Source organism: Taudactylus pleione, unplaced genomic scaffold (genome assembly GCF_031769625.1).
Source record: "Taudactylus pleione unplaced genomic scaffold, aTauple2 ptg000490l, whole genome shotgun sequence".
Taxonomy (NCBI): Eukaryota; Metazoa; Chordata; class Amphibia; order Anura; family Myobatrachidae; genus Taudactylus; species Taudactylus pleione.
In genome coordinates this window covers 2,671,953-3,248,668 of record NW_028284892.1, presented here as the reverse complement: position 1 = coordinate 3,248,668, position 576,716 = coordinate 2,671,953, and the positions used below count along the sequence as shown (strand labels likewise).

At 45.9% G+C, this 576,716-nt stretch overlaps 11 protein-coding genes and 1 non-coding gene across 20 annotated transcripts in view; 10 read left to right on the top strand and 2 right to left on the bottom strand.

The window, feature by feature from the left end:
* The window catches only part of LOC148502596 (DNA damage-regulated autophagy modulator protein 1-like), a 622,814-nt gene extending 573,448 nt beyond the window's left edge, over nucleotides 1-49,366 (top strand). For both annotated transcript variants that reach the window (XM_088449676.1, XM_088449677.1), the window contains 6 exons: nucleotides 41,207-41,274; nucleotides 42,656-42,798; nucleotides 44,742-44,913; nucleotides 46,002-46,060; nucleotides 47,084-47,170; nucleotides 48,886-49,366. In XM_088449676.1, coding sequence (XP_088305802.1) covers nucleotides 41,207-41,274; nucleotides 42,656-42,798; nucleotides 44,742-44,913; nucleotides 46,002-46,060; nucleotides 47,084-47,170; nucleotides 48,886-48,957 — 601 coding nt within the window. In that variant the 3' untranslated portion in view covers nucleotides 48,958-49,366. The remainder of the gene's footprint in view (nucleotides 1-41,206; nucleotides 41,275-42,655; nucleotides 42,799-44,741; nucleotides 44,914-46,001; nucleotides 46,061-47,083; nucleotides 47,171-48,885) is intronic.
* A 19,349-nt stretch (nucleotides 49,367-68,715) lies between these two features.
* LOC148502595 (DNA damage-regulated autophagy modulator protein 1-like) lies at nucleotides 68,716-77,100 on the top strand. Its single transcript, XM_088449689.1, has 7 exons — nucleotides 68,716-68,834; nucleotides 69,006-69,073; nucleotides 70,455-70,597; nucleotides 72,390-72,561; nucleotides 74,253-74,311; nucleotides 75,375-75,461; nucleotides 77,029-77,100. The coding sequence occupies exons 1-7, from the start codon at nucleotides 68,716-68,718 to the stop codon at nucleotides 77,098-77,100; spliced, it is 720 nt and encodes a 239-aa protein (XP_088305815.1).
* Nucleotides 77,101-93,220: 16,120 nt separating this feature from the next.
* LOC148502594 (DNA damage-regulated autophagy modulator protein 1-like) lies at nucleotides 93,221-102,135 on the top strand. The gene is made up of 7 exons (XM_088449688.1): nucleotides 93,221-93,339; nucleotides 93,511-93,578; nucleotides 94,960-95,102; nucleotides 96,894-97,065; nucleotides 98,986-99,044; nucleotides 100,216-100,302; nucleotides 102,064-102,135. Exons 1-7 carry the CDS (start codon nucleotides 93,221-93,223, stop codon nucleotides 102,133-102,135), a joined length of 720 nt encoding a protein of 239 aa, XP_088305814.1.
* Nucleotides 102,136-121,848: 19,713 nt separating this feature from the next.
* On the top strand, nucleotides 121,849-125,709 carry LOC148502593 (DNA damage-regulated autophagy modulator protein 1-like). Its single transcript, XM_088449687.1, has 4 exons — nucleotides 121,849-121,967; nucleotides 122,138-122,205; nucleotides 123,587-123,729; nucleotides 125,521-125,709. The coding sequence occupies exons 1-4, from the start codon at nucleotides 121,849-121,851 to the stop codon at nucleotides 125,707-125,709; spliced, it is 519 nt and encodes a 172-aa protein (XP_088305813.1).
* Nucleotides 125,710-147,277: 21,568 nt separating this feature from the next.
* Nucleotides 147,278-155,668, top strand: LOC148502592 (DNA damage-regulated autophagy modulator protein 1-like). Its single transcript, XM_088449686.1, has 7 exons — nucleotides 147,278-147,396; nucleotides 147,567-147,634; nucleotides 149,016-149,158; nucleotides 150,950-151,121; nucleotides 152,762-152,820; nucleotides 153,892-153,978; nucleotides 155,597-155,668. The coding sequence occupies exons 1-7, from the start codon at nucleotides 147,278-147,280 to the stop codon at nucleotides 155,666-155,668; spliced, it is 720 nt and encodes a 239-aa protein (XP_088305812.1).
* A 17,191-nt stretch (nucleotides 155,669-172,859) lies between these two features.
* Nucleotides 172,860-189,384, top strand: LOC148502591 (DNA damage-regulated autophagy modulator protein 1-like). The gene is made up of 7 exons (XM_088449685.1): nucleotides 172,860-172,978; nucleotides 173,149-173,216; nucleotides 174,597-174,739; nucleotides 176,499-176,670; nucleotides 181,228-181,286; nucleotides 182,767-182,853; nucleotides 189,313-189,384. Exons 1-7 carry the CDS (start codon nucleotides 172,860-172,862, stop codon nucleotides 189,382-189,384), a joined length of 720 nt encoding a protein of 239 aa, XP_088305811.1.
* Nucleotides 189,385-194,332: 4,948 nt separating this feature from the next.
* Nucleotides 194,333-445,152, bottom strand: METTL25B (methyltransferase like 25B). 8 transcript variants are annotated; one of them, XM_088449664.1, is made up of 12 exons: nucleotides 445,113-445,152; nucleotides 397,634-397,683; nucleotides 381,091-381,163; nucleotides 210,310-210,456; nucleotides 208,725-208,836; nucleotides 205,853-205,974; nucleotides 204,113-204,326; nucleotides 201,668-201,730; nucleotides 200,596-200,739; nucleotides 198,771-199,543; nucleotides 196,343-196,527; nucleotides 194,333-196,030 (listed from the first exon to the last, which is right to left on the bottom strand). In XM_088449664.1, exons 4-12 carry the CDS (start codon nucleotides 210,360-210,362, stop codon nucleotides 195,897-195,899), a joined length of 1,800 nt encoding a protein of 599 aa, XP_088305790.1. In that variant the 5' UTR covers nucleotides 210,363-210,456; nucleotides 381,091-381,163; nucleotides 397,634-397,683; nucleotides 445,113-445,152; the 3' UTR covers nucleotides 194,333-195,896. The 8 variants fall into 8 exon arrangements, with proteins under 8 accessions (XP_088305790.1, XP_088305789.1, XP_088305792.1 ...); XM_088449663.1 differs by lacking the exon at nucleotides 445,113-445,152 and adding an exon at nucleotides 424,043-424,127; XM_088449666.1 differs by lacking the exon at nucleotides 445,113-445,152 and adding an exon at nucleotides 410,508-410,528.
* ISG20L2 (interferon stimulated exonuclease gene 20 like 2) lies at nucleotides 213,791-224,702 on the top strand. The gene is made up of 4 exons (XM_088449671.1): nucleotides 213,791-213,997; nucleotides 218,383-219,293; nucleotides 221,579-221,779; nucleotides 224,498-224,702. Exons 2-4 carry the CDS (start codon nucleotides 218,502-218,504, stop codon nucleotides 224,609-224,611), a joined length of 1,107 nt encoding a protein of 368 aa, XP_088305797.1. The 5' UTR covers nucleotides 213,791-213,997; nucleotides 218,383-218,501; the 3' UTR covers nucleotides 224,612-224,702.
* Nucleotides 375,434-400,356, top strand: CRABP2 (cellular retinoic acid binding protein 2). The gene is made up of 4 exons (XM_088449672.1): nucleotides 375,434-375,754; nucleotides 392,653-392,831; nucleotides 398,538-398,654; nucleotides 399,211-400,356. The coding sequence occupies exons 1-4, from the start codon at nucleotides 375,685-375,687 to the stop codon at nucleotides 399,259-399,261; spliced, it is 417 nt and encodes a 138-aa protein (XP_088305798.1). The 5' UTR covers nucleotides 375,434-375,684; the 3' UTR covers nucleotides 399,262-400,356.
* A 7,834-nt stretch (nucleotides 445,153-452,986) lies between the features above and the next one.
* Nucleotides 452,987-472,654, bottom strand: LOC148502587 (dnaJ homolog subfamily A member 1-like). Its single transcript, XM_088449662.1, has 8 exons — nucleotides 472,541-472,654; nucleotides 468,971-469,105; nucleotides 465,713-465,902; nucleotides 465,306-465,410; nucleotides 459,009-459,239; nucleotides 455,663-455,893; nucleotides 454,927-455,027; nucleotides 452,987-453,876 (listed from the first exon to the last, which is right to left on the bottom strand). Exons 2-8 carry the CDS (start codon nucleotides 469,100-469,102, stop codon nucleotides 453,658-453,660), a joined length of 1,209 nt encoding a protein of 402 aa, XP_088305788.1. The 5' UTR covers nucleotides 469,103-469,105; nucleotides 472,541-472,654; the 3' UTR covers nucleotides 452,987-453,657.
* Nucleotides 472,655-480,426: 7,772 nt separating this feature from the next.
* On the top strand, nucleotides 480,427-480,498 carry TRNAG-UCC (transfer RNA glycine (anticodon UCC)). The gene has a single exon. It is a non-coding gene; the product is annotated as a tRNA-Gly (tRNA).
* A 23,724-nt stretch (nucleotides 480,499-504,222) lies between these two features.
* Nucleotides 504,223-533,471, top strand: LOC148502585 (uncharacterized). Its single transcript, XM_088449661.1, has 4 exons — nucleotides 504,223-505,151; nucleotides 511,330-511,454; nucleotides 519,101-519,174; nucleotides 520,914-533,471. Exons 1-4 carry the CDS (start codon nucleotides 504,339-504,341, stop codon nucleotides 530,393-530,395), a joined length of 10,494 nt encoding a protein of 3,497 aa, XP_088305787.1. The 5' UTR covers nucleotides 504,223-504,338; the 3' UTR covers nucleotides 530,396-533,471.
* Nucleotides 533,472-576,716: the final 43,245 nt, after the last annotated feature.

The following is a 576,716-nucleotide window of genomic DNA, read 5'->3' as shown; positions in this document are numbered from 1 at the left end:
TTCTGCCCTGCCACTTAACTTGTTGATACTTTAGGCTGTCTTGGACCTTCACTCTGGCCTAACCCATATGTCACGGTAAACCTGAATAGGTTCAGTCCGACAGTGTCACAACAGTGGCTTCCATCTAGGCAACACTGGTAGTTGGGTGGCAATGTCAGGAATGTCATCCATTCTGACATAGTCCAAGGGTCTTCTCCTGGCCAACTCTGCAGTGTTTATTCCCGGAGCTCTCCATTGGGAAGCGGGCTTCCTCAGCCGTCACGACATGCATCCCGGGGATTAGTCTCTTCTCCAAGAGAGGTTTCAACTCCTGGTGAGCAGAGGGGGCCTCCCTGAGGGGATTGATTCTCATGGCCTTCTGACTCGATCACACCTTACCGGTGTTACAGTCCAGCTCTAGGAGTACTGAAGCTACCTTCAGTGACTCTTTGTCAGTGAAGTGGTCCTTCCACTTTGTGTACCTGTGTCCTCCGGTCTCCCTTCTTCCTCGAGGTCTTCGGAAGTTTAATTCGAGACGGAGGGGCTTTCCTTCTGGGGGCTCCAGTTCGTCCCAGACATCACTGGTACTAAGATTTTCGGAGTCTCCTCATCGATGCTCCGTTCCTACTGCTTCACTATCTGGACCTGTTGTCTCAGGGTCCTTGTTTTTCCCTGGACCTGGATCGTTTGTCTTTGACTGCGCCCCTACTGTGGTCCTAGGGCTTCCCTGGCTCTGTCTTCATTGAGATGTTTAGAGCAGATAGGCCAGACTTTGCTGGGATCTGCCACGGACTGTGACATACATAATTCTTATAGTATCATACCTGTCGATACGATCCTCCGGTGTCCAGGATTTCCAGATATTCTGGCATTCCTTCCAGCTGGCTTGAGTTTCACCCTTGGCCTGGCCTTCCTGACAGTGCGGATCTCTACACTGTCGGTATGGTTAAGATATGGAATTGCTCCGCTCTGGTATCCAGTTCATCCTTTGGAGTGTTTTCTGGATTATGCCTCCACTTGTCCTCCCTAGGGACTCCTGGGGAGTTAGTAGTGGTTCTTTGTTCCCTCCGGGGACAGTCAATGGAACCGCTGGTTGTGATAGCCTTTACATGGTCTATTGTTTAAGCTCTCTCTCTCTCTCTCTCTCTCTCTCTCTCTCTCTCTCAGGGTGTTTAAATCAACCTGGAGAGTGTCTGAATTTGGAGCGTTCTCATGTGGCTCCCTCTTCTGGAGGGCATCATGTCAGGGTGTGAGTTGCTCTCGCCCTGTGTTTCTTCTTAGAGTGGTTTTTAGGTTCCATATTATTCTGGAACTTATGGTACGCCCATTCAGTCCCCAGTCCTCTCGGCTGGTGTGGCTTCATTGACTGTGGTCCGGCCTCTTTGGCTTTATGTGATCCGTTCAAGTTCCTTATGGTAATCGGACTCCTTATTGGTGGTCTGCGGTTTCTGGTTTTCACAGGAAACAATGGCCGGCCTATAATGAAATGTTGGCTGGATGGCCTCGTATGTCTTCCTCAGGGGCCTACCCATGGGTGGGCATTTTTGTCGTTGAGGCTTGTTTTTTCTCGGGCCATGTAACCCTTGTGGGCGGCTCGTTGTGGCGCCTCGACTGTTTTGCCTTACTAGGTGTCCACGTGGTCTTCTGTCCATACCTTTTTAAGGTTCTAGGCATTGGTTTCCTTTGCCTCTCAGGATGCTTCCTTTTTGGCAACGGATTCTCCTCTCAGCACAGGAGCGTCCCCACCCTTGGTTGAACTGCTTTGGGACATCCCCAAGGTCAACCCTGTGGACCCCTTATGGACCCTGAAGTAGAAAACAAGAGATATGGTAAGAACTTACCTTTGTTATATCTGTTTCTACGAAGTCCATAGGGTCCACAGGGCGCCCGCCCTGACGCACCTGGCTTCATATGGGCTGTGTTACTGGTCACCGGTTTCCCGTCTCCTTTTCTGTGAGTATGGTTCTAGAGTGTTCCAGTTTTCTCTCTCTTTTTCTCTCCTCCTCCGGCCTTTGGCTACTTACAAACTGAGGTGCCTCTGGCTGGGGGGCTGGGTTATAGGGAGAGTGGACCCAAGTGTATCCTGGGAGCTAAAAGCTTTAACTGCGTGGTGCCCGGATTTGGTTCCCAACATATACCCCAAGGTCAACCCTGTGGACCCTATGGACTTCGTAGAAACAGAGATAACAAAGGTAAGTTCTTACCATATCTCTTGTTTTTGCGAACACTGGGTACGACCGAGCGGCCGCTTACGACCGGCTCTGAATGAAGTCCTGAGTTTGAGAACCTGTGATCTAGTGCAGTGGTTCCCAAACTCAGTCCTCAAGGCACCCTAACAGTCAAGGATTTCAGGATATCCATGCTTAAGCACACGTGACTTAATTAGTACCACAGTCAGTTTGATCATATCATCTATGCACGAGCATGGATATACTTAAAACCTGGACTGTTAGGATGCCTTGAGGACCAAGTTTGGGAACCCCTGGTCTAGTGTTAGGGCCAGGGTCTCCACTAACTTTGCTGTTCATGCAGCCGGGTATTAGTGCACTGAGCTATCCAGCTCTTATGTAGAGCACAACACTTTTTAATGTCATTAATAATCCGTGTACACCAGAGGTTCCCAAACGCGGTCCTCAAGGCTCCCCAACACTTCAAGTTTTAGAGATATCCATGGTTAAGCACAGGTGACATAATTAGTACTTCAGTCAATTTGATTTAACCACCTGTGCTCAACCATGGATATCTCTAAAACCTGATGTGTTGGGGAGCCTTGAGGACCGTGTTTGGGAACCTCTGGTGTACACAAATCAAGGCTCTGAAAGGAAGCCAGACTGGGTATTTTGCCCGTGTTCATCCCAATGAAGCCCCTGGGTACATATATTTACTCTGTCAGTGGGAGCCTGCTTCCTGGTTTATGTGAGCAGGGAAACTCTCATCATCCAGCAAGGGGCAACATAAAAGGTGCTAAAATACAGCCCATCAGGGGATATGAACCAGGAACCCCACCATCAGTACAGGAGCACAATGGCTTAGTAAACTGACTGATGCTGGAGTCTGTGGTTCAAATCCCAGTGAACCTATTTTGCTGTAATTTGGCCATTACACTGGGTTAATTAATGACATTGAGAAAAATCTGCTAATTGATGTAAGACCTGAGATAGCTCAGTCTGTATGTCAGCAACTACTCTAGAGAGCTTGTGCTGTTTGTTAAGAAAATGTGCTGCATGACCTGGTTTGTGTCGCTTTTATGACTTTATTTTTTTTTTATTGAAGCGTTGTACAAGCAATTATACAGAATAATCATAGTAACAGCCATTGTTACAAAGCAAAATATTCTTAACAAATAATTAAAAGGGAATTAGCTGGACAGTACAATTGGGGCAAACAGTGCCTTGGACAATTTTTCAAGGATAATACAAATTGTAAATTGTTGTCCCATATTGAAAAACAGCAATTACCCAGATTGGTTCGTAAAAATTAAAGAAACTAAAAAGAGGGAAAAGAGAAAGAAAAAAATATAATTACTCTCTCCCAAACTTCCATGCGCACCTAGCTACATGCAGTCACCACACATACAAGGGGCTAAAGTCCGTTACAGTCCAGGTTATAAGGATATCCATGCTTGAGCACATGTGACTGAATTAGTACATCAGTCAATTTGATTTTACCATCTGGACTGTAATGTCAGAGTTTGGGAAACTCTGTACTAAAGGGAAGACTGACAGGTGGTTTGAACTGCGACTTCCACCATCATCACCAGTAGAATAACCAGGCATTAGTCCACTGAGCCACATGGGCTACAGTAAAAGCCCCCAAACATCAGCAGTCAATTGTGGCAATTCTGCAATCAATTGTGTATAACAATCTGCAATGTATGGGCTTCACAGAATCACTGAAAAAGATCTGTAATATATGGGCGCAGATTGCTAGATTGGGGAATCCTAAAATCGGGCAACAAATCTTCAATTGTGGTTTTCCGATTGCTGATTTATGGGGGCCTTAAGCCAGGTATCTATTTCTTGGTTTCATCAAGGGGCCAAGTGCAAAATCCACAATCCTAAATGGAAATCTATATGGGGATTAGAAGCAGGGTCCTCACTAACACTGCTATTAATGCAACAGGGTATTAGTGCACTATGCTACCTAGGTCACAAGAGAACTGGATGTCTACTTCTCAGTGCCATCATCTAGCCTCAATGCTAAATGGAAGCTACTGTGAGCCAGTCTCTTGTCTAGGGCCCCTGTGCTCCCTAATCAGCTCTGGCTGGGCCCAGTAGCTGTTGCACACTCAATTTCTAACCCTGAGGATATTTATAGATGAGCACACGTACAAGCGACACAACTGAGTGGTCTGCTCGGCACGCTCAGGGTTAATACCTGGCTCTCCATTATCTCTCTGTGCATCCCCATCAGCAGCGGAAATATAATCTGATGGAGCAGATGAGGACCATACAGCCTGCATAAGTATGAGCTATTGCAGCCAGCTCTGACAGATTACCCTGCAATATAATAGAGGCGACGGGCTCATTAGGTATTAATGCGGATGTGATGCGTTATTCTGCAGAAATTAATTGAACGCATTAGTTAATGCTTATTTATTGCGACATTATCATGCGGGATCAGTACACCAGACCGTGGTAATTCCTCCATAACCATCATTTGTGTCACATTTCAAACAGCCCTCGTTAAATATATGCCGCCTCCAGAAAGCTTTAATCTCCCGTCATTAGAAGACAGGCAATTTGGTGGCGTTCGGAGACAGTGCCTGTGAAGCTCGTGCTTTGTTATAAAGGGGGAGGGGGGGGATGTACGATGACAACTTTTCATCATATTATAACTATAAAATAATAATAGTAATATCACTGGTTACATAGATACACAGCAGGGATGTAGGAGGTGAAGGCTCTATCATCTCCTCGCTGCTCCCTGTATGACCCCTGTCCTCGCTATCGCTTTAGAACATGTTTAATTAAAAGGAAAATGTTCCGCACACACACATGTCCACCTACACTGCAATGTCTGGCATCATAATGCATTCCAGAGTGGCATCCAATGGATGAAAGCATAATGTCGACATGCCAATGTAGGCAGTCATGATGTCGACATTGAACATGTCGGCATTACCTAATATCATCATGTTCACAATATTGAAATGTGAGGTCGAGGGTGGGGGTTAGGATGTGTTAGGATTAGGCACTAGGGGGAGGGTTAGGATTAGCGATACTCACGGCCAGATGCGCCGCAGGATCCACCAGAAGTCACCGCCATACAGGACGTATCAGGTAAGTCACCGCTAGACCAGCAGGGCCATTTTGCCGACTTTCAGATCATGACAACATTTCATCAGAGTGGACATGATGAATGTTGATGTGGTCAATGTTGGCAGAGTATACCAAACCCCTGCACGTCAGTAATGGCACACGTCATGTTACTGTACTGCTGATCATGTGCCAGGCACAGCTGCCTGATGGAGATACCAAACCCCTGCACGTCAGTAATGGCACACGTCATGTTACTGTACTGCTGATCATGTGCCAGGCACAGCTGCCTGATGGAGATTCAACAAATCAGTAACTCTCATAATATAGAAATATATGACATCCTACTGCTAGTACCAAACTGGGCATAAGTCGTATAGGTACAGCATGTGCTAGATGGGGTAGGATACGGGATCCTGGCGGTCAGAATACTGACCCACCTTTCCCACAGCCTAATCCTAACCTTCCCCTCCGCAGCCTACCTCTAATCCTCCTCCTATTGCCTATTTGCCCCCTAATACTTACCGTCGGGATGCCGGCGGTCAGAATTCTGGAGCCGGGATTCCGACTGCTGTCGAGATTCTGGTGCTGGTATTCTGAGCACCGGGCATCCCGACCACATCCCAGTGGAAGGGGGCGTGGACAAGCTTCACTCACATGCGGATGTCTGTGGCTGCCAGATTTAGGGCCCCATTTACAAACGAAGTATAACCCCTTTAGCGCTTGCTTAGATTACCGCTGTTTGTACAGCAGCGCTCTCGCCATCTAAAAGATGGCGAGAGCGATGCGGGCACCATTGCCGGCAATGGAGACCCGGCGGTGCCTTTCCGGCTTCCGCGAAGCCTTCCAGGCACTGCCAGGTCTCCCTGTCTTGCACATGCGCAGACGGACCGTCGCGCATGCGCATGACCCTGGAGCCCCGTCGCTGGCAGCGTTAGGCTGCCAGCAGCCCAGCAGAGGACCTTGCCGGAGGGGTAAGTATTACTAAATACCAGTGGAATTTTCGTTTGTATCACAGTGATGCTAAACGAAAATTCCCGCTGGCATTTCCCTGCGTTTGTAAATGGGGCCCTTACTACCTTATGCTAATACCAGAATCCACCAGTCTGTGTAAGTATCATCCATCTTCATGTATATGGTTACACCATTCACAGCTATTACTGTAATCATTAGTATGGGCACTTACACCACCCCTCCTGCCTCTATGCTGGGGGCAAACAATCCTTCTGATAAAAACATCCCATCACCATCCACATGCCTCAAACAAGCACGGGTGTCTGGCTTTATGCCCAGGACATTACTCCCATGAGTTGGATCTTTTCAACGTGAGGGCATGGTAGTCGCGTAATTTTGGCTCCACTCTCTGCTTCACAATGCTGGTAATCTTGGCATTGTGCAGCCAAAGTGATGCGATCATGTGGTCATGCCCCCCGCTCCACCCACAAGCCTGTCTGGCCACACACCCTGCAATGCCAATCTGGCTGCTCCCTCCCGGAAGGGTCAGCCAGAATATGGACAACCCTGCTTGAGAGGCGTCCACTGTTGGACTTGCTCAGAATCAGGCCCCTATGACTGCAGCCGTGGCCTGATCATAGGGGGAGCTTGATTAAGCCAGAGATAAGGAATTGCTGATGCACAGGGGTTTTGCAGATGAGGTACAATTAGCACTATACAGCTGCTCTCCCTGCTACCATGGTATTTCCGTCACTTAGTGCAGGATGGAATGAAGGTAGCAGGTAGCCACAGACTGAGCGTTGTATAGGGTCCTGCAGCAGCACAGAGTATATCAGGAGATGAGCAATGTGTCAGTGGGGACAGGGTTGCATGTGACATGATGTGAGGAGGGGAATGGAGGCAGCAGGAAGTCACTGAGGAAACAGCAGCACAGAGTATATCAGGAGATGAGCAATGTGTCAGTGGGGACAGGGCTGCATGTGACAGGGGCAGTGACATGATGTGAGGAGGGGAATGGAGGCAGCAGGAAGTCACTGACAGAGGAAACAGCAGCACAGAGTACATCAGGAGATGAGTGATGTGTCAGTGGGGACAGGGCTGCATGTGACATGATGTGAGGAGAGGAATGGAGGAAGCAGGAAGCCACAGACAGAGTTAAATAGGGGAAGGAGCAGTGTCCACAGCAGCACAGAGTATATCAGATGAGTGATGTGTCAGTGGAGACAGGGCTGCATGTGACAGGGGCAGTGACATGATGTGAGGAGGGGAATGGAGGCAGCAGGAAGTCACTGAGGAAACAGCAGCACAGAGTACATCAGGAGATGAGTGATGTGTCAGTGGGGACAGGGCTGCATGTGACATGATGTGAGGAGAGGAATGGAGGAAGCAGGAAGCCACAGACAGAGTTAAATAGGGGAAGGAGTAGTGTCCACAGCAGCACAGAGTATATCAGATGAGTGATGTGTCAGTGAGGACAGGGCTGCATGTGACAGAGGCAGTGTCATGATGTGAGGAGGGGAGTGGAGGCAGCAGGAAGGCACAGACAGAGGAAACAGCAGCACAGAGTACATCAGGAGATGAGTGATGTGTCAGTGAGGACAGGGCTGCATGTGATAGCGAATCACATCTGTTAAACCAGAATACACGCAAAATAATTATTTTTGGAAAAAAAGTTTTTCTTTAATATATTTTACAAGTGTAACTAAAGGAATAACTGTTTAGGCTTCCAGATCCACTTAGGAGTCAGCAAGTCAGATCACTGTGTGCAAATCCACAATGTCTTCCCCAGCGCGGTGGTAAGAGTCCTATTACTGCAGTGAGCCAGTGGCTGTGTCATTATCCTGCTCCAGCAATATTTCTTAAGTAAATCATGGTGAAAGGAGGTTTTCTAGTGCTGCTATTTTAGTACATGTGGGTGGCTGTATATCTCCCAGGAGGAGTTGTTTACTTTTCTGTTGGCTGTGGATAGAACACAAAAGTACACATACCAGCGCTGGAACGTGCTGTGTCCAAGGGGAACAAAAGTAATTGTGCCGGGTAAATAAAAAAAACATAGTTAAAAACAAAAACAAGCCTCAAAGGGCAAGCAATGTTATATGGCAAGCTGGCATGGACAAATGACTATATTCAAGTTGTCCAAGGGTGGAAACACAATGTTGCTGGGAATCTTCTTTTTCTACCCTGATACCAATGCGCTGACTGCAGAGATGGCAGTGTGTGTGCCCGTCAACTCAGCTGGGCACCAGATTTTAGGCTTTGGGCATCTTGTGTCCTTTGAGCTATCTGGTCCCAGATGGGCACATGTCTTGCTTTTCAGAGTAATCTGGCACTGATGCTAATATCAGCTGTATAATACCAAGGTGGGTGACTAAGGCAGGAACTTTTGGGGACAGCTAATTGCATCAAACATTTCGGGTTGTTCCGTCACCGTTCAAATGAGCACTTTTGTAAAGCGCAGTACAGTATAGCCAGGAATATAGAGAGACGGAGGCTGAGGTAGAGTAGAATGTATACCAGTGTGTGCAGCGTATATCTTGTGTGAATTGGTGCTGCACATGCGTGTCTGGACCGTAGCGTGTACACATTTTGGGAGGAGCGTGTTCTGCAGGTGCTATAGGGTAGATGCACTGTTGATTATGCTGATTTGTAGAAAAGCATGTGCATATTGCTGAGGGGGGATGAATGCACTCTGCTCTGCCTCTCCCTCTGTTGGCTGCCAGATCTAGGACTCTGGCCCTGATTCAGAGCCGGACCCCCTGACAGAGCACTCGCTCTGAATCAGGGCCGTCCTTCTCTTTTTTTTAGAGCGGCCTCCTGGGTGACCACCCACAGCTATAACGAGCGGCCAGGAAGATGGTCGCGATGGTCATTACCATCGGGCTTTCGATGAGACCCTTGTGGTAGGGTCTCGTTGCCGCAAGCCCTGGAGTGCTTGTGATGTCAGTGGGGCCGGCCCCAGACGGTAGGCGTTCCCATGGGAACTCCTCTGTCTGGGCAGCCACGCCCCCGGCACGCCCACCAAAGGGGGCGTGCTGTCACCATCGACAGCACGCCCCCTTTGTAGCGAGACCCATAGCGACGGCTTGCCCGTCGCTATCCGGGTCTCACGCATGCGCACGACGGAGCCGCCTCCGTCGTGTGCATGCACAGTGCGCTAACATCGACCCGCTTGCGAGCGCTCGCGAGTGGGTCTGAATTAGACTCTTTGTTCGTAATTGACAGAGGGGCACTGACATTAGCACAACATCCAACCCTGGTCGAATGTGCCAAGGTCTTCTTTATTTCGTCCTCCATTGAGACAAGGTATGCCCCCCTGAGCGTCTCCACCACCGCTGGCTGTATATAATCCAATGCCACCACTGGCTATATGTAGGTGTGCCCACACAGAACATGAACCTTATATTCTCCTGGCTGAATCTGGGCATACTGTATTATATACCTGTATCTGTACCATACTTGTCTACTCTTCTAAAATGGCTGGGAGACTCCCAAAAATCGTGTGGCACTCCCGGCCACCTGGAAGAGTGGGTGCCCGCAGTCTGGGTGGCTGATGTGATTGACGCTGTATTGCTTCATTGTGGCATTATTATCTGCACATACAAACACTAGTTAACCCAGTGTTATCTTGCACCCGTTCTCTGCTGGTAATCATACAGGCACGGTTAAGTAATACCCCTTTTCCAAAGCTGCAATAACCCAGGTTATTGCTGGGCTTTCCCGGGTAGCGACTCAGTGGAAGGGTCCCTGAAAAATTAGCCGGGTCAAGTTACCTGGGAATCCAACCCAGGTAGCTACCAGGGTTGGACCCGGGTACTGGTGCAGTGTAAATGGCGCAACCTGGGTCATCCAGCTTTGGTCATGCCTAAATGAGCTGATTAGTGGCTGTGGAGCAATCACCTCCCACTTTTTATGAACTCACAAATTTAGCAGGGCAGACCCGGGTTCAGTGTGAACAGAGCTGACCCTGGAACAACCTGGATTGAAGGTGCAGTGTGAACTGGGTCTGACCTGGGTTGGAACCATGGGCCTGATTCAGAGCCGGACGCTATTTGCGCTCACTCGTTCAGAAAAAAGGGGTGGCTATTCAAATGAACCGTTCGCTCTTTGCGGTCTGTTCACGCCTCTAGGTCTGAACGAGCGAACAAAACTTGCGGTCGTTTTTTGGGAAACTACGCCACTGGCCACTCGCATCCTACGTCATGTCCGCTATTTATTAGATTAATCGAGTACATCAACCAGCGTATGAACTGCTCGCTATTCTTGTGGTTGGTTTTTCCTACCACAATCTTGCGAGCAGTTCTGACTATAAAATAACCCAGTGACGTGGTCAATGACGCTGCTGTATTAATTATGCACACCCATAAAACGCCCGTTTTGACCGTTTGGCACGCCTGCGTTCTGATCTCCACTCCCCGTTTTCAAGCACCTTCCCGTTACCACCCACAAACGCCTCCTCCTGTCACTCAAAATAGCAGGCACTCGCTATTTAGCGAACAAACGATTTTCGGCCACACTGACTGGTTCGCGCATGCGTATTACGATCCGTACGCATGCGCAGTTGGGCAAACATCGCTCGGAGCTTACGAGCGGCTCTGAATCAGGCCCCATGTCCACAAACTCAGGTCAGACCCAGGTTTTTAGTGCAAAATTGGTATTACTCATTGCCAATGACACCTATCAACAGCCATAGGTTCTGACAATACTTATGCTACAAGCACTGACGCTGGCACGTCTGGAAATGCATGGAATTCTGCCTGTGGGCTAATAGACGCATTCTTCCTGTGCGCACTTCTTTTGAGTACTTTCAACCCTGCGACAGCCGCAGAATCTCTATTTCTTAAAGCCCTGTACTACTACAGTGATAGGGATTGTGCACCTGCAGGCGTCCTGTAAGTGCTGGTCTTCAAGCACTGAGTGATGTATCTGACGTTCAGTTGTCAGAAGATCTGAGCGTTCAAGCCCTTCTCGTCTCTGCAAAAGTGTGACGCGAAGGGTGGTAGTGGGATTAAAAGCCCAACCTACCACAGCTGGGACTTGTAGTACCGCAACAGCTGTAGCCTGATGGAGAGTGAATGCAGTTGGGAGTTAACCCGAGTATTATTTCGCCATCTATATGGAGATTCTAAATCACTAAGGTGACACACTCATGGCAGCAGCCAATCTTGCTCTTTGGGCTTATCATGGTCTTCTTTTTGGTCTACAGGCTCCTATTTCCAGCACCTCGGGAGGAACAGACAGCGTAGCTGATACATCATGACAGCGAGGGGACACCCTTTATCAATTAGGCCCGCTTTCCCTGTGACTGCTCCCTCCCGGGCCCCGGCCTGTCTCCGCTTATCCTTTTACATCCTGACGATTTCTGCCACTTGGCAAGAATGGATGGGAGCTCCCAGGAGAATGGCAGGCGGCGGGGCAGGGGCGGGGAGGGATGTCTGGGTTAATCTGGCCGGCATGCTTGCGGTTTCACCGCTGCTTGTCACTAGATATTGAGAAGTTTCATGATACACAAGCCACGGGGATAGACAGCTATTAAGAGCAGCTTGGTCAACCATGCGTCTGGCAGACATCAGTGAGTGGGGAGACCAGCAGCATCCATTATATATGAATAGGAGATGAGGAGGCTGCTGTGATGCTGGATATACAAATATAGATTGTTATCCTTTCTATAGCACCAGCATACGCCACAGATCTGTACAATCAGACCATTTTATTCCTATCATCAGCTCCTGCCTCAGTGGAGCTCACAATCTAATTTCCTTACCACAGGCTAATTAGCCGACTCCTGCCCAGTGGAGCTTACAATCTAATTTCCTAAGTACAGGCTTGCATGCTAATTAGCCTACTCCTGCCCAGTGGAGCTTACAATCTAATTTCCCTGTCACGGCAATTAACCTGTACCAATATATATCTATGGACCTTGGGAGGTAACGTAACACCTGGAGGAAATACAAGCACAGGGAGGCCGTACAAATTCTACACTTATAGCCCTTTATACCCAACACTGACAATCAGCAATACCAACTACTGTGCCATTGTGCTGCCAAAGACAGAGGCTGATAGTGAATTGAAGTTTAGGAATATATTGTGTGGTATCACCTGACTCTGGATCTCACAAGGGGAAATGTTATAAGTGGTCAAGTTACATATGGGTCTGACCCAAAATGAGAGAAGTCCATGTAACATGTTATTATGCCGTTACCGATTTGTCCTTTTCTATGGTGCTGCAGCAGATTAAGGAAAGGATCTACTGCCAAATCTGGGTAAATCCTATTTTTGCCAGTAAAAACAGTCCTTACTATACCACACAAAGGGCAGAACGTGGATGTCCTGTTACTGCCCGTCTTATTGTGTGAGGATCTGCAGAAAAAGAGATTGCAAGTTGCAGGACAGGACATTAGGTGACCTGTACAGGGCTGTTTGTGACTGTGCCTAGTCACAGGCATTCCTGATATAATGATACCGGCCAGCAAATGGGTATTTCTGTCTATGGGCCGTATTCACTTTGAGGCGAATAGTCAGTTTCTGCGTGTTTTTGGCGGAAACTTTTCGCCGATGACGTCATTTTCGCCTGTTTGGCTTTTACCCCGTATTCAGTTTGAAAGACGGAAAGTCATTACAATGTAATAGGCGGAAAAGTATCGCCTATGAATAGCAGGCGGAAAAAAGTGCAGATTTGGGGTGCAACGTTGCGGGAACCCCCCTGCAGCCTTCAGACAGTCCCCCAAAGGTAAACTGTGTCTAAAAAAGTTTAAAAAACACTTAAGGACACCCCAAAAAATTACTTTGAAAAAGGGGCCGAAACAAAAGTTGGGGTGTAAACTTAAAAACTAGCGAACTTGACTCTGGGGGGTCCCCAAGTATGCCCCAGGTGTTTGTTTGATTGCAGGTGTTTGCGGCAGGTGGATTTTTCACAATTTTTTTCAACTTCACTTTAGCAACTTTTAAATATGCTGACCCCCATTTTCAAGTACCCCAAATTTGCTGGGATAAGTTATTTTCTGGAAAAAACCCTCCTGCATACTATTCTGCACCACGTATAGAAAAACGCTATTTAGCAGCTATTGAGCCCGTTTAAAAACACCAAATACCTTCAGCAAGCCAAATCAGGGGGTACCATAGCTAACTCCCATGTCAGAGCATCTTTTGGGGGGTGTCAGGCTGATTTCCCCAAATCTGACAGTACTTTCTGCCTGTTCAAGTTTCGCCGGGTCCCGTTTTTGCCTACTTTCAAACTGAATGCGGGGTAAAGCGGGCACACGCGCAATACTTTTCCACCTGCACAACAGGCGAAGTAGCCGGAAAGTCTGGGCCGCGAAAAAGTATTGCGGCTCGGCTCAAATTGAATACGGCTCTATGTCAGAGTCTTCTATAGTGTGTTTCTGCCTGTGCTTGCGCCCCTCCCCCCTTTTCACTGGTATTTCCGCTTTTCCAGTTGTAAAACACCTGCATAGGGGGCGTTAGATGTACATAATATTGGTGTGCATGCTCAGTGCATAAATGCTGATTTCACGTAACAAAAACAGACGCACGTCCAACTCTCCGTGAGCCTCATAGTGGGGGAGATGAGGTACTTTAGCTCTCTCCATGGTTTGATACATCTCCCCCAGTATATGGAAAAACAATGCAAAAAAAATATTTATTAACCTGCTTCCTTTCCAGAGATTCAGGCCTGATCTGTATCCAGGAACAATGAGGTATAGATCCTGGCACCTTTATTAGGTACTTTTGCGGTTTGTTATATTGAGTGCAAAGCAACAGAATACAGTGTAGGATTTGACACAGATGACGGAGCCTCGTTCCTTACTCAAGAGCACCACCTAGTGGGCAAATGTCCCTTTTATGGCATTCATACAGAACAATAGCTGCACCTGTCTACTGTTCCCATACTATACTATATGGTAATCGTTAGAGGTAACCTGGTGGCTCAGGGACTATATGTGAGTATATAAGGCAGAATCATGAAAGTACGTGATGACCCTTTAGACTAAATGGAGCGCTGTAGATCAGGTTACCTATGTGAGTAGATGTATCTACCAATATAATGCAGAAAAATGCTTTAAAAAAATGTAATTGATACACGACGTACACAAGAAAATTGTCTCACACAGAGATACACGACTTTTATTAGTCCAAACTCAGAAAAGAAAACGAAGAAAAACACTTTCATAGGGTAATAACACTATTATTAGGGGTCACTCTGTCTGATTGTTACACCCAGTGGCAGTTCATGCTCTAAAATAGCGGATACCAACTCTGCCATTACAGGTCAGGTTTTAAGGATATCCATTCTTTAGTCCAGATGGTTAAATCAAATTGACTGAGGTGCTAATAAAGTCACCTGTACTCAAGTATGGTCATACTTAAAGTGAACTGCAATGACGAAGTTTAGCACCCTCTGAGAACGGGTGTTTTAGAGCAAACTCCGGCCCTGATTCAGAGCCGGACGCTCTGACAGAGCACTCGCTCTGAATCGGGGCCGTCCCTCCTACTTTTTGGAGCGGCCACCTTGCCGCTCGCATAGCTGTGGGTGACCACCCACAGCCCCACAGCTATAGCGAGCGGCCAAAATGATGGTCGCGATGGTCAAAACCATCGCGACCATCGGGCTTGCGATGAGACCCTTGTGGTAGGGTCTCGTTGCCGCAAGCCCTGGAGTGCTTTTGGCTCTATCAGAGCCGAGAGCACTCCCACTGACATCACTAGTGATGTCACTGGGGCCGGCCCCAGACGGTAGGCGTTCCCATGGGAACGCCTCCGTCTGGGCAGCCATGCCCCCGGCACGCCCACCAAAGGGGGCGTGCTGTCACTCACCATCGACAGCACGTCCCCTTAGGTGCGAGACCCATAACGACGGCTTGGGTTTGAACGATAATTCAGCAATATTGTTCTGTGTGTATGTACAATATCGTACATCGCGCGCTCTCGTGGGGTTGTCCGTCGCTTCACCTGATGTTTCTGCAAGTTCAAAAGATCAGGCAAATCGACTGTTAATCCGATGAAATGCTATGGGGGGGGGGCGCGGCATATTGGGCGGTCGGGCACCGGATCGCCCCATGTGTAGGTCTTTGGATCGTCGGTCGCTTTACCACCTTCAGTGAGTAATGAATTCACCTGGGCACCTGCTGGGTGAATTGGGAAATGTGACCTAGTCCGAGAACCACTGCTCTAAACAATTGTGATGTATAATTAGGCTTACTATACTATCCGGTTACACCAGGACACTCATGAACTGCACAGGCTCTGTGGCTGGCTGACTTGGATTTCACCTGGTTTTAATCAGCCACAGAACCTGTGTAATTCATGTGTCCCAGTTTAAAGAGATAGTATGGTAAGCCTATGTGTATATATAAAGGGATAGTATGGTAAGCCTATGTATATATAAAGGGATAGTATGGTAAGCCTATGTATATATAAAGGGATAGTATGGTAAGCCTATGTATATATAAAGGGGTAGTATGGTAAGCCTACCTATAATGCTTTTCAGACAACTATGTAATTAGAGCAGAGGCTCCCAAACGCCGTCCTAAAGGTTTTCCAACAGTTCAGGTTTTAGAGATATCCATGGTTGAGCACAGGTGGTTAAATCAAATTGACTAAGGTACTAATTACATCACCTGTGGGCAAGCATGGATATCCTTAAAACCTGTACCGTTAGGGTGCCTTGAGGACCAAGTTTGGGAACCTCTGAACTAGAGCGACCATGCACATTTAAATGAAGGGGATAACAACCCTATGGCAGCACCCTTACACATTGTAGCTTTGCATAATCAGCATACAGGGCAGGCATAAGGCTTTGCAGCGCTCAGCGCCGTCCTGTGTTGCCGCCCCTCCGCTCCCTCCCCCTGTAGTTACATAATCACAATAGCGCCAGGAGGGAGGGTGGGCGTTTCTAGCGCCCGCCGGATACAATGGCGCTCCGGGCGACGCCCCGGCTTGCCCGTGCCTAGGGCCGCTACTGTCAGCATATCTCAGGTAACTCAATAGGAATTCCTCCAATGTGTCATCTATCCAATATACAGTATGTGGAAAAAATAAAATAAAAAATACCTAGCGTAATAATGTTTTTATTGAAATAAAATATTTGATTAAATACTCTTAGATGTAAAAACAAATAAATAGATGTACATATATAAAGCAGTGAGGTAGAACCGTATACATTAGTCTCCTACCCCAGAGAGAATGTATCATTGCCTGCATGTCACAATGGAGCCAGAAAGGATGGAATGGATCAGTCTGGTATTTTCCATAGGCTACTATGGGATAATGGCATCTGAAAATGGCCAAGCTCCGGTATGTCTTGCATTCCAGGAGCTCGGTAAATCCGGCAGCCCCAATAGAAACCTATGGGGGCTGCAGGTGCTGTGGGAAGTGGAGACACTACAGGAGACATTGGGGATACCTCCTTACATCTTGGTGATACTTAGAGCCGTACTCAATTAGCGGCGATAATATCGCCCATTTTCTCCAGCAAAATCGGCCAATTTTCACATGCACAATCCCGTATTCGCCATAAAAACCAGGCGAACACGGGTAGGTGCGATAAAATAACAAGACAAAAAAGTCAGGACATGCAGGAAATTGCATTTGGACCCCAAAAAATGGCTGACGTACATCGGAAATTAATTTAGAAGAGTATTATTGGCCGTAATAAAAGTATTTAAGGTACTTAAATTGCATCGGTTCGTGTTAATTTGCGTATTTGATCAGTAGATCAACAGCAAATGGTCGACAGGCAATAGGACAGCAGGGTCAAAATTCAGCTGTTAAATGGTCGACATAGAATAACATGGGATGTAGTCAGGAGGCCGGCGGTGAAATGCCGACCGCCGACTTCCCAACACTGAAAGCCCGGCATGGGACCAAAGATAGGCGTCTAAATACCGACGCCTATCATTAGCCCCACGCCGAAATTCTGACGCCCGGCGTACCGAACGTAGGTAAGCCGGGCGTTGGGAGCTCTCAGCCGGGGGGGGAGGGTTAGGTTTAGGGAGTTCCGGGGGGACTTAGGGTTGTGCACCCCCCACCAGGGAGGGTTAGGCTAAGGGAAGGGGAGGGTTAGGGTGCGGGGTGGGGTGGTTAGGTACCAACGTTAATGGTTAGGCACTGGGGGGGGTTAGGGGGGGAGAGGGGTAGCCTACTTACCTTCCCTGTCGGGATCTTCATCGCCGGCCTTCCGGCGTCGGGATTTCAACCGCCGGGTTTCTGTCCAGCGCTATTACATACCCATTCCAAATAACGTTGATAGGGTGAAATGGTTGATATTGTTAAAAGGTCAACACATTTTTTTTTTTTAACCCTAATCCTCACCCTAGTGCTTAACCCTCCCCCTGGTGCCTAACCGTAACTGTCCCCCTCTGCAGCCTAATCCAAACACTTTGTCAAGTGCCTAAACCTAACCCTCATCCTAACCCTAAAAATAATGAAAAACCTGGTGTTGACCTTTTCGGTCGACCACTTGTGTCAGCCTTTTGACCCTGTGAACCTAAGTCTATCGATTTTTAACCCTGTTGCCCATATGCATGTCGATCTATTGACTGTCTATCTAGACATTGTAGATGTTCCATCCCTGTGCTCTGCAGCAGGGGTCCTGGATGCTGGATGCCGTTCCAGAAGCAAGGGCCGCGGGGCGGTGACGATCGCACAACCTTAATTACGGCCCTGGCATTAGGGCCTGACTGAGAGGTGGACACACTGCCGATGATGGACGTAGTGGAGCGTTTTTTTGTTACTGCACACGTGTCCCTTTTGTGTCTGTACAGAGTCGCAGTTGCGATTTCAGACACGTGGGGAAAAGTGACATTGAGAATGTATTGGACATTCCTGGATGGTGTCAGGGAGGCGTCTTAGCACATACGTGGAGATGGTGCATGTTACAGGTGTGTTTCAGGAGTGTGGGTGAAAGTAGTTGTGTACACAGACGCTCATGGAGGACGTACACAGACAGACAATCTGCACCTGCCTTAGGTCTGCTGCAAGTTTCCATGGTGCATCTAAAGACCCGCCAATCAGTATTACAGCGTGACAGGCGGCCGCCAATAGCCGCAGCTGTGGATTGATTAGCAATGTATGACCAGTCTACACCTTCCGGTTATGTGTACCTTATACAGTATTACACAGTAATGTATTTCTAGATAAAACATTTTTGTGATCCATAAAAGATTCCTTATAAATAAATATCATTCCCTTGTGAGGAAATGCATCTGATTTGGGTCAGCCGTACTCGTACACATTTATACTAAATCATTTTGCTAATCTGTGTATTTATCGAGTCACCAAATAATGCTGCCACCTGCTGGACTATGTGATATTTGCTTGAATTAATATGTTCCCAAAAAGTACCAAGGTGCTTTGTCTCCCTCTACTGGACAGAGTAGCACAATGCAGTGAATACAGAAAATAACATATTTGGTTACACATAAGTATTATGGGACATATTTATCAAGCGAATTCCCCCCTTATAATATGCAAATAAGGCTGTGTAATAACAGAAATAAGCATCATTAAAATGTAACAAAATAAAAAAGCAGGAGATAGGAGATCGCTTTTGTTTTCCAGATGCCAGTTCTCGCAGTATCCATCCTAATAGTTTTCTATAGGTACAGTATGAGACAAGCTTAGCGGATGCAAGCAAGCAAACACTTAAAAACTTTATACAGACTGGTTTTCAGGGGAATACCACAAATTCTAATAAATATGCCCCTTATATGTACAGAGATGTAGAACTATATTACTGGGTTTAGTCAATAACATTGTCTATATGGCACAAATATACTATAACCTACAGCAACCAGTGATATATTAGTTTGGATAGTGATAGAACATGACAATCAGTTACAAAGTGCTTTATTCTGCTTCATAAACATTTTTTTTCAATATTTTATTTGTATTTTTATTTACAATTTTTTTTGTAATTAGTGGAACTTAACTCCAATGGGGGAGATTTATCAAAGCTTGGAGAGAGATAAAGTGCCAATCAATCAGCTCCTGTCATTTTTCACACACACCCTGTAAAATGACAGAAGCTGATTGGTTGGTAGAGGCTTAGCTCTGAATTGGGCCCTTTGTATGCAGTACAGATTTGGATGCACGGCAGTAGAAACGTGAGGGGCATCCCCTGGGAGGTAACAGGGAGGCTAATAACACACACACAGAAGTTCTGCCTTATGGGAATGTTGGGGGCATGTCTGGGAAAGCAGCCGTGTACAGAGGGCTTGATCCATAGATGGACGCAATGCCGATGATTACGTAGGTGAGCCGTTGGCAATCTGCGCATGCGTCTGAGTCACACGGTGCACGCCTCACGTTTTATTTTTGCTGTTGCTCGCAGTAAAGATTTAGTGACTGAAAAGCAGCGACCGGTTGTGGTCGGCAAAGGGGGTGGTGACTGGAATGCAGGTGTGGCTGTGCGACCATAGGCGTAGTATGGAGGCCGATTATCATCTGACCTGCCACCGATGTTACGTCTTTGTAGGTAGTTGCTTGGATTCGCACAGCCGCCGGTGGGCGTCTCAATACAATTCCAGGTGGCTGAGACATTTGCATATTGCTGCACAGCCGCTGTGTACATAGTCGCAGCATTAGCGTGCATCTCTGCATCAAGCCCATACTGTGGAGTTTTGCAGAGCTCCATGACCGGTTAGCTATGTATGGCCAGGCTACACTTTCCAGGTATGTGTCCCTTATCCAGTACTACACAGTATTGTATCTCCAGAGTTTTATTCCTTATAAACACATCTCATTCCCTTGTGAGGAAATTCAGGTGCTTTGTGTCAGCTGTGCTCATTTATATTATATATCTATACACAGCTCTCCGCCAGGGAAGGGCTTTGTAGCGGCAGTAACATAAAGTTGCAGATAACAATGGTAGCTACCTTTGGAGTTTTTTGTATCTAACAGCGTATATTTCAGGACTGGAGTGGTAACCCCCCTCCTCCCTCATTAGGTGAGCCCCACAACAGGATTTTCAGAAAACCAGTGTTCACCCCTTTTAACCAGGGGAATAATCAGACATCAGATTGGCAATCCCTCACCTGTGAAGTATTGCTGAGCCAGCTAACAGTACCAGCGTGTGATTGATGCTAGTTCTACCAGACGGAGATCAATGAAGACCGGGAGTCGCTCCATTTATCAAGCAGTCGCGCTCCCCAGGCACGGGCTAGAGCAGAAAAATGACTCCTGTGGGGAGCGGGATTGGTAACCGTGATTCCCAGCAGACATAGAATGAGAGGTATTTGCACACAGAGCGGGCTGTGGATCTGACACTGGTCATTATGTATTATCTGAGCTGGGCTTTGCAGCCCATTGCCTGGAGGAGAGCCAAACCCTAGCTGTAAAAGGGAATATTTTGTTAATTGCCTGTGCTTGTCTATTGGGATATTATATTCTGCTTACTTTTGGTCACTTCTACAGCATAGTTAAATAGGATGTCCCGTCTGAATTTTTTGCTTCTGTATACAGATATGTCCTTATACACTGGATGACTCTACACCATATGATGCGAGACGCTCCCGCCAGGACTCCCAGGAGTAGCGTACCATAATTTCTTTCAAAATTTTGCATCTTAGTCACATCACAGACGCAGGAAAAAGCCGCTCACAGTGTACTAGAGTCGCTGGGCTGCAACTTTAACCACACAGGAATTGGTTCTACACATGTACAGAGTCACAGATGAAACACGCCGGAACTCGGTGAGAGGAAAAGCTACGGCTGCTCGCTTGCGGTTATGTTTAGGTTCAGAAATGGCTCGAGTAAAGACTCACCGAGAAGACGAGCAGTAACGTATGTCAGAACCCTTCTGACTGAGCTCCTGTGCGTTTTAGTGACCCCTGGCTCAGTGTAGCTAACAGGATGCTGTAGGGAGGCAGCGCAGAAGCACATGTCAGAGGTTGGACCCCTTCTGACTGAGCTACGGTGGGTCCTAGTGATCTAGCAGAATGCTGGAGGGAGGCAGCGCAGGATCTGTGCTAGGAGTATGGCTAGAACAGACGATTTTTATATGTTACCTATGGCTATCTGTTATATCTGCAATATATAAAATATCTTTACAGCTGGAGCAAACCAGACCACTGGGACATGGCTGAGATCAGGGCGCCTGAGGCCATCAGCAGGAAGGACACCATTAGAAAGGACGGCAGCAGGAAGGCCATCAGGAGCACCATACTCAGGGCGACCATCCCCAGGAGTATCATCATCAGGAAGTGCAGGAGATGGACCTAGTGAAAGCGATTATGGAGCAATCGCACAGCGAGTAGAGATCCTTGCACTGAACACCGCGCTGAGAGTCGTTCGTCCTCTTTTTCCAACCTACAGAAGATGCACTGCTGGGGAAGGAGAAGCAGGAAACTCCTGTACCATCTGCCTCTCACAGTTTCAACTTGGAGAGGACATTGCCGTGCCATACTGCTGCCACGTCTTCCATTTACCATGCTTGAGACGATGGCTTCATATTAACAACGTTTGCCCCCTGTGCCGCACACGGTGCTTCGACTTCAACAGCTTCACCCAGCATCATCTGTAAGAGGAAGTGACAGAGCCAAACCAGCAATAGAGACAGCTCCCGCTCTACAGGCCAAGCTACTGGCCACTCGCTTGTTGGCGCTCACTATCTTGAGATGCCTTATGTGTAACATCTATTTCTGCGCTAGGCACGGCGCGCTCGCTCGGTTTGCTTAGACGAGGTTTCGGGAACTTGTGCCAACTGCAAATTTGATTGGTAAGCTGTGCCCATTTTAATTCTGGCAGGTCATCAGGCTGGCATGGAGGGCTTAGCTTATTGGTCACTTGATTCCTACACTTATCGGGCCTATGGAGCAGTTTGGACAGAGTGGTAACAGTGCAGTATAAGTAGTGGGAATGAAGGTTAAGGTGCCCACACACATACCGACTTGCTCCCAATCAGCCAATGTACACGATTTCCCCTGAACTCACCCCAGGCAGTCGTGGTCACGATTTGGAGTTAAAAATGTCCAATCTGATTTAAGATCTCTCTTGCAACCAGTGCATTGTATTCCAGATTGGCTAATCTGCCCTACAGCACGGCAGATCTGAAGATGCGATGTACGACGAGCGGGGACGCGCATCGGCATCGTGATCAAGTGTAGAAACTCACAATTTGGCCATTTTTTACATGATCTGTCGTCACGATTCGTCGAAATCGTCCAAATTGGATGAAAAGTCGGTATGTGCGTGGGCACCTTAAGAGTGGCCATAAACTGATTCTCTTTGTACGGAAATTGTATATGGAGGGCAAGTCCAGGTCGGTTGTAGGCAAGGCATTGGCTGGCATCTCATATTTATAACATGCTGAGTGCGGGTAAGTACACAGCAGGTGAGCATATGGAGGCGAGTCCACACAGCAGATTGGCCTAACCAGGGAGTCCCTTTATTAGCCAAGCAGAAAGAGGTAGCGTATGGCACAGGGTTATTTAGTAGGTACAGGCTGCAGAGATATTTCCAGTTGCAACCTTGAACATATTGGGTATGCTGGGTGTTTTAGTGCGCCAGGTGCAGTATGCATTGGGAGCATTTGTAGCAAACAATAGTGCCAGTGGGGTGCTTGCTATGCTAAGCTGGGGTGACACAGTGGAGTTTGATAATCTTGTGGCTTCAGACAGGGTGGGCTACTTCTAGGGTTTGTCCATCCACCTAGGACATATTTATTTATAATGGGTGCAGGGTACATAAGCCCCTGGGTCTAGGGGGGCTTGGCACTGTTATGTCGGCAAGCGGGTCGCTCTTCCTCTGTGGCGCCATCTTTCCAGTGACATCTTTGGGAAAATGACACCACACAGTGGAAGCAAAGACTCTGGCACTATGACAAAGCCTTTGCTCTCTCGTGCGTGTGTGCCATCCCGCAGAGGAGTGACCCGCTTTCTGATGCATGAGTTAAGATATGTGGCTGAGTGGGGCCTACTCCTCAGAGGAGGGGGCCCACTGTACATGGCCCCCCTCGGGTGTTAATACACCCTGCGCATGTTGGAGATTAGAGACGTACTAGGTCCTAGTGCCCACCGGCTCTGGGGCTAGGAACAGAGGGCCTGATTCAGAGCCGCTCGCAAGCGGCTGCTCCGAGCGATGTTCGCACAACTGCGCATGCGTATGGGTTGTAATACGCATGCGCGAACCAGTCATTGCGGTCGGAAATTGTGTGCTCGCAAAATAGCGAATGCCTGCTAATTTGAGTGACAGGATGAGGCGTTTGTGGGTGGTAACAGGGGAAGGTGCTTGAAAACAGGGAGTGGAGATCCGAACGCAGGCGTGCCAAAAGGTCAAAACGGGCGTTTTAAGGGTGTGCATAATTAACAAAGCAGCGTCATCGACCACGTCAGTTGGTTGTCTTTTAGCCAGAACTGCTTGCATGATTGCGGTAGGAAAATGCAATCACAAGAATAGCGAGCAGTTCATTCGCCTTTCGATGTACTCGATTAATCTAATAAATAGCGGAGATGACGTATGATGCGAGCGGCCAGGGGGCGTTTTTTACAAAAAAACATCCGCATGTTTTGTTCGCTCGTTCAGACATTGAGGCGTCAACAGACCGCAAAGAGCGAACGGTCAATTTTAAATAGCCAGCCCTTTTTTCTGGACGAGCGAGCGCAAATAGCGTCCGGCTCTGAATGAGGCCCAGTGTTTCAAGATGATCAGTTAGACAAAGGTCGTTGGGTTTCTCTACATAGCTGCAGCGATAATCGGATTTGCCTGGTTTAGCTTCATGTTACCTGTTGCAGAGGCCTAAAGTGGCTGGGGATGTGTTGATGTATCAGTTTGGGTGAGTCTTGAAACACTGTATCGTGTCCCTTGGTTTATCCCCTTCTGAATTCGGAACGCAGTCGTTTTGCATTGTAGCGGTAACGTTGGCAGCGGGGGCTGTTTTCTCTATGCCAGAAATGTGTCTTAACTTGAAGGCTAGCTACTCGTCACCTTTGGTGGGGTCTGTAAGGAATTTTGTTTTTTCCTGACCTGTTTATTTATTATAATACATATAAATAAACGAATATTACCATCTGTTGGTTTTTTTTAGTTTTGCCTCCGGTCAAGTTAGGACACTTCCACCACCTCCCTTCCTTCTTAATTTTTCTGCTGTCTTTGAATTTTGGCCCGTTGTGGTTGTTTGTTCTATTGCTTCATGGCATATTAATGCCTTTTGTGATCTAAGTTACAGAATTACATACTGATGAAATAATTTATTTGGGTTCTAGGCCATTTTATGTATTTTAGGCAGCTAGTTCTCTTGTATCAGTTGATTTTGTTTTGTTTCCCAAGCTTTGGGTGGTTGGTTAGTTAGGCCGGAGGGGGATGCGTTGGCATACTTTTCAGGAATTTTTAGAGCAGTCTGTCAAATCATTTGGACTTTCATGTTTTCTGGTTATCCATTTAGGTGGCAACAATCTCACGTCTCGTACATCTTTGGATATGAGATTGACGATTGGGAGAAATTTGAAGAGGAGTTGTGACTTACGGCCTTTTTGTTTGATCTAACATTATTCCTTTGCCAATTTGGCATTGCAACAACAGTAATGTTGACATTTACTTGGTTCAGAGCATGTGGTAGTGGGTTGAGGTCGGCCATCCAATGATCAGATTTAAGGATGTCCACCTTTACAAGTCAGATGTAGTCCATCCCAATGTGTAGAGTATGTTTTTGTTGGTTAAACAAAACCTGGTTCAGGGTGTTAGGTGTATATAGATTTTTAGTATGGTGGCAGTTGCGGGAAAGAACGGTAGCAATGGCTGTCTTGATGTAGCTCTTGAGGTGCTTACCCTGCCAATGTACGGGTTAGGCTGATTCTACCCTACTGGGGTCAGCGGCACCACCGGCCAGCTGACCTTCTTGTATGTTATTGGGAGGGTAGTTTGGATTACTGAAGTTGTTGGCGATAGGTTGGCAGTTATCCCTGATCTAGGCATTGAGTTGATGGGTTTGCAGTTGTCTCCGATCTAGGCATTGAAATGATGGTGATTGGCTCACAGTTGGCCCCCAGCTTGGTATTGATGATTGATGTCGTGGGCTGGCAGTTTGATTGAGCAGATAGAATGCATGATGTTCTTTCCTCTCCACCATACATTTCCCTATTTTTTTTAATAATAAATAAAACTGACCCATTTCCCCCCAATACATCTCGGAGTCATTATTTTACATGTTTATTATTTTACTTGTGTATGAATGTGGGCTGACAACAGCCGAAAGAGAGTTTAATATAATAATTTTATCAATAGCCTCTTGTCACGGACTTGGAAGAGGTTTCCCCAGTTACTGGGGTGAAAGCTGGGGTCCCGGGTTGGGGAAAGAACCGGAGGCGTGGGGCCTGTATATAAGACTTCCTCATCCACAAATATCAGACGTTGGCGAGACCAGTACAAAGGTGCGGAGTCTAACCAGCCGGGAGGTGTTCACCAGTGACCGCACCAATCGGGATATGGGTTTAGCTGCACCCAACTGGCAGGTCGCGGTCCTTTGCACTGGTGTCAGATACCGTGGGAATGGAGTACAATATACGATGGCCCGAGGAGATATACTTCAAATAGAAGTATGGCATAGGAGGAGGACTGGAGACCTGGGATGCCGGAATGCCAATGGAAATCCTCGAGGGCGATTCTCCCAGAATGAGAGAGCGAGTCCTGGATGCTAACTTGCATCAAATGTAGCACTAGGAAGTGAGGGTTGCCAAAGAGGGGTCCTGGACGCAACCTTACGTCATGGGAAGCTGTGGGGTAAGTGTTCACAGGCTAGATAATAGGACGCACAATAGCGCTGTAGATTGGCACTTGGGGCACACAGGCTGGGTGTGTTGGACGCACTGCTGCACTGTAGTTGGTACTCGATGCACACAGGTCAGGTGTAAGTGCACTGTTGCAGAGTGAGGTGTTACTGCGTCGGGCACACAGGTTAGAAGATAAGAACACTGCTGCACTGTAGTTGGTACTCGATGCACACAGGTCAGATCTTAAGAACACTGTTGCAGAGAGAGTTTGGTATGGACTTGCACACAGGCTAGATGTAGATCACACTGTTGCAGAAAAGGTCAGTACTTAGTCACCAGTAACTTGAGGGAATCTGGAACGGAATAGTAGCAAAACACACAGGTAGCGATAACGTTGCACAGGCAACTTTCTGTGATCCGGAGTCTGGCTTTATCCCCTGCAGTAGCAGATCATTGGTGTACAGCGTCAGCTGACCAGCACCATGCTACCATTGGGTATGGAGTCGTCAGGTGATGCAAATTGTCATGGCTGCATCCATGACGGCCACTGCAAAAACCAGGCACAGAGCAAACCAAGGCAGTACACATGGCACTAAGCAGAATACTCAGCGCGTTACCCTCCGCCGTACCTGAGACGTCTGACCACATGGGAGATCAGGGGAAGCCGGCGCAGAGGTGAGCAATGGCCGGTCCTAGGCCGCAACCTGACACCTCTACTGCTTATAGAGCTCCAAAATATTAATAATAATGGAACCTGACACTGATCATTCTCAATTTGTAATAATAATAATATAGCATTAGCCACTGAGAGTTCCTGCTCCTCCTCTCCCCTGATATATGGCCATTACTGGTGGTCACTGATTAGGTAAATATCACACCACGTCAGGTCCATAGCACCCACAGGCACGGTAAGAATGCCAAACCCTGTGTGTCCATGGCCTGAGGATAAAGGTAATATACCATATAAGATCAGGCCTGTCATAAAAAAAATGTTAATCAAGTATTTTTGTTGGGGAAAAAAAAAGCGAAACAAGCAAAAAAAAACCTACAACAGCTATGAGCATAAAATCACATTAAATTATTAGAGTGACAAATGTACATTCACAGGTAACAACACAGGTGTATATTCAGAGCAACAAAGTTTAACAAGGAGGAAGAGTATAATCTAACACCGGGCACCAATTAGTAGTCACCATCAAACAGCAACAATAACATAGGAGAAGATGGGGTGCGGACTGGCAGAGCACGGGCATAAAAAGACCCTCCAATCATCAAGCATGACCGTCGGAAGGAGTGAGAAGAGGAAAACAGGATTCCTGCCGGAGAGTGCAGACTCTATCAACTTTAGGGAGAACATTTGTTTTTTAAACATAAAACATTCACGAGTAACTGTTGCATTGACTGGAGCCAACCAGGAGGAAACGGAGGGAGGATCGGGAACCATCCATGTTCAAGCAATACACACCTGGGCTAATGTTAATTCACATATAATCAGGGTTATTTTTCTGAAAAACTGGGTTCAGGAACTATGGGTGGAGCTATAGAAAAACAATTTTATATATATATATATATATATATATATGTATATATATACATATATATATAGTATGTAGAAAAGAAGGCACTCAAAAGGGCCTTTAGAATAATTCTTAATCTTATGGAAAACACATTTTGGCCCAGGACAATACATTATAGTTAATGAGAGGTTCTGGCTTGTTCCTGCTGATAAATAGCACTGCATATAATCCATACTTGCCTACTTTGGAAAACTACTTTCAGGGAGGTTGCAAATAGTAGTAGAATGCGCCTCCAAAGGATGTGTCTATCTCCACCTATGGGTGTATCTTTTGCCACTCAGGGGTGTGTCCTGCAGTGGACATTGAAAACTATAGTACTATGAGCAGAGGATGTTAGTGTATGGGTAGTAACTAAGGACATATAAAAACATTGAATTTTTACATCAGGAATATTAAAGTCGTAAGCACAACTCAATACCTCAATTGATATCAAATCATACCCCAGATTTGACAGACTCCCTCAATTATGTTCATACCCCAGACCTGACAAGCCTCCACCTCAATTATGATAATACCCCACACTTGACAAACCCCCTCCCTCAATTGGAAACATAACCCAGTCCTGACAATCCTCCTCAGTGTACTCTATTATCAGTCTCAAACCTGACAACTTCCTCAACTAAAAGCATATCCCAGAAGTGCCCCCCCAGACATAACAATCCCTTGCCTGCCACTCCTCCCCTTTCACCCTCAATTAAATGCTTGTTTCAAGTGCTTAAAATCTGATTAAAATCAATTTTAAATGAGACATCAGATCTATGGGGTGGCCCAATACTCCCCATCCTCCTGCTACTGTAGTCCGACTACTCCCTCCTGTCTCTGTGACTCTGGATCTCTCCCAGCCTGCTCTCTACTTACTGTTATCTTTGGGGCTTGTTCCAGCTGCCGGGGAGGAGAGGACGCTATTGCCGCTGACAGTCCCTGCCATCACACAGATTCGGAGGACAGTGGCGGTAAGACAGGAACAGTGCAAGGCGGCCACCACTACTTACAACCCCACTTATTAACCACTTGCTTGGCACGGTCGTATCAGATATGACCACACCAGGCTGGGCTTTCCCTGACATGGTCGTATCTGATAAAGAAATGCCCACTAGGCGGCTGTGGGAAGCTAATCTTCCCGCAGCCGCCTACATCAGAGGAACCTTCTGGTCCCTCTGCAAGCATGGCTGCCTCTCCAGCATTTCCTGATCACTGGTGGCCACAGTGATCGGGCACCGTCGGCAACCCCCTCCCGGCGCACTGCCATTGAAGCAGCAGCCACGGCTCATGTAGCCGCAGCTGTTGCTGTGACCCAATACTGTGGCCAGCAGTGATCAGGCAGCCGGCCCCAGCAGCTGTGGCTCTGGTAGCCGCCACTGCTGCTCTGTATCCGGGCCGCCAGCGGGACACGCTCCCGCTGTGGCTCCGGAACTACAATGTACAGGAAGCAGCAGTAGCGACTCTGGCTGCTGCTTCTTCTATATACCCACTGCCCAGACAGCCCAGCACACTCCCTCCTCAGCCTCAGCTCCTCCACCATGATGCCCGTTTTGATAAGGGCCACAATAGTTTTTATATATATATATATATATATATGTGTGTGTATGTATGTGTATATATATATATATATATGTGTATATATATATATCGCAGAGCCTCTGATTAAGGATGGCAACCGACCATCGATGGTTTGCAAACCATCGATGGTCTGACTGAAAACAAGTGGTTTGCCAATGCTGGTGGCCATCAATGTTGCACCATCAATGGCAACCCTCAATCGATGTTTAGGAAACATCAGTTGTGATCTACACAGATCTCGACCAATTGCTAAACAATTCATGGCATCTAACGGTGGTTGAACAATCGATGGTACAGCTGTCAATGGCCATTACTACAGTATAACATAAAAATTGCTATTTTTATGGTATACTGTGTTTTGTTTTGTTTTTTAAATTAAAATAAAATAGTGATGGATAAGTTTAAAATTATTTTCTTGACCTAATTCAACCATAAAAGAAACCAACAATTCTGGAGCGGTTTTTGGAAAAAGAATTAGTTAAGTGGTTAAGCAAGCGACGTAACGTCACATGTGACATCCTCGCACACGGCACCCGCCCCCATCACAGTCAACTTTGCGCATGCGCAGTGCATGGTTCGACGGGGCAGTGGGGAAGACCGGGGGATACATTCTGGGGTAGCGGGAGCTCCCAGCTTATAGCGGGAGGCCCCGCGGAATGCGGGTGGGTAGGCAAGTATGATATAATCATAAAGAGGCAATGAGGGAATCCTCCAGGTTGAAACCAAAGAGGCAAATGTGAGGGCCAGTAAAGGAACCCGACACCCGTATTCCGTATACAAGCAACTACCCTAGACTAGAAGGACAATACCAGATCAGATGCCAAAAGCCAGCAGAGGGGGTGGCATACTTAAGGCAAGAGTCCAAACTCTGAAGATAACCCACCACCTGAGATTGTTCAGTCTCAATTTGTAATAATAATAATAATAATACAGCATTAACCACTGAGAGTTCCTGTTCCTCCTCTATATGGCATAGATGCCGACAGTGGGCTGCACTCATTGTCAAGAACAAGGTGAATATCCCACCACCACAGGTCCATAGGACAGGCAGGGTAAGAATGTTCATGGCCTGAGGATAAAGGTAATATACCCAGGGCCGGTGCTAGGCTGTTCAGCGCCCCCCTGCAAATTATAAATTTGCACCCTCCCTCGCACCTTTCTATAAAGGGACACCACAAAAATGGACGTGGTCTCACAAGAAAGGGGCATGGTTACGCAATAGTACCCCCAATTGAAATTACGCCAGACAGTAGCACAATCTTGTTCACATAGTGCCCCGATTCACATAACAACACATAGTAGTTCACGACGCAGTGGTGCCCCTTATACACAATGCCCACAGTAGTGCACCTTATAAACATAATGCCCACAGTACTGCCCCTTATACAGATAATGCCTACAGTAGTAGTGCCACTTATACAAAGCCCACAGCAATAGTGCCCCATACACATTATGCACACAGTAATAGTGCCCTTTCACAATGCGAACAGTAGTGGTGCCCCTTATGCAGTGCCCACTGTAGTACTGCCCCTTATACAATGCTGACAGTAGTGCCCCCTAACAATGCCAACAGTAGTGGAGTCCCTTATGTTGTGCCCACAGTAGTAGTGCCCCTTATACAATACACACATAGTACATGAGGGAGTAGATCAGAGTTCTGGCAGCATCCTGTGACAGGAATGGGTGTATTTTGCCAATAAATCAGCTTGAATATAAAGTGTAGCATTAATAATACTACCAATATCAGACTAATGGTAACAAGAGGATTGCTTACACAAGAAATGTAATGCAGCTCACAATGTTCATGTCATATTCAGTGTCTCTGGCAGCACCGCAGGACAGCACTCTGTGCAAGCACGCTTTACTGCATCAGCTTTTTCCCTGATTGGTGGATAGCACCAGCCATCCACCAATCAGTGTTAGATAACTCTCATAACTGTGATTGGTGGATGGCCAGCACCACCCACACTTCTAGCATCCGTCACTGCAGTGAACAACAGTGCACAGGAGGCCGATAGAGCTAGCGGTGGCTGCGGCCCCAAATGCCTAATAGTATACCAGCCTGGGAGGCAGATGGCACCCTGCTCCCTGGCCCAGACCGCCTCTGACAGCAGGTCAGGCGCAGCGTAGGGTGGTGGTGCGTGAGAAAGGAGGGGACCAGAGACCCAGCCAGGAGGGGAACGGCAGGAGTGGGACTGTATGAAGTGCCGCTCAGACTCTGCAGTGCTTCTCCGTAGCAGGCTGCCGCTGACTATCATACAGTGTAACAGGCACAGAGGCATCCTGCAGCAGCAACATCAACTCAGCAGAATCTGCAGGGAGAGCGCCTCTCCAGCCTGGTGCCTCCCTGCAGTGCAGGATCTGCTGAGTGGGTTGTGCTGGCCCTGAATATACCAAAAAGACCAGGCCTGTGATAATTTACCCATATGGCTGTGTTTTGGGCACTGGCTTGGCCCACACTGCACATGTGACCACAGGCAGGGCCGGATTGAGAGCTACATAGGCCTGGAGCTAAAAATGACCAAGGGCCTATAATCAAACGAGAGGAGGTGTGGCCAGTGCCATGTGTGTGTGTACACCCCCCTATACTCTCAGTCCCAATAACTCCCTAAATATGTAAAAGAAAAAAAATGCTTAATTTTGTGAGGTAAATAGAAATACAATTTTTATACTTATGATTTATCGCCGACTGTGTGGAGAGGAGATGGCCAGTTAACATCATGTTGTCTTGACAATGGGCCTATTTTTATGTGAACGCCTGGAGCTGTAGCTCCATCCACCCATTGTTAATCTGGCCCTGACCACAGGTCTTTGTTTAAGCAGCTCATTAGGTCTCAGGCCCTGAGTAGGAGATGTATGAAACCTTCTAAAGAGGACAAGTGGCGGTGTTGCCCATAGCAACCTATCCGCTAATAGCTGTCATTTATCTAGTACAGTCTATTAAATATTAGCTATAATCTAATTGGTTGAATGGGCAACACCTCCACAATCTCTGCCTAAGTGAATTATGTCAGTGGTGCATAGATTAATGTAGGGAAAATGGGGACAGGGGATCTCAGTAGGAGCTGTCATATAAGCAGCTAGTTCAATGGAGGTGTCAACTCCTATCAGTACATTATGGAAAAAAACAAACAAATACATGATGAACAGTGCTATAATATCTAAATTATGATACGTAATGGTTACAACATTGGTAGCATGTGAATCATTGGTATTCATACCTAGGGATATAAGTACCCATAAATAACAAGATATTCATGCAAAGGATATATATAACATTTGAGGAATGAGGACTCTATATGGCTTGATTAAAAGAAAGATCAATTTATTTCTATAAAGGAATATTCAGTAATATGCAAAGTAGATAGAAATTCACTTATGATATGATGTAAGCATCCAAACATAAAAGGCGAGCGCAGCGAGAGTCTCATGGGACAGTCTCAATCCAATTGGCAAATGTCATGGACCCCATTTGCGATCCCAGCACTGCGACCGAGGTTGCAGTCTGGGATCACCATCACGACCATCGGTCCAGATGGTGGACGGCGCCGGGCCGCCTCAGCTTGTGATGCAAGTAGACTGCCTCCACAGACGCAGTCACTGGCCTTGCCACTCCCGGAAAACGGGGCCGACATGCCCCCGTTTTCAGGAACGCCGGCCGTCCCCACGCCACCCCTTAAATTCCAATGCCTGTCAATCAGGCAGAGGCATAGGAGGGTCTGCATGCAATCACGCAGGACCCGTTTCTGCACATTCGCAGAACAGGTCCTGCACACGTCCAGATAACCGATAATCGGGTATCGGAGTTCAGCATTGCACGCTGTATTTGTATATACCAGTGACTGTCAACCTTTCAACCTGCAGCACACCTAACAAGATTTTAAAATGACCAAGGCACACCGTCAGTCATCCTCGGGAAAAACACACAGACGTTAGCAGGGGCTGGCGGGCAACTTTTAGCCTGCGGGGCAAATGCAATCAACTGTCCCCGGCTTTTCTACCAGCACATGGCAACAGCAAAATGGACATGGCAAAAAAAACTGCAGGCATGGTTCATCTAATTGGGATGCGGTGTAAATGTGTAATGAAATATATGAAAAATCATTATGTCTAAGAACTATTAATCAAATACATCACCAACCAGCCCTTGTCTGGCAAACAGAGACTATACTAATGACTGATATAAAATATAGGAAGCAACATACAATAATAACTTCAAAGCACCTCCCTTCATTGTCCACCTCACAGTACTCCCCACCCCCCTTTAATAACTACCTCACAACCCCTCTCCCCTCTTCAGTAACTACCTCACAGCATCCTCCTGGGTTAAAGTGTGACCAGCTGGCTGGGACTCAGATCAGTAGAATAGTCTGTTTACAGGCTACCTGGGACCTGTTGTTCCACAATCCTTTCAGCTAAGGGTTTCTCCACTCTCTCTGCAACAACAACAATGATTGGCCTGCACAGGGTCTCCTCCACTCTGGAGCACTCCTCACTTCTGCACTGTCTGTCTCTCTACTCCCCTTGGCACCTCTTCCCTAACTAGGGATGGCCAACAACCACCGATGAGTACAAACCATTGATGGTTAGTCACCGCTGATCCATTATTTTGCCATCGATGGCGGAGCAAATAGGGTAGCCATTTTCTGTTAGCACTTGCTGCTCTCTAAGCATGGCCATCGGTGAGTTAACCATCAATGGTACCATCGGTGGTTTGTAACCATCAGCATAAAACCATTGATGGTTCCTATGGTCAGCCCTGCTGTATTGGGCAGAGGGGGAATCAGATTTGGGGACAGGGCTTAACAGGCCGTACCAGGGGCGGAGCATGCTCCGTATCCTGAAACCAGAGAAGGCCAAAGGCACCATCATGGGGCTATGTGCCATCGGTTCATTGGATTTCTGCCAATGAGGACAAAACCATTGGTTTATAATCAGCGCTGGTCGATGGCCATTCCTAGATCTCTTTAGCTAATAAATAGCGGCTGGAGAGCAGAAACATCCTCTGTCTGTCTCCTGCAGCAAGGCAGCTCTGGAATACGAAAATTGTACAGACCCGGGGGCAGTTGACACAATGGCCCTCATTCAGAGCCGTACGCTCTGAATGAGGGCCGGCCTCCATGAAAATGGAGCGTCCTTCTGGACGCTCGTATAGCTGTGGGTCACCACTTGCAGGCTATACGAGCGTGCATTTTGATGGCCGCGATGGTCGAGACCATCGCGACCATCGAAATTGCGAGCCGGAGCCTGCGGTTGAGGTTTTCAACCGCAAGCTCCGGAGTGATTTTGGCTCTATCAGAGCCAAAATCACTCCCACTGACATCACTAGTGATGTCAGTGGGCCGGCTTTTGACGGGAGGCGTTCCCGTGGGAACGCCCCCGTCAGGGAGGCACGCCTACCGTGCAACATTGACAGCACGCCCCCTTTGATCGGACACAACGAGCGAAGGACTTTCCTTCGCTCGTCGCGTCTGGCGCATGCGCACGACGGAGCTCCCTCCATCGTGCGCATGCTCACTCCAGAACATCGACCCACTTGCGAGCGGACAGCCGCTCGCGAGTGGGTCTGAATCAGGCCCAATGTCCCTAATACCTAATTATGCCACATGTCAGTGCCTCAATGCCTAGTTATAAAACACATCAGTGCCCCCAATAATATGTCACAGTGTCTCCAATTCATTAAGAATACAATAACACATGTAAATGCTTTTACATCAGACCAGGTTGATGCAGAGTCAGTCAGAGCTTAACCCCTTTAGCACTCATTAACTTCCCCACCCAGCAACCATACCCTTCAAGAATCTACCCACCCAGCAACCATACCCTTCAAGAATCTGTTAACCAAACTCCGCCATTACAGTTCACGTTTTAAGAATATCCTCCGGCTGGCGCCTCTGGCGAGTGCCATCCTGGCCAATAGGAAAATACATCCATGATTATCACATTCACTCACCCTAACAGCAGTGATACATAAATCACCACACACACTTCCCCCACACACAATTACACATACCACACAAACCTCCCCCATACACACCTCCATTACACCTCCCCAAAAACACACCACCATTCTATATACCACACGTCACCATTATTACACATACCACACACACACATACGCCTCCCGCATTACACACCTTCATTACACATACTACACATACCACCATTACATATACCACACACACACATACACCTCCTGCATACACACCTTCATTAAACATACCACACACACATACATCACCATTACATATACCACACACACACCACCATTACATATACCACACACACCACCATTACATATACCACACACACCACCATTACATATACCACACACCCACCCACGACCATTACATATACCACACACACACCACCATTACATATACCACACACACACCACCATTACATATACCACACACACACCACCATTACATATACCACACACACACCACCATTACATATACCACACACACCATCATTACATATACCACACACACAGCTCCCCCCACACACACCATTACATATACCACACACACCACCATTACATATACCACCCACCCACCACCATTACATATACCACACACACACAGCTCCCTCCACACACACCATTACATATACCACACACACCACCATTACATATACCACACACACCACCATTACATATACCACACACACACCCTCCACCATTACATATACCACACACACACCCTCCACCATTACATATACCACACACACAGCTCCTTCCACACACACCACAATTACATATACCACACACACACACCACAATTACATATACCACACACACACAAGACACCACCATTACATATACCACACACACACAGCTCCACACACACCATTACATATACCACACACACCACCATTACATATACCACACGCACACCACCATTACATATACCACACACACACCCTCCACCATTACATATACCACACACACACATATACACCACAATTACATATACCACACACACACCACCATTACATATACCACACACACACACACCACCATTACATATACCACACACACAGCTCCCCCCACACACACCATTACAAATACCACACACACCACCATTACATACACCACACACATACACCACCATAACATATACCACACACACCACCATAACATATACCACACACACACACAACACAATTACATATAATACACACCACCATTACATATACCACACACACAGATCCCCCCACACACACCGCCATTACATATACACACCACCATCATTACATATACCACACACATACACCACCATAACATATACCAAACACATCACCACCATTACATATACCACACACATCACCAACATTACATATACCACACACACACAACACCATTACATATACCACACACCACCATTACATATACCACACACACTGCACCATTACATACACCACCATTACATATAATACACACCACCATTACATATACCACACACACAGCTCCCCCCACACACACCACACATACACCGCCATTACATATACCACACACCACCATTACATATACCACACACATACCAACATTACACATACCACACACATACATACACCACCAATACATATACCACAAACACCACCATTACATATACCACACACACCACCATTACATTACATATACCACACACACACCACACATACATACACCACCATTACATATACCACACACATCACCATTACATATACCACACACACACCACCATTACATATCCCACACACCACACATATATACACCACCATTACATATACTACACACACACACACCACCATTACATATACCACACACACAGCTCCCCCCCACACACACCACACATACATACATTACATAACCACACACACACACAGCTCCCCCCACACATACATACACCACCATTACATATACCACACACACACATACACCACAATTACCTATACCACACACACCACCATCATTACATATACCACACACACATACACCACCATTACATATACCACACACACCACCATTACATATACCACACACACATGCACCACCATTACATATACCACACACACACCACCATTACATATACCACACACACACACACACACCACCATTACATATACCACACACATCACCACCATTACATATACCACACACACCACCATTACATATACCACACACACACCATCACATATACCACACACATCACGACCATTACATATACCACATACACCACCATTACATATACCACACACACACACATACACCACCATTACATATACCACACACACATGCACCACCATTACATATACCACACACACCACCATTACATATACCACACACACACATGCACCACCATTACATATACCACACACACACCACCATTACATATACCACACACACACATGCACCACCATTACATATACCACACACACACATGCACCACCATTACATATACCACACACACACATGCACCACCATTACATATACCACACACACACATGCACCACCATTACATATACCACACACACACATGCACTACCATTACATATACCACACACACCTCCCCCCATACACACACGGCTCCCCCCACACACACACATCAATAATTATCCTCATCTATTAGCCATAAGGAAATAAATGACCAGGCTCCATCCAGCAGCAGCTCCGCCTCCTCCTGTAGTCTGAGGGGAGGAGGAGGTGGAGCTTGTGACTGACAGGCTGAGGATTCTGAGTAACGGAGAGGACTGGGGGAGGGGGAAGGGGCTTGGCCACCATACTGTGTGTCTGCACGGATCTAACCCAGAGGTTCCCAAACGCCGCCATTACAGGGAAGGTTGAAAGGATATCCATGCTTGAGTTCAGGTGGGTAAATCAAATTGACTGAGGTGCTAATTAAGTCCAATGTGACAAAGGGAATGGGGAAAAGGGAGGCGACAGGCTGCACAGAAGCTGGTAGTAAATCAGTAGAGAAATATACTATAAATCCTCAATATCATGTATATGTGTGGATAGACTGTCATATACAGTATAGCTATAATTAGCTTCTACAGAGAGGTGCTGTCAGGAGTATATACAAACAGGAAGAAGCACCAAAACAAAGTACTCCTTTATGGGTGCACACTCTACAATAGCTACAGACTGAAAATATATAACATGTAATCATTCATAATAATTATCAATCTGCCACTGTGACCATTTCATTATATGAGGAACAGCAGCCTGAGAAACTAAATGGAGACAATTCTCCAATGTAAGTAACTATATGCTGACACTACTTGTGCCCATATAAAGCTGCTGATTAGCTACAAACTAATGGTGAAAGTACAAATGAAAATAATTTGTACTGACAAACGTAGGCGTAGACATATAATGATAATCGTACATACATATATATTGGCCCTATTAGCTCCTACTGTATATAGAGTTGTTAATTGACCAATGAGTGACGGTAAAATAAAACACAATAGGAATAGAATGTACTTTAGGACGTCTAATGCTGGGTACACACTACCCGATGTGTGTTCCCAGCGCCGGCACGATCTGATACATTGCGCCATCCGTACATATTGCACAATGTGGGGGACGACAACGATGTGTAGTTCCATACTGCATTTAGAAGCATGGCGTCATTTATCTCATCGTCCCCTCTGCTGTGCTGCACATCAGGTGAGAAGATGCGATGAATGACACACGGGAGCGTGCAAAAGTGCGTTCACACTAGATGATGTCATTCCAATTCGTCTCAAAGCGGCAAATCATCCGATTTATCATCTAGTGTGTACCCATCCTAAGGAAATTGTGTATGTGTATCCAAAATACAGTGATAAAAAAGTGACAATTGTGGTGAAATATGTGAAAACATAAAACGCTTACAAAAATAAACACATTTATATTCAAAACAACAGCACCGCAAGCCTCTAATTCCTATAATATTAGGATAATTACCAATATAATGCATATAACACTCACTGGGTTTTCAAGGATGATCTCTATTACAGTACTGATATAGCTGAATAACAATTTTCAACAATGATATCCATCATGGAGGTAAATAGAGGGAAATCTGAACTTGCGTGCTAACATGAGCTGTGATCTACTTTCCTCTGTTGTGCTATACAGCATAGAACGGGATGAGAGTCACAGCTACACTGGCACAGTAGGAATCAGATAAAGTGCAGCATCTGCTGTCAGAATGAGCCCCGTGCTTCACCCCGATGCATGTAGCAGCGAATGGTTATTTAGAATAAGTCCCGTGAGCCCTGAAGGACTCAATGAACAAATACAATATAATGCTTTATTGGATGGATGAGGACTTATTTCATATACTAACACACTAAGGGCCGTATTCAATTGCAGGCGAAAAGTTTTCGCCGATGACAATATCACCTGTCGGGAACTTTCCGCAGTATTCAATTTCAAAGACTGCGCCTTGTAACCAGCGGAAAAGATTCGCCTCTGAATGGAGGCGAAAAAAGTGCAGAATTGGGGGTTTGGGATGCAAATTTGCGGGAACACACCTGCCGCCTTGGGACAGTCCCCCAAAGGTAAACTGCGTCAAAAATACTTAAAAGAATACTTTAGATCACCCCAAAGAAGTACTTTAGTTTTTGGGGGCGAAGAAAAAACAAAGTTGGGGAACAAACTTAAAAACTAGCAAAATAAACTCCAGGGGTCCCCCAAGTCTGCCCCGGGTGTTTTTTTCATTGCAGGTGTTTGCTGATGGTGCATTTTTTTTAAAACCTCACTTTAGCGATTTTAAACCATGCTTGCACCCATTTTCATGTACCCCAAATTTGTTGGGACTATTTATTTTGGAAAAAAAAAAACCCTGCTAAATGCCATTCTTCACCACTTAAGCAAAGACGCTAATAGCAAGCAATTGAGAGAACTAAAGTACCCAGAATAGCTTTAATAGGGGTACTAGGACTCACCTATATTGAGCCCCTATGTTAGTGCAGCTTTTCGGGGGGTACAGAGTGGTTTCCCCATTTCTTACAGTACTTTTCACCAGGCCCGAATTCACCGGGTGCCGTTTTCTCTGATTTCTAATTGAATACGGCGAAAAGCGGAGACGCGCCCAATACTTTTCCGCATGGAAAACCAGCGATGACGGTGAAAAGCCCGGCATGCGAAAAGTTTTCGACATTTCGCACCAAATTGAATACGGCCCTAATTTGCTTTAAACCGTGACTTAAGTTGGAAACTTCCTCGTTATCTTTTTAATAGTAACATTGAATCTTTAGCTTATTCACAATAATCAATCCCCTTTTATACACTACACACAGCACCTTTTTTATATAGATTTTATTATAATTACTTCACCTGTGCACTTTTTATCATTACTACACTGCGCTTATGCACCATTTTTACCACTACACTTCTCTGGATAATATGGAATTTGGCATATATTAGTCACAAATGACATATTTATCAAAAATGATTTGTGGAATATCCCTGAAGACACCAGGTTAAGCTTCCATGGGATGTATGGAGGGGGCACCGCAGCATGAACTGTTGGATAGTGTGCTGGTATGCCTGGTGGGAAGCCCAGGAGCGGAGCATTTTGACCCTGGTGGAATGGGTCATGTTGGGGTGTGTGATAAATGTTTCTGCACCGTCATTCGCTCCTGTCATAGGTGCAGGGACCACTATGTGGACTTCACCTCATTCTAGTCAACAATTAATGCTCAAATCCAGAGGAATTACCATGTTACAAGCAAATAAAATCTAGTTGGCTGAAAAACTAATAAATAAATATCCAGCCTTTAATACTCTGTGGCACCTGTGAGTAAACTCCATGCACTGCACCTGCAGTAACGCAAGCTACAGCCCCTCATTGTGATGTCACAGTGCCCAGACCAGCTGTATCAGGCAGCAGCAGGATCTGGGCTTTGTGGGGATGATGGCGTTGGTGTTGATACCGTGTTTCTGGTTCTTCTGGACTTTGAGCGGTCTCATTATGTCTTATTATGTGACCATAATATATGGTCATTCTGAATCTTGGATGATGTATATCAGGTAAGGGAAATAATATATAGATATCACACTAGCATACACATTCGTGGCTTGGGGGGCATTGGGTCTCTGGAATGACAGACTGAAAGTTAGGAAAATGGTTTTAGAGGAGATGAAAGAGTATTTCCAACTATACAATATTACATCCCAATTACTTGTTGTTTTCCCTCACAGTGAAACTGGATCTCTTTATCCGGAGTGTATCCTGTTTGCAGTGGTCTTCTGTGGTTTTGCTATGTTTGGTAAGTGGATTGCTACTGTATCACAGCGCCAACCCCTCTCTCCTCTTAGTACATGCCAGCTGTTTGCCTGGTGGGCAGTGCAGGTGTAGTCTCTCACTAGTGAGTAAGTTTGGGTCACCCTGACGTCAGCCACCTGGCACTAGCTCAGTCTCTCCCACCTCAGGCTTCTGTGGGGGGGTATCAGTATATAAGTGTCCCGTCACATGCAGGATATATAACAACATTCATATAGTGCAGATAGAACAGGTGTAGCCGTGTAGCAGTGCTGTCATGTTTCTAGTGCTGAGATAAAAGGGTAAATCTCCCTGAGCTGCACTTTCTCACCATCATCCATCCTCACACTCCAGCACAGGTCACTGAGCTACATAGGGCAGTGGTGTTACTTGACACAAGAGCTTATATTCTTGCATAGTGGCACCATCACTTCTCTGCCCCTGCACAGTTGCAGCCATCTCAGATGACCTAGTTACACTGGAGCACCGGGTCACATCCTTCCATCCCCAGTGACACTATGTACACTGACAAGTGTCATCTCATACTGTACATCATGGGAGGCTCTCACAGTGACCACTACGCCACTCAGACAGGAGAGTTCTGTAGCCTCCTGCCCTGTCCATACTCACCTGTCACAAGAGCTGACAATCACCTATGCTGCAGGGGGTGTTACACCTTCACCATTAGCATAATGCATAGTAACTGGAAGGACATTAAGGGATTCATTCCATGGGGCCGCCCAGGCACAACCATTACACAACATGAATAGGTTTCATTATTGAACACATTTGTATAAACATGTACCAGAAATAATACCTTCTCATCCTTTATTACTATAATTGAATACACCACTAATTTAGACTATTTTTAATCAACAAATTTGACATTTTTAAACTTGCTGCCCGAGGCCCAGAACGGCCCAGCGTCAGTGATCCTGGAATTCACATTACCCATCAGTTTCCAATAAAATACAATGTAACATCATTTATATACTGTCACAATGGGAATAGCTGCCCAATTCCCTCTAGATCACTGGTAAGCAACTGGTGTCTGCCCAGTGGCTGTGGGATACCGTATGGGTAAGCGTATGATGGATATGTAGATGAGGATGGTGAGAGGGGGCAGGGGACAAGTAAGGTACACCTGCACAAATACATAAGCACTGCAGGACATTCTCTGCTGCTCATAGAGAAGCCTTTCTATCTATGTCTCAGTGACACAGCAGCCCTTCCCCATGTTACATCCTCCTGTAATGTCACATCAGGGAGCCAGGACCAGGCATCTTGTGCACCTTTATTGCCCATCACTGGATGATATCATTAATCACTTTGTATATAAAGAACATATGTAATAGCTATGGGCTGATCATGTGTATTTTCTATTCCAGGAGCGTGTACAGCCTACATCACGTACAGGTTCATACACCTGAGGACGGCTGGCAGTGACACACACCAGCCGCTCTTGCAGAAAGTGCTGCTCGGTGTTGGATGGGTCTCATGCATTGGGACAGTAGTAGTAGCGATATTTCAGGTTGGTTACAAGTGCTCCAATGTTTTATATCACAAATGGCAGATTCCTAGCAGATCCCTTCTAGGCTCAGGGCTCTATGCACTGTGATGGGGAACCTGGTGCTTGGTGGAAAGGAGGGAGTGACCCATATATGCCGCATGGTAATGACTCGTCTCAGTGTAACGTGTGCGTGTTCTAGCTCCTCACTGACTCCTCTTCCTACATCCCCCCTCCCACAGCAGATGGCCGTGCACAGCGACCGAGAGGAGGCAAATATGGAAGGAGGAGGGTAAATGTGCCCAGTGGTGACACCACCAGCAGTGTTGGGGTCCCTGCTGGGAGGCATCACAATGCCATAATTGCTAGTAATGTGCATGTTTTTGTAACTCTTTTTCTGTGTACGTTCAGAGTGCAAATGCGCCCAACTCTAATTGAGCCCCACAGAGTTGTATTCTGATATCTTCATGTCACACACATGTACATGCCAGTTACACTATAGCAGTATTGGTGCAATCCCAATGTTTTATTCCTTGTAAGAGCTGTAACAGGAAAATAGAATGTTGGTACTTACCTATAAATCCCTTCCTCCGATTCCATAGGGGACACTGGAGTTACACAGGGCGCATCTTCTACTGTAGCAGCTTCAGTTGGAAGATTAAGATGCAGAGAGTGAGGTCTCGGACCTCCTACGGCAAAGAGTCGGTACTCTGCCTGCCTTAAAGTGCTGGTGTCTCCTACAAGTAAAAGGGAGAATTATAAGGAAAACCCACCTTAAGATGCCAACATCAACATGACGGGACCCTGTGATGTACTGGTAGATAGGTTCTAAAGGTTTCTGTGTCAAGAGTTTCTGCCTTGGAAAGGTTGGAACAAACAACTTACCTTCGACCGACTAGGAGTCGCCTGGTCATCTCGAACGCTGCAGAAACCAGCAGGCAGAGTACCGACGTTTTGCCGTAGGAGGTAAAAGACCCCACTCTCTGCATTTTGGTCTTTCAACTGAAGCTGCTACAGTAGAAGATGCGCCCGGTGTAACTCCAGTGTCCCCTGGTGGATGAAGAAGAAATGGCAATAACCCATGCAGTCATAGACACAGTAATAGCATCACTCATATACGCCCGGTGTAACTCCAGTGTCCCCTGGTGGATGAAGAAGAAATGGCAATAACCCATGCAGTCATAGACACACTAATAGCATCACCCATATACGCCCGGTGTAACTCCAGTGTCCCCTGGTGGATGAAGAAGAAATGGCAATAACCCATGCAGTCATAGACACACTAATAGCATCACCCATATACGCCCGGTGTAACTCCAGTGTCCCCTGGTGGATGAAGAAGAAATGGCAATAACCCATGCAGTCATAGACACAGTAATAGCATCACTCAGCCATACACACACCATATATACGCCCTGTGGAAAACCACTCAGCCAGCAGTTATGTGCTTCTGTATGGCCACACATCTGCTGAGCTCACCGTAAGGGGCAAACTAAAAGATTATACTATTTGTTTATTTTAGTATTAGAGGCACTTGTGCATTACAATCAGCTATCTGACGGGCATCATGGATGATGTATGGTTAGTATTACTGCCTCACAGCACTGAGGTCGTGGGTTCGATTCCCAGCATGGCTCTAGCTGTTTGGAGTTTATATATTCTCCCTGTCGTGGGTTTCGATCCCCACCATGAAACGTGTTTATGTGGGTTCCCTCCTGGTGCTCCGGTTTCCTCCCACAATCCAAAAAATATACTGGTAGGTTAATTGGCCTTGAACAAAAAAACTGTAAGCTCCACTGGGGCAGGGACTGATGTGAATGGACAAAATATTCTCTGTAAAGCGCTGCGGAATTTGAGTGCGCTATATAAATAACTGGTAATAAAATAAGAAATTAGGAAAGGATAATTCTTAACTACAAATGCAGAACGTTGCATTATATTCTTACATGTATATGTTTATGTTGCAGGTGTCAACCCATCCATATATCCACAGGGCTGGAGCATTTGTGGCATTCGGATTCAGTGCCATATATAGCATTGCCCAGGCTGTAAAGCTATACAGGACATCTTTCAGCAGCCGCCGTGTATGCCACATAAGAATGGCATTATCTGTGCTGATGGCTACAGCTCTTATTATCTGTATCCTTTTCATATGATCAACAAAGTAACAAGCTGAGATTTGAGTTCTTTATATAAGATTTTATTAGACCTCCCCGCCTGACAAATGTAATAGCTGGCAGTACAGTCCTCTCCTCTCCTCTCCTGATAGGTGTAATATCAGACAGTAATAGTCCTCTCCTCTCCTGATAGGTATAATATCAGCCAGTAATAGTCATCTCCTCTCCCTTTCTAAAAGGTGTAATATCAGATAGTAATAGTCATCTCCCCTCCTGATAGGTGTAATATCAGATAGTAATAGTCATCTCCTCTCCCCTTCTAAGAGGTATAATATCAGATAGTAATAGTCATCTCCCCTCCCCTCCTGATAGGTGTAATATCAGATAGTAATAGTCATCTCCTCTCCCCTCCTGATAGGTGTAATATCAGATAGTAATAGTCATCTCCTCTCCCCTCCTGATAGGTGTAATATCAGATAGTAATAGTCATCTCCTCTCCCCTCCTGATAGGTGTAATATCAGATAGTAATAGTCATCTCCTCTCCCCTCCTGATAGGTGTAATATCAGATAGTAATAGTCATCTCCTCTCCCCTCCTGATAGGTGTAATATCAGATAGTAATAGTCATCTCCTCTCCCCTCCTGATAGGTGTAATATCAGATAGAAATAGTCATCTCCTCTCCCCTCCTGATAGGTGTAATATCAGATAGAAATAGTCATCTCCTCTCCCCTTCTAAGAGGTATAATATCAGATAGTAATAGTCATCTCCTCTCCCCTCCTGATAGGTGTAATATCAGATAGTAATAGTCATCTCCTCTCCCCTCCTGATAGGTGTAATATCAGATAGTAATAGTCATCTCCTCTCCCCTTCTAAGAGGTGTAAAATCAGATAGTAAAATATTGTTCTCCCTCACTTTTTATGCCAAAACAATCATATAAATTTGATTGATCTGTGTATGGTGGAATTGTGATGTTATTGCTCTGAGAATACAACAAAATGTGCCTGTGTGTCTAGTTTAGTGGTAATCTTTTAATTACTAGGTCAGTCTTAACATTCTGGTATTTACAGGTATAATAATGTTATTTCCCTTTACACAAACACCTTTCAGTTTTCGCATGTAAGATCCCACTTTTTTTTGGCTTGATTGCTGGAGAACGTGCAGCTCAGGTATGTTTAGGATATGACACTGTGTCTGTGTGTGTGTGTGTATATATATATATATATATATATAAACACAGGGGGTAGAAATGAGTATTCAGACAGGCAAGTAATCAGTAAAGTAGTGTCTGTTAATGGCAGCTGACACTGCACTTTAGCCTACATGAGCTTAGGCCTGGACACACAAAGACACATAACACAAATAAAGTAAATGTCCCAGCACTCTGTGGGGGAGATGTAAGAAGCGCCGAAGCAGTATCATATACGTGCGCTGATACCGCTTCTCCCCGATGTATGGCGGTCTGGCGGTAAATGACAGGGGCGTTAGCCCTTTCCCTGGTACTAGAACATTCAATCCTACTACCTGGCTGCTATACAGCATCAGGGCAAAGAGCATCAGGCTTGTCTTCCTCTGCTGCTCAGTGATGAGTTGCAGCTGGGTTTGTGCAACTATGAAAATATGGAGTTCCACACCTCCCTTGCTGCAAACTGGACAGGGTTCATTCTAGACTCCCTTGGAGGAATGTGGGCAATCTAGGTGAGAGACAACCCCTCTCACCACGATTTATATTATAATATATATTTATATATAACGGGGCGGCATTTCCAGGTCTTCAATAAGCCTTTGTATTAAATATATATGTGCAAAATAGGTAACAGGCATTTCAAGACCACATGTGACTTTCATCACGGTGCCCAAAAAGACCCATGTGGTCTTGAAATGTCAGTTAGCTGTTTTGCACATGTATAATTAATACAAAAGGTTATTAAAGACCGTGGAGTGCCGCCTCGTTCATGCTTGCGCAAAACACCTAGTAAATTGTCCATAACTTAGGAAGGCAACCTGGAAAGATGTACTTAAGTATCTGAGTGCCCTACCACGTTATATATATATATATATATATATATATATATACACACACACACAGACATATCATGTGAGTGGATTAATTAGTGCTTCCATAGTATGTGCTGTAATCTCATAATGTACAATGACAGTCACATGGTGTCTTCTCTGCTCTTTGTTGCTAGATCTGTGACAGGACGGCAGTAATAACTGAATGGCTGGCACTGGTCGCATATATGATGAATGTGCTCACTTGTTTTACAGATTTCCAGGTTGGTATATTATCTGGCAGCACAGACGGTGTAATGGTTAGCGTTACTGCCTCACAGCACTGAGGTTGTGGGTTCAATTCCCAGCATGGCTCTAGCTGTGTGCAATTTATATGTTCTCCCTGTGCTAGCACTGGTTTCTTCCGGGTACTCAGATTTCCTCCCACATTCCAAACACACACTGGTAGGTTAATTAGCTCCCAACAAAAATTAACCCTAGTGTGCGTGTAAGCTCCACTGGGGCAGGGACTGATGTGAATGGCCAAATATTCTCTGTAAGGCGCTGCGGAATATGTGTGCGCTATATAAGTAATTGCTAATAATAATATCTGTATATAGTCCACATTGCCTTTTATATTGGATGTGAATTTGGTTAGCTAGTTAAATCACTAGATCTCATTCAGAAATGATGCAATGTGGGTCAAAGGGCCACAGGTGGCCGCTGCTGCGATAGTGTATGCAGCAGCTATGCGAAAATATGCAAATGTCGCAGACGGCACGATTTGTATTGAAACGCCCACAGGTGGCTTGGTACAAAGACGCAGCATCGGTCAAAGATCCCTGAAACAGACGCAACACACCTGCATCTTTGCTGGCACTCCCCGTTACCTCCCCCAAAAGCGCCCGTACTGTCAATCACACTGTAGAACAATAGCAGCTACGAACGGCGACTGTAATGTACCTTGATGCATGCACCAATAATCGCTTCAACTAGTTACACATCAGCAATGCACCATCTCTGATTACCTTTGCAGAGTTGGCAGCAAGTGGGAGATGCCAGCAAATGCGGCTATACAGTCCATACTAGTGAATAGATCAGCAGCCTTCCCCTTCCCAAACAGAAGAAATCATACTTTATTCTTTAAAAACAGGTGTTTAGTAATCCTGCTATTAGATCACAGACGCGGCAGATATACTATTGTTGCATAATTGGGTGTCTTAGCATTTAGCAAATCAGACGCAGCCAGTGGCCATTAACATCAGGCCGTAACCTGTACCAGGGCTCCATTACCCACAGGTCATCCCCCTCCAATCAGGGGCAGGGAGCATATGTGCTAAATGTGGCTTAGTTGGTAGGAAAAAGGACATGTGCCGTGTATAGATGCATATGTGCTAAATGTGGCTTAGTCGGTAGGAAAAAGGACACACGTCGTATATAGATGCATATGTGCACTGAGTGTAGGTAGGGGGGGAAAGAGCAGCATCATGTAGTTATGTCCAACTCAGAACGAGGTCCAATCTATGCACCTGTCAGTGCCAGAGTATTAGGTTGTTACCCTTACACCAGCTACTGTACCTATTGAGTCCACCTTTTGTGTTAGTCCCTCAGTGTGCTGGTGTCACTGTCTGTATTACTGTAAGTGAGCCTGAGACCCTTAGATTTTCCTGTATACCCTTACACGGGATTGCAAGTCTGTACCCCACTACAATTCCCACACTTCCCAGCTAGTCACAATAATGGGGCAATTAGAGAGCTATGACCCACAGTATTTTCCATTATTATCCTTTGAGGGGGCATGGCCAAATACAGAAGGCATGGTACCCAGCCCCTGCCGCTTTCTCACTGGAACTGCTTAGAATGCGTTACAGAATAATGGCCTTCTCTCCCGGAACGTCCAGGAGACTCCCGAATTATCTGTAATAAATATAGGATTGTATAATTACAGTGCATGGACTAATGTGAATATATCATGTTCTTGTCTCTCCTCTTGTATCAGCATATATGTATAGAGAAGCAGGAGGACGGTTACGCGATCATCATGCGGATGCAGGTTCCTGATTTTGTATAACTGCCCTGGCTCGCCCATGGGTGTGAACATTACCTGCTAATTAAGATCTATTCACCATCACCTGTATACCACTGGACTTGCCTATAGAGACTGCCATAGGCGAATGGAGGGGGTTTCCTGTTGCCCAGAATTCCCCTGTTTCCACCAGGAAGCTGCTGAAACCATCACCACAAAAGCAGTAGCATATAATATGACTGCTAGAGCTGTTGAACATGCCCAGTCGCAGCTGCTTCTCCTACCAAGCCTACTGTGTGCGTGGACATTAGAACTCAAACGGCACACCGGACCAGGCACAGTAGTGAAGACCCTAGCAGCCCTCACCGCTAGGATATACCCTTATATTAGGGAGGACTAGTTCTACATGGCCTGCTTCAGAGGGAGCTCACCCAGCAGCCTGGAGATTCTAGCACCTGAGAAGAAAGCCACCAATGTGGTTTACAAAGACATCCTTAAGTAAAGAATAAAAAGATTTGCATATGTCTTAAAACCCACCGTCAATTCATTCATAATAAATAAAAAAAATTAAATTTATTTAAATGGATACTACCACGCTCCTTTACCCCACAGGCATAAAATGAATTGAGCATATAAAGTAAGATGGGATGAAGGAAATGGAAATAGCAAGTATCTAAGGTCTACCCGGGTGAAACTGGGCACAGCTAATTACCTCTATGTATTTCTTATGGAATGTTTTACCCTTTCCCGACCATCGTGTACCTTCATCATATACATAAATAACTATTGCATGAATTTAGAGATCACCACAACAACAATGATGGTTTTTCTGGACTTTTTACAATTTGTACTTAATAACATATAACACACACACACAGACCACCAAAATTACATATAGCACACACACCCTACTTTTACATATAACACACACACCTCCTTTACACATACCACACACCACCATTACATATACCATACACACACCTCCTTTACACATACCACACACACACCACCATAATACATACCACACACCACCATTACATATACCATACACCAGGGCTGCCATCAGATATTGTGGGGCCCAGGACTGACAAAATAGGCAGGGCCCCTGGGCCCCCCCTCCCGCTACTGCTAGGTCTAATTAATTATGACTTACCTTATCGCCTTGTGCTTCTTCCTTCTGGCTTCTTCTCCTCCAGGGCTGGCTGGCGATGCTCCTCACACGCCACGGCTCATCTGACATCTCCCATCCAGTGGCGTGATGTCGTGCACCCCAACGTCAAAGGAAAAGAAAATTTATTAAACAAGTGCAGGGGCAAATACAGGATTTTCTGAGGGAGAGGGTTTCTAATAAAATAATTAAATATATATATATATATATATATATATATATATACTGTGTGCGTGTGTGTATATATATATATATATATATATATATAGTTAAACACACACATACACATATAATATATGCAGCATAACACACATGTACATGTATATATAACACATATACATATATCCACGCTAACATATGTACATACACATACATCCACACAAACATACATACACATATGTACACTCTAACACATACAGATATATACATATGCATATATACACACTAACACATACAGAAATACATACCCATATATACACACTAACACAGACATATACAGTACATACACACTAACACATAGACATATACAGTACATACCCATATATACACTAACACAGACATATACAGTACATACACATATATACACACTAACACAGACATATACAGTACATACTCATATATACACACTAACACAGACATATACAGTACATACCCATATATACACACTAACACATAGACATATACAATACACTACATACACATATATACACACTAACACAGACATATACAGTACATACACACTAACATAGACATATACAGTACATACACACTAACACAGACATATACAGTACATACACATATATACCCACTAACACACAGACATATAAAGTACATACACATATATTATATACACACTAACACAGACATTTACAGTACATACACATATATACACACTAACACAGACATATACAGTACATACCCATATATACACACTAACACAGACATATACAGTACATACCCATATATACACACTAACACAGACATATACAGTACATACCCATATATACACACTAACACAGACATATACAGTACATACCCATATATACACACTAACACAGACATATACAGTACATACACATATATACACACTAACACAGACATATACAGTACATACCCATATATACACACTAACACAGACATATACAGTACATACCCATATATACACACTAACACAGACATATACAGTACATACCCATATATACACACTAACACAGACATATACAGTACATACCCATATATACACACTAACACATACAGTACATACACATATATACACACTAACACATAGACATATACAGTACATACCCATATATACACACTAACACAGACATATAAAGTACATACCCATATATACACACTAACACAGACATATACAGTACATACCCATATATACACACTAACACAGACATATACAGTACATACCCATATATACACACTAACACAGACATATACAGTACATACACATATATACACACTAACACAGACATATACAGTACATACACATATATACACACTAACACATAGACATATACAGTACATACACATATATACACACTAACACAGACAAACACAAAAATATTTATTACTTACACTTCTGCACAGCACCTGGTTGCTAATGGGTGGCGGGCATCTTGCATTATTAGGACCCGCCCCTAAGGAACGACGCGATTTGCGGGTGTTCGGGGGGCGGGGTTTCACACTGGCCCCGCCCCCATTTCAAGCCGACTGAAGGGGGAAGTAGGGGAATCGTGAAGGAAGGGGTTTCTCAGGTTGGTAGCAGCGCCCCACTCCCTTTTCACTCAAGGGGGTAGTGCGGGCACTGCGGGGGACTATGCAGCAGTTGCAGGAGCAGCACGGGCCCCCTCCCTTTCTGCCAGTGTCCGGGCCCGGGACTCGAGTACCGACAGTCCCCCCCTGATGGCGGCCCTGCCATACACACACACAGTGTTCACTCTAGCTCCGGTGGCAGGCAGGGCGCCGGAGCTAGAGAGGGCATTTCCATGCGCCCGAAAATTAGCATGGCCATTGAAAAGGGGGTGTGTCTATAATGGGGCATGCCCGGCACTTACGGACACGCCGGGCAGCCCCCAAGCGCTACCGACAGGGAGAATAGATGCCGGGCGCATGCGCCCGGCGTCTATTCTCCGGCGGTGACCGGGTCACTGTACATTTCCCCACCCGCGGCACACTGCGACCCGCGGGTGAAGACGGCACCCGCGGGCTATGAGGGCAGGGCGCTTTTTGCCTTCCTTCTGGAGGGCAGGGTGCTGCGCCCCGCTAAAACAGTCTAGCGGAAACGCTACACACACATACACACACCCCACCATTACACATACCACACACACACACACACACCACCATTACACATGCCACACACACACCACCATTACACATACCACACACACACACACCACCATTACACATACCACACACACACACACCACCATTACACATACCACACACACACACACCACCATTACACATACCACACACACACACACCACCATTACACATACCACACACACACACACCACCATTACACATACCACACACACACACACCACCATTACACATACCACACACACACACACCACCATTACACATACCACACACACCACCATTACACATACCACACACACACACACCACCATTACACATACCACACACACACACACCACCATTACACATACCACACACACCACCATTACACATACCACACACACACCACCATTACACATACCACACACACACACACCACCATTACACATACCACACACACACACACCACCATTACACATACCACACACACACACACCACCATTACACATACCACACACACACACACCACCATTACACATACCACACACACACACACACACACCACCATTACACATACCACACACACACACACACCACCATTACACATACCACACACACACACACCACCATTACACATACCACACACACACACACCACCATTACACATACCACACACACACACACCACCATTACACATACCACACACACACACACCACCATTACACATACCACACACACGCCTTCCCCCACACACACATCAATAATTAACTGTCCTCATCTAGAAGCCATTAGGAAATAACTGGCCGGGAGGAGGCGGAGCTTGTGACTGACAGGCTGAGGACTGAGTAAAGGAGAGGACTGGGGGAGGGGGAAGGGGCGTGGCCACCATACTGTGCGCCTGCACAGATCTAAGCCAGAGGTTCCCAAACGCCGCCATTACAGGGAAGGTTGTAAGTTGTGCCCTTATATTAAGGCTGCATCTAAAAAAATGGAAATCTCCATAAAGAATACCGGAGGGGGGGCATGGTGTTGAAGGGGCTACACCTCAAAAGCTGTTGGAGGTACGGGGCTGAAATTTGGCATGGCCGGGTAGAACTGTCGCTCGGTGCTGCATCCCAAATTTCAGGGCAAAAACAAAAAAATGAGGATTTGGGAGTAATCTAAAGGTCCAGCTGTCAGTTTTTTCTGACACTCTCAGTTAGGACCACTTTTCTGCTGATCTCTGTGGGGGATTTTTGGGAAGGCATAACTCAAGGTAGGGGGTGAATTTAGACTTGGGGTTTGTCTTACTAGGTAGCTATTGTTCCAGGTTAGGGCCTTTTGGGGTTCAGGTAATTGAGAAAGTTACAGTTTTTAAACTATTACCTCAAGAATGCGCCATTGAATAGATAGGAAATGTCAACTTGTTGCGCACACTTAGTAGGAGCCTCCAGCAGGGGGTGTATGTGGCTTCACCAAGATGGATGCCTTTTACCCTGCATCCTGACAACAGCACTGTAGCCACTACTGAGAAAGCACTGTTGGGTAGAGGGCGGTACTAATCACTCCCATGCCAGCGCTGGGATGAAATGTCAGATCCCAGCAGAGGCAGACAGCGGCATTTATTATACACTGGCTGCTGGCTGTTAGGTCAGCCAGTCAGCCCTCCTGGATGTAGCGATGGTGCATTGCCCGGGGCCCGGCGGCTGTATAATGTCACACTGACACATCTTTGTGTGCCAGTATGCTGCTGCACTGCCGCTCCATGATAAAGGACGTGCTGCAAGTGCATGGAGAGGTCTCCCCTCCTCCTCTCTGCTTCCTGTGTGGCTGGGTGCTCCTGCCTGCAGCTTCTGTGTGCCACCGCCTTCTAGCAGTCTAGCCCAGGGGTGCCATCATGGGCTGCACTCGGAGACTGCTCGTGGCTGCTAAGCAGCAGTCTCCTAATCCTGTGGGGGGAGCGATCACACTGACTGGCTATGCGCCGGGCTGAGGGTCTCACAGCGCCCCCCCTCAACAGCGTACAGCGGCGCCGCAAAAAAACCAAGTATTTTTAAAAAATCTTTCCCCTAAGGGGGCGTGGCCATGCCTCCCGCGTTAGGCCACGCCCCATTAACCCGGCCTGGCATTGCTCTTGGCGTTGCTCTGCTGTAGGCCCATCCCCCGAGCCAACTGTAAGTACAATTATGTCTGTCTCACCCACTGTCTCATTCTCCCACTATCTTGCCCGGTCACCCACTGCCTCTACCCTGCATTACTATCTCTCCATCACCATCTCTCTTCTGTCACCCACTGCCTCTCCAAGGCATTACCCACTCCCAATTAACCTCTGCTTCTCTCCATCACCTTCTCCCTGTCATCCACTGCCTTTCCCCATCGCGCTTTCTTGTCACCCACTGCCTCTCCGTCTCCCACTATCTCTCCTTGGCACCTCTCTCTTGTCACCCTCTGCCTCTCCCTGTGACCCACTGGCTCTCCATCTACCACTATCTCTCCTATCCCCCTCTGCCGCTCCCCTGCATCACTATCTCCACATCACCCTCTCTATCGTGTCACCCTCTGTCTCTTCCCGTCATCCTCTATGTCATCCAGTACTTCACCCTGGTATCACCCACTTCCTACCCCTGTCACCTATTTCCTAGCGTCACCCACTGCCTCCTGTTGTCACCCTCTCACTGTCAACCTCTCTTTTCATCATCCGTCACCCACTATCTCTCCCCCTCACCCACTGCCTCACACTCTCTCTCCACTGCATCACTATCTCACCATCACCCTCTCACTCCTGTCACCCTCTGCCTCTCCAAAGGCATCACCCACTCTCGCGAGGAGACGGGTTGCCTGTCCGACGGCCGGGAGGGAGCAATGTAGAGCTACCGAAGACAGACACCGGAAGTCCTAGTGGGCGGCGGCCACGAAAAAGAGCTGACACAGGCTGCTGCCCACTAGACGAAGACGCCGAAGCCCTGGCGGGTTGGCGCCCACCAGGCGAAGATGCCGAAGTCCTAGTGGGCGGCGGCCATGAAAAAGAGCTACCACAGGCTGCCGCCCACTAGGTGAAAACCCCGAAGTCCTGGCAGAAGACTCCGGAGCCCTGGAGGGTTGGCGGCCACCAGGCGAAGATGCCAAAGCTCTGGTGAGTTGACGCCTGCCAGGCGAAGATGGGAGCCATGAAAAAGAGCTTAAAGGCCGCCGCCCCCCAGGTAAAGGTGCAGATATATACATTTTATTTAAAAAATTGGTGTCAGTTTATTTTAATATTTCTTTTATAAGCTTACTATAGGGTACCAGTGGGCCCAATATGCCCTGCTTGCTGGTACTTGTGATTTTCCAAGTACCAGCATGCGGGGGAGGCCTGCTAGGACCTATAGTTTACCTGCAAAAGAAAAAACATTGTTTAAAATGCACCACTTTACAAAATCAACCTGGCACCCACCGCCCAGGGGTGCCAGCGATAGCCCCGGGCTATCAGCCTAGGTGTGGGGTGTCCTGGAGAGGGGCACCCCTTTATTGGGGGGTCTCCCAGCTCCCCCCCGGCGAGGGCTAATGCTTCGGCTGGGGGGCCCGGTGAAAGGGCTACCCTGGCTGTGGCATTAGCCCCCCCCCCCCTAGAAAAAGTCTGGTGCTGGTTCTGGCTAATACAAGGAGACCCTATGTCATTTTTCTCCCTGTATTTTTAGAACCAGGACCGGATCAGAGCCCAGTGCTGGTTGCACAACGTACGGGGGACCCCCTATGTCGTTTGTCCCCCGTATTTTGGCAAAAAGGACTAGTTCTGACTAGCCCAGTGCTGGTTGCTCAGAATACGGGGGACCCCTATGTCGTTTGTCCTCTGTATTTTGGCAAACCAGGACTTGTTCTGATTAGCCCGATGCTGATTGTGTTAAATACAGGGGATCCTTATGTAATTTTTCCCCTGTATTTTCACAACTAGGACCAGCAGTTAAGAACCCGGGGCTGTTTGTGCTTTAGGGGGAGTGGACAACATTACACTATTAACCTGGCACCCACTGCCCCAGGGGTGCCAGGGGTTGCCCCGGGCTATCAGCCTTGGCCTGGAGAGGGGGACTCTCTTATTGGGGTGGGTCCCCAGGGATCCCCGGCCTGGGCTGACTAGCGGTCAGGGTTGATGCTACGGCTGGGGGGCCCGGTGAAAGGGCTCCCCTGGCTGTGGCATCAGCCTCCCGTTAGAAAAAGCTCAGTGCTGGTTCTGGAAAACACAGGGGATCCTACTCATTTTTTTCCTCTGTATTTCCAGAGGATCAAAGCCCAGTGCTGGTTGCGCAATGTATTGGGGACCCCAACGTCGTTTGTTCCCATTGAAATACACAGCAGCTGAGATGGGTCTCGCGGAACCATACGTGCTTCTGTGTCAATGACACAGATGCATTGGCAGCATGTAATTATGTAATAAAGTTGTAGTTTCACTGTAAAATACAATAGTTTACTGCTAACACTTTATTACACCCGTACCCACAGCCCAGGGGTGCGAGGAAGAGCCCCGGGCTTCAGATCAAGCCTGGGGTTTCGGGAGATGGGGGAACCCGATCTTCGGGGGGTCCCCACCTCCCCTGAGATCCCTGGCTTGGCCTGACTGCCTTGGGTTGAGAATGCTTTGGCTATGGAGACCCGGTAAAAGGGTCTCCTGCCTGTGGCATTACACCCCGGTCGGTTTAGGTCTGGTGCTGGTTTTAAATATAGGGGGGACCTTACGCATTTTTCCCCCCTTTTTTTAAACCAGGACTGGTCCTGCAGCCAGGTGCTGGTTTCAAAACCATGGTAGAACCTTACATGTTTTCTTCCCCCGTAATTTCAGGAACCAAGACTGGCTGACCAGTCTGGGGCTGGGTATGCTTTTAGTGGGGGCGGGGGCCCCACGTAATTTTTTTTGGGGGGGTTAATTTAACCCTTGAAACACACTTTTCATTGATCCAACATAAGACATCCCCTAGCGCCTCCGTGCTAACCCAAATTGAGAAACTATGAGGTCAGCTTAATGCCCTTCTGTCTCGCCGCGCTGCGCTTATCTTGCAAAAACTTCGTCAACGCTTTTATGATAAAGCTGACAAAATTGATTCTTTATTAGCCAATAAACTGCGTCGCAGACAAGCATTAGGTGCAATAGACAAATTACACTCTCCGTCTTCTGGTTCTCTCCCCTATGATCCTGAAGTCATGGCTGAGGAATTTCGGACCTTTTATAGTTCCCTTTATAATTTATCAGATTTTTCATTAAACATACACAAAACACTGATTTCTGTAGGTTTCATGGAAACTCGCAGATCAAGAGGTGGTACATTGGAAACTTCTATTGACTCCCCGATTTGGCAGTAAAAACGTCTGAATATAGCAAAATGAATAATGCTAACTTCCCGATTTAGGCTGAAATGAATGAAAAGTACTTCCAATTTGAGCCTATGGCAAATTCATTTATTTCAATCTAAATATAATAATAGAAACAATTAAAAATTAAATGTTGAACGGCGAGGATATGTTTTGAAACGGAAAATTACAGGATGAGAAGAAACCATCCTATGGCGATGAATCCTAGATATCCATAAAAGAGAAGATACAGTGGTCAGTCCCAGCTCCTCGGCTTCAATAACAACCCAGACCTTCCTTGCATTAAAGTTACACCACTGAGCACAATGAGAGAGCTGCGCAGCATAATAATATTTTTTAGAATCAGGGATACCCAAACCTCCTCCCCTGGAGGGACGCTGAAGCAGCTTTAGTCTGATCCGCGAGCGTTTCCGGTTCCATATGAAGTTTGATACTGAAGGAATTTGAACACGTAGGGAGGAATATAAATCGGAAGGGTCTGAAATAAATACAAGAGCCGATGGAGAACGCTCACCTTAACCGAATGCCTATCCAAGAAATAAAATAATTGGACCAGTCATGCAAATCAAACTTAATACTATATAGTAGGCGAGGAAAGTTTGCCTGAAATAGCTGATGATAGTGATGAGTTAAGAAAACGCCGAGATTTTTGATCTTTTTTTTATGCCAGGTACAGGGGAGCATGGCCTCTAGGGTTTGTTTTAGGGTAGCTGGGATATAGAAATCGAGAACTTCAGTCTTGGTAACATTAACCAGAGTACTGAGAATATGAATTTATTTCCTCTAGAAGTGAATTAAGGGATTGGGCCGGGTCAGTGAGAGAAACTAAAACATTGTCGGCATATAATGCAACTTTATATTCAGACAGGCCAGTGGATATTCCTGAAATAGCTCTATTACAACGGATCCTTGTCGCAGGGGTTCCATTATGAGAGCAAATATTAAAGGAGAAAGGGGACAACCCTGCCGAGTACCATTAATGATCCCAAAACTAGAGGAGGAAACCCCATTGACCGAAACCCGCCCTGTGGGGGGAACGGTAGAGTGCCACAACGCCATCTAAAAATTTGCCTGAGAAGCCCATTTTGTCTAGAACAGCAAATATAAAGGGCCAGGAAATGCGGTCGAAGGCCTTCTCCGCGTCTAGAGCTAAAATCAGGGAAGGAGCTTTCCTTTTATGAATAGAATGTATTAGATCAATGGCCTGTCTAGTGTTATCCGATGCCTGACGTCCAGGTATAAACCCGACCTGATCCGGATGTATCAGGTAAGAAAGCAAGGGAGCTAACCGAGTCGCTAAGATTTTAGCATAAATTTTCAGGTCGACGTTTAATAATGAGATTGGTCTATAGTTAATACAGTGAGTAGGATCACTATCAGGTTTAGGGATCACCACAATATCAGCCCGAGTCGTATCAGGGGCAAAAGAAGCACCCTCCAAAATATCATTAAATAAAGATGTAAGATGTGGGGCGAGTTCTTTTGTAAACAACTTATAGTATTGGGCTGTAAACCCATCGGGGTCTGGGGCGGCAGAGGAACGCATTGATCTAATAGCAGCTATTGTCTTTTCTTCTGAAATACGGTCATTGAGAGTGGATAATTGGGATTCTGAGAGACTAGGTAGGGGGGTAGAGGACAAATATGAACGCACTCCCTCGGCTCCAGCAGAAGTGGGGAAAAAAGAATCTGATAAATTATAAAGGGAACTATAAAAGGTCCGAAATTCCTCAGCCATGACCTCAGGATCATAGGGGAGAGAACCAGAAGACGGAGAGTGTAATTTGTCTATTGCACCTAATGCTTGTCTGCGACGCAGTTTATTGGCTAATAAAGAATCAATTTTGTCAGCTTTATCATAAAAGCGTTGACGAAGTTTTTGCAAAATAAGCGCAGCGCGGCGAGACAGAAGGGCATTAAGCTGACCTCGTAGTTTCTCAATTTGGGTTAGCACGGAGGCGCTAGGGGATGTCTTATGTTGGATCAATAATACTGAGATTTGTGACTCAAGGGAATGAATTTCCTGTGCAGCCACTTTCCTAACCGCTGAGGTTTTAGAAATGAGAAAACCCTGTATAGTAGCCTTATGGGCTTCCCAGAGGATACTAGAGGAAATATCAGGGGAAGTATTTTCCTCAAAATATCGGGTCATCGCCAATTTTATTTCTAGCAAAGCGGAGGGATGTTGTAAAAGGGAGTCATCAAGGCGCCAATTACGCTTCTCACGAGGGGAACAATGTATTTCTAAAAGAATATAGACACCTGCATGGTCTGTACATGTAAAGGGGGAAATACCGGCTTCCGTAACCAGAGAGGTAATAGAGGAGGAAATATGGATCATATCTATCCAAGGTGAAAATCTCAGTACGGATGGTCCCGATCACTATAAGGAATCTACCCTCTGGGTCCATCACAGTTTTAATGTGGACAAAAGGGACATTACGCTGAATTAAAATGGCCACCTCACGTTTTTTACAATTCGCTGAAGCAAAGAAGGTCTGGGCGAACCACCTACCTCGAAGCTGGGAATGCAAGGCCTGTAAGATGCATCTCCTGTATGAATGCTATATCGGCCTTCTCCCTCCTACAAGCCCCCCAAAAAACAGTACGCTTCTTAGGAGAGTTAAGACCATTCACATTAATAGAGAACAATTTAAGAGACATGGAAAAATATATAAAGAAATGCTATATGCATAACACACAGATATAATGAGTCAGAAATTTGGCCCAAGTATAGCCACCCTTGGGGACAGAAAGAAAAGAAATGTGGGGGGAACATGGGAGAGCCACAGAGAAAAGAAACAAAGAAAAAAAAAGAAACAGAGAACCCATTTGGGTAAAAACCCTGGTAAATTGGGTCCCAAATAAGGACCGCAATAAAATCAATCAACATAACATTTATCAAAAGTATAAAAGGGAGCATGGGGTTAGCGGAAGAACTGTCTAATAGAGACATGGCTGCCTGGACCCTTTCATATAGGATCCGCAATAACCAAATCGAACAGAAATCCCTGTAATACAGGGATCATAAACCTGTGTAAATATAGAAAAATGAAATAAATAAAAATAACATAAATGGGAAAAAACAGGGAAGGGAAAAAAAGAAAAAGGGGAGGGATAGGTAAGGGCAAGAGGGCAGGGGAAAAAAAACACACACACACACAAAAAAACAACAACCTATAAACCTGAATATACATACAAATAATAACATATGTTCGCAAAGAACCAAAGAGAGGACTGTTCCTCCCAAGTAACATATGAAAATTACAGTGGAAGGGAATTAAACCCTAACATAGAGAAATTCAACGACCGTAGATTAACCTCACAGTTCAAGTGGGATTAGAGTTCTCAGAATGGTGTCGGGATACCCTTGTCCACTCGGGTAACGGAGGATGAAAGCGTTGTGGTTTGGGAGAAAGTGTAGCGGTTACCGGAACAGAGGTTGGCGTCGGGAGGAGATTAAGCTTGGCTAGTAATTCTTGACCTTGAGTAAGGGTCTTAACATTATGCATAGAGTTATTTGCTGAGACCTGAAGCATGAAGGGAAATCCCCAGCGGTAACTAATTTGATGCCGACGCAGGATCTTAGTGACCAGCTGAAGGTCTCACCGTTTTTGAATAGTGGAAGGGGCCAGGTCCTGAAAAACTTGCAGCTGCATATCTTGGAAGGGAATCACTGGAGAGAATCGGATAGCTGACCAGATCCGTTCCTTTGAACTGAAGTAATGAAAACGAACAATGACGTCCCTAAGTGGTTGAGTAGGAGAGGGCTTCGGGCGAAGCGCCCTGTGGGCTCTGTCACATAAACAATCTTCATCTGTGAGGTTGGCACCATGTGCTGAAAACAGTATTTTAGAAACGATGCTAAAGAAGAACCAAGGACTGATTCTGCTATGTTACGGATACGTAAGTTATTACGGCGAGAACGATTCTCTTGGTGGTCTTGTCTTTCTTTGAGTGTCTCCATCTCGTCATGAAGTCTAGAGAGTTCTGTATCAAGGCGTTGTTGGGAACGGCATAAGTCGTCCGATTTGGACTCCAGAGCATCTGTTCTGTTGCAGAGAGACGTCAGTTCCGACTTAAACTCTGTTATGGCTTTAGATAGTTCTTGTGTGAATGCAGATTGGACTCCCTCCAACAAACCCGTCATAACCGCTTGAATCTGGGGATCAATACCGACCGGCATCAGACGAACATGGAGAGGACGGGGATTCTGGAAGCAATGAAGAACTCTGAGAGCCCTTAGATTTAGATCCGAAAAAATTTGCAGTGGACGGTGGAGGTTTTTTGCTTCTTTGCGACATAATGAGACAACAAAAAAAAAGTACCGTATGAAAAATAAGACACAGGGTTCTACAATATTGATCCAGGCAGCCTGAGTGGTAATATTAAGCGTACATCTCTAGCTCGTGCGCTTCAGGGGGATCGTTATTTAATAAATAAAAATAATGAATATATAATAGCCAGTGCCACTTTCAGAGCTTAATGTAATAATCACTAAGTACCACAAGAGGGGGCCGGTGTATAAGAAATAGCAAATACAAGTACCAGGGTGAAAACTTTCAGGAGGAGAGCAGACAAAAAAATAAGTGAGAGATATTAACCCTGTGAGGTATGTGAAAAGGGGCATATGCTGTTAGTTACGCAGGGTTCCAGGTACTGAGATAGGGCTAACAGGTCTCGACCACAATGCCAGCACCAATGCAAATGGGGGCAGAGAGGGGAGGCAAAACAAGATTATATTATATAAAGAAATTATATAGTCTCCCTGCAGGGACTCACCACCCCTCTATCACTCTACAGGGTATCTCCATTTTAAAGCGCACTTGTGACAGCTATCAGGGCTGTAAAGCTGGCAGCCAAGCTGAGATTCGCTGGGGACAACAACAAAAAAAAATCCAATATGGCCACCGGAGGCTGAAGAGTCTGTCCGGATCCGTCCCCCAGATCAGGAGCACAGGACCCGACAGCAGTAAGGAGGTAGACGTTGACTGTCCAGAGAGGTGTCCGGAGGTCAGCGGTGGGGAGCGGAGAGTGCTCCATCGGGCGCCCGTAAACAGGGATGCGCCGACCAAACACCGCCAGAGGTCCGCTGCGGCTGGTTTCCGGACTCCATTCCCAGGCTCAGGAGGAAACAGGTAGGCCGCAGTCCACGAGCGCACCTAGCGCGCCCCGATTCTGCGGACCCTACCCGCTTAGGCTATAGAAGGAACAAGGGCATGGGGGAGAGCAGTCGTTGGGCTCTTTTAGCCGCGATCAAGGCTGCCGGGGCTCGCTGGAGCTATGGAGGTCCGGAACTCAAAGAAAAGTTGACTGCCTCCATTGACAGTCAGGCCACGCCGGCAAACTCATTTCTAGTGATAAAAAGCAGACAAATTTGTGGCATTAAATCACCCGATTTCAACCCCCAAAAGATGAAAAAATAAACAGTCTAATGATAGTAAATTCCTGATTTTCAAAAAAAGTGATATTTTCACCCGAGAATGTAAATCGGGACAAACACAATTATTTGTAAATTTACCCCTCAGAGTTTAGTGGCGGGATTTCACTATGGAAACTTTCCGTCTTTCAGCCAATGAGCAGTTCTCACCATTGACTTCAATGGTGAGAACCGCACGTGCCCATATCAAAAATGGCGCCTCAGCACCATTTTGAAATTTAAAGATGGCCACCACGAGCCAATCACAGCTCGCGATGTCATAGCCCCGCCCCCTCTGCTGGCTTTAAAAAAAAGCCAGTGTGAGGCACCGTCAGGCCAGTCAGTGATTGGGGATGCAGCAGTGAAGAGCTGCCGAAGAGAAAAGACAACGGGGAAGTCCTGGATGGGTGGAGCCTTCCAGGTGAAGTCGCCGTTGAAGTCCTGGGGCAGGCGGCAGCCATGTAAAAGAGCTTAAAGGCTGCTGCCTCCCAGGTGAAGGTGTAGAACAATTGGTGTCTGTTGTTGTTTTTTTAATATTTCTTTTACAGGGGTACTATAGGTACCAGCGGGCCATTAAAGCCCTGCTTGTTGGTACTTGTGATTCTCCAAGAACCAGCATACAGGTAGGCTTACTGGGTCCTGTAGTTCTACTGCAAAAGACATTATACTTCTATTTTTTACACCACCTTACGCTATCAACCCGGCACCCAGCGCCAGAGGCTGTTAGCCTCAGCCTGGGGTGCACTGGAGAGGGGAGACCCCATTATTGGGGGGTCCCCAGATCCCCCGGGGGTCCTCGGCCTGGGCTGACTAGCGGTCAGGGTTAATGCTTCGGCTGGGGGGCCCGGTAAAAAGGCTCCCCTGGTTGTGGCATCAGTTCTGGAAAATCCTGGGGAACCCTACTAATTTTTGCCTCTGTATTTCCTGGACCAGCTAAGAACCCAGTGCTGGTTGCGCTGAATACGGGGGACCACTACGTCATTTGTCCCCCGTATTTTCACAACCAGGACCAGCGGTGAAAAGCCCGGGTCTGGTTGTATTTGGGGGGGTGTCCCTTTTTTAACTTTTATTTTACACAAATGCAAATATTCACACAGATGCATGGATGGATTTCACTGATTCATCCATGCATCAGTGTCTTATTTTCTCAGATGCATGCCCAGCGCCAGTGAGCACCTCTGTCGCCCTGCTCCACTGCTGCCACTGGTCCGCACCCCACTACTGCCACTGCCACACACTCCTGCAGCCCGCCTCCGCAGCCGTCTCACCCTGTGTATTCCCAAAACATCTACTGTGTGCCGGCCTTCCTCCACCTGCACAAATGTACTATTTTGTTGCCCTTCTCCCCTGCAGATGGCCCGGTTTGCTCCACCGAGCCCAGATAGTCAATAACGTTTAAAAAAGCAATGAAATTCCATAGACAAAAAACCTTACAGTTTCACATGTCCCATTAAGGCTTCTTAGATATGATCTGTAATTTCACAAAACCTATTGAATTTCTGCCACTCAAACTTCAAAAAGCAATGACATTACGATCATTAAGGCTGACGCTTTAATCAACGTGTTCCTTGCGTAATACAGATATGGTATGCCATGACACCATGTGATTAACTGCAGATTCAGCACTCTCACAGAGTGAGATTGCTGTCACAGAAATCTGTGTGCTCATTGGAATACACACATGCAGTCTATGCAACTGAGGTCTGAGCAGAAGATAGAGCTGTGCGGATGGGATAAGAGTGGTGTGGATGGGGGGAGGTGACAGAGCGGTGTGGATGGGTGAGACAGAAAGGCGTATAGAGGGAAGATTAAACAGTACAGAGAGGGGGGTAGCCAAAGTGATGCAGATGGGTGAAAAACAGTGGTGAGGATAGGGTGGAGGAACAAAGTGATGTAGATGGGTGGACAACAGTGGTGCGGATGGGGGGGGACAGTGACGTGGATGGGGTGTAGAGAGTGGCATGAACATGGGAAGACAGAGCATTGTAGATGGGTAAAGACAGATTGGTGCGGATGAGGGAATACAGACTAGCACAAATGGGAGAACACACAGCTGTAGGGATTGTGGAAGACAGATTGGTTAACATGGGGAGGAAGACATAGTGCCACAGAGGAGAGGAAGACAGAGCGGCGTGGCTTGGGGGAAGGCAGTGGTGCAGAAGGAAACAGTGGCACAGGTGCAGGGCAGTGTGGATGGGGAAAGACAGACAGATTGGTGCAGATGAGGGAACATAGACTAGCACAGTTGGGAGACAACATAGCAGTTGGGATTGGGGAATATATAGCAGCATGGAGGAATATAGGGGAAGAAAGTGTACATGCATAGACAGAGTGTGATACTTTTAAAAATAATGGAGCTGAACGTGTATTCTAAATGAGATAAATGTATGGAGTGAGAAGGATGTTGGAACCCAGTGAGATTGTTGTGGTGATCGAATGGGAAGATTGTGGGCACTGAGTGGGATGTGGGAGCCACATAACTGCTCAGACCAGTTGCATAGACTGCATGTGTGTATTCCAATGAGCTCACAATTCTGTGAATTAGCAGCTCCACCATTTTGTGAGTGACAGCAATCTCACTCTGTGAGAGTGCTGAATCTGCAGTTAACTACATGGTGTCATGGCATACCATATCTGTATTATGCAAAGAACACGTCCATTAAGGCGTCAGCCTTAATGATCATAATTTCATTGCTTTTTGAAGTTTGAGTGGCAGAAATTCAATAGGTTTTGTGAAATTTCAGATCATATCTAAGAAGTCTTAATGGGACATGTGAAAACATAAGGTTTTTTGTCTATGGAATACAGCTATAATTAGCTTCTACAGAGAGGTGCTGCCAGGAGTATATACAAACAGGAAGAAGCACCAAAACAAAGTACTCCTTTATGGGTGCACACTCTACAATAGCTACAGACTGAAAATATATAACATGTAATCATTCATAATAATTATCAATCTGCCACTGTGACCATTTCATTATATGAGGAACAGCAGCCTGAGAAACTAAATGGAGACAATTCTCCAATGTAAGTAACTATATGCTGACACTACTTGTGCCCATATAAAGCTGCTGATTAGCTACAAACTAATGGTGAAAGTACAAATGAAAATAATTTGTACTGACAAACGTAGGCGTATACATATAATGATAATCGTACATACATATATATTGGCCCTATTAGCTCCTACTGTATATAGAGTTGTTAATTGACCAATGAGTGACGGTAAAATGAAACACAATAGGAATAGAATGTACTTTAGGACGTCTAATGCTGGGTACACACTACCCGATGTGTGTACCCAGCGCCAGCACAATCTGATACATTGCACCGTCCATACATATTGCACAATGTAGTGGACGACAGCGATGTGTAGATTGCGATGAATGACGCACGGGAGCGAGCAAAACTGTGTACACACTAGACACCAATTCGGCTCAAAACGAAAAATCGTCCAATATATCATCTAGTGTGTACCCATCCTAAGGAAATTGTATATGTGTATCCAAAATACAGTGACAAAAAAGTGACATTTGTGGCGAAATATGTGAAAACAAGACGCTTACAAAAATAAACACATTTATATTCAAAACAACAGCACCGCAAGCCTCTAATTCCTATTAGAATAGGATAATTAGCAATATAATGCATACAACACTAACTGGGTATTCAAGGATGATCCCTATTATACTGGTATAACAATTTTCAACAATGATATCCATCATGGAGGTAAATAGAGGGAAATCTGAACTTGCGTGCTAACATGAGCTGTGATCTACTTTCCTCTGTTGTGCTATACAGCATAGAACAGGGGATGAGAGTCACAGCTACACTGGCACAGTAGGAATCAGATAAAGTGCAGCATCTGCTGTCAGAATGAGCCCCGTGCTTCACCCTGATGCATGTAGCAGCGAATGGTTATTTAGAATAAGTCCCGTGAGCCCTGAAGGACTCAATGAACAAATACAATATAATGCTTTATAGGATGGATGAGGACTTATTTCATATACTAACACACTAAGGGCCGTATTCAACTGCAGGCGAAAAGCTGTTCTCTGCGAAAAGTTTTCGCCGATGACGTAATTTCACTTGTCGGAAACTTTCCGCCGTATTCAAGTGCGAGAAGTCTGCGCCTTGTAACCAGCGGAAAAGATTCGCCTCTGAATGGAGGCGAAAAAAAGTGCAGAATTGGGGGTTTGGGGTGCAAAATTGCATGAACACACCTGCAGCCTTGGGACAGTCTCCCAAAGGTAAACTGCGTAAAAAAAAAAACTTTAAAAAAAATACTTTAGGTCACCCCAAAAAAGTACTTTAGTTTTTGGGACAAAAAAAAACAAAATTGGGAGACCAACTTAAAAACTAGCAAAATAGACTCCAGGTGTTTTTTTCATTGCAGGAGTTCGCTGATGGTGCGTTTTTTAAAACCTCACTTCAGCGATTTTGCACCATGCACCCATTTTCATGTACCCCAAAATTACTGGGACTATTTATTTTCTAAAAAAAAACCCTGCTAAATGCCATTCTGCACCACTTAAACAAAGACGCTAATAGCAAGCAATTGAGAACACTAAAGTACCCAGAATAGCTTTATTAGGGGTACTAGGACTCACCTATATTGAGCCCCTATGTTAGTGCAACTTTTCGGGGGGTACAGAGTGGTTTCCCCATTTTTTACAGTACTTTTCACCAGGTCTGAATTCACCGGCTGCCGGTTTCTCTGATTTCTAATTGAATACGGCGAAAAGCGGGGACGTGCCCAATACTTTTCCGCATGGAAAACCAGCGATGACGGTGAAAAGCCCGGCATGCGAAAAGTTTTCGACATTTCACACCTAATTGAATACGGCCCTGATTTGCTTTAAACCGTGACTTAAGTTGGAAACTTCCTCGTTATTTTTTTAATAGTAACATTAAATCTTTAGCTTATTCACAATAATCAATCCCCTTTTATACACTACACACAGCGCCTTTTTTATATAGATTTTATTATAATTACTTCACCTGTGCACTTTTTATCATTACTACACTGCGCTTATGCACCATTTTTACCACTACACTTCTCTGGATAATATGGAATTTGGCATATATTAGTCACAAATGACATATTTATCAAAAATGATTTGTGGAATATCTCTGAAGACACCAGGTTAAGCTTCCATGGGATGTATGGAGGGGGCACCGCAGCATGAACTGTTGGATAGTGTGCTGGTATGCCTGGTGGGAAGCCCAGGAGCGGAGCATTTTGACCCTGGTGGAATGGGTCATGTTGGGGTGTGTGATAAATGTTTCTGCACCGTCATTCGCTCCTGTCATAGGTGCAGGGACCACTATGTGGACTTCACCTCATTCTAGTCAACAATTCATGCTCAAATCCAGAGGAATTACCATGTTACAAGCAAATAAAATCTAGTTGGCTGAAAAACTAATAAATAAATATCCAGCCTTTAATACTCTGTGGCACCTGTGAGTAAACTCCATGCACTGCACCTGCAGTAACGCAAGCTACAGCCCGTCATTGTGATGTCACAGTGCCCAGACCAGCTGTATCAGGCAGCAGCAGGATCTGGGCTTTGTGGGGATGATGGCGTTGGCGTTGATACCGTGTTTCTGGTTCTTCTGGACTTTGAGCGGTCTCATTATGTCTTATTATGTGACCATAATCTATGGTCATTCTGAATCTTGGATGATGTATATCAGGTAAGGGAAATAATATATAGATATCACACTAGCATACACATTCGTGGCTTGGGGGGCATTGGGTCTCTGGAAGGACAGACTGAAAGTTAGGAAAATGGTTTTAGAGGAGATGAAAGAGTATTTCCAACTATACAATATTACATCCCAATTACTTGTTGTTTTCCCTCACAGTGAAACTGGATCTCTTTATCCGGAGTGTATCCTGTTTGCAGTGGTCTTCTGTGGTTTTGCTATTTTTGGTAAGTGGATTGCTACTGTATCACAGCGCCAACCCCTCTCTCCTCTTAGTACATGCCAGCTGTTTGCCTGGTGGGCAGTGCAGGTGTAGTCTCTCACTAGTGAGTAAGTTTGGGTCACCCTGACGTCAGCCACCTGGCACTAGCTCAGTCTCTCCCTCCTCAGGCTTCTGTGGGGGGGTATCAGTATATAAGTGTCCCGACACATGCAGGATATATAACAACATTCATATAGTGCAGATAGAACAGGTGTAGCCGTGTAGCAGTGCTGTCATGTTTCTAGTGCTGAGATAAAAGGGTAAATCTCCCTGAGCTGCACTTTCTCACCATCATCCATCCTCACACTCCAGCACAGGTCACTGAGCTACATAGGGCAGTGGTGTTACTTGACACAAGAGCTTATATTCTTGCATAGTGGCACCATCACTTCTCTGCCCCTGCACAGTTGCAGCCATCTCAGATGACCTAGTTACACTGGAGCACCGGGTCACATCCTTCCATCCCCAGTGACACTATGTACACTGACAAGTGTCATCTCATACTGTACATCATGGGAGGCTCTCACAGTGACCACTACGCCACTCAGACAGGAGAGTTCTGTAGCCTCCTGCCCTGTCCATACTCACCTGTCACAAGAGCTGACAATCACCTATGCTGCAGGGGGTGTTACACCTTCACCATTAGCATAATGCATAGTAACTGGAAGGACATTAAGGGATTCATTCCATGGGGCCGCCCAGGCACAACCATTACACAACATGAATAGGTTTCATTATTGAACACATTTGTATAAACATGTACCAGAAATAATACCTTCTCATCCTTTATTACTATAATTGAATACACCACTAATTTAGACTATTTTTAATCAACAAATTTGACATTTTTAAACTTGCTGCCCGAGGCCCAGAACGGCCCAGCGTCAGTGATCCTGGAATTCACATTACCCATCAGTTTCCAATAAAATACAATGTAACATCATTTATATACTGTCACAATGGGAATAGCTGCCCAATTCCCTCTAGATCACTGGTAAGCAACTGGTGTCTGCCCAGTGGCTGTGGGATACCGTATGGGTAAGCGTATGATGGATATGTAGATGAGGATGGTGAGAGGGGGCAGGGGACAAGTAAGGTACACCTGCACAAATACATAAGCACTGCAGGACATTTTCTGCTGCTCATAGAGGAGCCTTTCTATCTATGTCTCAGTGACACAGCAGCCCTTCCCCATGTTACATCCTCCTGTAATGTCACATCAGGGAGCCAGGACCAGGCATCTTGTGCACCTTTATTGCCCATCACTGGATGATATCATTAATCACTTTGTATATAAAGAACATATGTAATAGCTATGGGCTGATCATGTGTATTTTCTATTCCAGGAGCGTGTACAGCCTACATCACGTACAGGTTCATACACCTGAGGACGGCTGGCAGTGACACACACCAGCCACTCTTGCAGAAAGTGCTGCTCGGTGTTGGATGGGTCTCATGCATTGGGACAGTAGTAGTAGCGATATTTCAGGTTGGTTACAAGTGTTCCAATGTTTTATATGACAAATGGCAGATTCCTAGCAGATCCCTTCTAGGCTCAGGGCTCTATACACTGTGATGGGGAACCTGGTGCTTGGTGGAAAGGAGGGAGTGACCCATATATGCCGCATGGTAATGACTCGTCTCAGTGTAACGTGTGCGTGTTCTAGCTCCTCACTGACTCCTCTTCCTACATCCCCCCCCACAGCAGATGGCCTTGCACAGCGACCGAGAGGAGGCAAATATGGAAGGAGGAGGGTAAATGTGCCGCTCTACCATTCCTATTTGTCATAGTACATAGACCCAGTGGTGACACCACCAGCAGTGTTGGGGTCCCTGCTGGGAGGCATCACAATGCCATAATTGCTAGTAATGTGCATGTTTTTCTACATCTTTTTCTGTGTACGTTCAGACTGCAAATGCGCCCAACTCTAAATGAGCCCCACAGAGTTGTATTCTGATATCTGCATGTCACAAACATGTACATGCCTGTTACACTATAGCAGTATTGGTGCAATCCCAATGTTTTATTCCTTGTAAGAGCTGTAACAGGAAAATAGAATGTTGGTACTTACCTATAAATCCCTTCCTCCGATTCCATAGGGGACACTGGAGTTACACAGGGCGCATCTTCTACTGTAACAGCTTCAGTTGGAAGATGAAGATGCAGAGAGTGGGGTCTCGGACCTCCTACGGCAAAGAGTCGGTACTCTGCCTGCCTTAAAGTGCTGGTGTCTCCTACAAGTAAAAGGGAGAATTATAAGGAAAACCCACCTTAAGACGTCAACATCAACATGATGGGACCCTGTGATGTACTGGGAGATAGGTTCTAAAGGTTTCTGTGTCAAGAGTTTCTGCCTTGGAAAGTTTGGAACAAACAACTTACCTTCGACCGATTAGGAGTCGCCTGGTCATCTCGAACGCTGCAGAAACCAGAAGGCACAGTACCGACGTTTTGCCGTAGGAGGTCCAAGACCCCACTCTCTGCATTTTGGTCTTTCAACTGAAGCTGCTACAGTAGAAGATACGCCTGGTGTAACTCCAGTGTCACCTGGAGGATGAAGAAGAAATGGCAATAACCCATGCAGTCATAGACACACTAATAGCATCACCCATATACGCCCGGTGTAACTCCAGTGTCCCCTGGTGGATGAAGAAGAAATGGCAATAACCCATGCAGTCATTGACACACTAATAGCATCACTCAGCCATACACACACCATATATACGCCCTGTGGAAAACCACTCAGCCAGCAGTTATGTGCTTCTGTATGGCCACACATCTGCTGAGCTCACCGTAAGGGGCAAACTAAAAGATTATACTATTTGTTTATTTTAGTATTAGAGGCACTTGTGCATTACAATCAGCTATCTGACGGGCATCATGGATGATGTATGGTTAGTATTACTGCCTCACATCACTGAGGTCGTGGGTACGATGCCCAGCATGGCTCTAGCTGTGTGGAGTTTATATATTCTCCCTGTGGTGGGTTCGATCCCCACCACGAAACGTGTTTACGTGGGTTCCCTCCTGGTGCTGCGGTTTCCTCCCACAATCCAAAAAATATACTGGTAGGTTAATTGGCCTTGAACAAAAAAAAGTATAAGCTCCACTGGGGCAGGGACTGATGTGAATGGGCAAAATATTCTCTGTAAAGCGCTGCGGAATTTGAGAGCGCTATATAAATAACTGGTAATAAAATAAGAAATTAGGAAAGGATAATTCTTAACTACAAATGCAGAAAGTTGCATTATATTCTTACATGTATATGTTTATGTTGCAGGTGTCAACCCATCCATATATCCACAGGGCTGGAGCATTTGTGGCATTCGGATTCAGTGCCATATATAGCATTGCCCAGGCTGTAAAGCTATACAGGACATCTTTCAGCAGCCGCCGTGTATGCCACATAAGAATGGCATTATCTGTGCTGATGGCTACAGCTCTTATTATCTGTATCCTTTTCATATGATCAACAAAGTAACAAGCTGAGATTTGAGTTCTTTATATAAGATTTTATTAGACCTCCCCGCCTGACAAATGTAATAGCTGGCAGTACAGTCCTCTCCTCTCCTCTCCTCTCCTGATAGGTGTAATATGAGACAGTAATAGTCCTCTCCTCTCCTGATAGGTATAATATCAGCCAGTAATAGTCATCTCCTCTCCCTTTCTAAGAGGTGTAATATCAGATAGTAATAGTCATCTCCCCTCCTGATAAGTGTAATATCAGACAGTAATAGTCATATCCTCTCCCTTTCTAAGAGGTGTAATATCAGATAGTAATAGTCATCTCCTCTCCCTTTCTAAGAGGTGTAATATCAGATAGTAATAGTCATCTCCTCTCCCCTCCTGATAGGTGTAATATCAGACAGTAATAGTCATCTCCTCTCTCCTCCTGATAAGTGTAATATCAGATAGTAATAGTCATCTCCGCTCCCCTCCTGATAGGTGTAATATCAGATAATAATAGTCATCTCCTCTCCCTTTCTAAGAGGTGTAATATCAGATAGTAATAGTCACCTCCTCTCCCCTCCTGATAGGTGTAATATCAGATAGTAATAGTCATCTCCTCTCCCCTCCTGATAGGTGTAATATCAGATAGTAGTAGTCATCTCCTCTCCCCTCCTGATAGGTGTAATATCAGATAGTAATAGTTATCTGCTCTCCCCTTCTAAGAGGTGTAATATCAGATAGTAATAGTCATCTCCTCTCCCCTCCTGATAGGTGTAATATCAGACAGTAATAGTCATCTCCTCTCCCCTTCTAAGAGGTGTAATATCAGATAGTAATAGTCATCTCCTCTCCCCTCCTGATAGGTGTAATATCAGATAGTAATAGTCATCTCCTCTCCCCTCCTGATAGGTGTAATATCAGATAGTAATAGTCATCTCCTCTCCCCTCCTGATAGGTGTAATATCAGATAGTAATAGTCATCTCCTCTCCCCTCCTGATAGGTGTAATATCAGATAGTAATAGTCATCTCCTCTCCCCTCCTGATAGGTGTAATATCAGATAGTAATAGTCATCTCCTCTCCCCTCCTGATAGGTGTAATATCAGATAGAAATAGTCATCTCCTCTCCCCTTCTAAGAGGTATAATATCAGATAGTAATAGTCATCTCCTCTCCCCTCCTGATAGGTGTAATATCAGATAGTAATAGTCATCTCCTCTCCCCTCCTGATAGGTGTAATATCAGATAGAAATAGTCATCTCCTCTCCCCTTCTAAGAGGTATAATATCAGATAGTAATAGTCATCTCCTCTCCCCTCCTGATAGGTGTAATATCAGATAGTAATAGTCATCTCCTCTCCCCTTCTAAGAGGTATAATATCAGATAGTAATAGTCATCTCCTCTCCCCTCCTGATAGGTGTAATATCAGATAGTAATAGTCATCTCCTCTCCCCTTCTAAGAGGTGTAAAATCAGATAGTAAAATATTGTTCTCCCTCACTTTTTATGCCAAAACAATCATATAAATTTGATTGATCTGTGTATGGTGGAATTGTGATGTTATTGCTCTGAGAATACAACAAAATGTGCCTGTGTGTCTAGTTTAGTGGTAATCTTTTAATTACTAGGTCAGTCTTAACATTCTGGTATTTACAGGTATAATAATGTTATTTCCCTTTACACAAACACCTTTCAGTTTTCGCATGTAAGATCCCACTTTTTTTTGGCTTGATTGCTGGAGAACGTGCAGCTCAGGTATGTTTAGGATATGACACTGTGTCTGTGTGTGTGTGTATATATATATATATATATATATATATATATATATATAAACACAGGGGGTAGAAATGAGTATTCAGACAGGCAAGTAATCAGTAAAGTAGTGTCTGTTAATGGCAGCTGACACTGCACTTTAGCCTACATGAGCTTAGGCCTGGACACACATAGACACATAACACAAATAAAGTAAATGTCCCAGCACTCTGTGGGGGAGATGTAAGAAGCACCGAAGCAGTATCATATACTTGCGCTGATACCGCTTCTCCCCGATGTATGGCGGTCTGGCGGTAAATGACAGGGGCGTTAGCCCTTTCCCTGGTACTAGAACATTCAATCCTACTACCTGGCTGCTATACAGCATCAGGGCAAAGAGCATCAGGCTTGTCTTCCTCTGCTGCTCAGTGATGAGTTGCAGCTGGGTTTGTGCAACTATGAAAATATGGAGTTCCACACCTCCCTTGCTGCAAACTGGACAGGGTTCATTCTAGACTCCCTTGGAGGGAGCTGATCCCACAGGAATGTGGGCAATCTAGGTGAGAGATAACCCCTCTCACCACGATTTATATTATAATATATATTTATATATAACGGGGCGGCATTTCCAGGTCTTCAATAAGCCTTTGTATTAAATATATATGTGCAAAATAGGTAACAGGCATTTCAAGACCACATGTGACTTTCATCACGGTGCCCAAAAAGACCCATGTGGTCTTGAAATGTCAGTTAGCTGTTTTGCACATGTATAATTAATACAAAAGGTTATTAAAAAGGTTATTAAAGACCATGGAGTGACGCCTCGTTCATGCTTGCGCAAAACACCTAGTAAATTGTCCATAACTTAGGAAGGCAACCTGGAAAGATGTACTTAAGTATCTGAGTGCCCTACCACGTTATATATATATATATATATATATATATATATACACACACACACAGACATATCATGTGAGTGGATTAATTAGTGCTTCCATAGTATGTGCTGTAATCTCATAATGTACAATGACAGTCACATGGTGTCTTCTCTGCTCTTTGTTGCTAGATCTGTGACAGGACGGCAGTAATAACTGAATGGCTGGCACTGGTCGCGTATATGATGAATGTGCTCACTTGTTTTACAGATTTCCAGGTTGGTATATTATCTGGCAGCACAGACGGTGTAATGGTTAGCGTTACTGCCTCACAGCACTGAGGTTGTGGGTTCAATTCCCAGCATGGCTCTAGCTGTGTGCAGTTTATATGTTCTCCCTGTGCTTGCACTGGTTTCTTCCGGGTACTCAGATTTCCTCCCACATTCCAAACACACACTGGTAGGTTAATTAGCTCCCAACAAAAATGTACCCTAGTGTGCGTGTAAGCTCCACTGGGGCAGGGACTGATGTGAATGGCCAAATATTCTCTGTAAGGCGCTGCGGAATATGTGTGCGCTATATAAGTAACTGCTAATAATAATATCTGTATATAGTCCACATTGCCTTTTATATTGGATGTGAATTTGGTTAGCTAGTTAAATCACTAGATCTCATTCAGAAATGATGCAATGTGGGTCAAAGGGCCACAGGTGGCCGCTGCTGCGATAGTGTATGCAGCAGCTATGCGAAAATATGCAAATGTCGCAGACGGCTCGATTTGTATTGAAACGCCCACAGGTGGCTTGGTACAAAGACGCAGCATCGGTCAAAGTTCCCTGAGACACGGCATACGGGATTGCAGTCGCAGTCTGCCAAACACCCCTGAAACAGACGCAACACACCTGCGTCTTTGCTGGCACTCCCCGTTACCTCCCCCAAAAGCGCCCGTACTGTCAATCACACTGTAGAACAATAGCAGCTACGAACGGCGACTGTAATGTACCTTGATGCATGCACCAATAATCGCTTCAACTAGTTACACATCAGCAATGCACCATCTCTGATTACCTTTGCAGAGTTGGCAGCAAGTGGGAGATGCCAGCAAATGCGGCTATACAGTCCATACTAGTGAATAGATCAGCAGCCTTCCCCTTCCCAAACAGAAGAAATCATACTTTATTCTTTAAAAACAGGTGTTTAGTAATCCTGCTATTAGATCACAGACGCGGCAGATATACTATTGTTGCATAATTGGGTGTCTTAGCATTTAGCAAATCAGACGCAGCCAGTGGCCATTAACGTCAGGCCGTAACCTGTACCAGGGCTCCATTACCCACAGGTCATCCCCCTCCAATCAGGGGCAGGGAGCATATGTGCTAAATGTGGCTTAGTCGGTAGGAAAAAGGACACACGTCGTATATAGATGTATATGTGCACTGAGTGTAGGTAGGGGGGGAAAGAGCAGCATCATGTAGTTATGTCCAACTCAGAACGAGGTCCAATCTATGCACCTGTCAGTGCCAGAGTATTAGGTTGTTACCCTTACACCAGCTACTGTACCTATTGAGTCCACCTTTTGTGTTAGTCCCTCAGTGTGCTGGTGTCACTGTCTGTTTATTTTCCATTATTATCCTTTGAGGGGGCATGGACAAATACAGAAGGCATGGTACCCAGCCCCCACTGCTTTCTCACTGGAACTGCTTAGAATGCGTTACAGAATAATGGCCTTCTCTCCCGGAACGTCCAGGAGACTCCCGAATTATCTGTAATAAATATAGGATTGTATAATTACAGTGCATGGACTAATGTGAATATATCATGTTCTTGTCTCTCCTCTTGTATCAGCATATATGTATAGAGAAGCAGGAGGATGGTTACGCGATCATCATGCGGATGCAGGTTCCTGATTTTGTATAACTGCCCTGGCTCGCCCCTGGGTGTGAACATTACCTGCTAATTAAGATCTACTCACCATCACCTGTATACCACGGGACTTGCCTATAGAGACAGCCATAGGCAAATGGAGGGGGTTTCCTGTTGCCCAGAATTCCCCTGTTCCCACCAGGAAGCTGCTGAAACCATCACCACAAAAGCAGTAGCATATAATATGACTGCTAGAGCTGTTGAACATGCCCAGTGGCAGCTGCTTCTCCTACCAAGCCTGCTGTGTACGTGGACATTAGAACTCAAACGGCACACCGGACCAGGCACAGTAGTGAAGACCCTAGCAGCCCTCACCGCTAGGATATACCCTTATATTAGGGAGGACTAGTTCTACATGGCCTGCTTCAGAGGGAGCTCACCCAGCAGCCTGGAGATTCTAGCACCTGAGAAGAAAGCCACCAATGTGGTTTACAAAGACATCCTTAAGTAAAGAATAAAAAGATTTGCACATGTCTTAAAACCCACCGTCAATTCATTCATAATAAATTAAAAAAATGAAATTTATTTAAATGGATACGACCACGCTCCTTTACCCCACAGGCATAAAATGAATTGAGCATATAAAGTAAGATGGGATGAAGGAAATGGAAATAGCAAGTATCTAAGGTCTACCCGGGTGAAACTGGGCACAGCTAATTACCTCTATGTATTTCTTATGGAATGTTTTACCCTTTCCCGACCATCGTGTACCTTCATCATATACATAAATAACTATTGCATGAATTTAGAGATCACTACAACAACAATGATGGTTTTTCTGGACTTTTTACAATTTGTACTTAATAACATATAACACACACACAGACCACCATAACACATACCACACACACACCACCATAACACATACCACACACCACCATTACATATACCATACACACACACACAGTGTTCACTCTAGCTCCGGCGGCAGGCAGGGCGCCGGAGTTAGAGAGGGCATTTCCATGCGCCCGAAAAGGAGCATGGCCATTGAAAAGGGGGCGTGTCTATAAGACGCGTCCCCTTTTCGTCACACTTGGGGGCGTGCCCGGCACTTACGGACTCGCCGGGCAGCCCCCAAGCGCTACCGACAGGGAGAATAGATGCCGGGCGCATTACACATACCACACACACACACACCACCATTACACATACCACACACACGCCTTCCCCCACACACACATCAATAATTAACTGTCCTCATCTAGAAGCCATTAGGAAATAACTGGCCGGGAGGAGGCGGGGCTTGTGACTGACAGGCCGAGGACTGAGTAAAGGAGAGGACTGGGGGGGGGAAGGGTCGCGGCCACCATACTGTGCGCCTGCACGGATCTAAGCCAGAGGTTCCCAAACGCCGCCATTACAGGGAAGTTTGTAAGTTGTGCCCTTATATTAAGGCTGCATCTAAAAAAATGGAAAGCAAAAATAAGTAATACAGTCTCCTATGCCTGTGGGGGGAGCGATCACACTGACTGGCTATGCGCCGGGCTGAGGTTCTCACAGCGCCCCCCCTCAACAGCGTACAGCGGCGCCGCAAAAAAAACAGAAGTATTTTTTAAAAATCTTTCCCCTAAGGGGGCGTGGCCATGCCTCCCGCATTAGGCCACGCCCCATTAACCCGGCCTGGCATTGCTCTTGGCGTTGCTCTGCTGTAGGCCCATCCCCCGAGCCAACTGTAAGTACAATTATGTCTGTCTCACCCACTGTCTCATTCTCCCACTATCTTGCCCGGTCACCCACTGCCTCTACCCTGCATTACTATCTCTCCATCACCATCTCTCTTCTGTCACCCACTGCCTCTCCAAGGCATTACCCACTCCCAATTAACCTCTGCTTCTCTCCATCACCTTCTCCCTGTCATCCACTGCCTTTCCCCATCGCGCTTTCTTGTCACCCACTGCCTCTCCGTCTCCCACTATCTCTCCTTGGCACCTCTCTCTTGTCACCCTCTGCCTCTCCCTGTGACCCACTGGCTCTCCATCTACCACTATCTCTCCCATCCCCCTCTGCCGCTCCCCTGCATCACTATCTCCACATCACCCTCTCTATCGTGTCACCCTCTGTCTCTTCCCGTCATCCTCTATGTCATCCAGTACTTCACCCTGGTATCACCCACTTCCTACCCCTGTCACCTATTTCCTAGCGTCACCCACTGCCTCCTGTTGTCACCCTCTCACTGTCAACCTCTCTTTTCATCATCCGTCACCCACTATCTCTCCCCCTCACCCACTGCCTCACACTCTCTCTCCACTGCATCACTATCTCACCATCACCCTCTCACTCCTGTCACCCTCTGCCTCTCCAAAGGCATCACCCACTCTCGCGAGGAGACGGGTTGCCTGTCCGACGGCCGGGAGGGAGCAATGTAGAGCTACCGAAGACAGACACCGGAAGTCCTAGTGGGCGGCGGCCACGAAAAAGAGCTGACACAGGCTGCTGCCCACTAGGCGAAGACGCCGAAGCCCTGGCGGGTTGGCGCCCACCAGGCGAAGATGCCGAAGTCCTAGTGGGCGGCGGCCATGAAAAAGAGCTACCACAGGCTGCCGCCCACTAGGTGAAAACCCCGAAGTCCTGGCAGAAGACTCCGGAGCCCTGGAGGGTTGGCGGCCACCAGGCGAAGATGCCAAAGCTCTGGTGAGTTGACGCCTGCCAGGCGAAGATGGGGGCCATGAAAAAGAGCTTAAAGGCCGCCGCCCCCAAGGTAAAGGTGCAGATATATACATTTTATTTAAAAAATTGGTGTCAGTTTATTTTAATATTTCTTTTATAGGCTTACTATAGGGTACCAGTGGGCCCAATATGCCCTGCTTGCTGGTACTTGTGATTTTCCAAGTACCAGCATGCGGGGGAGGCCTGCTAGGACCTATAGTTTACCTGCAAAAGAAAAAACATTGTTTAAAATGCAACACACTCTACAAAATCAACCTGGCACCCACCGCCCAGGGGTGCCAGCGATAGCCCCGGGCTATCAGCCTAGGTGTGGGGTGTCCTGGAGAGGGGCACCCCTTTATTGGGGGGTCTCCCAGCTCCCCCCCGGCGAGGGCTAATGCTTCGGCTGGGGGGCCCGGTGAAAGGGCTACCCTGGCTGTGGCATTAGCCCCCCCCCCCCCTAGAAAAAGTCTGGTGCTGGTTCTGGATAATACAAGGAGACCCTATGTCATTTTTCTCCCTGTATTTTTAGAACCAGGACCGGATCAGAGCCCAGTGCTGGTTGCACAACGTACGGGGGACCCCCTATGTCGTTTGTCCCCCGTATTTTGGCAAAAAGGACTAGTTCTGACTAGCCCAGTGCTGGTTGCGCAGAATACGGGGGACCCCTATGTCGTTTGTCCTCTGTATTTTGGCAAACCAGGACTTGTTCTGATTAGCCCGATGCTGATTGTGTTAAATACAGGGGATCCTTATGTAATTTTTCCCCTGTATTTTCACAACTAGGACCAGCAGTTAAGAACCCGGGGCTGTTTGTGCTTTAGGGGGAGTGGACAACATTACACTATTAACCTGGCACCCACTGCCCCAGGGGTGCCAGGGGTTGCCCCGGGCTATCAGCCTTGGCCTGGAGAGGGGGACTCTCTTATTGGGGTGGGTCCCCAGGGATCCCCGGCCTGGGCTGACTAGCGGTCAGGGTTGATGCTACGGCTGGGGGGCCCGGTGAAAGGGCTCCCCTGGCTGTGGCATCAGCCTCCCGTTAGAAAAATCTCAGTGCTGGTTCTGGAAAACACAGGGGATCCTACTCATTTTTTTCCTCTGTATTTCCAGAGGATCAAAGCCCAGTGCTGGTTGCGCAATGTATTGGGGACCCCAATGTCGTTTGTTCCCATTGAAATACACAGCAGCTGAGATGGGTCTCGCGGAACCATACGTGCTTCTGTGTCAATGACACAGATGCATTGGCAGCATGTAATTATGTAATAAAGCTGTAGTTTCACTGTAAAATACAATAGTTTACTGCTAACACTTTATTACACCCGTACCCACAGCCCAGGGGTGCGAGGAAGAGCCCCGGGCTTCAGATCAAGCCTGGGGTTTCGGGAGATGGGGGAACCCGATCTTCGGGGGGTCCCCACCTCCCCTGAGATCCCTGGCTTGGCCTGACTGCCTTGGGTTGAGAATGCTTTGGCTATGGAGACCCGGTGAAAGGGTCTCCTGCCTGTGGCATTACACCCCGGTCGGTTTAGGTCTGGTGCTGGTTTTAAATATAGGGGGGACCTTACGCATTTTTCCCCCCTATTTTTTAAACCAGGAGTGGTCCTGCAGCCAGGTGCTGGTTTCAAAACCATGGTAGAACCTTACACGTTTTCTTCCCCCGTAATTTCAGGAACCAAGACTGGCTGACCAGTCTGGGGCTGGGTATGCTTTTAGTGGGGGCGGGGGCCCCACGTCATTTTTTTTCGGGGGGTTAATTTAACCCTTGAAACACACTTTTCATTGATCCAACATAAGACATCCCCTAGCGCCTCCGTGCTAACCCAAATTGAGAAACTATGAGGTCAGCTTAATACCCTTCTGTCTCGCCGCGCTGCGCTTATCTTGCAAAAACTTCGTCAACGCTTTTATGATAAAGCTGACAAAATTGATTCTTTATTAGCCAATAAACTGCGTCGCAGACAAGCATTAGGTGCAATAGACAAATTACACTCTCCGTCTTCTGGTTCTCTCCCCTATGATCCTGAAGTCATGGCTGAGGAATTTCGGACCTTTTATAGTTCCCTTTATAATTTATCAGATTTTTCATTAAACATACACAAAACACTGATTTCTGTAGGTTTCATGGAAACTCGCAGATCAAGAGGTGGTACATTGGAAACTTCTATTGACTCCCCGATTTGGCAGTAAAAACGTCTGAATATAGCAAAATGAATAATGCTAACTTCCCGATTTAGGCTGAAATGAATGAAAAGTACTTCCAATTTGAGCCTATGGCAAATTCATTTATTTCAATCTAAATATAATAATAGAAACAATTAAAAATTAAATGTTGAATGGCGAGGATATGTTTTGAAACGGAAAATTACAGGATGAGAAGAAACCATCCTAGGGCGATGAATCCTAGATATCCATAAAAGAGAAGATACAGTGGTCAGTCCCAGCTCCTCGGCTTCAATAACAACCCAGACCTTCCTTGCATTAAAGTTACACCACTGAGCACAATGAGAGAGCTGCGCAGCATAATAATATTTTTTAGAATCAGGGGTACCCAAACCTCCTCCCCTGGAGGGACGCTGAAGCAGCTTTAGTCTGATCCGCGAGCGTTTCCGGTTCCATATGAAGTTTGATACTGAAGGAATTTGAACACGTAGGGAGGAATATAAATCGGAAGGGTCTGAAATAAATACAAGAGCCGATGGAGAACGCTCACCTTAACCGAATGCCTATCCAAGAAATAAAATAATTGGACCAGTCATGCAAATCAGACTTAATACTATATAGTAGGCGAGGAAAGTTTGCCTGAAATAGCTGATGATAGTGATGAGTTAAGAAAACGCAGAGATTTTTGATCTTTTTTTTATGCCAGGTACAGGGGAGCATGGCCTCTAGGGTTTGTTTTAGGGTAGCTGGGATATAGAAATCGAGAACTTCAGTCTTGGTAACATTAACCCGATTACTGAGAATATGAATTTATTTCCTCTAGAAGTGAATTAAGCGATTGGGCCGGGTCAGTGAGAGAAACTAAAACATTGTCGGCATATAATGCAATTTTATATTCAGACAGGCCAGTGGATATTCCTGAAATAGCTCTATTACAACGGATCCTTGCCGCCAGGGGTTCCATTATGAGAGCAAATATTAAAGGAGAGAGGGGACAACCCTGCCGAGTACCATTAATGATCCCAAAACTAGAGGAGGAAACCCCATTGACCGAAACCCGCCCTGTGGGGGGAACGGTAGAGTGCCACAACGCCATCTAAAAATTTGCCTGAGAAGCCCATTTTGTCTAGAACAGCAAATATAAAGGGCCAGGAAATGCGGTCGAAGGCCTTCTCCGCGTCTAGAGCTAAAATCAGGGAAGGAGCTTTCCTTTTATGAATAGAATGTATTAGATCAATGGCCTGTCTAGTGTTATCCGATGCCTGACGTCCAGGTATAAACCCAACCTGATCCGGATGTATCAGGTAAGAAAGCAAGGGAGCTAACCTAGTTGCTAAGATTTTAGCATAAATTTTCAGGTCGACGTTTAATAATGAGATTGGTCTATAGTTAATACAGTGAGTAGGATCACTATCAGGTTTAGGGATCACCACAATATCAGCCCGAGTCGTATCAGGGGCAAAAGAAGCACCCTCCAAAATATCATTAAATAAAGATGTAAGATGTGGGGCGAGTTCTTTTGTAAACAACTTATAGTATTGGGCTGTAAACCCATCGGGGTCTGGGGCGGCAGAGGAACGCATTGATCTAATAGCAGCTATTGTCTCTTCTTCTGAAATACGGTCATTGAGAGTGGATAATTGGGATTCTGAGAGACTAGGTAGGGGGGTAGAGGACAAATATGAACGCACTCCCTCGGCTCCAGCAGAAGTGGGAAAAAAAGAATCTGCTAAATTATAAAGGGAACTATAAAAGGTCCGAAATTCCTCAGCCATGACCTCAGGATCATAGGGGAGAGAACCAGAAGACGGAGAGTGTAATTTGTCTATTGCACCTAATGCTTGTCTGCGACGCAGTTTATTGGCTAATAAAGAATCAATTTTGTCAGCTTTATCATAAAAGCGTTGACGAAGTTTTTGCAAGATAAGCGCAGCGCGGCGAGACAGAAGGGCATTAAGCTGACCTCGTAGTTTCTCAAATTGGGTTAGCACGGAGGCGCTAGGGGATGTCTTATGTTGGATCAATAATACTGAGATTTGTGACTCAAGGGAATGAATTTCCTGTGCAGCCACTTTCCTAACCGCTGAGGTTTTAGAAATGAGAAAACCCCGTATAGTAGCCTTATGGGCTTCCCAGAGGATACTAGAGGAAATATCAGGGGAAGTATTTTCCTCAAAATATCGGGTCATCGCCAATTTTATTTCTAGCAGAGCGGAGGGATGTTGTAAAAGGGAGTCATCAAGGCGCCAATTACGCTTCCCACAAGGGGAACAATGTATTTCTAAAAGAATATAGACACCTGCATGGTCTGTACATGTAAAGGGGGAAATACCGGCTTCCGTAACCAGAGAGGTAATAGAGGAGGAAATATGGATCATATCTATCCTGGAATAATGTTGATGTGGAGCTGAAAAATGGCTATAGTCCTTGGCATGGGGATGTTTAAGGCGACAGGAATCACAAAAGGCCATAGTGTTTAAGGGAAGCCAGGAGAGTACGAGAAGCTCTAGGAAGAGACATCCCGGAGGAGTTTGCAGGTGGTTTAGATCTATCTAACAGGGGATCAATAATGGTATTAAAATCTCCACTCATAATAATATGGCCCTGTGCCTCCATGCTAATACATCGAAACAGAGAATCAAATAATTGGGGCTGGTCTTAATTAGGAGCGTACACTGACACCAAGGTGAAAATCTCAGTACGGATGGTCCCGATCACTATAAGGAATCTACCCTCTGGGTCCATCACAGTTTTAATGTGGACAAAAGGGACATTACGCTGAATTAAAATGGCCACCTCACGTTTTTTACAATTCGCTGAAGCAAAGAAGGTCTGGGCGAACCACCTACCTCGAAGCTGGGAATGCAAGGCCTGTAAGATGCATCTCCTGTATGAATGCTATATCGGCCTTCTCCCTCCTACAAGCCCCCCAAAAAACAGTACGCTTCTTAGGAGAGTTAAGACCATTCACATTAATAGAGAACAATTTAAGAGACATGGAAAAATATATAAAGAAATGCTATATGCATAACACACAGATATAATGAGTCAGAAATTTGGCCCAAGTATAGCCACCCTTGGGGACAGAAAGAAAAGAAATGTGGGGGGAACATGGGAGAGCCACAGAGAAAAGAAAAAAAGAAAAAAAAAGAAACAGAGAACCCATTTGGGTAAAAACCCTGGTAAATTGGGTCCCAAATAAGGACCGCAATAAAATCAATCAACATAACATTTATCAAAAGTATAAAAGGGAGCATGGGGGTAGCGGAAGAACTGTCTAATAGAGACATGGCTGCCTGGACCCTTTCATATAGGATCCGCAATAACCAAATCGAACAGAAATCCCTGTAATACAGGGATCATAAACCTGTGTAAATATAGAAAAATGAAATAAATAAAAATAACATAAATGGGAAAAAACAGGGAAGGGAAAAAAAGAAAAAGGGAAGGGATAGGTAAGGGCAAGAGGGCAGGGGAAAAAAAACACACACACACACAAAAAACAACAACCTATAAACCTGAATATACATACAAATAATAACATATGTTCGCAAAGAACCAAAGAGAGGACTGTTCCTCCCAAGTAACATATGAAAATTACAGTGGAAGGGAATTAAACCCTAACATAGAGAAATTCAACGACCGTAGATTAACCTCACAGTTCAAGTGGGATTAGAGTTCTCAGAATGGTGTCGGGATACCCTTGTCCACTCGGGTAACGGAGGATGAAAGCGTTGTGGTTTGGGAGAAAGTGTAGCGGTTACCAGAACAGAGGTTGGCGTCGGGAGATTAAGCTTGGCTAGTAATTCTTGACCTTGAGTAAGGGTCTTAACATTATGCATAGAGTTATTTGCTGAGACCTGAAGCATGAAGGGAAATCCCCAGCGGTAACTAATTTGATGCCGACGCAGGATCTTAGTGACCGGCTGAAGGTCTCACCGTTTTTGAATAGTGGAAGGGGCCAGGTCCTGAAAAACTTGCAGCTGCATATCTTGGAAGGGAATCACTGGAGAGAATCGGATAGCTGACCAGATCCGTTCCTTTGAACTGAAGTAATGAAAACGAACAATGACGTCCCTAAGTGGTTGAGTAGGAGAGGGCTTCGGGCGAAGCGCCCTGTGGGCTCTGTCACATAAACAATCTTCATCTGTGAGGTTGGCACCATGTGCTGAAAAAAGTATTTTAGAAACGATGCTAAAGAAGAACCAAGGACTGATTCTGCTATGTTACGGATACGTAAGTTATTACGGCGAGAACGATTCTCTTGGTCTTCTTGTCTTTCTTTGAGTGCCTCCATCTCGTCATGAAGTCTAGAGAGTTCTGTATCAAGGCGTTGTTGGGAACGGCATAAGTCGTCCGATTTGGACTCCAGAGCATCTGTTCTGTTGCAGAGAGACGTCAGTTCCGACTTAAACTCTGTTATGGCTTTAGATAGTTCTTGTGTGAATGCAGATTGGACTCCCTCCAACAAACCCGTCATAACCGCTTGAATCTGGGGATCAATACCGGCATCAGACGAACATGGAGAGGACGGGGATTCTGGAAGCAATGAAGAACTCTGAGAGCCTTAGATTTAGATCCGAAAAAATTTGCAGTGGACGGTGGAGGTTTTTTGCTTCTTTGCGACATAATGAGACAACAAAAAAAAAGTACCGTATGAAAAATAAGACACAGGGTTCTACAATATTGATCCAGGCAGCCTGAGTGGTAATATTAAGCGTACATCTCTAGCTCGTGCGCTTCAGGGGGATCGTTATTTAATAAATAAAAATAATGAATATATAATAGCCAGTGCCACTTTCAGAGCTTAATGTAATAATCACTAAGTACCACAAGAGGGGGCCGGTGTATAAGAAATAACAAATACAAGTACCAGGGTGAAAACTTTCAGGAGGAAAGCAGACAAAAAAATAAGTGAGAGATATTAACCCTGTGAGGTATGTGAAAAGGGGCATATGCTGTTAGTTACGCAGGGTTCCAGGTACTGAGATAGGGCTAACAGGTCTCGACCACAATGCCAGCACCAATGCAAATGGGGGCAGAGAGGGGAGGCAAAACAAGATTATGTTATATAAAGAAATTATATAGTCTCCCTGCAGGGACTCACCACCCCTCTATCACTCTACAGGGTATCTCCATTTTAAAGGGCACTTGTGACAGCTATCAGGGCTGTAAAGCTGGCAGCCAGGCTGAGATTCGCTGGGGACAACAACAAAAAAAAATCCAATATGGCCACCGGAGGCTGAAGAGTCTGTCCGGATCCGTCCCCCAGATCAGGAGCACAGGACCCGACAGCAGTAAGGAGGTAGACGTTGACTGTCCAGAGAGGTGTCCTGTGGTCAGCGGTGGGGAGCGGAGAGTGCTCCATCGGGCGCCCGTAAACAGGGATGCGCCGACCAAACACCGCCAGAGGTCCGCTGCGGCTGCTTTCCGGACTCCATTCCCAGGCTCAGGAGGAAACAGGTAGGCCGCAATCCGCGAGCGTACCTAGCGTGCCCCGATTCTGCGGACCCTACCCGCTTAGGCTATAGAAGGAACAGGGGCATGGGGGAGAGCAGTCGCTGGGCTCTTTTAGCCGCGATCAAGGCTGCCGGGGCTCGCTGGAGCTATGGAGGTCCGGAGCTCAAAGAAAAGTCGACTGCCTCCATTGACAGTCAGGCCACGCCGGCAAATTCATTTCTAGTGATAAAAAACTGACAAATTTGTGGCATTAAATCACCCGATTTCAACCCCCAAAAGATGAAAAAATAAACAGTCTAATGATAGTAAATTCCTGATTTTCAAAAAAAGTTATATTTTCACCCGAGATTGTAAATTGGGACAAACACAATTATTTGTAAATTTACCCCTCAGAGTTTAGTGGCGGGATTTCACTATGGAAACTTTCCGTCTTTCAGCCAATGAGCAGTTCTCACCATTGACTTCAATGGTGAGAACCGCACGTGCCCATATCAAAAATGGCGCCTCAGCACCATTTTGAAATTTAAAGATGGCCACCACGAGCCAATCACAGCTCGCGACGTCATAGCCCTGCCCCCTCTGCTGGCTTTAAAAAAAAGCCAGTGTGAGGCACCGTCAGGCCAGTCAGTGATTGGGGATGCAGCAGTGAAGAGCTGCCGAAGAGAAAAGACAACGGGGAAGTCCTGGATGGGTCTAGCCTTCCAGGTGAAGTCGCCGTTGAAGTCCTGGGGCAGGCGGCAGCCATGTAAAAGAGCTTAAAGGCTGCTGCCTCCCAGGTGAAGGTGTAGAACAATTGGTGTCTGTTGTTGTTTTTTTAATATTTCTTTTACAGGGGTACTATAGGTACCAGCGGGCCATTAAAGCCCTGCTTGTTGGTACTTGTGATTCTCCAAGAACCAGCATACAGGTAGGCTTACTGGGTCCTGTAGTTCTACTGCAAAAGACATTATACTTCTATTTTTTACACCACCTTACGCTATCAACCCGGCACCCAGCGCCAGAGGCTGTTAGCCTCAGCCTGGGGTGCACTGGAGAGGGGAGACCCCATTATTGGGGGGTCCCCAGATCCCCCGGGGGTCCTCGGCCTGGGCTGACTAGCGGTCAGGGTTAATGCTTCGGCTGGGGGGCCCGGTAAAAAGGCTCCCCTGGTTGTGGCATCAGTTCTGGAAAATCCCGGGGAACCCTACTAATTTTTGCCTCTGTATTTCCTGGACCAGCTAAGAACCCAGTGCTGGTTGCGCTGAATACGGGGGACCACTACGTCATTTGTCCCCCGTATTTTCACAACCAGGACCAGCGGTGAAAAGCCCGGGTCTGGTTGTATTTGGGGGGGGGGGTGTCCCTTTTTTAACTTTTATTTTACACAAATGCAAATATTCACACAGATGCATGGATGGATTTCACTGATTCATCCATGTATCAGTGTCTTATTTTCTCAGATGCATGCCCAGCGCCAGTGAGCACCTCTGTCGCCCTGCTCCACTGCTGCCACTGGTCCGCACCCCACTACTGCCACTGCCACACACTCCTGCAGCCCGCCTCCGCAGCCGTCTCACCCTGTGTATCCCGGCCTTCCTCCACCTGCACAAATGTACCATTTTGTTGCCCTTCTCGCCTGCAGATGGCCCGGTTTGCTCCACCAAGCCCAGATAGTCAATAACGTTTAAAAAAGCAATGAAATTCCATAGACAAAAAACCTTACAGTTTCACATGTCCCATTAAGGCTTCTTAGATATGATCTGTAATTTCACAAAACCTATTGAATTTCTGCCACTCAAACTTCAAAAAGCAATGAAATTATGATCATTAAGGCTGACGCTTTAATCAACGTGTTCCTTGCGTAATACAGATATGGTATGCCATGACACCATGTGATTAACTGCAGATTCAGCACTCTCACAGAGTGAGATTGCTGTCACAGAAATCTGTGTGCTCATTGGAATACACACATGCAGTCTATGCAACTGAGGTCTGAGCAGAAGATAGAGCTGTGCGGATGGGATAAGAGTGGTGTGGATGGGGGGAGGTGACAGAACGGTGTGGATGGGTGAGACAGAAAGGCGTATAGAGGGAAGATTAAACAGTACAGAGAGGGGGGTAGCCAAAGTGATGCAGATGGGTGAAAAACAGTGGTGAGGATAGGGTGGAGGAACAAAGTGATGTAGATGGGTGGACAACAGTGGTGCGGATGGGGGGGGACAGTGACGTGGATGGGGTGTAGAGAGTGGCATGAACATGGGAAGACAGAGCATTGTAGATGGGTAAAGACAGATTGGTGCGGATGAGGGAATACAGACTAGCACAAATGGGAGAACACACAGCTGTAGGGATTGTGGAAGACAGATTGGTTAACATGGGGAGGAAGACATAGTGCCACAGAGGAGAGGAAGACAGAGCGGCGTGGCTTGGGGGAAGGCAGTGGTGCAGAAGGAAACAGAGTGGCACAGGTGCAGGGCAGTGTGGATGGGGAAAGACAGACAGATTGGTGCAGATGAGGGAACATAGACTAGCACAGTTGGGAGACAACATAGCAGTTGGGATTGGGGAATATATAGCAGCATGGAGGAATATAGGGGAAGAAAGTGTACATGCATAGACAGAGTGTGATACTTTTAAAAATAATGGAGCTGAACGTGTATTCTAAATGAGATAAATGTATGGAGTGAGAAGGATGTTGGAACCCAGTGAGATTGTTGTGGTGATCGAATGGGAAGATTGTGGGCACTGAGTGGGATGTGGGAGCCACATAACTGCTCAGACCAGTTGCATAGACTGCATGTGTGTATTCCAATGAGCTCACAATTCTGTGAATTAGCAGCTCCACCATTTTGTGAGTGACAGCAATCTCACTCTGTGAGAGTGCTGAATCTGCAGTTAACTACATGGTGTCATGGCATACCATATCTGTATTACGCAAAGAACACGTCCATTAAGGCGTCAGCCTTAATAATCGTAAATTCATTGCTTTTTGAAGTTTGAGTGGCAGAAATTCAATAGGTTTTGTGAAATTTCAGATCATATCTAAGAAGTCTTAATGGGACATGTGAAAACATAAGGTTTTTTGTCTATGGAATACAGCTATAATTAGCTTCTACAGAGAGGTGCTGCCAGGAGTATATACAAACAGGAAGAAGCACCAAAACAAAGTACTCCTTTATGGGTGCACACTCTACAATAGCTACAGACTGAAAATATATAACATGTAATCATTCATAATAATTATCAATCTGCCACTGTGACCATTTCATTATATGAGGAACAGCAGCCTGAGAAACTAAATGGAGACAATTCTCCAATGTAAGTAACTATATGGTGACACTACTTGTGCCCATATAAAGCTGCTGATTAGCTACAAACTAATGGTGAAAGTACAAATGAAAATAATTTGTACTGACAAACGTAGGCGTATACATATAATGATAATCGTACATACATATATATTGGCCCTATTAGCTCCTACTGTATATAGAGTTGTTAATTGACCAATGAGTGACGGTAAAATGAAACACAATAGGAATAGAATGTACTTTAGGACGTCTAATGCTGGGTACACACTACCCGATGTGTGTACCCAGCGCCAGCACAATCTGATACATTGCACCGTCCATACATATTGCACAATGTAGTGGACGACAGCGATGTGTAGATTGCGATGAATGACGCACGGGAGCGAGCAAAACTGTGTACACACTAGACACCAATTCGGCTCAAAACGAAAAATCGTCCAATATATCATCTAGTGTGTACCCATCCTAAGGAAATTGTATATGTGTATCCAAAATACAGTGACAAAAAAGTGACATTTGTGGCGAAATATGTGAAAACAAGACGCTTACAAAAATAAACACATTTATATTCAAAACAACAGCACCGCAAGCCTCTAATTCCTATTAGAATAGGATAATTAGCAATATAATGCATACAACACTAACTGGGTATTCAAGGATGATCCCTATTATACTGGTATAACAATTTTCAACAATGATATCCATCATGGAGGTAAATAGAGGGAAATCTGAACTTGCGTGCTAACATGAGCTGTGATCTACTTTCCTCTGTTGTGCTATACAGCATAGAACAGGGGATGAGAGTCACAGCTACACTGGCACAGTAGGAATCAGATAAAGTGCAGCATCTGCTGTCAGAATGAGCCCCGTGCTTCACCCTGATGCATGTAGCAGCGAATGGTTATTTAGAATAAGTCCCGTGAGCCCTGAAGGACTCAATGAACAAATACAATATAATGCTTTATAGGATGGATGAGGACTTATTTCATATACTAACACACTAAGGGCCGTATTCAACTGCAGGCGAAAAGCTGTTCTCTGCGAAAAGTTTTCGCCGATGACGTCATTTCACTTGTCGGAAACTTTCCGCCGTATTCAAGTGCGAGAAGTCTGCGCCTTGTAACCAGCGGAAAAGATTCGCCTCTGAATGGAGGCGAAAAAAAGTGCAGAATTGGGGGTTTGGGGTGCAAAATTGCATGAACACACCTGCAGCCTTGGGACAGTCTCCCAAAGGTAAACTGCGCAAAAAAAAAAACTTTAAAAAAAATACTTTAGGTCACCCCAAAAAAGTACTTTAGTTTTTGGGACAAAAAAAAACAAAATTGGGAGACCAACTTAAAAACTAGCAAAATAGACTCCAGGTGTTTTTTTCATTGCAGGAGTTCGCTGATGGTGCGTTTTTTAAAACCTCACTTCAGCGATTTTGCACCATGCACCCATTTTCATGTACCCCAAAATTACTGGGACTATTTATTTTCTAAAAAAAACCCCTGCTAAATGCCATTCTGCACCACTTAAACAAAGACGCTAATAGCAAGCAATTGAGAACACTAAAGTACCCAGAATAGCTTTATTAGGGGTACTAGGACTCACCTATATTGAGCCCCTATGTTAGTGCAACTTTTCGGGGGGTACAGAGTGGTTTCCCCATTTTTTACAGTACTTTTCACCAGGTCTGAATTCACCGGCTGCCGGTTTCTCTGATTTCTAATTGAATACGGCGAAAAGCGGGGACGTGCCCAATACTTTTCCGCATGGAAAACCAGCGATGACGGTGAAAAGCCCGGCACGCGAAAAGTTTTCGACATTTCACACCTAATTGAATACGGCCCTGATTTGCTTTAAACCGTGACTTAAGTTGGAAACTTCCTCGTTATTTTTTTAATAGTAACATTAAATCTTTAGCTTATTCACAATAATCAATCCCCTTTTATACACTACACACAGCGCCTTTTTTATATAGATTTTATTATAATTACTTCACCTGTGCACTTTTTATCATTAATACACTGCGCTTATGCACCATTTTTACCACTACACTTCTCTGGATAATATGGAATTTGGCATATATTAGTCACAAATGACATATTTATCAAAAATGATTTGTGGAATATCCCTGAAGACACCAGGTTAAGCTTCCATGGGATGTATGGAGGGGGCACCGCAGCATGAACTGTTGGATAGTGTGCTGGTATGCCTGGTGGGAAGCCCAGGAGCGGAGCATTTTGACCCTGGTGGAATGGGTCATGTTGGGGTGTGTGATAAATGTTTCTGCACCGTCATTCGCTCCTGTCATAGGTGCAGGGACCACTATGTGGACTTCACCTCATTCTAGTCAACAATTCATGCTCAAATCCAGAGGAATTACCATGTTACAAGCAAATAAAATCTAGTTGGCTGAAAAACTAATAAATAAATATCCAGCCTTTAATACTCTGTGGCACCTGTGAGTAAACTCCATGCACTGCACCTGCAGTAACGCAAGCTACAGCCCCTCATTGTGATGTCACAGTGCCCAGACCAGCTGTATCAGGCAGCAGCAGGATCTGGGCTTTGTGGGGATGATGGCGTTGGCGTTGATACCGTGTTTCTGGTTCTTCTGGACTTTGAGCGGTCTCATTATGTCTTATTATGTGACCATAATCTATGGTCATTCTGAATCTTGGATGATGTATATCAGGTAAGGGAAATAATATATAGATATCACACTAGCATACACATTCGTGGCTTGGGGGGCATTGGGTCTCTGGAAGGACAGACTGAAAGTTAGGAAAATGGTTTTAGAGGAGATGAAAGAGTATTTCCAACTATACAATATTACATCCCAATTACTTGTTGTTTTCCCTCACAGTGAAACTGGATCTCTTTATCCGGAGTGTATCCTGTTTGCAGTGGTCTTCTGTGGTTTTGCTATTTTTGGTAAGTGGATTGCTACTGTATCACAGCGCCAACCCCTCTCTCCTCTTAGTACATGCCAGCTGTTTGCCTGGTGGGCAGTGCAGGTGTAGTCTCTCACTAGTGAGTAAGTTTGGGTCACCCTGACGTCAGCCACCTGGCACTAGCTCAGTCTCTCCCACCTCAGGCTTCTGTGGGGGGGTATCAGTATATAAGTGTCCCGTCACATGCAGGATATATAACAACATTCATATAGTGCAGATAGAACAGGTGTAGCCGTGTAGCAGTGCTGTCATGTTTCTAGTGCTGAGATAAAAGGGTAAATCTCCCTGAGCTGCACTTTCTCACCATCATCCATCCTCACACTCCAGCACAGGTCACTGAGCTACATAGGGCAGTGGTGTTACTTGACACAAGAGCTTATATTCTTGCATAGTGGCACCATCACTTCTCTGCCCCTGCACAGTTGCAGCCATCTCAGATGACCTAGTTACACTGGAGCACCGGGTCACATCCTTCCATCCCCAGTGACACTATGTACACTGACAAGTGTCATCTCATACTGTACATCATGGGAGGCTCTCACAGTGACCACTACGCCACTCAGACAGGAGAGTTCTGTAGCCTCCTGCCCTGTCCATACTCACCTGTCACAAGAGCTGACAATCACCTATGCTGCAGGGGGTGTTACACCTTCACCATTAGCATAATGCATAGTAACTGGAAGGACATTAAGGGATTCATTCCATGGGGCCGCCCAGGCACAACCATTACACAACATGAATAGGTTTCATTATTGAACACATTTGTATAAACATGTACCAGAAATAATACCTTCTCATCCTTTATTATTATAATTGAATACACCACTAATTTAGACTATTTTTAATCAACAAATTTGACATTATTAAACTTGCTGCCCGAGGCCCAGAACGGCCCAGCGTCAGTGATCCTGGAATTCACATTACCCATCAGTTTCCAATAAAATACAATGTAACATCATTTATATACTGTCACATGGGAATAGCTGCCCAATTCCCTCTAGATCACTGGTAAGCAACTGGTGTCTGCCCAGTGGCAGTGGGATACCGTATGGGTAAGCGTATGATGGATATGTAGATGAGGATGGTGAGAGGGGGGCAGGGGACAAGTAAGGTACACCTGCACAAATACATAAGCACTGCAGGACATTCTCTGCTGCTCATAGAGAAGCCTTTCTATCTATGTCTCAGTGACACAGCAGCCCTTCCCCATGTTACATCCTCCTGTAATGTCACATCAGGGAGCCAGGACCAGGCATCTTGTGCACCTTTATTGCCCATCACTGGATAATATCATTAATCACTTTGTATATAAAGAACATATGTAATAGCTATGGGCTGATCATGTGTATTTTCTATTCCAGGAGCGTGTACAGCCTACATCACGTACAGGTTCATACACCTGAGGACGGCTGGCAGTGACACACACCAGCCGCTCTTGCAGAAAGTGCTGCTCGGTGTTGGATGGGTCTCATGCATTGGGACAGTAGTAGTAGCGATATTTCAGGTTGGTTACAAGTGCTCCAATGTTTTATATCACAAATGGCAGATTCCTAGCAGATCCCTTCTAGGCTCAGGGCTCTATGCACTGTGATGGGGAACCTGGTGCTTGGAGGAAAGGAGGGAGTGACCCATATATGCCGCATGGTAATGACTCGTCTCAGTGTAACGTGTGCGTGTTCTAGCTCCTCACTGACTCCTCTTCCTACATCCCCCCTCCCACAGCAGATGGCCGCGCACAGCGACCGAGAGGAGGCAAATATGGAAGGAGGAGGGTAAATGTGCCGCTCTTCCATTTCTATTTGTCATAGTACATAGACCCAGTGGTGACACCACCAGCAGTGTTGGGGTCCCTGCTGGGAGGCATCACAATGCCATAATTGCTAGTAATGTGCATGTTTTTCTACATCTTTTTCTGTGTACGTTCAGACTGCAAATGCGCCCAACTCTAAATGAGCCCCACAGAGTTGTATTCTGATATCTGCATGTCACACACATGTACATGCCAGTTACACTATAGCAGTATTGGTGCAATCCCAATGTTTTATTCCTTGTAAGAGCTGTAACAGGAAAATAGAATGTTGGTACTTACCTATAAATCCCTTCCTCCGATTCCATAGGGGACACTGGAGTTACACAGGGCGCATCTTCTACTGTAGCAGCTTCAGTTGGAAGATGAAGATGCAGAGAGTGGAGTCTCGGACCTCCTACGGCAAAGAGTCGGTACTCTGCCTGCCTTAAAGTGCTGGTGTCTCCTATAAGTAAAAGGGAGAATTATAAGGAAAACCCACCTTAAGACGCCAACATCAACATGACGGGACCCTGTGATGTACTGGTAGATAGGTTCTAAAGGTTTCTGTGTCAAGAGTTTCCGCCCTGGAAAGTTTGGAACAAACAACTTACCTTCGACCGACTAGGAGTCGCCTGGTCATCTCGAACGCTGCAGAAACCAGCAGGCAGAGTACCGACGTTTTGCTGTAGGAGGTCCAAGACCCCACTCTCTGCATTTTGGTCTTTCAACTGAAGCTGCTACAGTAGATGCGCCCGGTGTAACTCCAGTGTCCCCTGGTGGATGAAGAAGAAATGGCAATAACCCATGCAGTCATAGACACACTAATAGCATCACCCATATACGCCCGGTGTAACTCCAGTGTCCCCTGGTGGATGAAGAAGAAATGGCAATAACCCATGCAACCATACACACACTAATAGCATCACTCAGCCATACACACACCATATATACGCCCTGTGGAAAACCACTCAGCCAGCAGTTATGTGCTTCTGTATGGCCACACATCTGCTGAGCTCACAGTAAGGGGCAAACTAAAAGATTATACTATTTGTTTATTTTAGTATTAGAGGCACTTGTGCATTACAATCAGCTATCTGACGGGCATCATGGATGATGTATGGTTAGTATTACTGCCTCACAGCACTGAGGTCGTGGGTTCGATTCCCAGCATGGCTCTAGCTGTGTCGAGTTTATATATTCTCCCTGTCGTGGGTTCGATCCCCACCACGAAACGTGTTTACGTGGTTTCCCTCCTGGTGCTGCGGTTTCCTCCCACAATCCAAAAAATATACTGGTAGGTTAATTGTCCTTGAACAAAAAAAACTGTAAGCTCCACTGGGGCAGGGACTGATGTGAATGGACAAAATATTCTCTGTAAAGCGCTGCGGAATTTGAGTGCGCTATATAAATAACTGGTAATAATATAAGAAATTAGGAAAGGATAATTCTTAACTACAAATGCAGAAAGTTGCATTATATTCTTACATGTATATGTTTATGTTGCAGGTGTCAACCCATCCATATATCCACAGGGCTGGAGCATTTGTGGCATTCGGACTCAGTGCCATATATAGCATTGCCCAGGCTGTAAAGCTATACAGGACATCTTTCAGCAGCCGCCGTGTATGCCACATAAGAATGGCATTATCTGTGCTGATGGCTACAGCTCTTATTATCTGTATCCTTTTCATATGATCAACAAAGTAACAAGCTGAGATTTGAGTTCTTTATATAAGATTTTATTAGACCTCCCCGCCTGACAAATGTAATAGCTGGCAGTACAGTCCTCTCCTCTCCTGATAGGTATAATATCAGACAGTAATAGTCATCTCCTCTCCCTTTCTAAGAGGTGTAATATCAGACAGTAATAGTCATCTCCTCTCCCTTTCTAAGAGGTGTAATATCAGAAAGTAATAGTCCTCTCCCCTCCTGATAGGTGTAATATCACACAGTAATAGTCATCTCCTCTCCCCTTCTAAGAGGTGTAATATAAGACAGTAATAGTAATTTCCTCTCCCCTTCTAAGAGGTGTAATATCAGACAGTAATAGTCATCTCCGCTCCCCTCCTGATAGGTGTAATATCAGACAGTAATAGTCATCTCCTCTCCCCTCCTGATAGGTGTAATATCAGACAGTAATAGTCATCGCCTCTCCCTTTCTAAGAGGTGTAATATCAGATAGGAGGGGAGAGGAGAGGACTATTACTATCTGATATTACACCTCTTAGAAAGGGATAGGAGATGACTATTACTTTCTGATATTACACCTATTAGGAGGGGAGAGGAGATGACTATTACTGTCTGATATTAATAGTCATAGTAATAGCCATCTCCTCTCCCCTCCTGATAGGTGTAATATCAGATAGTAATAGTCATCTGCTCTCCTTATAGGTGTAATATCAGACAGTAATAGTCATCTCCTCTCCCCTTCTAAGAGGTGTAATATCAGATAGTAATAGTCATCTCCTCTCCCCTTCTAAGAGGTGTAATATCAGATAGTAATAGTCATCTCCTCTCCCCTTCTAAGAGGTGTAATATCAGATAGTAATAGTCATCTCCTCTCCCCTTCTAAGAGGTGTAATATCGGATAGTAATAGTCATCTCTTCTCCCCTCCTGATGGGTGTAATATCAGACAGTAATAGTCATCTGCTCTCCCTTTCTAAGAGGTGTAATATCAGACAGTAATAGTTATCTCTTCTCCCCTCCTGATAGGTGTAATATCAGATAGTAATAGTCATCTCCTCTCCCCTTCTAAGAGGTGTAATATCGGATAGTAATAGTCATCTCCTCTCCCCTTCTAAGAGGTGTAATATCAGATAGTAATAGTCATCTCCTCTCCCCTTCTAAGAGGTGTAATATCAGATAGTAATAGTCATCTCCTCTCCCCTTCTAAGAGGTGTAATATCGGACAGTAATAGTCATCTCTTCTCCCCTCCTGATGGGTGTAATATCAGACAGTAATAGTCATCTGCTCTCCCTTTCTAAGAGGTGTAATATCAGACAGTAATAGTTATCTCTTCTCCCCTCCTGATAGGTGTAATATCAGATAGTAATAGTCATCTCCTCTCCCCTCCTGATAGGTGTAATATCAGATAGTAATAGTCATCTCTCCCCTCCTGATAGGTGTAATATCACATAGTAATAGTCATCTCCTCTCCCCTTCTAAGAGGTGTAATATCAGATAGTAATAGTCATCTGCTCTCCCCTTCTAAGAGGTGTAATATCAGACAGTAATAGTCATCTCTTCTCCCCTCCTGATAGGTGTAATATCAGACAGTAATAGTCATCTGCTCTCCCCTCCTGATAGGTGTAATATCAGATAGTAATAGTCATCTCCTCTCCCCTTCTAAGAGGTGTAAAATCAGATATTACAATATTGTTCTGCCTCACTTTCTATGCCAAAACAATCATATAAATTTGATTGATCTGTGTATGGTGGAATTGGTCAAATATGTGATATTATTGCTCTGAGAATACAACAAAATGTGCCTGTGTGTGTCTAGTTTAGTAGTAATCTTTTAATTACTAGGTCAGTCATAACATTCTGGTATTTACAGGTATAATAATGTAATTTCCCTTTACACAAACACCTTTCAGTTATTGCATGTAAGATCCCACTTTTTTTTGGCTTGATTGCTGGAGAACGTGCAGCTCAGGTATGTTTAGGATATGACACTGTGTCTGTGTGTGTGTGTGTATATATATTAGGGATGTGCAGGCTCGGATAGGTTCGAGTTTGCACGTGGAGTTCGGATTTTTCCCTCCAAAAAAACGGAACTCAGAACGAGGCAAAACGTCATCTTACATGGACGAACATCATCATTCCTGGACAAAAGGGGGGTAGAAATGAGTATTCAGACAGGCAAGTAATAAGTAAAGTAGTGTCTGTTAATGGCAGCTGACACTGCACTTTAGCCTACATGAGCTTAGGCCTGGACACACATAGACACAACACAAATAAAGTAAATGTCCCAGCACTCTGTGGGGGAGATGTAAGAAGCGCCGAAGCAGTATCATATACGTGCGCTGATACCGCTTCTCCCCGATGTATGGCGGTCTGGCGGTAAATGACAGGGGCATTACCCCTTTCCCTGGTACTAGAACATTCAATCCTACTACCTGGCTGCTATACAGCATCAGGGCAAAGAGCATCAGGCGTGTCTTCTTCTGCTGCTCAGTGATGAGTTGCAGCTGGGTCTGTGCAACTATGAAAATATGGAGTTCCACACCTCCCTTGCTGCAAACTGGACAGGGTTCATTCTAGACTCCCTTGGAGGGAGCTGATCCCACAGGAATGTGGGCAATCTAGGTGAGAGACAACCCCTCTCACCACAATTTAGATTATAATATATATATATATATATATATATATAACGGGGCGGCACTTCCAGGTCTTCAATAAGCCTTTGTATTAAATATACATGTGCAAAATAGGTAACAGGCATTTCAACACCACATGTGACTTTCATCAAGGTGCCCAAAAAGACCCATGTGGTCTTGAAATGTCAGTTAGCTGTTTTGTACATGTATAATTAATACAAAAGGTTATTAAAGACCGTGGAGTGCCGCCTCGTTCATGCTTGCGCAAAACACCTAGTAAATTGTCCATAACTTAGGAAGGCAACCTGGAAAGATGTACCTAAGTATCTGAGTGCCCTACCACGTGTTATATATATATATATATACATATATACACACACACACACACAGACACACAGACATATCATGTGAGTGTGACAGGATTAATTAGTGCTTCCATAGTATGTGCTGTAATCTCATAATGTACAATGACAGTCACATGGTGTCTTCTCTGCTCTTTGTTGCTAGATCTGTGACAGGACGGCAGTAATAACTGAATGGCTGGCACTGGTCGCGTATATGATGAATGTTCTCACTTATTTTACAGATTTCAAGGTTGGTATATTATCTGGCAGCACAGACGGTGTAATGGTTAGCGTTACTGCCTCACAGCACTGAGGTTGTGGGTTCAATTCCCAGCATGGCTCTAGCTGTGTGCAGTTTATATGTTCTCCCTGTGCTAGCACTGGTTTCTTCCGGGTACTCAGATTTCCTCCCACATTCCAAACACACACTGGTAGGTTAATTAGCTCCCAACAAAAATGTACCCTAGTGTGCGTGTAAGCTCCACTGGGGCAGGGACTGATGTGAATGGCCAAATATTCTCTGTAAGGCGCTGCGGAATATGTGTGCGCTATATAAGTAACTGCTAATAATAATATCTGTATATAGTCCACATTGCCTTTAATATTGGATGTGAATTTGGTTAGCTAGTTAAATCACTAGATCTCATTCAGAAATGATGCAATGTGGGTCAAAGGGCCACAGGTGGCCGCTGCTGCGATAGTGTATGCAGCAGCTATGCGAAAATATGCAAATGTCGCAGACGGCTCGATTTGTATTGAAACGCCCACAGGTGGCTTGGTACAAAGACGCAGCATCGGTCAAAGATCCCTGAGACACGGCATACGGGATTGCAGTCGCAGTCTGCCAAACACCCCTGAAACAGACGCAACACACCTGCGTCTTTGCTGGCACTCCCCGTTACCTCCCCCAAAAGCGCCCGTACTGTCAATCACACTGTAGAACAATAGCAGCTACGAACGGCGACTGTAATGTACCTTGATGCATGCACCAATAATCGCTTCAACTAGTTACACATCAGCAATGCACCATCTCTGATTACCTTTGCAGAGTTGGCAGCAAGTGGGAGATGCCAGCAAATGCGGCTATACAGTCCATACTAGTGAATAGATCAGCAGCCTTCCCCTTCCCAAACAGAAGAAATCATACTTTATTCTTTAAAAACAGGTGTTTAGTAATCCTGCTATTAGATCACAGACGCGGCAGATATACTATTGTTGCATAATTGGGTGTCTTAGCATTTAGCAAATCAGACGCAGCCAGTGGCCATTAACGTCAGGCCGTAACCTGTACCAGGGCTCCATTACCCACAGGTCATCCCCCTCCAATCAGGGGCAGGGAGCATATGTGCTAAATGTGGCTTAGTTGGTAGGAAAAAGGACATGTGCCGTGTATAGATGCATATGTGCTAAATGTGGCTTAGTCGGTAGGAAAAAGGACACACGTCGTATATAGATGCATATGTGCACTGAGTGTAGGTAGGGGGGGAAAGAGCAGCATCATGTAGTTATGTCCAACTCAGAACGAGGTCCAATCTATGCACCTGTCAGTGCCAGAGTATTAGGTTGTTACCCTTACACCAGCTACTGTACCTATTGAGTCCACCTTTTGTGTTAGTCCCTCAGTGTGCTGGTGTCACTGTCTGTATTACTGTAAGTGAGCCTGAGACCCTTAGATTTTCCTGTATACCCTTACACGGGATTGCAAGTCTGTACTCCACTACAATTCCCACACTTCCCAGCTAGTCACAATAATGGGGCAATTAGAGAGCTATGACCCACAGTATTTTCCATTATTATCCTTTGAGGGGGCATGGCCAAATACAGAAGGCATGGTACCCAGCCCCTGCCGCTTTCTCACTGGATCTGCTTAGAATGCGTTACAGAATAATGGCCTTCTCTCCCGGAACGTCCAGGAGACTCCCGAATTATCTGTAATAAATATAGGATTGTATAATTACAGTGCATGGACTAATGTGAATATATCATGTTCTTGTCTCTCCTCTTGTATCAGCATATATGTATAGAGAAGCAGGAGGACGGTTACGCGATCATCATGCGGATGCAGGTTCCTGATTTTGTATAACTGCCCTGGCTCGCCCATGGGTGTGAACATTACCTGCTAATTAAGATCTATTCACCATCACCTGTATACCACTGGACTTGCCTATAGAGACAGCCATAGGCAAATGGAGGGGGTTTCCTGTTGCCCAGAATTCCCCTGTTCCCACCAGGAAGCTGCTGAAACCATCACCACAAAAGCAGTAGCATATAATATGACTGCTAGAGCTGTTGAACATGCCCAGTGGCAGCTGCTTCTCCTACCAAGCCTACTGTGTGCGTGGACATTAGAACTCAAACGGCACACCGGACCAGGCACAGTAGTGAAGACATTAGCAGCCCTCACCGCTAGGATATACCCTTATATTAGGGAGGACTAGTTCTACATGGCCTGCTTCAGAGGGAGCTCACCCAGCAGCCTGGAGATTCTAGCACCTGAGAAGAAAGCCACCAATGTGGTTTACAAAGACATCCTTAAGTAAAGAATAAAAAGATTTGCATATGTCTTAAAACCCACCGTCAATTCACTCATAATAAATAAAAAAAATTAAATTTATTTTAATGGATACTACCACGCTCCTTTACCCCACAGGCATAAAATGAATTGAGCATATAAAGTAAGATGGGATGAAGGAAATGGAAATAGCAAGTATCTAAGGTCTACCCGGGTGAAACTGGGCACAGCTAATTACCTCTATGTATTTCTTATGGAATGTTTTACCCTTTCCCGACCATCGTGTACCTTCATAATATACATAAATAACTATTGCATGAATTTAGAGATCACTACAACAACAATGATGGTTTTTCCGGACTTTTTACAATTTGTACTTAATAACATATAACACACACACAGACCACCAAAATTACATATAGCACACACACCCTACTTTTACATATAACACACACACACCTCCTTTACACATACCACACACCACCATTACATATACCATACACACACCTCCTTTACACATACCACACACACACCACCATAACACATACCACACACCACCATTACATATATCATACACCAGGGCTGCCATCAGATATTGTGGGGCCCAGGACTGACAAAATAGGCAGGGCCCCTGGGCCCCCCCTCCCGCTACTGCTAGGTCTAATTAATTATGACTTACCTTATCGCCTTGTGCTTCTTCCTTCTGGCTTCTTCTCCTCCAGGGCTGGCTGGCGCTGCTCCTCACACGCCACGGCTCATCTGACATCTCCCATCCAGTGGCGTGATGTCGTGCACCCCAACGTCAAAGGAAAAGAAAATGTATTAAACAAGTGCAGGGGCAAATACAGGATTTTCTGAGGGAGAGGGTTTCTAATAAAATAATTAAATATATATATATATATATACTGTGTGTGTGTGTGTATATATATATATATATATAGTTAAACACACACATACACATATAATATATGCAGCATAACACACATGTACATGTATATATAACACATATACATATATCCACGCTAACATATGTACATACACATACATCCACACAAACATACATACACATATGTACACTCTAACACATACAGATATATACATACGCATATATACACACTAACACATACAGAAATACATACCCATATATACACACTAACACAGACATATACAGTACATACACACTAACACATAGACATATACAGTACATACCCATATATACACTAACACAGACATATACAGTACATACACATATATACACACTAACACAGATATATACAGTACATACTCATATATACACACTAACACATAGACATATACAGTACATACACATATATACACACTAACACATAGACATATACAATACACTACATACACATATATACACACTAACACAGACATATACAGTACATACACATATATACACACTAACACAGACATATACAGTACATACTCATATATACACACTAACACAGACATATACAGTACATACCCATATATACACACTAACACACAGACATATACAATACACTACATACACATATATACACACTAACACAGACATATACAGTACATACACACTAACATAGACATATACAGTACATACACACTAACACAGACATATACAGTACATACACATATATACCCACTAACACACAGACATATAAAGTACATACACATATATTATATACACACTAACACAGACATTTACAGTACATACACATATATACACACTAACACAGACATATACAGTACATACCCATATATACACACTAACACACAGACATATACAATACACTACATACACATATATACACACTAACACAGACATATACAGTACATACCCATATATACACACTAACACAGACATATACAGTACATACCCATATATACACACTAACACAGACATATACAGTACATACCCATATATACACACTAACACAGACATATACAGTACATACCCATATATACGCACTAACACAGACATATACAGTACATACCCATATATACACACTAACACAGACATATACAGTACATACCCATATATACACACTAACACAGACATATACAGTACATACACATATATACACACTAACACAGACATATACAGTACATACCCATATATACACACTAACACAGACATATACAGTACATACCCATATATACACACTAACACAGACATATACAGTACATACACATATATACACACTAACACAGACAAACACAAAAATATTTATTACTTACACTTCTGCACAGCACCTGGTTGCTAATGGGTGGCGGGCATCTTGCATTATTAGGCCCCGCCCCTAAGGAACGACGCGATTTGCGGGTGTTCGGGGGGCGGGGTTTCACACTGGCCCCGCCCCCATTTCAAGCCGACAGAAGGGGGAAGTAGGGGAATCGTGAAGGAAGGGGTTTCTCAGGTTGGTAGCAGCGCCCCACTCCCTTTTCACTCAAGGGGGTAGTGCGGGCACTGCGGGGGACTATGCAGCAGTTGCAGGAGCAGGACGGGCCCCCTCCCTTTCTGCCAGTGTCCGGGCCCGGGACTCGAGTACCGACAGTCCCCCCCTGATGGTCCCCTGCCATACACACACACAGTGTTCACTCTAGCTCCGGTGGCAGGCAGGGCGCCGGAGCTAGAGAGGGCATTTCCATGCGCCCGAAAATTAGCATGGCCATTGAAAAGGGGGTGTGTCTATAAGGGGGCATGCCCGGCACTTACGGACACGCCGGGCAGCCCCCAAGCGCTACCGACAGGGAGAATAGATGCCGGGCGCATGCGCCCGGCGTCTATTCTCCGGCGGTGACCGGGTCACTGTACATTTCCCCACCCGCGGCACACTGCGACCCGCGGGTGAAGACGGCACCCTCGGGCTATGAGGGCAGGGCGCTTTTTGCCTTCCTTCTGGAGGGCAAGGTGCTTTTTGCCCTCCTTCTGGAGGGCAGGGTGCTGCGCCCCGCTAAAACAGCCTAGCGGAAACGCTACACACACATACACACACCCCACCATTACACATACCACACACACACACACACACACACCACCATTACACATACCACACACACACACACCACCATTACACATACCACACACACACACACACACACCACCATTACACATACCACACACACACACACACCACCATTACACATACCACACACACACACACACCACCATTACACATACCACACACACACACACACCACCATTACACATACCACACACACACACACCACCATTACACATACCACACACACACACACACCACCATTACACATACCACACACACACACACCACCATTACACATACCACACACACACACACCACCATTACACATACCACACACACGCCTTCCCCCACACACACATCAATAATTAACTGTCCTCATCTAGAAGCCATTAGGAAATAACTGGCCGGGAGGAGGCGGAGCTTGTGACTGACAGGCTGAGGACTGAGTAAAGGAGAGGACTGGGGGAGGGGGAAGGGGCGTGGCCACCATACTGTGCGCCTGCACAGATCTAAGCCAGAGGTTCCCAAACGCCGCCATTACAGGGAAGGTTGTAAGTTGTGCCCTTATATTAAGGCTGCATCTAAAAAAATGGAAATCTCCATAAAGAATACCGGAGGGGGGGCATGGTGTTGAAGGGGCTACACCTCAAAAGCTGTTGGAGGTACGGGGCTGAAATTTGGCATGGCCGGGTAGAACTGTCGCTCGGTGCTGCATCCCAAATTTCAGGGCAAAAACAAAAAAATGAGGATTTGGGAGTAATCTAAAGGTCCAGCTGTCAGTTTTTTCTGACACTCTCAGTTAGGACCACTTTTCTGCTGATCTCTGTGGGGGATTTTTGGGAAGGCATAACTCAAGGTAGGGGGTGAATTTAGACTTGGGGTTTGTTTTACTAGGTAGCTATTGTTCCAGGTTAGGGCCTTTTGGGGTTCAGGTAATTGAGAAAGTTACAGTTTTTAAACTATTACCTCAAGAATGCGCCATTGAATAGATAGGAAATGTCAACTTGTTGCGCACACTTAGTAGGAGCCTCCAGCAGGGGGTGTATGTGGCTTCACCAAGATGGATGCCTTTTACCCTGCATCCTGACAACAGCACTGTAGCCACTACTGAGAAAGCACTGTTGGGTAGAGGGCGGTACTAATCACTCCCATGCCAGCGCTGGGATGAAATGTCAGATCCCAGCAGAGGCAGACAGCGGCATTTATTATACACTGGCTGCTGGCTGTTAGGTCAGCCAGTCAGCCCTCCTGGATGTAGCGATGGTGCATTGCCCGGGGCCCGGCGGCTGTATAATGTCACACTGACACATCTTTGTGTGCCAGTATGCTGCTGCACTGCCGCTCCATGATAAAGGACGTGCTGCAAGTGCATGGAGAGGTCTCCCCTCCTCCTCTCTGCTTCCTGTGTGGCTGGGTGCTCCTGTCTGCAGCTTCTGTGTGCCACCACCTTCTAGCAGTCTAGCCCAGGGGTGCCATCATGGGCTGCACTCGGAGACTGCTCGTGGCTGCTAAGCAGCAGTCTCCTATGCCTGTGGGGGGAGCGATCACACTGACTGGCTATGCGCCGGGCTGAGGGTCTCACAGCGCCCCCCCTCAACAGCGTACAGCGGCGCCGCAAAAAAAACAGAAGTATTTTTTAAAAATCTTTCCCCTAAGGGGGCGTGGCCATGCCTCCTGCGTTAGGCCACGCCCCATTAACCCGGCCTGGCATTGCTCTTGGCGTTGCTCTGCTGTAGGCCCATCCCCCGAGCCAACTGTAAGTACAATTATGTCTGTCTCACCCACTGTCTCATTCTCCCACTATCTTGCCCGGTCACCCACTGCCTCTACCCTGCATTACTATCTCTCCATCACCATCTCTCTTCTGTCACCCACTGCCTCTCCAAGGCATTACCCACTCCCAATTAACCTCTGCTTCTCTCCATCACCTTCTCCCTGTCATCCACTGCCTTTCCCCATTGCGCTTTCTTGTCACCCACTGCCTCTCCGTCTCCCACTATCTCTCCTTGGCACCTCTCTCTTGTCACCCTCTGCCTCTCCCTGTGACCCACTGGCTCTCCATCTACCACTATCTCTCCCATCTCCCTCTGCCGCTCCCCTGCATCACTATCTCCACATCACCCTCTCTATCGTGTCACCCTCTGTCTCTTCCCGTCATCCTCTATGTCATCCAGTACTTCACCCTGGTATCACCCACTTCCTACCCCTGTCACCTATTTCCTAGCGTCACCCACTGCCTCCTGTTGTCACCCTCTCACTGTCAACCTCTTTTCATCATCCGTCACCCACTATCTCTCCCCCTCACCCACTGCCTCACACTCTCTCTCCACTGCATCACTATCTCACCATCACCCTCTCACTCCTGTCACCCTCTGCCTCTCCAAAGGCATCACCCACTCTTGCGAGGAGACGGGTTGCCTGTCCGACGGCCGGGAGGGAGCAATGTAGAGCTACCGAAGACAGACACCGGAAGTCCTAGTGGGCGGCGGCCACGAAAAAGAGCTGACACAGGCTGCTGCCCACTAGGCGAAGACGCCGAAGCCCTGGCGGGTTGGCGCCCACCAGGCGAAGATGCCGAAGTCCTAGTGGGCGGCGGCCATGAAAAAGAGCTACCACAGGCTGCCGCCCACTAGGTGAAAACCCTGAAGTCCTGGCAGAAGACTCCGGAGCCCTGGAGGGTTGGCGGCCACCAGGCGAAGATGCCAAAGCTCTGGTGAGTTGACGCCTGCCAGGCGAAGATGGGGGCCATGAAAAAGAGCTTAAAGGCCGCCGCCCCCAAGGTAAAGGTGCAGATATATACATTTTATTTAAAAAATTGGTGTCAGTTTATTTTAATATTTCTTTTATAGGCTTACTATAGGGTACCAGTGGGCCCAATATGCCCTGCTTGCTGGTACTTGTGATTTTCCAAGTACCAGCATGCGGGGGAGGCCTGCTAGGACCTATAGTTTACCTGCAAAAGAAAAAACATTGTTTAAAATGCAACACACTTTACAAAATCAACCTGGCACCCACCGCCCAGGGGTGCCAGCGATAGCCCCGGGCTATCAGCCTAGGTGTGGGGTGTCCTGGAGAGGGGCACCCCTTTATTGGGGGGTCTCCCAGCTCCCCCCCGGCGAGGGCTAATGCTTCGGCTGGGGGGCCCGGTGAAAGGGCTACCCTGGCTGTGGCATTAGCCCCCCCCCCCTAGAAAAAGTCTGGTGCTGGTTCTGGATAATACAAGGAGACCCTATGTCATTTTTCTCCCTGTATTTTTAGAACCAGGACCGGATCAGAGCCCAGTGCTGGTTGCACAACGTACGGGGGACCCCCTATGTCGTTTGTCCCCCGTATTTTGGCAAAAAGGACTAGTTCTGACTAGCCCAGTGCTGGTTGCACAGAATACGGGGGACCCCTATGTCGTTTGTCCTCTGTATTTTGGCAAACCAGGACTTGTTCTGATTAGCCCGATGCTGATTGTGTTAAATACAGGGGATCCTTATGTAATTTTTCCCCTGTATTTTCACAACTAGGACCAGCAGTTAAGAACCCGGGGCTGTTTGTGCATTAGGGGGAGTGGACAACATTACACTATTAACCTGGCACCCACTGCCCCAGGGGTGCAAGGGGTTGCCCCGGGCTATCAGCCTTGGCCTGGAGAGGGGGACTCTCTTATTGGGGTGGGTCCCCAGGGATCCCCGGCCTGGGCTGACTAGCGGTCAGGGTTGATGCTACGGCTGGGGGGCCCGGTGAAAGGGCCCCCCTTGCTGTGGCATCAGCCTCCCGTTAGAAAAAGCTCAGTGCTCATTTTTTTCCTCTGCATTTCCAGAGGATCAAAGCCCAGTGCTGGTTGCGCAATGTATTGGGGACCCCAACGTCGTTTGTTCCCATTGAAATACACAGCAGCTGAGATGGGTCTCGCGGAACCATACGTGCTTCTGTGTCAATGACACAGATGCATTGGCAGCATGTAATTATGTAATAAAGTTGTAGTTTCACTGTAAAATACAATAGTTTACTGCTAACACTTTATTACACCCGTACCCACAGCCCAGGGGTGCGAGGAAGAGCCCCGGGCTTCAGATCAAGCCTGGGGTTTCGGGAGATGGGGGAACCCGATCTTCGGGGGGTCCCCACCTCCCCTGAGATCCCTGGCTTGGCCTGACTGCCTTGGGTTGAGAATGCTTTGGCTATGGAGACCCGGTGAAAGGGTCTCCTGCCTGTGGCATTACACCCCGGTCGGTTTAGGTCTGGTGCTGGTTTTAAATATAGGGGGGACCTTACGCATTTTTTCCCCCTATTTTTTAAACCAGGACTGGTCCTGCACCCAGGTGCTGGTTTCAAAACCATGGTAGAACCTTACACGTTTTCTTCCCCCGTAATTTCAGGAACCAAGACTGGCTGACCAGTCTGGGGCTGGGTATGCTTTTAGTGGGGGCGGGGGCCCCACGTCATTTTTTTTGGGGGGGTTAATTTAACCCTTGAAACACACTTTTCATTGATCCAACATAAGACATCCCCTAGCGCCTCCGTGCTAACCCAAATTGAGAAACTATGAGGTCAGCTTAATACCCTTCTGTCTCGCCGCGCTGCGCTTATCTTGCAAAAACTTCGTCAACGCTTTTATGATAAAGCTGACAAAATTGATTCTTTATTAGCCAATAAACTGTGTCGCAGACAAGCATTAGGTGCAATAGACAAATTACACTCTCCGTCTTCTGGTTCTCTCCCTTATGATCCTGAAGTCATGGCTGAGGAATTTCGGACCTTTTATAGTTCCCTTTATAATTTATCAGATTTTTCATTAAACATACACAAAACACTGATTTCTGTAGGTTTCATGGAAACTCGCAGATCAAGAGGTGGTACATTGGAAACTTCTATTGACTCCCCGATTTGGCAGTAAAAACGTCTGAATATAGCAAAATGAATAATGCTAACTTCCCGATTTAGGCTGAAATGAATGAAAAGTACTTCCAATTTGAGCCTATGGCAAATTCATTTACTTCAATCTAAATATAATAATAGAAACAATTAAAAATTAAATGTTGAATGGCGAGGATATGTTTTGAAACGGAAAATTACAGGATGAGAAGAAACCATCCTAGGGCGATGAATCCTAGATATCCATAAAAGAGAAGATACAGTGGTCAGTCCCAGCTCCTCGGCTTCAATAACAACCCAGACCTTCCTTGCATTAAAGTTACACCACTGAGCACAATGAGAGAGCTGCGCAGCATAATAATAATTTTTAGAATCTGGGATACCCAAACCTCCTCCCCTGGAGGGACGCTGAAGCAGCTTTAGTCTGATCCGCGAGCGTTTCCGGTTCCATATGAAGTTTGATACTGAAGGAATTTGAACACGTAGGGAGGAATATAAATCGGAAGGGTCTGAAATAAATACAAGAGCCGATGGAGAACGCTCACCTTAACCGAATGCCTATCCAAGAAATAAAATAATTGGACCAGTCATGCAAATCAGACTTAATACTATATAGTAGGCAAGGAAAGTTTGCCTGAAATAGCTGATGATAGTGATGAGTTAAGAAAACGCCGAGATTTTTGATCTTTTTTTTATGCCAGGTACAGGGGAGCATGGCCTCTAGGGTTTGTTTTAGGGTAGCTGGGATATAGAAATCGAGAACTTCAGTCTTGGTAACATTAACCCGAGTACTGAGAATATGAATTTATTTCCTCTAGAAGTGAATTAAGGGATTGGGCCGGGTCAGTGAGAGAAACTAAAACATTGTCGGCATATAATGCAATTTTATATTCAGACAGGCCAGTGGATATTCCTGAAATAGCTCTATTACAACGGATCCTTGCCGCCAGGGGTTCCATTATGAGAGCAAATATTAAAGGAGAGAGGGGACAACCCTGCCGAGTACCATTAATGATCCCAAAACTAGAGGAGGAAACCCCATTGACCGAAACCCGCCCTGTGGGGGGAACGGTAGAGTGCCACAACGCCATCTAAAAATTTGCCTGAGAAGCCCATTTTGTCTAGAACAGCAAATATAAAGGGCCAGGAAATGCGGTCGAAGGCCTTCTCCGCGTCTAGAGCTAAAATCAGGGAAGGAGCTTTCCTTTTATGAATAGAATGTATTAGATCAATGGCCTGTCTAGTGTTATCCGATGCCTGACGTCCAGGTATAAACCCGACCTGATCCGGATGTATCAGGTAAGAAAGCAAGGGAGCTAACCGAGTCGCTAAGATTTTAGCATAAATTTTCAGGTCGACGTTTAATAATGAGATTGGTCTATAGTTAATACAGTGAGTAGGATCACTATCAGGTTTAGGGATCACCACAATATCAGCCCGAGTCGTATCAGGGGCAAAAGAAGCACCCTCCAAAATATCATTAAATAAAGATGTAAGATGTGGGGCGAGTTCTTTTGTAAACAACTTATAGTATTGGGCTGTAAACCCATCGGGGTCTGGGGCGGCAGAGGAACGCATTGATCTAATAGCAGCTATTGTCTCTTCTTCTGAAATACGGTCATTGAGAGTGGATAATTGGGATTCTGAGAGACTAGGTAGGGGGGTAGAGGACAAATATGAACGCACTCCCTCGGCTCCAGCAGAAGTGGGAAAAAAAGAATATGATAAATTATAAAGGGAACTATAAAAGGTCCGAAATTCCTCAGCCATGACCTCAGGATCATAGGGGAGAGAACCAGAAGACGGAGAGTGTAATTTGTCTATTGCACCTAATGCTTGTCTGCGACGCAGTTTATTGGCTAATAAAGAATCAATTTTGTCAGCTTTATCATAAAAGCGTTGACAAAGTTTTTGCAAGATAAGCGCAGCGCGGCGAGACAGAAGGGCATTAAGCTGACCTCGTAGTTTCTCAATTTGGGTTAGCACAGAGGCGCTAGGGGATGTCTTATGTTGGATCAATAATACTGAGATTTGTGACTCAAGGGAATGAATTTCCTGTGCAGCCACTTTCCTAACCGCTGAGGTTTTAGAAATGAGAAAACCCCGTATAGTAGCCTTATGGGCTTCCCAGAGGATACTAGAGGAAATATCAGGGGAAGTATTTTCCTCAAAATATCGGGTCATCGCCAATTTTATTTCTAGCAGAGCGGAGGGATGTTGTAAAAGGGAGTCATCAAGGCGCCAATTACGCTTCCCACGAGGGGAACGATGTATTTCTAAAAGAATATAGACACCTGCATGGTCTGTACATGTAAAGGGGGAAATACCGGCTTCCGTAACCAGAGAGGTAATAGAGTAGGAAATATGGATCATATCTATCCTGGAATAATGTTGATGTGGAGCTGAAAAATGGCTATAGTCCTTGGCATGGGGATTTTTAAGGCGCCAGGAATCACAAAAGGCCATAGTGTTTAAGGGAAGCCAGGAGAGTACGAGAAGCTCTAGGAAGAGACATCCCGGAGGAGTTTGCAGGTGGTTTAGATCTATCTAACAGGGGATCAATAATGGTATTAAAATCTCCACTCATAATAATATGGCCCTGTGCCTCCATGCTAATACATCGAAACAGAGAATCAAATAATTGGGGCTGGTCTTAATTAGGAGCGTACACTGACACCAAGGTGAAAATCTCAGTACGGATGGTCCTGATCACTATAAGGAATCTACCCTCTGGGTCCATCACAGTTTTAATGTGGACAAAAGGGACATTACGCTGAATTAAAATGGCCACCTCACGTTTTTTACAATTCGCTGAAGCAAAGAAGGTCTGGGCGAACCACCTACCTCGAAGCTGGGAATGCAAGGCCTGTATGAATGCTATATCGGCCTTCTCCCTCCTACAAGCCCCCCAAAAAACAGTACGCTTCTTAGGAGAGTTAAGACCATTCACATTAATAGAGAACAATTTAAGAGACATGGAAAAATATATAAAGAAATGCTATATGCATAACACACAGATATAATGAGTCAGAAATTTGGCCCAAGTATAGCCACCCTTGGGGACAGAAAGAAAAGAAATGTGGGGGGAACATGGGAGAGCCACAGAGAAAAGAAACAAAGAAAAAAAAAGAAACAGAGAACCCATTTGGGTAAAAACCCTGGTAAATTGGGTCCCAAATAAGGACCGCAATAAAATCAATCAACATAACATTTATCAAAAGTATAAAAGGGAGCATGGGGGTAGCGGAAGAACTGTCTAATAGAGACATGGCTGCCTGGACCCTTTCATATAGGATCCGCAATAACCAAATCGAACAGAAATCCCTGTAATACAGGGATCATAAACCTGTGTAAATATAGAAAAATGAAATAAATAAAAATAACATAAATGGGAAAAAACAGGGAAGGGAAAAAAAGAAAAAGGGAAGGGATAGGTAAGGGCAAGAGGGCAGGGGAAAAAAAACACACACACACACACAAAAAAACAACAACCTATAAACCTGAATATACATACAAATAATAACATATGTTCGCAAAGAACCAAAGAGAGGACTGTTCCTCCCAAGTAACATATGAAAATTACAGTGGAAGGGAATTAAACCCTAACATAGAGAAATTCAACGACCGTAGATTAACCTCACAGTTCAAGTGGGATTAGAGTTCTCAGAATGGTGTCGGGATACCCTTGTCCACTCGGGTAACGGAGGATGAAAGCGTTGTGGTTTGGGAGAAAGTGTAGCGGTTACCGGAACAGAGGTTGGCGTCGGGAGGAGATTAAGCTTGGCTAGTAATTCTTGACCTTGACTAAGGGTCTTAACATTATGCATAGAGTTATTTGCTGAGACCTGAAGCATGAAGGGAAATCCCCAGCGGTAACTAATTTGATGCCGACGCAGGATCTTAGTGACCGGCTGAAGGTCTCACCGTTTTTGAATAGTGGAAGGGGCCAGGTCCTGAAAAACTTGCAGCTGCATATCTTGGAAGGGAATCACTGGAGAAAATCGGATAGCTGACCAGATCCGTTCCTTTGAACTGAAGTAATGAAAACGAACAATGACGTCCCTAAGTGGTTGAGTAGGAGAGGGCTTCGGGCGAAGCGCCCTGTGGGCTCTGTCACATAAACAATCTTCATCTGTGAGGTTGGCACCATGTGCTGAAAAAAGTATTTTAGAAACGATGCTAAAGAAGAACCAAGGACTGATTCTGCTATGTTACGGATACGTAAGTTATTACGGCGAGAACGATTCTCTTGGTCTTCTTGTCTTTCTTTGAGTGTCTCCATCTCGTCATGAAGTCTAGAGAGTTCTGTATCAAGGCGTTGTTGGGAACGGCATAAGTCGTCCGATTTGGACTCCAGAGCATCTGTTCTGTTGCAGAGAGACGTCAGTTCCGACTTAAACTCTGTTATGGCTTTAGATAGTTCTTGTGTGAATGCAGATTGGACTCCCTCCAACAAACCCGTCATAACCGCTTGAATCTGGGGATCAATACCGGCATCAGACGAACATGGAGAGGACGGGGATTCTGGAAGCAATGAAGAACTCTGAGAGCCCTTAGATTTAGATCCGAAAAAATTTGCAGTGGACGGTGGAGGTTTTTTGCTTCTTTGCGACATAATGAGACAACAAAAAAAAAGTACCGTATGAAAAATAAGACACAGGGTTCTACAATATTGATCCAGGCAGCCTGAGTGGTAATATTAAGCGTACATCTCTAGCTCTTGCGCTTCAGGGGGATCGTTATTTAATAAATAAAAATAATGAATATATAATAGCCAGTGCCACTTTCAGAGCTTAATGTAATAATCACTAAGTACCACAAGAGGGGGCCGGTGTATAAGAAATAACAAATACAAGTACCAGGGTGAAAACTTTCAGGAGGAAAGCAGACAAAAAAATAAGTGAGAGATATTAACCCTGTGAGGTATGTGAAAAGGGGCATATGCTGTTAGTTACGCAGGGTTCCAGGTACTGAGATAGGGCTAACAGGTCTCGACCACAATGCCAGCACCAATGCAAATGCAAATGGGGGCAGAGAGGGGAGGCAAAACAAGATTATATTATATAAAGAAATTATATAGTCTCCCTGCAGGGACTCACCACCCCTCTATCACTCTACAGGGTATCTCCATTTTAAAGGGCACTTGTGACAGCTATCAGGGCTGTAAAGCTGGCAGCCAGGCTGAGATTCGCTGGGGACAACAACAAAAAAAAATCCAATATGGCCACCGGAGGCTGAAGAGTCTGTCCGGATCCGTCCCCCAGATCAGGAGCACAGGACCCGACAGCAGTAAGGAGGTAGACGTTGACTGTCCAGAGAGGTGTCCTGTGGTCAGCGGTGGGGAGCGGAGAGTGCTCCATCGGGCGCCCGTAAACAGGGATGCGCCGACCAAACACCGCCAGAGGTCCGCTGCGGCTGGTTTCCGGACTCCATTCCCAGGCTCAGGAGGAAACAGGTAGGCAGCAATCCGCGAGCGTACCTAGCGCGCCCCGATTCTGCGGACCCTACCCGCTTAGGCTATAGAAGGAACAGGGGCATGGGGGAGAGCAGTCGCTGGGCTCTTTTAGCCGCGATCAAGGCTGCCGGGGCTCGCTGGAGCTATGGAGGTCCGGAGCTCAAAGAAAAGTCGACTGCCTCCATTGACAGTCAGGCCACGCCGGCAAATTCATTTCTAGTGATAAAAAACTGACAAATTTGTGGCATTAAATCACCCGATTTCAACCCCCAAAAGATGAAAAAATAAACAGTCTAATGATAGTAAATTCCTGATTTTCAAAAAAAGTTATATTTTCACCCGAGATTGTAAATTGGGACAAACACAATTATTTGTAAATTTACCCCTCAGAGTTTAGTGGCGGGATTTCACTATGGACACTTTCCGTCTTTCAGCCAATGAGCAGTTCTCACCATTGACTTCAATGGTGAGAACCGCACGTGCCCATATCAAAAATGGCGCCTCAGCACCATTTTGAAATTTAAAGATGGCCACCACGAGCCAATCACAGCTCGTGACGTCATAGCCCTGCCCCCTCTGCTGGCTTTAAAAAAAAGCCAGTGTGAGGCACCGTCAGGCCAGTCAGTGATTGGGGATGCAGCAGTGAAGAGCTGCCGAAGAGAAAAGACAACGGGGAAGTCCTGGATGGGTGGAGCCTTCCAGGTGAAGTCGCCGTTGAAGTCCTGGGGCAGGCGGCAGCCATGTAAAAGAGCTTAAAGGCTGCTGCCTCCCAGGTGAAGGTGTAGAACAATTGGTGTCTGTTGTTGTTTTTTTAATATTTCTTTTACAGGGGTACTATAGGTACCAGCGGGCCATTAAAGCCCTGCTTGTTGGTACTTGTGATTCTCCAAGAACCAGCATACAGGTAGGCTTACTGGGTCCTGTAGTTCTACTGCAAAAGACATTATACTTCTATTTTTTACACCACCTTACGCTATCAACCCGGCACCCAGCGCCAGAGGCTGTTAGCCTCAGCCTGGGGTGCACTGGAGAGGGGAGACCCCATTATTGGGGGGTCCCCAGATCCCCCGGGGGTCCTCGGCCTGGGCTGACTAGCGGTCAGGGTTAATGCTTCGGCTGGGGGGCCCGGTAAAAAGGCTCCCCTGGTTGTGGCATCAGTTCTGGAAAATCCCGGGGAACCCTACTAATTTTTGCCTCTGTATTTCCTGGACCAGCTAAGAACCCAGTGCTGGTTGCGCTGAATACGGGGGACCACTACGTCATTTGTCCCCCGTATTTTCACAACCAGGACCAGCGGTGAAAAGCCCGGGTCTGGTTGTATTTGGGGGGGGGGGGGGGTGTCCCTTTTTTAACTTTTATTTTACACAAATGCAAATATTCACACAGATGCATGGATGGATTTCACTGATTCATCCATGTATCAGTGTCTTATTTTCTCAGATGCATGCCCAGCACCAGTGAGCACCTCTGTCGCCCTGCTCCACTGCTGCCACTGGTCCGCACCCCACTACTGCCACTGCCACACACTCCTGCAGCCCGCCTCCGCAGCCGTCTCACCCTGTGTATCCCGGCCTTCCTCCACCTGCACAAATGTACCATTTTGTTGCCCTTCTCGCCTGCAGATGGCCCGGTTTGCTCCACCAAGCCCAGATAGTCAATAACGTTTAAAAAAGCAATGAAATTCCATAGACAAAAAACCTTACAGTTTCACATGTCCCATTAAGGCTTCTTAGATATGATCTGTAATTTCACAAAACCTATTGAATTTCTGCCACTCAAACTTCAAAAAGCAATGAAATTACGATCATTAAGGCTGACTCTTTAATCAACGTGTTCCTTGCGTAATACAGATATGGTATGCCATGACACCATGTGATTAACTGCAGATTCAGAACTCTCACAGAGTGAGATTGCTGTCACAGAATTGTGTGCTCATTGGAATACACACATGCAGTCTATGCAACTGAGGTCTGAGCAGAAGATAGAGCTGTGCGGATGGGATAAGAGTGGTGTGGATGGGGGAGGAGACAGAGCGGTGTGGATGGGTGAGACAGAAAGGCGTATAGAGGGAAGATTAAATAGTACAGAGGGGGGTAGCCAAAGTGATGCAGATGAGTGACAAACACTGGTGAGGATAGGGTGGAGGAACAAAGTGATGTAGATGGGTGGACAACAGTGGTGCGGATGGGGGGGAACAGTGACGTGGATGGGGTGTAGAGAGTGGCATGAACATGGGAAGACAGAAAATTATAGAAGGGTAAAGACAGATTGGTGCGGATGAGGGAATACAGACTAGCACAAATGGGAGAACACACAGTAGTAGGGATTGTGGAAGACAGATTGGTTAACATGGGGAGGAAGATATAGTGCCACAGAGGAGAGGAAGACAGAGCGGCGTGGCTTGCGGGGAAGGCAGTGGTGCAGAGGGAAACAGAGTGGCACAGGTGGAGGGCGGTACGGATGGAGAAAGACAGATTGGTGCAGATGTGGGAACACAGACTAGCACAGTTTGGAGACCACACAGCAGTTGGGATTGGGGATATATAGCAGCATGGAGGAATATAGGGAAGAAAGTGTACATGCATAGACAGTGTGATACTTTTAAAAATAATGGAGCTGAACGTGTATTCTAAATGAGATAAATGTATGGAGTGAGAAGGATGTTGGAACCCAGTGAGATTGTTGTGGTGATCGAATGGGAAGATTGTGGGCACTGAGTGGGATGTGGGATCCACATAACTGCTCAGACCAGTTGCATAGACTGCATGTGTGTATTCCAATGAGCTCACAATTCTGTGAATTAGCAGCTCCACCATTTTGTGAGTGACAGCAATCTCACTCTGTGAGAGTGCTGAATCTGCAGTTAACTACATGGTGTCATGGCATACTATATCTGTATTACGCAAAGAACACGTCCATTAAGGCGTCAGCCTTAATAATCGTAATTTCATTGCTTTTTGAAGTTTGAGTGGCAGAAATTCAATAGGTTTTGTGAAATTTCAGATCATATCTAAGAAGTCTTAATGGGACATGTGAAACCATAAGGTTTTTTGTCTATGGAATACAGCTATAATTAGCTTCTACAGAGAGGTGCTGCCAGGAGTATATACAAACAGGAAGAAGCACCAAAACAAAGTACTCCTTTATGGGTGCACACTCTACAATAGCTACAGACTGAAAATATATAACATGTAATCATTCATAATAATTATCAATCTGCCACTGTGACCATTTCATTATATGAGGAACAGCAGCCTGAGAAACTAAATGGAGACAATTCTCCAATGTAAGTAACTATATGCTGACACTACTTGTGCCCATATAAAGCTGCTGATTAGCTACAAACTAATGGTGAAAGTACAAATGAAAATAATTTGTACTGACAAACGTAGGCGTATACATATAATGATAATCGTACATACATATATATTGGCCCTATTAGCTCCTACTGTATATAGAGTTGTTAATTGACCAATGAGTGACGGTAAAATAAAACACAATAGGAATAGAATGTACTTTAGGACGTCTAATGCTGGGTACACACTACCCGATGTGTGTACCCAGCGCCGGCACGATCTGATACATTGCGCCATCCGTACATATTGCACAATGTAGTGGACGACAGCGATGTGTAGTTCCATACTGCATTTAGAAGCATGGCGTCATTTATCTCATCGTCCCCTCTGCTGTGCTGCACATCAGGTGAGAAGATGCGATGAATGACGCACGGGAGCGTGCAAAAGTGCGTTCACACTAGATGATGTCATTCCAATTAGTCTCAAAACGGCAAATCGTCCGATTTATCATCTAGTGTGTACCCATCCTAAGGAAATTGTATATGTGTATCCAAAATACAGTGACAAAAAAGTGACAATTGTGGTGAAATATGTGAGAACATAAAACGCTTACAAAAATAAACACATTTATATTCAAAACAACAGCACCGCAAGCCTCTAATTCCTATAATATTAGGATAATTACCAATATAATGCATATGACACTAACTGGGTATTCAAGGATGATCTCTATTACAGTACTGGTATAGCTGAATAACAATTTTCAACAATGATATCCATCATGGAGGTAAATAGAGGGAAATCTGAACTTGCGTGCTAACATGAGCTGTGATCTACTTTCCTCTGTTGTGCTATACAGCATAGAACAGGGGATGAGAGTCACAGCTACACTGGCACAGTAGGAATCAGATAAAGTGCAGCATCTGCTGTCAGAATGAGCCCCGTGCTTCACCCCGATGCATGTAGCAGCGAATGGTTATTTAGAATAAGTCCCGTGAGCCCTGAAGGACTCAATGAACAAATACAATATAATGCTTTATTGGATGGATGAGGACTTATTTCATATACTAACACACTAAGGGCCGTATTCAATTGCAGGCGAAAAGTTTTCGCCGATGACAATATCACCTGTCGGGAACTTTCCGCAGTATTCAATTTCAAAGACTGCGCCTTGTAACCAGCGGAAAAGATTCGCCTCTGAATGGAGGCGAAAAAAGTGCAGAATTGGGGGTTTGGGATGCAAATTTGCGGGAACACACCTGTTGCCTTGGGACAGTCCCCCAAAGGTAAACTGCGTCAAAAATACTTAAAAGAATACTTTAGATCACCCCAAAGAAGTTCTTTAGTTTTTGGGGGCGAAGAAAAAACAAAGTTGGGGAACAAACTTAAAAACTAGCAAAATAAACTCCAGGGGTCCCCCAAGTCTGCCCCGGGTGTTTTTTTCATTGCAGGTGTTTGCTGATGGTGCATTTTTTTTAAAACCTCACTTTAGCGATTTTAAACCATGCTTGCACCCATTTTCATGTACCCCAAATTTGTTGGGACTATTTATTTTGAAAAAAAAAAACCCTGCTAAATGCCATTCTTCACCACTTAAGCAAAGACGCTAATAGCAAGCAATTGAGAGAACTAAAGTACCCAGAATAGCTTTAATAGGGGTACTAGGACTCACCTATAGTGAGCCCCTATGTTAGTGCAGCTTTTCGGGGGTTACAGAGTGGTTTCCCCATTTCTTACAGTACTTTTCACCAGGCCCGAATTCACCGGCTGCCGGTTTCTCTGATTTCTAATTGAATACGGTGAAAAGCGGGGACGCGCCCAATACTTTCCGCATGGAAAACCAGCGATGACGGTGAAAAGCCCGGCATGCGAAAAGTTATCGACATTTCGCACCAAATTGAATACGGCCCTAATTTGCTTTAAACCGTGACTTAAGTTGGAAACTTCCTCGTTATCTTTTTAATAGTAACATTGAATCTTTAGCTTATTCACAATAATCAATCCCCTTTTATACACTACACACAGCACCTTTTTTATATAGATTTTATTATAATTACTTCACCTGTGCACTTTTTATCATTACTACACTGCGCTTATGCACCATTTTTACCACTACACTTCTCTGGATAATATGGAATTTGGCATATATTAGTCACAAATGACATATTTATCAAAAATTATTTCTGGAATATCCCTGAAGACACCAGGTTTCAGGGTTCTAACTGCAAATATTAAGCTTCCCTGGGTTGTATGTAGGGGGCACCGCAGCATGAACTGTTGGATAGTGTGCTGGTATGCCTGGTGGGAAGCCCAGGAGCGGAGCATTTTGACCCTGGTGGAATGGGTCATGTTGGGGTGTGTGATAAATGTTTCTGCACCTTCAGACGCTCCTGTCATAGGTGCAGGGACCACTATGTGGACTTCACCTCATTCTAGTCAACAATTAATGCTCAAATCCAGAGGAATTACCATGTTACAAGCAAATAAAATCTAGTTGGCTGAAAAACTAATAAATAAATATCCAGCCTTTAATACTCTGTGGCACCTGTGAGTAAACGTCATGCACTGCACCTGCAGTAACCCAAGCTACTGCCCGTCATTGTGATGTCACAGTGCCCAGACCAGCTGTATCAGGCAGCAGCAGGATCTGGGCTTTGTGGGGATGATGGCGTTGGCGTTGATACCGTGTTTCTGGTTCTTCTGGACTTTGAGCGGTCTCATTATGTCTTATTATGTGACCATAATCTATGGTCATTCTGAATCTTGGATGATGTATATCAGGTAAGGGAAATAATATATAGATATCACACTAGCATACACATTCGGGTCTTGGGGGCATTGGGTCTCTGGAAGGACAGACTGAAAGTTAGGAAAATGGTTTTAGAGGAGATGAAAGAGTATTTCCAACTATACAATATTACATCCCAATTACTTGTTGTTTTCCCTCACAGTGAAACTGGATCTCTTTATCCGGAGTGTATCCTGTTTGCAGTGGTCTTCTGTGGTTTTGCTATGTTTGGTAAGTGGATTGCTACTGTATCACAGCGCCAACCCCTCTCTCCTCTTAGTACATGCCAGCTGTTTGCCTGATGGGCAGTGCAGGTGTAGTCTCTCACTAGTGAGTAAGTTTGGGTCACCCTGACGTCAGCCACCTGGCACTAGCTCAGTCTCTCCCACCTCAGGCTTCTGTGGGGGGGTATCAGTATATAAGTGTCCCGTCACATGCAGGATATATAACAACATTCATATAGTGCAGATAGAACAGGTGTAGCCGTGTAGCAGTGCTGTCATGTTTCTAGTGCTGAGATAAAAGGGTAAATCTCCCTGAGCTGCACTTTCTCACCATCATCCATCCTCACACTCCAGCACAGGTCACTGAGCTACATAGGGCAGTGGTGTTACTTGACACAAGAGCTTATATTCTTGCATAGTGGCACCATCACTTCTCTGCCCCTGCACAGTTGCAGCCATCTCAGATGACCTAGTTACACTGGAGCACCGGGTCACATCCTTCCATCCCCAGTGACACTATGTACACTGACAAGTGTCATCTCATACTGTACATCATGGGAGGCTCTCACAGTGACCACTACGCCACTCAGACAGGAGAGTTCTGTAGCCTCCTGCCCTGTCCATACTCACCTGTCACAAGAGCTGACAATCACCTATGCTGCAGGGGGTGTTACACCTTCACCATTAGCATAATGCATAGTAACTGGAAGGACATTAAGGGATTCATTCCATGGGGCCGCCCAGGCACAACCATTACACAACATGAATAGGTTTCATTATTGAACACATTTGTATAAACATGTACCAGAAATAATACCTTCTCATCCTTTATTACTATAATTGAATACACCACTAATTTAGACTATTTTTAATCAACAAATTTGACATTATTAAACTTGCTGCCCGAGGCCCAGAACGGCCCAGCGTCAGTGATCCTGGAATTCACATTACCCATCAGTTTCCAATAAAATACAATGTAACATCATTTATATACTGTCACAATGGGAATAGCTGCCCAATTCCCTCTAGATCACTGGTAAGCAACTGGTGTCTGCCCAGTGGCTGTGGGATACCGTATGGGTAAGCGTATGATGGATATGTAGATGAGGATGGTGAGAGGGGGCAGGGGACAAGTAAGGTACACCTGCACAAATACATAAGCACTGCAGGACATTCTCTGCTGCTCATAGAGAAGCCTTTCTATCTATGTCTCAGTGACACAGCAGCCCTTCCCCATGTTACATCCTCCTGTAATGTCACATCAGGGAGCCAGGACCAGGCATCTTGTGCACCTTTATTGCCCATCACTGGATGATATCATTAATCACTTTGTATATAAAGAACATATGTAATAGCTATGGGCTGATCATGTGTATTTTCTATTCCAGGAGCGTGTACAGCCTACATCACGTACAGGTTCATACACCTGAGGACGGCTGGCAGTGACACACACCAGCCGCTCTTGCAGAAAGTGCTGCTCGGTGTTGGATGGGTCTCATGCATTGGGACAGTAGTAGTAGCGATATTTCAGGTTGGTTACAAGTGTTCCAATGTTTTATATGACAAATGGCAGATTCCTAGCAGATCCCTTCTAGGCTCAGGGCTCTATACACTGTGATGGGGAACCTGGTGCTTGGAGGAAAGGAGGGAGTGACCCATATATGCCGCATGGTAATGACTCGTCTCAGTGTAACGTGTGCGTGTTCTATCTCCTCACTGGCTCCTCTTCCTACATCCCCCCCACAGCAGATGGCCGTGCACAGCGACCGACATGAGGCAAATATGGAAGGAGCAGGGTAAATGTGCCGCTCTTCCATTCCTATTTGTCATAGTACATAGACCCAGTGGTGACACCACCAGCAGTGTTGGGGTCCCTGCTGGGAGGCATCACAATGCCATAATTGCTAGTAATGTGCATGTTTTTCTACATCTTTTTCTGTGTACGTTCAGACTGCAAATGCGCCCAACTCTAAATGAGCCCCACAGAGTTGTATTCTGATATCTGCATGTCACAAACATGTACATGCCTGTTACACTATAGCAGTATTGGTGCAATCCCAATGTTTTATTCCTTGTAAGAGCTGTAACAGGAAAATAGAATGTTGGTACTTACCTATAAATCCCTTCCTCCGATTCCATAGGGGACACTGGAGTTACACAGGGCGCATCTTCTACTGTAACAGCTTCAGTTGGAAGATTAAGATGCAGAGAGTGGGGTCTCGGACCTCCTACGGCAAAGAGTCGGTACTCTGCCTGCCTTAAAGTGCTGGTGTCTCCTACAAGTAAAAGGGAGAATTATAAGGAAAACCCACCTTAAGACGTCAACATCAACATGATGGGACCCTGTGATGTACTGGTAGATAGGTTCTAAAGGTTTCTGTGTCAAGAGTTTCCGCCCTGGAAAGTTTGGAACAAACAACTTACCTTCGACCGATTAGGAGTCGCCTGGTCATCTCGAACGCTGCAGAAACCAGCAGGCACAGTACCGACGTTTTGCCGTAGGAGGTCCAAGACCCCACTCTCTGCATTTTGGTCTTTCAACTGAAGCTGCTACAGTAGAAGATACGCCTGGTGTAACTCCAGTGTCACCTGGAGGATGAAGAAGAAATGGCAATAACCCATGCAGTCATAGACACACTAATAGCATCACCCATATACGCCCGGTGTAACTCCAGTGTCCCCTGGTGGATGAAGAAGAAATGGCAATAACCCATGCAGTCATAGACACACTAATAGCATCACTCAGCCATACACACACCATATATACGCCCTGTGGAAAACCACTCAGCCAGCAGTTATGTGCTTCTGTATGGCCACACATCTGCTGAGCTCACCGTAAGGGGCAAACTAAAAGATTATACTATTTGTTTATTTTAGTATTAGAGGCACTTGTGCATTACAATCAGCTATCTGACGGGCATCATGGATGATGTATGGTTAGTATTACTGCCTCACATCACTGAGGTCGTGGGTACGATGCCCAGCATGGCTCTAGCTGTGTGGAGATTATATATTCTCCCTGTCGTGGGTTCGATCCCCACCACGAAACGTGTTTACGTGGGTTCCCTCCTGGTGCTGCGGTTTCCTCCCACAATCCAAAAAATATACTGGTAGGTTAATTGGCCTTGAACAAAAAAAAGTATAAGCTCCACTGGGGCAGGGATTGATGTGAATGGGCAAAATATTCTCTGTAAAGCGCTGCGGAATTTGAGAGCGCTATATAAATAACTGGTAATAAAATAAGAAATTAGGAAAGGATAATTCTTAACTACAAATGCAGAAAGTTGCATTATATTCTTACATGTATATGTTTATGTTGCAGGTGTCAACCCATCCATATATCCACAGGGCTGGAGCATTTGTGGCATTCGGATTCAGTGCCATATATAGCATTGCCCAGGCTGTAAAGCTATACAGCACATCTTTCAGCAGCCGCCGTGTATGCCACATAAGAATGGCATTATCTGTGCTGATGGCTACAGCTCTTATTATCTGTATCCTTTTCATATGATCAACAAAGTAACAAGCTGAGATTTGAGTTCTTTATATAAGATTTTATTAGACCTCCCCGCCTGACAAATGTAATAGCTGGCAGTACAGTCCTCTCCTCTCCTCTCCTGATAGGTGTAATATCAGACAGTAATAGTCCTCTCCTCTCCTGATAGGTATAATATCAGCCAGTAATAGTCATCTCCTCTCCCTTTCTAAAAGGTGTAATATCAGATAGTAATAGTCATCTCCCCTCCTGATAGGTGTAATATCAGACAGTAATAGTCATATCCTCTCCCTTTCTAAGAGGTGTAATATCAGATAGTAATAGTCATCTCCTCTCCCCTCCTGATAGGTGTAATATCAGACAGTAATAGTCATCTCCTCTCTCCTCCTGATAAGTGTAATATCAGATAGTAATAGTCATCTCCGCTCCCCTCCTGATAGGTGTAATATCAGATAATAATAGTCATCTCCTCTCCCTTTCTAAGAGGTGTAATATCAGATAGTAATAGTCACCTCCTCTCCCCTCCTGATAGGTGTAATATCAGATAGTAATAGTCATCTCCTCTCCCCTCCTGATAGGTGTAATATCAGATAGTAGTAGTCATCTCCTCTCCCCTCCTGATAGGTGTAATATCAGATAGTAATAGTCATCTGATCTCCCCTTCTAAGAGGTGTAATATCAGATAGTAATAGTCATCTCCGCTCCCCTCCTGATAGGTGTAATATCAGATAATAATAGTCATCTCCTCTCCCTTTCTAAGAGGTGTGATATCAGACAGTAATAGTCATCTCTTCTCCCCTCCTGATAGGTGTAATATCAGACAGTAATAGTCATCTCCCCTCCTGATAGGTGTAATATCAGATAGTAATAGTCATCTCCTCTCCCCTCCTGATAGGTGTAATATCAGATAGTAATAGTTATCTGCTCTCCCCTTCTAAGAGGTGTAATATCAGATAGTAATAGTCATCTCCTCTCCCCTCCTGATAGGTGTAATATCAGATAGTAATAGTCATCTCCTCTCCCCTTCTAAGAGGTATAATATCAGATAGTAATAGTCATCTCCTCTCCCCTCCTGATAGGTGTAATATCAGATAGTAATAGTCATCTCCTCTCCCCTCCTGATAGGTGTAATATCAGATAGTAATAGTCATCTCCTCTCCCCTCCTGATAGGTGTAATATCAGATAGTAATAGTCATCTCCTCTCCCCTCCTGATAGGTGTAATATCAGATAGTAATAGTCATCTCCTCTCCCCTCCTGATAGGTGTAATATCAGATAGTAATAGTCATCTCCTCTCCCCTCCTGATAGGTGTAATATCAGATAGTAATAGTCATCTCCTCTCCCCTCCTGATAGGTGTAATATCAGATAGTAATAGTCATCTCCTCTCCCCTTCTAAGAGGTGTAAAATCAGATAGTAAAATATTGTTCTCCCTCACTTTTTATGCCAAAACAATCATATAAATTTGATTGATCTGTGTATGGTGGAATTGTGATGTTATTGCTCTGAGAATACAACAAAATGTGCCTGTGTGTCTAGTTTAGTGGTAATCTTTTAATTACTAGGTCAGTCTTAACATTCTGGTATTTACAGGTATAATAATGTTATTTCCCTTTACACAAACACCTTTCAGTTGTCGCATTTTTTGGCTTGATTGCTGGAGAACGTGCAGCTCAGGTATGTTTAGGATATGACACTGTGTCTGTGTGTGTGTGTGTATATATATATATATATATATATATATATAAACACAGGGGGTAGAAATGAGTATTCAGACAGGCAAGTAATCAGTAAAGTAGTGTCTGTTAATGGCAGCTGACACTGCACTTTAGCCTACATGAGCTTAGGCCTGGACACACATAGACACATAACACAAATAAAGTAAATGTCCCAGCACTCTGTGGGGGAGATGTAAGAAGCGCCGAAGCAGTATCATATACGTGCGCTGATACCGCTTCTCCCCTATGTATGGCGGTCTGGCGGTAAATGACAGGGGCGTTAGCCCTTTCCCTGGTACTAGAACATTCAATCCTACTACCTGGCTGCTATACAGCATCAGGGCAAAGAGCTTGTCTTCCTCTGCTGCTCAGTGATGAGTTGCAGCTGGGTTTGTGCAACTATGAAAATATGGAGTTCCACACCTCCCTTGCTGCAAACTGGACAGGGTTCATTCTAGACTCCCTTGGAGGGAGTTGATCCCACAGGAATGTGGGCAATCTAGGTGAGAGACAACCCCTCTCACCACGATTTATATTATAATATATATTTATATATAACGGGGCGGCATTTCCAGGTCTTCAATAAGCCTTTGTATTAAATATATATGTGCAAAATAGGTAACAGGCATTTCAAGACCACATGTGACTTTCATCACGGTGCCCAAAAAGACCCATGTGGTCTTGAAATGTCAGTTAGCTGTTTTGCACATGTATAATTAATACAAAAGGTTATTAAAAAGGTTATTTAAGACCATGGAGTGACGCCTCGTTCATGCTTGCGCAAAACACCTAGTAAATTGTCCATAACTTAGGAAGGCAACCTGGAAAGATGTACTTAAGTATCTGAGTGCCCTACCACGTTATATATATATATATATATATATATATATATATATATACACACACACATACAGACATATCATGTGAGTGGATTCATTAGTGCTTCCATAGTATGTGCTGTAATCTCATAATGTACAATGACAGTCACATGGTGTCTTCTCTGCTCTTTGTTGCTAGATCTGTGACAGGACGGCAGTAATAACTGAATGGCTGGCACTGGTCGCGTATATGATGAATGTGCTCACTTGTTTTACAGATTTCCAGGTTGGTATATTATCTGGCAGCACAGACGGTGTAATGGTTAGCGTTACTGCCTCACAGCACTGAGGTTGTGGGTTCAATTCCCAGCATGGCTCTAGCTGTCTGCAGTTTATATGTTCTCCCTGTGCTAGCACTGGTTTCTTCCGGGTACTGTGATTTCCTCCCACATTCCAAACACACACTGGTAGGTTAATTAGCTCCCAACAAAAATTAACCCTAGTGTGCGTGTAAGCTCCACTGGGGCAGGGACTGATGTGAATGGCCAAATATTCTCTGTAAGGCGCTGCGGAATATGTGTGCGCTATATAAGTAATTGCTAATAATAATATCTGTATATAGTCCACATTGCCTTTAATATTGGATGTGAATTTGGTTAGCTAGTTAAATCACTAGATCTCATTCAGAAATGATGCAATGTGGGTCAAAGGGCCACAGGTGGCCGCTGCTGCGATAGTGTATGCAGCAGCTATGCGAAAATATGCAAATGTCGCAGACGGCTCGATTTGTATTGAAACGCCCACAGGTGGCTTGGTACAAAGACGCAGCATCGGTCAAAGTTCCCTGAGATACGGGATTGCAGTCGCAGTCTGCCAAACACCCCTGAAACAGACGCAACACACCTGCGTCTTTGCTGGCACTCCCCGTTACCTCCCCCAAAAGCGCCCGTACTGTCAATCACACTGTAGAACAATAGCAGCTACGAACGGCGACTGTAATGTACCTTGATGCATGCACCAATAATCGCTTCAACTAGTTACACATCAGCAATGCACCATCTCTGATTACCTTTGCAGAGTTGGCAGCAAGTGGGAGATGCCAGCAAATGCGGCTATACAGTCCATACTAGTGAATAGATCAGCAGCCTTCACCTTCCCAAACAGAAGAAAACATACTTTATTCTTTAAAAACAGGTGTTTAGTAATCCTGCTATTAGATCACAGACGCGGCAGATATACTATTGTTGCATAATTGGGTGTCTTAGCATTTAGCAAATCAGACGCAGCCAGTGGCCATTAACATCAGGCCGTAACCTGTACCAGGGCTCCATTACCCACAGGTCATCCCCCTCCAATCAGGGGCAGGGAGCATATGTGCTAAATGTGGCTTAGTTGGTAGGAAAAAGGACACGTGCCGTGTATAGATGCATATGTGCAAAATGTGGCTAAGTCGGTAGGAAAAAGGACACGCGCCGTGTATAGATGCATATGTGCACTGAGTGTAGGTAGGGGGGGAAAGAGCAGCATCATGTAGTTATGTCCAACTCAGAACGAGGTCCAATCTATGCACCTGTCAGTGCCAGAGTATTAGGTTGTTACCCTTACACCAGCTACTGTACCTATTGAGTCCACCTTTTGTGTTAGTCCCTCAGTGTGCTGGTGTCACTGTCTGTTTATTTTCCATTATCATCCTTTGAGGGGGCATGGCCAAATACAGAAGGTATGGTACCCAGCCCCTGCCGCTTTCTCACTGGAACTGCTTAGAATGCGTTACAGAATAATTGCCTTCTCTCCCGGAACGTCCAGGAGACTCCCGAATTATCTGTAATAAATATAGGATTGTATAATTACAGTGCATGGACTAATGTGAATATATCATGTTCTTGTCTCTCCTCTTGTATCAGCATATATGTATAGAGAAGCAGGAGGAGGGTTACGCGATCACCATGCGGACGCAGGTTCCTGATTTTGTATAACTGCCCTGGCTCGCCCATGGGTGTGAACATTACCTGCTAATTAAGATCTACTCACCATCACCTGTGTACCACGGGACTTGCCTATAGAGACAGCCATAGGCAAATGGAGGGGGTTTCCTGTTGCCCAGAATTCCCATGTTCCCACCAGGAAGCTGGTGAAACCATCACCACAAAAGCAGTAGCATATAATATGACTGCTAGAGCTGTTGAACATGCCCAGTGGCAGCTGCTTCTCCTACCAAGCCTGATGTGTACGTGGACATAAGAACTCGAACGGCACACCGGACCAGGCACAGTAGTGAAGACCCTAGCAGCCTTCACCGCTAGGATATACCCTTATATTAGGGAGGACTAGTTCTACATGGCCTGCTTCAGAGGGAGCTCACCCAGCAGCCTGGAGATTCTAGCACCTGAGAAGAAAGCCACCAATGTGGTTTACAAAGACATCCTTAAGTAAAGAATAAAAAGATTTGCATATGTCTTAAAACCCACCGTCAATTCATTCATAATAAATAAAAAAAATGAAATTTATTTAAATGGATACGACCACGCTCCTTTACCCCACAGGCATAAAATGAATTGAGCGTATAAAGTAAGATGGGATGAAGGAAATGGAAATAGCAAGTATCTAAGGTCTACCCGGGTGAAACTGGGCACAGCTAATTACCTCTATGTATTTCTTATGGAATGTTTTACCCTTTCCCGACCATCGTGTACCTTCATCATATACATAAATAACTATTGCATGAATTTAGAGATCACTACAACAACAATGATGGTTTTTCTGGACTTTTTACAATTTGTACTTAATAACATATAACACACACACAGACCACCAAAATTACATATAGCACACACACCCTACTTTTACATATAACACACACACAGACCACCATAACACATACCACACACACACCACCATAACACATACCACACACCACCATTACATATACCATACACACACACACAGTGTTCACTCTAGCTCCGGCGGCAGGCAGGGCGCCGGAGTTAGAGAGGGCATTTCCATGCGCCCGAAAAGGAGCATGGCCATTGAAAAGGGGGCGTGTCTATAAGACGCGTCCCCTTTTCGTCACACTTGGGGGCGTGCCCGGCACTTACGGACTCGCCGGGCAGCCCCCAAGCGCTACCGACAGGGAGAATAGATGCCGGGCGCATTACACATACCACACAAACACACCACCATTACACATACCACACACACGCCTTCCCCCACACACACATCAATAATTAACTGTCCTCATCTAGAAGCCATTAGGAAATAACTGGCCGGGAGGAGGCGGGGCTTGTGACTGACAGGCCGAGGACTGAGTAAAGGAGAGGACTGGGGGGGGGGGGGGGGAAGGGGCGCGGCCACCATACTGTGCGCCTGCACGGATCTAAGCCAGAGGTTCCCAAACGCCGCCATTACAGGGAAGGTTGTAAGTTGTGCCCTTATATTAAGGCTGCATCTAAAAAAATGGAAAGCAAAAATAAGTAATACAGTCTCCTATGCCTGTGGGGGGAGCGATCACACTGACTGGCTATGCGCCGGGCTGAGGGTCTCACAGCGCCCCCCCTCAACAGCGTACAGCGGCGCCGCAAATAAAAAAAGAAGTATTTTTTTAAAATCTTTCCCCTAAGGGGGCGTGGCCATGCCTCCCGCATTAGGCCACGCCCCATTAACCCGGCCTGGCATTGCTCTTGGCGTTGCTCTGCTGTAGGCCCATCCCCCGAGCCAACTGTAAGTACAATTATGTCTGTCTCACCCACTGTCTCATTCTCCCACTATCTTGCCCGGTCACCCACTGCCTCTACCCTGCATTACTACCTCTCCATCACCATCTCTCTTCTGTCACCCACTGCCTCTCCAAGGCATTACCCACTCCCAATTAACCTCTGCTTCTCTCCATCACCTTCTCCCTGTCATCCACTGCCTTTCCCCATCGCGCTTTCTTGTCACCCACTGCCTCTCCGTCTCCCACTATCTCTCCCTGGCACCTCTCTCTTGTCACCCTCTGCCTCTCCCTGTGACCCACTGGCTCTCCATCTACCACTATCTCTCCCATCCCTCTCTGCCGCTCCCCTGCATCATTATCTCCACATCACCCTCTCTATCGTGTCACCCTCTGTCTCTTCCCGTCATCCTCTATGTCATCCAGTACTTCACCCTGGTATCACCCACTTCCTACCCCTGTCACCTATTTCCTAGCGTCACCCACTGCCTCCTGTTGTCACCCATTTCCTGGCGTCACCCACTGCCTCCCCTTGTCACCCTCTCACTGTCAACCTCTCTTTTCATCATCCGTCACCCACTGCCTCTCCGTCTCCCACTATCTCTCCCCCTCACCCACTGCATCACTATCTCACCATCACCCTCTGCCTCTCCAAAGGCATCACCCACTCTCGCGAGGAGACGGGTTGCCTGTCCGACGGCCGGGAGGGAGCAATGTAGAGCTACCGAAGAAAGACACCGGAAGTCCTAGTGGGCGGCGGCCACGAAAAAGAGCTGACACAGGCTGCCGCCCACTAGGCGAAGACGCCGAAGCCCTGGCGGGTTGGCGCCCACCAGGTGAAGATGCCGAAGTCCTAGTGGGCGGCGGCCATGAAAAAGAGCTAACACAGGCTGCCGCCCACTAGGTGAAAACCCCGAAGTCCTGGCAGAAGACTCCGGAGCCCTGGAGGGTTGGCGGCCACCAGGCGAATATGCCAAAGCTCTGGTGAGTTGACGCCTGCCATGCGAAGATGGGGGCCATGAAAAAGAGCTTAAAGGCCGCCGCCCCCCAGGTAAAGGTGCAGATATATACATTTTATTTAAAAAATTGGTGTCAGTTTATTTTAATATTTCTTTTATAGGCTTACTATAGGTACCAGTGGGCCCAATATGCCCTGCTTGCTGGTACTTGTGGTTTTCCAAGTACCAGCATGTGGGGGAGGCCTGCTAGGACCTATAGTTCACCTGCAAAAGAAAAAACATTCTTTAAAATGCACCACACTTTACAAAATCAACCTGGCACCCACCGCCCAGGGGTGCCAGCGATAGCCCCGGGCTATCAGCCTAGGTGTGGGGTGTCCTGGAGAGGGGCACCCCTTTATTGGGGGGTTCCCCAGCTCCACCCCGGCGAGGGCTAATGCTTCGTCTGGGGGCCCGGTGAAAGGGCTGCCCTGGCTGTGGCATTAGCCCCCCCTGCTAGAAAAAGTCTGGTGCTGGTTCTGGATAATACAAGGAGACCCTATGTAATTTTTCTCCCTGTATTATTAGAACCAGGACCGGATCAGAGCCCAGTGCTGGTTGCACAACGTACGGGGGACCCCCTATGTCGTTTGTCCCCCGCATTTTGTCAAAAAGGACTACTTCTGACTAGCCTAGTGCTGGTTGCGCAGAATACGGGGGACCCCTATGTCGTTTGTCCTCTGTATTTTGGCAAACCAGGACTTGTTCTGATTAGCCCGATGCTGATTGTGTTAAATACAGGGGATCCTTATGTAATTTTTCCCCTGTATTTTCACAACTAGGACCAGCAGTTAAGAACCCGGGGCTGTTTGTGGGTCCCCAGGGATCCCCGGCCTGGGCTGACTAGCGGTCAGGGTTGATGCTACGGCTGGGGGGCCCGGTGAAAGGGCTCCCCTGGCTGTGGCATCAGCCTCCCGTTAGAAAAAGCTCAGTGCTGGTTCTGGAAAACACAGGGGATCCTACTCATTTTTTTCCTCTGTTTTTCCAGAGGATCAAAGCCCAGTGCTGGTTGCGCAATGTATTGGGGACCCCAACGTCGTTTGTTCCCATTGAAATACACAGCAGCTGAGATGGGTCTCGCGGAACCATACGTGCTTCTGTGTCAATGACACAGATGCATTGGCAGCATGTAATTATGTAATAAAGTTGTAGTTTCACTGTAAAATACAATAGTTTACTGCTAACACTTTATTACACCCGTACCCACAGCCCAGGGGTGCGAGGAAGAGCCCCGGGCTTCAGATCAAGCCTGGGGTTTCGGGAGCTGGGGGAACCCGATCTTCGGGGGGTCCCCACCTCCCCTGAGATCCCTGGCTTGGCCTGTCTGCCTTGGGTTGAGAATGCTTTGGCTATGGAGACCCGGTGAAAGGGTCTCCTGGCTGTGGCATTACACCCCGGTCGGTTTAGGTCTGGTGCTGGTTTTAAATATAGGGGGGCCTTACGCATTTTTTCCCCCCTATTTTTTAAACCAGGACTGGTCCTGCAGCCAGGTGCTGGTTTCAAAACCATGGTAGAACCTTACACGTTTTCTTCCCCCGTAATTTCAGGAACCAAGACTGGCTGACCAGTCTGGGGCTGGGTATGCTTTTAGTGGGGGCGGGGGCCCCACGTCATTTTTTTGGGGGGGTTAATTTAACCCTTGAAACACACTTTTCATTGATCCAACATAAGACATCCCCTAGCGCCTCCGTGCTAACCCAAATTGAGAAACTATGAGGTCAGCTTAATGCCCTTCTGTCTCGCCGCGCTGCGCTTATCTTGCAAAAACTTCGTCAACGCTTTTATGATAAAGCTGACAAAATTGATTCTTTATTAGCCAATAAACTGCGTCGCAGACAAGCATTAGGTGCAATAGACAAATTACACTCTCCGTCTTCTGGTTCTCTCCCCTATTATCCTGAAGTCATGGCTGAGGAATTTCGGACCTTTTATAGTTCCCTTTATAATTTATCAGATTTTTCATTAAACATACACAAAACACTGATTTCTGTAGGTTTCATGGAAACTCGCAGATCAAGAGGTGGTACATTGGAAACTTCTATTGACTCCCCGATTTGGCAGTAAAAACGTCTGAATATAGCAAAATGAATAATGCTAAATTCCCGATTTAGGCTGAAATGAATGAAAAGTACTTCCAATTTGAGCCTATGGCAAATTCATTTATTTCAATCTAAATATAATAGAAACAATTAAAAATTAAATGTTGAATGGCGAGGATATGTTTTGATATGTCAGCCAAGAGGACCATGTTTTATCAAAATATTTCGATGAACTGCGTAATAACGCGGTCATTTATTAAATCCTGTAGACATACCAAATACGTGATAATATTGCCTGCATAGGAGAAGAATTAGGGTTTTTCCAATCCGCTGCTATTTGGCAGGTCATAGCAGATACTATATGTCGGAATAACTTATTCTGATATCGGGATAGGGAGGGCAGATATAAGGGAAGTAGAAAATGCTGAGGATCGTATGGAATCGTGGTCTCAAAGAGGCACGAGAGGAGATCGACAACCTCCTGCCATATACTGGCTAGTTTGGGACAAGTCCACCAGATATGCAAAAAAGTGCCCACGCTATTACAACCCCTCCAGCATCTATCCGAAGCATCGGGAAACATTACTTGGAGCCGAGATGGCACATATTACCATCGATATAGTAATTTGTAAGTGTTTTCCTTAATTTTGACGCAAATGGAACTGGCGGCGGCACTGTCCCAAATTTCCATCCAATCCTCAGCATCTATAGTGTGTCCCAAATCTCGTTCCCATGCCAATTCATGAGATTCCCGATTGGGACTTACTTCTTCCCCTAATAAGGAGTAAATAGTAGAAATAAGACCCCTAGTGGAGGGTCGTCTCCAACATATAGACTCAAAAGTAGTTAAAGATTTGCAGATCAAAGTCGAACTAATTTTGGAGTGGAAGTGTCTAATTTGTAGGAACTGAAAAAATTCTTTGGATGGAAATGATACTTTTTCCTGGATTTCAGAGAATTGTGGAAAATTAGTATCAATAGTGATATCGTTTACATAATATATATTACCCGATGACCAGGTAGTAAAGGATGATTTGCATAAACCTGGAGGGAAAATGGGATTATGAAATAACGGTATCAAAGGGGACGGGCCTTGAGTAAATCCCAGATTGTTAAAGAACGGAAAATTACAGGATGAGAAGAAACCATCCTAGGGCGATGAATCCTAGATATCCATAAAAGAGAAGATACAGTGGTCAGTCCCAGCTCCTCGGCTTCAATAACAACCCAGACCTTCCTTGCATTAAAGTTACACCACTGAGCACAGTGAGAGAGCTGCGCAGCATAATAATATTTTTTAGAATCAGAGATACCCAAACCTCCTCCCCTGGAGGGACGCTGAAGCAGCTTTAGTCTGATCCGCGAGCATTTCCGGTTCCATATGAAGTTTGATACTGAAGGAATTTGAACACGTAGGGAGGAATATAAATCGGAAGGGTCTGAAATAAATACAAGAGCCGATGGAGAACGCTCACCTTAACCGAATGCCTATCCAAGAAATAAAATAATTGGACCAGTCATGCAAATCAGACTTAATACTATATAGTAGGCGAGGAAAGTTTGCCTGAAATAGCTGATGATAGTGATGAGTTAAGAAAACGCCGAGATTTTTGATCTTTTTTTTATGCCAGGTACAGGGGAGCATGGCCTCTAGGGTTTGTTTTAGGGTAGCTGGGATATAGAAATCGAGAACTTCAGTCTTGGTAACATTAACCCGAGTACTGAGAATATGAATTTATTTCCTCTAGAAGTGAATTAAGGGATTGGGCCGGGTCAGTGAGAGAAACTAAAACATTGTCGGCATATAATGCAATTTTATATTCAGACAGGCCAGTGGATATTCCTGAAATAGCTCTATTACAACGGATCCTTGCCGTCAGGGGTTCCATTATGAGAGCAAATATTAAAGGAGAGAGGGGACAACCCTGCCGAGTACCATTAATGATCCCAAAACTAGAGGAGGAAACCCCATTGACCGAAACCCGCCCTGTGGGGGGAACGGTAGAGTGCCACAACGCCATCTAAAAATTTGCCTGAGAAGCCCATTTTGTCTAGAACAGCAAATATAAAGGGCCAGGAAATGCGGTCGAAGGCCTTCTCCGCGTCTAGAGCTAAAATCAGGGAAGGAGCTTTCCTTTTATGAATAGAATGTATCAGATCAATGGCCTGTCTAGTGTTATCCGATGCCTGACGTCCAGGTATAAACCCGACCTGATCCGGATGTATCAGGTAAGAAAGCAAGGGAGCTAACCTAGTTGCTAAGATTTTAGCATAAATTTTCAGGTCGACGTTTAATAATGAGATTGGTCTATAGTTAATACAGTGAGTAGGATCACTATCAGGTTTAGGGATCACCACAATATCAGCCCGAGTCGTATCAGGGGCAAAAGAAGCACCCTCCAAAATATCATTAAATAAAGATGTAAGATGTGGGGCGAGTTCTTTTGTAAACAACTTATAGTATTGGGCTGTAAACCCATCGGGGTCTGGGGCGGCAGAGGAACGCATTGATCTAATAGCAGCTATTGTCTCTTCTTCTGAAATACGGTCATTGAGAGTGGATAATTGGGATTCTGAGAGACTAGGTAGGGGGGTAGAGGACAAATATGAACGCACTCCCTCAGCTCCAGCAGAAGTGGGAAAAAAAGAATCTGATAAATTATAAAGGGAACTATAAAAGGTCCGAAATTCCTCAGCCATGACTTCAGGATCATAGGGGAGAGACCCAGAAGACGGAGAGTGTAATTTGTCTATTGCACCTAATGCTTGTCTGCGACGCAGTTTATTGGCTAATAAAGAATCAATTTTGTCAGCTTTATCATAAAAGCGTTGACGAAGTTTTTGCAAGATAAGCGCAGCGCGGCGAGACAGAAGGGCATTAAGCTGACCTCGTAGTTTCTCAATTTGGGTTAGCACGGAGGCGCTAGGGGATGTCTTATGTTGGATCAATAATACTGAGATTTGTGACTCAAGGGAATGAATTTCCTGTGCAGCCACTTTCCTAACCGCTGAGGTTTTAGAAATGAGAAAACCCCGTATAGTAGCCTTATGGGCTTCCCAGAGGATACTAGAGGAAATATCAGGGGAAGTATTTTCCTCAAAATATCGGGTCATCGCCAATTTTATTTCTAGCAAAGCGGAGGGATGTTGTAAAAGGGAGTCATCAAGGCGCCAATTACGCTTCCCACGAGGGGAACGATGTATTTCTAAAAGAATATAGACACCTGCATGGTCTGTACATGTAAAGGGGGAAATACCGGCTTCCGTAACCAGAGAGGTAATAGAGGAGGAAATATGGATCATATCTATCCTGGAATAATGTTGATGTGGAGCTGAAAAATGGGTATAGTCCTTGGCATGGGGATGTTTAAGGCGCCAGGAATCACAAAAGGCCGTAGTGTTTAAGGGAAGCCAGGAGAGTACGAGAAGCTCTAGGAAGAGACATCCCGGAGGAGTTTGCAGGTGGGTTAGATCTATCTAACAGGGGATCAATAATTGTATTAAAATCTCCACTCATAATAATATGGCCCTGTGCCTCCATGCTAATACATCGAAACAGAGAATCAAATAATTGGGGCTGGTCTTAATTAGGAGCGTACACTGACACCAAGGTGAAAATCTCAGTACGGATGGTCCCGATCACTATAAGGAATCTACCCTCTGGGTCCATCACAGTTTTAATGTGGACAAAAGGGACATTACGCTGAATTAAAATGGCCACCCCACGTTTTTTACAATTCGCTGAAGCAAAGAAGGTCTGGGCGAACCACCTACCTCGAAGCTGGGAATGCAAGGCCTGTAAGATGCATCTCCTGTATGAATGCTATATCGGCCTTCTCCCTCCTACAAGCCCCCCAAAAAACAGTACGCTTCTTAGGAAAGTTAAGACCATTCACATTAATAGAGAACAATTTAAGAGACATGGAAAAATATATAAAGAAATGCTATATGCATAACACACAGATATAATGAGTCAGAAATTTGGCCCAAGTATAGCCACCCTTGGGGACAGAAAGAAAAGAAATGTGGGGGGAACATGGGAGAGCCACAGAGAAAAGAAACAAAGAAAAAAAAAAGAAAAGAGAACCCACTTGGGTAAAAACCCTGGTAAATTGGGTCCCAAATAAGGACCGCAATAAAATCAATCAACATAACATTTATCAAAAGTATAAAAGGGAGCATGGGGGTAGCGGAAGAACTGTCTAATAGAGACATGGCTGCCTGGACCCTTTCATATAGGATCCGCAATAACCAAATCGAACAGAAATCCCTGTAATACAGGGATCATAAACCTGTGTAAATATAGAAAAATGAAATAAATAAAAATAGCATAAATGGGAAAAAACAGGGAAGGGAAAAAAGAAAAAGGGGAGGTATAGGTAAGGGCAAGAGGGCAGGGGAAAAAAAACACACACACACACAAAAAAACAACAACCTATAAACCTGAATATACATACAAATAATAACATATGTTCGCAAAGAACCAAAGAGAGAACTGTTCCTCCCAAGTAACATATGAAAATTACAGTGGAAGGGAATTAAACCCTATCATAGAGAAATTCAACGACCGTAGATTAACCTCACAGTTCAAGTGGGATTAGAGTTCTCAGAATGGTGTCGGGATACCCTTGTCCACTCGGGTAACGGAGGATGAAAGCGTTGTGGTTTGGGAGAAAGTGTAGCGGTTACCGGAACAGAGGTTGGCGTCGGGAGGAGATTAAGCTTGGCTAGTAATTCTTGACCTTGAGTAAGGGTCTTAACATTATGCATAGAGTTATTTGCTGAGACCTGAAGCATGAAGGGAAATCCCCAGCGGTAACTAATTTGATGCCGACGCAGGATCTTAGTGACCGGCTGAAGGTCTCACCGTTTTTGAATAGTGGAAGGGGCCAGGTCCTGAAAAACTTGCAGCTGCATATCTTGGAAGGGAATCACTGGAGAGAATCGGATAGCTGACAAGATCCGTTCCTTTGAACTGAAGTAATGAAAACGAACAATGACGTCCCTAAGTGGTTGAGTAGGAGAGGGCTTCGGGCGAAGCGCCCTGTGGGCTCTGTCACATAAACAATCTTCATCTGTGAGGTTGGCACCATGTGCTGAAAAAAGTATTTTAGAAACGATGCTAAAGAAGAACCAAGGACTGATTCTGCTATGTTACGGATACGTAAGTTATTACGGCGAGAACGATTCTCTTGGTCTTCTTGTCTTTCTTTGAGTGTCTCCATCTCGTCATGAAGTCTAGAGAGTTCTGTATCAAGGCGTTGTTGGGAACGGCATAAGTCGTCCGATTTGGACTCCAGAGCATTTGTTCTGTTGCAGAGAGACGTCAGTTCCGACTCAAACTCTGTTATGGCTTTAGATAGTTCTTGTGTGAATGCAGATTGGACTCCCTCCAACAAACCCGTCATAACCGATTGAATCTGGGGATCAATACCGGCATCAGACGAACATGGAGAGGACGGGGATTCTGGAAGCAATGAAGAACTCTGAGAGCCCTTAGATTTAGATCCAAAAAAATTTGCAGTGGACGGTGGAGGTTTTTTGCTTCTTTGTGACATAATGAGACAACAAAAAAAAAGTACCGTATGAAACATAAGACACAGGGTTCTACAATATTGATCCAGGCAGCCTGAGTGGTAATATTAAGTGTACATCTCTAGCTCGTGCGCTTCAGGGGGATCGTTATTTAATAAATAAAAATAATGAATATATAATAGCCAGTGCCACGTTATAAGTGCGGAGAAGATAATGCAGACTTATATCATTGCTTTTGGTCGTGCCCTATAGTCCGAGGATTTTGGTTACAGATCAAACGATATGCGGAGTCAGCTTTACTCAATTATGTCCCATTCATTCCAGAATGGGCTATTTTTGGCATTATTCCTACAGATACGAGAGCTAGCAAAGGAAGCAGAAAACGGTTATTGGCAATTAGCGTGGCTGCTCGTTAAACAATACTGCAGGAATAGATTTCGACCTCCTCCCCATCTTTTGGGTTATTCAAGACAAAGCTATATAACATATTTCGAATGGATTGGGTAGAGGTAGTCTTAGAGAAGGAAAAGAAAGTGGAGAAATTTTTTGATATGTGGGAAACATATATATCTACATTATCCCTCGACGTGCGGCGCCAAATATATTACAGTGTGAAGGATACATCTTGGTTTTTACTTCAGACTATTGGTAATAATACACCAATAGACATCAACTCTGCCACGACCTGATGTGTTTTCATCAGATACAGATGATTATAGATAATCTGGAGGGGGGGGGGGGGGGGATGCGCCGACCAAACACCGCCAGAGGTCCGCTGCGGCTGGTTTCCGGACTCCATTCCCAGGCTCAGGAGGAAACAGGTAGGCCGCAATCCGCGAGCGTACCTAGCGCGCCCCGATTCTGCGGACCCTACCCGCTTAGGCTATAGAAGGAACAGGGGCATGGGGGAGAGCAGTCGCTGGGCTCTTTTAGCCGCAATCAAGGCTGCCGGGGCTCGCTGGAGCTATGGAGGTCCGGAGCTCAAAGAAAAGTCGACTGCCTCCATTGACAGTCAGGCCACGCCGGCAAATTCATTTCTAGTGATAAAAAACTGACAAATTTGTGGCATTAAATCACCCGATTTCAACCCCAAAAGATGAAAAAATAAACAGTCTAATGATAGTAAATTCCTGATTTTCAAAAAAAGTGATATTTTCACCCGAGAATGTAAATCGGGACAAACACAATTATTTGTAAATTTACCCCTCAGAGTTTAGTGGCGGGATTTCACTATGGAAACTTTCCGTCTTTCAGCCAATGAGCAGTTCTCACCATTGACTTCAATGGTGAGAACCGCACGTGCCCATATCAAAAATGGCGCCTCAGCACCATTTTGAAATTTAAAGATGGCCACCACGAGCCAATCACAACTCGCGACGTCATAGCCCCGCCCCCTCTGCTGGCTTTAAAAAAAAGCCAGTGTGAGGCACCGTCAGGCCAGTCAGTGATTGGGGATGCAGCAGTGAAGAGCTGCCGAAGAGAAAAGACAACGGGGAAGTCCTGGATGGGTGGAGCCTTCCAGGTGAAGTCGCCGTTGAAGTCCTGGGGCAGGCGGCAGCCATGTAAAAGAGCTTAAAGGCTGCTGCCTCCCAGGTGAAGGTGTAGAACAATTGGTGTCTGTTGTTGTTTTTTTAATATTTCTTTTACAGGGGTACTATAGGTACCAGCGGGCCATTAAAGCCCTGCTTGTTGGTACTTGTGATTCTCCAAGAACCAGCATACAGGTAGGCTTACTGGGTCCTGTAGTTCTACTACAAAAGACATTATACTTCTATTTTTTACACCACCTTATGCTATCAACCCGGCACCCAGCACCAGAGGCTGTTAGCCTCAGCCTGGGGTGCACTGGAGAGGGGAGACCCCATTATTGGGGGGTCCCCAGATCCCCCGGGGGTCCTCGGCCTGGGCTGACTAGCGTTCAGGGTTAATGCTTCGGCTGGGGGGCCCGGTAAAAAGGCTCCCCTGGTTGTGGCATCAGTTCTGGAAAATCCCGGGGAACCCTACTAATTTTTGCCTCTGTATTTCCTGGACCAGCTAAGAACCCAGTGCTGGTTGCGCTGAATACGGGGGACCACTACGTCATTTGTCCCCCGTATTTTCACAACCAGGACCAGCGGTGAAAAGCCCGGGTCTGGTTGTATTTGGGGGGGGGGGTCCCTTTTTTAACTTTTATTTTACACAAATGCAAATATTCACACAGATGCATGGATGGATTTCACTGATTCATCCATGTATCAGTGTCTTATTTTCTCAGATGCATGCCCAGCGCCAGTGAGCACCTCTGTCGCCCTGCTCCACTGCTGCCACTGGTCCGCACCCCACTACTGCCACACACTCCTGCAGCCCGCCTCCGCAGCCGTCTCACCCTGTGTATCCCGGCCTTCCTCCACCTGCACAAATGTACCATTTTGTTGCCCTTCTCGCCTGCAGATGGCCCGGTTTGCTCCACCAAGCCCAGATAGTCAATAACGTTTAAAAAAGCAATGAAATTCCATAGACAGAAAACCTTACAGTTTCATATGTCCCATTAAGGCTTCTTAGATATGATCTGTAATTTCACAAAACCTATTGAATTTCTGCCACTCAAACTTCAAAAAGCAATGAAATTACGATAATTAAGGCTGACTCTTTAATCAACGTGTTCCTTGCGTAATACAGATATGGTATGCCATGACACCATGTGATTAACTGCAGATTCAGAACTCTCACAGAGTGAGATTGCTGTCACAGAATTGTGTGCTCATTGGAATACACACATGCAGTCTATGCAACTGAGGTCTGAGCAGAAGATAGAGCTGTGCGGATGGGATAAGAGTGGTGTGGATGGGGGAGGAGACAGAGCGGTGTGGATGGGTGAGACAGAAAGGCGTATAGAGGGAAGATTAAATAGTACAGAGGGGGGGTAGCCAAAGTGATGCAGATGAGTGACAAACACTGGTGAGGATAGGGTGGAGGAACAAAGTGATGTAGATGGGTGTACAACAGTGGTGCGGATGGGGGGGGACAGTGACGTGGATGGGGTGTAGAGAGTGGCATGAACATGGGAAGACAGAAAATTATAGAAGGGTAAAGACAGATTGGTGCGGATGAGGGAATACAGACTAGCACAAATGGGAGAACACACAGTAGTAGGGATTGTGGAAGACAGATTGGTTAACATGGGGAGGAAGATATAGTGCCACAGAGGAGAGGAAGACAGAGCGGCGTGGCTTGCGGGAAGGCAGTGGTGCAGAGGGAAACAGAGTGGCACAGGTGGAGGGCGGTGCGGATGGAGAAAGACAGATTGGTGCAGATGTGGGAACACAGACTAGCACAGTTTGGAGACCACACAGCAGTTGGGATTGGGGAATATATAGCAGCATGGAGGAATATAGGGAAGAAAGTGTACATGCATAGACAGTGTGATACTTTTAAAAATAATGGAGCTGAACGTGTATTCTAAATGAGATAAATGTATGGAGTGAGAAGGATGTTGGAACCCAGTGAGATTGTTGTGGTGATCGAATGGGAAGATTGTGGGCACTGAGTGGGATGTGGGATCCACATAACTACTCAGACCAGTTGCATAGACTGCATGTGTGTATTCCAATGAGCTCACAATTCTGTGAATTAGCAGCTCCACCATTTTGTGAGTGACAGCAATCTCACTCTGTGAGAGTGCTGAATCTGCAGTTAACTACATGGTGTCATGGCATACCATATCTGTATTACGCAAAGAACACGTCCATTAAGGCGTCAGCCTTAATAATCGTAATTTCATTGCTTTTTGAAGTTTGAGTGGCAGAAATTCAATAGGTTTTGTGAAATTTCAGATCATATCTAAGAAGTCTTAATGGGACATGTGAAACCATAAGGTTTTTTGTCTATGGAATACAGCTATAATTAGCTTCTACAGAGAGGTGCTGCCAGGAGTATATACAAACAGGAAGAAGCACCAAAACAAAGTACTCCTTTATGGGTGCACACTCTACAATAGCTACAGACTGAAAATATATAACATGTAATCATTCATAATAATTATCAATCTGCCACTGTGACCATTTCATTATATGAGGAACAGCAGCCTGAGAAACTAAATGGAGACAATTCTCCAATGTAAGTAACTATATGCTGACACTACTTGTGCCCATATAAAGCTGCTGATTAGCTACAAACTAATGGTGAAAGTACAAATGAAAATAATTTGTACTGACAAACGTAGGCGTAGACATATAATGATAATCGTACATACATATATATTGGCCCTATTAGCTCCTACTGTATATAGAGTTGTTAATTGACCAATGAGTGACGGTAAAATGAAACACAATAGGAATAGAATGTACTTTAGGACGTCTAATGCTGGGTACACACTACCCGATGTGTGTACCCAGCGCCGGCACGATCTGATACATTGCGCCGTCCGTACATATTGCACAATGTAGTGGACGACAGCGATGTATAGTTCCATGCTACATTTAGAAGCATGGCGTCATTTATCTCATCGTCCCATCTGCTGTGCTGCACATCAGGTGAGAAGATGCGATGAATGACGCACGGAAGCGTGCAAAAGTGCGTTCACACTAGATGATGTCATTCCAATTCGTCTCAAAACGGCAAATCGTCCGATTTATCATCTAGTGTGTACCTATCCTAAGGAAATTGTATATGTGTATCCAAAATACAGTGAAAAAAAGTGACAATTGTGGTGAAATATGTGAAAACATAAAACGCTTACAAAAATAAACACATTTATATTCAAAACAACAGCACCGCAAGCCTCTAATTCCTATAATATTAGGATAATTACCAATATAATGCATATAACACTAACTGGGTATTGAAGGATGATCTCTATTACAGTACTGGTATAGCTGAATAACAATTTTCAACAATGATATCCATCATGGAGGTAAATAGAGGGAAATCTGAACTTGCGTGCTAACATGAGCTGTGATCTACTTTCCTCTGTTGTGCTATACAGCATAGAACAGGGGATGAGAGTCACAGCTACACTGGCACAGTAGGAATCAGATAAAGTGCAGCATCTGCTGTCAGAATGAGCCCCGTGCTTCACCCCGATGCATGTAGCAGCGAATGGTTATTTAGAATAAGTCCCGTGAGCCCTGAAGGACTCAATGAACAAATACAATATAATGCTTTATTGGATGGATGAGGACTTATTTCATATACTAACACACTAAGGGCCGTATTCAATTGCAGGCGAAAAGTTTTCGCCGATGACAATATCACCTGTCGGGAACTTTCCGCAGTATTCAATTTCAAAGACTGCGCCTTGTAACCAGCGGAAAAGATTCGCCTCTGAATGGAGGCGAAAAAAGTGCAGAATTGGGGGTTTGGGATGCAAATTTGCGGGAACACACCTGTTGCCTTGGGACAGTCCCCCAAAGGTAAACTGCGTCAAAAATACTTAAAAGAATACTTTAGATCACCCCAAAGAAGTTCTTTAGTTTTTGGGGGCGAAGAAAAAACAAAGTTGGGGAACAAACTTAAAAACTAGCAAAATAAACTCCAGGGGTCCCCCAAGTCTGCCCCGGGTGTTTTTTTCATTGCAGGTGTTTGCTGATGGTGCATTTTTTTTAAAACCTCACTTTAGCGATTTTAAACCATGCTTGCACCCATTTTCATGTACCCCAAATTTGTTGGGACTATTTATTTTGAAAAAAAAAAACCCTGCTAAATGCCATTCTTCACCACTTAAGCAAAGACGCTAATAGCAAGCAATTGAGAGAACTAAAGTACCCAGAATAGCTTTATTAGGGGTACTAGGACTCACCTATAGTGAGCCCCTATGTTAGTGCAGCTTTTCGGGGGTTACAGAGTGGTTTCCCCATTTCTTACAGTACTTTTCACCAGGCCCGAATTCACCGGGTGCCGTTTTCTCTGATTTCTAATTGAATACGGTGAAAAGCGGGGACGCGCCCAATACTTTCCGCATGGAAAACCAGCGATGACGGTGAAAAGCCCGGCATGCGAAAAGTTATCGACATTTCGCACCAAATTGAATACGGCCCTAATTTGCTTTAAACCGTGACTTAAGTTGGAAACTTCCTCGTTATCTTTTTAATAGTAACATTGAATCTTTAGCTTATTCACAATAATCAATCCCCTTTTATACACTACACACAGCACCTTTTTTATATAGATTTTATTATAATTACTTCACCTGTGCACTTTTTATCATTACTACACTGCGCTTATGCACCATTTTTACCACTACACTTCTCTGGATAATATGGAATTTGGCATATATTAGTCACAAATGACATATTTATCAAAAATTATTTCTGGAATATCCCTGAAGACACCAGGTTTCAGGGTTCTAACTGCAAATATTAAGCTTCCATGGGATGTATGGAGGGGGCACCGCAGCATGAACTGTTGGATAGTGTGCTGGTATGCCTGGTGGGAAGCCCAGGAGCGGAGCATTTTGACCCTGGTGGAATGGGTCATGTTGGGGTGTGTGATAAATGTTTGTGCACCTTCAGACGCTCCTGTCATAGGTGCAGGGACCACTATGTGGACTTTACCTCATTTTAGTCAACAAATAATGCTCAAATCCAGAGGAATTACCATGTTACAAGCAAATAAAATCTAGTTGGCTGAAAAACTAATAAATAAATATCCAGCCTTTAATACTCTGTGGCACCTGTGAGTAAACGTCATGCACTGCACCTGCAGTAACCCAAGCTACAGCCCCTCATTGTGATGTCACAGTGCCCAGACCAGCTGTATCAGGCAGCAGCAGGATCTGGGCTTTGTGGGGATGATGGCGTTGGCGTTGATACCGTGTTTCTGGTTCTTCTGGACTTTGAGCGGTCTCATTATGTCTTATTATGTGACCATAATCTATGGACATTCTGAATCTTGGATGATGTATATCAGGTAAGGGAAATAATATATAGATATCACACTAGCATACACATTCGGGTCTTGGGGGCATTGGGTCTCTGGAATGACAGACTGAAAGTTAGGAAAATGGTTTTAGAGAAGATGAAAGAGTATTTCCAACTATACAATATTACATCCCAATTACTTGTTGTTTTCCCTCACAGTGAAACTGGATCTCTTTATCCGGAGTGTATCCTGTTTGCAGTGGTCTTCTGTGGTTTTGCTATGTTTGGTAAGTGGATTGCTACTGTATCACAGCGCCAACCCCTCTCTCCTCTTAGTACATGCCAGCTGTTTGCCTGGTGGGCAGTGCAGGTGTAGTCTCTCACTAGTGAGTAAGTTTGGGTCACCCTGACGTCAGCCACCTGGCACTAGCTCAGTCTCTCCCTCCTCAGGCTTCTGTGGGGGGGTATCAGTATATAAGTGTCCCGTCACATGCAGGATATATAACAACATTCATATAGTGCAGATAGAACAGGTGTAGCCGTGTAGCAGTGCTGTCATGTTTCTAGTGCTGAGATAAAAGGGTAAATCTCCCTGAGCTGCACTTTCTCACCATCATCCATCCTCACACTCCAGCACAGGTCACTGAGCTACATAGGGCAGTGGTGTTACTTGACACAAGAGCTTATATTCTTGCATAGTGGCACCATCACTTCTCTGCCCCTGCACAGTTGCAGCCATCTCAGATGACCTAGTTACACTGGAGCACCGGGTCACATCCTTCCATCCCCAGTGACACTATGTACACTGACAAGTGTCATCTCATACTGTACATCATGGGAGGCTCTCACAGTGACCACTACGCCACTCAGACAGGAGAGTTCTGTAGCCTCCTGCCCTGTCCATACTCACCTGTCACAAGAGCTGACAATCACCTATGCTGCAGGGGGTGTTACACCTTCACCATTAGCATAATGCATAGTAACTGGAAGGACATTAAGGGATTCATTCCATGGGGCCGCCCAGGCACAACCATTACACAACATGAATAGGTTTCATTATTGAACACATTTGTATAAACATGTACCAGAAATAATACCTTCTCATCCTTTATTACTATAATTGAATACACCACTAATTTAGACTATTTTTAATCAACAAATTTGACATTATTAAACTTGCTGCCCGAGGCCCAGAACGGCCCAGCGTCAGTGATCCTGGAATTCACATTACCCATCAGTTTCCAATAAAATACAATGTAACATCATTTATATACTGTCACAATGGGAATAGCTGCCCAATTCCCTCTAGATCACTGGTAAGCAACTGGTGTCTGCCCAGTGGCTGTGGGATACCGTATGGGTAAGCGTATGATGGATATGTAGATGAGGATGGTGAGAGGGGGCAGGGGACAAGTAAGGTACACCTGCACAAATACATAAGCACTGCAGGACATTCTCTGCTGCTCATAGAGAAGCCTTTCTATCTATGTCTCAGTGACACAGCAGCCCTTCCCCATGTTACATCCTCCTGTAATGTCACATCAGGGAGCCAGGACCAGGCATCTTGTGCACCTTTATTGCCCATCACTGGATGATATCATTAATCACTTTGTATATAAAGAACATATGTAATAGCTATGGGCTGATCATGTGTATTTTCTATTCCAGGAGCGTGTACAGCCTACATCACGTACAGGTTCATACACCTGAGGACGGCTGGCAGTGACACACACCAGCCGCTCTTGCAGAAAGTGCTGCTCGGTGTTGGATGGGTCTCATGCATTGGGACAGTAGTAGTAGCGATATTTCAGGTTGGTTACAAGTGTTCCAATGTTTTATATGACAAATGGCAGATTCCTAGCAGATCCCTTCTAGGCTCAGGGCTCTATACACTGTGATGGGGAACCTGGTGCTTGGAGGAAAGGAGGGAGTGACCCATATATGCCGCATGGTAATGACTCGTCTCAGTGTAACGTGTGCGTGTTCTATCTCCTCACTGGCTCCTCTTCCTACATCCCCCCCACAGCAGATGGCCGTGCACAGCGACCGACAGGAGGCAAATATGGAAGGAGCAGGGTAAATGTGCCGCTCTTCCATTCCTATTTGTCATAGTACATAGACCCAGTGGTGACACCACCAGCAGTGTTGGGGTCCCTGCTGGGAGGCATCACAATGCCATAATTGCTAGTAATGTGCATGTTTTTCTACATCTTTTTCTGTGTACGTTCAGACTGCAAATGCGCCCAACTCTAAATGAGCCCCACAGAGTTGTATTCTGATATCTGCATGTCACAAACATGTACATGCCTGTTACACTATAGCAGTATTGGTGCAATCCCAATGTTTTATTCCTTGTAAGAGCTGTAACAGGAAAATAGAATGTTGGTACTTACCTATAAATCCCTTCCTCCGATTCCATAGGGGACACTGGAGTTACACAGGGCGCATCTTCTACTGTAACAGCTTCAGTTGGAAGATTAAGATGCAGAGAGTGGGGTCTCGGACCTCCTACGGCAAAGAGTCGGTACTCTGCCTGCCTTAAAGTGCTGGTGTCTCCTACAAGTAAAAGGGAGAATTATAAGGAAAACCCACCTTAAGACGTCAACATCAACATGATGGGACCCTGTGATGTACTGGTAGATAGGTTCTAAAGGTTTCTGTGTCAAGAGTTTCCGCCCTGGAAAGTTTGGAACAAACAACTTACCTTCGACCGATTAGGAGTCGCCTGGTCATCTCGAACGCTGCAGAAACCAGCAGGCACAGTACCGACGTTTTGCCGTAGGAGGTCCAAGACCCCACTCTCTGCATTTTGGTCTTTCAACTGAAGCTGCTACAGTAGAAGATACGCCTGGTGTAACTCCAGTGTCACCTGGAGGATGAAGAAGAAATGGCAATAACCCATGCAGTCATAGACACACTAATAGCATCACCCATATACGCCCGGTGTAACTCCAGTGTCCCCTGGTGGATGAAGAAGAAATGGCAATAACCCATGCAGTCATAGACACACTAATAGCATCACTCAGCCATACACACACCATATATACGCCCTGTGGAAAACCACTCAGCCAGCAGTTATGTGCTTCTGTATGGCCACACATCTGCTGAGCTCACCGTAAGGGGCAAACTAAAAGATTATACTATTTGTTTATTTTAGTATTAGAGGCACTTGTGCATTACAATCAGCTATCTGACGGGCATCATGGATGATGTATGGTTAGTATTACTGCCTCACATCACTGAGGTCGTGGGTACGATGCCCAGCATGGCTCTAGCTGTGTGGAGATTATATATTCTCCCTGTCGTGGGTTCGATCCCCACCACGAAACGTGTTTACGTGGGTTCCCTCCTGGTGCTGCGGTTTCCTCCCACAATCCAAAAAATATACTGGTAGGTTAATTGGCCTTGAACAAAAAAAAGTATAAGCTCCACTGGGGCAGGGATTGATGTGAATGGGCAAAATATTCTCTGTAAAGCGCTGCGGAATTTGAGAGCGCTATATAAATAACTGGTAATAAAATAAGAAATTAGGAAAGGATAATTCTTAACTACAAATGCAGAAAGTTGCATTATATTCTTACATGTATATGTTTATGTTGCAGGTGTCAACCCATCCATATATCCACAGGGCTGGAGCATTTGTGGCATTCGGATTCAGTGCCATATATAGCATTGCCCAGGCTGTAAAGCTATACAGCACATCTTTCAGCAGCCGCCGTGTATGCCACATAAGAATGGCATTATCTGTGCTGATGGCTACAGCTCTTATTATCTGTATCCTTTTCATATGATCAACAAAGTAACAAGCTGAGATTTGAGTTCTTTATATAAGATTTTATTAGACCTCCCCGCCTGACAAATGTAATAGCTGGCAGTACAGTCCTCTCCTCTCCTCTCCTGATAGGTGTAATATCAGACAGTAATAGTCCTCTCCTCTCCTGATAGGTATAATATCAGCCAGTAATAGTCATATCCTCTCCCTTTCTAAGAGGTGTAATATCAGATAGTAATAGTCATCTCCTCTCCCCTCCTGATAGGTGTAATATCAGTCAGTAATAGTCATCTCCTCTCTCCTCCTGATAAGTGTAATATCAGATAGTAATAGTCATCTCCGCTCCCCTCCTGATAGGTGTAATATCAGATAATAATAGTCATCTCCTCTCCCTTTCTAAGAGGTGTAATATCAGATAGTAATAGTCACCTCCTCTCCCCTCCTGATAGGTGTAATATCAGATAGTAATAGTCATCTCCTCTCCCCTCCTGATAGGTGTAATATCAGATAGTAGTAGTCATCTCCTCTCCCCTCCTGATAGGTGTAATATCAGATAGTAATAGTCATCTGATCTCCCCTTCTAAGAGGTGTAATATCAGATAGTAATAGTCATCTCCGCTCCCCTCCTGATAGGTGTAATATCAGATAATAATAGTCATCTCCTCTCCCTTTCTAAGAGGTGTGATATCAGACAGTAATAGTCATCTCTTCTCCCCTCCTGATAGGTGTAATATCAGACAGTAATAGTCATCTCCCCTCCTGATAGGTGTAATATCAGATAGTAATAGTCATCTCCTCTCCCCTCCTGATAGGTGTAATATCAGATAGTAATAGTTATCTGCTCTCCCCTTCTAAGAGGTGTAATATCAGATAGTAATAGTCATCTCCTCTCCCCTCCTGATAGGTGTAATATCAGATAGTAATAGTCATCTCCTCTCCCCTTCTAAGAGGTATAATATCAGATAGTAATAGTCATCTCCTCTCCCCTCCTGATAGGTGTAATATCAGATAGTAATAGTCATCTCCTCTCCCCTCCTGATAGGTGTAATATCAGATAGTAATAGTCATCTCCTCTCCCCTCCTGATAGGTGTAATATCAGATAGTAATAGTCATCTCCTCTCCCCTCCTGATAGGTGTAATATCAGATAGTAATAGTCATCTCCTCTCCCCTCCTGATAGGTGTAATATCAGATAGTAATAGTCATCTCCTCTCCCCTCCTGATAGGTGTAATATCAGATAGTAATAGTCATCTCCTCTCCCCTCCTGATAGGTGTAATATCAGATAGAAATAGTCATCTCCTCTCCCCTTCTAAGAGGTATAATATCAGATAGTAATAGTCATCTCCTCTCCCCTCCTGATAGGTGTAATATCAGATAGTAATAGTCATCTCCTCTCCCCTTCTAAGAGGTGTAAAATCAGATAGTAAAATATTGTTCTCCCTCACTTTTTATGCCAAAACAATCATATAAATTTGATTGATCTGTGTATGGTGGAATTGTGATGTTATTGCTCTGAGAATACAACAAAATGTGCCTGTGTGTCTAGTTTAGTGGTAATCTTTTAATTACTAGGTCAGTCTTAACATTCTGGTATTTACAGGTATAATAATGTTATTTCCCTTTACACAAACACCTTTCAGTTGTCGCATGTAAGATCCCACTTTTTTTTGGCTTGATTGCTGGAGAACGTGCAGCTCAGGTATGTTTAGGATATGACACTGTGTCTGTGTGTGTGTGTGTATATATATATATATATATATATATATATATATATATATATAACACAGGGGGTAGAAATGAGTATTCAGACAGGCAAGTAATCAGTAAAGTAGTGTCTGTTAATGGCAGCTGACACTGCACTTTAGCCTACATGAGCTTAGGCCTGGACACACATAGACACATAACACAAATAAAGTAAATGTCCCAGCACTCTGTGGGGGAGATGTAAGAAGCGCCGAAGCAGTATCATATACGTGCGCTGATACCGCTTCTCCCCTATGTATGGCGGTCTGGCGGTAAATGACAGGGGCGTTAGCCCTTTCCCTGGTACTAGAACATTCAATCCTACTACCTGGCTGCTATACAGCATCAGGGCAAAGAGCTTGTCTTCCTCTGCTGCTCAGTGATGAGTTGCAGCTGGGTTTGTGCAACTATGAAAATATGGAGTTCCACACCTCCCTTGCTGCAAACTGGACAGGGTTCATTCTAGACTCCCTTGGAGGGAGTTGATCCCACAGGAATGTGGGCAATCTAGGTGAGAGACAACCCCTCTCACCACGATTTATATTATAATATATATTTATATATAACGGGGCGGCATTTCCAGGTCTTCAATAAGCCTTTGTATTAAATATATATGTGCAAAATAGGTAACAGGCATTTCAAGACCACATGTGACTTTCATCACGGTGCCCAAAAAGACCCATGTGGTCTTGAAATGTCAGTTAGCTGTTTTGCACATGTATAATTAATACAAAAGGTTATTAAAAAGGTTATTTAAGACCATGGAGTGACGCCTCGTTCATGCTTGCGCAAAACACCTAGTAAATTGTCCATAACTTAGGAAGGCAACCTGGAAAGATGTACTTAAGTATCTGAGTGCCCTACCACGTTATATATATATATATATATATATATATATATATATATATACACACACACATACAGACATATCATGTGAGTGGATTCATTAGTGCTTCCATAGTATGTGCTGTAATCTCATAATGTACAATGACAGTCACATGGTGTCTTCTCTGCTCTTTGTTGCTAGATCTGTGACAGGACGGCAGTAATAACTGAATGGCTGGCACTGGTCGCGTATATGATGAATGTGCTCACTTGTTTTACAGATTTCCAGGTTGGTATATTATCTGGCAGCACAGACGGTGTAATGGTTAGCGTTACTGCCTCACAGCACTGAGGTTGTGGGTTCAATTCCCAGCATGGCTCTAGCTGTCTGCAGTTTATATGTTCTCCCTGTGCTAGCACTGGTTTCTTCCGGGTACTGTGATTTCCTCCCACATTCCAAACACACACTGGTAGGTTAATTAGCTCCCAACAAAAATTAACCCTAGTGTGCGTGTAAGCTCCACTGGGGCAGGGACTGATGTGAATGGCCAAATATTCTCTGTAAAGCGCTGCGGAATATGTGTGCGCTATATAAGTAACTGCTAATAATAATATCTGTATATAGTCCACATTGCCTTTAATATTGGATGTGAATTTGGTTAGCTAGTTAAATCACTAGATCTCATTCAGAAATGATGCAATGTGGGTCAAAGGGCCACAGGTGGCCGCTGCTGCGATAGTGTATGCAGCAGCTATGCGAAAATATGCAAATGTCGCAGACGGCTCGATTTGTATTGAAACGCCCACAGGTGGCTTGGTACAAAGACGCAGCATCGGTCAAAGTTCCCTGAGATACGGGATTGCAGTCGCAGTCTGCCAAACACCCCTGAAACAGACGCAACACACCTGCGTCTTTGCTGGCACTCCCCGTTACCTCCCCCAAAAGCGCCCGTACTGTCAATCACACTGTAGAACAATAGCAGCTACGAACGGCGACTGTAATGTACCTTGATGCATGCACCAATAATCGCTTCAACTAGTTACACATCAGCAATGCACCATCTCTGATTACCTTTGCAGAGTTGGCAGCAAGTGGGAGATGCCAGCAAATGCGGCTATACAGTCCATACTAGTGAATAGATCAGCAGCCTTCACCTTCCCAAACAGAAGAAAACATACTTTATTCTTTAAAAACAGGTGTTTAGTAATCCTGCTATTAGATCACAGACGCGGCAGATATACTATTGTTGCATAATTGGGTGTCTTAGCATTTAGCAAATCAGACGCAGCCAGTGGCCATTAACATCAGGCCGTAACCTGTACCAGGGCTCCATTACCCACAGGTCATCCCCCTCCAATCAGGGGCAGGGAGCATATGTGCTAAATGTGGCTTAGTTGGTAGGAAAAAGGACACGTGCCGTGTATAGATGCATATGTGCAAAATGTGGCTAAGTCGGTAGGAAAAAGGACACGCGCCGTGTATAGATGCATATGTGCACTGAGTGTAGGTAGGGGGGGAAAGAGCAGCATCATGTAGTTATGTCCAACTCAGAACGAGGTCCAATCTATGCACCTGTCAGTGCCAGAGTATTAGGTTGTTACCCTTACACCAGCTACTGTACCTATTGAGTCCACCTTTTGTGTTAGTCCCTCAGTGTGCTGGTGTCACTGTCTGTTTATTTTCCATTATCATCCTTTGAGGGGGCATGGCCAAATACAGAAGGTATGGTACCCAGCCCCTGCCGCTTTCTCACTGGAACTGCTTAGAATGCGTTACAGAATAATTGCCTTCTCTCCCGGAACGTCCAGGAGACTCCCGAATTATCTGTAATAAATATAGGATTGTATAATTACAGTGCATGGACTAATGTGAATATATCATGTTCTTGTCTCTCCTCTTGTATCAGCATATATGTATAGAGAAGCAGGAGGAGGGTTACGCGATCACCATGCGGACGCAGGTTCCTGATTTTGTATAACTGCCCTGGCTCGCCCATGGGTGTGAACATTACCTGCTAATTAAGATCTACTCACCATCACCTGTGTACCACGGGACTTGCCTATAGAGACAGCCATAGGCAAATGGAGGGGGTTTCCTGTTGCCCAGAATTCCCATGTTCCCACCAGGAAGCTGGTGAAACCATCACCACAAAAGCAGTAGCATATAATATGACTGCTAGAGCTGTTGAACATGCCCAGTGGCAGCTGCTTCTCCTACCAAGCCTGATGTGTACGTGGACATAAGAACTCGAACGGCACACCGGACCAGGCACAGTAGTGAAGACCCTAGCAGCCTTCACCGCTAGGATATACCCTTATATTAGGGAGGACTAGTTCTACATGGCCTGCTTCAGAGGGAGCTCACCCAGCAGCCTGGAGATTCTAGCACCTGAGAAGAAAGCCACCAATGTGGTTTACAAAGACATCCTTAAGTAAAGAATAAAAAGATTTGCATATGTCTTAAAACCCACCGTCAATTCATTCATAATAAATAAAAAAAATGAAATTTATTTAAATGGATACGACCACGCTCCTTTACCCCACAGGCATAAAATGAATTGAGCGTATAAAGTAAGATGGGATGAAGGAAATGGAAATAGCAAGTATCTAAGGTCTACCCGGGTGAAACTGGGCACAGCTAATTACCTCTATGTATTTCTTATGGAATGTTTTACCCTTTCCCGACCATCGTGTACCTTCATCATATACATAAATAACTATTGCATGAATTTAGAGATCACTACAACAACAATGATGGTTTTTCTGGACTTTTTACAATTTGTACTTAATAACATATAACACACACACAGACCACCAAAATTACATATAGCACACACACCCTACTTTTACATATAACACACACACAGACCACCATAACACATACCACACACACACCACCATAACACATACCACACACCACCATTACATATACCATACACACACACACAGTGTTCACTCTAGCTCCGGCGGCAGGCAGGGCGCCGGAGTTAGAGAGGGCATTTCCATGCGCCCGAAAAGGAGCATGGCCATTGAAAAGGGGGCGTGTCTATAAGACGCGTCCCCTTTTCGTCACACTTGGGGGCGTGCCCGGCACTTACGGACTCGCCGGGCAGCCCCCAAGCGCTACCGACAGGGAGAATAGATGCCGGGCGCATTACACATACCACACAAACACACCACCATTACACATACCACACACACGCCTTCCCCCACACACACATCAATAATTAACTGTCCTCATCTAGAAGCCATTAGGAAATAACTGGCCGGGAGGAGGCGGGGCTTGTGACTGACAGGCCGAGGACTGAGTAAAGGAGAGGACTGGGGGGGGGGGGGGGGAAGGGGCGCGGCCACCATACTGTGCGCCTGCACGGATCTAAGCCAGAGGTTCCCAAACGCCGCCATTACAGGGAAGGTTGTAAGTTGTGCCCTTATATTAAGGCTGCATCTAAAAAAATGGAAAGCAAAAATAAGTAATACAGTCTCCTATGCCTGTGGGGGGAGCGATCACACTGACTGGCTATGCGCCGGGCTGAGGGTCTCACAGCGCCCCCCCTCAACAGCGTACAGCGGCGCCGCAAATAAAAAAAGAAGTATTTTTTTAAAATCTTTCCCCTAAGGGGGCGTGGCCATGCCTCCCGCATTAGGCCACGCCCCATTAACCCGGCCTGGCATTGCTCTTGGCGTTGCTCTGCTGTAGGCCCATCCCCCGAGCCAACTGTAAGTACAATTATGTCTGTCTCACCCACTGTCTCATTCTCCCACTATCTTGCCCGGTCACCCACTGCCTCTACCCTGCATTACTACCTCTCCATCACCATCTCTCTTCTGTCACCCACTGCCTCTCCAAGGCATTACCCACTCCCAATTAACCTCTGCTTCTCTCCATCACCTTCTCCCTGTCATCCACTGCCTTTCCCCATCGCGCTTTCTTGTCACCCACTGCCTCTCCGTCTCCCACTATCTCTCCCTGGCACCTCTCTCTTGTCACCCTCTGCCTCTCCCTGTGACCCACTGGCTCTCCATCTACCACTATCTCTCCCATCCCTCTCTGCCGCTCCCCTGCATCATTATCTCCACATCACCCTCTCTATCGTGTCACCCTCTGTCTCTTACCGTCATCCTCTATGTCATCCAGTACTTCACCCTGGTATCACCCACTTCCTACCCCTGTCACCTATTTCCTAGCGTCACCCACTGCCTCCTGTTGTCACCCATTTCCTGGCGTCACCCACTGCCTCCCCTTGTCACCCTCTCACTGTCAACCTCTCTTTTCATCATCCGTCACCCACTGCCTCTCCGTCTCCCACTATCTCTCCCCCTCACCCACTGCATCACTATCTCACCATCACCCTCTGCCTCTCCAAAGGCATCACCCACTCTCGCGAGGAGACGGGTTGCCTGTCCGACGGCCGGGAGGGAGCAATGTAGAGCTACCGAAGAAAGACACCGGAAGTCCTAGTGGGCGGCGGCCACGAAAAAGAGCTGACACAGGCTGCCGCCCACTAGGCGAAGACGCCGAAGCCCTGGCGGGTTGGCGCCCACCAGGTGAAGATGCCGAAGTCCTAGTGGGCGGCGGCCATGAAAAAGAGCTAACACAGGCTGCCGCCCACTAGGTGAAAACCCCGAAGTCCTGGCAGAAGACTCCGGAGCCCTGGAGGGTTGGCGGCCACCAGGCGAATATGCCAAAGCTCTGGTGAGTTGACGCCTGCCATGCGAAGATGGGGGCCATGAAAAAGAGCTTAAAGGCCGCCGCCCCCCAGGTAAAGGTGCAGATATATACATTTTATTTAAAAAATTGGTGTCAGTTTATTTTAATATTTCTTTTATAGGCTTACTATAGGTACCAGTGGGCCCAATATGCCCTGCTTGCTGGTACTTGTGGTTTTCCAAGTACCAGCATGTGGGGGAGGCCTGCTAGGACCTATAGTTCACCTGCAAAAGAAAAAACATTCTTTAAAATGCACCACACTTTACAAAATCAACCTGGCACCCACCGCCCAGGGGTGCCAGCGATAGCCCCGGGCTATCAGCCTAGGTGTGGGGTGTCCTGGAGAGGGGCACCCCTTTATTGGGGGGTTCCCCAGCTCCACCCCGGCGAGGGCTAATGCTTCGTCTGGGGGGCCCGGTGAAAGGGCTGCCCTGGCTGTGGCATTAGCCCCCCCTGCTAGAAAAAGTCTGGTGCTGGTTCTGGATAATACAAGGAGACCCTATGTAATTTTTCTCCCTGTATTATTAGAACCAGGACCGGATCAGAGCCCAGTGCTGGTTGCACAACGTACGGGGGACCCCCTATGTCGTTTGTCCCCCGCATTTTGTCAAAAAGGACTACTTCTGACTAGCCTAGTGCTGGTTGCGCAGAATACGGGGGACCCCTATGTCGTTTGTCCTCTGTATTTTGGCAAACCAGGACTTGTTCTGATTAGCCCGATGCTGATTGTGTTAAATACAGGGGATCCTTATGTAATTTTTCCCCTGTATTTTCACAACTAGGACCAGCAGTTAAGAACCCGGGGCTGTTTGTGCTTTAGGGGGAGTGGACAACATTACACTATTAACCTGGCACCCACTGCCCCAGGGGTGCCGGGGGTTGCCCCGGGCTATCAGCCTTGGCCTGGAGAGGGGGACTCTCTTATTGGGGTGGGTCCCCAGGGATCCCCGGCCTGGGCTGACTAGCGGTCAGGGTTGATGCTACGGCTGGGGGGCCCGGTGAAAGGGCTCCCCTGGCTGTGGCATCAGCCTCCCGTTAGAAAAAGCTCAGTGCTGGTTCTGGAAAACACAGGGGATCCTACTCATTTTTTTCCTCTGTTTTTCCAGAGGATCAAAGCCCAGTGCTGGTTGCGCAATGTATTGGGGACCCCAACGTCGTTTGTTCCCATTGAAATACACAGCAGCTGAGATGGGTCTCGCGGAACCATACGTGCTTCTGTGTCAATGACACAGATGCATTGGCAGCATGTAATTATGTAATAAAGTTGTAGTTTCACTGTAAAATACAATAGTTTACTGCTAACACTTTATTACACCCGTACCCACAGCCCAGGGGTGCGAGGAAGAGCCCCGGGCTTCAGATCAAGCCTGGGGTTTCGGGAGCTGGGGGAACCCGATCTTCGGGGGGTCCCCACCTCCCCTGAGATCCCTGGCTTGGCCTGTCTGCCTTGGGTTGAGAATGCTTTGGCTATGGAGACCCGGTGAAAGGGTCTCCTGGCTGTGGCATTACACCCCGGTCGGTTTAGGTCTGGTGCTGGTTTTAAATATAGGGGGGCCTTACGCATTTTTTCCCCCCTATTTTTTAAACCAGGACTGGTCCTGCAGCCAGGTGCTGGTTTCAAAACCATGGTAGAACCTTACACGTTTTCTTCCCCCGTAATTTCAGGAACCAAGACTGGCTGACCAGTCTGGGGCTGGGTATGCTTTTAGTGGGGGCGGGGGCCCCACGTCATTTTTTGGGGGGGGTTAATTTAACCCTTGAAACACACTTTTCATTGATCCAACATAAGACATCCCCTAGCGCCTCCGTGCTAACCCAAATTGAGAAACTATGAGGTCAGCTTAATGCCCTTCTGTCTCGCCGCGCTGCGCTTATCTTGCAAAAACTTCGTCAACGCTTTTATGATAAAGCTGACAAAATTGATTCTTTATTAGCCAATAAACTGCGTCGCAGACAAGCATTAGGTGCAATAGACAAATTACACTCTCCGTCTTCTGGTTCTCTCCCCTATTATCCTGAAGTCATGGCTGAGGAATTTCGGACCTTTTATAGTTCCCTTTATAATTTATCAGATTTTTCATTAAACATACACAAAACACTGATTTCTGTAGGTTTCATGGAAACTCGCAGATCAAGAGGTGGTACATTGGAAACTTCTATTGACTCCCCGATTTGGCAGTAAAAACGTCTGAATATAGCAAAATGAATAATGCTAAATTCCCGATTTAGGCTGAAATGAATGAAAAGTACTTCCAATTTGAGCCTATGGCAAATTCATTTATTTCAATCTAAATATAATAGAAACAATTAAAAATTAAATGTTGAATGGCGAGGATATGTTTTGATATGTCAGCCAAGAGGACCATGTTTTATCAAAATATTTCGATGAACTGCGTAATAACGCGGTCATTTATTAAATCCTGTAGACATACCAAATACGTGATAATATTGCCTGCATAGGAGAAGAATTAGGGTTTTTCCAATCCGCTGCTATTTGGCAGGTCATAGCAGATACTATATGTCGGAATAACTTATTCTGATATCGGGATAGGGAGGGCAGATATAAGGGAAGTAGAAAATGCTGAGGATCGTATGGAATCGTGGTCTCAAAGAGGCACGAGAGGAGATCGACAACCTCCTGCCATATACTGGCTAGTTTGGGACAAGTCCACCAGATATGCAAAAAAGTGCCCACGCTATTACAACCCCTCCAGCATCTATCCGAAGCATCGGGAAACATTACTTGGAGCCGAGATGGCACATATTACCATCGATATAGTAATTTGTAAGTGTTTTCCTTAATTTTGACGCAAATGGAACTGGCGGCGGCACTGTCCCAAATTTCCATCCAATCCTCAGCATCTATAGTGTGTCCCAAATCTCGTTCCCATGCCAATTCATGAGATTCCCGATTGGGACTTACTTCTTCCCCTAATAAGGAGTAAATAGTAGAAATAAGACCCCTAGTGGAGGGTCGTCTCCAACATATAGACTCAAAAGTAGTTAAAGATTTGCAGATCAAAGTCGAACTAATTTTGGAGTGGAAGTGTCTAATTTGTAGGAACTGAAAAAATTCTTTGGATGGAAATGATACTTTTTCCTGGATTTCAGAGAATTGTGGAAAATTAGTATCAATAGTGATATCGTTTACATAATATATATTACCCGATGACCAGGTAGTAAAGGATGATTTGCATAAACCTGGAGGGAAAATGGGATTATGAAATAACGGTATCAAAGGGGACGGGCCTTGAGTAAATCCCAGATTGTTAAAGAACGGAAAATTACAGGATGAGAAGAAACCATCCTAGGGCGATGAATCCTAGATATCCATAAAAGAGAAGATACAGTGGTCAGTCCCAGCTCCTCGGCTTCAATAACAACCCAGACCTTCCTTGCATTAAAGTTACACCACTGAGCACAGTGAGAGAGCTGCGCAGCATAATAATATTTTTTAGAATCAGAGATACCCAAACCTCCTCCCCTGGAGGGACGCTGAAGCAGCTTTAGTCTGATCCGCGAGCATTTCCGGTTCCATATGAAGTTTGATACTGAAGGAATTTGAACACGTAGGGAGGAATATAAATCGGAAGGGTCTGAAATAAATACAAGAGCCGATGGAGAACGCTCACCTTAACCGAATGCCTATCCAAGAAATAAAATAATTGGACCAGTCATGCAAATCAGACTTAATACTATATAGTAGGCGAGGAAAGTTTGCCTGAAATAGCTGATGATAGTGATGAGTTAAGAAAACGCCGAGATTTTTGATCTTTTTTTTATGCCAGGTACAGGGGAGCATGGCCTCTAGGGTTTGTTTTAGGGTAGCTGGGATATAGAAATCGAGAACTTCAGTCTTGGTAACATTAACCCGAGTACTGAGAATATGAATTTATTTCCTCTAGAAGTGAATTAAGGGATTGGGCCGGGTCAGTGAGAGAAACTAAAACATTGTCGGCATATAATGCAATTTTATATTCAGACAGGCCAGTGGATATTCCTGAAATAGCTCTATTACAACGGATCCTTGCCGTCAGGGGTTCCATTATGAGAGCAAATATTAAAGGAGAGAGGGGACAACCCTGCCGAGTACCATTAATGATCCCAAAACTAGAGGAGGAAACCCCATTGACCGAAACCCGCCCTGTGGGGGGAACGGTAGAGTGCCACAACGCCATCTAAAAATTTGCCTGAGAAGCCCATTTTGTCTAGAACAGCAAATATAAAGGGCCAGGAAATGCGGTCGAAGGCCTTCTCCGCGTCTAGAGCTAAAATCAGGGAAGGAGCTTTCCTTTTATGAATAGAATGTATCAGATCAATGGCCTGTCTAGTGTTATCCGATGCCTGACGTCCAGGTATAAACCCGACCTGATCCGGATGTATCAGGTAAGAAAGCAAGGGAGCTAACCTAGTTGCTAAGATTTTAGCATAAATTTTCAGGTCGACGTTTAATAATGAGATTGGTCTATAGTTAATACAGTGAGTAGGATCACTATCAGGTTTAGGGATCACCACAATATCAGCCCGAGTCGTATCAGGGGCAAAAGAAGCACCCTCCAAAATATCATTAAATAAAGATGTAAGATGTGGGGCGAGTTCTTTTGTAAACAACTTATAGTATTGGGCTGTAAACCCATCGGGGTCTGGGGCGGCAGAGGAACGCATTGATCTAATAGCAGCTATTGTCTCTTCTTCTGAAATACGGTCATTGAGAGTGGATAATTGGGATTCTGAGAGACTAGGTAGGGGGGTAGAGGACAAATATGAACGCACTCCCTCAGCTCCAGCAGAAGTGGGAAAAAAAGAATCTGATAAATTATAAAGGGAACTATAAAAGGTCCGAAATTCCTCAGCCATGACTTCAGGATCATAGGGGAGAGACCCAGAAGACGGAGAGTGTAATTTGTCTATTGCACCTAATGCTTGTCTGCGACGCAGTTTATTGGCTAATAAAGAATCAATTTTGTCAGCTTTATCATAAAAGCGTTGACGAAGTTTTTGCAAGATAAGCGCAGCGCGGCGAGACAGAAGGGCATTAAGCTGACCTCGTAGTTTCTCAATTTGGGTTAGCACGGAGGCGCTAGGGGATGTCTTATGTTGGATCAATAATACTGAGATTTGTGACTCAAGGGAATGAATTTCCTGTGCAGCCACTTTCCTAACCGCTGAGGTTTTAGAAATGAGAAAACCCCGTATAGTAGCCTTATGGGCTTCCCAGAGGATACTAGAGGAAATATCAGGGGAAGTATTTTCCTCAAAATATCGGGTCATCGCCAATTTTATTTCTAGCAAAGCGGAGGGATGTTGTAAAAGGGAGTCATCAAGGCGCCAATTACGCTTCCCACGAGGGGAACGATGTATTTCTAAAAGAATATAGACACCTGCATGGTCTGTACATGTAAAGGGGGAAATACCGGCTTCCGTAACCAGAGAGGTAATAGAGGAGGAAATATGGATCATATCTATCCTGGAATAATGTTGATGTGGAGCTGAAAAATGGGTATAGTCCTTGGCATGGGGATGTTTAAGGCGCCAGGAATCACAAAAGGCCGTAGTGTTTAAGGGAAGCCAGGAGAGTACGAGAAGCTCTAGGAAGAGACATCCCGGAGGAGTTTGCAGGTGGGTTAGATCTATCTAACAGGGGATCAATAATTGTATTAAAATCTCCACTCATAATAATATGGCCCTGTGCCTCCATGCTAATACATCGAAACAGAGAATCAAATAATTGGGGCTGGTCTTAATTAGGAGCGTACACTGACACCAAGGTGAAAATCTCAGTACGGATGGTCCCGATCACTATAAGGAATCTACCCTCTGGGTCCATCACAGTTTTAATGTGGACAAAAGGGACATTACGCTGAATTAAAATGGCCACCCCACGTTTTTTACAATTCGCTGAAGCAAAGAAGGTCTGGGCGAACCACCTACCTCGAAGCTGGGAATGCAAGGCCTGTAAGATGCATCTCCTGTATGAATGCTATATCGGCCTTCTCCCTCCTACAAGCCCCCCAAAAAACAGTACGCTTCTTAGGAAAGTTAAGACCATTCACATTAATAGAGAACAATTTAAGAGACATGGAAAAATATATAAAGAAATGCTATATGCATAACACACAGATATAATGAGTCAGAAATTTGGCCCAAGTATAGCCACCCTTGGGGACAGAAAGAAAAGAAATGTGGGGGGAACATGGGAGAGCCACAGAGAAAAGAAACAAAGAAAAAAAAAAGAAAAGAGAACCCACTTGGGTAAAAACCCTGGTAAATTGGGTCCCAAATAAGGACCGCAATAAAATCAATCAACATAACATTTATCAAAAGTATAAAAGGGAGCATGGGGGTAGCGGAAGAACTGTCTAATAGAGACATGGCTGCCTGGACCCTTTCATATAGGATCCGCAATAACCAAATCGAACAGAAATCCCTGTAATACAGGGATCATAAACCTGTGTAAATATAGAAAAATGAAATAAATAAAAATAGCATAAATGGGAAAAAACAGGGAAGGGAAAAAAGAAAAAGGGGAGGTATAGGTAAGGGCAAGAGGGCAGGGGAAAAAAAACACACACACACACAAAAAAACAACAACCTATAAACCTGAATATACATACAAATAATAACATATGTTCGCAAAGAACCAAAGAGAGAACTGTTCCTCCCAAGTAACATATGAAAATTACAGTGGAAGGGAATTAAACCCTATCATAGAGAAATTCAACGACCGTAGATTAACCTCACAGTTCAAGTGGGATTAGAGTTCTCAGAATGGTGTCGGGATACCCTTGTCCACTCGGGTAACGGAGGATGAAAGCGTTGTGGTTTGGGAGAAAGTGTAGCGGTTACCGGAACAGAGGTTGGCGTCGGGAGGAGATTAAGCTTGGCTAGTAATTCTTGACCTTGAGTAAGGGTCTTAACATTATGCATAGAGTTATTTGCTGAGACCTGAAGCATGAAGGGAAATCCCCAGCGGTAACTAATTTGATGCCGACGCAGGATCTTAGTGACCGGCTGAAGGTCTCACCGTTTTTGAATAGTGGAAGGGGCCAGGTCCTGAAAAACTTGCAGCTGCATATCTTGGAAGGGAATCACTGGAGAGAATCGGATAGCTGACAAGATCCGTTCCTTTGAACTGAAGTAATGAAAACGAACAATGACGTCCCTAAGTGGTTGAGTAGGAGAGGGCTTCGGGCGAAGCGCCCTGTGGGCTCTGTCACATAAACAATCTTCATCTGTGAGGTTGGCACCATGTGCTGAAAAAAGTATTTTAGAAACGATGCTAAAGAAGAACCAAGGACTGATTCTGCTATGTTACGGATACGTAAGTTATTACGGCGAGAACGATTCTCTTGGTCTTCTTGTCTTTCTTTGAGTGTCTCCATCTCGTCATGAAGTCTAGAGAGTTCTGTATCAAGGCGTTGTTGGGAACGGCATAAGTCGTCCGATTTGGACTCCAGAGCATTTGTTCTGTTGCAGAGAGACGTCAGTTCCGACTCAAACTCTGTTATGGCTTTAGATAGTTCTTGTGTGAATGCAGATTGGACTCCCTCCAACAAACCCGTCATAACCGATTGAATCTGGGGATCAATACCGGCATCAGACGAACATGGAGAGGACGGGGATTCTGGAAGCAATGAAGAACTCTGAGAGCCCTTAGATTTAGATCCAAAAAAATTTGCAGTGGACGGTGGAGGTTTTTTGCTTCTTTGTGACATAATGAGACAACAAAAAAAAAGTACCGTATGAAACATAAGACACAGGGTTCTACAATATTGATCCAGGCAGCCTGAGTGGTAATATTAAGTGTACATCTCTAGCTCGTGCGCTTCAGGGGGATCGTTATTTAATAAATAAAAATAATGAATATATAATAGCCAGTGCCACGTTATAAGTGCGGAGAAGATAATGCAGACTTATATCATTGCTTTTGGTCGTGCCCTATAGTCCGAGGATTTTGGTTACAGATCAAACGATATGCGGAGTCAGCTTTACTCAATTATGTCCCATTCATTCCAGAATGGGCTATTTTTGGCATTATTCCTACAGATACGAGAGCTAGCAAAGGAAGCAGAAAACGGTTATTGGCAATTAGCGTGGCTGCTCGTTAAACAATACTGCAGGAATAGATTTCGACCTCCTCCCCATCTTTTGGGTTATTCAAGACAAAGCTATATAACATATTTCGAATGGATTGGGTAGAGGTAGTCTTAGAGAAGGAAAAGAAAGTGGAGAAATTTTTTGATATGTGGGAAACATATATATCTACATTATCCCTCGACGTGCGGCGCCAAATATATTACAGTGTGAAGGATACATCTTGGTTTTTACTTCAGACTATTGGTAATAATACACCAATAGACATCAACTCTGCCACGACCTGATGTGTTTTCATCAGATACAGATGATTATAGATAATCTGGAGGGGGGGGGGGGGGGGATGCGCCGACCAAACACCGCCAGAGGTCCGCTGCGGCTGGTTTCCGGACTCCATTCCCAGGCTCAGGAGGAAACAGGTAGGCCGCAATCCGCGAGCGTACCTAGCGCGCCCCGATTCTGCGGACCCTACCCGCTTAGGCTATAGAAGGAACAGGGGCATGGGGGAGAGCAGTCGCTGGGCTCTTTTAGCCGCAATCAAGGCTGCCGGGGCTCGCTGGAGCTATGGAGGTCCGGAGCTCAAAGAAAAGTCGACTGCCTCCATTGACAGTCAGGCCACGCCGGCAAATTCATTTCTAGTGATAAAAAACTGACAAATTTGTGGCATTAAATCACCCGATTTCAACCCCAAATGATGAAAAAATAAACAGTCTAATGATAGTAAATTCCTGATTTTCAAAAAAAGTGATATTTTCACCCGAGAATGTAAATCGGGACAAACACAATTATTTGTAAATTTACCCCTCAGAGTTTAGTGGCGGGATTTCACTATGGAAACTTTCCGTCTTTCAGCCAATGAGCAGTTCTCACCATTGACTTCAATGGTGAGAACCGCACGTGCCCATATCAAAAATGGCGCCTCAGCACCATTTTGAAATTTAAAGATGGCCACCACGAGCCAATCACAACTCGCGACGTCATAGCCCCGCCCCCTCTGCTGGCTTTAAAAAAAAGCCAGTGTGAGGCACCGTCAGGCCAGTCAGTGATTGGGGATGCAGCAGTGAAGAGCTGCCGAAGAGAAAAGACAACGGGGAAGTCCTGGATGGGTGGAGCCTTCCAGGTGAAGTCGCCGTTGAAGTCCTGGGGCAGGCGGCAGCCATGTAAAAGAGCTTAAAGGCTGCTGCCTCCCAGGTGAAGGTGTAGAACAATTGGTGTCTGTTGTTGTTTTTTTAATATTTCTTTTACAGGGGTACTATAGGTACCAGCGGGCCATTAAAGCCCTGCTTGTTGGTACTTGTGATTCTCCAAGAACCAGCATACAGGTAGGCTTACTGGGTCCTGTAGTTCTACTACAAAAGACATTATACTTCTATTTTTTACACCACCTTATGCTATCAACCCGGCACCCAGCACCAGAGGCTGTTAGCCTCAGCCTGGGGTGCACTGGAGAGGGGAGACCCCATTATTGGGGGGTCCCCAGATCCCCCGGGGGTCCTCGGCCTGGGCTGACTAGCGTTCAGGGTTAATGCTTCGGCTGGGGGGCCCGGTAAAAAGGCTCCCCTGGTTGTGGCATCAGTTCTGGAAAATCCCGGGGAACCCTACTAATTTTTGCCTCTGTATTTCCTGGACCAGCTAAGAACCCAGTGCTGGTTGCGCTGAATACGGGGGACCACTACGTCATTTGTCCCCCGTATTTTCACAACCAGGACCAGCGGTGAAAAGCCCGGGTCTGGTTGTATTTGGGGGGGGGGGTCCCTTTTTTAACTTTTATTTTACACAAATGCAAATATTCACACAGATGCATGGATGGATTTCACTGATTCATCCATGTATCAGTGTCTTATTTTCTCAGATGCATGCCCAGCGCCAGTGAGCACCTCTGTCGCCCTGCTCCACTGCTGCCACTGGTCCGCACCCCACTACTGCCACACACTCCTGCAGCCCGCCTCCGCAGCCGTCTCACCCTGTGTATCCCGGCCTTCCTCCACCTGCACAAATGTACCATTTTGTTGCCCTTCTCGCCTGCAGATGGCCCGGTTTGCTCCACCAAGCCCAGATAGTCAATAACGTTTAAAAAAGCAATGAAATTCCATAGACAGAAAACCTTACAGTTTCATATGTCCCATTAAGGCTTCTTAGATATGATCTGTAATTTCACAAAACCTATTGAATTTCTGCCACTCAAACTTCAAAAAGCAATGAAATTACGATAATTAAGGCTGACTCTTTAATCAACGTGTTCCTTGCGTAATACAGATATGGTATGCCATGACACCATGTGATTAACTGCAGATTCAGAACTCTCACAGAGTGAGATTGCTGTCACAGAATTGTGTGCTCATTGGAATACACACATGCAGTCTATGCAACTGAGGTCTGAGCAGAAGATAGAGCTGTGCGGATGGGATAAGAGTGGTGTGGATGGGGGAGGAGACAGAGCGGTGTGGATGGGTGAGACAGAAAGGCGTATAGAGGGAAGATTAAATAGTACAGAGGGGGGGTAGCCAAAGTGATGCAGATGAGTGACAAACACTGGTGAGGATAGGGTGGAGGAACAAAGTGATGTAGATGGGTGTACAACAGTGGTGCGGATGGGGGGGGACAGTGACGTGGATGGGGTGTAGAGAGTGGCATGAACATGGGAAGACAGAAAATTATAGAAGGGTAAAGACAGATTGGTGCGGATGAGGGAATACAGACTAGCACAAATGGGAGAACACACAGTAGTAGGGATTGTGGAAGACAGATTGGTTAACATGGGGAGGAAGATATAGTGCCACAGAGGAGAGGAAGACAGAGCGGCGTGGCTTGCGGGAAGGCAGTGGTGCAGAGGGAAACAGAGTGGCACAGGTGGAGGGCGGTGCGGATGGAGAAAGACAGATTGGTGCAGATGTGGGAACACAGACTAGCACAGTTTGGAGACCACACAGCAGTTGGGATTGGGGAATATATAGCAGCATGGAGGAATATAGGGAAGAAAGTGTACATGCATAGACAGTGTGATACTTTTAAAAATAATGGAGCTGAACGTGTATTCTAAATGAGATAAATGTATGGAGTGAGAAGGATGTTGGAACCCAGTGAGATTGTTGTGGTGATCGAATGGGAAGATTGTGGGCACTGAGTGGGATGTGGGATCCACATAACTACTCAGACCAGTTGCATAGACTGCATGTGTGTATTCCAATGAGCTCACAATTCTGTGAATTAGCAGCTCCACCATTTTGTGAGTGACAGCAATCTCACTCTGTGAGAGTGCTGAATCTGCAGTTAACTACATGGTGTCATGGCATACCATATCTGTATTACGCAAAGAACACGTCCATTAAGGCGTCAGCCTTAATAATCGTAATTTCATTGCTTTTTGAAGTTTGAGTGGCAGAAATTCAATAGGTTTTGTGACATTTCAGATCATATCTAAGAAGTCTTAATGGGACATGTGAAACCATAAGGTTTTTTGTCTATGGAATACAGCTATAATTAGCTTCTACAGAGAGGTGCTGCCAGGAGTATATACAAACAGGAAGAAGCACCAAAACAAAGTACTCCTTTATGGGTGCACACTCTACAATAGCTACAGACTGAAAATATATAACATGTAATCATTCATAATAATTATCAATCTGCCACTGTGACCATTTCATTATATGAGGAACAGCAGCCTGAGAAACTAAATGGAGACAATTCTCCAATGTAAGTAACTATATGCTGACACTACTTGTGCCCATATAAAGCTGCTGATTAGCTACAAACTAATGGTGAAAGTACAAATGAAAATAATTTGTACTGACAAACGTAGGCGTAGACATATAATGATAATCGTACATACATATATATTGGCCCTATTAGCTCCTACTGTATATAGAGTTGTTAATTGACCAATGAGTGACGGTAAAATGAAACACAATAGGAATAGAATGTACTTTAGGACGTCTAATGCTGGGTACACACTACCCGATGTGTGTACCCAGCGCCGGCACGATCTGATACATTGCGCCGTCCGTACATATTGCACAATGTAGTGGACGACAGCGATGTATAGTTCCATGCTACATTTAGAAGCATGGCGTCATTTATCTCATCGTCCCATCTGCTGTGCTGCACATCAGGTGAGAAGATGCGATGAATGACGCACGGAAGCGTGCAAAAGTGCGTTCACACTAGATGATGTCATTCCAATTCGTCTCAAAACGGCAAATCGTCCGATTTATCATCTAGTGTGTACCTATCCTAAGGAAATTGTATATGTGTATCCAAAATACAGTGAAAAAAAGTGACAATTGTGGTGAAATATGTGAAAACATAAAACGCTTACAAAAATAAACACATTTATATTCAAAACAACAGCACCGCAAGCCTCTAATTCCTATAATATTAGGATAATTACCAATATAATGCATATAACACTAACTGGGTATTGAAGGATGATCTCTATTACAGTACTGGTATAGCTGAATAACAATTTTCAACAATGATATCCATCATGGAGGTAAATAGAGGGAAATCTGAACTTGCGTGCTAACATGAGCTGTGATCTACTTTCCTCTGTTGTGCTATACAGCATAGAACAGGGGATGAGAGTCACAGCTACACTGGCACAGTAGGAATCAGATAAAGTGCAGCATCTGCTGTCAGAATGAGCCCCGTGCTTCACCCCGATGCATGTAGCAGCGAATGGTTATTTAGAATAAGTCCCGTGAGCCCTGAAGGACTCAATGAACAAATACAATATAATGCTTTATTGGATGGATGAGGACTTATTTCATATACTAACACACTAAGGGCCGTATTCAATTGCAGGCGAAAAGTTTTCGCCGATGACAATATCACCTGTCGGGAACTTTCCGCAGTATTCAATTTCAAAGACTGCGCCTTGTAACCAGCGGAAAAGATTCGCCTCTGAATGGAGGCGAAAAAAGTGCAGAATTGGGGGTTTGGGATGCAAATTTGCGGGAACACACCTGTCGCCTTGGGACAGTCCCCCAAAGGTAAACTGCGTCAAAAATACTTAAAAGAATACTTTAGATCACCCCAAAGAAGTTCTTTAGTTTTTGGGGGCGAAGAAAAAACAAAGTTGGGGAACAAACTTAAAAACTAGCAAAATAAACTCCAGGGGTCCCCCAAGTCTGCCCCGGGTGTTTTTTTCATTGCAGGTGTTTGCTGATGGTGCATTTTTTTTAAAACCTCACTTTAGCGATTTTAAACCATGCTTGCACCCATTTTCATGTACCCCAAATTTGTTGGGACTATTTATTTTGAAAAAAAAAAACCCTGCTAAATGCCATTCTTCACCACTTAAGCAAAGACGCTAATAGCAAGCAATTGAGAGAACTAAAGTACCCAGAATAGCTTTAATAGGGGTACTAGGACTCACCTATAGTGAGCCCCTATGTTAGTGCAACTTTTCGGGGGTTACAGAGTGGTTTCCCCGTTTCTTACAGTACTTTTCACCAGGCCCGAATTCACCGGGTGCCGTTTTCTCTGATTTCTAATTGAATACGGTGAAAAGCGGGGACGCGCCCAATACTTTTCCGCATGGAAAACCAGCGATGACGGTGAAAAGCCCGGCATGCGAAAAGTTATCGACATTTCGCACCAAATTGAATACGGCCCTAATTTGCTTTAAACCGTGACTTAAGTTGGAAACTTCCTCGTTATCTTTTTAATAGTAACATTGAATCTTTAGCTTATTCACAATAATCAATCCCCTTTTATACACTACACACAGCACCTTTTTTATATAGATTTTATTATAATTACTTCACCTGTGCACTTTTTATCATTACTACACTGCGCTTATGCACCATTTTTACCACTACACTTCTCTGGATAATATGGAATTTGGCATATATTAGTCACAAATGACATATTTATCAAAAATTATTTCTGGAATATCCCTGAAGACACCAGGTTTCAGGGTTCTAACTGCAAATATTAAGCTTCCCTGGGATGTATGGAGGGGGCACCACAGCATGAACTGTTGGATAGTGTGCTGGTATGCCTGGTGGGAAGCCCAGGAGCGGAGCATTTTGACCCTGGTGGAATGGGTCATGTTGGGGTGTGTGATAAATGTTTCTGCACCTTCAGACGCTCCTGTCATAGGTGCAGGGACCACTATGTGGACTTTACCTCATTTTAGTCAACAAATAATGCTCAAATCCAGAGGAATTACCATGTTACAAGCAAATAAAATCTAGTTGGCTGAAAAACTAATAAATAAATATCCAGCCTTTAATACTCTGTGGCACCTGTGAGTAAACGTCATGCACTGCACCTGCAGTAACCCAAGCTACAGCCCCTCATTGTGATGTCACAGTGCCCAGACCAGCTGTATCAGGCAGCAGCAGGATCTGGGCTTTGTGGGGATGATGGCGTTGGCGTTGATACCGTGTTTCTGGTTCTTCTGGACTTTGAGCGGTCTCATTATGTCTTATTATGTGACCATAATCTATGGACATTCTGAATCTTGGATGATGTATATCAGGTAAGGGAAATAATATATAGATATCACACTAGCATACACATTCGGGTCTTGGGGGCATTGGGTCTCTGGAATGACAGACTGAAAGTTAGGAAAATGGTTTTAGAGAAGATGAAAGAGTATTTCCAACTATACAATATTACATCCCAATTACTTGTTGTTTTCCCTCACAGTGAAACTGGATCTCTTTATCCGGAGTGTATCCTGTTTGCAGTGGTCTTCTGTGGTTTTGCTATGTTTGGTAAGTGGATTGCTACTGTATCACAGCGCCAACCCCTCTCTCCTCTTAGTACATGCCAGCTGTTTGCCTGGTGGGCAGTGCAGGTGTAGTCTCTCACTAGTGAGTAAGTTTGGGTCACCCTGACGTCAGCCACCTGGCACTAGCTCAGTCTCTCCCTCCTCAGGCTTCTGTGGGGGGGTATCAGTATATAAGTGTCCCGTCACATGCAGGATATATAACAACATGCATATAGTGCAGATAGAACAGGTGTAGCCGTGTAGCAGTGCTGTCATGTTTCTAGTGCTGAGATAAAAGGGTAAATCTCCCTGAGCTGCACTTTCTCACCATCATCCATCCTCACACTCCAGCACAGGTCACTGAGCTACATAGGGCAGTGGTGTTACTTGACACAAGAGCTTATATTCTTGCATAGTGGCACCATCACTTCTCTGCCCCTGCACAGTTGCAGCCATCTCAGATGACCTAGTTACACTGGAGCACCGGGTCACATCCTTCCATCCCCAGTGACACTATGTACACTGACAAGTGTCATCTCATACTGTACATCATGGGAGGCTCTCACAGTGACCACTACGCCACTCAGACAGGAGAGTTCTGTAGCCTCCTGCCCTGTCCATACTCACCTGTCACAAGAGCTGACAATCACCTATGCTGCAGGGGGTGTTACACCTTCACCATTAGCATAATGCATAGTAACTGGAAGGACATTAAGGGATTCATTCCATGGGGCCGCCCAGGCACAACCATTACACAACATGAATAGGTTTCATTATTGAACACATTTGTATAAACATGTACCAGAAATAATACCTTCTCATCCTTTATTACTATAATTGAATACACCACTAATTTAGACTATTTTTAATCAACAAATTTGACATTTTTAAACTTGCTGCCCGAGGCCCAGAACGGCCCAGCGTCAGTGATCCTGGAATTCACATTACCCATCAGTTTCCAATAAAATACAATGTAACATCATTTATATACTGTCACATGGGAATAGCTGCCCAATTCCCTCTAGATCACTGGTAAGCAACTGGTGTCTGCCCAGTGGCTGTGGGATACCGAATGGGTAAGCGTATGATGGATATGTAGATGAGGATGGTGAGAGGGGGCAGGGGACAAGTAAGGTACACCTGCACAAATACATAAGCACTGCAGGACATTCTCTGCTGCTCATAGAGAAGCCTTTCTATCTATGTCTCAGTGACACAGCAGCCCTTCCCCATGTTACATCCTCCTGTAATGTCACATCAGGGAGCCGGGACCAGGCATCTTGTGCACCTTTATTGCCCATCACTGGATAATATCATTAATCACTTTGTATATAAAGAACATATGTAATAGCTATGGGCTGATCATGTGTATTTTCTATTCCAGGAGCGTGTACAGCCTACATCACGTACAGGTTCATACACCTGAGGACGGCTGGCAGTGACACACACCAGCCGCTCTTGCAGAAAGTGCTGCTCGGTGTTGGATGGGTCTCATGCATTGGGACAGTAGTAGTAGCGATATTTCAGGTTGGTTACAAGTGTTCCAATGTTTTATATGACAAATGGCAGATTCCTAGCAGATCCCTTCTAGGCTCAGGGCTCTATGCACTGTGATGGGGAACCTGGTGCTTGGAGGAAAGGAGGGAGTGACCCATATATGCCGCATGGTAATGACTCGTCTCAGTGTAACGTGTGCGTGTTCTAGCTCCTCACAGACTCCTCTTCCTACATCCCCCCTCCCACAGCAGATGGCCGTGCACAGCGACCGAGAGGAGGCAAATATGGAAGGAGGAGGGTAAATGTGCCCAGTGGTGACACCACCAGCAGTGTTGGGGTCCCTGCTGGGAGGCATCACAATGCCATAATTGCTAGTAATGTGCATGTTTTTGTAACTCTTTTTCTGTGTACGTTCAGAGTGCAAATGCGCCCAACTCTAAATGAGCCCCACAGAGTTGTATTCTGATATCTTCATGTCACACACATGTACATGCCAGTTACACTATAGCAGTATTGGTGCAATCCCAATGTTTTATTCCTTGTAAGAGCTGTAACAGGAAAATAGAATGTTGGTACTTACCTATAAATCCCTTCCTCCGATTCCATAGGGGACACTGGAGTTACACAGGGCGCATCTTCTACTGTAGCAGCTTCAGTTGGAAGATTAAGATGCAGAGAGTGAGGTCTCGGACCTCCTACGGCAAAGAGTCGGTACTCTGCCTGCCTTAAAGTGCTGGTGTCTCCTACAAGTAAAAGGGAGAATTATAAGGAAAACCCACCTTAAGATGCCAACATCAACATGACGGGACCCTGTGATGTACTGGTAGATAGGTTCTAAAGGTTTCTGTGTCAAGAGTTTCTGCCTTGGAAAGGTTGGAACAAACAACTTACCTTCGACCGACTAGGAGTCGCCTGGTCATCTCGAACGCTGCAGAAACCAGCAGGCAGAGTACCGACGTTTTGCCGTAGGAGGTAAAAGACCCCACTCTCTGCATTTTGGTCTTTCAACTGAAGCTGCTACAGTAGAAGATGCGCCCGGTGTAACTCCAGTGTCCCCTGGTGGATGAAGAAGAAATGGCAATAACCCATGCAGTCATAGACACACTAATAGCATCACCCATATACGCCCGGTGTAACTCCAGTGTCCCCTGGTGGATGAAGAAGAAATGGCAATAACCCATGCAGTCATAGACACAGTAATAGCATCACTCAGCCATACACACACCATATATACGCCCTGTGGAAAACCACTCAGCCAGCAGTTATGTGCTTCTGTATGGCCACACATCTGCTGAGCTCACCGTAAGGGGCAAACTAAAAGCTTATACTATTTGTTTATTTTAGTATTAGAGGCACTTGTGCATTACAATCAGCTATCTGACGGGCATCATGGATGATGTATGGTTAGTATTACTGCCTCACAGCACTGAGGTCGTGGGTTCGATTCCCAGCATGGCTCTAGCTGTGTGGAGTTTATATATTCTCCCTGTCGTGGGTTTCGATCCCCACCATGAAACGTGTTTATGTGGGTTCCCTCCTGGTGCTCCGGTTTCCTCCCACAATCCAAAAAATATACTGGTAGGTTAATTGGCCTTGAACAAAAAAACTGTTAGCTCCACTGGGGCAGGGACTGATGTGAATGGACAAAATATTCTCTGTAAAGCGCTGCGGAATTTGAGTGCGCTATATAAATAACTGGTAATAAAATAAGAAATTAGGAAAGGATAATTCTTAACTACAAATGCAGAAAGTTGCATTATATTCTTACATGTATATGTTTATGTTGCAGGTGTCAACCCATCCATATATCCACAGGGCTGGAGCATTTGTGGCATTCGGATTCAGTGCCATATATAGCATTGCCCACGCTGTAAAGCTATACAGGACATCTTTCAGCAGCCGCCGTGTATGCCACATAAGAATGGCATTATCTGTGCTGATGGCTACAGCTCTTATTATCTGTATCCTTTTCATATGATCAACAAAGTAACAAGCTGAGATTTGAGTTCTTTATATAAGATTTTATTAGACCTCCCCGCCTGACAAATGTAATAGCTGGCAGTACAGTCCTCTCCTCTACTCTAGTGATAGGTATAATATCAGACAGTAATAGTCATCTCCTCTCCCTTTCTAAGAGGTGTAATATCAGACAGTAATAGTAATTTCCTCTCCCCTTCTAAGAGGTGTAATATCAGAATGTAATAGTCATCTCCTCTCCCTTTCTAAGAGGTGTAATATCAGATAGGAGGGGAGAGGAGAGGACTATTACTATCTGATATTACACCTCTTAGAAAGGGAGAGGAGATGACTATTACTTTCTGATATTACACCTATCAGGAGGGGAGAGGAGATGACTATTACTGTCTGATATTAATAGTCATAGTAATAGTCATCTCCTCTCCCCTCCTGATAGGTGTAATATCAGATAGTAATAGTCAATTGCTCTCCCCTTCTAAGAGGTGTAATATCAGACAGTAATAGTCATCTCTTATCCCCTCCTGATAGGTGTAATATCAGACAGTAATAGTCATCTGCTCTCCCCTTCTAAGAGGTGTAATATCAGACAGTAATAGTCATCTTTTATCCCCTCCTGATAGGTGTAATATCAGATAGTAATAGTCATCTGCTCTCCCCTTCTAAGAGGTGTAATATCAGACAGTAATAGTCATCTCCTCACCCCTCATGATAGGTGTAATATCAGAAAGTAATAGTCATCTCCTCTCCTTATAGGTGTAATATCAGACAGTAATAGTCATCTCCTCTCCCCTTCTAAGAGGTGTAATATCAGATAGTAATAGTCATCTCCTCTCCCCTTCTAAGAGGTGTAATATCGGATAGTAATAGTCATCTCCTCTCCCCTTCTAAGAGGTGTAATATCAGATAGTAATAGTCATCTCCTCTCCCTTTCTAAGAGGTGTAATATCAGACAGTAATAGTAATTTCCTCTCCCCTCCTGATAGGTGTAATATCAGACAGTAATAGTCATCGCCTCTCCCTTTCTAAGAGGTGTAATATCAGATAGGAGGGGAGAGGAGAGGACTAATACTATCTGATATTACACCTCTTAGAAAGGGAGAGGAGATGACTATTACTTTCTGATATTACACCTATCAGGAGGGGAGAGGAGATGACTATTACTGTCTGATATTAATAGTCATAGTAATAGTCATCTCCTCTCCCCTCCTGATAGGTGTAATATCAGATAGTAATAGTCAATTGCTCTCCCCTTCTAAGAGGTGTAATATCAGACAGTAATAGTCATCTCTTATCCCCTCCTGATAGGTGTAATATCAGACAGTAATAGTCATCTGCTCTCCCCTTCTAAGAGGTGTAATATCAGACAGTAATAGTCATCTCCTCACCCCTCATGATAGGTGTAATATCAGAAAGTAATAGTCATCTCCTCTCCTTATAGGTGTAATATCAGACAGTAATAGTCATCTCCTCTCCTTATAGGTGTAATATCAGATAGTAATAGTCATCTCCTCTCCCCTCCTGATAGGTGTAATATCAGAAAGTAATAGTCATCTCCTCTCCCCTCCTGATAGGTGTAATATCAGATAGTAATAGTCATCTCCTCCCCCCTTCTAAGAGGTGTAATATCAGATAGTAATAGTCATCTGCTCTCCCCTTCTAAGAGGTGTAATATCAGACAGTAATAGTCATCTCCTCACCCCTCATGATAGGTGTAATATCAGAAAGTAATAGTCATCTCCTCTCCTTATAGGTGTAATATCAGACAGTAATAGTCATCTCCTCTCCCCTTCTAAGAGGTGTAATATCAGATAGTAATAGTCATCTCCTCTCCCCTTCTAAGAGGTGTAATATCAGATAGTAATAGTCATCTCCTCTCCCCTTCTAAGAGGTGTAATATCGGATAGTAATAGTCATCTCCTCTCCCCTCCTGATAGGTGTAATATCAGATAGTAATAGTCATCTCCTCCCCCCTTCTAAGAGGTGTAATATCAGATAGTAATAGTCATCTGCTCTCCCCTTCTAAGAGGTGTAATATCAGACAGTAATAGTCATCTCCTCACCCCTCATGATAGGTGTAATATCAGAAAGTAATAGTCATCTCCTCTCCTTATAGGTGTAATATCAGACAGTAATAGTCATCTCCTCTCCCCTTCTAAGAGGTGTAATATCAGATAGTAATAGTCATCTCCTCTCCCCTTCTAAGAGGTGTAATATCGGATAGTAATAGTCATCTCCTCTCCCCTTCTAAGAGGTGTAATATCAGATAGTAATAGTCATCTCCTCTCCCTTTCTAAGAGGTGTAATATCAGACAGTAATAGTAATTTCCTCTCCCCTCCTGATAGGTGTAATATCAGACAGTAATAGTCATCGCCTCTCCCTTTCTAAGAGGTGTAATATCAGATAGGAGGGGAGAGGAGAGGACTATTACTATCTGATATTACACCTCTTAGAAAGGGAGAGGAGATGACTATTACTTTCTGATATTACACCTATCAGGAGGGGAGAGGAGATGACTATTACTGTCTGATATTAATAGTCATAGTAATAGTCATCTCCTCTCCCCTCCTGATAGGTGTAATATCAGATAGTAATAGTCAATTGCTCTCCCCTTCTAAGAGGTGTAATATCAGACAGTAATAGTCATCTCTTATCCCCTCCTGATAGGTGTAATATCAGACAGTAATAGTCATCTGCTCTCCCCTTCTAAGAGGTGTAATATCAGACAGTAATAGTCATCTTTTATCCCCTCCTGATAGGTGTAATATCAGATAGTAATAGTCATCTGCTCTCCCCTTCTAAGAGGTGTAATATCAGACAGTAATAGTCATCTCCTCACCCCTCATGATAGGTGTAATATCAGAAAGTAAGTCATCTCCTCTCCTTATAGGTGTAATATCAGACAGTAATAGTCATCTCCTCTCCCCTTCTAAGAGGTGTAATATCAGATAGTAATAGTCATCTCCTCTCCCCTTCTAAGAGGTGTAATATCGGATAGTAATAGTCATCTCCTCTCCCCTTCTAAGAGGTGTAATATCAGATAGTAATAGTCATCTCCTCTCCCTTTCTAAGAGGTGTAATATCAGACAGTAATAGTAATTTCCTCTCCCCTCCTGATAGGTGTAATATCAGACAGTAATAGTCATCGCCTCTCCCTTTCTAAGAGGTGTAATATCAGATAGGAGGGGAGAGGAGAGGACTAATACTATCTGATATTACACCTCTTAGAAAGGGAGAGGAGATGACTATTACTTTCTGATATTACACCTATCAGGAGGGGAGAGGAGATGACTATTACTGTCTGATATTAATAGTCATAGTAATAGTCATCTCCTCTCCCCTCCTGATAGGTGTAATATCAGATAGTAATAGTCAATTGCTCTCCCCTTCTAAGAGGTGTAATATCAGACAGTAATAGTCATCTCTTATCCCCTCCTGATAGGTGTAATATCAGACAGTAATAGTCATCTGCTCTCCCCTTCTAAGAGGTGTAATATCAGACAGTAATAGTCATCTCCTCACCCCTCATGATAGGTGTAATATCAGAAAGTAATAGTCATCTCCTCTCCTTATAGGTGTAATATCAGACAGTAATAGTCATCTCCTCTCCTTATAGGTGTAATATCAGATAGTAATAGTCATCTCCTCTCCCCTCCTGATAGGTGTAATATCAGATAGTAATAGTCATCTCCTCTCCCCTCCTGATAGGTGTAATATCAGATAGTAATAGTCATCTCCTCTCCCCTCCTGATAGGTGTAATATCAGATAGTAATAGTCATCTCCTCCCCCCTTCTAAGAGGTGTAATATCAGATAGTAATAGTCATCTGCTCTCCCCTTCTAAGAGGTGTAATATCAGACAGTAATAGTTATCTCTTCTCCCCTCCTGATAGGTGTAATATCAGACAGTAATAGTCATCTCCTCTCCTTATAGGTGTAATATCAGATAGTAATAGTCATCTCCTCTCCCCTCCTGATAGGTGTAATATCAGATAGTAATAGTCATCTCCTCTCCCCTCCTGATAGGTGTAATATCAGATAGTAATAGTCATCTCCTCTCCCCTCCTGATAGGTGTAATATCAGATAGTAATAGTCATCTCCTCCCCCCTTCTAAGAGGTGTAATATCAGATAGTAATAGTCATCTGCTCTCCCCTTCTAAGAGGTGTAATATCAGACAGTAATAGTTATCTCTTCTCCCCTCCTGATAGGTGTAATATCAGACAGTAATAGTCATCTCCTCTCCCTTTCTAAGAGGTGTAATATCAGATAGTAATAGTCATCTCCTCTCCCCTTCTAAGAGGTGTAAAATCAGATAGTAAAATATTGTTCTCCCTCACTTTTTATGCCAAAACAATCATTTAAATTTGATTGATCTGTGTATGGTGGAATTGGTCAAATATGTGATATTATTGCTCTCAGAATACAACAAAATGTGCCTGTGTGTCTAGTTTAGTAGTAATCTTTTAATTACTAGGTCAGTCATAACATTCTGGTATTTACAGGTATAATAATGTTATTTCCTTTTACACAAACCCCTTTCAGTTATTGCATGTAAGATCCCACTTTTTTTTGGCTTGATTGCTGGAGAACGTGCAGCTCAGGTATGTTTAGGATATGACACTGTGTCTGTGTGTGTATGTATATATATATATATATATATATATATATATAACGACAGGCTCAAGGCTCAATCCACGGCACTCGACCATCTGGGGTGCCCTTGGTATGTGACCACACCATCTACATAAAAAATATCACACAAACTCGGCACTCACATGCTTTTCAAACTGCAACTCCTTTAAACATAGGGAATGTTGGTTCCAAAATATTGCAATAATTTGTTAAGCTGGCCACCGCTTCACGGTCATTCCCATCTAGCCAGTCCCTACACTGATTCTCGGACAAATGAACTTGATCTGCCATCTTGGCCTCAAGCTTGCATACATTTTAAACATGAAACTGGGTCCTGCCTTAAAGAGACAGGGACTGGGACTGGCTAGATGGGAATGACCGTGAAGCGGTGGCCAGCTTAACAAATTATTGCAATATTTTGGAACCAACATTCCCTATGTTTAAAGGAGTTGCAGTTTGAAAAGCATGTGAGTGCCGAGTTTGTGTGATATTTTTTATATATATATATATATATATATATATATAAACACAGGGGGTAGAAATGAGGATTCAGACAGGCAAGTAATCAGTAAAGCAGTGTCTGTTAATGGCAGCTGACACTGCACTTTAGCCTACATGAGCTTAGGCCTGGACACACATAGACACATAACACAAATAAAGTAAATGTCCCAGCACTCTGTGGGGGAGATGTAAGAAGCGCCGAAGCAGTATCATATACGTGCGCTGATACCGCTTCTCCCCGATGTATGGCGGTTTGGCGGTAAATGACAGGGGCATTAGCCCTTTCCCTGGTACTAGAACATTCAATCCTACTACATGGCTGCTATACAGCATCAGGGCAAAGAGCATCAGGCGTGTCTTCTTCTGCTGCTCAGTGATGAGTTGCAGCTGGGTTTGTGCAACTATGAAAATATGGAGTTCCACACCTCCCTTGCTGCAAACTGGACAGGGTTCATTCTAGACTCCCTTGGAGGGAGCTGATCCCACAGGAATGTGGGCAATCTAGGTGAGAGACAACCCCTCTCACCACAATTTATATTATATTATATATATATATATATATAACGGGCAGCACTTCCAGGTCTTCAATAAGCCTTTGTATTAAATATACATGTGCAAAATAGGTAACTTTCATCAAGGTGCCCAAAAAGACCCATGTGGTCTTGAAATGTCAGTTAGCTGTTTTGCACATGTATAATTAATACAAAAGGTTATTAAAAAGGTTATTTAAGACCATGGAGTGCCGCCTCGTTCATGCTTGCGCAAACACCTAGTAAATTGTCCATAACTTAGGAAGGCAACCTGGAAAGATGTACTTAAGTATCTGAGTGCCCTACCACGTTATATATATATATATATATATTTTAGTGCTTCCATAGTATGTGCTGTAATCTCATAATGTACAATGACAGTCACATGGTGTCTTCTCTCTCTGCTCTTTGTTGCTAGATCTGTGACAGGACGGCAGTAATAACTGAATGGCTGGCACTGGTCGCGTATATGATGAATGTTCTCACTTATTTTACAGATTTCCAGGTTGGTATATTATCTGGCAGCACAGACGGTGTAATGGTTAGCGTTACTGCCTCACAGCACTGAGGTTGTGGGTTCAATTCCCAGCATGGCTCTAGCTGTGTGCAGTTTATATGTTCTCCCTGTGCTAGCACTGGTTTCTTCCGGGTACTGTGATTTCCTCCCACATTCCAAACACACACTGGTAGGTTAATTAGCTCCCAACAAAAATTAACCCTAGTGTGCGTGTAAGCTCCACTGGGGCAGGGACTGATGTGAATGGCCAAATATTCTCTGTAAAGCGCTGCGGAATATGTGTGCGCTATATAAGTAATTGCTAATAATAATATCTGTATATAGTCCACATTGCCTTTAATATTGGATGTGAATTTGGTTAGCTAGTTAAATCACTAGATCTCATTCAGAAATTATGCAATGTGGGTCAAAGGGCCACAGGTGGCCGCTGCTGCGATAGTGTATGCAGCAGCTATGCGAAAATATGCAAATGTCGCAGACGGCTCGATTTATATTGAAACGCCCACAGGTGGCTTGGTACAAAGACGCAGCATCGGTCAAAGATCCCTGAGACACGGCATACGGGATTGCAGTCGCAGTCTGCCAAACACCCCTGAAACAGACGCAACACACCTGCGTCTTTGCTGGCACGCCCCGTTACCTCCCCCAAAAGCGCCCGTACTGTCAATCACACTGTAGAACAATAGCAGCTACGAACGGCGACTGTAATGTACCTTGATGCATGCACCAATAATCGCTTCAACTAGTTACACATCAGCAATGCACCATCTCTGATTACCTTTGCAGAGTTGGCAGCAAGTGGGAGATGCCAGCAAATGCGGCTATACAGTCCATACTAGTGAATAGATCAGCAGCCTTCACCTTCCCAAACAGAAGAAAACATACTTTATTCTTTAAAAACAGGTGTTTAGTAATCCTGCTATTAGATCACAGACGCGGCAGATATACTATTGTTGCATAATTGGGTGTCTTAGCATTTAGCAAATCAGACGCAGCCAGTGGCCATTAACGTCAGGCCGTAACCTGTACCAGGGCTCCATTACCCACAGGTCATCCCCCTCCAATCAGGGGCAGGGAGCATATGTGCTAAATGTGGCTTAGTTGGTAGGAAAAAGGACACGTGCCGTGTATAGATGCATATGTGCAAAATGTGGCTTAGTCGGTAGGAAAAAGGACACACGTCGTATATAGATGCATATGTGCACTGAGTGTAGGTAGGGGGGGAAAGAGCAGCATCATGTAGTTATGTCCAACTCAGAACGAGGTCCAATCTATGCACCTGTCAGTGCCAGAGTATTAGGTTGTTACCCTTACACCAGCTACTGTACCTATTGAGTCCACCTTTTGTGTTAGTCCCTCAGTGTGCTGGTGTCACTGTCTGTATTACTGTAAGTGAGCCTGAGACCCTTAGATTTTCCTGTATACCCTTACACGGGATTGCAAGTCTGTACCCCACTACAATTCCCACACTTCCCAGCTAGTCACAATAATGGGGCAATTAGAGAGCTATGACCCACAGTATTTTCCATTATTATCCTTTGAGGGGGCATGGCCAAATACAGAAGGCATGGTACCCAGCCCCTGCCGCTTTCTCACTGGAACTGCTTAGAATGCGTTACAGAATAATGGCCTTCTCTCCCGGAACGTCCAGGAGACTCCCGAATTATCTGTAATAAATATAGGATTGTATAATTACAGTGCATGGACTAATGTGAATATATCATGTTCTTGTCTCTCCTCTTGTATCAGCATATATGTATAGAGAAGCAGGAGGATGGTTATGCGATCATCATGCGGATGCAGGTTCCTGATTTTGTATAACTGCCCTGGCTCACCCATGGGTGTGAACATTACCTGCTAATTAAGATCTATTCACCATCACCTGTATACCACTGGACTTGCCTATAGAGACAGCCATAGGCAAATGGAGGGGGTTTCCTGTTGCCCAGAATTCCCCTGTTTCCACCAGGAAGCTGCTGAAACCATCACCACAAAAGCAGTAGCATATAATATGACTGCTAGAGCTGTTGAACATGCCCAGTCGCAGCTGCTTCTCCTACCAAGCCTGCTGTGTGCGTGGACATTAGAACTCAAACGGCACACCGGACCAGGCACAGTAGTGAAGACCCTAGCAGCCCTCACCGCTAGGATATACCCTTATATTAGGGAGGACTAGTTCTACATGGCCTGCTTCAGAGGGAGCTCACCCAGCAGCCTGGAGATTCTAGCACCTGAGAAGAAAGCCACCAATGTGGTTTACAAAGACATCCTTAAGTAAAGAATAAAAAGATTTGCATATGTCTTAAAACCCACCGTCAATTCATTCATAATAAATAAAAAAAATGAAATTTATTTAAATGGATACTACCACGCTCCTTTACCCCACAGGCATAAAATGAATTGAGCATATAAAGTAAGATGGGATGAAGGAAATGGAAATAGCAAGTATCTAAGGTCTACCCGGGTGAAACTGGGCACAGCTAATTACCTCTATGTATTTCTTATGGAATGTTTTACCCTTTCCCGACCATCGTGTACCTTCATCATATACATAAATAACTATTGCATGAATTTAGAGATCACCACAACAACAATGATGGTTTTTCTGGACTTTTTACAATTTGTACTTAATAACATATAACACACACACAGACCACCATAACACATACCACACACACACCACCATAACACATACCACACACCACCATTACATATACCATACACACAAACACAGTGTTCACTCTAGCTCCGGCGGCAGGCAGGGCGCCGGAGTTAGAGAGGGCATTTCCATGCGCCCGAAAAGGAGCATGGCCATTGAAAAGGGGGCATGTCTATAAGACGCGTCCCCTTTTCGTCACACTTGGGGGCGCATGCGCCCGGCACTTACGGACTCGCCGGGCAGCCCCCAAGCGCTACCGACAGGGAGAATAGATGCCGGGCGCATTACACATACCACACACACACACACCACCATTACACATACCACACACACGCCTTCCCCCACACACACATCAATAATTAACTGTCCTCATCTAGAAGCCATTAGGAAATAACTGGCCGGGAGGAGGCGGGGCTTGTGACTGACAGGCCGAGGACTGAGTAAAGGAGAGGACTGGGGGGGGGGGGGGGGGGAAGGGGCGCGGCCACCATACTGTGCGCCTGCACGGATCTAAGCCAGAGGTTCCCAAACGCCGCCATTACAGGGAAGGTTGTAAGTTGTGCCCTTATATTAAGGCTGCATCTAAAAAAATGGAAAGCAAAAATAAGTAATACAGTCTCCTATACCTGTGGGGGGAGCGATCACACTGACTGGCTATGCGCCGGGCTGAGGGTCTCACAGCGCCCCCCCTCAACAGCGTACAGCGGCGCCACAAAAAAAAAATAAGTATTTTTTAAAAATCTTTCCCCTAAGGGGGAGTGGCCATGCCTCCCGCATTAGGCCACGCCCCATTAACCCGGCCTGGCATTGCTCTTGGCGTTGCTCTGCTGTAGGCCCATCCCCCGAGCCAACTGTAAGTACAATTATGTCTGTCTCACCCACTGTCTCATTCTCCCACTATCTTGCCCGGTCACCCACTGCCTCTACCCTGCATTACTACCTCTCCATCACCATCTCTCTTCTGTCACCCACTGCCTCTCCAAGGCATTACCCACTCCCAATTAACCTCTGCTTCTCTCCATCACCTTCTCCCTGTCATCCACTGCCTTTCCCCATCGCGCTTTCTTGTCACCCACTGCCTCTCCGTCTCCCACTATCTCTCCCTGGCACCTCTCTCTTGTCACCCTCTGCCTCTCCCTGTGACCCACTGGCTCTCCATCTACCACTATCTCTCCCATCCCTCTCTGCCGCTCCCCTGCATCATTATCTCCACATCACCCTCTCTATCGTGTCACCCTCTGTCTCTTCCCGTCATCCTCTATGTCATCCAGTACTTCACCCTGGTATCACCCACTTCCTACCCCTGTCACCTATTTCCTAGCGTCACCCACTGCCTCCTGTTGTCACCCATTTCCTGGCGTCACCCACTGCCTCCCCTTGTCACCCTCTCACTGTCAACCTCTCTTTTCATCATCCGTCACCCACTGCCTCTCCGTCTCCCACTATCTCTCCCCCTCACCCACTGCCTCACACTCTCTCTCCACTGCATCACTATCTCACCATCACCCTCTGCCTCTCCAAAGGCATCACCCACTCTCGCGAGGAGACGGGTTGCCTGTCCGACGGCCGGGAGGGAGCAATGTAGAGCTACCGAAGAAAGACACCGGAAGTCCTAGTGGGCGGCGGCCACGAAAAAGAGCTGACACAGGCTGCCGCCCACTAGGCGAAGACGCCGAAGCCCTGGCGGGTTGGCGCCCACCAGGCGAAGATGCCGAAGTCCTAGTGGGCGGCGGCCATGAAAAAGAGCTAACACAGGCTGCCGCCCACTACGTGAAAACCCCGAAGTCCTGGCAGAAGACTCCGGAGCCCTGGAGGGTTGGCGGCCACCAGGCGAATATGCCAAAGCTCTGGTGAGTTGACGCCTGCCATGCGAAGATGGGGGCCATGAAAAAGAGCTTAAAGGCCGCCGCCCCCCAGGTAAAGGTGCAGATATATACATTTTATTTAAAAAATTGGTGTCAGTTTATTTTAATATTTCTTTTATAGGCTTACTATAGGTACCAGTGGGCCCAATATGCCCTGCTTGCTGGTACTTGTGGTTTTCCAAGTACCAGCATGCGGGGGAGGCCTGCTAGGACCTATAGTTCACCTGCAAAAGAAAAAACATTCTTTAAAATGCACCACACTTTACAAAATCAACCTGGCACCCACCGCCCACACAAACTCGGCACTCACATGCTTTTCAAACTGCAACTCCTTTAAACATAGGGAATGTTGGTTCCAAAATATTGCAATAATTTGTTAAGCTGGCCACCGCTTCACGGTCATTCCCATCTAGCCAGTCCCTACACTGATTCTCGGACAAATGAACTTTATCTGCCATCTTGGCCTCAAGCTTGCATACATTTTAAACATGAAACTGGGTCCTGCCTTAAAGAGATAGGGACTGGGACTGGCTAGATGGGAATGACCGTGAAGCGGTGGCCAGCTTAACAAATTATTGCCATGTGGGTCAAAGGGCCACAGGTGGCCGCTGCTGCGATAGTGTATGCAGCAGCTATGCGAAAATATGCAAATGTCGCAGACGGCTCGATTTGTATTGAAACGCCCACAGGTGGCTTGGTACAAAGACGCAGCATCGGTCAAAGTTCCCTGAGATACGGGATTGCAGTCGCAGTCTGCCAAACACCCCTGAAACAGACGCAACACACCTGCGTCTTTGCTGGCACTCCCCGTTACCTCCCCCAAAAGCGCCCGTACTGTCAATCACACTGTAGAACAATAGCAGCTACGAACGGCGACTGTAATGTACCTTGATGCATGCACCAATAATCGCTTCAACTAGTTACACATCAGCAATGCACCATCTCTGATTACCTTTGCAGAGTTGGCAGCAAGTGGGAGATGCCAGCAAATGCGGCTATACAGTCCATACTAGTGAATAGATCAGCAGCCTTCACCTTCCCAAACAGAAGAAATCATACTTTATTCTTTAAAAACAGGTGTTTAGTAATCCTGCTATTAGATCACAGACGCGGCAGATATACTATTGTTGCATAATTGGGTGTCTTAGCATTTAGCAAATCAGACGCAGCCAGTGGCCATTAACGTCAGGCCGTAACCTGTACCAGGGCTCCATTACCCACAGGTCATCCCCCTCCAATCAGGGGCAGGGAGCATATGTGCTAAATGTGGCTTAGTCGGTAGGAAAAAGGACACGTGCCGTGTATAGATGCATATGTGCAAAATGTGGCTTAGTCGGTAGGAAAAAGGACACACGTCGTATATAGATGCATATGTGCACTGAGTGTAGGTAGGGGGGGAAAGAGCAGCATCATGTAGTTATGTCCAACTCAGAACGAGGTCCAATCTATGCACCTGTCAGTGCCAGAGTATTAGGTTGTTACCCTTACACCAGCTACTGTACCTATTGAGTCCACCTTCTGTGTTAGTCCCTCAGTGTGCTGGTGTCACTGTCTGTATTACTGTAAGTGAGCCTGAGACCCTTAGATTTTCCTGTATACCCTTACACGGGATTGCAAGTCTGTACCCCACTACAATTCCCACACTTCCCAGCTAGTCACAATAATGGGGCAATTAGAGAGCTATGACCCACAGTATTTTCCATTATTATCCTTTGAGGGGGCATGGCCAAATACAGAAGGCATGGTACCCAGCCCCTGCCGCTTTCTCACTGGAACTGCTTAGAATGCGTTACAGAATAATGGCCTTCTCTCCCGGAACGTCCAGGAGACTCCCGAATTATCTGTAATAAATATAGGATTGTATAATTACAGTGCATGGACTAATGTGAATATATCATGTTCTTGTCTCTCCTCTTGTATCAGCATATATGTATAGAGAAGCAGGAGGACGGTTACGCGATCATCATGCGGATGCAGGTTCCTGATTTTGTATAACTGCCCTGGCTCGCCCATGGGTGTGAACATTACCTGCTAATTAAGATCTATTCACCATCACCTGTATACCACGGGACTTGCCTATAGAGACAGCCATAGGCAAATGGAGGGGGTTTCCTGTTGCCCAGAATTCCCCTGTTCCCACCAGGAAGCTGCTGAAACCATCACCACAAAAGCAGTAGCATATAATATGACTGCTAGAGCTGTTGAACATGCCCAGTGGCAGCTGCTTCTCCTACCAAGCCTACTGTGTGCGTGGACATTAGAGCTCAAACAGCACACCGGACCAGGTACAGTAGTGAAGACCCTAGTAGGCCTCACCGCCAGGATATACCCTTATATTTCCATATCCCCCCCCAAAAAGTCCATGGACTGGCTGTGGGAGCGTACCATTCTGACCCCCAAGAACGATGCGGATACAGTCATTAATGACACTCTACTTCAGTTGTTGGAAGGGGCAGAAATGGAGTACAGGTCTGAAGACTCGGTAGTGCAAATGGATGACACGGTCCACTTCCCTGTGGAGTTCCTCAACATCCTCAACCCTCCTGGGCTCCCAGTCCACAAGCTTCTCCTCAAAGTGGGGATTCCAGTGATGTTGCTATGGAACCGTAACCCACCCAAACTCTGCAATGACACTAGGCTGCAAGTAAAAGCCCTGCACAGGAACGTCATTGAGGCCACAGTGTTAACTGGCTGTCATCAGGGGGGGAAGTGGGTGCTCATACCATGCATGCCACCAGAGTACACCTTTGAGTTCTAGAGGCTGCAGTACCCCTTCAAGGCCTGCTTTACAATGACCATCAACAAGACCCAGGGGCAGTCGTAGAAGGTGGAAGATGGAACTGGCATTTGGAGGGCATGCTGATTCCAATAGTGCTAATTGGAGGTCCCAGGAAAACTGGCTCCCAATTTGGATGTATTACTATAATGTGTCTTTACCATGAGGTTAGGGTTAGGCACCCTAAAGGAGGGATAGGGTTAGGGGATAGATTAGGTTAGATAATACCTACCTTTCGCACAATCGGGATTTCCTTCCACGTCGGGCTGGCGCTGCCGGGATTTGAACCGCCGGCCATGCGGCCAGCGGTGTAACATATGTATTCCCTTACAATAGTTACATGGCCCAGAGTGGGTACTGTTATCATGCAGTGTAGGGACCACCAGTATCACGGAAGCCATGTTGCAGTTTCAGTTTAGTGTACTGGGGGACCTCCCTTTCTGGTTTTTGTTTTGTTTAGTACGACCCCTCCCTTTCATGCACCTGAAGAATAATTGCCAAAATGATTTGAGCAGCAATTTGTAGTTGCAGAAGGTGTCAGGGAATGACTTGAGGGTGGACTAGTTCTACATGGCCTGCTTCAGAGGGAGCTCACCCAGCAGCCTGGAGATTCTAGCACCTGAGAAGAAAACCACCAATGTGGTTTACAAAGACATCCTTAAAGTAAAGAATAAAAAAATTTGCATATGTCTTAAAACCCACCGTCAAATCACTCATAATAAATAAAAAAAATTACATTTATTTAAATGGATACTACCACGCTCCTTTACCCCACAGGCATAAAATGAAGTAAGCATATAATGTAAGATGGGATGAAGGAAATGGAAATAGCAAGTATCTAAGGTCTACCCGGCTCAAACTGGGCACAGCTAATTAACTATATGTATTTCTTACGGAATGTTTTACCCTTTCCAGACCATCGTGTACCTTCATCATATACATAAATAACTATTGCATGAAGAATTTAGAGATCACCACAACAACAATGATGGTTTTTCTGGAATTTTTAGAATTTGTACTTTATAGCTTTGACTAGAGCTGCTGCACATACCCCATTGCCGATCTTCTGTTCTTTTATCCATTGTACGATATAAATGTTATCAATAAAAAAAATTATATTATCCCTAGACTACAATGGAACACTGCCACCTAGTGGTCAGAGTAAAGAGAAAACAACTTCAGAGTACTTACGGGGTATGAGTGATAATCCTAGAAATGGATTGTAAAAACATGCTAGGCACATGTAGCTGTATCTATATATCATCAGTTCCTGGTACTGGATGCAGATTCCATTGTAAGCAGCACATACTGTAGGAAGCTGGGGGCAGGAATACACTTTGTGATAAAGAGACTACTCTGACCTGAAGTTGTTCTATGTGCGCTAAACAAATGAAAATGTTGTAACTGTTCAATATACGCATAGGGACCGATTCAGAAGTCGCAGTAATTTCGTTTTGAATACAGTTCTAGCGATTGTCCGCACTGCGCACCCATCTGAGCTAAGATTTGTACAAACCTAAGACGCATTTCCACTCAATCTGAATGGGTGTAACTAGGCAGAAACTGGGCACTTGTACGTAAGTGTGCAGAGGGAGGGTAGTGGGCTTTCAAGAGGGATTACAGACTGGGGTGAGTGGACGCCAGGATTGGTCTGGTTACAGACGGATCTCCGACACCGGGAATAGGGCTGAAATAAATGTACGCCGATAGTGGTGACAGTTCCTTTCGCAATCGGAGAGATTGGGCTGTGCGGATGGATAAGTGCGACCATTGTGAATACACAGGGAGGTGCTCATCAGAACATTGCGTACAGGAGATAAAAGTTGTGACTGTGTGTAGGGAGGAGGCTGGTCCTAATACACCATTACCCCACAACCAGCGGCCATATTGGTGGGTCCTATAGTAGGTGATGCTGCAAAATTGTTCAATCACCACCACATCTCTGGCACTAAAACAAGCAGCATAGCCAACAATCATCAATGAAAATATTACTCATACACCTGTGACTGTTATTAGTAACTAATATAATCAGGCCGCATGTATTGTAAGGCCACCGGTACTCAGGAGAAGCTTTATGCTTATAGATCCTCTTGATTAGTGGTGTACGGCTGTGCAGAGGAGAATTACTGAGTGCTGGAACACGGGAGATTATAATGTACTATTGCCATGTGGGTCATTTCATCGCATGGTAAACACAGCTTATGTATAGCCAAGAGTAGGGATCATCGCTCCCCAAGGAGCAGGATTAACAATACACACTGGCATTCCTCGTGAACACTGGAAGGGCGCAGATGACAGAAATCAGGGCAGGCACCATGGTCTGCCAATAATGGGAAATCACTGTGCACACTGCTGTGTACTCCGTCAGACTCTGCTAGAGCCGAGTGTCTTTTTTGCGTCTAAGTAGCAATGAGATTCGACCAGGACGCACCAGCAGCTACTCATTAATTTGCAATGTGACACTTGTAGATCTGTGTGTGACGGAAGCCCCTGAATTTGTACACGCAGTGCTCCAAGGTAGCAGCCACAGCTATTTTCATTCCAAGTTCCGTTGTGGTTCATATACAGAGTCAGTCACACACAGATATACAGGTGTCACATAGCAAATTAATCGGAACAGTCTCCTGGTGCGTCCTAGTCTAATAGCTTTGCGACTTGCGTGCATTTTCGGCAAAAAGACAGCCGCTGGCAACTGTTGCATGGGACATGGCAGCTCACTCACGCTAGGCACGTCGCGCTGTGTGGCGTATTGAGGCTAGATGTACAAGGACACATCAGTATAATATACACCATTGTCTGCACTTGTCATTCACTGAAGCACCACTCAGTGCTGCCAACCATGGCATGATAAACTCTGGTGTAGCTGTAGCAGTGGCGGGCTGGGCCGGGGGGCAGGGTGCCATGTGCCCCCCGGGCCGCAGCGCTATGCGGGCAATCTGTGTCTGTGTGACACAGTTGCACCGCGCGTGTAGCGCTGACCAGACGGAGTTCGGTCAGCGCTACACAGTTACAAACACACAGCCGCCGGCTCCAGCAGCTTTATGTTTGTTTTGAGTGGTAGCCAATGAGAGTCTGTCAGACTCTCACTGATCTTCCGGCTCCTGCAGTGGGTAATGGGAGAGACGTCTCTCCCATAATGCAGAGCGGCCTGGCCCGGGAGGACTGACGGAGGAGCGGATGGCGGCGGCGGGGATTCAGGTGGTTTTTTTTATTATTTATTACGTGTGTGTTTGTACTGGGGGGGGGGAGGAGAACACTACTGGGGGCACTACAAGGGGGAGAACACTACTGGGGGCACTACAAGGAGGAGAGCACTACAAGGGGGGGGGGGGATTACTACTGGGTGCATTACAAGGGGGAGAGCACTACAAGGGGGATTACTACTGGGGGCACAACAAGGGGGGCTACTACTGGGGGCATTACAAGGGGGGGCTACTACTGGGGGCACTATAAGGGGGAGAGCACTACAAGAGAGGGACTACTACTGGGGGCACTACAAGGGGGGGGGGGGGAACTACTACTGGGGGCACTGCATAGGGGGCACCACTACTGCGGGCACTATATAAGGGGCTTACTACTGGGGGCACAAGGGGCACTGCACAGGGGGGACCACTACTGGGGGCACTGCATAGGAGGATCACTACTGGTGGCCTGTATAAGGGGGTCCTCTCCTGGGGCACAGGGGGCACTGCATATGGGCACCAATACAGGGGGCCGCCCCATATCTTTATTTTTACTTTACATTAATTCCATATGGAACCACCTCCTCTCTGGAACAAGGGGGGGGGGCGCCCTGGCTACACGCTACTCCTCTGCCAGGGCAACCTGCATGCATTTGCCCCTCAGGCTAAAAGTTGCCAGCCAGCCAGCCCCTGAGCTGTAGCTTCAGTCACCCTCTCCGAAGCTTTGCAGTCTGTGGCAAAACTGAACATGCAATACAAAATTAGACTATCTGCGCAAGGTTACATGTAAAGCAGCAGTTAACTGGGAAGGGACCCAGGTTGCTTAACAGGATAAGAATTCAAAAAGAGCTAGAGACTAAGCTATAGCTGTGCTTGTTGCACTGATACATTTCAGGGTTAGGTAGAGAGACAATATAATGGGATATAGAACAAAGATAGTGAAAGAAAGAAAAAGGAATGAGAATAATTTCCTGCTCTAAATAAATGGCTAGTAAAAAATATTTTATTTATTCTAAGGCAAAATTATTTATAAAATTGTTGCATAAATAACAAAATAAATACAAGGTATCATCCCTGACGAAGCTGGGAAGGATGAAACTGGTTGGATACTGTGTGTTCAACAAAGAAGAGAGCGGAGAACCCCTAACAGCTAAATTATCTGCACAAGCCGGACCAGAAGCTGCCTCTGTATGTTCCATGGTGCGTCCGAGCAGTCGGGAGGGTGCAGAGACACCGGACACAGTGAGCGAAGCAGAAGGACGTGGAAGTGCCGCACACTGGACCCCAGCAGTGACGAAGGAGCGGGGAATCTAATCACCGCCAGAAGAAAAGACCAGGTACTGCCAGCCAGTGTTACGTTCTTACTACCATACTCCGTATTTCAGGAGACGGAGCAACATTGCATATAAACGGAACAATCTGTCTTATTGTTTATGGAACACATTTCAGCCATTGGGCTTCTGGTTAACATTACAGCAGGAGACAAAAGTTTTTATGCATGCCATTCGGATTACAGGTTCATGATCTTTGTTCTATATAACATTATATCTTCTCTCTACCTAACCCTGACATGTATCAGCGCCACAAGCATAGCTATAACTCAGTCTCTAGCCTTTTTATTCTAAACCAAACATGCGTCCACTGTAGAGGTGCGCATGTACTAGACAGTTTGCTCCACGAGCGACATCGTCTAGATCAGTGGTTCTCAAACCCGGTCCTCAGGACCCCACACAGGTCACGTTTTCTGGCAGGAGCACAAGTGTAATCATTACTCATTAAAAAATTTTAAGACAGCCACAGGTGGAGCTAATTATTTCACTTGTGATTCTGTCGGGAGATCTGGAAAACATGCACTGCTTGGGGTCCTAAGGACAGAATTCGAGAACCTGTGGTCTAGTGTGTCCCCGGCAGGGGTGGGGAGGGGTGTGCTCGTTAACGACACTGAGCACAAACACTGAACGGTATCCTGAATGATACCGGGCTCCCTCCCTCATTCCCGAACATGCAACAACCTGACAATATCGTCAGGTTGGCCTGCATGTTCAGGCGACGAACGACAAAGACCAACGACCAGCGGGTGCGCGCATCGCTGGTCGTTGTCGAACAAAAACTGAAGGATATTTTGGACGACTGAACGATAACGCCCAGTGTGTACGCACCTTTATTAGACAATTGCAAGATACAGCTGCCAGCTAGCTAAGTAACAGGCAATGCAGGGCTCCCACCGTAATCAGTCCTCCTGGCTGTAGAACTGATGAAGTACAAAGCAGTGGTTCTCTTGTAGCCTCCTACCGCAGACCATGGTTGATAACAGAGAACACTAGCTTGCACAACAAACAGAATCTTAATATCTCAATTGATGAGAAATTTCACATATATTAGTAAATATTATAAGTAACTCTTACACAACAAATAATATGTTGGGCTTAGCGATGTTTTAAATGTCTCTTTGTACCATACACAAACATATTCCAAGGTTAAACCTTTATTTCTAGAATAAATAAAAATGTAAAAAGAAGAATGATAAAACCGGGTGATCTGTTCCTACGTTATGTTCCCGGGTCACTAGCTGCGATCTCCTCCAAAAGATCCCCTAAAGGGGAAGCCGCTTTAGCAGCGACGAGAACCAGATTCCTTGGTGAGAACTGAGGTTTAAACAGAGGGATCACATCGCAATGGAATCCTGCAAGGAAAGAGAAACAGATTCATACTTACAGTAACCAACGGTCCAACGTGCCACCATTGCTTTCCTTAGCTCATAACATTACACTCAATGACAACCCCTTATGTTCATCATAAATAATAACCGCTATCTAAAATGCGTGTGTCCAAGTTATCACAATATTCTCACAGGACGTTCTTTCCCAACGTGAGCCAATGACTATACTGCTCAGCCCACAGAATAGCAGTCACCTCCCAGTGCAGGCAACAGAGGGTATGATGGAGGAATGTTAAGGTCTGGTCTCCCTCCCCTTACCAGGCTTACAGTACTGACCCTGTTCCTGTAGGAAGATCATCCTGTCCAGCAGTATAAGAGTCTCCACTAGAGGCGCCAGCAGTAAGGCCAGACTGAAGAATGCCACCACATTCCGGTGCTGGGACAGCATGTGTTCTACGGAGGTCTCATCCATGGGGGTACTGGGATCCAGCCCTACTCGCTCTAGTCCTAGCTTGGCATATCTAAAAGGAGGAAAAATATGCACCAATAAAATCCATTATACAATAATAAAGGTAGAACGTGTCAATTCACATATAAAACGTGTAACTAACATACGGCATGCGAGTCCTGGAACACATTCTAATTACACATGGATTTGTTCTGGAGAATTAATAAGACACAGCACAAATGCAGACTGGAGTATCTGGGTCAGTTCCATTGTTTCACTGATCGCTTCCCCTTCTCTATGATCTAATTTACTTTGAATATGTGACTGCACACACCTAAAGAGCACGGTCATTTTCAGGGGTTTCTACTTATTTGTTGTGACAATAATGCGAATGAGCTCTAAGCGATTTCCCAATTCTGAAGATTATTTTTTACTAATAGATTGAATGGTGGCCACAGTTTTACTTTATAATGATGTAGAACAGGGAACGTCGCCTTGCGCAAAGGGTCTGCTGACTCAGAAATTCTACTAAGGGGGGTGAAAAATAGAAAAAAGTGTTGGAGAATGGTTTTAAAGTAGTGGGACAGGTATTATGGGGGTGCTGTATGGATGGGACAGGTGTTTAAAACCTTGCAGGTGCAAGTGACAGGTGTATTTTTAACATATTTAAAAAAAAATGCCCCATAATGACACAAAAAATATACTTGCACCCATTTTAATGTACCCCTAATTTAATTACAGCATTTATTTTGCCCCAAAAATATTTCTTTCTATAATTATTTCACCGTAAGTGAAATATGCACATAACAGCCATTGGACAATTTAAATAACCCCAAACCCATGGATTAGGCCACTAACACTTCTATACCATTACCCCACCTTACATTTTTTGAGGGTACAGGTTGATTTCCCCATTTTTATCTGTACTTATCGCCTGTCATCCATGCAAGAATTATCCTGTGAATTGTTTATCTCCGGTTTTGCAATAGGATAGCACGATAAACGGGAGCGCGCAAACATGCGATAAGCGGCAGGCAAATTCAGGCGATAGGTGGGAAAAGTTTTCCCCGGAGAAAAGTTATCGTTATCGCGGCTAATTGGATACCCATTTGCCTCCCTCTATCAATTGCATCTGTTTTGGAGGAAGTAACAGCTCTGCAGGATAAAGGCAATGCAGTAGGCCGATCAGTGAATTATCAATCGTGTCACACAAGTTCCATGGAACAAGCAGACTTACGAAATGACTGAATAGCAAACCCCCTTCTCGCAGAAGCAGCACCTGACCATTAGAAGCATGTAATAAATCCCCTGATATAGAGCGCCTGGTCACAGAAACTCAGAAGCAACAGCAGCATTTGGAAAATTAGCAAGAACCTTATGGACTTGCGGCTAGTGTGGATGAACTTGATATGGGTTTAAAAAATGTTAACAGTCTTGTCAGCCGACTGTGTGCAACTATGAATAATGAGCGCAGGCACCAATTGTGAGGGTTCCTATACTGTAACAATGACATTGGGATGTTGGCAGAGCAGAGCGGGCAGATAGTTCGCTTACATTTGGGTATACATAAAAGTCAGATGAAGACAGTGAGGGCGGCGGTAATGGATCAGTTAGTTGGCGTTATGTGTAAGGCCGTCACACAGTACATCATTCTCCTCCCAGCAATGAGCCATAACCAGAAGGTCACTCTACAGTCACCACTGACATCACCAACAACTTTGTAACATCCTCGGAACCAATACATTTATCTGAGGACAATCCAAACGTTTGTATAGCAACATGTTTCGTGACATGGACCACACAGGGGACAAGGGGTTGCCAGTTACCCATAAGGTGGTTTCACCGGCAGCATAGGGAAGGGTTCTTAACTGTAAGAGCGTTTAGTGGGGCAAATTCCTTACCATATGAAGCGGTAATGTTGGAGTTGTAGCTAGTAGAGAACAATATAAGAGTGATTTATCCAACATCCACTTTTAGGGTCTGTGAGGCTGAACTGCCGCCTGTCCATCATAGCAGACCTTGGCTGGCAGGCTGGTATTTGTTCTATAACTGAAGACTGAATTTATCTGTGTTATCCCCTTGGGTTACGCGGATCATATGCTGGGAAATTAGGATCTAGAGTTACCGCTTCTAAGAGCCAACTGCTCTGAAAGAAAATGAGTTTGTGCTGATGGGCGGGGCTAACGATGAGTAAGCTGTAGCCAATCATAATAAAGGGCCTTCTGGTACAAATAAAACATCTTCAGGTAAGTGGTTAAGGACGCTTAGTTTATCATAATCATTGTCTCCCTGGCAACGTTTTGTCTTCATACTTACTCTCTGAAGGGAAGCTTGTGAGCCTTTTTGATTGTCTGCACCCCGACGCGTTTCATGGTCAGATCTACACCTCGGATGACAGTTTCCAGCACAGCTCTGTAGCAATGAGTCTTCAAAATGTCGCTGTCACCTTTAAGGCGCTCCATATAATCTTCTATGGCGTGACACGCCACCTCCCTAGATTTGTAGGACAGCTTATGCCCTGGGAGCCCGGACACCCAGGAGCTCATAGGGTAGCCATACTCTAGTAGATTTGAGATGCCTGGATGTGAATTAGTCAGGACACCCGGCGGTCGCGGCATCTCAAGTGTGGTTAACTTCATGTAGCAACAAGCAACTGACGTGATACCCACAATAGTGGGACACCTGGCAAAATGGCGTAACATAGCTACACTTAGGTCTCCGCACGCATGGAGTCCGGTCAATACAAATTTATTCAAAGGAGAGAAATTGGACTCTCCTGAAGTGGTTCCACCATGACAAGAACATGCTGCACGGTTATCTGTACAGTTACCATGGGGTAATTGTGAGTTCATTGGTTTATCAGACGCAAGCTCTTCTCTTGCACATACATGTGACCCGCACAAGTCCGGTACTGTTGTCCTGCTACCGGCAGCAATCTTGTTTCCTCCTTTTGCTTCTAATTGCGTCTTCATGCCACAGCCACCTAATTGTCTCAGGAAATCTTCCCATGATGCTTGAGGATCTACAAACGCCAAGACATGCCGTGGAGGTTTTGGTGAGAGAATACTGATAGCTACGGAATCTGTACTCTAAAGAAAAAACAAAACAAAACATAAAACTATGATGGTTAAAAGGCAATATGATTATCATGGTGCAAACAGCAGAAATGTGCTGTAACCGAGAGCAACCAGATTATATTGAAATTGGTTCAATCACAGCTACCATGAAATTACTTGCCTTGGGTTCTCAGACTGCATGTATTGCTGGTGTTGATGGGCTGAATAATGTATTTCCAGTGTAACATTAAATACAAGGGTCAACGTGTCAGATATAATGAGAGTCTGCACTGTAACCATAGTGATTGATAGCAGGGATTCCGGTCATTAGCTTACATTAGTACAGGCTTCATTAATTAAATATATTAATAATGCTTCCCCTATGCTTGTAATACCACTTGCATGATGTCCTGTCACTTGTCAACCCAGTGTTTCACATCTAACCTCATTTAACCTCCATACATCCTAACAGATCATTAGGGATAGACCAAAAGGAGAGTCTCAAGTATAGTCCTGAAATCATCCTTGTGTAATATCAGAGCTGTAACAGAGCACGACTGCGCCCTGTGCCTGCCCCGCCCACTGATCGCTCAACGTCATGACGTCGCATGTATGACATCATTACGTTGTACAGAAGGGGGCGTGACCAGCTGCTCCAGTAAGTCCAGCGCTGACCGGGCGTCCTTAGGAGGCCCGATTGGCTGCATATACTGTTCAGAGTGCTCGTCTGAAGCCTACACAGGATGCTCCACAAGTGCTGCAGCAGCAATCCTGGCTGCAGGATGTCGTTCCAGGCACCCTGCTAGCCAGGAGCAAGGGCCGGGAAGGGTGATGGTGCCGCCTACAGAGCCTCTGCACTCTGTGTGACGGCACCGGGCGCCCATAGCTAGTTACGGCCCTGTGTAACATTTCCCATTTCACTGGACCATTCAGCATCCTCTCTTCCACTACACATTCTCTCCTGCCCTTAGTAACTGGAAGCCTGGTAACTGTGTGTGTGCTGCTCAGACAGAAACATAGATGGCAGACTGAAGACATGAAACTCAATGGCCGGCTGTGCAGCCTGTAAAAATAGGAAGTAATACCTTTGTGGATCTGATCCTTTCTTTCGCCATCATGTACATAAAATCCTGGTCAAACTTAGCTGCAGAGGTGGCCAGGTTCCGGTCAGCTTCCACGGCCGTTACACAGAGCCCTTGGCCAAAGGATAAGACCCTGGACAGGTGACCCTAGGGTGCGACATAATAAAACAAATAAACACCAGCACATACAGTATGCTGACAGAGAGCTCTCCATGTGCTAGCACGTCGCCAAGTATTTAAAAAAAAAAATAAAAAAAATAGTTTTTATTGCAAATTAAACATGAAGAGCCAAGGGACGGACAAGGTTTAGTCCCATGGTGCTCCAGGGCTCATAGTCTGGTGTTTCGGCGTAAGCGCTAAAAAATGCTGGAGTTTCAGGTAGCACCGGATACAATCTACTACAGAGTGTATCCAACTAATGCTGCAAACTAGGTACTGTAGGGGGATTACATGCACTCGGCACATTGCCTGTGATGTCTCGGTGCAATGACTACGGAACGCCAGCAATGGCAGCTGAGATCATGCTCTTTAGTTCACAGTCAACATAGGGGTACATTTTTAAATATGCTATTTAGGGGTCACCAAATGTGCGGCATAGGAGCGCACTAAATAGCCGCCTTGTTCCCCAACTGAATTGACCTGTGTGTCTTTATTACATCTTTATGGAGAAAACATTTGATTTCACTATAATAATATATAAACCTGTACAAATCTGGGCCCAGATTTATCAACAAGTGATATTCTTGTCATCACTCATTACTAATCTTAAATGGTTCTCCAACCAATCAGCTCCTAACTGTCCTGTGTTTGATAAATGACCGTTAGGAGCCGATTGGTTGGGGCACCATCTAAGATTAGCAGTGAGTGATAAGAATATATATATAATATTATATATCAGACCGTAAAATAAAAAGGAAAAAAAGTTTTAGGGCAACAATAAAGAAAAACCATAAAAAAAAAAATTAAATACATAAAACCATGCAGGCTAAGAACAGATGTGACCTGACCAGTTTTTGTCAGCAATGAGGTCTGTCCCCCGAAATGACTGCATTAGTGATAGGATTATGGGTCATACCTGACCAGAGCCAATGTCCATCACATGATCACAGCTCGTGGCGTCACTCAGTTTTTTCACCAACTGCATAACAAGAAAAGAGAATTAGCTGTAAATTATTTCATTATCTAATTCTAGACATGGCAGAGACATAAATGTGTATTATAAAGGAGAGTTACAACGGTAACAGCTGGCTGCCTAAACAAAAGGGTTGTAGTAATGAATGAAACAGATTTTATGGCGAGTACAAAAATCCTCTTTTCTCAGTCATCCGTGTTGGGGGGACACTGCTGTACCTTAGCGACACCCAAAGTTGTTACATTGAAAGTCTATGCCACGTGGCCCAGGTAGCGCTCGGCTAACTAACCTATTAGAGTGAGCTGTGACCACTCTTAAACATAGGTATGGAGAATTGTAGCAATGATCCACCGCGCCACTGACGGTTACCAAGCTGGCCAACCACTGTGATAAGCATTGTACTAGACCAGGGGTCTTCAAACTTGGCCCTCCAGATGCTGTGGAACTACACATCCCAGCATGCACTGCCATAGTTTTAGCATGCTGTTATATCAAAAAGGTGGCAGTGCATGCTGGGATGTGTAGTTCCACAGTAGCTGGAGGGCCAAGTTTGAAGACCCCTGTACTAGACAAACGGAAGACTGTCCTGCATAAAGCGCCTGGCCTGCCCACATAAACCAGTAAGGTTCTCACTACATGTCACGTTACTGGCTCCCACGGGTCAGGCGTCCCACTTGCACACAGACACTGGGTCCCAGCTCCTCAAGATGCACACAAGGGTCTTGTTCTAAGCTTACATTAGTTGGCATGACAAGTAAAATATTGTATTGACTTTGTATTTTGACATACACATATGTTGGTTATAGACAATCAAGTGTATTAAGAAACTGCAGCTGCAAAGGACAAGAGGAACCAAAAAAAACACCACCACCACACATTTTTACATTATTTACTGTGGTGATGGCTGAGGCGCCTCCTGGAGTGTGGTCCATTTTGGCTGGGTGTACATCAGAGCCATGGTCCCCAGTCTGCTCCATGAAACGGGTGACCCATGCAATCAGGAGCCCAGAGAGAAGAGAGAGATGGGATATGACAGTAGGACAGCTATAAGCACCGGTTAGACAGCGGTCTCAGTGTTCCCTGGAATAGCTCTTAAAGGGTGGGATGTATCAACATAAAAAATATGGTATAACTTCAGAAAACTGCCGTCTATGAAGGTTTACTGCAATACGTATAACTTGACATTTGTATTGGAAAGATTAGCAGCAGACATCATTGACATAAGCTGCAGACCTGCAGCACAGTGAGCTCCATAGACTTCTATGGGCCTGTGTCTGTATGCAGCAAGCTCAGGAAAGTGTAACTTTCCAGAGCTTATGCCTGATAGGCATTGCCTATGGGATTCTTACCACAACGAGACCCACCTACCCACGGCTTGTTAATGCCGCAGGCCGTGCATGCGTATAGGACTCCCAGGTTATAACCCAGAAGTCAGTACTTCCCCGGGACAGATCTACATCAGAAGCTCTATATCTGCATGTGATAGGGGATGGTAAGTATTGCAAAGTAAAAAATTAATCAATAAAAACACCACGCTCCAACGTGAATGCAGCCAAACAGATCTTTCAAAAGAGGTCACCACCACCTCCAATACATAGAATTTCTAAACACAATAAAAAATCCAGGCGCTTTCTCCGGGTTATATAGTCTCTCAACTTTGTGTACTCTCCAGATGTAAATTCAATTCCAGTTTTTCCTCAGTCACTTATTAATTGCATCATGGTCAAAGATATGTAAAAGAAGGAAATAATCACATATAGTGAAATACCATTTATTCAAGTGATACATTTCTTAAAACAATTCCACCCAGAAATGTATCACTTGAATAAATGGTATTTCACATTTTTTATTGTGTTTAGAAAGTATTGCAAAGTATACACTGCCCATAGTAACTAAAATAAAGTCTATAGTAGTGCAACAAGAAAAGTGCTTTACCCTATGGACAAATTAAAAACAGAGGTCCTTCAGGTGGAAGGACAGAGAGGAGGGGCTACTTATCACATTTGTTCTAGGTAATTAGTGCATTGCTCCAGCACTAGTACTCTCTATCCCACAAGGTACAGCAGTGTCCCCCAACATCGATGGGTGAGAGATCCGTAGTATAATATATTCTGCAAAAATATACTGTAATTATTGTATTATGTGCAGTATCCTCATGTACAGCACTTTTTACTAAAGTGACAGAACCCACCCATTAGAAATCATTCTCCTACCCAGGGTAAGCTAGTACTATAGACTGGTAGCTGGTGCTACTAAACCAGTGATCGATGCACCGGGGCGCAAGACCAGTATCAGTTCCACGGTGAGTGCTGCTCTAAACTTTCTATCCAATATGTTAAATAAGAGATAATATGTTCAATTTCCAGCATATCCTATATCTAATCTTACGTTCCCAAGCTGTCTGATTTCATGCTGTTTTTTGGGCTTCACATGTTTTCGAAACAGAGGATCCAACAAGGAGCTTTGGCAGGGGTTTGTCCGGAACTCCTCAGGCCTTTTCTGGTCCAAGCTGCCAGTTTCATGACGCAGGATTCTTCGGAAAGCCAAGTAACGGGCTGTGACCTTCAGCGCTAACAAGCTGAGCGGCCAGACTGCCGTGTACCTGGAACAGAATGGACAGCCACAGGAAAGATTTGGTAAACACCACCGCCTATTACACAATATCTATTCACCCTGTTCTAGTAACCTTCATGTGGAACACATCCTGCCATAGCCCGTCCTCTGCACACACGTTAGTATTAATTGCCTCTGAAGTTTTTTTTTTTTTGCAGATCTAACGATGTATCAAAAGCATCATCTGACCTACCAGATTGCAAAGAAAAGGATCATGGTATATTTAAAGGTCCTTAATTATGCTATGTCTTTTAGCCTTTGATCTGGTCTAGAGGGTTATGTATTAATTTAAAAGGAATTTGCCTGTCACAGAGCAGGTAAAACCAATAATTGATGTTAAACTATGTCAAACCTTGTAATGAACTGAAAGTGTTTAAAGAGCTAATTAAATGTCTTCACCTTGCATCCTGTCACCCCTCTGTATCAGGATTGCATGTGACAGTGCCTGGTGGTGCCGCACCAAGATGGCAAGTCCCAGCAATGGCTCCCAGAGTCCTCCAGAATCCAATTCAAAGCCCTCAGCCTTACCTACAAAGCCCTCACCCTTACCTACAAAGCCCTCAGCAACACACCTTCATATCTCTCAAATCCCAAACCAAAGTACTCTCCCTCTCAGATGTACCTCTGGTAATCACTCTTCCTCCCACCTACAGGACTTCTCCTGTGCCGCTATCCACATATAATTTTCCCGCCAGGCCCAATCAGACTTTCCCACAGAACTTCAAAATCTTGAAACTCCCAAAAAACCTATATACTAATTAGACCCACACTTGTACACCCCCCACACCAATTCTACTCCCACTATATTACTCATACCAGCACCCTCATAACTGGGCCAATCTCCATTCAGAGTCGCACTCACTTATCTGGTCTCAGATGTGCCCTCTTCCCATTAGAATATAATCTCTCTTAAGAGCAGGGCCCTCCCTACCTCTTGTATTCAAGGCTGCATTTATTGTGTCTACTTTGTATGCAAGTGTTTTACGTACGCCCTGTTTTCCCCATGTATGATGCAGTAGAGCACTGTGGCTACAAGTCTACAATACTAATAATACAAGCTTCTCTAAGAAGAGGAACAGAGTGAGTGACAGGCTTGCAGTCTTGCTCTACAGAAATGCACCATCTGGATTGGTAGGTTCATATAGACAGGAGAAGGGGCAGTGATGTCACAGCAGCTCAACTGTCACCATCCTAAAGATGAACTGGTTACTATACTGGACTGGAGGAGGGGGGACGGACACTGCATTAAACTCTTTATTTTTCAACACAGGTGCAGGAAAGTCACAGGTTAAGTTCAACCCAAACATTACCCCTCAAGCTTTTAATTTAAACATTTCTGTTTTGTGGTCATTTAAAGCACCAGAATGCATGCGAAAATTTGTGGTCTCCTTCAACCTAATGCTAGACCTCCCTCTCATTTTCAAGGAGTGCCACAGACACTAAAGAAGGGAAAAGTTTGGGACAGGATAAGGTTTTTACATAAGGGGGTAAAAGCTAATATGGCATATGATTTACCCAGCATCCTCTGCGTTTCTCTCAGACAGTAGTTGATCAGCCAACTGTGGGGCAGACAGATCAGACAACACCGTCGTCCAGGATCCTGGGAGCGACCCCCAGAGGTTGTCAGTAAAAAACTCCTGAGGGGACAAGAAAAAAAAAAACTCAACACTTTACCTTAGCTCAGCAGTAGTATGGATGTGCTCTAATAACTTCCATAATTATATTTACAGAATAAGAGTTGGTGAGTATATGCTGATGAGAAATGGATTAATGATTCCCATCAGTAGGTATGAGACTCATGTAAGGACTGGTAAACACTAACCCCATAGGAAATAGGTGTCCCTGTAGAAATCATTATGGGGCAGATCATTTCTCGGCTGTGTGCACCGCGATGTTCCAATGCACACTTTCCCATATATATTACGGTAACTAAACACCGCTAATTTTCCTGGGCATATCTATAGGATCCAGGGGGAGAAATAGAAAAACAAAACAGGATTTTTGTTCTTACACTTCCATGGGGGAAACTGGTGACACTGGGGAATGGACTGCGGTGCAAGGACCCTGGGCTTTCAAAATTAGCTCTTTAACTCAGGCTCTTCCCCCATTAGTCCACAATTGGTGGGTGGGCGAGTGTGAGGGAGGGTGTCCCGTTTTCCCCATGGATATAGAGGAAAGGATTTTAGGGTAAGTACACAAATCGTGTTTTCTCATCCTTCTGGGGGACACTGGGGATGTCCTAAAGCTGTCCTTAATGGAGGGAAATGGTGTACAGAAGATAAAGTAACCACAATGCAGAGCAGTTCCGCAAAGGCACGATGCCTCGCCACCCATGAAGGCTTCTCCAACCTTTTCTGGAACGGGAAGCCTGATCCTATAGATCACCATCCACCCATGGAATTCCGCAGTTGCTTGACCTGGGCTACAAGCAAAGCTGGACAATCCGCTTTGACCATTATTTTATACCTCTCATCCTTAACCCTGACGTTTCTAGTGCCATCGCTGTGGACTGGCCCAAAGGAAGGGTCCAAAATTGGTACTGAGACCTGATCGTAAACCTGAGGTGGCTCTGGTGACGCTCCCAGATTGGAACATGTAGGTAGGTATCGCTGATGTTCATAGACACAATGAGTTCCCTCTGCCCCATGATGTGCACCACAGATCTCAGCGATTCCATTTTGAAACAGTCAATGTCCCGTAAAGCTTACAGACCAGAAAGAGGTCAGAATAAAACACTAACACTCCCTGATCCATAAAAACAGGCAAGACATCCTTGCGGATAGTAGAGTTTATATTAGGGTTGGGCAATAAGCAGCCCCGCAGCTGTTGTAGAACTACACATCCCAGCATGCCCTGCAACAGTAGTAGACCTGTACCAATGGTCTCTTCATCCTAAATAGGTTGGTAAATCATATAAAATAGTTCACAAGGAGAGTAATTCAGATCTGGACCAACATCCTCTGCAAGGTGATCTGTAGAGTAAGGTTCATGATTCTTCATATATCTCTATACATACCAAGAACACTTCTTCCCCAGCGACAGTCCGGCATGTAGAGATTCCTCATAGTATTGGTTAAAAGCACACCTTAAATAATTACAAAACCATACCCCCCAAATAATTTGTAACATACTTCTATAAACTGTTATTTTGTCTTCTGCAAGCAAAATAAGCATCTATGAAAGTTATTTCCAAGCTGTCTGCTTGTGAGCTGGGGATTTCATTTCAGCTAACGGAATATGAAATGATAGTTTTCTGGGCTGACACTCTTACCCTCCCACAATCACTACAGTCGGGCAGCTCTCTGCAAAAAAGTTCATCATTAGCGCTATAGTGAAGCTGATGAGTTGATGGCTCGCTCACACACAGCCGCAGGGAATATTGGGGACTTAACGTTTGCTGTAGGCATGTACTGTTTGTACGTAACCATATGTTGCACTTTTACCAACACAGTATACTGTACTCTGCAGTGAGGGAAATAGGGATGGCCAACGACGGTTAGCAGCCATTGAGAGATTGTCACTAATGGTTGATGGCTGTGTCATTAAAGGCAAAGATAGTTTGATTCACCCCCCCATTCCCCAGGGCAGGGCGCTTGACCTCACCTGCGTAAGTCGCAGTTTTTAAACCCTTCCCCCAATTGGCCCGCAGCCTTCCTGTGACTGACGGCTGGGATGATAATCTATAGTTCAAACCATCAATGCTTCTCTCTCAATGGTTTCCTGCCACCAAAGCAATGGAGACGCTTTAATGGCCGTCCCTAGTGTGAACACGAGAAACAGAGCCTACTGCGTTCTAACATTTTAAGCGCAGCATTACATTTTTAGAGCGCAGTAGTGTGACCCAATACTTGTCCTTTTATTCTGCACTTTTTATCCTTTTATTGACGTGTGAAAGCAAAATGGAGTGGGGCAGCCAAATGTATATTTCTCCAGACAGGAGTAGTTTAATTTCCAAGCATTTAGGAGAGTTATTGTGAAGAAATTGCAACAGGAATAATAACCAAATTTAAAAAGGTGTAGTGCATTTTGTACCACCCACCCTCTGACCATAGTGCCCTCCTTCCTCCCATGCCTTTCTTTTCCATATTAAGTCTTGCCATTTCCGGCACAAAAAAGATGCCACATTCACGTCACAACTCCCATCCTATTGGACTGAATCACTACGTTTGGATTAGGAGCTCTTGTGATAGGCTAATGTAACAAGCAGTTAACCAAAGCACTACATATGAAGGGGGTGAGGGGGCACTACTATAGAGCAGGGATTGCTCAAGAGGGGACTTAATCAGTGTGAGGGCACTGGAACGAAAGCACAAGCAACGTGATCTTCACCACACATTTCACCCACAAGTGATACTGCCTGTAGCATGCTGTTATAGGGGCTACCTACAATAATATAGGAATCTGTGATATAGCCGTAGATTGACAGGACTTGTGTAATATTCACAGCAAGCTGCTTATTCCGACTCAGGGAACCTTGATCCTGTTTCTCGATGGACATGCTAGAGGTAAAAAAGAAAAAAACACAACCTTAAACGGTTATATAATATTATATATAGTAGCAATCAGAAATAACCAATTATAGATTGAATTTTGAATATAAAACTACGTGTGGAAAGAAAATTCTAACCGACAATAAACACTGTGCGTGTTGTAATGGGTGTGAGCACAAGCATGTTTCTGTGCGTGGATATCACCCCAAAAGGCTATTTTTCACTATTATTTTTACAACCACTAAAATCAGGACACTTGGGAGGTAAGTAATGTATTATAATTTCTTGGTGCATATTTGAAAATGTTACATTTCAGTGACAAGGTGTACTAATCTGTGTCACCCACACTTGCACAAGCTCAGTAACAGAGAGAGCACAGTACAAAAACAGGCAAGATATGGTGCAGATACAGGTGTACAATCACCTCTGCAACAGGCTCAGAGTCGGAGGTTTATTAGTATAAAAACCACCAAGATGGTAGATCTCGATCTGTAGTCTTCATTCTAGCACCCATCACAACCCGTGCAGTTCCTCTTTCCTGCCTGGGGTGTCGCTCTCTGCTCTGGTGCCTCTAGCACACTTTGGTCTGTATCTCAGCCGTTTGTTGCATTAGCTGCGTGTGCTAGAAGCACCAGAGCAGGGAGCGACACCCCAGGCAGGAAAGCAGAACTGCATGGGTTTTGACAGTACATACAGGAAAATGAAGATACTGAGATTACACTTTCATTGTTTAATAATATTGGTAAGTACATTACAGACTCCAATGCAATATTTTCATTATAGTGGAATTGTTTATTTAAATTCTATCCCCATGGCCACCTGATCTTGCCAATGTAATGTTGCCTCCTACCCCCAACATTGTACTGTCTGTGTGTGTCCTGGGTTTATATAGTGGGTTACATCATCTGTCCTTGACAGAGAGCACCAGGGTGAGAGGGAGAAGGGGACACAGAGACACAGACAAGTGAAAGGAGGGGTAAAGAGAGACGTGGGGGGGAGAAAAGGGAAAAAGGTGGACAGTCATGGGGAGAGAGGGAGACACCCACGCAGGGAAGGGAATGGAGACTGGACAAGTGATGGGGTGAGAGAGAGATAGGTTGGAAGAACAAGGAAAATAGAGCAAAGAAATACCCTGGCAATGCCAAGCACAACAGCTAGCAACCTGGAGAATAACGGGTCCAAAACGTGCACCTACTTCACGCTGGCCTGCACGCACCTATTTGCGACATAGGACACATCGTGAATCACAAGCGCTTACCAGGTTTTGTGATTTAGTCGCATACGCAGTCGGCTAGAATACGTGAGTTGCCTCCATTTTCGCAGATGCAGTTGTGGCCGACTGCTTCTACGGCATGTGATGTTACCACCCGACACGCCCTCTTGGTTGCTTTCCCACTGCAGCACGTTGGCTCAGGGAGTCCCCATCTCCTATCTGACCCCCAAAGCGGTCACTGTAAATCAATAGCCTCCCCTGTTACTTGCCTGCTCAAGTGCGATGCCTCGCTCCTCAGGGGTTGAACACTGCCCGGTCTCATTTGGTCTTGCAGGCCTCATTAGTAATGTTCTTCTGTTACTCCAGCGCCTTGGTGGCCATGAGCGATTATAACACAGAGTTATCCCTTTATTCACCTACAAGTGTAAAGCAGAAAACTGGTATTATATTCATGTATTGGATTCCAGAAAATACACAAAGCTGTGTAGTGACATTCAGCCAACTCTTCAAAGTCAAATTAAAAAGGAAACTAGTTTCAAATACAGATAAGCAAAAAATAAATAAAAAATACAACTCACAAAAGATCCTATACTTAGTAAAATAAATACAAAATATACAGTAAACTCAACAAACAACTTTACTGAGTGTTATCTCTGCAACATACATTTTCCTACATGAGAGATGACTGGATGATTGATATATGGCTGGTTACGCCAATGATAACACTGGCCATGTGACAGTCACTTGGAATGTGGGACAATCTTTTCCTAAATATAAAGGGATGAAGGAAATTGTGTGTGTAACACAAGGTGTGGCTATTAATTAACGAGACTGAGGCTATAATTTATGTTTAATTATCTGAAGTACATTTTAAATCTGTTCCCTTCTATGTACTCCCCTTCTGCATCCACACACCGCTGCATTCTTAATTTTTCCATTGGCCAAAGCCGCGCTGTAGCTCATTATCTGTCAGCTGTCTCAACGGGATGTAGCCAGCATCCCAGCAGCATCGGGATCCCAGAGGGAAGTATCAGAGGTTAGGTATAGGGTTAGGCACTAAGGGGGGAGGGTTAGGTTTAAGGTGCGGGGAGAGGGAGGTTATTGTTAGGCATTAGGGGGGGTGGGGGATTAGGTGTAAGGAACTTACCTCTCAGCGTCGGGATTGTGACTGTCAGGATGCCACTGTCTGTATTCCGACAGGTGTAATCCCATACCCTACCCATCTCAACAGCTATGTCGTTTTATTCTTTACCTCAGTAACTGATGCAAAACGGTTCCCTTGAGTACAGATGTGACTTTAGGGAAAAGAAAGAAGTCACATGGTGCTAGGTCTGGCGAGTACGGAGGGTGTTCCAGCACTGCAATGTTTCTTGCCAAAAAACTGCTTCAGAGAGAGCTGTCTGGGCTGATGCGTTGTCCTAATGGAGGACAACATTTTTTTCCACAACTCTGGCCTCTTTCTTCTGATTCTTTTGTCACAAAGTTGCTAGAACATTTTTGTAGTAGAACATTTTTGTAGTAATGTTGTCCCTTCTGGTGCCTTGTCTTCCAAAATAGTACCCTTGATATCAAGGAAAAAACAATTAACATGGCTTTGAATTTGGATTTGCTTTGACATGCTTTCTCCATTCATGGTGATAATGGTCAGGGGCGTATTGAGAGGATAGGGCCAGTGTGCATTCCCCCCATCCGGGGCCCCCCACTCTCTCCCCAGCGGCCGGCAGCGGACTGACCGCAGCAGTTAACTCCAAGTCTGTGCCCAGAGTCTACTGCTCATGTCACTGCACCATTTTTCCGCCAATTTCCCCACTGCGTATGCACAAAACGCCAGGAAAATGGCCACGGCTGACATTTTCAAGTAGTTCTGTGCAGGGCTGCGACACCAGGCGCGGGACTTCGGAGAGGTAAGTATTAGAAATATGGGTGCAGGGTGGGAGCCGCCCGTGGACCCAGGGGCCTGTGTGTACCACACCCCCTGAACCCATTATAGATACACCCCGATTACAGTGTTTTCCAGGGCACGGACTGGTGTTTTGTCTTTTTTCTACTCGGCAGTAACAAGCCTTGAAACCATCTCAGCACAAACTTTTGACATGTTAAGATCTTGACGCAAAAAATGCCTAACGGTTTCTTGGTCGATGTTTACCATTACTGCTATCATTCGGAAGCTAAGTCGACGATCAATTCGAACAATATTCCTCCACATTTTCATTTGATGTGGAAGGACGATCATCATCTTCGTCTTCCTCACAACCATCACTAAATAGTGTATGCCACTCAAACACACGTGCCATACAATATGCCCCGTAAGCCTCGGTTAGTATACAGAAAGATTTGGTGGGCATCTTGTTCAATTTAACTCATAATTTTAAGTTGCTCTACTTTTGAACTAAGCATTTTTACGACACAACTTCTTCGAACGCTCTGTGACAGCAAACTATCTGTGCGAGAGGGGTGACGCTTGCAAAACCATTTGAGATAGACCAAGGTCAATGTTCCCCCACTCTTTTTTAACTCATGCAGTACAGTTTTGTTAGTTAATAGCTACACCTTGTATACATATATTCCCGGCATTACAGTATTCCAGATAGTAATGGGAAATTTTTTATACAGGTAATGACAGGAAATTTCTTCCGGAGCATTGTGCCCAATGCAGGGCAAGGTGAATATTTTCATTCATCTTTAGGCAGGACCAAGTTTCAATATTCCACTAAATGGGCCCACTGTAAATACATTATTTATTTACTAGTATCTTGGACCTCTCAGTTGTCTGATTGCTAGTTACTGTGTACTTTATTTCCAGGTATTTTTTTTCTGAGTTTTCCCTCATCTTCCTACACTCTCTCATCCCCTCTCTCACCATCTCTTATCCAGTGTCTCTGGCTCTCCCCATCCATGTGTTTTTCGCTCTCCCCATCTATGGTCCTGTGTCTCTCTCCCCATTTGTTATCTAGCTCTCTCTTATCCCGCCTTTTGCTCTTCCCCCTCTTACCCAGCCTCTCTCCCATCTCTATTTCCCACCTCCCATTTCTCTCTCCATCTCTTACCCTGCCTCCCTCTCCATCTCTTACCCCATGTCTCCCAATCTCTTACCCTGCCTCTCTCCATCTGTTCCAGTGTGTCTCTCCCCATCTCTTATCCCACCTTTTGCTCTTCCCCGGCATCTCTCCCATTTCTATCTCCATCTCTTATCCCGCCTCTCCCCCATCTGTTCCAGTGTCTCTCTCTCATCTCTAGTCTCTCTCTCTATCTATGATCCAGTGTGTCTCTCCCCCCACCTCTCCTCATCTATGATCCAGTGTGTCTCTCCCTACATCACTTAGCCCACCTCTCTCTCCATCTCTTATCCAGTCACAGTGCCTCTCTCCCCATCTCTTACAACCCCCCCCGCCCCACCTCTTTTATTCTATTTATTATTCCACCCTCGCATGACTGCTGGGGTTTGTATTTCAACAACAGCTGGATGGCCGCTGTTGCCCACCCCTCTACCCCGTCTCTCCCTCTTCCCACCCGCATGTCTGTTCACCCCCCTCTTCACTTGTCTCTGTCACCCCTCTTGTGTCCCTATGTAAGGGCTGCAGTGAGCCGCACGGGTGACCCCGGGTGTACAGTAGCTGTACCTCAGCAGAGGCCAGTACAGGCAGAGGCACTCAGTCAGTGACAGTCTGTGCTGGGGGATGATCTGTGCGGTGCTTTCCAGCCTCCAGGAGGTGAGAGGCGCGGATGTGACGTCACTCCTCTTCCTCCTGGTCCTGGACGCCGCCATTGCTCTTCCTGGCACCGTCTCCGCAACGCCCCGGCGTGCTGCCCGCGCTCCTCCGAGTCCCCTGATCAGCGTCACCGGTGCTGTACTGCGAGCAGAGGGGGGAGGAGGTGGCGGTGACCCGCTGCTGTGCACCGTACACCTCTCACTGCGCCTGTGTCACCGGGGAGAGAGACTTCCGGGCTGCTCCGGCGGTAAGTCCTGCGGCTGTGAGAGGCCCGTATCTCCCTACTCTCCATCAGGAACGATACGCTCTGCGCCCGGACTTCCCACCTAATGTGTGATTGCAGTCACCTGTGCTGAGCTAGGTAATTGATGAGACAGGTGGCTGCAATCATACATTAGGTGGGAAATCCGGCAGCGGAGCATTGTGTACATAATGGAACCGGGCATGTTGGAAGCTCTGCAGCAGCAGTAATAATGTGCTCAGTGCTCACCATGTCCCCATAGGCGGCAGCAGCAGTGTGCCTCCATGTCCCTATAGGCCAGTGATTCCCAACCTCGGTCCTCAAGGCACACCAACAGTCCTGGTTTTAGTGATATCCATGCTAAAGCACAGATGGTTAAATCAAAATAACTAAGGTACTAATTAAGTCACCTGTGCTCAAGTGTGGCTATCCTTAGAATGTGGACTGTTATACCCCTTTTACACCAGAGCAAAAACCTGGGTTTTTGCTGGGTCTACCCGGGTTGCAGCTCAGTGTAAAAGGGTCCCTGAAAAATAACCTGGGTCAAGTGACCCTGCAATCCAACCCAGGTAGCTACCAGGGTTGGACCCAGGTAATGGTGCAGTGTAAACGGTGCAACCCGGGTTATCTGACTTGGATCATGCCTAAAATGAACGGATTGGTGGTTGTGGAGAATTCACCTCCCACTTTTTATGACCTCACAGGTTTAGCAGGGCAGACCTGAGTTCAGTGTGAACAGGGCTGACCTGGAAGTAACCCAGATCAAAGGTGCAGTGTAAATGGGTCTGACCAGGGTTGGAACCATGTCCAAAAACCCAGGTCGGACCTGGGTTTTTGGTGGAAAAGAGGTATTAGTGTGCCTTGAGGACCGTGGTTGGGAACGCCTGCCATAGGCAGCAGCAGTGTGCCTCCATGTCCCCATAGGCCACAGTGTGTCCCTCCTATCTCCCCATAAGCAGCAGTGTGGCGTTGTGCCCCCCATCTCTCCGACAATATGCACCCTATTCCTGGAGGCAGCAGTATGCTCCATCTCCCCATAGGCAGCAACAGCAGCGTGCCCCCCCATCTCCCCATAGGCAGCAGCAACAGTGTGCCCCCAATCTTCCCTTAGGCAGCAGCACTGTGCCTCCATCTCCCCATAGGCAGCAGCAGTGTGCCTCCATTTCCCCATAGGCAGCAGCAGTGTGCCTCCATCTCCCCATAGGCAGCAGCACTGTGCCTCCATCTCCCCATAGGCAGCAGCAGTGTGCCTCCATCTCCCCATAGGCAGCAGCAGTGTGCCTCCATCTCCCCATAGGCAGCAGCAGTGTGCCTCCATCTCCCCATAGGCAGCAGCAGTGTGCCTCCATCTCCCCATAGGCAGCAGCAGTGTGCCTCCATCTCCCCATAGGCAGCAGCAGTGTGCCTCCATCTCCCCATAGGCAGCAGCACTGTGCCTCCATCTCCCCATAGGCAGCAGCACTGTGCCTCCATCTCCCCATAGGCAGCAGCAGTGTGCCTCCATCTCCCCATAGGCAGCAGCACTGTGCCTCCATCTCCCCATAGGCAGCAGCACTGTGCCTCCATCTCCACATAGGAAGAAGCACTGTGCCTCCATCTCCCCACAGGAAGAAGCAGTGTGCCTCCATCTCCCCACAGGCAACAGGCAGCAGCAGCAGTGAGCCTCCATCTCCCCACAGGCAGCAGCAGTGAGCCTCCATCTCCCCACAGGCAGCAGCAGTGTGCCTCCATCTCCCCATAAGCAGAAGTGTGGCCTTGTACCCCCCATCTCTCTGACAATGTGCCCCCTATTCCAGAAGGCAGCAGTATGCCCTTTCCCCGGCAACAGCAGCAGTGTGCTCCCCATCTCTCTGACAATGTGCCCCCTCTTCCAGAAGGCAGCAGTATGCCATGCCGCCCCCCACTTTCTCGGCAACAAACAGTAATGGTTATTAAAAAGGTAAAATCGCTTAGACTGAAAAAGAGGATATTACATTTACCGGAAAGACACCCTCTCTTCATTACAAATGGGACCTCCATGTCTTATTTGTTTGTGCCATATAATGTTTCTGGTAAATTACAGAGACCCTGTACCACTTGGCGTAGGGTCTTCACCCGCAAGTTAGAAGCAACAGTGAAAATGGTGGAGTTTTGTATTTTGTCGTCTTTTAACGACTAGTAATCTTTCCATTTGTCTACTTGTCAATAAACAGAACTTGTGATTGGTATCATTAAAACACCTTGTACTCAGCTAACGATACAGGTTTGTGTTCGATAACCCAATAACTAGTTCTATTAATAACCTGTCATGTCACAAAGTCCCAGGACATACTACATGTTTCAAATATTTTACCTACCAGACTATTTTGTAACCTGTACAGACTATGGGCCTGATTCAGACCCGCTCGCGAGCGCACAGCGCTCGCAAGCGGGTCGATGGTCCCCAACTGCGCACGCCGGCTCCGGCGTACGCATGTGCGAGACCCGCCCAGCGACGGGCCCTCCATCGCTACGGGTCTCAAACCAAAGTGGGGCAGCTGTCGATGGTGATTGACAGCTTGCCCCGTTTTGGAGGCGGGCAGGGGGGGTGGCTGGGCAAACGGAGGCGTTCCTGCAGGAACGCCTGCCGTTTGTGGGCGGCCCTACTGACATTACTCGTGATGTCAGTAGGTGGACTTCCTGCTCTATTAGAGCAGGAAGACCACTGGGGCTTGCGGCCACGAGACCCTACCACAAGGGTCTCGTCGCAAGCCCGATGGTCTTGACCATCGCGACAATCACATAGCCGCTCGCATAAGCTGTGGGTATTCGCCCACAGGTATGCGAGCGGCCAGGAGGCCGCCTTTAAAAAAAAAAAAAAAGGGACGCCCTGATTCAGAATCAGGCCCTATGTACACATGATATAAACCACCCTCCAATTGTCCTGGGGTAAACGGCTGCACTTGTCATGCAGTAGCCAAGTAGTAGTACACACCAGTCCAGAGCCTTGGTACAAGTTTCTGTATTTAGGGCCTGATTCAGACCCACTCGCGAGCGGCTGTCCGCTCGCAAGTGGGTCGATGGTCTGCACTGCGCATGCGCACGACGGAGGGAGCTCCGTCGTGCGCATGCGTGAGACGCGACGAGCGAAGGACTTACCTTCGCTCGTAGTGTCTGATCAAAGGGGGCGTGCTGTTGATGTTGATTGCCACTTTGGTGGGCGTGCCTGCCAGACGGAGGCGTTCCCAAAGGAACGCCTACCGTCAGAAGCCGGCCCCACTGACATCACTAGTGATGTCAGTGGGAGTGATTTTGGCTCTGACGGAGCCAAAATCACTCCTGGCCTTGCGGTTGAGAAACTCAACCGCAGCCTTCTGCTTGCAGTGGCGATGGTCAAGACCATCGCGACCATCATCCTGCACGCTCGTATATGCTGTGGGTGGTGACCCACAGCTATACGAGCGTCCAGGAGACGTTCCATATTTATGGAGGTGGGCCCTGATTCAGAGCGAGCGCTCTGGTCAGAGCGTCCGGCTCTGAATCAGGGCCTTAGTTTTATTAGCAGCACAAAAATAAACAAATAAAAGTAAATCCTGGCCTGTCTGGCTGTAACTAAATAAAAGGATTCAAAACATTTTAACTCATAAATACGGACAATCCGGCATGCCCGACCGAGCGATATTTAACCCTCGGTTGCTCGCATACACGCTACAATTATCGGGGCGATCCGCGGATATCGGGCGGATCGCCCAGATAATTGTAGCGTGTATGGCCAGCATAATCCTTTAGTAATCACAGGCTCTATCAACATGTCTCTAATCTGTTCCCCAGGCAGTGAGAGACTGGCAGACCCTTTATCAGCCTCTTACATGTGGTCTAGCAATCAAGGCTGCTAATCAGCTTCTGTCTACCAGACAGAAGCTAAAAACCTGGGGCATATATATCTCCCCATGACAAGCATTCCAGCGTTTTTGAGACATTATTTTTATATATATATATATATATATATATATATATATACATATATATTTATTTATTATTACATAATTTGTGTGCATTTTAAACAAGGCTTTGGGCTGCCATAGTGTTCTTGTGTGGGCATAAAATCTAATCATGCAGCATTTATGACGGCACCACCTCGGTGGACCTAACCATGAAAATATGACCCATAAAGAGATATAGAGATGCAATGACATGACCTGGGCAGAGAAGTTCAGAATGTTGTGACGCTATAATTTCTCGTTCTTATGCAATCCACTGCGGCCTCCCCCATTTGACCAACTGCTCCCACTGCAGTGACGGACGGATGGAACAAGTATGCAGCCGGGGGAGTAGGGGGAATACTGCAGCAGCGGCTTCGGTGACTAGCAACCTGGCGAATGACGGGTCACAATGTGCTTGACATTTTAATATTGACGTCTTTTGTGTTTTAGGAGATGACGTCACCTTGCTGTACGACTTCGGGATATTGTCTACGTGTCTTTCCAGATTGGGACTTACACATATGTTGATCTTTTTCACCTCGTGTGATTGAAAGCTGGTATAACCCATAATGGCAGACCTGCTTTTAAACCTGGACTGCTCTTCCAGTAATGCTAGCGGGCGAGTGGATCAAGGAAACGACAAACACCAGCGCTTCATTAAAAGGAGAAGGTATTTGGAAAAAAAGGGGTTCCTGAAACAGAAGCAGTTGCCGCACAAGCCGCAGAATCGGAACTCTAGTCACCAATTGCAATCCTGGGACCGCAGTAAGAAAAACGGTCAGCCGGATGGCAGCAAAAGTAACTCTGCTAGCACCGGGAGAAAAGCCAACAATGCATTCCACGTGAGGGATTCCCACCGGCAGGGAGAGTCCACTACACTTCATCGGACTGTATCTATGGGGGCACCGTGCCAGTCTGGCACTATAAGTGTCAGCATAAGCTCCGCTCCAAATCATTCTCGTGTGGCACCTCATACTTCAAAAGCGGCACCGTTAAAGGGCCAAGGCTCTCCCAAACCAAACGCCGCTAGCAGCCGCGCCCTTGAAACCAAAATGCCTTCAAAGAGTTTTCATCAGGAACAGAGGACCAGCCTGCTGAGTGAGTATGAAAGCGGCATACCTCCAGCTCCCTCTGTGTCCAGTTACAAAATGGTGGCCATCGACTGCGAAATGGTGGGCACTGGATTGAAAGGGCGAAACAGCGCCCTGGCACGGTGCAGCATTGTGAACTACCAGGGGGACGTGGTGTTCGACAAATACATAAAACCGGCCAATCCTGTCACTGATTACAGGACGAGGTGGAGTGGAATAAGGAGGGAGCACTTGATAAACGCCACACCGTTTGCTGTAGCACAAAAAGAGGTGAGGCGTCCTTATTGGGGCGGATGGGTTCTTTAATATATTTACATATCCTTTACCTATTTCTGAAATATAGAAAATATTACTAAAATTAGTGTTCACGCTAGGGCGTACCCACAAGCAAAGGGGTGTGTCTTTAATATACGCCCCTTTTCGTAATTTTTGGGGGCGTGCGTGGCATTTACATACATGCCGGGCTGCCCCCAAGTTCTTTTGTGACAGTGAATAGATGGCGGGCGCCCAGCATCCATTCACCGGCGGCGACCGCTGCACTGCTATATTTCCCACCCGCGGGCAGGGATGGCACCCGGCAGGCTGATTTAGCGGGGCGCTTCTAAAAAGGGCAGGCACATATTCTGCCCTTTTGAAATTGGGCAGGGCGCAGCTCCCCGCTTAAACAACAAACACAAACATAATTCAGGCGCATCTATTAGAATTACTAAATTGATATGAAGTTGGCAATAATCTGCAATTAGTATCCAATCAGAACCTTCTGCTGCTCCTACAGAGTATATCTGTAATACTCTAGATATATATCAAAATAGAATTGTTATTTAACAACAATAAGGAGCGCATAAAGATATGGAAAAATATCACACAATTTTTAATATATAAAATATATCCATAAACACATTAATATAAAATAATTAAACAATTTGCACAATAAGTATTAGCACACATTTAAAAACAAACTGTTATATTTCCAATAATAATCGCATGGAAAGAACCTGTATGAATTTGAAAATAACTTTGTCTGATTTGACCCCACTTGGGGAGCAGCCGGTTAATGTCCTTAGAGACAATGATGACGCTCAATTGCCTTTGCAAAAAGTGTAATATGATTTCTCTCTCCTTAAATAGCCTAGCAGGAACGCTATAAAATGTTGAACCATATCTCGATATGATTAGATGAGAATTTCATATATTATACTCTCACAATATCAATAATCTATTTTTTATTGTCTCTACTAAATTGTCACAGGTTAATTAAAACTATGCACAGTGTGGTGCAGCTATGTAATATGTAAGACCAGCAGAATACTTGCCTGGAGAGGCACAGAAACCGAGCGCCCGAGTATGTGTTTTATTGATAAACTCACCTTCAAAACATTATATATTAACCCCCAGAACATCCAAGAGCCCAGAAAGCTACATAGGAGTTATAATATAAAGTATAGCAGCAAATTGAGCAATGCTATAGGAAAAGCCAGTGTGTATATATTTTTATAAATGTGTGAGTGCCCTAGTTAGTAAGGTGCCCACATTTGCTGATGGCACTAAGCCATGTAGGATTAGTAAATAAAATTCAGGGATGAATAAACATGATGTAAATACAGTATTCAAGTTCTATATGTTAGACCACATTTTTGATAGGGGGCTATGATTTCGGCCACCGTATCCTAATAAGAACACAAAGGAGAATTCAAGGGTTTCACTTTACTATTGTTATTATTACGACATTTATTCGCTTTTATTTTTAAGGCGCCGCATAGTTTCCGCAGCACTGTACAGGGAATAAAGTGCAACAGAGAAACCTGACTTACACATGGTATAGTAAACCCATAAACTTGGTAGGATGTGGGCACGGGTTGGGTAACTCGCTGATGGGCAAGCGTAGTGAGAGTTCGGGGATGGGGGCTGTTCAGCACTCGCTGAGCCTGTATCCAGCGAAGGGCGAGCACTCACTCTGAGTCAGAGGCGGGATAAGGATCGCTGGAAATAAGCCTGACCATGAGGTACTGTGGAGGGAGAAGAGGAGGGGCCCAAGGACAGATCCTTGGCTAGAGAAGTGGAAGTTGGAGTTAGATGTAGAGACAGAATAGGAACGGTTTGTGAGGCGAGAGATGAACCATGAGAGGACAGATTTTATTGGAGACCAACAGAATGGAGAGCTCTGAAGAAACTGTTGATCGACAGTGTCAAAGGCAGAATATAGGTCTATGGGAATGGAGAAGTGACCATTGGCTTTGGCAGTGAGATGGTCATTGGTGACATTGGTAAGGGTGGTTTCAGTAAGTGGGTATAACTGATTTATAGAGGTAAATGGAAAGGTTCAAATATAAAAAGAAATTTAAAAAATAAAGTTTGGGGATTTTCTGAAAAAAAGGTGCCTTAGGCGATTTAATGTTAATAAATATATTCAAACTCGGTGGAAAAATGTTCTTCACAAACTCTTGGAATTTTGGTCTTCATATGCATTATTTTCTTATTCTCATTTAGTTACTCTCTATTATCTGCTTTTGGAAGGAAGTTCAAAAACGTAAAAAATTTTTTTGCGGATTCTACAGATCTTAAAAATCCTCAATGGCAAGATAGTGATCGGCCATGCCATCCAAAACGACTACAAGGCCATAGGGTACTTCCACCCCACGGAGATGACGAGAGATACGTCGAAGATCCCGCTGCTGAACCGCAAGGCAGGTTTCCAGGAGAAGGAAATTGCGTCTCTGAAGCGTCTAGCCAAACAGCTCCTACACAAAAACATCCAGGTATTGTCACGGCGCCCTTCTGTCCTAACATTGCATACTCCTGGGATGTTTTACGGAACCACCAAGGTGCTCGTAAAACTGTTGAATAAGAGCCATAATAGATATCCTAAAATATAGGCAATCTCTACGTGGACCAATTGTCAAAAAAAGGTCAGCCTACAGCAGCACACCACAATTCAATTGAATGGTACAGAAAGGTTCAGGTTGTGTGGGATTATGCAATCAGATTGTACAGAGTTTAGCTTAGAAGTGTTGGCTTTTTTTTCTGTCTCTTCCTGCTACCCACACGTTCACAGATCAATCACAATTTTCTAGATTGTACATCTTTACAACCCACACATCAATTTGATTGTATGATGACTACATTTTTATCACATCCAATCTGGATTGTATGCAGTCTGATTACATTTCCCTCCCATGTTTCTGGACAATTCAAAATCCATCAATGTGTGTGACTAAAGTCTAATGTGAGTGGACCCTTTTACTTGTGCTTCATTGCGGTAAGTGTAAAGGGCATGTTTGTTATCTGTACTATTAATATAACTGACTAATTGCAGAGATGTTTACAGCTATATAAATTAGAACAGAGGACCGCCTCAATGTAGATCTACCCTTCACCAGGAGGCAGCTTACATCTCTCTAGCCAGGACCGTACATTGATATGTTCTACGCTGAGTCACTTCGGGACATAGAAATAATTCTAAATATTATATGAAAACGATAATCACTAGCTGCTTGGATATGATGACCACATTATCAGATGAAAAAACTAATATCACAATTGAACAAGGCTAGTTCATTTAGGATTAGTGTTCCCGCTAGGTTGTTTTAGCGGGCCTCAGTGTACTGCTGATTTTGCCCTCTTAGCGACGCCCTGCTAAAACAGCCTGCCCTGAGCCTTCCCCGCCCGTGGGCCGCAGTGTTCCATGGAGGGGAAAAGTTGCATCGACCGATCACCGGGTAAATAGACGCGGTGCACATACGCACGGCATCTATTGACCATGAGTGAAGAGCTAGCGGGAAGCGCTTCCCCGGCCAGCCACGCCCCTGTCGGTACCCCCAGCGCCCTGCCTGTATTCTAACGGGAACACTACAGGATTCTTTCCTTCTAAATCTGGATGTCCCCCTTGTGTAAATTACTTACAGGAAAGTAGAGGGTTAATGCTCCCAAACACTTGGAGAAAATCCCTAGTGATGTCACAAGGTGGCATCGTTGGAATTTCATGTTACAATACAGGAGCTCACCGGTGCTATGGTATTCTACAAACTGTTTGTAAAAATCGCGGTCCGCAATGAACAGGATAAAATGTTTGCTGACCCCATTGCTGCACCCAATGATCCAGTACAACTGACTTGCCTCCATTATGATGTTTAAAAACGTCTACATGTGATATGGCTTCCAGCAGTTGTGTATTCTCTAACAGTCATTTGGCTTCATTCAGAGCCGCTCGTAAGCGGCCGCTCGTTCGTTCTGACCGATGTTCGCTCATCTGCGCATGCGTACGGTTTGTAATACGCATGCGCGAACCAGTCAGTGCGGCCGAAAATTTTGAATGCCTGCTATTTTGAGTGACAGAGGGAGGCGTATGTGGGTGGTAACAGGGGAAGGTGCTTGAAAACGGGGAGTGGAGATCAGAACGCAGGCGTGCTTAAAGGTCAAAACGGGCGTTTTATGGGTGTGCATAATTAAAACAGCAGCGTCATTGACCATGTCACTGGGTTATTTTATAGTCAGAACTGCTCGCAATATAGTGGTAGGAAAAACCAACCACAAGAATAGCGAGCAGTTCATACGCTGTTCGATGTACTCGATTAATCTAATAAATAGCGGACATGACGTATGATGCGAGCGGCCAGGGGGCGTTTTTATCAAAATTTCGACCGCAAGTTTTGTTTGCTCGTTCAGACTTAGAGGCGTGAACAGACCGCAAAGAGCGAACGGTTCATTTGAATAGCCACCCCTTTTTTTTAAACGAACGACCGCAAATAGCGAGCGGCTCTGAATCAGGCCCATTGTGCGTTAAGGGGATAAAAATTGTAAGTCTTAAATCTTATAATAAATATACAACACAAAGCGCCTACTTCTTTGTATGTATGGATAAGTTCATCTAGCACTATAACGTTTCTAATACTTCACCTAGGTATGCAATCAGTACAGGTTGAGTCTCCCATATCCAAAATGCTTGGGACCAGGGGTATTTTGGAATAATTGCATATCATAATGAAATATCTTAGAATAGGACCCAAATATACACACAGAATGCATTTATGTGTTATATACACCTTATACACACAGCCTGCAGGTAATTATATTCAATAATTTTGTAGCTCAAACAAAGTTTGTGTACATACATGAAATTAATTTATGTTTCTTATACACACAGCCTGATGGTAATTTTATAAAATATTTTTAATAATTTGTGCCTTAGACAAAGTTTGTGTACAATGACCCATCAAAAATCAAAGGTTTCATTATCTCGGTCATGCCAAAAAAAAATTCCGTATTTCTGAATATTTGGATATGGGAGACTGAACCTGTATATGGAACACGTACTTTTTCCAAAGAGATCACAATCTAATTCAGTAACTGTGAATACAAACAGGAGCTACAGGGAAAACGTACATCATTTTTATGTGAACGCAACGCTTGCGGTACTGGTGATTCGCTTTATTTGCCGCAGTTTCATGTGAAATTCTGCATTCTTTGTTCACGTGTAGACCGGCAGGGCTGGCCATTCCTCCGTAGAAGATGCCAAGACCACCATGGAGCTGTACCGGATAGTGGATGCCGAGTGTGAGAGAGAGCTGGCGGCCGGCAGAGTCCCACAGTGATACCCAGAGTTCCAGTTTTATTACTTCAACAGTTCCTTTTCTACTGCTTCAACTTTTATGGAATAAAAGAAAAAAAATTGTGCGGCTTTAATTATTGTATTCGTTTTTTTCTTTCTTTGTTTTTTTTAACAGGGACCTATCTCCTGTATACAGTGGAAGCGTAAATTCTGTGAACCATGCTGCACATAAATTCACCGGTGGCCTGGTAACATCGCTGAGGCACGAGACACTTCATGCCTCAGTGATGTCATTCATTCCTAGAGAATTGATAGGCTGAATATTGGTTCTGCCAAATATGTCTAAAGGTGGATACACACCTGAAAGATATATCTGCAGGTCGAGGGATCTGCAGATATATCTTTAGATGATGGTTGGTCATACACATTGTTGAACGTCCATCATCTATGCGGGTCCCGCTGGCTGGGGGGGGGGGGGGGATTTGGGGGGGGGTGATGGACAGATATGACTGCAGATATATCTGTTCATCAGCAATGCTGCACAGCCAATGCCATACATCTGAACGACAAAGTTCACAGACATGTCGTCTGTACACACTGGCCGATGTGCAGCAGATATATTGGCTGATAATTGATCGGCCAGTGTGTACCCAGCATAAGAAAGACTGTACTCAGCTTGGCTCCAGAATTACTGGACAAAAATTAATTTTTAAAAATAATATAATCTTTATTGATGTCAGAAAAAAGCGTAGGACCGGGGGAGCGGATTTGCTGTCAGCTTAACTACAGATGTATCCTCGTACATCTTTGCTGAAGTCGTGCCAAAAAGCCCCTCTTGGCGAGCCAGGTACCCCTCAGCTAGCACCGGGCGTCTTTAAAATGTGCCTAAATCACAATGCGACTAGATTTGTGACACATATATCTGTGTGCGACTGAGTCCCTGTCCAAAGTGCTACAATGTAGCGACCGCAGCTTTTTCATTCCAAGTTCCATTGTGGTTCATATACAGACTCGGGTGCACACAGATATACAGGTGTCACATATCACAGTAATCAGCACAGTCTCCTATATACAGACTCAGGTGCACACAGATATACAGGTGTCACATATCACAGTAATCAGCACAGTCTCCTATATACAGACTCAGGTGCACACAGATATACAGGTGTCACATATCACAGTAATCAGCACAGTCTCCTATATACAGACTCAGGTGCACACAGATATACAGGTGTCACATATCACATTACTCAGCATAGTCTCCTATATACAGACTCGGGTGCACACAGATATACAGGTGTCACATATCACATTACTCAGCACAGTCTCCTATATACAGACTCGGGTGCACACAGATATACAGATGTCACATATCACATTACTCAGCTCAGTCTCCTATATACAGACTCAGGAGCACACAGATATACAGGTGTCACATATCACATTACTCAGCACAGTCTCCTATATACAGACTCAGGAGCACACAGATATACAGGTGTCACATATCACATTACTCAGCACAGTCTCCCATATACAGACACAGGAGCACACAGATATACAGGTGTCACATATCACATTACTCAGCACAGTCTCCCATATACAGACACAGGAGCACACAGATATACAGGTGTCACATATCACATTACTCAGCACAGTCTCCTATATACAGACTCAGGAGCACACAGATATACAGGTGTCACATATCACATTACTCAGCACAGTCTCCCATATACAGACTCAGGAGCACACAGATATACAGGTGTCACATATCACATTACTCAGCGCAGTCTCCCATATACAGACTCAGGTGCACACAGATATACAGGTGTCACATATCACATTACTCAGCACAGTCTCCTATATACAGACTCAGGTGCACACAGAAATACAGGTATCACATATCACATTACTCAGCACAGTCTCCTATATACAGACTCAGGTGCACACAGATATACAGGTGTCACATATCACATTACTCAGGACAGTCTCCTATATACAGACTCAGGAGCACACAGATATACAGGTGTCACATTACTCAGCGCAGACTCAGGAGCACACAGATATACAGGTGTCACATATCACATTACTCAGCACAGTCTCCTATATAGAGACTCAGGAGCACACAGATATACAGGTGTCACATATCACATTAGTCAGCAGAGTCTCCTATATACAGACTCAGGAGCACACAGATATACAGGTGTCACATATCACATTACTCAGCACAGTCTCCTATATACAGACTCAGGTGCACACAGATATACAGGTGTCACATATCACATTACTCAGCACAGTCTCCTATATACAGACTCAGGTGCACACAGATATACAGGTGTCACATGTCACATTACTCAGCACAGTCTCCCATATACAGACTCAGGTGCACACAGATATACAGGTGTCACATATCACATTACTCAGCACAGTCTCCCATATACAGACTCAGGACCACACAGATATACAGGTGTCACATATCACATTACTCAGCGCAGACTCCTATATACAGACTCGGGAGCACACAGATATACAAGTGTCACATCACATTACTCAGCACAGTCTCCTATATACAGACTCAGGTGCACACAGATATACAGGTGTCACATATCACATTAGTCAGCAGAGTCTCCTATATACAGACTCAGGAGCACAGAGATATACAGGTGTCACATATCATTACTCAGCACAGTCTCCTATATACAGACTCAGGAGCACACATATATACAGGTGTCACATATCACATTACTCAGCACAGTCTCCTATATACAGACTCAGGTGCACACAGATATACAGGTGTCACATATCACATTACTCAGCACAGTCTCCTATATACAGACTCAGGTGCACACAGATATACAGGTGTCACATATCACATTACTCAGCACAGTCTCCCATATACAGACTCAGGAGCACACAGATGTCACATTACTCAGCACAGTCTCCTATATACAGACTCAGGAGCACACAGATATACAAGTGTCACATATCACAGTAATCAGCACAGTCTCCTATATACAGACTCAGGTGCACACAGATATACAGGTGTCACATATCACATTACTCAGCACAGTCTCCTATATACAGACTCAGGAGCACACAGATATACAGGTGTTACATATCACATTACTCAGCACAGTCTCCTATATATAGACTCAGGAGCACACATATATACAGGTGTCACATATCACATTACTCAGCACAGTCTCCCATATACAGACTCAGGAGCACACAGATATACAGGTGTCACATATCACATTACTCAGCACAGTCTCCTATATATAGACTCAGGAGCACACATATATACAGGTGTCACATATCACATTACTCAGCACAGTCTCCTATATACAGACTCAGGAGCACACAGATATACAGGTGTCACATATCACATTACTCAGCACAGTCTCCTATATACAGACTCAGGAGCACACAGATATACAGGTGTCACATTACTCAGCGCAGACTCCTATATACAGACTCAGGAGCACACAGATATACAAGTGTCACATATCACATTACTCAGCGCAGTCTTCCATATACAGACTCAGGAGCACACAGATATACAGGTGTCACATATCACATTACTCAGCACAGTCTCCTATATACAGACTCAGGTGCACACAGATATACAGGTGTCACATATCACATTACTCAGGACAGTCTCCTATATACAGACTCAGGAGCACACAGATATACAGGTGTCACATATCACATTACTCAGCACAGTCTCCTATATACAGACTCAGGAGCACACAGATATACAGGTGTCACATATCACATTACTCAGGACAGTCTCCTATATACAGACTCAGGAGCACACAGATATACAGGTGTCACATATCACATTACTCAGCACAGTCTCCTATATACAGACTCAGGAGCACACAGATATACAGGTGTCACATATCACATTACTCAGCGCAGACTCCTATATACAGACTCAGGAGCACACAGATATACAAGTGACACAGATATACAAGTGTCACATATCACATCACTCAGCTCAGTCTCCTATATACAGACTCAGGTGCACACAGATATACAGGTATCACATATCACATTACTCAGCGCAGACTCCTATATACAGACTCAGGTGCACACATATATACAGGTGTCACATATCATATTACTCAGGACAGTCTCCTATATACAGACTCAGGAGCACACAGATATACAGGTGTCACATATCACATTACTCAGCGCAGACTCCTATATACAGACTCAGGAGCACACAGATATACAGGTGTCACATATCACATTACTCAGCGCAGACTCCTATATACAGACTCAGGAGCACACAGATATACAGGTGTCACATATCACATTACTCAGCGCAGACTCCTATATACAGACTCAGGAGCACACAGATATACAGGTGTCACATATCACATTACTCAGGACAGTCTCCTATATACAGACTCAGGAGCACACAGATATACAGGTGTCACATATCACATTACTCAGCACAGTCTCCTATATACAGACTCAGGTGCACACATATATACAGGTGTCACATATCACATTACTCAGGACAGTCTCCTATATACAGACTCAGGAGCACACAGATATACAGGTGTCACATATCACATTACTCAGCACAGACTCCTATATACAGACTCAGGAGCACACAGATATACAGGTGTCACATATCACATTACTCAGCGCAGACTCCTATATACAGACTCAGGAGCACACAGATATACAGGTGTCACATATCACATTACTCAGCGCAGACTCCTATATACAGACTCAGGAGCACACAGATATACAGGTGTCACATATCACATTACTCAGGACAGTCTCCTATATACAGACTCAGGAGCACACAGATATACAGGTGTCACATATCACATTACTCAGCACAGTCTCCCATATACAGACTCAGGAGCACACAGATATACAGGTGTCACATATCACATTACTCAGGACAGTCTCCTATATACAGACTCAGGAGCACACAGATATACAGGTGTCACATATCACATTACTCAGCACAGTCTCCTATATACAGACTCAGGTGCACACATATATACAGGTGTCACATATCACATTACTCAGGACAGTCTCCTATATACAGACTCAGGAGCACACAGATATACAGGTGTCACATATCACATTACTCAGCACAGTCTCCTATATACAGACTCAGGAGCACACAGATATACAGGTGTCACATTACTCAGCGCAGACTCCTATATACAGACTCAGGAGCACACAGATATACAGGTGTCACATATCACATTACTCAGCACCGTCTCCTATATACAGACTCAGGAGCACACAGATATACAGGTGTCACATATCACATTACTCAGCGCAGTCTCCCATATACAGACTCAGGAGCACACAGATATACAGGTGTCACATATCACATTACTCAGCACAGTCTCCCATATACAGACTCAGGAGTACACAGATATACAGGTGTCACATATCACATTACTCAGGACAGTCTCCTATATACAGACTCAGGAGCACACAGATATACAGGTGTCACATATCACATTACTCAGGACAGTCTCCTATATACAGACTCAGGTGCACACAGATATACAGGTGTCATAAATTAATTAGCACATTCGGCTGATGTGTCCTAGTCGTGTCGCATTGTGACTTAAGCCCCTTTCACGCTTACATCTACATCCCGGGTTTTTGCATGTGTACGCGCATCGACCCGGGATTTAGGGAAGTGTGAATGCAAACAAACCGGGATGAGATCACGGGTCCTCGAACCTGCTCTTTACCAGGGTTGGGGCTGAGACCTGGGAAATTGCAGGTTGATAGACCCAGCAATTTCCCAGCTCTCATATATGAAAGGGGTATTAGATGCATTTTCGGCAAAAAGAAGACAACCGGCACTAACAGAGTAGCACGGGAACTGGCGGCTTACTCACACCAGGCAAGTCACGCTACATGGCATATCAAGGCAAGATGTATGAGGAACACATCTGTATTCTTAAACCACATGTGGCGCTACCTCGGGGTAATATGCAGCCATTACATAACACATTCCGTACGATTTGTCCATGTACAAGCCTAACCCCAAAACATTCAGATGTTTTAGTAGGTTACCATTGGAGCATGCCAAGAGATCTGTACTTGGATCTGGGCTATTTAATATCTTTATTGGTGATATTACTGATTATTGTTATAGTTTATTTATATGGCGCCACAAGCGTTCCGCATCGCCTTACAAAGTACATAATCAAAAAAGTGACTTACAGTACAATACAATACAATGCAGGACATGGATAATATACATTGATACATTAGATGAAAGTAAAGTAAGGAGAAGCACAAGAGGGTAGAGGGCCCTGCTCGTAAGAGCTTACATTCTAAAGTATTGAAGGGAAATTCTGGCCTTTTTGTTTTTTGGCAGCTGATACAAAGATCTCTAACTGGGTAGAGGTGTATCGCTGAATCTGAAAAAAGCCAAAAAATTATTCTAGCATTAAAAACAAGCAGAATAGATGGACCATGTGAGTCTACTATTTTTATTATTATTAATGTTTGTATTACGGGCCACAAAAGTTATATATTGTCATTCAAGGAGATAAAACTGAAGGCAAGAAATATAATTACACATATGAGCTAAGTAGAGAAGGCATTCTATAGGGGACACTAGGGGAGGGAATTGGTAATGCTGGATGTATTGCCGGCGGACTAAATACCGACGCTGGAAGCCCGAACCATCAGGATCCCAACTGGGGCTGGTAAGTACTCTAACCCTCCCCCCCAACCCTTCCTTAGTGGTGCCTAACACTAACCTCCACCCCATTGGAGCTTAACCTCCCCTTCCCGCACCCTAATCCTCCCGGTGGTTCGCCTAACCTCCCCCCCAGTGGCGCCTAACCCTCCCCCTCAGCTAACATCGCCCACTTACCTTCGTTCGGGGTGTCGGGATTTCGGCATCTGGCTAAAGATAGGAGTCGGTATTTAGACGCCTATGTTTAGTACAGAGTCGGGATTCCGACGTCCAGCATTCCGGACATCAATAAATAAACTGCAACCCCTATGGGGGTACAGGACAGAAACTGCAGAGTAAGTTGGAGGGGTTATAAGCTGGAATGGAAATATAGTAAGATTATAGTTTTATGGGCACACTAGGAGTCTGGATGAAAGTCTAGACGAGGTCAGGTGCAGCTCGGGTGGATACTGAATGAGAGTGGAAAGTGGTGACCAGAGAGTAGGGGGTGGGAGGCAGTATGTGAGGAGGTAAGGCTGGTGATGTAGGAAGGAGCAGTGAGATTGTAGGTGAAAGAGGAATTGGAATTTAATTCTGAGTAGTATAGGGAGCCAGTGGAGTAACACAAGCATATGTTAATTTTCATATGTTATAGCTGGTTTCCCTGCACATATGTGAGTGAACGAGCACTTAGCTGAGTGATTACACCAGTACATATACAGTTCCCAGTGTTCCATGACCTTGGTGCATTGCCAGGTGAGTGACAGTAGTGGGAGCTGTAACACAGGATAAAGCTTGCATTCTAATTCCACAGATGTACACTAGATGGCACTGTTGCATTTTTTCCATAGCGATTGGAGCTGAGGGGTATTTTTCAAAACTTCTGCAAAATCTTCACCTTGTTCTGCATTTGGCTGATAAATGATAGTAATTAGGGAACACTGCATGGGCTATATATAGTCCCCATCCCCTTATTAACTGTCCCAGGTCTCCTTAGTGACCATTTAGATATAAAAATATGTCTGCTTTTTTTGTCCACATGATGGTAGAAAGCTCTACACTTAAGGGTAAACTCACTAAAGTGAGGGTTTTTAGAAGTGGAAATGTTGCCCATAGCAACCAGTCAGATTTTAGCTATTTTCTAGAAGGTGCTAGATAAATGTTAGGTTGAAGCTGATTGGTTGCTAGTGGCGACATTTCACTTCTAAAAACCCTCGCATTAGTAAACATACATACCTCCCAACATGACCCTCTCCAGGAGGGACACAATGCTCTGGTCCTGGACTTCCCTGGTAATTTATGATTGGTGGAGGCTCCAGAGGTGGGGCTGCAGCACAGTCCAAAATTCAAATAGGGGAGTCACACCAACTGCCAGTGAGTCCCAGCCAGTGAAGTTTGGCAGCGTGTGAAATAACAGTTGGTGTGGCTCCCCTATTTGACTTTTGAACTGCGCTGCAGCCCCAGCTCTTACCAGGGAAGTCCAGGACCAGAGCATTGTGTCCCCCCCTGGAGAGGGTCATGTTGAGAGGTATGAACATACCCCTATGTGTCCAGACACAGAAACACAGGCAATCACACGTGTACCCTTAGAATAAGGGTCACACACGGATAGGGCCACTATACATCTCATAACAGGGCCGAAACTAGGATATCTGTCACCCGGTGCAAGGCAGAAATTTTGCGCCCCCCTCCCTTCCCGTACCTGGATTTTGTCCTTGCTCCTCCATAAGGCAGTGCACTACTCAGACGTCCCTGGTATAATGACTTACATAATTCCACACACCATAATGCCCATTACACATTATGCCACACATTGTAATGCCTATTACCAAATTGCCACTTACATATGTGCCCGACACCATTTTATGCCCCACAGTAAGGCTTCTAATTACTTTAAAATTACCTGCTCATTGCCAGGGGGTTACATGCTCGTTGCTATGGGGTTTCACGGGAGAAGATGCAGCTTTCAGCATCTTCTCCCGGCACTTCTGGGAACGCTGTTTGCATTGCGCTGGCCAAACATACACTAGAGGTCCAATAGAACCTCTAGCAACTATCTCCTCCTTGGCGGCGGACATTTTTGGATGCCCATTTTTAGCAGAGTCCGTGCAGACGTTTAGTTCGCATGGAATCTGCTGAAAACGGCCATCCAGAATTGGCCGCCAAGGAGGAGACAGACACTAGAGGTCCAGTAAGGACCTCTAGCATCTGTCTCCTCCTTGGCGGTGGCCATTTTTGGATGGCCGTTTTCTGAATCTTCAGCCCCCAAGCCACCGCGAGTCAGCCCTTTTTCACCCCCTGCATTCCGGCACCCGGTGCACGTGCACCTCTAGCCCCCTCCTAATTGCGGCCCTGTCATGCAGCGGGAAGTAACAGGCAGACGTATGCCCGTTTTGGGGGTGCAATGATGTATACAGATGCGGTAAAAGGAGGCTCTTATTTTCCTAAATAGTCCATTGTCACAATTTCTATTTCAGCAACCACTGCTTAACAATAGCCTACTGATGTGTAAATACCTGACTGCAGACTACTACTACAATATTATGTTTATCTGTGGTGTTTATAGAAGTATTTCACAAAATGCCTTTATTGCCCCATAGTCCCGGTTCTAGTTTAAGTTTCTGGCTATATTCTAATTTCACAACTTAATCAGTATCGCTTCCAAATCTGCCAATTCTCTACCCAATTCATATCATTAGAATGACCCATTCTGCATCGATGGACCAAATCAGGGCCTGATTCAGAGCCGGACGCTCTGAAAGAGCGTTCACTCTGAATAAGGGCGTTTTTTTTTTTTAATAGTGCGGCCTCTTGGACGCTCGCTTAGATGTGGGTTACCACCCACAGCTTATGCGAGCGTCCATCGGGCTTGCGACGAGACCCTGCGGTAGGGTCTCGCTGCCACAAGCCCAGGAGTGCTTTTGGCTCTATCAGAGTCAAAAGCACTCCCACTGACATCGCTAGTGATGTCTAAGGGGGCCGGACCCAGACGGTAGGCGTTCCCATGGGAACGTCTCCGTCTGGGCAGCCACGCCCCTGGCACACCCACCAAAGGGGGCGTGCTGTCAATCAACATCGACAGCACGCCCCCTTTTGTGCGAGACCCATAACGACGGCTTGGCCGTCGTTATTCGGGTCTTGTGCATGCGCACGACGGAGCCACCTCCGTCGTGCGCATGCACACTTGGGCACCATCGACCCCCTTGCAAGCGCTCAGCGCTCGCGAGCAGGTCTGAATCAGGCCCTCAGTCCATTATAGCTGTGTTGCCCGGATCTGCCCACATCAGGGCATGTCTGCCCACCACCATTTATTAATTGTCCTGACATATTTCAGTCCAGTAGAACACACTAAAATACTGCCTTTACAACTGCCCATTTCATGCCTGTGTATTGGCAAAGCAATATACGGACGTGAGCTTAGTAAGTAGAGGCGTAACAATCAAATGCTTACAATATATCACAGCCAGAAGAGATGATTGCACCACTTATGAAACCAACCCTGTGTTATTGATAAGCCTGAGCAATAACTTGCTCTATAGAGTCACATAGCATACAGCCTTGTCTCCTATGGCTGTGTGTTAAGTGACTGCAGATATCGTTACGGTATTTTGAAAGTCTCTTGTGAGGTTAATTATTGGTTTATCTCAGCAGATGCTCTGGAGAAGAGGTGTATGGACATGCAGCCCTTTACATGGAGAGAGTCTGGGCCTGATTCAGCAAGGAACGCAGTTGCTTATACGCACGCAATCGGTCGATCGTGACATAGATTGCAGAGGATATGCAGACCCATGGCAGAGTGATTGACAGGAAGTGCCATTTGTGGGTGGTGGTCGGGCGAATACAGGCGTGCCAGTGCGTTTCAACGGGCGTGCATAAATCAGCCACTGCTATACCAGAGGCCGTCTGAGGCCTCATGGCGTGCGCTGAAGTAAGCAAATCCTGAGTAAGGTCTTGGCTTCATTAACTGTGCGTATGGGTCCGATGTTACTGATTGTTTCTTTATGTTTGCCAAGTATCCGGATGCGACATGAGTATGGGGAAGTGGGCGTACTTATGTCAGGCTGCGATCGCAATGCGAATGCAAACATTTACACGTCACCGCTGATATTAGCAACTGCGTTGCATGCGTATAAGCAGAATAGCGATCCGTAATGAATCAGGCCCTCTGTTATTATCCTACCATTGGTCAGTGCTGGCATTCTGCAAAGTTGTGTATGCGTTTATGAGTCACGTCCAAGCTCCTACACTGTTGTAGACAGAGAGACGTCCTAAATAGATCTGATCATTGTCTAGTGTGTCCATACATTTTGTGGGTCTGTGCACGTGGGCTTCTGTCTGGTCTCGCTGAATGGGTCCTGGCGCTTGGTGCTAATATTTTTACTGGTCTCCATTCTTAAGCTTTTGGGTGACTTCACTAGAAAAGTGCTTAGTCTATTACTGTGACGGGGCCCTGATTCAGAACCGCACACAAAGCGGAGTCTGGCGAATCTGTGCGGAGGCACCGCCCAATACATCCGCCTGTGTGAGCTATCATCCCGCATCACTATCCGCACAGATTTACACCAGCCCTTATCCTGGGTGTAAGAGTTCCATCTTTTAATTGCCGGACGTTTGCGTACTGCAGTCCCATCTACACGCCCCCACGGCAATCTAATACAAAGCGCAAACGTCCACTTACAACCGTTCAGCTGCAAATGGAGATCCGGCTGACTTACACGCTACTCTGAATAGCTTCGCAATGATGCACATGTTCACCTCAGGCGCGAGGACTTCTAAATAGAAAGTCCAGTAGCAGTGTATAGCCCTAACGCGTTTATCTGCCATGGCAGCCTCTATTTGGGACCCTGCAAGATGGTGGCACTGCCATAATTAAGTGGCTGCCTCTGCTGTTGATGGGCAAGAGGCCCAATTTCAACCCTAGCTGTCTACAGTAGAGAATATCTAGCTGGGAGCATCACATAACCTGTGGGGAAATCATTATATAAGTACATTTAAAAAGTATCCATCAGCTGCCCATCATGTGATGCTATGGAGCTTCTCTTCTACAATAAAATATACATATGTAACTATGACACTTTTTTAAGAGACAACAGTGTAGCAGAGGTTGATGTTCATCTATCTGTCACGTCACAGCTTCTAGAAGAGAATAGTGCTGTATATGTCCCACTTGCCAGCAGATAAAAGCCTCCTATTTCCAGATGGTCATCACTGAGACTTCATTCATAAGACTTGTGTGGAAAGTGTGATCTAGACCCCCGTGATCCTGTTTCATCCCAACTTTGGATCCATCCACAATGTAAGATCCCTTGGAGAAGCAATTCCAAATTCCTGACAGTATACTTTAAAAACTTGGCAACAATCCTTATCAAGAAGGCTAAACGTTTGCCTAGCTCAGCCCGTGAAGCGATAGAGGAACATGGGAGGTGACACTGGACTGGCTGAGAGCTTAAAGGCTAGATTTAATTGTTGACTATTCTCTGAGCCAAAACAGATATTTGTTGCATACGACGGAATGATCTATGACTCTGGAGGGTTGCAGAATAACGTGTATTGTTTAACCACTTGCCTGGTTAAACAATACACCACTTGTCTGGTGTGGTCGCATCAGGCTGGGCTTTCTCTGAATGGTCTATCAGAAGATAACCTTCTAGCATCCACCAATCTCAGAGGGACCTCCCACCCCCCCTCCACCTGTGGCTCTGGCCAAAGTGTGACCGGATCACTGCAAAGCCACCGAGGAAATCCAGCCTACCTCCACTGTGTATACTCCTCTGCAGCTGCCAGGGAAATATAAATATAGCCGTGAGGTCTCTTTCTCCCAGTCAGCACCGACTATCAATACTCACCAATTCTTTTTATTTATACAATGGAAAAATCGATTATTAATTGTGGTTTTGTTTTCCTTAATAACAGTATAAATGTAAAAGCTAATTTCATGAATAAGTTTGATTATGGTGATCCAGCATGGATCAAGACTATCGATACAGGGCCACCGATTATGGTTGGCCACTTATCCTAAATAGTTTACAAGTGTTTAAAATGTAAAGTTCATGCAGTCTACTAGATATGGCAATTGGACGTCGATGGTTTGCAATTGATGTCAAGGAAATATCGGTGGCATGATGGCCACGGCTTGCGCATGTGCAGAACTCAACCATCGATGGCTAAAAAAATAGATATTTTTTTTAAATGATGGTTGAAAATCATTGATGGTACAGTCGTTGCTGGCCATCTCTACAGTATAACATAAAAATTGCTATTTTATGGTATACTGTGTTTAAAAAGAAAAATTATATTATATATATATATATATATATATATATATATATACACACACACAGTATATATATATATATATATATATATATATGTATATATACACACACAAACACACACAGTATATATATATATATATATATATACATACACACACATATATATATATATATATATATATATGTGTGTGTATGTATATATATATATATATATATATATATATATATATACACACACACAGTATATGCAGTCAGGTCCATAAATATTGGGACATTGACAGAATTTTCAGATTTTGGCCTCTATTCACTACCACAATGCCTTTGAAATGAAACAAACAAGATGTGCTTTAACTTCAGACTTTCAGATTTAATTTGAGGGTAATTACATCCAAATCAGGTGAGCGGTGTAGGAATTACAACGGTTTGTATATGTGCCTCCCACTTTTTAAGGGGCCAAAAGTAAAGGGACTATCAACTCAAAAGCTATTTCATGGACAGGTGTGGGCTATTCCCTCCTTATTTCATTATCAATTAAGCAGGTAAAAGGTCTGGAGTTTATTCTAGGTGTGACATTTGCATTTGGAATCAGTTGCTGTTGACTCTCACTATGAGATCCAAAGAGCTGTCACTATCAGTGAAGCAAGCCATCAGGCTGAAAAATCAAAACAAACCCATCAGAGAGATAGAAAAAACATTACGTGTGGCCAAATCAAATGTTTGGAACATTCTTAAAAAGAAAGAATGCACCGGAGAGCTCAGCAACACCAAAAGACCCGGAAGACCACGGAAAACAACTGTGGTGGATGACAGAAGAATTATTTCTCTGGTGAAGAAAAACCCCTTCACAACAGTTGGCCAAATCAAGAACACTCTCCAGGAGGTAGATGTATATGTGTCAAAGTCAACAATCAAGAGAAGACTTCACAAGAGTGAATATAGAGGGTTCACCACAAGATGTAAACCATTGGCGAGCCACAAAAACAGGAAGACCAGATTAGAGTTTGTAAAACAACATTTAAAAAAGCCATTACAGTTCTGGAACAACATCCTATGGACAGATGAGACAAAGATCAACTTGTACCAGAGTGATGGGAAGAGAAGAGTATGGAGAAGGAAAGGAACTGCTCATGATCCAAAACATACCACCTCATCAGTGAAGCATGGTGGTGGTAGTGTCATGGCGTGGGCATGTTTGGCTGCCAATGGAACTGGTTCCCTTGTATTGATGATGTGACTGCTGACAAAAGCAGCAGAATGAATTCTGAAGTGTTTCGGGCAATATTATATGCTCATATTCAGTCAAATGCTTCAGAACTCATTGGACGGCGCATCACAGCGCAGATGGACAATGACCCGAAGCATACTGCAAAAGCAACCAAAGCGTTTTTTAAGGCTAAAAAGTGGAATGTTATGCAATGGCCAAGTCAATCCCCTGACCTGAATCCGATTGAGCATGCATTTCACTTGATGAAGACAAAACTGAAGGGAAAATGCCCCAAAAACAAGCAGGAACTGAAGACATTTGCAGTAGTGGCCTGGTAGAGTATCACTAGGGATGAAACCCAGCATCTGGTGATGTCTATGCGTTCCAGACTTCAGGCTGTAATTGCCTGCAAAGGATTTGCAACAAAGTATTAAAAAGTGAAAGTTAGATTTAGGATTGTTTAGTTTGTCCCATTACTTTTGGCCCCTTAAAAAGTGGGAGGCACATATAGAAACCGTTGTAATTGCTACACCGTTCACCTGATTTGGATGTAATAAACCTCAAATTAAATCTGAAAGTCTGCAGTTAAAGCACATCTTGTTTGTTTCATTTCAAAGCCATTGGTGGTGAATAGAGGCCAAAATATGATACTTCTGTCAATGTCCCAATATTTATGCACCTGACTGTATAACTTGGGGTAATTAGCTGGTAGATGGGTGTCAGTGTCTAAGGTGCTCAATCAGGGTCCACACATCTTTTCAGGTACTGTATTAATAAAAGGAAAGTGCTTTACTGTCTGCATACTGTAGAAAGAAAATAAACGCCTAGCCCCCTTTCAGGGCACTGACTCACTTTTTCACCCCTGACTACCTTTGGGCAGCTAGTCTGCAAATAAAGTCTCTGCCTTCTTCTCTGCAGGTCTATCACCAGCTTGGCTTGGCTGCCACAGCTACACAAAGCACAGCTTTGTCTTGGTGGCCTTCCCGGTCTCCTATAGGCCCTTGCTTCCTTAGCCTGCAGCTTAGTAGCTTCAATGTCCCACAGTCTGAGATTTTCAGTCCTCCCTGCCTCCTGCAGGTCTGGACTGATGCCCCCAATGGCTGCCAAGCACACTGGGCTCTGTAGCTGCCATTCCTCCTTGGACTGATTCCACATGCAGCCTGATTGTAGGTCTGCCTTGTTAGCCCTCATCTGAGCTCACTCCACAAGACAGCCCCTAGTTGTGGCAAAACATCGTTTTTGTACTCTTTGTGGGCGGATCCCTCCAGCCCCACACAGAATCCATGTCTCACTATCGCCATCTCTGGTGATCCTGTCACAATATATATATATATATATATATATATATATATATATATATATATTCACAAAATTTGTGTTGGATAAGTTTTAAATAGCTGTCCTTCACCTATTTCAATCATTAAAAAAATTACAATTTCTGAGTGGTTTTTGGAAAAATTATTAGCCAGTTAAGTGGCTAATGAGTCAAAACATTATTTGGATGTCGCAAGACCAGTTGTGACCTCCTGTATGAGGACACAAATCCTCCTGTATTATTTTTACCTCCTAAAATTTGAGGGCATTCATTTGGGATATAGTTAACCACATTCTGATCTGTCCAGTTTATGTACTGATACCCCAAACAGCTCTCTAATTAACCCAAGCAAAGCCGGATCAATAACAGGGCACGGAGGACCGGGTATCCAGATGCACCGCTGGCACAGGAGAGTGACACTGTAGTTGTACTCGGATGTGTACTACATACGCGGGCAGGGTATCCAGACGCACCACTGGCACAGGAGAGAAACTAGAAATAACTTGAGAGCGGAAGAGGCAAGGGAACCTGGAACGAAGTGATGGAAAGCAAACACCAGTAGTAACGACATTGTACAGTCAACTTCCTGTTGTTCAGAGCCCAGTAATATACCCCAAGGTAGCAGTTCATTGGAGAGCAGCGTCAGCTGACAACGATCATGCTACCATTGGACGAAGGGTCAGTCAGGTGATGAAGATTGTCATGGCTGCGCCCATGATGGCAACCTCAGTAACCAAGTGACGGAGCTGCACAAGGACGTCCAAGTGCACCTAAGGCATAATCCTCAGCGCGTCACTCGCCGCCGATCCTGACGTCTGACCGCTCGAGAAGTCAGGGGAAGTCGGCGCTGTTGTGAGTAACGGCCGATCCTAGGCTGAAACCTGAAAGTGGAATCATAAAATATATATACAGTATTTTTTTTTTATGTTTTTGATCCCTTTACCATAGTTCCGGAAAACATGGCCGAGCATTTGTCTCCTGATAGGATTTCCTTCCCCCGGCTGCTGCTTATGTTCCTGGAAGACCCTGCTGATTGAATGTGAACACTTTAATCCATATCTCTCCTTGTTTGCTGAGGATTTAAATCTGCAACGTTCCATTTTCAGCCACTCAGCAGAAATCTGTGTGCAGAATCGCAGCCAAACCATAAGCAATTTGTTTCAATTATGCTGGAAACATGGAAAAACTGTCTTCATATAGGGTGACGATGCCGGTTTATCTGCAAATATGTGTTATTTAATAGCGTGGCCTTCTGAAATGGGAATGCAGACCAGAGTCAAGCTGGGTATAGAGATCTGTGATGTGTCTGTGGTCTGCACAGAACAGGCTAGTTCCAGCCATCAATTGCGACACTGTGTTAGGGATTGTTGCTCCCTATAGAGAAGTACACAGGATGTTCCCAATGAACACTGAGCAGATCATGACAGATCGTTATTTCATTTTTATGCAGTTATGGCCCACCAGGGTTCACTATAAATTAAACGCAGCTATATCATAGGGATCAGTGGTCCCTACTGCAAGTGATGTTAACAGCTTCATTTACCAAGACAAGGGACAGATTGGATGTAAGATTCATGGGAAGTTTTACTGGCTGCAGACATGGTTACGGGGTCGCTGAAGGCTTATTCATTTTTATATCTGTGTTTTTTTTGTTACGTGACCTGGGGCTATTTGTGGCTGGCCCTTCCCAAATGACGAGTCACCTTATTACAAGTAACGCACCAGATCAGCATCAATAGCCCTGGGCTGACCCGCCTGTCTCCACCATTCCCATCCCTGCGCTCCCAGCTGTCACTGCGGCTCCTGGATACTGTCATTCAATACTACGGTCAGGTTAATCTGTGACATTCTGTGCATGTCATAATAATATAATATATAGCATCCATTGTATTGCTGGCATGGCTCAGGGCAGTTAGTAAATGTACCATCTCATACTAATACTGTAGGTAATAATAATAGATAGATATTAAGGTTCCGGTGTCATCAGCCTGTTAGTCTCCGGCTGTTGTGCTGGGACTTGTAGTTCTCTCCTCATAGAAGCAGTCACAGCTCCTTCCAGCTGTAATTACACTAATCACATCATGGTAAAAGATCATTCGCGTTCAGGCGTCTGCAGCCTGTGCTTTTGTGCTGAGACTTGTAGTTCTTCTCTCACAGTCTTGGGCTGGTCCGTCTTGCCCCCTGTTACTTCCTGTCTTTACCATCCATCTTCCCCACCCACTCGCTATCCACTGCTGGCTGCACGTGCTGTGGGGTGTCCTTAATCCACGGGTCACAGCGTCCAAGAAAAAAAAATACCGTAGCTGTGAGGGGAGGACTGCAAACTTGCAAACTCAGGAGAATGTGGGGCTAAGGACCCATTGCCATGAAGAGGATCAGTAATCCTTCAGCAGCAACCAGAAGCGGTGACTACTTCCGAGATTACGTGTTGTGGATGAGTCAACGGACCATGTAGTACTATATAATCCAGGGGTTCTCAACTCCAGTCTTCAAGTACCACCAACAGGCCATGTTTTGTGGATTTCTTTAATCACAGGTGAGTTAATCAATTTTGATGGGTAAGTAATTATCCCACCTGCTTCCACAGAGAGAAATCCTCAAAACATTACCTGTTGGGAAAACTTGAGGGCTGAGGTTGAGTACCACAGGTATAATCCATAATGTGAATAGTCCAATATGTACTTATTATGGGCATAACATCTGTGTAATTGATTGACAATTTAAGTAATAATGGATGTACCACAGTATTATACCACTTGGCAATTTAGATAATGGCATGATTAAATTTGTTTTAAATTAACATCTTGCTGCATGCAATAGGTCTCTGTCTGCCACGTTGTAGAATCCAGAATCTGGCCAAGCAGCAAGTGAGTTTAGGACACCATTAGTTTGTGAGAGCGGCAATAATTGGTAGGAGAGAGTCTCAGGTTGTGGTGTGACTGTCTCACCCACTCAGGCCCTGTGTCCCAATAATAGTGACAATTCATCTCCACACTGCTGTGCTAGAAGGGGAAGCCACATGCACCAGGCGTGTGTGCAGTGTTGCCAGTATGTTTGAAGGCGGAAGTGGCCAAATTCTGCATGGTAGCACCTGGAGCGGTGGCCCGGCCTCCTATTGATTTGAGCGCCCACCAAAAATGTGGCCACACCTACTATACGACGTCACTTCTAGATTATTTTCCTTGGACCACTTCCCCATCCAACCCTGGCTTAAATGCCAACTGGGCTGAATGGATTGTGGATATAGGAAAGCATCAGCATGTCTGAGACACATAGAAAGAATGTGACGAACGGTACAGTGCGTAGCACTAAAACAATATAATGTATTTAGACGAGTGTGAAAACAGAATCATTGTCGATACCCAGTCACAATGCTGCTTGCGTTAAATTCTGGTGGGGGAATTGTGTTTATTCCGAACTCTGTTTGTCCATACACTTGCGTAAACCGGGGAAGTCTAGGTAATCGCTCAAACGCAAGGAAAAATGCTTGTAAGAGCTGAATGTCAAATGCATTTGCACTTGAATTTTTTAATGCCATACAGAAGCAAGTGAGTATAAGGATGTAATACTGTACATCCTCATAGCTGCTTCATTTACAGGGAGAGATTCAACTAGCCGTGAGTTGGACGAAAATTGCTTATTGCGGGTTAAAAACCTACACCCGCGACTTTTTGCTTTTCAATGAGATCCGTGTTAACGCGGGTCTCTATGGGAGTTAATTAAGATTTTAGGTCGCAGTTTCAGGCTATAGATAAGAAGTAGGGAACACTTTTCTGTGTGTTTAGAGGCTTTTAAGTCGGATGGGCATTAGTAAGTAATTTTACATATAGTTTTCTTTAACAAGCAGGAAAATAGGATAAATGATCTGGAATATGTATTTGAGGGGTATATGATCTGGCACATGTATGTTGGGGTGTTGCATTGATGTTAAAGGGATTTGTGAACTTTCAGACGGAAGGAACTAAGCTTTTTACAACTTGTATATAAACTAGGGATGTGCAGGCTCGGATCTACTCGGATCTCAACACGGCATTTTATTGGCTATCACCTATCATGTGTTTTGGATAGCAAATATAATAAATCCGAACTTGCGGTAAAGTGGCGATAAGAACCGAGTAAATCCGAGCCTGCACATCCCTAATATAAACACTTTTAAATCACTATAGAGATATTTTAATGTACCCCAAATACCCTACACACTTTTATTTGCTGAAATACACTTGCTAGCTATCATTTTTCCATTTACAAAAGTTCCAAAAACCACTCCTGTGACGCCATATAACTGCCTCCGATAATTTGCTTATTATGGGGCAGCCAGGTCAGCCTAGAGGGGACGTAGTGGCTGCCTGGGTGGGCTGTGCGGAGGGACATCATTGGCTCCCCTGGATCGCCGACTTGTGCATTGTGAGTGAGCGGCTCCGGGGGGGGTGGCATCTATCTGGCGTGCGGGCAGCTACTTGCCCTCTTTTACGGGCGGCCGGGAGTGCCACTTGATATTCTGCAGCCTCACAGACATTCCGGGAGAGTAAGCAAGTCAGGATGATTTCTCCACTCTGTCATGTACATTCCTATGTTGTACACTGCAGAATTAACATCCTAAGAGCTAATCCTATCGGCATTTTTATATTTTCTTTGCTGGCGACAACATTACGCCCCAAATGTGTTGCTTAAAGAGGAAGTCTTCACATAGTTAAAAGTCACTGTCCAAAGATTGGTCTTACAGGCCCTGCAACTTCAAGAGGAATGTCAGCCAAATATCCAAGTGCTATGCCCTAGAGACCTAACACTTCCCTGCAGCTGACCTCCTACTGACAGCCGAAACTAAGCAGAACATGATGTGACTGAACCCAGCCCGGGCCTGGAGACAGATGAAAATGACACCCGATACCAGAAGGCCAGGGACAGTTACTCATTTGCTTCCAACGTATTATTATTTTTTTTTGGAATGAGGCCCCTAATCGTGGCATTTACACTTCTTCATATCGTGGTGGATAATACAAAGCAGTATTAAATGAGGTCAATATTGGGGCAGGCCCGGACCCCGGGCAGACCGCAATTACTGAATCCCATTGACAATTGGTTCACAACCCCATTTTCATTACTGAGAAAACAGAGCAATGGACTTGAGAAAATGGCCCCTGTGACCTCAAGCTGCCGGAAAGGGGAGAAGAAGCAGAAGAGACGTCCACCTTGGCTTTGAAGTGCCACTTGCACAGAGTTCAGGCTTACGAGCTGGAAGTCTGTGTCTCTGAGGGGAATTCTGTGATTTATGCCACTTAACGATCCTGGGTGCCACGTACCAAGCACTGCCATAAAGAACATTGTCTGCTAATGGCGCATAACAAAATGGAGGCCTGGCAGCTTTAGTAGATGACTGGGCCTTCACATAAATCTCGCCTGTTTGAGCACCATTTCCCCTGACCCTCGAGAAGTGGAGAGGAGGTCAGGACTGCAGTTAACGTGGAGGCCTCTATGAAAGGAAAAGTTCATTACCTTTCAGGCACTAAACCGACAGAATAGTAATTTACGGAGGCCCATCATGGTGTCAGTAGAGCGTGAACATAAAATGGATGTCATTTGTGAGGTAAAAAGAAGTCGCTATACATGCCTGAGGCATCTCACACAAACTAAATTTATACAAGTTAACTGTATGTTGGACCTTTATCATTATAAACGGTTATCGCTTATAATAACTATCACTTATCACATGGAGCTGGGAGCTCGTTTTGAGCTTCCAGTTCTACTATTTAAATTAAAAAAATCTATATATAAAAAGCTATAATAGAAAAAAAAAAGAAAACGTGTGCAGCAAAATCATTCAAATGATGTAACGTAGACTAGCGCAGCGCTCATTCCACATCAGGCTAAGACGCGTCATCCACAGGCTTGAATGTACCTAAGGGGCTGATTTATCAAAAACTGGTCTAAATATAACGGAGGTTAGGAATAGAGCCGACGGCACATAAACTTCTAGTCAGGGATAGAGGGGTTAATAAAGTTAAAAATGTTTGTTTACAGTTATAGGCAGATGCGATAGGACGTTGGGTTAGGGGCGGAGTTAGGGAGAGGGGTAGAGAATCTACTGTGGTAAAATCTGCCTCTTTTGAATTGATCTGCGACCAGGAAAGTACAGTTCCTTTATTAGCAGATCTGTCTGTTGTGAATTAAAGTCTTTATTCATCCCTACTTTCTCTTTCCCTACTTTATATCTTTCCCTACTCTATTCTCTATACTTTCCCTATATCTACACTCTCTTTTCTTATCTTCTAATTTTTAATTTTTTGTTATTTTTATTTTTTCTTCTTCTTTCCCTTGCTCACTGTTGGAGCAGCATGAGCCGTCCCCAACGTGCGCGCTCGGTACCCGCCCGTCTGTCAGACGGTGTCGGGTCCGGTGCGCTTTATCCCCCCCTCTCTCAAGGCCTGCCCTCCCGGCGTTCGGGAGGGTCAGGCGTGCCCTCCTTGCAGTTGGGAAGCGGGGCGGGCGCGCGGCCGCGGCGGTGCCGCGAGACATCAGCTGCTCTGCCTCCGCCTGCCTCTGGTTCCCCTCTGGTCGCCAGTACTAGCGCGGCCGGGGACCAGGGCAGGCGGGGATCGGGGGAGGCCGAGCGTGCTACAGCACCCGCGAGAGTCACGGGCGCGCGCTCTGGCCTTTCCCGCGGGCAGCAGCGGGCTGTAACGCCGCCTGTCTCTTCTCCCACGGTGGCCGCTCAGATTGAGTCGGCCACTGTGCGGGCGGAGGGGCGGCGAAAAAGAGGGCATAAGCGCGCAGGCCGGGTGCCTGTCATGGCGCTGGCCTGCACGCACGATACTATAAGCGCAGGCGGGGGGCGGAGATGAAGGGGGAGGAGCCAGCGCCTGCACAGTGACAGGCAGGTTGGTCCTCCTCCTATTCTGCTCCCCTCTGTGTATAATGGTGACTCAGACATGGGTTCCCCCATGTCTGTAGTGGCCAGTTCTTTCAGGCCTGCAGGTGTGGCAGCAGCACAGGCAGTCTCTACACCTGCAGGGTCTGCGTCGACAGGGAGTGTTCCCTCGTTTGACGCTGGTGCCATTGCCGGACTGCTGGTCTCTGTGGTGGGTGCATTGACGCCGCTTTTGACCCAGCAGCCTGGAAACACTGACACTGGAGGCCCTTCTGCGTTGGCGGCGTCCGCCGTGCAGACGCAGCTTGGCCCTCTGGTGCAGCAATTAGGCAGGATTTGCGGTCTTTCCCTCGCTCCCATGCCAGCAGCTCCTTCCGTTTCTTTCTCTCCCTCTGCCATCTCCCTTCCTCAGCCCACTCAGGCTACGGACACAGACAATGCGCACGATGCCGCCTCAGTCTCTTCTTTTACAGACGACAGTCTGGAGGAGTTAACAGTGGTCGCAGCCCCGACCAGAAGTGCGACGGCGGAAGTCGGAGCTAACGCAGGCGCTGGAGTTACCAATGCCCTTGCCAGTGCTTCTGGTGAGTGTGACAGTACGTCTGACTGCGGGTCTACTTCCATTTCCTCCTCCTCTTCAAGCGATAGTTCGCAGAAGGCTAGGCGTAAAAGGGCAAGGAGGTCTCGCAGACGTCGCTCACGTCATCATAGGCATTCTAGCGAACGGTCCTCTGGCAGTAGTACCAGTGTAGATCGCGGAGCAGGTCCGGAGGATGTTGTACACTGCGCTAATACAGCTGTCACTCGAGGTATGCGTACCAGGGTTAAGCAGCGGATCAAAAAAGGGCGCTACGTAGATATGTTCACCCTTACAGCTACGGCGAAGAAAGCTGCTGCGACCGCAAAGACAAAAGGGGGTATTGGTCTGGAGGCCTTTAAGTCTTACACGAATTGGCTATCTGGGTTCTGCGTGTTCTCAACTTGCTATCTAAAAACCAGGCCTTCCGAGTACCTTAATGTTATACGATATTTACACCTGATACATGGCCTATTCAAGGCCTCACGCAGTACGGCGTGGCGCCAATACGACGAAGAGTTTCGTCGGAAGCAAGATCGGGTTAAGGTCATGGAATTGGGTTGTAAAGATGTTGAAGTGTGGATGGAGGTGACACAGCCTACACGCGTCCTTGCTGATCAGTCCCCTGGGCGGCCAGTTCAACCCTCGTCCCCCTCGGCACCAAGGACAGCCAATGGAGGGCAAAACAAGCGGAAGTGTTACGCATACAACAATGGGAATTGTACCCTTGGTAACAGGTGTCGCTTTCGACACCAGTGCCTCCGCTGCGGTGCGGCACACCCCAGTAAGGACTGCTCCCGCGGTCCAGGAGGAGCTCAGGCCTCCTCTGCAGTACCCTCTGCCAAACGGTCAGAGGCCGGGACTTCAAAGTAAAGCGTTGACCCCCATTCATCTAGATGCCATGGCAAAATGGTTAGACTGGTATCCTGTGCGGGACGCCGCCGCCTTTTTGCGTAAGGGTTTTGCAGAAGGATTTTCGCTTCCAATAATACGGCCTGTCAGTTCCGGGTCCCCTAGGAATTTACGCTCGGCCTGCGATTTACCTCACGTACTAAAGGATAAGGTTATGAAGGAGGTAGGGCTGGGTCGCATGATTGGACCTTTCCCGCAGCCTCCGATACCCGATCTGGTCCTTTCCCCTGTGGGTGTTGTCCCCAAGAAGGCCCCCGGGAATTACCGTTTAATTCAGCACCTGTCACATCCGTCAGGCACGTCGGTTAACGACGCCATAGATGTTGAGGTCTGCCGCGTACAGTACCAGTCATTCGAATCTGCGTTAGCCTTGGTTCGCGCAGCGGGTCCGGGTTCTTTCATGGCGAAAGTGGACATTGAGTCCGCCTTCAGATTGTTGCCCCTGCATCCTGAATCATTTCGTTTCATGGGGTTTCGGTTGACGGATGGCTATTACCTGGACAAATGTCTTCCGATGGGTTGTTCTATTTCCTGCACGTTCTTCGAGCGTTTCAGTTCCTTTCTCCATTGGTGTGTCGCGGTGGGGTCTGGGGAGACGAGCATAGCCCATTACTTGGATGACTTCTTGTGCGTAGGTCCAGCTGGCTCGCGTCGCTGCAATCGTCTCCTTTTTTCATTGCAAGCACTCTTCTCGGAATTTGGAGTACCTATTGCGCAAGATAAAACTGAGGGCCCAGCCACTAAGCTGGTTTTCTTGGGTATTGAAATTGATACCTTGGAGGGTCTTTGCCGGCTGCCGCCGGACAAGATTCGTCGCTTGCAGGATGCTATCCTCCTAGCGTTGGCAGGAGGAAAGGTAACTCTTCGTCAAGGTCAATCCCTGCTCGGGCTGTTTAACTTCGCGTGTCGAGTTATCCCGATGGGGAAGATTTTCTGTCGGAAGCTACAGAGGGCTTTGGTAGGGCTGCGTCACCCGCACCATTTTCTGCGACTGTCGTCTGAGCTAAAGCTGGACCTGGCGGTTTGGGAGGTTTTTTTTTTTTTTTGGTCGATTTTAATGGAGTGCGCGTCTGGCCTGCGGATCCTCAGCCTAATGCTTGCCTGCAGCTCTTCACGGATGCTGCTGGATCATCAGGTTTCGGATCTTTTTTGGGAGGAGATTGGTGTTTTTCAGTTTGGCCGGCGGAATGGGTGCAGGCAGGATTGACCAAGAACTTGCTCCTACTGGAGCTGTTTCCCATAGTGGTGGCATTAGAGCTATGGTGTCAGCGGTTGCGCGACCGTTCCATAGTTTTTTGGTGCGATAACCTGGGGGTAGTACAGGCGATCAATAACCAAAGATCGTCATTGCTGCCAGTGTTGCGGCTTCTTGCTTGGCTGGTTCTGCGCGCTTTGCAGTTTAACATATTGTTCACAGCTCGTCATGTGCCGGGTACTGATAATTCCATTGCTGATGCGCTCTCCAGACAGGATTGGCGACGGTTCCGCGAATTGGCCCCGTACGCGGCATTAAAAGGTGAGCTTTGTCCATTTCATTGCTGGCAGATCATCAAACCAGAATGGAAGATCTCGCACGTCGGTCCGTGGCCCCACGGACGTTGACGGCCTACCAGACATCTTGGCAACAGTGGGAGAAGTTTTTGCAAGGGCGGAGTTCGTCAGGTAAATCTCGTGATACTAATATGGTTGCTTTTGTTTGTTTCTTGTTCGATTCCGGCAGGTCGCGGGCTTATGTTGCCCAGAGGCTTGCTGGGATTTCGTTCTTTTTGCGCCTAGCGGGGCGGAGGGACATAACTAAGGGTTTTTTAATACAAAGGGCCCTTAGGGGTTGGTCTCGCGTCAGGCCTGCCGCGGATGACCAACGTCGTCCTATTGGTCCTGATTTGTTAGCGCGTCTAGGTGAAAGTTTGACAGGCATTTGTTCTTCGCAATTCGAGGTTCTGTTATTACGACTCGCTTTTGCGATGGCCTTTCATGGGGCGTTTCGCATCAGCGAGCTGGTAGCGTCTTCGCGCCGCGCTCAGCCCCCTCTGCTTCGTTGTCACATTTTGCTGCGTGATACGCTGCTGTGCCGTATTCGGCGTTCCAAGACCGATCAGATGGGTAGAGGTCGCTGGGTGTCCCTGAAGTCCTGTCCTGATGACGGGATTTGTCCGGTTCACTTAGCCTCCCAATATACTCTTTGCAGGCCAATGCGGCCGGGGGCTTGGCTTATGCACGAGGACGGAAGTCCTTTGACTAAATTCCAATTTAGATCGGTCTTCCATCGCTGCATACGGCACCTCGGGCTTTCCCCTTCGGATTACGTCACCCATTCTTTTAGAATAGGTGCCGCCACTTTTGCGGCCTCCTCGGGTCTTTCTTCACAGGAGATCCAGGCTCTCGGAAGATGGAAGTCCAATGCTTACAGAAGTTATGTTCGTCTGGAATCATAAATTGTTATACTTTATTCGTTTGGACTTGAGTGCCTTGGCCAACTCGCTGCCTTTCCGGTGGGGGTCCCGAGAGATTTTGCCCTGTTTTTTGCCCTGCTTTGGACATTGATCGTTTAGCTTAAAATAATATTAATGTGAACGAATGAAATATAGAAAAGATCCAGCAGGTTTTTTGTAGGTTTTCACCTCGGGTCAAGTCTTCCTCCCCCCCTCCCACCCTCCCACTCCTCCTTCGTGATTTACATGTTGCATATATACTTATCTATTATATTTCTGTATATTTGCAGGTTTCCAGGACGCTAGGCCCATTTGGTTGATTGGTCACTCTTTTATTTTTTGGGCCGGGCAGTCGCGCTTTGCTGAAGATGCCTCCGTGTTCCCACGTCGGGAGAGTGTTAGGTGGTTGGGGCAGAGGGGCATGCTGTGGGAAGCTTTGTTGCGCAACTTGCACAGGGCAGTAGCTGAATTTGGTCCCCCTTTAGTGTTAATTATCCATCTCGGGGGCAACGATTTGGGTCAGCAAACGTCCTTAGAGTTGCGCCATGCGATTGTTCGTGACTTGAGAGAGGTGGTTCGGTTATTGCCTAACTGCCTTTTGGTGTGGTCCCCTATCATCGCCAGGCTTTCCTGGCACTATTGCTATCATAGTGTGGCTTTGGACAGGTCCAGGAGGAAGGTTAACAAATGGGTGGCTAGGCACGTGCTGGAAATGGGAGGGCTAGTGGTGCACCATCCTTTAATTCGGATTCAGGATGCCCACCTTTTCCGCAGGGATGGAGTTCATCTTACTGAGGAGGGTAATTTTTTGTTTCTAGAAGATATGTTTGCAGTTTTTAAGGGTTTGGTTGGTTAGCATGGTGGCGGGCTGCTTCTCTCCTGAGAGCCGCTGTGGCGGGAAAGACCGGCAATATTGAAGTGTCCATCTTGCAGCAGTAATAGCGGTGCGCACCCCTTCAATGCACTGATAGGCTGATTTCACCCTATTGGGGTCAGCGGCACCTCTCGACCGAGCAGGAGGAATGGTGCATTGGCATGGGTGTTGGGGCCGCATCACTTGCTCTGAAAGGGATAGTTGGCCCTTTGCAAGTTTTTAAGATCACCCTACCCTTGTCTGGGATAGTTGGCCCTCACAAGTTGTGATTTACTTCCGGCCTAAGACAAGCGGACGCGGGTTAGTTGCCGTTCTTTCTCCTGCCACCATGTCTACCTTTGTAACCAAATAAAGCTGACCAATTAATTTAAACGGCATAACTTGGTCTCCTGTGTTTATTTTAGTTAAGTTTAGTTTAAGTTTATGGGTCACATCTATCATCTGACGATAGAAAGTTTATCGACAGCATTTTTCTCTTTCCGCTTTATCCTATAATTTAAGGGGGTTAACCACTGCCTATATTTATTATTTATTGATATTTTCCTTGTACCATCAGGATACATTTACTGTTAATGCAATGCCAGGATGGCGTTAGGAGAAGAAATTACCAAAATGAAAAAAATGTTTATTGATTTTTTTTTCAATATTTTTTTCTGAAGATTGAAAAGGAGGAAGAAAAGGTAGATCAAATATATCTTGTACATTATAGCTATCGCTATACATATTTTAATATACAAAAGCTTTTCTTTGAATATTATTTATTTTAATGGCAGTGGAACTGGACAGTAATTAACCCTCATGGCTCTGCTTAGTGTTCAGTGACACAGCCTAGTAACACATTGCGCTGAATATATTATTACGGTGCTGTCAAGAGTTTTGATTGCTAAGCCCCTAAATGTGATCAGATAAGCAAATGGATAGCATTGTCCCTCCCCAAAAACCTACTACGTATACTATGGTCAGCACATGGCAGCTGCTTCTATGAGAATAGAAGACCAGGATTAAATCCCCCTCACTACCCACAGACCATTACACTGGTGCTTTTACCGACCCCTTATCTGTAGGAGTTGGGCTAATGTAACTTGAACCCCTGGTGTGGATTACATCAAAGAATGTAGAGTGAGGATTATTTACTTTAAATGTTGTGTCTGTCTTTTATTTTAGTTATTGGGGAACCAGATGTTCCAGCAGAACCATTGGCAAGGCAAGAATGTGCCCTGTGCCATACCCACTCCCTAAACATGTGACATCCTGATGTCACAACAACAAGGGGGCAGGACAGCAGGGGTTGAAGAGAAGCTAGATGCACCAGGCGGTTTTGTGGCGGACCAGGGGAAAGTACAGCACACGGAGCACCCTAAGGATGCTCCAAACAGCCTTGAGGTGGCTTTCCACAGGGACCAGGAAGAAGCTGAGCACTAGAAGCTTCCCAAGGAGCCGCCAGTTGGATGCCTTCTACGCTGAGGGTGCAGGTGCAGGCTGCCATTGGGCAGCAATGGGGGCACCATTCACCAACCTCTAGTTACAGCCCTGTGTTCCATCATGCACTGGCAGCCAATGACTGTAAGGGCATTTGCATGTCTGCCGAGAGTGACCCAGCAGTAGTAAGTAAGTAGTAATGATCTGTTACTGCGGTGGGTGAGGAAGCTGTGTATTGGGGTATGTAGTCAGCTTCCCGGTGTGCGTGATGCAGACGGTCTAAACACTGATGTAGGAATCCCGACAGCACCGGGATCCCAGCTCCGGTATCCCGACCTCCGGCATCCCAAAGGTAAGTATCGGGGGTTAGGGGTAGGGTTAGTCACTAGAGGGAGGGTTAGGCACTAAAGGGGGAGGGTTAGGTTTAGGCACCGGGAAGGATTAGGGTATGGGTTAGGATTACTGGTAGTATACTTACCTATGGGTGTTGGGATTCTGTCGGGATGCTGCTGTCGGTATTCTGACAGGCGGCATCCCGATCGCCGAGAACCCATACCCACCCTGTGCATCGAAGCTGCACCTAGTCCGGAGCATGACATCAGCTGTAACCGGATCACATGTTCACCCCCAGCTTTTATACATAGAAATGCCTCACTACATGGTTGCACTGAAAGCGTTGTATCCAATCTTGGAACATTGACAGACAATAAAAAATATATATACAGAAAATCCTGAAGTCATTTTTCTCATTGCCCATCTGTTTATCCCTGGATCTGATTCTTGCCTATAATCAAAAGCGAGAGAGCAGAACTCCTTTCCAGCCAAACACTTTTCCCCTATTAAAAATAAACACACAACCCCGAGCTGCTCCCGCCAACAAAACTTTTGGTTATACAAATGGATAAAGAGCCAATTCAGTATTTTTAAACAAAGCAATGTCCGCTGTAGTTACGTTTCTCACAGCTAAATGGTCCCAGCAGTGCGGGCGGATTATCTCGCAGGTGTCGCCCAGAAGGAGTGTTACTGACCCATGTGCTTGCAGGTTTTAGCTCCATGTATATTCTGGGGCTAAATGATCTATATAAACATGAATAGGGAGCAATTGGGCCTGTTTATGAAATGACATTGATTTTACAACGATGGAAGAAATTAATTATAGCTGCGATTTAGGGATATTTTATCGCCCTGAAAGCTGAGCTATATGATCTATAGCACATAGGAGGACCTCGTTCTGCTCTATTGAGGCATGTGTGGAGCTGGAAGCCCAGGCTGAGCACAGAGATTAACACAGGCATCAGGATGGTACAGCCCATACCTGTTCCTGGGTTATACCTGTTCATGGGCTATGTTATTGAAAAGTATAAATGCAAGTATGGCAGCGCCAAAGGTAGGCTCGGTAGGCCCTACTGGCCCAATTCCCCTCTTGAATTCGGGCCCAGCTGGATAATATAGGGAACCTGTATGATTCAAATCCCGACAGCGGCTGCCCGACACAGGATGAAATCCCGATCGTCCCTAAGGTAAGTACTAACTAACCTATTTCCCCCCCCCTAACCCTCCTTTAGGGTGCCTAACCCTAACCTCCCCCCCCGTGCCTAACCCTAACCCCCCTAAACCTAATCCCCCTTCCACGCTGCCTAAGCCTAAGTCTCCCGGGGGGGTGCCTAACCCTAACCCTCCCCTAGGCTAACCCTAACCTCCCAGGGGGGTGCCTAACACTAAGTCCTCCACGGGAACCCTAAACCTAACCCGCAGCTGTCCGCATCGGCGCCTGGGTCTCCTGGCATAGGTAAAATGACAGGCGTCGGGATTTCAACACCTGTTATTTAACCCTTGCCGGGATATGACAGTGGGGAAGCCGGCTGTCGGTATAAGGTCCGCCGGCTTCCCGACTGCATACCATAAAATAGGGATTATCCTTGGGTCTACCAGGCCTAGGAAACCTAAGGCGTATCAAAGGGCAACGTAATATGCTTGCGCTTTATACTGTAACGGTTAGTAATATCCTGGGGGAAGTAGAGTACAGTAGACCTGAATGCTGATGTGCCTTGCTATGGCACTGCCCAGCAACATATTTGCCTAATCTCCTGGAATGTCGGGATCCTGCTCCTCTTTCTTATGAAGTGGCTGAGGCCATGACCATGCAATCTGTGGGCGAGCACTGAATTTTGCCATCAGGAGCCCATCTCCGCTGCCCAATGACAAAAAACTGCATGACTGCACAGTGGAACGCTGGGCCATGATGCCCCCGATCACGACCAGGGCTGTAGCTAGGGTAGTGCGGCCGGTGCCATCGCATTATGTCCCTTTGGACCAATAGCTAGGCCAGTATGCCCAGCAGCCTGTCACAGGTACAATGCATTTGTCCCATATATCTTTATTGCCTTGAAAGTGGTTCAACAATGTCCCATACAGTTGGGCAGGACTTGCACAGATCACCCTGCAATGCTTTTCATCTCACACAAAGCGAATACCGTCTGTGAAAGATCAACCCTTGACGTCAACATCTAATTTAAAAAATAGCGTTTGCTTTAAAAATGATTTAGCTCCCGGAGACCAACATAAAATGAAATCAATAAATAAAAAGCAGCTGGGATTTCAGCTTTAATTGAATAAAAAAAAAAAAAGACATTCGTCAAAGCAGACACGTCAGGACTGAGTTTTCTTGCCTGCAAAACTGGATTACGCTGATAATGAATTAAACGGAGGTAAAGCGCTGTCACTAAGTGATCTCATTACTTATCCCTGACAATTATTAGCAGCCACTGTGGACTGTGGATAGCAGAGGAGGGGGCCCCAGCATTAAATGTCTTGAGTCCTATTACAGTAACAGCAAGATGCAGTGCTTGCAGATAGGAGTTACCTACACGATGTAAAGTTGGGAGTAAGACTATTTGTGTCTCTTGAAAATGCCACTTATAGGGCCTGATTCATAGGTGGACGGAGTGGGAATGTTGGACGCAAGCGTCCAATGTTTTCAGCCTGCGCGTGCGTCCAGAGGGTTACCGCTCAAAGACGCGGAATGTTCAGACAAAGAATCTGCACCTTCATAGGGCTGGTGCGGTTTTCGATGGTGTCTTTTAATACGCACAGAGGCGGAATAGTGCCTGCAGCAGGTGGGCGTCGCGGTAGGGAGACCATCGGCCATTGTATTAGCGTAAAGACGCAACTGAATGAGGCCCGTAATCTTTTGCACGGGGCACAACTTGCACCTTATGCTGAGCCTATGTTATACATTCCCCCATGTGCACTTGAAAAGGCTGGTTAGTTCACGTGTACATTTAGCCCCCCAGCTTAGCGTCACCTTAGTAGGTGTACCTTAGTGCAGCCCATATACCTGGTGCACATGTGTGATGATCCAGATGTATCTGTACACTAGATTTAAAGTTGCACTAATCTTAAAAATACATTCAAATCAAAATACAGCCGCACACACTTAAATGTATGGAAACTGTACACAAAATACACTTCACTTTAACCCTAAATCAAGCCCAGAGTTACAGGTAAAGACCACCATGCTCCTCAAAGCCCTCACTAGCCAAAGATAACCCTAATATAAGTCGCTTTAAAGAAGTTTGAGTAACAAAATACATATTAATCGGGTAAAATGTTTTCACTGCATCAAACCGTAGTTCACTAAAAAAATATTTTTGTGTAACCCCTTCCCCGTTCTCTTGGTGCAACTCTCTAACCCATTCTCTTTCGCCGTCATCCTTTTCAGCATTTTGTTATTCCCACGTTGACCTAAGGTATAACGGCAGCATATCCCCCCCCTCTATTTTATTAACTTTTAACCCGCACTTTGTATTACATCTTCTTTTAATATTAAGTGGGTGGGGCAACTGATATCAAGACACACCCATCTCAGTACACCCTGCAATGCAAAGTCGTGTTACCATTATTGCATCTTTGCACCTGCTCTGATTAGGGCCCGTATTCAATTCCAGGCGAATACCCATTATCGCCGATGACGTCATTTTCGCCTGTTTTAATTATCCCCGTATTCAATTTTAAAGACTTTTCGCCGGTGCGAAAAATCTTTGTACAAACACAGGGATAACTTTTCTCCAGCCTTTAGCTGGCAAAAAAAAGTGCAGAATTCGGGTTTAGGGGTGCAGGCTTTTAAAAAAAATAGCCTGCACCCCTGGGAATGCCCCCTAAAAACAATGTGTGACAAAAAAATTTACAAAAGAAAAAAAAATAAATTGGGACTCAAAAAATGTATTTAAATTTTGGGGTTAAATTTTTCTTTTTAAAAATGGGGAACCAAATCCTAAAGTAGCGAAATAGATTCCAGTGGGGTTCCAAAATATGCAGCAGGTGTTTTCTTCATTGCGAATAGTAGCGGCAGGTGCATTTTTGAAGAATTTTTAAAAATCATTTTAGGGAATTAAAATATGCTTGCACCCATTTTCATGTACCCCAAATTTGATGGGCATAGTTATTTTTCCCAAACAAAAACCCTAAATGCTATTCTTCATAACTTCTTCACAGGCTCATTTATGCAACTGCCGCGGCTATTTAAAAACCAGACTTCCCTTCAGCAGTCAAAAACGGGGGTTCCCATAGTGATCCCTCATGTCTGGACATCCATGGTTGAGCACAGGTGACTTAGTTAGTACCTCAGTCGATTTGGTTTAACCACCTGTGCTCAACCATGGATATCTCTTAAACCTGAACTGTTGGGGAGTCTTGAGGACCGCGTTTGGGAACCTCTGATTTAGCCCATTGTTTTTATAGAGCCCCGCCCATGCAGAATAGAAAACTGGGAGTAAAATGTTCCCCCTATAATAAAACCTCTGAGGGTATATTTACTAAAGTGCGGGTTTTTAGAAGTGGAGATGTTACCCATAGCAACCCAATCAGCTTCTAGCTAGAAAAATGTTAAGTAGGATCTGAATGGTTGCTATTGGCAACATATCCACTTCTAAAAACCCTCACCTTAGTAACTATACCCATGAGGGAGTTTCTCTTAAGCTTGCCCCCACTTAACCGTTATGGCAAAACATTCCAGACTTAAAAGATCCTATAAATCATAATTAAAATGACTGGATCGCGTTCAGGCATGATGGAAAATTTGACAGATGACCCGCCTGCGTGTGGACGGATTTTGTCCACTGTGGTAAAGTATCTCCATTTAATCCAACTGCTCAGACCATTTGTCCAAATTGTAAACTGATCACTGAACAACACAATCGGTCTGTCAGCGCATCATTACATGCAAATCAAGTACTAAGTGTGTGCTTTAAGTGTACAGCTTTCTACCTTCATGTGGAGAAGAAGAAAAAAAAATCAGTCATGTTTTTATACCTAAATGGTTAATAATGAATCCTGAGACGGCTGACTCTGTGATATTCGATTCAGCAGCTCTTGGTGCCAAGTTTGCATGTTATTCCGAGGCAGACAGCGATATCCTAGGTTATAACCTGGAGCTTTTTTCAAAGGGTGCAAATGTTGATAACTTTATAGAGGAACAGACAACTTGGACGATACCTCTATTGCTAATAAAAGAAAAAGGTGAAAGGTCTCTCATGAATCATTTTCCAGAGCGGCAGCGGTTTTTGGGCCTATAGTCCTTGTGTCAAATGTTTTATATTGTCTGAATTGTCCGGACACTTCCCACTCTGGCTCCATGACAGATCATTAGTGGAAAGCTGCGAGCAACACCTAGATGTGGCAGATGGATGAGGGATTGATCCCACGGTGCTGAAATTGGCAGGGAAAAAAATTAAATATATAAACAGTTCTTCCAGGTATGAGGTACGCTGTGAAAATATGCCTATAAGGCTGCATTAATCAGGGCCCATAACTGGCTGTAACGCACAAACTATAATTTTTAGAATAATGGCGAGTTTAAAAGTATATGTAAAGTTAGGGCTCATCCACCTGAGAGGTTTCCTGAACTTCATGCCAAATGGAATGCAACGCATTGGATAAATAGTATGGCATAGTGATCCATTAATCTGCAAGACTAGTATTAATTTAAGTAGCCCAGAAGTCTGAGAAAATTGCTTATACCTGATTTTCTGGTGGCAAACTGTGAGCCGCATAGACTGCTATTGTCCGTAAGCCTCATTTATGATGGTACTGTGAACCCCAATCTGAACAAAGCAAGATTTACAAACAAAGTGTCACAACCCGCAATAGAGACCCCAGAATCAGACCCCGGCACTTACCTCTCAGGACGCTGCGGCGTGGCTCTCTGGTTCCCCGCCGGTCAGCTCCTGCGGGCGATCTCTCCCTCTGCTCTGTGCTACCATCGTCCGTCTTTCGGCTTCCTAGCCGCACCTAGCAGCTCCTGAGTTGCCATCACTTCATCAGCTACATCAGCACCATCGATGCAACATCGGCACAATCCCGTGTTGTCGCAGTTCTCTGCCTACTTTCTTCACACACCCATAAGTTCCTTCTGGCCTTGTATACCTTGCGTAGGAACTTCATCAAACCTAATCTCCTCCAAAGAGCATCTGTATTGAATAAAACTAGTCCAAGACCCAGCCCGGGATCACTGGCCCTGATTCAGAGCCGGACGCTCTGAAAGAGCGTTCACTCTGAATCTGGGTGGTTTTTTTGGAGCGGCCTCCTGGCCGCTCGCATAGCTGTGGGTGACCACCCACAGCTATTGCGAGCGGCCAGGATGATGGTCGCGATGGTCAAGACCATTGCGACCATCGGGCTTGCGACGAGACCTTTGTGGTAGGGTCTCGTGGCCGCAAGCCCCAGCTTCTAGTAGAGCCGGAAGCTCTCCCACTGACATCACTGGTGATGTCAGTGGGGCTGCCCACAAACGGCAGGCGCTCGACTGGGGATCGCCTCAGTTTGTGAAGCCAACCCCCCCGCCACGCCTACAAAACGGGGCGAGCTGTCGATCAACATCAACAGCCGCCCCTTTCATAGTGAGCCACGGAGCAAGTGCTTTTTGTGCTTGCTGCGGGGCTCGCGCATGCGCACTGGGCCACCATCGACCCGCTTGCGAGCGGGTCTGAATCAGGCCCACAGTCTCAAGAATCCACATCCGTGACAGTATGTGTCGGGGTTCAGCCTAGGATCGGCTATCTCTCACCTCTGTGCCGGCTTCCCCTGACTTCTCATTCGGTTAGATGTCTGGTGCAGTTATGAGCTAGGTGCTGAGCATTCTGCCTTAGGTGCTTGTGAACTTCCATAGTCGGCTGTGTGTGTTGGGGATCGGAGTTCCTAGCATGGGCGCCGCCATGACAGTTCCTATCATGTGACAGCCTCCCAGCCAATGGTAGCATGATCTCGGTCAGCTGACGCTGTGCTCCAATCATCTGCTACCCCTGGGTATATATCCGGCTCCAAAACTCCAGGAAATTGCCTGATCAACAAGTGTCACTCCTAGTAGAGTCTTGTTCCAGGTTCCCTTGGTTTCCACGTTTAGGGCCTGATTCAGAGCCGGTCGCTATTTGCGCTCGCTCGTCCAGAAAATAGGGGTGGCTATTCAGTATTACGATCCGTACGCATGCGCAGTTGGGCAAACATCGCTCGGAGCGAACGAGCGGCCGCTTACGAGCGGCTCTGAATCAGGCCCTTAGTTCCTAGTGTTTCCAGTGAGCAGTAGTGCGACCAACATCTCTGCCTGTGTACTTAGGGCCTGATTCAGAGCCGGACGCTCTGACCAGAGCGCTCGCTCTGAATCAGGGCCCTCCTCCATGAAAATGGAGCGGCCTCCTGGTCGCTCGTATAGCTGTGGGTGACCACCCACAGCATATGCGAGCGGCCAAAAAGATGGTCGCGATGGTCTTGACCATCGCGACCATCGGACTTGCGACGGAGACCCTGCGGTAGGGTCTCCCTGCCACAAGCCCTGGAGTGATTTTGGCTCTATCAGAGCCAAAATCACTCCCACTGACATCACTAGTGATGTCAGTGGGGCCGGCTTCAAACGGTAGGCGTTCCCATGGGAACGCCTCCGTCTGGCAGACACGCCCCCGGCACGCCCACCAAAGGGGGCGTGCTGTCAATCAACATCGACAGCAGCCCCCTTTGGTGCGAGACCCGGAGCGATGGAAAGCCCGTCGCTCCCCGGGTCTCGCGCATGCGCACGACGGAGCTCCCTCCGTCGTGCGCATGCGCAGTGGGGAACATCGACCCGCTTGCGAGTGTACTGCTGCTCGCGAGCGGGTCTGAATGACCCCCTTAGCCTCCAGTGTCTCCTGTGAGCAACAGTGCTACTTCATCTCAGCCTGTGGATATTGGGCCTGATTCAGAGCCGGTCGCTCTGACAGAGCGCTCGCTCTGAATCAGAGCCGGGCTTTTTTTTTTTTTTTTAGAACGGCCTCCTGGCCGCTCGCATAGCTGTGGGTGACCACCCACAGCTACAGCGAGCAGCCATGATGATGGTCGCGATGGTCAAGACCATCACGACCATCGGGCTTACGATGAGACCCTTGTGGTAGGGTCTCGTGGCCGCAAGCCCCAGAGAGCTTTCGGCTCTAACAGAGCCGGAAGCTCTCCACTGACATCACTTGTGATGTCAGTGGGGCCGCCCCCAAACGACAGGCGTTCTCATGGGTACGCCTCCATTTGGGTAGCCACCCCCCCGGCCCACCCACCAAAGGGGGCGAGCTGTCACTCAACATTGACAGCTCGCCCCCCTTTGTTGCAAGATCCCAGAGCGACGGAGTGCCCGTCGCTAGCGGGTCTTGCGCATGCTGTGGGCCACCATCGACCCGGTTGTGAGCGCTCAGCGCTTGCGACCGGGTCTGAATCAGGCCCATTGTTCGAGTGCAAAAGTGTATCTGCACGCCTTACCAGTGTCTCCCTCAAGTGCACCCCGTGGTGCAAAAGTGCATCACCCCGTGGTGCAAAAGTGCGTCTGCACGCCACTACCTGTGAATTCTTTGAGTGTAACCCGTGGTGCAAAAGTGCGTCACGCGGTGGTGCAGAAGTGCGTGCACACGCCAGTACCAGTGTCTCTCTCTCGAGTGCCACCCTGTGGTGCAGAAGTGCGTCCACACGCCAGTACCAGTGTCTCCCTCGAGTGCACCCTGTGGGGCAAAACTGCGTCCACATGCCAGTACCAGTCTCCCTCGAGTGCCACCCCGCTGAGCAAAGGTGCGTCAGCTCGCTACTTCCATTGCACTTCTTAAAGTATCTCTCAAGTGTCCTTTCTAGTGTACCTCTCTGGTGCCAATTCTAATGCATCTCTCTAGTGCCATTCCTAGTACCATATTCCCTTTTGTAGTAGTGCCTTTGCTAGGCACTTCCCTTGGGCCACTGATATTCCAGTCTCTATTCCCACAGGACTTGGATACATGGTCAAAGGACCATGACCTGCCTGCAGGGTGCAGTTATGCCCATATCCCACTTGGAGGGGTCACTGGCGAACACCTCCCTGCAGGTTAGACTCCACACCTTAGGCCAGGAATTGTCAACATCCAAGACTTGTGGAGCCCTGATATCCAGGCCTGTTACCCCGAACTCTTTCAAAAATCAAGATCACAGCCCCTTCATAGGGGATTCCAGGACGTCAAACCTGACGGTAAGTATAAGGATGACCAACCTGGTTCTGTTGCATCGACCCATGAAGAACCACCAACCGTATAAGCGGGATTTTCACCATGTTCCTGGGAATCTTCGCTGTTCAGCCCGACTTCATCTCTCTTGACTTGGCGTCTTCCACTCCTTCTGTTTTGACATGGCACTCGCCATGGTCCTTAGTCAATCCCTGAGTTCCAGCTCTCTTTAGGGGCTCCTCTCTGGTCTCACTCCACCAACAAAATTGCCTTTATTCGATCACAACGGGCATATATATGGCCATTATGAGGGGGCATGGTGAATGACGCGGAAAGGCTGTATCGGCTCGCTGTAGCGTGCCAGTTGAAAAAATCCTGTGGCTAGATTTACTGTGTTCTGCACCAGGGGATATTGCGGATGCTGAGGAGGGACCTTAACACGATAGTGAAAGAGGAAAGCACTCGTCTTCTACCACATCTGGCATTGCTGTATCCCATAATAAAACTTGGGTTATACCTGCCTACTCTCCCACAGTGTGGCGATTTGAGATGAATCCTGTCACTATAGCTCCATCCCCAATGTGTGATGCTACAAATTGCATGCTTTTACAGCAGAGGGCATGGGGACATAATAAAGCAAATTGCATCCCCACGTCAGCTACCTGGACCTCACTCCTGGAGTAGGCAAGTAAGATTTGGGGCAGTGCCTGAGGCCCCAGTACTGCTTTCTTAAGCATGCCCTAAAGAGGTCCAAATGGGACATCACCACACATGCACGGGGCTATGGATGACCATGGAAAGGTTTACCATCAATGGTGCAATCGGTGGTTTCCATCGGCAGGAACCTATAGTGGGAGACCCATCGATGGTTTGAACTAACAATGAGCATCCATGTTATTAGTTACCAAGAGGTAGGCCAATCATGGAATGGGGTGGAGCTAATCAGCACATTGGGGCAGGGATAAGCGACCTACTCCAGGGGGGAAAATCAGTGCAGCATCTCTGTCATTAATGACAGAAATCCATTGGACCTTTGCCATCAATGGTAAAACCACCGATGTTGCTAACCATCAATAGCCATAACCCCCCTCCCCAAACGTCTTGCTTTTGGAGAGACAGTCTCCCTTTTCAGGCACTGTGCTGCCATCCCACCCACGAACTGCATTGTCCTGGCGTGTATGTGAATGTTGTTCATAAGGTCTCCATTTCACTTGCTGCTCTGTTTAGTGGGCAGCAGTGCATGTTGAGAGAGAGACCGGGGAACCCAGCAGCTTGTGAAGCGCTGGGCATGCCCCCAGCCTGACACGCCCATTTTCAGACAGGCACCTAAGTTGGGAATTATGTATGGTCATCTTCATTTCCCAGCACCCATTGCTGCTGCACCGTCTTCCTCTATTGACTCTTTCATCGGCGTCTGTGGCGTATTATACCATGGCAAAGACATCTAGCTCTCACTCAATGTTATAAATATGCAGGCAATAAGATTTTTCCAAAGAACTATTTTTGCCTACATGTTTTACTGTGTATTTATAGAAAATTAAAGTGAAAATAAATATTTCCCCTTTAAATGGCTGTCGGAGCCTGTCGTAGGTGGCCTTTTAATAATAATTCCAACATCTGGAGCTGAACAAGGGTCTGAATCACAAAGATCTGTTGCACTGAGGAAATGCTTCCCGGGGGCTTTCCATGGCCCAAACACAATGGGGTTAACACCTCTGCTCCTGGAACTCTATTGAAACGCAGCCAACTCCTTCAATACATCAGCTCTGGGGTCAATTTCTACTGAAAATAATTAAACCTCCCCATTTTGTTATTGAACTAGTTTTAGAGAGACTAACTCCTTCGCTGAATAAATAAACTCTGCTTTATTAAGTTCTGTCAGTCTCATTGTTTTCTTAACTGAAATCTCTCAAAACCTAAACTTCCTAATAGCCAAAAAAAGAGCCTATTATCATACACAGAAATCTGATATCAATGAGGTACGACAAAAAGTGATGTCTATTCAACCTGGGTCATGTCATCATCGGGATAATAATAGATATGCGGTTTAATTAACTATGAAAGTGAAGGCAGCCATTTTGTGGGCTGAACACATTTATAATAATGGAACTTCTGAAGTTACACATTTACTAAGCCTGGGATGGAGATAAAACGGATGGAGACAAAGTACCAACCAACCAACCAGCTCCTAACTGTCAATTTTCAAACACAGCCTGTGATATGGCAGTTAGGAGCCGATTGGCTGGTACTTTATCTCCGTTCACTTTAATCTCCATCTAAGGCTTAGGAAATACACCTCTAAGAACCACTGACATCGCTGAGGCACAGTGTAGGCAGCCATTTTGTGAGCTGTACTAGTAATATTCAGGCTCCTGGGAGAGTAGGCCAACTTCCCGGATTGGCTGACTTACCTAGTGAAGTGGGCAGCCCATGGCTTGATGACGCGAACTGCAGTGAATTGTGTAAGGGAGGTCCCGTCCCCAGCAATTTGCAGCATTGAGCAGCATGGGGAGTAGCCTACAATGAATAAATTCGCTGAACCAACTACCCCTTCCCTGCACCTAATACCTGCCCACTGGCAGGGCCGGCAACAGAAATCATGGTATAGGCAAACGCAGGGGGGGTTTCCGTCTGCCTGGAAACCCCCTTCCCCAGCCCACACCATGACCACAATAGAAATAGTAATATAATGGAATTTTACTAGCGCTGCATGTTCTTCTCAGTATTATAAATGAAATAATTAGCACCACCTGTGGATCTTTTAACATGTATCAGCCAGTAATAAATAACCTGTGCACCAATTAGGGGATTTGGAAAACATGCACTGTTAGGGATGCACTGCTATAGAGCCCAATATTTACATATATGTCCAGGGCAGTGCTAGGTTCTTCTGCTGCTCCTCCAGGCTCCCGGACTTGCTCTAATGCTCTGGAATGGTGCCCACATCTAAAATAAATACATTCAGCTCAGGCAGGATGGCCTACTGCCGCATTTAATGGCTTACTGTGATCTCTGGTCCTGTATATGCTGGAATTATGACACACAATACACTTTGTATGATGCATATTAAAGCTGGATAGGTGGTAATTATGCCCTCTTCATGGACTGGCCACACTCACTCTAAAATCAAGTATTTGGAAACCCCCCTCTAGAAATACTGCGTTTGCCACTGCATGGGGCCCATTACACCCATTTTTTCTAGGGCCCCTCCATCCCCGGGTCCCTGGTAGGTACAGACCAGTTTGCTTGAGAGTCTGCCTTACCTATATGTGGTTTCTCTGGGGAACCTCTGAGCCCTCACAGCAGTGGCATAACTAGGGCATTTGGAGCCCAGGGTAAGATGAAAAATGGAGCCCCTTCCCCTATGTGCGCGTGGTGAAAAATGGCCGTGGTCACATGCCACAAGGGGAGTGGCCATTGGAAAATGAGGCGTGTCAATATGAGACACACCCCTTTCTCGTCACTCTGGGACATTCCTTTCCATTCCATATGCACCTTAATGCCCTGAGTAGTAGTGCCCCTCTTGCAATGCCCACTGTAGTAGTGCCCCTTATGCAATGTCCCCAGTATCAGTGCCCCATGTAGTAGTTCCCTTTATACAGTGCTCCAAATAGTGCACCCTTATACAGTGCCCCAAGTAGTGCCTTTATACAGTGCCTCCATTAGTAGTGCACCTTTATACAGTACCCCCAGTAGTGGTTCCCCTTATGCAGGCCCCCAGTAGTGCCCCTTATACAGTGCCTCCAGTAGTGATCCCTCCTATGCAGGCCCCCAGTAGTGCCCCTTATACAGTGCCTCCAGTAGTGATCCCTCCTATGCAGTGCCCCCAGTAGTGACCCCCCCTATGCAGTGCCCCCAGTAGTGATACAGTGCCCCCAGCCAGTAGTGCATAACACACACACAGACATACATACAAACACAAAACACTGACTTACCTGAATCCCCACTCCTGCCGCACCCGCTGCTGTCTGCTCCTCCGTCCTCCCGCTCGGTACTATAACCCAAGCCCCAGCGACCAGCAATCCAGCAGTGAGTGACCCAGACCGGCCGGCCCTTCTGCTATGTGTGTATGTAGCGTGGGGGCCGGCTGCAGTTAATGTCTACTGAGTGGGTGGCAGATGGCACCCTGCCCCCAGGCCCACCCCGCCACCTGACTTGCTGCTGCAGTGATTAGCAGGGGCCCCATACATGCCTGCACTCAGTGCAGGCAGTGGTTACACTCCGGGGCCCGGTACAGTTGTACCCCTAGACCGCCCCTGTCACCGGGCCTGCCCGCCGGTACCTCACAGAAGGCAATTTTAAGACGACAGCAACAATGCTACAAATCAGTAACATCACTGAGGCACTAAGGCACACAGAGCAGTGGGTTAGTGGGGGCATCCAAATTCTCCCTCTCCACCGTGACACACTGCAGTCCGTGGGTGGGACAGTGCCTGAGAAGCAGGACTGTCCCTCCAAACTTTGGACAATTAAGAGGTATGCTCACATCATGTCACTGCCCATGTCACATGCAGCCCTCCCCTTACTAACACACATACTGTACTTCCCTACTCTCCCGGAATGGCCCAGAGGAATATTGAGTGGCGCTCTCAGCCACCCGGAAAAGTGTGCAAGTCTCTCACACTCTATCTAGCCTCCCACATCACCCTCGCGGCCGCCCACTTACAGAGCACAAATGGGAGCTTACGGGGGGTGGGGGTGATGAGGGGATGTGCATTTTTTTTGTGGCATCGTAGCTCCACCCCATCGCTATACAGTGCCTGTGGTGGGGCCACATCCCCTCCGCAGACCATCTTTCTGGCCGCCAGAGGAGGGGGCAGCAAAGTCGGCAAGTATGCTAACACAACACTCATCTCATAGAGTCTGTGCTGCCAGTTGCCCAGCTGCTTCCACTATAAAATCAGTCCTTGGCTTCCTGCTGCCTCTGTTCCCCTCCTCACATCATGTTACTGCCCCTGTCATATGCAACCCTGAACTAACAAATCATCTCAGATATACTCTCTGCTACTTGGAGACCCTGCTCCTTCCACTATATAACTTGTCAGTCTGTGGCTTCCTGCTGCCTCTGTTCCCCTCCTCTCATCATGTCACTGCCCCTGTCACATGTAGCCCTGTCCTCACTAATACATTACTCATCTCCTGATATACTCTGTGCTGTTGGGGGACACTGCTCCTTCCACTATATAACTCTCAGTCAGTGGCTTCCTGCATCCTCCATTCCCCTCCTCAGATTATGTCACCCTGTCCTCACTAATGCATTACTCATCTCCTGATATACTCTGTGCTGCTGGGGGACACTGCTCCTTCCACTATATAACTCTCAGTCAGTGGCTTCCTGCATCCTCCATTCCCCTCCTCAGATTATGTCACCCTGTCCTAACTAATGCATTACTCATCTCCTGATATACTCTGTGCTGCTGGGGGACACTGCTCCTTCCACTATATAACTCTCAGTCAGTGGCTTCCTGCATCCTCCATTCCCCTCCTCAGATTATGTCACCCTGTCCTCACTAATAAATTACTCATCTCCTGATATACTCTGTGCTGCTGGGGGACACTGCTCCTTCCACTATATAACTCTCAGTCAGTGGCTTCCTGCAGCCTCCATTCCCCTCCTCAGATTATGTCACCCTGTCCTCACTAATACATCACTTATTTCCTGATATACTCTGTGCTGCTGCAAGCATTGTATGATCTGGCTACAGCCTACATACCTACAGCCCGGAGAGATTTGGGGGGCGGCCTCTCCACATTATTAGGCTCTGCCCCTGTTGCAGCAAAATGCTGCTATTTGCGGGTCTGTCAGGAGGGGCGGGACTAAACGAAGAGAATCACATTTTAGCCCCTCCGGACAGACCCGGAAATTTCCCCTATAATCTCCCCGTCATGCCCACTTCACTGGAAAGTGGGCGGGATGCGGGAGATCCGCCTACTCTTCCGGGGCTGCAAAATCGGAAGCCGCAAGAAAATCCGGGAAGGTATGGTCTACAGAATATTCTATATACACAAACTATGGACACAGGAAAAGGAAGGGGATGAGAATGGGTAACAGAAATGTGCGCTCATCTTACACATGAAAATAAACCCAGCTATGTATTATTGCACATCCTCTCTGGGTGTGATATAACACACACAGCATTAGTACGCGCTACACAACAATGGCTTCTCGTCCTTTTAATAGACCAACAGGTGCTGTCCAGATTCAGTTCCTCCTTGAGCAATGCTGCTTAGTTAAACTGGGCCATTAGCCGAAGCTCTTTTGCTCTAACGTTTTCTGCAAAAGGAGGAGGGAGGAGGGTGTAGTTCCAACTTCCCTAGACTATCCTAGCTCTAATCTCCTGCGTGATTGTGCTTTCCACTGCGGCTCAGCTCAACATCACCTCTGCTATAGGCAGAGGTCTACGTCTGCCAGGCCCCAATTTCCTGTAGGGCTGAAGCATATTGAAAGGCTTAGTGCTGTGTTTTGTGTCCGTGTGGGGATATCCCCCCCCCCCCCCACTGTGAGATGAAGCAAGCTGCCAGGTAAAAGAATGCAGAGTGGGCATCCAGCCTTCCAGATGAACTCAGTGCACCGTATAACGTTTTCCATTCAGGGGGCATGACAGATCCCACAGGTGGATGATCCACCAAGTGGTTAAATTACGTCTGATCTCGGTGTAAATGAAATGGACATCAAGAAGAAACCAGAACAGTAGTCGTTAAGCAGAGGAGGTTTTTACAGGAATTTTCCACTTTTAGTTTAGTAGACACCTTCCCTCATTATAATCAAGACTAGGGCACCAATGGGGTGTTACACAGCAGGGGCGCTGAAGGAGAGGAGGGATCCAATAATCCTGGCTCAATCCGACTCTTGGTTGGGTGTCACAGCCATGTCCTTTTAGGAGCCATCAGTAAGTTAGGCACCATGTGCCAGGTGGGTACCTCCCCATCTATGGCACTGCTGATGCTTTACTCTAGGTGACCACCAGGGGTCTTCAGTAGACATGACTTAAAAGTAGAGATGTGCGCAGACCCCCGTGTTTTGGTTTTGGTTCTGGATCTGAATTTGGTTTGGGATTTTTTTCCTTGGTGTTTTGTTTTTAGGTTTTGGATCTGTATTTTTTCCAAAAAAATTATAGAAATACCTAAAACCACATAATTTGGGCCTGTTTTTGTTCCTACAGTATTATTAACTTTAATAATGATTTTCAGGCACTTCTAGGCACTTTTAACCACCTCACAGCTCACAATATTGATTTCACTATTATTCACCAATATAGGCCAAAGGCTGCACGAGCTGGCTGGCTAAAGTAAGCAACAGAGCAGCGGCACAAACGTACGACAGTTTAAAAAAATATAGGACATCTATGAAACATTGCCACACAGCAGTGGTAGACAGGATGGCAGTTTAATAAACTATAATAATGTCAGTCGGCAATGCCCCAAATTGTGCCTAATGTGAAAGAGGAGCAAGATGGAATTGTCCCTTCCATCCACTCTTATGTGGGATATAGGACATGCACAGTTTAACAAACCAAGCACTTTAGCCACTAGGACTGACACTTTTGTGGCTGAACTCCTTGGTTTGTTTGGGCCCCCACAAAACATTTTTTGGAAGGACTACCTTCAGTTATTAAGGAGGAGGTTGATGATGAGGTTGATGATGAGGTTGTTGGTGGTGAAGATTGCATGTGCTGGTCCAAACTGCTGGCAGCTGATAGTGGACTGCTTGTTATTCATTTACAAATTATAATTTTGTTAAACAAATTGCATGAACTCTCTGCAAATGACGTAACAGGGAGGAGGTGCCTAGATGGTTAACGTCCCTTCCTCTGCTAACTTTGGCTTTACAAATGGAACAGATGCCTTCACAACTGTTGTCAGAATTTAGATTAAAATAATTCCACACCCAAGACGTTGCTTTTCTGGCTTTCTTTTTATCATTAGCAAGAACTGCTGCCACTGGTGGCTGATTTACGCAAACCACATCCTTATCATCAACATCCACATTAGCATCAGATAGGACACAAATTTCCCCCTCATCCTCCTTTTGCACTTCCTCCACAGGCTAATTTTTTATTATTTCACCATCTAATACTAGCACAGCCGTCTTGGAGTCAGTGATCCGCTGTGAAACTGGGTGACAGCTGTTATACTTACTTCCTCTATCAAAGGACTGTTTAATAGTCAATTGTTTTTTAAATTACTTCCGATCACGAATGAGCATGTTGATGATGATGCAGGTGTTGGTGTTGGAGATCGAAGGCGCTTGGATCGGATACAGAGAGGGAGCAGGTAGGTGACACTGGACTTGTTACGTTTCGAGTTTTGGAACTTGGCGACATACACTTTGATATTTGATGAATGCGCTCCATGTGACGGAACAAGGAGGAGGTTCCTAGTTGGTTTAGGTCCCTCCCTCTACTCATTCTTGCTTTGCAATGGTTACATATGGCTTGACAACTGTTGTCCGGATTGGGGTGGAAATAATTCCACACGTGAGAAGTGGATTTTTTTGTCTTTTGCCCCGGCATGACAACAATGGGCTTTGGCTTTTTCAATCCATGGGCAACAGCTGTTGTCTTACACAAAGGACATCCTCGGCATCAACATCTTCATCATCAACATCCTCATCATCCGTAGCGCCTTCAACTACCCAAAATATCCTCCTCCTCCATGTGCAATTCCACAGAAGCATCCTCACTGACTATGTCTGCAAGATGTTGACTGCCCATCCCCACATTTACAGAGGGCACACAAATGTTGGAGCTTGGAGGATCCTCCAGTACACTAGTATTAAGGTCTGGCTCACACATGGCAACCGCGGACACACTTGCACTCTCCTAGGGGATTTTTTATTTCGATTTCTCAGGGCACACAGTTGTTTTTTCCGAAAGGCTATCATAATCAGAACCAGCAGTCTTCATAAAGAAAGGCCAAGGCCTTATCCTTTCCTTGCCACTTCGTGAAGTGAATGGCATATTGCCAATTTTTTGTTTATCAAAAGGCAAATTTCCTTTCAATTTTTTTTCTTAACTACAGTAAAAGTAGCTTCACCATATCGATGGTGTGACTTAAGCCCTGGGACATGGGCCTTCATAGAGGACGAGGAAGTTGATGGCCTTGCACTGCAAAAAAAAAAAAGGCAGCGGCCATATTTTTTCACAAAAACCAGGCAGCGGCCATATTTTCTCACAAAACCTAGGCAGCGGCCATATTTTCTCACAAAAACTAGGCAGCGCCATGCATCGTTAACCGCTTAAGCCCCATCCTACACCTCATTTACAAACAATGTGCAGCTTTCACCTCCTCTGTTAAACGCACTTCACCTGATTTTCTCTTTATTTCCTTTTATTTATTTTCAGTTGAAAGAAAAACGTTGTAAGGTGAAAGAACCGCCAGCTGCCTCCCAGTGCCCTTAGGCTCGGGACCACTGTGCCCATAATGCTACATAATTAGAAATAAAGCCTCCTTGTATATAAGGTTAGATGTTTTATATTTAAACTGCGCATTACAGTTTAGTACTTTCCACCCAGGCGATTTTTTTGCAGCATACCAGCATTTACTGTCAGGTCATTATGTGCTCAGAGCGAAGGTTTGTAGCAGAAATAGTTTTATGTTAAGCAAAGAACTGACAGGCTGAAAGAAAAAGAAAAAAAAAAAAAGCACTGCTTTGTGATGGATATGCTTCATAAAAGTTTGTTTAAGAATACGGAGCGAAAAAGTTTTCATTTGAAAACCATCCGGTAATACCTTGTGATTTAGTTTTGCTGGCTCTGCCAACGCACTTCTCATGGCCCCCTGTATGATAGCGTTCCAAGTCTGTCTTGCTTCATATCTCACTCCATTATCTTGCAGTTGCCAACAGACCATCAAGTGAGATTTTAAACCTGTGTGAGTGAGTTATTGCAGGATCCGTGATCAGGATGATGAGCTCAGCATAATCACTTCTACAGCTAGGTTCAGAGGCGGCTGCATCTTCTATGGCATAGATAGAAGCCCAGGTCTTGAGCTGAATGCCTCAAGTGTCATATGCTTTGATTTACGGGTTAATCATTTGGACTGATGTTGTGGTTCAAGCTCTCTACTAGCTGCATCCAATGTTCCAGACGCAGCGGTGAATCATCTCGGGTTATAGACAGTACAGGTTTTGTAACAAACCAAGACTCGAGAATATTCTGCCATGGTAGCAGAATGATTTAATAGGAATACTTAATATGAAATACACATTCCACCAGAAAGGGTATTTAACATTCCCACATATACAGTATTATATATACACACATATACACATATTTATGCGGCGGGGAAGGGGGGGACTTAGCTTTAGGCGGCGAGGAAGGGGGGGTTAGGTTTAGGCACTTAGAGGGGGGATTAGTGATAGGCACTGGGGGGGGAAGGTTAGGGTTAGGCACCCCTAAGGGAGGGTTAGGGGGTAGAATTAGGTTAGTGAATACTTACCTAGGGACGATCAGGATTTTCATCCTTGTCGGGGTGCCGTTGTCGGGTTTTGAACCGCCTGCCAGGGGTCCGGCGGTAAATCATACCGATTCATATACCTATATATTATTATTACTACCAGTTATTTATATAGCACACACATATTCCGCAGGGCTTTACAGAGAATAGTTGGCCATTCATATCAGTCCCTACCCTAGTGGAGCTTACACTCTATATCCCTATCACATGCACACACACACACATACACACTAGGGTTAATTTATGTTTGGAGCCAATTAACCTACCAGTATATTTGCAGTATATTCCAACGTTTCAAAGTTTATACGTTGTCATCAGGGATGATGACAAAGTATAAAACTTTGAAACGTTGGAATATACTGCAGAAGTTTGACTGATTCTTTATCCCGTGAGTGCCGCACCACACATTTGCTGCGATTTGACTCCTGATGGATTGTGAAGGCACCGGGTAATATACATCCATGTCTACAGGAGTGCCATGTATATATATTATACACACACACATGCATATACACACATACTTTCAACTGACTGTGATATACGTCCTTTAAGCTCTGCGTGGTTGTCAAGCAAAGAGGGAATTAGCCTTCTTATGATTAAGCAGTATACATTTATTGCGATAATGGGAAGCTTTAGATATATGTAGGGGCAAATATAAAAGGTTGCAAGTTTAGTAAAGTGGCACGATTCTGGCTTATTTCCTGCAACTCCCAAGTCACCGTAGGCAATAGATTCATAATGTCTCCAGAATAGCGACACTATCAATTTTGCAGCGACACAACACGCCCTCTAGATGTTTCTTTTGTTTGACATACAATTCACCTGATGTAATAGGTAGTGAGTTGTAAAGTAGAGGAAAGGGGGTAGTGATGTAACTTATAATGCTACTATCTCTCTGTGCTCCATCTGTTTTAATTATGTTCAAATTGAATTATTTAAAAGGGAAAAAGTGCACAGGGTCCCCCCTGTAAACAGAACCAGCACTAGCGCTTCTATCTAGGTTGGTATTGGAAAAATCAGGATGATAAAGAGTGTGGGGTCCCCCAAATGTTTCCATTGTCAGCACTAGGCTTGACCAGCCAGGGTTTGTGGGACCATAAGGGGGAGACCCGCACCATAATTCGACCAATCCTAGGTCAGGTGGTCAAAGCGTGGGAGCATTCTAACTAATCAGAGGCCCCATTTATTTCTATGGAGAGGGTCCATGAGGAACCTCTCAGTAGCATTGGGCTGCCATAAGGAGAAGTCAATTATTTTTTTTTGCTTCGCCAAGCACTATTGGACACCGACATGGACCAAAGAGGACCTCTCCCATAGGATTTTGTAAGTGGGAAGCTGGGGAACCCCTGTAATACATCCAGGGGATACTCACACTTTGCAGGCATCCCCCCAAAATAGACGCTTTTATGGGATCTCCCGCAACTCATGATTGCACTGTAAGCTTATGCTCTTCATGAGTATATATTTGCAGAACAGATTTTGGTTGTAAAACATGGAAATAGCTGGAAGGAAGCCTGAATGAAGGTCCTCTAGGTGTAGAGAGTGATAAGGGGAAGTGGACATCTCTCACCTTCATATCTTCTGCTCCATGTGGTGCTCACGAGTAGAGTCTTCCATATATGCTCCTCTATAGATACCTCTTAGACATCCGCGCTCCTATACTAGCAGGCCAGACAGACAGTACTTCAGTTAGCTGCACCTCAGATTTCAGTGCTGCACCTAGCACATACACAGAGTCTCCTCTCTGCACTGTATTGAACTCCAAAGCATCCAGGCTTTTTTCTCTTTAATCCATCATTCATTACAGATGAGTCCTGGAGTCTCCCTCTCGGTAGTCATTCACTTGTCACACTGCAGCTGTCCCTAACTCCAGCTCGTGCTGTATATTGGAAGCGCACTGGGTAGGGTGCGCTCCAACACCGAAACAAGAGTTTGTAAAGGTGCAGACTCAAAGGTGGGGTTGTAGTCACACTTGTACCTTTAGCTTCATTGGGTGCAGGTGGAAGTCAAGGCTTTGGCGATGGATGGTGCATGTTCTGGTTCCACCACGTCACCATTGCAGACATCAGATGCAGTAACATTCATGCCATATCACTCGGGGGCATAATACAGGTACATGCATTGAATGTTATATAAACAAGCAGTACAGCCCCCTCCCAAATCTTCAACAACGCCCAATGCTAGAAAGCCTGGCCTGGTTTCCACCATCGCAGGGGGTCATAGTGGAGACCAGGAGCACTGGGTATGACTGAGGATTATTAGGGGGGGCATGCTTTTAGATTTATTACACAATGCGCTGTACATGGGAACTATATGGTTCTCATTATAAGTATAGGATGAAGCCTTATCTTTTCTTTAACAAAGGGAGAATAGCTGTGCATGGGCAAGAAGGCTCGTGAAATTGCACCCTCTCTAGCTATGGACATAAGTGTATATGTACACTATAGGGCAGCTATATGCTACACTTCTAATTGGTTCAACATGTCATACTCCTCCTGATTACTAGTTTCATTAGCCTTTGCTTTTCTATTGTTAACTACACTGAAAAAAAAAGGAGAGGGGGGAAATAAAATAAGAAATATCTCTAAGCAGGATCTTATCTCGTTAGGAACTTGGCTTCCTTGCAAATGAAGCAAATGTGAACCAGCTCTATGAGATTTAATGTAATAAAATTGAGATGATGGATTGTATAAACAGCAGGAGAGGAATTTTATAAGTATATATTTTTTTTTATGTAACCTTTTCATCGCTGAGAATATCCATATCATTCTTAGTAACGATGCAGTTGAAGACACAGCTGAATTATTTTGGGCACCAACAGACAGTGGAGGCAGCAAATTACTCATGAGAAGACAGTGTCACTAGGGAGCGGTGACATCACTGATGCACTCTCCTGGATCAATAATCTGTGATCATATGAATATTTTTCTTAGCCCACAAAATAATTGTCTCCTGTGAGGGTAATTTAAAACTGTGTAAAGGCGTGAATCCAAAGGGCAAATGCTCATTTATGATGTAACATGCACACTTACGCTCAAATGTACCCAATTTTATGGAAATTTGTGTGTGAAGATGCACTTGCTGAGGGAAGTAGTTGAGCGAAACGCGCTGTGCATTGACAAGTATGGATCAGGAACATAAATGCGCCTCGTTTGCACTCAGGTGTAAAATTACATTTGCGTGATGGGATTATGTGACTGAACTGGTGGGGCAGAGTTGGTACACTTTATTATGGTGTTCATAGTTTTACAGGTTTGGCCAGCAGCATTTCTCTTTCCTAAAGGACTGGTATAAACGAGAACTGATCCGAATTGTATAGTTTATAGTTTGACGCATTTCGCTCCTTTTACTTACGAGTTGATGTGTGCTTAGAAAATGATTTTCAATCAATATAATTGAAAGCTTCAAATACAAAGTAAAATTAATGAAGGCGGTAGACCGAACGCGGTAGTACAATGGACATTTTCACCCCACCGCTCGCATTTCCAGCCTGACCCGCAAACATTCATACGTAACGAAGCAAAACTGGTGCCTGTGAAATCAATAGAACTGATGCACTACTCTAATTGGCAATATTGCTATTATTGATAGAGCAATGCGCCCTGCTCTGCCTCTGCCCCTACTGCCGGGCCTAGGACTCCGTGCCTTAAATGGAGTTGTACTGACATCATAGCATGACCTCCGACCCGACTGCGCATGTGTGGTCTATCTGCACGTGTTCTCTCTCCCTACTACTTTAGAAGAGGATGTGTCCTATAGTGTCTCACATATGGATACTGGATCTTACAGTGTTGGCACCGCACCACTTTGTCACCACCTAGCTTACTGCTAACGAGCCCCCATAAGCTCCTAGTTGGATCTGAATGTACTTGTTGTATGTGCTATGTAGCCTAATGCCCAGCAAGCGGAAGGTTATTGTAAAGAAAGTCAGCCGACACCTTTTCAATTTCTTTTGCTTTCAGTATGAACAATTATATTTCAAGATTAGTCATTAATTCTGTTGTACATTTGTAAGTATATATTATTGTACCTGTAGCATTTTTTAAGTGTGCTTGACTAGATTTCTGCACTTTTTGTTAAAATTGTTCGCTTCCCAAGTGTCAGTTCCCCTCCATTTTTTAAATGGGCAAGGCTAGAAAATAATGTAGTTAATCAGAGCATCAGAAAAGTAATAATAATAATAATAATAATAATAATGTTCACAGCAGCACAGACTGTTTCAGGAGATTACTATTTTGATCTTGTGTGAAGCAGTGACTTACCCACACATGATTATTTTCTTGTGAGGTAAGGGCTGTGCCTTAAAGAGAAGGGGGAATCCGCGGCAAAATAAAGATTGAGGTTAGTGATTTTACTGCAATTTAATAGTTTTTGACAGTGCTGGAGCTGGGCTCGCTGACGCAGAGGGTGTGGGGCCAGCGGCAGTAGAAAAAGGAGAGCTGTCCGGACGCTACGGGTGTCTCTACACACTGCAGTGTACGCAGGGCTGTAAGGAGGGTGGTGTGGCCGATGCCATCGCACAGGGTGGATTGCCCTGGGGGTGTAACCCGCCATGCTCCCCAGGCGCCGCAACCGCCCTCCTCCATCTCCCAGCTCCTGCATTATGTGTGGGAGACATCATGACGTCTCCCACAGTGCTGTGCAAGGAGCCGTGGGACTTGTACAGCTGCTTGGAGCGTCCTCAGGATGCTCCTGGCAGTTCTGAAGTTACCTCAGTATGGCGGTCCTGGGCACCCATCCCCTGAATAGCGACTCTATGACTGTATGTGTTCAGGGGTGTAGGCAACGGCACCACAAAACACACTGCCACCCTGTTATGGTACATGCCTGGAGCATCGCTGCCACAACCAGGGCCCTGCAAGGCTGATGGCTACATTTAATTTTCAGCGTGTTTGTTGGGGTTCTGTATTCACTGTCGATGCCCATCTGTTTTACTGCGGTATTGTGGTGTTTTTCCCTGAGGTTTTGACAAAACCACCATAAAACCACCACATCTATCTGGCCAAGCTGAAGGAGAGGAATCACAATATACTTATAGGGACCTATTTATCTCAATCAGCATTTTTTATGCGTCTGTGATGATGAGATAGAAGAGCAAATTTATCCTTGAATTGGAGCGAGTTGATAAGAGCCTATTCTGGCGCAGAGTTGAAAGCAAATGTTAGCTACCACTAACAATTTGCTTTAAGGTGTGGACCCCGGCGAGCATACCGCGCACGTGCGGCCATTGGGCTGTGCATGCGTCAGTAAGGGTAGACAGTGAGGGATGCAATATAGTAGCCCATAAGCTACAAACCGAGGCCAAGTTGCAAAATGCTTTGCATTCCAGAGCCTGGTAACTTTGTCATTCTAGCAGCTCCCAAAGGAACCTATGGGAGCTGCTTTTTGATTGGATATGAAGGGATTGCAGCAGATACGTCCAATTTCATTTTGTGGGTATACCCAAGCAAAAGGCTATAATTGGAGGATTTCTGGCAAAATTACTTTCATAAATATGCCCAATAATAAAGGCAGCAATTCTGTATGGCTATATAAATGGAACCCACATCATACATTTAAAAATGTTGCCACATCATACAAATATTTTTAAACACCTATTAACAATTAAATAATATTTCTCCTTTAATATAATTAATAAACAGTACTGCAGTCTTAATACGATTTAGCAATAATCCCTCCCACCCAGTACAATAGTATCAGTGCGATGCAATCCCGCCGGTAAACAGACGAACAAAAAATTGCAGTTTAGCAAAATATTCCTCTGAGAGTTATACAGTGAAAGGAGCAGGGTCTCCCAACCGCACAGAGTAGTGATGTCAGGCTCTTGTAACAGCATAACATGGGGTCACACGTTCCTCTGTGCAGACAAAAACCTTCATCCATCCAGTTTGTTGGTACATTGTCTGTATTCACATTTGTTTCACATTGAAGTGATTTATACAGGCAATGCTTCCAGCTGCTTACCACTCCTGCTCCGTGTGTGATCATATAAAAGGCAGCAGAGCTGGACGCTTTCACACGCAACCCTGTATGCGTGCTACGGTCCCTACAAGGATGTACTGCTATGTAATGCTGTGTTCCGTTGGGTAGCGGAATGGGTTACTTTGCTGTTTGATTACACAGATGTAAATTCCTTGCGGCCTGTTAACATGCTACTTCTTTATTGTATGGTTTGCCTCATAAACCAGAGGCACTTGGAAGGCTTTCCTCATTCTTACTGCATGCTCCAAGCATGTGCCTGAATAGGGGAAAGATGTCCTAACCAGAAAGGGCTGATCTCTGGTAGGCGCGTGCAGTACAGCTGGAGACCGTTGCACAATCTGCTGCTCGCTCCCTTGGCTTTGTGCACTCGGCGTACAATCCTGAAAGCCAATGTTATGTCTACATCATGTGATTGTGTCAGAGGGAACAGATGATGTAACATTTCAATGTCTTTCCCAGAATTGGCACCGGTTCTCCACTTTCCTGACAAAGGTCCACCACCCTCCTGCCACCATCCAGGGATGCAATGGCCATAAGTGCATTGGCTATGGAGTTTGTAACTAACTCTGATTGAAGAATTTAACAAAAGGACCATAATTTGTAAGGCACAAGTGCTCAACCGTCTATTTTCTCTCTTCCCGAATTTCATGGGGCGGGTTAGGTAGGAGATCCAGATGGTCAGAATAGAGACAGCTGCATCACGACAGTCAGAAACCTGACATATTTCTGTAAGTATTTTAACCCTAACCATCCCACCACCTAACCCTAACCCTCCCACAGCCTAACCCTAACACTCCCGCAGCCTAACCCTAACACTCCCCCTAGTGCCTAACCCCGAGTCTCCACCTGACCCTAATACTTACCTCCGCAATCTGTCGGGATTCTCACAGTCTAGATGCAGCTGTCGTTATTGTGACCGCCGGCATCCTGACTGTGACTACATCCCCATGGGACAGTCCTGGGTTCTGTCCAAAAATTGTGACTGTTGACAAATAGCGATCATTTACAATATCATTATAATTACGATGCCCTTTGTTATGTTGCTTTTGTGCTCCATTTCCGGTTTTCCTTAACATGTAGAGAAGTCAGCTTCTATCGGGGCAGAAGATCAAGCGTCTGGATGAACTTTGGACTGGACATATTTTAATTTGATTATACCCTTTTTAACAAAAAAGTCACAAAAAAGCCAAAACACTACCCTTATAATAGTACAAGCCAACAGAGCCAAAACTACAGTAGTCAATATATATTAGCTGCACCAACAAAGTTATAGGCAAATCACTGGTCCACTCCAGTTATACCGCCACACCGGTGAAATATATAAATTCACTATTGATCTTGAAGGTGCTGTCAATGGAAACTGCACATAGCTCAAGCGGTACCAAACAGTATAGTGACATTGCACTTACACATAGATGATGACAATAGAACTGTGGACCATTTGCAGACTGCTCCTCACCAGCATAGAGTGTTGATAACCTGGATAGACTTGCGATCACCTTACGCATTTCGAAGGTTCATCCTTTTCCATTAGGCTGTGGAACACGAGGGTTTAAATCCCTTGCAAATGTAGTTGGTGTATGGAGAAGTGGTCAAAAATCGCCTCTCATCTATTTTATTAAATAAGACATCCATATAGTTACATAAATACCACTTGGTTTAGCTTAATTTATGACTTAAATAAATCATGGAGGTGAGACAACATCAGGACTGTTGGTATTAGTTGGGGCACTTTTGTTCATTTTAAGGTTTTCCTTTTAAATCTTAAGTCTTTAATGCACCTGCACAAGAAAAAGATGGTTTTGATAGACGAGATAGGTAAAATCTAGCCTGCCATTCTGTTAATCTAGAATGGCAACAGTTTTTATTAAACCACCAGCGGTTTGGTCTAAGCTACTGGCAATTTAGGGGTTTAGAACACACCACACAACAACACCCAACGCAGTTTGCATTTTAACCATCCAATCCGCTGGATAATAAAGCCTGTAGATTAGAGGGCAATATCGCCAGTGATATAACGGGAGCTTTAAAGTTGCAAGTAAAGCCGCACACCTTTAATATCTGCTCATGTCACCACCAATCTGCTCGGTTTCATTAATGTCCTTTGCCCAGGAACATTTATATCTTTCTTCATTTTCAAGTAGTTTAAGCCATTACACAATCCTTACTTCTTCGGAAAAACAGACTAGCTGTATAAACACGGAGCAGATGCATTTTCCAGAAATCATTATTTAATGCATTAAATCAGCATATTTTTTTAACAATGTATATTAGACATTCCTTATTCCTCCAATAACGATCCAACACTTTACTGCTAGGCAAACAAAGCTTCCAGGAGAGTTATGTCCATGCCATTATCATGTCTGCCAACCAAATCCACCTCTGCCTGGAGATTTATTTTTTAATCTTAGACCAACGCGTTTCATTGTATTTTCTTTATGGTGATCATTTCCCTTTCCAGAAGGGATTTACTGGGAAAACTAGTAGGAGGCCACAACAAGTCCAAGGGACTGAAGCCAAAGTGGACAGGGGTGGGGATTTTAGGTACCATGCTGACATCTAGCCAGTTGTGCAGATATATCATGTTGGTTTCATATAAAAAGTCTACAAATATCTACCTGTCACAGACAGTCTGATACTTTGTTAGGATTAATGAAAGTTCCATCTGGTTTAGGATGATCTCCTTGTGCTTTCTTTCTGACTAATTTTGCAAAATGATAAAAAAAAAAAAAACACAGCCAGTGAAACATCGACCTCTATCAGCACTAAAGCAGGAAGGATAACTTTTTATATTAGCTCAGATAGATTAGGGATGCATCTAAAATAAGTCATTTACTTAAAAAAAAACTCAGGTCCTCCCGAAGCTCATATTTGAGACTGATCTAAAGTGAAGACAAAGCTCCTAATTGGCTGTCCTGCTATTAACTACCTAGGCAGCTTGATTTTATACCATTGTGCGCCTGGAACTGTACAGAGGAAGTTGCGTAAGGGACATGTGACCAGGAATGGTGGAACGAGTACAAAGGGTCCAGTCCTGGAAGCAGCTGCTGTGCTAAAATATGCTAATGCAGTAGCCGGCTGGAAATGTTTTGAAACGCTCACCGGCGGCTTAGCAGATCCAAGCAAGTGCATACAAATACGTAGTTGTTGTTGCAGATAATTTTATAATCGGCCATCTGAGTAGCCCTATGTTCATGCATTATTGGCTGCCTAAACTGAGCCTTCGGAAACACTTTATCTGCGTATGTGTCAGGAACCGTATGGGAAGTTTCTCGGGAAGAGACAAAAGCCAGGGGGTTAGGGTGGCTAGAGAACGAATAGGTGAGTTACAGTACTAGGTCTCCCTATTGAGGCCAAACCCAGGCCCAGAGGCGCTGAGTATAACTCGCTGGGTGGTCTTCACCAGTGACCCCTCCAGTTGGGATATGGGTTTCGCTGCACCAAGTGAGCAGGTCACGGCCCTCTGGACAGGTACCTGGGAGTGGCAGGAAGACCGGAACCCTAGGAATGTAATAACACTAGAGGTCTGCGTAAGTACTAAATAGCTAGAACAGTTAGAACTTAATAATTGAACACAGGAGATAAGCATGTGAGCTGAATACTTGAATAAAGCAGTTCAGTGTATGAACTAAATACTTGAACACAGTAGACCAACGTATGAACTGAATACTTGAACACAGGAGATCAGCATGTGAGCTGAATACTTGAGCACAGTATATACTGGGAATTGCTAAAGATCCACCTGAGAGCTGACTAGTAATTAGCATGAAAGCTGACACCACAGTAACACAGGGAGGCAGCTGGGGAACAGAACACAATAATAACAACACAAGATCTGCAATGTAAAGAACTGGAGTTCAGTAAGAGAACAAAAATGACACACTGAAAGTCAGCATGGGAGCTGATATAAATAACACTGGAGGACAGCGAGGAGGCTGAAGCAAAACACTGAGGACATTACATGGAGAAACACTGTCACTGGAACAGTGAAGGTGAACAGCAGTTTCCTGTTCCTGTAGTCAGACTTAAAAACACCCTAAGCAGTTGGGCATAGGATCAGGAGATCAGCTGAGAGACCGCAGGACTGCCATTGGAAGAAACTGATCAGGTGACATAGACCAACATGGCTGCGCCCATGCCCGCTACCACGGGAACCAGGATGCACACACGGAAGTCCTAGCAGACCCCAGGGGGAATACTCAGTCTCCACTCACCTCCACTCCCAGCGACTGAACACCTAAGCCCAAGTACGCCGGCGCGGAGGTGAGTAGCGTTTTTTTGCTGCCACTCCCCGTTACCTCCCCCAAACAGTCCCTGACTGTCAATCACTTTGCAAAGTAATCCTCACAGTGAGCGGCATTTCAAAAGGTACCTTGGCGCATGTGCAGTGCACCTGTGACGCATGCACAGTCGAACCACAAATCGCTCAACTGTGTAAATATCGGAAAAGCGTACATCCCCTGAATATGGCCCAAAGTTAGAGAATTATGATGATTATATTTTCCTTCTTGCCCATCTTAAAGGAATGGTCAACGTAGTGTAAAAAGCATATATGAAGCAGCAATACATTCCATGGTGCTGTACAGTAAATTGATCAATTAGGCATATTTACAACAGCCTAGAGTTAGGCGAAACCCTCGATTTGTTACTTAACATCACTGTTTGGGATTTCCTCTGACCAGCAAAGCATTCTGGGTAACTTCACTATTTCGTGCAGAATGTACATACTTTCCCTTAAAGCATCAATTTTTCTATTATAATGAGATTAGCCTATCCCCAGCCTTCACCTAGATATGTTCTGCTCTGCTAAACTAATCAGATATGTCAAACTCGCAATATTTTTAGATGTGGTCCAAACCTGTCCAAATTACATTTCTTCATCTCAGTCCGTGATTTTTAGCTTGGAAATCCCCCCGGAAAGTTTGCCACAGGGTGTGTTAATGCTAAAATTTCTCCAGCCACCCTCCATAAAAGTCTTCCGTACCAAATGGAAACCAGAAAGCGCAGATGTCGTGTCATCTCTGCCAGGTTCTCTGGCTGTGTTATCACTCAGCGGAGCTGCCCAGAGGTCCTATACCTCTCCATGAAATATCATTAGGCCACATCCACCAGCGTGACACCGATTTCATGCGGTTACAAGAAACATATGCAGAACACCCATGATGATCTGGTTTTAGTCAAAGAAAAAGGCACAGACAATATTAATATCCTTGTTAGCAATTAAGGATTCAGAAGAAACGGATTATTTATTTCCACTGACACAGGCTGTAAATTCATGTCTCGGGCTAAGCTGAGTTTGTTAATGTTTTATGTACACGGAGAACAAAGTTTTGCCCCCAGACATGGATTAAAGACAGAGTGATCTGGGAAATAAAGTATGCGAGACAGCTGAGAATACTCCCAAACAACGACACAACAGTAAAATGAAACAGAACTTATATACAAAGGAAAATAATGTAGTCACCTTCCGGACTTGTTGTTTGTCCCAATGCTTAGAAGCCCGTACACAGAGTGATCTGGCCTCGCACACAGGCCAACCAGCGGCCAGGAGCCCTATTCAATTTGAGCGGGCCCGCGATACTTTTCCGCCTCCTGGACTTTTCGCCTACTTCGCCTGTTTGCAGGCGCAAAAGTATCGCGCGCGAAACAAACAAGCGGAAAGTCCTGTCAGATTTGGGGAAATCAGCCTGACACCCCCCAAAAGATGCTCTGACTTGGGGGTTCCCTATGGTTACCCCCGATTTGGCTTTCTGAAGGTATTTGGTGTTTTTAAATGGGCTCAATAGCTGCTAAATAGCGTTTTTGTATCAGTGGTGAAGAATAGTATTCAGAATTTGTTTTCGCCTGTTACACTGCATTGACTTTCCGCCTAGGCAGAATGTCTTTCAAAGTGAATACGGCGATACTTTTCCACCTAGCGAAATGACGTCATCGGCTGAAAACTTTTTCGCCGATTTCGGCTTTTCGCTCCAAATTGAATACGGGCCCGTATTTGAAGGGTCCAGCCGTTCAGCACTTGGGACAAATGTCCAGATTGTAGAGAGCACAGTTGCCATAGCTGAATTATAATTGAACATGCAGTCAACGCCCAACTGGATTTACCATCCAGTTGAATCAATCTGTATTCATTAGAATGAATTTTTTTTTTCCTTCACTCATAAGTTATGGAAGTTGCCGCAAATGAGCTCTAAAATGAGCAAAGTTGCGGAAAAATTGCACGTAAATTGCTTATGACGTTAGAACATTCCGCTTTGCATAGGTGCACAGTTCCAGCCATACAATTTTCGGGAATGTAGTCGTTTACTATCAAGTTTAACAGTTGTACTGCCACCGCTCGTAAAAAGCTTTAAGCCGCATTTTACAGCGGTTGACATAATGGTGTCTAAGTTCCAGGCTCTACATATAGCTTGGCGACATTTTAGATGTATCAGCAATATTCGAGATCAGCTTTGCGGCACAATTCTACTGAATGGCCTTCCGCGCTGAATTTATAATTTCCACCTTCTGCACACGGCAGAATGTGGACCAGGGCAAATATTCTACGCAAGTTTTGAAAACTTTGCCGATTTCTAGTTTAAAAATGGGACGGGCTGGCAAAAGTGGGCACTTTCACTTTAGTGTTGGGGGATGAGGGAATGACCAAGACCATCAACGGAGGGTGGGAATATCTAACTGAAACCTTAGATACATTGTCATGTCTACGAAAATGAGGGCGTAATATATTGGGCGGGATGTACTAAAGGAAAAATGCGGTAAAAACCCAGTTTCCATATGTACTAAGCCCCGGCCACCCTTTTATCGGTGCGGAGGGTTACACCAGAAAAACTTGGCGTTACCCTATAGAAGCCTATGGGCTTCTTACCGCACCCCACTTCGCCGCCACCCTCACCGGCCCGCAGACGCCCAGCACTGGCCCCCACTTACCTTAGCGACCTGGTCGCTGGCCGTGCTCCTCCTGGGTCCTCCGCCTCCTCCTCCTAATCTTCTTACGGGTGCAGGAAGGAGGAGCCCGGGAACTTCCTGCTGGTGACCTATGCAGGAAGTTCCCAGGGCTCGGAGGGGACGGGGTCCCACGGAGACCCCCCTCACCCAGCGTCGGCTGTTTTGCAAAGGGCAGCTCTTATCGCAAGAGCTGTCCTTTGCTAAACTAATCGCATATGTTAGTACATATGCGATTAGTAAGGTTGCGGTGGCTGGCGGAATGGTCACCGCAACCTTAGTACATCCCGCCCATTGTGAAACATAAACAGAGTTTAAGATTTTGCCAACTCCATGAAAAGAGAAAGGAACATTTTGTACATATTTGCTAAATCGTTAGTTCATCAGTTTCCAACAATTACTCTGGCACTAAGGGGAGCAGTATAATAAGTGGACAAGTGGAGTTGTTGGGTGAAGAGCGCTCTGCGCTGCCTCCATCCATTGCAGGTAAGGGCCAGTGGTCCTTAGGACCAACCGCAGCTCTTCAGGAGGTACGTCCAGGGTGTACAGTATATGCTTTTACAGCTCGCTCTACTACAAGACCCAGCATCACCCTAATTGCTCCAGACTGCACCTGCTACCACATGTTTGTACCTGTTTAATCCTCTATTTAAAGTAGGGGTGTGCACCGGCCACTTTTCGTGTTTTGTGTTTTGGTTTTGGATCTGGATCTTTCTTCGTGTTTTGGATCTGGATTGGTTTTGCCAAAACCACCCTTCCGTGTTTTGGGTTCTGGGTTTTGTGTTTTGGATCTGTATTTTTTTGAAAAAAAGCATAAAAACAGCTAAAATCACAGAATTTGTAGGTTTTTCTGCTCCTATGCTATTATTAACCTCAATAACCTTAATTTCCACTCATTTCCAGTCTATTCTGAACACCTCACACCTCACAATAGTGTTTTTATGTCCAAAAGGTTGCACCGAGGTAGCTGGATGACTATGCTAAGCGACACGAGTGGGCGGCACAAACACGTGACCCATCTAGGAGTGACACTGCAGTGGCAGACAGGATGGCAGTTAGAAAAACTAGGCCCCAAACTGTACATAATGCAAAGAAAAAAAGAGGTGCAAGATGGAATTGTCCTTGGGCCCTCCCACCCACCCTTATGTTGTATAAACAGGACATGCACACTTTAACAAATCAATCATTTCAGCGCCAGGGTCTGCCACACAACTGTGGCTGAAATGATTGGTTCGTTTGGGCCCCCACAAAACAAGCTGGCAATTAATGTGTCCCTGCACAAACTGGCTCTACGGAGGCAAGATGTCATCCTCATCCTCCTCATCCACCGATTCCTCACCCTCTTCAGTGTGTACATCCTCATCCTCACAAAGTATTAACTCGTCCCCACTTGAATCCACCACCACAGGTCCCTCTGTACGTTCTGGAGGCTGGTCTCCCTGGAAGAGCTGATAATTCATTTTGATGAACATCATCTTCTCCACATTCTGTGGAAGCAACCTCCTACGCCTTTCGCTGACAAGGTTCCCGGCTGCACTAAACACTCTTTCGGAGTACACACTGGAGGGGGGGCAACTCAGGTAAAATAGAGCCAGTTTGTACAGGGGCCTCCAAATTGCCTCTTTTTCCTGCCAGTACAGGTATGGACTGTCTGACATGCCTACTTGGATGCTGTCACCGATGTAATCCTCCACCATTCTGTCAATGGTGACAGTATCATATGCAGTGACAGTAGACATGTCAGAAATTGTTGCCAGGTCCTTCAGTCCGGACCAGATGTCCAAACTTGGTCCTGCCTGCCCTGCATCACCGCCAGCGGGTTGCTTAGGATACCTAAGTTTTTTCCTGGCAGCCCCAGTTGCGGGAGAAAATGAAGAAGGAGCCGTTGACGTGTCACGTTCCGCTTCAGCTGACAGTGTGTTCACCAGCAGGTCTTTGCACCTCTGCAGGCTTGTGTCGGCCGGAAAGAGAGACACCACATAGGCTTTAAACCTAGGATCGAGCACGGTGGCCAAAATGTAGTGGTCTGATTTCAACAGATTGACCACCCTGGAATCCTGGCAAAGCGAATGAAGGGCTTCATCCACAAGTCCCACATGCCGAGCGGAATCGCTCCGTCTTAGCTCCTCCTTCACTTTCTCCAGCTGCTTCTGCAAAAGCCTGATGAGGGGAATGACCTGACTCAAGCTGGCAGTGTCTGAACTGACTTCACGTGTGGCAAGTTCGAAGGGCTGAAGAACCTTGCACAACACGGAAATCATTCTCCACTGCGCTTGAGTCAGGTGCATACCCCCTCCTTTGCCTATGTCATAGGTGGATGTATAGGCTTGTATGGCCTTTTGCTGCTCCTCCATCCTCTGAAGCATATAGAGGGTTGAGTTCCACCGCGTCACAACCTCTTGCTTCAGGTGATGGCGGGGCAGGTTCAAGAGTGTTTGCTGGCGCTCCAGTCTTCGGCACGCAGTCGCTGAATGGCGAAAGTGGCCAGAAATTTTTCGGGCCACCCAAAGCGTCTCCTGCACGCCCCTGTCGCTTTTCAGAAAATTCTGCACCACCAAGTTTATTGTGTGAGCAAAACATGGGACGTGCTGGAATTTGCCCAGATGTAATGCCCGCACAATATTGGTGGCGTTGTCAGATATCACAAATCCCCAGGAGAGTCTAAGTGGGGTAAGCCACTGGGCGATGATTTCCCTCAGTTTCTCTAAGAGGTTGTCGGCGGTGTGCCTCTTACTGAAACCGGTGATACACAGCGTAGCCTGCCTTGTAACGAGCTGGCGTTTCTGAGATGCTGCTACTGGTGACGCTGCTGCTGTTGCTGCGTAAGGTGATACATCTACCCAGTGGGCTGTCACAGTCATATAGTCCTTAGTCTGCCCTGTTCCACTTGTCCACATGTCCGTGGTTAAGTGGACATTGTGTACAACGGCATTTTTCAGGACACTGAGGACACTTTTTCTGACGTTTCTGTACAGTCTCGGTATCGCCTGCCTAGTGAAGTGGAATCTAGACGGGATTTGGAACCGGGGACACACTACCTCCATCAATTGTCTAAATCCCACTGCACTAATGGCGGATACCGGACGCACGTCTAACACCAACATAGCAGTCAAGGCCTCAGTTATACGTTTTGCTTCAGGATGACTGCTGTCGTACTTCATCCTCCTCGCTAAGGACTGTTGGAGGGTCAATTGTTTAGTAAAAGTAGTGGTGTTCCTACTTCCTCTCTGGGATGATGAACGACTCCCAGCAGCAGCAGCAACAGCAGCAGCGGCAGCAGTAGGCGTAGCAATGCAGGATCCTCCGGAGGAATCCCGGATAGGAGAGTCAGTCATGCCAGTGATATGGCCTGCAGGACTACTTCCGATCCTGACTAAGGAGGAAATTGACGAGGAGGGAGTTGACGGTGTGGTTTGCAGGCGCTTGGATACAACAGGACAACGGGATTTAGGTGTCCCTGGACTGCTTACGGTCTGAGCCAAAGTTTCTGAACTTGACAGTAACTTTTTATGAACGCGCTGCAGGTGCCGTATAAGGGAGGATGTTCCTAGGTGGTTGACGTCCCTACCCCTACTTATTTCACCTTTACATATGGTACATATGGCAAGACAGTTGTTGTCCGGATTTGGATAGAAATATTGCCAGACCAAAGAGGTGGAATGTTTGGTCTTCTGCCCAGGCATGACCGTGATGGGCTTTTTCATCCCACGGACAACAACTGTCTCCCCCGGAGCCTGATTTAAACAAACCACATCACCATCAGAATCCTCCTCGCCAACTTCCTCCTCAGCGCCAGCTACACCAGTATCCTCATCCTGTTGTACTTCAACAGTGACATCTTCAATTTGCATATCAGCAAGTGGACTGTGGGTGCTCCTTTCAGCACTTGCAGGGGGCGTGCAAATGGTGGAAAGAGCCACCTCTTCCCGTCCAGTGCTGGGAAGGTCAGGCATCGCAACCACCACCACACTTGGACTCTCCTTGGGGATTTGTGATATCTTCTTAGAAAGCACAGTTCTTCGCTGTGCTTTTGCCAGCTTAACTCTTTTGATTTTTTTAGTGGGAGGAGTGCTTCCATCGTCATGTGAAGTTGAACCACTAGTCATGAACATACTAGGGATCGACCTTAGCCGTTCCTTGCCACTCCGTGTCGTAAATGGCATATTGGCAAGTTTACGTTTCTCTTCAGCTGATTTAAATGTCTTTTTCAAGGTCATTTTCCTGAACTTTGCCATTTGGGATTGTATGTGCCCTCTACTATGACATTGGGCATCGGCCTTGGCAGACGACGTTGATGGCATGTTATCGTCTATGTCATGACTAGTGGCAGCAGCTTCAGCACTAGGAGGAAGTGGTTCTTGATCTTTCTCTATTTTATTTTTATCGGAGAAAGTTTGGTCCTCCATTTATGTTATATCGATTTGATATATACGTGCGGCTAAACACAGAAAATAATTTTTTTTTTGGTTTGGACTGGAGTGTACTTTGTGGGTTACAGCACCCTTTAACGGTCAAGCCAGCCGGCCCTTTACTTATGACACAGGCGCACTCTTGGCACTACTTTGTTGATGCACGTGCGGCTACTGCGCACACAATTCACAAACACAGAAAATAATTTTTTTTTGGTTTGGACTGGAGTGTACTTTCGGGGGTTACAGCACCCTTTAACGGTCAAGCCAGCCGGCCCTTTACTTATGACACAGGCGCACTCTTGGCACTACTTTGTTGATGCACGTGCGGCTACTGCGCACACAATTCACAAACACAGAAAATAATTTTTTTTTAGGTTTGGACTGGAGTGTACTTTCGGGGGTTACAGCACCCTTAACGGTCAAGCCAGCCGGCCCTTTACTTATGACACAGGCGCACGCTTGGCACTACTTTGTTGATGCACGTGCGGCTACTGCGCACACAATTCACAAACACAGAAAATAATTTTTTTTTGGTTTGGACTGGAGTGTACTTTCGGAGGTTACAGCACCCTTTAACGGTCAAGCCAGCCGGCCCTTTACTTATGACACAGGCGCACGCTTGGCACTACTTTGTTGATGCACGTGCGGCTACTGCGCACACAATTCACAAACACAGAAAATAATTTTTTTTTTGGTTTGGACTGGAGTGTACTTTCGGGGGTTACAGCACCCTTAACGGTCAAGCCAGCCGGCCCTTTACTTATGACACAGGCGCACGCTTGGCACTACTTTGTTGATGCACGTGCGGCTACTGCGCACACAATTCACAAACACAGAAAATAATTTTTTTTTTGGTTTGGACTGGAGTGTACTTTCGGGGGTTACAGCACCCTTAACGGTCAAGCCAGCCGGCCCTTTACTTATGACACAGGCGCACGCTTGGCACTACTTTGTTGATGCACGTGCGGCTACTGCGCACACAATTCACAAACACAGAAAATAATTTTTTTTTAGGTTTGGACTGGAGTGTACTTTCAGGGGTTACAGCACCCTTAACGGTCAAGCCAGCCGGCCCTTTACTTATGACACAGGCGCACGCTTGGCACTACTTTGTTGATGCACGTGCGGCTACTGCGCACACAATTCACAAACACAGAAAATAATTTTTTTTTGGTTTGGACTGGAGTGTACTTTCGGGGGTTACAGCACCCTTTAACGGTCAAGCCAGCTGGCCCTTTACTTATGACACAGGCGCACGCTTGGCACTACTTTGTTGATGCACATGCGGCTACTGCGCACACAATTCACAAACACAGAAAATAATTTTTTTTTAGGTTTGGACTGGAGTGTACTTTCGGGGGTTACAGCACCCTTAACGGTCAAGCCAGCCGGCCCTTTACTTATGACACAGGCGCACGTTTGGCACTACTTTGTTGATGCACGTGCGGCTACTGCGCACACAATTCACAAACACAGAAAATAATTTTTTTTTTGGTTTGGACTGGAGTGTACTTTCGGGGGTTACAGCACCCTTAACGGTCAAGCCAGCCGGCCCTTTACTTATGACACAGGCGCACGTTTGGCACTACTTTGTTGATGCACGTGCGGCTACTGCGCACACAATTCACAAACACAGAAAATAATTTTTTTTTTGGTTTGGACTGGAGTGTACTTTCGGGGGTTACAGCACCCTTAACGATCAAGCCAGCCGGCCCTTTACTTATGACACAGGCGCACGCTTGGCACTACTTTGTTGATGCACGTGCGGCTACTGCGCACACAATTCACAAACACAGAAAATAATTTTTTTTTGGTTTGGACTGGAGTGTACTTTCGGGGGTTACAGCACCCTTTAACGGTCAAGCCAGCCGGCCCTTTACTTATGACACAGGCGCACGCTTGGCACTACTTTGTTGATGCACGTGCGGCTACTGCGCACACAATTCACAAACACAGAAAATATATTATTTTTTTAGCACTTGGGGGGAGCACCCCTGATGGACAGAGCACCCCCTGGACAACACTACAGCACCCCTTTAGGACTGGGACACTGCACAGGACTTTGGAGTGGACACAGCCCCTATGGAGAACTGACTGCACAACACAGTCCAGCCAGCCCCTATGGACTTTGAAGTAGTGGACACAGCCCCTATTAACAACAGCAGCACAGCACAACACAGCCAGCCCCTATGGACTTTGAAGTAGTGGACAACAGCAGCACTACACTACACTACACTACACAGCACTAACTCCCACCCTCCCTCTTCACTGTCCACAGCCGAGTGAGAAAATGGCGCCGACGCGGGTACCTTATATAGGATCCAAAACCCGCGAGACTCGGAAGGCGGGATGATGACGTTTTGCCTCGATGTCAGATCCGAGTCAGGCGGGAAAAGTCGAGCCTGACTCGGATCGGACTCGGATCGGGGGGGCTCGGGGGGGTTCGGATTTCAGAAATCCGAACCCGCTCACCCCTAATTTAAAGCCACCTGTTAATAAACCTGACACCTGGTGAAGTTACTCTCTCTGTGTGGACTAACTGCCACTCACTCGCACACCCACTGCGCAATTCCCGGCACACAACATCAGTACTACTAATGCCCAGACTACTGACAAGGGCCAGTCTGCTAACACTGCTAATAGGTCACAGGCCCAATATATAGACCTGCAGCAGCATTCTCATATTGAGAAGTTGCCCATAGCAACCAATTAGCTTCTACCAATCATTTTTTAGAATGTAGTTGATAAATGTTACCTCGAAGTTGATTGGATGCTACGGAGAACTTCTATACTCTTGACACTGCTTCATGCATCTCAAATGAGTTAAAACTCTTGAAGCCAGCAGCAAAGTAATCCAGATTTTTACCATAATTTTTTTCTTAAACTGACCGTTAGATTTCTAACAAAAAAAACAAAACCAAAAAAAATCATATCTTCGGGCAGATGCCATAATACAAACCAGTTATGCTGTAATGTATATATATAGCTTATATAAATGATTCAGTTATTTTTCTTATTGCTATTTTTTGATTAATCCCTATGAAGCGGATACTGGAAGGCGGCCAGGTGCTGAATGAAAGAAATTCCCCAGAAGCGACTTAGAGATTTAACAAGGTTCCATGAGTTGTGAAGTAATGTACATTATAAGGTATTCGTTGTTTCCTGAGAATTCTATTGAGTATTTCGTGTCCAAACACTTCTGGGTTGAAGGTTCCTGTCTGGCCATTAACATCTAGAGATGAGAAAATCAGGACATTTTCCAATAGTTGTAGAACGAGGCCGTTCACCAGGTCTGGAATCTAAGGGGGTATTATCTACTAAAGTGAGAGTTTTTAAAAGTGTAGATGTAGCCCATAGCAACCAATCAGATTCTAGCTATTACCTTCTAGAAGGTGCTAGCTAAATGTTAAGTAGAATCTGATTAGTTGCTATGGGCAACATCTCCATTTCTTAAAACTCTCATTTTAGTAAATATACCCTTAAGAATTTGAGCCCTGACAATAGTACTGATTCAGAGTTGGACGGAAATTCCGTCATGACTGTGTCTTTCTTTGTACGCAGCGGCTGTGCGCTAATATGCAAATGTTGCAGCCGCCCGGGATTGTATTGAGACACACACCAGCGGCTTTGCAAATCCGCACACTGCGTAGAAGGATGCACATCAATAGAACATCAGACTTCTGACCCTATGGTCGTGCAGAATGGATGTAAGACGCTGGAGCCTTAACAACTGCGTACGCGATCGCAGACACAGGCTGTTACACACCCCCAAGACGGTTACAACACTTCTGCCACTACCTCCCCAAAATGATCCCCGTCAATCACTTTGCGAATAATTAATCTCTACAACAGCTTTTGGTTCCACACACAAAATGGAGGAGCAGTTACGGATGACATGCATTCATCCTAGCATCAGATTCACTGTATGCAAATAGTGAAGGACTCCAGCCTCTCCTGTACCTACAAAACATTATGTTTAGATGATTTCCCTGTAAGTAAGAATGTACTATAATGAAATAAGTCCTCAAAACGGAATCCCGACAGCGGAAGCCCGGCAGGGGTGAAGATCCCGAAGCCAAAAAAAGGTCAGTACAACTAACCCTATTCTACCCCCTAACCCTCCTTTAGGGGTGCCTAACCCCCCTAAGTGCCTAAACCTAACCCCCCCTTCCCCGCAGCCTAAACCTAAGGCTCCCTCGGGGGGGTGCCTAAACCTAACCCCCCCTCCCCTGGCCTAACCCTCACAGGGGGCTGCCTAACTGTAAGTCCCCCCAGGAGCCCCTAACCTAACCGTTCCCCCCGCGGCTGTCCGCGCCCGGCTTACCTTCGATCAGCATGCCGGTTGTTGGGCTCCCGGCGTAGGGATTTCGACGCCTGTCATTAGTTCCTTGCCGGGATTTGACAGTCGGGAAGCCGGCGGTCGGCATTGCGACCATCGGCTTCCTGTCTGTATCCCCTCAAAACATAGTACTGTTGGATGACCGAGCAGAAGAAGAAACAGCCTAATCCAACTCTGCATCCATGTAAATGCAGCACTCTCAGGGGCCTATTCATCATAACTAAAATATCGATGGAGGTAATTAGGTTTAGAACGCGCATGGAGTTCTACCTAATTACCGGAGAAATTCATCATTCCTCATCTCCATCAGTATCTATTCCGAAAAGCTGTCATTTTTGCGATGACAGCTTTTCGGGAAATAGTATTTACTCTAACTTACCGCAGCACCTTTACGTTCACGAAAGCGGCACATGCACAGCACTGATTACAGCTGCAGTAATTCTGTCCCCCCCTTCCCCAACAACCCCCCATCCCCCACCTAACCTGGTTGCCTGGACCTCCCACTGAAGAGTAGAATACATTTTTTTAAACTAATGTATGGGGAGTGTGGAAATTAATACAGGACGGACTTAACCAGGAGATATCAGTGATATCTTTGGACCCAGAGGCAAAAGTAAAGGTGCATACACACTAGACGATATGCTCCCTGAGCGATATCGTCTAGTGTGTCCCCGGCAGGCTGTGCTCAATGACATTGAGCACAGCCGCTGAACGATATCATTAACGATATCGTTCAGCGCCGGGCTCTCTCCCCCATTCCCCAACATGCAGCAAGCTGACGACATTGTCAGGTTGGCCTGCATGTTAACCCAATGAATGATAATGACGAACGACCCGCGGGAACGCGCGTCGTCGTTATCGTTCATCGTTTTTGGGTTAAAAATGGACGATAAAGTGGACGACTGAACGATAATGATATCGTTATCGTTCAGTCGTCCACTTTAATCGCCCAGTGTGTACGCACCATTAGAGGTCCAAACCTGTTATTACTAGTCTATCATGGTACGTATGATGGTTTGTGTAGTCTCCTGCAATTGTATCCCTCTTCTGTATAAATAAGAAAGGTCTGGGGGAGCAAATATCCATTCTGACCCTTAGCTTCTTTGTATTTCTACAAGCCCAGGTCTCGGGGGTTCCAAAGAGAATGAAAACATACTTGACTTGGAAGCTCAACTTTCTAGATCCCGATTTACTCTTAATTGACTTTTGAAATATAAGGGGTACAACCTTTCCTTTCTGGTGGACTGCGAGGAAAAGTAAGTCAGCAGCTGCTCCAGATATATTGGGGCAACTAAGGGGTCTATTTACTAAGCAGTGTTATGAGACAGAGTGAAAAGTGATAAGTCTGTGATAAGGTGCCAGCCAATCAGCTCCCAACTGTCATTTTTCAAACACAGCCTGTGAGATGACAGTTGGGAGCTGATTGGCTGGCACCTTATCACTTTCTTATCACTTTTCACTCTGTCTCCTAACACTGCTTAGTAACTAGACCCCTAATAAAGTAATTTAGTTTCCACGGGGTTAGTCGACAGCCTTGTGGATATTTGTCCCTTGCTTACTGTGTATGGATTATTATTATTATTGAAAGGTTTGTATAGGAACTGCGCTTAACCAATTAGTAGATATTTAAATCATCCCATACACAGATAATTTAAATCACAATTGACAATTAAAATATACACATATAATGTTGCATGGGTCCCAGCAAAAATAAAAAGATAATACACAATTAAAAGAAAGTAAATATTTTGCAATGACCTCAATAATAAAATGTAGGCTTTAAATATCCAATTCTCTGCTAAGAAACACTGCTGCTATTCAAACTTATAATAATGTAACAGTCTGTTGATGAATTGTGGCAATGTCCGTATTATTAAAATGTAAAGATACAGTTTCTTACCCTGATGTCTGCACAGTAATTCTGCTGTAATCCTTTAGTAGCCCATTGAGGATGGGACATATAGACAGGGCAGCTTATCCGGATGGTAGTGTCCGATCAGGGTCATCGGACACTCGGCTTCCAACAGCACTCCCAGCGCTCACGCTGTGTCCGCACAGCGAGACAGACATCTCTGCCATACGTGAGGCTGTGGGTGCAGGGGGGGGGGAGGGGGGAGGGGGTGAAGCTGAAGATTCCGGCAATGTCCAGTATGAGTCCTCAGACCGTCGGCTATCTGCCGCGGTAACCTCGCTCACTCTGTGTCCACACAGCAAACCCGGAGTCTACTGTATGATGTGTGAGGAGTTGCAAATGCAGAGAAGAACAATTGTGCAGTTGAAGCTATACCAGGGAAGATGAGAGGCTGTAGCCACAGTCACCCAATTGAAGTGGCTGTGGTAGTTGGTTTACAGCGGTGTTTGCAGATGGTAGCTGGATTCCTGCTGTATTGAGATAGTGGCAGGTTCTCCTTAATAATGCATTTCTTCACCCTTTAGTAATTTCCTCAGAGGATGGGTTATAAAGCACCAGTATATCCCACAGCACTGTACAAAGTAATACGGGCCGGATTAAGGGCTACATGGGGCTGAAAATGTTGAAGGTCTTATGGTGAGAAGCGGGTGAGCTGTGACCAGTGTGGTGTAGGGGTGACCAGTGCCAATAGGGTGTTTACACCCCCTACACTATCACCCCGAATAAGTCTCCCTAAATGCGTAGTAGAAAAATGTCATCACTTTGCGAGGACAGTCGAAATACAAGCTGGTTGGCTGGTTATCAGCATGTTGTCATAATAATGGGCCTATTTTTATGGGGAGGCCTGGGACTGTAGTGCCATCTGCCCCATTGTTTGATCTTTCTCCATATTAGGGGGTGTGTTCATGTGTTAGGGTGTGCCCACTGCCCATTGTGAATACCAGGGTCCTCTACACATGCCCATGCTAGGCAGATCTGGCAGTGTACTTTGCACCCAGCCTCCCTCTCAGCATTCCTGTCTAAATTGTGTTAGCTAAGATAAGTCCTCAGTTATGTCATTACTTCTGTCTGCAATCTTTAGTGACTGCAGAAGTCTTCACATCTGCCTTAGCAGGAAACCCAAAGTTTGAAAATATATGTATTTATGGTGATTGGCAGAGTATGCAGAACAGAGGTGCTGGAGTGATGGGTACACAGCCGGTGTGTGTGAATGGAGGTTAGTCCACAGGGCAGACAGCTTTTTATTAACCAGGTAGCGTAGGACACAGATACAGCCTGGTGGGTATAGGATATGCTGGGCGTTGTAGTGTGCCGGGCGGTAAGGGCGCCGCACATACACCCTGTACATAGGCAAACACAGGGGGGTTTACGGTTGCCTGTAAACCCCCCTCCCCAACCAACACCATGACCACAATAGAAATAGTAATATAACAGAATGTTACTGGTGCTGCATGTTCTTCTCAGTATCACAAATGAAATAATCAGCACCACCTGTGGATCTTTTAACATGTGTCACCCAGTAATAAATACACCTATGCACCAACTAGATCTGGAAAACATGCACTGTTAGGGGTGCACTGCTATAGACCATCAATAGGGTTCATTATTAATACCATATAATAATACACTATCCAGTGCATGACACGACCAATATGTACATATATATCCAGGGCAGTGCTAGGTTCTTCTGCTGCTCCCCCAGACTCCCGGACTTGCTCCCATGCTCTGGAATGGTGCCCACATCTAAAATAAAAGCATTCAGCTCAGGCAGGATGGCCCTACTGCCCATCTAATGGCTTATTGTGATCACTGGTCCTGTAGATGCTGGAATTATGACACACAATACACTTTGTATGACGCAAAGCTGGATAAGTGCTAAATATGCCCTCTTCATGGACTGGCCACACTCACTCTAAAATCAAGCATTTGGAAACCCCCCTCAAGATATCCTGCATTTGCCACTGCTGTAGGCTTATAGCAGAATGCTCCCTGTACGGAGTGTGTGCATACAGGGTAATGAGGTATCTTGGGGACCTTGTATGTCCTCCTTATAGAGTAGTAACTCAGGGGCACGTCCAAACACATAGGACACCACATGAAAAAGATGTGTTGTGTAGCCGTGCATGCGCAGTAGCGCTTTTTGAAGGTCAGACCTCCGGGAAGACAGCTGCTGGGTCCTAGTGTCCTGCGGAGGCGGAAAGAGGTGTACATAGCGCTCCTAACTACTGTATGATCAGTTCCAGCTGTAGACACTCAGGGCCTGATTCAGAGCCGCTCGCTATGAGCGATGTTCGCACAACTGCGCATGCGTATGGGTCTTAATGCACATGCGCAAACCAGTCATTGCGGTCGGAAATCGAGCGCTCGCAAAACAGCGAGGGGCTGCTAATTTGATTGACAGAATGTACCGTTTGTGGGTGGTAACAGGGGAAGGTGCTTGAAAATGGGGGAGTGGAGATCCGAAAATAGTTCGGATCGCTCGCTCAGACATAGAGGCGTCAACAAACCGCAATGAGCAAGCGCACAATTTAAATAGCCGGCCCTTTTTTTGGAACAACTGTCCGCAAATAGCGTCCGGCTCTGAATCAGGCCCTCAAATCAATAGAGATGTAACCTCAAACACACCAACTCCGACAGCAACAGAGTCCACAGTCCTGTTACAGACACAACCGTATGTTACATTTATGGACTAGCAATGCAGTGCCTTAGTACATCATGCAGGGCTCTCCTGCTACCCGATTGGAAACCGACTAAACACTATCCACGACTACAGAACTGCTATACACTAGCCACCAACAGGGAGTCTTAATCCAACTCTGCTTGAAGAGGTCTTCCTTGTGGATATATAAAAAACTGGTCCACATGGAAGCACTGTCACCTTATGCATAATTCCCTGCATACCATTTAGATTGTAAGCTCCTTTGCATCATCTGTTTCGTTGAAGGTTTCTGTATTGCTATCATGATGTTTTTAGATGCCTGACTGTATAACTCCGTCAGACACGACAATGCTATAGGATAGGACGATATTAATCACAGGTGGTAGCGCTAGACGTGTTTCCCATGCATATTGCCATTGGAAGGGTTAAGAACTTTCATCTTGAATGGAGCAAGTTCAGATATTCGGCAGCACAGGAAGCCTTCCCCCGGCCCTTTCATTAAAGCAAGGAGCAAAGATTTCCTTCCTGAGTTAATGAAACGGGAAGTCATAGAAAGGGCTGTCTGCCACATGGGGCCATAAAAATGATCTATACAATTCTGCCAGGGGAATATATTACCCAGAAGTGCAATCACTCCCTGTGGCCCTCCCCTCAGCGTTTGCTCTTCAACTTCACCTAGTAATATCACAGGCCATAAGAATGTGGATATTCCAGAGATTTATGTGGTGTCTTAGCAACCGTCTGAGTCAGAATTAACTGTTCAATAAAACTCTGCAGAATGATATATACGTATGTACTCTCTTTATTGTATTTCTGTTCCTTTGTTTTAGGGATAATATGTATATGGCACTTACATATCACGGTGCGCTTTAACCGAGAATATTTATCAAAGTCAATTTGCTGGATATCCACTAGATTGTAAGCTGGCGAGCAGGGACCTCTTACCTTTATGTATGTCTTTTACATATGTCTTTTATGTATGTATGTATGTATGTATGTATGTCTTTTACATATGTCTTTTATGTATGTATGTATGTATGTATGTATGTATGTCTTTTACATATGTCTTTTATGTATGTATGTATGTATGTATGTATGTATGTATGTATGTATGTCTTTTACATATGTCTTTTATGTATGTATGTATGTATGTATGTATGTATGTATGTATGTATGTCTTTTACAACCCAGTAAAATGTTAATGTTGATTCAAATTGTAAAGCGCAACGGAATTTGCTGCGCTATATAAGAAACTGTTAATAAATAAATAAATAAAGTTTACAGAATCCCCTAAAATGTCTCTCGGGGGGTCCACAGCAGACATCAGAAATAAGAAATGATAATTATCGGGTCTAGGACCCTATAATTAACAAATATGCACCTTAGTCATTCACATCTGTCCCTGACTGAGTGGGGCTTACAATCTATATTCCCTACCACATGAATATGAATAAAGCACACACAAAATGGCTGACTTCCATGTTTGTAGTGATTAAAAAAAAAAAATCAAAATGGCTTCTGGCATGCAAGTCTTTATTTTTATTCTTATTTCTGTCAAAGACAAATCCTGGCAGATGTATCTAAAAGTAGATTTAACTTGAATTTTATAACAAGGTTTCAGGCCAATGCTAGCACTTCATTCCATCGCAGCTAAGTCACTTTATGCATCCTGTATAATGCACAGTATAAAATGCGCTTATTAAAAATGGTGCATTATTAACTGCAAAGAAGTTTATAGTGAATTCATAAGTCGTACGGCAGATTTATCTAAGGGCAAAAAAGCCATCAGACTTGTTCTCACTATGCCCAACACCTGAAAGGATTAATGCCGCTATTGCTGGCGCTGGCTACCCCATGCCATTGCACTTACCATCAAAGTAGTTTCTTACTGTCTGGTATCATGGAGTAGCACGCCACTAGAAACATTATGATATATATTAAATGTGATTAATCTAGATTGGGTTATTTTGCATGAATTAAATGTGCCTTGGTGCCATTCCTCTGTTACTTTACTTAGTACTTTGAACTAAATACATGTAAGAGGCTTCAATATATGGTGAACAAAAGACCCACTGCGGGGTGACTTTTAATGTGACATACAGGTCATCATGTTGTCTTGAGAAAGGGGATACGGTTCCCGAAACGTTGACCTGTATGTCACATTAAAAGTCACCCTGCAGTGGGTCTTTTGTTCACCATATATTGAAGCCTCTGAGTGCCGCCTCTGTGGATTGTGGACTATTTGTGGGGGAGCAATACCCTCCAGGAGGGCCCCGGAGCCCAGTTACTTTCATGGACTGGTGAGTGCCAGGTCTCGCTGGACATATATATATTTCATCATCGATAAATGGGCCGGTAACAATGCGGAAATGCTAGTTTCCGCGTATTTTAGTTACCGGGTCATTCATCATTAGAGGTCCCAATGGCCCACGTGATAGTCAGAGATTTTTAGGAGTTTGCTGCCGAAAACAAGCGCCATCTTCAGATGGCACTTGTTCTCGGATCTCCACTCCTTCCTATGGGAAGGAGTTCCATGGATGCAAAGAGGATCCCTCCGCCGCCTTCTCACTACCTCCCCGACGGCTTTGCGCATGCATGTCCTCGGGTCACGCATGCTTAGCCGAGCAGACAGGGAGGAGGTAAGTAACACAGCTACTTCTGTAGCTGCGATACTGAGGGGACAGCTGCTTTTTGGAGCAGCTGTCCCCGCACCGGAGCTATGATTAAAAGTTTCCCTCGCCATACGGCCTCCGATGATGAATAGGCCTCACACATGCATCATATAGCCAGGGTGTGCAGTGCGGGCTTTCCCTGGAACCATGGGCCTGTGTATACTGCACACCCTGCACCTATGATAGGCCACAAAATGTTTGCCTCCACTGCATAGACAGAGAAAAGTATCACATGCATTAATGGCTGGCTGATGTCTGATCATGCCCAAGATTAATTAAAAAAATATAAACAAGACCAACTGAAACAGCATTTTAGGAGTAGAACTCAAACATTTAAATGAATGAAGGGCTGGTCCTTAACTGGAAGTAGGACGGCACAGTATTACCTTGGTAGATGCATATATTTCCATACAATCTTATAATTCATGTTCCCCACAGCACAGCTGCCATTATAAAGTCCACGGCTGAAAGAGTCGTGGCCACACCAGGTGAGAGATAGGCTCGGGGGAGCAGGAAAGCGCCGGCCCCAGTATTTTATATCCCACCTCTCTGCCTCCCTACGCCACAGTAATCTTGTGAAGTTTTATTTCGTGAGGTAAAAGAATTAATCTTTCTATATATTCCGAGACATTTCTTTTAATGAGGCAACCGAACGTCAATCCCACTGCCAGTGTCGTTTTCAGTACAGAGTATTGTTGATCATCGTGTCCGTTTATCTGTCTGTTCTTTCCTCCAGACCAGATTATTTTCCAGTAAATATAATATAGTCTTCTGCCCTCCAAAGTGAGTGCTGAGCAGAATACGTGTCAAGTGGCCTTAAGGGGCCGTCACCTGATATAGTATTAGGCAGATATCTAAAGATAGAGACTATATCATGGTTGCCCCTTGGGGTGGGGTTGGGTTACTAAATTCTAAATTTACTGTTATACATGATGTATACCGACAGTCTTCCCCCGTGCAGCTGAGGTCACACAGTCACAGAGCGATCTGCAAGCTGCCCGGAGAGTCACCGGCCTGATAAAAGTCATGTCACCAAATAAGCCTGACTACAGTTATGAGTGTGGCTGTCCCTAGAGGGGGTGCAGAGCCCATGGAGAACAAATCAGTGCTGGGTCCCTATTTTTATTTAAATATCAGATTATGTAAATTTAATGTATAATTAAGACTTTAACAACCCTGTATATCTGGGTAAAAAAATAGTTGCGTTCAAATACCTTCATTTGTTTTGAAATGTCGATTTTAGAATTCGGAATGTAGACATAAAAAAAGGCATCTACAAGCAAGTAAACAGTCACTAAAAGTAAAAACATATAAAAAGTATAAGTAAATAGAGTGGTCAGTAAAACATCTAATGGGGCCCATACTGTACATCTACAATGGATTGCCCCATTTCCCCGTTCTGCCAGGGTCAATGAACTGGGGAAATCCAACATGTTGGAACCAAAAAATGATTGGAATTGGCGAGTTGGGGATTTTAACACAGTATGAGAAAGATGTACAAGAACATGAGGACATGCACTGAAACTGGAGGGAGGGAGGCTCAGAGGAACTTTAAAGAAAAATTACTTCACAGAAAGGGTAGTGGATAAGTGGAATAGCCTCCCATCAGAGGTGGTTGGAGCTAAAACGGTGGAACAATTTAAACACGCTTGGGATAGGCATAAGAATATCCTTGAGAGACGTAAGGAGTAAATAGGGTTGAAGTTGCCTAAAGGATACATGAAAAGGGGCAGACTAGATGGGCCGAGTGGTTCTTATCTGCTGTCAAATTCTATGTTTCTATGTATGCAGTTTCCTGATCCCTAGATGGATCAATGATTATCGATGTCCGCAGATCTGCTTTTTTGGTAACAGGGAATTGTGACAGTAATGTATGGCTCGCATAGCCTTATAAGATCCAAACATTTAAAAATTAAATTATAGAAAAAAAAATGTGAAATGAAGAAATTGTGCCTGACCTTGGATAAAATCACGTGGTGGGACAGTCTTGACTCACTAGTGGTATCTCCAACTGGTGCCTGGTCTCTATGGTGCTCTGAGCTGTGCTGCCCCAAATCTGATGGGGTACCTAGATCCGGTCAGGGAGTGTCCTTAGTGGACAGGGGAGAAATTGTCGGGGCTGCTCCTCCTGTGCGAATGGCTACAAAGAGAAACATCTATCTACGTCCACATGCAGAGTTGGAATCATCTAATACTTGTACCTCTTTACCATTGGAGAGGCAGAAGAGGTGTGCAAATTAAGTACAGTAAGGGCATGTTTGTGCAAATGGGAAATGAGGTAGACCCCATATATGACACATGCAAACCCGTTAGTAGCTGTGTATCACGTGTCGGTGATAAAGAGCTGGTGCAAAAACATGCGTTTTTTAAGAGGAGGGGGCCCATGTGCAATCTATGTGTGCTCCCCCCTTCTTTCTTTCTGACCTCTGCCTTCATGCTTGAAAATAAACATCTACAATATATGATGTGTACGCTAAATAGGAAACATGCTGTCTCCAGAAAAAGACACAGAAAGTGTGTGTCTCAATATTGCCCTTGTCTAGTAGCCACCTGCCCTGACCACCTGCCCTGACTACAGCCCTGATCACCTGCCCTGACTACAGCCCTGATCACCTGCCCTGACTACAGCCCTGATCACCTGCCCTGACCCCAGCCCTGATCACCGGCCCTGACCCCAGCCCTGATCACCTGCCCTGACCACAGCCCTGATCACCTGCCCTGACCACAGCCCTGATCACCTGTCCTGACCACAGCCCTGATCACCGGCCCTGACCCCAGCCCTGATCACCTGCCCTGACCACAGCCCTGATCACCTGCCCTGACCACAGCCCTGACCACCTGCCCTGACCACAGCCTGGACATTGGGCCTGATTCACTACGGATAGCTATTCTGCTTCTATACGCAAGCAATGCAGTTGCTAATATCAGCGGGGATATGTAAACGTTTGCATTCGCATTGCGATCATAGCCTAATATAAGGACGCCCACTTCCCCTTACTCACATCCGTATACTTTGCCAACAAAACAAAATAATCGGTAACATCGGACCCCTACGCACAGTTAAGGAATGTCAGACCTCACTCAGGAATTGCTTATTTCAGCGCACGCTATGAGGCCTCAGGCTGCGTCTGGTATCGCAGTGGCTTATTTATGCACGCCCATGCAACAGCGTTGAAACATACTGGCACGCCTGCGTTCGCCGACCACCCCTCCATCACCATCCACAAACGGCGCTTCCTGTCAATCACTCTGCCATGGGTCTGCGTAGTCACTGTATTCTCAATTCCTAGCGCTGCGCCTAGCTCGCGCACTGCGATGCATATGCATGCGCAGTGCGAATTAATCGACCGTTTGTGTGCATATAAGTAACTGTGTTCCTTGCTGAATTAGGCCCATTGTATCGTGTGCTGCAAGTCCCACCACTTGCTTGTGCTACCACTGATGGAAGGAACTGGATACCTGTCATCAAGTGAATCACGATGAGTACGCTTTTGAGTCCTATTATAGTTGCCTGTCGTCACCATAGTTCATCTCTGTCGGTTACTTTGGTCTCCAATATATCTTGTGTCAGTGTCAGAACTGGTATAAGCCCCTACTACTAAGTCCTTGGGGCAACCGAGTACCAGTGAGCACATCATGCTTTATAGATGAAAGCCACATGTAGTGGGACTAATTTTATGTACCAATGTTTGGTGCCATAGCAGGTATGACAGCCAATTGCTGGGCATTAAGATAGCAGGCATTTGCTGCGTAGGAGACTGGCCGGTCATTTTGATAAAGAGTAGCTGTTAGATTGGGTGATTGAATATGAAATATGTGGGGTAGGTATGGGTAATACAGAGTGAGGGTCTGATTCAGAGCCGGACGCTATTTGCGCTCGCTCATTCAGAAAAAGGGGATGGCTATTTAAATTAACCGTTCGCACTTTGTGGTCTGTTGACGCCTCTAGGTCTGAATGAGCGAACAAAACATGCGGACGTTTTTTTGTACAAAACGCCCCCTGGCCGCTCGCATCATATGTCATGTCCGCTATTTATTAGATTAATCGAGTACATCGAACAGCGTATGAACTGCTCGCTATTCTTGTGGTTGGTTTTTCCTACCGCAATCTTGCGAGCAGTTCTGGCTCAGACACCCAACTGACGTGGTCGATGACGCTGCTTTGTTAATTATGCACACCCTTAAAACGCCCGTTTTGACCTTTTGGCACGCCTGCGTTCGGATCTCCACTCCCCGTTTTCAAGCACCTTCCCCTGTTACCACCCACAAACGCCTCATCCTGTCACTCAAAATAGCAGGCATTCGCTATATTGCGAGCACACGATTTCTGACCGCACTGACTGGTTCGCGCATGCGTACTAATACCCATACGCATGCGCAGATGTGCGAACATCGCTCGGAACGAACGAGCGGCCGCTTACGAGCGGCTCTGAATGAGACCCTGAGTGAGTTAGATTTGGGATGTGGGAATAAAGTGGGATGGGTGTGGAAATTAGCAACAGAATAGGGTGGATGTAGAATTCGCTAATTGAATGATATTGATGCGGTTACAGAGCAAGATGAATGTGGGATATGTGGACGGAATACATTAAATATGGGATGTGAGCACTGAATGGAATATATATGGGATGGGAAGATTGAGTACTATGGATGTGGGAACTGAATGGGTACGTAATGGATGTCACGGCTCGAGGTATTGGAAGGGGTGGACCCGAACTGGGTTGTGGTACAGAGACACCAGGACCAGGAGAGAGTTGGAATTTGGATGGTTTAATATAATTCTGTTGCATACAGTTAAATGAGAACTAATGAGAGATGGTAAATATAGTTCTTAGTGCAGGGATGCACAACTGTAGACACTGTAAAACAAAAGGTAAAAAGTCTGCGGAGTACTGCGGAGAAGAATTGTAAGGTTTAATTATGTAGAACTTGAAGATACGTTGAATACTGGAGGGTAATTGAATATGACTCCGGGATGGAGTATACTGGATTGGGTGAGTACTTTGAATAGGACTCCGGGATGGAGTGTGCTGGATTGGGTGAGCACTTTGAATAGGACTCCGGGATGGAGTGTGCTGGATTGGGTGATCACTTTGAATAGGACTCCGGGATGGAGTGTGCTGGATTGAGTGAGCACTTTGAATAGGACTCCGGGATGGAGTGTGCTGGATTGAGTGAGCACTTTGAATAGGACTCTGGGATGGAGTGTGCAGGATTGAGTGAGCACTTTGAATAGGACTCCGGGATGGAGTGTGCTGGATTGGGTGAGCACTTTGAATAGGACTCCGGCATGGAGTGTGCTGGATTGGAAGCAGGAGTACTCCCGACTGAAGTATACAGGAACTTGAGGCAGGCAAACTGGAAAGGAAACCAGCGGAGCTCAGGAACATAGGTCTTGCTGTAGCAAAGAGCACTATTGTACTGACAATGAGACAGAGTCAGGGAAGGGCTTTTATGTTTTATATCCCTGGTCGGATGCTGATTGGCTGGAGCAATTGGAGAGTGCTGCTCACTGGAAGGATCTGGACCACCTGACTTAATCCAACATGGCCGCGCCCATGATCCGGAAGTCTGACACACTGAAGTGCAGGAAGAGCATGGAAGTGTGGCTGGGACATCTAGGCAACAGCGGGGATGCAGGAAACCACCTTCAGGCATAGGCCCCACTCTGGATTCCACTGACAGGAGCGGCCAGCGACTCAGCAAGGCGCGATGACATAAGCGCATGGGGAGTTGCAGGGGTCTCAGCCGGAGGTCTCTAGCACGGTTTGTGACAATGGATATAGGATATTGTGGCAGAATAGGATGGATGTGAACACTGAATGCAACATATATGGGATCGTAACACTGATTACTATGGATGTGTGGAAAGGATGTAGAACTGGATGGATGTGGGACATAGGGAATAAATAGGATCGATGTGTGGACTGAATGGCAAATTAATTTTCCTGGTTATATCAGGTAAACATTATTTAGGTAGCATTATCCTGTAATCTCCTGCGCCTTTCTCGGGGCTGACCCTAAACAATTTGGTGACCGAGGCAAGATTTTAAGGGTACCTCCCACCTCCATGCATATGGGCATACCGGCTGACTGCGTGCCACCTGACTAATGCCAGACACCCTGCTCTAGGGTGGTAATGAGTAAAGTGTGTCCCACTCTGCTGACCTTGGTGGGCAAAAGAGGGGTAATCCCGGATGGGTGGTAAGCCTAGGCGCCCTGTCTAGAACCAAGTTGCCTATGTCCAGGGCCAGCCTTGACCTTTCCCCACACCTCACTGGCCCACTGCTCGCAGTACACAAGTGAGGGCTCCGTAACTAATGAATGCTGAACTGATGTCATCTCTCGGCACTGTTCGTAAGAAAACAATTTGCGGAAGTTTTATAAATGTATTACTGTCACTTGTGTATTATAAACCAATATTTTCATCTGTTTCTTCTTTAGCTCATACTGTATTACATCCCCTGAAGCTCATACTGTATTACATCCCACCTCACAGCTGCCTGGCAGGCGTTGCTCAGGCGGATTATGTAATAACAGCGATATTTATGTTGGCCAATTAGGCATCTTGACTCCAAGGCAGTGACACTCGCCTTCTTCTACAGGCGTGGTCACCTATCACAATAGCACCACACCTTACCCTGGGATTTCATGATATAGGAATGTCTGAGTCAGAGACTCTCATCCTGATACCAAGATGCTTTGTCAGCTGCTCAGTGATGTATTAGTTGGGCTTGTTGAGAACTATAGTCTTATTGTTTTGGAAACAATGTTGGATTGTACCGATTGTAATGAAAATTAGGTGTATAAGGATTATTCACTCATTTCAAATTGTATATCAACAGTTTTTACCGACAAGTTATGGGAACTGACAAGTCTTACCACCGACAGATTTTTTTCATCATTGTCAGATGTCATCAGTTCAGGCCTGGTTGTATGCCTCCAGTTGAAACTGCACCAGTCTGGACATATTAAAATAAGACCTGGAACCATAGGCAAATGCAGGAGAATAGTCTGTTTTATCTCATACTAGCTGGAGTACCCGGCGATGCCCGGGATTTTAAGAATGTTTGTTTACACATCATCCTCCAACAAACATCTTCTTAGGCAGGCCTCACGAAAAGTGCAACAAACTTCCCCATCCACAGGCCTAAGGTCTTGGAAGGAAGTAGGACCTGTAACAGTGTAAAGCAAACTTCGGAGATAGAAGCATTCAAAATCTGTCGGATGTAAAGTGTAAACACGGCCAAGAGCTTCTGTTGCTCTGATACCAGGATGACTGTGTACTTCCTGGTGGCTGATTCGCACTATGAAATGCACAGGAACTACTTCCAGTTCCTTGTGCAGCTGTTTCCGGCATTCAGGGTCTTCACGGTGTATAAGATTCATCCAATCGGTTTTACCCTTCAGGGGCTGACAAAGGAATGAACCGGAAGTAGCCTCTGTGCGTTCCATAGTGCGGTCCAACAACCAAGGAGGTAGACAGAAAAGTTTGGTCGCCACTGTTGACACCATTAGTTGTGTAAGCTCATGCATGAGCAAGTATAAATAAGAATTTGTGCTGCAGAGCTGCGTTTTTGCATCCCAGTAAAGTTGCCATCTTTATGGGCCTGATTGTAAATCAGATGGATCTCTACTCATGGATGCAGATATCAATTTTTACCATATTCAGACTCATAATAAGCCTGGCTTAATATCAATACTGGTTATAAATTCATACAGCATTTATAAAAGGTACTGTAAACTCCACGCGAGAGCCATAGTAAATGATGTTCAGAGACTTAGATTATATGCTACAGAATAAAATTCCATAATTCCTTAGTATGTAGCATAATGCGTGTTATAAAATAAAATTATGAAATTAAACAAAAATAACATTTTAATATTTTTATTATTGACCTTGCAGATAGCCCAAGAAGAATGGTGTCCAAATCTGCATATAACAATAAACCAAACAGGACAATACTTTTATTCTTCTTTGGTGTTTTAGGTGTAGAACCAGGAGAGATCTTGGCTTGTAAACAGTGACTTGTAAACTATGCATTTGTATAGAAAAACAAAACGAAAATTTTTCGCTTTTATATAGTAGATAGTAGAGATAGAAAAGAAAAAATAGTAGATAAGCTAAATCCTTTTCTAATTCCGTACCTGACCTGTAGAGGGCGAAAGCTATGCAAAAATGGTGGTTTTGAATAAATTAAAAATTAACAGTAATTAATTTCGATTTCAAAGTTTTTTAGTTGCCTCCGTCGTGTTTTAATACGCTCGTAAGTAACATTTCACGATCTTGACTTGTAAACTGCGGATTTGTATAGAAAGACAGAAGGACAAATTTTTGCTTTTCTATAATAGATAGACTATGACCCCTATATCAAAGACTTCTCCAATATTGCTCTGTACTTGCTCTGGCTAAGTACAATATAAACGCAAGCTGATAGGTGAAGAACAACAGCATCCTAATGTATGGACTGATCATCGCCAGAAACTATGCATCCACTCCACAGGAATACTGATTCTTCCGGCAGTTATGGCGTATACTGTACAGACCTTTCTAGTCCATGTGTGTTCCTCTCTGATATATGTCTAGCGGTATTAATAAGAGCTGTGCTATACTGGCACATTACAGTCATTGCTGATATCTGCAGAACGAAAAAAGCTGAGGAAATACACCATTGTACAGTGTGTAAAGCTGGAAGTATTAGCAATGACTGCCCACGTGTGAAAAGTTGCACCGAGGGCGATTGCAGGGCCAGATTAACAAATGGGCAGGCGGGAGAGTACAGCCCCAGTCCTCCACATAATAATGGGCCCATCATCATGACAGCATTATGGTGACCAGTCGCTCATAACTCTTAAAATTGCATTTCTATTTTTCTCACAAAACTATACATTTTTCCATTTTATGTACTTCGGGGACTAATTATTATTACTAATGGGACCATTACACATGCGGAAATGCGCCCACTCATTATTAGAGGCCCGATAGGGCCGCCTAGTATTCAGCAAACTCCGAAAACTAAAAAAGTCTTCAGGTGGCGTTGATTCCCAGAGCCCCCACTCCTTCCTAGGGGTTCCTCCGCCACCTCAGCAGTGAATGTCCTGCAGCCATGCACATGCGTGACCTCCTATCACGTATGTGCACAAGGCAGACCTGGTAATGCTAAGTAACACTGCTACTTCGGTAGCAGTGTTATGAATCACGGAGACAGTTGCTTTTCAGAGCAGATGTCACTGCTCCAAAACAATGCTGAATTGCTCTAGTAAGTATCCACTGCCGCAACTCACAGGGAATTGACCCCGTCTGACCCCTGATGATGAATAGGCCCCTTAGTGAGATATAAAGGCTGATGGTGTAGAGGGTATACCATACTTACCTACCTTTTATAATCTCTTCCCGGGAGAAGCCCGGGTAAGAGAAGCAGCAGTGGGGGCGATGGGGGCAGGGCCTAACGTATCATGTCATTAAGCCCCGCCTCCTCATGGCAAAACTGCAGCGATTGGGTAAAATTTACATAGGGGCGGGGCCAAATGCTGTGATACATGCAGAATCACATCTTAAGCCCCGCCCCGTCACAGAGACCCGCGATCGCCGCGGGTATTCTCCTCATTCTGCCCACTTCACTAGGAAGTGGGCAGAATGCGGGAGAAATGCCTACCCTTCCGGGGGTGCGGGGGGTTACCCGAAAAATCGTGAGCCTCCCGCAAAAACCGGGAGGGTAGGCATGTATGGGGTATACACACCCACATGGCAGTGGCCACACCCCACACAGCACTGATAATACCTTCTCTGCTTATCACAATAGGCGCTGGTTCATTGTGGCTCCTAATCTGGCCTTGGCAATCGATGGCATTGAGAAAAGCTGAGACACTTGCTTGAATCCTGAAATGGCTCCATCAGCTTGTAGTTAGATTTACCACTGGCGTTAGTAGTGTATGTCCTACAGTAGTTCAAATCCTCAGCTGGGCTTTTAGATACCTGAATTTTGCACCAGGTTAATTATCGACACTGAGAAAAGTCACTCTCCAGCTGTAAACTCAGCAGACATAGGGGCCTATTCATCATCAATGAACATTTTCCCCAACTTTTGTAAAAAAAAATTAAGGCTCAGGGCTATTCATTAAGCATGTAACGCAGGCGATATCACCGATATCTCCTAGTTACAATTCTGCCCCGATAATTTCCACAGTCCCCATACTTTATTATGGACAGGCCCGCCAAGAGCCGCGGCGGGCCTGGGTAAAGGGGGCATGGCCACTCTCCCTTAGAGGGAAGAAAAAAACGTTAAATTTTTTCAGCGCAGCGTGCTGGCGAGGGGGTCGCTCTGAGCCCCCTCAGCCCAGCTCATAACTAATGGGGGGCGCGATCAGCATGAGGAGACTGCTGTGGCTGCTTCTTAGATTTGCTTTGGATCCCATGTTAGCCTTCTTTTCCTCTATCTATTGATCAATGCTGCATGATATTATTATTAAAGTCTCCCCTATTATGCAAGTCACAATCTGGCAGAGTCAGATAGTAACTAGGTCCTCTGCTGCTAGTGATGGGGCAGCTCCTGGTTACATTACCAGACAGGCCGCCTTCCCATTCCTTCCCTGTTGCACCTGTTACAGAGTTAATGACAGTAAGAAATGGCTTCCACCTCCCAAACAGCAAGTGGTGGCTCAGTGTACTGCTAGTCTAATGTGTCAGTGGCAGGTTTGGTCTAGGCCCCAGCTCTAATCCCTTGTCGGTCTTCTTTTAGGGGCACATTTATTTTAAAAATTTGCTGGATATCCCCCAAAAACGGATACCAGCAAATAGCATCCCCAGGATTTATGTACGGTGGACCACAGCAGATATCAGAGGTATATTCTCCAGTCACCTGATTTCATTTACAAAACAGGTGCTACATGGGGGGGGCTGCTAAATGGTCAGACTTACTAAGCTCCAGTATGCGAACCATTCCGGTAGACAACACCATTTGTCAGATGTGCTAGCTGTTATAGCCTCAGCACTACATTGGACAAATTATTCTGAGAGGGGGATCCGTAGGATCCCTCCCTGCTACTCTCGGCTCGCACAGTTTGATGACTGCACATGTGTAGTAGTGCGGGCGGCGTCCCAAACCCGGAAGTAAAGTGATCATGTTAGCAATCACTTTACTTATTTACTCAAATATCATTCAGGTGAGCCTTAATTTCTTCTTGCTGCTATAAGCAATTCCCAATAATTGATAAATATGCCCCTTTGTATGTTGCCTGTTGCACCAATCTTATAAATGACACTAAGGAAAAGCAAACTTTCTGGGCAGAAGCTAAGTACTGTAGCATTGTGGGCTAATAGCCAGTTTCTCTACTGGTAGTGATGGTGGAATTCCAGGTTCCCCACTGACAGTAGATCCATGTAGCCAGGTGCTTCACTGGGCATGTGGAGGACGCTCCCCTGCAACCCTGATGGCGCATAAAACAATCAGAACATGCAAGGAGATCATTGCCAGTAGGGTGGTCAGCTAGAAGATGTCTGGGCTGGCTTTCAGCAGCTTTAATTTGTGTACCTTAAAAAGTAATTAAAACACCACCAACTAACACCAGTGTTGCCAGCCACGCCCCTTCTGCCCGACGCAATTACGTCAGGAGCTCAGGGGGTAGACCGGCACAGGGTGCATTTGAGCCCTGTTACGGTGCTGGCAATAGCCAATATACAGCAAGTTCACATTGGAATTTGAACCACATACTTCAGCAATGCTGTCAGTCTACTAGTTCATTGTGCCATCTCATACTTATGGAGACTTTTCTTTTCATCAACCAGCCAAATACAGCACCCAAAGTTTTAAGAGAAAGCTTGTCTGTGGATTTTATCGGAGGCTGTACCCTGACTCACTGTTCCGTATAGAATACGTTTCAACCTCCCCACCCTGACCTATCTAGCACTCCTGGGGTTGATGTATCAAGCAGTGGAAAGAGTGGTGAAGTAGACCAGTGGAGAAGTTGTCCATAGCAACCAATCAGCGTCGAAGTAGCAATAATCAAGTACAGTCTATAAAACAATAGGTAGGAGCTGATTGGTTGCTATGGGCAACTTCTCCACGTTTTTCACTGCTTGATACATAAACCCCACTTTTGCTACTTCCTCTTCCATATCTCATACATCAATATCACTTCACACTCTTTGCCGCCCTATACGCTCTGTCGGTAACTGTTGCTTCAACTCCTAAATGTCCCTCGTGCCGCTTTCCTCACCTATGGGAAAAAAAAAATTCACTCCCAATTGGACTCTCCAGCTTTCAAGGATCTAAACACTGTAATAACCCTACCAGTCCCGCACACTCCTATCACCATTAGATTGTAAGCTCTGCACTCCGACCTTGTCCGCCCTCGTGTCATGCCTCATGCATGCCGGTTTGTTCTAGACGTTGTCTGTTACGTTTTATGTATTATTGCATTTCTGATACTTGAATATTCTGCACTTTTGCTTTGCTTGTTTTGTAGCTTGCTTTTCGTACATTTTAAGTATTGTGCTCTATTTCCCTACAAAAAAATGCAACACCAGTGGATAAGGGCCCATAAAATTGTGTAACATAAACAACAATGCAGAGTTAGGAGCAAGGCCAAAAAAACAACAACTTCCCATCGCTGTGTTATCAACGACCCGGCTAACTCCAGTGATAGCTTGCCCATGCTTATTTAACAAGGGCAGTGCCAGTGATATGTACCACTGGTTGTCCTTCTATCGTCATCTCATGGTGGTAATAGCCAGGGGTCATTAATTTAGCCAAAGAAAATTAATTATTTTTAATTTTTTTTTACTAATTTTGATATTTTCCTTTTTTATATATCTTTCTAGGACCCCAAGCCCAAGCTCCCAGTGCACTGGGCATGTATCAAATAGCAAAGCTGGATCACGTATGTGCAGAACAAACCACTCATGTGTCGCCGTCAAGCAGAGCATCTCTCAGCTGTCCCCAGTGAACAATTACTCGAAGATGGTAAGTGCTATCTACACAACTCTATAGAGTGTATATAGGAAATACTATATACACTCTATAGCAGGGGTTCCCAACCACGGTCTTCAAGGCACACTACCAGTCCAGGGTTTAAGGATAGCCATACTTAAGCAAAGGTGTCTTAATTAGTACCTCAGTTATTTTGGTTAAACCATCTGTGCTCAAGCAAGGATATCACTAAAACCTGGACTGTTAGTGTGCCTTGAGGACCGAGGTTGGGAACCACTGCTCTATAGTGTCGCAGTGCTGGGATCGCAAATGCAGCAGGGGGTGTCATACACTTCCTGCATGCAGCTTTGCAATTCGGTCCGATGCTGAATCACCCCCTAGACCTTTAAGAGCCATGTAACACATTTTCTTGATTTTTATCGCTACAAAATAATGACATTTTCTGGGGCTCACAATTGAACTATTGGCCTATTGTCAGCAGCATGGGAAAATTAGCGTTCCATTTTCTGGGTAAATAAAAGCTGCCATGACCTCGGGTACTTCACAGGGCCCACACAGAATTATGTGGAGAACATTAGGTTAGTGAGGAAAGATCTGTGTTTTCTTAGTGAGTCACACAGTAAGGTCACAGCAGGTTTACAGACAAACTATCCTCTTATCGCCTTGTTTCTGAAAAAGAGCTTGGACAGCGCACTTGTTGGCAAAATCAAGGACGGGCACGGACCCAAGAATGATTTAGCATGCCACAGTAAGGAGGCACTCAAGAGCCAGACACCATTACGTGCCGCTGTGCATTTATGCTCTCAGGCACGCTGACATGAGGGCGCCTGAAGTTTAATCAAGGCCCAGGAAGTAATTTCAAAACAGATGTATTGTTATGGGATTCTGGGTGGAAATGGCAGCCAAGGAGCTGGGGTAAAAACAGGGAAGAAGTGATGAACGGATAGAGCGTACATACACACATTACAAGAGAGGGACGTAATTAAAGTGAGCAAGGGGCCTGCTTTCCGGAGATTGTACAGAATATGTGACAATACTGACAGGTACCTCCGGCTGGCAGTACTGTGACCCTATGGGTCTCATAAAATGAGTTTCTTCCATAACATAGCGTTATTTAACAAAATAATCACATTGGTCTAGGGCTTGTGATTGGGTAGTGACATGGGGATTATTATAACATGGTGGTGTGTTGTCATGGTTACGACTCAATCTGACTATGAGGAGATGAGTTATATACTCAAATAACGGTAAAATAAATCTATAAGGAACCCCCAACATTCTCAGCTTAGACCACTGTCAGGACTCATTTGTATTTATCACCCAAAATGTATAAATTTGCAGGGAAGACAGGGTAAGAGGTGCAGCTGAGAGCTGGTAAGGGGCAGGGCAGAGGGATAAATGAGGGCCAGTAAGAGGGTAGGATAGAGCTGGTAAGGGCCAGTAAGAGGAATATTGGACGGCTGGTAAGAAGGGCAGGGAAGAGGGTTAAAAGAGGGCTAGTAAGAGGGGTAGGAGAGCTGGCAAGAGGGGTAAACGGAGACGGTAAGGTGGCAGTGAGATGGACAGAGGAGAAGGGTAAAGGTGGGCTGGTAAGAGGGGTAGGAGAGCTGGCAAGAGGGGTAAATGTAGGCAGTAAGGGGGCAGGTGAGATGGACAGGGGAGAAAGGTAAAGGCGGGCTGATAAGAGGGGCAGGTGATGGTAGCTAAGAGTTGTAGATTAGACTGACAAGAGGGGCAGGGGAGAAGGCTGAAGCAGGGCTGGTAATAGGGGCAGGAATGAAGGGCAGGGGAAGTGCTGAATGAGGGTTGGTAAGAGGGACAGGGGAGGGTAGCTAAATTTGGTTTAGGGATCTGGTAAGAGGAGCAGAGGGGGCTTGTAACAGAAGCAGGGGAGGGTTAATAAAAAAAGACAGTAAGGAGGATTCCTTTTAAGCAGCAATGGTTACAATGCATAGAGCACCTATGTGGCTATGTGACCCTTATATACCACTCAACATATTTTTCAAGAAAATAATAATTACAGCCATGCCCAGGTTCCTCATTATTGATTGATATGTCCAGTCTATATTCCTTTCCATAATGTCATTTTCGCCCCATTTGGGGTGCTGATACTACACCAATAGCTACATAATAGTGGCACATAATAGTGACTCCACTACCCCTAGCTATCTCTAGCTGGGACAGAGGCAGCGGCTCTTCTCCTGGTCTGCAGAATGTATTACAATGTGGGGGGTGCGGAAGAATGAGCAAAGGAACTAGCATGGGACTCTACATATGAGGCCGGCAGAAAGCTCACAGCTCCATCTTCTTGAAGTTGCTAAGGGATGTTGGCGGGATGTTGCCATGGAAGTCTGAGGGAAGGGCACAGTCAGAGGATTAAATGTGGATAATATAATTCTGCTATTTGTTCCGAATAATAAAGGTTTGCTAAGACTAATTATACACGAAGGGTCTGGTTCTAAGTTGTACACATTTTCCGCCGCTTTTCCTTCTGGCAAGCCTGCTTGTTACATTATGCTAATGCGAGAATCCGGCTGCGTGTACTAATTATCTGCGCGTCTGTCTGTGGAAGCCCATCCCTCCCACTGGTCTTACGCCCGCTGCTGTAATAATTAGAGGCGGGACTTATACCAGCCCCATTCTGGCTGCAATCAGACGTCTCTTTTCCGTCTGCACGCTGCAGATGAGCGCTGAAGTTGGCTGACACGCCCACAACACGCCTACAATACTCCCGTGACACTCCCATGAGATGTGTCAGTTCCCTGCTATTGCATTGCTCGCCCAGAAACACCCATTTCACGGATAGCGTGTCCCTCAGACAGATGGATCAATCCATAAGCACGCAAACAAAGCTCAGTCTGATTTGGTGCATGCGCAGTTGCCGATTTATTTCTTTGGTGCATACGCAGTAAGCCAAAATCCGCAATAACTGTCCGCATTTCCACTTGCGTCAGACTCAGAAACAGCCCCAATATATACGAGGTACATGCATGAGACCGATAAGAAATAGATGCATTGAATCTACTCAAACACACACATTAATATACAAAAACTTTTGCACCATGATTATTGTGCATAGGCTGAGTAACTACATATAAATGGATGTGGTGCAGTAAAACCAATGCACTGATAAAGCGATCGATTGGGAGCAGATTCCTAGCTGCATGCAATACGGTCGTCCTTGCACCGACATTGTCGGGGTAATTCAGAGGTGAACGCAGAGAAGCTATCATCCGATGCAGCCCAATGGTTAGCGCACAGAGACGCAGATCGGAGTTGGATGTAGATCCACACAATTTTGATGGATGTTTCAGGCTGGTAACTGTAGGTAGGTTACCAGATATGGGTGTGTTCACCGGTCGCCATATTCATTTGGACATTCTGCCATATAGGGTAGGTGCGCACATTGGCGGATTCATGCCGCAGTTAATGGTGGTCAATAGGATGCCCATCAGCCATGGCATTAGAATAAAGACGGCGTGGCGAATGCGACTAAAGAAGCAGCCACCACTGCAATAAAGTTCTCTGAACTCGGACCTAAATGTGGCTATTCACCCATATGCCAAGTTGTACGCAGGTATCGCACAGCGCCTACGTGTTCATTTGGTTCCATAGCCATCAGTATTGCCAGCGCGCACTTTAACCAGCCCTCTTGGTCTGTACGGGCAACTCACCATAAGCCGCACTTCCATCTGACACCCCCTCGCTAAACCTAACCCATGTGCGGATGCCCATTACCACCCAGTTACGCCCCCTTCAGATGCAAGTGGACTCAGAATTGCCACTAAATTGTCTCCAATTTAGTTTCTATTTAATCTGGAAATACAGTATAGATAAAATAGCGAACCATGGGCGCCAGGAGAATGAGGTGATAATATTCACAAGTTCTTAGCGGCTATGTAACAACATAACTAGGTATGTTTGGAGATTAGAGATGGGCTAGATTGGAACAATACCCAGGGGTGAGTTGTGTGACACGAGTGAGGCACTGTAACATGCACTGTGCAGCGGGGAGGCTCCCACTCCGCACTCCGCCTGGCCATGGAATCCGTATTGTCATTGGCACCTCATTAACTCGTCCGAGCAGAAGGCACCCAGCTGCGTGCAACCTTTAGACCTTGGTAAATTTGCTGTGGATGAAAGGAGCATTACTAATGTTCTGTGGAGAGCGGGAGCTGTTTTGGAGGTCTCCTGGACAAGCATGACATTTTTACCTAAAATAAATGAGTTCCCATGGCGACAGTCTCCAGTGTGTGCTGAGCCGACTGGCATTCACATGAGTTATTTCACAGGCACTTGTGTGTCTCTTAAAATAGTGTTTTTTTATTTTTTTTGCTTTCATATACAAAGTTTTATTTTATTTTTTTAGCAGCAAAACTGGTGTAACGAGAGAACACAGGGTCTGATTCAGAGCCGGACGCTATTTGCGCTCGCTCGTTCAGAAAAAGGGGCTGGCTATTTAAATTGACCGTTCTCTCTTTGCGGTATGTTGACGCCTCTATGTCTGAACGAGCGAACAAAACATGCGGTCGTTATTTTGAAAAAAACGCCCCCTGGCCAATCGCATCATACGTCATCTCCGCTATTTATTTGATTAATCGAGTACATCGAACGGCGTCTGAACTGCTCGCTATTCTTGTGGCTGGATTTTCCTACCGCAATCATGCGAACAGTTCAGGCTAAAAAACAACCAACTGACGTGGTCAATGACGCTTCTTTGTTAATTATGCACACCCTTAAAATGCCCGTTTTGACCTTTTGGCACGCCTGCATTCGGATCTCCACTCCCCGTTTTCAAGCACCTTCCCCTGTTACCACCCACAAACGCCTCATCCTGTCACTCAAATTAGCAGGCATTCGCTATTTTGCGAGCACACGATTTTCGACCGCACTGACTGGTTCGCGCATGCGTACTAAAACCCATACGCATGCACAGTTGTGCGAACATCGCTCGGTGCGAACGAGCGGCCGCTTACGAGCGGCTCTGAATGAGACCCACAGTTGGGTGGCTGTTATTAGATCAAATTGGGTCCACTATTTTATTACAAATGGCTTGTGACGCTTTTTTCAATCTAGCATATTTTGTACTGTAAAGATGGGTACACATTAGACGACCTGTGTACCAAGCCGACCCATGATGCGATGAACGACATATCGTGCAGTCTGTACACACCGCACAATCTGGTGAATGACCGCACAATATTTTGTTCACCAGCAGCATCCAAATGCATGGAGTCGGCATATCTGCGATGAACAACCCCTGCGGCAGCGTGCGTGGGCCGGCGGAGTGCATACACACTTGCCGATGTGCACGATATGTCGGGCCGATCCGCTGGATCAGGCGACATATCGTCTAATGTGTACCCACCTTAAGGGCCTGATTCAGAGGTGCACTCTATTGCAGCCCCGACTGCGTCTTTATGCTAATGCCGCAACCGATGGTATTCGTAAATCTGCCGCTGTGCATATTAGGACGAATCATCGGAGATTGCACCAACCCCATGACAGGTGCAATTCTCAACACCCTGGCATCTGGCTAGCCACTCCCATTACCACCCAGATACGCCCATCGAAATTGCCTCTCTCTGCGTCCAAATTCGTTCTTCAGCTCCCAGCGGTAACCTTCGGGGATCATGCGCAGAATGAAAGCATTGGCCGCTTGCCTGTGGCATCGACACTGCGTGCACCTGAATCACACCCAAAGTCTCTTTTCTTGTTTTACTCATACTGGGCCTCATTAGCGCAGATTCCCAATTATCGGGTGCAGAATGGGTCCTGCATAATCGTTCGCAGAGCTGCGACGGCCTCCGTTTCACCCAACATAAAATGCTGTTCTAGTAATACAGCCGCACTCTCCATCTCTCGTCTCATATAGTTATGGAAAGCATCGGCTTGTTTGCACTTGGTGAAACGTTCCCCAGATCCTGCTTATCAGAACAAATATGCTTTACAAGGTTAGAATGTAAAAAAAAAAAAAAAATTGTAAAAGTCTGGGTCCCACAGGCAACAAGATGTCTACAATTAATTTAATGGGGTCTGCTAACTTTGTGTAACTGAAAACCACTTCTGCTTGTATTGTACCTTCATTAGGCAGCGTAGAAGGAATGCAGATACAATGAGAACCAACTGGAGGCAGAGGGACGGGAGGCAGCGCTGGGGAACAACATAAAGGATCTGACATCCAGGGAGGGAAGAAATTAAAGGAGATAAATAAAAGGTGAAAGACATGAATCATGTGTCTGAACCTGCGGTTGGACTGCCGTAGTCTTCTTTCTTTGGTCACAGCACAAAATTCAATCCCACATCTCTGCTGTAATCTCACAGACACGTCCTCCTCATCCGCCATGACAAGACGTATGAAGATCTTCCACTCGCTGTGACCAAACAAAGAGGACTACGGCAGTCCAACCGCAGGTTCAGACACATCGATGTAGGAGCTTCACAATGACCAGCATAGCATTGCCACGTCTACCTATGGGACAGAAAAACAGAGGCAGTCTCATTATCAGCCCATGTACGTATGTATATATACACACACACACACACACGCTAATTGAAAAGTGATGAGACTGATCTTTTTATTCAGAATGAGATGACTCCACAGGATCTGAACATTTTTCTTTTTCAAAGTATCATTACTTTTCAATCCGCCCTCGTATAGGACCATTAAATGGTTCAAACCATCAAAGAAAAAGTTGTGCGCATGTGCAAAGAAGAACTGCCGCCAGGTCAGTGTTTCTCCCCGTGGTGTATTACTGCACCACACCTGGGAGAACACGCATTGAATAGAAGTATGCAAACATTTCAACCAACACAATCCCAGCATCGAATGGTAAAAGCATTATCAGATCGGAAAACATCGATAGTTGTGAACCAGCTGTTTCTGATGATGGCCATCCCTACCCATTGCTCCCTTTAGAATAACAGAATACTAATGCACTTTCTAAGTAATGGTCATTCTATAGGAATATAGGGCAACAAGAATTACCAGCAACGGTTCACCACATCACTTAATGATCACTGCACCATTGTTGACAACCTGAATGTTCAGGGTGACTCACAGCACAATACCAGCCAGGTAGCGAGAGGAGGACAGCCAGCCCAGCACTGCACATGTGGGAAAGCAGAGAAGAGGCACACAAGCCAAGGAAAAGTTAGGCTACAAATTTGGGCAGCCAGATGCAGCAAAGGTTGAAAGGTCAGCTGGAATAGATGTGTCAGAGACCTCAAGGGGGACCATATTGGTGGGAAAGACATTCAGGGCGAGTTGAATGTGGACACTGGTCCTCTAGCTGTAATTGCAGGCAACGAAGAGAAGAATTGGTGTGATCAGGAGATGGTCCACAGCAAAAGAGCAGATCAACTGAGCGTTAGATCAGGGTCAGCAGAGTGCAATGTTGAGTTATTTAAAAAATATAGCCAAACAAAAAAAAACACAATTCCCACCATGAGGACGTGGCGGTATGGGAAACCCATTGGAGTGGAGTGGTGTTATTTGCACAAGAGCAGAGATCAAGTGAGAGGATGCAACAGGGTCTGTGCGGTACAGAACCTGCCTGTGTGGAACACAGTATACAAGGAAATGGGACATCACCTTTTTGGAATTATTTCCAATAGTAGCACCTACCAAGCTCTGGGCAGAAGAACTCCAGAATTGGTTGGATAATAATTGGTTGGAGTGTTGTAAATGCCAATGAGTCTGCCAAGTGTCTGACAATCATTAAGCACCTGGGGCACTTTGTCTTGTGATGTATACAAGGTAACTTAAATCTGTAGACCAGCAACTGATGTCTTGTCCAAGGGTAAGTGGTGTGTTTTGTTACTAAGCAAGCCCCTAGAGTGGACAGGGCGAGCACCCGCTGTACGTAGAGATCCAGTTGTAGAGGATCTCATCGACAGGCTGCTGGTTCCAATTTAGTGGAACATAACACCAGGCAATTGTCCTGAAGCTTGTAGGTATGCTTTGTAGGGATGGGTCCACAAACTGTGTATAATGCTAACCACATAATTTTTTTACAAGTTGACTGAATTCAAGCCCTACAGGAAACTTTTTATTTAGGCGGTGGATGAAGGGTTAGGCAAGGGCCTTGGAGTCCAGGTCCAATAATAGGGAACCAATTGATCTGCAACGACTGATGAACATTACAGCAGGCTTGTAGCACCAATTACAAGCTGACATGGCGCAAAGTGCACTTTGCAGGAGACTTGGTATACTATACTAACCACCTCGAGCAAGAAGTAGGAGTTGGGACTGCTTTCTAGTGTGCTGGTGGGGTGACGTGTAAAGTAACCCTGAATAAGAGGTCAGATGAACTATGCCTAGTTCCATGGGATTAGGGACATTAGTAATGGTACCTTAAACACATTGAAATCAGCACAAAATGTCACAATACCTTTTCAGCACAGTGCTTATGGAAGTATTAAAAGAGGCAGGTTTGAATCCAAAATTGTTTAAGTCGTCATTAAATACAAGGGCAGGCACTGAGGCAGTAATAGAGAGAAGCACAGCTATTCAAATTGAAGCATTGGGTTTACAGTGCTGAAGTGTAAATGAAACATTGGTTAAAGTAGGTGGAGGCGGAGAAAATGTCTTTATAAGGCTGTACGAAGACTTGGAGTTATGTTGGAAGTTGTTTAGTCATCTTGTGTAAAGTTGGGTACACACTGATAGATAAAGCGCCCGTTCCATTGAACAGGCAATATATCTATAGTGCATCGCTAGGTGTGTACAGCGGATAGGTCTGTGAATGACGTAATTCACAGACATATCCGATCTGTTGTGCAGCACAGCAGATGACCGATCTATCTGAAAGATATATTGGTCATCTGCTGGTGTGTACGGGCGACCCGCCGATAGCCCGTACACATGCTGCAGGGACCCAGCAGTGATTGACAGCTCAGCTGGGCGGCCAATTTAAATGCCCGCCCATTTGAGCTATCAAGCCCGGAAAATCGGGCAGATGATTGGTAAGTGTGTATACACTTACCAGTCATCAGATTGGTCAGCGGGTCGACCTAGTGTGTACCCAGCTTAAAATTAGGACCTGGACATAGATCCCCTATTTTGTTGGGCAGATGATGGCAGCTTAACCCTACATGGGTGCCTCTTGGACAGTGCAACAAATAAGAGAAAACAGTTTGGTAACTGGGTCTGACTTTGTTGGGATTATTTGGGAATACCAATTGTGCAGCTAGAGACCGGTGTGGAAGTGGTGTTGTCATTATGGTTATTGGTAAATCACTGGTAAGCAGCGGATTATAGGCCCGATTCTGAAACGCAGCGATCATGTCGGACGTAGTGGAGCAGTTCTTTTCTGCGCATGCGTCTAAATCGCACTACGTACGCGTCTAGATTTTATGCGCACAGTGTCGGAGCTTTGACTGGGGAGGACGGGAGACAATGTATTGGGCCTTCCTGGTCAATGACACAGCGGTGGCCCCGATGCCTGAACATAATTATAGTAACAGACTACAACTATAGCAAGTTTACTTCTACGCTTTCTTTTCTCTCATGTTTAAACACTTATACACCTTACATACCAGACCACCCTCCCACTAGTTTCCCCATTTATCTCTGCATGACATCTTCCCTCAGAACTCAGGGGCAGCCGTGATTTATTTCCTTGTGGAAACACTGAAGCGAGGTTGAGGCACATTGCAGAGCCAGGAATGAGAGTCGGTGCCTGTACATGTTTTACAACCGCAGCGTGTGATCCTGCGCAAACGGCTGTGTGTACATCAGCAACGTGACCGGGCTCCATCCTGGACGGAGCTTTGTGTCCTCAGCAGAGTGAGGGATATAGGAGGCGTCAGGTGGGAAGAATCTGTTGGTTCATGTTAATCCTTTCACAAGAGAATTCCACAGGATATGTCACATTAACAATATGGCTTTGGCAGGACCTGCGGGAGCGCCGGCTGAAGAATAATATTACATATAGTCTTATCAGGCGAGGGAACGGAATGTGTCTCATATTTACAGATTGGACCCATGTGTTCCTGGAATTCTTTAGTGTCAGATTTTTTTTTTATTGAATATTCCATATTCATATGCTTGTGTGCATCTTATGTATTTGCTACAGATATAGCAATGATGTGTGTGGTATTCTACAATAAAAACAAAAAAGCAGCTACCAACATGTATTGCTGTGTTCTACAATAAGTAAGGAAAATAATGCACAGTGGAGGGTACGTCAGTTTTGTGGCAGCACGTGTTTTCACAATGTGCATGCTGCAGGATTAGGGACTCCTGGAGGGGTTAGGTATAGGCGAGGGGAAGGGGGGGGGGGGTTAGGGTCAGGCACCACCGGGGGGAGGATAGGATTAGGTGCCCCCCCTGGGAGGGTTAAATTTAGGGCGTGGGGAGGGGGGTTAGGTTTAGGCACCCCTTGAGGGGAGGATAGGGTTAGGTACTAGGGGGCAAGGTTAGGGTTTGGCACCCCTAAGGGAGTGTTAGGTATAGGCAAGGGGAAGTGGGGGTTAGGTTTAGGCACCACCGGGGGGAGGTTAGGTTTAGGTGCCACCCCACCCCCCGGGAGGGTTAAGTTTAGGGTGCGGGGAAGGGGGGTTAGGTTTAGACACCCCTGGGGGGGAGGTTAGGCACCAGGGGAGGAGGTTAGGCACCCCTAAGGGATGGTTAGGGGGGAGGAGAAGGGTAGGATAGCCTACTTATCTCCCATGTCGGGATCTTCAGCTGCCTTCCGGCGTCGGTATTTCCTCCGCCGGGCTTAGGTCCGGCGGTGATCCATACCAACTCCACTGTAGATGAGTACCACTCAGCTTATGGGGTCACTGCCTGCAGTGGTTTGTAGTGAGCACCTGCCTGTGCCTCAGTATATTGCTGTCTGTAGTGTCCTGTGCACCGTGCTGCTCTCCCTTTCCTGTCCTGCGCAACTTAATAACTGCCGCTACAATTTCATTCATGCAACTTCAACTTCTTTCCCATCTAACACATCCTGTATGGGCTCCTGTCGTATAAATACAAAGTGTAATTATTTGAGTAATTAGGGGCTTATTGCTCAGAATCCGCATTTTTAATGCTGATGTGATAAATAATTTTTTGTCCTAATTCGCAATGTGTAGGTTATTGTTTTTTTTCACAATATAATCTGATAAGAGCCCATCCTGGCTAAGAGCGTAAGGCTATCACGCGGCTTCCTGGTTCAGGTGCCCCGGCAGCCAGTGCGCAAGTTCGGCCCGGCGCATGCATCACCGGGAAACTGTGCAAATAATTAGCCCATAGGTTACTATAAGGTAACGCCATCTGGAGATATAATGCACAAGCAGCTCTGAAAGCCCTACAGAAATGTAATACTGCACTTGTCAGTGAATATATTACATTAAAAACCATAAGAGGAGACACTGGATATGAGAGATGCACTAAGGCACACGGTTTCACTATTAATGCATGGATTTGCAGGCCCCGATGGACAGGACTGCAGGGATACACACAATGGGGCATATTCAATTAGCCGCGAAAAGTACCGTACTTTTCGCATGGTGTACTTTTCGCCGTCATCGCTGGTTTTCGATGCGATAAAGTATCGCTCTCGTCCCCGCTTATCCCCGTATTCATTTAGCAATCTTCTAAAACGGGACCTGGCGAGACTGTAATATGCGAAAAGTGCTGCCAGATTTGGGGAAATCGCCTGAAACCCCCCAAAAGATGCACTGACATTGGGGTTCACTCTAGTTATCCCCGAATAGGCCCTGCTGAAGGTATTTGGGGTACTTAAATGGTCTCAATAGCTGCTATCTGGCATTAGCAGTTTTTTTTAAGGAAAAATATCTAGTCCCTGTAAATTTGGGGTACCTTAAAATGGGTGCAAGCTTATTTTTAAGTTGCTAAAGCGAAGTTTTACAAATTGTTAAAAAACCACCTTCCGCCTGGTCCCCTTGGCTGACATACCAGAATGTTACTTCCCCATTTAACAACTAAATTTTCCTTTTATATTTTTTTCTTTATTATGTTTAGATTGTAAAAGAGTGACTCCATACGGAGTCCACCCATCCTCTTTTTCTTTTACTCTCCTTTGTCTTTCTTCTCCTTTTTTCCTCTATTCTTAAACGGTTTGCCACGCCGTTGCTGCAAGTTTTTTTTCTTGCATCTATTTTCTTTATTTTCTTATAACGAGAAAATCTTCTATTAGATTATATTATTGTTCTGAAATAGTACAGTTTCCATTATAAAACTATGTTATGTGCTGCACCTTATTTTTTTGAATATTGGAATGTACTGTTTTCTTTGTGATTTGCTCAATAAAAAGAGTTTATTAAAAAAAAAAAAAAAAAAAACACCTTCCGCAAGCACCTGCAAACTTAAAAACACCTGGGGAATACTTGGGGGCCCACCTAGAGTCTTTTTCGCTAGTTTTTAAGTTAGTCCCCAAACTTTGGAATTTTTCGCCCCCCACAACGAAAGTATTTTTTTGGGATGATCTAAGGACTTTTTTTTAACGCAGTTTACCTTTGGGGGACCCTCCCAAGGGTGCAGGGAGGGGGGTCCCACAGCTTTGCACCCCTAAGCCCCAATTCCGCACTTTTTCTTCTTCATAGGTGAAAATTGAACGCAGGTCCCATTGCACTGAGTTTCCGCAGCGAGGGAAAAGGCCTTGGAATTGAATACGGAGGAAACTTTTTGCATGGCGAAATGACGTCACCGGCGATACTTTTCTGCAGAAACTGACTTATCGCGGCTAATTGAATACGGCCCATTGTGTAAGAGTGCATACACACTTACCAATCGTCGACCCGATGTATCATGACTGACGTCACAACTGGGCTACATGTGCCCGCCCAGTTGAGCTGTCAGTCACAGGCGGCCTCTGCAGCAAGTGTATGGGCGGTTGTCTGACCACTCGTACACACAACATGATATGCCGATAAATCTACAGATATATCAGCCATCGGCTATGCTGCACAGGCGACAACGATTACAGATATGGATCTGGTATACACCTGCTGACGTGCTCACGATATATATCGCCTGTTCAATTTAACTCCCAATATCGGCAATTCTCTATAGAGAGAATGCCATCATTGGCGAATTGGAGAGACGGGTGCGTTCTAGGCCGACTCGACCTTCTTCAGTGTCACAGTTGGTCACTGTACTCAAGGCGGAACAGCAAAACATACCGCCTGCTGTTATCCAGGAACTTGTGGACAGTTTGCCAAGAAGGATGTCTGCAGTAATCACTCCACGTTGTGATCCTACAAAGTAATGATGTCAATAATATCTCGTTGATCTACTTTGTGGTCAGTGTCCAATCACTTTTGTCTACATAGTGTAGATGTAATGCGATAGGTGCTGCTGTAGCTGGTGTTGTAAACTATAATAAAATTGAAAGCAGAAAATACATTTTTCCGATCCTTCAGAAATAGGTCGCATAGAGCGCGCCCCCTCAGAATAGCATAACCATATAATATAGTAAACAAAGCAGATCTGCAAGAGAAAGGTTCTCTCACCTAACAAGTTACTTGCAACCTAAAAATCCCCATGCAGTATTATAGCTGGTGACTTCTCTCATCTAAGATGTCACAACCCACGAGAATGATGTAAAAACGGGAGCAGAACCATGGCAGAATTTTGCACAATTCTTGGTGGCAATACAGGAGTGTTTTGTAGTGGAGCAGAATTATGGTGACGGAGTCTCCAAGTTCTACTATTGTGTTGGCATTCCATAGGTACAGTGCCAGGTAAATAAAATAAGAAAATAGTTAACATGACCCCACAGTTCTCTCTCAACCCCAGCATTGGACAGCGTGGTCTGATTTTTATATTATACCAGGGACCTTATATTGCTTTAGCTTAGGCAAACCATGTTTCATGCAGGCATCAGCTCCAGCAGTTTGCGTTCAGAAAAGCAACAGAGACTTGGAATGCTGGACCGGCCAGCGGATTCTTAGTGGATATGTGGAATTCAAAGAGTTAGATACAAGGTTGTTGGAGCTGTTGATGGCCAAGATAATGGAGATGTCTGGTGTTAGGTCCAAGTAAAAAGAATTTTAATGGAGAAAAATGTAACTTCAAACAATAACAGTTTACTAGGAGCCATGTCAGAGATTTGGCGTGCCATATTATTAACCATTAGCCGCATCGTGTGTTGCTCAGCGTATGTTGGGTCAAGTTACTGTCACATAACCGCCCACAGACTGTCTTTGTATTCAGTAGGAACTGGTGACATCATGGAGATAAAATAAACTTAGGTACGTAATGTTTAAGCAGCATGTTTTTTTCCTACATTTTTATAAATCACATATGATAGGCTCTATAAATTGATTTATTATTCTCAGAGAACTCCCTATTTTGTTATTAAGGAGTGCAGATTCAACCTAATAAATGGCATAAAAGTGACGCTTCATTGTACTGATACTGGTCTCCCCTAGAGTATACTTCCCAAAATACCTCCCACGATTTATACATGCGGAATCGGCTGCCCCCAAACGCAGCCAGATTGGCAATGTGGGAGGTTTGACTCCATACTTGCATCATCTTGGTCCTGCCCCGCACTAAACAATGCCATGAATACCAGCATTGTAAAGCGGGAGGCTGGGCCACAATTTAGCACAAATCACGTCACCAAGCCATCTAAACCATCCATTTCACTCAGGAGGCCTCCGGGAGACTTGCCCACCTTCCTGGGTATCCGGGAGAGCCACCCGAATTTAGGAAGTCTCCCAGACCTCAGGAAGAGTAGGCAAGTATGATTTTAGGCCACATACCCGATACACCCAGATCATGTCCTATTCTGCCCAAATAGCACCCAATCCTTGGCCTCACCGACAATTAAGTGGTGTGTTGCATTCCAACATGCCAGGAACAAGAGATTAGGACAAAAATAGACCACGTACCCAATCCACCCAGCCACACCCGATTCATTCAAAGGCCATGACTTCCATAAAAATCAGGACTACAGGGAGGTATATAATTAGGATCAGTACAATCTGGCAGCAGATTTCTGTTTCTGGTTGGACACCAAAACATTGTTTCCTCGGAGACGAGGCATACAGCATGCCTCAAGTGTCCTGATCCCAAGGGCTGTCCTGATGCCCCGGCTGTGCTGTGCGTGGCAGCCCCTGTGAGAAACTGGGCACTTTTTATTTTCTCCAGTTTCTCAAGCGGAAATCAAAAGAAATGAGAAGTGACTCAAATTAATACCAAAGGTCCGAGGGAGGAAGAGAAAGCTTTTGTCACGCTGAGTGCGTTTGTGGACTGATCAGAGGAGACGGAGCATGCAATCGTGCCAGGAAAATGCGAGGCGCGTCAGGTTTTCTATTTTTATGCCTGCTGCTCCACCTCTGACCTTAATAATGAGGGGCTTAAAGCGACCATCCCTCATATTCCATAAAACCACATTTACAATATCATGGTGACATCAGTTCAGATAGGTTCCTAAGCCATCGCTTCCTGTAATAGTGGCTTTTTTGTGGGAATAGGTTTTCACTTACAGATTTACAAATGATGATAGCTAGAAAATAAGAAAATATGAGATATGGTAAGAACTTACCCTTGTTATCTCTATTTCTACGAAGTCCATAGGGTTCCACAGGATACCTTGGGGTATAGGTGTGACGTCAGTCGCAGGGCACCAAAGAGTTAAGCTTTCAGCCTCCCAGGATGCACTAGGTCCCCCTCCTATACCCCGCCCCCGGGCCAAGGCACCTCAGTTAGTTACCAAGCCATAGGCCGGAGGAGGAGAAGGAAGAGAGAGAACAAAGATCTGGACACATACAAGAATCACATTCTCACCAGAGTGAGACGGAAAACCGGTGACCAGAGCAAAGCCCATCTGCAGCACAGGTGCGACAGGGCGGGAGTCCTGTGGAACCCTATGGACTTCGTAGAAACAGAGATAACAAGGGTAAGTTCTTACCATATCTCATATTTTCTACTTCAGGGTCCATAGGGTATCCACAGGATACCTTGGGGATGTCCCAAAGCAGTATCCTTTAAGGGTGGGGACGCTCCTGTGCAGAAAGGAGAATCCGCCGCCCGAAGGAAGCATCCTGAGAGGCGAAGGTGTCAAACCTGTAATACCTCACGAAGGTATGGACAGAAGACCACGTAGCAGCCTTGCAGATCTGAACTGCCGAGGCACCACGTCGAGCTGCCCACGAAGGACCCACAGACCTAGTGGAATGAGCCTTCAGAGAAGGAGGGACCGGTAGGCCTTCATGAAGATAAGCTTCAGAAATAGCCATACGGATCCAGGCTGCCAAAGTTTGCTTTGAAGCAGGCCAACCCTTTTTACGGAAGCCAAAGAGGACAAACAAAGCGTCCGACTTCCTAAACGAAGAAGTGCGGTCAACATAAGTCCTTAAGGCCCGCACAACATCCAAAGAGGCCTCACCCACGGAAAGACCCGGTGAGTTCGGAACAACTATTTCCTCGTTAATATGAAACTGGGAAACAACTTTGGGAAGAAACTCGGGCCGAGTGCGGAGCACTGCCCTGTTCCCATAAAAAACCAAGAAAGGGGGTCTACAAGAAAGAGCCCCTAACTCAGAAACACGTCTGGCCGAAGCAATGGCCAGAAGGAAAACAGTCTTAGCTGTTAGCCATTTAAGATCCACTGAGCCCAGTGGTTCAAACGGCGGTCCTTGGAGAGCCCTCAGGACCACAGCCAAATCCCAAGGCGCCACAGGTGGAACAAAGGGCGGCTGAATGCGGAGAACACCCTGCATAAAGGTGCGCACATCCGGGATTGTAGCAATCCTACGGTGAAACCAGACAGATAGGGCCGAAACCTGTACCTTCAAAGAAGCAAGGCGAAGCCCATGATCTAGTCCCGCTTGCAGGAAGGCGAGAATCCGAGACAGACGAAACTCCCGCGGTGCATAACCTCTCGGTCGACACAACTGGAAGAACGTATGCCACACGCGATGGTATATCCTCGCGGAAGACGGTTTCCGAGCTCGCAACATGGTACGCACCACAGAGCTGGAAAACCCCCGGGACCTCAGCATGGCCGTCTCAACAGCCACGCCGTCAAAGACAGCCGAGTCAGGTCCGGGTGAAGGCAAGGACCCTGAGACAGAAGGTCCGGTCGTAGCGGCAACCGCAGAGGAATGTCCACGGACAGACCCTGAAGGTCTGAGAACCAGTGCCGTCTGGGCCACGCGGGAGCTATCAACAGGAGCGTCCCTCCTTCCTGTTTGAATTTCCGGATTACCCGTGGAAGAAGGGAGACCGGAGGGAACAGGTATGCGAACCGGAACGTCCACCGGACGGACAGAGCATCCACCAGAGACGCCCCTTCGTCTCTTGTGCGAGACCCGTACACCGGCAACTTGTTGTTGTGCCGGGACGCCATGAGGTCGATTTCTGGAAGACCCCACCTGTCCACCAGTAGTTGAAAAACGTCCGGGTGCAGGGACCATTCCCCCGGATGAACGTCCTGGCGACTTAGAAAGTCCGCCTCCCAATTGAGCACTCCCGGGATGAAGACCGCTGATATGGCCGGAAGATTGCGCTCCGCCCAAACCAGGATCCGAGAGACCTCTACGAGAGCCGCCCGACTGCGAGTTCCTCCTTGCCTGTTTATGTAGGCCACGGTGGTAGCGTTGTCCGACTGGACCTGCACCGGGCGACCCTGGAGAAACCGCTGTGCCTGCTGGAGAGCATTGAAGACCGCACGGAGTTCCAAGATATTTATTGGAAGCTCCGCTTCTGTCGGCGTCCACTTGCCCTGGAACAAGTGTGGACCCGAAACTGCTCCCCAGCCCCGAAGACTGGCGTCCGTTGTCAACAGGACCCAATTTGGAACCCAGAATGGACGTCCCTTGTTGAGGTGGGTCGTCTGTAACCACCACGTAAGGGACAGGCGAACCTCCTGGGTGAGCACAATCGTCTGGGACTTCAGAGACTGAGTCAGCCCGTTCCACTTGGACAGGATCAGGTGCTGCAGAGGTCTGGAGTGAAACTGGGCGTATTCCACCATGTCGAACACCGACACCATGGAGCCCAGTAACCTCATCGCCGAGTGTAAGGACACCCGGCGGCTGTGCAGACAACTGCGCACCCTTGACTGTAAAGCAGAGATCTTGTCCTCCGTCACGAAGATCCTTTGCTGTCCCGAGTCCAATAAGGCTCCAAGATGCAGAATCCTCCGAGACGGGATTAGAGTGGACTTCTGCCAGTTGATTAGCCAGCCGTGCCGTTGCAGCAGTGCAATGGTCAGGTCCAAGTGGCGTAACAGGAGCTCTGGAGATCCTGCCACCAATAACAGGTCGTCCAAATACGGCAACATGCGGACTCCCTGCAGCCGCAGAGAAGCCGCCATGACCGCCATCACCTTGGTGAAAACACGTGGTGCTGTTGCCAGGCCAAAAGGTAACGCCCGAAACTGGAAGTGGTCGCTGCTGATTGCAAACCTGAGGAACTGTTGATGGCGCCAAAGAATAGGGACATGCAGGTAAGCGTCCTGTATGTCCAATGACACCAAGTAGTCCCCAGGTTCCAGCGCCAGAATGATGGACCGTAGGGTCTCCATCCGAAACTTCGGGACCCGCAAAGACTTGTTGAGTGCTTTGAGGTTGAGAATCGGACGATATGACCCATTGGGTTTCTGTACCAAAAATAGATTTGAATAGAAACCCTGGCCCCTCTGGGAGAATGGAACCGCCACTATAACTCCAGCCTGGAGCATAGTGTGCAATACCTTCCGCAGCTCCGTAGCCTTGTTCCGGTCTGATGGGAGACCCGTGGTGAAGAAGCAAGCCGGGGGTCTGTGCCGGAAGGAGAGGGCGTATCCGTGGGAAACCACCTCCAGAACCCAAGTGTCTGTCGTAGTGGTCGACCAACACTGGGCGAACTGTAGCAGGCGGCCTCCCACCCTGGGATCCCCCAAAGGGAGGCCCGGACCGTCAGGCCGCAGGCTTGTCATCTGGCTTGGGGGCCGGACGTCTGGTACTCCATGCCTGCTTCCGGGGCTTGACCGATTTCTTAGGGCCAGCCTGTCGAGGAAACGACTGTGGTTTGGGCCTGCCCTGGGCCCTAGATGACCGAAAGGACGATGGTCCCGAACCAGAAGGAGCAGCGGCCGACGGGAGACAGGCAGATTTGGCTGCCGCCAGCGTGGCCACAATCTTATCCAGATCCGGACCGAAGAGAACTTCTCCGGTAAACGGCAACGCTTCCAGACCTTTCTTGGAATCTGCGTCCGCCTTCCAGGATCGCAGCCACAAGGTGCGACGAGCAGCTACCGCTGCTGAAGAAATTCTAGACACCAGAGTACTAATGTCTAGAGCCGCCTCGTTGATGTAGGTGGCCGAATCACGGAGATTACCAATCAACTCCGCCTGATCGGCCGGACAGTCGGATTCAAAAGAAGCCTCTAAAGAATCCGCCCAGCGCTCCATCGCTCTGGCAACCCAGCAAATGGCCATAGCCGGCCGTGCTGCCCCCCCTGCAAGGGAATAAGCGGACTTCAGGCAGATTTCTACCTTGCGGTCCGTAGCATCCTTAAGGGAGGACATGGATGGCATCGGCAATGTGGCACTACGGACAAGACGGGTCACGTGAGAATCCACCTGTGGAGGGGATTCCCACTTCGCAAAATAATTATCCGCGAACGGATAAGCCACCGCCAGGCGTCTCTGCGGCTGGTATCTTTTGCCAAGTTGTTTCCACGCCTCCTCTAAATGGTCCACCAACTGACCCGAAAGAGGAAAGACTGTGGCATCGCCCTTCACATCTTTGAAAAAGGCATACTTAGATTTAGCCGCTGGGGGAACTTCGTCCTCAATCACCAAGGCTGTGCGGACCGCCCGAATAAGTCCAGGAATATATACTTTGGACTTAGCATCAGCGTCCTTAGTATGGAGAGGTTCCTGATCGTAAGGATCTAGAATCTCCCCATCATCAGACGTCCCTTCGTCATCCTCATAAGGAGCGGACAGAGACGCCACCGGCCTTTTATGAGACCGCATCACAGACTCCCCTTGCAACACATCCGACAAGTGCTGTACAGAACTCGTCAGGGAGTTAACCCACGCTGGCTCCTGAGAACCCGGGAGCGGGGAAATAGGGAGACTGTGGGGTACCACCAATTGTCGTGGGAACCCCTGCATGGGTGACGACACCACAGACTGCTGGGACAAACCCATCGGAGTAAACGCGGGCTGCGGAGCTAACTGGCCCACTAAAGCTGTTAACGCCTGAGCGAAACAAGCCCAGGGCGGCTCCTGTACCGGTGCTGTAACCGTAATAGGCCGCGCCATGGACAAACACTGCCGGCAAAGGCCCTCCGCGTTACCCTCCCCCTCCGCTAACGGTACTTTGCACGTGGTACACTGTAGCCGGAGGGGAAAATCACTTTCAGACATGATGGCACCACGTATGTGACCTCTCTCACCAATTAAGTATTAAATAGGCGAGAGACCACCCTGCAGCACCGCACCGCAAGGGCTTTAGCAGAAAGAACAGGGACAGTAATAAAGCTGACAGTTTAGAGAAGAAAAGATTACAGGCAGCAGCGCTAGCACAGTCACATACAATGCAGAAAAATAACAATTCCTGCACTAACAGCGCTGATCACTCAACTACACAGACACAGGGCCTGGTAGGACACAGCGCTGCATACACAGACCTGACCACAGCGGAGGAGAGGTATGCGGGGGGACCCAGACCACGATGCTTCCGTCCAGCGCTTCCAGCAGCGTTCACCATGCGTTCTGGAGAAGATGGCCGCCGAGGAGCAGAGAGGAGGCTGGCCTGGGGGAGGAGCGCTGCCACAGGACCAGTCGGCAGCATGCAGAGAGGGCTGTGTGCAGCGGGGGAGGCGCCGGCTGTGAGACAGGGAAGGCGCGCTCCCCTGGCATGCATTTAACCCCTGGGACGCCGCAGCGCTACCGCTCTGCTGCGGTCCGCTGTCCCAGGGGGTAGTGGAAGCGCAGGTTGGTCGCCTGGCTCCACGCTGCAGCCAGTCCCCAGGGAGCCCCCTGCCTGGGGACTTAGGACCATGTGATCAGCGGGGACCCACCGCGGGACCCCGCTGCTTACCTCTGTCCCCCTTGAATCCGGCCATGGTCCGGAGCATCTGGGGTCACCGCTAGCTGTGACCCCAGACGCCCACCAGCATCCCCGGATCAGTACCGGCGTTCTGGTACCGGCGGGGTGTAGGGAAGACAGCATGGACGTCAGGACTGACTGTCCATGCTGTTCATCCAGTTGTGCAGCCACAGCTGCATGAAGAATAAGCTTCAGGGGCTCTTCTAGGCCCCACTCCAACAGGTGCACCCGACTCCGGCCGGGCACCAAACTAAACTGAGGTGCCTTGGCCCGGGGGCGGGGTATAGGAGGGGGACCTAGTGCATCCTGGGAGGCTGAAAGCTTAACTCTTTGGTGCCCTGCGACTGACGTCACACCTATACCCCAAGGTATCCTGTGGATACCCTATGGACCCTGAAGTAGAAATAGCAGAATAAAAAGAGTAAAACCCAACTTAATTAAAGAGTACTACGAGGAGCAATACACTGCGCATACAAATAGAGACGTAACTAGGGGAAGGGCTATATTATCCATAAAGCAGGACAGGCAGCTGCCTATGGCCCCCATGGGATTCGCCCACCACCGGCCCTTTTTTATTCCCATCATCATCAAGCTGTCACTGGGGCCATGCAGCACGAGTCTCTCCCGATTTTTGGAGATGCGCATTATAGAAAAGCCAGGTAACGAAGGGGGAAGGGGAGGATACATCAGTTATAGAGCAGCAGCTCCTTCTTGCAGCCCTATGGTGAGTCCCTGGGGTCAGAGGAGCCCCGATTGGTGGAGCCCAGCACATGCTCCACATCAAGGTATATCTGTCTGTCTGTGTCTATATGTGACTCATTACACACACACATATATATATATATATATACCGTATACCCAACCTCATACATCCCAACATTTAGAACTTGCAAATCGGGGCCTATATATGTGACCCGCTCTGTATGTGTGCGGTGTCTGCTGTGTGCCACTGAGCAGAGCCGTAACTAGACTTTTTGGTGCCCTGTGCCAGAAAGAGCATTGGCGCCCCCCTCATTTTTCAAAGGGACATAATGCACCCAAAAAAGGGCCATGACTTCATGGGGAAGGGCCAGGGAAGAGATAGGAGAGGCCAGGAGATGCTGGGGATGAAATAAGAGGAAGCTACAAGCAAGAATGATAATAAACAGAAATTTGACAGGCCCAAACAGCGCCCTCTGACCAGTGGTGCCCTGTGCCATGGCCGCACTACCCTAGCTACGGCCCTGCCACCGAGTACCCCCTCTACCCTTCACCTCCCTCCCTCTCTACAGCTATAAGATCATGCTGCCAGGCTGGGACAGCTCCTGCGCTGAGGCTGAATGAAGCTCCTTCCTGCTGTCTCTGGTGTAATCACAGCGTGCTGGCGGTTCCTGTGCAGCCATGGTGTGGCATCAGATAAGTAGAAGGGGCAATGTGGGTACGGTTTGCACAATTCGAAGCATTTGGGTGACAAGCTGATAGGCAGGGTGAATGTTACATGTGAGAAAAAATTAGTAGACAGGGGGCATGTAAGGAAAAAGCTGGGGGGCAGATAGGCATATGAAGGATGAACTGGTGGTCAGAGATGTATGAGTGGAAAGCTATAGAAGCATGTGTACTTCTATAGAGTATTATAGTGGAAAAGGGCTGGGGATTGCCATGGGAAAGGCATTCTGACAAACTAGTATCTTGTCTAGGGCCCCATAGGGTCTTAATCTGTCTCTGACTAGGGGTGTGCCAGTGGTGCCGCTACCCAGGGTATAAGGTTGGGGTCTTCGCTGCCCTGTGGCACCTGCTGGCTTGTAGGTTGGTATGGCACCCTGTAGCATACAGATCTGCCAGAGAGCCTCCCCGCTCATCCTTAGGACACCCTGGGAGGTAGCTTCCTGGTCTTAATGGTGGCCTCTTTGTGATGTCATTATATCACATGTGCAGGGAAAGGGGTCAGACCGGAGTCACTTTTTGCCCTGCTACAGTTTTGCATACGCAAAGCACAATACCATCGTATGCATGCGCAGACTGACCCAGCAGAGAGAAGAAACTTTCGCCATGCCAGGACAGTATCTCCGGGATATCTGAATATCTCTGAGCTGCCCTGCTAATAAATCGTATATATAAAATTCATTGGTCTGTTTGTTTGTTTGTCTGTATGTCGAGTTATGCGTTTGGACACCACTGCACAGATTGGGATCCTGGCCAGGTTTTAGGGTCCCGGTCAGACCTCCCGTTGGTGTACGCTGTGCAGAACTTTGACCCGGGGAGCCTGTCCTGAGCCTTCCACTGGATGGATTTGAATGAAAACTTCAGAGTGGTAACATCGGATCCCAGAAGACATTCTAGGCCCAGGGGGTTGAGGTCCCAGTCAGACCTCCCATTGGTGTTTGCTGGGCAGAATTTTGACCCGGGGAGCCTGCTCTGGACCTTCCCCTGGATGGATTTGGATGAAAATTTTCACAGAGGGGTGGCAATTGGTCTGGGATGCCTAATGGAGTGGTTGGGGTTTCGGTCAGACCTCACGGCAGAACTTCTGTTCTGGGCCTTCACTGGATGGATATGGACATCATCACATAATAAAACTTAACTTGAAGATTTAAACCCGAGCAATGCCGGGTACTTCAACTAGTTATAAATGTGCTTTTTTTTTGCGGAAAGTTATTTTTGACAAAAAAAAGATGCTTTCCAACTTTGAAAGAAAAATGTTAATAAACAGACCCCATATGCTGTTATCCATTACAGGATGCAAGCTTTCAAACATTTATTCGTAGCACATAATGGTTTCCCCATTAAGCTCCATGAAGAATACCAGAGTTGAATGCCTCTGACCGACTTTATTTTCGGTGATGTGCCGCACTCCCATTATTTCACAGCACCAGCCGTAAACAGCTCGGTAACAAACATCTTCTACCGATAAGAGGCTTAAAATTTGGTCTTGAAGAGATAAATGCTTTGGCAACCACAATAACTGCAACAATAAAGGGTGCACTTGGCTGTATCTCATCATGATCCTCATATTCTAATTCCATATTAAAATGCATCCCAAATGTCTTCATTTCCCCGAGGGTGAACTCAGATTCAGCAATGTTTTTCTCTATTAGGCAAAAATCCCCCTGGCTTCTAGCAAGAGGAAAGAGGGTTTATCAAGCAAGAGAGGGGAAAATCTTCCAAAAAATACTTTCCAGATGTTTCGTCTCTGCTGTGTTATTGAAGCTCTACATTTTTTAAGAACGGTCTGTTATAGGTTGACTTAGAAGCTGACACGCCGATGCTGGCGTGTCCTTATAGGGCATAAATCAGCAGAAATGCAACAGGTCATTTAGGAAGAGCGAGACTTGCGATGTGCATCTCTCTATATTCACAAATGGATCCAATTTCATCTACTCATGGTCGGTGCAACAAAGCGAAATGTAGGTTTACCGTAACAGCAGGTAACCAGTATATATTAATTATCAACACGTTGCCAGTCACTGCAGAATATGCGCCCGATTCACTACTAGTCATCGTTTTTAGGGGGCACTTGCACCTGGTCTATACTAGGTGCACAAGAAATGCTTCCTTACATGCGTAATTTCGCTTACACCCAGAATCTGCATAGCCTGCATTTATATGAACATGCCGACACTGAACTTTGCTTATGTGAGAACAGGACACAACAACCTAATGCCACCTCTTTCGTTGCAAGCGTAGATGCGAATGTAATGGGCATGGGCGTAATTACCATAGGTGCAAGGGGTGCAGCTGCTATGGTGCCCAGAGCTGAGGGGGGCCCATATTCCAAAGTTACATGTGTTATATACAGTTTTCACCATTGGGTGCTACACAGGGGCCCATGCAAACTTTTGCTATGAGGCCTTCAAATACCTAGTAATGGGCATGGCTCTGCATCACCTGTACTCGAATGAGACCATGTTCTAAACATGTGCAGCGTGAAGTGATGCGAATGGGTGTATGTTGGACTCTGAATAAGCTCCTAAAATGAGGTGGCATACTTGAAATGCTATTCATCATCATCATCAACTTGATGATATTGACGGTTGTTTTGATTAAAAAAAAAATAAAAAAAAATGAAAGCATCCTCCAGCCCCAAAAATAATTTAAGAAGTAAGCACCAGCGGTAATAACCTGGACTGGTTGCCTCTAATGCCAGTGACAAATAGCATGTTCCCACTGCAAAAGCCACAAGCAAGCAACACCAGGCTATAAAGAGACTGGGCTTTTAGCCCTATCACTGGGAAACGTAACACAGCACTTACTTCCTGAGGGCATAACGTCATAAAAAGTCACACCTAGGGGGTGGGTGAGCGGGATCACCATGGCACTGATCTGAATGCTTTCAGGGTGCTCTGACCCTCTCTACAGGTCCCCCTTACAGGCCTGAACGTAACACACCCTGTCCAGCATGGGATAATGGGCTCTATTTACTACAATCCGCATATTGAATGCGGATTGTAGTGTGATATTACCGAGTGAATTCGCATTGCGAATTCAGGCAATATCACAGGGATTTACTATAAATCCCTTGCAGGGACAGAGCTTGCGATAAAGCTCTGTCCCTACGGATCCCATCCGCACTCTAGTCGCGGTATTTTCGGAAAAAATACCGCGACTAAGAGCCCGCGCATGCGCCGACCCACCGTCGCTGCTACCCCCACCGACGCTAAGCCCCGCCCCCCGTGATCGCGGACCCCCCCTCCCTTCATTACACTTACCTGCATCCTCCTGGCCTCCGGTGATCTTCTCCGGGCTTCCCGATCAGGTGATCTCCCATACTGCACTGGGGCCCGATCACCTGATGACCGGGCAGCAGTGCACTGTGGGAGACCAGCTGACCGGAGAGGAGCCATCACCGGAGGCCCGATCACCGGTCCCTGGATTCAGGCAAGGAAAAGAAAAAATTTCATTTTTTTTTTTTTCTTTTTTTTACAGCAATCAGCTTGCGGTCTGTTTAGACCACACAGCTGATTACTGGTACCGACTCCCGCCTCTGCTCTCCCCGTTAGAGCAGAGTGGGAGCCCGGTAACCGTGGGAGACCCTGGATAACGCCACCTCCAGGTGGCGTTATTATCACAGGGCTTCCCCCGGTATGGATCACATTTCCCATTACAATTATGGGAAATGCGATCTGCTTTACTAAAAATAAGTGATAATTAGGGGTTGGAGTAGAATTTTACTAATTCTACTCCAATTGCCCTGTAATAACTACAGGTGAAACTAAAATAATGTGAAACGGGTGTGAAAACACCCTTTTTCACTTTATTTTAGTAAAAATAATGTTAATAAATAGAGCCCTAAGGGCCTGATTCAGGTTGGATCGCAAGGCTGTGTTCGCACGCAGCCAGCCGATGTTTGCATTCGACGCATGCGTATAAGACGCAGTGAGCGTGCGTGAACCAGCCACTGCCAATCGGAAGCGATTGCAGTGAGCACGCAGAGTCCTCACACAGTGATTGACAGCAAGTGACCGTTTGAGGGTGGTGACAGGAGGTGGTCAGAGAAATGCAGGCGTGCCTGGGCATTTAAACGGCATTACAGGGGCGTGCATAATTAAGCCCCTGCGATAGCATACGCTGGCAGAAGTCTAGATGGCGACAGGAAGTTTAGCAGTTTGTGCGGTAGGGTCAGGTCAACCACAACTGTACGGATGGTTCCGATGTTACTCAATGTTACCGATGTTTTCGCTGACTTGCAGATGCATGTCACGTGAAGTGGGCAGCTTTATAGAGTGGTGGGTGTTTTGGTATAGAGCTGCAGTTGCCGTGCGATTAGAATATATTTTCGCAGCGAGCGGGGTGCAGACGAACCAACCTGAATCAGGCCCTAAATTCCCTATGGGAATCAAACAAGCAAAAACAAAGTACCCACTAACTTCTTGGGTATGATGGTGCTTCTATCAGTGAGGTTTATCGAGTCCACACATGAGGTTACTCAGGATATCCGGCAAAATCATGCTGCCGCGGTAAGAGAAGCCAAGTCTAAGGACGCAGCCACTGGCTTTGGCACACCCCAAAGAAACAGGGCAGACACCCCCGAAATGCCAGTAGCCGGTCCATAAATGCTTTTTGGGCACTGTGACCGATGTCGCACAGATCTGCCCAATGCGGCTCCAATACAGGTAATTAAACATTGGAGATTTGTGTAAATATTGGATTTACTTAAATCCCTGAATCAGGCTCACAATGTGATTAGCCCAGTCTGACATGACTTGGTTATATTTATTTATTTCAATATATATTTTTGTATTTTATACGCACAAATCATAACGCAGATGCCTGCATGTGCACTATCAACACGCATAGTTTATGTAAAAAAAAAAAATGTACTTGTGTCCATGCAATCACATATTATATAGTGTCGAAGCCGAATGATTGGCTGAGACCAGATCTTAAAATTAATATCGAGCGACGCCATTTTAGGTTGCCCCTGACGACGCCATCTTGCGTCGTCAGCATGAAACCATTGTGTGTGATGCTAATATGCTATTAGCATCGTGCGAACGCATACTGTTTAAAATCCTATCAAACCCCATATGCACGAATACACATAGAAATATATATATTTAAAGACTTCATATATTCAGTGATGACAGACAAGTCTTGTAGACATGTCTGTGACAAATAATTAAGAATACACAAAGATACTGTGTTTACTTCGCATATAGATACAGTATGTCTGTGGCAATTGAAGTATAACACAGACACTGATATGCTCATAGGGAGTGTTCTGAATGTGGATTTAGAAACAATTGTCAGACGTGTAGCTATCGTTAGCAATTGAAGGCCTTGTGTCCCATGCTGATGTGGTTAAGAAGAATTGACAATTGTATTCTGAATAAACATAGGAAAGCCTTTTGTTAAAGTTATTAGACTTCTTGCCAAAGTTTGCTCCAGGACAAACTCCATTGTCTGTAATTTTTTTAGTTCAGACAGTAGTAATATTAATAATAACCAGTTTGAAGCTATATTATATATATATATATATATATATATATATATATACACACATACACACGTTCACATGGGTATCCACAATGCGTGCACACATATGCGTGCACATTTTTGCGCTGTACACAACCCCTGCACACAGCGCACCTTTTACACTGCATGTAGACACACAACGCATACTTGCATAAAATCATAAATATACACGCACCCATAAAAGGTTCCTGCACATTATGGATTATATTAAAGTTATTAATTATGATGTAAAATTTATGTATTTGATATCTAAGGTTTAGTACATGATAAGCAGACCATGTTTGGTACCATTCTAAACCTCTGTCTATTTGCAGATCTCTGGTTCCATCGGCAAGGAGATCGCAACATGCATCTGCAAGTTATGGATTATAGAAAATTAGGTGTCAGAATGTACTCTGTATGTAGTGTCTATTGACTAGTTAAAACACACACAAAGAGCCATTGGAGGGCTGAACTACCATTGTACAAACTGACCTATGACAGAAGAACCAAGAGGAGGAACCAATGGGATTATGCCAACTCGTTCCTATTGTATTGCCTGCTCTCTGTAAGGGTATATATGCAGGCGCTCTATGGCCCTGATTCAGAGCCGGATGCTCTGAATCAGGGCCTTTTTTATTTTTGGAGCGGCCTCCTGGCCGCTTGCATAGCTGTGGGTGCCCACCCACAGCTATTGCGAGTGGCCAGGATGATGGTCGCGATGGTCAAGAGTCCATCGCGACCATCGGGCTTGCGACGAGACCCTTGTGTTAGGGTCTCGTGGCCGCAAGCCCCAGAGAGCTTCTGGCTCTAATAGAGCCGGAAGCTCTCCCACTGACATCACTGGTGATGTCAGTGGGGCCACCCACAAACGGCAGGCGTTCGCATGGGAACGCCTCCGTTTGTAAAGCCACCCCCACAAAACGGTGCGAGCTGTCGATCAAAATCGACAGCCGCCCCCTTTTGGCACGAGACCCGGAGCGACGGAGCGCGTGTCGCTAACCGGGTCTCGCTCATGCGCACGTCGGAGCCGGCTCCGGCGTACGCATGCACAGTGGCCTAACATCAACCCGCTGAATCAGGCCCTATGTCCAGTAGTTAGTCATCATAGTCTTTTTTTTGACGGAGGCTTCACCTTTGATGCCGGGAAATCTGGATCCAGTGCACCTGAGTAATGTATCGACTGTACCTTGTTTATGTATAACCTTTTGCGCTAATTGTATTTAGATCACAGCGTGTAACTAAATGCTTTTATGTGAGTAATAACTTTTTGTGCTTTGGAACCACACTCAAAGTCTAAAAAGCAATTATTTCTAGTGTGACTTACAACGCTAAATAAGGACATTTAGGGTGTACAGATTTAGAGGTATTCATAATAGAGACACTCACATTGCCAGTCACCTATGGGGCCCATTTTACAAATCCAGCTAGAGGGAGCAAAATTGCACCTGGACAAACCATGTTGTGACACGAGGGATGTAAATTATTATTATTAATTTGTTGTTTTTTTTGCATGCAGCAAAAACACCGGCTGCTTCTTCATCGAACACAGAAATACTGGCCGGCTTTATTTACACACTATAATTTATAGTATAGCTAGGCTGCCCTCTCCTCCCAAATCTGTTCCTCCTGCAGTGCCACATGCAAAATGACACCTTCAGCTAGATTCTCTCCTAACCTAACCGTAAGTGACGCCCATTATATGCACAGAGGGACAAAATGCCAATTACTTTAGCAGAACGAGCGATTGTTTCTTATTGCGCAGCGATTGCATTGCAATTACGTTTGTACAGAGGAACCACTTGCAAAGTAAGTGACAGGTAGTCAGCGTTAGGGGTGGTAACGGGGTGGGGGTGGTTAGAGGAACGCAGGCGTGTCTGACTGTTTAAACACCGTTTCATGGGCGTGCATAAATTAGGCATTGCGATCTCCTTAGCAGCACGAGAGCGCTCTGCATGTCAGGAGAGCGGTAGTGTTTGTGGCTGGTCAGACTTGCCGCATATGAAGCATGGCTGCCTGCTGTGCGTCGATGGTACCAATGTTTAAGCAGCAGGGGGCGACACTATGCTCGGCTGTGCTTTGGAAAGCATTAGCATATTTTAGCAATTGCGATCATTGAGAGGATGCAGTTGCGTTTGCATTACCGCCCAGAGTTCCATTATGCATGAGGAGATATATCAAAACTTTGAGGGGCATATTTATCTCAATACATATTTTGAATGCGGATGTGATAAATATTTTTCACGTAAGTTTGCAACGTGAAAATGAATATTTTCAAGCAAATTTACTATTGGTCTCTTACCAGGAGATTGGCTTCGTTAAGAGCCTGTCCTGGCAAAGAGCTGGATGCAGTGCGATAGTGTACAGCTATCAGATTGCATCCTTGTTCGGGTCCTCAGTGCATGTGTCACTGAGGGGTGACGAAGAGGGAGGCGGAGGATCCCTCCGAAAGATTTTGTGAGATAGTAGCCCATAGGCTAATAAAGGATAACACAATCTGGAGATGCTTTGCATTCCAGAGCTTGGTAAATCCGGAAATAGCCTATGGGGGCTGCATTTGCGGATGAAAGTGGAGGCACCATGGCATCCCTCCATAGTACATCTGGGGGATGCTTAATATTTGAAGGGAATATTTAATGATAAATAGGCCCCTGAGAGACAATAAAGTGAAGGTTATCCATGGCAACCAATCAGCTTCTCTCATTTTATACTGTGGTAGGATAATGAGCATTATAAGCTGATTGGTTGCTATGGATAACTTTTCCACACCTATTCCAGAGAGATGCTTCCCCTGCTATTCCCCTATTGCACAGATACCGTATACTGACATTGCATGCCTCCGAGCAGTCCCAATTCAAAACCTTGTCACAATCAGGAAGCCATTTGCATGTTTAGCTGGACAGTTGAGGAAGTAGGTCCCATATACTGTGCTCCATATAGCAAAGCAATGGTGCATAGGTGTCACACATGGTATGCTTCCGGCATCCCGGATGTCGACGCTTACCTGACCGACACCAGAATACCGATGCCGGTCACAATCCCAGCGCTGGTATCCCGAAGGTGAGTAGTGGGCGGGGGGGGGATAGGTTTTAGGCACTAGGGGGAGGGTAAGGGTTACGCACTAATGGGGAGGGTTAGGTTTAGGGTGCGGGGAAGGGGGAGGATAGGTTTAGGCACTAAAGGGGGGAGGTTAGGTTCAGGCACCAGGGAGGGAAGGTTAGCATACCGACCATCAAGTGTCGGCATGATAACCCTGTCGGGATCCAGGCGTCAGGATTCTGACCGCCTGGATCCCGTCTGTCTGTATTACATACCGATTCAGTCGCACATATCTGCTAGTGATGTGCACAACAGTGTAAGGCTGAATGGAGGGAACAGGAAGGGGATAAGGGGCTGCTCAGCATGTTTGAGCACTAGGCACGGCCCATCTGTGACAGTCCCAATCCTCTCACCTTTACAGGCCTATTTATCATTGAATATTTGCAGCATATATGGGGGTGATGCTAAATATTTGCACGTATCCCCCCAAAAATATGAGATATGGTAAGAACTTACCCTTGTTATCTCTATTTCTACGAAGTCCATAGGGTTCCACAGGATACCTTGGGGGTATAGGCGTGACGTCAGTCATCGGGCACCAAAGAGTTAAACTTTCAGCCTCCCAGGATGCACTAGGTCCCCCTCCTATACCCCGCCCCCGAGCCAAGGCATCTCAGTTAGTTACCAAGCCATAGGCCGGAGGAGGAGAAGGAAGAGAGAGAACAAAGATCTGGACACATACAAGAATCACATTCTCACCAGAGGGAGACGGAAAACCGGTGACCAGAGCAAAGCCCATCTGCAGCACAGGTGCGACAGGGCGGGAGTCCTGTGGAACCCTATGGACTTCGTAGAAATAGAGATAACAAGGGTAAGTTCTTACCATATCTCATATTTTCTACTTCAGGGTCCATAGGGTACCCACAGGATACCTTGGGGATGTCCCAAAGCAGTATCCTTTAAGGGTGGGGACGCTCCTGTGCAGAAAGGAGAATGCGCCGCCCGAAGGAAGCATCCTGAGAGGCGAAGGTGTCAAACCTGTAATACCTCACGAATGTATGGACAGAGGACCACGTAGCAGCCTTGCAGATCTGGACTCCACGTCGAGCTGCCCACGAAGGACCCACAGACCTAGTGGAATGAGCCTTCACAGAAGGAGGAACCGGCAGGCCTTCATGAAGATAAGCTTCAGAAATAGCCATACGGATCCAGGCTGCCAAAGTTAGCTTTGAAGCCTTTTTACGGAAGCCATAGAGGACAAACAAAGCGTCCGACTTCCTAAACGAAGAAGTGCGGTCAACATAAGTCCTTAAGGCCCGCACAACATCCAAAGAGGCCTCACCCACGGAAAGACCCGGTGAGTTAAAGGCCGGAACAACAATTTCCTCGTTAACATGAAACTGGGAAACAACTTTGGGAAGAAACTCGGGCCGAGTTCGGAGCACTGCCCTGTTCCCATGAAAAACCAAGAAAGGGGGTCTAAAAGAAAGAGCCCCTAACTCAGAAACACGTCTGGCCGAAGCAATAGCCAGAAGGAAAACAGTCTTAGCTGTTAGCCATTTAAGATCCACTGAGGCCAGTGGTTCAAACGGTGGTCCTTGGAGAGCCCTCAGGACCACAGCCAAATCCCAAGGCGCCACAGGTGGAACAAAGGGCAGCTGAATGCGGACAACACCTTGCATAAAGGTGCGCACATCCGGCATTGTAGCAATCCTACGGTGAAACCAAACAGACAGGGCCGAAACCTGTACCTTCAAAGAAGCAAGGCGAAGCCCATGATCTAGTCCCGCTTGTAGGAAGGCGAGAATCCGAGACAGACGCAACTCCCGCGGTGCATAACCTCTCGGTCGACACCACTGGAAGAACGTATGCCACACGCGATGGTATATCCTCGCGGAAGACTGTTTCCGAGCTCGCAACATGGTACGCACCACAGAGCTGGAAAACCCCCGGGACCTCAGCATGGCCGTCTCAACAGCCACGCCGTCAAAGACAGCCGAGTCAGGTCCGGGTGAAGACAAGAACCCTGAGACAGAAGGTCCGGTCGTAGCGGCAACCGCAGAGGACTGACCACGGACAGACCCTGAAGGTCTGAGAACCAGTGCCATCTGGGCCACGCGGGAGCTATCAACAGGAGCGTCCCTCCTTCCTGTTTGAATTTCCGGATTACCCGTGGAAGAAGGGAGACCGGAGGGAACAGGTATGCGAACCGGAACGTCCACCGGACGGACAGAGCATCCACCAGAGACGCCCCTTCGTCTCTTGTGCGAGACCCGTACACCAGCAACTTGTTGTTGTGCCGGGACGCCATGAGGTCGATCTCTGGAAGACCCCACCTGTCCACCAGCAGTTGAAAAACGTCCGGGTGCAGGGACCATTCCCCCGGATGAACGTCCTGGCGACTTAGAAAGTCCGCCTCCCAATTTAGCACTCCCGGGATGAAGACCGCTGATATGGCCGGAAGATTGCGCTCCGCCCAAACCAGGATCCGAGAGACCTCCACGAGAGCCGCCCGACTGCGGGTTCCTCCTTGCCTGTTTATGTAGGCCAGGGTGGTAGCGTTGTCCAACTGGACCTGTACCGGGTGACCCTGGAGAAACCGCTGTGCCTGCTGGAGAGCATTGAAGACCGCACGGATTTCCAAGATATTTATGGGAAGTTCCGCTTCTGTCGGCGTCCACCTGCCCTGGAACAAGTGTGGACCCAAAACAGCTCCCCAGCCCCGAAGACTGGCGTCCGTTGTCAACAGGACCCAATTTGGAACCCAGAACGGACGTCCCTTGTTGAGGTGGGTCATCTGTAACCACCACGCAAGGGACAGGCGAACCTCCGGGGTGAGCACAATCGTCTGGGACTTCAGAGACTGAGGCAGCCCGTTCCACTTGGACAGGATCAGGTGCTGCAGAGGTCTGGAGTGAAACTGGGCGTATTCCACCATGTCGAACACCGACACCATGGAGCCCAGTAACCTCATCGCCGAGTGTAGGGACACCCGGCGGCTGTGCAGACAACTGCGCACCCTTGACTGTAAAGCAGAGATCTTGTCCTCCATCACGAAGATCCTTTGCTGTCCCGAGTCCAATAAGGCTCCAGGATGCAGAATCCTCCGAGACAGGATTAGAGTGGACTTCTGCCAGTTGATTAGCCAGCCGTGCCGTTGCAGCAGTGCAATGGTCAGGTCCAAGTGGCGTAACAGGAGCTCTGGAGATCCTGCCACCAATAACAGGTCGTCCAAGTACGGCAACATGCGGACTCCCTGCAGCCGCAGAGAAGCCGCCATGACCGCCATCACCTTGGTGAAAACCCGTGGTGCTGTCGCCAGGCCAAAAGGTAACGCCCGAAACTGGAAGTGGTCGCTGCGGATTGCAAACCTGAGGAACTGTTGATGGGGCAAAAAAATAGGGACATGCAGGTAAGCGTCCTGTATGTCCAATGACACCATGTAGTCCCCAGGTTCCAGCGCCAGAATGATGGACCGTAGGGTCTCCATCCGAAACTTCGGTACCCGCAAAGACCTGTTGAGTGCTTTGAGGTTGAGAATCAGATGATACGACCCATTGGGTTTCTGTACCAAAAATAGATTTGAATAGAAACCCTGGCCCCTCTGGGAGAATGGAACAGGCACTATAACTCCAGCCTGGAGCATAGTGTGCAATACCTTCCGCAGCTCCGTAGCCTTGTTCCGGTCTGATGGTAAACCCGTGGTGAAGAATCGAGCCGGGGGTCTGTGCCGGAAGGAGAGGGCGTACCCGTGGGAGACCACCCCCAGAACCCAAGTGTCTGTCATAGTGGTCGACCAACACTGGGCGAACTGCAGGAGGCGGCCTCCCACCCTGGGATCCCCCAAAGGGAGGCCCGGACCGTCAGGCCGCAGGCTTGTCATCTGGCTTGGGGGCCGGACGTCTGGTACTCCATGCCTGCTTCCGGGGCTTGACCGATTTCTTAGGGCCAGCCTGTCGAGGAAACGACTGTGGTTTGGGCCTGCCCTGGGCCCTAGATGACCGAAAGGACGATGGTCCAGAACCAGAAGGAGCAGCGGCCGACGGGAGACAAGCCGATTTGGCTGCCGCCAGCGTGGCCACAATCTTATCCAGATCCGGACCAAAGAGAACTTCTCCGGTAAACGGCAACGCCTCCAGACCCTTTTTGGAATCTGCGTCCGCCTTCCAGGATCGCAGCCACAAGGTGCGACGAGCAGCTACCGCTGCTGAAGAAATCCTAGACACCAGAGTACTAATGTCTAGGGCCGCCTCGTTGATGTAGGTGGCCGAATCACGGAGATTGCCAATCAACTCCGCCTGTTCGGCCGGACAGTCGGAATCAAAAGAAGCCTCTAATGAATCCGCCCAGCGCTCCATCGCTCTGGCAACCCAGCAAATGGCCATAGCCGGCCGTGCTGCCCCCCCCCGCAAGGGAATAAGCGGACTTCAGGCAGATCTCCACCTTGCGGTCCGTAGCATCCTTAAGGGAGGACATGGATGGCATCGGCAATGTGGCACTACGGACAAGACGGGTCACGTGAGAATCCACCTGTGGAGGGGATTCCCACTTTGCAAAATAATTATCCGCGAACGGATAAGCCACCGCCAGGCGTCTCTGCGGCTGGTATCTTTTGCCAGGCTGTTTCCACGCCTCCTCTAAATGGTCCACCAACTGACCCGAAAGAGGAAAGACTGTGGCATCGCCCTTCACATCTTTGAAAAAGGCATACTTAGATTTAGCCGCTGGGGGAACGTCGTCCTCAATCACCAAGGCTGTGCGGACCGCCCGAATAAGTCCAGGAATATATACTTTGGACTTAACACCAGCGTCCTTAGCATGGAGAGGTTCCTGATCGTAAGGATCCAGAATCTCCCCATCATCAGACGTCCCCTCGTCATCCTCATAAGGAGCCGACAGAGACGCCACCGGCCGTTTATGCGGCCGCTTCACAGACTCCCCTTGCAACACATCCGACAAGTGCTGTACAGAACTCGTCAGGGAGTTAACCCACGCTGGCTCCTGAGAAACCGGGAGAGCGGGGAAATAGGGAGACTGTGGGGTACCACCAATTGTCGTGGGAAACCCTGCATGGGTGACGACACCACTGACTACTGGGACAAACCCATCGGTGTAAACGCGGGCTGCGGAGCTAACTGGCCCACTAAGGATGTAAGCGCTTGAGCGAAACAAGCCCAGGGCGGCTCCTGTACCGGTGCAGTAACCGTAAGAGGCCGCGCCATAGACAAACACTGCCGACAGAGGCCCTCCGCGCTACCCTCCCCCTCCGCTAACGGTACTTTACACGTAGTACACTGTAGCCGGAGGGGAAAATCACTTTCAGACATGATGGCACCACGTATGTGACCCCTCTCACCAATTATATATTTAAGAGGCGAGAGACCACCCTGCAGCACCGCACCGCAAGGGCTTAGCAGAAAAAACAGGGACAGTATAAAGCTGACAGTTTAGAAAAAAAAGTTACAGGCAGCAGCGCTAGCACAGTCACATACAATGCAGAGAAATAACAATTCCTGCACTAACAGCGCTGATCACTCAACTACACAGACACAGGGCCTGGTAGGACACAGCGCTGCATACACAGACCTGACCACAGCAGAGGAGAGGTATGCGGGGGGACCCAGACCACGATGCTTCCAATGCAGGCTTCCAGTAGCGTTCACCATGCTTCAGAAAAGATGGCCACCGAGGAGCAGAGAGAAGGCTGGCCTGGGGGAGGAGCACTGACAGAGGGCCAGTCAGCACAGTGCAGAGAGGGCTGTGTGCAGCGGGGGAGGCGCCGGCTGTGAGACAGGGAAGGCGCGCTCCCCTGGCATGCATTTAACCCCTGGGACGCCGCAGCGCTACCGCTCTGCTGCGGTCCGCTGTCCCAGGGGGTAGTGGAAGCGCAGGTTGGTCGCCTGGCTCCACGCTGCAGCCAGTCCCCAGGGAGCCCCCTGCCTGGGGACTTAGGACCATGTGATCAGCGGGGACCCCCCGCGGGACCCGCTGCTTACCTCTGTCCCCCTTGAATCCGGCCATGGTCCGGAACATCTGGGGTCACCGCTAGCTGTGACCCCAGATGTCCACCAGCATCCCCGGATCAGTACCGGCGTTCTGGTACCGGCGGGGTGTAGGGAAGACAGCATGGACGTCAGGACTGACTGTCCATGCTGTTCATCCAGATGTGCAGCCACAGCTGCATGAAGAAAAAGCTTCAGGGGCTCTTCTAAGCCCCCCTCTAGCAGGTGCCTCCGACTACGGCCGGGCACCAAACGAAACTGAGATGCCTTGGCTCGGGGGCGGGGTATAGGAGGGGGACCTAGTGTATCCTGGGAGGCTGAAAGCTTAACTCTTTGGTGCCCGATGACTGACGTCATACCTATACCCCCAAGGTATCCTGTGGATACCCTATGGACCCTGAAGTAGAAATGGGTGTTTTCTGGGGATACCTGCATATATTTAGTATCGCCCCAATATCTACTGCAGCCCTTAATTTCCAACAGCAGCCGCAGCCCCCATAGGTTTCAATGCAGGATGTGATGCTGTCGGATTTGCCAAGTTTGTCCCCCACAACTAATGCCATCTGAAGATGGCATTGTGCTGCTGTAGCCTATGGGCTACACTTTGTAAAATTGACCAGGAGAGGGTCCCTCCGGAACCCTCCCCGGCAATGGCTGCCGTACGTGTATGTGTGACTGATGATACGGTCTCTTCACTCTGAGCACATTGTAGGGACGGGCTCCTTTTGCAGGCGCTATTTAATACACCTGGGTGGCATAATCGCAACCTGCAATGCGATTTGCACTAATATCGCACCTAGATTACATTGCAAATGTGATTATTGATAAATGGACCCCTTAATGTTGGGAGGTATGGCCCAGGGGTGTCGAGAGCCACGCGGGCTCCGGGGGGAGGGGGCTTCACCCCGGCGCATAGCCACAAGCATAGGAGACTGCTGTGGCTGCTACTTACCAGCCGCGAGCAGTCTCCCAGTGCAGCCCAGCACACAGCAGCGTGTGCTGGGCTAGTTTGTTGTATGATGGAAGAGGGGGGGGGCGCCGGACCCGGGCCCCTCCAGCAAGCCCGGGCAATTTGTACCCACTCTCCCCCCCCTCTCAGCGCCCCTGGGTATGACCTTGCCAGTCATATATAACAGGAGATATCATTGGCAGTCATAAGTCAGCTGACACTCAGGAGAACTCTCTAATGGAAAGAATTGAGACTGACATGATAAACTCAGTGTCCTATTTCATTTCCCCATTTACTCCTTTGGCAGTATGATTCCTATCAGTGTATGATTCATAATTGCCAATGTTTGAAACTTCCTGGAGAGGAAATGGATGAACGCCTCACATAGCCCTGCTCAACGCGGCGCAATTGTGCATATTGTGGCATTGCATGCAGGGAGGGAGGAGACAATAATGCAATTCGCCAAGAATCACGTCGTCACGCTACCCCACCGATTTCACTAGGATGCTTGTGGGATGCGGGAGGGTCTCCAGCTCTTCTGGAAGTCCGTAGGGCACTCAAAATAATTAGGAAATCGCCTCATGTTGGGAGAGCTGACAAATGATATCATTGTTATTTTCTTATTTTAGGACCATGCATCAAAGTCTCTGGTTCCGAAACACAATCACTGGTCTCTCCAATCCCTCCAGTCGCTATACAGGTCATTGGAATGTGCTATATAATAAAATCCCATAACAATAGGCGATAAAAGAACACGGATGTCTATGGAAAGTCTGGTATTAATTTCACAAATATTCTTAGAGGTGTGTGGGAATAATTCCAGTTCCCAAGGATCCATCACTGTCGGGTCTCAGAGCTGACGAAGGAGTTAAAGATGTCCTAGAGGTTCTCATACACCTCGGTACGTACGGCTGGTAGAGCAGGAGGGGGTACAGGGGACATGGAGGTCAGTGGTGGGGTGGGAATGGAGGTTTTCGTGGGGAGAGACGGCTGCATTCATTCCAGGCTGACTTTATTACTTTCCTGACTTAATGCTGGTCACTAAACCTGCTGACCTGGTGTAAAACCTGAGAGGTGATCAAAATAAAGGAAAACTGGCAGCCGTACTGGTGCGCTCCTTTATGTCTCCTGTGGGAAATACAGAATTTACAAGAAACACAAACTGAACTGTGCCGGTGGAGGGCTGGCGGAGGGAGCATGCCAGGGAGGGCTCTAAGTTTGGAACGTATGCAGAACTTGGGGATAAGGTTGTCGAAGCCGGATAATTGGCTGAGACAGGATCGGTGTAAAATTAGATCAGGGGGACTCCATTTTGCGAATGGCAATGACACGCCATTTTGCGACTGGTCGCCCAGCGCCATTTTAGTGAAACTCGCCATTATTAGTACATACGGCGATGCTATTATTTAGCGTTGTGCGATTCCCACATAATAGAAAGAAGTTAAAGGTCCTCACCCTACAAATACAGACAGTCACTAAAACATATAAAATGATTATCCCTGCAAAACACGTACCATGGTGTACTCCACAAAACACAGTCGCACAGCGCTAAATAGCGTCTTTTCCCAATTCCCCAATACTTACACACTGCACACTTACATAAAAGGTTCCCTAACATTAAAGTGTAATATCCAAGGTTTATGCAGTAATTATTAATTTTGTGTAATAAAGGTTATTTGATATCTAAGGTTTAGTACATGGTAAGCAGACTGTGTTTGGTGTTGTACTGATCCACTGTGACTCCACAGATTTCCGGTATCATCGGTGAGAAGATCGCAACATGCGTCTGCAAACTATGGACTATAGATAGTTAAAACATTAAAATGTACTCTGTAATGTTAGCAGCTTAGATTAGCATGCAGCGGGAAAAGGGACACAAAAGGGTTGTTAGAGGCTGTTTGTGTCCATTCGAATTGACCTATGAACTATCCTGTAACAGAAGCACCTTTAAGAAGAACCAATGGAATCATGTCAAACTTGTCTCTTGTATTGCCTATCCCTGTAAGAGTATATATGTGCGCTTTCTGGCCCCAGTCTTGAGTCTTCTTGCTGTGCTGTTGACGGAGGTTTCTAATGCTGATGCCGGTATCTGGGCCCAGAGCGCGTGCGTATATAACAACTGTACCTTGGGTCTGTATGATTTAATTGCGCTAACTGTCTTTAGATCACAGCGTGTAACCATCTGTTTTTATATTGAATAATAACTTTGTGTGCTTTGGAACCACATTCAAAGTCTGAAAGCATTTATTTACTGTGCGACTCATTACGCTAAATAGCGACAATTTTAGAAGGTATAGACAGGATTGCATAGAGGTTTCAATACGGTAACCATAAGGTCCATCAACAGACGACTGGCCACCAGCACTGTAGTTCTTTAACGATTCATCACCAATCAGTGAGAGCACACATAAATAACCCCCACAATTTCAAGCCTTGCAAAAGGAGACCCCTCATTGTCAGTCAAACATTGCAGTGGAGATACAGCCATAGTCGGCCATGTATTACAGAGATGCCCCCCATAGTCACACAGATATTGTACAGAGAAATTCCACCTATTGCTAGCCATCTATTACAGAGCTGCCAGCCACCATGTGTCACACATACTATCTAATCCCAAGACTCCTGAATTTACTGCCGTCATCCCAGCTCTGTCTATACAGTAAAATGCAAAACCACAAAGACCGTGCAGGATCCCAAAGCAATAACTGAACCTGGACACTATCACCGGAGCTTCAGACCTCCACAGAGCGGCTGTAAAATTTGATCAGTGCGGAATTTCAAAGCAGCGTGCTCATCTCTGGATATAAAGGCAGCGGGGTCTATTTATAAAGCAGTGATAACCCCTTCCTCCTATTTAGCAATAGGGATAGCGCAGCAAATCACTGATTTCCTTTGTGGTCCCTGTATATCCACAGTTTACTCCATCTCCATACAGTAGCCTGCTATGGAGACTATGATATTGCTCAATTTTAGATGGTGTTACCTATACCCGGGCAGTGGGGGGACTTTTGAAGCCGGAAAGGCTTTGATTGGTCGCGGATGGATCACACAACTGTGCATGCGCATTCCACAGTGACACTTTGCCGGCAGTGCTAGGCTGCCAGTGAAGTTGAGAACTCCCTTGCAGAGCCCCGGATTTGTGAATCGCTGCGCTACTAAAATAAGTGATAAACGGGGGATCGGTATGAATGACCGCCGGACCAATGTCTGGCGGTTCAAATACCGATGCCGCAAGACCGGCAGCAGTGAAGATCCCGACAGGTAAGTAATCTAACTATGCCCAACACTCTCCCCCCCTAGTGCCTAACCCTACCCCCCCTACCCCCGTAAATGTCTAAACCTAATCCCGCCGTCCCCGCAGCCTAAACCTGTCCCAGGGGAGGGGGGATGCCTAACCCCCCCTTCCCCTAGTCTGACCCCCAACCCCCCTATCCCCTAGCCTAACCCTAGCCCTCCCGGGGGGTGCCTAACTTAAACCCCCCCATACCTCTCCCCCCCGCGGTATGCTGGGCATCGGGCTCCCGGCGTAGGGATGATAGGTGTCGGGATTGCACAGTCGGGAAGTGGTCGGCATTTCGACCGTCTGTTTCCTGACTGCATACCATAAACGGCGATGCAGATTTTCAGCTAGTGCATCTTGTACGTAAATAGATCCCTGAGGCGTATAAGGTAAAGTTTATAGCCTTACCCCTTCCTTAAACTAACCCTCATTATGACTCAAAGTCTTCCGACTCTCACCTGGTTTTGCCTTTTAAATTATCGCCGCATTAAACATACGACGAGACACACCTGTGCCTGCATCTCACAGCCTATTACCTACCTAGTGCCAAATATAGGGATTTGTGCGCTGAAAACTAGGTGGATGGCAGAGGAATACAGACTCCCTCATTTTTTATTTTTTTGGCCAAACTGGCTCATGCTTTGGGTCTTCTGTATGGAACTTTATGAACAAATGTATTCATCATGCACCAGAAATGTTCATTGTGTCCCATAAATGATTGTTTGGCTCCGAGATGTAATATAATAGTTTATTAGGTGTATGTAATATGTGTTGTAGTGCTACGTGTTGTTTGTAGATTGGTCGCTAATTGACTATTGTCAGGTGATTACTCTCAGCCATCTTTGGTGGTCAGAAGTATTGGCAGGATCATGTAGGTGTTGATATAGATGCCAGATGTTTGTGACGTAGGTCAGCCCACACGATGAACAATTTATCAAGAGATTTGTTTATTAACCAGGTAGAATGAGTTATAGTGTAACACAGGGTTAATGCAGTGGGAATATAACACAGCAGGTTGTACAGATCCAGCCAGGAAAGTATAGGGATTAATGCAGTGTGTGTGTGTAAGGGAGCACACACCTGTATATGTACAAACAGTATATACAAAAATGTCCAGCTAAAGCCCGACACTCCCAAAACAAATATAGTACCTTGCTGCGGTGCCCTCCTAGGATGATGGCACATCCAATTATAGACAGAGTGATGAGGTGGCACTCAGCAGTCTTGCAAATAAGATTACTTTAATCTGACGTTTCGGGGATACATATATAATGCAATAACACAAAGGAGACATATAAATAGCTACTGACACAACCTAATTAGATGCCCATTGCATTCACCAGTCGATCCCCGCAGTCAGCAGCACTGGGCTCCACGCTGGAACAGGTGTCGCAGACACAGTGACGCTATGCGGCGGAGACCAGCAGCTCAATGCATTATGGGATCAAGACGCGGTTGCGGATGAGGTTTCGGTCCTACAGTACATCTAACTTTTTAGTTCATTATTTACACATCATTCTTTTGTACCCATAACCCACATAACATATTTTATAAATCCGTCTATACCTTTTTTGTATCCCTAGAATGGCATATATTAAAAGTAGCCCATATGACCTTTTGATGTACCAGGGACACCTGGGTACCTTGTACCATTGCTTTTTTTTTTTTTGTTATTTTTTCTTTTACATTTTTTGCATTCTTTTCATAGAATTATGCTGCGTGCATTAACTTTGTGTTCTTTTTTGACACTTTTTTTTATATGGATCCGTTGTGTGTATGTATATTCTTTACAAACATTAGAATGTTTACTTGCAAGTTCTTGACATCTTTTTATGTCTTTTAGGATTCATCACCTCTTCATTATGTCATACACTTACGTATTTTTTCACAGGTTTGTTTTTCATCCCTTTAGAACACTTGGGTGTTGAGTTTACATGTTCTCTCTTCTCGGAGTGGGCAGTGAAAGATAAGTTATTTTGCTTTCTATAGTTGTATTCACATGTGGGTTCATTCCTACACCATTCCCATTACATCACTTCTCTTTCCCTACACTACACTGTATTTACTTTGTATCACTTACACATGGTGCTGACTGCATATGCAGTATATTGTCTTGCACCTGCGCATCAGTGATGTTTTTATTTTCACATTTTTATTAGCCTCATATCCCCTCCGATGCACCAGGGGGCGCCAGACTTAATCAGCTCTGTAGTGTGCCTGAGCGTCTGGTACAGCGTGATGCGTCATCACGTTGGTGACGTCATCGCGTCCACATCGGGACACTAAGAGCACGCACAAGGATGATGTCACACTCTGGGATCCCGGTGGCATGGAGCATAACGCTGCACCTATCACATCAGACATGCTGGTATATAGGTATGTACACTTGTATTTTTTGTTGTGTTCTTGATAAAAGTAATTTCCAACTGAAACGTTGAACAAGGCAGACAAAGTTGTCAGACTGATTCTTTCATCTATTAGACCTGTGAGTGCCGCCTCTCTTTTTCTGTGCTATATGTGTGGGTGTTCTGATTGAACATCTAGGAGGGCACCAAGGCAAGTTACTTATTGCATTAATGTGGAGTGCAAGCCTATCATTATTATTATTATCCTTTATTTATATGGCGCCACAAAGGTTCCGCAGCGCCTAACAAGTACAAAAACAAAGTACAGAAACAGTACATGAACAGTTGAACTGAACAAGAAAACACTGACATACAGTATAAGACATTGCAGGACAAGTACATGGTATATAAACATTACTGCAACAGTAGCAGGATGGCAAAAGTCACGGGTTAGGTGCTGTTATAAGGAGTATAGAGTAGATAACAATATAAGTAAAGGAAGGAAAAGCGCATGAGGGAAGAGGGCCCTGCTCGTGAGAGCTTACATTCTAAAGGGGGAGGGCAGACAGACAGGGGTGACACAGATGGGGTAGACAGTGAGCATGGGACAGAGGGTTAGGATGACAGATGGGTGGATTCCTGTTTTACATTATGTGAGCAAGTAAGATGGAGTAAGATTTACCCCTCTGGCATTCTACTTTACGTGACAGTTTTAGTAGGTGTCTGGGGAAAGCCATGGTTGTTACTGTAGGTGTCTGTGGAAAGCCATGGTTGTTACTGTAGGTGTCTGGGGAAAGCCATGGTTGTTACTGTAGGTGTCTGTGGAAAGCCATGGTTGTTACTGTAGGTGTCTGTGGAAAGCCATGGTTGTTACTGTAGGTGTCTGGGGAAAGCCATGGTTGTTACTGTAGGTGTCTGGGGAAAGCCATGGTTGTTACTGTAGGTGTCTGGGGAAAGCCATGGTTGTTACTGTAGGTGTCTGGGGAAAGCCATGGTTGTTACTGTAGGTGTCTGGGGAAAGCCATGGTTGTTACTGTAGGTGTCTGGGGAAAGCCATGGTTGTTACTGTAGGTGTCTGGGGAAAGCCATGGTTGTTACTGTAGGTGTCTGGGGAAATCCATGGTTGTTACTTTAGGTGTCTGTGGAAAGCCATGGTTGTTACTGTAGGTGTCTGGGGAAACCATGGTTGTTACTGTAGGTGTCTGTGGAAAGCCATGGTTGTTACTGTAGGTGTCTGGGGAAAGCCATGGTTGTTACTGTAGGTGTCTGGGGAAAGCCATGGTTGTTACTGTAGGTGTCCACTTCTTTCCACTCCACTGAAAGTGCCCTCACAAAAGTCAGCAATGACCTCCTTACTGCCAAATCCAAGGGCCACTACTATCTGCTCATTCTCCTTGACCTTTCTGCTGCTTTCGACACTGTGCACCACCCTCTACTGCTGCATATCCTTCACTCCATTGGTCTACGTGACACTGCCCTCTCCTGGCTATCCTCCTACCTCTATGACCGATCCTTCTCTGTCTCCTCTCATGACTCCTCTTCTCCCCACCACAGCCTCTTACAGTGGGTGTTCCCCAAGGTTCTGTTCTTGGACCTCTCCTTTTCTCACTCTATACATCCTCACAAGGTGAACTCATCAACTCTTTTGACCTCCAATATCATCTCTATGCTGATGATACTCAGATCTACCTTTCCTCACCTGACTTCTCTCCCTCTCTCCTCACTCTTGTCTCCAACTGTCTCTCTGCCATCTCTTCCTTGATGTCCCAGCGATTTCTTAAACTTAATATGTCCAAGACTGAGCTAATCATCTTCCCTCCCCCTTACATAACCACACTTCCCACCATTTCTTTATCAATTGATGGCACAACTATCTCCTCTAGCCCCAAAGTGCGTTTTCTTGGAGTAATCCTGGACTCCTCCCTCTCCTTCAAACCACATATCCAGAACCTTTCACAGTCCTGTCGTTTTCATCTTAAAAATATTTATAAGATTTGACCCTTTCTCACCCAGGATGCCACTAAAACCCTCATACACTCATTGGTCATCTCCAGATTGGACTACTGTAACCTTCTCCTAGCTGGCCTCCCCAAATCCCTTCTCTCCCCTCTCCAGTCTGTCCTCAATGCTGCTGCTCGGCTCATCTTCCTCTCAAAACGCTCTGCATCTGCCTCCCCTCTCCTACAAGCTCTCCACTGGCTCCCCTTCCCTTTTAGAACCCAATTTAAGGTTCTCACACTCACTTACAAAGCCCTCAGCCATTCCTCTCCCATTTACATCTCTGATCTCATCTCCCTTCACTCTCCTGTCCGCCCTCTTCATTCAACTAATGCACGCCGCCTTTCATGCCAACTGATTACTTCCTCCCACTCCCGCCTCCAAGATTATGCCCGAGCTGCTCCCCACCTTTGGAACTCTCTCCCGCTTCCCATCAGACTCTCCACCTCTCTTCAATCCTTCAAACGGGCTCTCAAGACCCACTATTTCATCAAAGCCTTCCAGCTCTCATCTTAACTTGCTGCTAAAAACTCCTCTCTCCCTGCCTACCCCATTTGTTTCACCCCTCTTTGTCTGTCCCTCCCCCTTAGAATGTAAGCTCATATGAGCAGGGCCCTCTACCCTCTTGTGCTTCTCCTTACTCTACCTTCATCTACTTCTTACTCTCTACCAGGGCACCTAACACTTGGTTGCTTTGCATTGTTGCTTATCTGGGTGTTATGGTCGCGAATGTAACAATGTATATTATCCATGTCCTGTAATGTATTGTATTGTACTGTACTGTAAGTCACTGTAAATCAATCTATTTGTTTATGTACTTTGTAAGGCGCTGCTAAACACTTGTGGCGCCATATAAACGATAATAATAATAATAATAATAATACAGTCTCTCTGAGGAGAATCTCAAGGGCATAACCTTCCTCTATGGAGGTCAAAACTGAAAATGCGCCAAACGTTGCGCAGTAGTGCATTCAGGTCGGAGGTCATGCTGTGACTGGCACTACAGGGGCCCAATAGCATCGTGAGAGGAGACAGTGCCGAGCACTCTCCTCCGATCGTATGATCAGGCCACAGATATGACCGTGTGTGGCCACCTTTGGTGTAAACGTATTAATTTAATCTGCGAGACCCCATATCTCATAACATAGCATTTGGCTGAAACGGGGATTTTTGTTTTCCCCTTTTTCAAAACACAACTATCTTCCAGCAGTCACCAATGTAAGGGATGGGCAGTGCTGTTTATTTTCACATAATCAGGGGGGGATCGGTTCATCTATTGCTCTTTTAGCTTGAAACATTCCCGCAACAGCCGGACGCCCTGCACTGGAATCATGACGAGAACCTCTTCTTATTAAATCTATGCTATATCCCAACTCCTAGGGTAAGTAAATATAAAGGAAACATTGTTCTTTTGTCACTAATAAAAACACTATTAAAGTATCACGAATCGTTTTAGAGCTTCGCTGCTCTCATTCCACCGCACCAAGGTCCCGATTCTGTGGCCCTTCACATGGAGGCCGCATCTCGCTATTTTTTTCCCGCAAAATGCGCATGCGCTGCAACCTACATGCAAAACTTACAGCATCTACATGTGAGCCATACAGATCTCGGTCCCTGCAATGAGCATTACTGGATGGCAATTAAGAGAAGTGTCTAGTGAGCGTGCAGAGTTACATCCAATTCTGAGTTGAGCGTATGCAGAGTGCACGCCATTTTCAGTTGCATGGGGTAGGTGTGTCATTACTACTAATGGGGGGGGGGCAGTGAAGCCACATAGATGCGCCCAACTCGGAATACCAACGGATCAGTGGTGCCGCTATGGGGGTGCGGCCCGCAGCGGGTGCCACCCTCGGAGGCAGTGACACCAAAATGCCAGCTCCTCCTCAGTGACAGGGGCTGCAGTCTGACATTCTCCTGCAACACCCGGCTCCTGTCACAGAGGAGGAGCCAACAGTGCAGGAACTAGTCTCCGGGGGCAACCCAACATCACCGGGGATGCTGGCCACGCCCCCAGAGGGATTTTCCTTGAAGCCATGCCCCCTATTTAGACCATGCCCCCTTTTCAGCTATGAGGATACGGAGTGCACACCGGTTGTCACCAGACTCTGTGCCGCCTCTGCAGCGGATGTCTGTATTGGACTTCCAATCTCTGGAAGGGACCTAAATTATGACCACATTACTTGCGACACCCAATATGTCATTTTGTTCAACATGAATCACCGTCCAGGAACTACAGGGACTTTCAGCCAGCCCAGACGCATCCAATTCTCCTTTTTAGAGGTTTAAGTAAATTATTTATTTTCAGCTTATAAAATACGCACCCACTGCAATTGTCAATACTAAAAACCACTGCAAAACAGTGCAAACACGTAGCTCTGTAAAAACATAAAGACATACGATTGATCTAAAAAATAAAAAAACACATGCCATACATTTAAACTACAAATGTACACTATACATCACAAAATAGTAACATTTTTCCCAGCTTAAATAAGATACTATTTGTATATATAATGTCAAGTTGTATTTTTTTTTAAAAGCATTTCTCTTCAAATAGACCCAAAATTGCAGTTGACCTACTTAAAACCCAAAAAGGGAGGCACAATCTAGGTAAATCCTAAAAATGTTTATACTGTAGTGCAGCTAAGGGTTGATTTTTGGGGCGTGGGACCCCTGGATTGATTTGGTTGGGCTGCTTCAGGGCATCGCATTATATACACATTTTTCTCTTCTTTCACTATTAGCACTTCCATTGTTTGTTTAATATATATGTATTATTTCACATCTTTATTTCTCACCTCCCTACATGCAGCAGCAGCTGCTCTTATCTATCCTACACCTTTTTACACTTCACCTTTCCTTATTGGAGCGATGCCCTGGGGTGGCTCAGCTGGGCTGGTTTGGGGGTGTCCTGCGCTCTGGATTTCAACCCCAGTATGTTAAGGACCTACCCTCAGAGGTTACCTGGGCACGGTGGGTAGGCCCATAACCATGGCCATGATTATGCCAAAACCTCTTTTATTATTTGCAAAATCCTATTGCAAAATGTATTATATATAATAAGTAATGTTGGAGTTGTGCATCTGTAAATCTTTTTTGTATGTTTGCTACTTAAAACCCAGCCAGCAACGTCGATGAGTGAGAAGATTAAGAGCAAAGGTGGGAAAATGTGGAAACAGACTGAAATCCTTCCCGTCAAATGCATCCAAAGTCATCTCACTTTTCCGTGTTGGGAACGCCAGGCTGCTCCCCGCTCATCATCAGTCTAAGTGACTCTGATGGAGGAATGTAAACTGACCTCAGTTTATAGCCTTTGATCAAAGACAGCAATTTCCTATTCGTTCTCCAAGGGCTGCAGGAAAAATATATACATTTTGTGGTCATTTGCAGAATAAAATAGATATTCTAAAATGTGCTATTAGTTATATCTAGCAGAAAGCTTGCTTTTCAAAGTGTCCATTTTGTCTGATATACCAGTAAGCTATTTATTAATTTGGTAGGAACTGGTGACAATGCCTAAGGCCTGATTAATATTCATGAGGCGTGATTAACATTCATGAGACATAAAGCCTGACTAATATCTAAATAATATTTATAAAGCCTGAGTAATATTCATAAGGCCTAACTAATACAAAAAATGTAACATGCAGTGGAGGTTTCGAAGTACCCAAACCCCCCTGCCGTGGGAAGCCCCTGCAATGCGCCAAGGGGAGCCCCTGCAATGCGCCAAGGGGAGCCCCTGCAATGCGCCAAGGGGAGCCCCTGCAATGCGCCAAGGGGAGCCCCTGCAATGCGCCAAGGGGAGCCCCTGCAATGCGCCAAGGGGAGCCTCTGCAATGCGCCAAGGGGAGCCTCTGCAATGCGCCAAGGGGAGCCTCTGGAGCGGTCATGAAGGCATTCTACAGCGATATATCTGTGCTCATTTCCCTCACACCCCATAGAGGTGAACAGAAAAATGGGTGGAGGTGCCATACCATAATAAGCCCTAATGTGCGCAGTCGGACAAAGCGGTGGAGACTGCAGAGAATGGAATTGCCCCCACAGGCTATAAATTCAGCTACATTGCAAATACAATACTCAAGACTGGAACTTTACCATTATATTGCCGAAACTTGGCGCCACTACAAAATGTCCTATTCCGCCGTGAAAATTCAATCTCCGCAACATTTCGCTCACTTTTATCTATGAATAATATTTGATTTTATAGATCAATAAAATAATTTAACTGGCAGCTTCCAAACATGCTAATTCATGCAAATATGCAGGTACAAAGTGTGGCAGCCTATGCATGCGGATTAGATGCTTTCTGTATATTTATAGAAAACAGAAAAAAAATATATATATATATTTATAAAACACTTAATTTACTGCAACGTCTGACAAGAAGGTTAGAAAGGTGTTTGAACAAAAGTCATTCCGATTTCAAACCATCAACTCACCACTATTGTCAGCAGGAGCCAGGGCCTAGAAATGTTCATTTATGAGAACAAATATCACAGTCACATTCCTGCCAACCTAGCTCCGTATCCCAGCGAGACAATAATCTGTTTCTGCTTCTCACACTTATTTTACATTTGCAGCTACCTAGGTTAAATTTGTTAACGGTTACCAAAATAAATAATTTGCATTGGTATGAGAAGGGCGCTGTAATTCATATTGCTCCTCCATTCCGGTGCGGACGAGAGAGACAATGAAGGCAGAATGCCCGCAACCCTGTTGCAAGGGAGCTATTACAGTATGTTCAGACGCAGACAACATGGCATGACCGAATCGCATCCTAGTGACAGCGGAGGAACGTTCCCACCTCACTTCATTGTGGGAGTGAATCAGCTCTATGAACCATTGCGTATTTGTAACTGAAAAAAAACGTTAACACTTGATTTATAGATTGTAAGCTTGCGAGCAAGGTCCTCTTACATCTCAATCTGACTTTTAATACCCAGTAGTGCACGTGCGCATGTGTGCGTGTATGCATGTGTGTGTAATGAGGAAGGGGAGGTGGTCTCAGTTCTACCAGCAGGTGGAGCTATTGCTGCACCACACTTACACTGGGCAATGGCTGATGGTGAGGATGAGGGAGACTCCTGCTATGTTATCCTGCTAACATCCTCCAAGCAGAGTAATTATTTCCAGGACTTGTTTATTTAATTGATATGCTCTGTTGTTAATTTTTTCTGTACAACATCATCATTACACAGATCTGAATAATGTTGGGAAAGGAGAGAGGCACCAGAAGACCGGGATCTGCTTTGCAGCAGGCAGGAGGTGCAGAGGGAACAGAAACTATAGTCCGTACTTTACGCAGGAACAGTGTTGCACAGAGCTTACAATCCAATATTACTGCTGGCAGAAAAAAAAGAAGAGTAGACAGGGGCATAGGCAGGTGAAATGTCCTGTGACTAATTAAGTATGCATTTACCAACAATGTCCAGGGCAGCAAAACCTGCAAACAAATGTACTTAGTAGTCTGTATAGGGCAGGGGTGGGGAACCTTTTTTCTGCCGAGGGCCATTTTGATATATATAACATTAGTCGCGGGCCTGGTGCAGACCACGCCTCTCCATGTGACATCACACGGGGCGGAGCCACAATCGCGAGTGATTACAGCAATGCCCGGAGCATCCTGAGGGAGCTGTAAGGGCAGCGGTGTGACCGTCTGAAGCGTCCTAAGGAGGTTCCAGGCGGCACTGCTGCATAGATTCTGGCTGCAGGGTGCCATTCTAGGTGCCAGATGAGGCTAGCAGAAAAAGCTCAGAGGTCCAGACCAAAATGATTCCGGGGCCCTATACGGCCCCCGGGCCTGAGGTTCCCCATCCCTGGTATAGGGGATGAGATGTCGCTATTTAAGGGCTAAGCTGTGCGAGAAATTTTTACTTGCATGATCGTCCCTTTTGAAAAAAAAATATAAAAAATATATATATATACGCCATTACAATCCATTATGAATGCAGCTGCGAGGCTCATCTTCCTTGCCAAACGTTCATCGTCTGCTGCCCCGCTCTGTCAGTCCCTACATTGGTTGCCGGTTTTCTACCGTATTCAATACAAAATACTGTTACTTACAAATAAGGCCATTAACCGAATTACACCAACATACATCTCTTTACTCATCTCAAAATATCTCCCAACCCGACCTCTCCGCTCAGCACAAGATCTGCGTCTCTCATCCCCGCGCATTACCTGCTCCCATTTACGGTTACAGGACTATCTTCGGGCTGCACCCACTCTATGGAATGCCTTACCACACACAATAAGACTTACCTCTAGTCTTCAATCCTTCAAGCGTTCCCTGAAAACTCACCTCTTCAGACAAGCTTATCAGATTCCAGAACTGACCACATAACCTTCCTAGCTTCCATGTCTAACTACATCCCCTCTCACAGTCCACACATAACCTCACATATTGTTTTTCTTTCACATACTCCTGACATTTTGCCGACATTCCTGTGTGACTGGATCATGCAGCCCACCAAGAAACTCTGCATTCTGGCCGGACCAAACTGCAATATATAGCACCTATCCTTGTGTATCAATGCCTATTTCCCTATAGATTGTAAGCTTGCAAGCAGGGCCCTCTTACCTCTATGTATGTCTGTTATTACCCTGTTTTGTTCTATCAATGTTTCCAATTGTAAAGCGCAACGGAATATGCTGCGCTATATAAGAAACTGTTAATAAATAAAATAAATATATATATATATATATATATATATATATATATTTCTTGGGGGCATATTTAATAAAAGTATATTTGTGGGATATCCCCCCCAAGACAGTCAAAATATAATGGATCCCCAGGATATAAGAATGAGAGACCGCAGGAAGTATCTCCGATATCTGCCGCTGTCCCTCCATTTCCAACAGCAACAGCTGCTATGCTGGCGGATTTACCAAGCTCCGAAGGATCCCTCCCCAGTGCCACCTACTTGTGCGTGCTAGTCATCTGGGCGAATAAAGATTCCTTATTGCAGTGAAGTTTCTCTCCATTCCCTGACTATCACTTATCTCATCTGTCTTCTATGAAGTTCAGTTTTGCTCTATGTCAGTTCCTCCGCTCTGGCTTTCTGGATATTGCTGATGGTCACTGCTGGGAGCCTCTCTCCTAACTTCTTTCCTGGCGAGTGTAGTCAGCCAGGCGCGTGTACCTTATACTGGTCTGATCAGACATTTAGTGGTGGGCTGAAATCAGGAAAATTGTTAGGCCACGAATTGGCTGCCTCGGCTGCGCACAGGCGATAGGTCCATTTCCGGCTATTTGCACACAGCCTAGAAAAATAGGGAATTCTAGTAGAAGATTACTCCATGGTGCAAGTCTTCTCCAACCTGGCGGCTTTGCCCCTGCCCAGCGGGAATGGATCATATTAGCAGGACCAGCTGCTGCCATGTAGGCTGAGCAAGACAGAGGTATTTCAGTGCTTAGATCTAGCAGTGGGCAGCATAGTGTTACGCAAGAGGCGCCTGGCTGTGTGCGAATAGGACAGACAGCTGGGACACAGACAGGGCGCAGATATCACTTACGTTTTCCAGCTGTTGCGAGTGGAAATCTGAAAGCGGACGTTGGATAAAGGTGGCTTTGCCCATCCATCTCATCTGCCCAGATACTTCCTTTACATAACATGGGGCTTTACTGTTAGTGAACGGGGCTGTCTCATGTTCTGTCCATGCACTGTTAGTTACTGTCATTTATTCATGTAGCGAAAACATACTTTGCAGCACAGCACACTCAGACAATGTATTCACATCAGTCCCTGTCCCCGTAGAACTTACAATCTAATGTCCCTCACTGAAATGCACACGTACCAGGGACAACATTGCCACAAACCAATTACACAACCAATATGTTTCTGGATCTACAGAACTCCTTACCTCACTTCCACCAAACAATGATACCCCCTCCCCTCCAGTTCCACTAGACATATGTGGTCATGTTGAAGAGGGGTTGGGTATGGGATGTCGGTGCTCAGAATCCCGACACCGGCAGGGTTGGGATACAGACACGTGCAGGTAAGTATCCTAACCCTCCCTCCACACAGCCTAAACCTAACCCCCCCCATAGCCTAACCCTAAACACAGCCTAACCCTAATCCTCCCCCTAGTGCCAAACCCTTAACCCCAAGCCTCCCCCTAGTGCCTAACCCAGTATTTACCGTCAGGATGCCAGCGGTGGAGATGCGGGCATCGGGATTCTGACTGTTGTCGGGATTCCGGAACCGGCATTCTGAGCTCTGGCATCCCGACAGCCGGGATATAAACTACATCCCTTGGAGAGCAGCAGTAGTGTTCATGTTGTTATCTGGTAAGCTGATGCCTATCATGTATTTATTAATCCCTACGCTGCATGTGCTGTCCACACATTAATCAATAAAATCCAGATCACAGATATCATTTAGCAGTCCATACTGTGTACTGAATACTAGTCCATTGGACAAGACATAGGGGTCAAAGAATCTCTATCCGGCTATAATTTTCCAGAAGACAACTTCCTAGACAACCAACTCACAATAGTAAAAGAAAAAAAAAAACACACAGATGCCGATGAGAACCTGGCTTTCAGTACTGATGGTGCTGACTTTCAACATGACAATCACTCATTTGTTTTTTTTAGGAAAGTGTGAACTGTTGATGTCCTGTTCAGATACTGGTAGGGCTGGTACGAATGCCCAAAGGCGGAATCGTGGCATAGTGAAAGCACACATTTTGGGTTATGATATTAATCATTACCATGTGGCATGTTGTCCATTCTCTCCATGCACCAAAATGTTCCATCACAAGCATACTTCCCTACTCAAATGGACTCATGAATTTCAGGGAGTTCTCCCAGGCTCCCTGGAGAGTAGACAACGCCCTCCAGATGCCAGCCTATCAGGGAAGTGGGCAGGGCGGACGTCATGACGACATAAAATGATTCTTGCCATTGGTCGAAATGCAAGTAACCGTATTTGGGCTAAATGCGTCTATTTGCCCATGTGCAAAGTTGTACGTATTAATGAGATGGCACCTCCCTTATCATTACGCCTCATTTCATAACCTGTGAACACTTGCAGCAGCCTAAACCTTAGATGTGTCTGGAAACAAACATTTTTGCGTACGTGCCTATGCTCCACTGCATATCTCCCAACATATGGGTATTCAAATTCAGGACTCCTTGTCTGAAAAGGGGGCGCGGCTTTGTGGTATGCCCTAGGTTCCATCACCCAGGCGCCCCCAGGCTCTGCCCGCAACTGTGAAGATGCTACGCTATGTGGAGCAGTGGTGTGAGAGTGCTCACCCAACTTCCGCCCCAATGAGACAGCCCCCGAAAATCGAAACTGGCCCGCCCATAGCAAAACAGTTGGGGAGTTCTGCTATTGCCACCCAATAACGCTTTTAGCTGCAGGCAGAATTGCAACTCAATTGCATGCGACTAATGATGCCCGTAGCTGCATAGCTTCGGCTCTGGACGTAGATCCATTCGCAAAACTTATTTGCGTTCAGCTCTACCTCAGCCCCTAGTGCGCAGTAATCTATCGCTCAGGCAGATATTCTTGTTGTTTAAAATGAAAAAAATGTTCTTGGAAAATAAAACCAGCTAATGTGTTTGGAATGATTTGCTAGCTGTAGTGGTTTATAAAAGGGGATTAAATCTGTCATATTGTGTGTGCCTTTTGGGAACAGTTCACCCCGTATGACAGAACACATGTTCTCATCCCCAAGGACATGTTTGGGCAAAGACTCCATTCCGACACAAAGAGCAGCAAACTTGCCACTTATTACAGCTCCGTCTGAGATTACTTACCATCCCCATATCATGGCCGGTGATCTCAGATTTCATCATGCCTCTTCCCTGGAAACACACGTCAGTTTAACTCTTCCATGGACTAAAATAACTTCATGTGGAAACAGGGTGGAATCCTCTTATTTCCTGAGGTAAAGTATAGAATTTATAAAGCATCACTCACCAATCTTTACTTGCTGCTCCCCCTTATGAGGGACCTGGGAACTGCACCCTGACGCAGCTTTTCCTGGTGGCCCAAAAATGGCAGCAGAGATGGCTGTAAGCGCACCCCTCCCAATGGTCAATGTGACCCTCCTGTTTGGTGAACGGCAAAAGTGCTGGGTCTTATGACAATGATTTGGGTTGAGCTTTATCTCGATATAATAGTGGTTGTTTAGAAAGTGGGTGCATGAGGGCAAAGCATACTTTTTCCTGATGTTTTTTTGCCTGGATGGGCGATTCTGCCTCATAGTGGGCATCAACGTGCTATGATGCCCCAAGTCTAATACACCATTCAATTGCTGCATAAAACATCTCCAAAATTCCCGCAAATCGCGATAAACATGGCAAATCAAGAGACTGTCCCAATGAAATCAGGACAGTTGGGAGGTTTCAAAAATTAATTAGTTTGTGAGAATGCGGAAGTCATGAGGGTCATGCATGTGGCTTCCTATTGGTCTGCGCGGTCACACGCTCCTTCGCTTTCAGTCGGAACTGAGATGAATAATGGAACAATGGGAAAAATGGCTGCATGGAACAGCCCAGTGTTAGAGCACAGATCATTATGCAGCTGGGCTACTCTACAAGTCTTCTGGGCAAACGGAGCCACCACAAATACCAATTATTTTACATGCAATGAATAGATAAAATTGTTGACCAGAACCTTGTGACATGCCTTTAATCTATGTCATAAATAGAGCATAGGTCTTGCTTGCAACTCAAGACTCTTATTGGATACAAAGTCACATAAAACACAACAAAATTGATGTGTGTACAAACTCCCGCAAAGAACAAAAACACATATTAATACGCACGGTCTGACTCAGAGTCACTCGTAATGCATCTGCGATTTTTTTTTTTGCACTGCACATGCCTCCCGAGCACAGTTATACATATATGCGGCTCTACGGGCAATACAGAGCATGCCACATCTCCACTTGCAGCTGGATGATAGGAACTGGCCATTTGCTGCTAGGCTTAGGGTGAGTCATGTGCTCACTTATGTTAGCCCATTATGAGCGCACTTCCCATTGCTCTCTAAAGCTCGGGCGCACATTACCAGACGAAATGGCCAACCAGCCGTCGCGCAGTCCGATTTGGTAAGCTATACACACTTACCAATCAGCAGCTCGATAGGTCTGGTCAGACATCACAATTGGGCCGGGCATTTAAGTTTGCCCGCCCAGTTGTGATGTCAGTGTCGGCGGCCCCTGCAGCCAGTGTGGTCAGCGGGTCATCCGTACACACAGGCAGATGCACAAATATATCTGCAAGACATATTGGCATCAGCTGTGCTGCAGGACCGACCTGATACAGTATGACTGTGAACGACATGGTTCCAATAGTTTAAGCATCTTTGCTATAGACATTAAAAAAAAAACAAAAAAAAAACGTTTCAAGTTCAACCCGGCTCGGACCTGGGACACTGAGCCTAAGCTGCCCCTTTCACACATGAGGTTATTCCAGGGTCGTCATCCGGGTCGTACGGCATTCAGAGTGCGCTTGGAGATTATGTAATCTAAAAAGCACTACTGTCAATTTCTTTTAGGCTCAACCCTGGTCATCAAGACCCGGGTCAACGACCCAGGTTGCAAGCCCCAGGTAAAACCCCGATAGCAACCAGGGTCACGGACACGGGACTGTCAAGCTGGGTCGAACCTTTCAAATATACACCAGACCCGGATCAATGCGCGTTCACGTTCAAAAACCCGTGTTTTTGGCTTATGTCTGAAAGGGGTATAAGTCACCTGTAACGAGGTACTGCATTAATGTTACTTTATTTTTGTAACAGTTATGTGGAGCCCAATTCCATCGCATTAAACAAAATTGTAGCAAGATCGTCTTATGACCAAAGAAATAAGTATAAGATAAGCATACTTAATTAATTTATTGCACAAAATATTTATTGGATTGTAAGTCTATATATACACTAGAAGGCGCTCTCTCTTCCTGCATATTTTTCTATCTTTCAGATCTGTGATCAACCATCACAGTTGACTGGTTAAGAGCTGCCACACATACCCCTTTCAGACATCTCGAGAATCCCAAGAATTTGGCCTGCCTCGGCCAAATTCCCGGGTACCTGAGTCTGTCTGAAAGGTGCCTACCCGGGAACATGTTCCTGGGTAGCCGCCCCTGCAATCGACCAGGGTTTTTCCCGGGCAGCACCAAGCAGCTTTTACATTGACAGCGCAGAGCGTCCTATAGGACGCTCTACGCTGCTGCTCATTACAATGAGTTGGCAGTGCAGAGCGTCCTGTAGGACGCTCTGCGCTGCTGCTCATCACCCTCCGCACCGGTGACTGTGGCACTGACAAACGAGTCAGCGACCATGGCCGGGTCCTCACACCGGCGCTGGAGACCGCCGGTGGTTTGCAGCCACAGCGGGCTGCCCGCACTCCCGCTGGACCACCAGGGTAGATAGGAGTTATTATATTATAGATAGAGGCTGCACTTTGATTGGATGGCTGCCTGCTGCATGATGATGACATCATCAGCGGCAGCCGGAGAGGGGCTAGGTTAGGAAGAGCAGAGGAGAGGCAGGTAATATTTAAAACTAAAAAACCTGGCTTATGTCTGAAAGGGGTCTACCTGGGAATTTCCCGGGTAGACACTGCAGTGTGAAAGGGGGGTCTCGACCAAATACCCGGGAATTTGCACAGGAGAAATTCCCGGGTCTGAGCAGGAAATTTCCCGGGTTGTATGTCTGAAAGGGGTATAGTTAAGGAGTGTTGAAAGAGATTTACTAATTGTACATATACATTTAAGGTGAATAGCAATACTTGGGCGCCCAAATCTTCATTCACTCTGTTCAGTTATGTGGATCATTATCATTACGCCAATGCACTATTCCTACTTTTTGTGCAAAAGATGTGTCTGAAAACAGGTGAGATTTACGCACACGCTCAACTGTACATAGCCCGCAATTCTGTCGACATACCCTCACTAAACTCAGCCTACGTGCAAACGCCGTTACCAACCGATAAAGACCTTTTCACGTAAGTGGAGATGCGTCTGGAATGTGCACAACTCAGCACTGCACAGAACAGAAGCAGGCAAGATCCATCCGCAATACTGATACGCGTTCATCTCGGTATCAGCCCCATCGTGTGTCTGTCACACTGCTGTATTACTACAGCATGTGTCAAATTGATTCATTGATAACTATAGTAACAAGCTTTTAAGCAGCTTTCACCTTCAAAAAAGCAATACGCAGAAGAAGGTTAAACTCATGTCTACCAACCACTGGTTCACTTCCTGCTGTTGGCCCAGAAGGTATAACAAGTTCATCAAACCACTTCCCAATTTATACCCCTTTTACACCAGAGCTAAAACCCGGGTTATTGCAGGGGTAATCCGGGTAGCTCCTTGGTGTAAAAGGGGACAGGGTTGGATTCCTGGGTCAAGTGACTCGGCAATCCAACCCAGGTAAATTGCAGGGTTTAACACAGGAATGACCCGTGAAACCCTGCAGTGTAGACGGCGCTATCCGGGTCACAATTACCTGGAGCGCGCCGCATGCCAGCTGATTGGCCGGCTTCAGTGGCGCTTGGAGATTATGTCATCTCCAAACGTCCACTTCCACGCCAGAAGAGCCGGGTCACTGCAGACCCGACTCCAGTGTGAATGGTGCCGACTCAGGAATTTCCTGAGTCAGCGCCGGCTAAATTCCTGGGTCTGATCTGGTTTGGAACCCTGGGACTGATTCAGAGACGGACGCTCTGAAAGAGCGCTCGCTCTAAATCAGGGCGTTTTTTTTTTTTTTTTTGGAGCGACCTCCTGGCCGCTCGCATAGCTGTGGGTGACCACCCACAGCTATAGCGAGCGGCCAGGTTGATGGTCGCGATGGTCAAGACCATCGCGACCATCGGGCTTGCGACGAGACCCTTGTGGTAGGGTCTCGTGGCCGCAAGCCCCAGAGAGCTTCTGGCTCTAATAGAGCCGGAAGCTCTCCCACTGACAACACTGGTGATGTCAGTGGGGTCGCCCACAAACGGCAGACGTTCGCTTGGGAACACCTCCGTTTGTGAAGCCACCCCCCGACCACGCCTACCAAAGCTCGCCCCCTTTGGTGCGAGACCCGAGCGACGGAGCTCCCGTCGATAGCCGGGTCTCGCGCATAGCGAGATAGCGAGCTCCGTCGTGCGCATGCCCAGTGGGCAAACATCGACCCGGCTGCGAGCGCTCAACGCTTGCGACCGGGTCTGAATCAGGCCCCCTATTCCAACCTCTAGGTCAGACATGTTCTCCAACTTTCAAAACGGCAGCCGTTCCAACATGGACCAAAAACTACTCATTCTTTTGTTTTCCCCTAATTATCCCCCAGATTAGCCAAAGGTCTGGTCACCATAGGTGCAATGGGTGCAGCTTCTATGGGGCCATCTTCCTTGTCAAAGTTACCTGTGTTATATACATTTCTCACCATTGGGGCCCTTATAAACTTTTGCTACCGGGCCTCCAACTATCTAGTTACGCCCCTGATTGTGATGCATAGCCCCGCTGCAGTATAAAATTAATGCTATAGGGGCAGATCATACTCAAAATAAAAGGTTGAAAAATGAATAGCTAATTTATTAAAGGCCTCATTAAAATGCTGTAATGAATGGTGTGTTGGCTGCCAGCAGCCATTATCGCCATAGAATCCTTCTCTCGGTCACTCACTAGTGTCTATTCCATTGGGCTGGAATTCTCACTGGCACTGACAATAATGCAAAACAAAACAAAAACCTGCAAAGTATTTTCACTCCTTACAGTGGGTTAATTGTCAACTTAAGTTAAATAGCCTTTTTTTTTTTTTTCTCCTCTTCACTTTTTAAATAGGTGGTGGTATGTAAGATAAAGCCACAGGTGGGATTGCTAAAGGTTTTGTTGTGTAGCCCCTCCCCAGGGAGGGATGGGAGGTGAATGGCAGGGGGAGGCTTGTGATCCAGCATCAGACATATGAGAGGAAAGGGGGGGGGGGGGGTATATATAGTCAGGGAGCAGGCTGTATGTTGCATTAGTCTAACCTGCACAGATTGGGCAGAGAGCTCTTACTGTGAGGCTGCATTTTGAATTAAGCCCCTCGGGCTAGGAGTGACACATCTATACTTGGCTGAATCCGTCAGCACTGACTCTTGCAGAAAGGTGGCCGTGTAACAGTACAGAGGGACAGGAGAGCTCTCTCCTAATTCAGGGCTTCAGCTGCTGGACAGGCATATATATATATAAATACATAGATTTTATTCCTTCTGGTGTGGTTCATCCCAGCGTAGCCCAGAAAATGCCCAACTTCTCGGGGAACTGGAAGATGAAGCATTCCGAGAATTTCGAGGAGCTACTGAAAGTGTTGGGTGAGTAATCTGATCAGGGATCAGATCTATGCTTCATCAGCTGGCAGTTCTCACATAGGAGCGAAGGACATGCTGTCTGACCTATGAGAATAAGCCCCATTGTACGAGTAGATCTGTCATTTATTCGTAGTAGTATGGACCCGTCACCTTGTTCTAATACACAGGCATCAATAGATTCATATTTCTCACCTCGCTCTAATACACAGACATCAGGAGACTAATATCTCTCACCCCATCCTAATACACAGACATCAGGAGACTAATAGCTCTCACCCCAACCTAATACACAGACATCAGAATACTAATGTCTCTCACCCCATCCTAATACACAGACACCAGGAGACTAATCTCTCTCACCCCATCCTAATACACAGACATCAGGAGACTAATCTCTCTCACCCGTCCTAATACACAGACATCAGGAGACTAATCTCTCTCACCCGTCCTAATACACAGACATCAGGAGACTAATATCTATCACTCCTTTCTAATATACAGATATTAGGAGACTAATATCTATCACCCTGTCCTAATACACAGACATCGGGGGGAACAGACTTCTCCCCTCCTTCTAATACACAGGTATCATGACATGGCTGTCTTCTCCTAATGCACAGGCTGCTGGACTCAGCCCTCAATCTAATACACTGACATCAGGGCACACTGACCTATCCTCTCCTCCTAATACACAGCTATCTCACCATCACCCAGTACGTAGACATTAGGACACTGACCTCTCAACTCCTCCTAATATACAGACATCAATAGTCAGACCTCTCAATTCCTCCTAATATACAGATATCAGGGCACAAACCTCTTCTCCCAATACACAGATATCTTACCTCATTCTAATCTACAGACATCAGGACACACTGACCTCCCCCTTCTTAATACACAGACACAGGGATACACTGTCCTCCTCCTATCACACACAGATCAGAACACACGGACCTTCCCCTCCACCTTATACACAGACATCAGGGCACAATGATCTTTCCTTTCCTAATACACAGTCACCAGGACACAATGATCTCTCTACGTCATTCACAGAGTCATCGCTGGTGCACACTGGCCGACGCATAAACAATATATTGGCCGGACAATTATCGGCCAATATATCTGCCAGTGTATACCCAGCATTATACACTGTTAAATTGCTAATTAGTCCCATTGTCATCCCAAATAACACTCCAGCTTTCCCCATCTTCTGGGGAATGTGGTTATGTACAGATTGTATCACCTAACCAATCACAGACATGCACCCATCTGTCCCCTGGTTATCTCCCCTGCTGGTACTCTCTGCGCAGAAGACACCTCTCACTGTCACTGCCTCTGTCTATCTGGCTACAGTACACAATTTATACCCCAGTTTTTTAACCCCTCTTTTTTTTCTACTATATCAGTTTAATCTAGAACAGACATCTATGGAAACCACTACACATCAAATGTATTTCTACTTATTAGTACATACAGTAACGGAACAATGTCTATACTTTTTGTTCCCACAGTATCTTACTTTTTGGCAAATGTGAGAGCTGTGTGTGTTCAGCCAGATTCCATGCACACGGGCTGGCGCTTTAGAGCCGTATGTTGGTATGATGCGTTCACCAGGGGACGACCGCAACGTTAGCGGCACTTATTATAGTCATCTCTTGGTTACAGCAAGGAACCGCAGAGCCAATAGTCACGTTTCTGTAATAATACCTTCCGTAAGGAAGCTGATACGGGATATGCTGGCACTATATACATGTTAGTAAATATTGCACCTCAGTCAGTGAGGTCCCCCGTTTTATAACCGTCCAGGAGTACCTCACCTCACAAGCAGGGTTTAAGCACTCTAGATGTAAAAACTTTTTCACTTAGGCCAGTGATTGTAATATTATGGTGACAATGGATATGTGTTGTGTTATCATTTCTTTCCATGCATTATTGTTTGGATTATTGGGTCATAATTCATGTGTACCACACTCCATTCATATAATAATTCAATTCGGTCTATGCATTGAAATAGTTTTGTGCTCATTTTAATTATTTTTATATTATTATTGTATTTAACAGTCCTAAGCTATGAAAGTGGCTATCCAGTACCTCATAGGATCTAGTTTGTATAGCAGCCTTTTCAAAGTGGGCAAAGCTCCTACACATGGTGATATTAATGAGAATGTGACCTATTTATCAAGAGCTTGTGACATCACTGCGGCACCATGTGATGTCACTGATCCCTATTCAGTATACGGGCTGCATTGTAATTAATATTCAGCCCACCACACGTCTGTCTCCACTACATGTCAAGTGCAAAACAGCCGAGGCACTGTGCTAAACCTCCATCCGCCAATTTGTTTTCTAACCCATCTACGGGGCATATTTACTAAAGTGCAGATTTTTATAAGTTGAGTTGTTGCCTATAGCAACCAATCAGATTCTGCTTCTCATTTATCTAGCACCTACAAGATAATAGCTAGAATCTGATTGGTTGCTATGGGCAACAACTCCACTTCTATAAACCCGCACTTTAGTAACTATACCCCCTACAACTCAACAATGTACTAGTCCAGTACCCTATAGTTGATAAATATTGCTATATATTTCATAGCATCTTCTGCACTAGCCCTACATGTGGATTTATTTTGACCCTTTTTAATCCTGAATGTTTGCAGAGCTCTTAAAACTCCATTCCTGCAAGCAATTTCTTCCAGGAAACCACTTCCCTCTCACCTGCACCACAAGATCTCTGTTCATGCAATCAGCCAAGACTTCGCCTTAATAAATATTCAGCAGCTTTAAGCAGAGCAGTAAAGTCTTAGAGATATCAAAGCACACTGTAGTTTTATTTTAATAGGATTATAAAAGCTGGCAAGCACAGGAAAAGTGTCTGGAGATTACGGCAGGCGTCTGATCTTGGTTTGCGGGTTGTCTGTTCTGCAGATTGTCATAGATCCCTTGGGGCATATCACGGCTCTGCGGTGGAATGTGTGCCTGGTACCTCCAAGCAGCAGGGAGTAGTGCTGGCGGTATGGCTGCGTTATCACAGTCATACGATGTGCGCTGACAAAGTCCTAGGCGCTATTGTTTAGGCTTGGTACGAAAAAAATTACTCTATCAAGTACACAACAAGGGGATGCATAGTATATTTTGTTTCATTCCAATGCTCGTTACAGCAGCCTTACTTTGACTATTTCCCAATTTAAAGGGGTTCTCCATTAATTAAACAATCCCCAATCCATTTCCAACAAGCATCATTTCAATGGATGTTAATGCTGACAGGTACATAATGTCTACACCCAATTTTAAGCCTAACTCTATAATTACTACTGTGGACATTTTTATTGTGTCAACATTTTAACTGTGTCCACATCTCATATAATCGATATTCTGGATGTGCTATCATTTTGCGGGTGTCGACATGTCGGGTGTCAACATCTCAGCCATGTCGACATTATTGACATTCAACATAATAGTGTGTCTACCTTTTGACTGTCAACATGCTGTCTACATCCCCATATCCAAGAATGGATTAATTTTAATGATCTAGGGGCCCATTTATTAATGATCGCATTTTGCAATGCGATCAGGGCATCCAGTACCGCCCATGATCGCATTGCAAAATGCGATCATACCGGCTGAATGTATGATCCGGCACATGAAGGGAGACGGGCTCCGAAAGGAGCCCGTCCCTGCGATGTGGCCGGAGTGCATGCGGGACTGCGGGGGTGCATGCGGGGGTGCCCATTGCCGGCGGAGGGATCTGGGAGATCCCTCCGCCGACTGAAATGCGGTAAGTCCCCATAGACTACAGCGGCTAACGCTATCTTCAGATACATTTGATACGTTTAGCAGCATCGCATCCCCCACAGAAACCTGTGGGGGAGGCGGCTGCGGGTGGCAATGGAGGGATCACAGCAGGTATTGGAGATACCTGCTGCGGTCCCTCTTTCATACATCCGGGGGATACTTAATATTTGAGGTAATTTACCTCAAATTAACTTTGATAAATGGGCCCCATGGTCTGTAATGGCCATTCAGCTGTGTATTTGTAGCCTAGAGATAGTAATGACTTGGCTGGTCTGCAGACCTGCGTTTCCATGCAGCTCTCCTGCCTTCCCGATACACTGTAACGAGCTATAGAAGAATCAAGTACTGTTGCCTATAACACATTACAGTGTATCGTATAGACTGCATGGAAACTATTGCCTGCAGACCCGTCGGAATGGTTCCCCATGCAGACTGAGTGGGGTGCTGCCATGCTGCTTATTAACAAAAAAAAAAAAAAAAAAGGGTAACATTAAATCAGCCATAAATCCATAAAGTATCTGCCTGCACCTGTCAGTGGTGGCAGACATTTTGTGGTTCATGAGACTAAATTCAGTAGGAAATGGTGGTGTCACCATTAGTCCCAACTCTCCCAATGTAGGCAAGTGTCCTGATTTCTAGGGTATCCCACTATGGCCCTAACTGTGTGGAGTTTGTATATTCTCCCTGTGCTTGCATGGGTTTCCTCTGGGTCCTCCGGTTTCCTCCCACACTCCAAAAATATACTGGTAGGTTAATTGGCTCCCAGCAAAATTAACTCTGGTGTGTGTGAGCATGTGGTAGGGAATATAGATTGTAAGCTCCACTGGGGCAGGGACTGATGCGAATGGGCAAATATTCTCTGTAAAGCGCTGCAGAATATATGTGTGCACTATATAAATAACTGATAATAACTGGTAATAAATTACCTCACTGTCCTTACAGTCAGGACATTTGTCACACTGCCAGGAGTCAGAACATTCCAACCAGGGAGGTATGTTCAGCTCACCACCATGACCGGGTGCTGTGGGCACCAATGATATAGGTATGTTAAAGAAAGGGAAATAGCTAGGACATTCTCCCTGGGAAAGCGACACACCCCAAAGTGACACATCCACGCCCCTGAGTGATTTCTAGGCTCTGCGGTGTCGTGCACACACTATCCAGGCTCTGAAGCTCATAATGGTAGCAGCAATGAGGCAGACAATAATGGCCGCCATTTTGCGAACTTAACTAATTCACTAGGAACCAGCAGCATCGTTGTCCTTACTCATCACAAAATTAAGTCCTACTTAAATGTTAGTTCAACCCGCAAACTGGCGGCCACCGTTGAGTGCTGGCGGTGTAAACGACAAACAATTGTGGCTGTATTTGTCATTATTTCTAAACTGACCACTTTAACAAGCAAAACAGGACTGGACATAGGGAAAACTGGACACAGTGACCCAGTGCATTCATTCATCAATTCAACTGCAACAGTCGTTTTACATTTTACTCAATTCAATACAAAAGTATTTCCTTTAGACGTTTTTATCCAGTGGAGTTACCTGCCAATGTGCGTTAGGCCTGACGGCATTAGATCTGGGTCATCGAGGTTCACTTTCCGAAAAAGCGGCCAACCTGCGATGAATAAAATATTACCATGAGGCATTCAATATTGAAGCACGCTTCCGTTCCTATGATCACTTCACAGAATATTTCTGTCACTAACACCAGAGAACAATGTCCAGCTTCGATCAGATTACAGATGGATGTTTATATCTGCATTGTTCTTGATGCTTGTGTCATTCTATAGCGTCACTGAGATTACTTTACTATTAAAACTAAATCGAGTGATATATTGTGTCTCTAGTCCTTCTTGCTGGTTATGCAACAGTATATTCTTTCATTAACTTTACTCCCTCCGGAGGAACCAGACGTGGTCCTCTGCCAGTAATAATTTTGGAAAATCTGCGATATCCTGATTTATAACAATATAAAGTCGTGTAACCCTGGTGTACATGTGTATTAAAGCAGAAAATTCTTTCACTACTGGCATCCAGCCTATTGTTCTATATTTCTAAGTCCCTGGCTCCAAAAATAAGTCTATAAGGCTATAAAGTCTTACAGAACCACTCACTGAGCAGTTACTGGGTTGATATTTTGTTACCAGCCTTTCCAATGGGAGAAAGTATTTAATAACGTTGCTGCATACAACATTAATGTGCTGTTAAGGGGCCCGATACATCTATCCACTATTGCGGAAATTCCTCGTTCTACTGACGGCAGGGTCAGGGAATTGGGGATATTCAACCTATTTTAAAAATCTCGATTCCCCAATCCTGGCCCAAAAATCGTAAAAAAAATTTTTTTTGACATGTTGAATTTCCCTAATTCCATCAGCAGATGGCCAATCATCGATGGCCACCAATATGCGAATCGGATAGTCAGAACTGAGTCGTAGATGTTTGGCCTGCATTACCCATAGCAAGCAAGATTTAAGCTCTCTTTAGGTCAATTGCACTAGACAGCTGACATCTGATAGGTTGCTATGGGGAAGATCGGTATGAAATCAAATCCCGACGCCGGAAGACCGGCAACAGAAGATCCCGACAGGTAAGTATTTTGACTAATACTAACCCCCCCCCCAACCCTTCCTTAGGTTTAGGCACTTGGGGGGGAGGTTAGGGTTAGGCACCCCTAAGTCACCCGGGGAGGCGCCTAACCCTAACCTCCCCCCGGGGGTGCCTAACCCCAACACCCCCTTACCCTAGCCTAGCCCTAACCCTCCTGGGGGGGCCTAACCCTAAGTCCTCCCCGGGAGCCCTTAACCCAACAGAATAGGCTACCGCTTCACTTTTTTTCTGAGGCGTGCGGGGCTTTGATGCAAAGGGCATCACCATGGTCACGCAATGACAAAATGAGACGGGAAGAGATGACGCAAATTCGCATTGTCACTCCCACGCACTTGTGCCGTACGCCTCACTTTATGGATCTCCCAGGAGACATTGCGAGCAGGGCTCTCTTACCTCTCTGTTATTAAGTCTTGTTGTATGTTTGTTCCCAATTGTAAAGCCCAACGTAACATGCTGGCGCTATTATAAGTAACTTAATAAATGATCAAGTACACAGGGGGCAGATAATTCTGTATTCCCGAATTGCATTAGACAGCTTCATGCCCACTACAGCAATAAGAAGATTTATGGAGATTTCACAAGTTAATTACCTACAAATCTATTTTCCTTTTCAAATAGTTTGGATACTACTCTGTGCAGCTTAGTAGTTAAATGTACTTCATCTATTACATTGACACTGCAAGGCTTGCCAGTATAAATCCCAGTGTCAGCTGCATGTGTTCTTGCACAAGTCACTGTGGGCGCTCGGGACACTGCAGATTGGGTTTGAAGCTCGCAGGGGCGACGTTAGCAATATAAAATAACACAATTTAGGCAGGTGGGATGGCTCAGTTATCTAGCTCTACTCTGTAGGGTTTCCATTCTATTAGTCCCATTTGCAGATCTGTATCACTAGGTGTATGAGAAGTCCAGATGCCCTCCTATGTTTATGAGTTATATAGAAGACATTAGGGTTACGGTGTACTGTGGCACAGAATAACGTATTTATCTGTGAATTGCATTTATCCTCATTCTCCTATCCAGTTCCAGTTGCAGCACGGAAAACATGACCTTAAAATCATCATCCAAAAAAAAATAATCATTTTAAAAGAGACAAGCAGTGAGTGACAGAGTAAAGTCCCTGGGATTCACTGGTCAGTCCCCGTGGGGTGCACAAAGTGCGTGTTGGCGGTGGTGGGGTTAATAAGGTAAATCCCCATAGCATTTAGTAGAGGCCACACATAACAGGTGCAAAGACATTGCGTTGCCCCCCCCCCCCCCTGTGGTTTGCTAGATACTGGACGGCCCAGGCGCTGGCAGAATCTTGGCCCTCTCCCAGCAGAGTGCTGCCAGCTGGAGAGGAGACTGTTTGAGTTGGGAGTCTGACACAGGTCTCTTTCCACGTCCCCCGCCGAGAGCAAAATACTGACTTCTCACCGCAGGCTGCTCCAGCTACACAACATTAATGGGACTTAATTGTTGAGCACAGGACGCAGCGTGAAAGCTGACATACTGGGGGTCCTTTATCAGCACTCCCAGCTGTAAAAAACAACATTGCATTTATCAAAGAGAGAGGCCGTGCGGTTTTCAATCACGTTCTTTATTATTTTCAAACACTTAACGACGGTTTTTTATTATTATTTTAAATAGTGTCTGGTGCACTGGTCATCTCTTTATTAGATTAATCTAAAATGATCTTTTTTTTAATGAAGTAATAATAATACAACAGAGATACCAATGTATACCTGATGCATACCTTCCTGCCTGGGCTGATAATAGTTGGGACAGTGCCCTTCGAGGGGACTATCCCAGAGCGGGATCATTCAGAATGCAAATTAGGCTTCTGCCTAGGGCCCAGTGGGCTCTGAGGAGTCCGTATTACACTGACTTTTATTCATGTTTGTTTTTTGTTTTTTTAACAAATCAAAATCGCACCTAGGGCATCATGCATTTTTTATTTAGGCTCTGGGCTGTCCTGAGCATCAGAATGTATGTTCTAACTGCCAAAGAGTTGGGTGGCACGACACCATTCACCATGGCAATTGAAGGGCTTTTTTTTTCCGTGGATGAAACTGGTCTCATTTGGGGCTCGGGGGAGATATATCAAACCTTTTGAAGAGGACAAGTGGTGGCGTTACCTATAGCAGCCAATAAGCTTGTAATTATCATTGGAATGGCGCAGTTGTTGGCATTGGGAAGGTGATGGTGGTTTAAGCTGCAGAGCACTAGAGAAGTGGGCCCTGGCCATTTAGCTTAGAATCTAAAGTAGGGTGGGAGTCAGACAGGGGTGACACATAGGGTGAGTCAGTGAGTATATTGTATAATATATATACTGTATATATACACACACAGACATACATATACACATACATATATAGCCACGCAATTCATAGTAGAACGTCTGGCTGCCCCCGTGTAAATAACCTCTAATATTTGCTATTTAACACCATTTCAGATGTCCATTTCTGAATCCGTACTGCTGCTATAACCATTCCTAGGTATAAAATGAATGTCTCGTCCTTTTTATCACCTCTGCTTATTTATCAATGACCATGTATCATGCAAACCCTCCACTTGGTTCCATCATATCAGGTTCTACTCTTCCCAGCTGATAGGAGTGTTTTAATAGCTTATGACCATGTCATTACATGTTGGATATTTATATCTAGGGTGGGTTACTATTTCACCCTTACCTAATGGAGAAGTCCCCTTATATGATGCATTTCTTAAAGGTAGCTCCACCTGAAACACCCCCCCCCCCCCCACCCTCCAGAAATAAACACACTTTTGGGTGGCGTTTGGTGACATCACGATGAGATGCGTGTCCCCGCTGGTCGCACATCGCATATTCAGATCTGCCGTGCTGTAGGGCAGATCTGCCAATCTGGGACACAAAATGCACTGGAAAAAGTCTGGATGCAGGATAGATCGTTTGTAAATTGGACACTTTAAACACCAAATCGTGTGCAGAGCTGCCGGGGAGGAGTTTCAAGGGAAATCGTACACGATGTTGGTTCGTGCGCAGATCGGTAAACGTGTAGGCACACTCACTCACATCTGTATATTTGACTAACATAGAGAAACAATCGGTAACATCGGACAGTTAGAGAAGCCCAGACATCACTCAGGAATTGCTTACTTATGTGCACGCTATGACGCCTCAGGTATCGCAGTGGATAATTTATGCACGCCCCTGCAACAGCGTTGAAACGCATCGGCACACCTGCATTCGCCCGACCACCCCCCCCCCCTTCCCCCATCACCACCCACAAACAGCACTTCCTGTCAGTCACTCTGCCATGGGTCTGCGCAGTTACTGTGTCCTCAATTCCTAATGCAGCGATTAGCTTGCGCACTCCGCTCCATACGCAGTGCGAATTAATTGACCAATTGCGTATGTATAAGCAACTGCGTTCCTTGCTGAATCAGCCCCAGAGTTTGGGAACCTGTAATCTAGGCCCTGAGGTCTAGTTTGCCTAGAGGACAATTTGCCTTTGGTACAAATTAATAGAATTCAAATATCTTCAAAACGTTTGTTTCTTTTTCTCTCTAAGGACCAAATACATCATAGTACAGTGTCGGATACAGGATGGGATGAGGGGGATTTATATTATACTGGTATTGGTGGTGTGAACAGGTAACACGTAATATGGGTGAGGAGACAGAACCCACCCAGATTAATGTCTGTTTTCTCGACCTTATGTGAATCCTAACTGGTCGTTCTGATCTCTGACTTCACCCTTAGCTTAACCCCTGTACACTGAGCTGTTAATTTCTACATCAGACAAAAAGCTAAAAAGACCACCTTGATTTTTTTTTTATCACAATTGCAGGACTCGTTCTGATTCACAGGCCGAAAACAGCCCTTCAAGTTTTAGTGCTCTCTCTATTGTCATGGAGGCTGGCGTAAATCTCTCACAGACTTTATGGCTTAATGGTCTATCACCCTAGTGTTAAACATGTTATAGAAAGATCAAAGCCTCTGTGCGGCCGGCCCGGGATGCAAAAATAAAAGAAAAAGTCATCTTTTATTAGGCAGTCTCCAGCAACTTCTAATTTGCTCAGTATTTTAACACCTCTGTTTTTGCTTTGAACCTAACCCTGCTTCTTTAGAACTTGGATTCAAAAATGTCTGGTTTCAGATTACCATGTTTGCGTTGGTTCCAAAACTCCAAACAGTGTTTGAATTTTAAATCTAACTTGTATGTTGTTTAGTGCTCAATGTTAGACTGGAAATAACAGGTTAGGACCAGTATACGGTTACAATCGTTTTGATATGTGAGCTGGTAATTGGTGGGGGCCACAAAATCCAAAAATTTTGATGCTTCATTTAAAATCTGAATTATGTGGACACAAGCATTGTGGGTCATACAAAGGTGTTTATGCTGGTAGAAGGGGGGCACAATGGAGCCATGTACCGCCCGACATTTGTCCATGTGAATGCCATCAACCGTTCACCGACCTCCCCCCAATTGCCCATCCAATCTAGGCAATGCAGTCCCCCATTGGGGAGGCCGGATAGAGCCCTTCATTCACTACCAATGCAGTTTTGGGATGACAGATTAAATGATACTATCATTACAAATGTGCAACACTTTCAACTAAAATGCTCACAGTATGGCTGGGGGGGGGGCATGTGCTGCCGTCTCCCCCATACCTCTTCCTGGTGGCGCCATCTATACAGTGTTAGATATGGAAACTTGTACACAAGAGAGAAGATACTTTGGCAAAGTGCCGGAGCCTGTGATGCTCCCATGCGGACCCATCTTTCTGTATTCATCATTGAGGAGTATAGGGAGGGCGGGCCGCCGCATGGGCAGCTACAGTGAGGATTCGGTCAATGCAGGGTGTGCCCCCCTGGACCCATGGGCCAGTGTGCATTGCACAATGTCAACTACACATTTAATATTTGACGTTGTTGTAATAGTGCATATTTCTCTATCATATGGTAATACTGAGTGATCAGATAATGTGTGAAAGGAATTACAACCTGTGCAGCGCACAAATATAAATGTGATATACTGTATATCTGCATATAATAATTACAATTTTTTTTATAATAAACGTAGAATCATAAATCATTGAAAGTGCTAGGCGTAGCAGCTTGGGCACCCTTCCAGTGGATTCATTATCACTTTTGTGTTAAGGCCCCCATACATCAGAGACGGATTGCAGCAATCGTGCAATTTGCAATCGATTGTGTATAAAAATCTGCAATGTATGGGCTTCACAGATCGCAGACTGCAACCGAAAAGTGATTGGAATTGTTTAATCAGATTGTCCAACATGTTGGATTTCACAGATCAATTGGGGCTGTAGATTGCTAGTGTATGGACATGATCAGCAGATTTGCAGACTGTTACTAGTAAAATGATGGGCCTTTCAAGATTGGCAGATCTGTGTTTGCTGCAATCGATCTGCAAATCACTGAAAAAGATCTGTAATATATGACTGTTAGATTGTGAAATCCTAATATCGGGCAATACATTTTCAAATTGTTCAATTGTGGTTTTCAGATTGCTGATGTATGGGGGCCTTAAGGCCTCAACACTTGATTGACTTAAATGAAGCCAGGTGAGGACACTTCTAGAGAGGAATAAATACCCTCTTGGTGTTTTGGATACTTCAAAACTCTCATGGACTCCTCTAAACAGCGGACTTGCTGTGACTGTTAGAATGCAGGTGAAGGCTACAAAAAGAGTGACCCAGCTTGGAATTTCCATTATCAGAAACAAAGTGGAAGTTGTGGAGGTAAGATCTGGCAGTAGATCTGCTCATAAACAGGTCAGATAGGCAAAGCAGAAGCAAAGGACCACAAAAATGATCAGCACATTAAAGTTGCCAGGAGGAAACCTTTATAGCCCTTCATCACACAAGTCGTTATCCGGAGGACCCTTGAATGAAAAACAACAAACCAAAAAAAAAAAACTTTTTGGAACAGTTCAGCAGACGGATAAAATAAAAATTTACTTTTTTGGACACACCTTGCCAGCATTTATGGGTGTGGATTCAACTAAATATAATCAAATCCTAGAAGCGGATATCCCAGAGTCCATGGAATATTTGAAGTTGTCGAAATTTCCAACCACTATACAAAACAATGACCCAAAAACACACCTCAAATTCATCCACGAAATGCAGGAAGAGAATAAAAAAATTAAAAAATAATAGAATGGACATCAGAGTCCCCTGACCCGGAATATTACATGTGAGTAGATTGCAACCTTCACAACACAGGTACAATGACCTAAGATTTTTCCTGAGCTAGAACAGTTCTGCAAGGAATAGAAAGACTCCTAGCTGGAGGTGACAATGGAACCTGTTCTTTCGGACAAAGGAGGGGTTACTGAGTACTAACATCTATACATCACATTTAATGTTAACATTTTATATTCAGCAGACAAATTGTAATTGTGCATTAAAAAGTGCAGAAAAATATCATGTTTAATCTGTACCTTGTAGATATTGTATTAACTTAAATTTCACTTATACTGTAGATTCCATGAACCAAGGAACTAGGACAGGGGTTTCAAACTTTTGCATACAGTATCTGTGTGTGGTAAGCACTATTATGTACAGTATGTCATATGTAAGCTATCAGACGTATTATATCATATCATAGAAGAATCTGGTCTCAGTGATGTTTTCGAAAGGCAAAATATACAATATTACACCGTACTCTATTGCAGTAATAATCCCATGAAAACTATGAGCCAGATCTTTTTTTTTAATTTTTAACATAAATAACTGCAGCAAGCTACAAGAATAATAATGGTATTTATCATGTCTCCATGGTTGGTTTCTACAGGCTGCTATTAATTCTGCACTGTCATGACTACCATGGCAACCACAGTCACACAGCTCCTGATGTTGTGAGCAGAGAGGCTTTAGCACAACCCTCTGAGATCTCTTTTCACTTTGACATCTTGTCTGTGTTGATGTTGTATTGTTAGCGTTAACTAAACCTGGCTGTTTTTTTGGTTTTTTTTTTACACATTAGTATAAAAAGAGCCACCGGGGACGGGAAAATTATTATATAGAATGAAGGTATTAGACGTAGAAAGGCCAATCATAATGACAATTTCCATTTCTCCAGTCTAATAGAGTCTTTCCCTTATAAATTAATATATTCTATTAAGACAAGCAAGACAGGAATCTATGGGATTGTGTAAGAGAAGTGTTTTCTGGAGTCATCTTCCCTGAGGCATTGGGAACTCTCCCCAGTATACAGATTACCAAGGGTTACAGGAGGCCACGAGTGACAGTAGGAAATTTGATTTGATTATTCTGTGTGGTATGAAGGCAGGGAGGAGCATAAATGGAGGGTTTGCCAGCGTTACTTCGGTTGCCAGCCAAGCCCCGGAGCAGACAAGGCCCTTATTCTCTATTCATTCATTACAAACAAGATGGTTTTTATGAGAAAATGACAGCTCTCTCCTTTTATTTTGCACCGAGCTGGATCATGCTCGTCTCTTTTACAGACGTGACCTTCTGTGCTGGCTCTCGGAAATCATATGTCTGCACCGATCTTCTGTCTCGCTGGCGGGAACAGACCTCACAAGACAAACCAGTCATCCTGCTGTATGCCGCACTAATGAGATCTTTTCAGTAATTCTCCTCGTGTTCATGTACCTCACGCTATACCACTCCTACATTTTCTCACAAACCCCCCCCCCACCTTTTTGCAATCTCCCTGTTGGGGGAGGGGGGTTGTTAAAAGTTTATAAATGGGGATAGTGGTGATTTTTAGATATACCTGTACAGACAGAAAGGGCGGTCAGCGGATATAGGGCCTGATTCAGAGCCGCTCGTAAGCTCCGAGCGATGTTCGCACAACTGCGCATGCGTACGGGTTGTAATACGCATGCGCGAACCAGTCATTGCGGTCGGAAATTGTGTGCTCGCAAAATAGCGAATGCCTGCTAATTTGAGTGACAGGATGAGGCGTTTGTGGGTGGTAACAGGGGAAGGTGCTTGAAAACAGGGAGTGGAGATCCGAACGCAGGCGTGCCAAACGGTCAAAACGGGCGTTTTAAGGGTGTGCATAATTAACAAAGCAGCAGCATCGGCCACGTCACTTGGTTGTCTTTTAGCCTGAACTGCTCGCATGATTGCGGTAGGAAAATGCTACCACAAGCACTGCGAGCAGTTCATACGCCTTTCGATGTACTCGATTAATCTAATAAATAGCGGAGATGACGTAGGATGCGAGCAGCAAGGGGGCGTTTTTTAAAAAATAGCGAGCGCATGTTTCGTTCGCTCGTTCAGACATAGAGGCGTTAACAGACCGCAAAGAGCGTGCGCTCAATTTAAATAGCTGGCCCCTTTTTCTGAACGAGAGAGCGCAAATAGCGTCCGGCTCTTAATCAGGCCCATTGTCAGGGCAAAAACCATTTTCACCAATTCATTTTAGATATGAACCTGTTGGGTTTTTTTTTCACATGCCAATAAGTGACAAGTTAAATGCAGAATGATTGTGCAGATCTATGGCATCTATCCTGCCTTATGGGCCCATATGAAGCGAACGCCCAGGGTCGTAGTATAGGCAGGGGGAATATAGATTCCTATTGGTCGGTGCGGTCACACCGCCTCGCCCTCGGGTATGCATACAACACTGACTGGGGAGGGCATAGAGCTGGTGCAATTAAATGCCTCTCAGTGGCCTTATAGGCCTAGCTACTCACATACCTAAGGCAACATTGCTCAGAGGTAGCATAGAACTGGTTTATGTTCGTCAAATTTCCCTGTTTTGCTTTTCATTTCTTTTTAGCTACTTGGAGGGGACGGGGGGATATTTATGCAAAATTCAATATGTCCCTTGTAGTTTTCAAACGGCTTCACATTGCCATGAATTAATCTGAAAGGTGAGAAACTGCTCTTGATTGGCTGGCTGGCCACTAAGTAGGCTGGCTCACAAGGAGCTATGTATATTACTTCTGTGTTTTATTTTCTCCCAATAGACTACAGCAGAGCAAGAAAAAGCTAATTCTAGGCAGTGCCATAGCAAGGTGCTTGGGTGAAGTAGGCCAGTAGCCCTACCCATGTGGCCGGAGGCATCATGAGGTCACACAACAAGTACCAGGAGCAGGAAGTGGATTGTCAGACAAGCTTAATCCAGGTGCCATCAAGGCAACAACCATGCCGCCATCCTTGGCCTTACCCCCTGTTCGGAGGCCCTGCTTGCAAACCCTTACCTACGGCCCTGTTTGTACTTAAGGGGCTACGGCCAGGGGTACCAAGAAGGGCCCAATCTGTTATGGTGCGGGTATCCCTAGATGCAGATGGCGATATAGAATATGGCACTTTGGTGGGTGTAGCTGTGGTTTTACCTTTGAAAAGTTTTTATACTGCCAGAAAAAGCCCTGGAAGCACGGCACTGTGCTAATATCTCCCACCTGCCGGCTTGTTTTGATCCAACTCCTATTATTCCCAGTGACACCAACACAGGAAGGAGTGTTGCCAACAGTGGCATGAGGATTACTATAAGGTGTATTCCGTCACAATCCCCAGGCCTGCGTTTACTATTTTAAAGCATTGCAATAACTTTGTGCAAGAATGAGTCAAGTTACTGGGATATTTCTACCTGTGCTTCACGACAGAATCTAGTTTTCCTGAATAAAATGTCCCTCTCTCGTTTTTTTTTTTTTTTGCTTAATAGAATATGACAATTTGTTTTAACATAATTCAAATTTATTTTAGTGACAAGTCAGATTTTTTTTTTTACTTCTGATGTTGCCGTGTCCCATGTCTATGAATAAACTTATGTTGCCTCGAGGAAATAGCGTAATGACACAACTGTCAGTTATACTTTTTTCCAGATATTACAGGTTTTGTTCTCCGTGCTTAAAAACAAAGTTGTACGATACTTTGACAGGAGGAATGCAGATGCGTTCAAATTCCTTCCTCGGTCACATCGCCACTGTCCCGCTACCTCGTCTTTGTGACTACAAGGATTTGGCTCAGTAAAAAGTAGATCGTAAATAGTTATCTCTGTTTTTTTGGGGGTCTGCGTGAGGGTACCACCCTAGGTCTTAGAGTTTATCTATATTTCTAACATAACGTGGAAGCGGCCATGTTGTATGAAATTTTAGTGTACATATTCATCATGAGGCTGGTTCCTAATGAATGGATAGGTGGCCTTCTCAATAATTAGGCACACAAGATGGCCGCCTCCGCAACAACTTAAAATTATTACTTTAGCATTTGTTTTGGAGTATGGCACCTACTCAAAACACGTTCTGTGGAATCTGTTGTGAGCTGGGACAGCAATGGGTAACTGCAGACAGGTGTGGAGGGGGTCACAGGAATTTGTCCATGGCGATACGCGATACAGGACTACCCTCACTATGCTGACAGAGGGTTTGATGACAAATGGGAATGGGCGTCTGAGGAAAGCATCTGCGTGTATATATATATAATATAGAGCTGCTATTTGCTATATGCTCCTCCTGACTATTAAACAGTGACCGAGCTGACTCCATTTTGACACAAACTTGTCTGCAATTGTTTTCTCAGGCGTCAACGTCATGTTACGAAAAATCGCAGTGGCTGCTGCTTCTAAGCCAGCCGTGGAGATCAAGCAGGAAGACCAGTCGTTCTACATCAAAACCTCCACTACTGTCCGGACCACTGAGATCAACTTCAAAATAGGGGAGGAATATGAGGAACAGACTGTAGACGGCCGCCCATGTAAGGTAAGGCTCAGGGGACTGTAATCACTCGACTAGTTATACTGATTTACATTTTTATTATAGGAGGTTGTTATTACACTCTCTCACCCAAAGGGCCTGATGCAGCGATGGACATAATGCATATCAGTCGCATATCGACTGAGAAGGCATAATTGGGTTGTAGGTACGGGGCATTCTTACATGTGTGCAGAGTTATTATACCGGTTTTCATAGGCATCTTTTGCTCTAATGGATAGTGCTAACGGAAGTGCGCATAGATCATGACGACTGCTATGAAACCAAGCGCACAGGTAGTGGTGTTCTGGCCGCAGACATGCGTACATATCTGCGTGCTGGTTATGTACGTATTTAGGGTGCCGATTCAGAGATGGACGTTAAAGGCACAGCCGATGCGTCATTGTACGCAGCAGGCTTTAGTGATCCGCTGCAACGTCCCAAGGATGCAGCATCGGGATCAGCTCATGACCATCGAACATCCGAGTCATCCTTCAGCACGCCCAGAAAACGGGGCAGACACGCCCCCATTTCTTGCAATGCTGCCCGTCGCCACCTCCAAATGCCAGCAGCCTGACAATCATGCTGCGGGTTTTGGGGCACTGCGAGTCACATTGCAGAAACAGATTGACAATACAATCATGTGACAATCACCCTGTACAGGTGCTTTCAGTGCTAGTATAACGCCCGAAAATGGGTCCATAAATGAAAACCAGCGTTTCCAATCACCCCATAGCCGCCCGCAAAGTTTAGTCGCATTCAGGAGTGTTACCCCATTCCTATAATGAGATGGCAATACCACAACTAGTATTTTGGTGGAACAAGTACCTCCAAAATATTTGATAAGCCAGCAGCCTCTATTCAGAGGCGTTATCTCTTGCGATACACACATTGCTATGGATGGCAGTAACCCCTGCAATGAATTAGGAAAAGTAAAAATGAACTCTAATGCTGCTGGAGCCTCTGTTTCCAGTCTTTCATAAATACGCCCCCGTGTGTGGCCGGTTTTATGACCCAAGTTTACGGCGTACGAAGGCACTTACACCTCCTGCCTCACAACGGTGTTCCCAGCGTTAAAATTAACTCAAGCTATAACATCCAAGCAAAGAGAAGTTCTAGTATACGCAATGCAATACTAGCCTTTATTTCTGTGCACAAGTGTCGAAAAAAATAAAAATTACCCATAAAAACCAATTTTGGACTTCTGGTCACCGGTGCCTGAAACACTGCACTCATTGTTTCTGCAAAAAAAAATAATCTTGCTTTTTTTTTTTTTAAGGAGTGATTTGCCGGCCGGCTTGTGAGCCATTAAATTTGTTCCTAGTTTATGACGTGCGGGGAGATCTCTTATAACATATATTAAAAGACTAGTGATAAGCAGCCAGGGATCATGTGGCCTCTCCTGTGCGAACTAGCGACTCAAAAGCGATTTATTTATCGCATGTCAACCTATGCAATTAACCCCAACATGGCTCTGCGGCCAATGGGCCTTGTGGTTATTCTGTCAGCGCTGTGGGTTAAAAAAAACAAAACTTAAATTGGTTCCTTTTAAAAACAGTTGCAGAAGCTGAGAAAGTGGAAACTGAAATCCTGACGCCTCTGGGGTCCCTGTATATATGATATGATTTTAAGCAGTTCCAGGCGGCATCTTGGGATACTAATTGAATACCCATTTTAGCAAAAAGGAAATTACACTTCTCTCCGTAAAGCAGTTTGTGGTTGGGTAGAATGAGGTTATGCTGAATCTTTTCTAGGTGGAAATTCAGCACCAGAGTGCAGCTCGGCCAAATCTTGGATGCAATACATCTGCGGTGCAGTTCTCACCCTGAATATACAGCAGTTCTCACCCTGAATATACAGCTCATTTTAAATGAAGAAAAAAATGAGGTAGTGTCAGAGGTCTGGCAGTTCTTTTAAGGGAAAGTATACAAGAACGTATATATTTGTTTTCTTTTAAAGGATATCATTAAGTTGCATCATGTATATTCATGTTTAAACTAGGGATGTGCAGGCTCGGTTCTACTCGGTTCCGTTCGGTTCTTTTTACCGAATCTTATTGGCTATCCAAAACTCGTGACAGCTGAAACCCAATAAGATCCGGTAAAAAGAACCGAACGGAACCGAGTAGAACCGAGCCTGCACATCCCTAGTTTAAACACAGATTTAATTGTACAATAATAGTATGTTAGGAGTTAGTTTTCTAGCTATGTGCAATGGTGCAAATGTACAGTGACCCATCCAATCAAATATTTGCTTGCGATTCCCGACTTTGGCCCTCATTCAGAGCCACTCGCTAGCGGCAGTACGCTCGTTCCCACCGATGTTCGCACATCTGCGCATGCGTACGGATTTTTAGTACGCATGCGCGAAACAGTCAGTGCGGCCGAAAATCGTTTGTACGCTATATAGCGAGTGCCTGCTATTTTGAGTGACAGAATGAGGCGTATGTGGGTGGTAACAGGGGAAGGTGCTTGAAAACGGGGAGTGGAGATCAGAACGCAGGCGTGCTTAAAGGTCAAAACGGGCGTTTTATGGGTGTGCATAATTAATATAGCAGCGTCAATGACCACGTCACTGGGGTTTTTTTTAACTCAGAACTGCTCGCAAAATAGCGGTTGAAAAAACCAACCACAAGAATAGCGAGCAGTTCATATCCTGTTCGATGTACTCGATTAATCTAATAAATAGCGGACATGACGTATGGTGCGAGCGGCCAGGGGGCGTTTTTAAGAAATAAAAGAGCGTATGTTTTGCTCGCTCGTTCAGACTTAGAGGTGTGAACAGACCGCAATGTGCGAACGGATCATTTGCATAGCCACCCCTTGTTTTTGAACGAACTAACGCAAATAGCGAACGGCTCTGAATGAGGCCCTTTGGCCCATATTCAATTCAAAGCAAAAAGCCGAGATCCGCGAAAGAGTATCGCCGATTGCGACTTTTTGCCAGGATGAAAACTTCTGTCAGTAGTAAATTGCAAAAACTTCTCGCGTGCGCGAAAACGCAATGCAATGGGCGAAATAGATTCGCTTCTGAATAGGTGGAGAAAAAAAGTGCAAAATCGCTATTTTGGGGTGCAAAGGTGGGGAAAACACTCAGTACCCTTGGGACAGCCCCCCCAAAGGATAACTGCGTAAAAAAAAAAAAAAAAGGAACAACCCAAAAAAAGCACCTTGAAAATGGGGGTGAAAAAGTGCAGAATGGGGGTACAAACGTAAAAACTAGCTAAATAGACTTTTGGGGCGTCTGCAAGTATGGGTGAGGTGTTTTTTTTATTGCAGGTGTTTGCTGAAGGTGCGTTTTTTACGTTTCTTCACTTTAGCGACTTCTAAATATGCTTGCACCCATTTTCAAGTACCCCAAATTTGACAGGACTACTTATTTTCTCCGGATCGCAGTATTGCGTACGCACACAGTTCAACTGCGATAGTATGCTAATCCACTGCGATCGCAATGCAAACTCAGCACAACATAAGGACGCTCACTTTACCTTACACACATCCGTAATGTTTAGTAGAACAGCGAAACCATCGGTAGTCTAGCACCATCGCAGCCTCAGGCACACTTGCACAAGCCCTGACCTTACTCAAGAAATTGCTAACTTCCATGCACGCTATGAGACCTCACACTGCGTATGGCATCGCAGTGGACAATTTATGCACGCTCCTGCAACGGCATGCGAACGCACTAGCACGCCGGCATTACTGCCTCACAGCACTGAGGTCGCTGGTACAATTCCCACTACGGTCCTAACTGTGTGGAGTTTGTATATTCTCCCTGCGCTTGCGTGGGTTTCCTCCCGCACTCTAAAAATATACTGGTAGGTTAATTGGCTCCCAGCAAATATGAACCCTAGTGTGTATGTATATGTGCATGTAGCAGGGAATATGGATTGTAAGCGCCACTGGGGCAGTGACTAATGTTAATGGCCCAATATTCTCTGTAAAGTGCTGCGAAACATGTGTGCGCCACATAAATAACTGGTGATAAATGAGAAAAATCAGGAAAAATTAGACTATATCCTAACTCAGCCAACACCACGAACTGATCCATCTATTTCCAGTAAAATCACACTCCTCTAAAAATTGGGACTGCGGGGAGGTATGTAGCGATATTTCTTTTTATTGAATCTCGTTATACCGAGGACAAAGAGCGGGTGTTAAAGTTGAATTTGAGACCTAGAAAATTTCTGTCAAAATATGGGTCATCGCTTTTTAATAAAGAAGGAAAGCCAGTGCTTGGCACCGAGCCATCTGACACAAAGGCCCCTGATGGGCTAACTCAGGCATGACAACTCTGGAGCGGGTCACATGCTCTTCTTTCTTCAGCCTTACACGATTCTGGTCTCATTATCAGATACGTGACTCCCTGGCCTTGGCAGCCAGGTCCGATAGTTTGCTTCGTGAGAGTCTCCCCAGCGCGCTGTCTCCTGCACTAAGTTACTTGCATTATCTGTACGCTTTCCTTTTACTACGAATGGTCAGATTTCAAGTAGAGATCATCAAAAACTAGCCCCATCCTGACACTATAGCAATACACAAAGGCGTCACTACGACAGTTGTAGGGACGCAACTAATTTTTATCGCTATTCACGTCATCATGGCCCCGTAGTAAGTAGCTGCTAGGATGACAGTGAGATAGGAAGCGGGTGGGAGGGCACCTTCTCGGTAACAGGCCCATTTGTCCATGTGTAAATTTTTTTTTTTTTCCTCTTGGTCGCGGGCGCACAAATGTCTAATCACGCCTGTGACGGAGAAGCATCAAAGCAATCTGTAGATTATTGAGTTGAGTTATTATATGAGCATTTTACTTACTATTGCCGAGCCTGTTCTAATATACTGTACATTCTGCTTCACTTTCAATTCTGAAAAAAAAAAAAGTTAAATAGCATGTTAGTAAAAACTGCTACAAGTCAGTACATTTTTACAACATTGCAAATAAATACATCCAAGGGTTGGGCATCCCGGTCTACAGATCCAATAGATATTTCTACCAATATTAAAAGAACTAACATTTGATTCCTTGATCTTAATCCTGTATTCATAAATTATAAATCTTTTTTTTTTTTTTTTTTAATAAATAAACATTATAAAGTATTTACTTCCTATATATTTTTTATCAATATTAAATATGCACATTTAAGACGGAAGGATTTGCTTCCGGTCGATGATTCTTTGCGGGTTTTAGGATTATCAATTTTATTTTTCTGAAACACTTGTACGTGCACATCTGCATTTTTGTAGAATATGCCCAGTTAAAAAAAAAAAATTTAAAAATATGTTCCATTCATTTATTATTAAGAAAGAGCGCAGGGAAATTTTTAACTCTTTATAATAGTTGTAGGGGTACCAGTCAAAAAGACAAACTGAGCCACTCCTTCCGTTTCCATCATTATAAAGGTTATATAAAATGATTTGCGATAAGGACCCGGAGCAGATGATAATCTCGGTGCTGCGTTCTCCAGATGGTCTTTGTTAACTCTGCTGGTCCATACTTCAGCTGTCTCCCTGCCCCCATTCACTTTCCAAAGTCAGGAAGTTTAAGTTGGTGAAATGTGGAAGAAAGGAGGAAATTGAGTGTTACAGCTCTCAGTAATGAGCTTCCAGGAGAAGACCGCTGTCTCCTGCACATGACGGATGGTGGTGCTGGTATTGAGTGTCCTTGTCTGGAGGGCCTATCTGTTATTTAATTAAGTGCCTCCCTTTTATCTCTCTCTAGAGCCTTGCAAAATGGGAAAGTGAGAACAAAATGGTATGTGAGCAAAGACTTCTGAAAGGGGAAGGACCCAAGACTTCCTGGTCCAGAGAACTCACCAATGATGGAGAACTTATTCTGGTAAGAAGAACGCCAGTACAGGATACTCTCCAGTATGCCAACAAAGTATTAATTATCTGAGCATTTTAATATGAGAAGTCTTGCTATAAGTATGGGATATAACCTGTAGCATCCAAGTTTCTTGGTAAAACTTGTAAAAGATTGGTCAAAACAAGCAGCTGACTCGGTTTTACAGACAACACACATGTAGACAAGACATTGGCTGTGTGACCTAAACACATAGGAGCAGCCATTTTGTGTGCTGTACCAATTTTTTATGACCAGAAATAAAAGTCTTATCAATTCACCAAGAAATTGTTCTCCAAGAATGTTAGTCATGAAGTGTCTCTGTGATGTCAAAGGATCCTAGTAACTTAGGCTGTATTCTCGTGAATATTTGTACGTCCACCAAAAATGGCTGACTGTATTACATGTAGATGACATTTAATTCAGTAGTGCTGGCTTCAAAATCAAAAAGGCACAAGATGCATCTGTCACACGCATAAGATGTGGATTTAGCCCCTGTGACAACCTGTGTTGTAAACTGTATATTTATTTTCTTCCTTTTCCCTTGTAGACCATGACCGCTGACGATGTCGTCTGTACACGGATTTATGTTAGAGACTAAATTCTCTGAGCCACCTAAGAAATCTGAGGCGTTGATATTGTCCGGCCTGTCGTCTGAATCTTTAGTAACCACTTCTTCTAAAGCAGAGAGTATTCCGTTTACAACAAGACACCGTAGAGTCAATATCCTACAATGGCCGCAGTCTTTCATTAATGTTTTGGAAGATGGCAGAACTGACCCCTTTCTCATCTTGCCGCAAAGACTCGTTCATATGATGGTTTATAAACAGAGTGGGCATCACTGTAGTATTAATATGACTGCGAAGAGTAAGGCGGCCATAACTGAATTGTCAATTAGGCCTTGATAAATAAAAAGTTTAATTTATACGCTAGATGGACCATTCTAAGTTGTACTTGGAAAACTGTTTCTGTCGGCCATTTTATACATACGGCCATCTTATTTTATGCACCACTGTAAAATGGGCAACCAGAATATGTATCGATACATTAAAAAAAAGGCTTTTACCAACGGATTCGAAGAGCTTGTTGATAGTAAACATTGGTAGGAAATGAGGCAAAGTCCTGATTAATTAGTCATTACTAATCAATAATTAAAATGAAGTAATCTAGTCAAAAATAGGGTTTCAAAGTAGAATTCTTAAACATGGCCGTCAGCCTTGTGAATATTTTCCTCAGATCTGAAGTGTTTTGTCTTAGAGACGTTCTAGAGCAAATTGACCCACAGGCACATAATTAAAATGATTGTAAAGTAGGCCCGTACATTACTTATATATAGACATTTTGATATATGTACATACACTAGAGACAAGTGTGCAACCGAGGAGGTTAACAGCACTACAAAGAGGCATCCATAATGCCCCCTTTTCCTTGTAGGACAAAAGGTTTATTAGCCAGGATTTACTACCACCCCAGAAGAGAAAATTAATATTCCCTTTTTTTTTTTTTTTTTTTAATGCAGCTGGCTTTACACTAACATTTTATACATTTATTGTATTGAAACACAGCTAGAAAATGTAGGACTGCTAGCTAAATGTTTTATTTCCTGAAGTAGAAACTTCTCACATTGCTTTTATTTTTCTAGTTAATGCATTGTTCTGTATTTATTTGTCGATATGTGTTTTTTTAAGTAAAGAAAAATACTTCAAAAAGTTGTTTATTTTTTGTGCTTTAGATTGGCTGTTTGCTTTATCGTGGTTTACTGTATGTGGGACATACACAAATGGGTTACAGGGGGGCAGGTGGAAACTATCCAAAGACTTCAGTAAGCCAGGATTTCAGCCTATAACGAGAACAAAAACTGTTTTGATCAGTTTACCATATATGTGTTTTTTTTTAACATTTCGTTGTTTTGCTTAATTTAGTTTCCCAAATTATCTGTGATTGTATTTCTGCTTGAAATACTGAAGTACTGGGACACACGTTCCTATTAGCATACAAAAGCAATTTTTAATTTCTGGAAGAATGTATTCTTATCTTTTAAACAGATGTGGTAGATGTTGGGACAATGGAGCTCTGTGGAAATGTGGCCTGAGGGCAAGAGGTTGACCTTGAGGACTTATAGTCGGACATCCCTATATTAAATGAAGGATTCATTAATATGAATTAAACGTTAAAGCACAATACAACATACGCATACCTTTTTTTAGGTTTGGAAGTCATTGGATTTTTTTTTACTAAGGTCAGGGTACTTACTGTATTAGTTTTTTCAGTACTGGCTACCTACAGGCATGCAGGAGATTTAATTGGCGGGGCAGCTAGAGCATCCCGTATCCAAGTAGAAGATCGGGATGTTCAGCAACAGAGAAGATCGAAATCAGCAGCAAACTAGGTCACGCAACTTTTGTACACGTGTAAAACCCGTGGCTGCGAGTTTTTGCTGTTCAATTAGAAAGATACGTAAAAATGCGTGTTTCATTGGGAGAGATTGCGGCTTTTAGTTTGCACCTAAAGACTTGCAGAAGACTAAGAGAAAGCCTCTATTTTAGTGTCAAAATGTCAGGACACAGTGCAGTGCCTCTGGGACACCCCTCCCGATTAATAATGCATTTAGAGGTGTTTGAATATTAAATATGGGCAAAAGATGGATATCTTTCATGTCTCTAGAAAGCAAAATTGGTGTAGTGGTGTGGGACATGTGTGGTGAGGTGTGTGTGCATCAATGGGAAGAAGGGGGGGGGGTTGAATTTGAAGATGGGGGGAGTTGAAAGGGTTTTTTCCGGAGTTTTATAAACTTGTATTTAAACTTGTATTTAGCCACTTATATATATATAAAATCGGTATGAAATACCGCCGGCCGACAAAAGCAGGGTTCCCGGCACTGGAAGCCCGACAGCGCTGGAAATCCCGATCGTCGCTAAGGTAAGTATAAACTAACCTAACCCCCTAACCCTCCTTAGGGGTGCCTAACCCTAACCTCCCTCCCAAGTGCCTAACCCTAACTGCCCCCTTCCCCGCTCCTAACCCTAATCCTCCTGGGGGGGTGCCTAACCCTAATTGCCCCCCCCCCCCGGGTGCCCTAAACCCAACCCTCCCCCCCCCCGCCCGCGGCTGTCCGCTCGCGGCATTGGGGAAATGATAGGCGTCTAGATATAGACGCCCGGCATTTCACCATCGCCGGGATATGACAGTCGGGAAGCCGGCTGTCGGTATTAAGGCAGCCGGTTTCCAGATTGTATACCATATATATAGGAATCAGTATGAAATACCGACGGGGTTCGATTCCCGGCAACGCCTGGCCGACAAAAGCAGAGTTCCCGGCAGCGGAAACATTTTATTTTTTTTTAGTACCCCACCAAAAATTTCTAGACACAATTATTTGCTGGAATTCAATAAGTTCTCCATTATTAATTTCAGTTGTATTTGACACTTTTTAAGAACCTCCAATAGCGGCTTATGGCCACTAACAGCCTGTACTGCTGCCCTGTTTGCCACTTTTTTTTGGGGGGGGAGGGGGGGGGGGGTTCAGGATGATATTTTCCATCTCTCATGCACTACACACAGTTCACTCACTGCATATTTAACGTATGTCCATGTCGGGAGCGTGCTTGATGAAAATATCCTGCAAAGTAAGTGTTAATCTAAGCTAACCTGTGAAAAAAAACAAAAAAAAACTATAACACTTGCAGCTAATTGACTCCTACATGCCCATTGTTAGGAGATCCTGTAGCAGGAGCTGCTATATGCATCCTGTCCTAATGCCCTGTCCCATTTACAATATGCTAAATATACAGCGAGGCAAAGATTACAGAAGAGCACCAATGCAGACAGGGTTAATTAAGTTTCCTCAGGGAAACAAATCCTTAACATTCATTTGTAAGCTTAGGCTAATTCCACCCTGCTAAAGAGTCAGCTTGCAGCCTGCGACTTCAAAAGCAAGACGGCCCGCCACTCACGGATTAGGAGTCAAAAGAAAAGTATTAAATAATCATTACAGCTGCTTAGTACAGTATTATGGTACTGTCTCCTCAACGTAGGCCAGGCAGTGCTCCCAGCGAACCAATGTAGGTCATGAGACCGAAGAGTTGTGAAGTTTCTGGGACTTGTAATAACCACTTACCTGACCTGGTCGTACCGGTTTGATTTGCCTCCCACGCGGTGCACCAGCTCTTTGCGAGCTCCTGTGTGGCATCATGTTTCTGAATACATCACTAGAAAGATGGCACAGCGGGAGGAGCATAGAGAGCCGGTGCACCACACAGGAGGCATGGTGGTCAGTCCCGGGTGCAGGCACCCCCTTCCCACTCTGGGCGCCTGGGCCGGTATGCACTGCACCCCCTCATCCATCATAGATATGTCAATACAACCTTGTTGGACTAAAACATAATTAAGATAAAAAAATAGTTCAGTTTTTCTAGGCATACAGGTCTTCCTGTCTGTAAGTTTGAATCAAGGCCTCTCTGTTATATCATTAAGAAGTCATCTCACTCCAACTGATGTTGTTGGTGGAGGGTGTGATTGTAGCCATCTTGTTTTTAGTGCCAAATTAATGAATAGCAAATTAGTAACTTGCTTTAATCAGATAGCACCATACATCATGCTCTAGTTATATGATCGCCATTCGCCACTGGGAAAGCCCGGTGTTTAGTGAATGGTTACAATGCACCCTAATGGATCACAGCATATAATGACTACTTACACTTAGTGAAAGTTACAGACGCACTCTACAGTAGAACAAGCCCACCAATCAATGCATAAATAAAAATTAAAACTCCATATAGCCAATATTCACACTAGGGCCCTGATTCAGAGCCGGACGCTCTGACCAGAGCGCTCGCTCTGGATCAGGGCCCTCCTCCATTAAAATGGAGCGTGCTCCTGGACGCTCGTATAGCTGTGAGTCACCACCCACAGCATATACGAGCGTCCAACAAGATGGTCGCGATGGTCTTGACCATCGGACTTGCGAGTGAAACCCTGTGGTCGGGTTTCTCAACCACAAGCCCTGGAGTGATTTTGGCTCTATCAGAGCCAAAATCACTCCCACTGACATCACTAGTGATGTCAGTGGGGCCGGCTTCAGACGGTAGGCGTTCCCGTCAATCAACATCGACAGCACGCCCCCTTTGGTGCGAGACCCGGAGCGATGGAAAGTCCTTCGCTCGCCGGGTCTCGCGCATGCGCATGACGGAGTTCCCTCTGTCGTGCGCATGCGCAGTGGGGAACATCGACCCACTTGCGAGCATACTGCCGCTCGCGAGTGGGTCTGAATGACCCCCTATGTTTGGTTCTAATCAATGCATAGGTTTGATTTCTCTATATATTGGTTTGATCCACAATATGGCTGCCTCCATGACAGTTGTGCTTTAATGCTACCACCAGAATAATGTGTATACCACACCGTATCTCCCATGCGGCTCCTCCACAGTCTCCTCCAAAACTTTGCTTCCATTTTAAATTTTTATTCATTATTAGATCTATGTATAGCGCCAGCATATTACACAGATTCAAATATTCCCTTAGCAGCCACCTCTCCCCTTAGGCGTCTTTCTTATGTCCCGAAATCCCCCTCCGTCCTATTACCATCCTTTATAGTGTCCACTTGAGATGGATAAAGTTGTGGTGGAACTTAGTGCCCATCACATTTTGCAGCGATCTAATCTTTATTCTCTACTTTATTTGCATCATTCCGCCCTGTGGTATGATTGGCAGTGGGCGCCAAGTGGAGGGGTGGGTACAAAGTGCCTGGGCTTACCTTGCCAAGGAGATGAAGCTGGGTGGGACCTGCTCATGGTGGTCCTTGTGGTTATGGGAGTGAGGGTTCAATGCGGAATGCTTAAGGCCAGATATACTTGGAGAAATGAATCTAATATTCCACGAAGAAGGTGCATCTCTAGCACCTACATACAGGGCCGGTTCTAGACATTGCGGAGCTCAGGGCGAAAGTTCCCAGTGGTATCCCCCCCCCCCCCCCCGGAATAAAATTAAAATTAGATAGCGTTTCTCTGTGCGCGCGCTTCCGGAAAGGGGGCGTGTCCTTGTGGAACTCCCCCAATTCATCACACTGTGGGGTGTGCCCAGCACTTATGAAGGTACTGGGCTTCCCCCAAGCTCTCCCCTCGTGGTGAATAATTGCCATGTGCAGTAATGCGCCTTACACAGTAATACCCTTTATGATACATTATGCCACACGCAGTCATGCCCTTTATAACACATTACGCCACACGCAGTAATGCCCTGTATAATACTTTATGCCATACGCAGTAATGCACTGTATAATACATTATGCCACACACAGTAATGCCCTGTATAATACATTATGCCAAACACAGTAATTCCCTTTATATTACATTATCCTCAATTCAAGTTACGCCAGTCCCTTATTCATGTTATGACACATAGTGGTGCCCCTTTTACACAATGCCCAAATTAGTGCCCCTTATACACAAGGCCCACAGTAGTAGTGCCCCTAATATAATGCACATGGTAGTAGTGCCCCTTACACAATGACCCAACAAGTGGTGCCCCCCTAACAGTGCCCTTATTAGTAGTGCCTGCAGTGGTAATGCCCCCATTGGTAATGCCCACCGTGTTAAGGCCCCCAGTAGTAGTGCCCCCATTGGTAATGTCCCCTATAGTAGTGCCCCATTTGTAATGCCCACAGTAGTAATGCCTCTATAATAGTGCCCACAGTTGTAATGCCCACATTAGTAGTGCCCCCAGTAATGCCCCCTATACTAGTGCCCACAGTAAGAATGCCCCCTATAGTAGTGTCCAAAGTAGCAATGCATACAGTTGTAATGCCCCCATTAGTAGTGTCCACTGCAGTAATGACCCCTATAGTAGTGCCTCCAGTAGTAATACCCCCTATATTAATTCCCCCATTAGTAGTGTCCACTGTAGTAATGACCCCTATAGTAGTGCCTCCAGTAGTAATACCCCCTATATTAATACCCCCATTAGTAGTGTCCACTGTTGTAATGACCCCTATTGTAGTGCCTCCAGTAGTAATGCCCCCATTAGTAGTGTCCACTGTAGTAATGACCCCTATAGTAGTTCCTCCAGTAGTAATGCCCCCTATATTAATGTCCCCATTAGTAGTGTCCACTGTAGTAATGCCCCCTATTGTAGTGCCTCCAGTAGTAATGCCCCCTATATGAATTCCCCCTATTAGTAGTGTCCACTGTAGTAATGACCCCTATAGTAGTTCCTCCAGTAGTAATGCCCCCTATATTAATGTCCCCATTAGTAGTGTCCACTGTAGTAATGCCCCCTATTGTAGTGCCTCCAGTAGTAATGCCCCCTATATGAATTCCCCCTATTAGTAGTGTCCACTGTAGTAATGACCCCTATAGTAGTTCCTCCAGTAGTAATGCCCCCTATATTAATGTCCCCATTAGTAGTGTCTACTGTAGTAATGCCCCCTATTGTAGTGCCTCCAGTAGTAATGCCTGAGCGCTCGCTCTGAATCAGGGCCCTCCTACCTTTTTTTGGAGTGTCCTCATGGACGCTCGCATAGCTGTGGGTTACCACCCACAGCTATAGCGAGCGTCCATGATGACGGTCGCGATGGTCTTGACCATCGCGACCATCGGGCTTGCGACGGAGACCCTGCGGTAGGGTCTCTGATAGAGCCAAAATCACTCCCACTGACATCACTGTCAGTGGGGCCGGCTTGAGACGGTAGGCGTTCCCATGGGAACGCCTCCGTCTGGCAGAGGGGGCGTGCTGTCAATCAACATCGACAGCACGCCCCCTTTGGTGCGAGACCCGGAGCGATGGTGAGCCCGTCGCTTGCCGGGTCTCGCGCATGCACACGATGGAGCTCCCTCCGTCGTGCGCATGCGCAGGGGGGAACATTGACCCGCTTGCGAGCGTCCTGCCGCTCGCGAGCGGGTCTGAATGACCCCCAGTGTCCACTGTAGTAATGCCCCTATTGTAGTTCCTCCAGTAGTAATGCCGCCTATATTAATGCCCCCATTAGTAGTGGCCACTGTTGTAATGCCCCCATTAGTAATGCCCCCTAGAGAAATCCCCCCAGTGCTGGTGCATCTGAAAAAAACAAAAACAAACACAATACTTACCTTAGGCCCCGCTTCTCGGTCCGCTACCGTCTGGTCCGACAAAGGCTCCACCACGTATCTATGGGAGGGACGTCATGACGTCCCTCCCATAGTGCTCTCTGCCAGAAGCCGGAGCACAGGAGAGAGCTCCGTCTTTCGGCTGCCACTGCAGGTAGGGAGCCGGGTGCCCGCTGTTAACAAATATCAGCGGGCGCCCGGCAAATGAAGCCTCCCTGTGGCGGCTAGCGTGGGGGGACTGGTGCGTTGTTTTTTTTCTGGGATTTTTTTACCCTACCTCCTAAGGACTCAGTGGCGCCCTCTAGGGGCCGGCGCTCCGGGTGACGGCCCTGTTAGCCCGCCCCTAGAACCGCCACTGCCTACATATTCCTCAGTGATGTACAGAGAAATGTATCGAGTCACATCAGTCCCTGCCCTGGGGGAGCTTAAGGTGGGCGACCGTGCAGAACATATGTTTTACTTACAGACTGCCCGATACGTCGTGACTGATGTCACAACTGGGTGGGCATTTACATGCGCCCAGCCAGTTAAGCTGTCAATCACTGCTGACCCAAGCGGCAAGTGTTCGGGCGGTCGGCTGCTCGCCTGTACACACAACGACACGATGCACCAATATATCTGTAGATTTACTGGTCATTAGCTGTGCAGCACAGCCGACGCGGTATGTCTGAACAACGTCGTTCACAGACAGATTGCTGGTACACACACACGATATGTCGGCCAGTGTGTACCCAGCATTAAAATCTAATTTTTGTACCATAATCACACTGACTCACCAGAGCTAATTTAATCAGAAGCTAATTAACATTTCTTTATGTAATTACCCCATACTTGCCTATTTTTTTTTTCTCCTCCCCAGGAGAAGCCCAGGGAGGAGACGCAGGTATGTTGCGTCGGTAGCGGGGCCTGACTGTTTGCATCAGTAAGCCCTACCCCTTCACGGTAAATGCTGCGATTGGCGCAAATTTAAATAGAGGGTGGAACTAAATGACGCAATTCCTGCAGAATCGCGTCATTAAGCCCCACTCCCTACACAGGGACCCGCGATCGCCGTGGAAATTCTCCCCACTTCACTAGGAAGTGGGCAGAATGTGGGAGAAATGCCTACTCTACTGTTGTGCAGGGGGTTACCCGAAAAAAATCGGGAGCCCCCCGCGACTTCCGGGAGAGTAGGCATGTATGAATTACCCAATGGGAGCCAACTGAAGTACTTGGGGGATGTCCAAGTAAATAATGGAAGGAACATAAAGCTCTGCCCAGATAGCACCCTGGTCAAAATTTAATATAAAGTCCCATATCTGCAAGGCAGCAATACTGAAAACTGTGGCATCTGTCTAACACCGGGTACACACCAGACGATATGTCGTCCGTGTACAGGGTGTAACCGCTATGTCGCTAATGATGCGCGCTCCTGCGCAACGTCAGCGACATCGCCCATTGGACCTGCATGTAGGTCCGTCGGGCAATATCGTCAGCATGGCCCCCGCCGTCGCTGCCATCATTGGCAAGTGTGTACCCAGCATAACACCCGTCTTACACCTCCTTCCTGAGACCAGTCATGTTACTCTATCACCGTGTCCACTAGAAATAAGCGGCTCAGTTTTACTCGGTTATGTTCAGATCTCAGAAGCAGAATCTTATTGCATATCCAGCTCTTAACATGTTTTGGATAGCCAAAATGATAAAACTCAAACATGCGCTAATTTGGCGAAAAGAATCCTACTCAAAACCAAACTGCTCATCTCTAATGCACACTTGCGTGTCACTAGGGGGCTATTTACTAAACTGCAGCAATAAGGCTGATTGTCTATCCCAGCTCATCAATGCAACTTGCCATCCAAATCTGGCAGAGGCAGCTGAGTCAAACTCCCCTGCCTTGGCGATACTGACCCAGTTAGGTCAACTAACTGCTGCGCTGGGCCTGACTTGGGCTTCCATTCCCCCTTACTGAATGAGTGAATAAAAATAGTTAAAGTTTAGAGTATTAAAAAAAAAAAACATTCACAATAAAAATATAAAATAGATGATATAGTAGAGCAATTTTTTTTTTTTTTTTTAATTCAATTCCCTGCTTCCATCCTGAGGTGGATATAAAAGAACAAGCTTGGCGGCGGTACATATATCGCCGCGCTCCCTGTTCAGCAGGCTTCTCTGTGCTGTGCACCACTTGGTTCCAAAACGTGCGCAACTGCGTTTTCCTGCGCCATAAATCGTGGCCTTTTAGAGTTTTTTTACCTGCTAAAGCCCTGACACTACCAACCTGTAAATCTGGTACGGCGACAACAGATTAACTTTTTTTTTTTTTATATACAGAGAAAAACGTGAATACTAAGGAATGCCAAGAATTAGGTAGTGACTGTTCAGCGGTGACACGGAAAATAAACTTTGTGGGTGGTCCAAATCATCTTTCATCTGCCTCCTGTGTTAATATCTCGGTTTACTGAAAGAGAAAAATGACAGGCCTTCAGATCTTACGGGATAAATGACCCTTTAGCCTAGCAAGGGTTAACAGACTCATGAAGTCTTTGAGTTGGAGATAACGATCACGTCACCCAGAGATCCGGCCGGCGCAGCCATCTTTAGCAGCTGTGCGAGGTGGGGATATTGAGAAATGATTCCGGAAGGATAGTGTTACGTGCACGCCAATTTCCTACATTCTTCACAGATTATGCCCGAGACGCTAAGCCTCCACTGTTCACTGAATACGCATCATTTTTTCCCACGAGGAATGTCGTCGGTTTCCCCCCGGTATAGTAGTACAGTGTCGATTAATACATATAAAATGTACTGCGAAGGCTGGTAAAAATAACAATTTCATACTTCTTTGGTCTTGCTCAGTATTATAGAAATATAGTGAAGTTGCCTAGCTAGCATTATAGATTTTAACTGATAAAAAAAAAAAAAAAACTCCCATTAATTAGTAGCAGAGCCATAACTAAACCAGAGAGAGCATTGGCACTCCCTCCCCCCATCCCCCATTTTTTAAAATTGGGACATAAGATAGTGCAGCAGAAAAAGGGCCATGGCCTCATGGGGAAGGGCCAGGGAAGAGATAGGGAAGGCCAGGAGATGCTGGGGATAAATAGGGACATAATATAGTGCACCTGAGAGAGGGCCATGGCCTCATGGGGAAGGGCCAGGGAAGAGATAGGGAAGGCCAGGAGATGCTGGGGATAAATAGGGACATAATATAGTGCACCTGAGAGAGGGCCATGGCCTCATGGGGAAGGGCCAGGGAAGAGATCGGGAAGGCCAGGAGATGCTGGGGATAAATAGGGACATAATATAGTGCACCTGAGAGAGGGCCATGGCCTCATGGGGAAGGGCCAGGGAAGAGATCGGGGAGGCCAGGAGATGCTGGGGATAAATAGGGACATAATATAGTGCACCTGAGAGAGGGCCATGGCCTCATGGGGAAGGGCCAGGGAAGAGATCGGGGAGGCCACGAGATGCTGGGGATAAATAGGGACATAATATAGTGCACCTGAGAGGGGGCCATGGCCTCATGGGGAAGGGCCAGGGAAGAGATCGGGGAGGCCAGGAGATGCTGGGGATAAATAGAGACATAATATAGTGCACCTGAGAGAGGGCCATGGCCTCATGGGGAAGGGCCAGGGAAGAGATCAGGGAGGCCAGGAGATGCTGGGGATAAATAGGGACATAATATAGTGCACCTGAGAGAGGGCCATGGCCTCATGGGGAAGGGCCAGGGAAGAGATCAGGGAGGCCAGGAGATGCTGGGGATAAATAGGGACATAATATACTGCACCTGAGAGAGGACCATGGCCTCATGGGGAAGGGCCAGGGAAGAGATCGGGGAGGCCAGGAGATGCTGGGGATAAAAGAAGAGGAAGCTACAAGTGAGAATGGTAATAGACAGGAAAAGTGACAAGTCTAAACAGCGCCCCCTGCCCTGCGATGCACCACCTTCGTTACGGCCCTGCAGAGCGGTAGCATGGCACTTCCATGTCCTGTGCAGGCCACCCTGCACATGTGACATTATTAAAGCAGTGGAATATCCTTCCAGGAACCCCACAATACAAACCCATGTGCTACTGGGGCATGGAAGTGCTGCCCCTTGGCCCTGCGTGGGATACTGGTTGCACACCCCTAGTTAAGGCCCCGATTCGTAGAATGCAGAGAAGACACATTTGTTGGATGTGTACAAATGGAATGATAATGCCCCCCCCCCACACTGCTGAGAAGGTGATTGGTTGGTTTGCGGCCACTGACCACTCAGTAATCCAGATGCCAGAGGCGCCAGGAGCAGGGAAGTACCATACTTTTGCTTTTGGATCTTGTAGAAGAATTACAAAACAGCTATCCCTGCATATTTTAAATGGCTTTTATACTGAAAAGGGCATACGGTATATAGTAGATATTGTTTTTATACCACGTAAATCAGATGTGCTCTTACACAGATGTTTGGGTGAAAGTCTGTTCCCTGGTAACATCACATGTGTGTACTGATTGTTTTATTTGGTCTTTAGGTGTTGCTCATCTCTTGAAATCGTTGAATAATACCTAATTAATCATCATGTCATACATTATTCAGAAACAAATGCAAATAAGCATAGAATTATCTCCTGCCCCACTGTATGATATGCCAGCGTGTTATACCTCCAAGGAAGTGCAACCTCCACATAGATCTACTCATACTGGGGATATCACACGTCAGTTTTCCCATATAAGCCTCGGGTCCTTGTACGGCTTATCTCCCACATTGTAACCTTCGTAATGCGCCCAACATGGCTGCCTCACCTGGTACACTCGTAGATGGGATGAAGAACACATGGACCTGATGATTATGGTGGGACCCTACTCCTAGCGTTATGACGCTACAACTACCCATTTTGTGTCATCTCTTCTAGGCATAACCTGTTCCACCCAGGGTAATCCTACGTAGTGTGCCCAAAATGGCTGCCTCATCTGGTACCTTTTGTTGGTGGAATATATGACCCGTGGAAGTTATTTCTCAAAATGTCTGCACCAGCTCCGCAATATACTTATTGTGTTCTCTAGATTTTGGATGCTTTTAATTATCTCCATGTGGTCTTCTATTTTCTGCAATACCTAGTCCTTGAACAATGTACCATGTTTTCTGGGTATACAATCGGGAAACCGGCTGCCTTAATACCAACAGCCGGCTTCCCGACTGTCATATCCCGGTGAAGGTGAAATGCCGGGCGTCTATATCTAGACGCCTGTCATTTCCCTGACGCCGGGAGACAGGTGCCCGGCATCCCGATTGAAGGGATGCCAGGCGCCGCGAGCGGACAGCCGCGGGGAGGGGGGGAGGATTAGTTTTAGGGCACCCAGGGGGGGACTTAGGGTATGGCGGTATTTCATACCGATTCCATTTTCTGATGTCTGTAAAGCGACTTTGAGTCCTGAGAAAAGGGCTATATAAATACAATTATTATTATTTTGTCTATAAGGCCTCTTTATTATTACTGACCTTGAGATTTACACCCCCCTCCCCATCCCAGAATAATGGATCTGAAATTTCGCTCCAGAATTATATAAATATGCGTCATTGCGGATCTCTAAGAGAAAGGAGATGTAAATGTAAGATGACGCAAGTGTAGATATTCTTTGCGTGCTTCAGCAGTGAGTAAAGAAGGAAAAATAACAAAAAGTTTGGGAAATGAAGTTAAATGAAGCAGAAATATTTTCATGGAACATCATGTCATTTACTGAGAGCTCAACATTATTAAAATGAACCCAATGTATATACTGTCCAGCATAATGACATATATAGGATTCAGGGCCTGATTCAGAGCCGGACGTTCTGACCAGAGCGCTCGCTCTGAATCAGGGCCCTCCAACCTGAAAATGGAGCGGCTTCTTGGACGCTCGCATAGCTGTGGGTGACCACCCACAGCTTATGCGAGCGTCCATGATGATGGTCGCGAAGGTCAAGACCATCGCGACCATCGGGCTTGCGACGAGACCCTGCGGTAGGGTCTCGCTGCGGCAAGCCCAGGAGTGCTTTTGGCTCTATCAGAGCCAAAATCACTCCCACTGACATCACTAGTGATGTCAGTGGGAGTGATTTTGGCTCTGATAGAGCCAGTGGGGCCGCACCCAGACGGTAGGCGTTCCCATGGGAACGCCTCCGTCTGGGAACCACGCCCCCGGCACGCCCACTAAAGGGGGCGTGCTGTCAGTCACCATCGACAGCACGCCCCCTTTAGTGCGAGACCCATAACGACGGCTTGGCCGTCGTTATTCGTGTCTCGCGCATGCGCACGACGGAGCTCCCTCCGTCGTGCGCATGCGCATTTGGGTACCATCGACCCTTTGCGAGCGTCCTGCGCTCACGAGCGGGTCTGAATGAGACCCTCAGTTCCAGCTCGCTGTCATGGATAGACCTCCAAGTGCAATACATCATTACATCGTCCCATTTGCTGTCCAGAACAGCAGATGGGACGATGCAATGAACGACCGTCATTAACAATGGATTGGGCATACACACTATACAATGTGTACGATATATTTCGTTCCGCATCAGAGCGATATATATCGTATAGTGTGTACCCAGCTTACGGAGCAGATTCTGAATTGGGCGCAAATAACATTTTTTTTTTTTTTTAAAGAGCAAGTAAGTTTGTACCTGGAACAAACCATGTTGCAATGCAACAGTGCAAATACATTTATTGTTTTTGTATGCAGGGTAAATACTGTCTGTTTTTGCACGTAGCCAATAAATACTGAACAGCCTTGTTTTTACAGTGCAAATTAAATAAAAGTTTGGACACACCCCTCTCTCTCAGATGTAAATCTCTCTGCACATTTTATACCCCTCCCCCCCTTCTTGTAGCGCAACATACTTTTGCCAAGGGGCAAAGTTATTGCATACATGGGGGTAGATGTATGAAGCCCAGAAACGGTATCAGCGCACGTTATGTGCGCTGATACCGCTTCTCCCCGATGTATGATCGGGGTCTGGGCGGTAAATGACAGGGGTGCTATGCACCCGTCATTATCGGCGCTGCTATCTACAAGATAGCAGCGCCAATAGCCTGGGCTATGTACGAACGGTCAGATCGTCTGACCGTTCGGCCGGCTGTAGCTGTCGTTATCGACAGCTACAGCCTGGCGCTAGCCTATCCCCACAGCAGGGACAGCGCTGTCCCTGCTGCGGCGGCTACCGGCTCCAGGGCTCCACGCGGGGATCTCGCCATACTTGCGAGATCCCGCGCATGCTCAGTGGAGCCGGCCGGGACAGAGACACAGCGCATCAGCACTAGGCTGATGCGCTGCTGTCTCTAGCGGGTAGCGCCGGAGGGGGGAGTTAACGCTCCCCCTCTCCGGCCGATGAGATGTTTATACATCTCATCGGTAGTGCTTCCTGCTTCGCCTCGATAAAGAGGCAAAGCGGGAAGCATTATAGCGGCACGGTAAGTGCCGCTATAATACATCTACCCCAATGTACGGATTGCACAAGTGACAGGGATAGCGATCTCTCCAGTCCTAATAGCAAATATATACTCCCTTGAAATTTTATTTTGAAGGCCCTGCAATCATTCACAAGCAGCGTCCTCACCGTGGCACCTTGGCAGGGAGACAAAAACTAAGGGCGACTTGTAAGCTGCTGACGGCTTGGCAGACATTGGTGAAATATTACTTCATTAATATGATTGTTATCTGGGTCAGTGACACGTTGGGATTATTGCTGACAGAAACTCAAATGCTTATGGAGCAACCTGGTCTTGCTTAGTTTTTGTTTTTTACAAAAGCGGGTGAGGTCTTTGGCTGCCTGTGAGGTGGGTGCAGTCTTTGATTAGTGTATTTACCAGTCATAAACTGGATTCTGCACCCTTTGTAGTGTAAGTAGTTTGTACACGTGCCTGTCAGATTATTGTGATGCTCTATGTGAACCCAGAGGGTTTGTCCCTGTCCTATGGCAATAATTACCTCACTTAAGGGGTCATTCAGACCCACTCGCGAGTGCAGAACGCTCGCAAGCGGGTCGATGTTCCCCCACTGCGCATGCGGACGACGGAGGGAGCTCCGTCGTGCGCCTCCTCGAGACCCGGCAAGCGACGGGCTCTCCATCGCTCCGGGTCTCGCACCAAAGGGGGCGCGTGCTGTCGATGTTGATTGACAGCAAGCCCCCTTTGGTGGGCGTGCCTGCCAGACGGAGGCGTTCCCATGGGAACGGCTACCGTCGAAGCCGGCCCCACTGACATCACTAGTGATGTCAGTGGGAGTGATTTTGGCTCTGATAGAGCCAAAATCACTCCAGGGCTTGCGGCAGCGAGACCCTACCGCAGGGTCTCCGTCGCAAGCCCGATGGTCGCGATGGTCTTGACCATCATCACGCTCGCTATAGCTATACAGCTATACGAGCATCCATGAGGCCGCTCCAAAAACAGGTAGGAGGGCCCTGATTCAGAGCGAGCGCTCTGGTCAGAGCGTTCAGCTCTGAATCAGGCCCTTAATTCACTACTTCCTTATTATTATTTTTTTAACAAAAGCTGTACCCTCCGAACGTTATAATATATAAGGGGTAGGCGCCCACCTGTGGCACTCCAGCTGCTGTGGAATTACACACTGCAGACTACTCTACACACTGCAGAGTGCATTCCAAGCAGCGCTACTGGTGGCAGGGTGCTATTCCAGGCTCCCTGCTAGCCAGATGCAGGGTCCGTGGGGGAGCTGTGACGGCAACGCTCGCCCCCACCCCTCCCTACGGGACTGGTGGACTGGTTCGGGACCATTCAGGTCACAATAAACAAGAGCTGTATTGTATATAGTGGTCTGAATTGGGTTTCCACCAAACGCGAACAAGCTCAATCTAATGAGCGGAGAGTGGGGGAAATGTATATTTTATGTACAACACTCTTTCCAGTGGCGATAAGGATTTTGGTTCATGCCTGGAACTGGAAGTTCGATTTTATCTTTATGGCGATAACAAATGCTAAAATGATTTATATACACAAATTTATGTTGAGACTATCCTGAGAGAAATTGAGAAATAGGGGTTTATTTACTAATATTTCAATGGAGATAAAGTGGACAGAGACAAAGTACCAGCCAACCAGCTCCAAACTGTCATTTTTCAAACACAGCCTGTGACATGGCAGTTAGGAGCTGAGTGGCTGGTACTTTATCTCCGTTCACTCTCTTTCCATCCAAGGCTTAGTAAATAGACCCCATAGACTTTGCCGGCGATCATCAACAAATGGGGGTGACATTGACTTTACTTGTTTATATGTCCAACGTACAGTATAAAGCTGCATACACACACACAACGATTTTGTAAAGGAACGATGTTAGTAAACGATTTTCGATAATTTTTTCAAGGGAAAAATGAACGAAATTCGTTTACTAAAATCGTTCCTTTACAAAATGTAATGAACGATTTTTTTGAACTACAAACGATTTTTGCATATTCCCTTACTGAAAATCGTTGAGTTGGTCAGTCTGACTGAACTACAAACTTGAACGCGCATGAACGATAATCGTTCAATGTTTTGACTTAGAAAGTGAACGATTTCAGCAACGATTGAATGATATCATTATCGATAATCGTTCAGAAAATCGTTGTGTGTGTATGCACCATAAGACTTAAAGAATCATTAACCTGCTGATAAAATGCCAGTTAAAAGCTCTGTACAGGACTTCATTAATTCAAGCCTCTGTCGCTGTTAGAGCTGCAACAGTTGTGACAAATGTCCCATCGCACCATGCCGCTTGTTGGGGGGAGTGGGGGGTGACCGCACAATGAAATATAAGGCACTGTTTCTCTCCAAACTGTTCCATCGAGAACACTTCCTCAAAAAGAAGTCACCCGACTGAGGATGAGGAATCACCGAAACATGGATGAATGGCAAGAGGTAAGAATGCATGAAAGCTTCCTGCCAGACTGAATGGGAATGCTTAATTATTAATAGCTTATGGACACCTCCTATACACAAGGCATTTTCCTCTCTCCTTCTCCGTATGATGGATAACAGTGTCGTCCGATATTAAAATGGAGACGTTCGACAAAGCCCAGTCAACGTTCTCACCAAGATAGAAGCCTTAGGGTTTTTGTGCCTCAGGGAAGTATCTTTATTCGATGTAAGAAAGGATTCCGGAGAGCAGATGTCGCCCTTTTTTTTTGTAATCAGAAGGTTTGGTGTTTCCAATTCTCCATGCCTACAGAACAACGCAGTTGTTTTTGGAGACGTTGAAAGAGATTTATTGAATGAGTTTACTGTAACAAAAGGGCCAAATGGAAGGCCCCACGGGTCTAGAATGAGAATACGAAGGGCTTATTATGAGTGGTAAATGCATTGTTTCTTCTTTATAAATTTAAATTTCCCAACAACATCTCTCTTTCCTATAATGTAATAGTAAGACCAGGCTTTTTCTTTTAGGAGAACGGTTGCATATAGTAGCGGATTTTACCCCAGTAAAATTTGCCACCCCCTGGTAGTGGCTCCCCGTTGGAATAATAATGTGCTTATCACACCCAGGACAGGGAGCCCCAGTGGGAGGTGTTTTCTTACCTTGGGACTGCAAGGCCCATCCGCGATTAACAGAGAGAACGCTTCCAGTGCAAAGCCGCTCCCCTGCTTCATCGTCTGCCCTACCCACTTCTAAGGTCTGCAGTCGATGCAGTCTCTAGAAGATGACGTTTGTGCCGGCCCTGGTGCCTGCCAGATCCATGCGCAATGGACCTGGCTGGTGCTGCGACTGTCTCCGGACTGCAGCGCGAGCAGCCCCACTCGAGCCACGGGTTATATCTGTCCGATATCTGCTATGCACGCGCCTCCACGGGGGCAGGTGGCACATCCAGTCATGTGATCAGGGTGATCGCCCCCACCCACAAAACTTCTCCCCTGCCCACTAATGCTGGCCACTGTGTTGCGGCACATCCTGCAGCAGCAGCCCACCTCCCCTGCCCAGCACACAGCAGCGCCCCTGACAGCCACCTTCCCAACACTTTAAAAGACATACATATTTGCCGACCATTAGATTCTTCATAGACTCTAGGGGCCAGATAGAGGTTGACGCAGTTGCAACAGCGTCTTTGTGTGCAACACAACTGCAACCTTATGCTAAAGCCGCAGTCGATGGCCTTCCTAGTGAGACGCCCACAAGCTGATCCACCAAATAAACAGATGCACCATCGGACATTGCACCAGCCATATGGAGCAAAATGTGTCGGCTGACTGTTCCATTGACTGCCTGCAACACATCCCTCGTCTGTCAAGCCACCCCCATTTCCTACCAGGAACGCCCACTGACATTGCCTCATTCTGTAACTAAATTTGTTATGCGGCTCCCAGCGGGACACATGTGCAGTGCGAATCACACGCCTGCGTAGACTTAGGACATTGGCCTCTGAATCAGGCCCTAGGTGAGGAAATGTACCTGGCCAGGCAGTAAGTGCTGCCTTCTACAGTGCTGTTCTGTATCCTAGAACCTCCATTGTGCTTTTAAATAAAGCGTTGAATAAATAATACCTTCCATTGTTCATGGAAAAGATTCAGACTGAAGTAAAAGGTTTCACTAAGAACAGTAATATGGCCCAAGTAGCAGAAGGTGAGATAATCACCTGCTTATAGGTACAGTGACTGGTGTATCAGAGCTGTGCTGGGGATGAGGATAATATCATGAGATTGTATCTTTATAAGAGGTGATCTGGTGCAACCAGTGTGTGACAGTGGTTTAGCGAACATTCTATTGTACAATCAGGTTGGATACACATCCCCCTTCGTATGCTGGTACGCTGGTGGGAAGTTCAGGAGCCGAGCATTTTGTACCTGGTGGACGGGGTCATGTTGGAGGGTCTGATATGTTAGGAGAGAAGCATTACAGTGTAAATGAATGAAAGGGGTAATTATAAAGGGGGATTAGGCTGGACATCGATGTGATATTTCTCACCCACGTGCGTTTCCTGGAGGATGCGGACCGATAAGAGATGGCAGACAGTATGACTGGCATGCTGGAAGTACATGGTTGCACCTTTCTGGATGCCCAAAGTAGTGGGCGTGGCTACAATGACATGATTCAGCACGAATTGCATCATTGCCCACACAGACCGCCCACTTTACTCAGAAAGTGGGCGGCACCAGTTGATGAGACCGAGCACACTGTAACCTCCAGGAGACTTGAATGCTCTCCCAGGCGGCCGGGAGCAGCAGTCAACATTCGGGAGCCTCCGGCCGTTCCAGGAGAGTAGGAAAGTATGGTGCGAGTGACGGGGAACAGTTACTAGTCTATTACTTTGCTGTAACATTGGAGGTGGAAACTGAAAGTCAGGGAAATGGTTTTAGAGGAGATGAAGCCGTATTTCCAACTACACAATATTACATCATGATTATTTCTTGTTTTCCTACACAGTAACACTGGATCTTAAGGTGCCCATAGACGGTGCGATTTTTTACACGATTTGGCCATTTTCGATCATTCATAATGACCAATCGTGTAAAAAGTGGTTAATTCCAGTACGATTACGATGCGCGGCCCCGGCGTCGTGTATTGGCATCATAGATCTGCTGAACCTGCAGTAAGATTTCGACCTATTGTGTATGATGTGACACACATCGTACAGCAGTGGTATCAAACTCTGGCCCTTCAGCTTTTGTGGTACTACATATCCCAGCATGCCCTGCCACAGTTTTAGCATGCCCTAATAGCAAAACTGTTGCACTGCATGCTGGGATGTGTAGTTCCACTGGAGCTGGAGGGTCCGAGTTTGACACCACTGTCGTACAGTGGGCCTGATTCAGACCTGCTAGCAAGCGGGTCAATGGCCGGGCAGTGCGCACACGCTCCGGCGCTCGCATCCAAAAGGGGCGGCTGTCTATGTTGATCGACAGCTCGCCCTGTTTGGTAGGCGGGCGAGGGTGGCTGGCCAAACGAAGGCGTTCCCGAAGGGCCCACTGATATCACCAGTGATGTCAGTAGTGAGCTTCTGGCTCTATTAGAGCAGGAAGCTCACTGGGGCTTGCAGCAGTCCAGACCCTACCACAAGGGTCTCGTCGCAAGCCCGATGGTCAGGAGGCTGGTCAAGGAAAAAAAAAGCGGCCGCCCTGATTCAGAGCGAGTGCGAGCGCCTTTTTTTGCGAGCGCCTTTGAATCAGGGCCAGTGTTTGTTTGTGCACATCAAGCACGATAGAGATGCATGTATCACGAACCAGGGAGACCTGTGCTACATGCATCTATGTCATTGACACTCCCCCCCCCCCCCCCCCCCCAAAAAAAGAGCAACCAGCCCCGGGCTTTTAGTGACTCAGTGCTGGTTGTGCTTAAGTACAAGGAGGAAAAAAAAAAGACGTAGGGGTCCCCTGTACTTAAGCACAACCAGCACCGGGCTAGTTAGAACCAGCCCTGGTTGCAAAACCTGCACAGGTGTTAAACCCCCACTATAAGCTTAATGCATATTAACTTGAAAGGACATTAAGAGGTTCATTCCATGAGGCCGCACAGGCATATACATTACACAGCATGAGTAGATATATTTATTGAACACATTTATATAAACACTAGCTGATGTACCCGGTTTCACCCAGGTAGACCTTAGATATTTTAATTTACTACATACCATCTTAACTTATATGCTTTAGTTTATTTTATGCCTCTAGTGTAAAGGAGAGTGCTAGTATCAAGATAAAAAAAAAAAAAAAAAAAAAAAACATAAATTTACTTAATTTTTTTTTTTATTGGCATTAAGAGCAAATTAATTTAGACCTTTTTTAAAGGCTATACTAAAAAATATCAGGCACAGCCAGTGGCCATCATCATCATCAGCCCACAATTTGTACCAGGTGTCCATTACCCACAGGTCATCCCCCTCCCAAACACGTGCAGGGTTTATGAGTGCTAAATGTGGCTTAGTCGGTAGGAAAAAGGACACACGTCGTATATAGATGCATATGTGCACTCAGTGTAGGTAGGGGGGGAATGAGCAGCATCATACAGTTATGTCCAACTCAGAATGAGGTCCAATCTATGCACCTGTCAGTGCCAGAGTATTAGGTTGTTACCCTTACACCAGCTACTGTACCTATTGAGTCCACCTTTTGTATTAGTCCCTGATCCTTGTCTGTTTTATTGTTATGGAGCCTGTGAACCTGACCTTTCCTGTATACCCGTACCAAATGAGTGCTGGTTCCCGGACCACTTGCTACACCTGCCCATTCTCTAGATCAGAATGTTGCACCACACTGTAGTGCCCCACATCGCACTTCCCAGCTAGTCACATTAACGGGGCAATTACAGAGTGATGATCTGCCGGCTGGTGGAAGCGAAGCCCATACAACCTTGTGATGGCTTTTGGTAAAGAAGACCGGGGAGGAGTCCATTTGACTCAACACTGCCAGCGCTATCCTCTAACTGGCTAAGAGTTCCGATTTCCTGCCATAAGACTGCAGAGTGAAAGTCATTCACATGAATGGGAGGTTCATGGGGAGGAGCGTCTTATAATGCGTTATACCACACTTGCCTACTCTATCGAAACATCTAGGAGACTCCTGAATTTGTGGTTAGTACACCAGATCCCCACAAGAGTTGATGACCCTCTTGCATCCTGCCCACTTCCTAGTGAAGTGGGCCGGACAGGGGGAATCAAGCTGGAAATCGCAGGTCCATGGGGATGGGACATGCCCAATATGATTCAATCCTTAGAATCGCGTCACTTTGGCCAGCACGATGTGAAGCGCCTGGCCCCATCACCAGTCAGCTGCATCTCCTCTCCGGGCAGATGTATTATCGTGCTGCTATAACGCCTCCTGTTTCGCCTCTTTACCAAGGCAAAGCAGGAAGCACTAATGATGAGATGTATGAACATGTCATCTGCTGGAGCGGGAGAGTGAGAACTTCCCTCCCCTGCCTCCCCTCCCCCCCGGCGATCCCTGCTAGAGCTCACAGGGCATCAGCCTAGTACTGTCGATAACGATAGGCGAACTGACCATTCATACATTGCCCAACAAAATGACTTGTAGATAGCAGCGCCGATAATGACAGAGGCGCTTAGTGCCCCTGTCATTTACCGCCCAGCCCCCCAGTAATACATGGGACAGAAGCGTTATGAGTGCCTTTAATGTGCGCTGATACCACTTTGGCGTTTCATACATCTCCCCCAGAGAGAAGTAAATGCAGATCTGTCACAACGGTAAGAAGTGACATCACTAATGCTGGGCATACACGGCCAGATAAAATGCCTGTCAGACCGACAGACATTTTCTCTGGCCGGCTGCCAGCCGCAGATGTCGCCGGCATGCACTGTGAGATTTCTCTCACAGTGTATCAGCCCGACATCCGTGCTCTGTAGGAAGGAACACAGGGAATGTCTGTCTGTCGTCCGCAGCTGGGCATACACTGCCCGATGCGGCCGACAGTTTACCGGGAAATATCGCATCGGACGGGCATTTTGGACAATCCAGCATGCCCGACCGAGCAATATTTAAACCCTTGGTCGCCCCCCCACACGCTACAATTATCGGGGCGATCCACCGATATCAGGCGGATCGCCCCGATAATTGTAGCATGTATGGCCAGCATTAGCAGCATTGTCTGTATGGGAGTTGGATTGTCACAAGCTGAACAAATAATTTCCTGTCTGAAAGCTGCTCATTCCCACATACACACACAGGCTCACTTACCAGTAACACACAGGCTCTTCAATAACCATTACCTATGTACTATTCATCTGCCTTCACCACACTACTACAGCCCCCAATGTCTCACACTGCTCCCCCCTATTCAGTAAGTCTGACTTTGTACCCAGTGCTGTACTGTCTGCCTCTACACTCGTCACCCCATACGTGTGTGTACGTTCTGTGCACTTTGCGGGGGGGAATCCAATTGCGTGTGTGAAAATTTATTTAAAAAATAACCATGGTGCAGGATTTTTCCCCCAGCCGCAGGATTTTGCTATTCACTTAGAGGGCTGAAATCACTGCATCTTTATTCTCGCACCTCCCGAACAAGTCTGATTTATCCTAAAATCGTTAATATTACGAAAAATCAGCTTGATTGGTTCTGGGATCCTGGCGGCAACCCCCCTGAGGACTAATTAAGCAATTGGAAGTTTCCAATTAGCTTAATTATTCCTTAAAGTGGTATCTTCTGTATCCAACATCGGGAGCCGGGTCTTCTGCAGCAAGGTGAGTATGCGTGTACGAGTGTGAGTGACCCCCGGGGTGTATTCCCCCCTGCAGCCGGCACTGTGAGAACTACATCTCCAAGCAGCACTTGCACCATCCAACAGCACCTGGAACCTCCCAGCAGCCCCCTCCCCAGTGACAAGATGGAGGGGAGGCCATTAGGAGTCGCGGAGACCACCTGATCCCTGGACAGGTGAGTGTCATTTTTATTTTATTCTATTTTTTTTACGCGCTTCAAGGTTTTCAGCTCTGAAAACCCTGCAACCACTTTTTTGATTGGATAACGCAAGGTTTTTTACTTCTCGCCCAATTGAATCATCCCCCTTATGTCAATGTAGCCCATCTGTGTGTCCTGTGCACCCCAAGCCTCTATCTCTGCACCTTGGACCTCATTCAGAGCTGCTCGCAAAAAGCGATTGTATACCTTACCAGATTTTCATTCCAACCAATCATTGTACAGATAATCTTTAGATGTGTGGCCAGCTTTACTCTCTGACACAAATCTCAGGTCACCTAAAAGGTGCATCGACTGTCATTTGCTCCCATACATTACCAGGTTTTCATTCCAACCAGCCAGATTGGACAGATATCTGACAGATAATTGCATAGTGGATGTCCAGCTTAAGACTATATCAGTGGTTCCCAAACTAAATCCTCAAGGCACCCTAACAGTCCAGGTTTTAAGGATATCTATGATTGTACACATGTGGTAACAGATTACTACTTAAGTCACTTGTACAGAAACATGGATATCCTTAATACCTGGACTGTTAAGAGTGCCTTGAGGACCACTGGACTATATGATCTGTAAATATGGGTGGTATAGAAGTAGCGATTTTTTTTTAGATTTAGAACTTTTAAGACACATTACAGTCCATGTTTTAAGGATATCCATGCTTGCACACAGGTGACTTAATTAGTTTATTTTGATTAAACCATATGGACTCAAGCATGGATATTATTAAAACCTGGACTGTAATAGAGTTTGGAAAACTCTGACTTAACCCTTAAAAAACATCTTCCATCCTATAAACAAAACAATTTTGCTGTGTGATGTACTGTATTCAGCTTACTGTTGGAACTTTATAATTGGCTGATGCAAATACTGTATTGGGATTAGTAACAGTTTTGCTACAGAAGAACATTTCTGACCACTATCCAAAGCTCATGGGTGTGCTACATAGATCTAACTTACCGCTAGTGTAAGTGTCAGGCTCCCAGCACCACGCTGCCTCCTGTCTATATCCCACCATGCTGCTGACTGCAGGTGCAGCCTGAGGAGAGTGTGCTGAGCCCTGATTGGAGGAGCTTAGCACATGCTCCTGTAACCCTTGTGATTGGCTGGGAGTACAGACAGTGCTGTACAGAAAGCTCCGCCCCTGATACACATACTTTGAGCACAGCTGTGTTGGGCTTGTGGTATGATACCAGTAACTCTTGATGAAGTCCTGGCCCAGGGGATCTCTCAAAACGAGCACTAACGCCATCGAATGATGGCTGGGCTTCCGCCATCAAATATTTTGACGCAATGGTAACTAACCATCGCATCAAAGGAATTTGATGAAAAAAAATAAATAAAAAAGGGTTGTGATTGTTCATGCATGCCCAATAGCAACCCACAGCTGTTCCCGATGTTAAGCGGATGAATCTTAACATCGGATGGCCATCGCTTCAACGCCATTCAATGGTGACTGCCATCGGAAAGCTGCTAACGTATGGTTAAACCACCATCATCAAAAGAAAAAACACCTATGGTGATAAAACATTGCCAACTGTGTCCATCCCTGGCTAGCACATGCACCTCACTACACACACCCTGCAATCCTTTTTCTTAATAAGCAAAAAACATTTTTATCATTTGGGCGGCTGATGGGCCTCCTATGTACGACAGGGCCCTAAATGGCTGCCTGGGTTGCCGTGTGGATAATCCGTCTCTACCCTGAGTATACAAGTATAATTATGACTGACTGCATGGTCACTCAATATAGATGTGCATGGTGCTACCCTCAGCAGGTGCCTCTATGGATGACAGTATAAGCTACATGCAACCCTTCTGGTTTTATTGTTATAGGGCCTAATTCACACAACTCCGATGGTGGGTGGACTGGGCATGCGCAGGGCCCATACTAAGCATGTGCAGAATGAGTCCTGCGAGATTGCACGCAGTGCCCCCAAGCCGCAGCATGACTGACATGCCGCTGCCATTTGGGGGCGGGGCCAGGACTGCGCTACCTGCGTTTCCAGAAAATGAGGGCATGTCGGCCAGTGTCTGTGTCTTCCGACGCAGATTTACTGGCCTCGCAAGCAGGCAGGAGGTGGCCATTCCTTAGACTCACTCAGATGGCCGATGCTGCAGACATCGCGACCATCGTTGATCCGATCCGGCAACTTTGGACGCAGCTATTTGATCTGAGGTGCCGGCAGGAAACATCTTGTTTCCTCAGACACCTCCTGCAGGCCATCTCTGAAGCAGGCCCATAGTCCATTAGTAACACTGGTATATACAAGATACGGGACCTCCTACTGTATAGTCCGCCATGCTTACTTCATGAAATCGTGAGGTGTCTACCGATAATCACAGTAACTTACAGTAAGGGGATGTGTTGTCCTTTGTAAAACACAAGTTTCCCTAATAAACACTTAACTGACAACATCAGAACTCACCGATTATCAACATTTATACAGATATATTATATCACTATTATTTGTATCCCTTATTTAAATGGTGCCACACGGTGTCCGCAGCGCCTTAACAGCAGTGCAAGCATAACAAGAAAATAGATATAAATACATACAGTACGAATCATTGCAGAACATAGGATACTATGCGTATCTATAATGGGTGCAGGGTGTGAGGTCCACGCGGGCCTCTGGTCCAGGGGGGCCCCACCGCACAACCTGCACCCATTTATTAAATACTTACCTCTCCGGAGTCCCGCGTTGGCGGTAGCATTGCTGTACAAATCACCTAGAAAATGGCCGCCGCGGCCATTTTCCCGGCACTCTGCACATGCGCAGTAGGGAAATCACCGGGAAAATGGCTGCCTCACCATTTCCCCACTTACCTGCACATGCGAGTCTACTGCTGCGCACAGTGCGCTGCCGGGGAGACTGTACACAGGCCCGCCCCCTCCCCCTCCCCTCTTAATGTGCCCGATACAATGTGTAGAACCATTTGTAGTCATAATACCCAAAACCACAGCGCAACCCAAAGGTTTGGCACCATTGGTGGCAGTGGGGAGGAGATAATGGAAAAGCGCATGAGGGAAGAGCGAGCACCCTGCTCGTGAGGGGAGGAATAGACAAACAGGGGTGACACAGAGGGGAGAGTCATTGAGTGAGGAGCATAGAGCGATGGGTTTGGATGAGAGCTGGAAGACTTTAATATGAAATTTGGTTTTTGAGAACTGGTTTGAATCTCTGGAAGGAGATGAATAGTCTGAATTATCCATTTGTTACATCTCCTCCATATCATAGGGAAATAAAGCTCATTAATGCAGCCTGTTATGGATGATCTGGATCCCTAGACTTTGTGTCTCCTCAAGTCACTGATTGACCAAAACACATGATGTTGTGACTGATCCTATATGCAGCCTCCAGCCTGGCTGGACAAAGGCCGAGGGAGGCCAGATCCCCAGACTCTGGTCCCCCTTTTATCTCCACAGACACAATCTCCCCTGTTTGTCCTTTTTCCAGGCCGTGACAGGCCTGTGAGCATCTTCTTAGCACCCACTTTATCACTGACACCCGGGTCAGAGGCCAAGGCAGACTCATTCCTCCATTCCTTCTGTGTGTGCTTTTCTCATTCCCTTTATGGCTACACGGCATGTCTTACCCCCCACGCCTCCCCCACCTCTAACCATCCATCATCCAAAATCAAACCCTGAAAGTGTATATACACAGTCTAACTTTATACCAAAAGCTTAGATGCTGTTTACTGAGTGGTATTATAAACAGAGATTTACACTGGCTGTTGGAATAAGGGGGTGTAAGGCAACAGATTATCTGATAATATATTTATTCAGTAGTAAAATATATCAGTCGGAGCAGATTTGTTAATGATGAATCATGGAAAAAGAAAAAGAAAATTAGCTAAAGATAAAACTGGTTTCTTGGATGCACCTACTATAGGGACCCTGCCCCAAGAAGCTTGCAGTCATAACCTCAAAGGACCTGACATCAATCCTAACCAAAGATGACTGGTGCAATGGGGATCTATTCAAAGAACTTGAAAACAGTGATCAGACATGCCAGCCTTGACCCTGCAGAAGCATCTAGCACTTCCTACCAGTACAATTCACTGTACAACACACTTATTGAACCACTCTTATGCTGGGTACACACTGGCCGACATATCTGCCGTTCACTTGACCGGCCGATATTTCATGGGCGCGTCCGCGGGTGTGTACCAGTAATATGTCTGCGGACGAAGTTGTTCACAGACATAACGCGCCTGCGTGTAGCACAGCCGATGGCCTATATATCTGCATAAATATCGGCACATCGTGCTGTGTGTATAGGCTGTCAGCCGACCACCCGTACACTTACCGCAGAGGTCGCGGGTGACTGACATCACAACTGGGCGGGAACATGTAAATCTCAGTCCTAATCTCAGCTGCAGCCAGTCACTGCCTGGTGTAATCAGCCCCTTGATGCTGAGCACCAGGGTAGTCAGATGCGCATGTGACGAGCTCCTGCAATCAGGGCTCAGCTCCCCTGACGCGGCTCAGCCTCATGTGATCTCCTCTGTTCTCTCCCCTTTAGCTTTAGGACGGGCGTGCCATCAGTGAGGACGGAAGTGCAGTTCCATGTCCTGACAGTGCTGTTGTTTTGTCTCAACTCGAGGATCTGGCCACCAATAGCATACCTCCCAACTGTCCCGAACACAGCGGGACAGTCCCGTTTTACAGGCACTGTCCCGCCCACGGGCCGCAGTATCCCACGGGCAGGGGGGAAGTTGGGGAGGGCACTTTCACACCGCTGCTCTGCACAGCTGACTCCATCTATAATTTGCAGGGTCTGGATGAGGCTGGGGGCCTGTCCAGCAGCTCCCGGAGCGCCGGGCAAGTCACCAGCCTGATGAAAGGGGGGGCGTGGCTCACCGGCGCTACATTTCCCGTGAGGCCACACCCCCTTGTTGATAGGCCACGCCTGTTTTCGGGCAGATGTCACTACTTGCCTTTTTTAAAAGTTGTGAGGTATGCAATAGTAGAAATTTGTACCCCCCCTCACCACAGGTTACTATTCCCACTCAATGTCCACGTGGATAGTAGCTGATGATGTCAGAGTCTGTTCGGTGAAGTGCATGTAGACACTATGCAGTGTAATGGCATCTTCAACACCCTCATTTCACCTAATTATTGTTTCATTTATAAGAGGCAGAACCCATAAGGGAGGGGCACTCTCCGCTCCCAGATTTATGGTCTGATAACAATCCTTAATTCCTTAGATCTGTGATAAGCGGCAAAAAATAAATAATTATCAGGTCCCGATATATAATAAATATGCCCCTTAGAAACAACTTGCTGTAAAGTGGAAATATCATATCCTGTAAGAAATATATTGGCACAATGAGATGGACAGGAGATTACTAGTTCATACACAAAACCGATTACCAACATATGGCGGAATAAGGACACTGTACATCACAGCTTGCTAACACTCTTACTATGTACTGTAACTCCCATCGTGTCCAGTGACGAATGGGAGACATCCATCCAGTGCCCAAAGCACAGGCAGCCATTGTTGGATCAGTATACATGAGAATGTAGGTGATCTAATCTTGTGACTGTCAACTGTCCCTATTTTGCAGGGACACTCCCAGATGTGATGGCTCATTTTATTGTCCATGGAAATGTCCCTATTTTGAACAATTATTTTTTTTTTCTCCATGTTAGATACAATGGTGGATATCGTTCTTGCCAGTTATTCTCACTTCCTGGACTTTACAAATGACTAATTATTGAAGAAGAGTACTAAAAATGCAAAAGTTAGTTATGATCATAGCACCTGATTAAGCTGCGGAATCAGTAACTAATCGCAGCTGCTTACATGGTAGCAGCTGCGATAGCTGTAATATGGTAATGCAGCAGGAGTCGTCATGCCTCCTTCATACATTACTAATCCTAGCTGCGTTCTAGAAGCAATGTCGGATCATCTGCGATAACATCGGCCGGCTAAGTGACCCATGGTAGAACGGAAGGTTGTTGCCGACCCGAAACGGCAGCAGACTGTTAATAGCTGACAGTCTGTTGACAAACAGCGAGCGACCTGGCAGACCCATATGCACAGTCCAACATCGGGAATTTGCTGAATTAGGCCCATATTTAGTAAAGAGGACATGAGTGGATTAGTGGATTGCAGTGCTCCACGGATCACTGAGACAGTTTTGCCTGTGATGTGATTAGATGCATCGAACCGCATGAGAAATATGTGAAAATGTTTAAGAAGAAACGTGGATAATCACCTGATATCTCCTAATTGATAGAACCAATATCTGTGACCTGACTAGAAGAACAGTCTTAAGTACAGCAGCTTATCTGAGTCCTACTGCTTGTGACCATGCAAACGGCTCCTGCCTATATTAATATTTTCAGGCTTGCCTACCCTCCTGATTTGGCCGGGAGCCTCCTGAATATCGGGTGCCACTCCCGACCCCCTGGAAAGGCGGGCAAGCCTCCTGGCTGCCGCCTGACCCTCATCCACTAATAGAAATCCCCGCAGCGGCGGGGGGGCGATGACGCGTTTCACCCTGAATCGCGTCATCGCGGCCCCACCCCCTGCTTCACCATGCCTTTAATGTTGGCATTGTGAAGAGGGGGCGGGACCACGATGATGCGATTAAGCTCTGCAATCTGGCAGGACTAATCTGCTATATGTAGCACTTATCCATGTATATCACGTGTGTGAGCAGGGTCCTCTTACCGCTTTGTCTGTTATTACCCAGCAGGGTCCTCTTACTGCTTTGTCTGTTATTACCCAGTCTCTTTTTATTACTGTGTTGTTCCCAATAGAATATGCTGGTGCTATATAAGTAAATGTCTTGTATTATCCTTTATGTATATAGAGCCATAAGAGGGGGTGCAGCACCTAATATAGTACATAAGGAGAGGAAGTGCAAAGAAAACAAGAAAAAAGTGCAAATAATTTACAATACAAAACATTGCAGAACATGGGATTCATGAAATATAAGCATTGTTATACATGCAGTCATAATACCCACAAAAGCAGTGCCGTCTGAACGCAAAGATTCACTGCTGCTGTTGGCAATGGGGTGGATATGATGGTATAAGTGAGGGAAGGAAAAGCACACAAGGGAAGAGGGCTCGGCTCCTGGGCGCTTACAACCTATAGGCATTGGCTATCGCACGAGGTGTACACGCCCACATGGCACTGGCCACACCCCCTCCGCTTCTCACAACAGGCCCTTAATCCGGACCTGGGGCCAGATAATGTGGTAACATAATTTTCAGGGAAATGGAAGTATTGCTTCATTATAGATAAGCACATCGTGGTCCTGAGGTGGAAGTGAATCAGCGGGATATGTTCGGACGCTTACATTACCGACGCCGGCATCCTGACTGCCGGGATACTGAAGGTAAGTAGCGGGGTTGGGGGGAGGGTTAGGTTTAGGGGTTAGCACGAGGGGGAGGGTTAGGTTTAGGCCCCGGAGAGGTTAGGGTCAGGCACCGGGAAGGGTTAGGATAGGGGGAGGGTTAGCATACCAATCAACAAGTGTCGGTATACTAGCCCTGTCGGGATGCGAGCACCGGCATTCCGTAACCAACCCGAATCAGCCGTCTTATTGCCCATGAACTGCGTGCATGGAAAAATTCCTATATTTACCCGTAGATTTATCCATACGCTTAATATGCTACTAGTCATGTTAGAATCTGTGTTATAGCTCAGTTCCGTCTCTTCAGTCATAGGCAGAGATGTGATGGACGTGTGTACGACTCTGTATTTGCCTGTTCTTGTGTACCATTATTTTCCGGAGCGAGCGCAGTGAAAAAAATACGCAACATACGTTCCGCAAACGGACAAAGGTTAAAATCAGCCACTATATATTTTTTTGCACATATGTATTCTCAGTTTTCTGTGAACAGAATACATCACAGAATTATACACCAATTAATTATCATTCTGAAAGGTAATAAAAAATGTGGAGAAACCATTTTTTATTTTTTTTTTACCATCTGCGGAATTTGTGCCGCACACAGATATTTCCCAGTTGTCCGGAACATGTGGCCACTATAAGGTAGATGTAAGTATTTTGGTGAAGCGGTAGAGAGGATGAGTTAAGATGACTGTCACTAATAGAGATGACTCCTGGAGACCTCACAGGTCAAAGGTTGCCAGTAAACTTCAGACATGTCAGCGGGAAAACTCAGATGTCAGACAGTTTGTACAGGAGACTTATGAGGCACATGAGGAATGGTTTTTAAAGCGGAACCCAGTAGGAGATCGTCCACATGGATTTATTGCAGTGGACCACCGTCATGACAGGCTTCTTCTCAAACATCTAGGTCAAAGATGTGTCACTATTTATTGTGTGATCGGAAAATATATGCTAAATCCAAATCTGTGTTACTGGGAGTCCAGCCTCTGTAATGGCTGAAGGGAAGTGGAACCTGAAGTGAATATCTTTAGAGGAGGCGTAACAGCTATCCTCAGCCTCCTGTACTCAAAAAATTATTTGCAAGTTTGTTGGTGCACGCTACCATATTTCTGTGAAAGTTTGGTCCACATTCCAAGTTACCAACAAACTACCCCATCTATGCCGCATTTTCCTTGCATCCTGTCCTTGCATTTTAACATTGTTTGTCCATGTGCACGTTAGCTGGCTTGATTTACATGAGGCCCATTATATGCTACAGTTGATTTTTCTTACCCGTTTACATTTTACATGTTTTGCTCCCGAATAATCCTACAAAGTACTGCAAGAGAGATTGTCACAGCGAAGACTCAGTCAGGAGAAACCGTACCCTGATATAGTGCTGATTTCACAGAGACTGTTCCAATTTTAGGTTACTGAAAGGGGCCGGTACGGCTTCATGAGACCTGCGTGTGGTTGGATCAGGGGGCTTTTCTTGATCTGATTTAGCTTAGGTTAGGTTTAGGCTGCGAGGAGGGAGGGTTAGGTTTAGGCTGCGGGGAGGGAAGGTTAGGTTTAGGCTGCGGGGAGGGAGGGTTAGGTTTAGGCTGCGGGGAGGGAGGGTTAGGTTTAGGCTGCGGGGAGGGAGGGTTAGGTTTAGGCTGCGGGGAGGGAGGGTTAGGTTTAGGCTGCGGGGAGGGTTAGGTTTAGGCTGCGGGGAGGGAAGGTTAGGTTTAGGCTGCGGGGGGTTAGGTTTAGGCTGCGGGGAGGGAGTGTTAGGTTTAGGCAGTGTGGGAGGGCCAGGGCCGCGCGCCCCCCCTCCCACGAAGGCGCCGGTAAGGACCGGACCCCGCATCGCCGGACGCGCCCACGTGTTGTGGCGCGTCATCACCCGGCGACGCGGCGTGGCCATGACGCCGGCAAGGACCGGACCCCGCATTGCCGGACGCGCCCACGTGTTGGGGCGCATCATCACCCGGCGGCGCGGCGGGCCCTCATTGGCATCCAGCCCAGGAGCCCGCGCGGCGGGGTATTTAAAATCCCCGCCTGCAGGCAGGAGGAGGAGAGCGGAGGAGCCGTCGGAGCAGGCGGATCGTCGCTGGAGGGAGTTGGCAGTTCAGGTAAGCCCTCAGTGAGGCCCTTGTATCTTGGTATTAGACCACTGTACCCTTGTGTTATTGTGAACCCACTGTACCACCACCGTGCGGCGCTAGGCCGAGGCCATTGTACCCCTGTGTTAGGTTATTGTGAACCCACTGTACCACCACTGTGCGGCACTAGGCCGAGGCCATTGTACCCCTGTGTTAGGTTATTGTGAACCCACTGTACCACCACCGTGCGGCGCTAGGCCGAGACCACTGTCCCACTGTGTTAGGTTATTGTGTACCCACTGTACCACCACCGTGCGGCACTAGGCCGAGGCCATTGTACCCCTGTGTTAGGTTGGTGTGTACCCACTGTACCACCACCGTGCGGCGCTAGGCCGAGACCACTGTACCCCTGTGTTAGGTTGGTGTGTACCCACTGTACCACCACCGTGCGGCGCTAGGCCGAGGCCATTGTACCCCTGTGTTAGGTTATTGTGAACCCACTGTACCACCACCGTGCGGCGCTAGGCCGAGACCACTGTCCCACTGTGTTAGGTTATTGTGAACCCACTGTACCACCACTGTGCGGCGCTAGGCCGAGGCCATTGTACCCGTGTTAGGTTATTGTGAACCCACTGTACCACCACCGTGCGGCGCTAGGCCGAGACCACTGTCCCACTGTGTTAGGTTATTGTGTACCCACTGTACCACCACCGTGCGGCACTAGGCCGAGGCCATTGTACCCCTGTGTTAGGTTGGTGTGTACCCACTGTACCACCACCGTGCGGCGCTAGGCCGAGACCACTGTACCCCTGTGTTAGGTTGGTGTGTACCCACTGTACCACCACCGTGCGGCGCTAGGCTGAGACCACTATACCATTGTGTTAGGTTGTTGTGTACCCCCACCGTGCGGCGCTAGGCCGAGACCACTGTACCATTGTGTTAGGTTGTTGTGTACCCACTGTACCACCACCGTGCGGCGCTAGGCCGAGACCACTGTACCATTGTGTTAGGTTGTTGTGTACCCACTGTACCACCACCGTGCGGCGCTAGGCCAAGACCACTGTACCATTTGTACCCACTGTACCACCACCATGCGGCGCTAGGCCGAGACCACTGTACCATTGTGTTAGGTTGCTGTGAACCCACTGTACCACCACCGTGCGGCGCTAGGCCAAGACCACTGTACCTGTGCTAGGTTACCGCATATCCACTGCACCATCACCGTGCGGTGTTAGGCTGCAGGTATTGTTCTAGTGCGGCGCCAGGCAGCCGTGCTCTCTTATAGGAGCAGAGACCAGGACTACTCGCCCAGCAAAGAGACAAGGGGCATACCCGGTGAGCACATTCTGTGTTTGTGTGTCGAATCATTGTTTGCGTGTCGTCCCCTCTTCCCTTTTCCCTTTTCGGGCGTTTCCGTTCGGGTTGCACCCATGTGCCTGGCATGCGGGTGCAAACCAGTCTGAGGCCACAAGTGCCAATGATGACCATCCTCTAGTCCCCGCACCCCTGTCCGTCAGTCCTTCCTGTGGCACCAAGGTCCGGCCCATAGGTTCAGCGTGTCCGACCTATCTTACAGGTTAGACCGTCCCCGGCTGTGTCAAACCGGAAAGACCCAGGACCGTCGGTGGGAGAAACCAAGGTGTCCTGAAGGTGAGAGCCACGGGGTGAGAGAGGTAAGTGCCCCGCCACACCTGCACGGCAGCAGGCGCACACAGCAGTCCACCCCTTGCCCCTCTTACAGCTGCGGGGAGGGAAGGTTAGGTTTAGGCTGCGGGGAGGGAGGGTTAGGTTTAAGGGTAGGATACTACCAACAGGTGTCGGTATTTTAACCCAGTCGGGATGCCAGCGTCAGGAATCGGACCGCAGGGATCCTGAGTGCCGGTATCCCATCCCCGTCCCCATTATATTGGTTATAGGGAAGTTTTTATTATTTGTGTTTTATTATACTCTAAGCAGCAGCCATTATATGAGCTGAAGCAATATTCCCAAGCATTTTGGAAGGATCCAGGGTACCGGGGGCAAGCACATGCTACGACACCCCCCTCCAGTACATGAAAACCCCCACATAATTGAAGGGGGCATGGCAGGCATGTGGAGAAGATATCCCCGGAGTGTGAGTTGAATTAGAGGGGTCTCTGGATGAACGACCATCATAGGAGATCTGGGCCCACAAAATGGCTGCCTCCATCTTCACCCAACAAGTGCACAAAATTAGACATTTTACTTTTCTCACAAGACCTCCCAACATTAGAAATATCTATAGCAGGAGACGGCACTGAGAGGGTGGCGGTGTCAGGGGGAGTGGTCATTGTGCAGTTGGAGAAGCCACACCCACAAGGGCGTGTCTAGCACTCTGAAGCACTAAGCCACCCCCAACAGCCCTCCCCTAAAATCACCCTTCAACTGCAGTGGACATCAGTGACACCCGTCTTCGGAACGGACCCTCTGAAATTGGAACAGTTGGGAGGTATGCCCCAATCTCTGATCACCATTAGTTTTTGAATTCACACCAAGGGGTCCATTTACTATGCCTTGGATGGTGATAAAGTACCAGCCAATCAGATTAAATCCCAAAGCCTAATAGCTCCTCAATATGAAGGCTACTGGTATACACAGCACATACAGCGTTTAAATAGCAACCAAGAAGAAATATGAATGTATGGCAAGTGTTAGATGCACTCAACTAAAGACTGTACCTGACCCACACAAGCAGATGTCCATTAACAAAAATGTGCCTTTATCTCTTACTTTGGTATAATATGGAATCCACGAGTATTGGGCTGATCAGAAGCTAGCCACGCATATTGTGCCCCAGGCAATTGACTTGTACGCCATTCACTCAGTGAGAGCAATCTGGTCGCGGATGTGGAGGCCAAACTGGTCAGGCCTGGTCACGAGATGTGGAATATGTGCTACTGCATTAAGTTGACTTCTGACGATATAGCACTAACCCCGAGTCCTAGGCCAGCTGATCACTCTCATAGGACACGATCCCAGAGGGAACTAGCTGACATGTTTTTGCACCCTACTGCAACATGAACGTCTCCAAATATGTGCAACTTTGTCCATAACCCGCAGCACCACCTGGCACATCATTGTGATTATCAGAGTCAGACTGACGCTGGCGAAACATGGCCCCCACATCTGCCAGCCTCAGGGCTTCATGATATTTTCTTGGTTTCATAAGGAAAATGGGGTAAACAGCAGACGTGAAGGGGTTAAATGATACGCTTGACCAATTCTTAGACTTAAAAGTAGGTGGGACACTAATTCTTCCCGGACCCTGAACCCCCTGCTGGCTCAGTCACCATTAGAAAGGCGGCTAATTCAATCCCTTATCTCCATTCCAAAGGCTGGGGACGTAGCTATTCTGCAGAACCTCTTTTACATAGGAAAAGCAGAGTCACAGGGGGAGGGAGATATAGGATTTGGGAGGATAATGGCTGAAGGAAAGGGACATATCCTGGGTAAAGAGAATATTCCGCTAGCATCACTCAAAAGTTTAGTAACCCCAATAGCAGTGAATGGGACAATGACATTCCTGACGGACGATCTCACTATTAGAAGTACATTACTCAGTCACCCTCGTGTCAGGACAACCGTTCTATACTAACGAGTCTGTATGTGGTTTCAAAAACAACTTTTGTCCTTATGGAAATTGCCAGCTCCCTGTACTTTCAATTGGAGCCTGGGTCTCAATTTTTTTTTGAGTCTGCGTTCCAGGCTTGTGAGCAGGTTCCATGTAAAGAGCTAAAAGAAAGTTTTTTATTTTTTTAAAAGTGTAAACCGCTAAAAGACATTGGGGCATATTTACTAACAGCATTTTGTGGAAAACCTTCCCAAAACGGCTGTTCTATACCCGCGCTCTGTGCGGTGGCATCGGTCGCCCATAGCTAGTTACAGTCCTGCTCACTGGGAAGAGGGCATGATTCACTACGGATCGCAATACTGCGTACGCACGCAGTTCAACTGCGATAGCAAGCCAAACCACAGCGATTGTAATGCAAACTCAGCACCACATCAGGACGCCCACTTTACCATACGCACATCCATAATACTTAGCAGAATAGCGAAACCATCGGTACAATTGGACCCATACGCATACTTGCACAAGCCCTGACCTTACTCAGAAAATGCTAACAGCCGTGGACGCTATGAGACCGCACACTGCGTATGGCTTCGCATTGGATAACTTATGAACGCCCCTGAAACTGCCTGCGTTCAGCCCACAACCCCCCACACCCCATCCACACGTCACCGCCCTCAAACGGCACTTCCGGTCAATCACTGCATAGCCGCTGCAATCGCAGTTCCGATCGCAGCGGACGGTTCACGTATGCGCACTGCATAACAATCGGCTGATTGTGTGTGTATTAGCAACTGCGATCCAAGCCGAATCAGGCCATAAGTTGGCTTGCGTTTTGGACTTAGCTGGGGAGTCTATTTATTTGTATCTGTAGCTTATCTGAGTTTTGTACTTATGATGCGGTTCTGAGTGACCCAAGTCCAGTTCTTCAGGTGCCCCCATTGGTGACACAAGAAAAAGTCTCAGCAGTATTTTGCTGGGACCGTTGGATGGAAGGAGGTAAGTCATTATTTAGCCAACCTGTCGATACATACATTGTCGACAGCCACATGTCAATTTGCTAAATTTTAATACCCAATTTTAGGCCTAACGCTAACAAAACATCTACATGTTCAAAATGTCGACAGCCACATTGTCGACAGGTTCATAAAGTCAACACCTGATTTCAAGCCCAACTCTAACCATTTTTTTGTCGACATTTCAACTGTGTGAAAATTTTGACTGTCCACATCTTGCAGGAATTGACATGCTGGGTGTCGACATTTTAACCATGTGGACTTTATGACATTTGACATTATGGTGTTGACCTTTTGACTGTTGACATTATGATTGTCAAAACTAGGACTGTATGCTGGAAGAGAAAGTCTGACTATTCCCAGGCACAAGTACTATACCTACAGAGGCCCTGATTCAGAGCCGGACGCTCTGACAGACCGCTCGCTCTGAATCAGGGCCGTCCCTTTTAGTTTTTGGAGCGGCCTCCACCCACAGCTATGCTAGCGGCCAAAATGATGGTCGCGATGGTCAAGACCATCGCGACCATCGGGCTTGCGACGAGACCCTAAGGTAGGGTCTTGTCTGCCGCAAGCCCTGGAGTGCTTTTAGGCGTTCCCATGGGAATGCCTCCATCTGGGCAGCCACACCCCCGGCACGCCCACCAAAGGGGGCGTGCTGTCAATCACCATCGACAGTACGCCCCCTTTGGTGCGAGACCCATAACGATGGCTTGACCGTCGTTATTCGGGTCTCGCCCATGATGGAGCCGGCTCAGTCGTGCGCATGCGCACTTGGGCACATCGACCAGCTTGCGAGCACTCAGCGCTCGCGAGCGGTTCTGAATCAGGCCCAGAGTACAAAACCTTAATGGGGCATACACACACTAGATCATTCTTCAGAACGATAACGATATCGTTCATAATCGTGCAGTCGTTTGTCTGTGATGTGCCTTCACTGAGCGAGCAGTCGTTCAATGAAGGCACATCAATCATATGCAAACATGTTGAACCTGACTATGGGCCTGATTCAGAGACGGTCGCTATTTGCGCTCGCTCGTCCAGAAAATAGGGGTGGCTATTCAAATGAACCGTTCGCTGTTTGCGGTCTGTTCAAGCCTCTAGGTCTGAACGAGCGAACAAAACTTGCGTTCGTTTTTTGGGAAACTACGCCCCCTGGCCGCTCGCATCCTACGTCATGTCCGCTATTTATTAGATTAATCGACTACATCGAACAGGGTAAGAGTTGCTCGCTATTCTTGTGGTTGGTTTTTCCTACCACAATTTTGCGAGCAATTCTGGCTATAAAATAACCCAGTGACGTGGTCAATGACGCTGCTGTTTTAATTATGCACACCCATAAAATGCCCGTTTTGACCTTTAAGCACGCCTGCGTTCGGATCTCCACTCCCCGTTTTCAAGCACCTTCCCCTGTTACCACCCACATACGCCTCATTCTGTCACTCAAAATAGCAGGCACTCGCTATTTTGCGAGCACACGATTTTCGGCCGCACTGAGTGGTTCGCGCATGCGTATTTCGATCCGTACGCATGTGCAGTTGGGCAAACATCGCTCGGAGCGAACGAGCAGCCACTTGCGTCCGGCTCTGAATCAGGGCCTATATCGTCAGGTTGTACAACATATTTGTTCGATGATAGATGTCTAAAATGACCAACGATGTTCAAACGATTATCGCACAATAACAATATCGATCAATTTAATCGTCTAGTGTGTGCCTTAAGTGTGTATACACTCGTCAATGTTGGCACCCCCGCCGGGTCCCGCCGCAGACGATATCGCCGCATACACACATCGTCTGTTAGATTCACTCTTTCTTCTAGTTATTAATCAAGTTCAGTAAAAGTTCCCGATTCCCTGGGACAGGAACCATATTGAGGTAATCGGAATGACGTATAATTGGCTACTCTCCTGGAATATCTAGGAGACTCCTGAGGTTCTACCAAACTTCTGGGAGAGTAGGCTAGTCTCGATCAGGCTTGCACCCCTCTGCACAATGACTCAATTCGCCACAGGCACAGCGGCGGTGACGCGTTTCACAATGGTAACCCCCTGCACCCTCGCCTCAGAGTTCTCCCAGCCAAGACAATTTATAGTGTAGTAACAAAAAAATAATTTCCATTTACAAAGTCAATGCAAACGCTTCTAAATCTGATCTGTCCCAACTATCTATGGGTCCAATTTGTACACTAGACACATGGAAAATACAAATATACCCATTAAGTGCAGAGAGAATTACATGTTGGTCACTTCTCCAGCAGAGCCTGGGAGAAGGGAAGAGGCTAATGGCTTTCCCGAAAAGGTCACCGTATGAGCAAGAGCACTAAGCAGATTATCCCGGATCAACACTAGACCCACAAAGTAAGAGACACGCTTTGATCAATAGCCGAGGCAGATCCTACTAATATATAGTGACAGGCACAGATGCCAGTTACCACGCCATCATTCACATGCTGTGTCTTACCCGCTAATGAGTCCCATTGTTGCCCGCTGCACAACTCAGCTTAACACTTCCAAAGGGCCATGTAAGAGCTAAAACCTGCCCATTGACACCGAGAAAAAGGTCATATAGCAACGTATGAGACTGGCACAATATGGAATCTATACAAAATGGGTTAGAGTCTCATCTAACTGTGTGGAGTTTGTATGTTCTCTCCATTAGTGCTCTGATTTATGCCCACAATCCAAAAAACATACTGGTAGGTGAATTGGCTACTGCCAAAAATGAACCCTAGTGTGCGTGTATATGTGGTAGGGAATATAGATTGTAAGCTCCACTGGGGCAAGGACTGGTGTGAATGGCTAAAAATATTCTCTGTGAAGCGCTGCAGTATATGTGTGCGTTACATAAATTGCTGTTAATAAATTAGTAAATAATATATAATGCATGTGAGGGGAGTAGACCAGACTCCCAGATCCCACCCACTTCACTGACCGAGCAGTGGCATAGTCAGGCGGGGTGCAGGGAAGGGCGACCGCACTTCCTGCTGAAAATCTGTATAAATAAAATGGTGCCTATAGTGACCCCCAATGCTGCAAACTGTTTTTTTTTTTTACCAGCTTAATGGCTATAACAGACTATGAGGGGCATGCCGTGGCTGGCATTATTCAGCCGCACAGGCTACACTGAAAAGGCCGCAGCCAGCACTTGATCGACCAATAGGCTGCAGTCGTTCATTCCCACTCCCTCTCTCCTAAGATGACAACCTAGCTAGGAAGATCAGCAGATGGAAATGTCTGGCTGCCTCTGCAGTGCCGAATGCCGTTTCCATTTTCGCAGCCCCCTCCTGTCAATAGCTGGCTATGCCACTGGGCCGGAGGAGGCATGTTGGTGTGATTTGTGTGCAAAGATATGTAACACCTGGACATCACAGAGGGGAGGCAGGTATGGGTTTTTACAGGAGGTAACTCCATTAATTGACCATTGCAAATACAAGCCCTCTTTGCTGGCAGAATGGTGAGCGTTTCCACCTGTAAAATGGCTCAATATATTTAAAATCTGTTAGGCATACTGTGTTGGGACTTGTTATATAGGGGTCTATGTACTAAGCCTAGGGGACAGATAAAGTGGACAGAGATAAAGTACCAACCAAGCAGCTCCTAATTGCCATGTCACAGGCTATGAAAAATGACAGGAGCCGATTGGTTGGTACTTTATATCTCTCCAAGGCTTAGGCCGCGTACACACTAGACGATAGGCTCCATGAGCGATATTGTCTAGCGCAGTGTTGGCTAACCTTGACACTCCAGCTGTTATGGAACTACATAACCCAGCATGCACTGCTACAGTTTTGCTATTAGGGCATGCTAAAACTGTGGCAGGGCATGCTGGGATATATAGTTCCACAACAGCTGGAGTGTCAAGGTTAGCCAACACTGGTCTAGCGTTTCCCCTACAGTTCCGGGCTCAATATCGTTTACGATATTATTCAATGCCAGCACCCTCCCTCATCCCTGAGCATGCACACCCTAACAATATCGTCAGGTTGGACTGCATGTTCAGACGATGTATAACATCTTCATCGACCCGTGCTAGCGCGCATAGTTTGGTCGTTCACCGCGTACACACTGGACGATATTGGACCCGATGAACAATAACGATATCGTTCAAATCATCCAACTTATCTACTGTGTATGTGACTTTAGTACATATTCACTCAGCCTTGAGAGATAAAGTGGAGAAAGTACCAACCAATCAGCTCCTGTAATTTTTCAAACACAGCCTGTGACGTGGCAGTTAGGAGCTGGTACTTCTCTTTCTCCAACGCTTAGTGAATAGACCCCACAGGCCCCCATTTACCAACAAAGCAGAACCCCTTTAGTGCTCGCTGAAGCGGCTATGTCCTCATTTCTGCATTTGAGAAACAGCATTGCTCTCGCCATCTTTTAGATGGAGAGAGCGATGCGGGCCCCATTACCGGCAATGGAGACCCGGCGGTGCCTTTCCGGCTTCAGCGAAACCTTCCAGGCACTGCCGGGTCCTCATGTCATGCACATACAGACCATCGCACATGCGCATAACACTGGAGCCCCTTCGCAGCGTTAAACTGCCAGCAGCCCAGAGTAGGACCTCGCCGAGGACTTTGCGAGACCTCGCCAGAGGGGTAAGTATTGGTAAATACCTGTGAATTTTTCATTAGTATCACAGTGATACTAAACGAAAAATGTTGCTGGTATTTGCCTTTGTTGATAATTGGGGGGCCTTAGTCTTTTAACTGTCATCTGAATGTTTATTTTGCTATAAAAAAGGTTACTGCTACACTAATAATGCGAGCGGCTAAGGACAGCTAAAAATATATAGATCTGAGAACAGAGGTCAAAGTGTTCAGAGGACTAAAGTATAACTATTTAACAAGTCCCATCGAAGTGACAGTTTTATATTCTGGTTAATGGATCGGGATGACCTGCAAGACCTCAGTCCCAATCAAAAATGGCCGCCTATAGCAAAATATGGCAGGACAAAAAAAAAAGATAGAAAAGTTTTACCGGTTTCTGAGCTAATGGGGTTTTGATAGCTGAAATAAGGTTTATTCTGACGTATGGGTTACATACACTTTTAGCAGCAAAACATTGTAAATAGAATCAGGTGAGACAGATTATGGAGATGCAGCTGGAGGGAGGAGGGCAGATGGTATACACCCAATACCTTAATTTTAGTATCTGTCATCTTATTCTATTTCACGTTGCTAAAGACGTCCAGCATTCCATTGTATTATCAGAAGTTTATTAAGAAGCAAAACCATCCACAGCGTTGTACAATCAGGGATAGGAATCTCCTAACCAGCATCATACAGGAACATAATCACTATAAGCATACAGGAAGGAATCTAACCAGTGACCCCTCTGTCTCACCCTGCTGTGTGTTTGGTAAGCAATAGTGAATTATACCATAAAGCTTTGTTTATGGCCCAGCTGTTCCCAAACGCACTTAGCAAAGGAAGTGGCTGGGACATGTGAAAGACCCTGCTCCCCCCGTGAGAATTGCTGTATTGCAGCTTCAATAGAGGCGACCCCACAGACATGTGTCACTGTAGTAGACACAAGTGTGTGCCCAGTTGGCAAATGAAGTCTCTCTATCTTAACATTTCCACAAAGCATTCTTGGAAATCCTTGTTGCACTTTCTGTGGTAATACCACTAGGGGCACTGTTCTATTAGGAATCGGTATGAAATACCGGCTGACGCATGGCCGGCAGTTCGATTCCCAGCAGATTCCCAGCAGCGGCAGTCCGACAGATGCAGAGATCCCGGCAGCGGCAGGCCGACAGCGCTGGAAATCCCGATAGTTCCTAGGTAAGTACAAACTAACCTAACCCCCCTAACCCTCCTTAGGGGTGCCTAACCCTAACTTCCCCCCTGTGCCTAACCCTAATCCCCCCTCTAAGTGCCTAAACCTAACCCCCCCTTCCCTGCTGCCTAAACCTGTCCCCCAGGGGAGTGCCTAACCCCCCCTTCCCCTAGCCTAAACCTCCCAGGGGAGTGCCTAACCCTAAGTCCCCCCGGGTGCCCTAAACCTAACCCTCCCCCCCGCGGCTGTACATCTCTTATTCAGGCCCTAAGGCTGGATACACACTAGGCGATATATTGGACGATATATTGGTTTGAGGCAAATTGGAATGACATATCGTCCACACCGCATAGTGCGTATGTTCAACCACAAGATCTATTGGTCCAATCTGTCCTCTGAAGACATCACCTGATTGCATAGTGTGTACAGGAGGATACAATGCTCCGACATGATATATTGTGTAGTCATTCTTAAGATTGCATAGTGTGTACACTCTATATTGTGTGTTCTCGGATGAAGGGAAAATTGAACGACCATCGTGGCTTTTGTACATCGTTCTGATGTGTAGCCTCCCTCCTACTCATTTTTTTCTGCTCTCTCTCTCTCTGTATAACTTATGGGTAAATTGAAAATTTTATAGAAATATCAAGTGAAAAAAAGCTCCAACAATACACATCCTACTCCAAATACCCCAACACTAGTAAGATCACAAGCATCACCGCGGTTGTTTCAGCTTTGTTTTAATGGACATGTGATTGGGGAGAAACAAAACAGCTGAAACACTAAGGGGCCCATTTATTAAGGATCGCATTTTGCAATGCGATCAGGGCATGCAGTACCGCCCATGATCGCATTGCAAAATGCGATCATACCGGCCGAATGTATGACCCGGCACATGCAGGGAGACGGGCTCCGAAAAGAGCCCGTCCCTGCGATGTGGTCGGAGCGCATTCCGGGCTGCTGCGCATGCGCAGTCCCGTGGACTGCACATGAGCGGCGCCCATTGCCGGCAGAGGGATCTGGAAGATCCCTCCGCCGGCTGAAATGCGGTAAGTGCCCATAGGACACAGCGGCTAACGCTATCTGCAGATGGCGTTAGCTGCTGGGGTCAATATCGGGAATTGATACATTTGGCAGTATCGCATCCCCCATAGAAACCTATGGGGGAGGTGGCTGCCGGCAGCAATGGAGGGATCGCAGCAGGTATCGTAGATACCTGCTGCGGTCCCTCCTTCATACATCCGGGGGATACTTAGTATTGAGGTAAACCCCCGAAAACAGGTGTTTTCGGGGAATTTACCTCAAATGAACTTTGATAAATGGGCCCCCAAAGCTGAGCACACACTGAGCAGGCAGACATATCAGATCCTGGGTACAAATCAGAACGATGGAATGAACGGTGGAGCCATTATCACGGCATGGCGTTGCATGCACTACACCAAACCGGACGTCGCATGCCACAGCGGAAGCGCACATACACACTGCATGATATGTCGTTCCGATTTGCCAAATCAGAATAACATTGCTCGTCTGTGTACCCAGCTTAAGACGTCCTCTCTCTGACAGGCAGTAATTGCTCTAGGGCAATAACCAAAGAAAGTTGCTCAGTAAACAAATTTGTCCTTGTACTGTCCATTCTTCCATTGTTAGTACTCCTATCTGCACTGTTTATCAGCTTTCAATGCCAAAATAAAAATAGTTTAGTCTTCCCATGGCCACACACCAGTCCTAGTTGAGGCATTTCTGTAAACTTTTACCTCAAAAAGGGATAGATTATGCTATAGTAAAATGGACCTCAACAGATGTCCAGAATCCATGGCCAAACAAAATGGCCTTAGACACAACTATCAGTAGCAGGGTAGGGGAGAGCATTATTTCAGTGTTTTAACATTGGTTACAGTGGAGTATCTATAATGGGTGCAAGATGTGCAGAGCTCTTGTTCCCTTAAGTCAGGGGTTCCCAACCACGGTCCTCAAGGCACACTAACAGTCCAGGTTTTAAGGATAGCTATACTTGAGCACAGGTGACTTAATTAGTATCTCAGTTATTTTGATATAAACATCTGTGCTTTAACATGGATATCACCAAAACCAGGACTGTTAGTGTGCCTTGAGGACCGAGGTTGGGAATCACTGCCTTAAGTCATATGGGGGCCTGTGCCACGCACCCTAACCCACAAGTGGGCCTGGAACTAACCTGTCTTCTTGCAGAAAAACATTTGTTTTGCAATGCATGAATCAAGTGATCCCGGTTTGCCTCCAACCTCACCCACCCCCCTGGGCTCTTATTAATTAATGAGATAATTGGTTCTTCAATTCAAACTAAGCTCATTTGCATTTTATCCTAAGCTCTTCGGACAGCAAGGAATTCCATCCCAGCTATTTTAAATGGTTTAGTTTGGTGTTTTGTTTTTACTAATCCTATAGAAAGTCAATTAGTACCTTTGTAGATCTGAAATCACAGATAAGCCATCATGGCTGAGGGGCTTGTAAGCAGGCATCTTAACCACAACCCAAACTTAAATGCATTCTCATTAGCAGGTGTAATTTTAATTGCACAGTAAATGGTTTTCTCAACCCCATGGGAAGTTAGTATGTGCTGGATAAGAGAACTAATACACTTAAGCCTGTATCATGTAAAACAACCACACTGAGATTCAGGTTAGGTATAAACTGGAAGAACAATGTGTGTAACGGAGGCTCCTGCAGGGATATATTGACTTAGTAGTGGCTGGCTGTTTTCTGTGAGGCAATTTATCCATTTTGCCAGCAACATAAAGTGGAGACGGCAAATTTGTGATCAGTTCCTAAGATGCACAAGAACACCTAGGAGCCAATGACATGACTGAGGTGCCATGTTGGAAGCAGCCATTATAGGGGCTGCACAGACAATCAACTCACTAGAGACCATGGATAGACTTGAGATCACAAAATGGCTGCCTCTACCGTGTACAGGTGAAAAGTACACTTTAATGGACTCTAACACCCATGTTTATGTACACAAAGTGATCTAGGCTACGACGAGAGTTTTGAAGTAAAGATCAATTGAATATTGGTTAAGCGGACAATATGGCTCCTTCCTTAGTAGGTGTCGAGTGTCTATCCCAATTGCGCGGAAGAGTGGGCAAATCTCCTGGAGGCCGTCCGCCACCAGCTTCCCTAGTGAAGGGGGGCGGCCAATGGCGTGAGTCACGCTAAAGGACGCAATGACAAGATCAGTGAGGGAGTATCGATGAAACGTGCGTGGGTCAGCATTGAGATCGCTCTGCGATCACTCGCACAAAAAGCCATCGCAGAGTAAGTGACAGGAGGTCAGCGTTTGGGGGTGGTGACGGGGGAGTGGTTGGAGAAACGCAGGTGTGCCTGTCCGTTTGAACACAGTTTCCTGGCTGTGCATAAATTAGCCACTGCGACGGCATTCGCAGCTGGAGTACTCACTGCGTGCTATGAGGATAGCAATTTCAGAGCAAGGTCAGACCTGCTGTAAATGTGCGTGTGAGGCCGATGTTACCGATGTATACACAGGACTGCAAGGTATTACGGATGTGAGTTAGCGGTAGTGGGCATCTCTATGCTGGCTGTGCGAGGGTTTTGCAATTGGATTCATTAGCATATTTTCGCAGCAGACTTCCAGGCGTAGTCGCAGCTGCGAACGCAATAGCGTTCCGTAGTGAATCAGGCCCTTTGTGTCCGCAAAAAACTGACAGTCGCCCATGTCATTTCCCCAGCTATGGTTCCCCTTTAAATATGTGACACACGGCTTTAAAAATAAGTGTTGGTTTACAGGACTGCCGCTCAGGGCATAGTTATCCAAGCCAACGGCTCCTGATTCCAGCGATAGGAGAAGCGCAGAAAGCACTGAGAACTCTTCTATAGACTGAGATGTCTATTCAGGGTCCCATTATGCAGCAAGGCTCAGGGGGGAGATGCAGTTTCCATGTGAAATAATGAGGCCTTCTCTCTCGGTAATGCCAAGGACAACACTGGTGTCTCCTTATCACAGGGCGATTGTTCCGTTTTAAAGTTCACTGTACAAATGTCAGGATGGAGACAAGCAAGCCTTGGCTGCCATTAAACATTGGAAACCCTGAGTGAACTCACACCTCCACATAGAACCTGTGCAGAACATAGAGAAGCTCACTGGTATATTCACCGCTGGAAAACTGCATTACAACAATTTAAAGTGCGCATTTTATGTGGTAAAAAAGTTTCCTTAGCCCACCCTGACCTACAAACTGTGCTTCCATCTTACTTCATCTACAGGGTTGTTATGGTTTTTAGCTCTCTAAACAGGGAGATCTATTTTCCAAGATGGCTGCTCAGATGTTCTATGTTACCTAAGTGATATCTGAGGTATGCCCATTAAGCATATAGTTATTATACCACATTAAATTGTGTACTGTTAGGAGAGCCCTAGCTTTATGCCTTGAACATAAGGAGCAGTGCTGTCCAGTAGAAGGATGGTGACATTAAAGTACTAATACTGCTAGACTTGGTCCTAAATGAAATGGGCACGGCATCACTGATCTACTCTGCTAGGGTAATGTCTCATCTAGTCCCTCTGCTAGGGTGTCTCTGCAAGAGAATAAGGAATGGTCTCTTTGGTTTGTGAAGACATACTACATCTGGACCTCCAAGCAGGGTCTGCTTTTGTCTGTGAATTTACTTTGGGTCACCATCCTGACCTGCCACTTCCTGAACCAATAATCTGGTTATTTGGCCTTATTGCAGAACACAGATGACCAGATTGTGAAAGCCAGACGCTTGCAACTGGGCAAGCGCCTGGAATGCAAGAGGCTTTGAAAACCCACAGTGGTCAATCGATGACTAAATATACATTTATGTGACCATTGTCACCATTTTCAGCTAGATGGATCAAAATCCATCCAATCGCTGCTCTTTGGATTACAACAGTGTGCCATGTCAGGCCGATCAGATCTGAAACTATCTAAATGGACATACTAGGTCTTCCCTAGCCACTGGGCAATCTGCATAACTTACTCACCTCCATATATTTTAAGGAAGATCAGAGTAATAGACTGTCCTCACCTGGCTGATGGGTGGAACCGTACACTAGGACTCAAAAAGTAATACAGAAATTGAAAATCTGCTTTAGACATCAAACTCTCTGAGGCCGCGGTGATGCCACTAGTTCCCAGCGCACGGATAGGCTGCATTCAGAAATATTGGTTTAGCCCACAAAATGGCCGCTTCCATTGTGCTTTGGCGATAAATGCACTTCAGTAATTCAGCATATAGGGCATGCCAAATTTCACTCAGTACCACGTAATCCTTACAGAAAAATGAGATTGACATTGACAAAATCATAAAAAAAACATGGAGTTTCCCATAGCAACAAGACACCGGATTTCATTTTGTAAACCATACTGCAAAAATCTGTTGGGATGGGCTGGGCAGTACCTTCCTTTTCCAGATATCCAAAGAACAGTTTTAATTAATGTTCCCCTCGGAAACTAGGGAAGGCCACAAAATTATTTTGAACATTTGCAAATAATTTCTTCCATTACCTGGGTCATTATTCAACTTATCATACTTAGATTTTTCCGTGAAGGGTTATAAAACCAATTGTAGAGATGTAATGCCGAATTCACACCGGTAGCTGCGGGACACGGCCTCCATTTGCTATGGCAGATTATAATTTTTTTTTTTATAAAAACCATACGTTTCCTTATTTATTTAGAATGTCCCAGCCTAACCAAGCGTAGTCCATAACAATATATTGATAACACCCAGATTAAGGCGACGAGACACTTTCTACCCTCTGTCTGCAGTGTTCACTCACAGACAAGGGGTCAAAGTCAAAAAAGGAGGACAGGATACTTGTTCGGCCAGTCATCCATTTGAGGGGGTGGAAAAAACGCTTCTGTGCACAAAGATATGGCGTTTCAGCAGGGATCAATAGTTAATTACAATGAACTAGACATTTCAATCCCTGTAGGCGAAGTGGTTTGCTTGGCGGAAATGTCAGGACTTGTCCTGATCACCACCACTAGCAGTAAGAGCAACGGGTGTTTGTCCCTTAAGGGCACCCATAAAATCTTTAATTAACACATTAACCTCTGTCATTCTAGACTGATGGATATTTAAGGAGAATAATTAGGTTAGAGGGTATGGGGTAATTTAGGACCAACATTACATCATAAGGATATTAAGTTACAGACAAATGATGTGCCCATACAAATGTATAAAAAAAAAAAAAAAAACCCTACACAAACAGAAAACTACTACTACACGGAGAACAGCCTCAGTAGAAATATCTGAAGAGACATTAGTGAGGCATGACGCACAAAGTGTCTCGTCAGCTGACAGAGCAAATATTGGACTAAGTCTCAAAATGGCTGCCACCACCGTGTTTAGGTTATCAGTTCACTTAAAAGTCAAGGTAAAACCCGACAATGAAAGAATTGTTAAGACATCATTGCAAAGATGGGAATGTAGTTTGTTCACTGCTTTACGGCCAGAGTTAAGTAAAAACTAACGGTAATAGGATACTGAAGCTATATGTATTAAAGATAATGATTAGAGATATAAGGGAGTTTCTGAAAAAAAATATAGCAGAGTGCAGCGAGCAACTGATTAACCAGTGATGTTCTAACGCAGGATAAAATGACTATATATTACCATGGGTATTAGTGATGAGTGAAAAATGTAGATCTCAGGTGTAAGGTGGATAGTGAACAGGTTGGCGAAGAATTTATTTCTCTTCTTTTGAATAAAGTGTTCCGCTCTCTTATTTAAAGCCATTTTCAAATGTTCTCCATTTTTTACCCTCAAAAATTCCAAAAAGATGCATAATTCCCCCCCCCCCCCATTATTAATACTTCTCCTACTCCTGTTGGACGAAAGACCCTAATAGGATTCTGGGAGATTTTGAGATGTGCATTAAAACAGATGGGGAGGAGGAATGGCGGTCATAACATTATACAGACACTGGAGAAAACAAATATACAATAAATTCAATACCTCTCACCTGTGTCTTCAGCAAATTGTACTAGGCATTTAGGATTAATGTTTTTGTGGCAAAGGAAATAATATAAAGTAGCAGATTAAGCATAACTATGAAAGGCATGGGTCACTCGTATAGACGGTCTTTTACCTTTTCACCCAGATTGTGCTATTTTCCCTCAGTTTTGCATCCTCGCTTGCTTTGCGAACTAGGCACTTAGGATTAGTGTGTTGGTGTGGCATAGTCAGTGGCATCGTATTTGGGGCATTAGTAGACCTAATGCAATAGTTGTCATGCACCAGGAAGTTTGCCTCTCTTGACAGGTCTCCACAGTCTTAAAACGGAGAAAGACCACCAGTGAGATAAAAGCGGATTAGTTATGTACTCCTGCCACTCCGATTATGTCAATCTTCACATAGGGGATCCACAGATGCCTGCAGGAACATCTTCACTCTCCCTTTAATCTCAGTGGAATGTCCCAGCACCATCCCCTGTACTGTACATCTATTATAAAAAGGTTTGTAAATGCTGCCATCTAGTGGCCATTTTCCAGAATTGTTTCTTATACAGCTATGGCCAAAAGTTTTGAGAATGACACAAGTATTGGTTTTCACAAAGTTTGCTGCATCAATGTGTTTAGACCTTTTTGTCAAATGTTACTATGGTATACTGAAGTAACATTACAAGCATTTCATAAGTGTCAAAGGCTTTTATTGACAATTACATAAAGTTTATGGAAAGAGTCAATATTTGCAGTGTTGACCCTTCTTTTCCAAGACCTCTGCAATTCGCCCTGGCATACTGTCAATAAACTACTGGGCCACATACGGACTGATGGCCGCTCATTCTTGCCTAATCAATGCTTGGAGTTTGTCAGAATGTGGGTTTTTGTTTGTCCATCCGACTCTTGAGGATTGACCACAAGTTCTCAATGGGATTAAGGTCTGGGGAGATTCCTGGCCTTGGACCCAAAATTTTTATGTTTTGTTCCTCGAGCCACTTAGTTATCACTTTTGCCTTATGGCATGGTGCTCCATCATGCTGGAAAGGGCATTGCTCGTCACTAAACTGTTCTTGGATGGTTGGGAGAAGTTGCTCTTGGAGGATGTATTGGTACCATTCTTTATGGCTGTGTTCTTAGGCAAAATTGTGAGTGAGCCCACTCCTTTGGTTGAGAAGCAACCCCACACATGGATGGTCTCAGGAGGCTTTACTGTTGGCATGACACAGGACGAAGACTTTTAGAGGACGGCCTGGTGTCAAGAAGGGCAGCAAAGAAGCCACTTCTCTCCAGGAAAACCATCAGGGACAGACTGATATTCTGCAAAAGGTACAGGGATTGGACTGCTGAGGACTGGGATAAAGTTATTTTCTCTGATGAATCCTCTTTCAGATTGTTTGGGGCATCTGGAAAAACGCTTGTCCGGAGGAGGGAGGGCAAGTGCTACCGTCAGTCCTGTGTCAGGCGGGTGGACAAGCAAAAACCCACAAATTCTGACAAACTCCAAGCATTGCTTAGGCAAGAATGGGCGGCCATCAGTCAGTATGTGGCCCAGAAGTTGATTGATTTTACTAGGGATGTGCAGGCTCGGATAGGTTCGAATTTGCTCGCCGAATTCGGATTTTTCCATCCAAACAACAGGACTCAGAAAGAGGCAAAACGTCATCTTGCATGGACAAACATCATCATTCCTGGACTTTTGCATGGACAGGAATGATGATGGAATGATGAGGTTTGTCCATACAAGATGACGTTTTGCCTCTTACTGAGTCCCGTTTTTTTGAGGGAAAAAATCAGAACTCGGCGAGCAAATTCGAACCTATCCGAGCCTGCACATCCCTAGTAAAAACACTGAAGCAGCAAAACTTTGTGAAAACCAATACTTGTGTCATTCTCAAAACTTTTGACCATGGCTGTAGGGTTAGAATTAGAGCAAAGAACAAAATGTACACTGTTTGCAGATCAGACAAGACATCCTTTACACTGAGATTTATAGATAACCAAAGATAAGATGAACAATAGTTTATGAGGCCTTGTGATCTACCTTAGTGCCAAGCACAGGGGCCAAAATGTTGTACCATTATTTGGTTTTATGGTTGAAGGTCACTAGTTGCACCCTCTGGCCTGAATGCAGTCCGCTCTACTTAATGTTGCTAACGCGCCATGAATGCACTGAGGACGCTGTATTTCTAATGCAAATATGTTCTATATTATAGAATACAGTATTTTTCTCACGTATTCACCTTTTTACGCTTTGTTGCATGTTAAATTAAAACTACTGTGCAAAATGAACCCATTGGAGGCGGTTATATGAGCAGATTTATTTTCATGATGTCTCAGTATATAATTTGCACCATTGTTTGTTCATGATGGGTTAGTATACAGGAATCATATTTAGTCCACGCATATAGATAGCGTAGGTTTTTAGTTTTCCATTAAGTAGACCGTTACAATGAGTATTTGTTTTCTTCTATCAACTAAAATTAATAAACTTCAGCTAAGTTTTTTTCCTCACCTCTGCAGATCTACTAAATAGTCCCATGTTGTTAGTATAGTCTTATCCTGACCTCTAGTGGCTAGTTTGGATATTACAAGTGACTGAATATAATTAGGACCAATAGTAAATGCTGTGAAAATGTTTACAGCCCTGAATGAAGTTTGATTTTATGGCACCTTATGCTTGAAACTGAAGAGTGACTCACTTAGGATGGCATGGCAAACAAATCCATACATTATAGAGCTTATTCTGGTAGCCACCCTGCATGTGACCTAGATTAGTCATTTTACCACACGTACAGATACCATGGGGCTTATGTAATAGGTTGCGATCTGCCGCTGCTGCGAGTGTTCCTGTACTTTAAAACAGCAATCATTTTAAAAAAGCAAAATAATTTCCGGTTTAAAAATATGGCAACACTCGCAGGAGTTCCAACAGCGGCTGCAGATCGAAACCTATTACATAAGCCCCCATAGCTGTAGAACTCACCAAGTAACATAGCACTGGGACTAAAACCTGCATTAGACTTTGAGCTAGCAATTAAACATAATTCCCCATCACTCAAGATGTATAGTAACCGATTAATTAAGACAAAAAGACAGGAGCTTTTAATAAATCGACTATTTATTCACATTGAGAGCTCAAGGCGTCCCTCGCTAATGTACAGGTGTGCTCACGGAGTAAGTTAACTCCTCCGAATGTGAAATTTCATTAGTTGGTGCCGATTCGGCACTATTGCAATTCCCATAGAGTAATGTCAGACGGCACTATGTTCCCGATGTCACAGAGGCGGTGGGTGGCGATACACAGCCAGTAGGAATGCAGGTGGTGTCATAAAAAGACATATGGTCCTGGTTATGGATCAGCCATCAAACCACTGCTTTCTTAATGGCCGTCGATGACAAACAATTTCCATAAAACAATTAGGTTCTATATTTACAGTCAGTGTAAACGTCTCACCGATATTAAGACCTTTCCCAATGTCTAGTACGACTTCCAGGCTTGGAAGGAGGTAGCAAACTAATTGCAGGAGGTGATTGGATAATAACAGGCAACGGTCAGCTGGAACATGATACCACTGTCCTATCCAAAAGTGAAGGAGACTCATCCATGGGTGTTTTGGAAGACTAGGCCAAAGTTCCCACTTGGCTGTGCTCCATCAGAGGTCTGTAGGCGATGGCAGATGTGTTGACCACCACAACACGAGAGGGCAGCTTGTATTCAAAGTTAAAATGACCATCTGGTTCTTGGTTGAATGTGCCAAACAGCCACTGGTACTAAGAAGTTTGGCATTGCCTAGGGTGGGAATATTGGACCCCGTCTTCCTCGTAAGCCTCTCTTCTGCACCCCCGCTTTTGGTCTTCACTTGGGTCATAATTGGACAAGTCAACTTCCTCTGTATCTTCTGGTAGGTTTGGCTTTGCTTGGGATGGGAATAATTCCTGTAGCTTTTGTAGATGTTCAATGGGAACCCAGCCAGGTTCAGGGAACTTAACCTTAAATACAAGTAAAATAAACTGGTTTAAAGAAGAACCAAAAAAACCAAAAACCCCATAGTAGCGGTGCAGTGCAGGTCAGGGCATCTACAGCGTACCATTAACAAATAAGTAGCCGATAAGCCTTACCGCCAATGCAATTAGCTGCGCCACCGAGTGAGTCACAGCGCTCAGAGGTGAGACGGACCCAGGGCAGTGAGCGACTGGAAGCAGTCCAGCAGCTCCAGAGTGACAAGAAATTGGCCCGTGTCACACCCCTATAAAACGTGGTCATGCCCATTTTTCCTGCAACGCTTTCAGCGCATGCAGAGAGAACCATAAAGAATAAAAATTCAACTTCTCCAATGCTATTTATAATCCCCCCCCCCCCCATGGCCCCCTCTACCATCTCTGCATGGTAGAGGAGAAAGCAGAATGTGCGTGTGTGGGTATTTGTAGATAACAATGGATTTTACCATATGATGTCAAAGTATCTGTGATGAACAGTGCAGTAAGATGCTTTATAATATTAACGTAGCTAAATGTATGGTAAGAAAAACACTCTGCTGGGAGTAATTGCTGCAGGAATGATACATAGGCTGAATTAAGTTAGGAATCTGTGGTTTTGTAACTTAACGGAACATCGTGATGTTCTACCATTGAGATAACCAGTGGGACGGGCTAGGTCAATGAAAATAAAGGGGAACTCTGGCAGCCACCCAGTCAGCTAGGTTAATAACCATTCCATGCCCTGAGTTGACTGTAAAACTCCTGGCTGTTACCCTAAAGGTTGTTTGTTACAGAGCTGGAGTCTAATTTTTGAACTGCAAGCCTCCAGCAATGTACAAATATTAGGTTCATGCAGGGTTCCCCTTTAAGTCACATGTGCATGATTAAGGAGATCCTCACAGCATGGTGTGCTAGGGGTATGTGGACAAATTGGAGAATCACGATCTCATGTGTATCAGAGCTGGTCTGCGGCTCTACACCTCATCGTAGTCACAGAGTGAATATCCTTACAACAAGCAGGGTGTATATATATAGATAGAGAGAGAGTGAGCCAGGAGATACCTTGAACTGAATCATGAGGTTTCCTTTCTCAAGCGGCTCACGAAAGACAGGCATCCCCTCTCGTAGGATACACTTAACGTCGCCCGGTCTGATGACTTCTCCTACAGAAAGCAAGAGGCAGGCTCTTAATACTACAGATAAGGTTTCAAATGCTTTAAGTTTTAGAATTAAAAAAAAAATTATTTTTTATATCAATGGACTTATTGTGTATACACGACAATGCAGACTATCAATTCACCAGCATCAAAGGCACTATGACCAGATGTATCCAGAGAGTCCATCCAAGGCTTGAAATACTGACGGCTCCTCACAGTAAACTCCTAATCACTATACGGAGATCACATTGCACTGCTTGTACCCTCCAGTAACTGTGGTACAGGGGCACTCACCAGGTGCCATGAGCAGATACCAGTGACCACAGTGCCAGGAGGTGTGCACATTACTTATATTTACAGGTAGCATGCCATTGGTTGTGTGAGGTTATAGACACAGTTTGTGGTACACCATGGTTGGGGGAATCCTTTTATGAAGACACTTTTTATTTTTTCATTTAGGGAGGGATGGTTTCCGTGTATACAACATTGGATTCCACAGTACAGAAGAGAACTGACCAGAGACCACCTGCTATCCTTTTCTGGTTTGAGACTCACTTCAGTAGTGACCAGTGCAGATTAGCAGCAGAGAGCTCTGGTCACTGGATACAAGCTTCCTGCACAGACCAGACCCAATACTGTACCTGGCCTCGACCGGACAAGGATCGTCCTCCCATCGAGAGTCCGCACCCTCTGTCTACATCCGCACAGGGCGTCTGCCAGCTCGATCTCCATGCTCAGGATGAGGTCATTGTTATCCCTCCGAAAAACTGGGTGTTCTCTTTGCTCCAAAACAATGATGATATCTCCAGGTTGTAAGAGCGGAACCTGATCTCCCTCACCATGAAAGATCATCTTCTGTCTGTTCTTCATACCTGCGGGAAGGGAAACATCAATTCAGTAGGAACCAGTGACATCACTGAGGTGAATAGTCATGATGTACTGCATTTTCCATTTAATAGACCGGCTGTATTCTCTGCATTATTTAAATATACCACAAGATGGCAGCTTTCACTTTGTACAAAGGATACAAAGATAGTTGAATGCATAAGATCATGGCTGCAGGATAGGAAACAGAGAGTTGTAGTAAACGGAGTGCAGTCTCAAGAGGGAAATGTTACTAGTGGAGTACCTCAGGGATCTGTACTTGGACCAGTGCTTTTTAATATCTTTATTTGTGACATTGCAAATGGTATAGAAGGGAAAGTATGCCTTATTGCAGATGACACAAAAGGTATGCAACAGGGTAGACACACCAGGAGGGGTAAAACAAATGATTGATGATCTAGGTAGACTAGAGGAATGGTCAAGAACGTGGCAACTACAGTTTAATGCCAAAAAATGAAAGATCATGCACTTGGGTCTCAAAAATCCAAAGGCTAAATATAGTATTAATGGCATTATACTGGAAACTATTGAAGAGGAAAGGGATCTAGGAGTTACTATTTCAGGTGACTTAAAGGCAAGCAAACATTGTAACAAAGCAAGGAGGAAGGCAAGTCAGATGCTTGGTTGCATAGGGAGAGGAATCAGTAGCAGAAAGAAAGAAGTGATAATACCACTGTATAGGTCCTTGGTACATCCTCATCTCCAATACTGTGTTCAGGTCTGGAGGCCATATCTCCAGAAGGATATTAATACATTAGAGACTGTACAAAGAAGGGCAACTAACATGGTGCAAGGTCTACACCACAAAATGTACCAGGAAATTTTATATATAATTATATATATATATATATATATATATATATAAAGGAAGGAGACATTCTTCAAAGAAAGAAGTATTAGAACAAGAGGACATGTTCTAAAACTAGTGGGCAAGTGGAATAGCCTCCCATCAGAGGTGGTAGAGGCTAAGACAGTAGAGCAATTTAAACTTGCATGGGATAGACATAAGGATGAGTAAGGATCAATAAGAGTTGAGGTAATAATATGTTTAAAAATGGGGCAGACTAGATGGGCCAAGTGGTTCTTATCTGCCGTCAAATTCTATGTTTCTATGTTACAAGGCGACAGGTGAACATAACACAAAATTAAAGAGACGATGAACTTGCCCCTAAAGGTCTATTTTGTTACAAAGTTTTCATGTTAAATTGGAATTTACAGGTAACGGATCAATGTATAATTTATGTAATGCAGAAGCTATCACTGATATCTCATGGTTAAAATTCTCCACCGATAGAGTCTGCCGTCGGCAGACTTTAGTTCGGATACGTAAATAATTATTCCATTCAAGTCCCGAAAAAGTATTTTATTTTGGAACTTGTGAGTGCTACTGTATGCCATCCTGAGATTGCATACAGCCCCCCATATCTCCACCCCACTCCCCACTGTGTGCTCACTGCCTCCGGGATCTCCACCTCCCCTCTGATGGGGCACAGGAGTTACCCCGGTGTCCCAAGGCAGAGCCCCTGTCTCCAGTGCAGCCCCCAGCAGCCAGTGGTCCCCGCACCAAGATCCTCATTATCCAGCCGTATGTCGTAATTGCCACCGGATCTGGGGGCGGGGCCAGTGTGACAGAGCTCAGACCGCCTCTCCCAGTTCAGCTGAGCAGGCCGATTATCATATTTCTCTTTTTTAAACACTAACTGAAAAAGTGAAAAGTCTTTGATCCATCTTTAATTGGGCACAAACCTCAAAATGTCTTTTGTAATTTGTGTCGCATATGGGAAAGTAAATAAGAATATACCAGCTGTGTCTGTGGGAGGCACTGAAGTACATCTTCTGTCAGCCCCCTTCCCTCTAAATCATAGTTTCCAAACCTCAATGCACACGAACAGTCCAAGTTTTAAGGATATCTATGTTTGAGCACGGAGGGATAAATTAAAATAGAAATACTAATTTAGTCCCCTGTGCTCAAGTATGGCCATTCTTAAAACCCGGACTGTTAGTGTGCCTTGAGGACAGAGGCTGGGAAACAAGGCTCAAAATAGACAAGAAAGGACATTTTACAGCTCCTATCCAGACTCCCTAGATTGCATCTCAGGTGGCAAGGGCACCAATTGGTCAGATACATCTGAGTCAGTGGTTCTCAAACTCTGTCCTCAGGACCCCACACAGGTCACATTTCCCAGATCACTGACACATTTTAAAAGATCCACATCACAGAAAGACAAATACAATTGCATTCAAGTGGAAGTCAAATTATTACAACCAATGAAGTTTCTGCTTCACAAAAAAAAAAAACCCCCACACAAATACGTAAATCCTGTAATGTGCTCATTATTACTTACCTATTGCCAGGTACATGATTTCCCTACAACAAATATAGGGGTCATTTCAATTAGACGCGAAAGGGGAGAGTTGCCATTGTAATGACGTGGAAACAGTTCAGCAACTCACACCCCTCGCTGCCCGATCTCACCCTGGACTTGTAGATTTTTGTACGCACCCCTGTTGTACCGTAAGCGCACCATGTAGCCACATTTACTCACGGATGTGACCAAGTCTTGTCTAATAGAACGGAGCCCAGAAGTGAAATAAAATGCACAGGTTGCGGCGCCTTTGCGAAAGGATTTAGACCGCTGACCAAGTCACCAAGATTCAGGTCATGACGGGGCCTTGTACAAATGTGTATATGACTAAACTGGGGCCAGGTCTGCTTGTGACACAACTGGCGGTTTGGAGAGAATCCACTAGAGGTTACAATAAAGTCCTACAAGGAGATTCCGCTTCATCGCGTGTGGGATGTTACTGCGCAGCCATGAACGACACTGGCCCGATGTCAGTATAGGCTCTGTGGCCTAGTATGGATGTCCCTACACAGGAAGGGTCACAGCTCCCAACCTTCCGCTAGTTTCTCACACAACACGGGCATTCAGTACTTACGCAAACAGCACAATTTGTTTTTCTCCAGATGCTTTTAGAACACAAGTGTCACACAAACCCGTCCCCACCACCACCAAAAGCCTAAATTCTCAGCGTTTGTGCTTTGAAATAAAAAAAAAAAAAAGGGTCAGAGAGCGTTTCAGTGGAAATACACACGAGTACCTTTATCTATGTGCACATTTAGGATCTTCTTCTCCCTGGTCACCTTCCTCCCATTGCAGACAGGGCACTGATCGCACGGCCTGATGCGCTCCCCTTCTCCGTGGCACTCCGAGCACGTGGTCTGTAGGGAATGCATCATTCCGGGGATACACCCGCCCACGAGATGCACCTCCATGCCAGTGCCGTGGCACTTCGGGCACTGAATCACTGATCCCTGCTGAGCACCTAAGCCTGTCAAGAACAAAAAAAAAAAGGGTAATTTACTACAGATTTAGCTCTGCACCTAATTAAAATTAATGTCTAATGTGACAATGGGAAGGGCTGGTGGTGTCGTCTCATTTTTCCTTGTGTGCAGGAATAGGCGATTACCAACTAGAGGATAATTTAACAAAAAAACAACCCAAAAACAGTTATATAGTGAAAGGAGCAGGGTGCCCCAGCAGCACAGAGTATATCAGGAGACGAGGGATGTGTCAGTGAGGACAGGTCTGTATGTGACAGTGGCAGTGACATGAAGTGAGGAGGGGAATGGAGGCAGCAGGAAGCCACACAAATTTCTGTAGTGGAAAAAGCAGTTACCTCCAACAGTACCAAATAGACAATAGACTACAATGTAGTACAACACTCACATTTATATGATATAATAAATCCTGAAAAGGACATTTTCAGATAAGAGTCGATTTGGTAAAGTTTGGTCGATTTGGTGTTTCAGGGTCTAAATCACACAATTTACTAACACACAGGTTCTCAAACTCGGTCCTCAGGACCCCAAACAGTGCATGTTTTCCAGGTCTCCTCACAGAATCACAAGTGAAATCAATTAGCTCCACCTGTGGATCTTTTAAAATGTGTCAGTGAGTAATGAGTACACCTGTGCACCTGCTGGGTGACCTGGAAAGTGTGAACTGAGTGGGGTCCTGAGGGCAGAGTTTGAGAACCACCGATCTAACCAATGATTTTTTTTTTTTTTTTTTTCAGATGATGTAAAAAAAGAGCGAATGTGCAATTTAGACCCCGAAACATAAAATCAGCCAAATCGCCTTTCAGTAAATATACCCTTATATCACACATTCACTAACAGTTGATTTTTTTACATGGTTTAAAAAAATTGATGTTAAAAAAAATAAAATAATTCATGTTAGTAAATGTATGATTTAGTCTCTGAAATACAAAAATTGACCTTTAGTAAATATACCCCCAGCTATGCAATGTAACTTCAGGTTCAAGTGCAGAACATGGGGACCCCTGGGTCAGCAGAACTAATCTGCTTGAGAGCATCAGGAAGCTTGTTCAGAATGTCAAGTAATCTACCACTTACACTGCTACTTATCACTAATGTAACTGTTACTAATGTAACCCTGTATCTTCTCATTCCTTCCTAATGTAACCCTGTATCTTCTCATTCCTTCCTAATGTAACCCTGTATCTTCTCATTCCTTCCTAATGTGACCCTGTATCTTCTCATTCCTTCCTAATGTAACCCTGTATCTTCTCATTCCTTCCTAATGTGACCCTGTATCTTCTCATTCCTTCCTAATGTAACCCTGTATCTTCTCATTCCTTCCTAATGTGACCCTGTATCTTCTCATTCCTTCCTAATGTAACCCTGTATCTTCTCATTCCTTCCTAATGTAACCCTGTATCTTCTCATTCCTTCCTAATGTGACCCTGTATCTTCTCATTCCTTCCTAATGTGACCCTGTATCTTCTCATTCCTTCCTAATGTGACCCTGTATCTTCTCATTCCTTCCTAATGTGACCCTGTATCTTCTCATTCCTTCCTAATGTGACCCTGTATCTTCTCATTCCTTCCTAATGTGACCCTGTATCTTCTCATTCCTTCCTAATGTGACCCTGTATCTTCTCATTCCTTCCTAATGTGACCCTGTATCTTCTCATTCCTTCCTAATGTGACCCTGTATCTTCTCATTCCTTCCTAATGTGACCCTGTATCTTCTCATTCCTTCCTAATGTGACCCTGTATCTTCTCATTCCTTCCTAATGTGACCCTGTATCTTCTCATTCCTTCCTAATGTGACCCTGTATCTTCTCATTCCTTCCTAATGTGACCCTGTATCTTCTCATTCCTTCCTAATGTGACCCTGTATCTTCTCATTCCTTCCTAATGTGACCCTGTATCTTCTCATTCCTTCCTAATGTGACCCTGTATCTTCTCATTCCTTCCTAATGTGACCCTGTATCTTCTCATTCCTTCCTAATGTGACCCTGTATCTTCTCATTCCTTCCTAATGTAACCCTGTATCTTCTCATTCCTTCCTAATGTAACCCTGCTCAGTGCCCTCAGTGTGTGGAGGACAGAGTAACTTCCATGGTGCCTGCTCATCCCTTCCCTGACTTAGCTGAGACCCCGCCCTCTGTGTTTTTCCCGCCTTTTCTTGCTGAGCCAACGTGACAGCTGCTGAGCCGAATGGAGCTTCCCACACAGGGCCTGATTCTGACCCGCTCGCGAGCGCTGTACGCTCGCAAGCGGGTCAATGGTGCCTAAGAGCGCGTGCGCACGACGGAGGGAGCTCCGTAGTGCGCATGCGCGAGACCCGGCGAGCGACGGGGAATCCGTCGCTCGAGGTCTCGCACCAAAGGGGGCGTGTGGTTGATGGTGAGTGACAGCACGCCCCCTTTGGTGGGCGTGCCGGGGGCGTGGCTGCCAGACGGAGGTGTTCCCATGGGAACGCCTACCGTCTGAGTCCAGCCCCACTGACATCAGTAGTGATGTCAGTGGGAGCGATTTTGGCTCTGATAGAGCCAAAATCACTCCAGGGCTTGCGGCAGCGAGACCCTACCACAGGGTCTCGTCGCAAGCCCGATGGTCGCGATGGTCTCGACCATCGCGACCACCATCATGGACGCTAGCTATAGCTGTGGGTGGTAACCCACAGCTATGCAAGCGTCCATGAGGCCGCTCCAAGTTGAGGTAGGAGCGCCCTGATACAGAGCGAGCGCTCTGGTCAGAGCGTCCGGCTCTGAATCAGGCCCACAGTAACCACTGCTGAGAGGAGACATCTGCTTTGGTCCCGGACCTCAGACATGCTCCCATGGCATTGCTAAGAGCCAGGGGCGGGAAAAACACAGGGGGGCGGTCTCTCACTCAGTCAGAGTTAGGGATGGCAATTGGTGGTTAACTATCGATAGTCACCATCTATTGTGCCATCAAGAATATAAAACCATTTATGGTTTCAACCACCGATGGTCATCCCGTCTCTATGACATACTGGGCTGCCGGCCAATCACAACTGAGGGGTGGAGCTAGGCGCCGTGTCCTGGCATTAAAAAAAAAAAACATTGAAGGGGGCTCTCTGCCATCGATGGTAGAGAACCATTTATTTTCCGCCATCAATGGAAAAACTACCCAACATCGGCTGTTAACCATCAATGTTTTGTAAACATCAATGGTCAATGGCCATTCCTAGTCAAAGTCAGTCAGAGAAGGAATAAGCAGGCACCATGGAAGTATCCTCCACCTACTGAGGCCACTGGCATAGATGTATTATAGCAACATGATGCGTGCAGCTATAACTCTTCCTGCCTCTCCTCTTTACCGTGGCAAAGCAGGAAGCACTACCGATAAGATGTATGAAGATCTCATCTGCCGGAGTGGGGGAGTGAAAACTTCCCCCTCTGGCGATCCCTGCCTGAGCCTAGTGTTCTTGCTCTGTCTTCTCCCTTCCCGGCCGTCTCCAGTGGGCATGCGCGGCATCATGCAAGCATCACGAGACCTTGCGTGCAGCCCAGAGCCGGCAGCCGTAGCAGCAGGGACAGTGCTGCCTCTGCTGTGGCGATAGGGCAAACGACAGCTGCAGTGGGCGGAACAATCAGTGCCCGTTCATTCTTTGCCCAGCTTACCGGCACTGCTATCCTCTCATTTAACACCGGAACACTCAATAATACATAGGGGAGAAGTGGCATCAGTGCACATAACGTTGATACCACTTATTCCCTATATTGCTGGGTAATACATCTACCCCACTGAGAAGCGTTACATTAGGAAGGAATGAGAAGATACAGAAGAGTGTCCCATTAGTAAATAACAGTTTAACAATGCATTACATTAGTAATAAGCAGCAATTCTACTGTTAAATTAGTTTATTTAATATTCTGAACAAGCTTACTTATGTTCTGAAGCAGTAGTTATGCTAACCAGGGGGCCCCATGTTCTGCACTTGGACAGTAATAGGATATGTACATGTATTATTAGCAGCTGTAGTGATAAGTAAGTGGCAGGTTCCTGCAGAGCAGTGAGCATAGGGCACAGATACACTCATGTACATACACTGCATCTATTTCATGTTTCTACCCAGTTCACAAATACATACACCATCCTCCATAAATTATGTAATACCGACGTACTACACCGCATGACACAAGTGACATGAAACAGAAAGTAAAGATGCTCTGCCCAGGTAGACTTACAATAATCTAAGGTAAGAACACTTTGCCCATAAGGTGGTGAAAAAGCAAATTATAGCTGCTGCTGGGGAAAGTGCTTGACTAATGTAAGGCCGGCTACACACTTGTATGCCGGCAATCGTGCCGATAGAGGGGGTGATTTCCCTTTGCACTGCTCCAAAAGGATATTGCCGATACACACTTAAAAAGATTTATTAAATAACGGAACGATCACTGTTCCGTCATTCATTATTAAGTACAGCCTTGCATGCGATATTGTGCGATTGGCTATGCTGCACAGACAATCAAACGATATCGCATGTGACCCGCTAGAGCGCGCAGTCGGGCATACACACTGCACAATATGTCCGATTTGTCGTCCAGATTTCCCCAAATCGGCCCGATGTCGTGCAAATGTGTACCCACCCTCAGGCAGCAACACTATCAAAGTAGCCATTGGTGACTGGATTTGCCATGCAGGTGCCGGAGGACTGGTTGGCTGGAATGAGGAGAAAGTGGGCGAGGTGGAGACATGAAAGATGAACCAATCACTATAAAAATCATTCCCACTCCTGAAAACAATAGATACCCCCCAATTGTCTCCCATGATGTACGGCAGCCGCTGTAGAGATCACCAATGGAGAAACAGAGATAGCAGCATTAATCACCATAAGAATTTGCTGGGTCCAGCTGCTGAACTGGCATGGTATTATGGGAGGTCAAAGATTAGCTTTAAGGAGCTTGGCCCAATTGTTTAACACCACCTGAAGAGGACGTTGGCCTATCTCCGAAGGGCTAAGCCTTTTGGAGCTTGGTAAATTGGGCCAGTCTGCAGTCAACACTGAGAATAATAGGGACTGCGAGAGGACTCCTCAGTATCACCTTGTAACTCACCGCTGCCCTCACAAATGTTTATCAGTTTTTAGATTTGTAAAATGAAGATTATGTGGGCGGTAGGGAACAGGGTTGATAAAAAAAAAAGTGCTGCCATCACCAAATTATATGACCCGACCCCGACCACCCCCCCCCTTCAGTGTGAAGGTCGGTGTTCTCCCCAGGCTGTTTTCTGTGGGCGCATCGCCTGGCAGAAGCAGCCTGCCTCCCGGCACTTTCCCCCGCCGCATTCCCGGTCACCCTCGCCGACCCCTGCTGTAGAACGCTGGCCTCTGAAGAGACCAGAGGCTAAAGAAGCCTCCGATCGCTCCAGAGGCAAGCATTCCCAGTGATGCACTGCACGGGCGAGGTCATGGCGTCACCCGCAATGTGAGGAGCCTGCCCTGCACGCCTGCTGGATCTATTAGATCCACTCAGAGCAAGGCAGCAGGAGTGGGAGCGCGAGCATGTTAACTTAAGTTCTGGGCTGGGGCCAGTCTGGGGGCAATTGTATAGGGGCACTACTTCAGCCTGAGGGCACTGCATAAGGGCAAAGCAAAAATACAGTGGGCAATGCATAATAGGCACTTTTGACTGAGAGCCAGTGGGGGAGCAGCCTGAGACATGTCGGGCTGGATTGGTAAGGGAGATACCCCTTTTCCCGGTGTGCGCATAATTGCGAAGGCCCCCACCCGGCTACTTCTTGATGCCACCCGGCTGGGAAAAATTTCTGGGGAGAACACTGAAGGTGCTGGGTGCGAACCCCATTAGTCACTAAGAACCAATGACATCATGGAGGAAGATAGCCAAAAAGTTTCTAAGCACCTAGTGACATTAGTAAAGCACAGACAGAGGCAGCTAGTTTGTAAGCAGAACCGCAAAAATTATAAAATGGCTTTGTGCTTTACACAGGCCTGAATAACTAGGCTACATTCTCAGCACCAGCTACAAAATGGCTGCCTCCGAGGAGGATCATAACACCACAGAAGCGTAAAGAGACACATGGATTATAAAGATCACCTTTGCAATTCTGGCAGATGACGTTCTTTTGAATGGAGAGTTTCCGTGTGGCCCCATTGTATAGATCCTCCAAGGACACGAAGAGATGATGAGTCACAGTCCTCCCTGAGTAAAGGAGCAATGCGATTAGAAGAGAGGTTTCATTGTAATCCTAACAACGCAGAGCCGCCTTAACCACTTACCTGGCGCAGTCACATGGTATGCTACCGCAGCCAGCTGGGCTTCCAATGACACACACACAAAAATAAAACCATTTAAATATGAATCTGACACCTTTTCTACAAATTAACTTATTATAAAATGCTATGGTGCCCGCACTTTGCAAATAAACCTAGAGAGAGATTAGTTACACTAAATGGTAAGCCCACAGCACAGGTGCCATTACTTACATTCCCTTATTTACTTACCTCTCTTGTCAGCACGTGTCCAAGTTCTGGGACTGCCTCCAAAGAAGAGGTTCAGTATGTTAATCTGCGATCCCCGGCCACATCTTCCATCCGCTCCATCCCCTTTCACTGCGGACTCTCCCCCGTGGTCGTAGAGCGATCGCTTGTTAGCGTCGGACAGGACTTCGTAGGCTTTCGAGATCTGTTTAAACTACATAAAAGGCAAAATGAGGAGTATATGAATTACTTTTTCAAGATAGATGGGTGAATACACATTGCATTATTTATATGGCGCACCCTGTATGTGAGCATGTGGGAAACAGATCAGACCTCTTTGGATTGTTAGGGAACACATCTGATAACACCTAAATAAGCACAGATTCCACAGCAGTCACAAAACAGATGGTGAAACCGGTTCCTATAGTACAGGGGTAATCAACATGCTGCCCTCGGGCTGCTGTGGAACTAAACATCCCAGCATGCCCTGCCACAGTGTTAGTATGCCCCAATAGGAATGTCCCAGGACATGCTGGGATTGGTAGTTCCACAGCAGCTGGAGGGCTTCACATCCCCGTTATAGTGTATATATTTCAGGGACTGTACTGTATTAGGGACCTTACAAAGTAGATTTGGTCATACGTTGAAACCTACAGGTTGAGGAGTGATGCTATAACTAGGGGTTTACCCATTAGATCAAACAAACTTGGTACTCAAGGCATCCCAACAGTGCAGGTTTTAAGGATATCCATTCTTGAGCACAGAAAGTTAAAGCATATTGACTGAGGTACTGATTAAGTCACCTGTGCTCAAGCATGGCTACCCTTAAAATCTGGACTTTAGGATGCCTTGAGGACAGATTTTTCATTTGTAATTCAAGAGATCTCTGAAAATAACTCAGAAATGTATAGGACTTTTTTTTCCAAGAATACTTTAATCAAAACCTGGGGAAGTTATAGGGACAGGAACAATTTTCTACTCCATTGGTTATATTTACTAAAGTGCAGGTTTTTAGAAGTGGAGATGTTGCCCATAGCAACCAAATTCTAGCCATTATCTTCTAGAAGCTGCTAGATAAAGTTAAGTAGAATCTGATTGGCTGCTATAGGCAACATCTCCACTTCTATAAACTCTCACTTTAGTAAATATAACCCCCGATGTATGAAAATACATCAATTTCTCTTTTTTTTTTTTTTTTCTTGAGAAGAGAAATTTGTCCTATTAAATGGTCGCATCCAATTAGATGTGAAAAGTTAGGTTTTGCGAAAAGTTTTCGTACAAAATGCAAATCGTGCAATCCTATTGCCGAACTTTTCGCACGTGCGAATTCTCCATGGACGAATAACCGCCATAAGTTTACCATCCAAAAGGTGCATATCCACTGCACGATAAATTGGACTATTCGAACAATAACGTTATTGTTCATCGTCCGCAATGTCGTGCAGTGTACATGGCGGTCTGGACCAGCGATGCACGCTACCGCTGATCGCGACGGCATCTTTCATTGCCCGTACTTGCAGGGCAACCTGGCGATATGGTCAGGTTCTGCAAGTACTATGATGAGGGAGGGTGACGTCATATTGTTCAGTGTGGGTGCTCTATGTCGTTAATGACATTGAGCACATCACTGCCGGGGGAAACACTAGACGATATCTCTCATGGAGCATATAGTCTAGTGGATAACCACCTTAAGAGCAGTGATCAGTTGTGCAAAACCCCTATTTTGGGCTAAAAATGTGGGCACTTAGGCAAAAAGAATGTTTGAATTAGCTTAATTTTGCCAATAATGACATGTCATTTTTGGGGTGAATTTTTTTTTTAAAAAAAAAAGTGTTGGAAAATGGGTTCAGAGTAGTGGATCTGGTATTTTGGGGGGGTGTATGGATGGGACATGTGTTTTTAACAATGCAGGTGGCTGCACCAGGTGTATTTGTAAAAGAAAATGTACAAGTTCACTTTTATGACCCAAAAAATATACTTGCACAAAATTTTATTGTACCCCTAATTTCCCCCACCCCAATATTTTTTATTTCTATCATTTTGCCAGAGTTAAACAAAAATGCATTTAACAGCCATTTGCCACAATTTAAGAACCTAAAATACTATAATTATGGCCCTCATTCAGAGCCGTTCGCTATTTGCGGTCGTTCGTTTAAAAACAAGGGGTGGCTATTCAAATGATCCGTACGCAAATTGCGGTCTGTTCACACCTCTAAGTCTGAACGAGCGAGCAAAACATACGCTCGTTTATTTGATAAAAACGCCCCCTGGCCGCTCGCACCCTACGTCATGTCCGCTATTTATTAGATTAATCGAGTACATCGACCAGCGTATGAACTGCTCGCTATTCTTGTGGTTGGTGTTTGCTACCACAAATTTGCGAGAAGTTCTGGCTATAAAACAACCAAGTGACGTGCTCAATGACGCTGCTGTTTTAAATATGCACACCCATAAAACGCCCGTTTTGACCTTTAAGCACGCCTGCGTTCGGATCTCCACTCCCCATTTTCAAGCACCTTCCCCTGTTACCACCCACATACGCCTCATTCTGTCACTCAAAATAGCAGGCACTCGCTATATAGCGTACAAACGATTTTCGGCCGCACTGACTGGTTCGCGCATGCGTACTAAAAACCGTACGCATGCGCAGATGTGCAAACATCGCTCGGAACGAGCGTACTGCCGCTAACGAGCGGCTCTGAATGAGGGCCTATGTCCATTAATCCACTTCAAAATTGATTGCCTATGTCATTTAGGGTTTTTTCGGGGTACAGACAGATTTCCCCAAAATCTGCTGTACTCTTCGCTTGTTACACCATCGCATATATTGTAATAGGATAGTGAGAAAAACGGGAGCACACGTAGACAAAAGACGCGAAAATGTCGCACCAAAATCCCTGAAGTGTGCGAAAACTTCACCGTTAACTTTTCGCTTTATCACGTCTAATTGGATATGCCCCAAAGTCTCTTTTAAGGTCAGCACGGCTGGCGAGTATAGAGTTTGTGAATTAGAGAGTAACGGCCTACATACTCTGCTTACAGGCTCATCCACACGACCGCTTGTTGAATGCAGCGCTCTTTCCCGGGAACTAGCCACATTTTCAGCGAGCATCCCACCCTCCGGCCGCAGAACAGGACGGAAGCTAAATGAGGTCCGTATTTATAAATTAAATTCAGTCCTAGCAGAGAGACCAACGTGGACCCCTGGATTAGAAATCGATTGAACAAGCAGAAAACAAAATGTATGCCGATAACGGTCTCCGCTATACAGAGCGCACCTACCTTTTCACCTGCGTTTGGGTTCTTATCGGGGTGGTATTTCAAAGCCAGTCGTCTGAACGCCCGTTTCACATCATCTGAGGAAGCGGTTGGCAGCAGCCCCAGTATATCGTAATACATCGTTTCCTTCACCATTTTCTGCAGAAATGTACATACAATTGTATTTACGACATAACAGCAGAGTTTCCAGAAGCAGTAGGTGGGCTTGTCACCCTATAGTACATTTACAAATAAGACATAGGGCGAGATTTACTAAGCAGCCATGGTTTTGGCCACGAAATGTAAAACTACAGTATAAAATGTAAAATCATATGTGTTTTGCATTTGTTATTATTGACTGTTTAAATTTTGGGGCCCAAATGATTGAGAATCGGTGACTTACAAATGCAGCCAATTATTAAATTGATCTTCTAGCTTGTGCTCCCTGCACCGATGACACTATTCAAATGAAGGATATACTTACAGCTGTTCAAACCTGTGTTGTTTGGCTCTTCTGCATTGCCTAATGCACAGTACTGACTCTCGTACTGTATGATTTATGCAATTATCTTTTATTACTGTACAGGTTTCATGATGTGTATACAGGATTTACTGAGTAATAACACGATTAGCTCATCTCTGGTCTTCTGTATTATAATTTTGTGTTTAGAAATAATCTACTGAATAAACTAATTCTAATGCACTATGCAGCTCCCTTTCTATAGCTTATATAGTATCAGTATACATCAGTATTATAAAACAGAGGTTGAATGTCAGCTAGCGACATTCTATTACCGCTCAGTCAGTGGCATCACTGAGGTCGGTGCCACCCTGGGTGCCAAATAGACTCCAGCGCATTAGCGAACAGTGGGTGTGACCTCACGGGGAGAGGGTGTACTGTTGTGGCACGCCTCCATTTTCCTCAGTCTGGGGGCTTTCCTGGCACACCTTGAGATGATGGGCAGCCCCCAGAAACTCTCCTGGCACTCCCAGCTCCTCTTCAGGGACCTGGGCGCTGCACAATAACGTCACAAAGCAGTACCCGGCTCCCGGTCACTGAGGAGAAGTGCTGTGCTCTGTATCTTCTTGGTTGTCTGGTGGATTTTTGCTGCTTGCGTTTTGTCCATTCTTCTCAGCTGTCTGCCCAAACCATGGGTGAAACTACAATCCTTGTCTGCAACTTGTTTTGACCACAGTTTGTATTCTTGCGAGCAGCCTGCCCTGACCACTGTTGGTGAACCCCTACTATTCTTGTCTGCCACCTGCCATGACCACGGTTGGTGACCCCTACTAGTCTGCTATGGCCACAGTTGCTGACCCCTAATTTAACCTGCCATGACCACGGTGGGTGACCCCTACTATCCTGTTGGTCGCATGTATTTTGGATAGGCAACGCCTGATTGGCTGACTGATAAGCAAGTAAGCCAGGAAACGCTCCCGACTGGCTGGCTGACTATTAAGTAGACGGGTTTACCGGGCATCTTTTATTTTTTATTTCACATGAAAAGCATACCTGCCATTTGAGAAAAAAAAACAAAACAGGATGGCGGTTTCATGCCGTGTGATGCACAGTTGTACGTATACCCATGTGGTGAGCATACCCTGGGTGAATTCGCACTGCAACTGCCACAAATTAAATGGGTGCACGCAAGTACTGATCACACAGTGGTATGCATTTCGATTGCATCCATACTTACCACTAAAGATGGACAAAGCTCATACAAATGAGAGCTCTGCTGCCCTGGACACCAGTGAGGATATGTCTGTATGGAGGGGCCACTTCTGCACCTACTATAAAAGTTAGCTGAAAGTGTGCACTGAGGGCCTGATTCAGAGCCGGACGCTATTTGCGCTCGCTCGTTCAGAAAAAGGGGCCGGCTATTTAAATTGAGCGCTCGCTCTTTGCGGTCTGTTGACGCCTCTATGTCTGAGCGAGCGAGCGAACGAAATATGCGCTCGCTATTTTGAAAAGACGCCCCCTGGCCGCTTGCATCCTACGTCATCTCCGCTATTTATTAGATTAATCGAGTACATCGAAAGGCGTCTGAACTGCTCGCAGTGCTTGTGGTTGGATTTTCCTACCGCAATAATGCGAGCAGTTTAGGCTAAGAAACAACCAAGTGACGTGGTCGATGACGCTGCTTTGTTAATTATGCACACCCTTAAAACACCCGTTTTGACCTTTTGGCACGCCTGCGTTCAGATCTCCACTCCCCGTTTTCAAGCACCTTCCCCTGTTACCACCCACAAACTCCTCATCCTGTCACTCAAATTATCAGGCATTCGCTATTTTGCGAGCACAGAATTTCCGACCGCACTGACTGGTTTGCGCATGCGCATTACAACCCATACACATGCGCAGTTGTGTGAACATCGCTCGGAGCTAACGAGCGGCCGCTTACGAGCGGCTCTGAATCAGGCCCTGAGATCACTGGTAGCAAACCATGCGCACTGCTCATCAGGCTCTATGTATTCAAATATGACAGGCAACTATCTGCAAATATAGCCTTAGGGGTACCATAAAGACCTGAAATAATTCTCATAGAGGGGACAAGAACAGTGCATCACAACTGATATTCAAATTAGTGTTATACCCCCAAATATATATATATATATATATATATATATATATATATATATATATATATATATATAAATAAAACACTTTTTCTTCAGTGTAACATGGTCTCAACTCTCTAATGTTATGATCTTTTCCTTTAGACAGTAGGAAGTTGGTCAGCTGGGGTGAATCCACTACTAATCTTTTCTAGAAAATTCCCAATTGCGTCGCCCAGTCCCTCAGTGTTATACCATCCTCATCCTCTGGGGGAGCCTCAGCCCTAGCCGGCACCAATATAAACACACAGCAGAGGGGAGCAGGAAAACTTTTCCTAGAAGTCTGCAAAACAACCTGCAAGTGGTGATAGGAGTCTTGCGTCACCTCCCAGCTGTGTGCAGTGCAATGTGATGTGATGTAGTGTCACATTGCCATGCAGATCTATGCAGCCTTCATCACAAGTGCAGGGACAGGAGAATGCCTACCAGGAAGTCGCACATACACACAGACAGCTGATGGCAATGCAAGAGAAGCGCTGTTTGCAATTACCAACATCCCGAGCTGCTGCTCACAGCTAAACTAATCTAAGGTCTGACACACACACATATTTCTCTCCCAACTTCAATTACTATAAGCTCTTCTCCATCTACATGCAGAGAAAAGTCCAGTCTGCACAATAACAGAATATCCAATTATGTATAAACACATTATTTATAACAATAGTCCCTGAATCACACACACACACATGTATATGATTATGTTGCTGGGTAAACATAACCAGATCTGCCCTGAGCAGCAGTGTATATCCGGTGAGGAGAGTGCTAGCTCTTGGGCTAAACCCCACAGCTTATGAAGGAGCCCAAGAGCTAGCACTCATCTCCTGGCTGTAACCAGCCTTCCTGATATGACCATGTACTGTATGAGGACTGACCAGGGGAGGCTATTTTGACAGTGATCAAGTACACTGCACATGCTCATAGGTCACCTACTACACATACATAAAATATATACACACACTATAGGCTGCATGATCATACCTGTAAAGTGACCCCCGGCTCTGGCCAGCTGCACACACGTCACACTAATGTACTAAGAGGAAGCGAGCTACTGCGAGCGCCCTATTGCCGCTACTGTCCCTTTAATTCCTCTCCGAACTCGTCGAAGCCACGCCCGTAGCCCTACGGGCTCATTCACCAGCCTGTGTTGGTAGCCACGCCCTTCTTATTTGCATTGCTGGTCACGTCCCTTAACGATTCCTTTATCCAGCCTCTCGGAAAGCTCTGGAAGGAAGTCCACGCCCCTCTAGCCCGAGTAGGCCACGCCCGCTTGTTTGAGCAGCCAATAACGAAAGGAAACGATGACATGACGCTCGCTGCTTTATTGTGGAAGTCCGTTCAGCTTTCTAATCTCCCGGCTTTCCTTCCGAAGCCCCTGGAACCAGCGGGTCACGCCCACTTCTATCTGTTCAGCCACGCCCACATCGATAGCCCGGCTAGGGATGGGACATCGAAAGAATACAATGGAAGTACCGATGCTGTAACATTGGATACAAATCATTGTTTAGTACTAAACATTGGGTCTGGAACATCGATGTATTCCGATGATTATATATATTTTAGTAAACTACCTACACACATATAATACGATAATAAACTACTGAAATCATACTTATGGTGCATACACACGGTCAGATTTAGCAGGACAACATAAACGATATCGTTAGATCGTGTATATCGTCCATTTTTTAGCCCCTTCCAAACCCCCAAACGACGGACAATGCGCGGGCACGGATTGTCGATAAAGATCATCGCCCGTGCATGCAGTCCAACCTGGTCGATATAGGGACCCATGATCGTGGATCTCGGGTCATTTAATTGTTTGGGGATTGGTGCTGTGCTGGATGTTCGATAACGATCATCCAGCACATGCAGGACGATCACACAACAATATCTTTAACGTTGTCTGATCTGACGGTGTGTATGCACCATTACGTTTATTTGATGGAGGCTTATAGAATATACAGTCCAGCGGTTCAAAAAAAACAGCAGCACTCAGAGGATTTAAAAAAATGCAAAAAGCTTTTATAAGATCTGTAAGGACCTGGTACTTCTTAGGCAGCATACTACAAGTAGTCCCCCTGAAACATTAGCATTAAATGGGGTATTTGTGCTGCCGGGACACAGCTGATGTTACTGGGAGACTGTGAGCCTTATTCAGACCCAGCGCTCGCAACCGGGTCGTTTGCCCACTGGGTATGCGTACGTCGGAGCCGGCTCCGACGTGCGCATGCGTGAGACCCGGCTAGCGATGGGCGCTCCGTCGCTACGGGTCTCTCACCAAAGGGGGCGGGCTGTCGATGGTGATTGACAGCTCGCCCCTTTTGGGAGGCGGGCAGGGGGGGTGGCCGGCCAAACGGAGGCGTTCCCGACGGAACGCTTGCCGTTTGGGGGCGGCCCCACTGACATCAGCAATGATGCAGGCCCCCAGTAGTACCCCTTATATAGTGTCCCCAGTATACAATGCCCCCAGTAGTGGTCCCTCTTCTGCAGGCCCCCAGTAGTGCCTCTTAAGCAGGCCCCCAGTAGTGCCCCTTATACAGTGCCCCCAGTAGTGGTCCCCCTTATGCAGCCCCCGATTAGTTCCCCTTATACAGGCCCCCAGTAATGATCCCCCATATGCAGTGCCCCTTACACAGTTCCCCCTGTAGTAGTCCCCCTTATGCAGCCCGCCATTAGTTCCCCTTATACAGTGCCCCCAGTAGTGATCCCCCATATGCAGCCCCCAGTAGTGATACCCCATATGCAGTGGCCTTTATACAGTGCCCCCAGGAGTGATCCCCCTTATGCAGGTCCCCAGTAGTGCCCCTTATGCAGGCCCCCAATAGTTATCCCCCCTATGCAGTGCCCCCTGTAGTGGTTCTCCCTTTTCAGTGCCCCCTGTAGTGGTCCCCCATGTGCAGTGCCCCCAGTAGTAAGCCCCTTATATAGTGCCCCAGTAGGAGTCCCCCCTGTGCAGTGCCCCCATTAGTAAGCCCCTTACATAGTGCCCCAGTAGGAGTCCCCCCTTTGCAGTGCCCCCAGTAGTAAGCCCCTTATATAGTGCCCCAGTAGGAGTCCCCCTTGATGCAGTGCCCACAGTAATAGTCCCCCCCCCAGTAGTGGTCCCGCCCAATGCAGTGCCCCCAGTGGTAGTCCCCCCTATACAGTGCCCTTTATATAGTGGCCAGCCCCAGTAGGAGTCCCCCTTGATGTAGTACCCCCTGTAGTAGTCCCCAGTAGTGGATTCTGAATCCATGCTCCCGCCGCCGCCGTCCGCACATCAGTCCTCCCGGGCTGGGGCACTCTGCATTATGGGAGAGACGTCATGACGTCTCTCCCATTACCCACTGCAGGAGCCGGAAAGGAGCCAGCTCTTGCAGTGGGTGCTGCGGCAGTCAATGAGAGCCTATCTGACTGTCATTGGCTGCTGTTTAACACACACATCGCCGCCAGCGCTGCCGGTGATGTGTATGCAGCAGCAGCCAATGAGAGTCTGTCTGACTCTCATTGGCTGCTGATTCACACACACATCACCGCCAGTGCTGGCGGCGACGTATGTGTTAGCACAGCCTGAGCCTGCCACCCTCCTCCTGGCGCTATTGGGCAAGCGCTCAGGGGGAGGGAAGGGGCTCAGCTGTGCAGCACAGGACCGGCGCTGGGAAGCCTAGCGCTGGTCCTGTGTAAATGTGCAGTGCTGACCGCACTTACTGCGGTCGGCACTACACTGGCTACCTAGGGCGGGCTGGCCGCCCTCACCCACCTCCCCCGCCAGTCCCATGTCGCCCAGGGCACGTGCCCCGCTCGCCCTGCACTAGTTACGCCACTGCCTTCACTGTCAGCCACTGCCCCCAGCAGCACACATGCATCCAGCCCAGCCCTGCAGCCAGTCACTCACTGAGAGCAGCACCAGTGACAGTGAGCCAGGGCTGGGGCTGTTCTATTTGTTACTGCTGATTGGCTGTCCAGAGTGTCTTTCGCTATATTCATCACGGAGTCAGAGTACTTCCAGTGACGAGGTTTTATGCACCCAATTGGAGAGTGGATACATCTCCTCCGGCGGAAGTGGCCTGCGCTCCAAATGAATGGCACGCACAGCCGCGATGTACATTTAAAGACTCTCATACAGGTATATAAATAACCTCAAATAATTATTAGGTTTAGAATTCAGCTAGCTGGCACTGCTAGTTTCTATAGTTAAATCATGTTAATGAAACACATGACCCACCTCTTGTTGATTAATAGAGGGGCGTTACCACTTCATACACCCTTATATATATGAAGTCACCACACACACAGGTATACCTTGACAAAGGCTGAAGGCCGAAACGCGTTGGTTATCTGTGGGAGCTGCTACTACTTACCTCTTGGAAGAGACCTGTCATTCTGCAGGGAAGGTGAACTGCTTGGGGTAGCAATATTAACCCCATATGCTTTTACACTTTGCCTTTCTGAAAAGGTTAATTGTGGTACGCTGCCATCTTTTATTCATTTATATATTTATATTTTAAACTACAGTTTTATGTGATTTTCAATAAATGTGACAGTATTTCACGATGGAGCATTCCATGTTATGATTATTTGAGGTGCTGTCTGACACTGAACGGGTGCGTTTTGAAGTGTGTTGAAATAAGGAATCGAATTTAAGGACATTTTTAAAGAAACCAGTTTTCACTGTATTATTTATTTAATGCCATCTGTTTAAAGTATACTGCTACCCGGGATAAGACTTAAATAGACTAGGACCAACTGGCATTATCTCTGACTTACTTTTCTACATCTGCGTTTATTTATTGACTTATCCCTATACCTCAGTGGAGGAGCGCTTATTGTTCATATCTGTGTGTAAGTTATATTGTGTGACGGGTGTAAGTCACAGAAATCTTTTTAAGCTGCACCTCATCAAGTTTGGTGCGCGGGGAGAATAACTTTTTCTGTCTTTTGCTATGTTAGCCACAGCCCCCAGCTGCATGCACGAACACAGTAGTGTGTGTAACCGGTGTATTGAAATGTCAGCATCACACACACAGTGGGCCTGATTCAGAGCCGGACGCTATTTGCGCTCGCTCGTTCAGAAAAAGGGGCCGGCTATTTAAATTGAGCGCTCACTCTTTGCGGCCTGTTGACGCCTCTATGTCTGAGCGAGCGAACGAAACATGCGCTCGCTATTTTGTAAAAATGCCCCCTGGCAGTTCGCATCATATGTCATCTCCGCTATTTATTAGATTAATCTAGTACATCGAAAGGCGTCTGAACTGCTCACAGTGCTTGTGGTTGGATTTTCCTACCGCAATCATGCGAACAGTTCAGGCTAAGAGACAACCAAGTGACGTGGCCGATTACGCTGCTTTGTTAATTATGCACTCCCTTAAAACGCCTGTTTTGACCGTTTGGCACGCCTGCGTTCGGATCTCCACTCCCCGTTTTCAAGCACCTTCCCCTGTTACCACCCACAAACGCCTCAACCTGTCACTCAAATTAGCAGGCACTCGCTATTTTGCGAACACACGATTTCCGACCGCACTTACTGGTTGGCGCATGCGCATTACGACCCATACACATGCGCAGATGTGCGAACATCGCTCGGAGCAAACGAGCAGCCGCTTACGAGCGGCTCTGAATCAGGCCTAGAGGCCTTGATTCAGAGCCCGACGCTCTGACAGAGCGCTCGCTCTGAATCAGGGCCGGGCTATTTTTTTTTTTAGAATGGCTTCCTGGCCGCTCGCATAGCTGTGGGTTACCACCCACAGCTATAGCGAGCGGCCAGGAAGATGGTCGCGATGGTCAAGACCATCGCAACCATCGGGCTTGCGACGAGACCCTTGTGGTAGGGTCTCGTTGCCGCAAGCCCCATAGAGATTTCGGCTCTAACAGAGGCAAAATCTCTCCCACTGACATCACTCGTGATGTCAGTGGGGCCGCCTCCAAACGGAGGCGTTCACAAGGTAATGCCACCGTTTGGGCAGCCACTCCCCCGGCCCGCCTACCAAAGGGGGCGTGCTGTCACTCAACATCGACAGCACGCCCCCTTTGGTACGAGACCCGGAGCGACGGATTGCCCGTCGCTATCCGGGTCTCACGCATGCGCATGACGGAGCCGGCTCCATCGTGCGCATGCGCTCTGGGCCACCATCGACCCGGTTGCGAGCGTTCAGCGCTTGCGACCGGGTCTGAATCAGGCCCAGTAATTGCAGCTTCCAGCAGACACACACAGTTAAAAAAAAAAAAAAACACATTGGAAACCATCTGGGAGACATCGGGACAGAGATCCAGCGATGGTGATGAAACATTGGATCCTCACCATTGCAGGGTTAAACATCGAACATTGCAATCATCTGACCGATGTTTCTGAATAAACATCAAATGATTCTCATCCCTACCTGACAGTGGGCCTGATTCAGCAAGGAATGCAGTTGCTTATACGCACGCAATCGGACGATTAATTTGTACTACGCATGCATCGCAGTGCACGAACCAGACGCTGCGATCGGGACTGTGATCACAGAGGCTACACAAACCCATGGCAGAGTGATTGACAGGAAGTGCCGTTTGTGGGTGGTGATGGGCATGGGTGGTTGGGCGAACGCAGGCATGCCAGAGCCACAGTGATACCATACGCAGCCTGAGGCCTCATAGCATGTGCACAAGCAATTCCTGAGAGAGGTCTGACCTGCCTTAACTGTGCGCAGGGGTCCGATGTTAGTCGATGTTACTGATTATTTTGCTATGTTGCCCTAGTATACGGATTTGAGTAAGGGGAAGTGGGCGTCCTTAGGTCAGGCTGCGATCGTAATGCGAATGCACACATTTACATGTCACCGCTGATATTAGCACCTGCAGAATAGCGATCCGTAGTGAATCTGGCTCTGTGTAGTGTAGTGTGTGTTCAGTGACTGGTGGGTGGGGTTTGTCGTTTGTGTGTGTGTAAAATCTTATTTATGATTAAGAGCCTAGGCCCTGATTCAGAGCCGCTCGTAAGCGGCCGCTCGTTCGCTCCGAGCGATGTTCGCACAACTGCGCATGCGTATGGGTCGTAATACGCATGCGCGAACTAGTCATTGCAGTCGGAAATTGTGTGCTCGCAAAATAGCGAATGCCTGCTAATTTGAGTGACAGGTTGAGGCGTTTGTGGGTGGTAACAGGGGAAGGTGCTTGAAAACAGGGAGTGGAGATCCGAACGCAGGCGTGCCGAATGGTCAAAACGGGCGTTTTAAGGGTGTGCATAATTTACAAAGCAGCGTCATCGACCACGTCACTTGGTTGTCTTTTAGCCTGAACTGTTCGCATGATTGCGGTAGGAAAATGCTACCACTGCGAGCAGTTCATACGCCTTTCGATGTACTCGATTAATCGAATAAATAGTGGAGATGACGTAGGATGCGAGCGGACAGGGGGCGTTTTTTAAAAAATAGCGAGCGAATGTTTCGTTAGCTCGTTCAGACATAGAGGCGTTAACAGACCGCAAAGAGCGAGCGCTCTATTTAAATATCCGGACCCTTTTTCTGAACGAGCGAGCGCAAATAGCATCCGGCTCTGAATCAGGCACCTAGATCGGTCACATGACAATAATTCAAGTATATATCAAATAAAAAACAACCCAGTGTGTCCCTAATGATTATCAGCGGGAAACGAGTCAGCACTACGGTATCTGGGAGTACCTTCCGCTGGGCTGATATACTGGTCACACACTATACAGCAGGGTAGTGTTCTTGGAATATGAGCAGCAAGACTGAAAGTAGTGACTCCCAGCAATAGGAACCCAATGTTTATGGGAAAAAGAGATTGAAAATGTAAGTGTCCCCTTTCAGAAATGACACACAAGTTGCCATACACTTTGTACAATACACAAACCAGGTAAAGGAGTTGTGGATAAGATAAGTATATATATTTCATGCATAGTTTTGTTGCTGATACATGTAGAATAATTTACATTTAGGTGTACTTTGGGGCTCATTTACATTGGGATGTAAGTCAATTTTATGACACGCCTCTCAGATGTAGCAGTACACGCCCACTTTACCGCCGCGTTCATAGGTGCTGTTTTCACAATCTCCCTGAAATGGTTTTTCAAAAGTAGGCAAGTATGCCCTAATGTTGACATTCTGACAATGTCAACATATCACCTGTCGACATTCTGACCATGTCGATATTTCACCTGTCATCATTTTGACAATGTCGACATAACTGTTGAAATTATGAATGCCGACATTGCCATCCTTTTGACTAAATCCTTTTTATAAGACAGCGCTTAATCTGCATACTGCGTAGAGTTCTAGATGTGTCATTGTTGTACCCTTGCACTCATTTGTAAACTGTTATATGTTCCATCCAGTCTCTCCCAAGAGATATTTACAGACCATATCATTTTATATTGGTAACTGGCAATTCTTATTCATTCAGTAGAATTAAAACATATTTTGTCTATGAGTATATAAATGATTTTTAAATAAATGTCCACCAAATGTACTGTATCTCTGTACACGTGTATTCCACATCAACTGATTTTTAACGTGTTACATCTTATTCCAGCATGCTTCAGAGGAACAGCAAAGAACATGTAAGAAGATGATAAACTGCTTGAGGGATTAATCCTGCCGCTCACAGCTTCAGAGTAACAGACACAGCATTCAGGACTGACACTGCGGATGTAGGAGAATGTTTACTAATCCCAGAGGGAACGCCAGATGTCAGGTTTATTGCGGTGTGTGACACAATGAATGCACTAATTATCGAGGAACTCAGCGTTCAGCGTAGATGCCTGTGAGCACACATATTTCCAGCCTTACATTTCTGTGAGGTAATCTGCCTTCTTATCAGGTTACAGTACAGCTAGAGAAGCATGGGTGGGATGCACTGACTTGCTCATTGAGACACCCAGGCTGATGTAAGCGATGGTGGTATAGTGGTGAGCATAGCTGCCTTCCAAGCAGTTGACCCGGGTTCGATTCCCGGCCATCGCATCAAAAATTTTTGACAACATTTTTTTTCCCTCTCAATGAAAAAATTTACTTTGACAAATGTGTTTATGAAATCAAGATTAATGTATTAGTAACTAAAATGTTAATTAAGAATTGCTAATGTCAGAATTTGCAATCACCTGTAAGCCGGGTCCCACGAGAATAGAGGTGGAGGAAGATGAGCTGGTGACGGCCTCAATGTTTCCTCAAGTACTGGCCCCTACACCCTGCAGCAAGCCCCAGAAGCAGCGAGGCGAGACGTGATGTCACAGACGGTTTCACGCCAGAGAAAGAGAAGTGCGGTAGTGCGCCAGATAGAAGAAAATGGGGGAGGAGGAGCCGCTGGCTGGATTAGTCCAAAAAAATGACTTTACCCAGCATGTCCATGGACCAGATATGTGATAAATAGCATGGCAGGGAAATTCACGCAAGAGAATGAAAAGTGCGGGTGTGCGGCCAGAAAGAAGGGCGGCAGGGTAAGGTCCCATTACTGGGATCGCAGCCTTAGCAAGCAGAGCCCATGGAGAGAGAAAAGCCCACGGAAACTGCCAGGAAGCTTTCAGTTCTGACAAAGGGCTCTATTTATTAACATTATTTTTACTCAAATAAAGTGATAAAGGCTGTTTTGTGTTTTCACACCCTTTTCACATTATTTTACTATCACCTACAGTTACTAAAGGGCAATTGGAGTAGAATTCGCAAAATTCTACTCCAGCCCCTAAGTATCACTTATTTTAAGTAAGCAGATCGCATTTCCCATTAACTGTAATGGGAAATGTGATCTGGTCAAAGGCCCTCATTCAGAGCCGCTCGCTAGCGGCAGTACGCTCGTTCCGAGTGATGTTTGCACATCTGCGCATGCGTACGGTTTTTAGTACGCATGCACGAACCAGTCAGTGCGGCCGAAAATCGTTTGTACGCTATATAGCGAGTGCCTGCTATTTTGAGTGACAGAATGAGGCGTATGTGGGTGGTAACAGGGGAAGGTGCTTGAAAACGGGGGAGTGGAATTCGAACGCAGGCGTGCTTAAAGGTCAAAACGGGCGTTTTAAGGGAGTGCATAATTAATACAGCAGCGTCATTGACCACGTCACTTGGTTTTTTTTAACTCAGAACTGCTCGCAAAATAGCGGTTGAAAAAACCAACCACAAGAATAGCGAGCAGTTCATACGCTGTACGATGTACTCGATTAATCTAATAAATTGCGGACATGACGTATGGTGCGAGCGGCCAGGGGGCGTTTTTATCAAATAAACGAGCGTATGTTTTGCTCGCTCGTTCAGACTTAGAGGTGTGAACAGACTGCAATTTGCGAACGGATCATTTGAATAGCCACCCCTTGTTTTTGAACGAACGACCGCAAATAGCGAACGGCTCTGAATCAGACCCAAAGTTACTAAAAATAAATTGTGGAAAAATATCGGGGAAAGCCCTGTGATAATAACGCCACCTGGAGGTGACATTATCCAGGGTCTCCTCCGGTTACCGGACTCCTGCTCCACTATAACAGGCAGAGCAGAGCCTGGAGCCGGTCCCAGTAATCAGCTGTGTGGTCTAAACAGACCACCCGCTGATACACTGCAAAAACATTTAAAAAATAAAAAAATAAAAAAACCCCAAACTTACTTGAGTACAGGGACCGGTGGTCGGGGCTTCGGTGATGTCCTCCCTCCGGTCAGCTGGTCTCCCATGGTGCACTGGAGCACAGTCGTCACCTGACAGGGTCCCAGTGCAGTATGGGATGTCACCGGCCGTTGCAGATAATTTGGAAGCTGCAGGTTTGTTGGTGAGCTGGATCAGCGTGTTGCTGGTGTGCTGCAGGTGCACGGCTGTTCTGATTGGTCTGCGGAGGTCAGCGACCGGAGTGTGCAGCTGAGGTTGGCTCTTGGTCGTGCCGCTGGTGGTGCGGAGCCAGAGGTGTGGATGGGTGAGCCGCTGGGAGGCTGGGTTGCAGCGTGTGCGCTGAGACCACCCCTAGGAGACCACTGCCCGGAATGCTGATAGTAAAATAGCCCCAGCTGCACACTCTGGTTGCTGACCTCCGCAGACCAATCAGAACAGCCGTGCACCTACAGCACACCAGCAACACACTGATCAAGCTCACCAACAAACCTGCAGGTTCCAACCTATCTGCAACGGCCGCAACGTCGACCTACATCACCATAATAAAAAACCTACCGGTAGGTTAGTACTACCAAGGCTCGCACCAACACGTGAGACGCCGCACAGGTGTTCCAACCCACTCTGCACATCCCCCCACCCCTTGAGACTTCCTAGACTGTCGACCATAGGTCCAGCAGGGGTGACACGCAAGGTCACTGAACCACACCGGAAGGAGCCCCCTGAAAGGGTCCACCTCCCACCCCAGTCTCATCACCACTCATCATTGAACCCCACCCACCTGCCCGGGATCTCAACAGAGCAGCATTGTGACTACTCAATAAAAGATTTTGCTCCAAACTACTGTGTCTCGTTGGCCTCATTTTGATCCTATCTTATTTCCCTTTTCACATTACTCCAAACTACACTCTATACCCAATCACACCCTCCTTCTCACTCCCAAAACACCACCACCACCAGAAGAAACATTCCAATTAGCACCACTCACAAACACACACAAGTCATCACCACTACTAGCAGGGAGAGCGCAACTTACCCCCCCTTACCGCCTAGTAAAGAGGGAGTCCATGTCCTTTCCAGAGGATAAGAGGAAGTCAACATCCAGAGTGATTTCAGAATTGTTCCATTTGTTTGCAGAGTGTCCTTATGTGTTCCAGATGCATGATTCTGATACTACTACTCCATACACGGGGCTAATTATCAACTGCAGCGACTACTTCGCCCCTCATCTTCTGCACACCCACCATGTACTGCAGAGCTCCATACACGGGGCTAATAATCAACTTCAGGGACTACTCCTCCCTTCATCTTCTGCACACCCACCACATACTGCAGAGCTCCATACATGGGGCTAATCATCAACTGCAGGGAATACTACTCCCATCATCTTCTGCACGACCACCACATACTGCAGAGCTCCATACATGGGGCTAATCATCAACTGATCAACTGCAGGGACTACTCCTCCCATCATCTTCTGCACGCCCACCATATACTGCAGAGCTCCATACATGGGGCTAATCATCAACTGCAGGGACTACTCCTCCCCTCATCTTCTGCACACCAACCACATACTGCAGAGCTCCATACACGGGGCTAATCATCAACTGCAGGGACTACTCCTCCCCTCATCTAATGCACACCCACCACATACTGCAGAGCTCCATACATGGGGCTAATCATCAACTGCAGGGACTACTCCTCCCTCATCTTCTGCACGCCCACCACATACTGCAGAGCTCCATACATGGGGCTAATCATCAACTGCAGGGACTACTACTCCCCTCATCTTCTGCACACCCACCACATACTGCAGAGCTCCATACACTGGGCTAATAATCAACTGCAGGGACTTCTCCTCCCCTCATCTAATGCACACCCACCACATACTGCAGAGCTCCATACACTGGGCTAATTAGCAACTGCAGGGACTTCTTCTCCACTCATCTAATGCACACCCACCACATACTGCAGAGCTCCATACATGGGGCTTATCAGCAACTGCAGGGACTTCTCCCCTCATCTAATGCACACCCACCACATACTGCAGAGCTCCATACATGGGGCTTATCAGCAACTGCAGGGACTTCTCCTCCTCGCATCTAATGCACACCCACCACATACTGCAGAGCTCCATACATTGGGCTAATCATCAACTGAAGGGACTTCTCCTCCCCTCATCTAATGCACACCCACCACATACTGCAGAGCTCCATACATGGGGCTTATCATCAACTGCAGGGGCTTCTCCTCCCCTCATCTAATGCACACCCACCACATACTGCAGAGCTCCATACACTGGGCTTATCATCAACTGCAGGGGCTTCTCCTCCCCTCATCTAATGCACACCCACCACATACTGCAGAGCTCCATACACTGGGCTAATTAGCAACTGCAGGGACTTCTTCTCCACTCATCTAATGCACACCCACCACATACTGCAGAGCTCCATACATGGGGCTTATCAGCAACTGCAGGGACTTCTCCCCTCATCTAATGCACACCCACCACATACTGCAGAGCTCCATACATGGGGCTTATCAGCAACTGCAGGGACTTCTCCTCCTCGCATCTAATGCACACCCACCACATACTGCAGAGCTCCATACACGGGGCTAATAATCAACTTCAGGGACTACTCCTCCCTTCATCTTCTGCACACCCACCACATACTGCAGAGCTCCATACATGGGGCTAATCATCAACTGCAGGGAATACTACTCCCATCATCTTCTGCACGACCACCACATACTGCAGAGCTCCATACATTGGGCTAATCATCAACTGATCAACTGCAGGGACTACTCCTCCCATCATCTTCTGCACGCCCACCATATACTGCAGAGCTCCATACATGGGGCTAATCATCAACTGCAGGGACTACTCCTCCCTCATCTTCTGCACGCCCACCACATACTGCAGAGCTCCATACATGGGGCTAATCATCAACTGCAGGGACTACTACTCCCCTCATCTTCTGCACACCCACCACATACTGCAGAGCTCCATACACTGGGCTAATAATCAACTGCAGGGACTTCTCCTCCCCTCATCTAATGCACACCCACCACATACTGCAGAGCTCCATACACTGGGCTAATTAGCAACTGCAGGGACTTCTTCTCCACTCATCTAATGCACACCCACCACATACTGCAGAGCTCCATACATGGGGCTTATCAGCAACTGCAGGGACTTCTCCCCTCATCTAATGCACACCCACCACATACTGCAGAGCTCCATACATGGGGCTTATCAGCAACTGCAGGGACTTCTCCTCCTCGCATCTAATGCACACCCACCACATACTGCAGAGCTCCATACATTGGGCTAATCATCAACTGAAGGGACTTCTCCTCCCCTCATCTAATGCACACCCACCACATACTGCAGAGCTCCATACATGGGGCTTATCATCAACTGCAGGGGCTTCTCCTCCCCTCATCTAATGCACACCCACCACATACTGCAGAGCTCCATACACTGGGCTTATCATCAACTGCAGGGGCTTCTCCTCCCCTCATCTAATGCACACCCACCACATACTGCAGAGCTCCATACACTGGGCTTATCAGCAACTGCAGGGACTTCTCCTCCCCTCATCTAATACACATCCACCACATACTGCAGAGCTCCATACACGGGGCTAATCATCAACTGCAAGGACTACTCCTCCCCTCATCTAATGCACACCCACCACATACTGCAGAGCTCCATACATGGGGCTTATCAGCAACTGCAGGGACTTCTCCTCCCCTCATCTAATGCACACCCACCACATACTGCAGAGCTCCATACACTGGGCTTATCATCAACTGCAGGGACTACTCCTCCCATCATCTTCTGCACACCCACCACATACTGCAGAGCTCCATACACGGGGCTAATCATCAACTTCAGGGACTTCTCCTCCTCGCATCTAATGCACACCCACCACATACTGCAGAGCTCCATACATGGGGCTTATCAGCAACTGCAGGGACTTCTCCTCCCCTCATCTAATGCACACCCACCACATACTGCAGAGCTCCATACACAGGGCTTATCATCAATTGCAGGGGCTTCTCCTCCCCTCATCTTCTGCACACCCACCACATACTGCAGAGCTCCATACACTGGGCTTATCATCAACTGCAGGGACTTCTCCTCCCCTCATCTAATGCACACCCACCACATACTGCAGAGCTCCATACACTGGGCTTATCAGCAACTGCAGGGACTTCTCCTCCCCTCATCTAATACACATCCACCACATACTGCAGAGCTCCATACACGGGGCTAATCATCAACTGCAAGGACTACTCCTCCCCTCATCTAATGCACACCCACCACATACTGCAGAGCTCCATACATGGGGCTTATCAGAAACTGCAGGGACTTCTCCTCCCCTCATCTAATGCACACCCACCACATACTGCAGAGCTCTATACACTGGGCTTATCATCAACTGCAGGAACTACTCCTCCCATCATCTTCTGCACACCCACCACATACTGCAGAGCTCCATACATGGGGCTTATCAGCAACTGCAGGGACTTCTCCTCCCCTCATCTAATGCACACCCACCACATACTGCAGAGCTTCATACATGGGGCTTATCAGCAACTGCAGGGACTTCTCCTCGCATCTAATGCACACCCACCACATACTGCAGAGCTCCATACATTGGGCTAATCATCAACTGTAGGGACTTCTCCTCCCCTCATCTAATGCACACCCACCACATACTGCAGAGCTCCATACATGGGGATTATCAGCAACTGCAGGGTCTTCTCCTCCCCTCATCTAATGCACACCCACCACATACTGCAGAGCTCCATACACTGGGCTTATCATCAACTTCAGGGACTACTCCTCCCATCATCTTCTGCACACCCACCACATACTGCAGAGCTCCATATACGGGGCTAATCATCAACTTCAGGGACTTCTCCTCCTCGCATCTAATGCACACCCACCACATACTGCAGAGCTCCATACACTGGGCTTATCATCAACTGCAGGGACTACTCCTCCCATCATCTTCTGCACACCCACCACGTACTGCAGAGGTCCATATATGGGGCTTATCAGCAACTGCAGGGACTTCTCCTCCCCTCATCTAATGCACACCCACCACATACTGCAGAGGTCCATACATGGGGCTTATCAGCAACTGCAGGGACTTCTCGCATCTAATGCACACCCACCACGTACTGCAGAGCTCCATACATTGGGCTAATCATCAACTGTAGGGACTTCTCCTCCCCTCATCTAATGCACACCCACCACATACTGCAGAGCTCCATACATGGGGATTATCAGCAACTGCAGGGACTTCTCCTCCCCTCATCTAATGCACACCCACCACATACTGCAGAGCTCCATACACTGGGCTTATCATCAACTTCAGGGACTACTCCTCCCATCATCTTCTGCACACCCACCACATACTGCAGAGCTCCATATACGGGGCTAATCATCAACTTCAGGGACTTCTCCTCCTCGCATCTAATGCACACCCACCACATACTGCAGAGCTCCATACACTGGGCTTATCAGCAACTGCAGGGACTTCTCCTCCCCTCATCTATTACACATCCACCACATACTGCAGAGCTCCATACACGGGGCTAATCATCAACTGCAAGGACTACTCCTCCCCTCATCTAATGCACACCCACCAAATACTGCAGAGCTCCATACATGGGGCTTATCAGAAACTGCAGGGACTTCTCCTCCCCTCATCTAATGCACACCCACCACATACTGCAGAGCTCCATGCATGGGGCTTATCAGCAACTGCAGGGACTTCTCCTCCTCGCATCTAATGCACACCCACCACATACTGCAGAGCTCCATACATGGGGCTTATCAGAAACTGCAGGGACTTCACCTCCCCTCATCTAATGCACACCCACCACATACTGCAGAGCTCTATACACTGGGCTTATCATCAACTGCAGGAACTACTCCTCCCATCATCTTCTGTACACCCACCACATACTGCAGAGCTCCATACATGGGGCTTATCAGCAACTGCAGGGACTTCTCCTCCCCTCATCTAATGCACACCCACCACATACTGCAGAGCTTCATACATGGGGCTTATCAGCAACTGCAGGGACTTCTCCCCTCATCTAATGCACACCCACCACATACTGCAGAGCTCCTTACACTGGGCTTATCATCTGCTGCAGGGACTTCTCCTCCCATCATCTAATGCACACCCACCACATACTGCAGAGCTCCATACACAGGCTTATCATCAACTGCAGGGACTTCTCCTCCTCTCATCTAATGCACACCCACCACATACTGCAGAGCTCCATACACTGGGCTTATCATCAACTGCAGGGACTTCTCCTCCTCTCATCTAATGCACACCCACCACATACTGCAGAGCTCCATACATGGGACTTATCAGCAACTGCAGGGACTTCTCCTCCCCTCACCTAATGCACACCCACCACATACTGCAGAGCTCCATACACTGGGCTTATCATCAACTGCAGGGACTACTCCTCCCATTATCTTCTGCACACCCACCACATACTGCAGAGCTCCATACACGGGGCTAATCATCAACTTCAGGGACTTCTCCTCCTCGCATCTAATGCACACCCACCACATACTGCAGAGCTCCATACACAGGGCTTATCAGCAACTGCAGGGACTTCTCCTCCACTCATCTTCTGCACACCCACCACATACTGCAGAGCTCCATACATTGGGCTTATCAGCAACTGCAGGGACGTCTCCTCCTCTCATCTTCTGCACACCCACCACATACTGCAGAGCTCCATACACCGGGCTAATAATCAACTGCAGGGACTTCTCCTCCCCTCATCTAATGCACACCCCTCACATACTGCAGAGCTCCATACACGGGCTTATCATCAACTGCAGGGACTTCTCCTCCCCTCATCTAATGCACACCCCTCACATACTGCAGAGCTCCATACACGGGCTTATCATCAACTGCAGGGACTACTCCTCCCATCATCTTCTGCACACCCACCACATACTGCAGAGCTCCATACACGGGGCTAATCATCAACTTCAGGGACTTCTCCTCCTCGCATCTAATGCACACCCACCACATACTGCAGAGCTCCATACATGGGGCTTATCAGCAACTGCAGGGACTTCTCCCCTCATCTAATGCACACCCACCACATACTGCAGAGCTCCTTACACTGGGCTTATCATGAACTGCAGGGACTTCTCCTCCCATCATCTAATGCACACCCACCACATACTGCAGAGCTCCATACACGGGCTTATCATCAACTGCAGGGACTTCTCCTCCTCTCATCTAATGCACACCCACCACATACTGCAGAGCTCCATACACGGGCTTATCATCAACTGCAGGGACTTCTCCTCCTCTCATCTAATGCACACCCACCACATACTGCAGAGCTCCATACACGGGCTTATCATCAACTGCAGGGACTTCTCCTCCTCTCATCTAATGCACACCCACCACATACTGCAGAGCTCCATACATGGGGCTTATCAGCAACTGCAGGGACTTCTCCTCCCCTCACCTAATGCACACCCACCACATACTGCAGAGCTCCATACACTGGGCTTATCATCAACTGCAGGGACTACTCCTCCCATCATCTTCTGCACACCCACCACATACTGCAGAGCTCCATACACGGGGCTAATCATCAACTTCAGGGACTTCTCCTCCTCGCATCTAATGCACACCCACCACATACTGCAGAGCTCCATACACAGGGCTTATCAGCAACTGCAGGGACTTCTCCTCCACTCATCTTCTGCACACCCACCACATACTGCAGAGCTCCATACATTGGGCTTATCAGCAACTGCAGGGACGTCTCCTCCTCTCATCTTCTGCACACCCACCACATACTGCAGAGCTCCATACACCGGGCTAATAAATTATAATAATCAACTGCAGGGACTTCTCCTCCCCTCATCTAATGCACACACCTCACATACTGCAGAGCTCCATACACGGGCTTATCATCAACTGTAGGGACTTCTCCTCCTCTAATCTAATGCACACCCACCACATACTGCAGAGCTCCATACATGGGGCTTATCATCAACTGCAAGGACTTCTCCTCCCCTCATCTAATGCACACCCACCACATACTGCAGAGCTCCATACATTGGGCTTATTAGCAACTGCAGGGACTTCTCTCCACATCTAATGCACACCCTCCACATACTGCAGAGCTCCATACACTGGGCTTATTAGCAACTGCAGGGACTTCTCCTCATCTAATACACACCCACCACATACTGCAGAGCTCCATACATGGGGCTTATTAGCAACTGCAGGAACTTCTCCTCTCCTCATCTAATACACACCCACCACATACTGCAGAGCTCCATACATGGGGCTTATCAGCAACTGCAGGGGCTTCTTCTCCTCGCATCTAATACACACCCTCCACATACTGCAGAGCTCCATACATGGGGCTTATTAGCAACTGCAGGAACTTCTCCTCTCCTCATCTAATACACACCCACCACATACTGCAGAGCTCCATACATGGGGCTTATCAGCAACTGCAGGGGCTTCTCCTCCTCGCATCTAATACACACCCTCCACATACTGCAGAGCTCCATACATTGGGCTTATTAGCAACTGCAGGGACTTCTCTCCACATCTAATGCACACCCTCCACATACTGCAGTGCTCCATACACTGGGCTTATTAGCAACTGCAGGGACTTCTCCTCATCTAATACACACCCACCACATACTGCAGAGCTCCATACATGGGGCTTATTAGCAACTGCAGGGACTTCTCCTCTCCTCATCTAATACACACCCACCACATACTGCAGAGCTCCATACATGGGGCTTATTAGCAACTGCAGGGACTTCTCCTCTCCTCATCTAATACACACCCACCACATACTGCAGAGCTCCATACATGGGGCTTATTAGCAACTGCAGGGACTTCTCCTCTCCTCATCTAATACACACCCACCACATACTGCAGAGCTCCATACATGGGGCTTATCAGCAACTGCAAGGATTTCTCCCCTCATCTAATGCACACCCTCCACATACTGCAGAGCTCCATACATGGGGCTTATCAGCAACTGCAAGGAATACTCCTGGTCAGCACTATAGTAGGGTGCAAATCATACTTGCCTACTCTCCCGGAACAGCCAGGAGGCTCCCGAATCTCGGGTGGTGCTCCCAACCACCTGGAAGAGCATACGAGTCACCCGCAGCTGCCGAGTAAAGTGGGAGGTCCTGGCGGCCGATGAGATACCCGCTGCCTCATGTTATCGTAGCCATGCCCCTGCTTCCCAATGCTGGTAATGTCGGCATTGCACAGTAGGGGGCAAGGCTACGATGAAGTGATAGTGCCATCACGCCCCCCGCACCAGCCGCCTATGCTGCGCCACAGCCCCCGTAAGCCCCCTGCTGTGCTGACCTGGAAAGTCGACAAGTATGGTGCAAATGTACCCTGGGGTGCTAACGCTGCACCCTGCCCCTGCTTATGTCATGGCATCACGAAAAGAAGCCTGGAACCAAGTCGACTCTCCAGGCTGCTGGGTGCGGTTTCAGGCTTCCTGCAAACCAAATACCAGGGCAGTGACAGCACCGGCCTCTTGGCCTTGCACCCTGTTCAGGGCAATGGGGGGTACGTACATCACCGATGATTGATTGGTCTGCAGATATATCTGCAGTCTGTGCAGAACGTATGTTCTGCATACAGACTGCCCGTTTCGCCCAGTTGAGCTGTCAATGACCACCGTCCCGTGTAGCAAATGTACGGGCGGTCGGCCGACCGCCTGTACACACAGCACGATGTCCCAATATATCGGTAGATATATTGGGCATCGGCTGTGCAGCACAGCCAACGCGATATGTCTGTGAACGACGTCGTTCACAGACATATTGCTGGTACACACCGGCCGACGGGCACCCGATATATTGGCCGATCAATTGATATGTGCGAAATATGCGGCCAGTGTGTACCCAGCTTAACTTCTCTGTAATTGTTTGCTGGTAGCCCATTCTCTCAACTCAGAGAACTCTTTATACTCAGTGATTAATTTTGGATTTCATCCAGTCTCCGTAAAGAGAACTTAGCCAGTTCAGATTGTAAGCCAATAGGTTTAAATGAAAATACTGCCCACATTAACCCCAAGCTATCTGCAAAGAGTAATACATTTTACATGGCACTGCTACCTGCCTCGCCATGTCATATCCTAATAGGTTATTATCACTGCCTATGCTGAAATGATATCAGTCCGATCATATGTTATTTACATTTCATTCACACAGTTATCTCAGCCACTTTACCCTTGTCATGGAGAAAGATATTTTCCCTTAATTATTAACTTATCCTTCCATGAGGTTGCCACACTCCCTGCAATCTGCCATACTACCCACTCTGCATTACCCCCAAGGTGTATGAACCATTATATGCAGTTCTAAGCATTAAATACCCCAGTGATGGCAATATAATATGAATAGGGGACCCCACTATCTAGATGTTAAATACTTTCTGGCAAAAATAAGGCAACTTTTTTTTTAGCGTGTTTAGCTATTTGTAATCTTTCAGATCACAAATAGAACGCAGCTGGTCGCGGCGATGGCCGCAGTAATCGCTCATCTGAGTACGTTTAAACTTTCTCAGAATGGGCAATGGAGCTGCTCAGCCAGGGTCAGGAAGTGTGCATCGGGCACTCCCAGAAAACAGGTCAACACGCCCCCGTTTCCGGGAACGCAGGCCGGCTCCACCAACTCCCCGCCCCAAACGGTGGTTTTGGGGAACTCAGTAGCAGAACGGCTCACGCGCAGTAAAGATCCTATGCATGAGCAGATCTAACTTCGGTGATGTACGCAAAGCATCGGTTTGAGAGAGTGCATGGTCTGGGTTGCTTTAAAAAAAATAAATAAAAAAAAAAATATATATATATATATATATATATATATATATAGTAATAAATACTGCTAGTGCATACATGATAATATACCAGATTAATAACAGCAACGCATTGTAGAAAATACACCATAGTCCTGTGCAGTATAATGTAACATTTGTATAATTTAAGTGCATAGTCTGGAACCAGAACCCTAGAGGAGAGGCTGGTTCCTCAGCAGTGTCGGACTGGGACAAGAAGGGCCCACCGGAGGAATGCAGTTCTAGACGCCCATGCTTAAGGAGAGTGGTCTTCCACCAGTGGGGGTGAGGCCAGCCACCACAGATTAATGGCTCACCATTACACAAATCTTGGTGTAGTTTCTATTGAAGGGAACCAAGCCCCCATGTTGATCAGTGGTCCTGCTCCACCACATGACTGACCATCTAGTACAGTAACATTCTATAATTTGAGGTCTGGAACCTGACACCTAGAGGAGGGGCATGGGCCCACAGTCAGTGGGGCCCACAGGGGATTTCCCCTGTACCCCTGTGGGCCAGTCCAACCCTGGCCTTCAGGCAAGGGGGACCACCGGGGTTTTTTCCTGTACTTCTGTGGGCCAGTCCAACCCTGGCCTTCAGGCAATGCGGACCACCGGGGTTTTTTCCTGTACCCCTGTGGGCCAGTCCAACCCCGGCCTTCAGGCAATGGGGACCACCGGGGTTTTTTCCTGTACCCCTGTGGGTCAGTCCAACCCTGGCCTTCAGGCAATGGGGACCACCGGGGTTTTTTCCTGTACTCCTGTGGGCCAGTCCGACCCTGCTACTATGTGAGAGACAGGGGGGACAGTAAGGGCGACAGAGATGAGAGACAGGGAGGGAAGTGAGGGGTCAGAGGGCCTAATTCAGCGGTGTACGCAATTGCAACTACGTACGCAGTTCGGCCAATTGTTCGGCACTGCAATTGCGCACGCACATAGGAATCCGTCGAAGAGTGAGTAACAGGTCGTGAGCGCTCTGGGGTGGTGACGGGGGAGTGGTCAGAGAAACGCAGGCGTGTCTGACCGTTTGAACACCGTTGCATGGGCGTGCATAAATTAGAAGATGCGATTGCCTACGCAGCCTGAGTACTCACTGCGTGCGACGAGACTTGCACTTTCTGCGACTGGTTTGACTGCTGTAATTGTGCGTGACGGCCCGATAGGCTTCGATAGTACCGATGTACAGTATAAGCAGGAATGCCAGGTAATACGGATGTGAGAAAGCAGCAGCGGGCGTCTGTATGCCGGCTGTGCGGTGCCGTGCAATGTTTTCACAGCTTTGATCGCAATTGCTATCCATACTGAATCAGGCCCAGAGATGAGAGAGATGAGGGGGTCAGAGATCAAAGACAAGGTAGGTGGGTGAGATGAAGGGGACAGATGAGAGACAGGTAGACGAGGGGAATGAGGGGGACAGAGACGGCAATGAAAAACTATAAAAACGAGGTGGTTGGGTATGAAATACCGGCAGTCGGGATACCTACTGTCAAAATGCTGACAACGGCATCCTGGTGCTTGGTATCCCGACAGGGGTCGGGTAAGTATACTAAGCCTCCCCCTTCTCCGCCTAACCCTCCCTTCTTGCACCCTAACCCTCCCTCCCCATTAGTGCCTAACCCTAACCATTCTCCCTTAGGGGCCTATGTATCAAAGCTTGATGTGTGATAAAATTGTGAAATTTATATCACCAACCAATCAGCTTCTAACTTACATTTTGCAGGCTGTGTTTAAAAAATGATAGTTAGGAGCTGATTGGTTGGTGATATAATTTCACAATTTTATCTCACATCAAGCTTTGATACATATGCCTTTTAGTGCCTAACCCTCCTAGTGATCCCTAACCTCCCCCCACGGCTAACAGCTAAGACGCCCTGGTGTAGCTTTGTTCGGGATGGCGGCTGTCAAGATTCCGGCATTGGGTTATAGACTGGCGTCGGGATTTCAACGCCTATCTTTAGTCCCAGGTAAAGCTACCGACGTCGGGATTTCGACTGCCGGCATCCCATTCGCCGTCACACTAACTACATCCCATAAAATGTACTTATTGCATGTCGTTATGGTGCGTACCAGAAAGAGCTGTCTGAATACAAACAGAGAATAGCAGCCTCCTTTACAATTACTTGTCCTCTGGTGAATTATGTCCTCCAGGATGACAAGAAGAGATCCATGGCGCTATTTATAAAGATTTGTGTGCAGGTAGTGGTACTTACAGTAACTTATTGCTTTGTTGTGATCATTTACCAGCTTTGTAGTAATAAAAAAAAAAAGAGCAGGCCTTCTGGTGTCATCTGATGCACTGCTATATCCTCCTGCCCTCCTGGAAAGGGGAGCCTAGAGTTCATTCTAGCACCCTGTACCTGTCACAAGCCGTGCAGTTTTTTATTTCCTGCCTGGGGTATCGCTCTATGCTCTGGTGCTTCTAGCACACTCTGGTCTATCTCAGCAGTCTGTTGCTTTAGCTGAGTGTGCTAGAAGCACCAGAGCATAGAGCGACACCCCAGACAGGAAAGAGGAACTGCACGGGTTGTGACAGGTGCAGGGTGCTAGAATGAACAGTAGGAGCCGATAAGGTTACTCATGCCCAGTGAACAAACTCCAACTTAGATCGGTACTGCACATGGGCGATTTGGAAATCACGCAAGCGTAATAATCACTGTAGCCCTGCAAACAGGTAAGTAGAGCACAACGCTATCCTGAGATATCATTATCCTTTCATCTTAAACAGAGTACAAACCTTACAACGGTGTGCACTGGCAATGCGGCAAGCTATGTAACGATACATCGGGTGCGTCTTACGCACTGCACAATCTGCAGTGTGACAGTGCGAGATATAGTTACATTGTGCATGTAACTACACCGCGTCGTTCATCCCATCGTCCCATCTGTGGCGCGGCACAGCATATTGGACGATTCAATGAATGATGGCCGGGAACGAAGGGTAGACCGTACACACTATACAATGTGTAAGATATATTGTTTCAATCCGTATGGGGCCGATATATTGTACGATACATCGTATGGTGTGTACCCAATTTAATACTGTTGGTTGCTTCCCGCATACTTGTGTATGGGGGAGTGAATTTAGAAGTAAATTGGGAGAGTGCAGAGGAGAAGCTGCATTTATCTGCAGTATCCCGCTACATAAATACCACAAAGCTGTGAGAAAGTTGGTGATCACTGATAAAGGGATTATCACTGCTTTTTAGATAGAGCCGTCAGTCACAAGTTAATGCTATCGAGCAGCAGACAGCTTGTTCTAGGTATCACAGGGAAGGGACAGTGTTTAGGATTTGCAGTGGATTATGTCATCTGCAGTTTACTGCCACAATGATTGCACACAGGGCCTGATTCAGAGCCGGACGCTATTTGCGGACGGTCGTTCCGAAAAAGGGGCCGGATATTTAAATTGAGCTCTCGCTCATTGCAGTCTGTTGACGCCTCTATGTCTGAACGAGCGAACGAAACATGCGCTCGCTATTTTGTAAAGACGCCCCCTGGCCGTTCGCATCATACGTCATCTCCGCTATTTATTAGATTAATCGAGTACATCGAAAGGCGTATGAACTGCTCGCTATTCTTGTGGTAGCATTTTCCTACCGCAATCATGCGAGCAGTTCAGGCTAAAAGACAACCAAGTGACGTAGTAGATGACGCTGCTTTGTTAATTATGCACACCCTTAAAACGCCCGTTTTGACCGTTTGGCACGCCTGCGTTCGGATCTCCACTCCCCGTTTTCAAGCACCTTCCCCTGTTACCACCCACAAACGCCTCATTCTGTCACTCAAATTAGCAGGCATTCGCTATTTTGCGAGCACACGATTTCCGACCGCACTGACTGGTTGGCGCATGCGCATTACAACCCACACGCATGCACAGATGTGCGAACATCGCTCGGAGCGAACGAGCGGCTGCTTACGAGCGGCTCTGAATGACCCCCACAGGGCTCAGCAGGGAAATGTATACCATAAGCATATAACAAGATAAGTGCACTCAGGTACGAGAACTGCACAAGTGGAATCATGGTATAATTTATCCTTCATCTGTTCCATCTATGTATTATTTATTATGCAGCATTTTATTGACCACAAAACCTATAACATTACTATGTTATATATTGTATTATTTGTCCTTTAATTATAAAGAACCAATATATTGTCTAGCGCTGCACATTTTATGATACAAATAAATAACATATAATAATGACATGGGGGAAAAAAGAAAAGAACTTCCTGCCCACATGAGCTTACTATCTAAGAAGTGGGGGAAACACTTGATACATAAGGTAGAGGAATAAAAGTGGCTGCTGGGGGGAAAATGAAGCTGGGGGAAGCCGGTGTGTATCGACCAGCCCTGTAACAGGGTGCCGCGGCACCCATGTCATTATAACTAAGCACAAACCGCCCTCCTTACGATCCTGGCATCGACCCCTCTCATACTTGTTCCCGTAGTTAGCACATCCCTCTGAAGAGATCCCAATAGGGAAGAAAAGCGTTAGAACATTTTTTGGAGTTTATCCACATCACGCATAATACCTATTGGTAATCGAAGCCAACCCGGGCTTCTGCACTTTTCATCCTTCCCGCATAAGGACGGAGTACAATATCGGGAGCTCCGTGACTGACATCAGGACCTCCAGACAGTGCTCTGACATTGCATGTTTTCCCTGCAGTAAGATAGGGACGGAGATCGACTGTCCCGTTACCCACACCTGATTAATCCAGCTATTACACTCCCCGCTACAAGACGGAGACTGGGAGCGGAAATTCTGGTTCTTTTCCAGCCAAATACTCTCCTGCAGGAGACAGCTACTAAAAACAGGAGACGCGTACAGCTCCCCAAACCGGTGGTCTCCTCCGTGGGAAGGAGGAGGTAAAAGATTTGTCCCTTTTCATTCTTGCATTTGACAGCCGTGTTAACCATCGTACATCGACCTTCTGAAAACAATTACACCACCGGCAAGTATACCACACGGCATTGTTTCTTCAATTGAGGCTGGATTAATATAACTATTCCAGAAACATTTCCTTCTTATGGAGCATACACACGGTCAGATGAACGATTGAACGATTTGAATGATTTTACCAAAGATTTGAACGATTTGAATGATTTTACCAAAGATTTGAACGATTGGAATGATTTTTGACTGCATTAAAATGAATGGAATCGCCCAAGTCTGACTGCAAACACATCAGAAGTCAGATATCATTATCTGACCATCGGGAACGCGCATCGTACAGGCATGTCAGATTTTCCTTCAGATATGAAAGATTGAACGATTTTTTAAATCGTTATCGTTCAGATCTGAAGAAAAATCTGACCGTGTGTATGCACCATTATTGTTACATTTATTTGGAAACATTGTGTCTGAATATCCAAATGGAGTATCTACATCTCAAATACTGTCACATGTATTTGGAACATTGGCCCTCATTCAGAGCCGCTCGCTAGCGGCAGTACGCTCGTTCTGAGCGATGTTCGCACATCTGCGCATGCGTACGGTTTTTAGTACGCATGCGCGAACCAGTCAGTGCGGCCGAAAATCGTTTGTACGCTATATAGCGAGTGCCTGCTATTTTGAGTGACAGAATGAGGCGTATGTGGGTGGTAACAGGGGAAGGTGCTTGAAAACGGGGGGAGTGGAATTCGAACGCAGGCGTGCTTAAAGGTCAAAACGGGCGTTTTAAGGGAGTGCATAATTAATACAGCAGCGTCATTGACCACGTCACTTGGTTTTTTTAAACTCAGAACTGCTCGCAAAATAGCGGTTGAAAAAACCAACCACAAGAATAGCGAGCAGTTCATACGCTGTACGATGTACTCGATTAATCTAATAAATAGCGGACATGACGTATGGTGCGAGCGGCCAGGGGGCGTTTTTATCAAATAAACGAGCGTATGTTTTGCTCGCTCGTTCAGACTTAGAGGTGTGAACAGACTGCAATGTGCGAACGGATCATTTGAATAGCCACCCCTTGTTTTTGAACGAACGACCGCAAATAGCGAACGGCTCTGAATGAGGGCCTTTGTGTCTGAGTGTCTAAACTGACTTTCCTACATCTTAAACACAACAACTGCTTTCAACCAATTTACACTGTGGATTTGTATATTCATACTGACATTTTTTTGAGATCTAGATCCTAGTGCAATTACCCAAAGGAACTTTTTAAAAATCAAAGGATTTCCTTTATTATATATTTTTTTGTAGATATGGTGGATATTTCATTTATACTACATTTTATTAATATTTGTATATTATCTGTATATTTTTATGATGATCATGCTTATCTTTACATATGTTGTATATTTATATGTTGTTTAGGACCATAAGGGTCAGAACATTGTGTTATGTTAAATAAATAATATTTATCTTTTTTACATTTTTGGGCACATTTCTTATTGTCTATTTATTTTTACATTCACAGCGCCGTCTATATATTTTTCAGTTTATTGTTGTTTATTTGGTTTGCTACCACGTTAGACAGCTGCGTGAGATTAATTAACTTTATTGACTCTGTTCAGCGCCAGTGGCTATTATTTTATAAATATCTACTGCTGGTCTTTTTCCCATTAGTGCCCTCTTTCCGGTGACATATTTGGAAAGATGACGCATGTGCAGAAGACAGCACAGACTGTGGCATAGTGCAAGAGTCTTTGCAAGCTTCTGTGTGGAGCCATCTTTCCGGAATCGGTATGAAATACCGCCGGCCTCATGGCCGGCGGTTCGATTCCCGGCAGCGGCAGCCCGACATCAGCAGAGATCCCGGCAGCGGAAGCCTGACAGCGCTGGAAATCCTGATCGTGGATAGGTAAGTATTGTCTAACCTAACCTAACCTAACCCCCCTAACCCTAACCCTCCTTAGGGGTGCCTAACCCTAACCTCCCCCCCAAGTGCCTAACCCTAATCCGCCCTCTAAGTGCCTAACCCTAACCACCCCCTTCCCCGCTGCCTAAACCTAAGTCCCCCGGGGGGCTGCCTAACCCTAGGTCCCCCCCCCGGGGTGACTAACGCTAACCGTCCCTCCCCCTAGCCTAACCCTGACCCTCCCTGGGGGGTGCCTAACCCTAAGTCCACCCCCCCAGGGTGCCTAACCCTAAACCTCCCTCCCCCTAGCCTAACCCTAACCCTCCCTGGGGGGTGCCTAACTAAGTCCCCCCCGGGAGCCCTAAACCTAACCCTCCCCCCCGTGGCTGTCCGCTCGCGGCGCCCGGCATCACTACGATCGGGATGCCGGGCGCCGGTCTCTAGAGGCCCGGCATTTCACCCTTGCTGGGATATGACAGTCGGGAAGCCGGCTGCCGGTATTTAGGCAGTCGGCTTCCCGATTGCATACCATCTTTCTGAATAGATCACTGGACAGATGGCGTTGTGGGACGAGTATATAGAGGAGGGGCGCCACAGTGGCAAATTGGTTGATCATACGTGTAGGGTGTGCTGTGTGATCCCCCCTTGAACCCATGTGCACAGTACCCGAACTCTCTGTACCCATGACAGATACACCACTGTACTGTATTTCATTCATCTTGGTACTACCTTTCTATTCAGAAAAAAATACAAAAAACAGCATGCAGTAATGCAAACACACCACAAGATGGCGCAATATGTGCACTTATTTTGTGTCCATTAATCAAATGTAAATTTACTAAAGTGAGAGTTTTTAGAAGTGAAGATGTTGCCCATAGCAACCACTCAGATTCTAGCTACTATCTTCTAGAAGGTGCTAGTTAAATGTTAAGAAGAATTTGATTGGTTGCTATGGGCAACATCTCCACTTCTAAAAACTCTCACTTTAGTAAGTTTTCCCCAAAAGGTCAAGATTGTAAATGTGGAGTATATTGACACTTAGGGCCTGATTCAGAGCCGGACGCTATTTGCGGATGCTCGTTCAGAAAAAGGGGCTGGATATTTAAATAGAGCGCACGCTCTTTGCAGTCTGTTGACGCCTCTATGTCTGAACGAGCGAACTAAACATGCGCTCACTATTCTGGAAAAAACGCCCCCTGGCCGCTCGCATCCTACGTCATCTCCGCTATTTATTTGATTAATCGAGTACATTGAAAGGCGTATGAACTGCTCGCAGTGCTTGTGGTTGGATTTTCCTACTGCATTCATGCAAGCAGTTCAGGCTAAAAGACAACCAAGTGACGTGGTCAATGACGCTGCTTTGTTAATTATGCACACCCTTAAAACGCCCGTTTTGACCGTTTGGCACGCCTGCGTTCGGATCTCCACTCCCCGTTTTCAAGCACCTTCCCCTGTTACCACCCACAAACGCCTCATTCTGTCACTCAAATTAGCAGGCATTCGCTATTTTGCGAGCACACGATTTTTGACCACACTGACTGGTTCGCGCATGCGTACTAAAACCCATACGCATGCGCAGATGTGCGAACATCGCTCGGAGCGAACGAGCGGCCGCTTACAAACGGCTCTGAATCAGGCCCTTAGGCCCTGATTCAGAGCCGGACGCTCTGAATCAGGGCCGTCCTTCCTGATTTTAGAGCGGCCTCCTGGCCACTCGCATAGCTGTGGGTGACTACCGACAGATATAGCGAGCTTCCAAAAAGATGGTCGCGATGGTCAAGACCATCACGACCATCGGGCTTGCGACGAGACCCTTGTGGTAGGGTCTCATTGCCGCAAGCCCTGGAGTGCTTTCGGCTCTATCAGAGCCAAAAGCCGTCCCACTGACATCACTTGTGATGTCAGTGGGGCCAGCCCCAGACGGTAGGTGTTCCCATGTTCTTTTTGCACCTATTGGTGTAAAAAGCGCCCCCCTTGATTGGATGTGTATCTAAAAGTGTTAAGACGCGTATCCACTTGCAGATATAGATGAGCGAACGATAACGACATCGTTATCGTTCAATCGCTCATTAATCGTATATAAATCAGGCAGTTTAATGTCAGAGATGAGCGAACGATAACGACGTCGTTATCGTTCAATCGCTCATTAATCGTATATAAATCAGGCAGTTTAATGTCAGAGATGAGCGAACGATAACGACATCGTTATCGTTCCATCGCTCATTAATCGTATATAAATCAGGCAGTTTAATGTCAGAGATGAGCGAACGATAACGACATCGTTATCGTTCAATCGCTCATTAATCGTATATAAATCAGGCAGTTTAATGTCAGAGATGAGCGAACGATAACGACATCGTTCAATCGCTCATTAATCGTATATAAATCAGGCAGTTTAACGTCAGAAACGACCAGCGATGAGCGCTCCCGCTGGTCGTTTTCGGCATCAATCATCGCCTGAACATTCCGGTCAAACTGCCGATAACGACAGATTGTGTAGGCAGTACAGAGGATGAGGAACGACTGTACGATTACAATGTTGTAATCGTACTGTCGTTCCACTATCTGCAAGTGTATACACGGCTTTAGAGGTTTGATTGGCTGATTCTTTTGTTTGCTCCTGGGGAAGATTTTGGCCATTGGCTACGTTGCAGGCAGAAGCACAGTATACTCCAACAGCGCCCAAAAACTCTACTCCCCTCCCCATTTATTAAAATGTTCTCTTTATTTCAAGAGATCGGTACAAAGGTGTTCAACAAAATTGTTTTTGATAACCAAACAGGGAAGGAAACGGCATAAATAGAGGATGCACCAATACATGAAAAAATAAAATATCACTGCCCCTGACTCTAAGTTTGTAAACATCAGTTCATTATCACGCTACCTGTAATGTAGAACAGTTATTCCCCATCAGACATCTGCACTAAAATGGCAACTTTGCCAGGTATAGATGCGGAGTACTGACATTTGTAAATAAGTTCATATTTTTACTTCGATTGGCTCTTTTAAAACAAACGATCTTTACACATATTTGTCAGAAGTCTGCTTTTGGATTGCGATATTCCAATCCCATTAATTGAAATGAGTGTCAAATTAATTTACTGTTCTCTACTTGCACATCACAGCTTAATCGTTAGATGCAGGTTTTATCCTAAGCCCGCGAAAAGCAAGGGCCTGATTTCCAGTCGCATGCAATGCCGATACTTCCGAAAATGGTTGATGATTTTCAACTACACATAGCTAAACAATCACAGCGCATGTGGCCCACCGTGTGTACGCACAGAGGCGCAGTACCCATTAAGGTGCACGGTCCCAGAAAATGTATTCAGCGTTTCTGGGAGGTGGCTATTCAGACGCACGGAAATGCGCTGTCTGATGGGCGTGTTAGGGGAGTATTGCAGGTTTGTCGCATAGCTGGTTGCGAAATCAGATGATTAACTGCTCACATTGTAGACTATACTCTGACGGACAATCTGTACCTAGCACGGGGCAGGTGCAAATTTCTATAGTGCGATCAACGGTTGCGGCTATAGATGCACCAAGCGTGATCTCAGCGTCTATAGTGGCCATCCCAGTCCTCGCACAGTCAGACGTACACTTGTATACCAGCGGAAAGGCTGATACTAGCAGTAACATAAAGTCGCTGATCCGACTACGGTAAAAAACGCTAAAGCGGACGCACTCATGGCGGCATGTGACTCAGGACCAGTATCTATGGGGGTATTCAATTAGCCAAGGAGTTTACACCGCAGTTAATTGCCACGCTGGAGCAATTCAATTAGCGGGGATTACCACGCCCGCAAGCTCCTGCAGTCAGACTAAACCTCGCAGCTCATGGAGGTACGAGGTAAAGTCAGCGGAAAAACCACCAAATCGGGTTCGCGCACGGGGGAAAAAAAAAAATTGATAGCCACGTGGCTAATTTAATACCCCCCTAAATCTTCAAATTATTTGCCGACTCCTTAGGTTTTCAAACGTTAATGTATATAATTTCTGGTGTTCCAGCAATGGATTCTCAAAATACATATTTACCTGCAATTTTATTATTATTATTTTATTTTTATTTTTTTTAAAGTAATGTATCTAAATACCTTTGCAGGAAAATTAATTGTGTATTAGGACAAATGTTTCTATTTAAATGAATGATATTGGCCATTTGTTGTTTCACTTGACTGTGTTCTTAAATGATATTCTTTTCTTGAAAGTTAATGACTGTTTAGGAAATGAGGAATAGTTTAGCTGTTGGGTGTATATGTTGTTACAGGGCTCGTGCTGAGATGTTTTTAAACCTGACACTGCCTGGCTTAGTCATGTGATGCTGCTAGTTGCAGGACTTCCCTTGAAGGGTTAACCAGTGTCTTATAATGGGCACGTCCCCTCCCCAGCCAGATGCAGCTTATGAATAGCTTGGCTCTGCTCCTACTAAGCTACTCTCTCACTCATCATCCAGCATCCAACAACTCCCAAAGGCTGGTTGACAAATTTCCTTAGAAGAGATTCACAGTGAATCAGACCAGGCTGATGAAGAGAATGGAGACCTACCAGGCGTCCATGTCCCTGGGAGAAGAATCCTCTCAAATGTGGAGCCTAAACAAACGCCTGGAAAGTTATCTCTCTCGGGTTAAGTCTCTGGAAGAAGAGAACGAGATGCTCAGAGTAGAGATCCATCACCTGAAAAGCACGAGGTCCGAGAGCTCGCTGATGAGAAAGTACCACGATGAGATTATGAAGCTGAGGGATGCTCTGGATGACGGCCACCAGGAGATGATCCAGGTGGAGATGGCCAGGGATGATATTCACCAGGAGATACAATACGTGAAAGAATTGTGCCTGCAGGAGCAGCAAGCCCGCAAAGACATCAAGAAAGAGCTGTCTGAAAGCCAGAAGATGCTGGAAGAGGAACAGAGAGCCCAAATCTGGCTGAAAGATAGACTTGTCCAACTCCATGAAGAGCTAGAGGACATCCTCACAGCTCACGAAGAAGAAAAGGCGCTGATGGAGGATGAGATCTCCAGCTACTCCCAAAGACTGGGGAGCTTCAAGGTCGCTCCTGTAGCTTTCAAACCGGTCAACGTGGAGGACTATGCCAGCAAGCTGTCCCAGATCTGGCAGGGAGCCGTGGAGGAGTACAAGGATGAAGTGTCAGCTCTGGAAACCAGTTTGTTCCAGATTAACGAAAACCTGAGGAAGGTGTTGGATGAGAATAAACAGAGCCAGCTGCAACTACAGAACCTGGACAGAGAGTTGCAGAGTCTCAGGGAGAGGAAAGATCTGCTGGAGGAACTTCTCTCCCAACAGTGGCAGGACCAGCAAGAAGAGGAAGGGAAGCTACAGGTGTGTAACCAAACCAAACCAAACCGTAGCACCAATAAGAAACAATATATAACTGCATCTTCCAAAACACTTAGCTACAGCCTGTAATACATCACGGTCATCTGAGACACAAACCTTAACATAACCTTCTTTCTGTGCTGTTCCCACAGCCTAGAAATAACAATCACTGCGCTTTCTGAATGCCTTAGTGCATTCTTAATGAACTATAAACAGGAACCACACGTTGAATTGATTATGAGAACTGTATTTGAAAGCACAGTGACTGCAACCAATGGTGAATAACAGTAACAATTATCACTGATTGAAGTCACTGGACCCCAGTTAGAATGTTCAATGCTTCTGTAGAATAGTCACGTTCATTAAATAGGACGCTGCAAATAGCAACTATCAAATAATTGCTGTTATCAGTCTAACTGGTACTTGGCCACCAGTGATTCCCCGGCAGTAGCAGAACTTTATAGTTTACAGATGATTCTCTTGCGCTAATAATTTTATGCAATGCTTTCTCATTCTTGCTTCCATCTGTGCTTTTCATCCATGCCATACTACCAGATAGAGCTTTGTTTGTGCTGCCTTTGGATATGACACAAAACTGCTCTTTGGATGTAATTATATCCAACACATAGGGCAAAGCTGAGCTGTGTCCTATCCAAGGGCAATGAAAATAAACAAGTCTTCCCAATGATATAAATACGTGGCTGAAAAACACAGAGACATAAATAAATGTCTACCAGACGTTTATTTTCATGGGACTGAATGGGAAAGGTAAAACACACCCGATGGTCCTCCCAGAATGCATCCAAGTACATGTCTGCGCAGCGCACTGCTCAAAAGTGTAAACGCAGCATTCAAATTCAACTTTAGAACTATTCATGTCATTAAATAAAACTTTTACTTGTGTAAAATCCATTGGAAGTAGCTGTGCAGCCTCCACACACCAACACCAAGAAATACCCCTAAACATGAGCCTCCTTACAGCCCTTTATTTTATTTCAATAGACGTCCCATGCAAAATACTTTCTTGTTTTTACACTAATCTATAAACTCCATGCCTGTACTCTCCACTGTGCACGATACGCTCTCACTTGTCTCAACTCCTCTGATTGGCTGGTGCAAATGCTGCCACATTGCATTTTAGTGTAAATCTAGACATATCTGTGCAAATTAAGAGGTGCACCTTTTACCACTTAATTGGTTAATATTTTTCCCCCTACAAAAAAAAAAAATTTTAAAAAAGGAAATTGTCATTTAAAAATAATAATTATAATAAGTTAAAACATCTTTTTAAAAACCATACTTATAAAGTTTGTCCAAATGCCCTCATTATAGCATTACCCCTACCCTCCCAGTGGGAATACACGCGCACACACACAGTGACTTTTTCATACTTGGGGGGAGATGGTATCAAAGCTTTGAAGAGAAATAAAGTACCAACCAATCAGCTCTTAACTTCAATTTACAGGCTGTTTGAAAAACGACAGTTAGAAGCTGATTGGTTTGTATTTTATCTCTCTCCAAGATTTGATACATCTCCCCCTTGGTGTGATATAAAAAAAAATGACTTGGCAAAATGTTAAGCAGGGTACACACTGAACAGATATATCTGCAGATGACGGTTGTTCATACACACTGAACAACCATCACCTGTGTTCTGTGTGTTGGAGAGGGGTGGGTCCTGCTGGCCGGGGATGTGTCGAGTCTCCCTCCCCGCGGCTGCCGCTACAAGTGTACGGGCGGTCAGCTGACCGCCCGTACACACAGCACGATGCCCCAATATATCTACGATTGGCTGTGCAGCACAGCCGATTCCATATGTCTGTGAACGCCCATTGGGCACCCGATATATTGGCCGATCAAATGTTCGCCCAATATATCTGCCAGTGTGTACCCAGCATTAGTGATTATACTGTAAATGGTGGGTGTACATTACAGGTCTAAATACAACACAGATTTTCCTGATCACCAGCCACTAAATATGATACTGCTGAGTCACAGAGCTTTATCTGTGTTAGGTATACTGTCCTTACTAAGGCCTGTAATGTAGCTCACTCTCTCCAGGAAACGTGCAGTGTGGCAGATCTGTACTATCATTATATATTCAGGGAAATCTGTATCTGGGGCCTAATAAGTAGAAGATAGGGGTGGGACACTACACAGCCAACTTTTATTATTCCTCGTACAGTCTCGGATGAGGACCAGCTACTTACATACCTACTTACCTACTTGGGCTAAGTATTGAAAAAAAAAAAAAGTTGGGCCTGACTTGTCTACATCGCATGATCAAGAGGGTGGGGCAATAAATATGGCCTATAAATATGTCAGTGATGTCATCACTAGGGGCGGGGCAAGGCAATCTGTGCTATTGTTGCATGGCCCCGCCCACTTTATGTGTGTTGAATCCCATCTGCGAGCTTTTTCTGCTCTCCCGAGAGTCTAGGAGGTATCAACTACCTGCTGTTTGTTTTATCTTATAGTAATGTAACATGGCTTTGTCACATGTGGGCTGAATCACTATGCAGGAGAACCCAGCATATAAATTGACTAGGACCCAGTGACATCCCCTACACATGGTGGAGACAGCCAATTACCAGAGACTAGTGACACTATGGCATATCGCCGACTCACCCATTAGGCAACCTACGCTCCTGCTAGGGCCCAGTGGTCGCTGAATTGTGCCTAGATTACCCTCACCTGTTGTCTTATTGACAAACGGAAGCGGGAACGGTGCCCAAACCTGCAGGGTGTCCAGTACCCCATGGGCATTTTAATAAGGTGTTCCAGATTAAAATATCAATTGTCACTTATACTGTACATCACCTTATATAAACTGACCTTCCATCATCAGCTCTTTCAGTGGAAAGTTTGGGAGCAGAGCATGTTAGATGTAGCCAGAAGTGGCTATGTTGGAGGCCCTTCCTAACCTAATCTACGGCCATGTGATTTCTGTGCAGCTTTCAGCTCTGTGACCGTAGAGATATTTTGAATTCTGGATGGGTTTAGGGAGTTCAATAACTTTGTAATTGCTACTGTGCTGTCACTGGTACATGGAATGCTGTGAATCCTAGATGGCTGCCATCTGGTACATTAAGTGCAGCTGTGTCTGGGAAGGGAAGCCTGCCACTGTCCTGGGAGCTGAGTCACATTATCAGTCACTCTAATTGCAATGGGCCCGTCCCCCATTCTCCCTTGCTGATGGGCTCATTATAGTGACATATGACTTTTTGGTGGACATTTAACAGTATATGTATATATATATACATATATATATATATATATGTATATATATATATATATACACATTTTATTGTATATACTGTGTGTATATAATATAGAACACTTTGTATAAAAATGTATATACAATGTACGGTATGACCACAGCGATTTAGTTGTATTAATAAGGGGAGACTTATAACCTGTTAGTAATACAGGAGATTTGATGATGCAACAAATTCTCCTGAAAAAACAGTTAATTTATAGTGCAGAAAAATAACAACCGCTGGCCCAAGGAGCTTACAATCGGAGGTATACTTCTTTGGATAGAATCTTTATTATTTCATTACAACTAAATTGTACTATTACCTCCCACTATATAACACTGTGATGGGGTGAACTATCTCGACTCTGAAGCTTGCAATCTAGTGACTTCGTATGAAATCCTCTCTATGAACCTCACAGTCCCCTGGTACATTTGGCGACTTGACGACAAGCCATGACCCACCGCCACTCTGCCCTGGCAGGAATCTCAGGGTCCTAGAGGCTTTGCACATCACATGTCTTACTTACCAGTCTGGGGTTATAGTCTAATGTCATTTGCTGGGAGAAGGAAGCAGATGTCTCTTTGCCCTGAATTATAGATCGGTCTGGCATATGGCTCGTTCTTTTAGTGCCCTTAAGTTGATTTCGTCCACTTAACCTTATTAGATGGACATAGTGCGAGGAATGTATGGTCCCCGAGTGCACAAGGCTAAATATTGAACGTTGTGCACAATGATTCTCAGTGGGCTCAGTAGCTTTATGGTTGGGGGGAGGGCGTACATATTCAGGAAGAGAAGGGGGTGAGGGAAGCGATCAATCAATGTTACTCATACGCTGTTTGTCTGTAAGATAACTGCATTATATTGCTACAGTTGTCAGTGACCGGAAGACACCAGGAACCGGCCATAATACGTATAACACAGTAACAGCTTCTTCTATTAAATGAGGTTTCCATACATTGGTTAGTGATTCAGAGGTGGACGCAGTTGCATTAGCGACTGTGTCTTTTGGCGCAACTGTTTCTTTATGGTAATGCCGTGTCCATTGGGCGTCCTATTGAGATGCCCATTGACTGAGGTGTGATTCCGCCAATGTGCATAAAAAGAGGCACTATCAGGGCAGCATTGGCCGGTCCATCGGGCATTACACCTGCCTGACCGGAGCAGAAGGTCCGACTGACCATGGCCGCCCCGGTGTCAGTGCAACCGCGTTATTACATGTAGTCGCTGATGCCATGATGGCCACGGCTGGTAGCCAGCCCCCAGTTACCACCCAGAAATGCCAATTGAAGTTGCATGGCTCTACATTAAATTACAACATGCATCTTTAGGCTGATTCAGAGATGGACGCTAATGCTGCTGCTGCTGCGAATTTGTACACAGTGGATGTGTGGAAAAATCCATGTGTCGCAGCCGCTGGGATTTGTACTATGGCGCCCAACAGCGTCGTCGCGAATCAAAGCGATTGCGTATAAGGACACAGTATCGGACGCATATTAGTCAATTATTGGTCGAGCAGAATGGCGGCTGTAACTGAGATGCCGGAGTCATTTTTACTGCGCGCAGGATCGCGGTCTGAGACACGCCACGAAAACGTCCGTGTTATTGCCCCCCCTCCCGTTGCCGCCCTCAAACTGTTTCTGTCTGTCAATTACTCGGTAAATAAATCCTCTCTGCCAGAGACATTGGTAATGAAAGGTGACGCATGCGCGGTGTGACACAGACACATGCGCAGACCACCGATAATCGCTGAAGTGCGCAAACATCGGCATTCCACCCATCTCTGAATCAGGCCTTCTGTGCGGTAACCATCGCAGCAGTATGTGCAGTGCGGTCAGGACCCGTGCGCAGAGGGAAACCATCGGACACTTGCGCCCAATGTCTCCCTGCATCCATCTCTGAATGAACCCATTGGGTTTTTATTTTTTAATCTGTTTCTCCCAAATGATAACAAGAGGATTACATACGATTCTTCCTCAGTTCCTGCTACTTATATAGGATTGTTGTTGTTTTTTTTAATCATTTATATTGATCAGCTTTTCTGCATTGTTTAAGTAGCATTCCCCTCAGTACAGGGGATTACTGGCCAATAGCATACAGGGGGGAGGAGCTGCAGGAAGGTATGTGGTGCAGCCAAGGTACCTTAAGCCAGCCAGGGAGGACACGGTCACTGGTGCCTGGGAAGAAAGAAGGGTAGACGCAGGGGCATTATCATGCCTCATAGGAAAAAGTATAAGGGGGCCGGGAAATATCTGTGAAACCTCCGCTCTGTTCTTCATAAAAATCGCGGGGACCAGCACATGCCCAGTGAGGCCTCGTACACTGAAAGCCTAAAACAAGGGCCTCAGTGCGTAAGCACCGTCACATGTCTATATTCCGACGTGGTGGAACTATCAACCCAACTAACGGCCCCATAGAACCGCATGGGCTGCTCCATCAGTAGTTATGTCACCGGGTAGACAACGGGGCTGACGGTTGGACTTGCCTCTATGGTACAGCCTTGTGAAGATGTCACCTTAGTCACCAAACTAGCCACATGCCTAGCTGCACGGAACCCAGTATCACCATAAAAGCTGTGCCTGACATTGTGGCTGCGTGTGCTGAGAAAGGGTGGACCAGTAGGCGGCGCGACCCTCGGGCTCAATCCGATCCTTTACGTACCGTGCACACGGCTTTATTAGGCTGTCCAAGGGAAGCTATGCCTTCATTACATATACATAGAACTGAAAGCTATATGCAAAAATTAACATGGCCAAAAAGTGACATCGTCTCTTAGGAGAAACTTTAACAAAAATTTAAAATTTTTTATATTTTTTTGTTATTTTTTTGTTTGACGTTTCTAATAACTATTATTTTTTTTCTATTGGCTTTTTTTTTTTTTTTTAATATAACTTGTTTTATTTTATTTGTGTTTTAATTCCCAGCTTGAAATGGAAGCCTTGGAGAAGGAGAAACAGGATCTTAGAGTCCAGATTTCTCAGGTCCTCGAGGACAGACAACAGCTCATGCACCTTAAGATGTCCCTCTGTTTGGAAGTGGCCACATACAGGTGAATAACACAGTGCTGCCACCTTCAGGCCTGAAACAGAAATGCACAATTTACAGAAAAACCGGAATAATTGCCTGTTGTTTCGCCAGTCTTAAATTTCAGCTTGGACATGAAGTAATTGTTTTAAACATGCTAAAGTTGAATTTCTTTGAAAGTTTACCCCTCATTCCAGTCTAATTTTTTTTATAATTTGCTTTGTTTAGTTCTATTTCTCTGTGATAAAATGTTTTTCTTACAGTGAAACTGTTTTTTTATATCTGGCTATTTAAGTACAATGCTGCTTTTACCCTGAAAAGAATTATTCCGCACCTCCCAACATTCCAAATTATCTAATCGTATGGGGCTGTGCTAATTTGATAGTGGGGACGTGTCTACATTATGGGGAACATTTGTTGCGTGTGCCTTTGTTGTTATTGCTAAACCCCCCTCAGGTGTACCTAGCACCTCTGAAGTGCTAGGCTGCCCCCCAAACTTCCCATGAAAATCACCCTTGCAGCATTTTCCTTATATATTTCAGGAGGTGGAGTTAGCCAGAAAAGTGTGTAGGGGGCTGTGATGCTACAAGTTTCATCTTCTCTCTAAATCAGCCCAAGCTAAAAGCTAGTACCCTCGGAGGGAGATTCAACCAAGCACGTTCTTTTAACATCAGAGGTTCCGATAGAATCCCCCCCTAGGTGTTCCTTTCCAGAACATTTCCAGTATTTTTTTCTTTGAAGTGTCATCATTTTTTTCTTTAATATTGAGACAAGTGAAATAAGACGTGGCTCAGTTTATTACACTTGTTCCAAACATGACTGAATAGCCCCCCTGCAGTTTAATGTGAGGGAGCCAAACTTGCTAGCTTCTATCTTGGGCCCCCTAGGAACGACATCTAGATGACACCCACTGGGGCCATGAATAATCATGAAGTAGGTCTACCTAATGGTCGCTTATAAATAATCCTCATTCGGCTCAGAGATTGCGAGAGTTTGGAGCAGGATAGGAGCTCAGACCACCCACAAGCCAGTTCTCCGAAGCTACACAGTGCCTGAAAACTCAGCTACGTAGAAAAGGGGGGCATTGATCATTGTGATGGATTTCATTGCAAACACGGGCATAAAAGTCTTGCCATTCAGGACAGCTTCTTCCGTTTTCAATGTTGTAACAATCTTAGATCCGCATGGTCGTACAGGATGTGGTCGGCATCCCGGCGGTCAGAATACCGGAGCTGGGACCCCGACAGCAGATGGGATGCCGGCTCCAGAATCCCGACTGCTGACATCTCGACGGGAAGTTTTAGGGTTAGGTTTAGGATCAGGGGTTAGAGGTAGGCACTAGGGGGAGAGTTAGGGTTAGGCTGCAAGGGGGAGGGGGGAGGGTTAGGCTGTGGAAGGGGAGGGTTAGGCTGCAGGTAAGGTGGGTTAGGGGAAGGGTTAGGATACTTACCTAATTCTGTCGGGATGTCACTGTCGGTATTACTTATATGAGGAAAATAAATAGATACTAGCGCACCAAGAAATTCAGAGGGTATGAAATGCAAGCGAGCTGCTGTATGGGATATCTGACGGAGTCCCTAAGACATAAAAATGTCTTTGTACGCAGCAGTTGTGCGAAAATCTGCTAAATCTGCTGGAGGTGTCTTGTGTAAAACGACACGCCACCTTTTTCTGGAATGCTCCCCGTTGCCGCCATGAAATGCCAGCAGCCTGTCAATCAGGCTGCGGCTAACAGAGCACTGCGAGCTGAGCTACAGCACCATCGCAAGACATGCGCACTGCGGCTCTGGCACATGTGCAGTCACAAAAACATCGGTCAGTTGCGCCGAATCAGAAACTGCGTCCAGGGCTGAATCAGGCCGGCCCAGTGTCATATACCTGACATTAGACCAGTGATGGGCACCCCTGATACTTTTCAGGGACCAATTGTTGGCCCTCTAACCTTTAAAGGAGCCACACATTACTCTTAACCTTGTAACACCTACAAAAAAAAAACATTTGGGGTGTTGGGATTTATCAAACCTTATAAAGAGGGTAAGCTACTAGGTATCATTATTTAGTATATTTTATAAAGTAATAACTAGACTCTGGTTGCTATGGGTAACATCTCTTGTTGCCCATGTAGAATCTGTATAGCATAGAAAAAGGCCATGTGCTGTCTTGCATATATAAAAAAGGCGTATAACTAAAGAAAGAGATGGTGTGAGTATCCTTTTTAGCAATAAAAATGAACTAATTTATTACAACAATATCAGACTAAAAAGATGTTGCACGTAGCATACATAAACCACATAAAATAATGGATTAATCACATATAGAAGCATATAATGGCATAAAATCCTGTAGTATGCATGAGTAGTATAAATATTACTTTATCCACCAAAGGACAAGAAAACGTATTCCCAAATAAAGGTGCTTTGTATAGAAGTCAGAGACTGTATACAGTTACCGATGCCACTTGGTTCATAGGGTAAACAAGTCCAAATAGTCCAGCAGGGTTAGTAATGACTTGCAGCCCGTGCATTCCCTTAGCTGCGGTCAAGTCCCTTTAGTAGGAAATCCCAAAGATGGCTGGTTCTTGTAGTCCTCCGGTTTTAGATGTAATGTGTGTCTCTTCCTTAAATAATCGCTAGACAATAAGCACTTCAACAGCAATGGAAAGGGTAAAGAATCCTTTGGTGGAAATCCTGACGCGTTTCCCTGTCACAGACAGCTTTCTCAGAGGCAGTACTGCCGGAGGACTACAAGAACCAGCCGTCTTTGGGGTTTCCTACTAAAGGTACTTGACCACAGCTAAGGGATTGTACGGGCTATTACAATTATTATCATCATTTTCTAATAAGGTGCAACTTATCAGTTTCTGCAGCACTGTACAGGGACTTGACAAATCATAGGTACAGTAAATGAATATAAATGATCTGTACCAGGGCGTTCGCACGGGATGCAATCTCGGGAAGCCGGCTGACATTATACCAACAGCCGGCTTCCTGACTGTCATATCCCGGCGATGGTGAAATGACCGTCGTCTAGATGTAGACGGGATGCCGGGCGCTGCGAGCGGACAGCCGCGGGGGGGGGGGGGGATAGGTGGAGGGTTAGGTTTAGGGCTCCCGGGGGGGGGGACTTAGGGTTAGGCACCCCCCCGCGGGACTTAGGTTTAGGCAGCGGGGAAGGGGGGGGTTTAGGTTCAGGCACTTAGAGGGGGGTTTAGGGTTAGGCACTTGGGGTGAGGTTAGGCACCCCTAAGGGAGGGTTAGGGTTAGGGGGGTAGGTTAGTTAATACTTACCTGGGGACGATCGAGATTTCCAGCGCTGTCGCGATCTGTTCCTCTGTCTGCCTGACGCCGCCGGGATTCGAACTACCCGGCCATGCGGCCGGCGGTAATACATACCGACTCCGTTCGCACAGAGGCTACTACTACAGTTAGGGCGTCCGTGGTAACTGCGGGCTATTTACAGTTGTACATATGCCCAATTACGCCTGTTTTTAGATGGGCCTTTTGCACCAAGTTTAGGGCTGGTGCAGATGTGCACCATGAGGCTTACGGATTGAAACCATGTGCAAAGATAGGGGCGGCTACAGAGATACCCACGACCCTGCCAACGGGCAAAAATCCGCCTTTGGTTCCATGCACACAATGTCGGAGTAAGACCGGTCAACTTGCGTTCAGCTCCGCGTGGTTCCCCTCTGCAGGTAGCCCATTGCAGGATAACCTCATCGCTTTAGATAGATGACTTCCCACCCACTAGGTTACAATGCATGTAAACAAACAATTAAATCATATTGGAGCATCCAACCACCTGCAAATGTAGGCCTGACCTGGGACAAATGTAGGCCTGACCTGGGGCAAATGTAGGCCTGCTCTGGGGCAAATGTAGGCCTGCCCTGGGGCAAATGTAGGCCTGCCCTGGGGCAAATGTAGGCCTGCCCTGGGGAAAATGTAGGCCTGCCCTGGGGCAAATGTAGGCCTGACCTGAGGCAAATGTAGGCCTCCCCTGGTATATAGCCAAAGGCTGCGAAATAGGGGTGTACCTATAAATGTGCTAGGCAGACATATAGGCGCAGTTGCCCACCCACAGGAATATTACAGGGCACCCACATTTTTGGCGTTATGCAATTCAGCTCTGAAGTCAAATAAAATGTCAGCCTTCTACTGATTCTTTAAGGCACCTTTAAAAATAAATAGATTGCAGATACAAGCGTCAAAAAAGACCCGTAGCCACAGAAACTGCATAAGAGTATTATAGAATAGCCAAGTGTGCAGTAACGTCATGGCTACAGCCCCTTTACATACATTATTACTCTCCAGACTCATGTAGCATTCAGCAGCTTGCCCTCATTGGAGTACAGTACAAAAGTGTTGGAGCTAAAGGCTAAATCAATGTAACATTGCGATGTGTTGAGGCGGAACAGTACTGCAGATACTTTGGCTACTGAGAGGAGCCTAGTCTTTGCTACGTTGGTGCCACAATAGATCCATAGAGAGATCCCTATGGGGGGAGGGAGGAGGCATGACAAAGTAAAATAATGTAAGAGACATACATCATGTCCTTGTACAGATCAGTGGCAAATTGTATCTGAATAATGGGAGTGAATAGCTTTTGTATCCAGCTGACCTCCCCCGAAAACAATAAATAAAAGCATTCGTCATAATGTACAATATCCGTAAGCTCCCTCTTATATGGCACCCCCATCTTATCCATGGGAATTTGCTCCCGACAACGAACCTCTAGCCTGTGTCTCCTTGCACCGTGTTTGATTCTGGCCTCCCAGATGGCTCCAGACAAAAGCCGGACCCTCATTAGCATCACAATACCGATCATTGGGGCTGCTCCTGCTGGAAATCTCCCTCCTGAGTCATTCCATTATGTCATTGGAATAAATCTAGCGGAAAAAAGAAAAAATTGAAGGGAGTGAAAGGGATAAGTAGATGTCTCAAGGGCTGGCAAGAGCGAGGCACTCTCCTCCAAGTGATGTCAGACATGGGGAGAAAACTTGCAATAGTCAACTTGTTACTTATAACATCAGAATTGTCATCTTTTGTTTATAAGGTGCCTCAAAGGGTCCGCATGGCCGTACAGTGGAGGCATTAAACCTCCAACAGTGAAAGAAACAAAATACCTCTAGTGTTTTGCTTAGTTTGTACTTGGCAAATGAATATTATTGGGATAGGGGCTAAAGTACTGTCAGGTCAGTGACAATTTAGGTTGGGACAGTATCGTTTATTTTGAGAGCCTGTATGCATCTCATTTTCTGGTTCTTTTATATAAAAGTGCTTGTGTAGTTTTAAAAATTTTTAGCCTGCAAATTTAAGTTTTAAAACAAAGGGGGAGTGGGGGAGCCATCGTGGCCCTGCTCCGCGCTACACAGTGTCATGTTTACCAGCCCTGTGAAGGGGGGGGGCATGCTGGCGCGTTTCAGCGCAAATGGCGTACTCGGCCTTCTGGACCGCCCACCTTGCTCCGGGAAAGTGACGACGTTCTCCTCACGAGTGCTAATGTTCTGGGCCAGTATAAAATATATTGGGGGAGATGCATCCACCGTCGCAAATCAGTTGTGTGAAATTTCCCCCCTACTCACCTGCACAACGGTATTTTTGATTGCCGGTATGCAGGTATACAGTATTTATCCGCTGTCCCAGGTTTATGACCTGGGACAGCGGATAAATGCAATTGATACATCCCGCCCAATGTGACAAAATGATACATATTAATCATAATATTAATATGATGTAAGGAACAGGGGTGTCACAATCACGGGTGTGCTTCAAAGACACAAACTAAAGGTGCCCACACATATACCGATGTGCTCACGATACGATTTTATGGCCAATTTCCTCATGAACTTTCACGGGAGCTCCCTTGCCGTCGTGATCACGATTTGGAGTTAAAAATGTCCAATCTGACTAAAGATCTATCTTGCAGCCAATGCATTGTATCCCAGATTGGCTAATCTGCCCTACAGCACGGCAGATCAGAAGATGCGATATACGACGAGCGGGGACGCGCATCGGCATCATGCTCGTGAGTATAAATACACGATTTGTACTTTTTTTACCCGATTCGTCGTCACGATTCGTCGACATCGGCCAAATCGTGTAAAATGTCGCTATGTGTGTGGGCACCTTAACACATATTGCAAAATTACTGCTTTACACTATTTTTTTCATTTATTTTATCTTAAGACCCTTTAGTGAGAGGGTCTAATCAACACCTCTGCGCGGTAACAATATTAGGGGGTTTTACTAAAGTGTGGGCTTACAAAAGTTGAGATGTTGCCCATAGCAACCAGATTCTACTTATCATACATCTAAAACCATCTAGAAGATAATAGCTAGAATATGATGGGTTGCTATGGGCAACTTCTCCACTTCTAAAAAAAACCCACCACACTTTAGTAAATATACCTTTTAGACTCAAGATAATCTGAATATGCTATGACATTTTACAGTGAATATAATAGTAAAAAAGTAACTGAGACAGGTGATCCCCAATCAGGTCCCTCCCTGCACTCCTACTGGTCACTGCACAACTCAGGCTATCCCCTCTGATGTCATCATGACATCAGTAGGCTTCCTGTCATTGCCAGTCTCCACATTTGTAAGCAGTTATTACCTTCCCATTCAGCACACTGGACCTCATTTATTGGTGTGAAAAATTTGCACCAGGACAAAGCATATCATAGCACAAAGGGCCTGATTATGAGTTGCATGCCGCTGCGACCACTTTAGTGTATTTGCATCTTTATGCTAGTACTTGCCCCAGCCGCCCTTCCCCTGATGTATAGGTGTGCTTCTGACTGTGCAAGGCGACTTTTGAGACAACAATCCCGATTGGTGTATCTTTAGAGGCAACCATAAACACACTATCGGAACTTGCACCTGCTCCAGCGCAGATTCTCCATCAGAATATGGGCTCCAACGTGAGCGAATTAGCACCCAAGCTCGCAACAACTTCTGCGACGCGCCCACGACAATCCCGTAACACTCCCATAAGACGGTACATCGCCATGCTTCTGAATAGGTCACTGCAATTGGGTCTCTGCGCATCAACACCATGAGACGCATCAGCCGTGGGACTGCATATGCGCAGTTGAAAAACATCGACCATTGGCGCGAATATATTGGCATTGCATGTGACTTCAAATCAGGCCCAAAGGGTATACATGGATTGTTTTGGGGGTTTTTTTTTGCATGCAGGGTAAATACGGACTACAGCATACAAGTAATGGGCAACTTTATGTTGGCACTGCAGTTTAGAAACGAACAAGGACACAGCCACTCCCAACTATGCAGGGCGATTTATTGGAGGAGGGGGCCCGTGGGCAACCTTCCATACAGGCCCTCTCGCACGTGAGCAAGCATAGAGAAGATTCTGGTACTGCGCATGCACATATGACTGGGAAAAGGGACTGCTGAATATATTTGCTCCTGCCCCTTCTGTGTACCGTTTTGTTGATGGCCCGCCGGCGAGTCCATTGATGGCGATGCACATCAGAGAAGGCACAAGAAATATATAGCCAAAAGACACAGGATATACACCAAACAGTTATGAGAGGGTCAATCAATGCTAAAATGATTAATATGTGGTCATATTTACCATTCTGTATTTGCATATGTATTTGAACCTTAGAGGTAATATACTAATGCTCTTATTTTGAATTTCTTGCAGATCCATGTTAGAAGCTGAGAGTACAAGAATATACTCACCAAGTGTGGATTATAAAGTATCTTCCTCCTTTAACGGTAACTTTCTTCTGTTTCTGCGGAGTCACAGATTTGTTGCATGTGGATTTGTGATAGGTGGGGAGGATACTAATTTATAGCTGCCCTATATCTTCCCCATGCTTGCCTACCCTCCCGATTAGGGCAGGAACCTCCCAAAAATCAGGTGCCACTCCCGGCACCCCGAAAAGGCAGGCAAGCCTCCTGGCGGCCGCCGACCATTCCGGCCACCCCTGCGGTTACCATTGAAACCCCCGCAGCTGGGGGGCCCGGTGAAGCGATTCACGCCGAATCGCATCATCGTGGCCCCGCCCCCTGCTTCACAATGCCGTTAATTTCAGCATTGTGAAGAGGGAGTGGGGCCACAATGATGTGATAGTGTGGTCACGCCCGTCGTTGAAAACTGAAAGCTCAAATTATCAAATCGAGAACGTCAATATACTCGCAATGATTGCTGTAACTCAAATCTACCCAGGGTTTCAATCCCTGGAAAACTGTCTGTTAACCGAACCAGGGCAGGGGGTGATTACAGCAGGAATTGTATTAGCCAGCGACAAAGCAGAAAGCAAATGCCAACTGATATAATGTAGTCAACAGTTTGCAATGTCAAGAACTACACTAAATGATCATAACAAACTCTTATTGCTATGACTTGTGTTGGTGATTTAATGGTAAGTTCTTTCACATTCATAGTAATATTGCCTCTCTTTAGTCTGTCTGTCTGTATTGGGTACTCTTTCAAACGATGCAAATCACAGTTTACGTGTGCTCTGCAGAGAGTGATAAAAAGTCTAATGCACCCGGTTTATAGGTGTATATACATATGTACACAATAAAATAGGTTCGGCTCACTTGTCATAACAGTTAACAAGACTACACTTTATCACAAACAGATATATATAATCAAACTTTAATTCTAGAGTTGCCAGATGCAATCAACTTGTTGTGTAGAATTCTCATATGAAAGGCCTCAACTTTTTTCATAGAGAGGCCGGCTGGGCCCGGATGAAGGAGGTGTGGCCTAAACGCGGGAGACGTGACCACACCCCCTTATGATTTAAAAAATATATATAAAAAAAAAATTTTCTGCGTAGCGGCGCTGTGCGCTGGGGAGGGGGGCGCTGTGAGCCCCTCAGCCCGGCACAAAGCCGCGGGGGGAGGGGGGTGCAATCGCTCCTCCAAAAGGGCATAGTAGACAGCCGCAAATAAGTCTCCCACAGCAGCCCAGAACGACTGCTGTGATTTAAGAGGGTGCGGCGTCGGAACCAAGGCCGCCCGCCGGGTCCCTCCAGCAGCCCGGGCCCAAGAAATTAGTACCCGCTTCCCCCCTAGCTCAGCGCCCCTGATGTACTGTGGTGGGGGAAAGAGGGGGTTGGGAGGCCCCCTCTCACACGCTGCTCTGCTTAGCAGGTTAGCAGTGAACAGATGCCATGCACATGCGCACAGCATCTATTCCGTGGAAAGAGGGACAGGGGGCATACCCAGCGGCTCTCGAAGAGCTGGGCACGCGCCCAGCGTGACAAACCAGAGAGGTGGCTTGCGGAGAACAGCATTTTCTGCAAGGCCACACCCCTGTCACAAGGCCACTCCTCCTTTTTGGGCATATATGCCAGTGTCCCGATTGCCATTCCCAAGAAGTTGTGGAGGTATGGATTTGGTAGTGTTGCTCTTTTAAGGCATTGCACATTTACTGAATGCTTCATCCTGCTGGACAAATTGCTCATTCACGGCTTGTATTTGCTTTATGTCTTATACTTTAGATTCTGTCCTGGAACGGAAGGCACTCAGAAAAAGACAGGCCGACAATAGGGACTATAAACTCAATGCCAACAAAAAACAGAGTGCAGAGACATCAACTCCAAACCGCTACATAAATGTGAAAAGTACCTCATATTCTAGTAGGACAAGTCCTGTAACCAAAGAGTTCCAGAAAGTAAGCTCCGTGCTTCAGTCTCAAAGCCTAAAATCCGCCAAAGCCTCGTCTACTAAAGGAGCTACTCTGTTACCCACTGTAAAAAGAAGTTTAGAAAGATGTGCCCAAACTGGAGACGTTTTCAAGAAAAGTACAGTAGACACCATTTCTCACTCATGTACTCGAGATTCATCGAAAGCTGTTACCGAAGAGACCGTAAGGAATGACTCAAATGACTATCATGTTCTAAACAGAAATATCTACCAAACAATAGATACAAGGTTAAAGGAAACTGAATTCCTGGGTGGTGTTGAGAGCTCTCAGTATAAAACAGACCTTCTGGAGTCTTCTTCGAAAACCGTAGGAAAACACGATCAGGTCATCTCCGGCTTTGAGTTGGAGGAACAAGAGAATTCTCTGAAAGTTCAAAACAAAGACCTTGATACCCATTTCTACGAGACACCTCACACAGACAAGAGCGGGCTAGATGTCCCACATGCTGTCATTGACAGTCCATGTCAAAGCATTGAGAATATACTCGCAGAACATTTCATTGATAAACAGGAGGATCTTGGAGAAATTGTGAGCTGTCAGAAAGTATATTTTGAAAAACAAGAAATCGTGGAATCACTACAGTACCAAAATACTGAGACAACAATTAAGGGTACAGATGAGCGACACGGAGAGGTCCTGGATTTTACAGACCTAATTACAGCAGACACAGATAATTCTTTGGCTTCATCACAGATAAAGGAACAAGAAAAAATATCTTCAGTTGAAATGGAAGAACCAAAATTATTCCTCTCTGATGGTGTTTCAGACCACGGACTTGGCAGCTGCAAAGATGATTTCAATGATACAGTATCCTTTGATACTGAACATGTTGTTGGCTCTTTAAGTGATAGTACAGAGGACACAAATCAATGGGCTAATCAAGAGGAGGAACATTTGCAACTCAATGAGGGTTTGGATATAAATATTGGTGAACAGGATACTTCCAACTTAAAACAGTTTGAAACTGAAAGTGACCTTAAAGAAGAAGATGAGACAGTGTGTCAGCAGTTTCATGGGCTAAGTGCTCTAAAGGATAACAGTAACCAGTTATTTGATAATGAAGAAGACATCACAAGTGAAAGGCAAGAAGAACAGACAGATACAGATGCAGATACAGAAGAAGTTAGTCAAGAACTTAGTAATCTTGAAAATGATAAAAAATCCTCCAGAGATGAAGATATGTTTGATGGTCCTCAGTCATTTGATATTAAACATGCTGTTGACCAGTGGACTGATGGTAAACTGGAGAGCCTACAACCAGATCAAGGTTTTGAGCTTTCTGATCCAGAACATCACATTGATAACATAAAGCCTGAAGTGGCTGAATCTCATCTTTCAGAAGAAGTCACAACATATCAGGAAGTTCATGTGCTAAGTGTTGTAAGGGATGACAACCAATTAATTGATAAAGAAATTCAGGAAGCAGAGGATGATTACCAAGAACAGGAGAATCGAGCCCTTGGAGAAGAGCAGGAAAGAGACAATATAAGTGATACAGAGAGAATTACTCATAGGTCTAGTGATAATGAAATATTCATCCAAGCAAATGATTACCAAGACATTGTCAACCAGTTGAATGACGTTTACCAAGATAACAACCAAGTATCTGAGGACTTTAAGAACATCCAGCTCGCAAGCCAGGAAGAAGAGGAAAATATTAAATTCAATGACCTAGAAGAAAATATCCAGGTTTCCGATGAGCAACAGATAAGTGAAATAATCAAAGTCACAGAGGAAGCTACTGAAGAGTTATATGTTATTGACCAAGCCATGCAATGCTACAGCGATGAGGAAGATACAGACCAGCTGAATGATATTCAGCAAGAAAGTAACCAGCTATCAGAAAAGGTGGAGGATAGTCAGCAGCCAAGCAAGAAAGACCCAGAAAATTTGGATTTGATAAACACAGAAGGGAGTCACATTGTACACAGTAGTGGTGGAAATGGTGAAGAGTGTATTGATAAAGACCAAGTCATCCAAACATTGGAAGTTGAAGACGTTGCCAGTTGGTCGAGTACAATTAAACAGGACACTTACCAATTATCAGAGAATGATTCAGATATCCAGGATTTACAAGAGGTAGAACAGAAAAGTTGCAAGCAAAGTGATTCTGAACCGGACAATAGCAATTTAGCTGATGAACAGGACGCCCATCTGCCAGAAGACACAAAAATGAGTCATGTCATTGATGATGCAGAAGTTAGTGGTGAGGAACTGAGTAATGAGGATACCAATGCTCAGTTAGTTGATGAGAAACAAGATGAATTACGAGATGCTACAGACAATAAAAACACTCTATCTGATAAAGAAGTAGAAGACCGGTTACAGGATAACCAGGAAATACAAAATAAAATTGAACTAATTGATGCTGAGCATCAAACTGTCAAGTTAATGTCTGAACTATATAGACAGATGCCAGAAGGTGAAAAAAGGAGTCTCGATGTGACTGATGCAGAAGAAGTTAAACAGTTGGAAGGGGATGAACAGACTAATTTGTTGATTGGCAATCCAGAAAACAATGATACAACAGCTCAATCATTTGAATTAGAAGTAGAAGGTGACTCCACACCAACAAGCAAAGTAGAAGAAAACCAGTTATCAGAGAAGAATGGAGAGGAAAGTCTTATGGGAAGTGACAACACGGAAAACATCACTGAGCTTAAAGAGCCTGAACTGAGCATTCAAAAATTAGGTGATTACACTTCAGTTAATGAAGAAGAACTGGTTAGCCTTACATCAGGTGTAGCAGAACTTCACAATAACCATACAGAGGCAAAAGTTAGTGTTCAACAGAAAGGTGAAAATGACTATATAAATCATGAGAATTATGACATAGTGGATGAGACCAAGGAATCAGTTAAAAAAGAATATGATAGTGAGCAGTGTGTTGCTGAAGAAGATAGGTCCTTGCTGACAAGCACAGAATCTCAAAGTCAATTACTAGGGCATGAGGCAGAGGAAAGTCTTATTAGAAGTGATAACACAGAAAATGACAGTCAGCTTAATGAGCCTGAGCCAATCAATCATGATGATTTCACAGAGGAGAAACTAGAAAGCCATAACACTGACCCGGTGGCAGAAGTTGCCAGTGACCATCTGAGAGATACAGAGGCCACAGTTAGTGTTCTGCAGGAAAGTGAAGATTTGAGCCAAACAGGTGGAGAAAACAAGAGTCAAGAGACCGATCAAGTAGTTCTCATAACAGAAGAATACTCTGAGGATATTGAAAGAATCAAGCAATCAGTTCAAAATGATTCTGATTATGTTGAAGACAATGGATTTACACAAACACATGTAGCACAAGACAGTCAGTTACCAGAGAATGAGACAGAGTTGGAACCAGAGGGCCGTCATGTGGAAGACCCTGAAAAAGTATCCGGCAATGACCATCTCAGTGATACAGAAGTCAAAATAAGCTCTCAGCAGGACACAGAAGATGAAAATGTAAACCAATTAGTTGGAGAAACAGAACTAAATCAAGAGAACTTTGAAATAGTGGAGGAGGCAAAGGAATCAGTTCAAAAAGAATATGATACTGAGCAGTGTGTTGCTGAAGAAGATAGGTCATTGTTGACAGGCACAGAACTTCAAAGTCAATTACTAGGACATGAGGAAGAGGAAAGTCTTATAAAGAGAGATAACAGAGAAAATGACAGTCAGCTTAATGAGCCTGAACCAATCATTCAGGATGATTCAGAAGCATGCATTGACAGGAACACAGAGGAGAAACTGCAAGACAATAACGTGGATAACACTGACCAGGTGTCAGAAGTTGACAATGACCTTCTGAGAGATACAGAGGCCATAGTTAGCGTTCTGCAGGAAAGTGAAAATTTAAGCCAAACAAGTGGAGAAAGAGAAGAGAAGGATCAATTAGTTCTAACAACAGATGTATACTCTGCATCTGAGGATACTGAATTGATCAAGCAATCAGTTGAAAATGATTCTGATGTTGTTGAAGGCTGCGGAATGACACAAACACATGCAGCACAAGACAGTAAGTTACCAAAGAATGAGACAGAAGAGAAACTGGAAGACAATAACATGGATAACACGGACCAGGTGTCAGAAGTTGACAATGACCATCTGATTGATACAGAGACCACAGTTAATGTATTGCAGGAAAGTGAAGTTTTAAGCCAAACAGGTGAAGAAAACGAAGCAAAGGCTCAATTAGTTCTCACGACAGAAGAATACTCTGCATCTGAGGATATTAAAGTGATTAAGCAATCAGTTGAAAATTATTCTGATGTTATTGAAGACAATAAATCTACACAGACACATGCAGCACAGGACAGCCGGTTACCAGAGAATGAGACAGAGGTGGAGCCAGATGGCCATAATGTGGAAGCCCCCAAATCAGTACCCGACAATGACCATCTCAGTTATACAGAAGTCAAAATAAGCTCTCAGCAGGAAACAGAAGAAGGACATTTCAACCAATCAGTTGGAGAAACAGAACTAATTCAAGAGAATGTTGAAATAGAGGAGGAGACCAAGCAATCAGTTCAGAAAGAATATGATATTGAGCAGTGTGTTGCTGAAGAAGATAGGTATTTGTTGACAGGCACAGAACCTCAAAATCAATTACAAGGACATGAGGAAGAGGAAAGTCTTATTAGAAGTGATAACACAGGAACTGATAGTCAGCTTAATGAGCTTGAACCAACCATCCAGGATGATTCTGAAGCATGCATTGACAGGAACACAGAGGAGAAACTGGAAAGTCATAACGTGGATAACACTGACCACGCATCAAAAATTGACAATGACCACCTGATTGATACGGAGACCAAAGTTAACGTTTTACAGGAAAGTGAAGATCTAAGTCAAGCAGGCGGAGAAAGAGAAGTGATTGGTCAAGAAGTTTTCACAACAGAAGAATACTCTGCGTCTGAGGAGAATGAAATAATCAAGCAATCAGTTCATAATGATTCTGATGTTGTTGTAGACACTGAATCTACACAAACACATGTAGCAAAGGACAGTCAGTTACCAGAGAATGAGACAGAGGTGGACCTGGATGGCCATAATGTGGAAGTCCCTGAACCAGTACCCGACAATGACCATCTCAGTGAAACAGAAGCTGAAATAAGCTCTCAACAAGACACAGAAGATGAACATTTAAACCAATCAGGTGGAGATAAAGAATTATGTCAAGACAGTTTTGAAATAGTGGAGGAGGCCAAGCAATTACTTCAAAAAGAATATGATACTGAGCAGTGTGTTGCTGAAGAAGAAAGGTCTTTGTTGACAAGCACAGAACCTCAAAGTCAATTACTAGGGTACACGGCAGAGGAAAGTCTTATTAGAAGTGGTAACACAGAAAATGACAGCCAGCTTAAGGAGCCTGAAACTATCATTCAGGATGATTCTGAAGTGTGCATTGACAGGAACACAGAGGAGAAACTAGAAAGACCCAACATTGATAACACTGACCCGGTATTAGAAATTGACAGTGACAAGCTGAGAGATACAGAGGCCACAGTTAGTGTTCTGCAGGAAAGTGAAGATTTAAGCCAAACAGGTGAAGAAAAAGAGAGTCAAGAGGTTGATCAAGTAGTTCTCACAACAGAAAAATACTCTACATCTGAGGAGAATAAAATTATCAAGCAATTAGTTCAATATGATTCTGATGTTGTTGGAAACAATGAATCTACACAAACACATGTAGCACAGGACAGTCAGTTACCAGAGAATGAGACAGAGGTGGACCCGGATGGCCATAATATGGAAGTCCCTGAACCAGTACTCGACAATGACCATCTCAGTGATACAGAAGCCAAAATAAGCTCTCAACAAGAAACAGAAGATGAACATTTAAACCAATCAGGTGGAGAAACAGAAATAATTCAAGAGAACTTTGACATAATTGAGGTGGCCAAGGAATCCACTCAAAACGAATATGATACTGAGCAGTGTGTTGCTAAAGAAGATAGGTCCTTGTTGACAGGCAGAGAGCCTCAAAGTCAATTACTAGGACATCAAGCAGAGGAAAGTCTTATTAGAAGTGATAACACAGACACTGATAGTCAGCTTAATGAGCCTGAGCCAAGCAATCAGGATGATTCTGTAGCGTACACTGATAGGAACACAGCAGAGAAACTGGAAAGCCACAACATTGATAACACTGACCAGGATTCAGGAGTTGACAATTACCATCTGAGAGATACAGAGGCCAAGGTTAGCGTTCTGCAAGGAGCTGAAGAGTTAAGCCAAACAGATGGAGAAAAAGAAGTGATCAGTCACTTAGTTTTTACAACAGAAGAATACTCTGCATCCGAAGATACTGAAATAATCCAGCAATCAGTTCCAAATGATTCGGATGTTGTTGAAGACAATGAATCTACACAAACAAATACAGCACACGACAGTCAGTTACCAGAGACTGAGACAGAGGTGGAATTCGATGGCTATAATGTGGAAGTCCCTGAACCAGTCCCCAACAATGACCATGTCAGTGACATGGAAGACAAAATTAGCTCTCAGCAGGATATAGACGACGGACATTTAAACCAATCAGATAGAGTAAAAGGAGATGGTGAAGAGAGTTCTGAAGCACGTTCCACAGTAAAAGAATATACTGTTTCCAATGAGAATGATGAGATTAACCAAACAGTCCAAAAAGAGTCTGGTGTTGAGCAGAATATCGTGTTCTCGCTGAATATCATTCAAAGTAATCTTCGATTAACAAGTGAAATCGATGGAGAAACTGAACCTAGTGATGAGCTGTGTGAGGAAAAAGCAGAATCAAGTGAGAATTCCAACCTGGATAATTGTGACATTAAGCGCAATAATCTAATTGTGGAAGAGACCGTTTCAGAAGACAAAGAAATTGTAGAGGAAGAACAAAAACAAGGAAACATTGAGACAGAAAATCTGAGGAGTGAAAGTATACATCAAGACTTTCCAGCAGAACAACATGGACCATCTAATTTAGACAAAGAGTATGAAACAAAATGTACTGAACATCAAAATAATGAAGACTGGGTGGAAGAGCCTACAGTCCTGTTTGGAACAAAGTGTGAAAACATCCTTGTAGAGCATAAGAAATCACAGGAACTATTAGAAGAGAACCCCCCTGAGATATTAGATACTGAAGGACCCACTGAACATCAGGAGGAGATTGAAGATATCCCAGCAGCCAGTAATATCACAGATGAAACTTCTATATCTGATGAATCATTGTGCTCTCAAGATATCTCAATTTGTTCTCAGAAGAGTGAGGATTTTGAAATTAGTAAAGATTATCAGTTGGAACAAACTCTCCCAGACACAACACCATTGCCTAACCTTGATGATGAATTTGATGAATTGGCAGACAATGAGGTCATTTCAGCATCGGGACAACCTGAAGATGTTACAGAACCACAAGTTCCTGAGTACAGAGCAGAAAAAGAACAAGACAAGGTTTTAGACAGTCGTTTGGAGTCACAGTCATCACAACTAGTCACAGGAGAAAATGAGCAATCCATTTCAAGCAAAGAAAATGAAGCATGCAATATAGAACTGGAATATAATGAAGAAGAAGCTGAAAGGCCTAAAGTTCAGTTTGAGACAGATGAAGCAGATAAGCTTGAGGAACAAAAACAGGAGCCAGATTTCTTAGCCGAGAACTTATCAGAAGTATTGAATGATGATAAGCCAGTTCTTGAGCAGCAAAAGCGGCATGAAGATCTAGCAGTCGGCACATTGGAAAATGAAAACTCTGAATCTGAAGAATCCATGAACTCACAAGAAGAGGTCTCAATGTATTCACTGCAGGGTGAGAAAACCCAGCTGGACACAACACCATCATCTGATCTTATGGAGAAACTTGAGAAGTTGGCAGAAGACCGGCAACAGTTTACATCACAACTTGAACAACGTATAACTGTCGATGAAGGTACAATTGAAAAGACATGTTTAACTGAAGCCACTGAACTGGATTCTCCATCTAAACACAGTGAGACAGAATTTGTTCCAGATACTGATACAACAACTGTAACTGGTGATACAACTGTAGCACTGAACCAAGATCTGGAAAATGCAGATTCAATAGAAAAAGAAGACTACATACTTAAGACCCAAATTGGCCAGGTCACGGAAGGAAACATACTGGAAAAAGAAACAGAGTTGGATAATGAGAATAATAAAACTGAACATAGCAATAAAGTCCATATTAAAGACACTCAGAATGAAAGCGAAGAAAGTGAACTAGAACTTACAGATGTTCATATGGAGAAAGAATCTACTATTGAGCCTTCTCATGAAGTAAAAGATATTATCAGTACAGACGTACATATCATCCTTAGTGAAGAATCTGAAATACAATACAAAATAAGTGTGGACAGTCCTCAAGAAGATGTCAAAGTAGAAAATATAATTTCAGAAAGTGAAGTATCTTCAGATGAAGGTTCACCAAATGTGACCACTGTCCATGACATTCCTCAACCGCAAGATGAAAGAGACAGGATTACTGAAGATGCGGACATTGGTGGGGAAGTTGTGCAGATATCTAAAGAGCTTGAAAGAACAGAATTTGAAGATATGGAAATTAAAGATACACATGAAGGTGAAACATTATCAACCTTTGAACTAGTTCCCAGTTCAAGTCCTTCTGAACCGTCAGAGTCCCAAACATCAGATGAAGATAAAGACACTACAGGTGAAAGCAGTGATTCTTCTTTTGACTCGTACACTGCTTTTGAGAGGGGAGACAAGGCAATATCAGAAAGCACAACAGAACATCAAATAGATAATAACACAGTGAATGGACTACACAAACATACCGTTATACAGGCCACACTCGATTTAGAAGATCATATGTTCAATGGACATTCTAAAAAGCAACACAGTGAAATAGTCATTTCTGAAAGGAAGACTACTGTGAGGTGGGAAAGCGATAGTGCACATGAACATGTTCGGGATATTTTAGAAGACCCTGTAATTAAATTTGCGATGTTAAAAGGAAAGACTGAGGGTCTTTTCCAATCTGCACATGAAACATCAGCACATGAGGAGGTTAGCCAATTAGATGAAGGCACTGAAATTAAATATACAGTCTACGCTGCTGATGGATATGATGAATCTGCTGCTAATGAAAGTAATTATACCAAGAAAGTAATAAACCCATATCTTAGTGATAAAGATTTTAATGATCAATCACAAATAAAGTCTTCGCTGGTCCATGAAGATATTACTGAAGATACCAACACGAACCAGGAATCCAGTGAGACTCTGTTGGGTTTAAAATTTAACCAGGAAAGAGAAGATTTGTGGTCATCAGACGAGTAACTGGACTAAATGATGCTGTTTAAAACAACAGAAACTTTATTTATTTGAATGTCATGACAACAAGGGGTATTTGCTCCGTTTATGGAGAAATGAACAATGAAAGTCCCAAACCACAGTGAATGTCCTAAGATCTGTGCCAGCAGTTTAATATGGGCACAAGGGAGAGCTGGAACATTTCAAGGGTCCACCTAACTCATAGGATTGGAAATTAAGAGGCTGGCACCAGGCATGCAACATTCAGCTGGCTGACATTTTGGCCGGGCCATATCACCAAAAGAGACCTTTATGCATGGAATGGCATATTATCATATGTAATCTCTTGTGTGATTCCTGTAAGCAGTACATCAAACAAGGGATTTTGGATGTTCAAATAAACTCCACATTTCCGATTTATTTGAATTTAGAGGCTAAGGGGTTCACCTTGAAATTCTTGTCTCTCTTCATTCTGCCAATGATTTACTGAATAATTGCAATTTTATTTTTGATCAGTATATTTAATTAAGTGTTTTGCATGGTACATCGCCTCTATTATATATGATCAATCACTGGTGCACGTTTTCTTATCATGTCTGTGCTGTGAGCATATTTAAATTCACATTTTCATTTAATTTATTATATTAAAGAAAATATGGAGGCAGCCATTTTGTCGCCTGAAGTAGAATTTATGAAAATTAAGCCTACACATTTTATCTGGGCCAAGCATTTGGGGGCGTGGCCACACCTTGTTGGGAATACACAGTACTGCCTAATGTAGCACAGTCACACCATTTTGGGATGTGGCTGGACATCATTGGCAGGCCCTTACTCCCAAACTGGCACAAACCCATGGACTATGTATCCAAACCGCCTCTTGACACCCCTGAATTTACTGGGGACCAGTGAATAATGAATAGTACTCATTAAGGGGCATATTCAATTTGGAGCGAAAAGTCAGTTGCCAGACTTTTCGACGTCATCGCTGGTTTCAGAGTCGAAAAAGTATCACGCTTGTCCCTTCGTATCCCTGTATTCAATTCCAAATCGGCGAAAACGGGACCCGGCGAAAACAACGAAAAGTCCTGTCATTTTTGGGGAAATTAGCCTGACACCCCCCAAAAGATGCTCTGACATGGTGGTTCTCTATGGGTACCCCCGAATAGCCCTGCTAAAAGTATGTGGGGTCTTTAAACGGTCTCAATAGCTGATGTTTTGAGTTTTTAAGAAAGTGGTGAAGAACAGCATTTGGCAATTTTTTTGTTGCAAAATAAGTAGTTCCATTAAATTTGGGGTACATGAAAAGGGGTGCAAGCATATTTTAAAGTAGCTAATGTGAAGTTTTAAAAATCTTGAAAAATCCACCTTCCGCAACCACCTGTAATAAAAAAAACACCTGGGGCATACTTGGGAAACCCCCCCTTAGTCTATTTCGTAAGTTTAGAAGTTTGTCCCCCAACTCTTTTTTTTTTCACCCCCAAAATGAAAGTACCTTTTTTGGGGTGTCCTGTAGTACTTTCTAATTTTTTTTGACACAGAATTACTTTGGGGGACTGTCCAAGGAGTGCAGGGTGTTTTTTTTAAGTTTGTACCCCAAAACCCCAATTCTGCACTTTTTTTTTTACACCTATTCATAGGTGACACTTTATCGCTGGGCTCGAACCACTGACTTTCCGCGCCGGCGAAAAGTCGGAAAACTTGGATACGGGGATAAGTGAGAAATGCGAAAATGACATAATCGGCGATAAAGTATCGTCGAAAACGGCTTTTCGTAGCCTAATTGAATATGGACCATTGTGTCTTAGTGATATCATTAGTATCTAGTGTATTGTGAGATAGCAATCTCATGAATATTGGTTCAGCTCACAAAATGGCTGCCTGATGTACTGTTGTGTTATTTAAAAGAACAGTGTCAATTTAAAATAGGTGAGATATATTCCAGCTTTAGCTTCAGGAAATATTTAAATGAGGACTAAAGAGGCCTGAGATGTTTATGTAGATGTCCTCTTTTCATAGGAACCTTATTAATGAAACGTTGTCTTCCATTTTGTTGTGTAACATGCTATTGGTTACTCCTGCAGTAGTGAGGTTCATTCACTACAAAAAAAAATTATAACAGCTACTGCCACTATGACAAAGATATATCTTGTGATTTTTAAACACTTGGGGGTATATATTATTTACTAAAGTGCGGGTTTTTAGAAGTGGAGCTATTGCCCATAGCAACCAGGTTATAGCTATTAATTTCTAGAAGGTGCTAGATAAATGATAAGTAGAATCTGGTTGGTTGCTATGGGCAACAACGCCACTTCTAAACACGTGCACTTTAGTAAATAAACCCCTTAGTTTATGTGCTACGTGTTACTGCCCTTTTTAATAAATTGCATGCTGGGAGTTACATGTCAACAATCTGTGGAAAACTACAGGTTCTCTATTTTTGCTTTAAAGCTGTTTTAGGCAAGTTGTGTCTCTTTACGTGTTGTGGAACCACAAATTCCAGCGTGCTATGATAGTTAAGGTCTTGCTTGAATTTGTGGTTCCACAAGAAGCGGAGGGCCTCAGCTTGATCACCTCCAGTTTGAAGAAAAAGCCAAATCTACAGTATATACATCCCAGGAACCAGAAATGAATCACTTGGGGAAAATTTATGCTGGGAATAAATTTAAACCGACTTTAAGTCAGCAAATTATCCCTGTTCAAAATTACAAGCATTTCTAGCTTGCTCACTATATTGGGGTTTTTATATCAATACGGTGATAAGGTCAACAGTGTAATAACCAATCAGAAATCAGCTCTCTCATTCTTAGCAGCCTAATGTGGGCAAGTTAAAGATAGCTACTATCTGATTGATTGCTATGGGCTACAGCTCGTGTACTGTCTTGTTTCATAGACGATCTTCTGAATGTGTCCACCGCTAATGTGCCTAATGTGGTATCTGTCAGCCTGTCACAGATACTGCGCCCACTAAATGAATGAATGTGCCATGTCTGCTTAGCATTGTATGTCTAAGACACTGTCAGACGTGTCTTAGATGGAATGTAAACTGAGAACCATGTAGCTATGTGGCTTCTTTATAATGAATTAAAAATTAGCTAATATTTTATCACTCTGCTGTTTTCATTTCATTTACCTGCATGTGCATTGCTTCTTACTGTTATTACTACCAACACAGAATATCTGGAGTAAGCGGGCCTCATTTATGGCTGAGCAGCGTAACAGGGCTGAAGAGCGCCCTGTGCCTCTACTGCCCCCTGAGTGCAATGACGTCTAAACATCGCACAGTGGGGGCGGGGCAGATAGAATCGGGAAGAGCGGCATTGCTCTGAGCGTCCTGAGGAAGCTCTGAGCGGCTGTACAGACCGCAGGGTGCCTGCCTGAAGCATCCAAAGGACGTTCTGGGCAGCACTGCAGCAGCAATCCCGGCTGCAGGGTGCCGTTTCATGCATACTGCTAGCCGGAAGGGCCGTGGAGCAGCAACTGTGTCGCCCCTAGAGCCCTGCTCTGTGTGTGACGGCACCACTCACCCACCTCTAGTTCATACTTACCTACTCTCCAGCTGTGGGAGGCTCCCAAATTTTCAGGTAGCCTTTCACACCCTTGGAAGAGTGTCCCGACCTCCGGTATCCTACTGAAGTGGGCGGGAATGGGAGATAATTGCCAGGAACTGCCGCTCCGTATGTAGGGGGTGGGGCTAAATGAAGCGAAAATGCCTCATTTAGCCCCGCACCTCCTCATGTCCCGCGATTCTGATGCAGCCCCCTAGACGCCAGATAGGGCTGCCGCTATAGCAGGGGCAGGGGCGTATCTACCCATTGGCTAGGATGGCACTCGCCAGGGGCACCGACCAAAGGAGGGGCACCGTCCGGCAGTGCCACCAGCAGCCAAGGGGTGGACAAGTCCCCCGGCCCCACAAGTGCCCTACACAGTTTACACACAGCGCCAGGCACTAAAATAGTAGGGGTGGCCGCTACAGGGGGCACTTTATGGAGGGGTGCCCGCTACTGGGGGCACAATATAGGGGTGGCCACTACTGGGGGCAATTTATTGTGGGTGGCCACTACTGGGAGCACTGTATAGGGGCGGCCACTACCGGGGGCAATTCAGGGGGGGTGGCCACTACTGTGGGCACTGCATAGGGGTGGCCACTACTGGGGGAAATTTAGGGGGGGTGGCCACTACTGGGGGCACTGTGTAGGGGGGACTACTACTGGGGGCACTGTATAGGGGGGACTACTACTGGGGGCACTGTATAGGGGGACTACTACTGGGGGCACTGTATAGGGGGACTACTACTGGGGGCACTGTATAGGGGGGACTACTACTGGGGGCACTGTATAGGGTGGACTATTACTGGGGGTACTGTATAGGGGGGGTGGCCACTACTGGGGGCACTGTATAGGGGGGACTACTACTGGGGGCACTGTATAGGGGGACTACTACTGGGGGCACTGTATAGGGGGGACTATTACTGGGGGCACTGTATAGGGTGGACTATTACTGGGGGTACTGTATAGGGGGGGTGGCCACTACTGGGGGCACTGTATAGGGGGGACTACTACTGGGGGCACTGTATAGGGGGGATTACTACTGGGGGCACTGTATAGGGGGGATTACTACTGGGGCACTGCATGGGGAGAGGGTGCCAGTCCATTACATTGCCAGGGGCGCTTGAATCCCTAGATACACCCCTGAGCAGGAGAGTGGCTTCCCAGTGGAATTGCAGTCCGGACTGGCACCAATGACAAAGTTAGAGGAAGATGGGTGGTTCTCCAAAATGTTCTCAGGAAATTAGGCTGCATACTTATGCTAAGGACCTCCAAAATAATACCCCAAACATTGCACACTATCCTGCACACCTCCATGGGGTGTGAGCGAAAAGTGCGATTTGGCGCCTATGAGGTGCCGACGCTCCAACTGTTTTTTTCTGCACTTTGTCACTATCACTTCAAATTCAATGGCCACCTAAGACTTATGAGCCTTTGGCTATAAGAAAGTCAGTTCTTGGCAGAAGCATTGGAAAGATGGAGGGTTTGTAAAACAGTTTAAGGCATGCCATAACTAGCGGTGCACAAGTGGCGACGCCACATACTGTACAGTACAGAGCCTTGTGGGAGGCACCGTCACTGCCCCAACGGCACTTGCATGTGGCATGCAGGGTGCCCAAAATGGCACCTTGCAGCTACAAGCGGTACTGCAGAGCCGCCCGGAGTGTACAAGGGGCGTTCCGCACAGGCACCCTGCAGCATGGCGTCACATGTTTAGGGGGCGGGGCCAGCACAGGTCGCACTGAAGCGATGTTACAATGTAGATTTCTTATGGGTTAAAAAGCCATCATGGGTTAAAAAGCTTCTTAGCTTCCTGGTGCAGGCGCTTGTGCTGAAATGCAATTATTATAGGTAATGCAAAGGACACAAAGACAAATGTGGTCCACTTCATGGGTGAAATACCCAGATATAAACCAGAACAACTAAACAAATGGTTCTGGCAATAGGAAGATGATTCAATTTTTATATCAAATTGAATACACAATTGGCTAAATGGGTCATTTTCAATAAAAACAGTCCAGTTACATACCATATGGCGTCAACATGTGTAATTATTAAAGGTAACCACTGTAGTTACATAAAAATGATGTATAGCCTGGCGTTATATTTGTATGGATTTATTTTCACTTTCAACTTGGTCCCCATACGTCAACTTTCTTGGAAACAAGACTGGGTCTGTCTGTGCTATGCATACATATATATGTACACACAGTACGGTCAGTTTCCTTGGGAAAACATTTCTATCTGCTAAATGAACATTTAGATGGAAATCTGGGTCCCATAATTGGCCAAACAAGTTGCTCAGACTGTAAATCCCCCTCATGCTTCACTTAGGGAGTTTTGTGCGGTGATGTAATAAATCCATCATACAGAATGAGGGAAGTGGTACTGTGCCGTTTTCCCTCGCTGACCCGCAAATTCCCCATTAAATCTCCCTATCCTGCCTGCTTCACTAGGAAGTGGGCAGGATGGGGGAGATCTGCCTACACTTCCGGGGGTGAGGTGGGGCTACCTGAAAAATCGGGAGCCTCCCGCAACTTTCCGTGAGTGTAGGCAAGTATGCGTATAGGGGACGTGGCCGCCGGCACCCAGAACTGCAGCAGTGCACGGAGAGTCTTGAAGACGCTCTGGGTAGCTGTAGTTATGGCAGTCTTCTACCCAGAAGCAAGGGCCGTGGGCGAGCGACTGTGCCACCCACAAAGCCCTGCGCTCTGTGCGGTCACACTCAAGAGGCGGATTTAGACCTCACGGGGCCCTAAGCAATACACTGATATGGGGCTCCCCTTCCTCAAACAACCCCTAGCACTATATTTTTGATCCTCTCACCCCCCCCCTTTATTGTAGTAAGCAGGACCAGACCCAAGCTCAGTCAGTAACAGTGTATGTCACCCCATTTGTACCAAACAGGGACAAGCTCAATCAGTGTATGCCCTCCCTTCGCCCATTCGTGGCAAGCAGGGACAAGCTCAGTCAGTGTATGCCCACCCCCACCTATTTGTAGCAAGCAGGGACAAGCTCAGTCAGTGTATGCCCACCCCACCCCCAATTTGTAGCAAGCAGGGACAAGCTCAGTCAGTGTATGCCCACCCCACCCAGCAGGGACAGGCTCAGTCAGTGTATGCCCCTCCCTCCCCCTGTTTGTGGCAAGTAGGGACAGGCTCAGTCAGTGTATGCCCCCCTTACCTTGTTTGTGGCAAGCAGGAACAAGCTCAGTCAGTGTATGCCCACCCCTACCCCCAATTTGCAGCAAGCAGGGACATGCTCAGTCAGTGTATGCCCACCCCCACGCAGCATGGACAGGCTCAGTCAGTGTATGCCCCCCCCCCGTTTGTGGAAAGTAGGGACAAGCTCAGTAAGTGTATGCCCCCCTTACCTTGTTTGTGGCAAGCAGCGACGAGCTCAGTCAGTGTATGCCCACCCCCACCCAGCAGGGAAAGGCTCAGTCAGTGTATGCCCACCCCCACCCAGCAGGGACAGGCTCAGTCAGTGTATGCCCCTCCCTCCCCCTGTTTGTGGCAAGTAGGGACAAGCTCAGTAAGTATATGCCCCCCCTTACCTTGTTTGTGGCAAGCAGGGACAAGCTCAGTCAGTGTATGCCCACCCCCACCCAGCAGGGACAGGCTCAGTCAGTGTATGTCCACCCCCACCCAGCAGGGACAGGCTCAGTCAGTGCATGCCCCTCCCTCCCCCTGTTTGTGGCAAGCAGGGACAAGCTCAGTCAGTGTATGCCCACCCCCACCCAGCAGGGACAGGCTCAGTCAGTGTATGCCCACCCCCACCCAGCAGGGACAGGCTCAGTCAGTGTATGCCCCTCCCTCCCCCTGTTTGTGGCAAGTAGGGACATGCTCAGTAAGTATATGCCCCCCCTTACCTTGTTTGTGGCAAGTAGGGACAAGCTCAGTCAGTGTATGCCCACCCCCAGCCAGCAGGGACAGGCCCAGTCAGTGTATGCCCACCCCCACCCAGCAGGGACAGGCTCAGTCAGTGTATGCCCCTCCCTCCCCCTGTTTGTGGCAAGTAGGGACATGCTCAGTAAGTATATGCCCCCCCTTACCTTGTTTGTGGCAAGTAGGGACAAGCTCAGTCAGTGTATGCCCACCCCCAGCCAGCAGGGACAGGCCCAGTCAGTGTATGCCCACCCCCACCCAGCAGGGACAGGCTCAGTCAGTGTATGCCCCTCCCTCCCCCTGTTTGTGGCAAGTAGGGACAAGCTCAGTTAGTGTATGCCCACCCCCACCCCCAATTTGTAGCGAGCAGGGACAGGCTCAGTCAGTGTATGCCCACCCCCACCCAGCAGGGACAGACTCAGTCAGTGTATGCCCACCCCCACCCTGTTTGTGGAAAGTAGGGAAAAGCTCAGTCAGTGTATGCCCCCCCTTACCTTGTTTGTGGCAAGCAGGGACAAGCACAGTGTATGCCCACCCCCAATTTGAAGCAAGCAGGGACATGCTCAGTCAGTTTATGTGCCCTCTCCACCCCACCCGCACCCCACCATATGTAGTAGGCGATAGGTACACAAACACTTCAGGCTGGTGCAGCCTGGCAGCCGTTGCGCCATATGCACATACCACAGGGCTCAGGCTCACCCTTTCTCCACTCTCCTCTGGGCACGTCCCGGGCCGGCTCCTCTCACAGTGTATGTGATGTCATGACGCACAATACAATATGATGCAGGCATGCGCTGGAGCCGCCACACAACAGCTGTCTAATCACTGACAGCTTGTCGGGTCCCGGGACTCACCCAGCTCAGTACTCAGAAATTTCCAGTGGAGCTTGCGGTCCGCTGGAGATTAGAAATGGCCTTCATGAATCAGCACTGTCGGCGTGGCCCTGGGAGCCGCCATACCCTAAGCAGCCGCCTGGGTTGCCTAGCTGTAAATCCGCTACTTGTCGCACTGGTCACACAGCCCTGGTAGGAGATGCCAGACAAGGGACTTGGCGACCGAGCCGTACCAAGAGGTGTAGTGTACCATCTTTGACTAACTATTTTGCGACTTATTCAGGTGCAGCGAAACACCACTCACAGTGTACTAGAGAGGCTGGGCTGCCACTTTAACTGCACAGGAATCCGTTTTAAAAAACTATAAAGTGGCACATGAAGCACAACAGGACTTGGCGTGAGAAAAAGCTGCAGCCCCTGCATTGTAGCACTTCTCACACAGATTCTGACTCACACAGATTGTCTGGTATCTCTCCACTATCCCTATCCTTCCCGCTAGTGCCTAACCCTTCTCCCCCGCAGCCTAACCCTAACATTCTCCCCCGCAGCCTAACCCTAACATTCTCCCCCGCAGCCTAACCCTAACCCTTCTCCCCCGCAGCCTAACCCTAACATTCTCCCCCGCAGCCTAACCCTAACATTCTCCCCCGCAGCCTAACTCTAACCCTTCTCCCCCGCAGCCTAACCCTAACATTCTCCCCCCGCAGCCTAACTCTAACCCTTCTCCCCCGCAGCCTAACCCTAACATTCTCCCCCGCAGCCTAACTCTAACATTCTCCCCCGCAGCCTAACTCTAATCCTTCTCCCCCGCAGCCTAATCCTAACATTCTCCCTGCAGCCTAACTCTAACCCTTCTCCCCCGCAGCCTAACTCTAACATTCTCTCCCGCAGCCTAACCCTAACATTCTCCCCCGCAGCCTAACCCTAACATTGTCCCCCGCAGCCTAACCCTAACATTCTCCCCCGCAGCCTAACTTTAACCCTTCTCCCCCGCAGCCTAACTCTAACCCTTCTCCCCCGCTGCCTAACCCTAACATTCTCCCCCGCAGCCTAACTCTAACCACCCTCGGCAGCCTAATCCTGTCGACATTCTGACAATGTCTACATTTCACCTGTCAACATTCTGAGAACGTTGATTTTAATTTTAACAATGTCGATATCATAACTGTCGACATTGTGGTTACTTTTGAACCTATACCCACATCCCGTCTTATTTTGAGCGAGAAAGACGATTGGCGCGGCAGAGTCACCCTGGATCTGGCGTGCCGAGACGGGCTATTTGACGTGACTGAAGCCACAGGCTATTAGGACACATCTCCTGCCTGGAACTGTTAGGATGCGGCCAGCAGCAGATACTTCTTGTCCCCCAGCCTGTGCATGTCGAGAGCTGCAGCCAGTCCTGCCATACAGTCTTGTCCCTCTTCGGCCATCGAGACGCATTAGACAGCCAAACTTCACATGCACTGGAGAGGTTCCTCACTCCTGTAATGCTCCATAATTTCACAGCTTAATAAATAAGCCCCACAGGCTTACAATATATGCAAGTGATATTTCCCGATTTTTTATTTTTATTATTTGTTTTATATTATTGTTATTGTTACATTTTAGATTATTATTTGTTTTATATTATTGTTATTGTTACATTTTAGATTATTATTTGTTGAGTTACTGTCTTTTTTTGTTTTTATTAAACAGACCTGGATGGTAGATGAAACAGGTTAGTAACAACGGATCTACGCAGTTGAGCGATATTTTGCTACTGCGCATGCGCAAAACGCCAAGGAAAGTTCTCACTGCACAAGCGCGAGCTGTAGTTGTACACTGCATTTACAACGTTGTCAGTAATCTCAAGGTCCTGAGCAGACCACTGCGATCCATGGGCGTTCCTCTGTGGATTCGGCAAGGTGGCTGAAAGTGTTCACAAAAGGAGGCCGGTTGGTGGGCGTGTTATGGGAGTTCCAGAGGTTGTGTCTGCACTCGCGGCTGCATTGCTAATCACAGAACCACAGTCTCAGAAGCCATTTTTAGAGAGAAAGTTGACCCGGAGTATGCGCAGCCCAGAACTTACTGGAGAAGTCGATGTGCGTCCTATGTTGTGTCGATGGTGGAGTGTTCTCAACCCAGAAGATCTGCACACAACACACAAAGGGGAAGTGGGTGTAGCAGTCCTTCACTGCATATTTTCGCACATAAATTGGGAGTGCGATTGCAGATGAGAACGCAATAGCGTACAATGGCCCTGATTCAGCAAGGATCGCAACTAATACGCACGCAATCGACCGATTGTTGTGTACTGCACACTGCGAGCAGTGACTACACAGACCCATCGCAGAGTGATTGACAGGAAGTGCCATTTGTGGGTGGTGACAGGGGGGAGGGGGCGGCAAATCGCAGGCGTGCCAGTGCATAAATTATCCACTGCGATGCCATACGCAGCCTGAGGACTCATAGCGTGCAATGAGTTTAGCAATTCCTAAGTATGGTCAGAGCTTGTGCAAGTGTGCGGGAGGCTGCGATGGTACTCGATGTTGCCGATGGTTTCGCAGTCTTGCTAAGGATTACGGAAGTCTGTAAGGTAAAGTGGACATCCTTATGATGTGCTGCGGCGGCATAGCGATCGCAATGGATTAGCATACTATCGCAGTGCGTAATCGCTATTGCAATTGCAGTTGAGATCCTTACTGAATCAGGCCCAATGAGTCAGGCCATATATCAAGCCGTACAATGGAACCTAGTAAAATTTACCTTCATGCCTATTTATAACCTATTTGATCAGATTAGGCTGTCCAGAAATAAGCTTATAAACTGAATGGATCTCAATGTCAGTGAGCGTCCAGCCTGAGTATATACTGCAATCAGCCAGTCAATCCACTTTCCCGTATTAGGCGGATGGCCCACACAAAACATGAAACGTTCTAAATCCGGGATCCCTCCATTAACATGTGAATGCGCTGTTCCAATGTTCTGAAGAATGGCGAGGGATAATTACGTCAGGTTTGGCTGCCTTCCTACATACACTAGGCAGCTTTCACTCCTATGGTAACCCACCGTAATACGAAAGAATGAACTGGAGTAATGGAGAAAAGATTAGGACTGAGCGCCTCCCTGCACAATGCCCCCAGTTCTCATTCCATTATTGTACGCTAAGGAGAGGATTCTTCCTTCAGCTGAATGGCTGTAGTGCAGCAGCAGCTGGGACAGTATAAAGGAGGGCAGTACAGTAGTAAGCCAAAAACTGAAATCCACGTAAGGTCGGTGTCAGACCTGCTTTTGGAATGGTAGAGATCCTTTCAGCAATAACAACTTAGAAAGCAATGCATGTCGCACCTTCAGAGCCCAACCGTCCTGTGTGAGTGAATGCCCCCCCCCCCTCCTCTAGCTTTAATGCCTTAGCCTATTGAATTATGGAGCGCACTGAATGTAAGTTTTTATGGCTAAAAAAAAACCCCTAACATTGAAATCGTCCATCTATCAGCACCCTATAGGCACCTTTTGATATTTTTAACATTAATTAATGGATATTACTCAAAACATATAAATAAGTCTGGTACAAATAGGGTTGTTTATTGTTTCAAGTCAGCGGCTTGGGGTGTTGGACTGACATTCAGAAAATTGTGGCAGCGTGCAGTAACCAACTCCGGTTTGAAAGTTCATTCTTGTTCAATAAGGCTTCACTGAGGAATTGTGATGCGCGTAAGAAAAAAAAAGAAAAGATTATTCCGGCAAATACCCTGACGTCCTGTCTCTCTGTCCCCCAACTCCCCAATGTCCGAAGCTGTTAGACAAGGGGTCAAGTCCTTCCCATCCACCGGCACTGAGTACGCACCTTTTATATTTATACATTGGAACTCGACCCCATTCTGCCTTTTCATGGTCTCCTCTCCCTGAAAGCATTACATACAGTATAAAGACATCAGTTAAATGGGCAGATGTACTTGCTGGACTAAGGAACCAAGTGAACATGTCTTCGTCCAATCTGGCCACCATTTAAGACCCAGTTAGTGTGATGAGCCAATTACTAAAGCTTATAAAACAAATAATGTTGTTGCTCATACTAGCCAATCATATTCTGGCTACAATCTGATTGGTTGCTATGGGCTACAACACCAATTTTCATTTTTAGAAGCTTTAGTAAATCTACCCCATTGACAGGCAACAGTCAATGTCTGACAAGATTTTCCATCACTGCTCATTTGATGAATTGTGGAATAGGAATTTTGCACATTATAGGTCCACGCTTGCTACAATTTGTGACCAACTTGTTTTACCAAAATTGTCTCTCGCTGTAAAAAACTAGCGATAGTTTATGTTCTGGGTTTAATTACACTGGAAACTAGGGGCTCCATTTATAATTGAAAATAGTTGCCGGTGGCATATTGCATTTCTTATCACTCACAATGGGGCCTATTCATCATAACTAAAAATATCGATGGAGGTAATTAGGTAGAACTCACATTATTATTATTATTATTACTACCAGTTATTTATATAGCGTACACATATTCCGCAGCGCTTTACAGAGAATATTCGGCCATTCACATCCGTCCCTGCCCCAGTGGAGCTTACAATCTATGGGCCTGATTCAGACCCACTCGCGAGCGGCTGTCCGCTCGCAAGTGGGTCGATGTTCTGCACTGAGCATGCGCACGACGGAGGGAGCTCCGTCGTGCGCATGCGCCAGACGCGACGAGCGAAGGAAAGTCCTTCGCTCGTTGTGTCCGATCAAAGGGGGCGTGCTGTCAATGTTGATTGACAGCACACCCCCTTTGGGAGGCGTGCCGGGGGCGTGCCTCCCTGACGGGGGCGTTCCCACGGGAACGCCTCCCGTCAAAAGCCGGCCCACTGACATCACTAGTGATGTCAGTGGGAGTGATTTTGGCTCTGATAGAGCCAAAATCACTCCGGAGCTTGCGGTTGAAAACCTCAACCGCAGGCTCCGGCTCGCAATTTCGATGGTCGCGATGGTCTCGACCATCGCGGCCATCAAAATGCACGCTCGTATAGCCTGTGGGTGGTGACCCACAGCTATACGAGCGTCCAGAAGGACGCTCCATTTTCATGGAGGCCGGCCCTCATTCAGAGCGTGCGCTCTGCTCAGAGCGTACGGCTCTGAATGAGGGCCTATATTCCTTACCACATGCTCACACATACACACTAGGGGTAATTTTGTTAGGAGCAAATTAACCTACCAGTATATTTCTGGAGTGTGGGAGGAAACCGGAGCACCCGGAGGAAACCCACGCAAGCACAGGGAGAATATACAAACTCCACACAGTTAGGGCCGTAGTGGGTATCGAACCAACGACCTCAGTGCTGTGAGGCAGTAATGCACACATGGAGATCTACCTAATTACCGGAGGAATTCATCATTCCTCCTCTCCATAAGCATCTATTCCGAAAAGCTGTCATTTTTGCAACGACAGCTTTTCAAAATATAGATACTTTTCCCTCTCTACTCTAAGTTACCGCAGCTGTAATCAGTGCTGCGTATGTGTCGTTACGTTAACAAAAAGCGGCGCATGCGCAGCACTGATTACAGCTGCGGTAACTCTGCGATATTCTCTTCTGTGCATGCGCAACACTGATTACAGCTGCGGTAACTGCGATATTCTCTTCTGTGCATGAGCAGCACTGATTACAGCTGCGGTAACTCTGCGATATTCTCTTCTGTGCATGCGCAGCACTGATTACAGCTGTGGTAACTCTGCGATATTCTCTTCTGTGCATGAGCAGCACTGATTACAGCTGCGGTAACTCTGCGATATTCTCTTCTATGCATGCGCAGCACTGACTACAGCTGCGGTAACCCTGCGATATTCTCTTCTGTGCATGAGCAGCACTGATTACAGCTGCGGTAACTCTGCGATATTCTCTTCTGTGCATGAGCAGCACTGATTACAGCTGCAGTAACTCTGCGATATTCTCTTCTGTGCATGCACAGCACTGATTACAGCTGCGGTAACTCTGCGATATTCTCTTCTGTGCATGAGCAGCACTGATTACAGCTGCGGTAACTCTGCGATATTCTCTTCTGTGCATGCGCAGCACTGACTACAGCTGCGGTAACTCTGCGATATTCTCTTCTGTGCATGAGCAGCACTGATTACAGCTGCGGTAACTCTGCGATATTCTCTTCTGTGCATGGGCAGCACTGATTACAGCTGCGGTAACTCTGCGATATTCTCTTCTGTGCATGAGCAGCACTGATTACAGCTGCGGTAACTCTGCGATATTCTCTTCTGTGCATGAGCAGCACTGATTACAGCTGCGGTAACTCTGTGATATTCTCTTCTATGCATGCACAGCACTGACTACAGCTGCGGTAACCCTGCGATATTCTCTTCTGTGCATGAGCAGCACTGATTACAGCTGCGGTAACTCTGCGATATTCTCTTCTGTGCATGAGCAGCACTGATTACAGCTGCGGTAACTCTGCGATATTCTCTTCTGTGCATGCGCAGCACTGATTACAGCTGCGGTAACTCTGCAATATTCTCTTCTGTGCATGAGCAGCACTGATTACAGCTGCGGTAACTCTGCGATATATCTTCTGTGCATTAGCAGCACTGATTACAGCTGCGGTAACTCTGCGATATTCTCTTCTGTGCATGAGCAGCACTGATTACAGCTGCGGTAACTCTGCGATATATCTTCTGTGCATGAGCAGCACTGATTACAGCTGCGGTAACTCTGCGATATTCTCTTCTGTGCATGAGCAGCACTGATTACAGCTGCGGTAACTCTGCGATATTCTCTTCTGTGCATGCGCAGCACTGATTACAGCTGCGGTAACTCTGCGATATTCTCTTCTGTGCATGAGCAGCACTGATTACAGCTGCGGTAACTCTGCGATATTCTCTTCTGTGCATGCGCAGCACTGATTACAGCTGTGGTAACTCTGCAATATTCTCTTCTGTGCATGAGCAGCACTGATTACAGCTGCGGTAACTCTGCGATATATCTTCTGTGCATGAGCAGCACTGATTACAGCTGCGGTAACTCTGCGATATTCTCTTCTGTGCATGCGCAGCACTGATTACAGCTGCGGTAACTCTGCAATATTCTCTTTTGTGCATGAGCAGCACTGATTACAGCTGCGGTAACTCTGCGATATTCTCTTCTGTGCATGCGCAGCACTGATTACAGCTGCGGTAACTCTGCGATATTCTCTTCTGTGCATGAGCAGCACTGATTACAGCTGCGGTAACTCTGCGATATTCTCTGCTATGCATGAGCAGCACTGATTACAGCTGCGGTAACTCTGCGATATTCTCATCTGTGCATGAGCAGCACTGATTACAGCTGCGGTAACTCTGCGATATTCTCTTCTGTGCATGCACAGCACTGATTACAGCTGCTGTAACTCTGCGATATTCTCTTCTGTGCATGCACAGCACTGATTACAGCTGCGGTAACTGCGATATTCTCTTCTGTGCATGAGCAGCACTGATTACAGCTGCGGTAACTCTGCGATATTCTCTTCTGTGCATGAGCAGCACTGATTACAGCTGCGGTAACTCTGCGATATTCTCTTCTGTGCATGCACTGCACTGATTACAGCTGCGGTAACTCTGCGATATATCTTCTGTGCATGAGCAGCACTGATTACAGCTGCGGTAACTCTGCGATATATCTTCTGTGCATGAGCAGCACTGATTACAGCTGCGGTAGCTCTGCGATATTCTCTTCTGTGCATGAGCAGCACTGACTACAGCTGCGGTAACTCTGCGATATTCTCTTCTGTGCATGAGCAGCACTGATTACAGCTGCGGTAACTCTGCGATATTCTCTTCTGTGCATGAGCAGCACTGATTACAGCTGCGGTAACTCTGCGATATATCTTCTGTGCATGAGCAGCACTGATTACAGCTGCAGTAACTCTGCGATATTCTCTTCTGTGCATGAGCAGCACTGATTACAGCTGCGGTAACTCTGCGATATTCTCTTCTGTGCATGAGCAGCACTGATTACAGCTGCGGTAACTGCGATATTCTCTTCTGTGCATGAGCAGCACTGATTACAGCTGCGGTAACTCTGCGATATTCTCTTCTGTGCATGAGCAGCACTGATTACAGCTGCGGTAACTCTGCGATATATCTTCTGTGCATGAGCAGCACTGATTACAGCTGCGGTAGCTCTGCGATATTCTCTTCTGTGCATGAGAAGCACTGACTACAGCTGCGGTAACTCTGCGATATTCTCTTCTGTGCATGAGCAGCACTGATTACAGCTGCGGTAACTCTGCGATATTCTCTTCTGTGCATGAGCAGCACTGATTACAGCTGCGGTAACTCTGCGATATATCTTCTGTGCATGAGCAGCTCTGATTACAGCTGCAGTAACTCTGCGATATTCTCTTCTGTGCATGAGCAGCACTGATTACAGCTGCGGTAACTCTGCGATATTCTCTTCTGTGCATGAGCAGCACTGATTACAGCTGCGGTAACTGCGATATTCTCTTCTGTGCATGAGCAGCACTGATTACAGCTGCGGTAACTCTGCGATATTCTCTTCTGTGCATGAGCAGCACTGATTACAGCTGCGGTAACTGCGATATTCTCTTCTGTGCATGAGCAGCACTGATTACAGCTGCGGTAACTCTGCGATATTCTCTTCTGTGCATGAGCAGCACTGATTACAGCCGCTGTAACTCTGCGATATATCTTCTGTGCATGAGCAGCACTGATTACAGCTGCGGTAACTCTGCGATATTGAGCAGCAGGCTTCTGCCCACTTATATTGAACCACTCAGGAATTCTTCAAAGCTGGGAAGGATTCGCTGAAGCCAGAAAGGCTCTATTGAGTCTCCATTGCCAGCAGTGGGGTCTTTATCGCCCACGCCATGGTTTAAGGATATCTATGTGAACAGCGGTTCCCGCTGCCTAGTAAGTATCCAATGCATATCTGTAAGCTGGCCACAATGATGTTCTGCGGCACTAGGATAACTGCAGATTCTTTCTTAAACAGTTTCATATGCTGTAAGAGGCTTCATGAATCTAGGAGTACTGTCATAAAGCCTTTTTAGGGTTGGAAACCAGTGCAAAAGGAGTTATGATTCATTATTAAATAGCGCGCCAGGTAGAAAACGGCTATTTTTAACCATTGTCGGGTTTAGTGCAAATTGTGCTGCAGAGATGAGTTGCGCCAATCTTTGCGCATATTCTTGAACAGGCCGTTTTGACGCACTTTATAATTACAGTGATACGGTCTTTGAGGTCTGCTTTTGCTTGCAATTCCCCACAAAGCACATTTCCAGCACCCGAGGCCAAACGCTACCAATGACAAATGCGAGATCTCGCAGCCCGATGAGGAAAGCAGTCCGCAGAACGGTATCTCATGTTTACACAGTCTAACCGAGCACAATGCTAAGCTAGAATTGGCTGACTGAAGGCAACGTACGTATATTGTGCCGATTATCTCCACTTGTAGATTACTGCACCTTGCTGCCACAATTAGCACTGGCAACGTGACTGTGATAGAAGACACTTCAGTACGTGACATATTCTATATTCCCGGGGCACTAGATGCATAGCAATCAGCAGCTGTGCATTCCTGGCATCATGTGTGTGTAGGCGTGGGATGCTGGTATCCCTGAATGAGGAGGCCATTTCCTGCAGGGTGCGGCCTTTCTAAACTGGACCTACCAAATGGTTTTTAGGTTACAATGCTGTGTGCACAATCCATTCGCAACACCACTTGTGACTGAAGGGGTGTAACTAGGCTGTAATGGGCCGTTCTCATGTACTATGAGGGCGTGACAGAGGAAGTGAGAAGTTTTGCACTATGTATTGGTTACAGATGTGTCCACATAAACCTATCCTCAAATCGAGTTGGGTACAAGATCCCGACGGTCAGAATCCCGGCGCCGTAATCCAGACGCATGCAGGTAATTTAACCCTACCCCTAAACCACCTTTAGCGCAGCCTAACCCTTACCTTACCTCCCGTGCAGCCTATCCCTAACCCTCCCCTCCTGCAGCCTAACTATAACCCTTCCCCCCTAGTGCCTAATCCGAAGCCCTAACATTTTCTGATGGAATTCTTACTTCTGTCAGGAAACCAGCTCCGAGATTCTGAGCGCCGACATTCCGTGCGCTGGGATGCCGACTACATCCCCTCAAATCGCGCCAAATAGCCCCATTTGACACTGCTAGTTAGCCGGGCCAAAAATTCGAAGTACCTGGGGGTTTATTCATGCAGAAGTGAAAAGGCCTGTTTCACAAAGCACTTCAGGAGGCAGGGCCCCTGATTAGCGTAAATATCACGATTCCTCATGTTTCCGCTTCACTGCTCAATTTAATTTCAATGATCTGAAATGTATCTTGCTGGGCTGAGAGGCGCAGTGATGTTCACCGATCCTTCTCTGCCGCTCCGCCCCCTAGTGTCCAGCGTCCGCCCTGTGATGTGAGCAGACGCTGGATCGCAAAGCAATGCCGGCGCAGTGCGAAGAGGACTTATTGGATTCCTTATATGTCTGTTTTCGCACAGCTTCCCGGGATTGCAGAGGGGCCGTTTATCATAGGACGTCGCTGGTCAGGTAAGTTTTCATGAATGGCTACAAATTATTACTGTAGATCGCATCGTTATGATGCAATATATAGTGATATTTTCCGGAAGCCGGTTCATGTTGTACATGAATAGAGCCCCTAATACACTATAAGCATCTGAGATGCAAAATTAAGTAAAAAGTAGCACAATGGAGGAAAAAGTAGCAGAGTTGAGGAAAAAGTAGACAATCCAGGTTATACAAGCAAAAGACAGGTCCGATACGAGTGACTCCCGCCATGCATCGTTACGCTTCATCTGCAAATTTATACCAATTACTTTGCGACAAAAAAAATGATCCTAAGTACCTAGTACATTATTTGCGAACCAAGACACAAAATTGAGGAAGAAGTACATCATATGTGCAGAGTCACCCCTGGAGAAGAGTAGGGTATTAAGGGGGAGATTTATCAAAGTTTGGAGAGAGGTAAAGTGGAGAGAGATAACTAAGGCCCGTATTCAATTAGACGTGAAAAGTCAGAAACTTTTCGCCTATTTTACTTTCCTGTTTGAGACGCAAATTTGCAGCATGTGTGTCCCCGCAATTCGCCGTATTCAATTGCAGAACAGGCGAAAACGCAAATAGCACGGACACTGGAAATCATTACAGATGTGTACTATTAGCCCTAATAAAAGTGCTTTGTGTCCTTAATTTGTGATAAAAGCTTTCTAGAAGTATATTTGTAAAAGTGGTGAAAAATTATAGAAAAAGAGTATTTTTTGTGGAAATAAATAGTCCTGTCAAATTTGGGGTACTTGAAAATGGGTGCTAGCATATTTTTCTGTTACTAAAGTGCACTTTAAACAAGTGTGAACAATCCACCTGCTGCATGCACCTGTAATCCTAAAAACACCCGGCCCATCCATACTGCCCCCCAATAAACCTATTTTGCTATTTTTTGCTCATAGGTCCTTGTTTTCATAATCTTCCAGAAATGCTTTTTCAAAAGTAGGCAAGTGTGCACCAGCCAGCCAGAAGAGGAGGAGGATGGTAAGGCATGAAGAGGGGAGAAGCAGAAGATGGGGCGGGGGGATGGATGGGAGGGGTGAAGGTGAGGTGCAAGAGAAAAGTTAATTGTGCGGGCAGATGGGAGGGGTTAATATATGGGATGGGTGGACAGACTGGATAGTCTTCTCTTTGGGAGAACCCCAGAGAGGACATGCAGCTGACCATTAGGCTCTGCCCCCATCACAGCAAAATGCTGCCATTCGCGGGTCCATGAAAAGGGGGTAGGGCTAAAATTAGGCAGTCACTCCCTGCATACGGAACCACAATTCCTGATATTATCTCCCCATCATTCCCACTGCACTAGGAAGTGGGTGGGATGCAGAAGATTCACCCACTTTTCCGGATTCCATAGTGCTAATGAGGGGTTTTGTGAGCCTGCAAGCAGAAAGCTGTGCTGCTCATCGTTTTACACCAACCGCCTCAACCATCATCATTAGTTTTGGCATTTGTACCAGACCCCATGCTAAGTGCAAGAGATCTGTCAGGATCAGGATTCCTTTCCCCGTATGCAGGGCTCAGAATCCCACAAGCTTTTGATACACGCCCATGAAACTCCAATGACACTCCTACACGTCAGTTGATTCCCTGCACTCGCATTGTCCTCACCCAGTGGCCGCCTTAAAATGAAATGCATTATTCACAGGGAAAGATCAGGCCATGTTCTGTCCAACTCAGCAAAGGATGAACATACGTAAGAAACTGTTGTATGCCAAAGCTCACCGCTTGGCCGCATGTAGCGAGATCTGCTTAATTCAGAATCAGGCCCACATTGTGCACTTACATGCTGCGCTGCCTCTCCTCTCCTCTCCTGGAGAACGGTGCCCCCTGATGTTTCCAGCCGCAAACTGCCCCTTACATTTGTACCTCTTGTACACCCCGATAACAGCCCTGAACCCAGGTACCCCCCTCTTGGAGCCCCTGGGTGTTTGCGAAATACGCAGTCACTCTTAGGTCAGAATAATATTTGAACTAACCTCTGGAACAAGATGCAGTCAGAATGCCGACACCGGAATCCGACTGCCAGAATCCCGAAGGTAGGTACTGGGGTTAGGTTTAGGCTGCGGGGAGGGAGAATTGGCTTTAGGCACTAGGGGGGAGGTTAGGTTTAGGAATCGGGAGGGAGGGTTAGGGTTACGGGTAGGGTTAGGACAGGCTTACTTACCCTGGGGAGTCAGCATTCTAACCTTGTCAGGATGCCGGTGTCATGAATCGACTATCAGGCAATCAGGAGCGGCTAGCTAGTGCTAGCGATGGTCATCTTCATGTAACTGCACCAGCTCTAAGGCACCTGCAATTGATACAGTTTGTTAGGGCCTGCATCTGTCCGCAATTACGGGAGCATGCCCTTACAGTACTCAGCCGACTTTATATAGGGCCCGATTCAGAGATGGACGCTAATGCGATCGCAGTTGCGATTTTGCGTGGACCGCAGCTGCAAAAAATATGCATTAGCGCCAGAGCTTACCCGAGCATAGGGACCCCCGCTGCTGCCTCTTCATCTGTGTCCAACGTCACGTACCAGCGTAAATATCGGTAACATCGACCAGCCATACAGACCTTGCGGAAGGTCTGACCTGTATCAAATAACAGCGGCTCTCCTGACTCACAGAGAGCTCTCATGCTGCGCATGAGATCGCAATAGCTAATTTAAGCACGGCCATGCAACGGCGTTTAAACGGTAAAACACACCTGCGTTTTTCTAACCCCCCCCCGTTACCTCCCCCAAACGCTGACTACCTGTCACTCACTTTGCAAATGGGTTCTCTGTTGGTGCGGAGAAGACAGTAGCTGGCCGACTTTGATTTATGCGCAATAGTAAAAAAATTGCTTGTTCTGCGTAAAAAAAAAATCGCCATTGCGTTCATCTCTAAATTGGGCCTATAATCCTCAGCCTGCCACCTATACAATCCTCAGCGCCCATCTATCCACTCATAGGTGGTTGTGTCAGAGTCACCTGCATGATCGCATATGGTCTGTTTGCTAATGATATACTGAACCAAATTGCACATTTTACGCTACGCAACCAGCGTACAGTAAGTTCAATATTAAGCACCAGAAAAATACTTGAACAGTTAACACCTTTCACAGCTCTTGTGTTAATGAACATGCCATGCCCAGACAGCAAGTAATGACACTGTCCCCTGGAACCCAAAACGTGTTGTGCAGTGACCTCTGTCTGCTGGCCGAGGATCACAGCCTGACATGTCTTAAGTAACAAGGAGACACACGTACTACATGTATTAGACCACAACAAGCCTCAGTTGACCATGTCTTGGATATAAGATACATAGAAGAGGAACAGGTGTGGATAGGTGTCTCCATTCAGTACTCGGAGTGATTGGTAATCCCAAGGAATTCTGGGACACTCCCCTGATCATTCAGAATGAAGGTCACAAGACACAAGGTATATATTCTATATCAGTGCGTAGCCCCCTCTGACGCAAGAGCCCCACAAGTGCTGCAGCATTATTTATAGTCCACAGCAAACACCAGAAAGAATCTGCCTGATCTTTTCCATCACATGTCATAAAGTTTTAAATTCATCCAGACCCCCCCTCCCCCTACCCACGTTACCATTTCAGTGTGTCCTATGACAAAGCAGTTTTGGATTATTTTAAGTGCTGTGTCTTTCAATAGCTTCTCCGTCATATACCATATTATACGTGTGTGAGTGCATATTTATCCAAACAGTTACAGGAGATTCAGCTGCTCTGTTGAGGGTATTTACAGGCATTTGGAATATCATTTGCAGTTGAATACTTGCCACAGAGCCACTTTAACATGGTCTTGTCCTTGAGGGGTCTCCTTAGCATATAGGTTTTTCTCCTAAAATACACCTTGTGTGGTCATTTTATTTTTGCAGTAGGAGCGTCAACGAGCCTAATCTGCCTTCGCCGAGGAAGCCCTCAAACCGGCCAAGCCTGGCGCCTGACGTCACAAAAGAGCACTTGTGGCGAGGTTTTATATTTATGGAGCTCATAAGTGTTACAAAAGTGCAAAATACAAGAAAGAGTGTAAAGCCGCCCCCCCAGGGGTGATTAGGAAAGCCAATTTTGTTGTTGAGACCAAAACTTAAAAAGCATGCAAACCTGCCATCCAACACCACCAATAAAATTGACAATCCCCCTGCCTGTATGCCCGTGACCCATCTGCCCACCACTACTACTATGCCCCTCACCTGGAATGGAGTGACCGGCAGCGTCGCAGTGTATTACATCATGTCTGTGGCGCTGCCCGGAACCGGCTCACGGCAGCAGATGTGATGTAAAACACTGCGACGCTGCCGGGAACCATCCAGGTTGCAATATTTGCTGCAGTGTAGGGGCCCCCAATGTGCGCTCCCCCATAATCCAGCCCTGCTGTTGCTGAATGTGAGCTCTGAACCACTGGATCTGTCCAATAAGTGCATCATTGTTCTAGCACTGGGGCCCTAAACCTCAATGAGCACCTTACTAACTCACCTCAACTCCTACCTATCTCCGAAGGGTTTACTTATCAAGCAGTGAAAAACTTAGACAAGTGGACCAGTAGAGACATTGCCCATGGCAACCAATCAGCTCCTGCCTATAATTTTATAGACTGTACTTGATAAATGCTACTTCAAAGCTGATTGGTTGCCATGGGCAACTTCTCCACTGGTCCACTTCTCTAAGTTTTTCACTGCTTGATAAATAAACCTGTTATTTAACTACATTGTGCAGACAGTGTTCAACTGGAGCTAATATCGGGCCATTGGACTAGAGTTGAGGTTGCGGATACATTTAAATGGTTTATAAAAGAGAGAAGGCGAAGACTGAACTTCTTTAGTATTCCGTGCCCAGAGCCGCCATCTTCTGTATCACATGAGCGCTAATGCACCATGTGATCTACTCCATATAAAGCAATCATTACAATCAGCGCAGAACAGTAGCAGATCTGAGATCAGAGGAGGGAGGTGCAGGTTGCACCATGTGGCCTCCTTCCTTCCTCCGCGCTGCCTGCATCCTCCACAGTAAGTAACATGAGCCGTCGGTCTCTAGGACGTGTCCTCCAAGACTCCCAGAGATATTCAGCCATACAGAGCCTGCAGAGTACAACAAGTACACTTTATCACCACCAATACCATAGAGGGGTATAGTGCCACTAACTACCAATGTGTTTCCCATCATATCGCCCGGCGCACTACAATACCCAGCAATCCCTGGAATATGGACCTGAGTCATAGTCATTCGTGCCCATGACAATTACGCCACTGACTGGCCCTGCCATGCGTAAAAAACAAAAGTAAGAGCATTTACTTTCACTTCCCAGGGGCCGCCGCACTATCGTGCCATTGTGGTCTGCTGACAGCACATGCGTGAGTGGAGAGTACCATGGAGGGATCATTCTCCCGATGCTTTTTGTGATCTGTAGTCTTTAGGCTACAATGGCTGAAGATGGTTAGCTACCGGGGCCAAGCTTCGAAAGCTTGGTAAATTCGGCAAGAAAGCAGCCCCCGTAGGTTTCTGTTGGGGCGGATTCTGCGGAGGGAAACGGAGGGACGGTGACAGGTCCCGTGTAGATACATTCAGAGGATACAAAATCTGCGGATACCCCTAGAAAACAGATGTGTTCAGGGGATATCCGGCAAATATTAATTGTCTACATTGCACAGTAAAGAGAAGTTTTGCAGTAACAGTTTCCTTGTCCGGTTGAGCTTACAATCTAACATCCTAATTTCAGTGATGTCTCTAGTATTATATAGTCAACAGTGTCATTATTATTACCCAGCATTTTCCTTACTGTTCCTAAAGGCAAAACCGCTCATTAGTAATTTAGTATGTTAGTACCTTTGATAAAATGTTTCTCTCTAAATAAAGTGACTGTTATCCCTACATTTGTCTGTAGACAGAACGTCCAAGTGTCAGCAGAGGGATTTCCATGGAGAGACTGATTATTTTTAGAAGAGGGCATCCCGACTTATTACAGCGATTCTAAAACAAGACCACCTTTATCTTGGGACTAGACTTTCCCTAAATGCGTACTGGATCTGGTCACTGTTTTCACAGTAGTTTATACTGTAGCTGTGTTGTAGATTGTGCGTACAAGGCAAATTCATTCAAGAAAATAACCAGTAATATTGCAGATCATTTTCAAGAATGTGTGCAATTCTCTGTCTCTTCCAGCCGATGTGGACACAAGGATTCCCAGATAGCGCCCTAAGTAGATGTTTGTTGCTACACTATGTTACAGCGATGGGATGGCCAAAAAGATCCACAGTTGGCACGGAAAACATGTACATTTAGGAGTCCTTGAAGACCAAGTTTGCCATCCCTTGTTACAGTACATATATGACAGGATTTCAAGGGGTTAATCCAATTAGCAGCGATGACCCGGTCACCGCCGGTGAATAGACGCTGGGCGCTGCCTGGCGTGTCTGTAAGTGCCGGACACGCCCCCAAGAGTGACGAAAAGGTGACGCGTCTTATAGACACGGCCCCTTTCCGATGACCACGCCCCCTTTTTGGGTGCGCGCGTGCCTGCCGCCAGAGCTAGAGTGAACACTAGATATCTCCTGCTTACCTTCCTTTTACGAAATGGCCCGCTGTCCCCATACACTAGTATGGGAACAGAATTCATTAAGCTCGACTGTGGGAGCATTCGCCATCTTCAGATAGCGAATGCTCCCGCTTGTGGATTGCAACCTGCTCCTTCCCTATAGGAAGGAGTCTCGGGTTGCCAAGAGGGATCCTTTCGGATCCCTCCGCCCCTGTCCTGCTCCTTCTGCCGGACGTCGGGGCTCTTGTGCGCATGCTTGACCTCTAGGTCACGCATGCGCACTCCCGTCACTCCTCCGAAGATGTGGACAGCTCGCGGGGACAGCTAATTTTGCATGAGCTGTCAGCACGCCGGAGCAATAATGAATTGCTCTGGAATACGCGGCGAGTTAGAATGTTAATTATCAAGGTCCGATAATTAAAATCATGAATAGGCCCCTATACCCCCAACATGACTTGACCACTGTATGTGATCATAACACTATCTATTACATTGTATACAGGCATAGGACACTAAACCCCCAACATGACCTGACCACTGTACATGATCATAATACACATCTATTACACTGTATACAGACATAGGACACTACACCCCCAACATGACCTGACCACTGTACATGACCATAATACACTTCTATTACACAATATACAGACATAGGACACTACATCCCCAACATGACCTGACCACTGTACATGACCATAATACACTTCTATTACACTGTATACAGACATAGGACACTTCACCCCCAACATGACCTGACCACTGTACATGATCATAATACACATCTATTACACTGTATACAGACATAGGACACTTCACCCCCAACATGACCTGACCACTGTACATGACCATAATAACCATTTATTACACTGTATACAGACAAAGGACACTACACCCCCAACATGTCCTGACCACTGTACATGACCATAATACACTTCTATTACACTGTATACAGACATAGGACACTACACCCCCAACATGTCCTGACCACTGTACATGACCATAATACACTTCTATTACACAATATACAGACATAGGACACTACACCCCCAACATGACCTGACCACTGTACATGACCATAATACACTTCTATTACACTGTATACAGACATAGGACACTACACCCCCAACATGACCTGACCACTGTACATGATCATAATACACATCTATTACACCCTATACAGACATAGGACACTACTCCCCCAACATGTCCTGACCACTGTACATGATCATAATACACATCTATCACACTCTATACAGACATAGGACACTACACCCCCAACATGACCTGACCACTGTACATGATCATAATACACATCTATTACACCCTATACAGACATAGGATACTACTCCCCCAACATGTCCTGACCACTGTACATGATCATAATACACATCTATTACACTGTATACAGACATAGGATACTACACCCCCAACATGACCTGACCACGGGACATGATCATAATACAATTCTATTATACCCTATACAGACATAGGACACTACATCCCCAACGTGAACTGACAGCTTACATGATCATAATACACTTCTATTACACTCTATACAGATATAGGACACTACACCCCCAACATGACCTGACCACTATACATGATCATAATACACATCTATTACACTGTATACAGACATAGGACACTGCACCCCCAACATGTCCTGACCACTGTACATGATCATAATACACTTCTATTACACCCTATACAGACATAGGACACTACACCCCCAACATGACCTGACCACTGTACATGACCATAATACACATCTATTACACTGTATACAGACATAGGACACTACACCCCCAACATGTCCTGACCACTGTACATGATCATAATACACATCTATCACACTCTATACAGACATAGGACACTACATCCCCAACATGACCTGACCACTGTACATGACCATAATACACTTCTATTACACTGTATACAGACATAGGATACTACACCCCCAACATGACCTGACCACTGTACATGATCATAATACACTTCTATTACACTCTATACAGACATAGGACACTACACCCCCAACATGACCTGACCACGGGAAATGATCATAATACACTTCTATTACACTCTATACAGACATAGGACACTACACCCCCAACATGACCTGACCACTGTACATGATCATAATACAAGTCTATTACACCCTATACAGACATTGGACACTACACCCCCAACATGACCTGACCACTGTACATGATCATAATACACATCTATTACACTATATACAGACATAGGACACTACACCCCCAACATGTCCTGACCACTGTACATGATCATAATACACATCTATTACACCGTATACAGACATAGGACACTACACCTCCAACATGTCCTGACCACTGTACATGATCATAATACACATCTATTACACTATATACAGACATAGGACACTACACCCCCAACATGACCTGACCACGGGAATGATCATAATACAATTCTATTACACCCTATACAGACATAGGACACTACATCCCCAACGTGAACTGACAACTTACATGATCATAATACACTTCTATTACACTCTATACAGATATAGGACACTATACCCTCAACATGACCTGACCACTGTAAATGATCATAATACACTTCTATGACACACTCTATACAGACATAGGACACTACACCCCCAACATGACCTGACCACTGTACATGATCATAATATACTTCTATTACACTCTATACAGACATAGGACAAAAAATAAATAAAAAACTGACAAGGATGATGGATTTGCATCTATGGAAATAACATAAAATGCTCATTATTCTAAATCATGCATTTACGAAATTGAGGTACCAACACCAGGCTGCTGCAATCATAATGGAATGTTATTTTATAAACGTCAAACCCCTCCGCCCCCTAGTATACTCAGACATTGCTTTGTGCTGGAGATTGCTGAGCTGTAAGTCTTGTTACATGGGCATCTGGATAAATAGGACACATTGTCCTCCCAAAAAGATCAGTTTGCAGCACACGTACCGTCGTACCATAAACATTAGCTGGAAAACACAGTGTTCTTTCTATTTTCTGGGCCAAAAAGGGCATACTTCATGGTGGAGAGGTTTGAGGGGGGCTTGTCTCAAGCTGAACCAGTGGTGCCACTTGGACAAACATGTGTTCCTAGTCCCTTTGTGTGTAAGAATTTAAATAAGAGTAAACAACAGCCATTGCGCTAACATGCTTCCCGGTGGGCGACAAAGATGTTTTGCAGCCAAGGAGCTGAAATCATCAGCCTGGAGATGAGCAAACTGTGGCGGAAATTCAAATGAATGGAATTTAGTGATGGAACATGTAGAACAGGCCTGAAGCTGAGCTGAGCGTACACCTCTTTGCGTAGCGTATATTTCATAACTGAGCGCACACGAGAACTATACAAGCCATGAGGTTGAATGGTTCATAATTCAAATTCTTCACCATTCACAAATAAGGAGACGTAATTGGGCTGTAATGGGGTTCCGCACATAGGCAAAGGTCAGTCAGGGCATGCCGGCACAATTGCAGTTGGACATAGCTTTTTGGGGTACCTTCCAGTAAGTTGGCTTTCAATTTAAAAACACATGACCCAATATAGGAGGTCTCATTGTCTGGCGTTAAGACCGCCTTAGCAGAAATGCCTTGAGTGGCTTATAATATGCAGTATGTGTAAATGTGTGTAACAGAGTCTTCTGCAATTTAATGACAGATAGGATTCTGGCCTTGTTACTGGAGGAAACATGTTTGTGTCTTTTTTTCCCTTATCATACCTCCCAACATCTAAGAGTTGACAGTAGGGTTGTTTGCGTGCGCCGAAGGTGGTTGCCCGAAAAAAGGGGGCATGGTCGTGATTCACGGGAGGCGTGACTGCGATTCACGGTGTCGTGGCCTTGCCTCATGCCTCCATTTTCCGTCAGCCTAGCGGCATGCCCAGTGCTCACCAAGCTGCCTCTCCTGGCACTGTTAAGATGCCGCACACGTGCGGTGAGAGAGTGACCACCCTGAGTGTATGTACACACCAGCAGATGTCCAGAGACAACACACAGGCCAATAAACAGCGATAAGCTGGTGCCGTGCATGCGCAGAACTACAGATGGTGGCCATCTTGGTAAGGGATTGAAGTCTCCCTGGAGGAACCAATATGGTGTCTGCGCAGTAGCACTCTCCAGCGTCAACACCGGTACGTGTCACCACAGCCCTGCCCCCGCTGCAAAAGCCACATTTATTGTTATCTCAGAGAGGGCAGCGCCACGATGACGCAAAGTGGACATGATCCAGGATGGACATTCCGGTGTAGAAGGCTTATGTCACTTTTGGATTTTTTTCCATTTGGATTACTTGGGGAACAAAGAAACTAAGATTCAGAATAGATTTAGTTGAATGTTAAAGTGGAAAACCATCTGTAAATATAAGATGCCTGCGTACATCGGACCACATATTATATGTGCAGTTTTGTAAATGTAGATGTAATGTGAGATGTAAGATGTTGACCTCTCAGGCTTTCCACACGCAAATCATCATAACGATGGAAGTAAAATGACCAGTGAGGCCCAGCTTTGCACAAACCAGGCTTCCCCTAGTGCCAGAGGATTTTGATAGTAAGTCTTTATATTAAAGACACAGCACTGTGTTCCTGGGTAACGGTACTCCTGACATTTATATATTAGTGCATTGCATAATAATATAAACACTCATTCATCAGCCAAACCATACGGATATTCTGTACCATCTCCTAGGCAGCTGCCGTCATGTAGCTGTCACTACTCACGTCTCAGGAATGTTTAAATATTGGTTTTACTTTACACCCAAGGGTTCATATGGGCAACATGGATATTGGCTTCACTGTCTGTATGGTCATTTTGTGTTGGGCAATGGAGGGTTGGGGTGGAGGTGGGGGAGTATTCAAATTCACCTACAGAATTATTTGCATCCATCTTTAAATAAGCCCCTTAGATTTGCTCATAGCAACCAGCCTAGTTCAAGACTGCCTGATTAAAGGGAAAGCTCCCCGACGCTATGGATGTGGGTGCACTAGTTACACAGGACACTTTAATGACATAAACCTTAAACACAAGCACCACAAAGAGTTCTTCCCATTCACACCGCACCCCATCAGTACATTGTTATTCAGCCTTAAAGAAGGAGGATCAGGAATACATGGGGCAGTAAACAGTATTTTTCGGTGGAGAACATCTCTTATTTAGGTGAGAGGAGTAAGTGTTTGTAGTAATGGAGTGTTCTTCTGTAGCTGCACATAGCATACTGTACGTGTGGGATATGTATCACCTCCTGTGACAGATACATGACACTAGTACCTGACATACACACTGATCACTGACCTGACTTTCCTTGAAAGGGTCTATAATAAGAAACTTGGCATTACTGAAAGCAGAGTCCAGAAGCTGCCACTCCGATCCTTTGTAGTTTACTATACTCCGTCAACATGATATTCAATAGCTGACAGCCTTAACATTCACTTTCCAAGGACGCTTTGCTGCTGGGCAGGTGACCCCCTGCACATAGCTGGGGACCTTGAGTGAAATTTAAGGGTCAGCTATTTGTTTTGGAAAAAGGGCACATTAATGGTAGGTGTATGTATTATTCTTACTACACAAACTTTGTTTGAGCCACAAAATTATTGAAAATATTGTATAAAATTACCTGCAGGCTGTGTGCATAAGGTGTATATAACACATAAATTCATTCTGTGTGTATATTGGGGTCCCATTCCCAAGATATTTCATTATGATATGCAATTATTTCAAAATACGGAATATTCTGTTATCCAAAATACCCCTGGTCCCAAGCATTTTGGATATGGGAGACTCAACCTGTATTATATGCATTAATGTATTGCACAACATATTAGCAAAGCATAGAATGCCCAAAATACTGTCCCCGGGCAGGCACAGTACATACAGCCTGAGATCCACACACAATCAATATACCAGTCTGTGCCTTTGGGTGTAGAATGATACAGTGACGTGCCGTGAGGTCATTGGCTGGGGAGGCACACATGGAGATGGGTCGGAGTGTTTTGGGAGCGTGTCTCACTCCATGCTCACTGTTACTTTCCCCTCACTACACTAAGCTTCAGTGTCCATTGATTCTTCTACCTGCATCACTGTGCCTTCTCTTACTGCTGCTGACTGAGCTCCGATCTCTAAATACTGCAGTGCACTTCCTGGTCACATGACACATCCAAGGTGTCCATCAATGCTCAAGGAATACCCCCATACTCAGAGGCATGCCTCTCTTTATGTGCAGCTTACTGCCTATGCTGTGGCCCCGCCCCAGATCTGCAAGCAGTGTCTGACTATACAGAAGCGAGGTTGAGCTGTTACTGCCTCGTCTCCCTGCAGTCCCAGGGAGCTCCACAAAGCTGGTGAGTGTTAACTATAAAAATGATAACAATAAACAAAGAAGATGTTTATAAGTTATAAATATCATCTCTGTATTATTGTCATTATTTTTATATCAAATCTCAGGACTGGAGTGTGACAGGGGAGTCTCAGCCTCCCCTGACTGCACATCCCTAGTATGATATGTTGACATGTGGACAGTCAGAATGTCGACACCAGAGTATCAACATATTGTAAGCGTTAAATTTACTAAGTTGCCGATTTCTATTCTACGTCATCCGAGATCAATCTCAGATGACATCGTCCGTATTCATGTCGTCCATTTTTCGAACAGGTTACTGACGTTACTTAGCTGCCGATTTGTTTTCATTCGTGTTGATCGATGGTGTATTCATTCGTAATAATTTGTAATTTTCATTCGCACTTTGCATTCGATTGTTGTAATCTAGGCCGAACATGTCAGGATTTTGCATCCGTTTGTATTGTGCCAATGCGTATGCAATCACTCAAATCGTCCGATTTCGCAAGTTCCGAAAGAGACCGTGCGTGATTGGTTTAAAGCGGCGATTTTCAACCGATGTGCCGCAATACACAAAAGTGTGCCGGGAGCGGTTCCCAAGTGTGCTGCCAGGAGATGCCCCCCACAGCTGTATCTATTTATTTCCCTAACTTTGTGCCGGGGCAGCGCTGAGCTCTTCCACGTGGCTCAGCCGCTGCCCGAGTCATACCAATGGAGACGCGGCGGCGTGACATCATAGGTCACGCACGCCGCGTCGCTGTCCCGCCTGCACAGTACTTCACAATGCTGATAAGCAGTGAATGTGACTGCTTCAAGCCTGCACCAACCGGCGCTGAGGGACTGAAGGATCTGCCCAGTAACGCCACCGAGGGACAGGGAGCTCCAGGTATGGGGTCTATATGTATGATGTTGCTGTCTGTGGGGGGCAGTGTAAATATGTTTTTTTTTATGTGGGGACAATGCGTATTATGTTGCTCTCTGTTGGGGGCTAGTGTAAATATGTTTTTTTTTATGTGGGGACAATGCGTATTATGTTGCTCTCTGTGGGGGGCAGTGTAAATGTGTGTTTTTTTTTTATTTGGGGGCAATGTGTATTATTTTGCTGTCTGTGGGGGCTAGTGTAAATGTGTTTTTTTTATGTGCGGGCAATTTATATTATTTTGCTATCTGGATAGTGTAATTTTTTATTTATTTTTTTTCATTTGTGGGCCAGTTTGTTTTATTTTGTTTTCTGGAGGTACCAGTGTAATTGTGTTTCCCTTCTGTGGGGCCAGTGTGATTGTTTTTTATAAATGGGGGTCAATGTGTTTTATTTTTGTTTTATGTGGAATCCAATGTGCTTTCTTGGTTTCCGTGGAGGGCAATAAATATGCTTTATTTTCCCCCGTGGGTACCAATGTGCGTGTTTTTCTTCATGGGGGAAAGATGGTGTGCCTTGGTACTTTTAAAAATTTGTTCGGTGTGCCGCAAGTTCAAAAAGGTTGAAAATCTCTGGTTTAAAGTGTCATACGTGTGGGTGGCACACATTAATGTATGGTGTTAGTTTGCTATTGTGTAATGTAATGTTTTGTTTTGTTGTTACAGAGGTGTCCAAATACAGCTATCCTCCACGCACTACAAGTCGCGCTACACATAAGGTGGGAGGTCTGTGTTTCTCGGTAGCGTTGAGCGTCTTTTTGCGCGACTTTTTACCATCAAATGTGTAATAGATAGCACAATCAGCTTCTGCTGGTTAAAATGATATGCAGCATGCCTATGTTCTGTGTCGCTCACAGACTATAGGCATGGCTGCATATCACTTTAATCAGCAGAAGCTGCTTGTGATACATATTACGCATTTGAAGGTAAAAAGTCGCACAAAAAGCCGCTCGGCAATACCGAGTCACGTCACAGCATGTATGACTTTGCCATCGGCCAATGCTGACCATGTTCAGTTTCATGACCCTGGTTTCTTCCAGCCTGGTGGCAGAGCTTCAGGTATCTCACAGCCCCCACAAGATCTCCATCCAGCACAGAAAACTCTGCCATGCTTTGTTTCTCTCTGTAACAGGAGAGAAGTGTATGTATGTGCTTAACCCCCTTTTAGTGGCCACAGATTTGAGATGTCAGTAATGGTTAAGTATGTTCAGATGTCAAACTCGAATTGAAAAAGGGGTTCTATCTGAGATTTCTATTTGGGTTCGTTTTAGCGTCTTTTGCGTCCGATTTGCACTATATTTCGGCCGCGATGACAAATTTGAATCCTTAGTACATTTCCAGGTCCTATTGATGTCTATGGCAAAAGGCTGCCCAGTTGGATCGATGGTCTATTTGTCCGCAAACATGTTACTGTCCAAGCGATTTTTAACTTTAGAATGGGTCAAACTCGGCCGATTTTAACATTTTGTAAATTGCGAATATGCATTTAACGTGCGATTTAGCCACCTTCAAATTCACTCGAGCTTAGTATATTTACCCCTAAATGTCAACGGTCAGAATGTCAACATGTATTTTATGTTGACACTGTGCTCATCAACAGCGAGTGTCGCCATAATGTACAGGTCGACATTATGACAATGTCGTCATTTATTTATGCTGACATGTTACATAACCCTAATGTCAACATGTTACATAATCCTAAACCGAACTCTAAATTTACTATTAAATGCTATGTTGACAGTTTGACTATCAACATGCAGAATGCCGACATAATTAACATGTCAACACGACGACCATGTCGTCATTTATGTGTCGACATGATACTGACGACATTCAAAAAATGACGACATTCTGGTGTTGACAATGTAACGGTCGACATTCTGATATTGTGCATTCCGTACAGTATACAGTACAGCTTACATTCTGATGTTTTTATATCTCACTGGCCACAACCCTTTCACCCAACCTAATGCTGGGTACACACTGGCCAACATATCGACCGTTCAATTGAACGGCCGATATATCGTGTGTGCATCGGCCCGTGTGTACAGATGATATGTCTGTGAACGACGTAGTTCACAGACATATACCGTCGGTTGTGCGGCACAGCCGAGGCCCAATATGTCTGCAGATATATCGGCACATTGTGCTGTGTATACGGGTGGTCAGCCAACTGCCCGTATACTTGCTGCAGAGGCTGTGGGTGACTGACATCACAACTGGGCGGGCACATGTAAATGGTTGTGACATCAGGCATGACACATTGGGCCGACGATTGGTAAGTGCATACACACTTACCAATCGTCAGATAGTGTACACCCACCTTAAGCCTGCTGTGAACTATTATCTTAACTCTATCTCCTCACCTAAAGAAAGTATTTTTTTGAACTGTCATTGCATCTCTTCTCTGTGTATAATGCTGTTGTGCTAACTGCCACCCACTGTGCATTAGCCTGTTGTGCTAACTGCCACCCACTGTGCATTAGCCTGATAGGCTAACTGCCACCCACTGTGCATTAGCCTGTTGTGCTAACTGCCACCCACTGCAACACTTGATTCCGTGACCCCGATTTAAGAGCACTATTGTATCAGCCTGCTAAGGCCTGTATTTTCATGTCTGCAACTCTGCATATAAAGCATGTCAAGCATGAAAAGTTTTACCTAACATTTGACCTGAACTTGTACTGGACTTGGTCTGACTCTTCAACTTCAAGGATTCTATCAGATCTCAAGCACTGCAGCTCGTGCACCGAGGTATACTGCTCATTCCCAATCATTCTCTATTCAGTTCCTCATCTACTCACACTCTCCTGCATCTCCCTATCACATCCACCAGTTTTCAGCTCTCACCTACTTTCAACTCTTATTATTCCTTCGGTTGTGGCTCAGTCACTCACCTCTCCCTCAAATGTCCTTTACTAGCCCTCTGCTTTCATCAACCCACCTCTTGCGTTTCGATTGTTGATGGTTATGATGTTGTCAATCTCCATGGGAACACCGTTATCGCGACACACTTGTAATACTGCTAATTGCATTTTAAAGGGGACGGCGTTACAAGTTTAAACATGCTGCTTTACCAGCATGTTTACATTTATACGTAATGGTGTCCCCTTTAAAATGTGGTTACCAACAGTAGAACTGTGTCGCCAACATGCTGTTCCCTTTAAAATGCGCATAGCAGTATTACAAGTGTGCCGTGATAATGATGGCATAGGTATTTCACTGTCCCCATCACGATTGTCGACATGATGACAGTCGAACAGTCTTGTCAATCCACGTGGTCGTGTTCTGTCCTACTGCATTGAGGTTCCTTGCATTGTACACCACTCTGCAATTATTAGCTCTAACTTACCTCACTCTACCCTCCCTTCTTCTACGCCTCTGCCCATAGCTTATAATGTTTTTTTTTCGCTTGCACCTTCAATTCAACCCGGCTTACCCTCCCTAACTGCAACTCACTTGCTTTTTGTTCGCACTTACTGATTCACCCCTTTGACTCATTTTATGCAAGTTGCAATTTTTTTTCATGGCACAAATGAACTTATCGGACGCAGACAATTTATGTTGACAACTTTTATCCCTATTGGGTTAAACCTATTAGCAACATGATATGTTTTCCACCGCATACATTTTCTTTATATGTTTGTCATCTCCCACCAGGGTCTATTTATCAAGAGAAACATTTATTTTATCACCACTTTGTCGCTGCGATAATAAATCTTATTCGGACAGTTCAGTTCCCCGGCAATAGTAGCTGGCAGTGGTGAAAGGAAACTTTCCGTTTCCCTGGCCAGTCCCTATCCCCCATGTACATGCAGCTTTAGGGGACAGGGACGGACTGGGACTGTATTTCGGCTCTGGCATACCTCTCTGTGAGCGTACCATAGGTGAGAGTGGACATGGAAAGGGGGCGTGGTCATGCCCTTTCTCTCTGCATGCCGCATGAGCAAAGTGCCAAGAGGCGGAGCTGCTCAGCCAGAATTTTGGGGGTAATTCTCAGTCGGAAGCATTTGAAGAAACGGACGCATTTTCCTATATAGATCCGACCGCACATGCATATGTATCAGAAAATATGGAGTGTTCATGCGCTGCACTGACAGTGTCGGGTCTCGTGCGTATGGAGGCTAAGCGACAAGTAGGCATTTCTGGGCGACAACTGGGCGATGAGTATTAAGACGCACGGAGCTGCTGTGACTAATGGAACTGTCACAGGCGGGCACTACAACTTCCGTGCCTGCTGGTGTTCTTATGCAGTTGAGACGCCTGTTTCAGACGAATATCATGCACCCATGCATTGATCGCTATGGTTACAGCGTAGCTGAGGCCAGGAAATCTGCATCTCCTTCTGTAGACTTTGGCCTCGTCACTCCCAGAACATGGGGAATGACACGCCCCCATTTCCAGGAACCCAGGCCGGCGCCACCCCAGATGTCCGCAGCCTGTCAATCAGGCTGTGACTGGGAGACACTGCGAGCGATCTTGCCGATGGAGGCCTGCACATGCGCAGTACACATCCTGCGCAGTCCTCACACCATCGGAGAGCTACGCACACCGTCACGAATGAGGCCCTTAGTTTGTGGGCTGCCACAACGGACGCACTTTTGGAAGATTCTGCATCTGCTCTATATAAGGGAATCATTTTATCACAATTGATACGGGGGAAGGTATAGCTGAAGTGGCTACCTCTGGCGATGCGCAGCGTTAGCGTCAGCCACTACCGGCGGTAGCCTTTACTAAATAGAAAGAGCCTATCTCCGGAATGAACGGGGCTTTATAAATAGATTATACACACTTCATAACTATCTGGATTTGAATCCAAGATTAGCCTGATATAAATACATCTTTGATATACGACTTAAACCAGCCGCTCAGTTCAGCTATATGAGACGGGTGGCAGCCAAGATTCTGTATTTCTATATTTCAACAATCGCTGGCTGCTGTACAGAGAAACTGCCCTTGTAAGGTAATATAAAAGATAGGTAACTTCATCCGGGCTGTCACATAAGTTATATTTTCTCAGTCTTGATAGTGAAAATGTTTTTCCTTTCCAAATACCTATCAGTGCTCATCTGCACGCTGGCGGGGCTTACTGCTCGTTTAACCTCTTCTGTGCGGGATAGTTCTGCAAAGCAGTTTTCGCAGAGGTCAGACCAGTGGAATGTTGGCACCATCTATGTAATGCATCTATGCATGATCACATTTTTACCCCTAACCCTGTGAAGCCGCTGTCTGCTGCGCCGCCATGTCAGCAATGGACTGGGCACTGCTGGGCTATGATGTCACAGCCAGCTCCACCTTCTCAGTCTAACAGGAGCAGAAGACACAAGGTTAGGAACCGGCAAGGGGGAGGCACCCGAGGTGGGAGGGACGTCACAGGTACTTCCAACGGCCCTGGTGATGATCACGTGATGGTGACACATGCGCTATAGAACATCGTTCTAACGCCTGCCAGCTTTATTTAACCTTGAATTAATCACAATTCCAGTTGATGGATAAAGGAGCAGTAGGTCTGATTTGGATTTGGACGCTATTTGCGTCGCATCTTTGGACCATTGGGTTTGCGTATAACTCTAAATCAGGCCCAGTGTCCCGGAGACTGATGAATTCATGGGAGACCCCCTAATCATCTCAAAGAGCAGACAATTCCCCTTGATTGCGTTTACTTCTGGCAAGGTGGTCAGGTACATGATGTGAATCACATGATTAAGCCCCACCCACCTCAGTAAGCACTGAATGGCAGGAGTGGGACAACACGACTGTGTCACCACACCCACACTGTTTTGCATTTTACTGAGGTGGGCGGGGCTTACTGTTTGATTGTCCCAGCTACTCGACTATGAATTGCATCATGAAGCCCCACTTACTTCTTTTGCCGTCTCACCATCACCACCATAACTCCTAAAAAAGAAGGGGTGATGGGGACAGAGATGAGATACAGGAAGGGATAGAGGGGGGAGGGTGTCAGAAATGAGAGACAGGGTGACAGGAGGGTAATCTACAATCAATAAGCTATTGTGTTAGCTCTCACTGGCTGCCTGATACATGGACACAGCCTCTCTTCCTCCTGGAGTTAGTGATGCAGCTGTATGGATGTAAACAGGACTGCTCCCTCCTGTTAGTGCCCATAGCCAGTCTAGACCTGGTGGCATACTTACCTACTTTCTGGGGCAGCCAGGTTGGATGTGCAATTGCCTCATCATGGTCCCGTTATACAATGCTGCGATTACAGGCATTGTAAAGTGAGGAGAGGGCCATGATGAGCCGTTTGGTTGTGGCTCAGATCTTCTCGCCATTTGGATCTCAGAACGTGGCAAAACATCATCTTTCACAGACATCTGTGCCGAGATGTCCTTGAAAGATGACGTTTTGACTCATACTGAAATCCGAACTTGGCGGAAAGACCCGAGCCAAAACCGACTCGCACATCTCAAAATTTCAAGTTAAGTATGCAAATAAGTGTCAAATAATAAAATATCCGTGCCTTCAGATGAATACTCCCTGCAGATGCAAAGGAAGCTGTATTTTCCTTTAAATACACATATCTAACACAGGATCCAAAAGAAAAAAAAAAGAAAAATTCTATATATTCATGAACTAGCAATCAACCATGAATGTACTATAAAAAAAACAAAAAACTCAATTCTCTTTATTAAAATATTAACATACCTGACCCCCTCTACTGCTCTTTTACATTTATTTCAGGATGATGTTCCTACCCACCATAGATATTTTATTACCCACGTATTTATTGCTACCAAGGCAGCTATTGCCCAGTTTTGGAAGCAGGATAAACCTCCCCCCCTATCTTTGATAAAGTTCAAAATAAATTATAGTTTCCGGATGGAAACTTTACATTGCTCTTACTCTTCTTCTGCTAACTCACCAATGATTAAGTGGTTCAGCTGGCAGGAATTTATAATGACGGATTCATGTCTTTCAGTAACCACACATTGATATATCAAAGTTTGGATGCGTTCTATATTTTAGTTTGTATAATGGGAGTTCTGGAGTGTTTTTTACTGTCTGTGTAGGTCATCCACTGACTTTGTTTTGATTTTTAATTATATGTGATATATTGATTGACAAATGCCTGTTTCCCGCCCCCTTGTTATATTTTTCCCCTTTCTCTTTTTTCTGTATCCTCCCTTTTTATTTTCTGTATTTACAAAAACAAAATTGAAAATTCAATAAAAATTATTGTTTTAAAAAAAAAAAAAAAATTAACATACACACTACCAAAAAAAAGCTATTGACTAAAAAAGTGAGCTAATGACCTCAGCCACAATAAAAGAGTCTCTAAAAGTCACTGGGGAAAGAGTGATGCTTAGCTACCCCGCGACATCGGTAAGAGTCGTCTTACCATTCGCCAGGTCAGTCAATTCCAGATTTCACAAAAACCATAAAAAAAATAAAGTTTGTTTAAAAATAAAAAAAAATTAAAGAAATATTGTAAAAAAATATTCTAAAAAAACAAAAAAAAAAACAACAACTTTATTTTACTAATAAAGCATTTTTTTATTTTATGTGGGCACTCCCACAACATCCTGGACAGCTCATTAGCTGGCACCCCTGCGGTCCATGTTAAATAGTCTTTACCCTTTGTTTGAAGGCTACTGCTGGCAATAGTTATCACGAGGAAGGGAGGGTGCTTTGTTAAATAGCCAGGAGTCCCAAATCTGGCAAAAATCCCCTTATGCCTTTAATAAATAGATTCCCATAAGTGCCATTTTGCTTGATCTGCTAACATACAATGTACTATACCATCTGCTGCACTCTATTCTGCCAAGTGTGCTGCACACCCGCAATTAGTGCAATATTTCCAGCTGGACTGCAGACTGGCTCTGCCTGATGCTCTGTGTCTTTAAGAGCTCAAGAAAAAAAAGTGTCTCCCTATCAGCAGGAATTTGGATTCCATACAGACAATTAAGTGTTTTGTTTCCTTTGGGCAGCGAGAGGGCTAGGGAGTAGATACTGGCGGATTCTGTGAAAACCACACAAACTCCCCCCTGCCAAGTGGATGACTTCAGTGCGGTGACCTCACTCCCAAACTCCAGCTCCTTGTAAGGAAACAATAGGAAAAGTACCCAAAGATCTAAAAATACTGTAGACAAGCATTGTATTCTCTATAGGGTTCCTCAGTTCTGAAGTAGCAGGATTCAATCTGTCCCTGTCCTGGGTTGTGACGAGTTATCCAGATATTGGCATTGTCTAGGAGGCTGTCAGTAATAAGTTCACTTTGACAAATCCAACCAGCGCCAGAACTAAAAGGGCAGAGTAATGTTACGGCTGAATGAAGGCTGGGAACGTTACCAAACATTAATAAGTTTGGCCGCCCTAAATAAAGAGACCGTATTATCGTGCAGCGTAACACACCGAAAGGCAAGAGAAGAGGTTACTGGTGTTTGAAGGCAACCACGGCAGCGATCTATGGGGCTGCGATGTGCCCGTATGCATCAAGCTCCAGATAGATAGCGTTGCCTATAGAAACCTATAGGCTTCTTTCCGCAGAAATCCCCAGAGACTCTCCTTCCCCCTGCAGCTTGCGCATGCGCGGTCACAGACCCGAATGTCCTCTCATGTACGCTATGTAAACAGCTGCTGTATGCATGTAAGCTAATGCTCCAGGAGGTGCCTACAGGAAAAAGGCGACTCCAGCCAGCATCCCGTATCCAATGCCTGCGTCCAAAAATGCAGAATCAGATCAACATCGCGACCATTGCTGCCGAGGCCAGTAAAGTTGGATCGGTAGACACAGACACTGACCTCGGCACTCCTAAAAAAAACTGGAGGGCGACACGCACACGGTTTTGGGAACGCTGCCCAGCGCCGCCCCCAAATGGCAGGCTGCGGCTTAGAGGGCACTGCGAGCAATCTTGCAGAAACTGTTTTGCACATGCGCAGAACGGGTCCTGTACATGCGCAGTCCCCACGCCATTGGAGATGTACGCAAAGCAGTGGGTTTGAGATCATCTCTGAATCAAGCCCAATGTCCCTATTCTAAATTTTAAATACACATCTATAATAAAAACTAGTTTAGAAAGCTCCAGAATAAGAATAGATGGTCAGATTTACATAGAACATGCAGAAACACGTCTATAGTGTTTATTTTTTACTAATTTTATTTATTGCTTTATCATGTCTTTTCTAATGCACTTTATTAAAATTAAATATTTCCCAGCAAGTCTACAGAGCTCTATATGGTTTCTTGTTCTGCTGGAAGTTTTTGGAGGGTCAGCTCCTCCTTTTGCTAGCAGCGGTTTTAAAGCAGTGAAATATATGTCAATAGGGGGTAAATTTACTAAGATGGGAGTTCTATTAAGAAGATAGCAACCAATCAGATTCTACTTCTCATTTATCTGGCACCTTCTAGAAGATAATACCTGGAATCTGATTGGTTGCTATGGGCAACATCACTTCTTAATAGAATAGAGCTTCCATCTTAGTGAATTTACCCCCTAAGTGTTAATGAATTGGTGAATGGCTTCCATCAGCGCCTTCCAATTTGTTTTTTACATAAGAAAAAAAATAATAACCGTATTGCTCTGATCAATACTGAACAATATGGACATTCAACAAACAAATGGGACTGGCCCTGGGAATTAGGATGGGAACGATGACTGCTTATGTATTGCATTTCTTATACTGCAGCTCAGCGCCAAATTATAACTATGTGGAGCCGGCTCCGCTTGTACTTCCTGCTGTCGAAGTAAAATAATTAGTTATGATCGTTTCTAATTATTATCTGACGATCTAGTCGTCTGTGGGCTGATAAAGAGTAGATCGGAACGCTACTCTGCATCAGCGAAATCTGATTCGCACAAATGCGTATATGTATATTTAGATCTATACAAGGTTTAGTCAGTGATGAGAAACGGGTTCTGGGTACATGTCTGTGACTAGTGATTAAAATACACAAATATACTATGAGATGTTTAGGAATATTTAAATTGCAAAGTTAGAGACAATTGTCAGAAGTTTGACTATCGTTAGCAATTGTATGCCTTGTGTTCAATGCTATTGTGGTTAAGAGGGACTGACATTTACATTCTAAATAAGCATAGGGAAGCCTTTGTTGAGTAATCAGACTACTTGACTCCTGCAAAGGCTTGCTATGTCACCTGTGAGCAGAACAACTTCATTGTATATGACACCTTGGAATTAGATTCAGACAGATATAATATCAAAAATGCCAGTTAATGGATAAAGATATATATATATATATATATATATATATATATATATATATATATAATATTAATCCATGACACATACAATGATGCACATTTGCACACACATATGCACATGCATACACATAGACGATCACATGTATATCTACATGCGTATACACAGACGCTTACATGCATACTCCCATACATATACATAGTTGCTATTTCAATATACAGACGCACAACAAATACTGATGAATTCCTGTAAATATCTTACATTCACTTATGCAAGCACATATATAAAAGGTTCCCTAGCATTGAGTGTAATATTAGAGGTTTTTGTAAGCAAATCATTATGGTGTAAAATGTATATATATGATATTTAAGGTATAGAACTTAGTAGACATGTCGTGTTTGATATCATACTGACACCCTGTTTAATTCCAGATATCCGAATCTATCGGCGAAGGAGTCGCATCTTGCGTTCGGTGGTTATGGATTATGGGGAATTATTGGTTAGAATGTGTACTCTGTATGTAGTGTCTTAACCAGTCTTAACTCGTTTGGAGGGATGGACCATGGCCCTCATTCAGAGCCGTACGCTCTGAGCAGAGCGCACGCTCTGAATGAGGGCCGGGCTCCATTTTCATGGAGCGTCCTCCTGGACGCTCGTATAGCTGTGGGTCACCACCCACAGGCTATACGAGCGTGCATTGTGATGGCCGCGATGGTCGAGACCATCGCGACCATCGAAATTGCGAGCCGGAGCCTGCGGTTGAGGTTTTCAACCGCAAGCTCCGGAGTGATTTTGGCTCTATCAGAGCCAAAATCACTCCCACTGACATCACTAGTGATGTCAGTGGGCCGGCTTCTGACGGGAGGCGTTCCCGTGGGAACGCCCCCGGCAGGGAGGCACGCCCCCGGCACGCCCACCAAAGGGGGCGTGCTGTCAATCAACATTGACAGCACGCCCCCTTTGATCGGACACAACGAGCGAAGGACTTTCCTTCGCTCGTCGCGTCTGGCGCATGCGCACGACGGAGCTCCCTCCGTCGTGCGCATGCTCAGTCCATAACATCGACCCACTTGCGAGCGGACAGCCGCTTGCGAGTGGGTCTGAATCAGGCCCCATATCCCTGTTGTCACCATATGAACTGTCCTATGGCCTGCATCGTACCAGAATGACAAGAATCAAGAACCAATGAAATCACGTATGCTTGTCTCTATTGTTGGTGTAACACTCTGGAAGGTATATAGGCTTGTGCTTTTGGGGCTAGATCTAAGTCACACCCATTTGATGACCGCAGACATCAGCATTGATGACTGGGACCTGGATCCGGGGTGCATGCGTATGCATTGGCTGTACCTTTTGTATTTAATTGTCTTTGCGCTAATTGTGATAGATCAAAGCGTGTAACTGACTTTCTGTTGCAATAAGAACTTTTTGTACTTTGGAACCACAATGAAAGTCTGAAAAGCAATTATTACTGTTTAACGATATTGGGGTATTCATACTGCAGTAATATCTTAGACATCATGCAAATTAGCAGCTGAAGCGAGCTCTTCTGTGGGCTGAAGATTCAAATTAATCTTTAAGATCTTTAAGAGCCAATCAAGCATCTGACAGACTTACTACACCCTGGTGATGTCACAGGATGTTTCCAGGGATACACTGTGCATGTTCCTGCCAGTACATGGTCTGTTAACGCTAGGGATGGACATCGGGGCGGTTGCCATCGATGGCGATGGTAGCATGAGCCATCAATGGCATCAAACTATGCGGTTACATGCCATCGATGGTTTAGACCATCGGAGACTCGTGCATGCGCAAAAGGAAGTGCCTCCCGGCACACTGTGCACAGGTGGCGGAGGCCGCGGAGCTGTAGGAGGTGCAAAGCTGCTGACTGCCCGCCTCCCTCTATAGCTGACTGACAGACTCAGCTGTCAGTCAGCAGCCTTGCACCTCCCCCAGCTCCGGCATTTGCACACACAGCACTGTGTAAGGGGGGGAGGGAGGAAACACCGGGCTCACGGCTTCCATCGATGGCTGGAAACTATCTGGTTCTCCACCATAGATGGTAAAACTATTTGACATCAGGTGGCGACCATCGATTATTTCTAATCATCGATGGTTGATGGCCATCCCTAGTTAAAGCTATCATTAACACTCATGAATATTCAGAGAAGGCCAACTGGCATGTAAAAAAAGTGAATGAAGAAGAAATGATACAGCTGTAACATGCATTAATGTAACAAATTCCGCTATCTGTTTAATGTGTAGTTACGGGTAGGCGGAAGTATCATTTAAATCTAAGTTTTCATGACACATCCCGAACAAAAAAATTCAGCCTATGTGTAAACAAGCCTGAATCTACAAGAGGCCATCCTTACAAGACAGATGTGCACACAGTCAGAAGAAAAAAATAAAAATCAATATCCAGTTTAATGCCTATGATTTCACGCTACCATATGCCTTGCACAGCCTGGCTGCTTCTACCTCGCATATCATGCAATATGATCTGCCTTAAAAAGCCACCTTATTAACATTCCCCTGTAGCATTTGTGTGATATAGACTGAATTAAGAGCTGGGAGGGGAGAGGGGCATCCATGGCTAATGGATGGGGCTCCGTTCTTGCAGCTGTTCAGGGTTCTGAAGATCAGCTGTTACCAGCTACAGCAGAAGCCAGCACATGACAGAGAGGGCTCAGCCGGGTCTCAGAGTCCAGCATTTGTCAGCGGAGGAGTCAGATGATCCCCAGTTCATTGCTCCCTAGTGCAAGAGGCTACTTATTGTGAGTTCCACGCGGCCTCTTGCATGTGAAGTTCGCCCAGATAAGCTACGTGTATCCTATAAGGGTAGGATAGTATGCACTGCTCTTAAAACATTTATTTTTTTATGAAGGTTGCTCTATCCATTTCCTCTTGTTTTAATTAAGTAAGTCAATCCCCAATAAATAATTAGATAAGTAGGAAGTCATTATAATTTTTCTGATTTCATTTGGAAATGACTGAAGACTATCACCGACAGTCTAGACTGGGCGTGGCCTGTTTGTAGAGGGGCATGGCATAATGAGATAAGACCGCCTCACTTTAAGCGGGACAGTCCTTAATTTTGGAGGCCTGTCCCACAATCAGGATGTTTGTCCTAATATGCGGGACAGGGCTGCAGGTTGTGGAGGCTGGTTTCATCACAGTGTGCAGCTTCAAAAATTGGAAAAAATGTAAAAATTTATTAAAAAAACCCAAATAAATAATGCAATATGGGGCCCCTATTTAGCCACAGCAAAAGCCCCTGTCCCTCCGTCGAGACGTCCTTTGTTGGAATGTTTGGCACTGGCAGATCGGATGTGCTTTGGTAGGAGCCCTGATCCTACCATTGGTAGGGTCAGGGCTTTTGCATCTTGCCCACCTCCCAGTGAAGTGGGCAGAAGGGGGGGGGGGCATGTTAACACAGTTTACAGCATTACGTGGTGGGGGTGTGGGGACGGATGATGCGGTTCGCCATCTTGCCTCTCCACAGTGGCCTCATGCTTCTCCTCCCTCACGCACACACCC

Excerpts from the sequence above, each read along its gene's own strand:
- LOC148502585 (XM_088449661.1), top strand. The coding sequence starts at position 504,339 with ATGAAGAGAATGGAGACCTACCAGGCGTCCATGTCCCTGGGAGAAGAA. Across the intron at positions 505,152-511,329 it reads AAGAGGAAGGGAAGCTACAG|CTTGAAATGGAAGCCTTGGA; the intron begins GTGTGTAACCAA and ends TTTAATTCCCAG. Across the intron at positions 519,175-520,913 it reads AGTATCTTCCTCCTTTAACG|ATTCTGTCCTGGAACGGAAG; the intron begins GTAACTTTCTTC and ends CTTATACTTTAG.
- ISG20L2 (XM_088449671.1), top strand. The coding sequence starts at position 218,502 with ATGGCAGACCTGCTTTTAAACCTGGACTGCTCTTCCAGTAATGCTAGC. Across the intron at positions 219,294-221,578 it reads TTGCTGTAGCACAAAAAGAG|ATCTTAAAAATCCTCAATGG; the intron begins GTGAGGCGTCCT and ends CGGATTCTACAG. Across the intron at positions 221,780-224,497 it reads TCCTACACAAAAACATCCAG|ACCGGCAGGGCTGGCCATTC; the intron begins GTATTGTCACGG and ends GTTCACGTGTAG.
- LOC148502594 (XM_088449688.1), top strand. The coding sequence starts at position 93,221 with ATGATGGCGTTGGCGTTGATACCGTGTTTCTGGTTCTTCTGGACTTTG. Across the intron at positions 93,579-94,959 it reads CTGTGGTTTTGCTATTTTTG|GAGCGTGTACAGCCTACATC; the intron begins GTAAGTGGATTG and ends TTTCTATTCCAG. Across the intron at positions 99,045-100,215 it reads CTGGAGAACGTGCAGCTCAG|ATCTGTGACAGGACGGCAGT; the intron begins GTATGTTTAGGA and ends CTTTGTTGCTAG.
- LOC148502591 (XM_088449685.1), top strand. The coding sequence starts at position 172,860 with ATGATGGCGTTGGCGTTGATACCGTGTTTCTGGTTCTTCTGGACTTTG. Across the intron at positions 173,217-174,596 it reads CTGTGGTTTTGCTATGTTTG|GAGCGTGTACAGCCTACATC; the intron begins GTAAGTGGATTG and ends TTTCTATTCCAG. Across the intron at positions 182,854-189,312 it reads CTTATTTTACAGATTTCCAG|CATATATGTATAGAGAAGCA; the intron begins GTTGGTATATTA and ends CTCTTGTATCAG.
- LOC148502593 (XM_088449687.1), top strand. The coding sequence starts at position 121,849 with ATGATGGCGTTGGCGTTGATACCGTGTTTCTGGTTCTTCTGGACTTTG. Across the intron at positions 121,968-122,137 it reads TCTTGGATGATGTATATCAG|TGAAACTGGATCTCTTTATC; the intron begins GTAAGGGAAATA and ends TTTCCCTCACAG. Across the intron at positions 123,730-125,520 it reads TAGTAGTAGCGATATTTCAG|GTGTCAACCCATCCATATAT; the intron begins GTTGGTTACAAG and ends TTTATGTTGCAG.
- LOC148502592 (XM_088449686.1), top strand. The coding sequence starts at position 147,278 with ATGATGGCGTTGGCGTTGATACCGTGTTTCTGGTTCTTCTGGACTTTG. Across the intron at positions 147,635-149,015 it reads CTGTGGTTTTGCTATGTTTG|GAGCGTGTACAGCCTACATC; the intron begins GTAAGTGGATTG and ends TTTCTATTCCAG. Across the intron at positions 152,821-153,891 it reads CTGGAGAACGTGCAGCTCAG|ATCTGTGACAGGACGGCAGT; the intron begins GTATGTTTAGGA and ends CTTTGTTGCTAG.
- LOC148502595 (XM_088449689.1), top strand. The coding sequence starts at position 68,716 with ATGATGGCGTTGGCGTTGATACCGTGTTTCTGGTTCTTCTGGACTTTG. Across the intron at positions 68,835-69,005 it reads TCTTGGATGATGTATATCAG|TGAAACTGGATCTCTTTATC; the intron begins GTAAGGGAAATA and ends TTTCCCTCACAG. Across the intron at positions 74,312-75,374 it reads CTGGAGAACGTGCAGCTCAG|ATCTGTGACAGGACGGCAGT; the intron begins GTATGTTTAGGA and ends CTTTGTTGCTAG.
- CRABP2 (XM_088449672.1), top strand. The coding sequence starts at position 375,685 with ATGCCCAACTTCTCGGGGAACTGGAAGATGAAGCATTCCGAGAATTTC. Across the intron at positions 392,832-398,537 it reads TAGACGGCCGCCCATGTAAG|AGCCTTGCAAAATGGGAAAG; the intron begins GTAAGGCTCAGG and ends ATCTCTCTCTAG. Across the intron at positions 398,655-399,210 it reads ATGATGGAGAACTTATTCTG|ACCATGACCGCTGACGATGT; the intron begins GTAAGAAGAACG and ends TTTCCCTTGTAG.
- METTL25B (XM_088449664.1), bottom strand. The coding sequence starts at position 210,362 with ATGAGACCGGGCAGTGTTCAACCCCTGAGGAGCGAGGCATCGCACTTG. Across the intron at positions 208,837-210,309 it reads GAGGCATCGCACTTGAGCAG|CATGTCCATCGAGAAACAGG; the intron begins GCAAGTAACAGG and ends TTTTACCTCTAG. Across the intron at positions 204,327-205,852 it reads AGAAACGCAGAGGATGCTGG|GTACACGGCAGTCTGGCCGC; the intron begins GTAAATCATATG and ends ATTCTGTTCCAG.
- LOC148502587 (XM_088449662.1), bottom strand. The coding sequence starts at position 469,102 with ATGGTGAAGGAAACGATGTATTACGATATACTGGGGCTGCTGCCAACC. Across the intron at positions 459,240-465,305 it reads CATCTGCCAGAATTGCAAAG|GCTTAGGTGCTCAGCAGGGA; the intron begins GTGATCTTTATA and ends TGTTCTTGACAG. Across the intron at positions 455,028-455,662 it reads CCTTGTCCGGTCGAGGCCAG|GAGAAGTCATCAGACCGGGC; the intron begins GTACAGTATTGG and ends TGCTTTCTGTAG.